Consider the following 576716-nt stretch of genomic DNA (forward strand, 5'->3'; position numbering starts at 1 on the left):
GAGAGATGTCCGTCTTCAGTTAAGGCCGTCTGCTACCTGCAGTATTACGGGCGCCAATCAGCCCGTGTGACTGAGCCCTCAAAGGACGCGTAGTTCTTGGGCATGTCCATCTATGTAGCTACATTATAGGGCAGTAATCGCACCTACTGTACATTGGAGATGGAAAGGTGTGGGCTATGAGGGGATATGGAGGAGGCCCACACTGTTAGCTTTTTGCTAACAGTTTTTTTGCTAGGTGCGCTTTAATCCTACGGCTCCTATTCTAAGAAACGCAGCCTCAAAGGACGCGTTGTTATTGGGCATGTCCATCTATGTAGCTACATTATAGGACAGTAATCGCACCTACTGTTTATTGGAGATGGAAAGGTGTGGGCTATGAGGGGATATGGAGGAGGCCCACACTGTTAGCTTTTTGCTAACAGTTTTTTTGCTAGGTGCGCTTTAATCCATCTGCTCCTATTTTAAGAAACGCAGCCTCAGGGCTCAGTCACACGGTGGCATCGGCACCCGTACACCGGCGCCAATGCTCCCCTGTGACTGACAGTTAGTAGACAGCCGTACCTGAAGACGGACGTCTTTCTGCAGCGCTGATGAAAGAACACATGACCGGCAATGAAGCCAGTCACATGTTCTTTCCTCCGGCGCTGCAGAGAGATGTCCGTCTTCAGTTAAGGACGTCTGCTACCTGCAGTAACACGGGCGCCAATCAGCCCGTGTGACTGAGCCCTCAAAGGACGCGTAGTTCTTGGGCATGTCCATCTATGTAGCTACATTATAGGGCAGTAATCGCACCTACTGTACATTGGAGATGGAAAGGTGTGGGCTATGAGGGGATATGGAGGAGGCCCACACTGTTAGCTTTTTGCTAACAGTTTTTTTGCTAGGTGCGCTTTAATCCTACTGCTCCTATTCTAAGAAACGCAGCCTCAAAGGACGCGTTGTTATTGGGCATGTCGGTCTATGTAGCTACATTATAGGACAGTAATCGCACCTACTGTTCATTGGAGATGGAAAGGTGTGGGCTATGAGGGGATATGGAGGAGGCCCACACTGTTAGCTTTTTGCTAACAGTTTTTTTGCTGGGTGCGCTTTAATCCATCTGCTCCTATTTTAAGAAACGCAGCCTCAAAGGATGCGTTGTTATTGGGCATGTCCGTCTATGTAGCTACATTAAAGGACAGTAATCGCACCTACTTTTTATTGGAGATGGAAAGGTGTGGGCTATGAGGGGATATGGAGGAGGCCCACACTGTTAGCTTTTTGCTAACAGGTTTTTTGCTAGGTGCGCTTTAATCCATCTGCTCCTATTTTAAGAAACGCAGCCTCAGGGCTCAGTCACACGGTGGCATCGGCACCCGTACACCGGCGCCAATGCTTCCCTGTGACTGACAGTTAGAAGACAGCCATACCTGAAGACGGACGTCTTTCTGCAGCGCTGATGAAAGAACACATGACCGGCAATGAAGCCGGTCACATGTTCTTTCCTCCGGTGCTGCAGAGAGATGTCCGTCTTCAGTTAAGGCCGTCTGCTACCTGCAGTATTACGGGCGCCAATCAGCCCGTATGACTGAGCCCTCAAAGGACGCGTAGTTCTTGGGCATGTCCATCTATGTAGCTACATTATAGGGCAGTAATCGCACCTACTGTACATTGGAGATGGAAAGGTGTGGGCTATGAGGGGATATGGAGGAGGCCCACACTGTTAGCTTTTTGCTAACAGTTTTTTTGCTAGGTGCGCTTTAATCCTACGGCTCCTATTCTAAGAAACGCAGCCTCAAAGGACGCGTTGTTATTGGGCATGTCCATCTATGTAGCTACATTATAGGACAGTAATCGCACCTACTGTTTATTGGAGATGGAAAGGTGTGGGCTATGAGGGGATATGGAGGAGGCCCACACTGTTAGCTTTTTGCTAACAGTTTTTTTGCTAGGTGCGCTTTAATCCATCTGCTCCTATTTTAAGAAACGCAGCCTCAGGGCTCAGTCACACGGTGGCATCGGCACCCGTACACCGGCGCCAATGCTCCCCTGTGACTGACAGTTAGTAGACAGCCGTACCTGAAGACGGACGTCTTTCTGCAGCGCTGATGAAAGAACACATGACCGGCAATGAAGCCAGTCACATGTTCTTTCCTCCGGCGCTGCAGAGAGATGTCCGTCTTCAGTTAAGGCCGTCTGCTACCTGCAGTAGCACGGGCGCCAATCAGCCCGTGTGACTGAGCCCTCAAAGGACGCGTAGTTCTTGGGCATGTCCATCTATGTAGCTACATTATAGGGCAGTAATCGCACCTACTGTACATTGGAGATGGAAAGGTGTGGGCTATGAGGGGATATGGAGGAGGCCCACACTGTTAGCTTTTTGCTAACAGTTTTTTTGCTAGGTGCGCTTTAATCCTACTGCTCCTATTCTAAGAAACGCAGCCTCAAAGGACGCGTTGTTATTGGGCATGTCCGTCTATGTAGCTACATTATAGGACAGTAATCGCACCTACTGTTCATTGGAGATGGAAAGGTGTGGGCTATGAGGGGATATGGAGGAGGCCCACACTGTTAGCTTTTTGCTAACAGTTTTTTTGCTGGGTGCGCTTTAATCCATCTGCTCCTATTTTAAGAAACGCAGCCTCAAAGGATGCGTTGTTATTGGGCATGTCCGTCTATGTAGCTACATTAAAGGACAGTAATCGCACCTACTTTTTATTGGAGATGGAAAGGTGTGGGCTATGAGGGGATATGGAGGAGGCCCACAATGTTAGCTTTTTGCTAACAGGTTTTTTGCTAGGTGCGCTTTAATCCATCTGCTCCTATTTTAAGAAACGCAGCCTCAGGGCTCAGTCACACGGTGGCAAGGGCACCCGTACACCGGCGCCAATGCTTCCCTGTGACTGACAGTTAGATGACAGCCATACCTGAAGACGGACGTCTTTCTGCAGCGCTGATGAAAGAACACATGACCGGCAATGAAGCCGGTCACATGTTCTTTCCTCCGGTGCTGCAGAGAGATGTCCGTCTTCAGTTAAGGCCGTCTGCTACCTGCAGTATTACGGGCGCCAATCAGCCCGTGTGACTGAGCCCTCAAAGGACGCGTAGTTCTTGGGCATGCCCATCTATGTAGCTACATTATAGGGCAGTAATCGCACCTACTGTACATTGGAGATGGAAAGGTGTGGGCTATGAGGGGATATGGAGGAGGCCCACACTGTTAGCTTTTTGCTAACAGTTTTTTTGCTAGGTGCGCTTTAATCCTACTGCTCCTATTCTAAGAAACGCAGCCTCAAAGGACGCGTTGTTATTGGGCATGTCCGTCTATGTAGCTACATTATAGGACAGTAATCGCACCTACTGTTCATTGGAGATGGAAAGGTGTGGGCTATGAGGGGATATGGAGGAGGCCCACACTGTTAGCTTTTTGCTAACAGTTTTTTTGCTGGGTGCGCTTTAATCCATCTGCTCCTATTTTAAGAAACGCAGCCTCAAAGGATGCGTTGTTATTGGGCATGTCCGTCTATGTAGCTACATTAAAGGACAGTAATCGCACCTACTTTTTATTGGAGATGGAAAGGTGTGGGCTATGAGGGGATATGGAGGAGGCCCACACTGTTAGCTTTTTGCTAACAGGTTTTTTGCTAGGTGCGCTTTAATCCATCTGCTCCTATTTTAAGAAACGCAGCCTCAGGGCTCAGTCACACGGTGGCAAGGGCACCCGTACACCGGCGCCAATGCTTCCCTGTGACTGACAGTTAGAAGACAGCCATACCTGAAGACGGACGTCTTTCTGCAGCGCTGATGAAAGAACACATGACCGGCAATGAAGCCGGTCACATGTTCTTTCCTCCGGTGCTGCAGAGAGATGTCCGTCTTCAGTTAAGGCCGTCTGCTACCTGCAGTATTACGGGCGCCAATCAGCCCGTGTGACTGAGCCCTCAAAGGACGCGTAGTTCTTGGGCATGTCCATCTATGTAGCTACATTATAGGGCAGTAATCGCACCTACTGTACATTGGAGATGGAAAGGTGTGGGCTATGAGGGGATATGGAGGAGGCCCACACTGTTAGCTTTTTGCTAACAGTTTTTTTGCTAGGTGCGCTTTAATCCTACTGCTCCTATTCTAAGAAACGCAGCCTCAAAGGACGCGTTGTTATTGGGCATGTCCGTCTATGTAGCTACATTATAGGACAGTAATCGCACCTACTGTTCATTGGAGATGGAAAGGTGTGGGCTATGAGGGGATATGGAGGAGGCCCACACTGTTAGCTTTTTGCTAACAGTTTTTTTGCTGGGTGCGCTTTAATCCATCTGCTCCTATTTTAAGAAACGCAGCCTCAAAGGATGCGTTGTTATTGGGCATGTCCGTCTATGTAGCTACATTAAAGGACAGTAATCGCACCTACTTTTTATTGGAGATGGAAAGGTGTGGGCTATGAGGGGATATGGAGGAGGCCCACACTGTTAGCTTTTTGCTAACAGGTTTTTTGCTAGGTGCGCTTTAATCCATCTGCTCCTATTTTAAGAAACGCAGCCTCAGGGCTCAGTCACACGGTGGCATCGGCACCCGTACACCGGCGCCAATGCTTCCCTGTGACTGACAGTTAGAAGACAGCCATACCTGAAGACGGACGTCTTTCTGCAGCGCTGATGAAAGAACACATGACCGGCAATGAAGCCGGTCACATGTTCTTTCCTCCGGTGCTGCAGAGAGATGTCCGTCTTCAGTTAAGGCCGTCTGCTACCTGCAGTATTACGGGCGCCAATCAGCCCGTATGACTGAGCCCTCAAAGGACGCGTAGTTCTTGGGCATGTCCATCTATGTAGCTACATTATAGGGCAGTAATCGCACCTACTGTACATTGGAGATGGAAAGGTGTGGGCTATGAGGGGATATGGAGGAGGCCCACACTGTTAGCTTTTTGCTAACAGTTTTTTTGCTAGGTGCGCTTTAATCCTACGGCTCCTATTCTAAGAAACGCAGCCTCAAAGGACGCGTTGTTATTGGGCATGTCCATCTATGTAGCTACATTATAGGACAGTAATCGCACCTACTGTTTATTGGAGATGGAAAGGTGTGGGCTATGAGGGGATATGGAGGAGGCCCACACTGTTAGCTTTTTGCTAACAGTTTTTTTGCTAGGTGCGCTTTAATCCATCTGCTCCTATTTTAAGAAACGCAGCCTCAGGGCTCAGTCACACGGTGGCATCGGCACCCGTACACCGGCGCCAATGCTCCCCTGTGACTGACAGTTAGTAGACAGCCGTACCTGAAGACGGACGTCTTTCTGCAGCGCTGATGAAAGAACACATGACCGGCAATGAAGCCAGTCACATGTTCTTTCCTCCGGCGCTGCAGAGAGATGTCCGTCTTCAGTTAAGGCCGTCTGCTACCTGCAGTAGCACGGGCGCCAATCAGCCCGTGTGACTGAGCCCTCAAAGGACGCGTAGTTCTTGGGCATGTCCATCTATGTAGCTACATTATAGGGCAGTAATCGCACCTACTGTACATTGGAGATGGAAAGGTGTGGGCTATGAGGGGATATGGAGGAGGCCCACACTGTTAGCTTTTTGCTAACAGTTTTTTTGCTAGGTGCGCTTTAATCCTACTGCTCCTATTCTAAGAAACGCAGCCTCAAAGGACGCGTTGTTATTGGGCATGTCCGTCTATGTAGCTACATTATAGGACAGTAATCGCACCTACTGTTCATTGGAGATGGAAAGGTGTGGGCTATGAGGGGATATGGAGGAGGCCCACACTGTTAGCTTTTTGCTAACAGTTTTTTTGCTGGGTGCGCTTTAATCCATCTGCTCCTATTTTAAGAAACGCAGCCTCAAAGGATGCGTTGTTATTGGGCATGTCCGTCTATGTAGCTACATTAAAGGACAGTAATCGCACCTACTTTTTATTGGAGATGGAAAGGTGTGGGCTATGAGGGGATATGGAGGAGGCCCACAATGTTAGCTTTTTGCTAACAGGTTTTTTGCTAGGTGCGCTTTAATCCATCTGCTCCTATTTTAAGAAACGCAGCCTCAGGGCTCAGTCACACGGTGGCAAGGGCACCCGTACACCGGCGCCAATGCTTCCCTGTGACTGACAGTTAGAAGACAGCCATACCTGAAGACGGACGTCTTTCTGCAGCGCTGATGAAAGAACACATGACCGGCAATGAAGCCGGTCACATGTTCTTTCCTCCGGTGCTGCAGAGAGATGTCCGTCTTCAGTTAAGGCCGTCTGCTACCTGCAGTATTACGGGCGCCAATCAGCCCGTGTGACTGAGCCCTCAAAGGACGCGTAGTTCTTGGGCATGTCCATCTATGTAGCTACATTATAGGGCAGTAATCGCACCTACTGTACATTGGAGATGGAAAGGTGTGGGCTATGAGGGGATATGGAGGAGGCCCACACTGTTAGCTTTTTGCTAACAGTTTTTTTGCTAGGTGCGCTTTAATCCTACTGCTCCTATTCTAAGAAACGCAGCCTCAAAGGACGCGTTGTTATTGGGCATGTCCGTCTATGTAGCTACATTATAGGACAGTAATCGCACCTACTGTTCATTGGAGATGGAAAGGTGTGGGCTATGAGGGGATATGGAGGAGGCCCACACTGTTAGCTTTTTGCTAACAGTTTTTTTGCTGGGTGCGCTTTAATCCATCTGCTCCTATTTTAAGAAACGCAGCCTCAAAGGATGCGTTGTTATTGGGCATGTCCGTCTATGTAGCTACATTAAAGGACAGTAATCGCACCTACTTTTTATTGGAGATGGAAAGGTGTGGGCTATGAGGGGATATGGAGGAGGCCCACACTGTTAGCTTTTTGCTAACAGGTTTTTTGCTAGGTGCGCTTTAATCCATCTGCTCCTATTTTAAGAAACGCAGCCTCAGGGCTCAGTCACACGGTGGCATCGGCACCCGTACACCGGCGCCAATGCTTCCCTGTGACTGACAGTTAGAAGACAGCCATACCTGAAGACGGACGTCTTTCTGCAGCGCTGATGAAAGAACACATGACCGGCAATGAAGCCGGTCACATGTTCTTTCCTCCGGTGCTGCAGAGAGATGTCCGTCTTCAGTTAAGGCCGTCTGCTACCTGCAGTATTACGGGCGCCAATCAGCCCGTATGACTGAGCCCTCAAAGGACGCGTAGTTCTTGGGCATATCCATCTATGTAGCTACATTATAGGGCAGTAATCGCACCTACTGTACATTGGAGATGGAAAGGTGTGGGCTATGAGGGGATATGGAGGAGGCCCACACTGTTAGCTTTTTGCTAACAGTTTTTTTGCTAGGTGCGCTTTAATCCTACGGCTCCTATTCTAAGAAACGCAGCCTCAAAGGACGCGTTGTTATTGGGCATGTCCATCTATGTAGCTACATTATAGGACAGTAATCGCACCTACTGTTTATTGGAGATGGAAAGGTGTGGGCTATGAGGGGATATGGAGGAGGCCCACACTGTTAGCTTTTTGCTAACAGTTTTTTTGCTAGGTGCGCTTTAATCCATCTGCTCCTATTTTAAGAAACGCAGCCTCAGGGCTCAGTCACACGGTGGCATCGGCACCCGTACACCGGCGCCAATGCTCCCCTGTGACTGACAGTTAGTAGACAGCCGTACCTGAAGACGGATGTCTTTCTGCAGCGCTGATGAAAGAACACATGACCGGCAATGAAGCCAGTCACATGTTCTTTCCTCCGGCGCTGCAGAGAGATGTCCGTCTTCAGTTAAGGCCGTCTGCTACCTGCAGTAACACGGGCGCCAATCAGCCCGTGTGACTGAGCCCTCAAAGGACGCGTAGTTCTTGGGCATGTCCATCTATGTAGCTACATTATAGGGCAGTAATCGCACCTACTGTACATTGGAGATGGAAAGGTGTGGGCTATGAGGGGATATGGAGGAGGCCCACACTGTTAGCTTTTTGCTAACAGTTTTTTTGCTAGGTGCGCTTTAATCCTACTGCTCCTATTCTAAGAAACGCAGCCTCAAAGGACGCGTTGTTATTGGGCATGTCCGTCTATGTAGCTACATTATAGGACAGTAATCGCACCTACTGTTCATTGGAGATGGAAAGGTGTGGGCTATGAGGGGATATGGAGGAGGCCCACACTGTTAGCTTTTTGCTAACAGTTTTTTTGCTGGGTGCGCTTTAATCCATCTGCTCCTATTTTAAGAAACGCAGCCTCAAAGGATGCGTTGTTATTGGGCATGTCCGTCTATGTAGCTACATTAAAGGACAGTAATCGCACCTACTTTTTATTGGAGATGGAAAGGTGTGGGCTATGAGGGGATATGGAGGTGGCCCACACTGTTAGCTTTTTGCTAACAGGTTTTTTGCTAGGTGCGCTTTAATCCATCTGCTCCTATTTTAAGAAACGCAGCCTCAGGGCTCAGTCACACGGTGGCAAGGGCACCCGTACACCGGCGCCAATGCTTCCCTGTGACTGACAGTTAGAAGACAGCCATACCTGAAGACGGACGTCTTTCTGCAGCGCTGATGAAAGAACACATGACCGGCAATGAAGCCGGTCACATGTTCTTTGCTCCGGTGCTGCAGAGAGATGTCCGTCTTCAGTTAAGGCCATCTGCTACCTGCAGTAACACGGGCGCCAATCAGCCCGTGTGACTGAGCCCTCAAAGGACGCGTAGTTCTTGGGCATGTCCGTCTATGTAGCTACATTATAGGGCAGTAATCGCACCTACTGTACATTGGAGATGGAAAGGTGTGGGCTATGAGGGGATATGGAGGAGGCCTACACTGTTAGCTTTTTGCTAACAGTTTTTTTGCTAGGTGCGCTTAATCCTACTGCTCCAATTCTAAGAAACGCAGCCTCAAAGGACGCGTTGTTATTGGGCATGTACGTCTATGTAGCTACATTATAGGACAGTAATCACACCTACTGTTCATTGGAGATGGAAAGGTGTGGGCTATGAGGGGATATGGAGGAGGCCCACACTGTTAGCTTTTTGCTAACAGTTTTTTTGCTAGGTGCGCTTTAATCCATCTGCTCCTATTTTAAGAAACGCAGCTTCGAAGGATGCGTTGTTATTGGGCATTTCCGTCTATGTAGCTACATTAAAGGACAGTAATCGCACCTACTTTTTATTGGAGATGGAAAGGTGTGGGCTATGAGGGGATATGGAGGAGGCCCACACTGTTAGCTTTTTGCTAACAGTTATTTTGCTAGGTGCGCTTTAATCCATCTGCTCCTATTTTAAGAAACGCAGCCTCAGGGCTCAGTCACACGGTGCCATCGGCACCCGTACACCGGCGCCAATGCTCCCCTGTGACTGACAGTTAGAAGACAGCCGTACCTGGAGACGGACGTCTTTCTGCAGCGCTGATGAAAGAACATATGACCGGCAATGAAGCCGGTCACATGTTCTTTCCTCCGGTGCTGCAGAGAGATGTCCGTCTTCAGTTAAGGCCGTCTGCTACCTGCAGTAACACGGGCGCCAATCAGCCCGTATGACTGAGCCCTCAAAGGACGCGTAGTTCTTGGGCATGTCCATCTATGTAGCTACATTATAGGGCAGTAATCGCACCTACTGTACATTGGAGATGGAAAGGTGTGGGCTATGAGGGGATATGGAGGAGGCCCACACTGTTAGCTTTTTGCTAACAGTTTTTTTGCTAGGTGCGCTTTAATCCTACGGCTCCTATTCTAAGAAACGCAGCCTCAAAGGACGCGTTGTTATTGGGCATGTCCATCTATGTAGCTACATTATAGGACAGTAATCGCACCTACTGTTTATTGGAGATGGAAAGGTGTGGGCTATGAGGGGATATGGAGGAGGCCCACACTGTTAGCTTTTTGCTAACAGTTTTTTTGCTAGGTGCGCTTTAATCCATCTGCTCCTATTTTAAGAAACGCAGCCTCAGTGCTCAGTCACACGGTGGCAAGGGCACCCGTACACCGGCGCCAATGCTCCCCTGTGACTGACAGTTAGAAGACAGCCGTACCTGAAGACGGACGTCTTTCTGCAGCGCTGATGAAAGAACACATGACCGGCAATGAAGCCGGTCACATGTTCTTTGCTCCGGCGCTGCAGAGAGATGTCCGTCTTCAGTTAAGGCCGTCTGCTACCTGCAGTAACACGGGCGCCAATCAGCCCGTGTGACTGAGCCCTCAAAGGCGGCGTAGTTCTTGGGCATGTCCATCTATGTAGCTACATTATAAGGCAGTAATCGCACCTACTGTACATTGGAGATGGAAAGGTGTGGGCTATGAGGGGATATGGAGGAGGCCCACACTGTTAGCTTTTTGCTAACAGTTTTTTTGCTAGGTGCGCTTCAATCCTACTGCTCCTATTCTAAGAAACGCAGCCTCAAAGGACGCGTTGTTATTGGGCATGTACGTCTATGTAGCTACATTATAGGACAGTAATTGCACCTACTGTTCATTGGAGATGGAAAGGTGTGGGCTATGAGGGGATATGGAGGAGGCCCACACTGTTAGCTTTTTGCTAACAGTTTTTTTGCTGGGTGCGCTTTAATCCATCTGCTCCTATTTTAAGAAACGCAGCCTCAAAGGCTGCGTTGTTATTGGGCATGTCCGTCTATGTAGCTACATTAAAGGACAGTAATCGCACCTACTTTTTATTGGAGATGGAAAGGTGTGGGCTATGAGGGGATATGGAGGAGGCCCACACTGTTAGCTTTTTGCTAACAGTTTTTTTGCTAGGTGCGCTTTAATCCATCTGCTCCTATTTTAAGAAACGCAGCCTCAGGGCTCAGTCACACGGTGGCAAGGGCACCCGTACACCGGCGCCAATGCTCCCCTGTGACTGACAGTTAGAAGACAGCCGTACCTGAAGACGGACGTCTTTCTGCAGCGCTGATGAAAGAACACATGACCGGCAATGTAGCCGGTCACATGTTCTTTGCTCCGGCGCTGCAAAGAGATGTCCGTCTTCAGTTAAGGCCGTCTGCTACCTGCAGTAACACGGGCGCCAATCAGCCCGTGTGACTGAGCCCTCAAAGGACGCGTAGTTCTTGGGCATGTCCATCTATGTAGCTACATTATAAGGCAGTAATCGCACCTACTGTACATTGGAGATGGAAAGGTGTGGGCTATGAGGGGATATGGAGGAGGCCCACACTGTTAGCTTTTTGCTAACAGTTTTTTTGCTAGGTGCGCTTTAATCCTACTGCTCCTATTCTAAGAAACGCAGCCTCAAAGGACGCGTTGTTATTGGGCATGTACGTCTATGTAGCTACATTATAGGACAGTAATCGCACCTACTGTTCATTGGAGATGGAAAGGTGTGGGCTATGAGGGGATATGGAGGAGGCTCACACTGTTAGCTTTTTGCTAACAGTTTTTTTGCTAGGTGCGCTTTAATCCATCTGCTCCTATTTTAAGAAACGCAGCCTCAGGGCTCAGTCACACGGTGGCATCGGCACCCGTACACCGGCGCCAATGCTCCCCTGTGACTGACAGTTAGAAGACAGCCGTACCTGAAGACGGACGTCTTTCTGCAGCGCTGATGAAAGAACACATGACCGGCAATGAAGCCGGTCACATGTTCTTTCCTCCGGTGCTGCAGAGAGATGTCTGTCTTCAGTTAAGGCCGTCTGCTACCTGCAGTAACATGGGCGCCAATCAGCCCGTATGACTGAGCCCTCAAAGGACGCGTAGTTCTTGGGCATGTCCATCTATGTAGCTACATTATAGGGCAGTAATCGCACCTACTGTACATTGGAGATGGAAAGGTGTGGGCTATGATGGGATATGGAGGAGGCCCACACTGTTAGCTTTTTGCTAACAGTTTTTTTGCTAGGTGCGCTTTAATCCTACGGCTCCTATTCTAAGAAACGCAGCCTCAAAGGACGCATTGTTATTGGGCATGTCCATCTATGTAGCTACATTATAGGGCAGTAATCGCACCTACTGTACATTGGAGATGGAAAGGTGTGGGCTATGAGGGGATATGGAGGAGGCCCACACTGTTAGCTTTTTGCTAACAGTTTTTTTGCTAGGTGCGCTTTAATCCTACTGCTCCTATTCTAAGAAACGCAGCCTCAAAGGACGCGTTGTTATTGGGCATGTCCGTCTATGTAGCTACATTATAGGACAGTAATCGCACCTACTGTTCATTGGAGATGGAAAGGTGTGGGCTATGAGGGGATATGGAGGAGGCCCACACTGTTAGCTTTTTGCTAACAGTTTTTTTGCTGGGTGCGCTTTAATCCATCTGCTCCTATTTTAAGAAACGCAGCCTCAAAGGATGCGTTGTTATTGGGCATGTCCGTCTATGTAGCTACATTAAAGGACAGTAATCGCACCTACTTTTTATTGGAGATGGAAAGGTGTGGGCTATGAGGGGATATGGAGGTGGCCCACACTGTTAGCTTTTTGCTAACAGGTTTTTTGCTAGGTGCGCTTTAATCCATCTGCTCCTATTTTAAGAAACGCAGCCTCAGGGCTCAGTCACACGGTGGCAAGGGCACCCGTACACCGGCGCCAATGCTTCCCTGTGACTGACAGTTAGAAGACAGCCATACCTGAAGACGGACGTCTTTCTGCAGCGCTGATGAAAGAACACATGACCGGCAATGAAGCCGGTCACATGTTCTTTGCTCCGGTGCTGCAGAGAGATGTCCGTCTTCAGTTAAGGCCATCTGCTACCTGCAGTAACACGGGCGCCAATCAGCCCGTGTGACTGAGCCCTCAAAGGACGCGTAGTTCTTGGGCATGTCCGTCTATGTAGCTACATTATAGGGCAGTAATCGCACCTACTGTACATTGGAGATGGAAAGGTGTGGGCTATGAGGGGATATGGAGGAGGCCTACACTGTTAGCTTTTTGCTAACAGTTTTTTTGCTAGGTGCGCTTAATCCTACTGCTCCAATTCTAAGAAACGCAGCCTCAAAGGACGCGTTGTTATTGGGCATGTACGTCTATGTAGCTACATTATAGGACAGTAATCACACCTACTGTTCATTGGAGATGGAAAGGTGTGGGCTATGAGGGGATATGGAGGAGGCCCACACTGTTAGCTTTTTGCTAACAGTTTTTTTGCTAGGTGCGCTTTAATCCATCTGCTCCTATTTTAAGAAACGCAGCTTCGAAGGATGCGTTGTTATTGGGCATTTCCGTCTATGTAGCTACATTAAAGGACAGTAATCGCACCTACTTTTTATTGGAGATGGAAAGGTGTGGGCTATGAGGGGATATGGAGGAGGCCCACACTGTTAGCTTTTTGCTAACAGTTATTTTGCTAGGTGCGCTTTAATCCATCTGCTCCTATTTTAAGAAACGCAGCCTCAGGGCTCAGTCACACGGTGGCATCGGCACCCGTACACCGGCGCCAATGCTCCCCTGTGACTGACAGTTAGAAGACAGCCGTACCTGCAGACGGACGTCTTTCTGCAGCGCTGATGAAAGAACATATGACCGGCAATGAAGCCGGTCACATGTTCTTTCCTCCGGTGCTGCAGAGAGATGTCCGTCTTCAGTTAAGGCCGTCTGCTACCTGCAGTAACACGGGCGCCAATCAGCCCGTATGACTGAGCCCTCAAAGGACGCGTAGTTCTTGGGCATGTCCATCTATGTAGCTACATTATAGGGCAGTAATCGCACCTACTGTACATTGGAGATGGAAAGGTGTGGGCTATGAGGGGATATGGAGGAGGCCCACACTGTTAGCTTTTTGCTAACAGTTTTTTTGCTAGGTGCGCTTTAATCCTACGGCTCCTATTCTAAGAAACGCAGCCTCAAAGGACGCGTTGTTATTGGGCATGTCCATCTATGTAGCTACATTATAGGACAGTAATCGCACCTACTGTTTATTGGAGATGGAAAGGTGTGGGCTATGAGGGGATATGGAGGAGGCCCACACTGTTAGCTTTTTGCTAACAGTTTTTTTGCTAGGTGCGCTTTAATCCATCTGCTCCTATTTTAAGAAACGCAGCCTCAGTGCTCAGTCACACGGTGGCAAGGGCACCCGTACACCGGCGCCAATGCTCCCCTGTGACTGACAGTTAGAAGACAGCCGTACCTGAAGACGGACGTCTTTCTGCAGCGCTGATGAAAGAACACATGACCGGCAATGAAGCCGGTCACATGTTCTTTGCTCCGGCGCTGCAGAGAGATGTCCGTCTTCAGTTAAGGCCGTCTGCTACCTGCAGTAACACGGGCGCCAATCAGCCCGTGTGACTGAGCCCTCAAAGGCGGCGTAGTTCTTGGGCATGTCCATCTATGTAGCTACATTATAAGGCAGTAATCGCACCTACTGTACATTGGAGATGGAAAGGTGTGGGCTATGAGGGGATATGGAGGAGGCCCACACTGTTAGCTTTTTGCTAACAGTTTTTTTGCTAGGTGCGCTTCAATCCTACTGCTCCTATTCTAAGAAACGCAGCCTCAAAGGACGCGTTGTTATTGGGCATGTACGTCTATGTAGCTACATTATAGGACAGTAATTGCACCTACTGTTCATTGGAGATGGAAAGGTGTGGGCTATGAGGGGATATGGAGGAGGCCCACACTGTTAGCTTTTTGCTAACAGTTTTTTTGCTGGGTGCGCTTTAATCCATCTGCTCCTATTTTAAGAAACGCAGCCTCAAAGGATGCGTTGTTATTGGGCATGTCCGTCTATGTAGCTACATTAAAGGACAGTAATCGCACCTACTTTTTATTGGAGATGGAAAGGTGTGGGCTATGAGGGGATATGGAGGAGGCCCACACTGTTAGCTTTTTGCTAACAGTTTTTTTGCTAGGTGCGCTTTAATCCATCTGCTCCTATTTTAAGAAACGCAGCCTCAGGGCTCAGTCACACGGTGGCAAGGGCACCCGTACACCGGCGCCAATGCTCCCCTGTGACTGACAGTTAGAAGACAGCCGTACCTGAAGACGGACGTCTTTCTGCAGCGCTGATGAAAGAACACATGACCGGCAATGTAGCCGGTCACATGTTCTTTGCTCCGGCGCTGCAAAGAGATGTCCGTCTTCAGTTAAGGCCGTCTGCTACCTGCAGTAACACGGGCGCCAATCAGCCCGTGTGACTGAGCCCTCAAAGGACGCGTAGTTCTTGGGCATGTCCATCTATGTAGCTACATTATAAGGCAGTAATCGCACCTACTGTACATTGGAGATGGAAAGGTGTGGGCTATGAGGGGATATGGAGGAGGCCCACACTGTTAGCTTTTTGCTAACAGTTTTTTTGCTAGGTGCGCTTTAATCCTACTGCTCCTATTCTAAGAAACGCAGCCTCAAAGGACGCGTTGTTATTGGGCATGTACGTCTATGTAGCTACATTATAGGACAGTAATCGCACCTACTGTTCATTGGAGATGGAAAGGTGTGGGCTATGAGGGGATATGGAGGAGGCTCACACTGTTAGCTTTTTGCTAACAGTTTTTTTGCTAGGTGCGCTTTAATCCATCTGCTCCTATTTTAAGAAACGCAGCCTCAGGGCTCAGTCACACGGTGGCATCGGCACCCGTACACCGGCGCCAATGCTCCCCTGTGACTGACAGTTAGAAGACAGCCGTACCTGAAGACGGACGTCTTTCTGCAGCGCTGATGAAAGAACACATGACCGGCAATGAAGCCGGTCACATGTTCTTTCCTCCGGTGCTGCAGAGAGATGTCTGTCTTCAGTTAAGGCCGTCTGCTACCTGCAGTAACATGGGCGCCAATCAGCCCGTATGACTGAGCCCTCAAAGGACGCGTAGTTCTTGGGCATGTCCATCTATGTAGCTACATTATAGGGCAGTAATCGCACCTACTGTACATTGGAGATGGAAAGGTGTGGGCTATGATGGGATATGGAGGAGGCCCACACTGTTAGCTTTTTGCTAACAGTTTTTTTGCTAGGTGCGCTTTAATCCTACGGCTCCTATTCTAAGAAACGCAGCCTCAAAGGACGCATTGTTATTGGGCATGTCCATCTATGTAGCTACATTATAGGACAGTAATCGCACCTACTGTTTATTGTAGATGGAAAGGTGTGGGCTATGAGGGGATATGGAGGAGGCCCACACTGTTAGCTTTTTGCTAACAGTTTTTTTGCTAGGTGCGCTTTAATCCATCTGCTCCTATTTTAAGAAACGCAGCCTCAGGGCTCAGTCACACGGTGGCAAGGGCACCCGTACACCGGCGCCAATGCTCCCCTGTGACTGACAGTTAGAAGACAGCCGTACCTGAAGAAGAAACGTCTTTCTGCAGCGCTGATGAAAGAACACATGACCGGCAATGTAGCCGGTCACATGTTCTTTGCTCCGGCGCTGCAAAGAGATGTCCGTCTTCAGTTAAGGCCGTCTGCTACCTGCAGTAACACGGGCGCCAATCAGCCCGTGTGACTGAGCCCTCAAAGGACGCGTAGTTCTTGGGCATGTCCATCTATGTAGCTACATTATAAGGCAGTAATCGCACCTACTGTACATTGGAGATGGAAAGGTGTGGGCTATGAGGGGATATGGAGGAGGCCCACACTGTTAGCTTTTTGCTAACAGTTTTTTTGCTAGGTGCGCTTTAATCCTACTGCTCCTATTCTAAGAAACGCAGCCTCAAAGGACGCGTTGTTATTGGGCATGTACGTCTATGTAGCTACATTATAGGACAGTAATTGCACCTACTGTTCATTGGAGATGGAAAGGTGTGGGCTATGAGGGGATATGGAGGAGGCCCACACTGTTAGCTTTTTGCTAACAGTTTTTTTGCTAGGTGCGCTTTAATCCATCTGCTTCTATTTTAAGAAACGCAGCCTCAAAGGATGTATTGTTATTGGGCATGTCCGTCTATGTAGCTACATTAAAGGACAGTAATCGCACCTACTGTTTATTGGAGATGGAAAGGTGTGGGCTATGAGGCGATATGGAGGAGGCCCACACTGTTAGCTTTTTGCTAACAGTTTTCTTGCTAGGTGCGCTTTAATCCATCTGCTCCTATTTTAAGAAACGCAGCCTCAAAGGATGCGTTGTTATTGGGCATGTCCGTCTATGTAGCTACATTATAGGACAGTAATCGCACCTACTGTTCATTGGAGATGGAAAGGTGTGGGCTATGAGGGGATATGGAGGAGGCCCACACTGTTAGCTTTTTGCTAACAGTTTTTTTGCTAGGTGCGCTTTAATCCATCTGCTCCTATTCTAAGAAACGTTGCCTCAAAGGACGCGTTGTTTTTGGGCATGTCCATCTATGTAGTTACATTATAGGACAGTAATCGCACCTACTGTTTATTGGAGATGGAAAGGTGTGGGCTATGAGGGGATATGGAGGAGGCCCACACTGTTAGCTTTTTGCTAACAGTTTTTTTGCTAGGTGCGCTTTAATCCATCTGCTCCTATTTTAAGAAACGCAGCCTCAGGGCTCAGTCACACGGTGGCAAGGGCACCCGTACACCGGCGCCAATGCTCCCCTGTGACTGACAGTTAGAAGACAGCCATACCTGAAGACGGACGTCTTTCTGCAGCGCTGATGAAAGAACACATGACCGGCAATGAAGCCGGTCACATGTTCTTTGCTCCGGCGCTGCAGAGAGATGTCCGTCTTCAGTTAAGGCCATCTGCTACCTGCAGTAACACGGGCGCCAATCAGCCCGTGTGACTGAGCCCTCAAAGGAGGCGTAGTTCTTGGGCATGTCCATCTATGTAGCTACATTATAGGGCAGTAATCGCACCTACTGTACATTGGAGATGGAAAGGTGTGGGCTATGAGGGGATATGGAGGAGGCCCACACTGTTAGCTTTTTGCTAACAGTTTTTTTGCTAGGTGCGCTTAATCCTACTGCTCCTATTCTAAGAAACGCAGCCTCAAAGGACGCGTTGTTATTGGGCATGTACGTCTATGTAGCTACATTATAGGACAGTAACCGCACCTACTGTTCATTGGAGATGGAAAGGTGTGGGCTATGAGGGGATATGGAGGAGGCCCACACTGTTAGCTTTTTGCTAACAGTTTTTTTGCTAGGTGCGCTTTAATCCATCTGCTCCTATTCTAAGAAACGCAGCCTCAAAGGACGCGTTGTTATTGGGCATGTCCATCTATGTAGCTACATTATAGGACAGTAATCGCACCTACTGTTTATTGGAGGTGGAAAGGTGTGGGCTATGAGGGGATATGGAGGAGGCTCACACTGTTAGCTTTTTGCTAACAGTTTTTTTGCTAGGTGCGCTTTAATCCATCTGCTCCTATTTTAAGAAACGCAGCCTCAAAGGACGCATTGTTTTTGGGCATGTCCATCTATGTAGCTACATTATAGGACAGTAATCGAACCTACTGTTCATTGGAGATGGAAAGGTGTGGGCTATGAGGGGATATGGAGGAGGCCCACACTGTTAGTTTTTTGCTAACAGTTTTTTTGCTAGGTGCGCTTTAATCCATCTGCTCCTATTCTAAGAAACGCAGCCTCAAAGGACGCGTTGATTTTGGGCATGTCCATCTATGTAGCTACATTATAGGACAGTAATCGCACCTACTGTTTATTGGAGATGGAAAGGTGTGGGCTATGAGGGGAAATGGAGGAGGCCCACACTGTTAGCTTTTTGCTAACAGTTTTTTTGCTAGGTGCGCTTTAATCCATCTGTACCTAGTCTAGGAAACGCAGCCTGAAAGGACGCGTAATTATTGGGCATGCCCGTCTATGTAGCTACATTATAAAGCAGAAATCGCACCTACTGTTCATTGGAGATGGAAAGGTGTGGGCTATGAGGGGATATGGAGGATGCCCACACTGTTAGTTTTTTGCTAACAGTTTTTTTGCTAGGTGCGCTTTAATCCATCTGCTCCTATTTTAAGAAACGCAGCCTCAGGGCTCAATCACACGGTGGCATCGGCACCCGTACACCGACGCCAATGCTCCCCTGTGACTGACAGTTAGAAGACAGCCGTACCTGAAGACGGACGTCTTTCTGCAGCGCTGATGAAAGAACACATGACCGGCAATGAAGCCTGTCACATGTTCTTTCCTCCGGCGCTGCAGAGAGATGTCCGTCTTCAGTTAAGGCCGTCTGCTACCTGCAGTAACACGGGTGCCAATCAGCCCGTATGACTGAGCCCTCAAAGGACGCGTAGTTCTTGGGCATGTCCATCTATGTAGCTACATTATAGGGCAGTAATCGCACCTACTGTACATTGGAGATGGAAAGGTGTGGGCTATGAGGGGATATGGAGGAGGCCCACACTGTTAGCTTTTTGCTATCAGTTTTTTTGCTGGGTGCGCTTTAATCTATCTGCTCCTATTTTAGGAAACGCAGCCTCAAAGGATGCGTTGTTATTGGGCATGTCCGTCTATGTAGCTACATTAAAGGACAGTAATCGCACCTACTTTTTATTGGAGATGGAAAGGTGTGGGCTATGAGGGGATATGGAGGAGGCCCACACTGTTAGCTTTTTGCTAACAGTTTTTTTGCTAGGTGCGCTTTAATCCATCTGCTCCTATTTTAAGAAACGCAGCCTCAGGGCTCAGTCACACGGTGGCAAGGGCACCCGTACACCGGCGCCAATGCTCCCCTGTGACTGACAGTTAGAAGACAGCCATACCTGAAGACGGACGTCTTTCTGCAGCGCTGATGAAAGAACACATGACCGGCAATGAAGCCGGTCACATGTTCTTTGCTCCGGCGCTGCAGAGAGATGTCCGTCTTCAGTTAAGGCCATCTGCTACCTGCAGTAACACGGGCGCCAATCAGCCCGTGTGACTGAGCCCTCAAAGGACGCGTAGTTCTTGGGCATGTCCATCTATGTAGCTACATTATAGGGCAGTAATCGCACCTACTGTACATTGGAGATGGAAAGGTGTGGGCTATGAGGGGATATGGAGGAGGCCCACACTGTTAGCTTTTTGCTAACAGTTTTTTTGCTAGGTGCGCTTAATCCTACTGCTCCTATTCTAAGAAACGCAGCCTCAAAGGACGCGTTGTTATTGGGCATGTACGTCTATGTAGCTACATTATAGGACAGTAATCGCACCTACTGTTCATTGGAGATGGAAAGGTGTGGGCTATGAGGGGATATGGAGGAGGCCCACACTGTTAGCTTTTTGCTAACAGTTTTTTTGCTAGGTGCGCTTTAATCCATCTGCTCCTATTCTAAGAAACGCAGCCTCAAAGGACGCGTTGTTATTGGGCATGTCCATCTATGTAGCTACATTATAGGACAGTAATCGCACCTACTGTTTATTGGAGGTGGAAAGGTGTGGGCTATGAGGGGATATGGAGGAGACTCACACTGTTAGCTTTTTGCTAACAGTTTTTTTGCTAGGTGCGCTTTAATCCATCTGCTCCTATTTTAAGAAACGCAGCCTCAAAGGACGCGTTGTTTTTGGGCATGTCCATCTATGTAGCTACATTATAGGACAGTAATCGAACCTACTGTTCATTGGAGATGGAAAGGTGTGGGCTATGAGGGGATATGGAGGAGGCCCACACTGTTAGTTTTTTGCTAACAGTTTTTTTGCTAGGTGCGCTTTAATCCATCTGCTCCTATTCTAAGAAACGCAGCCTCAAAGGACGCGTTGATTTTGGGCATGTCCATCTATGTAGCTACATTATAGGACAGTAATCGCACCTACTGTTTATTGGAGATGGAAAGGTGTGGGCTATGAGGGGAAATGGAGGAGGCCCACACTGTTAGCTTTTTGCTAACAGTTTTTTTGCTAGGTGCGCTTTAATCCATCTGTACCTAGTCTAGGAAACGCAGCCTGAAAGGACGCGTAATTATTGGGCATGCCCGTCTATGTAGCTACATTATAAAGCAGAAATCGCACCTACTGTTCATTGGAGATGGAAAGGTGTGGGCTATGAGGGGATATGGAGGATGCCCACACTGTTAGTTTTTTGCTAACAGTTTTTTTGCTAGGTGCGCTTTAATCCATCTGCTCCTATTTTAAGAAACGCAGCCTCAGGGCTCAATCACACGGTGGCATCGGCACCCGTACACTGGCGCCAATGCTCCCCTGTGACTGACAGTTAGAAGACAGCCGTACCTGAAGACGGACGTCTTTCTGCAGCGCTGATGAAAGAACACATGACCGGCAATGAAGCCAGTCACATGTTCTTTCCTCCGGCGCTGCAGAGAGATGTCCGTCTTCAGTTAAGGCCGTCTGCTACCTGCAGTAACACGGGCGCCAATCAGCCCGTGTGACTGAGCCCTCAAAGGACGCGTAGTTCTTGGGCATGTCCATCTATGTAGCTACATTATAGGGCAGTAATCGCACCTACTGTACATTGGAGATGGAAAGGTGTGGGCTATGAGGGGATATGGAGGAGGCCCACACTGTTAGCTTTTTGCTAACAGTTTTTTTGCTGGGTGCGCTTTAATCCATCTGCTCCTATTCTAAGAAACGCAGCCTCAAAGGACGCGTTGTTATTGGGCATGTCCGTCTATGTAGCTACATTATAGGACAGTAATCGCACCTACTGTTCATTGGAGATGGAAAGGTGTGGGCTATGAGGGGATATGGAGGAGGCCCACACTGTTAGCTTTTTGCTAACAGTTTTTTTGCTGGGTGCGCTTTAATCCATCTGCTCCTATTTTAAGAAACGCAGCCTCAAAGGATGCGTTGTTATTGGGCATGTCCGTCTATGTAGCTACATTAAAGGACAGTAATCGCACCTACTTTTTATTGGAGATGGAAAGGTGTGGGCTATGAGGGGATATGGAGGAGGCCCACACTGTTAGCTTTTTGCTAACAGGTTTTTTGCTAGGTGCGCTTTAATCCATCTGCTCCTATTTTAAGAAACGCAGCCTCAGGGCTCAGTCACACGGTGGCAAGGGCACCCGTACACCGGCGCCAATGCTTCCCTGTGACTGACAGTTAGAAGACAGCCATACCTGAAGACGGACGTCTTTCTGCAGCGCTGATGAAAGAACACATGACCGGCAATGAAGCCGGTCACATGTTCTTTCCTCCGGTGCTGCAGAGAGATGTCCGTCTTCAGTTAAGGCCGTCTGCTACCTGCAGTATTACGGGCGCCAATCAGCCCGTATGACTGAGCCCTCAAAGGACGCGTAGTTCTTGGGCATGTCCATCTATGTAGCTACATTATAGGGCAGTAATCGCACCTACTGTACATTGGAGATGGAAAGGTGTGGGCTATGAGGGGATATGGAGGAGGCCCACACTGTTAGCTTTTTGCTAACAGTTTTTTTGCTGGGTGCGCTTTAATCCATCTGCTCCTATTCTAAGAAACGCAGCCTCAAAGGACGCGTTGTTATTGGGCATGTCCGTCTATGTAGCTACATTATAGGACAGTAATCGCACCTACTGTTCATTGGAGATGGAAAGGTGTGGGCTATGAGGGGATATGGAGGAGGCCCACACTGTTAGCTTTTTGCTAACAGTTTTTTTGCTGGGTGCGCTTTAATCCATCTGCTCCTATTTTAAGAAACGCAGCCTCAGGGCTCAGTCACACGGTGGCATCGGCACCCGTACACCGGCGCCAATGCTCCCCTGTGACTGACAGTTAGTAGACAGCCGTACCTGAAGACGGACGTCTTTCTGCAGCGCTGATGAAAGAACACATGACCGGCAATGAAGCCAGTCACATGTTCTTTCCTCCGGCGCTGCAGAGAGATGTCCGTCTTCAGTTAAGGCCGTCTGCTACCTGCAGTAACACGGGCGCCAATAAGCCCGTGTGACTGAGCCCTCAAAGGACGCGTAGTTCTTGGGCATGTCCATCTATGTAGCTACATTATAGGGCAGTAATCGCACCTACTGTACATTGGAGATGGAAAGGTGTGGGCTATGAGGGGATATGGAGGAGGCCCACACTGTTAGCTTTTTGCTAACAGTTTTTTTGCTAGGTGCGCTTTAATCCTACTGCTCCTATTCTAAGAAACGCAGCCTCAAAGGACGCGTTGTTATTGGGCATGTCCGTCTATGTAGCTACATTATAGGACAGTAATCGCACCTACTGTTCATTGGAGATGGAAAGGTGTGGGCTATGAGGGGATATGGAGGAGGCCCACACTGTTAGCTTTTTGCTAACAGTTTTTTTGCTGGGTGCGCTTTAATCCATCTGCTCCTATTTTAAGAAACGCAGCCTCAAAGGATGCGTTGTTATTGGGCATGTCCGTCTATGTAGCTACATTAAAGGACAGTAATCGCACCTACTTTTTATTGGAGATGGAAAGGTGTGGGCTATGAGGGGATATGGAGGAGGCCCACACTGTTAGCTTTTTGCTAACAGGTTTTTTGCTAGGTGCGCTTTAATCCATCTGCTCCTATTTTAAGAAACGCAGCCTCAGGGCTCAGTCACACGGTGGCAAGGGCACCCGTACACCGGCGCCAATGCTTCCCTGTGACTGACAGTTAGAAGACAGCCATACCTGAAGACGGACGTCTTTCTGCAGCGCTGATGAAAGAACACATGACCGGCAATGAAGCCGGTCACATGTTCTTTCCTCCGGTGCTGCAGAGAGATGTCCGTCTTCAGTTAAGGCCGTCTGCTACCTGCAGTATTACGGGCGCCAATCAGCCCGTATGACTGAGCCCTCAAAGGACGCGTAGTTCTTGGGCATGTCCATCTATGTAGCTACATTATAGGGCAGTAATCGCACCTACTGTACATTGGAGATGGAAAGGTGTGGGCTATGAGGGGATATGGAGGAGGCCCACACTGTTAGCTTTTTGCTAACAGTTTTTTTGCTAGGTGCGCTTTAATCCTACGGCTCCTATTCTAAGAAACGCAGCCTCAAAGGACGCGTTGTTATTGGGCATGTCCATCTATGTAGCTACATTATAGGACAGTAATCGCACCTACTGTTTATTGGAGATGGAAAGGTGTGGGCTATGAGGGGATATGGAGGAGGCCCACACTGTTAGCTTTTTGCTAACAGTTTTTTTGCTAGGTGCGCTTTAATCCATCTGCTCCTATTTTAAGAAACGCAGCCTCAGGGCTCAGTCACACGGTGGCATCGGCACCCGTACACCGGCGCCAATGCTCCCCTGTGACTGACAGTTAGTAGACAGCCGTACCTGAAGACGGACGTCTTTCTGCAGCGCTGATGAAAGAACACATGACCGGTAATGAAGCCAGTCACATGTTCTTTCCTCCGGCGCTGCAGAGAGATGTCCGTCTTCAGTTAAGGCCGTCTGCTACCTGCAGTAACACGGGCGCCAATCAGCCCGTGTGACTGAGCCCTCAAAGGACGCGTAGTTCTTGGGCATGTCCATCTATGTAGCTACATTATAGGGCAGTAATCGCACCTACTGTACATTGGAGATGGAAAGGTGTGGGCTATGAGGGGATATGGAGGAGGCCCACACTGTTAGCTTTTTGCTAACAGTTTTTTTGCTAGGTGCGCTTTAATCCTACTGCTCCTATTCTAAGAAACGCAGCCTCAAAGGACGCGTTGTTATTGGGCATGTCCGTCTATGTAGCTACATTATAGGACAGTAATCCCACCTACTGTTCATTGGAGATGGAAAGGTGTGGGCTATGAGGGGATATGGAGGAGGCCCACACTGTTAGCTTTTTGCTAACAGTTTTTTTGCTGGGTGCGCTTTAATCCATCTGCTCCTATTTTAAGAAACGCAGCCTCAAAGGATGCCTTGTTATTGGGCATGTCCGTCTATGTAGCTACATTAAAGGACAGTAATCGCACCTACTTTTTATTGGAGATGGAAAGGTGTGGGCTATGAGGGGATATGGAGGAGGCCCACACTGTTAGCTTTTTGCTAACAGGTTTTTTGCTAGGTGCGCTTTAATCCATCTGCTCCTATTTTAAGAAACGCAGCCTCAGGGCTCAGTCACACGGTGGCAAGGGCACCCGTACACCGGCGCCAATGCTTCCCTGTGACTGACAGTTAGAAGACAGCCATACCTGAAGACGGACGTCTTTCTGCAGCGCTGATGAAAGAACACATGACCGGCAATGAAGCCGGTCACATGTTCTTTCCTCCGGTGCTGCAGAGAGATGTCCGTCTTCAGTTAAGGCCGTCTGCTACCTGCAGTATTACGGGCGCCAATCAGCCCGTATGACTGAGCCCTCAAAGGACGCGTAGTTCTTGGGCATGTCCATCTATGTAGCTACATTATAGGGCAGTAATCGCACCTACTGTACATTGGAGATGGAAAGGTGTGGGCTATGAGGGGATATGGAGGAGGCCCACACTGTTAGCTTTTTGCTAACAGTTTTTTTGCTGGGTGCGCTTTAATCCATCTGCTCCTATTCTAAGAAACGCAGCCTCAAAGGACGCGTTGTTATTGGGCATGTCCGTCTATGTAGCTACATTATAGGACAGTAATCGCACCTACTGTTCATTGGAGATGGAAAGGTGTGGGCTATGAGGGGATATGGAGGAGGCCCACACTGTTAGCTTTTTGCTAACAGTTTTTTTGCTGGGTGCGCTTTAATCCATCTGCTCCTATTTTAAGAAACGCAGCCTCAGGGCTCAGTCACACGGTGGCATCGGCACCCGTACACCGGCGCCAATGCTCCCCTGTGACTGACAGTTAGTAGACAGCCGTACCTGAAGACGGACGTCTTTCTGCAGCGCTGATGAAAGAACACATGACCGGCAATGAAGCCAGTCACATGTTCTTTCCTCCGGCGCTGCAGAGAGATGTCCGTCTTCAGTTAAGGCCGTCTGCTACCTGCAGTAACACGGGCGCCAATAAGCCCGTGTGACTGAGCCCTCAAAGGACGCGTAGTTCTTGGGCATGTCCATCTATGTAGCTACATTATAGGGCAGTAATCGCACCTACTGTACATTGGAGATGGAAAGGTGTGGGCTATGAGGGGATATGGAGGAGGCCCACACTGTTAGCTTTTTGCTAACAGTTTTTTTGCTAGGTGCGCTTTAATCCTACTGCTCCTATTCTAAGAAACGCAGCCTCAAAGGACGCGTTGTTATTGGGCATGTCCGTCTATGTAGCTACATTATAGGACAGTAATCGCACCTACTGTTCATTGGAGATGGAAAGGTGTGGGCTATGAGGGGATATGGAGGAGGCCCACACTGTTAGCTTTTTGCTAACAGTTTTTTTGCTGGGTGCGCTTTAATCCATCTGCTCCTATTTTAAGAAACGCAGCCTCAAAGGATGCGTTGTTATTGGGCATGTCCGTCTATGTAGCTACATTAAAGGACAGTAATCGCACCTACTTTTTATTGGAGATGGAAAGGTGTGGGCTATGAGGGGATATGGAGGAGGCCCACACTGTTAGCTTTTTGCTAACAGGTTTTTTGCTAGGTGCGCTTTAATCCATCTGCTCCTATTTTAAGAAACGCAGCCTCAGGGCTCAGTCACACGGTGGCAAGGGCACCCGTACACCGGCGCCAATGCTTCCCTGTGACTGACAGTTAGAAGACAGCCATACCTGAAGACGGACGTCTTTCTGCAGCGCTGATGAAAGAACACATGACCGGCAATGAAGCCGGTCACATGTTCTTTCCTCCGGTGCTGCAGAGAGATGTCCGTCTTCAGTTAAGGCCGTCTGCTACCTGCAGTATTACGGGCGCCAATCAGCCCGTATGACTGAGCCCTCAAAGGACGCGTAGTTCTTGGGCATGTCCATCTATGTAGCTACATTATAGGGCAGTAATCGCACCTACTGTACATTGGAGATGGAAAGGTGTGGGCTATGAGGGGATATGGAGGAGGCCCACACTGTTAGCTTTTTGCTAACAGTTTTTTTGCTAGGTGCGCTTTAATCCTACGGCTCCTATTCTAAGAAACGCAGCCTCAAAGGACGCGTTGTTATTGGGCATGTCCATCTATGTAGCTACATTATAGGACAGTAATCGCACCTACTGTTTATTGGAGATGGAAAGGTGTGGGCTATGAGGGGATATGGAGGAGGCCCACACTGTTAGCTTTTTGCTAACAGTTTTTTTGCTAGGTGCGCTTTAATCCATCTGCTCCTATTTTAAGAAACGCAGCCTCAGGGCTCAGTCACACGGTGGCATCGGCACCCGTACACCGGCGCCAATGCTCCCCTGTGACTGACAGTTAGTAGACAGCCGTACCTGAAGACGGACGTCTTTCTGCAGCGCTGATGAAAGAACACATGACCGGTAATGAAGCCAGTCACATGTTCTTTCCTCCGGCGCTGCAGAGAGATGTCCGTCTTCAGTTAAGGCCGTCTGCTACCTGCAGTAACACGGGCGCCAATCAGCCCGTGTGACTGAGCCCTCAAAGGACGCGTAGTTCTTGGGCATGTCCATCTATGTAGCTACATTATAGGGCAGTAATCGCACCTACTGTACATTGGAGATGGAAAGGTGTGGGCTATGAGGGGATATGGAGGAGGCCCACACTGTTAGCTTTTTGCTAACAGTTTTTTTGCTAGGTGCGCTTTAATCCTACTGCTCCTATTCTAAGAAACGCAGCCTCAAAGGACGCGTTGTTATTGGGCATGTCCGTCTATGTAGCTACATTATAGGACAGTAATCGCACCTACTGTTCATTGGAGATGGAAAGGTGTGGGCTATGAGGGGATATGGAGGAGGCCCACACTGTTAGCTTTTTGCTAACAGTTTTTTTGCTGGGTGCGCTTTAATCCATCTGCTCCTATTTTAAGAAACGCAGCCTCAAAGGATGCGTTGTTATTGGGCATGTCCGTCTATGTAGCTACATTAAAGGACAGTAATCGCACCTACTTTTTATTGGAGATGGAAAGGTGTGGGCTATGAGGGGATATGGAGGAGGCCCACACTGTTAGCTTTTTGCTAACAGGTTTTTTGCTAGGTGCGCTTTAATCCATCTGCTCCTATTTTAAGAAACGCAGCCTCAGGGCTCAGTCACACGGTGGCAAGGGCACCCGTACACCGGCGCCAATGCTTCCCTGTGACTGACAGTTAGAAGACAGCCATACCTGAAGACGGACGTCTTTTTGCAGCGCTGATGAGAGAACACATGACCGGCAATGAAGCCGGTCACATGTTCTTTCCTCCGGTGCTGCAGAGAGATGTCCGTCTTCAGTTAAGGCCGTCTGCTACCTGCAGTATTACGGGCGCCAATCAGCCCGTATGACTGAGCCCTCAAAGGACGCGTAGTTCTTGGGCATGTCCATCTATGTAGCTACATTATAGGGCAGTAATCGCACCTACTGTACATTGGAGATGGAAAGGTGTGGGCTATGAGGGGATATGGAGGAGGCCCACACTGTTAGCTTTTTGCTAACAGTTTTTTTGCTAGGTGCACTTTAATCCTACGGCTCCTATTCTAAGAAACGCAGCCTCAAAGGACGCGTTGTTATTGGGCATGTCCATCTATGTAGCTACATTATAGGACAGTAATCGCACCTACTGTTTATTGGAGATGGAAAGGTGTGGGCTATGAGGGGATATGGAGGAGGCCCACACTGTTAGCTTTTTGCTAACAGTTTTTTTGCTAGGTGCGCTTTAATCCATCTGCTCCTATTTTAAGAAACGCAGCCTCAGGGCTCAGTCACACGGTGGCATCGGCACCCGTACACCGGCGCCAATGCTCCCCTGTGACTGACAGTTAGTAGACAGCCGTACCTGAAGACGGACGTCTTTCTGCAGCGCTGATGAAAGAACACATGACCGGCAATGAAGCCAGTCACATGTTCTTTCCTCCGGCGCTGCAGAGAGATGTCCGTCTTCAGTTAAGGCCGTCTGCTACCTGCAGTAACACGGGCGCCAATTAGCCCGTGTGACTGAGCCCTCAAAGGACGCGTAGTTCTTGGGCATGTCCATCTATGTAGCTACATTATAGGGCAGTAATCGCACCTACTGTACATTGGAGATGGAAAGGTGTGGGCTATGAGGGGATATGGAGGAGGCCCACACTGTTAGCTTTTTGCTAACAGTTTTTTTGCTAGGTGCGCTTTAATCCTACTGCTCCTATTCTAAGAAACGCAGCCTCAAAGGACGCGTTGTTATTGGGCATGTCCGTCTATGTAGCTACATTATAGGACAGTAATCGCACCTACTGTTCATTGGAGATGGAAAGGTGTGGGCTATGAGGGGATATGGAGGAGGCCCACACTGTTAGCTTTTTGCTAACAGTTTTTTTGCTGGGTGCGCTTTAATCCATCTGCTCCTATTTTAAGAAACGCAGCCTCAAAGGATGCGTTGTTATTGGGCATGTCCATCTATGTAGTTACATCATAGGACAGTAATTGCACCTACTTTTTATTGGAGATGGAAAGGTGTGGGCTATGAGGGGATATGGAGGAGGCCCACACTGTTAGTTTTTTGCTAACAGTTTTTTTGCTAGGTGCGCTTTAATCCATCTGCTCCTATTTTAAGAAACGCAGCCTCAGGGCTCAGTCACACGGTGGCAAGGGCACCCGTACACCGGCGCCAATGCTTCCCTGTGACTGACAGTTAGAAGACAGCCATACCTGAAGACGGACGTCTTTCTGCAGCGCTGATGAAAGAACACATGACCGGCAATGAAGCCTGTCACATGTTCTTTCCTCCGGCGCTGCAGAGAGATGTCCGTCTTCAGTTAAGGCCATCTGCTACCTGCAGTAACACGGGCGCCAATCAGCCCGTATGACTGAGCCCTCAAAGGACGCGTAGTTCTTGGGCATGTCCATCTATGTAGCTACATTATAGGGCAGTAATCGCACCTACTGTACATTGGAGATGGAAAGGTGTGGGCTATGAGGGGATATGGAGGAGGCCCACACTGTTAGCTTTTTGCTAACAGTTTTTTTGCTGGGTGCGCTTTAATCTATCTGCTCCTATTTTAAGAAACGCAGCCTCAAAGGATGCGTTGTTATTGGGCATGTCCGTCTATGTAGCTACATTAAAGGACAGTAATCGCACCTACTTTTTATTGGAGATGGAAAGGTGTGGGCTATGAGGGGATATGGAGGAGGCCCACACTGTTAGCTTTTTGCTAACAGTTTTTTTGCTAGGTGCGCTTTAATCCATCTGCTCCTATTTTAAGAAACGCAGCCTCAGGGCTCAGTCACACGGTGGCAAGGGCACCCGTACACCGGCGCCAATGCTCCCCTGTGACTGACAGTTAGAAGACAGCCATACCTGAAGACGGACGTCTTTCTGCAGCGCTGATGAAAGAACACATGACCGGCAATGAAGCCGGTCACATGTTCTTTGCTCCGGCGCTGCAGAGAGATGTCCGTCTTCAGTTAAGGCCATCTGCTACCTGCAGTAACACGGGCGCCAATCAGCCCGTGTGACTGAGCCCTCAAAGGACTCGTAGTTCTTGGGCATGTCCATCTATGTAGCTACATTATAGGGCAGTAATCGCACCTACTGTACATTGGAGATGGAAAGGTGTGGGCTATGAGGGGATATGGAGGAGGCCCACACTGTTAGCTTTTTGCTAACAGTTTTTTTGCTAGGTGCACTTAATCCTACTGCTCCTATTCTAAGAAACGCAGCCTCAAAGGACGCGTTGTTATTGGGCATGTACGTCTATGTAGCTACATTATAGGACAGTAATCGCACCTACTGTTCATTGGAGATGGAAAGGTGTGGGCTATGAGGGGATATGGAGGAGGCCCACACTGTTAGCTTTTTGCTAACAGTTTTTTTGCTAGGTGCGCTTTAATCCATCTGCTCCTATTTTAAGAAACGCAGCTTCAAAGGATGCGTTGTTATTGGGCATTTCCGTCTATGTAGCTACATTAAAGGACAGTAATCGCACCTACTTTTTATTGGAGACTAGCGTACCCGTCGCGCGTTGCTGCGAAGACAGACATACATACATACATTCGTTTTTATATATCTAGATGACGGCAGCAGCGACCACTGAGGTTTTGTAGGCCGCTGCTTCCCCCTTGCAGGCTGAATAAAATAGCCGTTGTGTGGAACATCCAATTTATCCGGCTGCTGTGGCTTCTTGGGAAGACAGCCTAGTACATGTTTGCCCACTTCCAACTCCAATGGAGACTGACTGTAAATGGCTGGCGTGCTCTAGTATTTATGGTTTCAAGCTGTACGTGTCATTGCATACTGTCTATCTATCTATCTATCTATCTATCTATCAGGGTTATTGCATACAGTCTATCTATCTATGACATCAGGAAATGAGAGAATTAGATTCCGTACGTAAAATTTGAACGCTAATTCTTTGGCGCTTTGAATTGAATAATCGAGTTGGGACCCATTAACTTTTCCTATTTATGACATAATCAATGCTCGTGCCAAATTTCACGTTTCTATGACACCGGAAAGTGAGAAAATTACATTCCGTACGTAAAGTTTGGACGCCAATTTTTTTGCGCATAGAATTGAATAATGGAGTTGGGACCCATTAGCTTTTCCTATTTATGACATAATCAATGCACGTGCCAAATTTTAAGTTTCTATGACATTGGGAAGCGAGAAAATTAGATTCTGTACGTAAAATTTGGACGCTAATTCTTTTGCGCATAGAATTCAATAATGGAGTTGGGACCCATTAGCGTTTCCTATTTATGACATAATCAATGCTCGTGCCAAATTTCACGTTTCTATTACATTGGGAAGCGAGAGAATTCGATTCCGTACGTAAAATTTGGACGCTAATTCTTTGGCGCATAGAATTGAATAGTCGAGTTGGGACCCATTAGCTTTTCGTATTTGTGACATATTCAATGCCCGTGCCAAATTTCAAGTTTCTATGTGAGAAAATTACATTCCGTACGCAAAATTTGGACGCTAATTCTTTTCCGCATAGAATTGAATAATCGAGTTGGGACCCATTAACTTTTCCTATTTATGACATAATCAATGCTCGTGCCAAATTTCACGTTTCTATGACACCGGAAAGTGAGAAAATTACATTCCGTACGTAAAATTTGGACGCCAATTTTTTTGCGCATAGAATTGAATAATGGAGTTGGGACCCATTAGCTTTTCCTATTTATGACATAATCAATGCACGTGCCACATTTTAAGTTTCTATGACATTGGGAAGCGAGAAAATTAGATTCCGTACGTAAAATTTGGACGCTAATTTTTTTGCGCATAGAATTGAATAATGGAGTTGTGACCCATTAGCGTTTCCTATTTATGACATAATCAATGCTCGTGCTAAATTTCACGTTTCTATTACATTAGGAAGCGAGAGAATTCGATTCCGTACGTAAAATTTGGACGCTAATTCTTTGGCGCATAGAATTGAATAATCAAGTTGGGACCGATTAGCGTTTCCTATTTATGACATAATCAATGCTTGTGACAAATTTCACGTTTCTATGACATTGGGAAGCGAGAAAATTAGATTCCGTACGTAAAATTTGGACGCTAATTCTTTGGCGCTTACAATTGAATAATCGAGTTGGGACCCATTAGCTTTTCCTATTTATTGGGATGAGACATAAGGCCTTGCCCATAAGCATTCCCCAACCTCCAAGAACTGAACCTACCTACCTCAATGAGATTTTGTAGGCCGCTGCTTCTCCCTTGCGGGCTGAATAAAATAGCCGTTGGGTGGAACATACAATTTATCCGGCTGCTGTGGCTTCTTAGGAAGATATCCTAGTACTTGTTTACCCACTTCCAACTCCAATGGTAATTGGCTGGCGTGCTCTAGTGGTTCCAAGCTGTACGTGTCATAATAGAGCCTTAATGACATCACAATGCAGCTTTATAGAACATGTTGGGGCATGTTCAAGGGCGTCCGATGTTGATGACATCAGTGATGACATCACAATAGCAGGTGGCTTACTTATTCGATCTACGTGGGGGGGGGCGTAACTTTCGACGACGCTCGCGCGCCATTTATCGTAGGATATTTGTACTATGCCTATAATCTTCCCAGGAGTGTACTTAACAACTTCCCAAAGTTTCATGGCGATCGGATGAATGGTGTAGTAGCGCATAAAGGACAAACAGACACGCACGCAGACACGCACGCACGCAGACAGACATACATTCAATTTTATATATATAGATGGAAAGGTGTGGGCTATGAGGGGATATGGAGGAGGCCCACACTGTTAGCTTTTTGCTAACAGTTTTTTTGCTAGGTGCGCTTTAATCCATCTGCTCCTATTCTAAGAAACGCAGCCTCAAAGGACGCGTTGTTATTGGGCATGTCCATCTATGTAGCTACATTATAGGACAGTAATCGCACCTACTGTTTATTGGAGGTGGAAAGGTGTGGGCTATGAGGGGATATGGAGGAGGCTCACACTGTTAGCTTTTTGCTAACAGTTTTTTTGCTAGGTGCGCTTTAATCCATCTGCTCCTATTTTAAGAAACGCAGCCTCAAAGGACGCGTTGTTTTTGGGCATGTCCATCTATGTAGCTACATTATAGGACAGTAATCGAACCTACTGTTCATTGGAGATGGAAAGGTGTGGGCTATGAGGGGATATGGAGGAGGCCCACACTGTTAGTTTTTTGCTAACAGTTTTTTTGCTAGGTGCGCTTTAATCCATCTGCTCCTATTCTAAGAAACGCAGCCTCAAAGGACGCGTTGATTTTGGGCATGTCCATCTATGTAGCTACATTATAGGACAGTAATCGCACCTACTGTTTATTGGAGATGGATAGGTGTGGGCTATGAGGGGAAATGGAGGAGGCCCACACTGTTAGCTTTTTGCTAACAGTTTTTTTGCTAGGTGCGCTTTAATCCATCTGTACCTAGTCTAGGAAACGCAGCCTGAAAGGACGCGTAATTATTGGGCATGCTCGTCTATGTAGCTACATTATAAAGCAGAAATCGCACCTACTGTTTATTGGAGATGGAAAGGTGTGGGCTATGAGGGGATATGGAGGCGACCCACACTGTTAGCTTTTTTCTAACAGTTTTTTTGCTAGGTGCGCTTTAATCCATCTGCTCCTATTCTAAGAAACGCAGCCTCAAAGGACGCGTTGTTATTGGGCATGTCCATCTATGTAGCTACATTATAGGACAGTAATCGCACCTACTGTTTATTGGAGGTGAAAAGGTGTGGGCTATGAGGGGATATGGAGGAGGCCCACACTGTTAGCTTTTTGCTAACAGTTTTTTTGCTAGGTGCGCTTTAATCCTACGGCTCCTATTCTAAGAAACGCAGCCTCAAAGGACGCGTTGTTATTGGGCATGTCCATCTATGTAGCTACATTATAGGACAGTAATCGCACCTACTGTTTATTGGAGATGGAAAGGTGTGGGCTATGAGGGGATATGGAGGAGGCCCACACTGTTAGCTTTTTGCTAACAGTTTTTTTGCTAGGTGCGCTTTAATCCATCTGCTTCTATTTTAAGAAACGCAGCCTCAAAGGATGTATTGTTATTGGGCATGTCCGTCTATGCAGCTACATTAAAGGACAGTAATCGCACCTACTGTTTATTGGAGATGGAAAGGTGTGGGCTATGAGGCGATATGGAGGAGGCCCACACTGTTAGCTTTTTGCTAACAGTTTTCTTGCTAGGTGCGCTTTAATCCATCTGCTCCTATTTTAAGAAACGCAGCCTCAAAGGATGCGTTGTTATTGGGCATGTTCGTCTATGTAGCTACATTATAGGACAGTAATCGCACCTACTGTTCATTGGAGATGGAAAGGTGTGGGCTATGAGGGGATATGGAGGATGCCCACACTGTTAGTTTTTTGCTAACAGTTTTTTTGCTAGGTGCGCTTTAATCCATCTGCTCCTATTCTAAGAAACGTAGCCTCAAAGGACGCGTTGTTTTTGGGCATGTCCATCTATGTAGTTACATTATAGGACAGTAATCGCACCTACTGTTTATTAGAGATGGAAAGGTGTGGGCTATGAGGGGATATGGAGGAGGCCCACACTGTTAGCTTTTTGCTAACAGTTTTTTTGCTAGGTGCGCTTTAATCCATCTGCTCCTATTTTAAGAAACGCAGCCTCAGGGCTCAGTCACACGGTGGCATCGGCACCCGTACACCGGCGCCAATGCTCCCCTGTGACTGACAGTTAGAAGACAGCCGTACCTGATGACGGACGTCTTTCTGCAGCGCTGATGAAAGAACACATGACCGGCAATGAAGCCGGTCACATGTTCTTTCCTCCGGCGCTGCAGAGAGATGTCCGTCTTCAGTTAAGGCCGTTTGCTACCTGCAGTTACACGGGCGCCAATCAGCCCGTGTGACTGAGCCCTCAAAGGACGCGTAGTTCTTGGGCATGTCCGTCTATGTAGCTACATTATGGGGCAGTAATCGCACCTACTGTTCATTGGAGATGGAAAGGTGTGGGCTATGAGGGGATATGGAGGAGGCCCACACTGTTAGCTTTTTGCTAACAGTTTTTTTGCTAGGTGCGCTTTAATCCATCTGCTCCTATTTTAAGAAACGCAGCCTCAAAGGATGCGTTGTTATTGGGCATGTCCGTCTATGTAGCTACATTAAAGGACAGTATTCGCACCTACTTTTTATTGGAGATGGAAAGGTGTGGGCTATGAGGGGATATGGAGGAGGCCCACACTGTTAGCTTTTTGCTAACAGTTTTTTTGCTAGGTGCGCTTTAATCCATCTGCTCCTATTTTAAGAAACGCAGCCTCAGGGCTCAGTCACACGGTGGCAAGGGCACCCGTACACCGGCGCCAATGCTCCCCTGTGACTGACAGTTAGAAGACAGCCGTACCTGATGACGGACGTCTTTCTGCAGCGCTGATGAAAGAACACATGACCGGCAATGAAGCCGGTCACATGTTCTTTTCTCCGGCGCTGCAGAGAGATGTCCGTCTTCAGTTAAGGCCGTCTGCTACCTGCAGTAACACGGGCACCAATCAGCCCGTGTGACTGAGCCCTCAAAGGACGCGTAGTTCTTGGGCATGTCCATCTATGTAGCTACATTATAAGGGCGAGCACCCACTGGCGTTTGCGTTTTCCGCGGGGAAAAAACGCAGCGTTTTCGCGGCGTTTTTCGCGGCGTTTTCCGCGGCGTTTTCGCGGCGTTTTTCGCGGCGTTTTCGCGGCATTTTCGCGGCTTTTCCATTAATTTCCATGGAGAAAAATAAGTACACATATGCAACTGACAGTTCCTATGTTAAAAACGCAAACGCAACGCAAAAAAAACGCCAGTGGACAGGAACACATGTTATCTCTATGCCTGTGCAGGAAAAACGCAAAACGCAAAACGCAAAACGCAGGTAAAAAAACGCCAGTGGGTGCTCGCCCTAAGGCAGTAATCGCACCTACTGTACATTGGAGATGGAAAGGTGTGGGCTATGAGGGGATATGGAGGAGGCCCACACTGTTTGCTTTTTGCTAACAGTTTTTTTGCTAGGTGCGCTTTAATCCTACTGCTCCTATTCTAAGAAACGCAGCCTCAAAGGACGCGTTGTTATTGGGCATGTCCGTCTATGTAGCTACATTATAGGGCAGTAATCGCTCCTACTGTTCATTGGAGATGGAAAGGTGTGGGCTATGAGGGGATATGGAGGAGGCCCACACTGTTAGCTTTTTGCTAAAAGTTTTTTTGCTAGGTGCGCTTTAATCCATCTGCTCCTATTTTAAGAAACGCAGCCTCAAAGGACGCGTTGTTTTTGGGCATGTCCATCTATGTAGCTACATTATAGGACAGTAATCGAACCTACTGTTCATTGGAGATGGAAAGGTGTGGGCTATGAGGGATATGGAGGAGGCCCACACTGTTAGCTTTTTGCTAACAGTTTTTTTGCTAGGTGCGCTTTAATACATCTGCTCCTATTCTAAGAAACGCAGCCTCAAAGGACGCGTTGTTTTTGGGCATGTCCATCTATGTAGCTACATTATAGGACAGTAATCGAACCTACTGTTCATTGGAGATGGAAAGGTGTGGGCTATGAGGGGATATGGAGGAGGCCCACACTGTTAGCTTTTTGCTAACAGTTTTTTTGCTAGGTGCGCTTTAATCCATCTGCTCCTAGTCTAGGAAACGCAGCCTGAAAGGACGCGTAATTATTGGGCATGCCCGTCTATGTAGCTACATTATAAAGCAGAAATCGCACCTACTGTTTATTGGAGATGGAAAGGTGTGGGCTATGAGGGGATATGGAGGAGACCCACACTGTTAGCTTTTTGCTAACAGTTTTTTTGCTAGGTGCGCTTTAATCCATCTGCTCCTATTCTAAGAAACGCAGCCTCAAAGGACGCGTTGTTATTGGGCATGTCCATCTATGTAGTTACATTATAGGACAGTAATCGCACCTACTGTTTATTGGAGATGGAAAGGTGTGGGCTATGAGGGGATATGGAGGAGGCCCACACTGTTAGCTTTTTGCTAACAGTTTTTTTGCTAGGTGCGCTTTAATCCATCTGCTCCTATTTTAAGAAACGCAGGCTCAGGGCTCAGTCACACGGTGGCATCGGCACCCGTACACCGGCGCCAATGCTCCCCTGTGACTGACAGTTAGAAGACAGCCGTACCTGAAGACGGACGTCTTTCTGCAGCGCTGATGAAAGAACACATGACCGGCAATGAAGCCTGTCACATGTTCTTTCCTCCGGCGCTGCAGAGAGATGTCCATCTTCAGTTAAGGCCGTCTGCTACCTGCAGTAACGCGGGTGCCAATCAGCCCGTATGACTGAGCCCTCAAAGGACGCGTAGTTCTTGGGCATATCCATATATGTAGCTACATTATAGGGCAGTAATCGCACCTACTGTACATTGGAGATGGAAAGGTGTGGGCTATGAGGGGATATGGAGGAGGCCCACACTGTTAGCTTTTTGCTAACAGTTTTTTTGCTAGGTGCGCTTAATCCTACTGCTCCTATTCTAAGAAACGCAGCCTCAAAGGACGCGTTGTTATTGGGCATGTACGTCTATGTAGCTACATTATAGGACAGTAATCGCACCTACTGTTCATTGGAGATGGAAAGGTGTGGGCTATGAGGGGATATGGAGGAGGCCCACACTGTTAGCTTTTTGCTAACAGTTTTTTTTGCTAGGTGCGCTTTAATCCATCTGCTCCTATTTTAAGAAACGCAGCTTCAAAGGATGCGTTGTTATTGGGCATTTCCGTCTATGTAGCTACATTAAAGGACAGTAATCGCACCTACTTTTTATTGGAGATGGAAAGGTGTGGGCTATGAGGGGATATGGAGGAGGCCCACACTGTTAGCTTTTTGCTAACAGTTTTTTTGCTAGGTGCGCTTTAATCCATCTGCTCCTATTCTAAGAAATGCAGCCTCAAAGGACGCGTTGTTATTGGGCATGTCCATCTATGTAGCTACATTATAGGACAGTAATCGCACCTACTGTTTATTGGAGGTGGAAAGGTGTGGGCTATGAGGGGATATGGAGGAGGCTCACACTGTTAGCTTTTTGCTAACAGTTTTTTTGCTAGGTGCGCTTTAATCCATCTGCTCCTATTTTAAGAAACGCAGCCTCAGGGCTCAGTCACACGGTGGCATCGGCACCCGTACACCGGCGCCAATGCTCCCCTGTGACTGACAGTTAGAAGACAGCCGTACCTGAAGACGGACGTCTTTCTGCAGCGCTGATGAAAAAACACATGACCGGCAATGAAGCCGGTCACATGTTCTTTGCTCCGGCGCTGCAGAGAGATGTCCGTCTTCAGTTAAGGCCATCTGCTACCTGCAGTAACACGGGCGCAAATCAGCCCGTGTGACTGAGCCCTCAAAGGACGCGTAGTTCTTGGGCATGTCCATTTATGTAGCTACATTATAGGGCAGTAATCGCACCTACTGTACATTGGAGATGGAAAGGTGTGGGCTATGAGGGGATATGGAGGAGGCCCACACTGTTAGCTTTTTGCCAACAGTTTTTTTGCTAGGTGCGCTTTAATCCTACGGCTCCTATTCTAAGAAACGCAGCCTCAAAGGACGCGTTGTTATTGGGCATGTCCGTCTATGTAGCTACATTATAGGACAGTAATCGCACCTACTGTTCATTGGAGATGGAAAGGTGTGGGCTATGAGGGGATATGGAGGAGGCCCACACTGTTAGCTTTTTGCTAACAGTTTTTTTGCTAGGTGCGCTTTAATCCATCTGCAGCCTCAAAGGATGCGTTGTTATTGGGCATGTCCGTCTATGTAGCTACATTAAAGGACAGTATTCGCACCTACTTTTTATTGGAGATGGAAAGGTGTGGGCTATGAGGGGATATGGAGGAGGCCCACACTGTTAGCTTTTTGCTAACAGTTTTTTTGCTAGGTGCGCTTTAATCCATCTGCTCCTATTTTAAGAAACGCAGCCTCAGGGCTCAGTCACACGGTGGCAAGGGCACCCGTACACCGGCGCCAATGCTTCCCTGTGACTGACAGTTAGAAGACAGCCGTGTCTGAAGACGGACGTCTTTCTGCAGCGCTGATGAAAAAACACATGACCGGCAATGAAGCCGGTCACATGTTCTTTGCTCCGGCGCTGCAGAGAGATGTCCGTCTTCAGTTAAGGCCATCTGCTACCTGCAGTAACACGGGCGCCAATCAGCCCGTGTGACTGAGCCCTCAAAGGACGCGTAGTTCTTGGGCATGTCCATCTATGTAGCTACATTATAGGGCAGTAATCGCACCTACTGTACATTGGAGATGGAAAGGTGTGGGCTATGAGGGGATATGGAGGAGGCCCACACTGTTAGCTTTTTGCTAACAGTTTTTTTGCTAGGTGCGCTTAATCCTACTGCTCCTATTCTAAGAAACGCAGCCTCAAAGGACGCGTTGTTATTGGGCATGTACGTCTATGTAGCTTCATTATAGGACAGTAATCGCACCTACTGTTCATTGGAGATGGAAAGGTGTGGGCTATGAGGGGATATGGAGGAGGCCCACACTGTTAGCTTTTTGCTAACAGTTTTTTTGCTAGGTGCGCTTTAATCCATCTGCTCCTATTCTAAGAAACGCAGCCTCAAAGGACGCGTTGTTATTGGGCATGTCCATCTATGTAGCTACATTATAGGACAGTAATCGCACCTACTGTTTATTGGAGGTGGAAAGGTGTGGGCTATGAGGGGATATGGAGGAGGCTCACACTGTTAGCTTTTTGCTAACAGTTTTTTTGCTAGGTGCGCTTTAATCCATCTGCTCCTATTTTAAGAAACGCAGCCTCAGGGCTCAGTCACACGGTGGCATCGGCACCCGTACACCGGCGCCAATGCTCCCCTGTGACTGACAGTTAGAAGACAGCCGTACCTGAAGACGGACGTCTTTCTGCAGCGCTGATGAAAGAACACATGACCGGCAATGAAGCCGGTCACATGTTCTTTCCTCCGTTCCTCCGGTGCTGCAGAGAGATGTCCGTCTTCAGTTAAGGCCGTCTGCTACCTGCAGTAACACGGGCGCCAATCAGCCCGTATGACTGAGCCCTCAAAGGACGCGTAGTTCTTGGGCATGTCCATCTATGTAGCTACATTATAGGGCAGTAATCGCACCTGCTGTACATTGGAGATAGAAAGGTTTGGGCTATGACGGGATATGGAGGAGGCCCACACTGTTTTCTTTTTGCGAACAGTTTTTTTGCTAGGTGCGCTTTAATCCTACGGCTCCTATTCTAAGAAACGCAGCCTCAAAGGACGCGTTGTTATTGGGCATGTCCGTCTATGTAGCTACTTTATAGGACAGTAATCGCACCTACTGTTCATTGGAGATGGAAAGGTGTGGGCTATGAGGGGATATGGAGGAGGCCCACACTGTTAGCTTTTTGCTAACAGTTTTTTTGCTAGGTGCGCTTTAATCCATCTGCTCCTATTTTAAGAAACGCAGCCTCAAAGGATGCGTTGTTATTGGGCATGTCCGTCTATGTAGCTACATTAAAGGACAGTATTCGCACCTACTTTTTATTGGAGATGGAAAGGTGTGGGCTATGAGGGGATATGGAGGAGGCCGACACTGTTAGCTTTTTGCTAACAGTTTTTTTGCTAGGTGCGCTTTAATCCATCTGCTCCTATTTTAAGAAACGCAGCCTCAGGGCTCAGTCACACGGTGGCAAGGGCACCCGTACACCGGCGCCAATGCTTCCCTGTGACTGACAGTTAGAAGACAGCCGTATCTGAAGACGGACGTCTTTCTGCAGCGCTGATGAAAAAACACATGACCGGCAATGAAGCCGGTCACATGTTCTTTGCTCCGGCGCTGCAGAGAGATGTCCGTCTTCAGTTAAGGCCATCTGCTACCTGCAGTAACACGGGCGCCAATCAGCCCGTGTGACTGAGCCCTCAAAGGACGCGTAGTTCTTGGGCATGTCCATCTATGTAGCTACATTATAGGGCAGTAATCGCACCTACTGTACATTGGAGATGGAAAGGTGTGGGCTATGAGGGGATATGGAGGAGGCCCACACTGTTAGCTTTTTGCTAACAGTTTTTTTGCTAGGTGCGCTTTAATCCTACTGCTCCTATTCTAAGAAACGCAGCCTCAAAGGACGCGTTGTTATTGGGCATGTCCGTCTATGTAGCTACATTATAGGACAGTAATCGCTCCTACTGTTCATTGGAGATGGAAAGGTGTGGGCTATGAGGGGATATGGAGGAGGCCCACACTGTTAGCTTTTTGCTAACAGTTTTTTTGCTAGGTGCGTTTTAATCCATCTGCTCCTATTTTAAGAAACGCAGCCTCAAAGGATGCGTTGTTATTGGGCATGTCCGTCTATGTAGCTACATTAAAGGACAGTATTCGCACCTACTTTTTATTGGAGATGGAAAGGTGTGGGCTATGAGGGGATATGGAGGAGGCCCACACTGTTAGCTTTTTGCTAACAGTTTTTTTGCTAGGTGCGCTTTAATCCATCTGCTCCTATTTTAAGAAACGCAGCCTCAGGGCTCAGTCACACGGTGGCAAGGGCACCCGTACACCGGCGCCAATGCTTCCCTGTGACTGACAGTTAGAAGACAGCCGTATCTGAAGACGGACGTCTTTCTGCAGCGCTGATGAAAAAACACATGACCGGCAATGAAGCCGGTCACATGTTCTTTGCTGCGGCGCTGCAGAGAGATGTCCGTCTTCAGTTAAGGCCATCTGCTACCTGCAGTAACACGGGCGCCAATCAGCCCGTGTGACTGAGCCCTCAAAGGACGCGTAGTTCTTGGGCATGTCCATCTATGTAGCTACATTATAGGGCAGTAATCGCACCTACTGTACATTGGAGATGGAAAGTTGTGGGCTATGAGGGGATATGGAGGAGGCCCACACTGTTAGCTTTTTGCTAACAGTTTTTTTGCTAGGTGCGCTTTAATCCTACGGCTCCTATTCTAAGAAACGCAGCCTCAAAGGACGCGTTGTTATTGGGCATGTCCGTCTATGTAGCTACATTATAGGACAGTAATCGCACCTACTGTTCATTGGAGATGGAAAGGTGTGGGCTATGAGGGGATATGGAGGAGGCCCACACTGTTAGCTTTTTGCTAACAGTTTTTTTGCTAGGTGCGCTTTAATCCATCTGCTCCTATTTTAAGAAACGCAGCCTCAAAGGATGCGTTGTTATTGGGCATGTCCGTCTATGTAGCTACATTAAAGGACAGTATTCGCACCTACTTTTTATTGGAGATGGAAAGGTGTGGGCTATGAGGGGATATGGAGGAGGCCCACACTGTTAGCTTTTTGCTAACAGTTTTTTTGCTAGGTGCGCTTTAATTCATCTGCTCATATTTTAAGAAACGCAGCCTCAGGGCTCAGTCACACGGTGGCAAGGGCACCCGTGCACCGGCGCCAATGCTTCCCTGTGACTGACAGTTAGAAGACAGCCGTATCTGAAGACGGACGTCTTTCTGCAGCGCTGATGAAAAAACACATGACCGGCAATGAAGCCGGTCACATGTTCTTTGCTCCGGCGCTGCAGAGAGATGTCCGTCTTCAGTTAAGGCCATCTGCTACCTGCAGTAACACGGGCGCCAATCAGCCCGTGTGACTGAGCCCTCAAAGGACGTGTAGTTCTTGGGCATGTCCATCTATGTAGCTACATTATAGGGCAGTAATCGCACCTACTGTACATTGGAGATGGAAAGGTGTGGGCTATGAGGGGATATGGAGGAGGCCCACACTGTTAGCTTTTTGCTAACAGTTTTTTTGCTAGGTGCGCTTTAATCCATCTGCTCCTATTCTAAGAAACGCAGCCTCAAAGGACGCGTTGTTTTTGGGCATGTCCATATATGTAGCTACATTATAGGACAGTAATCGCACCTACTGTTTATTGGAGATGGAAAGGTGTGGGCTATGAGGGGATATGGAGGAGGCCCACACTGTTAGCTTTTTGCTAACAGTTTTTTTGCTAGGTGCGCTTTAATCCATCTGCTCCTATTTTAAGAAACGCAGCCTCAAAGGATGCGTTGTTATTGGGCATGTCCGTCTATGTAGCTACATTAAAGGACAGTATTCGCACCTACTTTTTATTGGAGATGGAAAGGTGTGGGCTATGAGGGGATATGGAGGAAGCCCACACTGTTAGCTTTTTGCTAACAGTTTTTTTGCTAGGTGCGCTTTAATCCATCTGCTCCTATTTTAAGAAACGCAGCCTCAGGGCTCAGTCACACGGTGGCAAGGGCACCCGTACACCGGCGCCAATGCTTCCCTGTGACTGACAGTTAGAAGACAGCCGTATCTGAAGACGGATGTCTTTCTGCAGCGCTGATGAAAAAACACATGACCGGCAATGAAGCCGGTCACATGTTCTTTGCTCCGGCGCTGCAGAGAGATGTCCGTCTTCAGTTAAGGCCATCTGCTACCTGCAGTAACACGGGCGCCAATCAGCCCGTGTGACTGAGCCCTCAAAGGACGCGTAGTTCTTGGGCATGTCCATCTATGTAGCTACAATATAGGGCAGTAATCGCACCTACTGTACATTGGAGATGGAAAGGTGTGGGCTATGAGGGGATATGGAGGAGGCCCACACTGTTAGCTTTTTGCTAACAGTTTTTTTGCTAGGTGCGCTTTAATCCTACGGCTCCTATTCTAAGAAACGCAGCCTCAAAGGACGCGTTGTTATTGGGCATGTCCGTCTATGTAGCTACATTATAGGACAGTAATCGCACCTACTGTTCATTGGAGATGGAAAGGTGTGGGCTATGAGGGGATATGGAGGAGGCCCACACTGTTAGCTTTTTGCTAACAGTTTTTTTGCTAGGTGCGCTTTAATCCATCTGCTCCTATTTTAAGAAACGCAGCCTCAGGGCTCAGTCACACGGTGGCATCGGCACCCGTACACCGGCGCCAATGCTCCCCTGTGACTGACAGTTAGAGGACAGCCGTACCTGAAGACGGACGTCTTTCTGCAGCGCTGATGAAAAAACACATGACCGGCAATGAAGCCGGTCACATGTTCTTTGCTCCGGCGCTGCAGAGAGATGTCCGTCTTCAGTTAAGGCCATCTGCTACCTGCAGTAACACGGGCGCCAATCAGCCCGTGTGACTGAGCCCTCAAAGGACGCGTAGTTCTTGGGCATGTCCATTTATGTAGCTACATTATAGGGCAGTAATCGCACCTACTGTACATTGGAGATGGAAAGGTGTGGGCTATGAGGGGATATGGAGGAGGCCCACACTGTTAGCTTTTTGCTAACAGTTTTTTTGCTAGGTGCGCTTTAATCCTACGGCTCCTATTCTAAGAAACGCAGCCTCAAAGGACGCGTTGTTATTGGGCATGTCCGTCTATGTAGCTACATTATAGGACAGTAATCGCACCTACTGTTCATTGGAGATGGAAAGGTGTGGGCTATGAGGGGATATGGAGGAGGCCCACACTGTTAGCTTTTTGCTAACAGTTTTTTTGCTAGGTGCGCTTTAATCCATCTGCTCCTATTTTAAGAAACGCAGCCTCAGGGCTCAGTCACACGGTGGCAAGGGCACCCGTACACCGGCGCCAATGCTTCCCTGTGACTGACAGTTAGAAGACAGCCGTATCTGAAGACGGACGTCTTTCTGCAGCGCTGATGAAAAAACACATGACCGGCAATGAAGCCGGTCACATGTTCTTTGCTCCGGCGCTGCAGAGAGATGTCCGTCTTCAGTTAAGGCCATCTGCTACCTGCAGTAACACGGGCGCCAATCAGCCCGTGTGACTGAGCCCTCAAAGGACGCGTAGTTCTTGGGCATGTCCATCTATGTAGCTACATTATAGGGCAGTAATCGCACCTACTGTACATTGGAGATGGAAAGGTGTGGGCTATGAGGGGATATGGAGGAGGCCCACTCTGTTAGCTTTTTGCTAACAGTTTTTTTGCTAGGTGCGCTTAATCCTACTGCTCCTATTCTAAGAAACGCAGCCTCAAAGGACGCGTTGTTATTGGGCATGTACGTCTATGTAGCTACATTATAGGACAGTAATCGCACCTACTGTTCATTGGAGATGGAAAGGTGTGGGCTATGAGGGGATATGGAGGAGGCCCACACTGTTAGCTTTTTGCTAACAGTTTTTTTGCTAGGTGCGCTTTAATCCATCTGCTCCTATTTTAAGAAACGCAGCCTCAAAGGATGCGTTGTTATTGGGCATGTCCATCTATGTAGCTACATTAAAGGACAGTATTCGCACCTACTTTTTATTGGAGATGGAAAGGTGTGGGCTATGAGGGGATATGGAGGAGGCCCACACTGTTAGCTTTTTGCTAACAGTTTTTTTGCTAGGTGCGCTTTAATCCATCTGCTCCTATTTTAAGAAACGCAGCCTCAGGGCTCAGTCACACGGTGGCAAGGGCACCCGTACACCGGCGCCAATGCTTCCCTGTGACTGACAGTTAGAAGACAGCCGTATCTGAAGACGGACGTCTTTCTGCAGCGCTGATGAAAAAACACATGACCGGCAATGAAGCCGGTCACATGTTCTTTGCTCCGGCGCTGCAGAGAGATGTCCGTCTTCAGTTAAGGCCATCTGCTACCTGCAGTAACACGGGCGCCAATCAGCCCGTGTGACTGAGCCCTCAAAGGACGCGTAGTTCTTGGGCATGTCCATCTATGTAGCTACATTATAGGGCAGTAATCGCACCTACTGTACATTGGAGATGGAAAGGTGTGGGCTATGAGGGGATATGGAGGAGGCCCACACTGTTAGCTTTTTGCTAACAGTTTTTTTGCTAGGTGCGCTTAATCCTACTGCTCCTATTCTAAGAAACGCAGCCTCAAAGGACGCGTTGTTATTGGGCATGTACGTCTATGTAGCTACATTATAGGACAGTAATCGCACCTACTGTTCATTGGAGATGGAAAGGTGTGGGCTATGAGGGGATATGGAGGAGGCCCACACTGTTAGCTTTTTGCTAACAGTTTTTTTGCTAGGTGCGCTTTAATCCATCTGCTCCTATTCTAAGAAACGCAGCCTCAAAGGACGCGTTGTTATTGGGCATGTCCATCTATGTAGCTACATTATAGGACAGTAATCGCACCTACTGTTTATTGGAGGTGGAAAGGTGTGGGCTATGAGGGGATATGGAGGAGGCTCACACTGTTAGCTTTTTGCTAACAGTTTTTTTGCTAGGTGCGCTTTAATCCATCTGCTCCTATTTTAAGAAACGCAGCCTCAGGGCTCAGTCACACGGTGGCATCGGCACCCGTACACCGGCGCCAATGCTCCCCTGTGGCTGACAGTTAGAAGACAGCCGTACCTGAAGACGGACGTCTTTCTGCAGCGCTGATGAAAGAACACATGACCGGCAATGAAGCCGGTCACATGTTCTTTCCTCCGTTCCTCCGGTGCTGCAGAGAGATGTCCGTCTTCAGTTAAGGCCGTCTGCTACCTGCAGTAACACGGGCGCCAATCAGCCCGTATGACTGAGCCCTCAAAGGACGCGTAGTTCTTGGGCATGTCCATCTATGTAGCTACATTATAGGGCAGTAATCGCACCTGCTGTACATTGGAGATAGAAAGGTTTGGGCTATGACGGGATATGGAGGAGGCCCACACTGTTTTCTTTTTGCGAACAGTTTTTTTGCTAGGTGCGCTTTAATCCTACTGCTCCTATTCTAAGAAACGCAGCCTCAAAGGACGCGTTGTTATTGGGCATGTCCGTCTATGTAGCTACTTTATAGGACAGTAATCGCACCTACTGTTCATTGGAGATGGAAAGGTGTGGGCTATGAGGGGATATGGAGGAGGCCCACACTGTTAGCTTTTTGCTAACAGTTTTTTTGCTAGGTGCGCTTTAATCCATCTGCTCCTATTTTAAGAAACGCAGCCTCAAAGGATGCGTTGTTATTGGGCATGTCCGTCTATGTAGCTACATTAAAGGACAGTATTCGCACCTACTTTTTATTGGAGATGGAAAGGTGTGGGCTATGAGGGGATATGGAGGAGGCCGACACTGTTAGCTTTTTGCTAACAGTTTTTTTGCTAGGTGCGCTTTAATCCATCTGCTCCTATTTTAAGAAACGCAGCCTCAGGGCTCAGTCACACGGTGGCAAGGGCACCCGTACACCGGCGCCAATGCTTCCCTGTGACTGACAGTTAGAAGACAGCCGTATCTGAAGACGGACGTCTTTCTGCAGCGCTGATGAAAAAACACATGACCGGCAATGAAGCCGGTCACATGTTCTTTGCTGCGGCGCTGCAGAGAGATGTCCGTCTTCAGTTAAGGCCATCTGCTACCTGCAGTAACACGGGCGCCAATCAGCCCGTGTGACTGAGCCCTCAAAGGACGCGTAGTTCTTGGGCATGTCCATCTATGTAGCTACATTATAGGGCAGTAATCGCACCTACTGTACATTGGAGATGGAAAGGTGTGGGCTATGAGGGGATATGGAGGAGGCCCACTCTGTTAGCTTTTTGCTAACAGTTTTTTTGCTAGGTGCGCTTAATCCTACTGCTCCTATTCTAAGAAACGCAGCCTCAAAGGACGCGTTGTTATTGGGCATGTACGTCTATGTAGCTACATTATAGGACAGTAATCGCACCTACTGTTCATTGGAGATGGAAAGGTGTGGGCTATGAGGGGATATGGAGGAGGCCCACACTGTTAGCTTTTTGCTAACAGTTTTTTTGCTAGGTGCGCTTTAATCCATCTGCTCCTATTTTAAGAAACGCAGCCTCAAAGGATGCGTTGTTATTGGGCATGTCCATCTATGTAGCTACATTAAAGGACAGTATTCGCACCTACTTTTTATTGGAGATGGAAAGGTGTGGGCTATGAGGGGATATGGAGGAGGCCCACACTGTTAGCTTTTTGCTAACAGTTTTTTTGCTAGGTGCGCTTTAATCCATCTGCTCCTATTTTAAGAAACGCAGCCTCAGGGCTCAGTCACACGGTGGCAAGGGCACCCGTACACCGGCGCCAATGCTTCCCTGTGACTGACAGTTAGAAGACAGCCGTATCTGAAGACGGACGTCTTTCTGCAGCGCTGATGAAAAAACACATGACCGGCAATGAAGCCGGTCACATGTTCTTTGCTCCGGCGCTGCAGAGAGATGTCCGTCTTCAGTTAAGGCCATCTGCTACCTGCAGTAACACGGGCGCCAATCAGCCCGTGTGACTGAGCCCTCAAAGGACGCGTAGTTCTTGGGCATGTCCATCTATGTAGCTACATTATAGGGCAGTAATCGCACCTACTGTACATTGGAGATGGAAAGGTGTGGGCTATGAGGGGATATGGAGGAGGCCCACACTGTTAGCTTTTTGCTAACAGTTTTTTTGCTAGGTGCGCTTAATCCTACTGCTCCTATTCTAAGAAACGCAGCCTCAAAGGACGCGTTGTTATTGGGCATGTACGTCTATGTAGCTACATTATAGGACAGTAATCGCACCTACTGTTCATTGGAGATGGAAAGGTGTGGGCTATGAGGGGATATGGAGGAGGCCCACACTGTTAGCTTTTTGCTAACAGTTTTTTTGCTAGGTGCGCTTTAATCCATCTGCTCCTATTCTAAGAAACGCAGCCTCAAAGGACGCGTTGTTATTGGGCATGTCCATCTATGTAGCTACATTATAGGACAGTAATCGCACCTACTGTTTATTGGAGGTGGAAAGGTGTGGGCTATGAGGGGATATGGAGGAGGCTCACACTGTTAGCTTTTTGCTAACAGTTTTTTTGCTAGGTGCGCTTTAATCCATCTGCTCCTATTTTAAGAAACGCAGCCTCAGGGCTCAGTCACACGGTGGCATCGGCACCCGTACACCGGCGCCAATGCTCCCCTGTGGCTGACAGTTAGAAGACAGCCGTACCTGAAGACGGACGTCTTTCTGCAGCGCTGATGAAAGAACACATGACCGGCAATGAAGCCGGTCACATGTTCTTTGCTCCGGCGCTGCAGAGAGATGTCCGTCTTCAGTTAAGGCCATCTGCTACCTGCAGTAACACGGGCGCCAATCAGCCCGTGTGACTGAGCCCTCAAAGGACGCGTAGTTCTTGGGCATGTCCATCTATGTAGCTACATTATAGGGCAGTAATCGCACCTACTGTACATTGGAGATGGAAAGGTGTGGGCTATGAGGGGATATGGAGGAGGCCCACACTGTTAGCTTTTTGCTAACAGTTTTTTTGCTAGGTGCGCTTTAATCCTACTGCTCCTATTCTAAGAAACGCAGCCTCAAAGGACGCGTTGTTATTGGGCATGTCCGTCTATGTAGCTACATTATAGGACAGTAATCGCTCCTACTGTTCATTGGAGATGGAAAGGTGTGGGCTATGAGGGGATATGGAGGAGGCCCACACTGTTAGCTTTTTGCTAACAGTTTTTTTGCTAGGTGCGCTTTAATCCATCTGCTCCTATTTTAAGAAACGCAGCCTCAAAGGATGCGTTGTTATTGGGCATGTCCGTCTATGTAGCTACATTAAAGGACAGTATTCGCACCTACTTTTTATTGGAGATGGAAAGGTGTGGGCTATGAGGGGATATGGAGGAGGCCCACACTGTTAGCTTTTTGCTAACAGTTTTTTTGCTAGGTGCGCTTTAATCCATCTGCTCCTATTTTAAGAAACGCAGCCTCAGGGCTCAGTCACACGGTGGCAAGGGCACCCGTACACCGGCGCCAATGCTTCCCTGTGACTGACAGTTAGAAGACAGCCGTATCTGAAGACGGACGTCTTTCTGCAGCGCTGATGAAAAAACACATGACCGGCAATGAAGCCGGTCACATGTTCTTTGCTGCGGCGCTGCAGAGAGATGTCCGTCTTCAGTTAAGGCCATCTGCTACCTGCAGTAACACGGGCGCCAATCAGCCCGTGTGACTGAGCCCTCAAAGGACGCGTAGTTCTTGGGCATGTCCATCTATGTAGCTACATTATAGGGCAGTAATCGCACCTACTGTACATTGGAGATGGAAAGTTGTGGGCTATGAGGGGATATGGAGGAGGCCCACACTGTTAGCTTTTTGCTAACAGTTTTTTTGCTAGGTGCGCTTTAATCCTACGGCTCCTATTCTAAGAAACGCAGCCTCAAAGGACGCGTTGTTATTGGGCATGTCCGTCTATGTAGCTACATTATAGGACAGTAATCGCACCTACTGTTCATTGGAGATGGAAAGGTGTGGGCTATGAGGGGATATGGAGGAGGCCCACACTGTTAGCTTTTTGCTAACAGTTTTTTTGCTAGGTGCGCTTTAATCCATCTGCTCCTATTTTAAGAAACGCAGCCTCAAAGGATGCGTTGTTATTGGGCATGTCCGTCTATGTAGCTACATTAAAGGACAGTATTCGCACCTACTTTTTATTGGAGATGGAAAGGTGTGGGCTATGAGGGGATATGGAGGAGGCCCACACTGTTAGCTTTTTGCTAACAGTTTTTTTGCTAGGTGCGCTTTAATCCATCTGCTCCTATTCTAAGAAATGCAGCCTCAAAGGACGCGTTGTTATTGGGCATGTCCATCTATGTAGCTACATTATAGGACAGTAATCGCACCTACTGTTTATTGGAGGTGGAAAGGTGTGGGCTATGAGGGGATATGGAGGAGGCTCACACTGTTAGCTTTTTGCTAACAGTTTTTTTGCTAGGTGCGCTTTAATCCATCTGCTCCTATTTTAAGAAACGCAGCCTCAGGGCTCAGTCACACGGTGGCATCGGCACCCGTACACCGGCGCCAATGCTCCCCTGTGACTGACAGTTAGAAGACAGCCGTACCTGAAGACGGACGTCTTTCTGCAGCGCTGATGAAAAAACATATGACCGGCAATGAAGCCGGTCACATGTTCTTTGCTCCGGCGCTGCAGAGAGATGTCCGTCTTCAGTTAAGGCCATCTGCTACCTGCAGTAACACGGGCGCAAATCAGCCCGTGTGACTGAGCCCTCAAAGGACGCGTAGTTCTTGGGCATGTCCATTTATGTAGCTACATTATAGGGCAGTAATCGCACCTACTGTACATTGGAGATGGAAAGGTGTGGGCTATGAGGGGATATGGAGGAGGCCCACACTGTTAGCTTTTTGCCAACAGTTTTTTTGCTAGGTGCGCTTTAATCCTACGGCTCCTATTCTAAGAAACGCAGCCTCAAAGGACGCGTTGTTATTGGGCATGTCCGTCTATGTAGCTACATTATAGGACAGTAATCGCACCTACTGTTCATTGGAGATGGAAAGGTGTGGGCTATGAGGGGATATGGAGGAGGCCCACACTGTTAGCTTTTTGCTAACAGTTTTTTTGCTAGGTGCGCTTTAATCCATCTGCAGCCTCAAAGGATGCGTTGTTATTGGGCATGTCCGTCTATGTAGCTACATTAAAGGACAGTATTCGCACCTACTTTTTATTGGAGATGGAAAGGTGTGGGCTATGAGGGGATATGGAGGAGGCCCACACTGTTAGCTTTTTGCTAACAGTTTTTTTGCTAGGTGCGCTTTAATCCATCTGCTCCTATTTTAAGAAACGCAGCCTCAGGGCTCAGTCACACGGTGGCAAGGGCACCCGTACACCGGCGCCAATGCTTCCCTGTGACTGACAGTTAGAAGACAGCCGTGTCTGAAGACGGACGTCTTTCTGCAGCGCTGATGAAAAAACACATGACCGGCAATGAAGCCGGTCACATGTTCTTTGCTCCGGCGCTGCAGAGAGATGTCCGTCTTCAGTTAAGGCCATCTGCTACCTGCAGTAACACGGGCGCCAATCAGCCCGTGTGACTGAGCCCTCAAAGGACGCGTAGTTCTTGGGCATGTCCATCTATGTAGCTACATTATAGGGCAGTAATCGCACCTACTGTACATTGGAGATGGAAAGGTGTGGGCTATGAGGGGATATGGAGGAGGCCCACACTGTTAGCTTTTTGCTAACAGTTTTTTTGCTAGGTGCGCTTAATCCTACTGCTCCTATTCTAAGAAACGCAGCCTCAAAGGACGCGTTGTTATTGGGCATGTACGTCTATGTAGCTTCATTATAGGACAGTAATCGCACCTACTGTTCATTGGAGATGGAAAGGTGTGGGCTATGAGGGGATATGGAGGAGGCCCACACTGTTAGCTTTTTGCTAACAGTTTTTTTGCTAGGTGCGCTTTAATCCATCTGCTCCTATTCTAAGAAACGCAGCCTCAAAGGACGCGTTGTTATTGGGCATGTCCATCTATGTAGCTACATTATAGGACAGTAATCGCACCTACTGTTTATTGGAGGTGGAAAGGTGTGGGCTATGAGGGGATATGGAGGAGGCTCACACTGTTAGCTTTTTGCTAACAGTTTTTTTGCTAGGTGCGCTTTAATCCATCTGCTCCTATTTTAAGAAACGCAGCCTCAGGGCTCAGTCACACGGTGGCATCGGCACCCGTACACCGGCGCCAATGCTCCCCTGTGACTGACAGTTAGAAGACAGCCGTACCTGAAGACGGACGTCTTTCTGCAGCGCTGATGAAAGAACACATGACCGGCAATGAAGCCGGTCACATGTTCTTTCCTCCGTTCCTCCGGTGCTGCAGAGAGATGTCCGTCTTCAGTTAAGGCCGTCTGCTACCTGCAGTAACACGGGCGCCAATCAGCCCGTATGACTGAGCCCTCAAAGGACGCGTAGTTCTTGGGCATGTCCATCTATGTAGCTACATTATAGGGCAGTAATCGCACCTGCTGTACATTGGAGATAGAAAGGTTTGGGCTATGACGGGATATGGAGGAGGCCCACACTGTTTTCTTTTTGCGAACAGTTTTTTTGCTAGGTGCGCTTTAATCCTACGGCTCCTATTCTAAGAAACGCAGCCTCAAAGGACGCGTTGTTATTGGGCATGTCCGTCTATGTAGCTACTTTATAGGACAGTAATCGCACCTACTGTTCATTGGAGATGGAAAGGTGTGGGCTATGAGGGGATATGGAGGAGGCCCACACTGTTAGCTTTTTGCTAACAGTTTTTTTGCTAGGTGCGCTTTAATCCATCTGCTCCTATTTTAAGAAACGCAGCCTCAAAGGATGCGTTGTTATTGGGCATGTCCGTCTATGTAGCTACATTAAAGGACAGTATTCGCACCTACTTTTTATTGGAGATGGAAAGGTGTGGGCTATGAGGGGATATGGAGGAGGCCGACACTGTTAGCTTTTTGCTAACAGTTTTTTTGCTAGGTGCGCTTTAATCCATCTGCTCCTATTTTAAGAAACGCAGCCTCAGGGCTCAGTCACACGGTGGCAAGGGCACCCGTACACCGGCGCCAATGCTTCCCTGTGACTGACAGTTAGAAGACAGCCGTATCTGAAGACGGACGTCTTTCTGCAGCGCTGATGAAAAAACACATGACCGGCAATGAAGCCGGTCACATGTTCTTTGCTCCGGCGCTGCAGAGAGATGTCCGTCTTCAGTTAAGGCCATCTGCTACCTGCAGTAACACGGGCGCCAATCAGCCCGTGTGACTGAGCCCTCAAAGGACGCGTAGTTCTTGGGCATGTCCATCTATGTAGCTACATTATAGGGCAGTAATCGCACCTACTGTACATTGGAGATGGAAAGGTGTGGGCTATGAGGGGATATGGAGGAGGCCCACACTGTTAGCTTTTTGCTAACAGTTTTTTTGCTAGGTGCGCTTTAATCCTACTGCTCCTATTCTAAGAAACGCAGCCTCAAAGGACGCGTTGTTATTGGGCATGTCCGTCTATGTAGCTACATTATAGGACAGTAATCGCTCCTACTGTTCATTGGAGATGGAAAGGTGTGGGCTATGAGGGGATATGGAGGAGGCCCACACTGTTAGCTTTTTGCTAACAGTTTTTTTGCTAGGTGCGCTTTAATCCATCTGCTCCTATTTTAAGAAACGCAGCCTCAAAGGATGCGTTGTTATTGGGCATGTCCGTCTATGTAGCTACATTAAAGGACAGTATTCGCACCTACTTTTTATTGGAGATGGAAAGGTGTGGGCTATGAGGGGATATGGAGGAGGCCCACACTGTTAGCTTTTTGCTAACAGTTTTTTTGCTAGGTGCGCTTTAATCCATCTGCTCCTATTTTAAGAAACGCAGCCTCAGGGCTCAGTCACACGGTGGCAAGGGCACCCGTACACCGGCGCCAATGCTTCCCTGTGACTGACAGTTAGAAGACAGCCGTATCTGAAGACGGACGTCTTTCTGCAGCGCTGATGAAAAAACACATGACCGGCAATGAAGCCGGTCACATGTTCTTTGCTGCGGCGCTGCAGAGAGATGTCCGTCTTCAGTTAAGGCCATCTGCTACCTGCAGTAACACGGGCGCCAATCAGCCCGTGTGACTGAGCCCTCAAAGGACGCGTAGTTCTTGGGCATGTCCATCTATGTAGCTACATTATAGGGCAGTAATCGCACCTACTGTACATTGGAGATGGAAAGTTGTGGGCTATGAGGGGATATGGAGGAGGCCCACACTGTTAGCTTTTTGCTAACAGTTTTTTTGCTAGGTGCGCTTTAATCCTACGGCTCCTATTCTAAGAAACGCAGCCTCAAAGGACGCGTTGTTATTGGGCATGTCCGTCTATGTAGCTACATTATAGGACAGTAATCGCACCTACTGTTCATTGGAGATGGAAAGGTGTGGGCTATGAGGGGATATGGAGGAGGCCCACACTGTTAGCTTTTTGCTAACAGTTTTTTTGCTAGGTGCGCTTTAATCCATCTGCTCCTATTTTAAGAAACGCAGCCTCAAAGGATGCGTTGTTATTGGGCATGTCCGTCTATGTAGCTACATTAAAGGACAGTATTCGCACCTACTTTTTATTGGAGATGGAAAGGTGTGGGCTATGAGGGGATATGGAGGAGGCCCACACTGTTAGCTTTTTGCTAACAGTTTTTTTGCTAGGTGCGCTTTAATCCATCTGCTCCTATTCTAAGAAATGCAGCCTCAAAGGACGCGTTGTTATTGGGCATGTCCATCTATGTAGCTACATTATAGGACAGTAATCGCACCTACTGTTTATTGGAGGTGGAAAGGTGTGGGCTATGAGGGGATATGGAGGAGGCTCACACTGTTAGCTTTTTGCTAACAGTTTTTTTGCTAGGTGCGCTTTAATCCATCTGCTCCTATTTTAAGAAACGCAGCCTCAGGGCTCAGTCACACGGTGGCATCGGCACCCGTACACCGGCGCCAATGCTCCCCTGTGACTGACAGTTAGAAGACAGCCGTACCTGAAGACGGACGTCTTTCTGCAGCGCTGATGAAAAAACACATGACCGGCAATGAAGCCGGTCACATGTTCTTTGCTCCGGCGCTGCAGAGAGATGTCCGTCTTCAGTTAAGGCCATCTGCTACCTGCAGTAACACGGGCGCAAATCAGCCCGTGTGACTGAGCCCTCAAAGGACGCGTAGTTCTTGGGCATGTCCATTTATGTAGCTACATTATAGGGCAGTAATCGCACCTACTGTACATTGGAGATGGAAAGGTGTGGGCTATGAGGGGATATGGAGGAGGCCCACACTGTTAGCTTTTTGCCAACAGTTTTTTTGCTAGGTGCGCTTTAATCCTACGGCTCCTATTCTAAGAAACGCAGCCTCAAAGGACGCGTTGTTATTGGGCATGTCCGTCTATGTAGCTACATTATAGGACAGTAATCGCACCTACTGTTCATTGGAGATGGAAAGGTGTGGGCTATGAGGGGATATGGAGGAGGCCCACACTGTTAGCTTTTTGCTAACAGTTTTTTTGCTAGGTGCGCTTTAATCCATCTGCAGCCTCAAAGGATGCGTTGTTATTGGGCATGTCCGTCTATGTAGCTACATTAAAGGACAGTATTCGCACCTACTTTTTATTGGAGATGGAAAGGTGTGGGCTATGAGGGGATATGGAGGAGGCCCACACTGTTAGCTTTTTGCTAACAGTTTTTTTGCTAGGTGCGCTTTAATCCATCTGCTCCTATTTTAAGAAACGCAGCCTCAGGGCTCAGTCACACGGTGGCAAGGGCACCCGTACACCGGCGCCAATGCTTCCCTGTGACTGACAGTTAGAAGACAGCCGTGTCTGAAGACGGACGTCTTTCTGCAGCGCTGATGAAAAAACACATGACCGGCAATGAAGCCGGTCACATGTTCTTTGCTCCGGCGCTGCAGAGAGATGTCCGTCTTCAGTTAAGGCCATCTGCTACCTGCAGTAACACGGGCGCCAATCAGCCCGTGTGACTGAGCCCTCAAAGGACGCGTAGTTCTTGGGCATGTCCATCTATGTAGCTACATTATAGGGCAGTAATCGCACCTACTGTACATTGGAGATGGAAAGGTGTGGGCTATGAGGGGATATGGAGGAGGCCCACACTGTTAGCTTTTTGCTAACAGTTTTTTTGCTAGGTGCGCTTAATCCTACTGCTCCTATTCTAAGAAACGCAGCCTCAAAGGACGCGTTGTTATTGGGCATGTACGTCTATGTAGCTTCATTATAGGACAGTAATCGCACCTACTGTTCATTGGAGATGGAAAGGTGTGGGCTATGAGGGGATATGGAGGAGGCCCACACTGTTAGCTTTTTGCTAACAGTTTTTTTGCTAGGTGCGCTTTAATCCATCTGCTCCTATTCTAAGAAACGCAGCCTCAAAGGACGCGTTGTTATTGGGCATGTCCATCTATGTAGCTACATTATAGGACAGTAATCGCACCTACTGTTTATTGGAGGTGGAAAGGTGTGGGCTATGAGGGGATATGGAGGAGGCTCACACTGTTAGCTTTTTGCTAACAGTTTTTTTGCTAGGTGCGCTTTAATCCATCTGCTCCTATTTTAAGAAACGCAGCCTCAGGGCTCAGTCACACGGTGGCATCGGCACCCGTACACCGGCGCCAATGCTCCCCTGTGACTGACAGTTAGAAGACAGCCGTACCTGAAGACGGACGTCTTTCTGCAGCGCTGATGAAAGAACACATGACCGGCAATGAAGCCGGTCACATGTTCTTTCCTCCGTTCCTCCGGTGCTGCAGAGAGATGTCCGTCTTCAGTTAAGGCCGTCTGCTACCTGCAGTAACACGGGCGCCAATCAGCCCGTATGACTGAGCCCTCAAAGGACGCGTAGTTCTTGGGCATGTCCATCTATGTAGCTACATTATAGGGCAGTAATCGCACCTGCTGTACATTGGAGATAGAAAGGTTTGGGCTATGACGGGATATGGAGGAGGCCCACACTGTTTTCTTTTTGCGAACAGTTTTTTTTGCTAGGTGCGCTTTAATCCTACGGCTCCTATTCTAAGAAACGCAGCCTCAAAGGACGCGTTGTTATTGGGCATGTCCGTCTATGTAGCTACTTTATAGGACAGTAATCGCACCTACTGTTCATTGGAGATGGAAAGGTGTGGGCTATGAGGGGATATGGAGGAGGCCCACACTGTTAGCTTTTTGCTAACAGTTTTTTTGCTAGGTGCGCTTTAATCCATCTGCTCCTATTTTAAGAAACGCAGCCTCAAAGGATGCGTTGTTATTGGGCATGTCCGTCTATGTAGCTACATTAAAGGACAGTATTCGCACCTACTTTTTATTGGAGATGGAAAGGTGTGGGCTATGAGGGGATATGGAGGAGGCCGACACTGTTAGCTTTTTGCTAACAGTTTTTTTGCTAGGTGCGCTTTAATCCATCTGCTCCTATTTTAAGAAACGCAGCCTCAGGGCTCAGTCACACGGTGGCAAGGGCACCCGTACACCGGCGCCAATGCTTCCCTGTGACTGACAGTTAGAAGACAGCCGTATCTGAAGACGGACGTCTTTCTGCAGCGCTGATGAAAAAACACATGACCGGCAATGAAGCCGGTCACATGTTCTTTGCTCCGGCGCTGCAGAGAGATGTCCGTCTTCAGTTAAGGCCATCTGCTACCTGCAGTAACACGGGCGCCAATCAGCCCGTGTGACTGAGCCCTCAAAGGACGCGTAGTTCTTGGGCATGTCCATCTATGTAGCTACATTATAGGGCAGTAATCGCACCTACTGTACATTGGAGATGGAAAGGTGTGGGCTATGAGGGGATATGGAGGAGGCCCACACTGTTAGCTTTTTGCTAACAGTTTTTTTGCTAGGTGCGCTTTAATCCTACTGCTCCTATTCTAAGAAACGCAGCCTCAAAGGACGCGTTGTTATTGGGCATGTCCGTCTATGTAGCTACATTATAGGACAGTAATCGCTCCTACTGTTCATTGGAGATGGAAAGGTGTGGGCTATGAGGGGATATGGAGGAGGCCCACACTGTTAGCTTTTTGCTAACAGTTTTTTTGCTAGGTGCGTTTTAATCCATCTGCTCCTATTTTAAGAAACGCAGCCTCAAAGGATGCGTTGTTATTGGGCATGTCCGTCTATGTAGCTACATTAAAGGACAGTATTCGCACCTACTTTTTATTGGAGATGGAAAGGTGTGGGCTATGAGGGGATATGGAGGAGGCCCACACTGTTAGCTTTTTGCTAACAGTTTTTTTGCTAGGTGCGCTTTAATCCATCTGCTCCTATTTTAAGAAACGCAGCCTCAGGGCTCAGTCACACGGTGGCAAGGGCACCCGTACACCGGCGCCAATGCTTCCCTGTGACTGACAGTTAGAAGACAGCCGTATCTGAAGACGGACGTCTTTCTGCAGCGCTGATGAAAAAACACATGACCGGCAATGAAGCCGGTCACATGTTCTTTGCTGCGGCGCTGCAGAGAGATGTCCGTCTTCAGTTAAGGCCATCTGCTACCTGCAGTAACACGGGCGCCAATCAGCCCGTGTGACTGAGCCCTCAAAGGACGCGTAGTTCTTGGGCATGTCCATCTATGTAGCTACATTATAGGGCAGTAATCGCACCTACTGTACATTGGAGATGGAAAGTTGTGGGCTATGAGGGGATATGGAGGAGGCCCACACTGTTAGCTTTTTGCTAACAGTTTTTTTGCTAGGTGCGCTTTAATCCTACGGCTCCTATTCTAAGAAACGCAGCCTCAAAGGACGCGTTGTTATTGGGCATGTCCGTCTATGTAGCTACATTATAGGACAGTAATCGCACCTACTGTTCATTGGAGATGGAAAGGTGTGGGCTATGAGGGGATATGGAGGAGGCCCACACTGTTAGCTTTTTGCTAACAGTTTTTTTGCTAGGTGCGCTTTAATCCATCTGCTCCTATTTTAAGAAACGCAGCCTCAAAGGATGCGTTGTTATTGGGCATGTCCGTCTATGTAGCTACATTAAAGGACAGTATTCGCACCTACTTTTTATTGGAGATGGAAAGGTGTGGGCTATGAGGGGATATGGAGGAGGCCCACACTGTTAGCTTTTTGCTAACAGTTTTTTTGCTAGGTGCGCTTTAATTCATCTGCTCATATTTTAAGAAACGCAGCCTCAGGGCTCAGTCACACGGTGGCAAGGGCACCCGTGCACCGGCGCCAATGCTTCCCTGTGACTGACAGTTAGAAGACAGCCGTATCTGAAGACGGACGTCTTTCTGCAGCGCTGATGAAAAAACACATGACCGGCAATGAAGCCGGTCACATGTTCTTTGCTCCGGCGCTGCAGAGAGATGTCCGTCTTCAGTTAAGGCCATCTGCTACCTGCAGTAACACGGGCGCCAATCAGCCCGTGTGACTGAGCCCTCAAAGGACGTGTAGTTCTTGGGCATGTCCATCTATGTAGCTACATTATAGGGCAGTAATCGCACCTACTGTACATTGGAGATGGAAAGGTGTGGGCTATGAGGGGATATGGAGGAGGCCCACACTGTTAGCTTTTTGCTAACAGTTTTTTTGCTAGGTGCGCTTTAATCCATCTGCTCCTATTCTAAGAAACGCAGCCTCAAAGGACGCGTTGTTTTTGGGCATGTCCATATATGTAGCTACATTATAGGACAGTAATCGCACCTACTGTTTATTGGAGATGGAAAGGTGTGGGCTATGAGGGGATATGGAGGAGGCCCACACTGTTAGCTTTTTGCTAACAGTTTTTTTGCTAGGTGCGCTTTAATCCATCTGCTCCTATTTTAAGAAACGCAGCCTCAAAGGATGCGTTGTTATTGGGCATGTCCGTCTATGTAGCTACATTAAAGGACAGTATTCGCACCTACTTTTTATTGGAGATGGAAAGGTGTGGGCTATGAGGGGATATGGAGGAAGCCCACACTGTTAGCTTTTTGCTAACAGTTTTTTTGCTAGGTGCGCTTTAATCCATCTGCTCCTATTTTAAGAAACGCAGCCTCAGGGCTCAGTCACACGGTGGCAAGGGCACCCGTACACCGGCGCCAATGCTTCCCTGTGACTGACAGTTAGAAGACAGCCGTATCTGAAGACGGATGTCTTTCTGCAGCGCTGATGAAAAAACACATGACCGGCAATGAAGCCGGTCACATGTTCTTTGCTCCGGCGCTGCAGAGAGATGTCCGTCTTCAGTTAAGGCCATCTGCTACCTGCAGTAACACGGGCGCCAATCAGCCCGTGTGACTGAGCCCTCAAAGGACGCGTAGTTCTTGGGCATGTCCATCTATGTAGCTACAATATAGGGCAGTAATCGCACCTACTGTACATTGGAGATGGAAAGGTGTGGGCTATGAGGGGATATGGAGGAGGCCCACACTGTTAGCTTTTTGCTAACAGTTTTTTTGCTAGGTGCGCTTTAATCCTACGGCTCCTATTCTAAGAAACGCAGCCTCAAAGGACGCGTTGTTATTGGGCATGTCCGTCTATGTAGCTACATTATAGGACAGTAATCGCACCTACTGTTCATTGGAGATGGAAAGGTGTGGGCTATGAGGGGATATGGAGGAGGCCCACACTGTTAGCTTTTTGCTAACAGTTTTTTTGCTAGGTGCGCTTTAATCCATCTGCTCCTATTTTAAGAAACGCAGCCTCAGGGCTCAGTCACACGGTGGCATCGGCACCCGTACACCGGCGCCAATGCTCCCCTGTGACTGACAGTTAGAGGACAGCCGTACCTGAAGACGGACGTCTTTCTGCAGCGCTGATGAAAAAACACATGACCGGCAATGAAGCCGGTCACATGTTCTTTGCTCCGGCGCTGCAGAGAGATGTCCGTCTTCAGTTAAGGCCATCTGCTACCTGCAGTAACACGGGCGCCAATCAGCCCGTGTGACTGAGCCCTCAAAGGACGCGTAGTTCTTGGGCATGTCCATTTATGTAGCTACATTATAGGGCAGTAATCGCACCTACTGTACATTGGAGATGGAAAGGTGTGGGCTATGAGGGGATATGGAGGAGGCCCACACTGTTAGCTTTTTGCTAACAGTTTTTTTGCTAGGTGCGCTTTAATCCTACGGCTCCTATTCTAAGAAACGCAGCCTCAAAGGACGCGTTGTTATTGGGCATGTCCGTCTATGTAGCTACATTATAGGACAGTAATCGCACCTACTGTTCATTGGAGATGGAAAGGTGTGGGCTATGAGGGGATATGGAGGAGGCCCACACTGTTAGCTTTTTGCTAACAGTTTTTTTGCTAGGTGCGCTTTAATCCATCTGCTCCTATTTTAAGAAACGCAGCCTCAGGGCTCAGTCACACGGTGGCAAGGGCACCCGTACACCGGCGCCAATGCTTCCCTGTGACTGACAGTTAGAAGACAGCCGTATCTGAAGACGGACGTCTTTCTGCAGCGCTGATGAAAAAACACATGACCGGCAATGAAGCCGGTCACATGTTCTTTGCTCCGGCGCTGCAGAGAGATGTCCGTCTTCAGTTAAGGCCATCTGCTACCTGCAGTAACACGGGCGCCAATCAGCCCGTGTGACTGAGCCCTCAAAGGACGCGTAGTTCTTGGGCATGTCCATCTATGTAGCTACATTATAGGGCAGTAATCGCACCTACTGTACATTGGAGATGGAAAGGTGTGGGCTATGAGGGGATATGGAGGAGGCCCACTCTGTTAGCTTTTTGCTAACAGTTTTTTTGCTAGGTGCGCTTAATCCTACTGCTCCTATTCTAAGAAACGCAGCCTCAAAGGACGCGTTGTTATTGGGCATGTACGTCTATGTAGCTACATTATAGGACGGTAATCGCACCTACTGTTCATTGGAGATGGAAAGGTGTGGGCTATGAGGGGATATGGAGGAGGCCCACACTGTTAGCTTTTTGCTAACAGTTTTTTTGCTAGGTGCGCTTTAATCCATCTGCTCCTATTTTAAGAAACGCAGCCTCAAAGGATGCGTTGTTATTGGGCATGTCCATCTATGTAGCTACATTAAAGGACAGTATTCGCACCTACTTTTTATTGGAGATGGAAAGGTGTGGGCTATGAGGGGATATGGAGGAGGCCCACACTGTTAGCTTTTTGCTAACAGTTTTTTTGCTAGGTGCGCTTTAATCCATCTGCTCCTATTTTAAGAAACGCAGCCTCAGGGCTCAGTCACACGGTGGCAAGGGCACCCGTACACCGGCGCCAATGCTTCCCTGTGACTGACAGTTAGAAGACAGCCGTATCTGAAGACGGACGTCTTTCTGCAGCGCTGATGAAAAAACACATGACCGGCAATGAAGCCGGTCACATGTTCTTTGCTCCGGCGCTGCAGAGAGATGTCCGTCTTCAGTTAAGGCCATCTGCTACCTGCAGTAACACGGGCGCCAATCAGCCCGTGTGACTGAGCCCTCAAAGGACGCGTAGTTCTTGGGCATGTCCATCTATGTAGCTACATTATAGGGCAGTAATCGCACCTACTGTACATTGGAGATGGAAAGGTGTGGGCTATGAGGGGATATGGAGGAGGCCCACACTGTTAGCTTTTTGCTAACAGTTTTTTTGCTAGGTGCGCTTAATCCTACTGCTCCTATTCTAAGAAACGCAGCCTCAAAGGACGCGTTGTTATTGGGCATGTACGTCTATGTAGCTACATTATAGGACAGTAATCGCACCTACTGTTCATTGGAGATGGAAAGGTGTGGGCTATGAGGGGATATGGAGGAGGCCCACACTGTTAGCTTTTTGCTAACAGTTTTTTTGCTAGGTGCGCTTTAATCCATCTGCTCCTATTCTAAGAAACGCAGCCTCAAAGGACGCGTTGTTATTGGGCATGTCCATCTATGTAGCTACATTATAGGACAGTAATCGCACCTACTGTTTATTGGAGGTGGAAAGGTGTGGGCTATGAGGGGATATGGAGGAGGCTCACACTGTTAGCTTTTTGCTAACAGTTTTTTTGCTAGGTGCGCTTTAATCCATCTGCTCCTATTTTAAGAAACGCAGCCTCAGGGCTCAGTCACACGGTGGCATCGGCACCCGTACACCGGCGCCAATGCTCCCCTGTGGCTGACAGTTAGAAGACAGCCGTACCTGAAGACGGACGTCTTTCTGCAGCGCTGATGAAAGAACACATGACCGGCAATGAAGCCGGTCACATGTTCTTTCCTCCGTTCCTCCGGTGCTGCAGAGAGATGTCCGTCTTCAGTTAAGGCCGTCTGCTACCTGCAGTAACACGGGCGCCAATCAGCCCGTATGACTGAGCCCTCAAAGGACGCGTAGTTCTTGGGCATGTCCATCTATGTAGCTACATTATAGGGCAGTAATCGCACCTGCTGTACATTGGAGATAGAAAGGTTTGGGCTATGACGGGATATGGAGGAGGCCCACACTGTTTTCTTTTTGCGAACAGTTTTTTTGCTAGGTGCGCTTTAATCCTACTGCTCCTATTCTAAGAAACGCAGCCTCAAAGGACGCGTTGTTATTGGGCATGTCCGTCTATGTAGCTACTTTATAGGACAGTAATCGCACCTACTGTTCATTGGAGATGGAAAGGTGTGGGCTATGAGGGGATATGGAGGAGGCCCACACTGTTAGCTTTTTGCTAACAGTTTTTTTGCTAGGTGCGCTTTAATCCATCTGCTCCTATTTTAAGAAACGCAGCCTCAAAGGATGCGTTGTTATTGGGCATGTCCATCTATGTAGCTACATTAAAGGACAGTATTCGCACCTACTTTTTATTGGAGATGGAAAGGTGTGGGCTATGAGGGGATATGGAGGAGGCCCACACTGTTAGCTTTTTGCTAACAGTTTTTTTGCTAGGTGCGCTTTAATCCATCTGCTCCTATTTTAAGAAACGCAGCCTCAGGGCTCAGTCACACGGTGGCAAGGGCACCCGTACACCGGCGCCAATGCTTCCCTGTGACTGACAGTTAGAAGACAGCCGTATCTGAAGACGGACGTCTTTCTGCAGCGCTGATGAAAAAACACATGACCGGCAATGAAGCCGGTCACATGTTCTTTGCTCCGGCGCTGCAGAGAGATGTCCGTCTTCAGTTAAGGCCATCTGCTACCTGCAGTAACACGGGCGCCAATCAGCCCGTGTGACTGAGCCCTCAAAGGACGCGTAGTTCTTGGGCATGTCCATCTATGTAGCTACATTATAGGGCAGTAATCGCACCTACTGTACATTGGAGATGGAAAGGTGTGGGCTATGAGGGGATATGGAGGAGGCCCACACTGTTAGCTTTTTGCTAACAGTTTTTTTGCTAGGTGCGCTTAATCCTACTGCTCCTATTCTAAGAAACGCAGCCTCAAAGGACGCGTTGTTATTGGGCATGTACGTCTATGTAGCTACATTATAGGACAGTAATCGCACCTACTGTTCATTGGAGATGGAAAGGTGTGGGCTATGAGGGGATATGGAGGAGGCCCACACTGTTAGCTTTTTGCTAACAGTTTTTTTGCTAGGTGCGCTTTAATCCATCTGCTCCTATTCTAAGAAACGCAGCCTCAAAGGACGCGTTGTTATTGGGCATGTCCATCTATGTAGCTACATTATAGGACAGTAATCGCACCTACTGTTTATTGGAGGTGGAAAGGTGTGGGCTATGAGGGGATATGGAGGAGGCGCACACTGTTAGCTTTTTGCTAACAGTTTTTTTGCTAGGTGCGCTTTAATCCATCTGCTCCTATTTTAAGAAACGCAGCCTCAGGGCTCAGTCACACGGTGGCATCGGCACCCGTACACCGGCGCCAATGCTCCCCTGTGGCTGACAGTTAGAAGACAGCCGTACCTGAAGACGGACGTCTTTCTGCAGCGCTGATGAAAGAACACATGACCGGCAATGAAGCCGGTCACATGTTCTTTCCTCCGTTCCTCCGGTGCTGCAGAGAGATGTCCGTCTTCAGTTAAGGCCGTCTGCTACCTGCAGTAACACGGGCGCCAATCAGCCCGTATGACTGAGCCCTCAAAGGACGCGTAGTTCTTGGGCATGTCCATCTATGTAGCTACATTATAGGGCAGTAATCGCACCTGCTGTACATTGGAGATAGAAAGGTTTGGGCTATGACGGGATATGGAGGAGGCCCACACTGTTTTCTTTTTGCGAACAGTTTTTTTGCTAGGTGCGCTTTAATCCTACTGCTCCTATTCTAAGAAACGCAGCCTCAAAGGACGCGTTGTTATTGGGCATGTCCGTCTATGTAGCTACTTTATAGGACAGTAATCGCACCTACTGTTCATTGGAGATGGAAAGGTGTGGGCTATGAGGGGATATGGAGGAGGCCCACACTGTTAGCTTTTTGCTAACAGTTTTTTTGCTAGGTGCGCTTTAATCCATCTGCTCCTATTTTAAGAAACGCAGCCTCAAAGGATGCGTTGTTATTGGGCATGTCCGTCTATGTAGCTACATTAAAGGACAGTATTCGCACCTACTTTTTATTGGAGATGGAAAGGTGTGGGCTATGAGGGGATATGGAGGAGGCCGACACTGTTAGCTTTTTGCTAACAGTTTTTTTGCTAGGTGCGCTTTAATCCATCTGCTCCTATTTTAAGAAACGCAGCCTCAGGGCTCAGTCACACGGTGGCAAGGGCACCCGTACACCGGCGCCAATGCTTCCCTGTGACTGACAGTTAGAAGACAGCCGTATCTGAAGACGGACGTCTTTCTGCAGCGCTGATGAAAAAACACATGACCGGCAATGAAGCCGGTCACATGTTCTTTGCTCCGGCGCTGCAGAGAGATGTCCGTCTTCAGTTAAGGCCATCTGCTACCTGCAGTAACACGGGCGCCAATCAGCCCGTGTGACTGAGCCCTCAAAGGACGCGTAGTTCTTGGGCATGTCCATCTATGTAGCTACATTATAGGGCAGTAATCGCACCTACTGTACATTGGAGATGGAAAGGTGTGGGCTATGAGGGGATATGGAGGAGGCCCACACTGTTAGCTTTTTGCTAACAGTTTTTTTGCTAGGTGCGCTTTAATCCTACTGCTCCTATTCTAAGAAACGCAGCCTCAAAGGACGCGTTGTTATTGGGCATGTCCGTCTATGTAGCTACATTATAGGACAGTAATCGCTCCTACTGTTCATTGGAGATGGAAAGGTGTGGGCTATGAGGGGATATGGAGGAGGCCCACACTGTTAGCTTTTTGCTAACAGTTTTTTTGCTAGGTGCGCTTTAATCCATCTGCTCCTATTTTAAGAAACGCAGCCTCAAAGGATGCGTTGTTATTGGGCATGTCCGTCTATGTAGCTACATTAAAGGACAGTATTCGCACCTACTTTTTATTGGAGATGGAAAGGTGTGGGCTATGAGGGGATATGGAGGAGGCCCACACTGTTAGCTTTTTGCTAACAGTTTTTTTGCTAGGTGCGCTTTAATCCATCTGCTCCTATTTTAAGAAACGCAGCCTCAGGGCTCAGTCACACGGTGGCAAGGGCACCCGTACACCGGCGCCAATGCTTCCCTGTGACTGACAGTTAGAAGACAGCCGTATCTGAAGACGGACGTCTTTCTGCAGCGCTGATGAAAAAACACATGACCGGCAATGAAGCCGGTCACATGTTCTTTGCTGCGGCGCTGCAGAGAGATGTCCGTCTTCAGTTAAGGCCATCTGCTACCTGCAGTAACACGGGCGCCAATCAGCCCGTGTGACTGAGCCCTCAAAGGACGCGTAGTTCTTGGGCATGTCCATCTATGTAGCTACATTATAGGGCAGTAATCGCACCTACTGTACATTGGAGATGGAAAGTTGTGGGCTATGAGGGGATATGGAGGAGGCCCACACTGTTAGCTTTTTGCTAACAGTTTTTTTGCTAGGTGCGCTTTAATCCTACGGCTCCTATTCTAAGAAACGCAGCCTCAAAGGACGCGTTGTTATTGGGCATGTCCGTCTATGTAGCTACATTATAGGACAGTAATCGCACCTACTGTTCATTGGAGATGGAAAGGTGTGGGCTATGAGGGGATATGGAGGAGGCCCACACTGTTAGCTTTTTGCTAACAGTTTTTTTGCTAGGTGCGCTTTAATCCATCTGCTCCTATTTTAAGAAACGCAGCCTCAAAGGATGCGTTGTTATTGGGCATGTCCGTCTATGTAGCTACATTAAAGGACAGTATTCGCACCTACTTTTTATTGGAGATGGAAAGGTGTGGGCTATGAGGGGATATGGAGGAGGCCCACACTGTTAGCTTTTTGCTAACAGTTTTTTTGCTAGGTGCGCTTTAATTCATCTGCTCATATTTTAAGAAACGCAGCCTCAGGGCTCAGTCACACGGTGGCAAGGGCACCCGTGCACCGGCGCCAATGCTTCCCTGTGACTGACAGTTAGAAGACAGCCGTATCTGAAGACGGACGTCTTTCTGCAGCGCTGATGAAAAAACACATGACCGGCAATGAAGCCGGTCACATGTTCTTTGCTCCGGCGCTGCAGAGAGATGTCCGTCTTCAGTTAAGGCCATCTGCTACCTGCAGTAACACGGGCGCCAATCAGCCCGTGTGACTGAGCCCTCAAAGGACGCGTAGTTCTTGGGCATGTCCATCTATGTAGCTACATTATAGGGCAGTAATCGCACCTACTGTACATTGGAAGTGGAAAGGTGTGGGCTATGAGGGGATATGGAGGAGGCCCACACTGTTAGCTTTTTGCTAACAGTTTTTTTGCTAGGTGCGCTTAATCCTACTGCTCCTATTCTAAGAAACGCAGCCTCAAAGGACGCGTTGTTATTGGGCATGTACGTCTATGTAGCTACATTATAGGACAGTAATCGCACCTACTGTTCATTGGAGATGGAAAGGTGTGGGCTATGAGGGGATATGGAGGAGGCCCACACTGTTAGCTTTTTGCTAACAGTTTTTTTGCTAGGTGCGCTTTAATCCATCTGCTCCTATTCTAAGAAACGCAGCCTCAAAGGACGCGTTGTTATTGGGCATGTCCATCTTTGTAGCTACATTATAGGACAGTAATCGCACCTACTGTTTATTGGAGATGGAAAGGTGTGGGCTATGAGGGGATATGGAGGAGGCTCACACTGTTAGCTTTTTGCTAACAGTTTTTTTGCTAGGTGCGCTTTAATCCATCTGCTCCTATTTTAAGAAACGCAGCCTCAGGGCTCAGTCACACGGTGGCATCGGCACCCGTACACCGGCGCCAATGCTCCCCTGTGACTGACAGTTAGAAGACAGCCGTACCTGAAGACGGACGTCTTTCTGCAGCGCTGATGAAAGAACACATGACCGGCAATGAAGCCGGTCACATGTTCTTTCCTCCGGCGCTGCAGAGAGATGTCCGTCTTCAGTTAAGGCCGTCTGCTACCTGCAGTAACACGGGCGCCAATCAGCCCGTATGACTGAGCCCTCAAAGGACGCGTAGTTCTTGGGCATGTCCATCTATGTAGCTACATTATAGGGCAGTAATCGCACCTGCTGTACATTGGAGATAGAAAGGTGTGGGCTATGAGGGGATATGGAGGAGGCCCACACTGTTAGCTTTTTGCTAACAGTTTTTTTGCTAGGTGCGCTTTAATCCTACGGCTCCTATTCTAAGAAACGCAGCCTCAAAGGACGCGTTGTTATTGGGCATGTCCGTCTATGTAGCTACATTATAGGACAGTAATCGCACCTACTGTTCATTGGAGATGGAAAGGTGTGGGCTATGAGGGGATATGGAGGAGGCCCACACTGTTAGCTTTTTGCTAACAGTTTTTTTGCTAGGTGCGCTTTAATCCATCTGCTCCTATTTTAAGAAACGCAGCCTCAGGGCTCAGTCACACGGTGGCAAGGGCACCCGTACACCGGCGCCAATGCTTCCCTGTGACTGACAGTTAGAAGACAGCCGTATCTGAAGACGGACGTCTTTCTGCAGCGCTGATGAAAAAACACATGACCGGCAATGAAGCCGGTCACATGTTCTTTGCTCCGGCGCTGCAGAGAGATGTCCGTCTTCAGTTAAGGCCATCTGCTACCTGCAGTAACACGGGCGCCAATCAGCCCGTGTGACTGAGCCCTCAAAGGACGCGTAGTTCTTGGGCATGTCCATCTATGTAGCTACATTATAGGGCAGTAATCGCACCTACTGTACATTGGAGATGGAAAGGTGTGGGCTATGAGGGGATATGGAGGAGGCCCACACTGTTAGCTTTTTGCTAACAGTTTTTTTGCTAGGTGCGCTTAATCCTACTGCTCCTATTCTAAGAAACGCAGCCTCAAAGGACGCGTTGTTATTGGGCATGTACGTCTATGTAGCTACATTATAGGACAGTAATCGCACCTACTGTTCATTGGAGATGGAAAGGTGTGGGCTATGAGGGGATATGGAGGAGGCCTACACTGTTAGCTTTTTGCTAACAGTTTTTTTGCTAGGTGCGCTTTAATCCATCTGCTCCTATTCTAAGAAACGCAGCCTCAAAGGACGCGTTGTTATTGGGCATGTCCATCTATGTAGCTACATTATAGGACAGTAATCGCACCTACTGTTTATTGGAGGTGGAAAGGTGTGGGCTATGAGGGGATATGGAGGAGGCTCACACTGTTAGCTTTTTGCTAACGGTTTTTTTGCTAGGTGCGCTTTAATCCATCTGCTTCTATTTTAAGAAACGCAGCCTCAGGGCTCAGTCACACGGTGGCATCGGCACCCGTACACCGGCGCCAATGCTCCCCTGTGACTGACAGTTAGAAGACAGCCGTACCTGAAGACGGACGTCTTTCTGCAGCGCTGATGAAAGAACACATGACCGGCAATGAAGCCGGTCACATGTTCTTTCCTCCGGTGCTGCAGAGAGATGTCCGTCTTCAGTTAAGGCCGTCTGCTACCTGCAGTAACACGGGCGCCAATCAGCCCGTATGACTGAGCCCTCAAAGGACGCGTAGTTCTTGGGCATGTCCATCTATGTAGCTACATTATAGGGCAGTAATCGCACCTGCTGTACATTGGAGATAGAAAGGTGTGGGCTATGACGGGATATGGAGGAGGCCCACACTGTTAGCTTTTTGCGAACAGTTTTTTTGCTAGGTGCGCTTTAATCCTACGGCTCCTATTCTAAGAAACGCAGCCTCAAAGGACGCGTTGTTATTGGGCATGTCCGTCTATGTAGCTACTTTATAGGACAGTAATCGCACCTACTGTTCATTGGAGATGGAAAGGTGTGGGCTATGAGGGGATATGGAGGAGGCCCACACTGTTAGCTTTTTGCTAACAGTTTTTTTGCTAGGTGCGCTTTAATCCATCTGCTCCTATTTTAAGAAACGCAGCCTCAAAGGATGCGTTGTTATTGGGCATGTCCGTCTATGTAGCTACATTAAAGGACAGTATTCGCACCTACTTTTTATTGGAGATGGAAAGGTGTGGGCTATGAGGGGATATGGAGGAGGCCCACACTGTTAGCTTTTTGCTAACAGTTTTTTTGCTAGGTGCGCTTTAATCCATCTGCTCCTATTTTAAGAAACGCAGCCTCAGGGCTCAGTCACACGGTGGCAAGGGCACCCGTACACCGGCGCCAATGCTTCCCTGTGACTGACAGTTAGAAGACAGCCGTATCTGAAGACGGACGTCTTTCTGCAGCGCTGATGAAAAAACACATGACCGGCAATGAAGCCGGTCACATGTTCTTTGCTCCGGCGCTGCAGAGAGATGTCCGTCTTCAGTTAAGGCCATCTGCTACCTGCAGTAACACGGGCGCCAATCAGCCCGTGTGACTGAGCCCTCAAAGGACGCGTAGTTCTTGGGCATGTCCATCTATGTAGCTACATTATAGGGCAGTAATCGCACCTACTGTACATTGGAGATGGAAAGGTGTGGGCTATGAGGGGATATGGAGGAGGCCCACACTGTTAGCTTTTTGCTAACAGTTTTTTTGCTAGGTGCGCTTAATCCTACTGCTCCTATTCTAAGAAACGCAGCCTCAAAGGACGCGTTGTTATTGGGCATGTACGTCTATGTAGCTACATTATAGGACAGTAATCGCACCTACTGTTCATTGGAGATGGAAAGGTGTGGGCTATGAGGGGATATGGAGGAGGCCCACACTGTTAGCTTTTTGCTAACAGTTTTTTTGCTAGGTGCGCTTTAATCCATCTGCTCCTATTCTAAGAAACGCAGCCTCAAAGGACGCGTTGTTATTGGGCATGTCCATCTATGTAGCTACATTATAGGACAGTAATCGCACCTACTGTTTATTGGAGGTGGAAAGGTGTGGGCTATGAGGGGATATGGAGGAGGCTCACACTGTTAGCTTTTTGCTAACAGTTTTTTTGCTAGGTGCGCTTTAATCCATCTGCTCCTATTTTAAGAAACGCAGCCTCAGGGCTCAGTCACACGGTGGCATCGGCACCCGTACACCGGCGCCAATGCTCCCCTGTGGCTGACAGTTAGAAGACAGCCGTACCTGAAGACGGACGTCTTTCTGCAGCGCTGATGAAAGAACACATGACCGGCAATGAAGCCGGTCACATGTTCTTTCCTCCGTTCCTCCGGTGCTGCAGAGAGATGTCCGTCTTCAGTTAAGGCCGTCTGCTACCTGCAGTAACACGGGCGCCAATCAGCCCGTATGACTGAGCCCTCAAAGGACGCGTAGTTCTTGGGCATGTCCATCTATGTAGCTACATTATAGGGCAGTAATCGCACCTGCTGTACATTGGAGATAGAAAGGTTTGGGCTATGACGGGATATGGAGGAGGCCCACACTGTTTTCTTTTTGCGAACAGTTTTTTTGCTAGGTGCGCTTTAATCCTACTGCTCCTATTCTAAGAAACGCAGCCTCAAAGGACGCGTTGTTATTGGGCATGTCCGTCTATGTAGCTACTTTATAGGACAGTAATCGCACCTACTGTTCATTGGAGATGGAAAGGTGTGGGCTATGAGGGGATATGGAGGAGGCCCACACTGTTAGCTTTTTGCTAACAGTTTTTTTGCTAGGTGCGCTTTAATCCATCTGCTCCTATTTTAAGAAACGCAGCCTCAAAGGATGCGTTGTTATTGGGCATGTCCGTCTATGTAGCTACATTAAAGGACAGTATTCGCACCTACTTTTTATTGGAGATGGAAAGGTGTGGGCTATGAGGGGATATGGAGGAGGCCGACACTGTTAGCTTTTTGCTAACAGTTTTTTTGCTAGGTGCGCTTTAATCCATCTGCTCCTATTTTAAGAAACGCAGCCTCAGGGCTCAGTCACACGGTGGCAAGGGCACCCGTACACCGGCGCCAATGCTTCCCTGTGACTGACAGTTAGAAGACAGCCGTATCTGAAGACGGACGTCTTTCTGCAGCGCTGATGAAAAAACACATGACCGGCAATGAAGCCGGTCACATGTTCTTTGCTCCGGCGCTGCAGAGAGATGTCCGTCTTCAGTTAAGGCCATCTGCTACCTGCAGTAACACGGGCGCCAATCAGCCCGTGTGACTGAGCCCTCAAAGGACGCGTAGTTCTTGGGCATGTCCATCTATGTAGCTACATTATAGGGCAGTAATCGCACCTACTGTACATTGGAGATGGAAAGGTGTGGGCTATGAGGGGATATGGAGGAGGCCCACACTGTTAGCTTTTTGCTAACAGTTTTTTTGCTAGGTGCGCTTTAATCCTACTGCTCCTATTCTAAGAAACGCAGCCTCAAAGGACGCGTTGTTATTGGGCATGTCCGTCTATGTAGCTACATTATAGGACAGTAATCGCTCCTACTGTTCATTGGAGATGGAAAGGTGTGGGCTATGAGGGGATATGGAGGAGGCCCACACTGTTAGCTTTTTGCTAACAGTTTTTTTGCTAGGTGCGCTTTAATCCATCTGCTCCTATTTTAAGAAACGCAGCCTCAAAGGATGCGTTGTTATTGGGCATGTCCGTCTATGTAGCTACATTAAAGGACAGTATTCGCACCTACTTTTTATTGGAGATGGAAAGGTGTGGGCTATGAGGGGATATGGAGGAGGCCCACACTGTTAGCTTTTTGCTAACAGTTTTTTTGCTAGGTGCGCTTTAATCCATCTGCTCCTATTTTAAGAAACGCAGCCTCAGGGCTCAGTCACACGGTGGCAAGGGCACCCGTACACCGGCGCCAATGCTTCCCTGTGACTGACAGTTAGAAGACAGCCGTATCTGAAGACGGACGTCTTTCTGCAGCGCTGATGAAAAAACACATGACCGGCAATGAAGCCGGTCACATGTTCTTTGCTGCGGCGCTGCAGAGAGATGTCCGTCTTCAGTTAAGGCCATCTGCTACCTGCAGTAACACGGGCGCCAATCAGCCCGTGTGACTGAGCCCTCAAAGGACGCGTAGTTCTTGGGCATGTCCATCTATGTAGCTACATTATAGGGCAGTAATCGCACCTACTGTACATTGGAGATGGAAAGGTGTGGGCTATGAGGGGATATGGAGGAGGCCCACACTGTTAGCTTTTTGCTAACAGTTTTTTTGCTAGGTGCGCTTAATCCTACTGCTCCTATTCTAAGAAACGCAGCCTCAAAGGACGCGTTGTTATTGGGCATGTACGTCTATGTAGCTACATTATAGGACAGTAATCGCACCTACTGTTCATTGGAGATGGAAAGGTGTGGGCTATGAGGGGATATGGAGGAGGCCTACACTGTTAGCTTTTTGCTAACAGTTTTTTTGCTAGGTGCGCTTTAATCCATCTGCTCCTATTCTAAGAAACGCAGCCTCAAAGGACGCGTTGTTATTGGGCATGTCCATCTATGTAGCTACATTATAGGACAGTAATCGCACCTACTGTTTATTGGAGGTGGAAAGGTGTGGGCTATGAGGGGATATGGAGGAGGCTCACACTGTTAGCTTTTTGCTAACGGTTTTTTTGCTAGGTGCGCTTTAATCCATCTGCTTCTATTTTAAGAAACGCAGCCTCAGGGCTCAGTCACACGGTGGCATCGGCACCCGTACACCGGCGCCAATGCTCCCCTGTGACTGACAGTTAGAAGACAGCCGTACCTGAAGACGGACGTCTTTCTGCAGCGCTGATGAAAGAACACATGACCGGCAATGAAGCCGGTCACATGTTCTTTCCTCCGGTGCTGCAGAGAGATGTCCGTCTTCAGTTAAGGCCGTCTGCTACCTGCAGTAACACGGGCGCCAATCAGCCCGTATGACTGAGCCCTCAAAGGACGCGTAGTTCTTGGGCATGTCCATCTATGTAGCTACATTATAGGGCAGTAATCGCACCTGCTGTACATTGGAGATAGAAAGGTGTGGGCTATGACGGGATATGGAGGAGGCCCACACTGTTAGCTTTTTGCGAACAGTTTTTTTGCTAGGTGCGCTTTAATCCTACGGCTCCTATTCTAAGAAACGCAGCCTCAAAGGACGCGTTGTTATTGGGCATGTCCGTCTATGTAGCTACTTTATAGGACAGTAATCGCACCTACTGTTCATTGGAGATGGAAAGGTGTGGGCTATGAGGGGATATGGAGGAGGCCCACACTGTTAGCTTTTTGCTAACAGTTTTTTTGCTAGGTGCGCTTTAATCCATCTGCTCCTATTTTAAGAAACGCAGCCTCAAAGGATGCGTTGTTATTGGGCATGTCCGTCTATGTAGCTACATTAAAGGACAGTATTCGCACCTACTTTTTATTGGAGATGGAAAGGTGTGGGCTATGAGGGGATATGGAGGAGGCCCACACTGTTAGCTTTTTGCTAACAGTTTTTTTGCTAGGTGCGCTTTAATCCATCTGCTCCTATTTTAAGAAACGCAGCCTCAGGGCTCAGTCACACGGTGGCAAGGGCACCCGTACACCGGCGCCAATGCTTCCCTGTGACTGACAGTTAGAAGACAGCCGTATCTGAAGACGGACGTCTTTCTGCAGCGCTGATGAAAAAACACATGACCGGCAATGAAGCCGGTCACATGTTCTTTGCTCCGGCGCTGCAGAGAGATGTCCGTCTTCAGTTAAGGCCATCTGCTACCTGCAGTAACACGGGCGCCAATCAGCCCGTGTGACTGAGCCCTCAAAGGACGCGTAGTTCTTGGGCATGTCCATCTATGTAGCTACATTATAGGGCAGTAATCGCACCTACTGTACATTGGAGATGGAAAGGTGTGGGCTATGAGGGGATATGGAGGAGGCCCACACTGTTAGCTTTTTGCTAACAGTTTTTTTGCTAGGTGCGCTTAATCCTACTGCTCCTATTCTAAGAAACGCAGCCTCAAAGGACGCGTTGTTATTGGGCATGTACGTCTATGTAGCTACATTATAGGACAGTAATCGCACCTACTGTTCATTGGAGATGGAAAGGTGTGGGCTATGAGGGGATATGGAGGAGGCCCACACTGTTAGCTTTTTGCTAACAGTTTTTTTGCTAGGTGCGCTTTAATCCATCTGCTCCTATTTTAAGAAACGCAGCTTCAAAGGATGCGTTGTTATTGGGCATTTCCGTCTATGTAGCTACATTAAAGGACAGTAATCGCACCTACTTTTTATTGGAGATGGAAAGGTGTGGGCTATGAGGGCTATGAGGAGGCCCACACTGTTAGCTTTTTGCTAACAGTTTTTTTGCTAGGTGCGCTTTAATCCATCTGCTCCTATTCTAAGAAACGCAGCCTCAAAGGACGCGTTGTTATTGGGCATGTCCATCTATGTAGCTACATTATAGGACAGTAATCGCACCTACTGTTTATTGGAGGTGGAAAGGTGTGGGCTATGAGGGGATATGGAGGAGGCTCACACTGTTAGTTTTTTGCTAACAGTTTTTTTGCTAGGTGCGCTTTAATCCATCTGCTCCTATTTTAAGAAACGCAGCCTCAGGGCTCAGTCACACGGTGGCATCGGCACCCGTACACCGGCGCCAATGCTCCCCTGTGACTGACAGTTAGAAGACAGCCGTACCTGAAGACGGACGTCTTTCTGCAGCGCTGATGAAAGAACACATGACCGGCAATGAAGCCGGTCACATGTTCTTTCATCCGGCGCTGCAGAGAGATGTCCGTCTTCAGTTAAGGCCGTCTGCTACCTGCAGTAACACGGGCGCCAATCAGCCCGTATGACTGAGCCCTCAAAGGACGCGTAGTTCTTGGGCATGTCCATCTATGTAGCTACATTATAGGGCAGTAATCGCACCTGCTGTACATTGGAGATAGAAAGGTGTGGGCTATGAGGGGATATGGAGGAGGCCCACACTGTTAGCTTTTTGCTAACAGTTTTTTTGCTAGGTGCGCTTTAATCCTACGGCTCCTATTCTAAGAAACGCAGCCTCAAAGGACGCGTTGTTATTGGGCATGTCCGTCTATGTAGCTACATTATAGGACAGTAATCGCACCTACTGTTCATTGGAGATGGAAAGGTGTGGGCTATGAGGGGATATGGAGGAGGCCCACACTGTTAGCTTTTTGCTAACAGTTTTTTTGCTAGGTGCGCTTTAATCCATCTGCTCCTATTTTAAGAAACGCAGCCTCAGGGCTCAGTCACACGGTGGCAAGGGCACCCGTACACCGGCGCCAATGCTTCCCTGTGACTGACAGTTAGAAGACAGCCGTATCTGAAGACGGATGTCTTTCTGCAGCGCTGATGAAAAAACACATGACCGGCAATGAAGCCGGTCACATGTTCTTTGCTCCGGTGCTGCAGAGAGATGTCCGTCTTCAGTTAAGGCCATCTGCTACCTGCAGTAACACGGGCGCCAATCAGCCCGTGTGACTGAGCCCTCAAAGGACGCGTAGTTCTTGGGCATGTCCATCTATGTAGCTACATTATAGGGCAGTAATCGCACCTACTGTACATTGGAGATGGAAAGGTGTGGGCTATGAGGGGATATGGAGGAGGCCCACACTGTTAGCTTTTTGCTAACAGTTTTTTTGCTAGGTGCGCTTTAATCCTACGGCTCCTATTCTAAGAAACGCAGCCTCAAAGGACGCGTTGTTATTGGGCATGTCCGTCTATGTAGCTACATTATAGGACAGTAATCGCACCTACTGTTCATTGGAGATTGAAAGGTGTGGGCTATGAGGGGATTTGGAGGAGGCCCACACTGTTAGCTTTTTGCTAACAGTTTTTTTGCTAGGTGCGCTTTAATCCATCTGCTCCTATTTTAAGAAACGCAGCCTCAGGGCTCAGTCACACGGTGGCATCGGCACCCGTACACCGGCGCCAATGCTCCCCTGTGACTGACAGTTAGAGGACAGCCGTACCTGAAGACGGACGTCTTTCTGCAGCGCTGATGAAAAAACACATGACCGGCAATGAAGCCGGTCACATGTTCTTTGCTCCGGCGCTGCAGAGAGATGTCCGTCTTCAGTTAAGGCCATCTGCTACCTGCAGTAACACGGGCGCCAATCAGCCCGTGTGACTGAGCCCTCAAAGGACGCGTAGTTCTTGGGCATGTCCATTTATGTAGCTACATTATAGGGCAGTAATCGCACCTACTGTACATTGGAGATGGAAAGGTGTGGGCTATGAGGGGATATGGAGGAGGCCCACACTGTTAGCTTTTTGCTAACAGTTTTTTTGCTAGGTGCGCTTTAATCCTACGGCTCCTATTCTAAGAAACGCAGCCTCAAAGGACGCGTTGTTATTGGGCATGTCCGTCTATGTAGCTACATTATAGGACAGTAATCGGACCTACTGTTCATTGGAGATGGAAAGGTGTGGGCTATGAGGGGATATGGAGGAGGCCCACACTGTTAGCTTTTTGCTAACAGTTTTTTTGCTAGGTGCGCTTTAATCCATCTGCTCCTATTTTAAGAAACGCAGCCTCAGGGCTCAGTCACACCGTGGCAAGGGCACCCGTACACCGGCGCCAATGCTTCCCTGTGACTGACAGTTAGAAGACAGCCGTATCTGAAGACGGACGTCTTTCTGCAGCGCTGATGAAAAAACACATGACCGGCAATGAAGCCGGTCACATGTTCTTTGCTCCGGCGCTGCAGAGAGATGTCCGTCTTCAGTTAAGGCCATCTGCTACCTGCAGTAACACGGGCGCCAATCAGCCCGTGTGACTGAGCCCTCAAAGGACGCGTAGTTCTTGGGCATGTCCATCTATGTAGCTACATTATAGGGCAGTAATCGCACCTACTGTACATTGGAGATGGAAAGGTGTGGGCTATGAGGGGATATGGAGGAGGCCCACACTGTTAGCTTTTTGCTAACAGTTTTTTTGCTAGGTGCGCTTAATCCTACTGCTCCTATTCTAAGAAACGCAGCCTCAAAGGACGCGTTGTTATTGGGCATGTACGTCTATGTAGCTACATTATAGGACAGTAATCGCACCTACTGTTCATTGGAGATGGAAAGGTGTGGGCTATGAGGGGATATGGAGGAGGCCCACACTGTTAGCTTTTTGCTAACAGTTTTTTTGCTAGGTGCGCTTTAATCCATCTGCTCCTATTCTAAGAAACGCAGCCTCAAAGGACGCGTTGTTATTGGGCATGTCCATCTATGTAGCTACATTATAGGACAGTAATCGCACCTACTGTTTATTGGAGGTGGAAAGGTGTGGGCTATGAGGGGATATGGAGGAGGCTCACACTGTTAGCTTTTTGCTAACAGTTTTTTTGCTAGGTGCGCTTTAATCCATCTGCTCCTATTTTAAGAAACGCAGCCTCAGGGCTCAGTCACACGGTGGCATCGGCACCCGTACACCGGCGCCAATGCTCCCCTGTGACTGACAGTTAGAAGACAGCCGTACCTGAAGACGGACGTCTTTCTGCAGCGCTGATGAAAGAACACATGACCGGCAATGAAGCCGGTCACATGTTCTTTCCTCCGTTCCTCCGGTGCTGCAGAGAGATGTCCGTCTTCAGTTAAGGCCGTCTGCTACCTGCAGTAACACGGGCGCCAATCAGCCCGTATGACTGAGCCCTCAAAGGACGCGTAGTTCTTGGGCATGTCCATCTATGTAGCTACATTATAGGACAGTAATCGCACCTACTGTTCATTGGAGATAGAAAGGTTTGGGCTATGACGGGATATGGAGGAGGCCCACACTGTTAGCTTTTTGCTAACAGTTTTTTTGCTAGGTGCGCTTTAATCCATCTGCTCCTATTTTAAGAAACGCAGCCTCAAAGGATGCGTTGTTATTGGGCATGTCCGTCTATGTAGCTACATTAAAGGACAGTATTCGCACCTACTTTTTATTGGAGATGGAAAGGTGTGGGCTATGAGGGGATATGGAGGAGGCCGACACTGTTAGCTTTTTGCTAACAGTTTTTTTGCTAGGTGCGCTTTAATCCATCTGCTCCTATTTTAAGAAACGCAGCCTCAGGGCTCAGTCACACGGTGGCAAGGGCACCCGTACACCGGCGCCAATGCTTCCCTGTGACTGACAGTTAGAAGACAGCCGTATCTGAAGACGGACGTCTTTCTGCAGCGCTGATGAAAAAACACATGACCGGCAATGAAGCCGGTCACATGTTCTTTGCTCCGGCGCTGCAGAGAGATGTCCGTCTTCAGTTAAGGCCATCTGCTACCTGCAGTAACACGGGCGCCAATCAGCCCGTGTGACTGAGCCCTCAAAGGACGCGTAGTTCTTGGGCATGTCCATCTATGTAGCTACATTATAGGGCAGTAATCGCACCTACTGTACATTGGAGATGGAAAGGTGTGGGCTATGAGGGGATATGGAGGAGGCCCACACTGTTAGCTTTTTGCTAACAGTTTTTTTGCTAGGTGCGCTTTAATCCTACTGCTCCTATTCTAAGAAACGCAGCCTCAAAGGACGCGTTGTTATTGGGCATGTCCGTCTATGTAGCTACATTATAGGACAGTAATCGCTCCTACTGTTCATTGGAGATGGAAAGGTGTGGGCTATGAGGGGATATGGAGGAGGCCCACACTGTTAGCTTTTTGCTAACAGTTTTTTTGCTAGGTGCGTTTTAATCCATCTGCTCCTATTTTAAGAAACGCAGCCTCAAAGGATGCGTTGTTATTGGGCATGTCCGTCTATGTAGCTACATTAAAGGACAGTATTCGCACCTACTTTTTATTGGAGATGGAAAGGTGTGGGCTATGAGGGGATATGGAGGAGGCCCACACTGTTAGCTTTTTGCTAACAGTTTTTTTGCTAGGTGCGCTTTAATTCATCTGCTCATATTTTAAGAAACGCAGCCTCAGGGCTCAGTCACACGGTGGCAAGGGCACCCGTGCACCGGCGCCAATGCTTCCCTGTGACTGACAGTTAGAAGACAGCCGTATCTGAAGACGGACGTCTTTCTGCAGCGCTGATGAAAAAACACATGACCGGCAATGAAGCCGGTCACATGTTCTTTGCTCCGGCGCTGCAGAGAGATGTCCGTCTTCAGTTAAGGCCATCTGCTACCTGCAGTAACACGGGCGCCAATCAGCCCGTGTGACTGAGCCCTCAAAGGACGTGTAGTTCTTGGGCATGTCCATCTATGTAGCTACATTATAGGGCAGTAATCGCACCTACTGTACATTGGAGATGGAAAGGTGTGGGCTATGAGGGGATATGGAGGAGGCCCACACTGTTAGCTTTTTGCTAACAGTTTTTTTGCTAGGTGCGCTTTAATCCATCTGCTCCTATTCTAAGAAACGCAGCCTCAAAGGACGCGTTGTTTTTGGGCATGTCCATCTATGTAGCTACATTATAGGACAGTAATCGCACCTACTGTTTATTGGAGATGGAAAGGTGTGGGCTATGAGGGGATATGGAGGAGGCCCACACTGTTAGCTTTTTGCTAACAGTTTTTTTGCTAGGTGCGCTTTAATCCATCTGCTCCTATTTTAAGAAACGCAGCCTCAAAGGATGCGTTGTTATTGGGCATGTCCGTCTATGTAGCTACATTAAAGGACAGTATTCGCACCTACTTTTTATTGGAGATGGAAAGGTGTGGGCTATGAGGGGATATGGAGGAAGCCCACACTGTTAGCTTTTTGCTAACAGTTTTTTTGCTAGGTGCGCTTTAATCCATCTGCTCCTATTTTAAGAAACGCAGCCTCAGGGCTCAGTCACACGGTGGAAAGGGCACCCGTACACCGGCGCCAATGCTTCCCTGTGACTGACAGTTAGAAGACAGCCGTATCTGAAGACGGATGTCTTTCTGCAGCGCTGATGAAAAAACACATGACCGGCAATGAAGCCGGTCACATGTTCTTTGCTCCGGCGCTGCAGAGAGATGTCCGTCTTCAGTTAAGGCCATCTGCTACCTGCAGTAACACGGGCGCCAATCAGCCCGTGTGACTGAGCCCTCAAAGGACGCGTAGTTCTTGGGCATGTCCATCTATGTAGCTACAATATAGGGCAGTAATCGCACCTACTGTACATTGGAGATGGAAAGGTGTGGGCTATGAGGGGATATGGAGGAGGCCCACACTGTTAGCTTTTTGCTAACAGTTTTTTTGCTAGGTGCGCTTTAATCCTACGGCTCCTATTCTAAGAAACGCAGCCTCAAAGGACGCGTTGTTATTGGGCATGTCCGTCTATGTAGCTACATTATAGGACAGTAATCGCACCTACTGTTCATTGGAGATGGAAAGGTGTGGGCTATGAGGGGATATGGAGGAGGCCCACACTGTTAGCTTTTTGCTAACAGTTTTTTTGCTAGGTGCGCTTTAATCCATCTGCTCCTATTTTAAGAAACGCAGCCTCAGGGCTCAGTCACACGGTGGCATCGGCACCCGTACACCGGCGCCAATGCTCCCCTGTGACTGACAGTTAGAGGACAGCCGTACCTGAAGACGGACGTCTTTCTGCAGCGCTGATGAAAAAACACATGACCGGCAATGAAGCCGGTCACATGTTCTTTGCTCCGGCGCTGCAGAGAGATGTCCGTCTTCAGTTAAGGCCATCTGCTACCTGCAGTAACACGGGCGCCAATCAGCCCGTGTGACTGAGCCCTCAAAGGACGCGTAGTTCTTGGGCATGTCCATTTATGTAGCTACATTATAGGGCAGTAATCGCACCTACTGTACATTGGAGATGGAAAGGTGTGGGCTGTGAGGGGATATGGAGGAGGCCCACACTGTTAGCTTTTTGCTAACAGTTTTTTTGCTAGGTGCGCTTTAATCCTACGGCTCCTATTCTAAGAAACGCAGCCTCAAAGGACGCGTTGTTATTGGGCATGTCCGTCTATGTAGCTACATTATAGGACAGTAATCGCACCTACTGTTCATTGGAGATGGAAAGGTGTGGGCTATGAGGGGATATGGAGGAGGCCCACACTGTTAGCTTTTTGCTAACAGTTTTTTTGCTAGGTGCGCTTTAATCCATCTGCTCCTATTTTAAGAAACGCAGCCTCAGGGCTCAGTCACACGGTGGCAAGGGCACCCGTACACCGGCGCCAATGCTTCCCTGTGACTGACAGTTAGAAGACAGCCGTATCTGAAGACGGACGTCTTTCTGCAGCACTGATGAAAAAACACATGACCGGCAATGAAGCCGGTCACATGTTCTTTGCTCCGGCGCTGCAGAGAGATGTCCGTCTTCAGTTAAGGCCATCTGCTACCTGCAGTAACACGGGCGCCAATCAGCCCGTGTGACTGAGCCCTCAAAGGACGCGTAGTTCTTGGGCATGTCCATCTATGAAGCTACATTATAGGGCAGTAATCGCAGCTACTGTACATTGGAGATGGAAAGGTGTGGGCTATGAGGGGATATGGAGGAGGCCCACTCTGTTAGCTTTTTGCTAACAGTTTTTTTGCTAGGTGCGCTTAATCCTACTGCTCCTATTCTAAGAAACGCAGCCTCAAAGGACGCGTTGTTATTGGGCATGTACGTCTATGTAGCTACATTATAGGACAGTAATCGCACCTACTGTTCATTGGAGATGGAAAGGTGTGGGCTATGAGGGGATATGGAGGAGGCCCACACTGTTAGCTTTTTGCTAACAGTTTTTTTGCTAGGTGCGCTTTAATCCATCTGCTCCTATTTTAAGAAACGCAGCCTCAAAGGATGCGTTGTTATTGGGCATGTCCATCTATGTAGCTACATTAAAGGACAGTATTCGCACCTACTTTTTATTGGAGATGGAAAGGTGTGGGCTATGAGGGGATATAGAGGAGGCCCACACTGTTAGCTTTTTGCTAACAGTTTTTTTGCTAGGTGCGCTTTAATCCATCTGCTCCTATTTTAAGAAACGCAGCCTCAGGGCTCAGTCACACGGTGGCAAGGGCACCCGTACACCGGCGCCAATGCTTCCCTGTGACTGACAGTTAGAAGACAGCCGTATCTGAAGACGGACGTCTTTCTGCAGCGCTGATGAAAAAACACATGACCGGCAATGAAGCCGGTCACATGTTCTTTGCTCCGGCGCTGCAGAGAGATGTCCGTCTTCAGTTAAGGCCATCTGCTACCTGCAGTAACACGGGCGCCAATCAGCCCGTGTGACTGAGCCCTCAAAGGACGCGTAGTTCTTGGGCATGTCCATCTATGTAGCTACATTATAGGGCAGTAATCGCACCTACTGTACATTGGAGATGGAAAGGTGTGGGCTATGAGGGGATATGGAGGAGGCCCACACTGTTAGCTTTTTGCTAACAGTTTTTTTGCTAGGTGCGCTTAATCCTACTGCTCCTATTCTAAGAAACGCAGCCTCAAAGGATGCGTTGTTATTGGGCATGTACGTCTATGTAGCTACATTATAGGACAGTAATCGCACCTACTGTTCATTGGAGATGGAAAGGTGTGGGCTATGAGGGGATATGGAGGAGGCCCACACTGTTAGCTTTTTGCTAACAGTTTTTTTGCTAGGTGCGCTTTAATCCATCTGCTCCTATTCTAAGAAACGCAGCCTCAAAGGACGCGTTGTTATTGGGCATGTCCATCTATGTAGCTACATTATAGTACAGTAATCGCACCTACTGTTTATTGGAGGTGGAAAGGTGTGGGCTATGAGGGGATATGGAGGAGGCTCACACTGTTAGCTTTTTGCTAACAGTTTTTTTGCTAGGTGCGCTTTAATCCATCTGCTCCTATTTTAAGAAACGCAGCCTCAGGGCTCAGTCACACGGTGGCATCGGCACCCGTACACCGGCGCCAATGCTCCCCTGTGACTGACAGTTAGAAGACAGCCGTACCTGAAGACGGACGTCTTTCTGCAGCGCTGATGAAAGAACACATGACCGGCAATGAAGCCGGTCACATGTTCTTTCCTCCGGCGCTGCAGAGAGATGTCCGTCTTCAGTTAAGGCCGTCTGCTACCTGCAGTAACACGGGCGCCAATCAGCCCGTATGACTGAGCCCTCAAAGGACGCGTAGTTCTTGGGCATGTCCATCTATGTAGCTACATTATAGGGCAGTAATCGCACCTGCTGTACATTGGAGATAGAAAGGTGTGGGCTATGAGGGGATATGGAGGAGGCCCACACTGTTAGCTTTTTGCTAACAGTTTTTTTGCTAGGTGCGCTTTAATCCTACGGCTCCTATTCTAAGAAACGCAGCCTCAAAGGACGCGTTGTTATTGGGCATGTCCGTCTATGTAGCTACATTATAGGACAGTAATCGCACCTACTGTTCATTGGAGATGGAAAGGTGTGGGCTATGAGGGGATATGGAGGAGGCCCACACTGTTAGCTTTTTGCTAACAGTTTTTTTGCTAGGTGCGCTTTAATCCATCTGCTCCTATTTTAAGAAACGCAGCCTCAGGGCTCAGTCACACGGTGGCAAGGGCACCCGTACACCGGCGCCAATGCTCCCCTGTGACTGACAGTTAGAAGACAGCCGTACCTGAAGACGGACGTCTTTCTGCAGCGCTGATGAAAGAACACATGACCGGCAATGAAGCCGGTCACATGTTCTTTCCTCCGATGCTGCAGAGAGATGTCCGTCTTCAGTTAAGGCCGTCTGCTACCTGCAGTAACACGGGCGCCAATCAGCCCGTATGACTGAGCCCTCAAAGGACGCGTAGTTCTTGGGCATGTCCATCTATGTAGCTACATTATAGGGCAGTAATCGCACCTGCTGTACATTGGAGATAGAAAGGTGTGGGCTATGACGGGATATGGAGGAGGCCCACACTGTTAGCTTTTTGCGAACAGTTTTTTTGCTAGGTGCGCTTTAATCCTACGGCTCCTATTCTAAGAAACGCAGCCTCAAAGGACGCGTTGTTATTGGGCATGTCCGTCTATGTAGCTACTTTATAGGACAGTAATCGCACCTACTGTTCATTGGAGATGGAAAGGTGTGGGCTATGAGGGGATATGGAGGAGGCCCACACTGTTAGCTTTTTGCTAACAGTTTTTTTGCTAGGTGCGCTTTAATCCATCTGCTCCTATTTTAAGAAACGCAGCCTCAAAGGATGCGTTGTTATTGGGCATGTCCGTCTATGTAGCTACATTAAAGGACAGTATTCGCACCTACTTTTTATTGGAGATGGAAAGGTGTGGGCTATGAGGGGATATGGAGGAGGCCCACACTGTTAGCTTTTTGCTAACAGTTTTTTTGCTAGGTGCGCTTTAATCCATCTGCTCCTATTTTAAGAAACGCAGCCTCAGGGCTCAGTCACACGGTGGCAAGGGCACCCGTACACCGGCGCCAATGCTTCCCTGTGACTGACAGTTAGAAGACAGCCGTATCTGAAGACGGACGTCTTTCTGCAGCGCTGATGAAAAAACACATGACCGGCAATGAAGCCGGTCACATGTTCTTTGCTCCGGCGCTGCAGAGAGATGTCCGTCTTCAGTTAAGGCCATCTGCTACCTGCAGTAACACGGGCGCCAATCAGCCCGTGTGACTGAGCCCTCAAAGGACGCGTAGTTCTTGGACATGTCCATCTATGTAGCTACATTATAGGGCAGTAATCGCACCTACTGTACATTGGAGATGGAAAGGTGTGGGCTATGAGGGGATATGGAGGAGGCCCACACTGTTAGCTTTTTGCTAACAGTTTTTTTGCTAGGTGCGCTTAATCCTACTGCTCCTATTCTAAGAAACGCAGCCTCAAAGGACGCGTTGTTATTGGGCATGTACGTCTATGTAGCTACATTATAGGACAGTAATCGCACCTACTGTTCATTGGAGATGGAAAGGTGTGGGCTATGAGGGGATATGGAGGAGGCCCACACTGTTAGCTTTTTGCTAACAGTTTTTTTTGCTAGGTGCGCTTTAATCCATCTGCTCCTATTTTAAGAAACGCAGCTTCAAAGGATGCGTTGTTATTGGGCATTTCCGTCTATGTAGCTACATTAAAGGACAGTAATCGCACCTACTTTTTATTGGAGATGGAAAGGTGTGGGCTATGAGGGCTATGAGGAGGCCCACACTGTTAGCTTTTTGCTAACAGTTTTTTTGCTAGGTGCGCTTTAATCCATCTGCTCCTATTCTAAGAAACGCAGCCTCAAAGGACGCGTTGTTATTGGGCATGTCCATCTATGTAGCTACATTATAGGACAGTAATCGCACCTACTGTTTATTGGAGGTGGAAAGGTGTGGGCTATGAGGGGATATGGAGGAGGCTCACACTGTTAGCTTTTTGCTAACAGTTTTTTTGCTAGGTGCGCTTTAATCCATCTGCTCCTATTTTAAGAAACGCAGCCTCAGGGCTCAGTCACACGGTGGCAAGGGCACCCGTACACCGGCGCCAATGCTTCCCTGTGACTGACAGTTAGAAGACAGCCGTATCTGAAGACGGACGTCTTTCTGCAGCGCTGATGAAAAAACACATGACCGGCAATGAAGCCGGTCACATGTTCTTTGCTCCGGCGCTGCAGAGAGATGTCCGTCTTCAGTTAAGGCCATCTGCTACCTGCAGTAACACGGGCGCCAATCAGCCCGTGTGACTGAGCCCTCAAAGGACGCGTAGTTCTTGGGCATGTCCATCTATGTAGCTACATTATAGGGCAGTAATCGCACCTACTGTACATTGGAGATGGAAAGGTGTGGGCTATGAGGGGATATGGAGGAGGCCCACACTGTTAGCTTTTTGCTAACAGTTTTTTTGCTAGGTGCGCTTTAATCCTACGGCTCCTATTCTAAGAAACGCAGCCTCAAAGGACGCGTTGTTATTGGGCATGTCCGTCTATGTAGCTACATTATAGGACAGTAATCGCACCTACTGTTCATTGGAGATGGAAAGGTGTGGGCTATGAGGGGATATGGAGGAGGCCCACACTGTTAGCTTTTTGCTAACAGTTTTTTTGCTAGGTGCGCTTAATCCATCTGCTCCTATTTTAAGAAACGCAGCCTCAGGGCTCAGTCACACGGTGGCAAGGGCACCCGTACACCGGCGCCAATGCTTCCCTGTGACTGACAGTTAGAAGACAGCCGTATCTGAAGACGGACGTCTTTCTGCAGCGCTGATGAAAAAACACATGACCGGCAATGAAGCCGGTCACATGTTCTTTGCTCCGGCGCTGCAGAGAGATGTCCGTCTTCAGTTAAGGCCATCTGCTACCTGCAGTAACACGGGCGCCAATCAGCCCGTGTGACTGAGCCCTCAAAGGACGCGTAGTTCTTGGGCATGTCCATCTATGTAGCTACATTATAGGGCAGTAATCGCACCTACTGTACATTGGAGATGGAAAGGTGTGGGCTATGAGGGGATATGGAGGAGGCCCACACTGTTAGCTTTTTGCTAACAGTTTTTTTGCTAGGTGCGCTTAATCCTACTGCTCCTATTCTAAGAAACGCAGCCTCAAAGGACGCGTTGTTATTGGGCATGTACGTCTATGTAGCTACATTATAGGACAGTAATCGCACCTACTGTTCATTGGAGATGGAAAGGTGTGGGCTATGAGGGGATATGGAGGAGGCCCACACTGTTAGCTTTTTGCTAACAGTTTTTTTGCTAGGTGCGCTTTAATCCATCTGCTCCTATTCTAAGAAACGCAGCCTCAAAGGACGCGTTGTTATTGGGCATGTCCATCTATGTAGCTACATTATAGGACAGTAATCGCACCTACTGTTTATTGGAGGTGGAAAGGTGTGGGCTATGAGGGGATATGGAGGAGGCTCACACTGTTAGCTTTTTGCTAACAGTTTTTTTGCTAGGTGCGCTTTAATCCATCTGCTCCTATTTTAAGAAACGCAGCCTCAAAGGATGCGTTGTTATTGGGCATGTCCGTCTATGTAGCTACATTAAAGCACAGTATTCGCACCTACTTTTTATTGGAGATGGAAAGGTGTGGGCTATGAGGGGATATGGAGGAGGCCCACACTGTTAGCTTTTTGCTAACAGTTTTTTTGCTAGGTGCGCTTTAATCCATCTGCTCCTATTTTAAGAAACGCAGCCTCAGGGCTCAGTCACACGGTGGCAAGGGCACCCGTACACCGGCGCAAATGCTTCCCTGTGACTGACAGTTAGAAGACAGCCGTATCTGAAGACGGACGTATTTCTGCAGCGCTGATGAAAAAACACATGACCGGCAATGAAGCCGGTCACATGTTCTTTGCTCCGGCGCTGCAGAGAGATGTCCGTCTTCAGTTAAGGCCATCTGCTACCTGCAGTAACACGGGCGCCAATCAGCCCGTGTGACTGAGCCCTCAAAGGACGCGTAGTTCTTGGGCATGTCCATCTATGTAGCTACATTATAGGGCAGTAATCGCACCTACTGTACATTGGAGATGGAAAGGTGTGGGCTATGAGGGGATATGGAGGAGGCCCACACTGTTAGCTTTTTGCTAACAGTTTTTTTGCTAGGTGCGCTTTAATCCTACGGCTCCTATTCTAAGAAACGCAGCCTCAAAGGACGCGTTGTTATTGGGCATGTCCGTCTATGTAGCTACATTATAGGACAGTAATCGCACCTACTGTTCATTGGAGATGGAAAGGTGTGGGCTATGAGGGGATATGGAGGAGGCCCACACTGTTAGCTTTTTGCTAACAGTTTTTTTGCTAGGTGCGCTTTAATCCATCTGCTCCTATTTTAAGAAACGCAGCCTCAAAGGATGCGTTGTTATTGGGCATGTCCGTCTATGTAGCTACATTAAAGGACAGTATTCGCACCTACTTTTTATTGGAGATGGAAAGGTGTGGGCTATGAGGGGATATGGAGGAGGCCCACACTGTTAGCTTTTTGCTAACAGTTTTTTTGCTAGGTGCGCTTTAATCCATCTGCTCCTATTTTAAGAAACGCAGCCTCAGGGCTCAGTCACACGGTGGCAAGGGCACCCGTACACCGGCGCCAATGCTTCCCTGTGACTGACAGTTAGAAGACAGCCGTATCTGAAGACGGACGTCTTTCTGCAGCGCTGATGAAAAAACACATGACCGGCAATGAAGCCGGTCACATGTTCTTTGCTCCGGCGCTGCAGAGAGATGTCCGTCTTCAGTTAAGGCCATCTGCTACCTGCAGTAACACGGGCGCCAATCAGCCCGTGTGACTGAGCCCTCAAAGGACGCGTAGTTCTTGGGCATGTCCATCTATGTAGCTACATTATAGGGCAGTAATCGCACCTACTGTACATTGGAGATGGAAAGGTGTGGGCTATGAGGGGATATGGAGGAGGCCCACACTGTTAGCTTTTTGCTAACAGTTTTTTTGCTAGGTGCGCTTAATCCTACTGCTCCTATTCTAAGAAACGCAGCCTCAAAGGACGCGTTGTTATTGGGCATGTACGTCTATGTAGCTACATTATAGGACAGTAATCGCACCTACTGTTCATTGGAGATGGAAAGGTGTGGGTTATGAGGGGATATGGAGGAGGCCCACACTGTTAGCTTTTTGCTAACAGTTTTTTTGCTAGGTGCGCTTTAATCCATCTGCTCCTATTTTAAGAAACGCAGCTTCAAAGGATGCGTTGTTATTGGGCATTTCCGTCTATGTAGCTACATTAAAGGACAGTAATCGCACCTACTTTTTATTGGAGATGGAAAGGTGTGGGCTATGAGGGGATATGGAGGAGGCCCACACTGTTAGCTTTTTGCTAACAGTTTTTTTGCTAGGTGCGCTTTAATCCATCTGCTCCTATTCTAAGAAACGCAGCCTCAAAGGACGCGTTGTTATTGGGCATGTCCATCTATGTAGCTACATTATAGGACAGTAATCGCACCTACTGTTTATTGGAGGTGGAAAGGTGTGGGCTATGAGGGGATATGGAGGAGGCTCACACTGTTAGCTTTTTGCTAACAGTTTTTTTGCTAGGTGCGCTTTAATCCATCTGCTCCTATTTTAAGAAACGCAGCCTCAGGGCTCAGTCACACGGTGGCATCGGCACCCGTACACCGGCGCCAATGCTCCCCTGTGACTGACAGTTAGAAGACAGCCGTACCTGAAGACGGACGTCTTTCTGCAGCGCTGATGAAAGAACACATGACCGGCAATGAAGCCGGTCACATGTTCTTACCTCCGGTGCTGCAGAGAGATGTCCGTCTTCAGTTAAGGCCATCTGCTACCTGCAGTAACACGGGCGCCAATCAGCCCGTATGACTGAGCCCTCAAAGGACGCGTAGTTCTTGGGCATGTCCATCTATGTAGCTACATTATAGGGCAGTAATCGCACCTGCTGTACATTGGAGATAGAAAGGTGTGGGCTATGAGGGGATATGGAGGAGGCCCACACTGTTAGCTTTTGGTAACAGTTTTTTTGCTAGGTGCGCTTTAATCCTACGGCTCCTATTCTAAGAAACGCAGCCTCAAAGGACGCGTTGTTATTGGGCATGTCCGTCTATGTAGCTACATTATAGGACAGTAATCGCACCTACTGTTCATTGGAGATGGAAAGGTGTGGGCTATGAGGGGATATGGAGGAGGCCCACACTGTTAGCTTTTTGCTAACAGTTTTTTTGCTAGGTGCGCTTTAATCCATCTGCTCCTATTTTAAGAGACGCAGCCTCAAAGGATGCGTTGTTATTAGGCATGTCCGTCTATGTAGCTACATTAAAGGACAGTATTCGCACCTACTTTTTATTGGAGATGGAAAGGTGTGGGCTATGAGGGGATATGGAGGAGTCCCACACTGTTAGCTTTTTGCTAACAGTTTTTTTGCTAGGTGCGCTTTAATCCATCTGCTCCTATTTTAAGAAACGCAGCCTCAGGGCTCAGTCACACGGTGGCAAGGGCACCCGTACACCGGCGCCAATGCTTCCCTGTGACTGACAGTTAGAAGACAGCCGTATCTGAAGACGGACGTCTTTCTGCAGCGCTGATGAAAAAACACATGACCGGCAATGAAGCCGGTCACATGTTCTTTGCTCCGGCGCTGCAGAGAGATGTCCGTCTTCAGTTAAGGCCATCTGCTACCTGCAGTAACACGGGCGCCAATCAGCCCGTGTGACTGAGCCCTCAAAGGACGCGTAGTTCTTGGGCATGTCCATCTATGTAGCTTCATTATAGGGCAGTAATCGCACCTACTGTACATTGGAGATGGAAAGGTGTGGGCTATGAGGGGATATGGAGGAGGCCCACACTGTTAGCTTTTTGCTAACAGTTTTTTTGCTAGGTGCGCTTAATCCTACTGCTCCTATTCTAAGAAACGCAGCCTCAAAGGACGCGTTGTTATTGGGCATGTACGTCTATGTAGCTACATTATAGGACAGTAATCGCACCTACTGTTCATTGGAGATGGAAAGGTGTGGGTTATGAGGGGATATGGAGGAGGCCCACACTGTTAGCTTTTTGCTAACAGTTTTTTTGCTAGGTGCGCTTTAATCCATCTGCTCCTATTTTAAGAAACGCAGCTTCAAAGGATGCGTTGTTATTGGGCATTTCCGTCTATGTAGCTACATTAAAGGACAGTAATCGCACCTACTTTTTATTGGAGATGGAAAGGTGTGGGCTATGAGGGGATATGGAGGAGGCCCACACTGTTAGCTTTTTGCTAACAGTTTTTTTGCTAGGTGCGCTTTAATCCATCTGCTCCTATTCTAAGAAACGCAGCCTCAAAGGACGCGTTGTTATTGGGCATGTCCATCTATGTAGCTACATTATAGGACAGTAATCGCACCTACTGTTTATTGGAGGTGGAAAGGTGTGGGCTATGAGGGGATATGGAGGAGGCTCACACTGTTAGCTTTTTGCTAACAGTTTTTTTGCTAGGTGCGCTTTAATCCATCTGCTCCTATTTTAAGAAACGCAGCCTCAGGGCTCAGTCACACGGTGGCATCGGCACCCGTACACCGGCGCCAATGCTCCCCTGTGACTGACAGTTAGAAGACAGCCGTACCTGAAGACGGACGTCTTTCTGCAGCGCTGATGAAAGAACACATGACCGGCAATGAAGCCGGTCACATGTTCTTACCTCCGGTGCTGCAGAGAGATGTCCGTCTTCAGTTAAGGCCATCTGCTACCTGCAGTAACACGGGCGCCAATCAGCCCGTGTGACTGAGCCCTCAAAGGACGCGTAGTTCTTGGGCATGTCCATCTATGTAGCTACATTATAGGGCAGTAATCGCACCTACTGTACATTGGAGATGGAAAGGTGTGGGCTATGAGGGGATATGGAGGAGGCCCACACTGTTAGCTTTTTGCTAACAGTTTTTTTGCTAGGTGCGCTTTAATCCTACGGCTCCTATTCTAAGAAACGCAGCCTCAAAGGACGCGTTGTTATTGGGCATGTCCGTCTATGTAGCTACATTATAGGACAGTAATCGCACCTACTGTTCATTGGAGATGGAAAGGTGTGGGCTATGAGGGGATATGGAGGAGGCCCACACTGTTAGCTTTTTGCTAACAGTTTTTTTGCTAGGTGCGCTTTAATCCATCTGCTCCTATTTTAAGAAACGCAGCCTCAAAGGATGCGTTGTTATTGGGCATGTCCGTCTATGTAGCTACATTAAAGGACAGTATTCGCACCTACTTTTTATTGGAGATGGAAAGGTGTGGGCTATGAGGGGATATGGAGGAGGCCCACACTGTTAGCTTTTTGCTAACAGTTTTTTTGCTAGGTGCGCTTTAATCCATCTGCTCCTATTTTAAGAAACGCAGCCTCAGGGCTCAGTCACACGGTGGCAAGGGCACCCGTACACCGGCGCCAATGCTTCCCTGTGACTGACAGTTAGAAGACAGCCGTATCTGAAGACGGACGTCTTTCTGCAGCGCTGATGAAAAAACACATGACCGGCAATGAAGCCGGTCACATGTTCTTTGCTCCGGCGCTGCAGAGAGATGTCCGTCTTCAGTTAAGGCCATCTGCTACCTGCAGTAACACGGGCGCCAATCAGCCCGTGTGACTGAGCCCTCAAAGGACGCGTAGTTCTTGGGCATGTCCATCTATGTAGCTACATTATAGGGCAGTAATCGCACCTACTGTACATTGGAGATGGAAAGGTGTGGGCTATGAGGGGATATGGAGGAGGCCCACACTGTTAGCTTTTTGCTAACAGTTTTTTTGCTAGGTGCGCTTAATCCTACTGCTCCTATTCTAAGAAACGCAGCCTCAAAGGACGCGTTGTTATTGGGCATGTACGTCTATGTAGCTACATTATAGGACAGTAATCGCACCTACTGTTCATTGGAGATGGAAAGGTGTGGGTTATGAGGGGATATGGAGGAGGCCCACACTGTTAGCTTTTTGCTAACAGTTTTTTTGCTAGGTGCGCTTTAATCCATCTGCTCCTATTTTAAGAAACGCAGCTTCAAAGGATGCGTTGTTATTGGGCATTTCCGTCTATGTAGCTACATTAAAGGACAGTAATCGCACCTACTTTTTATTGGAGATGGAAAGGTGTGGGCTATGAGGGGATATGGAGGAGGCCCACACTGTTAGCTTTTTGCTAACAGTTTTTTTGCTAGGTGCGCTTTAATCCATCTGCTCCTATTCTAAGAAACGCAGCCTCAAAGGACGCGTTGTTATTGGGCATGTCCATCTATGTAGCTACATTATAGGACAGTAATCGCACCTACTGTTTATTGGAGGTGGAAAGGTGTGGGCTATGAGGGGATATGGAGGAGGCTCACACTGTTAGCTTTTTGCTAACAGTTTTTTTGCTAGGTGCGCTTTAATCCATCTGCTCCTATTTTAAGAAACGCAGCCTCAGGGCTCAGTCACACGGTGGCATCGGCACCCGTACACCGGCGCCAATGCTCCCCTGTGACTGACAGTTAGAAGACAGCCGTACCTGAAGACGGACGTCTTTCTGCAGCGCTGATGAAAGAACACATGACCGGCAATGAAGCCGGTCACATGTTCTTACCTCCGGTGCTGCAGAGAGATGTCCGTCTTCAGTTAAGGCCATCTGCTACCTGCAGTAACACGGGCGCCAATCAGCCCGTATGACTGAGCCCTCAAAGGACGCGTAGTTCTTGGGCATGTCCATCTATGTAGCTACATTATAGGGCAGTAATCGCACCTGCTGTACATTGGAGATAGAAAGGTGTGGGCTATGAGGGGATATGGAGGAGGCCCACACTGTTAGCTTTTGGTAACAGTTTTTTTGCTAGGTGCGCTTTAATCCTACGGCTCCTATTCTAAGAAACGCAGCCTCAAAGGACGCGTTGTTATTGGGCATGTCCGTCTATGTAGCTACATTATAGGACAGTAATCGCACCTACTGTTCATTGGAGATGGAAAGGTGTGGGCTATGAGGGGATATGGAGGAGGCCCACACTGTTAGCTTTTTGCTAACAGTTTTTTTGCTAGGTGCGCTTTAATCCATCTGCTCCTATTTTAAGAGACGCAGCCTCAAAGGATGCGTTGTTATTAGGCATGTCCGTCTATGTAGCTACATTAAAGGACAGTATTCGCACCTACTTTTTATTGGAGATGGAAAGGTGTGGGCTATGAGGGGATATGGAGGAGTCCCACACTGTTAGCTTTTTGCTAACAGTTTTTTTGCTAGGTGCGCTTTAATCCATCTGCTCCTATTTTAAGAAACGCAGCCTCAGGGCTCAGTCACACGGTGGCAAGGGCACCCGTACACCGGCGCCAATGCTTCCCTGTGACTGACAGTTAGAAGACAGCCGTATCTGAAGACGGACGTCTTTCTGCAGCGCTGATGAAAAAACACATGACCGGCAATGAAGCCGGTCACATGTTCTTTGCTCCGGCGCTGCAGAGAGATGTCCGTCTTCAGTTAAGGCCATCTGCTACCTGCAGTAACACGGGCGCCAATCAGCCCGTGTGACTGAGCCCTCAAAGGACGCGTAGTTCTTGGGCATGTCCATCTATGTAGCTTCATTATAGGGCAGTAATCGCACCTACTGTACATTGGAGATGGAAAGGTGTGGGCTATGAGGGGATATGGAGGAGGCCCACACTGTTAGCTTTTTGCTAACAGTTTTTTTGCTAGGTGCGCTTAATCCTACTGCTCCTATTCTAAGAAACGCAGCCTCAAAGGACGCGTTGTTATTGGGCATGTACGTCTATGTAGCTACATTATAGGACAGTAATCGCACCTACTGTTCATTGGAGATGGAAAGGTGTGGGTTATGAGGGGATATGGAGGAGGCCCACACTGTTAGCTTTTTGCTAACAGTTTTTTTGCTAGGTGCGCTTTAATCCATCTGCTCCTATTTTAAGAAACGCAGCTTCAAAGGATGCGTTGTTATTGGGCATTTCCGTCTATGTAGCTACATTAAAGGACAGTAATCGCACCTACTTTTTATTGGAGATGGAAAGGTGTGGGCTATGAGGGGATATGGAGGAGGCCCACACTGTTAGCTTTTTGCTAACAGTTTTTTTGCTAGGTGCGCTTTAATCCATCTGCTCCTATTCTAAGAAACGCAGCCTCAAAGGACGCGTTGTTATTGGGCATGTCCATCTATGTAGCTACATTATAGGACAGTAATCGCACCTACTGTTTATTGGAGGTGGAAAGGTGTGGGCTATGAGGGGATATGGAGGAGGCTCACACTGTTAGCTTTTTGCTAACAGTTTTTTTGCTAGGTGCGCTTTAATCCATCTGCTCCTATTTTAAGAAACGCAGCCTCAGGGCTCAGTCACACGGTGGCATCGGCACCCGTACACCGGCGCCAATGCTCCCCTGTGACTGACAGTTAGAAGACAGCCGTACCTGAAGACGGACGTCTTTCTGCAGCGCTGATGAAAGAACACATGACCGGCAATGAAGCCGGTCACATGTTCTTACCTCCGGTGCTGCAGAGAGATGTCCGTCTTCAGTTAAGGCCATCTGCTACCTGCAGTAACACGGGCGCCAATCAGCCCGTATGACTGAGCCCTCAAAGGACGCGTAGTTCTTGGGCATGTCCATCTATGTAGCTACATTATAGGGCAGTAATCGCACCTGCTGTACATTGGAGATAGAAAGGTGTGGGCTATGAGGGGATATGGAGGAGGCCCACACTGTTAGCTTTTGGTAACAGTTTTTTTGCTAGGTGCGCTTTAATCCTACGGCTCCTATTCTAAGAAACGCAGCCTCAAAGGACGCGTTGTTATTGGGCATGTCCGTCTATGTAGCTACATTATAGGACAGTAATCGCACCTACTGTTCATTGGAGATGGAAAGGTGTGGGCTATGAGGGGATATGGAGGAGGCCCACACTGTTAGCTTTTTGCTAACAGTTTTTTTGCTAGGTGCGCTTTAATCCATCTGCTCCTATTTTAAGAGACGCAGCCTCAAAGGATGCGTTGTTATTAGGCATGTCCGTCTATGTAGCTACATTAAAGGACAGTATTCGCACCTACTTTTTATTGGAGATGGAAAGGTGTGGGCTATGAGGGGATATGGAGGAGGCCCACACTGTTAGCTTTTTGCTAACAGTTTTTTTGCTAGGTGCGCTTTAATCCATCTGCTCCTATTTTAAGAAACGCAGCCTCAGGGCTCAGTCACACGGTGGCAAGGGCACCCGTACACCGGCGCCAATGCTTCCCTGTGACTGACAGTTAGAAGACAGCCGTATCTGAAGACGGACGTCTTTCTGCAGCGCTGATGAAAAAACACATGACCGGCAATGAAGCCGGTCACATGTTCTTTGCTCCGGCGCTGCAGAGAGATGTCCGTCTTCAGTTAAGGCCATCTGCTACCTGCAGTAACACGGGCGCCAATCAGCCCGTGTGACTGAGCCCTCAAAGGACGCGTAGTTCTTGGGCATGTCCATCTATGTAGCTTCATTATAGGGCAGTAATCGCACCTACTGTACATTGGAGATGGAAAGGTGTGGGCTATGAGGGGATATGGAGGAGGCCCACACTGTTAGCTTTTTGCTAACAGTTTTTTTCCTAGGTGCGCTTAATCCTACTGCTCCTATTCTAAGAAACGCAGCCTCAAAGGACGCGTTGTTATTGGGCATGTACGTCTATGTAGCTACATTATAGGACAGTAATCGCACCTACTGTTCATTGGAGATGGAAAGGTGTGGGTTATGAGGGGATATGGAGGAGGCCCACACTGTTAGCTTTTTGCTAACAGTTTTTTTGCTAGGTGCGCTTTAATCCATCTGCTCCTATTTTAAGAAACGCAGCTTCAAAGGATGCGTTGTTATTGGGCATGTCCATCTATGTAGCTACATTATAGGACAGTAATCGCACCTACTGTTTATTGGAGGTGGAAAGGTGTGGGCTATGAGGGGATATGGAGGAGGCTCACACTGTTAGCTTTTTGCTAACAGTTTTTTTGCTAGGTGCGCTTTAATCCATCTGCTCCTATTTTAAGAAACGCAGCCTCAGGGCTCAGTCACACGGTGGCATCGGCACCCGTACACCGGCGCCAATGCTCCCCTGTGACTGACAGTTAGAAGACAGCCGTACCTGAAGACGGACGTCTTTCTGCAGCGCTGATGAAAGAACACATGACCGGCAATGAAGCCGGTCACATGTTCTTACCTCCGGTGCTGCAGAGAGATGTCCGTCTTCAGTTAAGGCCGTCTGCTACCTGCAGTAACACGGGCGCCAATCAGCCCGTATGACTGAGCCCTCAAAGGACGCGTAGTTCTTGGGCATGTCCATCTATGTAGCTACATTATAGGGCAGTAATCGCACCTGCTGTACATTGGAGATAGAAAGGTGTGGGCTATGAGGGGATATGGAGGAGGCCCACACTGTTAGCTTTTGGTAACAGTTTTTTTGCTAGGTGCGCTTTAATCCTACGGCTCCTATTCTAAGAAACGCAGCCTCAAAGGACGCGTTGTTATTGGGCATGTCCGTCTATGTAGCTACATTATAGGACAGTAATCGCACCTACTGTTCATTGGAGATGGAAAGGTGTGGGCTATGAGGGGATATGGAGGAGACCCACACTGTTAGCTTTTTGCTAACAGTTTTTTTGCTAGGTGCGCTTTAATCCATCTGCTCCTATTTTAAGAGACGCAGCCTCAAAGGATGCGTTGTTATTAGGCATGTCCGTCTATGTAGCTACATTAAAGGACAGTATTCGCACCTACTTTTGATTGGAGATGGAAAGGTGTGGGCTATGAGGGGATATGGAGGAGGCCCACACTGTTAGCTTTTTGCTAACAGTTTTTTTGCTAGGTGCGCTTTAATCCATCTGCTCCTATTTTAAGAAACGCAGCCTCAGGGCTCAGTCACACGGTGGCAAGGGCACCCGTACACCGGCGCCAATGCTTCCCTGTGACTGACAGTTAGAAGACAGCCGTATCTGAAGACGGACGTCTTTCTGCAGCGCTGATGAAAAAACACATGACCGGCAATGAAGCCGGTCACATGTTCTTTGCTCCGGCGCTGCAGAGAGATGTCCGTCTTCAGTTAAGGCCATCTGCTACCTGCAGTAACACGGGCGCCAATCAGCCCGTGTGACTGAGCCCTCAAAGTACGCGTAGTTCTTGGGCATGTCCATCAATGTAGCTACATTATAGGGCAGTAATCGCACCTACTGTACATTGGAGATGGAAAGGTGTGGGCTATGAGGGGATATGGAGGAGGCCCACACTGTTAGCTTTTTGCTAACAGTTTTTTTGCTAGGTGCGCTTTAATCCTACGGCTCCTATTCTAAGAAACGCAGCCTCAAAGGACGCGTTGTTATTGGGCATGTTCGTCTATGTAGCTACATTATAGGACAGTAATCGCACCTACTGTTCATTGGAGATGGAAAGGTGTGGGCTATGAGGGGATATGGAGGAGGCCCACACTGTTAGCTTTTTGCTAACAGTTTTTTTGCTAGGTGCGCTTTAATCCATCTGCTCCTATTTTAAGAAACGCAGCCTCAAAGGATGCGTTGTTATTGGGCATGTCCGTCTATGTAGCTACATTAAAGGACAGTATTCGCACCTACTTTTTATTGGAGATGGAAAGGTGTGGGCTATGAGGGGATATGGAGGAGGCCCACACTGTTAGCTTTTTGCTAACAGTTTTTTTGCTAGGTGCGCTTTAATCCATCTGCTCCTATTTTAAGAAACGCAGCCTCAGGGCTCAGTCACACGGTGGCAAGGGCACCCGTACACCGGCGCCAATGCTTCCCTGTGACTGACAGTTAGAAGACAGCCGTATCTGAAGACGGACGTCTTTCTGCAGCGCTGATGAAAAAACACATGACCGGCAATGAAGCCGGTCACATGTTCTTTGCTCCGGCCCTGCAGAGAGATGTCCGTCTTCAGTTAAGGCCATCTGCTACCTGCAGTAACACGGGCGCCAATCAGCCCGTGTGACTGAGCCCTCAAAGGACGCGTAGTTCTTGGGCATGTCCATCTATGTAGCTACATTATAGGGCAGTAATCGCACCTACTGTACATTGGAGATGGAAAGGTGTGGGCTATGAGGGGATATGGAGGAAGCCCACACTGTTAGCTTTTTGCTAACAGTTTTTTTGCTAGGTGCGCTTTAATCCTACGGCTCCTATTCTAAGAAACGCAGCCTCAAAGGACGCGTTGTTATTGGGCATGTCCGTCTATGTAGCTACATTATAGGACAGTAATCGCACCTACTGTTCATTGGAGATGGAAAGGTGTGGGCTATGAGGGGATATGGAGGAGGCCCACACTGTTAGCTTTTTGCTAACAGTTTTTTTGCTAGGTGCGCTTTAATCCATCTGCTCCTATTTTAAGAAACGCAGCCTCAGGGCTCAGTCACACGGTGGCAAGGGCACCCGTACACCGGCGCCAATGCTTCCCTGTGACTGACAGTTAGAAGACAGCCGTATCTGAAGACGGACGTCTTTCTGCAGCGCTGATGAAAAAACACATGACCGGCAATGAAGCCGGTCACATGTTCTTTGCTCCGGCGCTGCAGAGAGATGTCCGTCTTCAGTTAAGGCCATCTGCTACCTGCAGTAACACGGGCGCCAATCAGCCCGTGTGACTGAGCCCTCAAAGGACGCGTAGTTCTTGGGCATGTCCATCTATGTAGCTACATTATAGGGCAGTAATCGCACCTACTGTACATTGGAGATGGAAAGGTGTGGGCTATGAGGGGATATGGAGGAGGCCCACACTGTTAGCTTTTTGCTAACAGTTTTTTTGCTAGGTGCGCTTAATCCTACTGCTCCTATTCTAAGAAACGCAGCCTCAAAGGACGCGTTGTTATTGGGCATGTACGTCTATGTAGCTACATTATAGGACAGTAATCGCACCTACTGTTCATTGGAGATGGAAAGGTGTGGGCTATGAGGGGATATGGAGGAGGCCCACACTGTTAGCTTTTTGCTAACAGTTTTTTTGCTAGGTGCGCTTTAATCCATCTGCTCCTATTCTAAGAAACGCAGCCTCAAAGGACGCGTTGTTATTGGGCATGTCCATCTATGTAGCTACATTATAGGACAGTAATCGCACCTACTGTTTATTGGAGGTGGAAAGGTGTGGGCTATGAGGGGATATGGAGGAGGCTCACACTGTTAGCTTTTTGCTAACAGTTTTTTTGCTAGGTGCGCTTTAATCCATCTGCTCCTATTTTAAGAAACGCAGCCTCAAAGGATGCGTTGTTATTGGGCATGTCCGTCTATGTAGCTACATTAAAGCACAGTATTCGCACCTACTTTTTATTGGAGATGGAAAGGTGTGGGCTATGAGGGGATATGGAGGAGGCCCACACTGTTAGCTTTTTGCTAACAGTTTTTTTGCTAGGTGCGCTTTAATCCATCTGCTCCTATTTTAAGAAACGCAGCCTCAGGGCTCAGTCACACGGTGGCAAGGGCACCCGTACACCGGCGCCAATGCTTCCCTGTGACTGACAGTTAGAAGACAGCCGTATCTGAAGACGGACGTATTTCTGCAGCGCTGATGAAAAAACACATGACCGGCAATGAAGCCGGTCACATGTTCTTTGCTCCGGCGCTGCAGAGAGATGTCCGTCTTCAGTTAAGGCCATCTGCTACCTGCAGTAACACGGGCGCCAATCAGCCCGTGTGACTGAGCCCTCAAAGGACGCGTAGTTCTTGGGCATGTCCATCTATGTAGCTACATTATAGGGCAGTAATCGCACCTACTGTACATTGGAGATGGAAAGGTGTGGGCTATGAGGGGATATGGAGGAGGCCCACACTGTTAGCTTTTTGCTAACAGTTTTTTTGCTAGGTGCGCTTTAATCCTACGGCTCCTATTCTAAGAAACGCAGCCTCAAAGGACGCGTTGTTATTGGGCATGTCCGTCTATGTAGCTACATTATAGGACAGTAATCGCACCTACTGTTCATTGGAGATGGAAAGGTGTGGGCTATGAGGGGATATGGAGGAGGCCCACACTGTTAGCTTTTTGCTAACAGTTTTTTTGCTAGGTGCGCTTTAATCCATCTGCTCCTATTTTAAGAAACGCAGCCTCAAAGGATGCGTTGTTATTGGGCATGTCCGTCTATGTAGCTACATTAAAGGACAGTATTCGCACCTACTTTTTATTGGAGATGGAAAGGTGTGGGCTATGAGGGGATATGGAGGAGGCCCACACTGTTAGCTTTTTGCTAACAGTTTTTTTGCTAGGTGCGCTTTAATCCATCTGCTCCTATTTTAAGAAACGCAGCCTCAGGGCTCAGTCACACGGTGGCAAGGGCACCCGTACACCGGCGCCAATGCTTCCCTGTGACTGACAGTTAGAAGACAGCCGTATCTGAAGACGGACGTCTTTCTGCAGCGCTGATGAAAAAACACATGACCGGCAATGAAGCCGGTCACATGTTCTTTGCTCCGGCGCTGCAGAGAGATGTCCGTCTTCAGTTAAGGCCATCTGCTACCTGCAGTAACACGGGCGCCAATCAGCCCGTGTAACTGAGCCCTCAAAGGACGCGTAGTTCTTGGGCATGTCCATCTATGTAGCTACATTATAGGGCAGTAATCGCACCTACTGTACATTGGAGATGGAAAGGTGTGGGCTATGAGGGGATATGGAGGAGGCCCACACTGTTAGCTTTTTGCTAACAGTTTTTTTGCTAGGTGCGCTTAATCCTACTGCTCCTATTCTAAGAAACGCAGCCTCAAAGGACGCGTTGTTATTGGGCATGTACGTCTATGTAGCTACATTATAGGACAGTAATCGCACCTACTGTTCATTGGAGATGGAAAGGTGTGGGTTATGAGGGGATATGGAGGAGGCCCACACTGTTAGCTTTTTGCTAACAGTTTTTTTGCTAGGTGCGCTTTAATCCATCTGCTCCTATTTTAAGAAACGCAGCTTCAAAGGATGCGTTGTTATTGGGCATTTCCGTCTATGTAGCTACATTAAAGGACAGTAATCGCACCTACTTTTTATTGGAGATGGAAAGGTGTGGGCTATGAGGGGATATGGAGGAGGCCCACACTGTTAGCTTTTTGCTAACAGTTTTTTTGCTAGGTGCGCTTTAATCCATCTGCTCCTATTCTAAGAAACGCAGCCTCAAAGGACGCGTTGTTATTGGGCATGTCCATCTATGTAGCTACATTATAGGACAGTAATCGCACCTACTGTTTATTGGAGGTGGAAAGGTGTGGGCTATGAGGGGATATGGAGGAGGCTCACACTGTTAGCTTTTTGCTAACAGTTTTTTTGCTAGGTGCGCTTTAATCCATCTGCTCCTATTTTAAGAAACGCAGCCTCAGGGCTCAGTCACACGGTGGCATCGGCACCCGTACACCGGCGCCAATGCTCCCCTGTGACTGACAGTTAGAAGACAGCCGTACCTGAAGACGGACGTCTTTCTGCAGCGCTGATGAAAGAACACATGACCGGCAATGAAGCCGGTCACATGTTCTTACCTCCGGTGCTGCAGAGAGATGTCCGTCTTCAGTTAAGGCCGTCTGCTACCTGCAGTAACACGGGCGCCAATCAGCCCGTATGACTGAGCCCTCAAAGGACGCGTAGTTCTTGGGCATGTCCATCTATGTAGCTACATTATAGGGCAGTAATCGCACCTGCTGTACATTGGAGATAGAAAGGTGTGGGCTATGAGGGGATATGGAGGAGGCCCACACTGTTAGCTTTTTGCTAACAGTTTTTTTGCTAGGTGCGCTTTAATCCATCTGCTCCTATTTTAAGAAACGCAGCCTCAAAGGATGCGTTGTTATTGGGCATGTCCGTCTATGTAGCTACATTAAAGGACAGTATTCGCACCTACTTTTTATTGGAGATGGAAAGGTGTGGGCTATGAGGGGATATGGAGGAGGCCCACACTGTTAGCTTTTTGCTAACAGTTTTTTTGCTAGGTGCGCTTTAATCCATCTGCTCCTATTTTAAGAAACGCAGCCTCAGGGCTCAGTCACACGGTGGCAAGGGCACCCGTACACCGGCGCCAATGCTTCCCTGTGACTGACAGTTAGAAGACAGCCGTATCTGAAGACGGACGTCTTTCTGCAGCGCTGATGAAAAAACACATGACCGGCAATGAAGCCGGTCACATGTTCTTTGCTCCGGCGCTGCAGAGAGATGTCCGTCTTCAGTTAAGGCCATCTGCTACCTGCAGTAACACGGGCGCCAATCAGCCCGTGTAACTGAGCCCTCAAAGGACGCGTAGTTCTTGGGCATGTCCATCTATGTAGCTACATTATAGGGCAGTAATCGCACCTACTGTACATTGGAGATGGAAAGGTGTGGGCTATGAGGGGATATGGAGGAGGCCCACACTGTTAGCTTTTTGCTAACAGTTTTTTTGCTAGGTGCGCTTAATCCTACTGCTCCTATTCTAAGAAACGCAGCCTCAAAGGACGCGTTGTTATTGGGCATGTACGTCTATGTAGCTACATTATAGGACAGTAATCGCACCTACTGTTCATTGGAGATGGAAAGGTGTGGGTTATGAGGGGATATGGAGGAGGCCCACACTGTTAGCTTTTTGCTAACAGTTTTTTTGCTAGGTGCGCTTTAATCCATCTGCTCCTATTTTAAGAAACGCAGCTTCAAAGGATGCGTTGTTATTGGGCATTTCCGTCTATGTAGCTACATTAAAGGACAGTAATCGCACCTACTTTTTATTGGAGATGGAAAGGTGTGGGCTATGAGGGGATATGGAGGAGGCCCACACTGTTAGCTTTTTGCTAACAGTTTTTTTGCTAGGTGCGCTTTAATCCATCTGCTCCTATTCTAAGAAACGCAGCCTCAAAGGACGCGTTGTTATTGGGCATGTCCATCTATGTAGCTACATTATAGGACAGTAATCGCACCTACTGTTTATTGGAGGTGGAAAGGTGTGGGCTATGAGGGGATATGGAGGAGGCTCACACTGTTAGCTTTTTGCTAACAGTTTTTTTGCTAGGTGCGCTTTAATCCATCTGCTCCTATTTTAAGAAACGCAGCCTCAGGGCTCAGTCACACGGTGGCATCGGCACCCGTACACCGGCGCCAATGCTCCCCTGTGACTGACAGTTAGAAGACAGCCGTACCTGAAGACGGACGTCTTTCTGCAGCGCTGATGAAAGAACACATGACCGGCAATGAAGCCGGTCACATGTTCTTACCTCCGGTGCTGCAGAGAGATGTCCGTCTTCAGTTAAGGCCGTCTGCTACCTGCAGTAACACGGGCGCCAATCAGCCCGTATGACTGAGCCCTCAAAGGACGCGTAGTTCTTGGGCATGTCCATCTATGTAGCTACATTATAGGGCAGTAATCGCACCTGCTGTACATTGGAGATAGAAAGGTGTGGGCTATGACGGGATATGGAGGAGGCCCACACTGTTAGCTTTTGGTAACAGTTTTTTTGCTAGGTGCGCTTTAATCCTACGGCTCCTATTCTAAGAAACGCAGCCTCAAAGGACGCGTTGTTATTGGGCATGTCCGTCTATGTAGCTACATTATAGGACAGTAATCGCACCTACTGTTCATTGGAGATGGAAAGGTGTGGGCTATGAGGGGATATGGAGGAGGCCCACACTGTTAGCTTTTTGCTAACAGTTTTTTTGCTAGGTGCGCTTTAATCCATCTGCTCCTATTTTAAGAGACGCAGCCTCAAAGGATGCGTTGTTATTAGGCATGTCCGTCTATGTAGCTACATTAAAGGACAGTATTCGCACCTACTTTTTATTGGAGATGGAAAGGTGTGGGCTATGAGGGGATATGGAGGAGGCCCACACTGTTAGCTTTTTGCTAACAGTTTTTTTGCTAGGTGCGCTTTAATCCATCTGCTCCTATTTTAAGAAACGCAGCCTCAGGGCTCAGTCACACGGTGGCAAGGGCACCCGTACACCGGCGCCAATGCTTCCCTGTGACTGACAGTTAGAAGACAGCCGTATCTGAAGACGGACGTCTTTCTGCAGCGCTGATGAAAAAACACATGACCGACAATGAAGCCGGTCACATGTTCTTTGCTCCGGCGCTGCAGAGAGATGTCCGTCTTCAGTTAAGGCCATCTGCTACCTGCAGTAACACGGGCGCCAATCAGCCCGTGTGACTGAGCCCTCAAAGGACGCGTAGTTCTTGGGCATGTCCATCTATGTAGCTTCATTATAGGGCAGTAATCGCACCTACTGTACATTGGAGATGGAAAGGTGTGGGCTATGAGGGGATATGGAGGAGGCCCACACTGTTAGCTTTTTGCTAACAGTTTTTTTGCTAGGTGCGCTTAATCCTACTGCTCCTATTCTAAGAAACGCAGCCTCAAAGGACGCGTTGTTATTGGGCATGTACGTCTATGTAGCTACATTATAGGACAGTAATCGCACCTACTGTTCATTGGAGATGGAAAGGTGTGGGTTATGAGGGGATATGGAGGAGGCCCACACTGTTAGCTTTTTGCTAACAGTTTTTTTGCTAGGTGCGCTTTAATCCATCTGCTCCTATTTTAAGAAACGCAGCTTCAAAGGATGCGTTGTTATTGGGCATTTCCGTCTATGTAGCTACATTAAAGGACAGTAATCGCACCTACTTTTTATTGGAGATGGAAAGGTGTGGGCTATGAGGGGATATGGAGGAGGCCCACACTGTTAGCTTTTTGCTAACAGTTTTTTTGCTAGGTGCGCTTTAATCCATCTGCTCCTATTCTAAGAAACGCAGCCTCAAAGGACGCGTTGTTATTGGGCATGTCCATCTATGTAGCTACATTATAGGACAGTAATCGCACCTACTGTTTATTGGAGGTGGAAAGGTGTGGGCTATGAGGGGATATGGAGGAGGCTCACACTGTTAGCTTTTTGCTAACAGTTTTTTTGCTAGGTGCGCTTTAATCCATCTGCTCCTATTTTAAGAAACGCAGCCTCAGGGCTCAGTCACACGGTGGCATCGGCACCCGTACACCGGCGCCAATGCTCCCCTGTGACTGACAGTTAGAAGACAGCCGTACCTGAAGACGGACGTCTTTCTGCAGCGCTGATGAAAGAACACATGACCGGCAATGAAGCCGGTCACATGTTCTTACCTCCGGTGCTGCAGAGAGATGTCCGTCTTCAGTTAAGGCCGTCTGCTACCTGCAGTAACACGGGCGCCAATCAGCCCGTATGACTGAGCCCTCAAAGGACGCGTAGTTCTTGGGCATGTCCATCTATGTAGCTACATTATAGGGCAGTAATCGCACCTGCTGTACATTGGAGATAGAAAGGTGTGGGCTATGAGGGGATATGGAGGAGGCCCACACTGTTAGCTTTTGGTAACAGTTTTTTTGCTAGGTGCGCTTTAATCCTACGGCTCCTATTCTAAGAAACGCAGCCTCAAAGGACGCGTTGTTATTGGGCATGTCCGTCTATGTAGCTAAATTATAGGACAGTAATCGCACCTACTGTTCATTGGAGATGGAAAGGTGTGGGCTATGAGGGGATATGGAGGAGGCCCACACTGTTAGCTTTTTGCTAACAGTTTTTTTGCTAGGTGCGCTTTAATCCATCTGCTCCTATTTTAAGAGACGCAGCCTCAAAGGATGCGTTGTTATTAGGCATGTCCGTCTATGTAGCTACATTAAAGGACAGTATTCGCACCTACTTTTTATTGGAGATGGAAAGGTGTGGGCTATGAGGGGATATGGAGGAGGCCCACACTGTTAGCTTTTTGCTAACAGTTTTTTTGCTAGGTGCGCTTTAATCCATCTGCTCCTATTTTAAGAAACGCAGCCTCAGGGCTCAGTCACACGGTGGCAAGGGCACCCGTACACCGGCGCCAATGCTTCCCTGTGACTGACAGTTAGAAGACAGCCGTATCTGAAGACGGACGTCTTTCTGCAGCGCTGATGAAAAAACACATGACCGGCAATGAAGCCGGTCACATGTTCTTTGCTCCGGCGCTGCAGAGAGATGTCCGTCTTCAGTTAAGGCCATCTGCTACCTGCAGTAACACGGGCGCCAATCAGCCCGTGTGACTGAGCCCTCAAAGGACGCGTAGTTCTTGGGCATGTCCATCTATGTAGCTTCATTATAGGGCAGTAATCGCACCTACTGTACATTGGAGATGGAAAGGTGTGGGCTATGAGGGGATATGGAGGAGGCCCACACTGTTAGCTTTTTGCTAACAGTTTTTTTGCTAGGTGCGCTTAATCCTACTGCTCCTATTCTAAGAAACGCAGCCTCAAAGGACGCGTTGTTATTGGGCATGTCCATCTATGTAGCTACATTATAGGACAGTAATCGCACCTACTGTTCATTGGAGATGGAAAGGTGTGGGTTATGAGGGGATATGGAGGAGGCCCACACTGTTAGCTTTTTGCTAACAGTTTTTTTGCTAGGTGCGCTTTAATCCATCTGCTCCTATTTTAAGAAACGCAGCTTCAAAGGATGCGTTGTTATTGGGCATTTCCGTCTATGTAGCTACATTAAAGGACAGTAATCGCACCTACTTTTTATTGGAGATGGAAAGGTGTGGGCTATGAGGGGATATGGAGGAGGCCCACACTGTTAGCTTTTTGCTAACAGTTTTTTTGCTAGGTGCGCTTTAATCCATCTGCTCCTATTCTAAGAAACGCAGCCTCAAAGGACGCGTTGTTATTGGGCATGTCCATCTATGTAGCTACATTATAGGACAGTAATCGCACCTACTGTTTATTGGAGGTGGAAAGGTGTGGGCTATGAGGGGATATGGAGGAGGCTCACACTGTTAGCTTTTTGCTAACAGTTTTTTTGCTAGGTGCGCTTTAATCCATCTGCTCCTATTTTAAGAAACGCAGCCTCAGGGCTCAGTCACACGGTGGCATCGGCACCCGTACACCGGCGCCAATGCTCCCCTGTGACTGACAGTTAGAAGACAGCCGTACCTGAAGACGGACGTCTTTCTGCAGCGCTGATGAAAGAACACATGACCGGCAATGAAGCCGGTCACATGTTCTTACCTCCGGTGCTGCAGAGAGATGTCCGTCTTCAGTTAAGGCCATCTGCTACCTGCAGTAACACGGGCGCCAATCAGCCCGTGTGACTGAGCCCTCAAAGGACGCGTAGTTCTTGGGCATGTCCATCTATGTAGCTACATTATAGGGCAGTAATCGCACCTACTGTACATTGGAGATGGAAAGGTGTGGGCTATGAGGGGATATGGAGGAGGCCCACACTGTTAGCTTTTTGCTAACAGTTTTTTTGCTAGGTGCGCTTTAATCCTACGGCTCCTATTCTAAGAAACGCAGCCTCAAAGGACGCGTTGTTATTGGGCATGTCCGTCTATGTAGCTACATTATAGGACAGTAATCGCACCTACTGTTCATTGGAGATGGAAAGGTGTGGGCTATGAGGGGATATGGAGGAGGCCCACACTGTTAGCTTTTTGCTAACAGTTTTTTTGCTAGGTGCGCTTTAATCCATCTGCTCCTATTTTAAGAAACGCAGCCTCAAAGGATGCGTTGTTATTGGGCATGTCCGTCTATGTAGCTACATTAAAGGACAGTATTCGCACCTACTTTTTATTGGAGATGGAAAGGTGTGGGCTATGAGGGGATATGGAGGAGGCCCACACTGTTAGCTTTTTGCTAACAGTTTTTTTGCTAGGTGCGCTTTAATCCATCTGCTCCTATTTTAAGAAACGCAGCTTCAAAGGATGCGTTGTTATTGGGCATTTCCGTCTATGTAGCTACATTAAAGGACAGTAATCGCACCTACTTTTTATTGGAGATGGAAAGGTGTGGGCTATGAGGGGATATGGAGGAGGCCCACACTGTTAGCTTTTTGCTAACAGTTTTTTTGCTAGGTGCGCTTTAATCCATCTGCTCCTATTCTAAGAAACGCAGCCTCAAAGGACGCGTTGTTATTGGGCATGTCCATCTATGTAGCTACATTATAGGACAGTAATCGCACCTACTGTTTATTGGAGGTGGAAAGGTGTGGGCTATGAGGGGATATGGAGGAGGCTCACACTGTTAGCTTTTTGCTAACAGTTTTTTTGCTAGGTGCGCTTTAATCCATCTGCTCCTATTTTAAGAAACGCAGCCTCAGGGCTCAGTCACACGGTGGCATCGGCACCCGTACACCGGCGCCAATGCTCCCCTGTGACTGACAGTTAGAAGACAGCCGTACCTGAAGACGGACGTCTTTCTGCAGCGCTGATGAAAGAACACATGACCGGCAATGAAGCCGGTCACATGTTCTTACCTCCGGTGCTGCAGAGAGATGTCCGTCTTCAGTTAAGGCCGTCTGCTACCTGCAGTAACACGGGCGCCAATCAGCCCGTATGACTGAGCCCTCAAAGGACGCGTAGTTCTTGGGCATGTCCATCTATGTAGCTACATTATAGGGCAGTAATCGCACCTGCTGTACATTGGAGATAGAAAGGTGTGGGCTATGAGGGGATATGGAGGAGGCCCACACTGTTAGCTTTTGGTAACAGTTTTTTTGCTAGGTGCGCTTTAATCCTACGGCTCCTATTCTAAGAAACGCAGCCTCAAAGGACGCGTTGTTATTGGGCATGTCCGTCTATGTAGCTACATTATAGGACAGTAATCGCACCTACTGTTCATTGGAGATGGAAAGGTGTGGGCTATGAGGGGATATGGAGGAGGCCCACACTGTTAGCTTTTTGCTAACAGTTTTTTTGCTAGGTGCGCTTTAATCCATCTGCTCCTATTTTAAGAGACGCAGCCTCAAAGGATGCGTTGTTATTAGGCATGTCCGTCTATGTAGCTACATTAAAGGACAGTATTCGCACCTACTTTTTATTGGAGATGGAAAGGTGTGGGCTATGAGGGGATATGGAGGAGGCCCACACTGTTAGCTTTTTGCTAACAGTTTTTTTGCTAGGTGCGCTTTAATCCATCTGCTCCTATTTTAAGAAACGCAGCCTCAGGGCTCAGTCACACGGTGGCAAGGGCACCCGTACACCGGCGCCAATGCTTCCCTGTGACTGACAGTTAGAAGACAGCCGTATCTGAAGACGGACGTCTTTCTGCAGCGCTGATGAAAAAACACATGACCGGCAATGAAGCCGGTCACATGTTCTTTGCTCCGGCGCTGCAGAGAGATGTCCGTCTTCAGTTAAGGCCATCTGCTACCTGCAGTAACACGGGCGCCAATCAGCCCGTGTGACTGAGCCCTCAAAGGACGCGTAGTTCTTGGGCATGTCCATCTATGTAGCTTCATTATAGGGCAGTAATCGCACCTACTGTACATTGGAGATGGAAAGGTGTGGGCTATGAGGGGATATGGAGGAGGCCCACACTGTTAGCTTTTTGCTAACAGTTTTTTTCCTAGGTGCGCTTAATCCTACTGCTCCTATTCTAAGAAACGCAGCCTCAAAGGACGCGTTGTTATTGGGCATGTACGTCTATGTAGCTACATTATAGGACAGTAATCGCACCTACTGTTCATTGGAGATGGAAAGGTGTGGGTTATGAGGGGATATGGAGGAGGCCCACACTGTTAGCTTTTTGCTAACAGTTTTTTTGCTAGGTGCGCTTTAATCCATCTGCTCCTATTTTAAGAAACGCAGCTTCAAAGGATGCGTTGTTATTGGGCATTTCCGTCTATGTAGCTACATTAAAGGACAGTAATCGCACCTACTTTTTATTGGAGATGGAAAGGTGTGGGCTATGAGGGGATATGGAGGAGGCCCACACTGTTAGCTTTTTGCTAACAGTTTTTTTGCTAGGTGCGCTTTAATCCATCTGCTCCTATTCTAAGAAACGCAGCCTCAAAGGACGCGTTGTTATTGGGCATGTCCATCTATGTAGCTACATTATAGGACAGTAATCGCACCTACTGTTTATTGGAGGTGGAAAGGTGTGGGCTATGAGGGGATATGGAGGAGGCTCACACTGTTAGCTTTTTGCTAACAGTTTTTTTGCTAGGTGCGCTTTAATCCATCTGCTCCTATTTTAAGAAACGCAGCCTCAGGGCTCAGTCACACGGTGGCATCGGCACCCGTACACCGGCGCCAATGCTCCCCTGTGACTGACAGTTAGAAGACAGCCGTACCTGAAGACGGACGTCTTTCTGCAGCGCTGATGAAAGAACACATGACCGGCAATGAAGCCGGTCACATGTTCTTACCTCCGGTGCTGCAGAGAGATGTCCGTCTTCAGTTAAGGCCGTCTGCTACCTGCAGTAACACGGGCGCCAATCAGCCCGTATGACTGAGCCCTCAAAGGACGCGTAGTTCTTGGGCATGTCCATCTATGTAGCTACATTATAGGGCAGTAATCGCACCTGCTGTACATTGGAGATAGAAAGGTGTGGGCTATGAGGGGATATGGAGGAGGCCCACACTGTTAGCTTTTGGTAACAGTTTTTTTGCTAGGTGCGCTTTAATCCTACGGCTCCTATTCTAAGAAACGCAGCCTCAAAGGACGCGTTGTTATTGGGCATGTCCGTCTATGTAGCTACATTATAGGACAGTAATCGCACCTACTGTTCATTGGAGATGGAAAGGTGTGGGCTATGAGGGGATATGGAGGAGACCCACACTGTTAGCTTTTTGCTAACAGTTTTTTTGCTAGGTGCGCTTTAATCCATCTGCTCCTATTTTAAGAGACGCAGCCTCAAAGGATGCGTTGTTATTAGGCATGTCCGTCTATGTAGCTACATTAAAGGACAGTATTCGCACCTACTTTTTATTGGAGATGGAAAGGTGTGGGCTATGAGGGGATATGGAGGAGGCCCACACTGTTAGCTTTTTGCTAACAGTTTTTTTGCTAGGTGCGCTTTAATCCATCTGCTCCTATTTTAAGAAACGCAGCCTCAGGGCTCAGTCACACGGTGGCAAGGGCACCCGTACACCGGCGCCAATGCTTCCCTGTGACTGACAGTTAGAAGACAGCCGTATCTGAAGACGGACGTCTTTCTGCAGCGCTGATGAAAAAACACATGACCGGCAATGAAGCCGGTCACATGTTCTTTGCTCCGGCGCTGCAGAGAGATGTCCGTCTTCAGTTAAGGCCATCTGCTACCTGCAGTAACACGGGCGCCAATCAGCCCGTGTGACTGAGCCCTCAAAGGACGCGTAGTTCTTGGGCATGTCCATCTATGTAGCTTCATTATAGGGCAGTAATCGCACCTACTGTACATTGGAGATGGAAAGGTGTGGGCTATGAGGGGATATGGAGGAGGCCCACACTGTTAGCTTTTTGCTAACAGTTTTTTTCCTAGGTGCGCTTAATCCTACTGCTCCTATTCTAAGAAACGCAGCTTCAAAGGACGCGTTGTTATTGGGCATGTACGTCTATGTAGCTACATTATAGGACAGTAATCGCACCTACTGTTCATTGGAGATGGAAAGGTGTGGGTTATGAGGGGATATGGAGGTGGCCCACACTGTTAGCTTTTTGCTAACAGTTTTTTTGCTAGGTGCGCTTTAATCCATCTGCTCCTATTTTAAGTAACGCAGCTTCAAAGGATGCGTTGTTATTGGGCATTTCCGTCTATGTAGCTACATTAAAGGACAGTAATCGCACCTACTTTTTATTGGAGATGGAAAGGTGTGGGCTATGAGGGGATATGGAGGAGGCCCACACTGTTAGCTTTTTGCTAACAGTTTTTTTGCTAGGTGCGCTTTAATCCATCTGCTCCTATTCTAAGAAACGCAGCCTCAAAGGACGCGTTGTTATTGGGCATGTCCATCTATGTAGCTACATTATAGGACAGTAATCGCACCTACTGTTTATTGGAGGTGGAAAGGTGTGGGCTATGAGGGGATATGGAGGAGGCTCACACTGTTAGCTTTTTGCTAACAGTTTTTTTGCTAGGTGCGCTTTAATCCATCTGCTCCTATTTTAAGAAACGCAGCCTCAGGGCTCAGTCACACGGTGGCATCGGCACCCGTACACCGGCGCCAATGCTCCCCTGTGACTGACAGTTAGAAGACAGCCGTACCTGAAGACGGACGTCTTTCTGCAGCGCTGATGAAAGAACACATGACCGGCAATGAAGCCGGTCACATGTTCTTACCTCCGGTGCTGCAGAGAGATGTCCGTCTTCAGTTAAGGCCGTCTGCTACCTGCAGTAACACGGGCGCCAATCAGCCCGTATGACTGAGCCCTCAAAGGACGCGTAGTTCTTGGGCATGTCCATCTATGTAGCTACATTATAGGGCAGTAATCGCACCTGCTGTACATTGGAGATAGAAAGGTGTGGGCTATGAGGGGATATGGAGGAGGCCCACACTGTTAGCTTTTGGTAACAGTTTTTTTGCTAGGTGCGCTTTAATCCTACGGCTCCTATTCTAAGAAACGCAGCCTCAAAGGACGCGTTGTTATTGGGCATGTCCGTCTATGTAGCTACATTATAGGACAGTAATCGCACCTACTGTTCATTGGAGATGGAAAGGTGTGGGCTATGAGGGGATATGGAGGAGACCCACACTGTTAGCTTTTTGCTAACAGTTTTTTTGCTAGGTGCGCTTTAATCCATCTGCTCCTATTTTAAGAGACGCAGCCTCAAAGGATGCGTTGTTATTAGGCATGTCCGTCTATGTAGCTACATTAAAGGACAGTATTCGCACCTACTTTTTATTGGAGATGGAAAGGTGTGGGCTATGAGGGGATATGGAGGAGGCCCACACTGTTAGCTTTTTGCTAACAGTTTTTTTGCTAGGTGCGCTTTAATCCATCTGCTCCTATTTTAAGAAACGCAGCCTCAGGGCTCAGTCACACGGTGGCAAGGGCACCCGTACACCGGCGCCAATGCTTCCCTGTGACTGACAGTTAGAAGACAGCCGTATCTGAAGACGGACGTCTTTCTGCAGCGCTGATGAAAAAACACATGACCGGCAATGAAGCCGGTCACATGTTCTTTGCTCCGGCGCTGCAGAGAGATGTCCGTCTTCAGTTAAGGCCATCTGCTACCTGCAGTAACACGGGCGCCAATCAGCCCGTGTGACTGAGCCCTCAAAGGACGCGTAGTTCTTGGGCATGTCCATCAATGTAGCTACATTATAGGGCAGTAATCGCACCTACTGTACATTGGAGATGGAAAGGTGTGGGCTATGAGGGGATATGGAGGAGGCCCACACTGTTAGCTTTTTGCTAACAGTTTTTTTGCTAGGTGCGCTTTAATCCTACGGCTCCTATTCTAAGAAACGCAGCCTCAAAGGACGCGTTGTTATTGGGCATGTTCGTCTATGTAGCTACATTATAGGACAGTAATCGCACCTACTGTTCATTGGAGATGGAAAGGTGTGGGCTATGAGGGGATATGGAGGAGGCCCACACTGTTAGCTTTTTGCTAACAGTTTTTTTGCTAGGTGCGCTTTAATCCATCTGCTCCTATTTTAAGAAACGCAGCCTCAAAGGATGCGTTGTTATTGGGCATGTCCGTCTATGTAGCTACATTAAAGGACAGTATTCGCACCTACTTTTTATTGGAGATGGAAAGGTGTGGGCTATGAGGGGATATGGAGGAGGCCCACACTGTTAGCTTTTTGCTAACAGTTTTTTTGCTAGGTGCGCTTTAATCCATCTGCTCCTATTTTAAGAAACGCAGCCTCAGGGCTCAGTCACACGGTGGCAAGGGCACCCGTACACCGGCGCCAATGCTTCCCTGTGACTGACAGTTAGAAGACAGCCGTATCTGAAGACGGACGTCTTTCTGCAGCGCTGATGAAAAAACACATGACCGGCAATGAAGCCGGTCACATGTTCTTTGCTCCGGCCCTGCAGAGAGATGTCCGTCTTCAGTTAAGGCCATCTGCTACCTGCAGTAACACGGGCGCCAATCAGCCCGTGTGACTGAGCCCTCAAAGGACGCGTAGTTCTTGGGCATGTCCATCTATGTAGCTACATTATAGGGCAGTAATCGCACCTACTGTACATTGGAGATGGAAAGGTGTGGGCTATGAGGGGATATGGAGGAGGCCCACACTGTTAGCTTTTTGCTAACAGTTTTTTTGCTAGGTGCGCTTTAATCCTACGGCTCCTATTCTAAGAAACGCAGCCTCAAAGGACGCGTTGTTATTGGGCATGTCCGTCTATGTAGCTACATTATAGGACAGTAATCGCACCTACTGTTCATTGGAGATGGAAAGGTGTGGGCTATGAGGGGATATGGAGGAGGCCCACACTGTTAGCTTTTTGCTAACAGTTTTTTTGCTAGGTGCGCTTTAATCCATCTGCTCCTATTTTAAGAAACGCAGCCTCAGGGCTCAGTCACACGGTGGCAAGGGCACCCGTACACCGGCGCCAATGCTTCCCTGTGACTGACAGTTAGAAGACAGCCGTATCTGAAGACGGACGTCTTTCTGCAGCGCTGATGAAAAAACACATGACCGGCAATGAAGCCGGTCACATGTTCTTTGCTCCGGCGCTGCAGAGAGATGTCCGTCTTCAGTTAAGGCCATCTGCTACCTGCAGTAACACGGGCGCCAATCAGCCCGTGTGACTGAGCCCTCAAAGGACGCGTAGTTCTTGGGCATGTCCATCTATGTAGCTACATTATAGGGCAGTAATCGCACCTACTGTACATTGGAGATGGAAAGGTGTGGGCTATGAGGGGATATGGAGGAGGCCCACACTGTTAGCTTTTTGCTAACAGTTTTTTTGCTAGGTGCGCTTAATCCTACTGCTCCTATTCTAAGAAACGCAGCCTCAAAGGACGCGTTGTTATTGGGCATGTACGTCTATGTAGCTACATTATAGGACAGTAATCGCACCTACTGTTCATTGGAGATGGAAAGGTGTGGGTTATGAGGGGATATGGAGGAGGCCCACACTGTTAGCTTTTTGCTAACAGTTTTTTTGCTAGGTGCGCTTTAATCCATCTGCTCCTATTTTAAGAAACGCAGCTTCAAAGGATGCGTTGTTATTGGGCATTTCCGTCTATGTAGCTACATTAAAGGACAGTAATCGCACCTACTTTTTATTGGAGATGGAAAGGTGTGGGCTATGAGGGGATATGGAGGAGGCCCACACTGTTAGCTTTTTGCTAACAGTTTTTTTGCTAGGTGCGCTTTAATCCATCTGCTCCTATTCTAAGAAACGCAGCCTCAAAGGACGCGTTGTTATTGGGCATGTCCATCTATGTAGCTACATTATAGGACAGTAATCGCACCTACTGTTTATTGGAGGTGGAAAGGTGTGGGCTATGAGGGGATATGGAGGAGGCTCACACTGTTAGCTTTTTGCTAACAGTTTTTTTGCTAGGTGCGCTTTAATCCATCTGCTCCTATTTTAAGAAACGCAGCCTCAGGGCTCAGTCACACGGTGGCATCGGCACCCGTACACCGGCGCCAATGCTCCCCTGTGACTGACAGTTAGAAGACAGCCGTACCTGAAGACGGACGTCTTTCTGCAGCGCTGATGAAAGAACACATGACCGGCAATGAAGCCGGTCACATGTTCTTACCTCCGGTGCTGCAGAGAGATGTCCGTCTTCAGTTAAGGCCGTCTGCTACCTGCAGTAACACGGGCGCCAATCAGCCCGTATGACTGAGCCCTCAAAGGACGCGTAGTTCTTGGGCATGTCCATCTATGTAGCTACATTATAGGGCAGTAATCGCACCTGCTGTACATTGGAGATAGAAAGGTGTGGGCTATGAGGGGATATGGAGGAGGCCCACACTGTTAGCTTTTGGTAACAGTTTTTTTGCTAGGTGCGCTTTAATCCTACGGCTCCTATTCTAAGAAACGCAGCCTCAAAGGACGCGTTGTTATTGGGCATGTCCGTCTATGTAGCTACATTATAGGACAGTAATCGCACCTACTGTTCATTGGAGATGGAAAGGTGTGGGCTATGAGGGGATATGGAGGAGACCCACACTGTTAGCTTTTTGCTAACAGTTTTTTTGCTAGGTGCGCTTTAATCCATCTGCTCCTATTTTAAGAGACGCAGCCTCAAAGGATGCGTTGTTATTAGGCATGTCCGTCTATGTAGCTACATTAAAGGACAGTATTCGCACCTACTTTTTATTGGAGATGGAAAGGTGTGGGCTATGAGGGGATATGGAGGAGGCCCACACTGTTAGCTTTTTGCTAACAGTTTTTTTGCTAGGTGCGCTTTAATCCATCTGCTCCTATTTTAAGAAACGCAGCCTCAGGGCTCAGTCACACGGTGGCAAGGGCACCCGTACACCGGCGCCAATGCTTCCCTGTGACTGACAGTTAGAAGACAGCCGTATCTGAAGACGGACGTCTTTCTGCAGCGCTGATGAAAAAACACATGACCGGCAATGAAGCCGGTCACATGTTCTTTGCTCCGGCGCTGCAGAGAGATGTCCGTCTTCAGTTAAGGCCATCTGCTACCTGCAGTAACACGGGCGCCAATCAGCCCGTGTGACTGAGCCCTCAAAGGACGCGTAGTTCTTGGGCATGTCCATCTATGTAGCTTCATTATAGGGCAGTAATCGCACCTACTGTACATTGGAGATGGAAAGGTGTGGGCTATGAGGGGATATGGAGGAGGCCCACACTGTTAGCTTTTTGCTAACAGTTTTTTTCCTAGGTGCGCTTAATCCTACTGCTCCTATTCTAAGAAACGCAGCTTCAAAGGACGCGTTGTTATTGGGCATGTACGTCTATGTAGCTACATTATAGGACAGTAATCGCACCTACTGTTCATTGGAGATGGAAAGGTGTGGGTTATGAGGGGATATGGAGGTGGCCCACACTGTTAGCTTTTTGCTAACAGTTTTTTTGCTAGGTGCGCTTTAATCCATCTGCTCCTATTTTAAGTAACGCAGCTTCAAAGGATGCGTTGTTATTGGGCATTTCCGTCTATGTAGCTACATTAAAGGACAGTAATCGCACCTACTTTTTATTGGAGATGGAAAGGTGTGGGCTATGAGGGGATATGGAGGAGGCCCACACTGTTAGCTTTTTGCTAACAGTTTTTTTGCTAGGTGCGCTTTAATCCATCTGCTCCTATTCTAAGAAACGCAGCCTCAAAGGACGCGTTGTTATTGGGCATGTCCATCTATGTAGCTACATTATAGGACAGTAATCGCACCTACTGTTTATTGGAGGTGGAAAGGTGTGGGCTATGAGGGGATATGGAGGAGGCTCACACTGTTAGCTTTTTGCTAACAGTTTTTTTGCTAGGTGCGCTTTAATCCATCTGCTCCTATTTTAAGAAACGCAGCCTCAGGGCTCAGTCACACGGTGGCATCGGCACCCGTACACCGGCGCCAATGCTCCCCTGTGACTGACAGTTAGAAGACAGCCGTACCTGAAGACGGACGTCTTTCTGCAGCGCTGATGAAAGAACACATGACCGGCAATGAAGCCGGTCACATGTTCTTACCTCCGGTGCTGCAGAGAGATGTCCGTCTTCAGTTAAGGCCGTCTGCTACCTGCAGTAACACGGGCGCCAATCAGCCCGTATGACTGAGCCCTCAAAGGACGCGTAGTTCTTGGGCATGTCCATCTATGTAGCTACATTATAGGGCAGTAATCGCACCTGCTGTACATTGGAGATAGAAAGGTGTGGGCTATGAGGGGATATGGAGGAGGCCCACACTGTTAGCTTTTGGTAACAGTTTTTTTGCTAGGTGCGCTTTAATCCTACGGCTCCTATTCTAAGAAACGCAGCCTCAAAGGACGCGTTGTTATTGGGCATGTCCGTCTATGTAGCTACATTATAGGACAGTAATCGCACCTACTGTTCATTGGAGATGGAAAGGTGTGGGCTATGAGGGGATATGGAGGAGACCCACACTGTTAGCTTTTTGCTAACAGTTTTTTTGCTAGGTGCGCTTTAATCCATCTGCTCCTATTTTAAGAGACGCAGCCTCAAAGGATGCGTTGTTATTAGGCATGTCCGTCTATGTAGCTACATTAAAGGACAGTATTCGCACCTACTTTTTATTGGAGATGGAAAGGTGTGGGCTATGAGGGGATATGGAGGAGGCCCACACTGTTAGCTTTTTGCTAACAGTTTTTTTGCTAGGTGCGCTTTAATCCATCTGCTCCTATTTTAAGAAACGCAGCCTCAGGGCTCAGTCACACGGTGGCAAGGGCACCCGTACACCGGCGCCAATGCTTCCCTGTGACTGACAGTTAGAAGACAGCCGTATCTGAAGACGGACGTCTTTCTGCAGCGCTGATGAAAAAACACATGACCGGCAATGAAGCCGGTCACATGTTCTTTGCTCCGGCGCTGCAGAGAGATGTCCGTCTTCAGTTAAGGCCATCTGCTACCTGCAGTAACACGGGCGCCAATCAGCCCGTGTGACTGAGCCCTCAAAGGACGCGTAGTTCTTGGGCATGTCCATCAATGTAGCTACATTATAGGGCAGTAATCGCACCTACTGTACATTGGAGATGGAAAGGTGTGGGCTATGAGGGGATATGGAGGAGGCCCACACTGTTAGCTTTTTGCTAACAGTTTTTTTGCTAGGTGCGCTTTAATCCTACGGCTCCTATTCTAAGAAACGCAGCCTCAAAGGACGCGTTGTTATTGGGCATGTTCGTCTATGTAGCTACATTATAGGACAGTAATCGCACCTACTGTTCATTGGAGATGGAAAGGTGTGGGCTATGAGGGGATATGGAGGAGGCCCACACTGTTAGCTTTTTGCTAACAGTTTTTTTGCTAGGTGCGCTTTAATCCATCTGCTCCTATTTTAAGAAACGCAGCCTCAAAGGATGCGTTGTTATTGGGCATGTCCGTCTATGTAGCTACATTAAAGGACAGTATTCGCACCTACTTTTTATTGGAGATGGAAAGGTGTGGGCTATGAGGGGATATGGAGGAGGCCCACACTGTTAGCTTTTTGCTAACAGTTTTTTTGCTAGGTGCGCTTTAATCCATCTGCTCCTATTTTAAGAAACGCAGCCTCAGGGCTCAGTCACACGGTGGCAAGGGCACCCGTACACCGGCGCCAATGCTTCCCTGTGACTGACAGTTAGAAGACAGCCGTATCTGAAGACGGACGTCTTTCTGCAGCGCTGATGAAAAAACACATGACCGGCAATGAAGCCGGTCACATGTTCTTTGCTCCGGCCCTGCAGAGAGATGTCCGTCTTCAGTTAAGGCCATCTGCTACCTGCAGTAACACGGGCGCCAATCAGCCCGTGTGACTGAGCCCTCAAAGGACGCGTAGTTCTTGGGCATGTCCATCTATGTAGCTACATTATAGGGCAGTAATCGCACCTACTGTACATTGGAGATGGAAAGGTGTGGGCTATGAGGGGATATGGAGGAGGCCCACACTGTTAGCTTTTTGCTAACAGTTTTTTTGCTAGGTGCGCTTTAATCCTACGGCTCCTATTCTAAGAAACGCAGCCTCAAAGGACGCGTTGTTATTGGGCATGTCCGTCTATGTAGCTACATTATAGGACAGTAATCGCACCTACTGTTCATTGGAGATGGAAAGGTGTGGGCTATGAGGGGATATGGAGGAGGCCCACACTGTTAGCTTTTTGCTAACAGTTTTTTTGCTAGGTGCGCTTTAATCCATCTGCTCCTATTTTAAGAAACGCAGCCTCAGGGCTCAGTCACACGGTGGCAAGGGCACCCGTACACCGGCGCCAATGCTTCCCTGTGACTGACAGTTAGAAGACAGCCGTATCTGAAGACGGACGTCTTTCTGCAGCGCTGATGAAAAAACACATGACCGGCAATGAAGCCGGTCACATGTTCTTTGCTCCGGCGCTGCAGAGAGATGTCCGTCTTCAGTTAAGGCCATCTGCTACCTGCAGTAACACGGGCGCCAATCAGCCCGTGTGACTGAGCCCTCAAAGGACGCGTAGTTCTTGGGCATGTCCATCTATGTAGCTACATTATAGGGCAGTAATCGCACCTACTGTACATTGGAGATGGAAAGGTGTGGGCTATGAGGGGATATGGAGGAGGCCCACACTGTTAGCTTTTTGCTAACAGTTTTTTTGCTAGGTGCGCTTAATCCTACTGCTCCTATTCTAAGAAACGCAGCCTCAAAGGACGCGTTGTTATTGGGCATGTACGTCTATGTAGCTACATTATAGGACAGTAATCGCACCTACTGTTCATTGGAGATGGAAAGGTGTGGGCTATGAGGGGATATGGAGGAGGCCCACACTGTTAGCTTTTTGCTAACAGTTTTTTTGCTAGGTGCGCTTTAATCCATCTGCTCCTATTCTAAGAAACGCAGCCTCAAAGGACGCGTTGTTATTGGGCATGTCCATCTATGTAGCTACATTATAGGACAGTAATCGCACCTACTGTTTATTGGAGGTGGAAAGGTGTGGGCTATGAGGGGATATGGAGGAGGCTCACACTGTTAGCTTTTTGCTAACAGTTTTTTTGCTAGGTGCGCTTTAATCCATCTGCTCCTATTTTAAGAAACGCAGCCTCAAAGGATGCGTTGTTATTGGGCATGTCCGTCTATGTAGCTACATTAAAGCACAGTATTCGCACCTACTTTTTATTGGAGATGGAAAGGTGTGGGCTATGAGGGGATATGGAGGAGGCCCACACTGTTAGCTTTTTGCTAACAGTTTTTTTGCTAGGTGCGCTTTAATCCATCTGCTCCTATTTTAAGAAACGCAGCCTCAGGGCTCAGTCACACGGTGGCAAGGGCACCCGTACACCGGCGCCAATGCTTCCCTGTGACTGACAGTTAGAAGACAGCCGTATCTGAAGACGGACGTATTTCTGCAGCGCTGATGAAAAAACACATGACCGGCAATGAAGCCGGTCACATGTTCTTTGCTCCGGCGCTGCAGAGAGATGTCCGTCTTCAGTTAAGGCCATCTGCTACCTGCAGTAACACGGGCGCCAATCAGCCCGTGTGACTGAGCCCTCAAAGGACGCGTAGTTCTTGGGCATGTCCATCTATGTAGCTACATTATAGGGCAGTAATCGCACCTACTGTACATTGGAGATGGAAAGGTGTGGGCTATGAGGGGATATGGAGGAGGCCCACACTGTTAGCTTTTTGCTAACAGTTTTTTTGCTAGGTGCGCTTTAATCCTACGGCTCCTATTCTAAGAAACGCAGCCTCAAAGGACGCGTTGTTATTGGGCATGTCCGTCTATGTAGCTACATTATAGGACAGTAATCGCACCTACTGTTCATTGGAGATGGAAAGGTGTGGGCTATGAGGGGATATGGAGGAGGCCCACACTGTTAGCTTTTTGCTAACAGTTTTTTTGCTAGGTGCGCTTTAATCCATCTGCTCCTATTTTAAGAAACGCAGCCTCAAAGGATGCGTTGTTATTGGGCATGTCCGTCTATGTAGCTACATTAAAGGACAGTATTCGCACCTACTTTTTATTGGAGATGGAAAGGTGTGGGCTATGAGGGGATATGGAGGAGGCCCACACTGTTAGCTTTTTGCTAACAGTTTTTTTGCTAGGTGCGCTTTAATCCATCTGCTCCTATTTTAAGAAACGCAGCCTCAGGGCTCAGTCACACGGTGGCAAGGGCACCCGTACACCGGCGCCAATGCTTCCCTGTGACTGACAGTTAGAAGACAGCCGTATCTGAAGACGGACGTCTTTCTGCAGCGCTGATGAAAAAACACATGACCGGCAATGAAGCCGGTCACATGTTCTTTGCTCCGGCGCTGCAGAGAGATGTCCGTCTTCAGTTAAGGCCATCTGCTACCTGCAGTAACACGGGCGCCAATCAGCCCGTGTGACTGAGCCCTCAAAGGACGCGTAGTTCTTGGGCATGTCCATCTATGTAGCTACATTATAGGGCAGTAATCGCACCTACTGTACATTGGAGATGGAAAGGTGTGGGCTATGAGGGGATATGGAGGAGGCCCACACTGTTAGCTTTTTGCTAACAGTTTTTTTGCTAGGTGCGCTTAATCCTACTGCTCCTATTCTAAGAAACGCAGCCTCAAAGGACGCGTTGTTATTGGGCATGTACGTCTATGTAGCTACATTATAGGACAGTAATCGCACCTACTGTTCATTGGAGATGGAAAGGTGTGGGTTATGAGGGGATATGGAGGAGGCCCACACTGTTAGCTTTTTGCTAACAGTTTTTTTGCTAGGTGCGCTTTAATCCATCTGCTCCTATTCTAAGAAACGCAGCCTCAAAGGACGCGTTGTTATTGGGCATGTCCATCTATGTAGCTACATTATAGGACAGTAATCGCACCTACTGTTTATTGGAGGTGGAAAGGTGTGGGCTATGAGGGGATATGGAGGAGGCTCACACTGTTAGCTTTTTGCTAACAGTTTTTTTGCTAGGTGCGCTTTAATCCATCTGCTCCTATTTTAAGAAACGCAGCCTCAGGGCTCAGTCACACGGTGGCATCGGCACCCGTACACCGGCGCCAATGCTCCCCTGTGACTGACAGTTAGAAGACAGCCGTACCTGAAGACGGACGTCTTTCTGCAGCGCTGATGAAAGAACACATGACCGGCAATGAAGCCGGTCACATGTTCTTACCTCCGGTGCTGCAGAGAGATGTCCGTCTTCAGTTAAGGCCGTCTGCTACCTGCAGTAACACGGGCGCCAATCAGCCCGTATGACTGAGCCCTCAAAGGACGCGTAGTTCTTGGGCATGTCCATCTATGTAGCTACATTATAGGGCAGTAATCGCACCTGCTGTACATTGGAGATAGAAAGGTGTGGGCTATGAGGGGATATGGAGGAGGCCCACACTGTTAGCTTTTGGTAACAGTTTTTTTGCTAGGTGCGCTTTAATCCTACGGCTCCTATTCTAAGAAACGCAGCCTCAAAGGACGCGTTGTTATTGGGCATGTCCGTCTATGTAGCTACATTATAGGACAGTAATCGCACCTACTGTTCATTGGAGATGGAAAGGTGTGGGCTATGAGGGGATATGGAGGAGGCCCACACTGTTAGCTTTTTGCTAACAGTTTTTTTGCTAGGTGCGCTTTAATCCATCTGCTCCTATTTTAAGAGACGCAGCCTCAAAGGATGCGTTGTTATTAGGCATGTCCGTCTATGTAGCTACATTAAAGGACAGTATTCGCACCTACTTTTTATTGGAGATGGAAAGGTGTGGGCTATGAGGGGATATGGAGGAGGCCCACACTGTTAGCTTTTTGCTAACAGTTTTTTTGCTAGGTGCGCTTTAATCCATCTGCTCCTATTTTAAGAAACGCAGCCTCAGGGCTCAGTCACACGGTGGCAAGGGCACCCGTACACCGGCGCCAATGCTTCCCTGTGACTGACAGTTAGAAGACAGCCGTATCTGAAGACGGACGTCTTTCTGCAGCGCTGATGAAAAAACACATGACCGGCAATGAAGCCGGTCACATGTTCTTTGCTCCGGCGCTGCAGAGAGATGTCCGTCTTCAGTTAAGGCCATCTGCTACCTGCAGTAACACGGGCGCCAATCAGCACGTGTGACTGAGCCCTCAAAGGACGCGTAGTTCTTGGGCATGTCCATCTATGTAGCTTCATTATAGGGCAGTAATCGCACCTACTGTACATTGGAGATGGAAAGGTGTGGGCTATGAGGGGATATGGAGGAGGCCCACACTGTTAGCTTTTTGCTAACAGTTTTTTTGCTAGGTGCGCTTAATCCTACTGCTCCTATTCTAAGAAACGCAGCCTCAAAGGACGCGTTGTTATTGGGCATGTACGTCTATGTAGCTACATTATAGGACAGTAATCGCACCTACTGTTCATTGGAGATGGAAAGGTGTGGGTTATGAGGGGATATGGAGGAGGCCCACACTGTTAGCTTTTTGCTAACAGTTTTTTTGCTAGGTGCGCTTTAATCCATCTGCTCCTATTTTAAGAAACGCAGCTTCAAAGGATGCGTTGTTATTGGGCATTTCCGTCTATGTAGCTACATTAAAGGACAGTAATCGCACCTACTTTTTATTGGAGATGGAAAGGTGTGGGCTATGAGGGGATATGGAGGAGGCCCACACTGTTAGCTTTTTGCTAACAGTTTTTTTGCTAGGTGCGCTTTAATCCATCTGCTCCTATTCTAAGAAACGCAGCCTCAAAGGACGCGTTGTTATTGGGCATGTCCATCTATGTAGCTACATTATAGGACAGTAATCGCACCTACTGTTTATTGGAGGTGGAAAGGTGTGGGCTATGAGGGGATATGGAGGAGGCTCACACTGTTAGCTTTTTGCTAACAGTTTTTTTGCTAGGTGCGCTTTAATCCATCTGCTCCTATTTTAAGAAACGCAGCCTCAGGGCTCAGTCACACGGTGGCATCGGCACCCGTACACCGGCGCCAATGCTCCCCTGTGACTGACAGTTAGAAGACAGCCGTACCTGAAGACGGACGTCTTTCTGCAGCGCTGATGAAAGAACACATGACCGGCAATGAAGCCGGTCACATGTTCTTACCTCCGGTGCTGCAGAGAGATGTCCGTCTTCAGTTAAGGCCGTCTGCTACCTGCAGTAACACGGGCGCCAATCAGCCCGTATGACTGAGCCCTCAAAGGACGCGTAGTTCTTGGGCATGTCCATCTATGTAGCTACATTATAGGGCAGTAATCGCACCTGCTGTACATTGGAGATAGAAAGGTGTGGGCTATGAGGGGATATGGAGGAGGCCCACACTGTTAGCTTTTGGTAACAGTTTTTTTGCTAGGTGCGCTTTAATCCTACGGCTCCTATTCTAAGAAACGCAGCCTCAAAGGACGCGTTGTTATTGGGCATGTCCGTCTATGTAGCTACATTATAGGACAGTAATCGCACCTACTGTTCATTGGAGATGGAAAGGTGTGGGCTATGAGGGGATATGGAGGAGGCCCACACTGTTAGCTTTTTGCTAACAGTTTTTTTGCTAGGTGCGCTTTAATCCATCTGCTCCTATTTTAAGAGACGCAGCCTCAAAGGATGCGTTGTTATTAGGCATGTCCGTCTATGTAGCTACATTAAAGGACAGTATTCGCACCTACTTTTTATTGGAGATGGAAAGGTGTGGGCTATGAGGGGATATGGAGGAGGCCCACACTGTTAGCTTTTTGCTAACAGTTTTTTTGCTAGGTGCGCTTTAATCCATCTGCTCCTATTTTAAGAAACGCAGCCTCAGGGCTCAGTCACACGGTGGCAAGGGCACCCGTACACCGGCGCCAATGCTTCCCTGTGACTGACAGTTAGAAGACAGCCGTATCTGAAGACGGACGTCTTTCTGCAGCGCTGATGAAAAAACACATGACCGGCAATGAAGCCGGTCACATGTTCTTTGCTCCGGCGCTGCAGAGAGATGTCCGTCTTCAGTTAAGGCCATCTGCTACCTGCAGTAACACGGGCGCCAATCAGCCCGTGTGACTGAGCCCTCAAAGGACGCGTAGTTCTTGGGCATGTCCATCTATGTAGCTTCATTATAGGGCAGTAATCGCACCTACTGTACATTGGAGATGGAAAGGTGTGGGCTATGAGGGGATATGGAGGAGGCCCACACTGTTAGCTTTTTGCTAACAGTTTTTTTGCTAGGTGCGCTTAATCCTACTGCTCCTATTCTAAGAAACGCAGCCTCAAAGGACGCGTTGTTATTGGGCATGTACGTCTATGTAGCTACATTATAGGACAGTAATCGCACCTACTGTTCATTGGAGATGGAAAGGTGTGGGTTATGAGGGGATATGGAGGAGGCCCACACTGTTAGCTTTTTGCTAACAGTTTTTTTGCTAGGTGCGCTTTAATCCATCTGCTCCTATTTTAAGAAACGCAGCTTCAAAGGATGCGTTGTTATTGGGCATTTCCGTCTATGTAGCTACATTAAAGGACAGTAATCGCACCTACTTTTTATTGGAGATGGAAAGGTGTGGGCTATGAGGGGATATGGAGGAGGCCCACACTGTTAGCTTTTTGCTAACAGTTTTTTTGCTAGGTGCGCTTTAATCCATCTGCTCCTATTCTAAGAAACGCAGCCTCAAAGGACGCGTTGTTATTGGGCATGTCCATCTATGTAGCTACATTATAGGACAGTAATCGCACCTACTGTTTATTGGAGGTGGAAAGGTGTGGGCTATGAGGGGATATGGAGGAGGCTCACACTGTTAGCTTTTTGCTAACAGTTTTTTTGCTAGGTGCGCTTTAATCCATCTGCTCCTATTTTAAGAAACGCAGCCTCAGGGCTCAGTCACACGGTGGCATCGGCACCCGTACACCGGCGCCAATGCTCCCCTGTGACTGACAGTTAGAAGACAGCCGTACCTGAAGACGGACGTCTTTCTGCAGCGCTGATGAAAGAACACATGACCGGCAATGAAGCCGGTCACATGTTCTTACCTCCGGTGCTGCAGAGAGATGTCCGTCTTCAGTTAAGGCCGTCTGCTACCTGCAGTAACACGGGCGCCAATCAGCCCGTATGACTGAGCCCTCAAAGGACGCGTAGTTCTTGGGCATGTCCATCTATGTAGCTACATTATAGGGCAGTAATCGCACCTGCTGTACATTGGAGATAGAAAGGTGTGGGCTATGAGGGGATATGGAGGAGGCCCACACTGTTAGCTTTTGGTAACAGTTTTTTTGCTAGGTGCGCTTTAATCCTACGGCTCCTATTCTAAGAAACGCAGCCTCAAAGGACGCGTTGTTATTGGGCATGTCCGTCTATGTAGCTACATTATAGGACAGTAATCGCACCTACTGTTCATTGGAGATGGAAAGGTGTGGGCTATGAGGGGATATGGAGGCGGCCCACACTGTTAGCTTTTTGCTAACAGTTTTTTTGCTAGGTGCGCTTTAATCCATCTGCTCCTATTTTAAGAGACGCAGCCTCAAAGGATGCGTTGTTATTAGGCATGTCCGTCTATGTAGCTACATTAAAGGACAGTATTCGCACCTACTTTTTATTGGAGATGGAAAGGTGTGGGCTATGAGGGGATATGGAGGAGGCCCACACTGTTAGCTTTTTGCTAACAGTTTTTTTGCTAGGTGCGCTTTAATCCATCTGCTCCTATTTTAAGAAACGCAGCCTCAGGGCTCAGTCACACGGTGGCAAGGGCACCCGTACACCGGCGCCAATGCTTCCCTGTGACTGACAGTTAGAAGACAGCCGTATCTGAAGACGGACGTCTTTCTGCAGCGCTGATGAAAAAACACATGACCGGCAATGAAGCCGGTCACATGTTCTTTGCTCCGGCGCTGCAGAGAGATGTCCGTCTTCAGTTAAGGCCATCTGCTACCTGCAGTAACACGGGCGCCAATCAGCCCGTGTGACTGAGCCCTCAAAGGACGCGTAGTTCTTGGGCATGTCCATCTATGTAGCTTCATTATAGGGCAGTAATCGCACCTACTGTACATTGGAGATGGAAAGGTGTGGGCTATGAGGGGATATGGAGGAGGCCCACACTGTTAGCTTTTTGCTAACAGTTTTTTTGCTAGGTGCGCTTAATCCTACTGCTCCTATTCTAAGAAACGCAGCCTCAAAGGACGCGTTGTTATTGGGCATGTCCATCTATGTAGCTACATTATAGGACAGTAATCGCACCTACTGTTCATTGGAGATGGAAAGGTGTGGGTTATGAGGGGATATGGAGGAGGCCCACACTGTTAGCTTTTTGCTAACAGTTTTTTTGCTAGGTGCGCTTTAATCCATCTGCTCCTATTTTAAGAAACGCAGCTTCAAAGGATGCGTTGTTATTGGGCATTTCCGTCTATGTAGCTACATTAAAGGACAGTAATCGCACCTACTTTTTATTGGAGATGGAAAGGTGTGGGCTATGAGGGGATATGGAGGAGGCCCACACTGTTAGCTTTTTGCTAACAGTTTTTTTGCTAGGTGCGCTTTAATCCATCTGCTCCTATTCTAAGAAACGCAGCCTCAAAGGACGCGTTGTTATTGGGCATGTCCATCTATGTAGCTACATTATAGGACAGTAATCGCACCTACTGTTTATTGGAGGTGGAAAGGTGTGGGCTATGAGGGGATATGGAGGAGGCTCACACTGTTAGCTTTTTGCTAACAGTTTTTTTGCTAGGTGCGCTTTAATCCATCTGCTCCTATTTTAAGAAACGCAGCCTCAGGGCTCAGTCACACGGTGGCATCGGCACCCGTACACCGGCGCCAATGCTCCCCTGTGACTGACAGTTAGAAGACAGCCGTACCTGAAGACGGACGTCTTTCTGCAGCGCTGATGAAAGAACACATGACCGGCAATGAAGCCGGTCACATGTTCTTACCTCCGGTGCTGCAGAGAGATGTCCGTCTTCAGTTAAGGCCGTCTGCTACCTGCAGTAACACGGGCGCCAATCAGCCCGTATGACTGAGCCCTCAAAGGACGCGTAGTTCTTGGGCATGTCCATCTATGTAGCTACATTATAGGGCAGTAATCGCACCTGCTGTACATTGGAGATAGAAAGGTGTGGGCTATGAGGGGATATGGAGGAGGCCCACACTGTTAGCTTTTGGTAACAGTTTTTTTGCTAGGTGCGCTTTAATCCTACGGCTCCTATTCTAAGAAACGCAGCCTCAAAGGACGCGTTGTTATTGGGCATGTCCGTCTATGTAGCTACATTATAGGACAGTAATCGCACCTACTGTTCATTGGAGATGGAAAGGTGTGGGCTATGAGGGGATATGGAGGAGGCCCACACTGTTAGCTTTTTGCTAACAGTTTTTTTGCTAGGTGCGCTTTAATCCATCTGCTCCTATTTTAAGAGACGCAGCCTCAAAGGATGCGTTGTTATTAGGCATGTCCGTCTATGTAGCTACATTAAAGGACAGTATTCGCACCTACTTTTTATTGGAGATGGAAAGGTGTGGGCTATGAGGGGATATGGAGGAGGCCCACACTGTTAGCTTTTTGCTAACAGTTTTTTTGCTAGGTGCGCTTTAATCCATCTGCTCCTATTTTAAGAAACGCAGCCTCAGGGCTCAGTCACACGGTGGCAAGGGCACCCGTACACCGGCGCCAATGCTTCCCTGTGACTGACAGTTAGAAGACAGCCGTATCTGAAGACGGACGTCTTTCTGCAGCGCTGATGAAAAAACACATGACCGGCAATGAAGCCGGTCACATGTTCTTTGCTCCGGCGCTGCAGAGAGATGTCCGTCTTCAGTTAAGGCCATCTGCTACCTGCAGTAACACGGGCGCCAATCAGCACGTGTGACTGAGCCCTCAAAGGACGCGTAGTTCTTGGGCATGTCCATCTATGTAGCTTCATTATAGGGCAGTAATCGCACCTACTGTACATTGGAGATGGAAAGGTGTGGGCTATGAGGGGATATGGAGGAGGCCCACACTGTTAGCTTTTTGCTAACAGTTTTTTTGCTAGGTGCGCTTAATCCTACTGCTCCTATTCTAAGAAACGCAGCCTCAAAGGACGCGTTGTTATTGGGCATGTACGTCTATGTAGCTACATTATAGGACAGTAATCGCACCTACTGTTCATTGGAGATGGAAAGGTGTGGGTTATGAGGGGATATGGAGGAGGCCCACACTGTTAGCTTTTTGCTAACAGTTTTTTTGCTAGGTGCGCTTTAATCCATCTGCTCCTATTTTAAGAAACGCAGCTTCAAAGGATGCGTTGTTATTGGGCATTTCCGTCTATGTAGCTACATTAAAGGACAGTAATCGCACCTACTTTTTATTGGAGATGGAAAGGTGTGGGCTATGAGGGGATATGGAGGAGGCCCACACTGTTAGCTTTTTGCTAACAGTTTTTTTGCTAGGTGCGCTTTAATCCATCTGCTCCTATTTTAAGAGACGCAGCCTCAAAGGATGCGTTGTTATTAGGCATGTCCGTCTATGTAGCTACATTAAAGGACAGTATTCGCACCTACTTTTTATTGGAGATGGAAAGGTGTGGGCTATGAGGGGATATGGAGGAGGCCCACACTGTTAGCTTTTTGCTAACAGTTTTTTTGCTAGGTGCGCTTTAATCCATCTGCTCCTATTTTAAGAAACGCAGCCTCAGGGCTCAGTCACACGGTGGCAAGGGCACCCGTACACCGGCGCCAATGCTTCCCTGTGACTGACAGTTAGAAGACAGCCGTATCTGAAGACGGACGTCTTTCTGCAGCGCTGATGAAAAAACACATGACCGGCAATGAAGCCGGTCACATGTTCTTTGCTCCGGCGCTGCAGAGAGATGTCCGTCTTCAGTTAAGGCCATCTGCTACCTGCAGTAACACGGGCGCCAATCAGCCCGTGTGACTGAGCCCTCAAAGGACGCGTAGTTCTTGGGCATGTCCATCTATGTAGCTTCATTATAGGGCAGTAATCGCACCTACTGTACATTGGAGATGGAAAGGTGTGGGCTATGAGGGGATATGGAGGAGGCCCACACTGTTAGCTTTTTGCTAACAGTTTTTTTGCTAGGTGCGCTTAATCCTACTGCTCCTATTCTAAGAAACGCAGCCTCAAAGGACGCGTTGTTATTGGGCATGTACGTCTATGTAGCTACATTATAGGACAGTAATCGCACCTACTGTTCATTGGAGATGGAAAGGTGTGGGTTATGAGGGGATATGGAGGAGGCCCACACTGTTAGCTTTTTGCTAACAGTTTTTTTGCTAGGTGCGCTTTAATCCATCTGCTCCTATTTTAAGAAACGCAGCTTCAAAGGATGCGTTGTTATTGGGCATTTCCGTCTATGTAGCTACATTAAAGGACAGTAATCGCACCTACTTTTTATTGGAGATGGAAAGGTGTGGGCTATGAGGGGATATGGAGGAGGCCCACACTGTTAGCTTTTTGCTAACAGTTTTTTTGCTAGGTGCGCTTTAATCCATCTGCTCCTATTCTAAGAAACGCAGCCTCAAAGGACGCGTTGTTATTGGGCATGTCCATCTATGTAGCTACATTATAGGACAGTAATCGCACCTACTGTTTATTGGAGGTGGAAAGGTGTGGGCTATGAGGGGATATGGAGGAGGCTCACACTGTTAGCTTTTTGCTAACAGTTTTTTTGCTAGGTGCGCTTTAATCCATCTGCTCCTATTTTAAGAAACGCAGCCTCAGGGCTCAGTCACACGGTGGCATCGGCACCCGTACACCGGCGCCAATGCTCCCCTGTGACTGACAGTTAGAAGACAGCCGTACCTGAAGACGGACGTCTTTCTGCAGCGCTGATGAAAGAACACATGACCGGCAATGAAGCCGGTCACATGTTCTTACCTCCGGTGCTGCAGAGAGATGTCCGTCTTCAGTTAAGGCCGTCTGCTACCTGCAGTAACACGGGCGCCAATCAGCCCGTATGACTGAGCCCTCAAAGGACGCGTAGTTCTTGGGCATGTCCATCTATGTAGCTACATTATAGGGCAGTAATCGCACCTGCTGTACATTGGAGATAGAAAGGTGTGGGCTATGAGGGGATATGGAGGAGGCCCACACTGTTAGCTTTTGGTAACAGTTTTTTTGCTAGGTGCGCTTTAATCCTACGGCTCCTATTCTAAGAAACGCAGCCTCAAAGGACGCGTTGTTATTGGGCATGTCCGTCTATGTAGCTACATTATAGGACAGTAATCGCACCTACTGTTCATTGGAGATGGAAAGGTGTGGGCTATGAGGGGATATGGAGGCGGCCCACACTGTTAGCTTTTTGCTAACAGTTTTTTTGCTAGGTGCGCTTTAATCCATCTGCTCCTATTTTAAGAGACGCAGCCTCAAAGGATGCGTTGTTATTAGGCATGTCCGTCTATGTAGCTACATTAAAGGACAGTATTCGCACCTACTTTTTATTGGAGATGGAAAGGTGTGGGCTATGAGGGGATATGGAGGAGGCCCACACTGTTAGCTTTTTGCTAACAGTTTTTTTGCTAGGTGCGCTTTAATCCATCTGCTCCTATTTTAAGAAACGCAGCCTCAGGGCTCAGTCACACGGTGGCAAGGGCACCCGTACACCGGCGCCAATGCTTCCCTGTGACTGACAGTTAGAAGACAGCCGTATCTGAAGACGGACGTCTTTCTGCAGCGCTGATGAAAAAACACATGACCGGCAATGAAGCCGGTCACATGTTCTTTGCTCCGGCGCTGCAGAGAGATGTCCGTCTTCAGTTAAGGCCATCTGCTACCTGCAGTAACACGGGCGCCAATCAGCCCGTGTGACTGAGCCCTCAAAGGACGCGTAGTTCTTGGGCATGTCCATCTATGTAGCTTCATTATAGGGCAGTAATCGCACCTACTGTACATTGGAGATGGAAAGGTGTGGGCTATGAGGGGATATGGAGGAGGCCCACACTGTTAGCTTTTTGCTAACAGTTTTTTTGCTAGGTGCGCTTAATCCTACTGCTCCTATTCTAAGAAACGCAGCCTCAAAGGACGCGTTGTTATTGGGCATGTCCGTCTATGTAGCTACATTATAGGACAGTAATCGCACCTACTGTTCATTGGAGATGGAAAGGTGTGGGTTATGAGGGGATATGGAGGAGGCCCACACTGTTAGCTTTTTGCTAACAGTTTTTTTGCTAGGTGCGCTTTAATCCATCTGCTCCTATTTTAAGAAACGCAGCTTCAAAGGATGCGTTGTTATTGGGCATTTCCGTCTATGTAGCTACATTAAAGGACAGTAATCGCACCTACTTTTTATTGGAGATGGAAAGGTGTGGGCTATGAGGGGATATGGAGGAGGCCCACACTGTTAGCTTTTTGCTAACAGTTTTTTTGCTAGGTGCGCTTTAATCCATCTGCTCCTATTCTAAGAAACGCAGCCTCAAAGGACGCGTTGTTATTGGGCATGTCCATCTATGTAGCTACATTATAGGACAGTAATCGCACCTACTGTTTATTGGAGGTGGAAAGGTGTGGGCTATGAGGGGATATGGAGGAGGCTCACACTGTTAGCTTTTTGCTAACAGTTTTTTTGCTAGGTGCGCTTTAATCCATCTGCTCCTATTTTAAGAAACGCAGCCTCAGGGCTCAGTCACACGGTGGCATCGGCACCCGTACACCGGCGCCAATGCTCCCCTGTGACTGACAGTTAGAAGACAGCCGTACCTGAAGACGGACGTCTTTCTGCAGCGCTGATGAAAGAACACATGACCGGCAATGAAGCCGGTCACATGTTCTTACCTCCGGTGCTGCAGAGAGATGTCCGTCTTCAGTTAAGGCCGTCTGCTACCTGCAGTAACACGGGCGCCAATCAGCCCGTATGACTGAGCCCTCAAAGGACGCGTAGTTCTTGGGCATGTCCATCTATGTAGCTACATTATAGGGCAGTAATCGCACCTGCTGTACATTGGAGATAGAAAGGTGTGGGCTATGAGGGGATATGGAGGAGGCCCACACTGTTAGCTTTTGGTAACAGTTTTTTTGCTAGGTGCGCTTTAATCCTACGGCTCCTATTCTAAGAAACGCAGCCTCAAAGGACGCGTTGTTATTGGGCATGTCCGTCTATGTAGCTACATTATAGGACAGTAATCGCACCTACTGTTCATTGGAGATGGAAAGGTGTGGGCTATGAGGGGATATGGAGGAGGCCCACACTGTTAGCTTTTTGCTAACAGTTTTTTTGCTAGGTGCGCTTTAATCCATCTGCTCCTATTTTAAGAGACGCAGCCTCAAAGGATGCGTTGTTATTAGGCATGTCCGTCTATGTAGCTACATTAAAGGACAGTATTCGCACCTACTTTTTATTGGAGATGGAAAGGTGTGGGCTATGAGGGGATATGGAGGAGGCCCACACTGTTAGCTTTTTGCTAACAGTTTTTTTGCTAGGTGCGCTTTAATCCATCTGCTCCTATTTTAAGAAACGCAGCCTCAGGGCTCAGTCACACGGTGGCAAGGGCACCCGTACACCGGCGCCAATGCTTCCCTGTGACTGACAGTTAGAAGACAGCCGTATCTGAAGACGGACATCTTTCTGCAGCGCTGATGAAAAAACACATGACCGGCAATGAAGCCGGTCACATGTTCTTTGCTCCGGCGCTGCAGAGAGATGTCCGTCTTCAGTTAAGGCCATCTGCTACCTGCAGTAACACGGGCGCCAATCAGCCCGTGTGACTGAGCCCTCAAAGGACGCGTAGTTCTTGGGCATGTCCATCTATGTAGCTACATTATAGGGCAGTAATCGCACCTACTGTACATTGGAGATGGAAAGGTGTGGGCTATGAGGGGATATGGAGGAGGCCCACACTGTTAGCTTTTTGCTAACAGTTTTTTTGCTAGGTGCGCTTTAATCCATCTGCTCCTATTTTAAGAAACGCAGCTTCAAAGGATGCGTTGTTATTGGGCATTTCCGTCTATGTAGCTACATTAAAGGACAGTAATCGCACCTACTTTTTATTGGAGATGGAAAGGTGTGGGCTATGAGGGGATATGGAGGAGGCCCACACTGTTAGCTTTTTGCTAACAGTTTTTTTGCTAGGTGCGCTTTAATCCATCTGCTCCTATTCTAAGAAACGCAGCCTCAAAGGACGCGTTGTTATTGGGCATGTCCATCTATTTAGCTACATTATAGGACAGTAATCGCACCTACTGTTTATTGGAGGTGGAAAGGTGTGGGCTATGAGGGGATATGGAGGAGGCTCACACTGTTAGCTTTTTGCTAACAGTTTTTTTGCTAGGTGCGCTTTAATCCATCTGCTCCTATTTTAAGAAACGCAGCCTCAGGGCTCAGTCACACGGTGGCAAGGGCACCCGTACACCGGCGCCAATGCTTCCCTGTGACTGACAGTTAGAAGACAGCCGTATCTGAAGACGGACGTCTTTCTGCAGCGCTGATGAAAAAACACATGACCGGCAATGAAGCCGGTCACATGTTCTTTGCTCCGGCGCTGCAGAGAGATGTCCGTCTTCAGTTAAGGCCATCTGCTACCTGCAGTAACACGGGCGCCAATCAGCCCGTGTGACTGAGCCCTCAAAGGACGCGTAGTTCTTGGGCATGTCCATCTATGTAGCTACATTATAGGGCAGTAATCGCACCTACTGTACATTGGAGATGGAAAGGTGTGGGCTATGAGGGGATATGGAGGAGGCCCACACTGTTAGCTTTTTGCTAACAGTTTTTTTGCTAGGTGCGCTTTAATCCTACGGCTCCTATTCTAAGAAACGCAGCCTCAAAGGACGCGTTGTTATTGGGCATGTTCGTCTATGTAGCTACATTATAGGACAGTAATCGCACCTACTGTTCATTGGAGATGGAAAGGTGTGGGCTATGAGGGGATATGGAGGAGGCCCACACTGTTAGCTTTTTGCTAACAGTTTTTTTGCTAGGTGCGCTTTAATCCATCTGCTCCTATTTTAAGAAACGCAGCCTCAAAGGATGCGTTGTTATTGGGCATGTCCGTCTATGTAGCTACATTAAAGGACAGTATTCGCACCTACTTTTTATTGGAGATGGAAAGGTGTGGGCTATGAGGGGATATGGAGGAGGCCCACACTGTTAGCTTTTTGCTAACAGTTTTTTTGCTAGGTGCGCTTTAATCCATCTGCTCCTATTTTAAGAAACGCAGCTTCAAAGGATGCGTTGTTATTGGGCATTTCCGTCTATGTAGCTACATTAAAGGACAGTAATCGCACCTACTTTTTATTGGAGATGGAAAGGTGTGGGCTATGAGGGGATATGGAGGAGGCCCACACTGTTAGCTTTTTGCTAACAGTTTTTTTGCTAGGTGCGCTTTAATCCATCTGCTCCTATTCTAAGAAACGCAGCCTCAAAGGACGCGTTGTTATTGGGCATGTCCATCTATGTAGCTACATTATAGGACAGTAATCGCACCTACTGTTTATTGGAGGTGGAAAGGTGTGGGCTATGAGGGGATATGGAGGAGGCTCACACTGTTAGCTTTTTGCTAACAGTTTTTTTGCTAGGTGCGCTTTAATCCATCTGCTCCTATTTTAAGAAACGCAGCCTCAGGGCTCAGTCACACGGTGGCATCGGCACCCGTACACCGGCGCCAATGCTCCCCTGTGACTGACAGTTAGAAGACAGCCGTACCTGAAGACGGATGTCTTTCTGCAGCGCTGATGAAAGAACACATGACCGGCAATGAAGCCGGTCACATGTTCTTACCTCCGGTGCTGCAGAGAGATGTCCGTCTTCAGTTAAGGCCGTCTGCTACCTGCAGTAACACGGGCGCCAATCAGCCCGTATGACTGAGCCCTCAAAGGACGCGTAGTTCTTGGGCATGTCCATCTATGTAGCTACATTATAGGGCAGTAATCGCACCTGCTGTACATTGGAGATAGAAAGGTGTGGGCTATGAGGGGATATGGAGGAGGCCCACACTGTTAGCTTTTGGTAACAGTTTTTTTGCTAGGTGCGCTTTAATCCTACGGCTCCTATTCTAAGAAACGCAGCCTCAAAGGACGCGTTGTTATTGGGCATGTCCGTCTATGTAGCTACATTATAGGACAGTAATCGCACCTACTGTTCATTGGAGATGGAAAGGTGTGGGCTATGAGGGGATATGGAGGAGACCCACACTGTTAGCTTTTTGCTAACAGTTTTTTTGCTAGGTGCGCTTTAATCCATCTGCTCCTATTTTAAGAGACGCAGCCTCAAAGGATGCGTTGTTATTAGGCATGTCCGTCTATGTAGCTACATTAAAGGACAGTATTCGCACCTACTTTTTATTGGAGATGGAAAGGTGTGGGCTATGAGGGGATATGGAGGAGGCCCACACTGTTAGCTTTTTGCTAACAGTTTTTTTGCTAGGTGCGCTTTAATCCATCTGCTCCTATTTTAAGAAACGCAGCCTCAGGGCTCAGTCACACGGTGGCAAGGGCACCCGTACACCGGCGCCAATGCTTCCCTGTGACTGACAGTTAGAAGACAGCCGTATCTGAAGACGGACGTCTTTCTGCAGCGCTGATGAAAAAACACATGACCGGCAATGAAGCCGGTCACATGTTCTTTGCTCCGGCGCTGCAGAGAGATGTCCGTCTTCAGTTAAGGCCATCTGCTACCTGCAGTAACACGGGCGCCAATCAGCCCGTGTGACTGAGCCCTCAAAGGACGCGTAGTTCTTGGGCATGTCCATCAATGTAGCTACATTATAGGGCAGTAATCGCACCTACTGTACATTGGAGATGGAAAGGTGTGGGCTATGAGGGGATATGGAGGAGGCCCACACTGTTAGCTTTTTGCTAACAGTTTTTTTGCTAGGTGCGCTTAATCCTACTGCTCCTATTCTAAGAAACGCAGCCTCAAAGGACGCGTTGTTATTGGGCATGTACGTCTATGTAGCTACATTATAGGACAGTAATCGCACCTACTGTTCATTGGAGATGGAAAGGTGTGGGTTATGAGGGGATATGGAGGAGGCCCACACTGTTAGCTTTTTGCTAACAGTTTTTTTGCTAGGTGCGCTTTAATCCATCTGCTCCTATTTTAAGAAACGCAGCTTCAAAGGATGCGTTGTTATTGGGCATTTCCGTCTATGTAGCTACATTAAAGGACAGTAATCGCACCTACTTTTTATTGGAGATGGAAAGGTGTGGGCTATGAGGGGATATGGAGGAGGCCCACACTGTTAGCTTTTTGCTAACAGTTTTTTTGCTAGGTGCGCTTTAATCCATCTGCTCCTATTCTAAGAAACGCAGCCTCAAAGGACGCGTTGTTATTGGGCATGTCCATCTATGTAGCTACATTATAGGACAGTAATCGCACCTACTGTTTATTGGAGGTGGAAAGGTGTGGGCTATGAGGGGATATGGAGGAGGCTCACACTGTTAGCTTTTTGCTAACAGTTTTTTTGCTAGGTGCGCTTTAATCCATCTGCTCCTATTTTAAGAAACGCAGCCTCAGGGCTCAGTCACACGGTGGCATCGGCACCCGTACACCGGCGCCAATGCTCCCCTGTGACTGACAGTTAGAAGACAGCCGTACCTGAAGACGGACGTCTTTCTGCAGCGCTGATGAAAGAACACATGACCGGCAATGAAGCCGGTCACATGTTCTTACCTCCGGTGCTGCAGAGAGATGTCCGTCTTCAGTTAAGGCCGTCTGCTACCTGCAGTAACACGGGCGCCAATCAGCCCGTATGACTGAGCCCTCAAAGGACGCGTAGTTCTTGGGCATGTCCATCTATGTAGCTACATTATAGGGCAGTAATCGCACCTGCTGTACATTGGAGATAGAAAGGTGTGGGCTATGAGGGGATATGGAGGAGGCCCACACTGTTAGCTTTTGGTAACAGTTTTTTTGCTAGGTGCGCTTTAATCCTACGGCTCCTATTCTAAGAAACGCAGCCTCAAAGGACGCGTTGTTATTGGGCATGTCCGTCTATGTAGCTACATTATAGGACAGTAATCGCACCTACTGTTCATTGGAGATGGAAAGGTGTGGGCTATGAGGGGATATGGAGGAGGCCCACACTGTTAGCTTTTTGCTAACAGTTTTTTTGCTAGGTGCGCTTTAATCCATCTGCTCCTATTTTAAGAGACGCAGCCTCAAAGGATGCGTTGTTATTAGGCATGTCCGTCTATGTAGCTACATTAAAGGACAGTATTCGCACCTACTTTTTATTGGAGATGGAAAGGTGTGGGCTATGAGGGGATATGGAGGAGGCCCACACTGTTAGCTTTTTGCTAACAGTTTTTTTGCTAGGTGCGCTTTAATCCATCTGCTCCTATTTTAAGAAACGCAGCCTCAGGGCTCAGTCACACGGTGGCAAGGGCACCCGTACACCGGCGCCAATGCTTCCCTGTGACTGACAGTTAGAAGACAGCCGTATCTGAAGACGGACGTCTTTCTGCAGCGCTGATGAAAAAACACATGACCGGCAATGAAGCCGGTCACATGTTCTTTGCTCCGGCGCTGCAGAGAGATGTCCGTCTTCAGTTAAGGCCATCTGCTACCTGCAGTAACACGGGCGCCAATCAGCCCGTGTGACTGAGCCCTCAAAGGACGCGTAGTTCTTGGGCATGTCCATCTATGTAGCTTCATTATAGGGCAGTAATCGCACCTACTGTACATTGGAGATGGAAAGGTGTGGGCTATGAGGGGATATGGAGGAGGCCCACACTGTTAGCTTTTTGCTAACAGTTTTTTTGCTAGGTGCGCTTAATCCTACTGCTCCTATTCTAAGAAACGCAGCCTCAAAGGACGCGTTGTTATTGGGCATGTACGTCTATGTAGCTACATTATAGGACAGTAATCGCACCTACTGTTCATTGGAGATGGAAAGGTGTGGGTTATGAGGGGATATGGAGGAGGCCCACACTGTTAGCTTTTTGCTAACAGTTTTTTTGCTAGGTGCGCTTTAATCCATCTGCTCCTATTTTAAGAAACGCAGCTTCAAAGGATGCGTTGTTATTGGGCATTTCCGTCTATGTAGCTACATTAAAGGACAGTAATCGCACCTACTTTTTATTGGAGATGGAAAGGTGTGGGCTATGAGGGGATATGGAGGAGGCCCACACTGTTAGCTTTTTGCTAACAGTTTTTTTGCTAGGTGCGCTTTAATCCATCTGCTCCTATTCTAAGAAACGCAGCCTCAAAGGACGCGTTGTTATTGGGCATGTCCATCTATGTAGCTACATTATAGGACAGTAATCGCACCTACTGTTTATTGGAGGTGGAAAGGTGTGGGCTATGAGGGGATATGGAGGAGGCTCACACTGTTAGCTTTTTGCTAACAGTTTTTTTGCTAGGTGCGCTTTAATCCATCTGCTCCTATTTTAAGAAACGCAGCCTCAGGGCTCAGTCACACGGTGGCATCGGCACCCGTACACCGGCGCCAATGCTCCCCTGTGACTGACAGTTAGAAGACAGCCGTACCTGAAGACGGACGTCTTTCTGCAGCGCTGATGAAAGAACACATGACCGGCAATGAAGCCGGTCACATGTTCTTACCTCCGGTGCTGCAGAGAGATGTCCGTCTTCAGTTAAGGCCGTCTGCTACCTGCAGTAACACGGGCGCCAATCAGCCCGTATGACTGAGCCCTCAAAGGACGCGTAGTTCTTGGGCATGTCCATCTATGTAGCTACATTATAGGGCAGTAATCGCACCTGCTGTACATTGGAGATAGAAAGGTGTGGGCTATGAGGGGATATGGAGGAGGCCCACACTGTTAGCTTTTGGTAACAGTTTTTTTGCTAGGTGCGCTTTAATCCTACGGCTCCTATTCTAAGAAACGCAGCCTCAAAGGACGCGTTGTTATTGGGCATGTCCGTCTATGTAGCTACATTATAGGACAGTAATCGCACCTACTGTTCATTGGAGATGGAAAGGTGTGGGCTATGAGGGGATATGGAGGCGGCCCACACTGTTAGCTTTTTGCTAACAGTTTTTTTGCTAGGTGCGCTTTAATCCATCTGCTCCTATTTTAAGAGACGCAGCCTCAAAGGATGCGTTGTTATTAGGCATGTCCGTCTATGTAGCTACATTAAAGGACAGTATTCGCACCTACTTTTTATTGGAGATGGAAAGGTGTGGGCTATGAGGGGATATGGAGGAGGCCCACACTGTTAGCTTTTTGCTAACAGTTTTTTTGCTAGGTGCGCTTTAATCCATCTGCTCCTATTTTAAGAAACGCAGCCTCAGGGCTCAGTCACACGGTGGCAAGGGCACCCGTACACCGGCGCCAATGCTTCCCTGTGACTGACAGTTAGAAGACAGCCGTATCTGAAGACGGACGTCTTTCTGCAGCGCTGATGAAAAAACACATGACCGGCAATGAAGCCGGTCACATGTTCTTTGCTCCGGCGCTGCAGAGAGATGTCCGTCTTCAGTTAAGGCCATCTGCTACCTGCAGTAACACGGGCGCCAATCAGCCCGTGTGACTGAGCCCTCAAAGGACGCGTAGTTCTTGGGCATGTCCATCTATGTAGCTTCATTATAGGGCAGTAATCGCACCTACTGTACATTGGAGATGGAAAGGTGTGGGCTATGAGGGGATATGGAGGAGGCCCACACTGTTAGCTTTTTGCTAACAGTTTTTTTGCTAGGTGCGCTTAATCCTACTGCTCCTATTCTAAGAAACGCAGCCTCAAAGGACGCGTTGTTATTGGGCATGTCCATCTATGTAGCTACATTATAGGACAGTAATCGCACCTACTGTTCATTGGAGATGGAAAGGTGTGGGTTATGAGGGGATATGGAGGAAGCCCACACTGTTAGCTTTTTGCTAACAGTTTTTTTGCTAGGTGCGCTTTAATCCATCTGCTCCTATTTTAAGAAACGCAGCTTCAAAGGATGCGTTGTTATTGGGCATTTCCGTCTATGTAGCTACATTAAAGGACAGTAATCGCACCTACTTTTTATTGGAGATGGAAAGGTGTGGGCTATGAGGGGATATGGAGGAGGCCCACACTGTTAGCTTTTTGCTAACAGTTTTTTTGCTAGGTGCGCTTTAATCCATCTGCTCCTATTCTAAGAAACGCAGCCTCAAAGGACGCGTTGTTATTGGGCATGTCCATCTATGTAGCTACATTATAGGACAGTAATCGCACCTACTGTTTATTGGAGGTGGAAAGGTGTGGGCTATGAGGGGATATGGAGGAGGCTCACACTGTTAGCTTTTTGCTAACAGTTTTTTTGCTAGGTGCGCTTTAATCCATCTGCTCCTATTTTAAGAAACGCAGCCTCAGGGCTCAGTCACACGGTGGCATCGGCACCCGAACACCGGCGCCAATGCTCCCCTGTGACTGACAGTTAGAAGACAGCCGTACCTGAAGACGGACGTCTTTCTGCAGCGCTGATGAAAGAACACATGACCGGCAATGAAGCCGGTCACATGTTCTTACCTCCGGTGCTGCAGAGAGATGTCCGTCTTCAGTTAAGGCCGTCTGCTACCTGCAGTAACACGGGCGCCAATCAGCCCGTATGACTGAGCCCTCAAAGGACGCGTAGTTCTTGGGCATGTCCATCTATGTAGCTACATTATAGGGCAGTAATCGCACCTGCTGTACATTGGAGATAGAAAGGTGTGGGCTATGAGGGGATATGGAGGAGGCCCACACTGTTAGCTTTTGGTAACAGTTTTTTTGCTAGGTGCGCTTTAATCCTACGGCTCCTATTCTAAGAAACGCAGCCTCAAAGGACGCGTTGTTATTGGGCATGTCCGTCTATGTAGCTACATTATAGGACAGTAATCGCACCTACTGTTCATTGGAGATGGAAAGGTGTGGGCTATGAGGGGATATGGAGGAGACCCACACTGTTAGCTTTTTGCTAACAGTTTTTTTGCTAGGTGCGCTTTAATCCATCTGCTCCTATTTTAAGAGACGCAGCCTCAAAGGATGCGTTGTTATTAGGCATGTCCGTCTATGTAGCTACATTAAAGGACAGTATTCGCACCTACTTTTTATTGGAGATGGAAAGGTGTGGGCTATGAGGGGATATGGAGGAGGCCCACACTGTTAGCTTTTTGCTAACAGTTTTTTTGCTAGGTGCGCTTTAATCCATCTGCTCCTATTTTAAGAAACGCAGCCTCAGGGCTCAGTCACACGGTGGCAAGGGCACCCGTACACCGGCGCCAATGCTTCCCTGTGACTGACAGTTAGAAGACAGCCGTATCTGAAGACGGACATCTTTCTGCAGCGCTGATGAAAAAACACATGACCGGCAATGAAGCCGGTCACATGTTCTTTGCTCCGGCGCTGCAGAGAGATGTCCGTCTTCAGTTAAGGCCATCTGCTACCTGCAGTAACACGGGCGCCAATCAGCCCGTGTGACTGAGCCCTCAAAGGACGCGTAGTTCTTGGGCATGTCCATCTATGTAGCTACATTATAGGGCAGTAATCGCACCTACTGTACATTGGAGATGGAAAGGTGTGGGCTATGAGGGGATATGGAGGAGGCCCACACTGTTAGCTTTTTGCTAACAGTTTTTTTGCTAGGTGCGCTTTAATCCATCTGCTCCTATTTTAAGAAACGCAGCTTCAAAGGATGCGTTGTTATTGGGCATTTCCGTCTATGTAGCTACATTAAAGGACAGTAATCGCACCTACTTTTTATTGGAGATGGAAAGGTGTGGGCTATGAGGGGATATGGAGGAGGCCCACACTGTTAGCTTTTTGCTAACAGTTTTTTTGCTAGGTGCGCTTTAATCCATCTGCTCCTATTCTAAGAAACGCAGCCTCAAAGGACGCGTTGTTATTGGGCATGTCCATCTATTTAGCTACATTATAGGACAGTAATCGCACCTACTGTTTATTGGAGGTGGAAAGGTGTGGGCTATGAGGGGATATGGAGGAGGCTCACACTGTTAGCTTTTTGCTAACAGTTTTTTTGCTAGGTGCGCTTTAATCCATCTGCTCCTATTTTAAGAAACGCAGCCTCAGGGCTCAGTCACACGGTGGCAAGGGCACCCGTACACCGGCGCCAATGCTTCCCTGTGACTGACAGTTAGAAGACAGCCGTATCTGAAGACGGACGTCTTTCTGCAGCGCTGATGAAAAAACACATGACCGGCAATGAAGCCGGTCACATGTTCTTTGCTCCGGCGCTGCAGAGAGATGTCCGTCTTCAGTTAAGGCCATCTGCTACCTGCAGTAACACGGGCGCCAATCAGCCCGTGTGACTGAGCCCTCAAAGGACGCGTAGTTCTTGGGCATGTCCATCTATGTAGCTACATTATAGGGCAGTAATCGCACCTACTGTACATTGGAGATGGAAAGGTGTGGGCTATGAGGGGATATGGAGGAGGCCCACACTGTTAGCTTTTTGCTAACAGTTTTTTTGCTAGGTGCGCTTTAATCCTACGGCTCCTATTCTAAGAAACGCAGCCTCAAAGGACGCGTTGTTATTGGGCATGTTCGTCTATGTAGCTACATTATAGGACAGTAATCGCACCTACTGTTCATTGGAGATGGAAAGGTGTGGGCTATGAGGGGATATGGAGGAGGCCCACACTGTTAGCTTTTTGCTAACAGTTTTTTTGCTAGGTGCGCTTTAATCCATCTGCTCCTATTTTAAGAAACGCAGCCTCAAAGGATGCGTTGTTATTGGGCATGTCCGTCTATGTAGCTACATTAAAGGACAGTATTCGCACCTACTTTTTATTGGAGATGGAAAGGTGTGGGCTATGAGGGGATATGGAGGAGGCCCACACTGTTAGCTTTTTGCTAACAGTTTTTTTGCTAGGTGCGCTTTAATCCATCTGCTCCTATTTTAAGAAACGCAGCTTCAAAGGATGCGTTGTTATTGGGCATTTCCGTCTATGTAGCTACATTAAAGGACAGTAATCGCACCTACTTTTTATTGGAGATGGAAAGGTGTGGGCTATGAGGGGATATGGAGGAGGCCCACACTGTTAGCTTTTTGCTAACAGTTTTTTTGCTAGGTGCGCTTTAATCCATCTGCTCCTATTCTAAGAAACGCAGCCTCAAAGGACGCGTTGTTATTGGGCATGTCCATCTATGTAGCTACATTATAGGACAGTAATCGCACCTACTGTTTATTGGAGGTGGAAAGGTGTGGGCTATGAGGGGATATGGAGGAGGCTCACACTGTTAGCTTTTTGCTAACAGTTTTTTTGCTAGGTGCGCTTTAATCCATCTGCTCCTATTTTAAGAAACGCAGCCTCAGGGCTCAGTCACACGGTGGCATCGGCACCCGTACACCGGCGCCAATGCTCCCCTGTGACTGACAGTTAGAAGACAGCCGTACCTGAAGACGGATGTCTTTCTGCAGCGCTGATGAAAGAACACATGACCGGCAATGAAGCCGGTCACATGTTCTTACCTCCGGTGCTGCAGAGAGATGTCCGTCTTCAGTTAAGGCCGTCTGCTACCTGCAGTAACACGGGCGCCAATCAGCCCGTATGACTGAGCCCTCAAAGGACGCGTAGTTCTTGGGCATGTCCATCTATGTAGCTACATTATAGGGCAGTAATCGCACCTGCTGTACATTGGAGATAGAAAGGTGTGGGCTATGAGGGGATATGGAGGAGGCCCACACTGTTAGCTTTTGGTAACAGTTTTTTTGCTAGGTGCGCTTTAATCCTACGGCTCCTATTCTAAGAAACGCAGCCTCAAAGGACGCGTTGTTATTGGGCATGTCCGTCTATGTAGCTACATTATAGGACAGTAATCGCACCTACTGTTCATTGGAGATGGAAAGGTGTGGGCTATGAGGGGATATGGAGGAGACCCACACTGTTAGCTTTTTGCTAACAGTTTTTTTGCTAGGTGCGCTTTAATCCATCTGCTCCTATTTTAAGAGACGCAGCCTCAAAGGATGCGTTGTTATTAGGCATGTCCGTCTATGTAGCTACATTAAAGGACAGTATTCGCACCTACTTTTTATTGGAGATGGAAAGGTGTGGGCTATGAGGGGATATGGAGGAGGCCCACACTGTTAGCTTTTTGCTAACAGTTTTTTTGCTAGGTGCGCTTTAATCCATCTGCTCCTATTTTAAGAAACGCAGCCTCAGGGCTCAGTCACACGGTGGCAAGGGCACCCGTACACCGGCGCCAATGCTTCCCTGTGACTGACAGTTAGAAGACAGCCGTATCTGAAGACGGACGTCTTTCTGCAGCGCTGATGAAAAAACACATGACCGGCAATGAAGCCGGTCACATGTTCTTTGCTCCGGCGCTGCAGAGAGATGTCCGTCTTCAGTTAAGGCCATCTGCTACCTGCAGTAACACGGGCGCCAATCAGCCCGTGTGACTGAGCCCTCAAAGGACGCGTAGTTCTTGGGCATGTCCATCAATGTAGCTACATTATAGGGCAGTAATCGCACCTACTGTACATTGGAGATGGAAAGGTGTGGGCTATGAGGGGATATGGAGGAGGCCCACACTGTTAGCTTTTTGCTAACAGTTTTTTTGCTAGGTGCGCTTTAATCCTACGGCTCCTATTCTAAGAAACGCAGCCTCAAAGGACGCGTTGTTATTGGGCATGTTCGTCTATGTAGCTACATTATAGGACAGTAATCGCACCTACTGTTCATTGGAGATGGAAAGGTGTGGGCTATGAGGGGATATGGAGGAGGCCCACACTGTTAGCTTTTTGCTAACAGTTTTTTTGCTAGGTGCGCTTTAATCCATCTGCTCCTATTTTAAGAAACGCAGCCTCAGAGGATACGTTGTTATTGGGCATGTCCGTCTATGTAGCTACATTAAAGGACAGTATTCGCACCTACTTTTTATTGGAGATGGAAAGGTGTGGGCTATGAGGGGATATGGAGGAGGCCCACACTGTTAGCTTTTTGCTAACAGTTTTTTTGCTAGGTGCGCTTTAATCCATCTGCTCCTATTTTAAGAAACGCAGCCTCAGGGCTCAGTCACACGGTGGCAAGGGCACCCGTACACCGGCGCCAATGCTTCCCTGTGACTGACAGTTAGAAGACAGCCGTATCTGAAGACGGACATCTTTCTGCAGCGCTGATGAAAAAACACATGACCGGCAATGAAGCCGGTCACATGTTCTTTGCTCCGGCGCTGCAGAGAGATGTCCGTCTTCAGTTAAGGCCATCTGCTACCTGCAGTAACACGGGCGCCAATCAGCCCGTGTGACTGAGCCCTCAAAGGACGCGTAGTTCTTGGGCATGTCCATCTATGTAGCTACATTATAGGGCAGTAATCGCACCTACTGTACATTGGAGATGGAAAGGTGTGGGCTATGAGGGGATATGGAGGAGGCCCACACTGTTAGCTTTTTGCTAACAGTTTTTTTGCTAGGTGCGCTTTAATCCATCTGCTCCTATTTTAAGAAACGCAGCTTCAAAGGATGCGTTGTTATTGGGCATTTCCGTCTATGTAGCTACATTAAAGGACAGTAATCGCACCTACTTTTTATTGGAGATGGAAAGGTGTGGGCTATGAGGGGATATGGAGGAGGCCCACACTGTTAGCTTTTTGCTAACAGTTTTTTTGCTAGGTGCGCTTTAATCCATCTGCTCCTATTCTAAGAAACGCAGCCTCAAAGGACGCATTGTTATTGGGCATGTCCATCTATTTAGCTACATTATAGGACAGTAATCGCACCTACTGTTTATTGGAGGTGGAAAGGTGTGGGCTATGAGGGGATATGGAGGAGGCTCACACTGTTAGCTTTTTGCTAACAGTTTTTTTGCTAGGTGCGCTTTAATCCATCTGCTCCTATTTTAAGAAACGCAGCCTCAGGGCTCAGTCACACGGTGGCAAGGGCACCCGTACACCGGCGCCAATGCTTCCCTGTGACTGACAGTTAGAAGACAGCCGTATCTGAAGACGGACGTCTTTCTGCAGCGCTGATGAAAAAACACATGACCGGCAATGAAGCCGGTCACATGTTCTTTGCTCCGGCGCTGCAGAGAGATGTCCGTCTTCAGTTAAGGCCATCTGCTACCTGCAGTAACACGGGCGCCAATCAGCCCGTGTGACTGAGCCCTCAAAGGACGCGTAGTTCTTGGGCATGTCCATCTATGTAGCTACATTATAGGGCAGTAATCGCACCTACTGTACATTGGAGATGGAAAGGTGTGGGCTATGAGGGGATATGGAGGAGGCCCACACTGTTAGCTTTTTGCTAACAGTTTTTTTGCTAGGTGCGCTTTAATCCTACGGCTCCTATTCTAAGAAACGCAGCCTCAAAGGACGCGTTGTTATTGGGCATGTTCGTCTATGTAGCTACATTATAGGACAGTAATCGCACCTACTGTTCATTGGAGATGGAAAGGTGTGGGCTATGAGGGGATATGGAGGAGGCCCACACTGTTAGCTTTTTGCTAACAGTTTTTTTGCTAGGTGCGCTTTAATCCATCTGCTCCTATTTTAAGAAACGCAGCCTCAAAGGATGCGTTGTTATTGGGCATGTCCGTCTATGTAGCTACATTAAAGGACAGTATTCGCACCTACTTTTTATTGGAGATGGAAAGGTGTGGGCTATGAGGGGATATGGAGGAGGCCCACACTGTTAGCTTTTTGCTAACAGTTTTTTTGCTAGGTGCGCTTTAATCCATCTGCTCCTATTTTAAGAAACGCAGCCTCAGGGCTCAGTCACACGGTGGCAAGGGCACCCGTACACCGGCGCCAATGCTTCCCTGTGACTGACAGTTAGAAGACAGCCGTATCTGAAGACGGACATCTTTCTGCAGCGCTGATGAAAAAACACATGACCGGCAATGAAGCCGGTCACATGTTCTTTGCTCCGGCGCTGCAGAGAGATGTCCGTCTTCAGTTAAGGCCATCTGCTACCTGCAGTAACACGGGCGCCAATCAGCCCGTGTGACTGAGCCCTCAAAGGACGCGTAGTTCTTGGGCATGTCCATCTATGTAGCTACATTATAGGGCAGTAATCGCACCTACTGTACATTGGAGATGGAAAGGTGTGGGCTATGAGGGGATATGGAGGAGGCCCACACTGTTAGCTTTTTGCTAACAGTTTTTTTGCTAGGTGCGCTTAATCCTACTGCTCCTATTCTAAGAAACGCAGCCTCAAAGGACGCGTTGTTATTGGGCATGTACGTCTATGTAGCTACATTATAGGGCAGTAATCGCACCTACTGTTCATTGGAGATGGAAAGGTGTGGGCTATGAGGGGATATGGAGGAGGCCCACACTGTTAGCTTTTTGCTAACAGTTTTTTTGCTAGGTGCGCTTTAATCCATCTGCTCCTATTTTAAGAAACGCAGCTTCAAAGGATGCGTTGTTATTGGGCATTTCCGTCTATGTAGCTACATTAAAGGACAGTAATCGCACCTACTTTTTATTGGAGATGGAAAGGTGTGGGCTATGAGGGGATATGGAGGAGGCCCACACTGTTAGCTTTTTGCTAACAGTTTTTTTGCTAGGTGCGCTTTAATCCATCTGCTCCTATTCTAAGAAACGCAGCCTCAAAGGACGCGTTGTTATTGGGCATGTCCATCTATGTAGCTACATTATAGGACAGTAATCGCACCTACTGTTTATTGGAGGTGGAAAGGTGTGGGCTATGAGGGGATATGGAGGAGGCTCACACTGTTAGCTTTTTGCTAACAGTTTTTTTGCTAGGTGCGCTTTAATCCATCTGCTCCTATTTTAAGAAACGCAGCCTCAGGGCTCAGTCACACGGTGGCATCAGCACCCGAACACCGGCGCCAATGCTCCCCTGTGACTGACAGTTAGAAGACAGCCGTACCTGAAGACGGACGTCTTTCTGCAGCGCTGATGAAAAAACACATGACCGGCAATGAAGCCGGTCACATGTTCTTTGCTCCGGCGCTGCAGAGAGATGTCCGTCTTCAGTTAAGGCCATCTGCTACCTGCAGTAACACGGGCGCCAATCAGCCCGTGTGACTGAGCCCTCAAAGGACGCGTAGTTCTTGGGCATGTCCATCTATGTAGCTACATTATAGGGCAGTAATCGCACCTACTGTACATTGGAGATGGAAAGGTGTGGGCTATGAGGGGATATGGAGGAGGCCCACACTGTTAGCTTTTTGCTAACAGTTTTTTTGCTAGGTGCGCTTAATCCTACTGCTCCTATTCTAAGAAACGCAGCCTCAAAGGACGCGTTGTTATTGGGCATGTACGTCTATGTAGCTACATTATAGGACAGTAATCGCACCTACTGTTTATTGGAGGTGGAAAGGTGTGGGCTATGAGGGGATATGGAGGAGGCTCACACTGTTAGCTTTTTGCTAACAGTTTTTTTGCTAGGTGCGCTTTAATCCATCTGCTCCTATTTTAAGAAACGCAGCCTCAGGGCTCAGTCACACGGTGGCATCAGCACCCGAACACCGGCGCCAATGCTCCCCTGTGACTGACAGTTAGAAGACAGCCGTACCTGAAGACGGACGTCTTTCTGCAGCGCTGATGAAAAAACACATGACCGGCAATGAAGCCGGTCACATGTTCTTTGCTCCGGCGCTGCAGAGAGATGTCCGTCTTCAGTTAAGGCCTTCTGCTACCTGCAGTAACACGGGCGCCAATCAGCCCGTGTGACTGAGCCCTCAAAGGACGCGTAGTTCTTGGGCATGTCCATCTATGTAGCTACATTATAGGGCAGTAATCGCACCTACTGTACATTGGAGATGGAAAGGTGTGGGCTATGAGGGGATATGGAGGAGGCCCACACTGTTAGCTTTTTGCTAACAGTTTTTTTGCTAGGTGCGCTTTAATCCTACGGCTCCTATTCTAAGAAACGCAGCCTCAAAGGACGCGTTGTTATTGGGCATGTTCGTCTATGTAGCTACATTATAGGACAGTAATCGCACCTACTGTTCATTGGAGATGGAAAGGTGTGGGCTATGAGGGGATATGGAGGAGGCCCACACTGTTAGCTTTTTGCTAACAGTTTTTTTGCTAGGTGCGCTTTAATCCATCTGCTCCTATTTTAAGAAACGCAGCCTCAAAGGATACGTTGTTATTGGGCATGTCCGTCTATGTAGCTACATTAAAGGACAGTATTCGCACCTACTTTTTATTGGAGATGGAAAGGTGTGGGCTATGAGGGGATATGGAGGAGGCCCACACTGTTAGCTTTTTGCTAACAGTTTTTTTGCTAGGTGCGCTTTAATCCATCTGCTCCTATTTTAAGAAACGCAGCCTCAGGGCTCAGTCACACGGTGGCAAGGGCACCCGTACACCGGCGCCAATGCTTCCCTGTGACTGACAGTTAGAAGACAGCCGTATCTGAAGACGGACATCTTTCTGCAGCTCTGATGAAAAAACACATGACCGGCAATGAAGCCGGTCACATGTTCTTTGCTCCGGCGCTGCAGAGAGATGTCCGTCTTCAGTTAAGGCCATCTGCTACCTGCAGTAACACGGGCGCCAATCAGCCCGTGTGACTGAGCCCTCAAAGGACGCGTAGTTCTTGGGCATGTCCATCTATGTAGCTACATTATAGGGCAGTAATCGCACCTACTGTACATTGGAGATGGAAAGGTGTGGGCTATGAGGGGATATGGAGGAGGCCCACACTGTTAGCTTTTTGCTAACAGTTTTTTTGCTAGGTGCGCTTTAATCCATCTGCTCCTATTTTAAGAAACGCAGCTTCAAAGGATGCGTTGTTATTGGGCATTTCCGTCTATGTAGCTACATTAAAGGACAGTAATCGCACCTACTTTTTATTGGAGATGGAAAGGTGTGGGCTATGAGGGGATATGGAGGAGGCCCACACTGTTAGCTTTTTGCTAACAGTTTTTTTGCTAGGTGCGCTTTAATCCATCTGCTCCTATTCTAAGAAACGCAGCCTCAAAGGACGCGTTGTTATTGGGCATGTCCATCTATGTAGCTACATTATAGGACAGTAATCGCACCTACTGTTTATTGGAGGTGGAAAGGTGTGGGCTATGAGGGGATATGGAGGAGGCTCACACTGTTAGCTTTTTGCTAACAGTTTTTTTGCTAGGTGCGCTTTAATCCATCTGCTCCTATTTTAAGAAACGCAGCCTCAGGGCTCAGTCACACGGTGGCAAGGGCACCCGTACACCGGCGCCAATGCTTCCCTGTGACTGACAGTTAGAAGACAGCCGTATCTGAAGACGGACGTCTTTCTGCAGCGCTGATGAAAAAACACATGACCGGCAATGAAGCCGGTCACATGTTCTTTGCTCCGGCGCTGCAGAGAGATGTCCGTCTTCAGTTAAGGCCATCTGCTACCTGCAGTAACACGGGTGCCAATCAGCCCGTGTGACTGAGCCCTCAAAGGACGCGTAGTTCTTGGGCATGTCCATCTATGTAGCTACATTATAGGGCAGTAATCGCACCTACTGTACATTGGAGATGGAAAGGTGTGGGCTATGAGGGGATATGGAGGAGGCCCACACTGTTAGCTTTTTGCTAACAGTTTTTTTGCTAGGTGCGCTTTAATCCTACGGCTCCTATTCTAAGAAACGCAGCCTCAAAGGACGCGTTGTTATTGGGCATGTTCGTCTATGTAGCTACATTATAGGACAGTAATCGCACCTACTGTTCATTGGAGATGGAAAGGTGTGGGCTATGAGGGGATATGGAGGAGGCCCACACTGTTAGCTTTTTGCTAACAGTTTTTTTGCTAGGTGCGCTTTAATCCATCTGCTCCTATTTTAAGAAACGCAGCCTCAAAGGATGCGTTGTTATTGGGCATGTCCGTCTATGTAGCTACATTAAAGGACAGTATTCGCACCTACTTTTTATTGGAGATGGAAAGGTGTGGGCTATGAGGGGATATGGAGGAGGCCCACACTGTTAGCTTTTTGCTAACAGTTTTTTTGCTAGGTGCGCTTTAATCCATCTGCTCCTATTTTAAGAAACGCAGCCTCAGGGCTCAGTCACACGGTGGCAAGGGCACCCGTACACCGGCGCCAATGCTTCCCTGTGACTGACAGTTAGAAGACAGCCGTATCTGAAGACGGACATCTTTCTGCAGCGCTGATGAAAAAACACATGACCGGCAATGAAGCCGGTCACATGTTCTTTGCTCCGGCGCTGCAGAGAGATGTCCGTCTTCAGTTAAGGCCATCTGCTACCTGCAGTAACACGGGCGCCAATCAGCCCGTGTGACTGAGCCCTCAAAGGACGCGTAGTTCTTGGGCATGTCCATCTATGTAGCTACATTATAGGGCAGTAATCGCACCTACTGTACATTGGAGATGGAAAGGTGTGGGCTATGAGGGGATATGGAGGAGGCCCACACTGTTAGCTTTTTGCTAACAGTTTTTTTGCTAGGTGCGCTTAATCCTACTGCTCCTATTCTAAGAAACGCAGCCTCAAAGGACGCGTTGTTATTGGGCATGTACGTCTATGTAGCTACATTATAGGACAGTAATCGCACCTACTGTTCATTGGAGATGGAAAGGTGTGGGCTATGAGGGGATATGGAGGAGGCCCACACTGTTAGCTTTTTGCTAACAGTTTTTTTGCTAGGTGCGCTTTAATCCATCTGCTCCTATTTTAAGAAACGCAGCTTCAAAGGATGCGTTGTTATTGGGCATTTCCGTCTATGTAGCTACATTAAAGGACAGTAATCGCACCTACTTTTTATTGGAGATGGAAAGGTGTGGGCTATGAGGGGATATGGAGGAGGCCCACACTGTTAGCTTTTTGCTAACAGTTTTTTTGCTAGGTGCGCTTTAATCCATCTGCTCCTATTCTAAGAAACGCAGCCTCAAAGGACGCGTTGTTATTGGGCATGTCCATCTATGTAGCTACATTATAGGACAGTAATCGCACACACTGTTTATTGGAGGTGGAAAGGTGTGGGCTATGAGGGGATATGGAGGAGGCTCACACTGTTAGCTTTTTGCTAACAGTTTTTTTGCTAGGTGCGCTTTAATCCATCTGCTCCTATTTTAAGAAACGCAGCCTCAGGGCTCAGTCACACGGTGGCATCAGCACCCGAACACCGGCGCCAATGCTCCCCTGTGACTGACAGTTAGAAGACAGCCGTACCTGAAGACGGACGTCTTTCTGCAGCGCTGATGAAAAAACACATGACCGGCAATGAAGCCGGTCACATGTTCTTTGCTCCGGCGCTGCAGAGAGATGTCCGTCTTCAGTTAAGGCCATCTGCTACCTGCAGTAACACGGGCGCCAATCAGCCCGTGTGACTGAGCCCTCAAAGGACGCGTAGTTCTTGGGCATGTCCATCTATGTAGCTACATTATAGGGCAGTAATCGCACCTACTGTACATTGGAGATGGAAAGGTGTGGGCTATGAGGGGATATGGAGGAGGCCCACACTGTTAGCTTTTTGCTAACAGTTTTTTTGCTAGGTGCGCTTAATCCTACTGCTCCTATTCTAAGAAACGCAGCCTCAAAGGACGCGTTGTTATTGGGCATGTACGTCTATGTAGCTACATTATAGGACAGTAATCGCACCTACTGTTTATTGGAGGTGGAAAGGTGTGGGCTATGAGGGGATATGGAGGAGGCTCACACTGTTAGCTTTTTGCTAACAGTTTTTTTGCTAGGTGCGCTTTAATCCATCTGCTCCTATTTTAAGAAACGCAGCCTCAGGGCTCAGTCACACGGTGGCATCAGCACCCGAACACCGGCGCCAATGCTCCCCTGTGACTGACAGTTAGAAGACAGCCGTACCTGAAGACGGACGTCTTTCTGCAGCGCTGATGAAAAAACACATGACCGGCAATGAAGCCGGTCACATGTTCTTTGCTCCGGCGCTGCAGAGAGATGTCCGTCTTCAGTTAAGGCCATCTGCTACCTGCAGTAACACGGGCGCCAATCAGCCCGTGTGACTGAGCCCTCAAAGGACGCGTAGTTCTTGGGCATGTCCATCTATGTAGCTACATTATAGGGCAGTAATCGCACCTACTGTACATTGGAGATGGAAAGGTGTGGGCTATGAGGGGATATGGAGGAGGCCCACACTGTTAGCTTTTTGCTAACAGTTTTTTTGCTAGGTGCGCTTAATCCTACTGCTCCTATTCTAAGAAACGCAGCCTCAAAGGACGCGTTGTTATTGGGCATGTACGTCTATGTAGCTACATTATAGGACAGTAATCGCACCTACTGTTCATTGGAGATGGAAAGGTGTGGGCTATGAGGGGATATGGAGGAGGCCCACACTGTTAGCTTTTTGCTAACAGTTTTTTTGCTAGGTGCGCTTTAATCCATCTGCTCCTATTTTAAGAAACGCAGCTTCAAAGGATGCGTTGTTATTGGGCATTTCCGTCTATGTAGCTACATTAAAGGACAGTAATCGCACCTACTTTTTATTGGAGATGGAAAGGTGTGGGCTATGAGGGGATATGGAGGAGGCCCACACTGTTAGCTTTTTGCTAACAGTTTTTTTGCTAGGTGCGCTTTAATCCATCTGCTCCTATTCTAAGAAACGCAGCCTCAAAGGACGCGTTGTTATTGGGCATGTCCATCTATGTAGCTACATTATAGGACAGTAATCGCACCTACTGTTTATTGGAGGTGGAAAGGTGTGGGCTATGAGGGGATATGGAGGAGGCTCACACTGTTAGCTTTTTGCTAACAGTTTTTTTGCTAGGTGCGCTTTAATCCATCTGCTCCTATTTTAAGAAACGCAGCCTCAGGGCTCAGTCACACGGTGGCATCAGCACCCGAACACCGGCGCCAATGCTCCCCTGTGACTGACAGTTAGAAGACAGCCGTACCTGAAGACGGACGTCTTTCTGCAGCGCTGATGAAAAAACACATGACCGGCAATGAAGCCGGTCACATGTTCTTTGCTCCGGCGCTGCAGAGAGATGTCCGTCTTCAGTTAAGGCCATCTGCTACCTGCAGTAACACGGGCGCCAATCAGCCCGTGTGACTGAGCCCTCAAAGGACGCGTAGTTCTTGGGCATGTCCATCTATGTAGCTACATTATAGGGCAGTAATCGCACCTACTGTACATTGGAGATGGAAAGGTGTGGGCTATGAGGGGATATGGAGGAGGCCCACACTGTTAGCTTTTTGCTAACAGTTTTTTTGCTAGGTGCGCTTAATCCTACTGCTCCTATTCTAAGAAACGCAGCCTCAAAGGACGCGTTGTTATTGGGCATGTACGTCTATGTAGCTACATTATAGGACAGTAATCGCACCTACTGTTCATTGGAGATGGAAAGGTGTGGGCTATGAGGGGATATGGAGGAGGCCCACACTGTTAGCTTTTTGCTAACAGTTTTTTTGCTAGGTGCGCTTTAATCCATCTGCTCCTATTTTAAGAAACGCAGCTTCAAAGGATGCGTTGTTATTGGGCATTTCCGTCTATGTAGCTACATTAAAGGACAGTAATCGCACCTACTTTTTATTGGAGATGGAAAGGTGTGGGCTATGAGGGGATATGGAGGAGGCCCACACTGTTAGCTTTTTGCTAACAGTTTTTTTGCTAGGTGCGCTTTAATCCATCTGCTCCTATTCTAAGAAACGCAGCCTCAAAGGACGCGTTGTTATTGGGCATGTCCATCTATGTAGCTACATTATAGGACAGTAATCGCACCTACTGTTTATTGGAGGTGGAAAGGTGTGGGCTATGAGGGGATATGGAGGAGGCTCACACTGTTAGCTTTTTGCTAACAGTTTTTTTGCTAGGTGCGCTTTAATCCATCTGCTCCTATTTTAAGAAACGCAGCCTCAGGGCTCAGTCACACGGTGGCATCAGCACCCGAACACCGGCGCCAATGCTCCCCTGTGACTGACAGTTAGAAGACAGCCGTACCTGAAGACGGACGTCTTTCTGCAGCGCTGATGAAAGAACACATGACCGGCAATGAAGCCGGTCACATGTTCTTTCCTCCGGTGCTGCAGAGAGATGTCCGTCTTCAGTTAAGGCCGTCTGCTACCTGCAGTAACACGGGCGCCAATCAGCCCGTATGACTGAGCCCTCAAAGGACGCGTAGTTCTTGGGCATGTCCATCTATGTAGCTACATTATAGGGCAGTAATCGCACCTGCTGTACATTGGAGATGGAAAGGTGTGGGCTATGAGGGGATATGGAGGAGGCCCACACTGTTAGCTTTTTGCTAACAGTTTTTTTGCTAGGTGCGCTTTAATCCTACGGCTCCTATTCTAAGAAACGCAGCCTCAAAGGACGCGTTGTTATTGGGCATGTCCGTCTATGTAGCTACATTATAGGACAGTAATCGCACCTACTGTTCATTGGAGATGGAAAGGTGTGGGCTATGAGGGGATATGGAGGAGGCCCACACTGTTAGCTTTTTGCTAACAGTTTTTTTGCTAGGTGCGCTTTAATCCATCTGCTCCTATTTTAAGAAACGCAGCCTCAAAGGATGTGTTGTTATTGGGCATGTCCGTCTATGTAGCTACATTAAAGGACAGTATTCGCACCTACTTTTTATTGGAGATGGAAAGGTGTGGGCTATGAGGGGATATGGAGGAGGCCCACACTGTTAGCTTTTTGCTAACAGTTTTTTTGCTAGGTGCGCTTTAATCCATCTGCTCCTATTTTAAGAAACGCAGCCTCAGGGCTCAGTCACACGGTGGCAAGGGCACCCGTACACCGGCGCCAATGCTTCCCTGTGACTGACAGTTAGAAGACAGCCGTATCTGAAGACGGACGTCTTTCTGCAGCGCTGATGAAAAAACACATGACCGGCAATGAAGCCGGTCACATGTTCTTTGCTTCGGCGCTGCAGAGAGATGTCCATCTTCAGTTAAGGCCATCTGCTACCTGCAGTAACACGGGCGCCAATCAGCCCGTGTGACTGAGCCCTCAAAGGACGCGTAGTTCTTGGGCATGTCCATTTATGTAGCTACATTATAGGGCAGTAATCGCACCTACTGTACATTGGAGATGGAAAGGTGTGGGCTATGAGGGGATATGGAGGAGGCCCACACTGTTAGCTTTTTGCTAACAGTTTTTTTGCTAGGTGCGCTTAATCCTACTGCTCCTATTCTAAGAAACGCAGCCTCAAAGGACGCGTAGTTCTTGGGCATGTCCATCTATGTAGCTACATTATAGGGCAGTAATCGCACCTACTGTACATTGGAGATGGAAAGGTGTGGTCTATGAGGGGATATGGAGGAGGCCCACACTGTTAGCTTTTTGCTAACAGTTCTCTTGCTAGGTGCGCTTTAATCAATCTGCTCCTATTTTAAGAAACGCAGCCTCAAAGGTTGCGTTGTTATAGGGCATGTCTGTCTATGTAGCTACATTATAGGACAGTAATCGCACCTACTGTTCATTGGAGATGGAAAGGTGTGGGCTATGAGGGGATATGGAGGAGGCCCACACTGTTAGCTTTTTGCTAACAGTTTTTTTGCTAGGTGCGCTTTAATCCATCTGCTCCAATTCTAAGAAACGCAGCCTCAAAGGACGCGTTGTTTTTGGGCATGTCCATCTATGTAGCTACATTATAGGACAGTAATCGCACCTACTGTTTATTGGAGATGGAAAGGTGTGGGCTATGAGGGGTTATGGAGGAGGCCCACACTGTTAGCTTTTTGCTAACAGTTTTCTTGCTAGGTGCGCTTTAATCCATCTGCTCCTATTTTAAGAAACGCAGCCTCAAAGGATGCGTTGTTATTGGGCATGTCCGTCTATGTAGCTACATTATAGAACAGTAATCGCACCTACTGTTCATTGGAGATGGAAAGGTGTGGGCTATGAGGGGATATGGAGGAGGCCCACACTGTTAGCTTTTTGCTAACAGTTTTTTTGCTAGGTGCGCTTTAATCCATCTGCTCCTATTCTAAGAAACGCAGCCTCAAAGGACGCGTTGTTTTTGGGCATGTCCATCTATGTAGCTACATTATAGGACAGTAATCGCACCTACTGTTTATTGGAGATGGAAAGGTGTGGGCTATGAGGGGATATGGAGGAGGCCCACACTGTTAGCTTTTTGCTAACAGTTTTTTTGCTAGGTGCGCTTTAATCCATCTGCTCCTATTCTAAGAAACGCAGCCTCAAAGGACGCGTTGTTATTGGGCATGTCCATCTATGTAGCTACATTATAGGACAGTAATCGCACCTACTGTTTATTGGAGATGGAAAGGTGTGGGCTATGAGGGGATATGGAGGAGGCCCACACTGTTAGCTTTTTGCTAACAGTTTTTTTGCTAGGTGCGCTTTAATCCATCTGCTCCTATTTTAAGAAACGCAGCCTCAGGGCTCAGTCACACGGTGGCATCGGCACCCGTACACCGGCGCCAATGCTCCCCTGTGACTGACAGTTAGAAGACAGCTGTACCTGAAGACGGACGTCTTTCTGCAGCGCTGATGAAAGAACACATGACCGGCAATGAAGCCGGTCACATGTTCTTTCCTCCGGCGCTGCAGAGAGATGTCCGTCTTCAGTTAAGGCAGTCTGCTACCTGCAGTAACACGGGCGCCAATCAGCCCGTGTGACTAAGCCCTCAAAGGACGCGTAGTTCTTGGGCATGTCCATCTATGTAGCTACATTATAGGGCAGTAATCGCACCTACTGTACATTGGAGATGGAAAGGTGTGGGCTATGAGGGGATATGGAGGAGGCCCACACTGTTAGCTTTTTGCTAACAGTTTTTTTTGCTAGGTGCGCTTTAATCCTACTGCTCCTATTCTAAGAAACGCAGCCTCAAAGGACGCGTTGTTATTGGGCATGTCCGTGTATGTAGCTACATTATAGGACAGTAATCGCACCTACTGTTCATTGGAGATGGAAAGGTGTAGGCTATGAGGGGATATGGAGGAGGCCCACACTGTTAGCTTTTTGCTAACAGTTTTCTTGCTAGGTGCGCTTTAATCAATCTGCTCCTATTTTAAGAAACGCAGCCTCAAAGGTTGCGTTGTTATAGGGCATGTCCGTCTATGTAGCTACATTATAGGACAGTAATCGCACCTACTGTTCATTGGAGATGGAAAGGTGTGGGCTATGAGGGGATATGGAGGAGGCCCACACTGTTAGCTTTTTGCTAACAGTTTTTTTGCTAGGTGCGCTTTAATCCATCTGCTCCTATTCTAAGAAACGCAGCCTCAAAGGACGCGTTGTTATTGGGCATGTCCATCTATGTAGCTACATTATAGGACAGTAATCGCACCTACTGTTTATTGGAGATGGAAAGGTGTGGGCTATGAGGGGATATGGAGGAGGCCCACACTGTTAGCTTTTTGCTAACAGTTTTCTTGCTAGGTGCGCTTTAATCCATCTGCTCCTATTTTAAGAAACGCAGCCTCAAAGGATGCGTTGTTATTGGGCATGTCCGTCTATGTAGCTACATTATAGGACAGTAATCGCACCTACTATTCATTGGAGATGGAAAGGTGTAGGCTATGAGGGGATATGGAGGAGGCCCACACTGTTAGCTTTTTGCTAACAGTTTTCTTGCTAGGTGCGCTTTAATCAATCTGCTCCTATTTTAAGAAACGCAGCCTCAAAGGTTGCGTTGTTATAGGGCATGTCCGTCTATGTAGCTACATTATAGGACAGTAATCGCACCTACTGTTCATTGGAGATGGAAAGGTGTGGGCTATGAGGGGATATGGAGGAGGCCCACACTGTTAGCTTTTTGCTAACAGTTTTTTTGCTAGGTGCGCTTTAATCCATCTGCTCCTATTCTAAGAAACGCAGCCTCAAAGGACGCGTTGTTATTGGGCATGTCCATCTATGTAGCTACATTATAGGACAGTAATCGCACCTACTGTTTATTGGAGATGGAAAGGTGTGGGCTATGAGGGGATATGGAGGAGGCCCACACTGTTAGCTTTTTGCTAACAGTTTTCTTGCTAGGTGCGCTTTAATCCATCTGCTCCTCTTTTGAGAAACGCAGCCTCAGGGCTCAGTCACACGGTGGCATCGGCACCCGTACACCGGCGCCAATGCTGCCCTGTGACTGACAGTTAGAAGACAGCCGTACCTGAAGACGGACGTCTTTCTGCAGCGCTGATGAAAGAACACATGACCGGCAATGAAGCCGGTCACATGTTCTTTCCTCCGGCGCTGCAGAGAGATGTCCGTCTTCAGTTAAGGCCGTCTGCTACCTGCAGTAACACGGGCGCCAATCAGCCCGTGTGACTGAGCCCTCAAAGGACGCGTAGTTCTTGGGCATGTCCATCTATGTAGCTACATTATAGGGCAGTAATCGCACCTACTGTACATTGGAGATGGAAAGGTGTGGGCTATGAGGGGATATGGAGGAGGCCCACACTGTTAGCTTTTTGCTAACAGTTTTATTGCTAGGTGCGCTTAATCCTACTGCTCCTATTCTAAGAAACGCAGCCTCAAAGGACGCGTAGTTCTTGGGCATGTCCATCTATGTAGCTACATTATAGGGCAGTAATCGCACCTACTGTACATTGGAGATGGAAAGGTGTGGTCTATGAGGGGATATGGAGGAGGCCCACACTGTTAGCTTTTTGCTAACAGTTCTCTTGCTAGGTGCGCTTTAATCAATCTGCTCCTATTTTAAGAAACGCAGCCTCAAAGGTTGCGTTGTTATAGGGCATGTCTGTCTATGTAGCTACATTATAGGACAGTAATCGCACCTACTGTTCATTGGAGATGGAAAGGTGTGGGCTATGAGGGGATATGGAGGAGGCCCACACTGTTAGCTTTTTGCTAACAGTTTTTTTGCTAGGTGCGCTTTAATCCATCTGCTCCAATTCTAAGAAACGCAGCCTCAAAGGACGCGTTGTTTTTTTTCGGCATGTCCATCTATGTAGCTACATTATAGGACAGTAATCGCACCTACTGTTTATTGGAGATGGAAAGGTGTGGGCTATGAGGGGTTATGGAGGAGGCCCACACTGTTAGCTTTTTGCTAACAGTTTTCTTGCTAGGTGCGCTTTAATCCATCTGCTCCTATTTTAAGAAACGCAGCCTCAAAGGATGCGTTGTTATTGGGCATGTCCGTCTATGTAGCTACATTATAGAACAGTAATCGCACCTACTGTTCATTGGAGATGGAAAGGTGTGGGCTATGAGGGGATATGGAGGAGGCCCACACTGTTAGCTTTTTGCTAACAGTTTTTTTGCTAGGTGCGCTTTAATCCATCTGCTCCTATTCTAAGAAACGCAGCCTCAAAGGACGCGTTGTTTTTGGGCATGTCCATCTATGTAGCTACATTATAGGACAGTAATCGCATCTACTGTTTATTGGAGATGGAAAGGTGTGGGCTATGAGGGGATATGGAGGAGGCCCACACTGTTAGCTTTTTGCTAACAGTTTTTTTGCTAGGTGCGCTTTAATCCATCTGCTCCTATTCTAAGAAACGCAGCCTCAAAGGACGCGTTGTTATTGGGCATGTCCATCTATGTAGCTACATTATAGGACAGTAATCGCACCTACTGTTTATTGGAGATGGAAAGGTGTGGGCTATGAGGGGATATGGAGCAGGCCCACACTGTTAGCTTTTTGCTAACAGTTTTTTTGCTAGGTGCGCTTTAATCCATCTGCTCCTATTTTAAGAAACGCAGCCTCAGGGCTCAGTCACACGGTGGCATCGGCACCCGTACACCGGCGCCAATGCTCCCCTGTGACTGACAGTTAGAAGACAGCTGTACCTGAAGACGGACGTCTTTCTGCAGCGCTGATGAAAGAACACATGACCGGCAATGAAGCCGGTCACATGTTCTTTCCTCCGGCGCTGCAGAGAGATGTCCGTCTTCAGTTAAGGCAGTCTGCTACCTGCAGTAACACGGGCGCCAATCAGCCCGTGTGACTAAGCCCTCAAAGGACGCGTAGTTCTTGGGCATGTCCATCTATGTAGCTACATTATAGGGCAGTAATCGCACCTACTGTACATTGGAGATGGAAAGGTGTGGGCTATGAGGGGATATGGAGGAGGCCCACACTGTTAGCTTTTTGCTAACAGTTTTTTTTGCTAGGTGCGCTTTAATCCTACTGCTCCTATTCTAAGAAACGCAGCCTCAAAGGACGCGTTGTTATTGGGCATGTCCGTGTATGTAGCTACATTATAGGACAGTAATCGCACCTACTGTTCATTGGAGATGGAAAGGTGTAGGCTATGAGGGGATATGGAGGAGGCCCACACTGTTAGCTTTTTGCTAACAGTTTTCTTGCTAGGTGCGCTTTAATCAATCTGCTCCTATTTTAAGAAACACAGCCTCAAAGGTTGCGTTGTTATAGGGCATGTCCGTCTATGTAGCTACATTATAGGACAGTAATCGCACCTACTGTTCATTGGAGATGGAAAGGTGTGGGCTATGAGGGGATATGGAGGAGGCCCACACTGTTAGCTTTTTGCTAACAGTTTTTTTGCTAGGTGCGCTTTAATCCATCTGCTCCTATTCTAAGAAACGCAGCCTCAAAGGACGCGTTGTTATTGGGCATGTCCATCTATGTAGCTACATTATAGGACAGTAATCGCACCTACTGTTTATTGGAGATGGAAAGGTGTGGGCTATGAGGGGATATGGAGGAGGCCCACACTGTTAGCTTTTTGCTAACAGTTTTCTTGCTAGGTGCGCTTTAATCCATCTGCTCCTATTTTAAGAAACGCAGCCTCAAAGGATGCGTTGTTATTGGGCATGTCCGTCTATGTAGCTACATTATAGGACAGTAATCGCACCTACTATTCATTGGAGATGGAAAGGTGTAGGCTATGAGGGGATATGGAGGAGGCCCACACTGTTAGCTTTTTGCTAACAGTTTTCTTGCTAGGTGCGCTTTAATCCATCTGCTCCTATTTTGAGAAACGCAGCCTCAGGGCTCAGTCACACGGTGGCATCGGCACCCGTACACCGGCGCCAATGCTCCCCTGTGACTGACAGTTAGAAGACAGCCGTACCTGAAGACGGACGTCTTTCTGCAGCGCTGATGAAAGAACACATGACCGGCAATGAAGCCGGTCACATGTTCTTTCCTCCGGCGCTGCAGAGAGATGTCCGTCTTCAGTTAAGGCCGTCTGCTACCTGCAGTAACACGGGCGCCAATCAGCCCGTGTGACTGAGCCCTCAAAGGACGCGTAGTTCTTGGGCATGTCCATCTATGTAGCTACATTATAGGGCAGTAATCGCACCTACTGTACATTGGAGATGGAAAGGTGTGGGCTATGAGGGGATATGGAGGAGGCCCACACTGTTAGCTTTTTGCTAACAGTTTTTTTGCTAGGTGCGCTTAATCCTACTGCTCCTATTCTAAGAAACGCAGCCTCAAAGGACGCGTAGTTCTTGGGCATGTCCATCTATGTAGCTACATTATAGGGCAGTAATCGCACCTACTGTACATTGGAGATGGAAAGGTGTGGGCTATGAGGGGATATGGAGGAGGCCCACACTGTTAGCTTTTTGCTAACAGTTTTTTTTGCTAGGTGCGCTTTAATCCTACTGCTCCTATTCTAAGAAACGCAGCCTCAAAGGACGCGTTGTTATTGGGCATGTCCGTGTATGTAGCTACATTATAGGACAGTAATCGCACCTACTGTTCATTGGAGATGGAAAGGTGTAGGCTATGAGGGGATATGGAGGAGGCCCACACTGTTAGCTTTTTGCTAACAGTTTTCCTGCTAGGTGCGCTTTAATCAATCTGCTCCTATTTTAAGAAACGCAGCCTCAAAGGTTGCGTTGTTATAGGGCATGTCCGTCTATGTAGCTACATTATAGGACAGTAATCGCACCTACTGTACATTGGAGATGGAAAGGTGTGGTCTATGAGGGGATATGGAGGAGGCCCACACTGTTAGCTTTTTGCTAACAGTTTTTTTGCTAGGTGCGCTTAATCCTACTGCTCCTATTCTAAGAAACGCAGCCTCAAAGGACGCGTAGTTCTTGGGCATGTCCATCTATGTAGCTACATTATAGGGCAGTAATCGCACCTACTGTACATTGGAGATGGAAAGGTGTGGTCTATGAGGGGATATGGAGGAGGCCCACACTGTTAGCTTTTTGCTAACAGTTCTCTTGCTAGGTGCGCTTTAATCAATCTGCTCCTATTTTAAGAAACGCAGCCTCAAAGGTTGCGTTGTTATAGGGCATGTCTGTCTATGTAGCTACATTATAGGACAGTAATCGCACCTACTGTTCATTGGAGATGGAAAGGTGTGGGCTATGAGGGGATATGGAGGAGGCCCACACTGTTAGCTTTTTGCTAACAGTTTTTTTGCTAGGTGCGCTTTAATCCATCTGCTCCAATTCTAAGAAACGCAGCCTCAAAGGACGCGTTGTTTTTTTTCGGCATGTCCATCTATGTAGCTACATTATAGGACAGTAATCGCACCTACTGTTTATTGGAGATGGAAAGGTGTGGGCTATGAGGGGTTATGGAGGAGGCCCACACTGTTAGCTTTTTGCTAACAGTTTTCTTGCTAGGTGCGCTTTAATCCATCTGCTCCTATTTTAAGAAACGCAGCCTCAAAGGATGCGTTGTTATTGGGCATGTCCGTCTATGTAGCTACATTATAGAACAGTAATCGCACCTACTGTTCATTGGAGATGGAAAGGTGTGGGCTATGAGGGGATATGGAGGAGGCCCACACTGTTAGCTTTTTGCTAACAGTTTTTTTGCTAGGTGCGCTTTAATCCATCTGCTCCTATTCCAAGAAACGCAGCCTCAAAGGACGCGTTGTTTTTGGGCATGTCCATCTATGTAGCTACATTATAGGACAGTAATCGCACCTACTGTTTATTGGAGATGGAAAGGTGTGGGCTATGAGGGGATATGGAGGAGGCCCACACTGTTAGCTTTTTGCTAACAGTTTTTTTGCTAGGTGCGCTTTAATCCTACTGCTCCTATTCTAAGAAACGCAGCCTCAAAGGACGCGTTGTTATTGGGCATGTCCGTGTATGTAGCTACATTATAGGACAGTAATCGCACCTACTGTTCATTGGAGATGGAAAGGTGTAGGCTATGAGGGGATATGGAGGAGGCCCACACTGTTAGCTTTTTGCTAACAGTTTTCTTGCTAGGTGCGCTTTAATCAATCTGCTCCTATTTTAAGAAACGCAGCCTCAAAGGTTGCGTTGTTATAGGGCATGTCCGTCTATGTAGCTACATTATAGGACAGTAATCGCACCTACTATTCATTGGAGATGGAAAGGTGTGGGCTATGAGGGGATATGGAGGAGGCCCACACTGTTAGCTTTTTGCTAACAGTTTTTTTGCTAGGTGCGCTTTAATCCATCTGCTCCTATTCTAAGAAACGCAGCCTCAAAGGACGCGTTGTTATTGGGCATGTCCATCTATGTAGCTACATTATAGGACAGTAATCGCACCTACTGTTTATTGGAGATGGAAAGGTGTGGGCTATGAGGGGATATGGAGGAGGCCCACACTGTTAGCTTTTTGCTAACAGTTTTCTTGCTAGGTGCGCTTTAATCCATCTGCTCCTATTTTAAGAAACGCAGCCTCAAAGGATGCGTTGTTATTGGGCATGTCCGTCTATGTAGCTACATTATAGGACAGTAATCACACCTACTATTCATTGGAGATGGAAAGGTGTAGGCTATGAGGGGATATGGAGGAGGCCCACACTGTTAGCTTTTTGCTAACAGTTTTCTTGCTAGGTGCGCTTTAATCAATCTGCTCCTATTTTAAGAAACGCAGCCTCAAAGGTTGCGTTGTTATAGGGCATGTCTGTCTATGTAGCTACATTATAGGACAGTAATCGCACCTAGTGTTCATTGGAGATGGAAAGGTGTGGGCTATGAGGGGATATGGAGGAGGCCCACACTGTTAGCTTTTTGCTAACAGTTTTTTTGCTAGGTGCACTTTAATCCATCTGCTCCAATTCTAAGAAACGCAGCCTCAAAGGACGCGTTGTTTTTTTTCGGCATGTCCATCTATGTAGCTACATTATAGGACAGTAATCGCACCTACTGTTTATTGGAGATGGAAAGGTGTGGGCTATGAGGGGTTATGGAGGAGGCCCACACTGTTAGCTTTTTGCTAACAGTTTTCTTGCTAGGTGCGCTTTAATCCATCTGCTCCTATTTTAAGAAACGCAGCCTCAAAGGATGCGTTGTTATTGGGCATGTCCGTCTATGTAGCTACATTATAGAACAGTAATCGCACCTACTGTTCATTGGAGATGGAAAGGTGTGGGCTATGAGGGGATATGGAGGAGGCCCACACTGTTAGCTTTTTGCTAACAGTTTTTTTGCTAGGTGCGCTTTAATCCATCTGCTCCTATTCTAAGAAACGCAGCCTCAAAGGACGCGTTGTTTTTGGGCATGTCCATCTATGTAGCTACATTATAGGACAGTAATCGCACCTACTGTTTATTGGAGATGGAAAGGTGTGGGCTATGAGGGGATATGGAGGAGGCCCACACTGTTAGCTTTTTGCTAACAGTTTTTTTGCTAGGTGCGCTTTAATCCATCTGCTCCTATTCTAAGAAACGCAGCCTCAAAGGACGCGTTGTTATTGGGCATGTCCATCTATGTAGCTACATTATAGGACAGTAATCGCACCTACTGTTTATTGGAGATGGAAAGGTGTGGGCTATGAGGGGATATGGAGCAGGCCCACACTGTTAGCTTTTTGCTAACAGTTTTTTTGCTAGGTGCGCTTTAATCCATCTGCTCCTATTTTAAGAAACGCAGCCTCAGGGCTCAGTCACACGGTGGCATCGGCACCCGTACACCAGCGCCAATGCTCCCCTGTGACTGACAGAAGACAGCTGTACCTGAAGACGGACGTCTTTCTGCAGCGCTGATGAAAGAACACATGACCGGCAATGAAGCCGGTCACATGTTCTTTCCTCCGGCGCTGCAGAGAGATGTCCGTCTTCAGTTAAGGCAGTCTGCTACCTGCAGTAACACGGGCGCCAATCAGCCCGTGTGACTAAGCCCTCAAAGGACGCGTAGTTCTTGGGCATGTCCATCTATGTAGCTACATTATAGGGCAGTAATCGCACCTACTGTACATTGGAGATGGAAAGGTGTGGGCTATGAGGGGATATGGAGGAGGCCCACACTGTTAGCTTTTTGCTAACAGTTTTTTTTGCTAGGTGCGCTTTAATCCTACTGCTCCTATTCTAAGAAACGCAGCCTCAAAGGACGCGTTGTTATTGGGCATGTCCGTGTATGTAGCTACATTATAGGACAGTAATCGCACCTACTGTTCATTGGAGATGGAAAGGTGTAGGCTATGAGGGGATATGGAGGAGGCCCACACTGTTAGCTTTTTGCTAACAGTTTTCTTGCTAGGTGCGCTTTAATCAATCTGCTCCTATTTTAAGAAACGCAGCCTCAAAGGTTGCGTTGTTATAGGGCATGTCCGTCTATGTAGCTACATTATAGGACAGTAATCGCACCTACTGTACATTGGAGATGGAAAGGTGTGGTCTATGAGGGGATATGGAGGAGGCCCACACTGTTAGCTTTTTGCTAACAGTTTTTTTGCTAGGTGCGCTTAATCCTACTGCTCCTATTCTAAGAAACGCAGCCTCAAAGGACGCGTAGTTCTTGGGCATGTCCATCTATGTAGCTACATTATAGGGCAGTAATCGCACCTACTGTACATTGGAGATGGAAAGGTGTGGTCTATGAGGGGATATGGAGGAGGCCCACACTGTTAGCTTTTTGCTAACAGTTCTCTTGCTAGGTGCGCTTTAATCAATCTGCTCCTATTTTAAGAAACGCAGCCTCAAAGGTTGCGTTGTTATAGGGCATGTCTGTCTATGTAGCTACATTATAGGACAGTAATCGCACCTACTGTTCATTGGAGATGGAAAGGTGTGGGCTATGAGGGGATATGGAGGAGGCCCACACTGTTAGCTTTTTGCTAACAGTTTTTTTGCTAGGTGCGCTTTAATCCATCTGCTCCAATTCTAAGAAACGCAGCCTCAAAGGACGCGTTGTTTTTTTTCGGCATGTCCATCTATGTAGCTACATTATAGGACAGTAATCGCACCTACTGTTTATTGGAGATGGAAAGGTGTGGGCTATGAGGGGTTATGGAGGAGGCCCACACTGTTAGCTTTTTGCTAACAGTTTTCTTGCTAGGTGCGCTTTAATCCATCTGCTCTTATTTTAAGAAACGCAGCCTCAAAGGATGCGTTGTTATTGGGCATGTCCGTCTATGTAGCTACATTATAGAACAGTAATCGCACCTACTGTTCATTGGAGATGGAAAGGTGTGGGCTATGAGGGGATATGGAGGAGGCCCACACTGTTAGCTTTTTGCTAACAGTTTTTTTGCTAGGTGCGCTTTAATCCATCTGCTCCTATTCTAAGAAAAGCAGCCTCAAAGGACGCGTTGTTATTGGGCATGTCCATCTATGTAGCTACATTATAGGACAGTAATCGCACCTACTGTTTATTGGAGATGGAAAGGTGTGGGCTATGAGGGGATATGGAGGAGGCCCACACTGTTAGCTTTTTGCTAACAGTTTTTTTGCTAGGTGCGCTTTAATCCTACTGCTCCTATTCTAAGAAAAGCAGCCTCAAAGGACGCGTTGTTATTGGGCATGTCCGTGTATGTAGCTACATTATAGGACAGTAATCGCACCTACTGTTCATTGGAGATGGAAAGGTGTAGGCTATGAGGGGATATGGAGGAGGCCCACACTGTTAGCTTTTTGCTAACAGTTTTCTTGCTAGGTGCGCTTTAATCAATCTGCTCCTATTTTAAGAAACGCAGCCTCAAAGGTTGCGTTGTTATAGGGCATGTCCGTCTATGTAGCTACATTATAGGACAGTAATCGCACCTACTGTTCATTGGAGATGGAAAGGTGTGGGCTATGAGGGGATATGGAGGAGGCCCACACTGTTAGCTTTTTGCTAACAGTTTTTTTGCTAGGTGCGCTTTAATCCATCTGCTCCTATTCTAAGAAACGCAGCCTCAAAGGACGCGTTGTTATTGGGCATGTCCATCTATGTAGCTACATTATAGGACAGTAATCGCACCTACTGTTTATTGGAGATGGAAAGGTGTGGGCTATGAGGGGATATGGAGGAGGCCCACACTGTTAGCTTTTTGCTAACAGTTTTCTTGCTAGGTGCGCTTTAATCCATCTGCTCCTATTTTAAGAAACGCAGCCTCAAAGGATGCGTTGTTATTGGGCATGTCCGTCTATGTAGCTACATTATAGGACAGTAATCGCACCTACTATTCATTGGAGATGGAAAGGTGTAGGCTATGAGGGGATATGGAGGAGGCCCACACTGTTAGCTTTTTGCTAACAGTTTTCTTGCTAGGTGCGCTTTAATCAATCTGCTCCTATTTTAAGAAACGCAGCCTCAAAGGTTGCGTTGTTATAGGGCATGTCCGTCTATGTAGCTACATTATAGGACAGTAATCGCACCTACTGTTCATTGGAGATGGAAAGGTGTGGGCTATGAGGGGATATGGAGGAGGCCCACACTGTTAGCTTTTTGCTAACAGTTTTTTTGCTAGGTGCGCTTTAATCCATCTGCTCCTATTCTAAGAAACGCAGCCTCAAAGGACGCGTTGTTATTGGGCATGTCCATCTATGTAGCTACATTATAGGACAGTAATCGCACCTACTGTTTATTGGAGATGGAAAGGTGTGGGCTATGAGGGGATATGGAGGAGGCCCACACTGTTAGCTTTTTGCTAACAGTTTTCTTGCTAGGTGCGCTTTAATCCATCTGCTCCTATTTTAAGAAACGCAGCCTCAAAGGATGCGTTGTTATTGGGCATGTCCGTCTATGTAGCTACATTATAGGACAGTAATCACACCTACTATTCATTGGAGATGGAAAGGTGTAGGCTATGAGGGGATATGGAGGAGGCCCACACTGTTAGCTTTTTGCTAACAGTTTTCTTGCTAGGTGCGCTTTAATCAATCTGCTCCTATTTTAAGAAACGCAGCCTCAAAGGTTGCGTTGTTATAGGGCATGTCCGTCTATGTAGCTACATTATAGGACAGTAATCGCACCTACTGTTCATTGGAGATGGAAAGGTGTGGGCTATGAGGGGATATGGAGGAGGCCCACACTGTTAGCTTTTTGCTAACAGTTTTTTTGCTAGGTGCGCTTTAATCCATCTGCTCCTATTCTAAGAAACGCAGCCTCAAAGGACGCGTTGTTATTGGGCATGTCCATCTATGTAGCTACATTATAGGACAGTAATCGCACCTACTGTTTATTGGAGATGGAAAGGTGTGGGCTATGAGGGGATATGGAGGAGGCCCACACTGTTAGCTTTTTGCTAACAGTTTTCTTGCTAGGTGCGCTTTAATCCATCTGCTCCTATTTTGAGAAACGCAGCCTCAGGGCTCAGTCACACGGTGGCATCGGCACCCGTACACCGGCGCCAATGCTCCCCTGTGACTGACAGTTAGAAGACAGCCGTACCTGAAGACGGACGTCTTTCTGCAGCGCTGATGAAAGAACACATGACCGGCAATGAAGCCGGTCACATGTTCTTTCCTCCGGCGCTGCAGAGAGATGTCCGTCTTCAGTTAAGGCCGTCTGCTACCTGCAGTAACACGGGCGCCAATCAGCCCGTGTGACTGAGCCCTCAAAGGACGCGTAGTTCTTGGGCATGTCCATCTATGTAGCTACATTATAGGGCAGTAATCGCACCTACTGTACATTGGAGATGGAAAGGTGTGGGCTATGAGGGGATATGGAGGAGGCCCACACTGTTAGCTTTTTGCTAACAGTTTTTTTGCTAGGTGCGCTTAATCCTACTGCTCCTATTTTAAGAAACGCAGCCTCAAAGGACGCGTAGTTCTTGGGCATGTCCATCTATGTAGCTACATTATAGGACAGTAATCGCACCTACTGTTTATTGGAGATGGAAAGGTGTGGGCTATGAGGGGATATGGAGGAGGCCCACACTGTTAGCTTTTTGCTAACAGTTTTCTTGCTAGGTGCGCTTTAATCCATCTGCTCCTATTTTAAGAAACGCAGCCTCAAAGGATGCGTTGTTATTGGGCATGTCCGTCTATGTAGCTACATTATAGGACAGTAATCACACCTACTATTCATTGGAGATGGAAAGGTGTAGGCTATGAGGGGATATGGAGGAGGCCCACACTGTTAGCTTTTTGCTAACAGTTTTCTTGCTAGGTGCGCTTTAATCAATCTGCTCCTATTTTAAGAAACGCAGCCTCAAAGGTTGCGTTGTTATAGGGCATGTCTGTCTATGTAGCTACATTATAGGACAGTAATCGCACCTAGTGTTCATTGGAGATGGAAAGGTGTGGGCTATGAGGGGATATGGAGGAGGCCCACACTGTTAGCTTTTTGCTAACAGTTTTTTTGCTAGGTGCACTTTAATCCATCTGCTCCAATTCTAAGAAACGCAGCCTCAAAGGACGCGTTGTTTTTTTTCGGCATGTCCATCTATGTAGCTACATTATAGGACAGTAATCGCACCTACTGTTTATTGGAGATGGAAAGGTGTGGGCTATGAGGGGTTATGGAGGAGGCCCACACTGTTAGCTTTTTGCTAACAGTTTTCTTGCTAGGTGCGCTTTAATCCATCTGCTCCTATTTTAAGAAACGCAGCCTCAAAGGATGCGTTGTTATTGGGCATGTCCGTCTATGTAGCTACATTATAGAACAGTAATCGCACCTACTGTTCATTGGAGATGGAAAGGTGTGGGCTATGAGGGGATATGGAGGAGGCCCACACTGTTAGCTTTTTGCTAACAGTTTTTTTGCTAGGTGCGCTTTAATCCATCTGCTCCTATTCTAAGAAACGCAGCCTCAAAGGACGCGTTGTTATTGGGCATGTCCATCTATGTAGCTACATTATAGGACAGTAATCGCACCTACTGTTTATTGGAGATGGAAAGGTGTGGGCTATGAGGGGATATGGAGCAGGCCCACACTGTTAGCTTTTTGCTAACAGTTTTTTTGCTAGGTGCGCTTTAATCCATCTGCTCCTATTTTAAGAAACGCAGCCTCAGGGCTCAGTCACACGGTGGCATCGGCACCCGTACACCAGCGCCAATGCTCCCCTGTGACTGACAGAAGACAGCTGTACCTGAAGACGGACGTCTTTCTGCAGCGCTGATGAAAGAACACATGACCGGCAATGAAGCCGGTCACATGTTCTTTCCTCCGGCGCTGCGGAGAGATGTCCGTCTTCAGTTAAGGCAGTCTGCTACCTGCAGTAACACGGGCGCCAATCAGCCCGTGTGACTAAGCCCTCAAAGGACGCGTAGTTCTTGGGCATGTCCATCTATGTAGCTACATTATAGGGCAGTAATCGCACCTACTGTACATTGGAGATGGAAAGGTGTGGGCTATGAGGGGATATGGAGGAGGCCCACACTGTTAGCTTTTTGCTAACAGTTTTTTTTGCTAGGTGCGCTTTAATCCTACTGCTCCTATTCTAAGAAACGCAGCCTCAAAGGACGCGTTGTTATTGGGCATGTCCGTGTATGTAGCTACATTATAGGACAGTAATCGCACCTACTGTTCATTGGAGATGGAAAGGTGTAGGCTATGAGGGGATATGGAGGAGGCCCACACTGTTAGCTTTTTGCTAACAGTTTTCTTGCTAGGTGCGCTTTAATCAATCTGCTCCTATTTTAAGAAACGCAGCCTCAAAGGTTGCGTTGTTATAGGGCATGTCCGTCTATGTAGCTACATTATAGGACAGTAATCGCACCTACTGTACATTGGAGATGGAAAGGTGTGGTCTATGAGGGGATATGGAGGAGGCCCACACTGTTAGCTTTTTGCTAACAGTTTTTTTGCTAGGTGCGCTTAATCCTACTGCTCCTATTCTAAGAAACGCAGCCTCAAAGGACGCGTAGTTCTTGGGCATGTCCATCTATGTAGCTACATTATAGGGCAGTAATCGCACCTACTGTACATTGGAGATGGAAAGGTGTGGTCTATGAGGGGATATGGAGGAGGCCCACACTGTTAGCTTTTTGCTAACAGTTCTCTTGCTAGGTGCGCTTTAATCAATCTGCTCCTATTTTAAGAAACGCAGCCTCAAAGGTTGCGTTGTTATAGGGCATGTCTGTCTATGTAGCTACATTATAGGACAGTAATCGCACCTACTGTTCATTGGAGATGGAAAGGTGTGGGCTATGAGGGGATATGGAGGAGGCCCACACTGTTAGCTTTTTGCTAACAGTTTTTTTGCTAGGTGCGCTTTAATCCATCTGCTCCAATTCTAAGAAACGCAGCCTCAAAGGACGCGTTGTTTTTTTTCGGCATGTCCATCTATGTAGCTACATTATAGGACAGTAATCGCACCTACTGTTTATTGGAGATGGAAAGGTGTGGGCTATGAGGGGTTATGGAGGAGGCCCACACTGTTAGCTTTTTGCTAACAGTTTTCTTGCTAGGTGCGCTTTAATCCATCTGCTCCTATTTTAAGAAACGCAGCCTCAAAGGATGCGTTGTTATTGGGCATGTCCGTCTATGTAGCTACATTATAGAACAGTAATCGCACCTACTGTTCATTGGAGATGGAAAGGTGTGGGCTATGAGGGGATATGGAGGAGGCCCACACTGTTAGCTTTTTGCTAACAGTTTTTTTGCTAGGTGCGCTTTAATCCATCTGCTCCTATTCTAAGAAAAGCAGCCTCAAAGGACGCGTTGTTATTGGGCATGTCCATCTATGTAGCTACATTATAGGACAGTAATCGCACCTACTGTTTATTGGAGATGGAAAGGTGTGGGCTATGAGGGGATATGGAGGAGGCCCACACTGTTAGCTTTTTGCTAACAGTTTTTTTGCTAGGTGCGCTTTAATCCTACTGCTCCTATTCTAAGAAAAGCAGCCTCAAAGGACGCGTTGTTATTGGGCATGTCCGTGTATGTAGCTACATTATAGGACAGTAATCGCACCTACTGTTCATTGGAGATGGAAAGGTGTAGGCTATGAGGGGATATGGAGGAGGCCCACACTGTTAGCTTTTTGCTAACAGTTTTCTTGCTAGGTGCGCTTTAATCAATCTGCTCCTATTTTAAGAAACGCAGCCTCAAAGGTTGCGTTGTTATAGGGCATGTCCGTCTATGTAGCTACATTATAGGACAGTAATCGCACCTACTGTTCATTGGAGATGGAAAGGTGTGGGCTATGAGGGGATATGGAGGAGGCCCACACTGTTAGCTTTTTGCTAACAGTTTTTTTGCTAGGTGCGCTTTAATCCATCTGCTCCTATTCTAAGAAACGCAGCCTCAAAGGACGCGTTGTTATTGGGCATGTCCATCTATGTAGCTACATTATAGGACAGTAATCGCACCTACTGTTTATTGGAGATGGAAAGGTGTGGGCTATGAGGGGATATGGAGGAGGCCCACACTGTTAGCTTTTTGCTAACAGTTTTCTTGCTAGGTGCGCTTTAATCCATCTGCTCCTATTTTAAGAAACGCAGCCTCAAAGGATGCGTTGTTATTGGGCATGTCCGTCTATGTAGCTACATTATAGGACAGTAATCGCACCTACTATTCATTGGAGATGGAAAGGTGTAGGCTATGAGGGGATATGGAGGAGGCCCACACTGTTAGCTTTTTGCTAACAGTTTTCTTGCTAGGTGCGCTTTAATCAATCTGCTCCTATTTTAAGAAACGCAGCCTCAAAGGTTGCGTTGTTATAGGGCATGTCCGTCTATGTAGCTACATTATAGGACAGTAATCGCACCTACTGTTCATTGGAGATGGAAAGGTGTGGGCTATGAGGGGATATGGAGGACGCCCACACTGTTAGCTTTTTGCTAACAGTTTTTTTGCTAGGTGCGCTTTAATCCATCTGCTCCTATTCTAAGAAACGCAGCCTCAAAGGACGCGTTGTTATTGGGCATGTCCATCTATGTAGCTACATTATAGGACAGTAATCGCACCTACTGTTTATTGGAGATGGAAAGGTGTGGGCTATGAGGGGATATGGAGGAGGCCCACACTGTTAGCTTTTTGCTAACAGTTTTCTTGCTAGGTGCGCTTTAATCCATCTGCTCCTATTTTGAGAAACGCAGCCTCAGGGCTCAGTCACACGGTGGCATCGGCACCCGTACACCGGCGCCAATGCTCCCCTGTGACTGACAGTTAGAAGACAGCCGTACCTGAAGACGGACGTCTTTCTGCAGCGCTGATGAAAGAACACATGACCGGCAATGAAGCCGGTCACATGTTCTTTCCTCCGGCGCTGCAGAGAGATGTCCGTCTTCAGTTAAGGCCGTCTGCTACCTGCAGTAACACGGGCGCCAATCAGCCCGTGTGACTGAGCCCTCAAAGGACGCGTAGTTCTTGGGCATGTCCATCTATGTAGCTACATTATAGGGCAGTAATCGCACCTACTGTACATTGGAGATGGAAAGGTGTGGGCTATGAGGGGATATGGAGGAGGCCCACACTGTTAGCTTTTTGCTAACAGTTTTTTTGCTAGGTGCGCTTAATCCTACTGCTCCTATTTTAAGAAACGCAGCCTCAAAGGACGCGTAGTTCTTGGGCATGTCCATCTATGTAGCTACATTATAGGGCAGTAATCGCACCTACTGTACATTGGAGATGGAAAGGTGTGGTCTATGAGGGGATATGGAGGAGGCCCACACTGTTAGCTTTTTGCTAACAGTTCTCTTGCTAGGTGCGCTTTAATCAATCTGCTCCTATTTTAAGAAACGCAGCCTCAAAGGTTGCGTTGTTATAGGGCATGTCTGTCTATGTAGCTACATTATAGGACAGTAATCGCACCTAGTGTTCATTGGAGATGGAAAGGTGTGGGCTATGAGGGGATATGGAGGAGGCCCACACTGTTACCTTTTTGCTAACAGTTTTTTTGCTAGGTGCGCTTTAATCCATCTGCTCCAATTCTAAGAAACGCAGCCTCAAAGGACGCGTTGTTTTTTTTCGGCATGTCCATCTATGTAGCTACATTATAGGACAGTAATCGCACCTACTGTTTATTGGAGATGGAAAGGTGTGGGCTATGAGGGGTTATGGAGGAGGCCCACACTGTTAGCTTTTTGCTAACAGTTTTCTTGCTAGGTGCGCTTTAATCCATCTGCTCCTATTTTAAGAAACGCAGCCTCAAAGGATGCGTTGTTATTGGGCATGTCCGTCTATGTAGCTACATTATAGAACAGTAATCGCACCTACTGTTCATTGGAGATGGAAAGGTGTGGGCTATGAGGGGATATGGAGGAGGCCCACACTGTTAGCTTTTTGCTAACAGTTTTTTTGCTAGGTGCGCTTTAATCCATCTGCTCCTATTCTAAGAAACGCAGCCTCAAAGGACGCGTTGTTTTTGGGCATGTCCATCTATGTAGCTACATTATAGGACAGTAATCGCACCTACTGTTTATTGGAGATGGAAAGGTGTGGGCTATGAGGGGATATGGAGGAGGCCCACACTGTTAGCTTTTTGCTAACAGTTTTTTTGCTAGGTGCGCTTTAATCCATCTGCTCCTATTCTAAGAAACGCAGCCTCAAAGGACGCGTTGTTATTGGGCATGTCCATCTATGTAGCTACATTATAGGACAGTAATCGCACCTACTGTTTATTGGAGATGGAAAGGTGTGGGCTATGAGGGGATATGGAGCAGGCCCACACTGTTAGCTTTTTGCTAACAGTTTTTTTTCTAGGTGCGCTTTAATCCATCTGCTCCTATTTTAAGAAACGCAGCCTCAGGGCTCAGTCACACGGTGGCATCGGCACCCGTACACCAGCGCCAATGCTCCCCTGTGACTGACAGAAGACAGCTGTACCTGAAGACGGACGTCTTTCTGCAGCGCTGATGAAAGAACACATGACCGGCAATGAAGCCGGTCACATGTTCTTTCCTCCGGCGCTGCAGAGAGATGTCCGTCTTCAGTTAAGGCAGTCTGCTACCTGCAGTAACACGGGCGCCAATCAGCCCGTGTGACTAAGCCCTCAAAGGACGCGTAGTTCTTGGGCATGTCCATCTATGTAGCTACATTATAGGGCAGTAATCGCACCTACTGTACATTGGAGATGGAAAGGTGTGGGCTATGAGGGGATATGGAGGAGGCCCACACTGTTAGCTTTTTGCTAACAGTTTTTTTTGCTAGGTGCGCTTTAATCCTACTGCTCCTATTCTAAGAAACGCAGCCTCAAAGGACGCGTTGTTATTGGGCATGTCCGTGTATGTAGCTACATTATAGGACAGTAATCGCACCTACTGTTCATTGGAGATGGAAAGGTGTAGGCTATGAGGGGATATGGAGGAGGCCCACACTGTTAGCTTTTTGCTAACAGTTTTCTTGCTAGGTGCGCTTTAATCAATCTGCTCCTATTTTAAGAAACGCAGCCTCAAAGGTTGCGTTGTTATAGGGCATGTCCGTCTATGTAGCTACATTATAGGACAGTAATCGCACCTACTGTACATTGGAGATGGAAAGGTGTGGTCTATGAGGGGATATGGAGGAGGCCCACACTGTTAGCTTTTTGCTAACAGTTTTTTTGCTAGGTGCGCTTAATCCTACTGCTCCTATTCTAAGAAACGCAGCCTCAAAGGACGCGTAGTTCTTGGGCATGTCCATCTATGTAGCTACATTATAGGGCAGTAATCGCACCTACTGTACATTGGAGATGGAAAGGTGTGGTCTATGAGGGGATATGGAGGAGGCCCACACTGTTAGCTTTTTGCTAACAGTTCTCTTGCTAGGTGCGCTTTAATCAATCTGCTCCTATTTTAAGAAACGCAGCCTCAAAGGTTGCGTTGTTATAGGGCATGTCTGTCTATGTAGCTACATTATAGGACAGTAATCGCACCTACTGTTCATTGGAGATGGAAAGGTGTGGGCTATGAGGGGATATGGAGGAGGCCCACACTGTTAGCTTTTTGCTAACAGTTTTTTTGCTAGGTGCGCTTTAATCCATCTGCTCCAATTCTAAGAAACGCAGCCTCAAAGGACGCGTTGTTTTTTTTCGGCATGTCCATCTATGTAGCTACATTATAGGACAGTAATCGCACCTACTGTTTATTGGAGATGGAAAGGTGTGGGCTATGAGGGGTTATGGAGGAGGCCCACACTGTTAGCTTTTTGCTAACAGTTTTCTTGCTAGGTGCGCTTTAATCCATCTGCTCCTATTTTAAGAAACGCAGCCTCAAAGGATGCGTTGTTATTGGGCATGTCCGTCTATGTAGCTACATTATAGAACAGTAATCGCACCTACTGTTCATTGGAGATGGAAAGGTGTGGGCTATGAGGGGATATGGAGGAGGCCCACACTGTTAGCTTTTTGCTAACAGTTTTTTTGCTAGGTGCGCTTTAATCCATCTGCTCCTATTCTAAGAAACGCAGCCTCAAAGGACGCGTTGTTTTTGGGCATGTCCATCTATGTAGCTACATTATAGGACAGTAATCGCACCTACTGTTTATTGGAGATGGAAAGGTGTGGGCTATGAGGGGATATGGAGGAGGCCCACACTGTTAGCTTTTTGCTAACAGTTTTTTTGCTAGGTGCGCTTTAATCCTACTGCTCCTATTCTAAGAAAAGCAGCCTCAAAGGACGCGTTGTTATTGGGCATGTCCGTGTATGTAGCTACATTATAGGACAGTAATCGCACCTACTGTTCATTGGAGATGGAAAGGTGTAGGCTATGAGGGGATATGGAGGAGGCCCACACTGTTAGCTTTTTGCTAACAGTTTTCTTGCTAGGTGCGCTTTAATCAATCTGCTCCTATTTTAAGAAACGCAGCCTCAAAGGTTGCGTTGTTATAGGGCATGTCCGTCTATGTAGCTACATTATAGGACAGTAATCGCACCTACTGTTCATTGGAGATGGAAAGGTGTGGGCTATGAGGGGATATGGAGGAGGCCCACACTGTTAGCTTTTTGCTAACAGTTTTTTTGCTAGGTGCGCTTTAATCCATCTGCTCCTATTCTAAGAAACGCAGCCTCAAAGGACGCGTTGTTATTGGGCATGTCCATCTATGTAGCTACATTATAGGACAGTAATCGCACCTACTGTTTATTGGAGATGGAAAGGTGTGGGCTATGAGGGGATATGGAGGAGGCCCACACTGTTAGCTTTTTGCTAACAGTTTTCTTGCTAGGTGCGCTTTAATCCATCTGCTCCTATTTTAAGAAACGCAGCCTCAAAGGATGCGTTGTTATTGGGCATGTCCGTCTATGTAGCTACATTATAGGACAGTAATCGCACCTACTATTCATTGGAGATGGAAAGGTGTAGGCTATGAGGGGATATGGAGGAGGCCCACACTGTTAGCTTTTTGCTAACAGTTTTCTTGCTAGGTGCGCTTTAATCAATCTGCTCCTATTTTAAGAAACGCAGCCTCAAAGGTTGCGTTGTTATAGGGCATGTCCGTCTATGTAGCTACATTATAGGACAGTAATCGCACCTACTGTTCATTGGAGATGGAAAGGTGTGGGCTATGAGGGGATATGGAGGAGGCCCACACTGTTAGCTTTTTGCTAACAGTTTTTTTGCTAGGTGCGCTTTAATCCATCTGCTCCTATTCTAAGAAACGCAGCCTCAAAGGACGCGTTGTTATTGGGCATGTCCATCTATGTAGCTACATTATAGGACAGTAATCGCACCTACTGTTTATTGGAGATGGAAAGGTGTGGGCTATGAGGGGATATGGAGGAGGCCCACACTGTTAGCTTTTTGCTAACAGTTTTCTTGCTAGGTGCGCTTTAATCCATCTGCTCCTATTTTGAGAAACGCAGCCTCAGGGCTCAGTCACACGGTGGCATCGGCACCCGTACACCGGCGCCAATGCTCCCCTGTGACTGACAGTTAGAAGACAGCCGTACCTGAAGACGGACGTCTTTCTGCAGCGCTGATGAAAGAACACATGACCGGCAATGAAGCCGGTCACATGTTCTTTCCTCCGGCGCTGCAGAGAGATGTCCGTCTTCAGTTAAGGCCGTCTGCTACCTGCAGTAACACGGGCGCCAATCAGCCCGTGTGACTGAGCCCTCAAAGGACGCGTAGTTCTTGGGCATGTCCATCTATGTAGCTACATTATAGGGCAGTAATCGCACCTACTGTACATTGGAGATGGAAAGGTGTGGGCTATGAGGGGATATGGAGGAGGCCCACACTGTTAGCTTTTTGCTAACAGTTTTTTTGCTAGGTGCGCTTAATCCTACTGCTCCTATTCTAAGAAACGCAGCCTCAAAGGACGCGTAGTTCTTGGGCATGTCCATCTATGTAGCTACATTATAGGGCAGTAATCGCACCTACTGTACATTGGAGATGGAAAGGTGTGGTCTATGAGGGGATATGGAGGAGGCCCACACTGTTAGCTTTTTGCTAACAGTTCTCTTGCTAGGTGCGCTTTAATCAATCTGCTCCTATTTTAAGAAACGCAGCCTCAAAGGTTGCGTTGTTATAGGGCATGTCTGTCTATGTAGCTACATTATAGGACAGTAATCGCACCTACTGTTCATTGGAGATGGAAAGGTGTGGGCTATGAGGGGATATGGAGGAGGCCCACACTGTTAGCTTTTTGCTAACAGTTTTTTTGCTAGGTGCGCTTTAATCCATCTGCTCCAATTCTAAGAAACGCAGCCTCAAAGGACGCGTTGTTTTTTTTCGGCATGTCCATCTATGTAGCTACATTATAGGACAGTAATCGCACCTACTGTTTATTGGAGATGGAAAGGTGTGGGCTATGAGGGGTTATGGAGGAGGCCCACACTGTTAGCTTTTTGCTAACAGTTTTCTTGCTAGGTGCGCTTTAATCCATCTGCTCCTATTTTAAGAAACGCAGCCTCAAAGGATGCGTTGTTATTGGGCATGTCCGTCTATGTAGCTACATTATAGAACAGTAATCGCACCTACTGTTCATTGGAGATGGAAAGGTGTGGGCTATGAGGGGATATGGAGGAGGCCCACACTGTTAGCTTTTTGCTAACAGTTTTTTTGCTAGGTGCGCTTTAATCCATCTGCTCCTATTCTAAGAAACGCAGCCTCAAAGGACGCGTTGTTTTTGGGCATGTCCATCTATGTAGCTACATTATAGGACAGTAATCGCACCTACTGTTTATTGGAGATGGAAAGGTGTGGGCTATGAGGGGATATGGAGGAGGCCCACACTGTTAGCTTTTTGCTAACAGTTTTTTTGCTAGGTGCGCTTTAATCCATCTGCTCCTATTCTAAGAAACGCAGCCTCAAAGGACGCGTTGTTATTGGGCATGTCCATCTATGTAGCTACATTATAGGACAGTAATCGCACCTACTGTTTATTGGAGATGGAAAGGTGTGGGCTATGAGGGGATATGGAGCAGGCCCACACTGTTAGCTTTTTGCTAACAGTTTTTTTGCTAGGTGCGCTTTAATCCATCTGCTCCTATTTTAAGAAACGCAGCCTCAGGGCTCAGTCACACGGTGGCATCGGCACCCGTACACCAGCGCCAATGCTCCCCTGTGACTGACAGAAGACAGCTGTACCTGAAGACGGACGTCTTTCTGCAGCGCTGATGAAAGAACACATGACCGGCAATGAAGCCGGTCACATGTTCTTTCCTCCGGCGCTGCAGAGAGATGTCCGTCTTCAGTTAAGGCAGTCTGCTACCTGCAGTAACACGGGCGCCAATCAGCCCGTGTGACTAAGCCCTCAAAGGACGCGTAGTTCTTGGGCATGTCCATCTATGTAGCTACATTATAGGGCAGTAATCGCACCTACTGTAAATTGGAGATGGCAAGGTGTGGGCTATGAGGGGATATGGAGGAGGCCCACACTGTTAGCTTTTTGCTAACAGTTTTTTTTGCTAGGTGCGCTTTAATCCTACTGCTCCTATTCTAAGAAACGCAGCCTCAAAGGACGCGTTGTTATTGGGCATGTCCGTGTATGTTGCTACATTATAGGACAGTAATCGTACCTACTGTTCATTGGAGATGGAAAGGTGTAGGCTATGAGGGGATATGGAGGAGGCCCACACTGTTAGCTTTTTGCTAACAGTTTTCTTGCTAGGTGCGCTTTAATCAATCTGCTCCTATTTTAAGAAACGCAGCCTCAAAGGTTGCGTTGTTATAGGGCATGTCCGTCTATGTAGCTACATTATAGGACAGTAATCGCACCTACTGTACATTGGAGATGGAAAGGTGTGGTCTATGAGGGGATATGGAGGAGGCCCACACTGTTAGCTTTTTGCTAACAGTTTTTTTGCTAGGTGCGCTTAATCCTACTGCTCCTATTCTAAGAAACGCAGCCTCAAAGGACGCGTAGTTCTTGGGCATGTCCATCTATGTAGCTACATTATAGGGCAGTAATCGCACCTACTGTACATTGGAGATGGAAAGGTGTGGTCTATGAGGGGATATGGAGGAGGCCCACACTGTTAGCTTTTTGCTAACAGTTCTCTTGCTAGGTGCGCTTTAATCAATCTGCTCCTATTTTAAGAAACGCAGCCTCAAAGGTTGCGTTGTTATAGGGCATGTCTGTCTATGTAGCTACATTATAGGACAGTAATCGCACCTACTGTTCATTGGAGATGGAAAGGTGTGGGCTATGAGGGGATATGGAGGAGGCCCACACTGTTAGCTTTTTGCTAACAGTTTTTTTGCTAGGTGCGCTTTAATCCATCTGCTCCAATTCTAAGAAACGCAGCCTCAAAGGACGCGTTGTTTTTTTTCGGCATGTCCATCTATGTAGCTACATTATAGGACAGTAATCGCACCTACTGTTTATTGGAGATGGAAAGGTGTGGGCTATGAGGGGTTATGGAGGAGGCCCACACTGTTAGCTTTTTGCTAACAGTTTTTTTGCTAGGTGCGCTTTAATCCTACTGCTCCTATTCTAAGAAACGCAGCCTCAAAGGACGCGTTGTTATTGGGCATGTCCGTGTATGTAGCTACATTATAGGACAGTAATCGCACCTACTGTTCATTGGAGATGGAAAGGTGTAGGCTATGAGGGGATATGGAGGAGGCCCACACTGTTAGCTTTTTGCTAACAGTTTTTTTGCTAGGTGCGCTTTAATCCATCTGCTCCTATTCTAAGAAACGCAGCCTCAAAGGACGCGTTGTTATTGGGCATGTCCATCTATGTAGCTACATTATAGGACAGTAATCGCACCTACTGTTTATTGGAGATGGAAAGGTGTGGGCTATGAGGGGATATGGAGGAGGCCCACACTGTTAGCTTTTTGCTAACAGTTTTCTTGCTAGGTGCGCTTTAATCCATCTGCTCCTATTTTAAGAAACGCAGCCTCAAAGGATGCGTTGTTATTGGGCATGTCCGTCTATGTAGCTACATTATAGGACAGTAATCGCACCTACTATTCATTGGAGATGGAAAGGTGTAGGCTATGAGGGGATATGGAGGAGGCCCACACTGTTAGCTTTTTGCTAACAGTTTTCTTGCTAGGTGCGCTTTAATCAATCTGCTCCTATTTTAAGAAACGCAGCCTCAAAGGTTGCGTTGTTATAGGGCATGTCCGTCTATGTAGCTACATTATAGGACAGTAATCGCACCTACTGTTCATTGGAGATGGAAAGGTGTGGGCTATGAGGGGATATGGAGGAGGCCCACACTGTTAGCTTTTTGCTAACAGTTTTTTTGCTAGGTGCGCTTTAATCCATCTGCTCCTATTCTAAGAAACGCAGCCTCAAAGGACGCGTTGTTATTGGGCATGTCCATCTATGTAGCTACATTATAGGACAGTAATCGCACCTACTGTTTATTGGAGATGGAAAGGTGTGGGCTATGAGGGGATATGGAGGAGGCCCACACTGTTAGCTTTTTGCTAACAGTTTTCTTGCTAGGTGCGCTTTAATCCATCTGCTCCTATTTTGAGAAACGCAGCCTCAGGGCTCAGTCACACGGTGGCATCGGCACCCGTACACCGGCGCCAATGCTCCCCTGTGACTGACAGTTAGAAGACAGCCGTACCTGAAGACGGACGTCTTTCTGCAGCGCTGATGAAAGAACACATGACCGGCAATGAAGCCGGTCACATGTTCTTTCCTCCGGCGCTGCAGAGAGATGTCCGTCTTCAGTTAAGGCCGTCTGCTACCTGCAGTAACACGGGCGCCAATCAGCCCGTGTGACTGAGCCCTCAAAGGACGCGTAGTTCTTGGGCATGTCCATCTATGTAGCTACATTATAGGGCAGTAATCGCACCTACTGTACATTGGAGATGGAAAGGTGTGGGCTATGAGGGGATATGGAGGAGGCCCACACTGTTAGCTTTTTGCTAACAGTTTTTTTGCTAGGTGCGCTTAATCCTACTGCTCCTATTCTAAGAAACGCAGCCTCAAAGGACGCGTAGTTCTTGGGCATGTCCATCTATGTAGCTACATTATAGGGCAGTAATCGCACCTACTGTACATTGGAGATGGAAAGGTGTGGTCTATGAGGGGATATGGAGGAGGCCCACACTGTTAGCTTTTTGCTAACAGTTCTCTTGCTAGGTGCGCTTTAATCAATCTGCTCCTATTTTAAGAAACGCAGCCTCAAAGGTTGCGTTGTTATAGGGCATGTCTGTCTATGTAGCTACATTATAGGACAGTAATCGCACCTACTGTTCATTGGAGATGGAAAGGTGTGGGCTATGAGGGGATATGGAGGAGGCCCACACTGTTAGCTTTTTGCTAACAGTTTTTTTGCTAGGTGCGCTTTAATCCATCTGCTCCAATTCTAAGAAACGCAGCCTCAAAGGACGTATTGTTTTTTTTCGGCATGTCCATCTATGTAGCTACATTATAGGACAGTAATCGCACCTACTGTTTATTGGAGATGGAAAGGTGTGGGCTATGAGGGGTTATGGAGGAGGCCCACACTGTTAGCTTTTTGCTAACAGTTTTCTTGCTAGGTGCGCTTTAATCCATCTGCTCCTATTTTAAGAAACGCAGCCTCAAAGGATGCGTTGTTATTGGGCATGTCCGTCTATGTAGCTACATTATAGAACAGTAATCGCACCTACTGTTCATTGGAGATGGAAAGGTGTGGGCTATGAGGGGATATGGAGGAGGCCCACACTGTTAGCTTTTTGCTAACAGTTTTTTTGCTAGGTGCGCTTTAATCCATCTGCTCCTATTCTAAGAAACGCAGCCTCAAAGGACGCGTTGTTTTTGGGCATGTCCATCTATGTAGCTACATTATAGGACAGTAATCGCACCTACTGTTTATTGGAGATGGAAAGGTGTGGGCTATGAGGGGATATGGAGGAGGCCCACACTGTTACCTTTTTGCTAACAGTTTTTTTGCTAGGTGCGCTTTAATCCATCTGCTCCTATTCTAAGAAACGCAGCCTCAAAGGACGCGTTGTTATTGGGCATGTCCATCTATGTAGCTACATTATAGGACAGTAATCGCACCTACTGTTTATTGGAGATGGAAAGGTGTGGGCTATGAGGGGATATGGAGCAGGCCCACACTGTTAGCTTTTTGCTAACAGTTTTTTAGCTAGGTGCGCTTTAATCCATCTGCTCCTATTTTAAGAAACGCAGCCTCAGGGCTCAGTCACACGGTGGCATCGGCACCCGTACACCGGCGCCAATGCTCCCCTGTGACTGACAGTTCGAAGACAGCCGTACCTGAAGACGGACGTCTTTCTGCAGCGCTGATGAAAGAACACATGACCGGCAATGAAGCCGGTCACATGTTCTTTCCTCCGGCGCTGCAGAGAGATGTCCGTCTTCAGTTAAGGCCGTCTGCTACCTGCAGTAACACGGGCGCCAATCAGCCCGTGTGACTAAGCCCTCAAAGGACGCGTAGTTCTTGGGCATGTCCATCTATGTAGCTACATTATAGGGCAGTAATCGCACCTACTGTACATTGGAGATGGAAAGGTGTGGGCTATGAGGGGATATGGAGGAGGCCCACACTGTTAGCTTTTTGCTAACAGTTTTTTTTGCTAGGTGCGCTTTAATCCATCTGCTCCTATTCTAAGAAACGCAGCCTCAAAGGACGCGTTGTTATTGGGCATGTCCGTGTATGTAGCTACATTATAGGACAGTAATCGCACCTGCTGTTCATGGGAGATGGAAAGGTGTGGGCTATGAGGGGATATGGAGGAGGCCCACATTGTTAGCTTTTTGCTAACAGTTTTTTGCTAGGTGCGCTTTAATCCATCTGCTCCTATTCTAAGAAACGTAGCCTCAAAGGACGCGTTGTTTTTGGGCATGTCCATCTATGTAGTTACATTATAGGACAGTAATCGCACCTACTGTTTATTGGAGATGGAAAGGTGTGGGCTATGAGGGGATATGGAGGAGGCCCACACTGTTAGCTTTTTGCTAACAGTTTTCTTGCTAGGTGCGCTTTAATCCATTTGCTCCTATTTTAGGAAACGCAGCCTCAAAGGATGCGTTGTTATTGGGCATGTCCGTCTATGTAGCTACATTATAGGACAGTAATCGCACCTACTGTTCATTGGAGATGGAAAGGTGTGGGCTATGAGGGGATATGGAGGAGGCCCACACTGTTAGCTTTTTGCTAACAGTTTTTTAGCTAGGTGCGCTTTAATCCATCTGCTCCTAGTTTAGGAAACGCAGCCTGAAAGGACGCGTAATTATTGGGCATGCCCGTCTATGTAGCTACATTATAAAGCAGAAATCGCACCTACTGTTCATTGGAGATGGAAAGGTGTGGGCTATGAGGGGATATGGAGGAGGCCCACACTGTTAGCTTTTTGCTAACAGTTTTTTTGCTAGGTGCGCTTTAATCCATCTGCTCCTATTCTAAGAAACGCAGCCTCAAAGGACGCGTTGTTATTGGGCATGTCCATCTATGTAGCTACATTATAGGACAGTAATCGCACCTACTGTTTATTGGAGATGGAAAGGTGTGGGCTATGAGGGGATATGGAGGAGGCCCACACTGTTAGCTTTTTGCTAACAGTTTTCTTGCTAGGTGCGCTTTAATCCATCTGCTCCTATTTTAAGAAACGCAGCCTCAAAGGATGCGTTGTTATTGGGCATGTCCGTCTATGTAGCTACATTATAGGACAGTAATCGCACCTACTGTTCATTGGAGATGGAAAGGTGTGGGCTTTGAGGGGATATGGAGGAGGCCCACACTGTTAGCTTTTTGCTAACAGTTTTTTTGCTAGGTGCGCTTTAATCCATCTGCTCCTATTCTAAGAAACGCAGCCTCAAAGGACGCGTTGTTTTTGGGCATGTCCATCTATGTAGCTACATTATAGGACAGTAATCGCACCTACTGTTTATTGGAGATGGAAAGGTGTGGGCTATGAGGGCATATGGAGGAGGCCCACACTGTTAGCTTTTTGCTACCAGTTTTTTTGCTAGGTGCGCTTTAATCCATCTGCTCCTATTCTAAGAAACGCAGCTTCAAAGGACGCATTGTTATTGGGCATGTCCATCTATGTAGCTACATTATAGGACAGTAATCGCACCTACTGTTTATTGGAGATGGAAAGGTGTGGGCTATGAGGGGATATGGAGGAGGCCCACACTGTAAGCTTTTTGCTAACAGTTTTCTTGCTAGGTGCGCTTTAATCCATCTGCTCCTATTTTAAGAAACGCAGCCTCAAAGGATGCGTTGTTATTGGGCATGTCCGTCTATGTAGCTACATTATAGGACAGTAATCGCACCTACTGTTCATTGGAGATGGAAAGGTGTGGGCTTTGAGGGGATATGGAGGAGGCCCACACTGTTAGCTTTTTGCTAACAGTTTTTTTGCTAGGTGCGCTTTAATCCATCTGCTCCTATTCTAAGAAACGCAGCCTCAAAGGACGCGTTGTTTTTGGGCATGTCCATCTATGTAGCTACATTATAGGACAGTAATCGCACCTACTGTTTATTGGAGATGGAAAGGTGTGGGCTATGAGGGGATATGGAGGAGGCCCACACTGTTAGCTTTTTGCTAACAGTTTTTTTGCAAGGTGCGCTTTTATCCATCTGCTCCTATTCTAAGAAACGCAGCCTCAAAGGACGCGTTGTTATTGGGCATGTCCATCTATGTAGCTACATTATAGGACAGTAATCGCACCTACTGTTTATTGGAGATGGAAAGGTGTGGGCTATGAGGGGATATGGAGGAGGCCCACACTGTTAGCTTTTTGCTAACAGTTTTTTTGCTAGGTGCGCTTTAATCCATCTGCTCCTATTTTAAGAAACGCAGCCTCAGGGCTCAGTCACACGGTGGCATCGGCACCCGTACACCGGCGCCAATGCTCCCCTGTGACTGACAGTTCGAAGACAGCCGTACCTGAAGACGGACGTCTTTCTGCAGCGCTGATGAAAGAACACATGACCGGCAATGAAGCCGGTCACATGTTCTTTCCTCCGACGCTGCAGAGAGATGTCCGTCTTCAGTTAAGGCCGTCTGCTACCTGCAGTAACACGGGCGCCAATCAGCCCGTGTGACTGAGCCCTCAAAGGACGCGTAGTTCTTGGGCATGTCCATCTATGTAGCTACATTATAGGGCAGTAATCGCACCTACTGTACATTGGAGATGGAAAGGTGTGGTCTATGAGGGGATATGGAGGAGGCCCACACTGTTAGCTTTTTGCTAACAGTTTTTTTTGCTAGGTGCGCTTTAATCCTACTGCTCCTATTCTAAGAAACGCAGCCTCAAAGGACGCGTTGTTATTGGGCATGTCCGTGTATGTAGCTACATTATAGGACAGTAATCGCACCTACTGTTCATTGGAGATGGAAAGGTGTGGGCTATGAGGGGATATGGAGGAGGCCCACACTGTTAGCTTTTTGCTAACAGTTTTCTTGCTAGGTGCGCTTTAATCCTTCTGCTCCTATTTTAAGAAACGCAGCCTCAAAGGATGCGTTGTTATTGGGCATGTCCATCTATGTAGCTACATTATAGGACAGTAATCGCACCTACTGTTTATTGGAGATGGAAAGGTGTTGGCTATGAGGGCATATGGAGGAGGCCCACACTGTTAGCTTTTTGCTACCAGTTTTTTTGCTAGGTGCGCTTTAATCCATCTGCTCCTATTCTAAGAAACGCAGCCTCAAAGGACGCGTTGTTATTGGGCATGTCCATCTATGTAGCTACATTATAGGACAGTAATCGCACCTACTGTTTATTGGAGATGGAAAGGTGTGGGCTATGAGGGCATATGGAGGAGGCCCACACTGTTAGCTTTTTGCTAACAGTTTTTTTGATAGGTGCGCTTTTATCCATCTGCTCCTATTCTAAGAAACGCAGCCTCAAAGGACGCGTTGTTATTGGGCATGTCCATCTATGTAGCTACATTATAGGACAGTAATCGCACCTACTGTTTATTGGAGATGGAAAGGTGTGGGCTATGAGGGGATATGGAGGAGGCCCACACTGTTAGCTTTTTGCTAACAGTTTTTTTGCTAGGTGCGCTTTAATCCATCTGCTCCTATTTTAAGAAACGCAGCCTCAGGGCTCAGTCACACGGTGGCATCGGCACCCGTACACCGGCGCCAATGCTCCCCTGTGACTGACAGTTCGAAGACAGCCGTACCTGAAGACGGACGTCTTTCTGCAGCGCTGATGAAAGAACACATGACCGGCAATGAAGCCGGTCACATGTTCTTTCCTCCGGCGCTGCAGAGAGATGTCCGTCTTCAGTTAAGGCCGTCTGCTACCTGCAGTAACACGGGCGCCAATCAGCCCGTGTGACTAAGCCCTAAAAGGACGCGTAGTTCTTGGGCATGTCCATCTATGTAGCTACATTATAGGGCAGTAATCGCACCTGCTGTTCATGGGAGATGGAAAGGTGTGGGCTATGAGGGGATATGGAGGAGGCCCACACTGTTAGCTTTTTGCTAACAGTTTTTTTGCTAGGTGCGCTTTAATCCATCTGCTCCTATTCTAAGAAACGTAGCCTCAAAGGACGCGTTGTTTTTGGGCATGTCCATCTATGTAGTTACATTATAGGACAGTAATCGCACCTACTGTTTATTGGAGATGGAAAGGTGTGGGCTATGAGGGGATATGGAGGAGGCCCACACTGTTAGCTTTTTGCTAACAGTTTTCTTGCTAGGTGCGCTTTAATCCATTTGCTCCTATTTTAGGAAACGCAGCCTCAAAGGATGCGTTGTTATTGGGCATGTCCGTCTATGTAGCTACATTATAGGACAGTAATCGCACCTACTGTTCATTGGAGATGGAAAGGTGTGGGCTATGAGGGGATATGGAGGAGGCCCACACTGTTAGCTTTTTGCTAACAGTTTTTTAGCTAGGTGCGCTTTAATCCATCTGCTCCTAGTTTAGGAAACGCAGCCTGAAAGGACGCGTAATTATTGGGCATGCCCGTCTATGTAGCTACATTATAAAGCAGAAATCGCACCTACTGTTCATTGGAGATGGAAAGGTGTGGGCTATGAGGGGATATGGAGGAGGCCCACACTGTTAGCTTTTTGCTAACAGTTTTTTTGCTAGGTGCGCTTTAATCCATCTGCTCCTATTCTAAGAAACGCAGCCTCAAAGGACGCGTTGTTATTGGGCATGTCCATCTATGTAGCTACATTATAGGACAGTAATCGCACCTACTGTTTATTGGAGATGGAAAGGTGTGGGCTATGAGGGGATATGGAGGAGGCCCACACTGTTAGCTTTTTGCTAACAGTTTTCTTGCTAGGTGCGCTTTAATCCATCTGCTCCTATTTTAAGAAACGCAGCCTCAAAGGATGCGTTGTTATTGGGCATGTCCGTCTATGTAGCTACATTATAGGACAGTAATCGCACCTACTGTTCATTGGAGATGGAAAGGTGTGGGCTTTGAGGGGATATGGAGGAGGCCCACACTGTTAGCTTTTTGCTAACAGTTTTTTTGCTAGGTGCGCTTTAATCCATCTGCTCCTATTCTAAGAAACGCAGCCTCAAAGGACGCGTTGTTTTTGGGCATGTCCATCTATGTAGCTACATTATAGGACAGTAATCGCACCTACTGTTTATTGGAGATGGAAAGGTGTGGGCTATGAGGGCATATGGAGGAGGCCCACACTGTTAGCTTTTTGCTACCAGTTTTTTTGCTAGGTGCGCTTTAATCCATCTGCTCCTATTCTAAGAAACGCAGCCTCAAAGGACGCGTTGTTATTGGGCATGTCCATCTATGTAGCTACATTATAGGACAGTAATCGCACCTACTGTTTATTGGAGATGGAAAGGTGTGGGCTATGAGGGGATATGGAGGAGGCCCACACTGTTAGCTTTTTGCTAACAGTTTTTTTGCTAGGTGCGCTTTAATCCATCTGCTCCTATTTTAAGAAACGCAGCCTCAGGGCTCAGTCACACGGTGGCATCGGCACCCGTACACCGGCGCCAATGCTCCCCTGTGACTGACAGTTCGAAGACAGCCGTACCTGAAGACGGACGTCTTTCTGCAGCGCTGATGAAAGAACACATGACCGGCAATGAAGCCGGTCACATGTTCTTTCCTCCGGCGCTGCAGAGAGATGTCCGTCTTCAGTTAAGGCCGTCTGCTACCTGCAGTAACACGGGCGCCAATCAGCCCGTGTGACTAAGCCCTCAAAGGACGCGTAGTTCTTGGGCATGTCCATCTATGTAGCTACATTATAGGGCAGTAATCGCACCTACTGTACATTGGAGATGGAAAGGTGTGGGCTATGAGGGGATATGGAGGAGGCCCACACTGTTAGCTTTTTGCTAACAGTTTTTTTTGCTAGGTGCGCTTTAATCCATCTGCTCCTATTCTAAGAAACGCAGCCTCAAAGGACGCGTTGTTATTGGGCATGTCCGTGTATGTAGCTACATTATAGGACAGTAATCGCACCTGCTGTTCATGGGAGATGGAAAGGTGTGGGCTATGAGGGGATATGGAGGAGGCCCACACTGTTAGCTTTTTGCTAACAGTTTTTTAGCTAGGTGCGCTTTAATCCATCTGCTCCTAGTTTAGGAAACGCAGCCTGAAAGGACGCGTAATTATTGGGCATGCCCGTCTATGTAGCTACATTATAAAGCAGAAATCGCACCTACTGTTCATTGGAGATGGAAAGGTGTGGGCTATGAGGGGATATGGAGGAGGCCCACACTGTTAGCTTTTTGCTAACAGTTTTTTTGCTAGGTGCGCTTTAATCCATCTGCTCCTATTCTAAGAAACGCAGCCTCAAAGGACGCGTTGTTATTGGGCATGTCCATCTATGTAGCTACATTAGAGGACAGTAATCGCACCTACTGTTTATTGGAGATGGAAAGGTGTGGGCTATGAGGGGATATGGAGGAGGCCCACACTGTTAGCTTTTTGCTAACAGTTTTCTTGCTAGGTGCGCTTTAATCCATCTGCTCCTATTTTAAGAAACGCAGCCTCAAAGGATGCGTTGTTATTGGGCATGTCCGTCTATGTAGCTACATTATAGGACAGTAATCGCACCTACTGTTCATTGGAGATGGAAAGGTGTGGGCTTTGAGGGGATATGGAGGAGGCCCACACTGTTAGCTTTTTGCTAACAGTTTTTTTGCTAGGTGCGCTTTAATCCATCTGCTCCTATTCTAAGAAACGCAGCCTCAAAGGACGCGTTGTTTTTGGGCATGTCCATCTATGTAGCTACATTATAGGACAGTAATCGCACCTACTGTTTATTGGAGATGGAAAGGTGTGGGCTATGAGGGCATATGGAGGAGGCCCACACTGTTAGCTTTTTGCTACCAGTTTTTTTGCTAGGTGCGCTTTAATCCATCTGCTCCTATTCTAAGAAACGCAGCCTCAAAGGACGCGTTGTTATTGGGCATGTCCATCTATGTAGCTACATTATAGGACAGTAATCGCACCTACTGTTTATTGGAGATGGAAAGGTGTGGGCTATGAGGGGATATGGAGGAGGCCCACACTGTAAGCTTTTTGCTAACAGTTTTCTTGCTAGGTGCGCTTTAATCCATCTGCTCCTATTTTAAGAAACGCAGCCTCAAAGGATGCGTTGTTATTGGGCATGTCCGTCTATGTAGCTACATTATAGGACAGTAATCGCACCTACTGTTCATTGGAGATGGAAAGGTGTGGGCTTTGAGGGGATATGGAGGAGGCCCACACTGTTAGCTTTTTGCTAACAGTTTTTTTGCTAGGTGCGCTTTAATCCATCTGCTCCTATTCTAAGAAACGCAGCCTCAAAGGACGCGTTGTTTTTGGGCATGTCCATCTATGTAGCTACATTATAGGACAGTAATCGCACCTACTGTTTATTGGAGATGGAAAGGTGTGGGCTATGAGGGGATATGGAGGAGGCCCACACTGTTAGCTTTTTGCTAACAGTTTTTTTGCAAGGTGCGCTTTTATCCATCTGCTCCTATTCTAAGAAACGCAGCCTCAAAGGACGCGTTGTTATTGGGCATGTCCATCTATGTAGCTACATTATAGGACAGTAATCGCACCTACTGTTTATTGGAGATGGAAAGGTGTGGGCTATGAGGGGATATGGAGGAGGCCCACACTGTTAGCTTTTTGCTAACAGTTTTTTTGCTAGGTGCGCTTTAATCCATCTGCTCCTATTTTAAGAAACGCAGCCTCAGGGCTCAGTCACACGGTGGCATCGGCACCCGTACACCGGCGCCAATGCTCCCCTGTGACTGACAGTTAGAAGACAGCCGTACCTGAAGACAGACGTCTTTCTGCAGCGCTGATGAAAGAACACATGATCGGCAATGAAGTCGGTCACATGTTCTTTCCTCCGGTGCTGCAGAGAGATGTCCGTCTTCAGTTAAGGCCGTCTGCTACCTGCAGTAACACGGGCGCCAATCAGCCCGTGTGACTGAGCCCTCAAAGGACGCGTAGTTCTTGGGCATGTCCATCTATGTAGCTACATTATAGGGCAGTAATCGCACCTACTGTACATTGGAGATGGAAAGGTGTGGGCTATGAGGGGATATGGAGGAGGCCCACACTGTTAGCTTTTTGCTACCAGTTTTTTTGCTAGGTGCGCTTTAATCCATCTGCTCCTATTCTAAGAAACGCAGCCTCAAAGGACGCGTTGTTATTGGGCATGTCCATCTATGTAGCTACATTATAGGACAGTAATCGCACCTACTGTTTATTGGAGATGGAAAGGTGTGGGCTATGAGGGGATATGGAGGAGGCCCACACTGTAAGCTTTTTGCTAACAGTTTTCTTGCTAGGTGCGCTTTAATCCATCTGCTCCTATTTTAAGAAACGCAGCCTCAAAGGATGCATTGTTATTGGGCATGTCCGTCTATGTAGCTACATTATAGGACAGTAATCGCACCTACTGTTCATTGGAGATGGAAAGGTGTGGGCTTTGAGGGGATATGGAGGAGGCCCACACTGTTAGCTTTTTGCTAACAGTTTTTTTGCTAGGTGCGCTTTAATCCATCTGCTCCTATTCTAAGAAACGCAGCCTCAAAGGACGCGTTGTTTTTGGGCATGTCCATCTATGTAGCTACATTATAGGACAGTAATCGCACCTACTGTTTATTGGAGATGGAAAGGTGTGGGCTATGAGGGCATATGGAGGAGGCCCACACTGTTAGCTTTTTGCTAACAGTTTTTTTGATAGGTGCGCTTTTATCCATCTGCTCCTATTCTAAGAAACGCAGCCTCAAAGGACGCGTTGTTATTGGGCATGTCCATCTATGTAGCTACATTATAGGACAGTAATCGCACCTACTGTTTATTGGAGATGGAAAGGTGTGGGCTATGAGGGGATATGGAGGAGGCCCACACTGTTAGCTTTTTGCTAACAGTTTTTTTGCTAGGTGCGCTTTAATCCATCTGCTCCTATTTTAAGAAACGCAGCCTCAGGGCTCAGTCACACGGTGGCATCGGCACCCGTACACCGGCGCCAATGCTCCCCTGTGACTGACAGTTCGAAGACAGCCGTACCTGAAGACGGACGTCTTTCTGCAGCGCTGATGAAAGAACACATGACCGGCAATGAAGCCGGTCACATGTTCTTTCCTCCGGCGCTGCAGAGAGATGTCCGTCTTCAGTTAAGGCCGTCTGCTACCTGCAGTAACACGGGCGCCAATCAGCCCGTGTGACTAAGCCCTCAAAGGACGCGTAGTTCTTGGGCATGTCCATCTATGTAGCTACATTATAGGGCAGTAATCGCACCTACTGTACATTGGAGATGGAAAGGTGTGGGCTATGAGGGGATATGGAGGAGGCCCACACTGTTAGCTTTTTGCTAACAGTTTTTTTTGCTAGGTGCGCTTTAATCCTACTGCTCCTATTCTAAGAAACGCAGCCTCAAAGGACGCGTTGTTATTGGGCATGTCCGTCTATGTAGCTACATTATAGGACAGTAATCGCACCTGCTGTTCATGGGAGATGGAAAGGTGTGGGCTATGAGGGGATATGGAGGAGGCCCACACTGTTAGCTTTTTGCTAACAGTTTTTTTGCTAGGTGCGCTTTAATCCATCTGCTCCTATTCTAAGAAACGTAGCCTCAAAGGACGCGTTGTTTTTGGGCATGTCCATCTATGTAGTTACATTATAGGACAGTAATCGCACCTACTGTTTATTGGAGATGGAAAGGTGTGGGCTATGAGGGGATATGGAGGAGGCCCAGACTGTTAGCTTTTTGCTAACAGTTTTCTTGCTAGGTGCGCTTTAATCCATTTGCTCCTATTTTAGGAAACGCAGCCTCAAAGGATGCGTTGTTATTGGGCATGTCCGTCTATGTAGCTACATTATAGGACAGTAATCGCACCTACTGTTCATTGGAGATGGAAAGGTGTGGGCTATGAGGGGATATGGAGGAGGCCCACACTGTTAGCTTTTTGCTAACAGTTTTTTAGCTAGGTGCGCTTTAATCCATCTGCTCCTAGTTTAGGAAACGCAGCCTGAAAGGACGCGTAATTATTGGGCATGCCCGTCTATGTAGCTACATTATAAAGCAGAAATCGCACCTACTGTTCATTGGAGATGGAAAGGTGTGGGCTATGAGGGGATATGGAGGAGGCCCACACTGTTAGCTTTTTGCTAACAGTTTTTTTGCTAGGTGCGCTTTAATCCATCTGCTCCTATTCTAAGAAACGCAGCCTCAAAGGACGCGTTGTTATTGGGCATGTCCATCTATGTAGCTACATTATAGGACAGTAATCGCACCTACTGTTTATTGGAGATGGAAAGGTGTGGGCTATGAGGGGATATGGAGGAGGCCCACACTGTTAGCTTTTTGCTAACAGTTTTCTTGCTAGGTGCGCTTTAATCCATCTGCTCCTATTTTAAGAAACGCAGCCTCAAAGGATGCGTTGTTATTGGGCATGTCCGTCTATGTAGCTACATTATAGGACAGTAATCGCACCTACTGTTCATTGGAGGGGATATGGAGGAGGCCCACACTGTTAGCTTTTTGCTAACAGTTTTTTTGCTAGGTGCGCTTTAATCCATCTGCTCCTATTCTAAGAAACGCAGCCTCAAAGGACGCGTTGTTTTTGGGCATGTCCATCTATGTAGCTACATTATAGGACAGTAATCGCACCTACTGTTTATTGGAGATGGAAAGGTGTGGGCTATGAGGGCATATGGAGGAGGCCCACACTGTTAGCTTTTTGCTAACAGTTTTTTTGCTAGGTGCGCTTTAATCCATCTGCTCCTATTCTAAGAAACGCAGCCTCAAAGGACGCGTTGTTATTGGGCATGTCCATCTATGTAGCTACATTATAGGACAGTAATCGCACCTACTGTTTATTGGAGATGGAAAGGTGTGGGCTATGAGGGGATATGGAGGAGGCCCACACTGTTAGCTTTTTGCTAACAGTTTTTTTGCTAGGTGCGCTTTAATCCATCTGCTCCTATTTTAAGAAACGCAGCCTCAGGGCTCAGTCACACGGTGGCATCGGCACCCGTACACCGGCGCCAATGCTCCCCTGTGACTGACAGTTCGAAGACAGCCGTACCTGAAGACGGACGTCTTTCTGCAGCGCTGATGAAAGAACACATGACCGGCAATGAAGCCGGTCACATGTTCTTTCCTCCGGCGCTGCAGAGAGATGTCCGTCTTCAGTTAAGGCCGTCTGCTACCTGCAGTAACACGGGCGCCAATCAGCCCGTGTGACTAAGCCCTCAAAGGACGCGTAGTTCTTGGGCATGTCCATCTATGTAGCTACATTATAGGGCAGTAATCGCACCTACTGTACATTGGAGATGTAAAAGGTGTGGGCTATGAGGGGATATGGAGGAGGCCCACACTGTTAGCTTTTTGCTAACAGTTTTTTTTGCTAGGTGCGCTTTAATCCATCTGCTCCTATTCTAAGAAACGCAGCCTCAAAGGACGCGTTGTTATTGGGCATGTCCATCTATGTAGCTACATTATAGGACAGTAATCGCACCTACTGTTTATTGGAGATGGAAAGGTGTGGGCTATAAGGGGATATGGAGGAGGCCCACACTGTAAGCTTTTTGCTAACAGTTTTCTTGCTAGGTGCGCTTTAATCCATCTGCTCCTATTTTAAGAAACGCAGCCTCAAAGGATGCGTTGTTATTGGGCATGTCCGTCTATGTAGCTACATTATAGGACAGTAATCGCACCTACTGTTCATTGGAGATGGAAAGGTGTGGGCTTTGAGGGGATATGGAGGAGGCCCACACTGTTAGCTTTTTGCTAACAGTTTTTTTGCTAGGTGCGCTTTAATCCATCTGCTCCTATTCTAAGAAACGCAGCCTCAAAGGACGCGTTGTTTTTGGGCATGTCCATCTATGTAGCTACATTATAGGACAGTAATCGCACCTACTGTTTATTGGAGATGGAAAGGTGTGGGCTATGAGGGCATATGGAGGAGGCCCACACTGTTAGCTTTTTGCTAACAGTTTTTTTGATAGGTGCGCTTTTATCCATCTGCTCCTATTCTAAGAAACGCAGCCTCAAAGGACGCGTTGTTATTGGGCATGTCCATCTATGTAGCTACATTATAGGACAGTAATCGCACCTACTGTTTATTGGAGATGGAAAGGTGTGGGCTATGAGGGGATATGGAGGAGGCCCACACTGTTAGCTTTTTGCTAACAGTTTTTTTGCTAGGTGCGCTTTAATCCATCTGCTCCTATTTTAAGAAACGCAGCCTCAGGGCTCAGTCACACGGTGGCATCGGCACCCGTACACCGGCGCCAATGCTCCCCTGTGACTGACAGTTCGAAGACAGCCGTACCTGAAGACGGACGTCTTTCTGCAGCGCTGATGAAAGAACACATGACCGGCAATGAAGCCGGTCACATGTTCTTTCCTCCGGCGCTGCAGAGAGATGTCCGTCTTCAGTTAAGGCCGTCTGCTACCTGCAGTAACACGGGCGCCAATCAGCCCGTGTGACTAAGCCCTCAAAGGACGCGTAGTTCTTGGGCATGTCCATCTATGTAGCTACATTATAGGGCAGTAATCGCACCTACTGTACATTGGAGATGGAAAGGTGTGGGCTATGAGGGGATATGGAGGAGGCCCACACTGTTAGCTTTTTGCTAACAGTTTTTTTTGCTAGGTGCGCTTTAATCCTACTGCTCCTATTCTAAGAAACGCAGCCTCAAAGGACGCGTTGTTATTGGGCATGTCCGTGTATGTAGCTACATTATAGGACAGTAATCGCACCTGCTGTTCATGGGAGATGGAAAGGTGTGGGCTATGAGGGGATATGGAGGAGGCCCACACTGTTAGCTTTTTGCTAACAGTTTTTTTGCTAGGTGCGCTTTAATCCATCTGCTCCTATTCTAAGAAACGTAGCCTCAAAGGACGCGTTGTTTTTGGGCATGTCCATCTATGTAGTTACATTATAGGACAGTAATCGCACCTACTGTTTATTGGAGATGGAAAGGTGTGGGCTATGAGGGGATATGGAGGAGGCCCAGACTGTTAGCTTTTTGCTAACAGTTTTCTTGCTAGGTGCGCTTTAATCCATTTGCTCCTATTTTAGGAAACGCAGCCTCAAAGGATGCGTTGTTATTGGGCATGTCCGTCTATGTAGCTACATTATAGGACAGTAATCGCACCTACTGTTCATTGGAGATGGAAAGGTGTGGGCTATGAGGGGATATGGAGGAGGCCCACACTGTTAGCTTTTTGCTAACAGTTTTTTAGCTAGGTGCGCTTTAATCCATCTGCTCCTAGTTTAGGAAACGCAGCCTGAAAGGACGCGTAATTATTGGGCATGCCCGTCTATGTAGCTACATTATAAAGCAGAAATCGCACCTACTGTTCATTGGAGATGGAAAGGTGTGGGCTATGAGGGGATATGGAGGAGGCCCACACTGTTAGCTTTTTGCTAACAGTTTTTTTGCTAGGTGCGCTTTAATCCATCTGCTCCTATTCTAAGAAACGTAGCCTCAAAGGACGCGTTGTTTTTGGGCATGTCCATCTATGTAGTTACATTATAGGACAGTAATCGCACCTACTGTTTATTGGAGATGGAAAGGTGTGGGCTATGAGGGGATATGGAGGAGGCCCAGACTGTTAGCTTTTTGCTAACAGTTTTCTTGCTAGGTGCGCTTTAATCCATTTGCTCCTATTTTAGGAAACGCAGCCTCAAAGGATGCGTTGTTATTGGGCATGTCCGTCTATGTAGCTACATTATAGGACAGTAATCGCACCTACTGTTCATTGGAGATGGAAAGGTGTGGGCTATGAGGGGATATGGAGGAGGCCCACACTGTTAGCTTTTTGCTAACAGTTTTTTAGCTAGGTGCGCTTTAATCCATCTGCTCCTAGTTTAGGAAACGCAGCCTGAAAGGACGCGTAATTATTGGGCATGCCCGTCTATGTAGCTACATTATAAAGCAGAAATCGCACCTACTGTTCATTGGAGATGGAAAGGTGTGGGCTATGAGGGGATATGGAGGAGGCCCACACTGTTAGCTTTTTGCTAACAGTTTTTTTGCTAGGTGCGCTTTAATCCATCTGCTCCTATTCTAAGAAACGCAGCCTCAAAGGACGCGTTGTTATTGGGCATGTCCATCTATGTAGCTACATTATAGGACAGTAATCGCACCTACTGTTTATTGGAGATGGAAAGGTGTGGGCTATGAGGGGATATGGAGGAGGCCCACACTGTTAGCTTTTTGCTAACAGTTTTCTTGCTAGGTGCGCTTTAATCCATCTGCTCCTATTTTAAGAAACGCAGCCTCAAAGGATGCGTTGTTATTGGGCATGTCCGTCTATGTAGCTACATTATAGGACAGTAATCGCACCTACTGTTCATTGGAGGGGATATGGAGGAGGCCCACACTGTTAGCTTTTTGCTAACAGTTTTTTTGCTAGGTGCGCTTTAATCCATCTGCTCCTATTCTAAGAAACGCAGCCTCAAAGGACGCGTTGTTTTTGGGCATGTCCATCTATGTAGCTACATTATAGGACAGTAATCGCACCTACTGTTTATTGGAGATGGAAAGGTGTGGGCTATGAGGGCATATGGAGGAGGCCCACACTGTTAGCTTTTTGCTAACAGTTTTTTTGCTAGGTGCGCTTTAATCCATCTGCTCCTATTCTAAGAAACGCAGCCTCAAAGGACGCGTTGTTATTGGGCATGTCCATCTATGTAGCTACATTATAGGACAGTAATCGCACCTACTGTTTATTGGAGATGGAAAGGTGTGGGCTATGAGGGGATATGGAGGAGGCCCACACTGTTAGCTTTTTGCTAACAGTTTTTTTGCTAGGTGCGCTTTAATCCATCTGCTCCTATTTTAAGAAACGCAGCCTCAGGGCTCAGTCACACGGTGGCATCGGCACCCGTACACCGGCGCCAATGCTCCCCTGTGACTGACAGTTCGAAGACAGCCGTACCTGAAGACGGACGTCTTTCTGCAGCGCTGATGAAAGAACACATGACCGGCAATGAAGCCGGTCACATGTTCTTTCCTCCGGCGCTGCAGAGAGATGTCCGTCTTCAGTTAAGGCCGTCTGCTACCTGCAGTAACACGGGCGCCAATCAGCCCGTGTGACTAAGCCCTCAAAGGACGCGTAGTTCTTGGGCATGTCCATCTATGTAGCTACATTATAGGGCAGTAATCGCACCTACTGTACATTGGAGATGTAAAAGGTGTGGGCTATGAGGGGATATGGAGGAGGCCCACACTGTTAGCTTTTTGCTAACAGTTTTTTTTGCTAGGTGCGCTTTAATCCATCTGCTCCTATTCTAAGAAACGCAGCCTCAAAGGACGCGTTGTTATTGGGCATGTCCATCTATGTAGCTACATTATAGGACAGTAATCGCACCTACTGTTTATTGGAGATGGAAAGGTGTGGGCTATAAGGGGATATGGAGGAGGCCCACACTGTAAGCTTTTTGCTAACAGTTTTCTTGCTAGGTGCGCTTTAATCCATCTGCTCCTATTTTAAGAAACGCAGCCTCAAAGGATGCGTTGTTATTGGGCATGTCCGTCTATGTAGCTACATTATAGGACAGTAATCGCACCTACTGTTCATTGGAGATGGAAAGGTGTGGGCTTTGAGGGGATATGGAGGAGGCCCACACTGTTAGCTTTTTGCTAACAGTTTTTTTGCTAGGTGCGCTTTAATCCATCTGCTCCTATTCTAAGAAACGCAGCCTCAAAGGACGCGTTGTTTTTGGGCATGTCCATCTATGTAGCTACATTATAGGACAGTAATCGCACCTACTGTTTATTGGAGATGGAAAGGTGTGGGCTATGAGGGCATATGGAGGAGGCCCACACTGTTAGCTTTTTGCTAACAGTTTTTTTGCTAGGTGCGCTTTAATCCTACTGCTCCTATTCTAAGAAACGCAGCCTCAAAGGACGCGTTGTTATTGGGCATGTCCGTGTATGTAGCTACATTATAGGACAGTAATCGCACCTGCTGTTCATGGGAGATGGAAAGGTGTGGGCTATGAGGGGATATGGAGGAGGCCCACACTGTTAGCTTTTTGCTAACAGTTTTTTTGCTAGGTGCGCTTTAATCCATCTGCTCCTATTCTAAGAAACGTAGCCTCAAAGGACGCGTTGTTTTTGGGCATGTCCATCTATGTAGTTACATTATAGGACAGTAATCGCACCTACTGTTTATTGGAGATGGAAAGGTGTGGGCTATGAGGGGATATGGAGGAGGCCCAGACTGTTAGCTTTTTGCTAACAGTTTTCTTGCTAGGTGCGCTTTAATCCATTTGCTCCTATTTTAGGAAACGCAGCCTCAAAGGATGCGTTGTTATTGGGCATGTCCGTCTATGTAGCTACATTATAGGACAGTAATCGCACCTACTGTTCATTGGAGATGGAAAGGTGTGGGCTATGAGGGGATATGGAGGAGGCCCACACTGTTAGCTTTTTGCTAACAGTTTTTTAGCTAGGTGCGCTTTAATCCATCTGCTCCTAGTTTAGGAAACGCAGCCTGAAAGGACGCGTAATTATTGGGCATGCCCGTCTATGTAGCTACATTATAAAGCAGAAATCGCACCTACTGTTCATTGGAGATGGAAAGGTGTGGGCTATGAGGGGATATGGAGGAGGCCCACACTGTTAGCTTTTTGCTAACAGTTTTTTTGCTAGGTGCGCTTTAATCCATCTGCTCCTATTCTAAGAAACGCAGCCTCAAAGGACGCGTTGTTATTGGGCATGTCCATCTATGTAGCTACATTATAGGACAGTAATCGCACCTACTGTTTATTGGAGATGGAAAGGTGTGGGCTATGAGGGGATATGGAGGAGGCCCACACTGTTAGCTTTTTGCTAACAGTTTTCTTGCTAGGTGCGCTTTAATCCATCTGCTCCTATTTTAAGAAACGCAGCCTCAAAGGATGCGTTGTTATTGGGCATGTCCGTCTATGTAGCTACATTATAGGACAGTAATCGCACCTACTGTTCATTGGAGGGGATATGGAGGAGGCCCACACTGTTAGCTTTTTGCTAACAGTTTTTTTGCTAGGTGCGCTTTAATCCATCTGCTCCTATTCTAAGAAACGCAGCCTCAAAGGACGCGTTGTTTTTGGGCATGTCCATCTATGTAGCTACATTATAGGACAGTAATCGCACCTACTGTTTATTGGAGATGGAAAGGTGTGGGCTATGAGGGCATATGGAGGAGGCCCACACTGTTAGCTTTTTGCTAACAGTTTTTTTGCTAGGTGCGCTTTAATCCATCTGCTCCTATTCTAAGAAACGCAGCCTCAAAGGACGCGTTGTTATTGGGCATGTCCATCTATGTAGCTACATTATAGGACAGTAATCGCACCTACTGTTTATTGGAGATGGAAAGGTGTGGGCTATGAGGGGATATGGAGGAGGCCCACACTGTTAGCTTTTTGCTAACAGTTTTTTTGCTAGGTGCGCTTTAATCCATCTGCTCCTATTTTAAGAAACGCAGCCTCAGGGCTCAGTCACACGGTGGCATCGGCACCCGTACACCGGCGCCAATGCTCCCCTGTGACTGACAGTTCGAAGACAGCCGTACCTGAAGACGGACGTCTTTCTGCAGCGCTGATGAAAGAACACATGACCGGCAATGAAGCCGGTCACATGTTCTTTCCTCCGGCGCTGCAGAGAGATGTCCGTCTTCAGTTAAGGCCGTCTGCTACCTGCAGTAACACGGGCGCCAATCAGCCCGTGTGACTAAGCCCTCAAAGGACGCGTAGTTCTTGGGCATGTCCATCTATGTAGCTACATTATAGGGCAGTAATCGCACCTACTGTACATTGGAGATGTAAAAGGTGTGGGCTATGAGGGGATATGGAGGAGGCCCACACTGTTAGCTTTTTGCTAACAGTTTTTTTTGCTAGGTGCGCTTTAATCCATCTGCTCCTATTCTAAGAAACGCAGCCTCAAAGGACGCGTTGTTATTGGGCATGTCCGTGTATGTAGCTACATTATAGGACAGTAATCGCACCTGCTGTTCATGGGAGATGGAAAGGTGTGGGCTATGAGGGGATATGGAGGAGGCCCACACTGTTAGCTTTTTGCTAACAGTTTTTTTGCTAGGTGCGCTTTAATCCATCTGCTCCTATTCTAAGAAACGTAGCCTCAAAGGACGCGTTGTTTTTGGGCATGTCCATCTATGTAGTTACATTATAGGACAGTAATCGCACCTACTGTTTATTGGAGATGGAAAGGTGTGGGCTATGAGGGGATATGGAGGAGGCCCACACTGTTAGCTTTTTGCTAACAGTTTTCTTGCTAGGTGCGCTTTAATCCATTTGCTCCTATTTTAGGAAACGCAGCCTCAAAGGATGCGTTGTTATTGGGCATGTCCGCCTATGTAGCTACATTATAGGACAGTAATCGCACCTACTGTTCATTGGAGATGGAAAGGTGTGGGCTATGAGGGGATATGGAGGAGGCCCACACTGTTAGCTTTTTGCTAACAGTTTTTTAGCTAGGTGCGCTTTAATCCATCTGCTCCTAGTTTAGGAAACGCAGCCTGAAAGGACGCGTAATTATTGGGCATGCCCGTCTATGTAGCTACATTATAAAGCAGAAATCGCACCTACTGTTCATTGGAGATGGAAAGGTGTGGGCTATGAGGGGATATGGAGGAGGCCCACACTGTTAGCTTTTTGCTAACAGTTTTCTTGCTAGGTGCGCTTTAATCCATCTGCTCCTATTTTAAGAAACGCAGCCTCAAAGGATGCGTTGTTATTGGGCATGTCCATCTATGTAGCTACATTATAGGACAGTAATCGCACCTACTGTTCATTGGAGATGGAAAGGTGTGGGCTTTGAGGGGATATGGAGGAGGCCCACACTGTTAGCTTTTTGCTAACAGTTTTTTTGCTAGGTGCGCTTTAATCCATCTGCTCCTATTCTAAGAAACGCAGCCTCAAAGGACGCGTTGTTTTTGGGCATGTCCATCTATGTAGCTACATTATAGGACAGTAATCGCACCTACTGTTTATTGGAGATGGAAAGGTGTGGGCTATGAGGGCATATGGAGGAGGCCCACACTGTTAGCTTTTTGCTACCAGTTTTTTTGCTAGGTGCGCTTTAATCCATCTGCTCCTATTCTAAAAAACGCAGCCTCAAAGGACGCATTGTTATTGGGCATGTCCATCTATGTAGCTACATTATAGGACAGTAATCGCACCTACTGTTTATTGGAGATGGAAAGGTGTGGGCTATGAGGGGATATGGAGGAGGCCCACACTGTAAGCTTTTTGCTAACAGTTTTCTTGCTAGGTGCGCTTTAATCCATCTGCTCCTATTTTAAGAAACGCAGCCTCAAAGGATGCGTTGTTATTGGGCATGTCCGTCTATGTAGCTACATTATAGGACAGTAATCGCACCTACTGTTCATTGGAGATGGAAAGGTGTGGGCTTTGAGGGGATATGGAGGAGGCCCACACTGTTAGCTTTTTGCTAACAGTTTTTTTGCTAGGTGCGCTTTAATCCATCTGCTCCTATTCTAAGAAACGCAGCCTCAAAGGACGCGTTGTTTTTGGGCATGTCCATCTATGTAGCTACATTATAGGACAGTAATCGCACCTACTGTTTATTGGAGATGGAAAGGTGTGGGCTATGAGGGGATATGGAGGAGGCCCACACTGTTAGCTTTTTGCTAACAGTTTTTTTGCAAGGTGCGCTTTTATCCATCTGCTCCTATTCTAAGAAACGCAGCCTCAAAGGACGCGTTGTTATTGGGCATGTCCATCTATGTAGCTACATTATAGGACAGTAATCGCACCTACTGTTTATTGGAGATGGAAAGGTGTGGGCTATGAGGGGATATGGAGGAGGCCCACACTGTTAGCTTTTTGCTAACAGTTTTTTTGCTAGGTGCGCTTTAATCCATCTGCTCCTATTTTAAGAAACGCAGCCTCAGGGCTCAGTCACACGGTGGCATCGGCACCCGTACACCGGCGCCAATGCTCCCCTGTGACTGACAGTTAGAAGACAGCCGTACCTGAAGACGGACGTCTTTCTGCAGCGCTGATGAAAGAACACATGATCGGCAATGAAGTCGGTCACATGTTCTTTCCTCCGGTGCTGCAGAGAGATGTCCGTCTTCAGTTAAGGCCGTCTGCTACCTGCAGTAACACGGGCGCCAATCAGCCCGTGTGACTGAGCCCTCAAAGGACGCGTAGTTCTTGGGCATGTCCATCTATGTAGCTACATTATAGGGCAGTAATCGCACCTACTGTACATTGGAGATGGAAAGGTGTGGGCTATGAGGGGATATGGAGGAGGCCCACACTGTTAGCTTTTTGCTAACAGTTTTTTTGCTAGGTGCGCTTTAATCCATCTGCTCCTATTTTTAGAAACGCAGCCTCAGGGCTCAGTCACACGGTGGCATCGGCACCCGTACACCGGCGCCAATGCTCCCCTGTGACTGACAGTTAGAAGACAGCCGTACCTGAAGACGGACGTCTTTCTGCAGCGCTGATGAAAGAACACATGACCGGCAATGAAGCCGGTCACATGCTCTTTCCTCCGGCGCTGCAGAGAGATGTCCGTCTTCAGTTAAGGCCGTCTGCTACCTGCAGTAACACGGGCGCCAATCAGCCCGTGTGACTGAGCCCTCAAAGGACGCGTAGTTCTTGGGCATGTCCATCTATGTAGCTACATTATAGGGCAGTAATCGCACCTACTGTACATTGGAGATGGAAAGGTGTGGGCTATGAGGGGATATGGAGGAGGCCCACATTGTTAGCTTTTTGCTAACAGTTTTTATTGCTAGGTGCGCTTTAATCCTACTGCTCCTATTCTAAGAAACGCAGCCTCAAAGGACGCGTTGTTATTGGGCATGTCCGTCTATGTAGCTACATTATAGGACAGTAATCGCACCTACTGTTCATTGCAGATGGAAAGGTGTAGGCTATGAGGGGATATGGAGGAGGCCCACACTGTTAGCTTTTTGCTAACAGTTTTCTTGCTAGGTGCGCTTTAATCAATCTGCTCCTATTTTAAGAAACGCAGCCTCAAAGGATGCGTTGTTATTGGGCATGTCCATCTATGTAGCTACATTATAGGACAGTAATCGCACCTACTGTTTATTGGAGATGGAAAGGTGTGGGCTATGAGGGGATATGGAGGAGGCCCACATTGTTAGCTTTTTGCTAACAGTTTTTTTGCTAGGTGCGCTTTAATCCTACTGCTCCTATTCTAAGAAACGCAGCCTCAAAGGACGCGTTGTTATTGGGCATGTCCGTCTATGTAGCTACATTATAGGACAGTAATCGCACCTACTGTTCATTGGAGATGGAAAGGTGTAGGCTATGAGGGGATTTGGAGGAGGCCCACACTGTTAGCTTTTTGCTAACAGTTTTTTTGCTAGGTGCGCTTTAATCCATCTGCTCCTATTTTAAGAAACACAGCCTCAAAGGACGCGTTGTTTTTGGGCATGTCCGTCTATGTAGCTACATTATAGGACAGTAATCGCACCTACTGTTCATTGGAGATGGAAAGGTGTAGGCTATGAGGGGATATGGAGGAGGCCCACACTGTTAGCTTTTTGCTAACAGTTTTCTTGCTAGGTGCGCTTTAATCAATTTGCTCCTATTTTAAGAAACGCAGCCTCAAAGGATGCGTTGTTATTGGGCATGTGCATCTATGTAGCTACATTATAGGACAGTAATCGCACCTACTGTTTATTGGAGATGGAAAGGTGTGGGCTATGAGGGGATATAGAGGAGGCCCACACTGTTAGCTTTTTGCTAACAGTTTTTTTGCTAGGTGCGCTTTAATCCTACTGCTCCTATTCTAAGAAACGCAGCCTCAAAGGACGCGTTGTTATTGGGCATGTCCGTCTATGTAGCTACATTATAGGACAGTAATCGCACCTACTGTTCATTGGAGATGGAAAGGTGTAGGCTATGAGGGGATATGGAGGAGGCCCACACTGTTAGCTTTTTGCTAACAGTTTTTTTGCTAGGTGCGCTTTAATCCATCTGCTCCTATTTTAAGAAACACAGCCTCAAAGGATGCGTTGTTATTGGGCATGTCCGTCTATGTAGCTACATTAAAGGACAGTAATCGCACCTACTTTTTATTGGAGATGGAAAGGTGTGGGCTATGAGGGGATATGGAGGAGGCCCACACTGTTAGCTTTTTGCTAACAGTTTTTTTGCTAGGTGCGCTTTAATCCATCTGCTCCTATTTTAAGAAACGCAGCCTCAGGGCTCAGTCACACGGTGGCATCGGCACCCGTACACTCGCGCCAATGCTCCCCTGTGACTGACAGTTAGAAGACAGCCGTACCTGAAGACGGACGTCTTTCTGCAGCGCTGATGAAAGAACACATGACCGGCAATGAAGTCGGTCACATGTTCTTTCCTCCGGCGCTTCAGAGAGATGTCCGTCTTCAGTTAAGGCCGTCTGCTACCTGCAGTAACACGGGCGCCAATCAGCCCGTGTGACTGAGCCCTCAAAGGACGCGTAGTTCTTGGGCATGTCCATCTATGTAGCTACATTATAGGGCAGTAATCGCACCTACTGTACATTGGAGATGGAAAGGTGTGGGCTATGAGGGGATATGGAGGAGGCCCACACTGTTAGCTTTTTGCTAACAGTTTTTATTGCTAGGTGCGCTTTAATCCTACTGCTCCTATTCTAAGAAACGCAGCCTAATTGGAGATGGAAAGGTGTAGGCTATGAGGGAATATGGAGGAGGCCCACACTGTTAGCTTTTTGCTAACAGTTTTCTTGCTAGGTGCGCTTTAATCAATCTGCTCCTATTTTAAGAAACGCAGCCTCAAAGGATGCGTTGTTATTGGGCATGTTCATCTATGTAGCTACATTATAGGACAGTAATCGCACCTACTGTTCATTGGAGATGGAAAGGTGTGGGCTATGAGGGGATATGGAGGAGGCCCACACTGTTAGCTTTTTGCTAACAGTTTTTTTGCTAAGTGCGCTCTAATCCATCTGCTCCTATTCTAAGAAATGCAGCCTCAAGGGACGCGTTGTTTTTGGGCATGTCCATCTATGTAGCTACATTATAGGACAGTAATCGCACCTACTGTTTATTGGAGATGGAAAGGTGTGGGCTATGAGGGGATATGGAGGAGGCCCACACTGTTAGCTTTTTGCTAACAGTTTTTTTGCTAGGTGCGCTTTAATCCATCTGATCCTAGTCTAGGAAACGCAGCCTGAAAGGACGCGTAATTATTGGGCATGCCCGTCTATGTAGCTACATTATAAAGCAGAAATCGCACCTACTGTTTATTGGAGATGGAAAGGTGTGGGCTATGAGGGGATATGGAGGAGACCCACACTGTTAGCTTTTTGCTAACAGTTTTTTTGCTAGGTGCGCTTTAATCCATCTGCTCCTGTTTTAAGAAACGCAGCCTCAAAGGATGTGTTATTATTGGGCATGTCCGTCTATGTAGCTACATTAAAGGTCAGTAATCGCACCTACTGTTTATTGGAGATGGAAAGGTGTGGGCTATGAGGGGATATGGAGGAGGCCCACACTGTTAGCTTTTTGCTAACAGTTTTTTTGCTAGGTGCACTTTAATCCATCTGCTCCTATTCTAAGAAACACAGCCTCAAAGGACGCGTTGTTTTTGGGCATGTCCATCTATGTAGCTACATTATAGGACAGTAATCGCACCTACTGTTTATTGGAGATGGAAAGGTGTGGGCTATGAGGCGATATGGAGGAGGCCCACACTGTTAGCTGTTTGCTAACAGTTTTTTTGCTAGGTGCGCTTTAATCCATCTGCTCCTATTTTAAGAAACACAGCCTCAGGGCTCAGTCACACGGTGGCATCGGCACCCGTACAGCGGCGCCAATGCTCCCCTGTGACTGACAGTTAGAAGACAGCCTACCTGAAGACGGACGTCTTTCTGCAGCGCTGATGAAAGAACACATGACCGGCAATGAAGCCGGTCACATGTTCTTTCCTCCGGCGCTGCAGAGAGATGTCCGTCTTCAGTTAAGGCCGTCTGCTACCTGCAGTAACACGGCCCCAAACAGCCCGTGTGACTGAGCCCTCAAAGGACGCGTAGTTCTTGGGCATGTCCATCTATGTAGCTACATTATAGGGCAGTAATCGCACCTACTGTACATTGGAGATGGAAAGGTGTGGGCTATGAGGGGATATGGAGGAGGCCCACACTGTTAGCTTTTTGCTAACAGTTTTTTTGCTAGGTGCGCTTTAATCCTACTGCTCCTATTCTAAGAAACGCAGCCTCAAAGGACGCGTTGTTATTGGGCATGTCCGTCTATGTAGCTACATTATAGGACAGTAATCGCACCTACTGTTTATTGGAGATGGAAAGGTGTGGGCTATGAGGGGATATGGAGGAGGCCCACACTGTTAGCTGTTTGCTAACAGTTTTTTTGCTAGGTGCGCTTTAATCCATCTGCTCCTATTTTAAGAAACGCAGCCTCAGGGCTCAGTCACACGGTGGCATCGGCACCCGTACAGCGGCGCCAATGCTCCCCTGTGACTGACAGTTAGAAGACAGCCGTACCTGAAGACGGACGTCTTTCTGCAGCGCTGATGAAAGAACACATGACCGGCAATGTAGTCGGACACATGTTCTTTCCTCCGGCGCTGCAGAGAGATGTCCGTCTTCAGTTAAGGCCGTCTGCTACCTGCAGTAACACGGGCGCCAATCAGCCCGTGTGACTGAGCCCTCAAAGGACGCGTAGTTCTTGGGCATGTCCATCTATGTAGCTACATTATAGGGCAGTAATCGCACCTACTGTACATTGGAGATGGAAAGGTGTGGGCTATGAGGGGATATGGAGGAGGCCCACACTGTTAGCTTTTTGCTAACAGTTTTTATTGCTAGGTGCGCTTTAATCCTACTGCTCCTATTCTAAGAAACGCAGCCTCAAAGGACGCGTTGTTATTGGGCATGTCCGTCTATGTAGCTACATTATAGGACAGTAATCGCACCTACTGTTCATTGGAGATGGAAAGGTGTAGGCTATGAGGGGATATGGAGGAGGCCCACACTGTTAGCTTTTTGCTAACAGTTTTCTTGCTAGGTGCGCTTTAATCAATTTGCTCCTATTTTAAGAAACGCAGCCTCAAAGGATGCGTTGTTATTGGGCATGTCCATCTATGTAGCTACATTATAGGACAGTAATCGCACCTACTGTTTATTGGAGATGGAAAGGTGTGGGCTATGAGGGGATATGGAGGAGGCCCACACTGTTAGCTTTTTGCTAACAGTTTTTTTGCTAGGTGCGCTTTAATCCATCTGATCCTAGTCTAGGAAACGCAGCCTGAAAGGACGCGTAATTATTGGGCATGCCCGTCTATGTAGCTACATTATAAAGCAGAAATCGCACCTACTGTTTATTGGAGATGGAAAGGTGTGGGCTATGAGGGGATATGGAGGTGACCCACACTGTTAGCTTTTTGCTAACAGTTTTTTTGCTAGGTGCGCTTTAATCCATCTGCTGATATTCTAAGAAACGCAGTCTCAAAGGACGCGTTGTTATTGGGCATGTCCATCTATGTAGCTACATTATAGGACAGTAATCGCACCTACTGTTTATTGGAGATGGAAAGGTGTGGGCTATGAGGGGATATGGAGGAGGCCCACACTGTTAGCTTTTTGCTAACAGTTTTTTTGCTAGGTGCGCTTTAATCCTACTGCTCCTATTCTAAGAAACGCAGCCTCAAAGGACGCGTTGTTATTGGGCATGTCCGTCTATGTAGCTACATTATAGGACAGTAATCGCACCTACTGTTCATTGGAGATGGAAAGGTGTAGGCTATGAGGGGATATGGAGGAGGCCCACACTGTTAGCTTTTTGCTAACAGTTTTCTTGCTAGGTGCGCTTTAATCAATCTGCTCCTATTTTAAGAAACGCAGCCTCAAAGGATGCGTTGTTATTGGGCATGTCCATCTATGTAGCTACATTATAGGACAGTAATCGTACCTACTGTTCATTGGAGATGGAAAGGTGTGGGCTATGAGGGGATATGGAGGAGGCCCACACTGTTAGCTTTTTGCTAACAGTTTTTTTGCTAGGTGCGCTTTAATCCATCTGCTCCTATTCTAAGAAACGCAGCCTCAAGGGACGCGTTGTTTTTGGGCATGTCCATCTATGTAGCTACATTATAGGACAGTAATCGCACCTACTGTTCATTGGAGATGGAAAGGTGTGGGCTATGAGGGGATATGGAGGAGGCCCACACTGTTAGCTTTTTGCTAACAGTTTTCTTGCTAGGTGCGCTTTAACCCCTTAACGACCAGCCCATAGTGTTTTTACGTCCTCCCGAAGTGGGCTCTATTCTCTGAGGACGTAAAAACATGCTTCCTGCAGAGAATAGTGCCCCTCGGGCTGTGGACGTGACAGCTCCATGCTGTCGGTGTCCGCAGGTAGCTGACAGCATGGAGCTGTCATCCCGGGCTGTTCGGAGCCCCCCCCGGCATTGCGATCGGCGCTATGCAATGGATAGCGCCGATCGCAAAAAAAGTAAATAAATGTACATAAAAGTTAAAGATTCAGCTGGATCGGATCCATCGGAGCAGCTGAAATTACTCACCGAGGTCTGGCACGCTGCTCCCCGCTCTCCTGCCGCTCCGGGGCCCGAAGCCGGTCTTCTGCGCATGCGCGCCAGGCGGCATTACGTCAGCCGCATGCGCAGAAGGCTCGGCGGAGCGGGAGATTTAAAATCTCCTGGCTCCCGGCTCCTGTAGGTAGCCGGGAGGCAGGAGATGTCAGCGGGGACTGCGGTGAGCGGTCCCCGGTACCGCGATCGCCGTTATCCAATGGTTAGCGGCGATCGCGAAAAAGTTAAAAAAAAGTTTTAAAAAAGTCAGTTTCACCTCCCCTCATGGATCGGATCCATGAGGGGAGGTGAAAATACTCACCCCCAGTCCTCAGCGGTGTCCCGATGTCCCGGGACCCGAATCCCCGTCTGCGCATGCGCGCCCGATGATTGACATCGGGCGCGTGCACAGACGGGCTCGAGCCCCGGGGAATTTAAAATCCCTCTGCTTCTGGCTGCCATGTGTAGCTAGGAGCAGAGAGATTATACCGGGGACATGATCACTGTCATCCAATGGATGACAGTGATCATGTAAAGTGAAAATAAAGTGTAAAAAAGTAAAAAAAAAAAAAAGTTAAAAAAAGTTAAAAAAAGTTTAAAAAGCGTACGTTTCATCTCCCCTCATGGATCATATCCGTGAGGGAGGATGAAAGTACGTACCTAAGGCCCCCAGATTTATCCACGGACCTTACCACAGCTTCTGCACACGCGCCCGTCGCCAAAATGGCGGGCGCATGCGCAAAAGCTGTGGATTGCCAGGATAATTTAAATTCTCCCTGCTCCTGGCTACAAAACGTAGCCAAGAGCATGGAGATTTAATGGGGGTCCGCGGTGAGCGGTTCCTGGTCACGTGTTCGCCATTATCCAATAATGGCGATCACGTAAAAGTAAAAAAAAAAATTTGAAGTTTCATCTCCCCTCACTGATGCGATCGGTGAGAGGAGATGAATCTTTTTACCGGAGGCCTGCGTATTTGAATCCCGACGCAATCTTCCTCCGTGGACCTTCCAGGATTCTGCACATGCGATTGCCGGCAAAAAGCCGGACACATGCGCAGGAGTCAGGGAGCCCAGGAAACTTAAAATCTCCTTGCTCCCAGCGACCAATGGTCGCCGAGAGCCTGGAGCAGTGACCAGGGGCCTCGTTGAGCGTTCCCCAGTCACGTGATAAAAAGGTAGCGATCTACCTTAGGCCGGTCTCACATGACCGGATAGGAATGACGGATTCCACATGCGTCTGATCCGCGGTAATACGCAGATCAATCGCATTGGATTACACAATTCCGCTCACATTAGCGGGTCAGAATTGCGTTATCCACTCGCAGAAAAGAGAACGCAGCAGGTTCTATTTTACTGCGGATATCGGCAACATAGAGCCCATTGTGCTCCATGGTTGCGAATATACCCGCAGTCCATACGCAACTACATTGTATACGGGCTGCGGGTACCCGCGTCATCGCTAAGCGATGGTGCGGGAAATACAAACAAAGGTGTACTGTGCATGACCGCCTGTGTGAGTAGGCAGTTATGCGCAGTACACTACGCAGCCGTACGCAGGGTCACAGCCGGGCTCACAGATGGGATCCGCTGTGGGCCTCCGCAAGCGGATTCCGCCTGCACCCGCGTGAGCCCGGCGTTATTCAGACCGCTACCTGTGATACGTATTTTACAAGAAGCCCCGGGAACGCTCGCTTTCCTGCAGTTCCAGGAGCACCTTGTTGAGCGCCTTCTGTGTGAGACCGCCGCACCTCATCAAGCTTACGGAGACTCACGGAACGCCACTTTTTACACCCCATCCCCGCCGCTGAGGTCATGAAATACCCCCAAAAAGCATGAGAGGAGGGGGGGGGGATACCCGGTTTTATTGCCCCATGGGCCCATTCCAACCAGCCTCCGTAATTACCCCTGTCTTCGGAAATACTACACAGTTCACATTTTTACTTTTATCTAAGATTTGCGAACGCCAAAAAGGGCGTGGAGGGGGAGGGGGGGAATTTTTAGGGAGTCAATCTTTATTCTGTACAAATAAGCAATGGGGCCTGGAATTTATTCAGTTGTGCCCTAAAATCCAACAGGTGTTCCGTCCTTTATAGGCCTTGCCATGCGTCCTGTAAGTAGATTAGGGCCACAATGGGTATGTTTCTGAACTCGGGACAAACGGGGGTATCCATTTTGGGGTGAACGTCTTCATTCCTATGTACACTGTACAAAAAAACTGTTTTTAAATTGAAAAAATTGTCAAAAAAATTGAAAATCGTAACTTTTTCCTTCTGCTTTGCTTAGATTCATTCAAATACTGTGGGGTCAAAATACGCAGTACACCCCTAGATGAATTCGTTAAGGGGTCTAGTTTTCAAAATGGGGTCATTTGAGGGGGTTCTTTATAGTTTTGGCCGCTCAATGGCTCTATAAGTGGGCAATGGGGCCTGAAATTTATTCAGTGGTACCCTGAAATCCAACGGGTATTCCTTTCATTGTAGGCCTAGCCATGGGTCCTGTAAGTCTATTAGGGCCACAATGGGTATGTTTCTGAACACGGGACAAACAGGGGTATCCATTTTGGGGTGAAAGCCTTCATTTATATGTGTGCTGTACAAAAAAAACAGTTTTTAAATTGACACAATAGCCCGAAAAATGAAAATCCTATTATTTTCCTTTTGCTTTGCTTGAATTTATTCAAAAACTGTGGGGTCAAAATATGCAGTACATCCCTAGATAAATTCGTTAAGGGGTCTAGTTTTCAAAATGGGGTCATTTGTGGGGGTTCTATATGGTTTTGGGCGCTCAAGAACTCTACAAGTGGGCAATGGGGCCTAAAAGGACTTCAAGCAAAATCTATGTTCTGAAAGCCACCGATTACTCCTTTTATTTTGGGCCCCGTTGTGCATGCGGACATAAGATTAGGGCCACAATGGGTATATTTCTGAAAACAGCACAAACAGGGGTATCCATTTTGGGGTGTAAGTCTTCCTTCATATGTGTGCTGTACAAAAAAAGCTGTTTTTAAAATGACAGAATTGCCAAAAAAACAAAAATCCAAATTTTTTCCTTTTGCTTTGCTTGAATTTATTCAAAAACTGTGGGGTCAAAATGTGCAGTACACCGCTAGATAAATTCGTTAAGGAGTCTAGTTTTCAAAATGGGGTCATTTGTGGGGGTTCTCTATGGTTTTGGGCGCTCAAGAACTCTACAAGTGGGCAATGGGGCCTAAAAGGACTTCAAGCAAAATTTGTGTTCCGAAAGCCACCGGTCGCTCCTTTCATTTTGGGCTCCGTTGTGTATCCAGACATAAGATTAGGGCCACAATGGGTATGTCTCTGAACACGGGACAAACAGGGGTATCCATTTTTGGGTGCAAGTCTTCCTTCATATGTGTGCTGTACAAAAAAAGCTGTTTTTAAAATGACAGAGTTGCCGAAAAAACGAAAATCACAATTTTTTCCTTTTGCTTGGTTTGAATTCATTCAAAAACTGTGGGGTCAAAATATGCAGTACACACCTAGATAAATTCCTTAAGGGATCTAGTTTTCAAAATGGGGTCATTTGTGGGGGGTTTCTATGGTTTTGGTCGCTCAAGAACTCTACATGTGTGCTATGGGGCCTAAAAGGACTATAAGCAAAATTTCTGTTTTGAAAGACACTGACTACTCCTTTCATTTTGGGCCCCGTTGTGGACTCAGATATAACAATAGGGCCACAATGGGTATATTTCTGAACACGGGAGAAATAGGGGTATCCATTTTGGGGTGTAAATCCTGATTTTCATGTAAACTATAGGAAAAAAATATGTCTTTAAAATGACAGATTTGCAAAAATATGAAATTTTACTTTTTCTCCTCTAAATTGAATTAATTCCTGAAAAAAAACTGTGGGGTCAAAATACTCATGACACCCCTCAGTGAATACATTAAGGGGTGTAGTTTTTAAAATGAGGTCATTTGGGGGGGTATCTATTATTCTGACACTCATGAGCCTTTCCAATCTCGGCTTGGTATAGGAAAACAAAGTGTTCCTCAAAATGCTAAAAAGTAATGTTAAATTTGTACGTCTCCTAAATAGTTAAAAAAAAACGAAAGTTTTTCCAATGTGCGCCCAAAATAAAGTAAACGGGTGGAAATATAAATCTTAGCAAAAATTTCTATATTATGTTTGCACATATTTAAGATATTGCAGTTGGAAATGTGAAAAAATGACGATTTTTTCAAAATTTTCCCAATTTTGGCGCTTTTAATAAATAAACACAATTTCTATCGGTCTATTTTTTTCGCCTAAATGAAGCACAACATGTGGCGAAAAAACAATGTCAGAATCGCTTGGATATGCAAAACCTTTCTGGTGTTTTTCCATGTTAAAGTGACACATGTCAGATTTGCAAAATTTGGCCTGGTCATTAAGGCGCAAACAGGCTTGGTCACTAAGGGGTTAATCAATTTGCTCCTATTTTAAGAAACGCAGCCTCAAAGGACGCGTTGTTATTGGGCATGTCCATCTATGTAGCTACATTATAGGACAGTAATCGCACCTACTGTTTATTGGAGATGGAAAGGTGTGGGCTATGAGGGATATGGAGGAGGCCCACACTGTTTGCTGTTTGCTAACAGTTTTTTTGCTAGGTGCGCTTTAATCCATCTGCTCCTATTTTAAGAAACGCAGCCTCAGGGCTCAGTCACACGGTGGCATCGGCACCCGTACACCGGCGCCAATGCTCCCCTGTGACTGACAGTTCGAAGACAGCCGTACCTGAAGACGGACGTCTTTCTGCAGCGCTGATGAAAGAACACATGACCGGCAATGAAGCCGGTCACATGTTCTTTCCTACGGCGCTGCAGAGAGATGTCCGTCTTCAGTTAAGGCCGTCTGCTACCTGCAGTAACACGGGCGCCAATCAGCCCGTGTGACTGAGCCCTCAAAGGACGCGTAGTTCTTGGGCATGTCCATCTATGTAGCTACATTATAGGGCAGTAATCGCACCTACTGTACATTGGAGATGGAAAGGTGTGGGCTATGAGGGGATATGGAGGAGGCCCACACTGTTAGCTTTTTGCTAACAGTTTTTATTGCTAGGTGCGCTTTAATCCTACTGCTCCTATTCTAAGAAACGCATCCTCAAAGGACGCGTTGTTATTGGGCATGTCCGTCTATGTAGCTACATTATAGGACAGTAATCACACCTACTGTTCATTGGAGATGGAAAGGTGTAGGCTATGAGGGGATATGGAGGAGGCCCACACTGTTAGCTTTTTGCTAACAGTTTTCTTGCTAGGTGCGCTTTAATCAATCTGCTCCTATTTTAAGAAACGCAGCCTCAAAGGATGCGTTGTTATTGGGCATGTCCATCTATGTAGCTACATTATAGGACAGTAATCGCACCTACTGTTCATTGGAGATGGAAAGGTGTGGGCTATGAGGGGATATGGAGGAGACCCACACTGTTAGCTTTTTGCTAACAGTTTTTTTGCTAGGTGCGCTTTAATCCATCTGCTCCTGTTTTAAGAAACGCAGCCTCAAAGGATGTGTTATTATTGGGCATGTCCGTCTATGTAGCTACATTAAAGGACAGTAATCGCACCTACTGTTTATTGGAGATGGAAAGGTGTGGGCTATGAGGGGATATGGAGGAGGCCCACACTGTTAGCTTTTTGCTAACAGTTTTTTTGCTAGGTGCACTTTAATCCATCTGCTCCTATTCTAAGAAACACAGCCTCAAAGGACGCGTTGTTTTTGGGCATGTCCATCTATGTAGCTACATTATAGGACAGTAATCGCACCTACTGTTTATTGGAGATGGAAAGGTGTGGGCTATGAGGCGATATGGAGGAGGCCCACACTGTTAGCTGTTTGCTAACAGTTTTTTTGCTAGGTGCGCTTTAATCCATCTGCTCCTATTTTAAGAAACGCAGCCTCAGGGCTCAGTCACACGGTGGCATCGGCACCCGTACACCGGCGCCAATGCTCCCCTGTGACTGACAGTTAGAAGACAGCCTACCTGAAGACGGACGTCTTTCTGCAGCGCTGATGAAAGAACACATGACCGGCAATGAAGCCGGTCACATGTTCTTTCCTCCGGCGCTGCAGAGAGATGTCCGTCTTCAGTTAAGGCCGTCTGCTACCTGCAGTAACACGGCCCCAATCAGCCCGTGTGACTGAGCCCTCAAAGGACGCGTAGTTCTTGGGCATGTCCATCTATGTAGCTACATTATAGGGCAGTAATCGCACCTACTGTACATTGGAGATGGAAAGGTGTGGGCTATGAGGGGATATGGAGGAGGCCCACACTGTTAGCTTTTTGCTAACAGTTTTTTTGCTAGGTGCGCTTTAATCCTACTGCTCCTATTCTAAGAAACGCAGCCTCAAAGGACGCGTTGTTATTGGGCATGTCCGTCTATGTAGCTACATTATAGGACAGTAATCGCACCTACTGTTTACTGGAGATGGAAAGGTGTGGGCTATGAGGGGATATGGAGGAGGCCCACACTGTTAGCTGTTTGCTAACAGTTTTTTTGCTAGGTGCGCTTTAATCCATCTGCTCCTATTTTAAGAAACGCAGCCTCAGGGCTCAGTCACACGGTGGCATCGGCACCCGTACAGCGGCGCCAATGCTCCCCTGTGACTGACAGTTAGAAGACAGCCGTACCTGAAGACGGACGTCTTTCTGCAGCGCTGATGAAAGAACACATGACCGGCAATGTAGTCGGACACATGTTCTTTCCTCCGGCGCTGCAGAGAGATGTCCGTCTTCAGTTAAGGCCGTCTGCTACCTGCAGTAACACGGGCGCCAATCAGCCCGTGTGACTGAGCCCTCAAAGGACGCGTAGTTCTTGGGCATGTCCATCTATGTAGCTACATTATAGGGCAGTAATCGCACCTACTGTACATTGGAGATGGAAAGGTGTGGGCTATGAGGGGATATGGAGGAGGCCCACACTGTTAGCTTTTTGCTAACAGTTTTTATTGCTAGGTGCGCTTTAATCCTACTGCTCCTATTCTAAGAAACGCATCCTCAACGGACGCGTTGTTATTGGGCATGTCCGTCTATGTAGCTACATTATAGGACAGTAATCGCACCTACTGTTCATTGGAGATGGAAAGGTGTAGGCTATGAGGGGATATGGAGGAGGCCCACACTGTTAGCTTTTTGCTAACAGTTTTCTTGCTAGGTGTGCTTTAATCAATTTGCTCCTATTTTAAGAAACGCAGCCTCAAAGGATGCGTTGTTATTGGGCATGTCCATCTATGTAGCTACATTATAGGACAGTAATCGCACCTACTGTTTATTGGAGATGGAAAGGTGTGGGCTATGAGGGGATATGGAGGAGGCCCACACTGTTAGCTTTTTGCTAACAGTTTTTTTGCTAGGTGCGCTTTAATCCATCTGATCCTAGTCTAGGAAACGCAGCCTGAAAGGACGCGTAATTATTGGGCATGCCCGTCTATGTAGCTACATTATAAAGCAGAAATCGCACCTACTGTTTATTGGAGATGGAAAGGTGTGGGCTATGAGGGGATATGGAGGAGACCCACACTGTTAGCTTTTTGCTAACAGTTTTTTTGCTAGGTGCGCTTTAATCCATCTGCTGATATTCTAAGAAACGCAGTCTCAAAGGACGCGTTGTTATTGGGCATGTCCATCTATGTAGCTACATTATAGGACAGTAATCGCACCTACTGTTTATTGGAGATGGAAAGGTGTGGGCTATGAGGGGATATGGAGGAGGCCCACACTGTTAGCTTTTTGCTAACAGTTTTTTTGCTAGGTGCGCTTTAATCCTACTGCTCCTATTCTAAGAAACGCATCCTCAAAGGACGCGTTGTTATTGGGCATGTCCGTCTATGTAGCTACATTATAGGACAGTAATCGCACCTACTGTTCATTGGAGATGGAAAGGTGTAGGCTATGAGGGGATATGGAGGAGGCCCACACTGTTAGCTTTTTGCTAACAGTTTTCTTGCTAGGTGCGCTTTAATCAATCTGCTCCTATTTTAAGAAACGCAGCCTCAAAGGATGCGTTGTTATTGGGCATGTCCATCTATGTAGCTACATTATAGGACAGTAATCGCACCTACTGTTCATTGGAGATGGAAAGGTGTGGGCTATGAGGGGATATGGAGGAGGCCCACACTGTTAGCTTTTTGCTAACAGTTTTTTTGCTAGGTGCGCTTTAATCCATCTGCTCCTATTCTAAGAAACGCAGCCTCAAGGGACGCGTTGTTTTTGGGCATGTCCATCTATGTAGCTACATTATAGGACAGTAATCGCACCTACTGTTCATTGGAGATGGAAAGGTGTGGGCTATGAGGGGATATGGAGGAGGCCCACACTGTTAGCTTTTTGCTAACAGTTTTCTTGCTAGGTGCGCTTTAATCAATTTGCTCCTATTTTAAGAAACGCAGCCTCAAAGGACGCGTTGTTATTGGGCATGTCCATCTATGTAGCTACATTATAGGACAGTAATCGCACCTACTGTTTATTGGAGATGGAAAGGTGTGGGCTATGAGGGATATGGAGGAGGCCCACACTGTTTGCTGTTTGCTAACTGTTTTTTTGCTAGGTGCGCTTTAATCCATCTGCTCCTATTTTAAGAAACGCAGCCTCAGGGCTCAGTCACACGGTGGCATCGGCACCCGTACACCGGCGCCAATGCTCCCCTGTGACTGACAGTTCGAAGACAGCCGTACCTGAAGACGGACGTCTTTCTGCAGCGCTGATGAAAGAACACATGACCGGCAATGAAGCCGGTAACATGTTCTTTCCTACGGCGCTGCAGAGAGATGTCCGTCTTCAGTTAAGGCCGTCTGCTACCTGCAGTAACACGGGCGCCAATCAGCCCGTGTGACTGAGCCCTCAAAGGACGCGTAGTTCTTGGGCATGTCCATCTATGTAGCTACATTATAGGGCAGTAATCGCACCTACTGTACATTGGAGATGGAAAGGTGTGGGCTATGAGGGGATATGGAGGAGGCCCACACTGTTAGCTTTTTGCTAACAGTTTTTATTGCTAGGTGCGCTTTAATCCTACTGCTCCTATTCTAAGAAACGCATCCTCAAAGGACGCGTTGTTATTGGGCATGTCCGTCTATGTAGCTACATTATAGGACAGTAATCACACCTACTGTTCATTGGAGATGGAAAGGTGTAGGCTATGAGGGGATATGGAGGAGGCCCACACTGTTAGCTTTTTGCTAACAGTTTTCTTGCTAGGTGCGCTTTAATCAATCTGCTCTTATTTTAAGAAACGCAGCCTCAAAGGATGCGTTGTTATTGGGCATGTCCATCTATGTAGCTACATTATAGGACAGTAATCGCACCTACTGTTCATTGGAGATGGAAAGGTGTGGGCTATGAGGGGATATGGAGGAGGCCCACACTGTTAGCTTTTTGCTAACAGTTTTTTTGCTAGGTGCGCTTTAATCCATCTGCTCCTGTTTTAAGAAACGCAGCCTCAAAGGATGCGTTGTTATTGGGCATGTCCATCTATGTAGCTACATTATAGGACAGTAATCGCACCTACTGTTCATTGGAGATGGAAAGGTGTGGGCTATGAGGGGATATGGAGGAGGCCCACACTGTTAGCTTTGTGCTAACAGTTTTTTTGCTAGGTGCGCTTTAATCCATCTGCTCCTGTTTTAAGAAACGCAGCCTCAAAGGATGTGTTATTATTGGGCATGTCCGTCTATGTAGCTACATTAAAGGACAGTAATCGCACCTACTGTTTATTGGAGATGGAAAGGTGTGGGCTATGAGGGGATATGGAGGAGGCCCACACTGTTAGCTTCTTGCTAACAGTTTTTTTGCTAGGTGCACTTTAATCCATCTGCTCCTATTCTAAGAAACACAGCCTCAAAGGACGCGTTGTTTTTGGGCATGTCCATCTATGTAGCTACATTATAGGACAGTAATCGCACCTACTGTTCATTGGAGATGGAAAGGTGTAGGCTATGAGGGGATATGGAGGAGGCCCACACTGTTAGCTTTTTGCTAACAGTTTTTTTGCTAGGTGCGCTTTAATCCTACTGCTCCTATTCTAAGAAACGCAGCCTCAAAGGACGCGTTGTTATTGGGCATGTCCGTCTATGTAGCTACATTATAGGACAGTAATCGCACCTACTGTTCATTGGAGATGGAAAGGTGTAGGCTATGAGGGGATATGGAGGAGGCCCACACTGTTAGCTTTTTGCTAACAGTTTTTTTGCTAGGTGCACTTTAATCCATCTGCTCCTATTCTAAGAAACACAGCCTCAAAGGACGCGTTGTTTTTGGGCATGTCCATCTATGTAGCTACATTATAGGACAGTAATCGCACCTACTGTTTATTGGAGATGGAAAGGTGTGGGCTATGAGGGATATGGAGGAGGCCCACACTGTTTGCTGTTTGCTAACAGTTTTTTTGCTAGGTGCGCTTTAATCCATCTGCTCCTATTTTAAGAAACGCAGCCTCAGGGCTCAGTCACACGGTGGCATCGGCACCCGTACACCGGCGCCAATGCTCCCCTGTGACTGACAGTTCGAAGACAGCCGTACCTGAAGACGGACGTCTTTCTGCAGCGCTGATGAAAGAACACATGACCGGCAATGAAGCCGGTCACATGTTCTTTCCTACGGCGCTGCAGAGAGATGTCCGTCTTCAGTTAAGGCCGTCTGCTACCTGCAGTAACACGGGCGCCAATCAGCCCGTGTGACTGAGCCCTCAAAGGACGCGTAGTTCTTGGGCATGTCCATCTATGTAGCTACATTATAGGGCAGTAATCGCACCTACTGTACATTGGAGATGGAAAGGTGTGGGCTATGAGGGGATATGGAGGAGGCCCACACTGTTAGCTTTTTGCTAACAGTTTTTATTGCTAGGTGCGCTTTAATCCTACTGCTCCTATTCTAAGAAACGCATCCTCAAAGGACGCGTTGTTATTGGGCATGTCCGTCTATGTAGCTACATTATAGGACAGTAATCACACCTACTGTTCATTGGAGATGGAAAGGTGTAGGCTATGAGGGGATATGGAGGAGGCCCACACTGTTAGCTTTTTGCTAACAGTTTTCTTGCTAGGTGCGCTTTAATCAATCTGCTCCTATTTTAAGAAACGCAGCCTCAAAGGATGCGTTGTTATTGGGCATGTCCATCTATGTAGCTACATTATAGGACAGTAATCGCACCTACTGTTCATTGGAGATGGAAAGGTGTGGGCTATGAGGGGATATGGAGGAGACCCACACTGTTAGCTTTTTGCTAACAGTTTTTTTGCTAGGTGCGCTTTAATCCATCTGCTCCTGTTTTAAGAAACGCAGCCTCAAAGGATGTGTTATTATTGGGCATGTCCGTCTATGTAGCTACATTAAAGGACAGTAATCGCACCTACTGTTTATTGGAGATGGAAAGGTGTGGGCTATGAGGGGATATGGAGGAGGCCCACACTGTTAGCTTTTTGCTAACAGTTTTTTTGCTAGGTGCACTTTAATCCATCTGCTCCTATTCTAAGAAACACAGCCTCAAAGGACGCGTTGTTTTTGGGCATGTCCATCTATGTAGCTACATTATAGGACAGTAATCGCACCTACTGTTTATTGGAGATGGAAAGGTGTGGGCTATGAGGCGATATGGAGGAGGCCCACACTGTTAGCTGTTTGCTAACAGTTTTTTTGCTAGGTGCGCTTTAATCCATCTGCTCCTATTTTAAGAAACGCAGCCTCAGGGCTCAGTCACACGGTGGCATCGGCACCCGTACACCGGCGCCAATGCTCCCCTGTGACTGACAGTTAGAAGACAGCCTACCTGAAGACGGACGTCTTTCTGCAGCGCTGATGAAAGAACACATGACCGGCAATGAAGCCGGTCACATGTTCTTTCCTCCGGCGCTGCAGAGAGATGTCCGTCTTCAGTTAAGGCCGTCTGCTACCTGCAGTAACACGGCCCCAATCAGCCCGTGTGACTGAGCCCTCAAAGGACGCGTAGTTCTTGGGCATGTCCATCTATGTAGCTACATTATAGGGCAGTAATCGCACCTACTGTACATTGGAGATGGAAAGGTGTGGGCTATGAGGGGATATGGAGGAGGCCCACACTGTTAGCTTTTTGCTAACAGTTTTTTTGCTAGGTGCGCTTTAATCCTACTGCTCCTATTCTAAGAAACGCAGCCTCAAAGGACGCGTTGTTATTGGGCATGTCCGTCTATGTAGCTACATTATAGGACAGTAATCGCACCTACTGTTTACTGGAGATGGAAAGGTGTGGGCTATGAGGGGATATGGAGGAGGCCCACACTGTTAGCTGTTTGCTAACAGTTTTTTTGCTAGGTGCGCTTTAATCCATCTGCTCCTATTTTAAGAAACGCAGCCTCAGGGCTCAGTCACACGGTGGCATCGGCACCCGTACAGCGGCGCCAATGCTCCCCTGTGACTGACAGTTAGAAGACAGCCGTACCTGAAGACGGACGTCTTTCTGCAGCGCTGATGAAAGAACACATGACCGGCAATGTAGTCGGACACATGTTCTTTCCTCCGGCGCTGCAGAGAGATGTCCGTCTTCAGTTAAGGCCGTCTGCTACCTGCAGTAACACGGGCGCCAATCAGCCCGTGTGACTGAGCCCTCAAAGGACGCGTAGTTCTTGGGCATGTCCATCTATGTAGCTACATTATAGGGCAGTAATCGCACCTACTGTACATTGGAGATGGAAAGGTGTGGGCTATGAGGGGATATGGAGGAGGCCCACACTGTTAGCTTTTTGCTAACAGTTTTTATTGCTAGGTGCGCTTTAATCCTACTGCTCCTATTCTAAGAAACGCATCCTCAACGGACGCGTTGTTATTGGGCATGTCCGTCTATGTAGCTACATTATAGGACAGTAATCGCACCTACTGTTCATTGGAGATGGAAAGGTGTAGGCTATGAGGGGATATGGAGGAGGCCCACACTGTTAGCTTTTTGCTAACAGTTTTCTTGCTAGGTGTGCTTTAATCAATTTGCTCCTATTTTAAGAAACGCAGCCTCAAAGGATGCGTTGTTATTGGGCATGTCCATCTATGTAGCTACATTATAGGACAGTAATCGCACCTACTGTTTATTGGAGATGGAAAGGTGTGGGCTATGAGGGGATATGGAGGAGGCCCACACTGTTAGCTTTTTGCTAACAGTTTTTTTGCTAGGTGCGCTTTAATCCATCTGATCCTAGTCTAGGAAACGCAGCCTGAAAGGACGCGTAATTATTGGGCATGCCCGTCTATGTAGCTACATTATAAAGCAGAAATCGCACCTACTGTTTATTGGAGATGGAAAGGTGTGGGCTATGAGGGGATATGGAGGAGACCCACACTGTTAGCTTTTTGCTAACAGTTTTTTTGCTAGGTGCGCTTTAATCCATCTGCTGATATTCTAAGAAACGCAGTCTCAAAGGACGCGTTGTTATTGGGCATGTCCATCTATGTAGCTACATTATAGGACAGTAATCGCACCTACTGTTTATTGGAGATGGAAAGGTGTGGGCTATGAGGGGATATGGAGGAGGCCCACACTGTTAGCTTTTTGCTAACAGTTTTTTTGCTAGGTGCGCTTTAATCCTACTGCTCCTATTCTAAGAAACGCATCCTCAAAGGACGCGTTGTTATTGGGCATGTCCGTCTATGTAGCTACATTATAGGACAGTAATCGCACCTACTGTTCATTGGAGATGGAAAGGTGTAGGCTATGAGGGGATATGGAGGAGGCCCACACTGTTAGCTTTTTGCTAACAGTTTTCTTGCTAGGTGCGCTTTAATCAATCTGCTCCTATTTTAAGAAACGCAGCCTCAAAGGATGCGTTGTTATTGGGCATGTCCATCTATGTAGCTACATTATAGGACAGTAATCGCACCTACTGTTCATTGGAGATGGAAAGGTGTGGGCTATGAGGGGATATGGAGGAGGCCCACACTGTTAGCTTTTTGCTAACAGTTTTTTTGCTAGGTGCGCTTTAATCCATCTGCTCCTATTCTAAGAAACGCAGCCTCAAGGGACGCGTTGTTTTTGGGCATGTCCATCTATGTAGCTACATTATAGGACAGTAATCGCACCTACTGTTCATTGGAGATGGAAAGGTGTGGGCTATGAGGGGATATGGAGGAGGCCCACACTGTTAGCTTTTTGCTAACAGTTTTCTTGCTAGGTGCGCTTTAATCAATTTGCTCCTATTTTAAGAAACGCAGCCTCAAAGGACGCGTTGTTATTGGGCATGTCCATCTATGTAGCTACATTATAGGACAGTAATCGCACCTACTGTTTATTGGAGATGGAAAGGTGTGGGCTATGAGGGATATGGAGGAGGCCCACACTGTTTGCTGTTTGCTAACAGTTTTTTTGCTAGGTGCGCTTTAATCCATCTGCTCCTATTTTAAGAAACGCAGCCTCAGGGCTCAGTCACACGGTGGCATCGGCACCCGTACACCGGCGCCAATGCTCCCCTGTGACTGACAGTTCGAAGACAGCCGTACCTGAAGACGGACGTCTTTCTGCAGCGCTGATGAAAGAACACATGACCGGCAATGAAGCCGGTAACATGTTCTTTCCTACGGCGCTGCAGAGAGATGTCCGTCTTCAGTTAAGGCCGTCTGCTACCTGCAGTAACACGGGCGCCAATCAGCCCGTGTGACTGAGCCCTCAAAGGACGCGTAGTTCTTGGGCATGTCCATCTATGTAGCTACATTATAGGGCAGTAATCGCACCTACTGTACATTGGAGATGGAAAGGTGTGGGCTATGAGGGGATATGGAGGAGGCCCACACTGTTAGCTTTTTGCTAACAGTTTTTATTGCTAGGTGCGCTTTAATCCTACTGCTCCTATTCTAAGAAACGCATCCTCAAAGGACGCGTTGTTATTGGGCATGTCCGTCTATGTAGCTACATTATAGGACAGTAATCACACCTACTGTTCATTGGAGATGGAAAGGTGTAGGCTATGAGGGGATATGGAGGAGGCCCACACTGTTAGCTTTTTGCTAACAGTTTTCTTGCTAGGTGCGCTTTAATCAATCTGCTCTTATTTTAAGAAACGCAGCCTCAAAGGATGCGTTGTTATTGGGCATGTCCATCTATGTAGCTACATTATAGGACAGTAATCGCACCTACTGTTCATTGGAGATGGAAAGGTGTGGGCTATGAGGGGATATGGAGGAGGCCCACACTGTTAGCTTTTTGCTAACAGTTTTTTTGCTAGGTGCGCTTTAATCCATCTGCTCCTGTTTTAAGAAACGCAGCCTCAAAGGATGCGTTGTTATTGGGCATGTCCATCTATGTAGCTACATTATAGGACAGTAATCGCACCTACTGTTCATTGGAGATGGAAAGGTGTGGGCTATGAGGGGATATGGAGGAGGCCCACACTGTTAGCTTTGTGCTAACAGTTTTTTTGCTAGGTGCGCTTTAATCCATCTGCTCCTGTTTTAAGAAACGCAGCCTCAAAGGATGTGTTATTATTGGGCATGTCCGTCTATGTAGCTACATTAAAGGACAGTAATCGCACCTACTGTTTATTGGAGATGGAAAGGTGTGGGCTATGAGGGGATATGGAGGAGGCCCACACTGTTAGCTTCTTGCTAACAGTTTTTTTGCTAGGTGCACTTTAATCCATCTGCTCCTATTCTAAGAAACACAGCCTCAAAGGACGCGTTGTTTTTGGGCATGTCCATCTATGTAGCTACATTATAGGACAGTAATCGCACCTACTGTTCATTGGAGATGGAAAGGTGTAGGCTATGAGGGGATATGGAGGAGGCCCACACTGTTAGCTTTTTGCTAACAGTTTTTTTGCTAGGTGCGCTTTAATCCTACTGCTCCTATTCTAAGAAACGCAGCCTCAAAGGACGCGTTGTTATTGGGCATGTCCGTCTATGTAGCTACATTATAGGACAGTAATCGCACCTACTGTTCATTGGAGATGGAAAGGTGTAGGCTATGAGGGGATATGGAGGAGGCCCACACTGTTAGCTTTTTGCTAACAGTTTTTTTGCTAGGTGCACTTTAATCCATCTGCTCCTATTCTAAGAAACACAGCCTCAAAGGACGCGTTGTTTTTGGGCATGTCCATCTATGTAGCTACATTATAGGACAGTAATCGCACCTACTGTTTATTGGAGATGGAAAGGTGTGGGCTATGAGGCGATATGGAGGAGGCCCACACTGTTAGCTGTTTGCTAACAGTTTTTTTGCTAGGTGCGCTTTAATCCATCTGCTCCTATTTTAAGAAACGCAGCCTCAGGGCTCAGTCACACGGTGGCATCGGCACCCGTACAGCGGCGCCAATGCTCCCCTGTGACTGACAGTTAGAAGACAGCCTACCTGAAGACGGACGTCTTTCTGCAGCGCTGATGAAAGAACACATGACCGGCAATGAAGCCGGTCACATGTTCTTTCCTCCGGCGCTGCAGAGAGATGTCCGTCTTCAGTTAAGGCCGTCTGCTACCTGCAGTAACACGGCCCCAATCAGCCCGTGTGACTGAGCCCTCAAAGGACGCGTAGTTCTTGGGCATGTCCATCTATGTAGCTACATTATAGGGCAGTAATCGCACCTACTGTACATTGGAGATGGAAAGGTGTGGGCTATGAGGGGATATGGAGGAGGCCCACACTGTTAGCTTTTTGCTAACAGTTTTTTTGCTAGGTGCGCTTTAATCCTACTGCTCCTATTCTAAGAAACGCAGCCTCAAAGGACGCGTTGTTATTGTGCATGTCCGTCTATGTAGCTACATTATAGGACAGTAATCGCACCTACTGTTTACTGGAGATGGAAAGGTGTGGGCTATTAGGGGATATGGAGGAGGCCCACACTGTTAGCTGTTTGCTAACAGTTTTTTTGCTAGGTGCGCTTTAATCCATCTGCTCCTATTTTAAGAAACGCAGCCTCAGGGCTCAGTCACACGGTGGCATCGGCACCCGTACAGCGGCGCCAATGCTCCCCTGTGACTGACAGTTAGAAGACAGCCGTACCTGAAGACGGACGTCTTTCTGCAGCGCTGATGAAAGAACACATGACCGGCAATGTAGTCGGACACATGTTCTTTCCTCCGGCGCTGCAGAGAGATGTCCGTCTTCAGTTAAGGCCGTCTGCTACCTGCAGTAACACGGGCGCCAATCAGCCCGTGTGACTGAACCCTCAAAGGACGCGTAGTTCTTGGGCATGTCCATCTATGTAGCTACATTATAGGGCAGTAATCGCACCTACTGTACATTGGAGATGGAAAGGTGTGGGCTATGAGGGGATATGGAGGAGGCCCACACTGTTAGCTTTTTGCTAACAGTTTTTATTGCTAGGTGCGCTTTAATCCTACTGCTCCTATTCTAAGAAACGCAGCCTCAAAGGACGCGTTGTTATTGGGCATGTCCGTCTATGTAGCTACATTATAGGACAGTAATCGCACCTACTGTTCATTGGAGATGGAAAGGTGTAGGCTATGAGGGGATATGGAGGAGGCCCACACTGTTAGCTTTTTGCTAACAGTTTTCTTGCTAGGTGCGCTTTAATCAATTTGCTCCTATTTTAAGAAACGCAGCCTCAAAGGATGCGTTGTTATTGGGCATGTCCATCTATGTAGCTACATTATAGGACAGTAATCGCACCTACTGTTTATTGGAGATGGAAAGGTGTGGGCTATGAGGGGATATGGAGGAGGCCCACACTGTTAGCTTTTTGCTAACAGTTTTTTTGCTAGGTGCGCTTTAATCCATCTGATCCTAGTCTAGGAAACGCAGCCTGAAAGGACGCGTAATTATTGGGCATGCCCGTCTATGTAGCTACATTATAAAGCAGAAATCGCACCTACTGTTTATTGGAGATGGAAAGGTGTGGGCTATGAGGGGATATGGAGGAGACCCACACTGTTAGCTTTTTGCTAACAGTTTTTTTGCTAGGTGCGCTTTAATCCATCTGCTGATATTCTAAGAAACGCAGTCTCAAAGGACGCGTTGTTATTGGGCATGTCCATCTATGTAGCTACATTATAGGACAGTAATCGCACCTACTGTTTATTGGAGATGGAAAGGTGTGGGCTATGAGGGGATATGGAGGAGGCCCACACTGTTAGCTTTTTGCTAACAGTTTTTTTGCTAGGTGCGCTTTAATCCTACTGCTCCTATTCTAAGAAACGCATCCTCAAAGGACGCGTTGTTATTGGGCATGTCCGTCTATGTAGCTACATTATAGGACAGTAATCGCACCTACTGTTCATTGGAGATGGAAAGGTGTAGGCTATGAGGGGATATGGAGGAGGCCCACACTGTTAGCTTTTTGCTAACAGTTTTCTTGCTAGGTGCGCTTTAATCAATCTGCTCCTATTTTAAGAAACGCAGCCTCAAAGGATGCGTTGTTATTGGGCATGTCCATCTATGTAGCTACATTATAGGACAGTAATCGCACCTACTGTTCATTGGAGATGGAAAGGTGTGGGCTATGAGGGGATATGGAGGAGGCCCACACTGTTAGCTTTTTGCTAACAGTTTTTTTGCTAGGTGCGCTTTAATCCATCTGCTCCTATTCTAAGAAACGCAGCCTCAAGGGACGCGTTGTTTTTGGGCATGTCCATCTATGTAGCTACATTATAGGACAGTAATCGCACCTACTGTTCATTGGAGATGGAAAGGTGTGGGCTATGAGGGGATATGGAGGAGGCCCACACTGTTAGCTTTTTGCTAACAGTTTTCTTGCTAGGTGCGCTTTAATCAATTTGCTCCTATTTTAAGAAACGCAGCCTCAAAGGACGCGTTGTTATTGGGCATGTCCATCTATATAGCTACATTATAGGACAGTAATCGCACCTACTGTTTATTGGAGATGGAAAGGTGTGGGCTATGAGGGATATGGAGGAGGCCCACACTGTTTGCTGTTTGCTAACAGTTTTTTTGCTAGGTGCGCTTTAATCCATCTGCTCCTATTTTAAGAAACGCAGCCTCAGGGCTCAGTCACACGGTGGCATCGGCACCCGTACACCGGCGCCAATGCTCCCCTGTGACTGACAGTTCGAAGACAGCCGTACCTGAAGACGGACGTCTTTCTGCAGCGCTGATGAAAGAACACATGACCGGCAATGAAGCCGGTCACATGTTCTTTCCTACGGCGCTGCAGAGAGATGTCCGTCTTCAGTTAAGGCCGTCTGCTACCTGCAGTAACACGGGCGCCAATCAGCCCGTGTGACTGAGCCCTCAAAGGACGCGTAGTTCTTGGGCATGTCCATCTATGTAGCTACATTATAGGGCAGTAATCGCACCTACTGTACATTGGAGATGGAAAGGTGTGGGCTATGAGGGGATATGGAGGAGGCCCACACTGTTAGCTTTTTGCTAACAGTTTTTATTGCTAGGTGCGCTTTAATCCTACTGCTCCTATTCTAAGAAACGCATCCTCAAAGGACGCGTTGTTATTGGGCATGTCCGTCTATGTAGCTACATTATAGGACAGTAATCACACCTACTGTTCATTGGAGATGGAAAGGTGTGGGCTATGAGGGGATATGGAGGAGGCCCACACTGTTAGCTTTTTGCTAACAGTTTTTTTGCTAGGTGCGCTTTAATCCATCTGCTCCTGTTTTAAGAAACGCAGCCTCAAAGGATGCGTTGTTATTGGGCATGTCCATCTATGTAGCTACATTATAGGACAGTAATCGCACCTACTGTTCATTGGAGATGGAAAGGTGTGGGCTATGAGGGGATATGGAGGAGGCCCACACTGTTAGCTTTTTGCTAACAGTTTTTTTGCTAGGTGCGCTTTAATCCATCTGCTCCTGTTTTAAGAAACGCAGCCTCAAAGGATGTGTTATTATTGGGCATGTCCGTCTATGTAGCTACATTAAAGGACAGTAATCGCACCTACTGTTTATTGGAGATGGAAAGGTGTGGGCTATGAGGGGATATGGAGGAGGTCCACACTGTTAGCTTCTTGCTAACAGTTTTTTTGCTAGGTGCACTTTAATCCATCTGCTCCTATTCTAAGAAACACAGCCTCAAAGGACGCGTTGTTTTTGGGCATGTCCATCTATGTAGCTACATTATAGGACAGTAATCGCACCTACTGTTCATTGGAGATGGAAAGGTGTAGGCTATGAGGGGATATGGAGGAGGCCCACACTGTTAGCTTTTTGCTAACAGTTTTTTTGCTAGGTGCGCTTTAATCCTACTGCTCCTATTCTAAGAAACGCAGCCTCAAAGGACGCGTTGTTATTGGGCATGTCCGTCTATGTAGCTACATTATAGGACAGTAATCGCACCTACTGTTCATTGGAGATGGAAAGGTGTAGGCTATGAGGGGATATGGAGGAGGCCCACACTGTTAGCTTTTTGCTAACAGTTTTTTTGTTAGGTGCGCTTTAATCCATCTGCTCCTATTTTAAGAAACACAGCCTCAAAGGATGCGTTGTTATTGGGTATGTCCGTCTATGTAGCTACATTAAAGGACAGTAATCGCACCTACTTTTTATTGGAGATGGAAAGGTGTGGGCTATGAGGGGATATGGAGGAGGCCCACACTGTTAGCTTTTTGCTAACAGTTTTTTTGCTAGGTGCGCTTTAATCCATCTGCTCCTATTTTAAGAAACGCAGCCTCAGGGCTCAGTCACACGGTGGCATCGGCACCCGTACACTGGCGCCAATGCTCCCCTGTGACTGACAGTTAGAAGACAGCCGTACCTGAAGAAGGACGTCTTTCTGCAGCGCTGATGAAAGAACACATGACCGGCAATGAAGTCGGTCACATGTTCTTTCCTCCGGCGCTTCAGAGAGATGTCCGTCTTCAGTTAAGGCCGTCTGCTACCTGCAGTAACACGGGCGCCAATCAGCCCGTGTGACTGAGCCCTCAAAGGACGCGTAGTTCTTGGGCATGTCCATCTATATAGCTACATTATAGGGCAGTAATCGCACCTACTGTACATTGGAGATGGAAAGGTGTGGGCTATGAGGGGATATGGAGGAGGCCCACACTGTTAGCTTTTTGCTAACAGTTTTTATTGCTAGGTGCGCTTTAATCCTACTGCTCCTATTCTAAGAAACGCAGCCTAATTGGAGATGGAAAGGTGTAGGCTATGAGGGGATATGGAGGAGGCCCACACTGTTAGCTTTTTGCTAACAGTTTTCTTGCTAGGTGCGCTTTAATCAATCTGCTCCTATTTTAAGAAACGCAGCCTCAAAGGATGCGTTGTTATTGGGCATGTTCATCTATGTAGCTACATTATAGGACAGTAATCGCACCTACTGTTCATTGGAGATGGAAAGGTGTGGGCTATGAGGGGATATGGAGGAGGCCCACACTGTTAGCTTTTTGCTAACAGTTTTTTTGCTAAGTGCGCTCTAATCCATCTGCTCCTATTCTAAGAAATGCAGCCTCAAGGGACGCGTTGTTTTTGGGCATGTCCATCTATGTAGCTACATTATAGGACAGTAATCGCACCTACTGTTTATTGGAGATGGAAAGGTGTGGGCTATGAGGGGATATGGAGGAGGCCCACACTGTTAGCTTTTTGCTAACAGTTTTTTTGCTAGGTGCGCTTTAATCCATCTGATCCTAGTCTAGGAAACGCAGCCTGAAAGGACGCGTAATTATTGGGCATGCCCGTCTATGTAGCTACATTATAAAGCAGAAATCGCACCTACTGTTTATTGGAGATGGAAAGGTGTGGGCTATGAGGGGATATGGAGGAGACCCACACTGTTAGCTTTTTGCTAACAGTTTTTTTGCTAGGTGCGCTTTAATCCATCTGCTCCTGTTTTAAGAAACGCAGCCTCAAAGGATGTGTTATTATTGGGCATGTCCGTCTATGTAGCTACATTAAAGGACAGTAATCGCACCTACTGTTTATTGGAGATGGAAAGGTGTGGGCTATGAGGGGATATGGAGGAGGCCCACACTGTCAGCTTTTTGCTAACAGTTTTTTTGCTAGGTGCACTTTAATCCATCTGCTCCTATTCTAAGAAACACAGCCTCAAAGGACGCGTTGTTTTTGGGCATGTCCATCTATGTAGCTACATTATAGGACAGTAATCGCACCTACTGTTTATTGGAGATGGAAAGGTGTGGGCTATGAGGCGATATGGAGGAGGCCCACACTGTTAGCTGTTTGCTAACAGTTTTTTTGCTAGGTGCGCTTTAATCCATCTGCTCCTATTTTAAGAAACGCAGCCTCAGGGCTCAGTCACACGGTGGCATCGGCACCCGTACACCGGCGCCAATGCTCCCCTGTGACTGACAGTTAGAAGACAGCCTACCTGAAGACGGACGTCTTTCTGCAGCGCTGATGAAAGAACACATGACCGGCAATGAAGCCGGTCACATGTTCTTTCCTCCGGCGCTGCAGAGAGATGTCCGTCTTCAGTTAAGGCCGTCTGCTACCTGCAGTAACACGGCCCCAATCAGCCCGTGTGACTGAGCCCTCAAAGGACGCGTAGTTCTTGGGCATGTCCATCTATGTAGCTACATTATAGGACAGTAATCGCACCTACTGTTTATTGGAGATGGAAAGGTGTGGGCTATGAGGGGATATGGAGGAGGCCCACACTGTTAGCTGTTTGCTAACAGTTTTTTTGCTAGGTGCGCTTTAATCCATCTGCTCCTATTTTAAGAAACGCAGCCTCAGGGCTCAGTCACACGGTGGCATCGGCACCCGTACAGCGGCGCCAATGCTCCCCTGTGACTGACAGTTAGAAGACAGCCGTACCTGAAGACGGACGTCTTTCTGCAGCGCTGATGAAAGAACACATGACCGGCAATGTAGTCGGACACATGTTCTTTCCTCCGGCGCTGCAGAGAGATGTCCGTCTTCAGTTAAGGCCGTCTGCTACCTGCAGTAACACGGGCGCCAATCAGCCCGTGTGACTGAGCCCTCAAAGGACGCGTAGTTCTTGGGCATGTCCATCTATGTAGCTACATTATAGGGCAGTAATCGCACCTACTGTACATTGGAGATGGAAAGGTGTGGGCTATGAGGGGATATGGAGGAGGCCCACACTGTTAGCTTTTTGCTAACAGTTTTTATTGCTAGGTGCGCTTTAATCCTACTGCTCCTATTCTAAGAAACGCAGCCTCAAAGGACGCGTTGTTATTGGGCATGTCCGTCTATGTAGCTACATTATAGGACAGTAATCGCACCTACTGTTCATTGGAGATGGAAAGGTGTAGGCTATGAGGGGATATGGAGGAGGCCCACACTGTTAGCTTTTTGCTAACAGTTTTCTTGCTAGGTGCGCTTTAATCAATTTGCTCCTATTTTAAGAAACGCAGCCTCAAAGGATGCGTTGTTATTGGGCATGTCCATCTATGTAGCTACATTATAGGACAGTAATCGCACCTACTGTTTATTGGAGATGGAAAGGTGTGGGCTATGAGGGGATATGGAGGAGGCCCACACTGTTAGCTTTTTGCTAACAGTTTTTTTGCTAGGTGCGCTTTAATCCATCTGATCCTAGTCTAGGAAACGCAGCCTGAAAGGACGCGTAATTATTGGGCATGCCCGTCTATGTAGCTACATTATAAAGCAGAAATCGCACCTACTGTTTATTGGAGATGGAAAGGTGTGGGCTATGAGGGGATATGGAGGAGACCCACACTGTTAGCTTTTTGCTAACAGTTTTCTTGCTAGGTGCGCTTTAATCCTACTGCTCCTATTCTAAGAAACGCATCCTCAAAGGACGCGTTGTTATTGGGCATGTCCGTCTATGTAGCTACATTATAGGACAGTAATCGCACCTACTGTTCATTGGAGATGGAAAGGTGTAGGCTATGAGGGGATATGGAGGAGGCCCACACTGTTAGCTTTTTGCTAAAAGTTTTTTTGCTAGGTGCGCTTTAATCCATCTGCTGATATTCTAAGAAACGCAGTCTCAAAGGACGCGTTGTTATTGGGCATGTCCATCTATGTAGCTACATTATAGGACAGTAATCGCACCTTCTGTTTATTGGAGATGGAAAGGTGTGGGCTATGAGGGGATATGGAGGAGGCCCACACTGTTAGCTTTTTGCTAACAGTTTTTTTGCTAGGTGCGCTTTAATCCTACTGCTCCTATTCTAAGAAACGCATCCTCAAAGGACGCGTTGTTATTGGGCATGTCCGTCTATGTAGCTACATTATAGGACAGTAATCGCACCTACTGTTCATTGGAGATGGAAAGGTGTAGGCTATGAGGGGATATGGAGGAGGCCCACACTGTTAGCTTTTTGCTAACAGTTTTCTTGCTAGGTGCACTTTAATCAATCTGCTCCTATTTTAAGAAACGCAGCCTCAAAGGATGCGTTGTTATTGGGCATGTCCATCTATGTAGCTACATTATAGGACAGTAATCGCACCTACTGTTTATTGGAGATGGAAAGGTGTGGGCTATGAGGGGATATGGAGGAGGCCCACACTGTTAGCTTTTTGCTAACAGTTTTTTTGCTAGGTGCGCTTTAATCCATCTGCTCCTATTCTAAGAAACGCAGCCTCAAGGGACGCGTTGTTTTTGGGCATGTCCATCTATGTAGCTACATTATAGGACAGTAATCGCACCTACTGTTCATTGGAGATGGAAAGGTGTAGGCTATGAGGGGATATGGAGGAGGCCCACACTGTTAGCTTTTTGCTAACAGTTTTCTTGCTAGGTGCGCTTTAATCAATTTGCTCCTATTTTAAGAAACGCAGCCTCAAAGGACGCGTTGTTATTGGGCATGTCCATCTATGTAGCTACATTATAGGACAGTAATCGCACCTACTGTTTATTGGAGATGGAAAGGTGTGGGCTATGAGGGATATGGAGGAGGCCCACACTGTTTGCTGTTTGCTAACAGTTTTTTTGCTAGGTGCGCTTTAATCCATCTGCTCCTATTTTAAGAAACGCAGCCTCAGGGCTCAGTCACACGGTGGCATCGGCACCCGTACACCGGCGCCAATGCTCCCCTGTGACTGACAGTTCGAAGACAGCCGTACCTGAAGACGGACGTCTTTCTGCAGCGCTGATGAAAGAACACATGACCGGCAATGAAGCCGGTCACATGTTCTTTCCTACGGCGCTGCAGAGAGATGTCCGTCTTCAGTTAAGGCCGTCTGCTACCTGCAGTAACACGGGCGCCAATCAGCCCGTGTGACTGAGCCCTCAAAGGACGCGTAGTTCTTGGGCATGTCCATCTATGTAGCTACATTATAGGGCAGTAATCGCACCTACTGTACATTGGAGATGGAAAGGTGTGGGCTATGAGGGGATATGGAGGAGGCCCACACTGTTAGCTTTTTGCTAACAGTTTTTATTGCTAGGTGCGCTTTAATCCTACTGCTCCTATTCTAAGAAACGCATCCTCAAAGGACGCGTTGTTATTGGGCATGTCCGTCTATGTAGCTACATTATAGGACAGTAATCACACCTACTGTTCATTGGAGATGGAAAGGTGTAGGCTATGAGGGGATATGGAGGAGGCCCACACTGTTAGCTTTTTGCTAACAGTTTTCTTGCTAGGTGCGCTTTAATCAATTTGCTCCTATTTTAAGAAACGCAGCCTCAAAGGATGCGTTGTTATTGGGCATGTCCATCTATGTAGCTACATTATAGGACAGTAATCGCACCTACTGTTCATTGGAGATGGAAAGGTGTGGGCTATGAGGGGATATGGAGGAGGCCCACACTGTTAGCTTTTTGCTAACAGTTTTTTTGCTAGGTGCGCTTTAATCCATCTGCTCCTGTTTTAAGAAACGCAGCCTCAAAGGATGCGTTGTTATTGGGCATGTCCATCTATGTAGCTACATTATAGGACAGTAATCGCACCTACTGTTCATTGGAGATGGAAAGGTGTGGGCTATGAGGGGATATGGAGGAGGCCCACACTGTTAGCTTTTTGCTAACAGTTTTTTTGCTAGGTGCGCTTTAATCCATCTGCTCCTGTTTTAAGAAACGCAGCCTCAAAGGATGTGTTATTATTGGGCATGTCCGTCTATGTAGCTACATTAAAGGACAGTAATCGCACCTACTGTTTATTGGAGATGGAAAGGTGTGGGCTATGAGGGGATATGGAGGAGGCCCACACTGTTAGCTTTTTGCTAACAGTTTTTTTGCTAGGTGCACTTTAATCCATCTGCTCCTATTCTAAGAAACACAGCCTAATTGGAGATGGAAAGGTGTAGGCTATGAGGGGATATGGAGGAGGCCCACACTGTTAGCTTTTTGCTAACAGTTTTCTTGCTAGGTGCGCTTTAATCAATCTGCTCCTATTTTAAGAAACGCAGCCTCAAACGATGCGTTGTTATTGGGCATGTTCATCTATGTAGCTACATTATAGGACAGTAATCGCACCTACTGTTCATTGGAGATGGAAAGGTGTGGGCTATGAGGGGATATGGAGGAGGCCCACACTGTTAGCTTTTTGCTAACAGTTTTTTTGCTAAGTGCGCTCTAATCCATCTGCTCCTATTCTAAGAAATGCAGCCTCAAGGGACGCGTTGTTTTTGGGCATGTCCATCTATGTAGCTACATTATAGGACAGTAATCGCACCTACTGTTTATTGGAGATGGAAAGGTGTGGGCTATGAGGGGATATGGAGGAGGCCCACACTGTTAGCTTTTTGCTAACAGTTTTTTTGCTAGGTGCGCTTTAATCCATCTGATACTAGTCTAGGAAACGCAGCCTGAAAGGACGCGTAATTATTGGGCATGCCCGTCTATGTAGCTACATTATAAAGCAGAAATCGCACCTACTGTTTATTGGAGATGGAAAGGTGTGGGCTATGAGGGGATATGGAGGAGACCCACACTGTTAGCTTTTTGCTAACAGTTTTTTTGCTAGGTGCGCTTTAATCCATCTGCTCCTGTTTTAAGAAACGCAGCCTCAAAGGATGTGTTATTATTGGGCATGTCCGTCTATGTAGCTACATTAAAGGACAGTAATCGCACCTACTGTTTATTGGAGATGGAAAGGTGTGGGCTATGAGGGGATATGGAGGAGGCCCACACTGTTAGCTTTTTGCTAACAGTTTTTTTGCTAGGTGCACTTTAATCCATCTGCTCCTATTCTAAGAAACACAGCCTCAAACGACGCGTTGTTTTTGGGCATGTCCATCTATGTAGCTACATTATAGGACAGTAATCGCACCTACTGTTTATTGGAGATGGAAAGGTGTGGGCTATGAGGCGATATGGAGGAGGCCCACACTGTTAGCTGTTTGCTAACAGTTTTTTTGCTAGGTGCGCTTTAATCCATCTGCTCCTATTTTAAGAAACGCAGCCTCAGGGCTCAGTCACACGGTGGCATCGGCACCCGTACACCGGCGCCAATGCTCCCCTGTGACTGACAGTTAGAAGACAGCCTACCTGAAGACGGACGTCTTTCTGCAGCGCTGATGAAAGAACACATGACCGGCAATGAAGCCGGTCACATGTTCTTTCCTCCGGCGCTGCAGAGAGATGTCCGTCTTCAGTTAAGGCCGTCTGCTACCTGCAGTAACACGGCCCCAATCAGCCCGTGTGACTGAGCCCTCAAAGGACGCGTAGTTCTTGGGCATGTCCATCTATGTAGCTACATTATAGGGCAGTAATCGCACCTACTGTACATTGGAGATGGAAAGGTGTGGGCTATGAGGGGATATGGAGGAGGCCCACACTGTTAGCTTTTTGCTAACAGTTTTTATTGCTAGGTGCGCTTTAATCCTACTGCTCCTATTCTAAGAAACGCAGCCTCAAAGGACGCGTTGTTATTGGGCATGTCCGTCTATGTAGCTACATTATAGGACAGTAATCGCACCTACTGTTCATTGGAGATGGAAAGGTGTAGGCTATGAGGGGATATGGAGGAGGCCCACACTGTTAGCTTTTTGCTAACAGTTTTCTTGCTAGGTGCGCTTTAATCAATTTGCTCCTATTTTAAGAAACGCAGCCTCAAAGGATGCGTTGTTATTGGGCATGTCCATCTATGTAGCTACATTATAGGACAGTAATCGCACCTACTGTTTATTGGAGATGGAAAGGTGTGGGCTATGAGGGGATATGGAGGAGGCCCACACTGTTAGCTTTTTGCTAACAGTTTTTTTGCTAGGTGCGCTTTAATCCATCTGATCCTAGTCTAGGAAACGCAGCCTGAAAGGACGCGTAATTATTGGGCATGCCCGTCTATGTAGCTACATTATAAAGCAGAAATCGCACCTACTGTTTATTGGAGATGGAAAGGTGTGGGCTATGAGGGGATATGGAGGAGACCCACACTGTTAGCTTTTTGCTAAGTTTTTTTGCTAGGTGCGCTTTAATCCATCTGCTGATATTCTAAGAAACGCAGTCTCAAAGGACGCGTTGTTATTGGGCATGTCCATCTATGTAGCTACATTATAGGACAGTAATCGCACCTTCTGTTTATTGGAGATGGAAAGGTGTGGGCTATGAGGGGATATGGAGGAGGCCCACACTGTTAGCTTTTTGCTAACAGTTTTTTTGCTAGGTGCGCTTTAATCCTACTGCTCCTATTCTAAGAAACGCATCCTCAAAGGACGCGTTGTTATTGGGCATGTCCGTCTATGTAGCTACATTATAGGACAGTAATCGCACCTACTGTTCATTGGAGATGGAAAGGTGTAGGCTATGAGGGGATATGGAGGAGGCCCACACTGTTAGCTTTTTGCTAACAGTTTTCTTGCTAGGTGCACTTTAATCAATCTGCTCCTATTTTAAGAAACGCAGCCTCAAAGGATGCGTTGTTATTGGGCATGTCCATCTATGTAGCTACATTATAGGGCAGTAATCGCACCTACTGTACATTGCAGATGGAAAGGTGTGGGCTATGAGGGGATATGGAGGAGGCCCACACTGTTAGCTTTTTGCTAACAGTTTTTATTGCTAGGTGCGCTTTAATCCTACTGCTCCTATTCTAAGAAACGCATCCTCAAAGGACGCGTTGTTATTGGGCATGTCCGTCTATGTAGCTACATTATAGGACAGTAATCACACCTACTGTTCATTGGAGATGGAAAGGTGTAGGCTATGAAGGGATATGGAGGAGGCCCACACTGTTAGCTTTTTGCTAACAGTTTTCTTGCTACGTGCGCTTTAATCAATTTGCTCCTATTTTAAGAAACGCAGCCTCAAAGGATGCGTTGTTATTGGGCATGTCCATCTATGTAGCTACATTATAGGACAGTAATCGCACCTACTGTTCATTGGAGATGGAAAGGTGTGGGCTATGAGGGGATATGGAGGAGGCCCACACTGTTAGCTTTTTGCTAACAGTTTTTTTGCTAGGTGCGCTTTAATCCATCTGCTCCTGTTTTAAGCAACGCAGCCTCAAAGGATGCGTTGTTATTGGGCATGTCCATCTATGTAGCTACATTATAGGACAGTAATCGCACCTACTGTTCATTGGAGATGGAAAGGTGTGGGCTATGAGGGGATATGGAGGAGGCCCACACTGTTAGCTTTTTGCTAACAGTTTTTTTGCTAGGTGCGCTTTAATCCATCTGCTCCTGTTTTAAGAAACGCAGCCTCAAAGGATGTGTTATTATTGGGCATGTCCGTCTATGTAGCTACATTAAAGGACAGTAATCGCACCTACTGTTTATTGGAGATGGAAAGGTGTGGGCTATGAGGGGATATGGAGGAGGCCCACACTGTTAGCTTTTTGCTAACAGTTTTTTTGCTAGGTGCACTTTAATCCATCTGCTCCTATTCTAAGAAACACAGCCTAATTGGAGATGGAAAGGTGTAGGCTATGAGGGGATATGGAGGAGGCCCACACTGTTAGCTTTTTGCTAACAGTTTTCTTGCTAGGTGCGCTTTAATCAATCTGCTCCTATTTTAAGAAACGCAGCCTCAAAGGATGCGTTGTTATTGGGCATGTTCATCTATGTAGCTACATTATAGGACAGTAATCGCACCTACTGTTCATTGGAGATGGAAAGGTGTGGGCTATGAGGGGATATGGAGGAGGCCCACACTGTTAGCTTTTTGCTAACAGTTTTTTTGCTAAGTGCGCTCTAATCCATCTGCTCCTATTCTAAGAAATGCAGCCTCAAGGGACGCGTTGTTTTTGGGCATGTCCATCTATGTAGCTACATTATAGGACAGTAATCGCACCTACTGTTTATTGGAGATGGAAAGGTGTGGGCTATGAGGGGATATGGAGGAGGCCCACACTGTTAGCTTTTTGCTAACAGTTTTTTTGCTAGGTGCGCTTTAATCCATCTGATACTAGTCTAGGAAACGCAGCCTGAAAGGACGCGTAATTATTGGGCATGCCCGTCTATGTAGCTACATTATAAAGCAGAAATCGCACCTACTGTTTATTGGAGATGGAAAGGTGTGGGCTATGAGGGGATATGGAGGAGACCCACACTGTTAGCTTTTTGCTAACAGTTTTTTTGCTAGGTGCGCTTTAATCCATCTGCTCCTGTTTTAAGAAACGCAGCCTCAAAGGATGTGTTATTATTGGGCATGTCCGTCTATGTAGCTACATTAAAGGACAGTAATCGCACCTACTGTTTATTGGAGATGGAAAGGTGTGGGCTATGAGGGGATATGGAGGAGGCCCACACTGTTAGCTTTTTGCTAACAGTTTTTTTGCTAGGTGCACTTTAATCCATCTGCTCCTATTCTAAGAAACACAGCCTCAAACGACGCGTTGTTTTTGGGCATGTCCATCTATGTAGCTACATTATAGGACAGTAATCGCACCTACTGTTTATTGGAGATGGAAAGGTGTGGGCTATGAGGCGATATGGAGGAGGCCCACACTGTTAGCTGTTTGCTAACAGTTTTTTTGCTAGGTGCGCTTTAATCCATCTGCTCCTATTTTAAGAAACGCAGCCTCAGGGCTCAGTCACACGGTGGCATCGGCACCCGTACACCGGCGCCAATGCTCCCCTGTGACTGACAGTTAGAAGACAGCCTACCTGAAGACGGACGTCTTTCTGCAGCGCTGATGAAAGAACACATGACCGGCAATGAAGCCGGTCACATGTTCTTTCCTCCGGCGCTGCAGAGAGATGTCCGTCTTCAGTTAAGGCCGTCTGCTACCTGCAGTAACACGGCCCCAATCAGCCCGTGTGACTGAGCCCTCAAAGGACGCGTAGTTCTTGGGCATGTCCATCTATGTAGCTACATTATAGGGCAGTAATCGCACCTACTGTACATTGGAGATGGAAAGGTGTGGGCTATGAGGGGATATGGAGGAGGCCCACACTGTTAGCTTTTTGCTAACAGTTTTTATTGCTAGGTGCGCTTTAATCCTACTGCTCCTATTCTAAGAAACGCAGCCTCAAAGGACGCGTTGTTATTGGGCATGTCCGTCTATGTAGCTACATTATAGGACAGTAATCGCACCTACTGTTCATTGGAGATGGAAAGGTGTAGGCTATGAGGGGATATGGAGGAGGCCCACACTGTTAGCTTTTTGCTAACAGTTTTCTTGCTAGGTGCGCTTTAATCAATTTGCTCCTATTTTAAGAAACGCAGCCTCAAAGGATGCGTTGTTATTGGGCATGTCCATCTATGTAGCTACATTATAGGACAGTAATCGCACCTACTGTTTATTGGAGATGGAAAGGTGTGGGCTATGAGGGGATATGGAGGAGGCCCACACTGTTAGCTTTTTGCTAACAGTTTTTTTGCTAGGTGCGCTTTAATCCATCTGATCCTAGTCTAGGAAACGCAGCCTGAAAGGACGCGTAATTATTGGGCATGCCCGTCTATGTAGCTACATTATAAAGCAGAAATCGCACCTACTGTTTATTGGAGATGGAAAGGTGTGGGCTATGAGGGGATATGGAGGAGACCCACACTGTTAGCTTTTTGCTAAGTTTTTTTGCTAGGTGCGCTTTAATCCATCTGCTGATATTCTAAGAAACGCAGTCTCAAAGGACGCGTTGTTATTGGGCATGTCCATCTATGTAGCTACATTATAGGACAGTAATCGCACCTTCTGTTTATTGGAGATGGAAAGGTGTGGGCTATGAGGGGATATGGAGGAGGCCCACACTGTTAGCTTTTTGCTAACAGTTTTTTTGCTAGGTGCGCTTTAATCCTACTGCTCCTATTCTAAGAAACGCATCCTCAAAGGACGCGTTGTTATTGGGCATGTCCGTCTATGTAGCTACATTATAGGACAGTAATCGCACCTACTGTTCATTGGAGATGGAAAGGTGTAGGCTATGAGGGGATATGGAGGAGGCCCACACTGTTAGCTTTTTGCTAACAGTTTTCTTGCTAGGTGCACTTTAATCAATCTGCTCCTATTTTAAGAAACGCAGCCTCAAAGGATGCGTTGTTATTGGGCATGTCCATCTATGTAGCTACATTATAGGACAGTAATCGCACCTACTGTTTATTGGAGATGGAAAGGTGTGGGCTATGAGGGGATATGGAGGAGGCCCACACTGTTAGCTTTTTGCTAACAGTTTTTTTGCTAGGTGCGCTTTAATCCATCTGCTCCTATTCTAAGAAACGCAGCCTCAAGGGACGCGTTGTTTTTGGGCATGTCCATCTATGTAGCTACATTATAGGACAGTAATCGCACCTACTGTTCATTGGAGATGGAAAGGTGTAGGCTATGAGGGGATATGGAGGAGGCCCACACTGTTAGCTTTTTGCTAACAGTTTTCTTGCTAGGTGCGCTTTAATCAATTTGCTCCTATTTTAAGAAACGCAGCCTCAAAGGACGCGTTGTTATTGGGCATGTCCATCTATGTAGCTACATTATAGGACAGTAATCGCACCTACTGTTTATTGGAGATGGAAAGGTGTGGGCTATGAGGGATATGGAGGAGGCCCACACTGTTTGCTGTTTGCTAACAGTTTTTTTGCTAGGTGCGCTTTAATCCATCTGCTCCTATTTTAAGAAACGCAGCCTCAGGGCTCAGTCACACGGTGGCATCGGCACCCGTACACCGGCGCCAATGCTCCCCTGTGACTGACAGTTCGAAGACAGCCGTACCTGAAGACGGACGTCTTTCTGCAGCGCTGATGAAAGAACACATGACCGGCAATGAAGCCGGTCACATGTTCTTTCCTACGGCGCTGCAGAGAGATGTCCGTCTTCAGTTAAGGCCGTCTGCTACCTGCAGTAACACGGGCGCCAATCAGCCCGTGTGACTGAGCCCTCAAAGGACGCGTAGTTCTTGGGCATGTCCATCTATGTAGCTACATTATAGGGCAGTAATCGCACCTACTGTACATTGCAGATGGAAAGGTGTGGGCTATGAGGGGATATGGAGGAGGCCCACACTGTTAGCTTTTTGCTAACAGTTTTTATTGCTAGGTGCGCTTTAATCCTACTGCTCCTATTCTAAGAAACGCATCCTCAAAGGACGCGTTGTTATTGGGCATGTCCGTCTATGTAGCTACATTATAGGACAGTAATCACACCTACTGTTCATTGGAGATGGAAAGGTGTAGGCTATGAGGGGATATGGAGGAGGCCCACACTGTTAGCTTTTTGCTAACAGTTTTCTTGCTAGGTGCGCTTTAATCAATTTGCTCCTATTTTAAGAAACGCAGCCTCAAAGGATGCGTTGTTATTGGGCATGTCCATCTATGTAGCTACATTATAGGACAGTAATCGCACCTACTGTTCATTGGAGATGGAAAGGTGTGGGCTATGAGGGGATATGGAGGAGGCCCACACTGTTAGCTTTTTGCTAACAGTTTTTTTGCTAGGTGCGCTTTAATCCATCTGCTCCTGTTTTAAGAAACGCAGCCTCAAAGGATGCGTTGTTATTGGGCATGTCCATCTATGTAGCTACATTATAGGACAGTAATCGCACCTACTGTTCATTGGAGATGGAAAGGTGTGGGCTATGAGGGGATATGGAGGAGGCCCACACTGTTAGCTTTTTGCTAACAGTTTTTTTGCTAGGTGCGCTTTAATCCATCTGCTCCTGTTTTAAGAAACGCAGCCTCAAAGGATGTGTTATTATTGGGCATGTCCGTCTATGTAGCTACATTAAAGGACAGTAATCGCACCTACTGTTTATTGGAGATGGAAAGGTGTGGGCTATGAGGGGATATGGAGGAGGCCCACACTGTTAGCTTTTTGCTAACAGTTTTTTTGCTAGGTGCACTTTAATCCATCTGCTCCTATTCTAAGAAACACAGCCTAATTGGAGATGGAAAGGTGTAGGCTATGAGGGGATATGGAGGAGGCCCACACTGTTAGCTTTTTGCTAACAGTTTTCTTGCTAGGTGCGCTTTAATCAATCTGCTCCTATTTTAAGAAACGCAGCCTCAAAGGATGCGTTGTTATTGGGCATGTTCATCTATGTAGCTACATTATAGGACAGTAATCGCACCTACTGTTCATTGGAGATGGAAAGGTGTGGGCTATGAGGGGATATGGAGGAGGCCCACACTGTTAGCTTTTTGCTAACAGTTTTTTTGCTAAGTGCGCTCTAATCCATCTGCTCCTATTCTAAGAAATGCAGCCTCAAGGGACGCGTTGTTTTTGGGCATGTCCATCTATGTAGCTACATTATAGGACAGTAATCGCACCTACTGTTTATTGGAGATGGAAAGGTGTGGGCTATGAGGGGATATGGAGGAGGCCCACACTGTTAGCTTTTTGCTAACAGTTTTTTTGCTAGGTGCGCTTTAATCCATCTGATACTAGTCTAGGAAACGCAGCCTGAAAGGACGCGTAATTATTGGGCATGCCCGTCTATGTAGCTACATTATAAAGCAGAAATCGCACCTACTGTTTATTGGAGATGGAAAGGTGTGGGCTATGAGGGGATATGGAGGAGACCCACACTGTTAGCTTTTTGCTAACAGTTTTTTTGCTAGGTGCGCTTTAATCCATCTGCTCCTGTTTTAAGAAACGCAGCCTCAAAGGATGTGTTATTATTGGGCATGTCCGTCTATGTAGCTACATTAAAGGACAGTAATCGCACCTACTGTTTATTGGAGATGGAAAGGTGTGGGCTATGAGGGGATATGGAGGAGGCCCACACTGTTAGCTTTTTGCTAACAGTTTTTTTGCTAGGTGCACTTTAATCCATCTGCTCCTATTCTAAGAAACACAGCCTCAAACGACGCGTTGTTTTTGGGCATGTCCATCTATGTAGCTACATTATAGGACAGTAATCGCACCTACTGTTTATTGGAGATGGAAAGGTGTGGGCTATGAGGCGATATGGAGGAGGCCCACACTGTTAGCTGTTTGCTAACAGTTTTTTTGCTAGGTGCGCTTTAATCCATCTGCTCCTATTTTAAGAAACGCAGCCTCAGGGCTCAGTCACACGGTGGCATCGGCACCCGTACACCGGCGCCAATGCTCCCCTGTGACTGACAGTTAGAAGACAGCCTACCTGAAGACGGACGTCTTTCTGCAGCGCTGATGAAAGAACACATGACCGGCAATGAAGCCGGTCACATGTTCTTTCCTCCGGCGCTGCAGAGAGATGTCCGTCTTCAGTTAAGGCCGTCTGCTACCTGCAGTAACACGGCCCCAATCAGCCCGTGTGACTGAGCCCTCAAAGGACGCGTAGTTCTTGGGCATGTCCATCTATGTAGCTACATTATAGGGCAGTAATCGCACCTACTGTACATTGGAGATGGAAAGGTGTGGGCTATGAGGGGATATGGAGGAGGCCCACACTGTTAGCTTTTTGCTAACAGTTTTTTTGCTAGGTGCGCTTTAATCCTACTGCTCCTATTCTAAGAAACGCAGCCTCAAAGGACGCGTTGTTATTGGGCATGTCCGTCTATGTAGCTACATTATAGGACAGTAATCGCACCTACTGTTTATTGGAGATGGAAAGGTGTGGGCTATGAGGGGATATGGAGGAGGCCCACACTGTTAGCTGTTTGCTAACAGTTTTTTTGCTAGGTGCGCTTTAATCCATCTGCTCCTATTTTAAGAAACGCAGCCTCAGGGCTCAGTCACACGGTGGCATCGGCACCCGTACAGCGGCGCCAATGCTCCCCTGTGACTGACAGTTAGAAGACAGCCGTACCTGAAGACGGACGTCTTTCTGCAGCGCTGATGAAAGAACACATGACCGGCAATGTAGTCGGACACATGTTCTTTCCTCCGGCGCTGCAGAGAGATGTCCGTCTTCAGTTAAGGCCGTCTGCTACCTGCAGTAACATGGGCGCCAATCAGCCCGTGTGACTGAGCCCTCAAAGGACGCGTAGTTCTTGGGCATGTCCATCTATGTAGCTACATTATAGGGCAGTAATCGCACCTACTGTACATTGGAGATGGAAAGGTGTGGGCTATGAGGGGATATGGAGGAGGCCCACACTGTTAGCTTTTTGCTAACAGTTTTTATTGCTAGGTGCGCTTTAATCCTACTGCTCCTATTCTAAGAAACGCAGCCTCAAAGGACGCGTTGTTATTGGGCATGTCCGTCTATGTAGCTACATTATAGGACAGTAATCGCACCTACTGTTCATTGGAGATGGAAAGGTGTAGGCTATGAGGGGATATGGAGGAGGCCCACACTTAGCTTTTTGCTAACAGTTTTCTTGCTAGGTGCGCTTTAATCAATTTGCTCCTATTTTAAGAAACGCAGCCTCAAAGGATGCGTTGTTATTGGGCATGTCCATCTATGTAGCTACATTATAGGACAGTAATCGCACCTACTGTTTATTGGAGATGGAAAGGTGTGGGCTATGAGGGGATATGGAGGAGGCCCACACTGTTAGCTTTTTGCTAACAGTTTTTTTGCTAGGTGCGCTTTAATCCATCTGATCCTAGTCTAGGAAACGCAGCCTGAAAGGACGCGTAATTATTGGGCATGCCCGTCTATGTAGCTACATTATAAAGCAGAAATCGCACCTACTGTTTATTGGAGATGGAAAGGTGTGGGCTATGAGGGGATATGGAGGAGACCCACACTGTTAGCTTTTTGCTAACAGTTTTTTTGCTAGGTGCGCTTTAATCCATCTGCTGATATTCTAAGAAACGCAGTCTCAAAGGACGCGTTGTTATTGGGCATGTCCATCTATGTAGCTACATTATAGGACAGTAATCGCACCTACTGTTTATTGGAGATGGAAAGGTGTGGGCTATGAGGGGATATGGAGGAGGCCCACACTGTTAGCTTTTTGCTAACAGTTTTTTTGCTAGGTGCGCTTTAATCCTACTGCTCCTATTCTAAGAAACGCATCCTCAAAGGACGCGTTGTTATTGGGCATGTCCGTCTATGTAGCTACATTATAGGACAGTAATCGCACCTACTGTTCATTGGAGATGGAAAGGTGTAGGCTATGAGGGGATATGGAGGAGGCCCACACTGTTAGCTTTTTGCTAACAGTTTTCTTGCTAGGTGCGCTTTAATCAATCTGCTCCTATTTTAAGAAACGCAGCCTCAAAGGATGCGTTGTTATTGGGCATGTCCATCTATGTAGCTACATTATAGGACAGTAATCGCACCTACTGTTTATTGGAGATGGAAAGGTGTGGGCTATGAGGCGATATGGAGGAGGCCCACACTGTTAGCTGTTTGCTAACAGTTTTTTTGCTAGGTGCGCTTTAATCCATCTGCTCCTATTTTAAGAAACGCAGCCTCAGGGCTCAGTCACACGGTGGCATCGGCACCCGTACACCGGCGCCAATGCTCCCCTGTGACTGACAGTTAGAAGACAGCCTACCTGAAGACGGACGTCTTTCTGCAGCGCTGATGAAAGAACACATGACCGGCAATGAAGCCGGTCACATGTTCTTTCCTCCGGCGCTGCAGAGAGATGTCCGTCTTCAGTTAAGGCCGTCTGCTACCTGCAGTAACACGGCCCCAATCAGCCCGTGTGACTGAGCCCTCAAAGGACGCGTAGTTCTTGGGCACGTCCATCTATGTAGCTACATTATAGGGCAGTAATCGCACCTACTGTACATTGGAGATGGAAAGGTGTGGGCTATGAGGGGATATGGAGGAGGCCCACACTGTTAGCTTTTTGCTAACAGTTTTTTTGCTAGGTGCGCTTTAATCCTACTGCTCCTATTCTAAGAAACGCAGCCTCAAAGGACGCGTTGTTATTGGGCATGTCCGTCTATGTAGCTACATTATAGGACAGTAATCGCACCTACTGTTTATTGGAGATGGAAAGGTGTGGGCTATGAGGGGATATGGAGGAGGCCCACACTGTTAGCTGTTTGCTAACAGTTTTTTTGCTAGGTGCGCTTTAATCCATCTGCTCCTATTTTAAGAAACGCAGCCTCAGGGCTCAGTCACACGGTGGCATCGGCACCCGTACAGCGGCGCCAATGCTCCCCTGTGACTGACAGTTAGAAGACAGCCGTACCTGAAGACGGACGTCTTTCTGCAGCGCTGATGAAAGAACACATGACCGGCAATGTAGTCGGACACATGTTCTTTCCTCCGGCGCTGCAGAGAGATGTCCGTCTTCAGTTAAGGCCGTCTGCTACCTGCAGTAACACGGGCGCCAATCAGCCCGTGTGACTGAGCCCTCAAAGGACGCGTAGTTCTTGGGCATGTCCATCTATGTAGCTACATTATAGGGCAGTAATCGCACCTACTGTACATTGGAGATGGAAAGGTGTGGGCTATGAGGGGATATGGAGGAGGCCCACACTGTTAGCTTTTTGCTAACAGTTTTTATTGCTAGGTGCGCTTTAATCCTACTGCTCCTATTCTAAGAAACGCAGCCTCAAAGGACGCGTTGTTATTGGGCATGTCCGTCTATGTAGCTACATTATAGGACAGTAATCGCACCTACTGTTCATTGGAGATGGAAAGGTGTAGGCTATGAGGGGATATGGAGGAGGCCCACACTTAGCTTTTTGCTAACAGTTTTCTTGCTAGGTGCGCTTTAATCAATTTGCTCCTATTTTAAGAAACGCAGCCTCAAAGGATGCGTTGTTATTGGGCATGTCCATCTATGTAGCTACATTATAGGACAGTAATCGCACCTACTGTTTATTGGAGATGGAAAGGTGTGGGCTATGAGGGGATATGGAGGAGGCCCACACTGTTAGCTTTTTGCTAACAGTTTTTTTGCTAGGTGCGCTTTAATCCATCTGATCCTAGTCTAGGAAACGCAGCCTGAAAGGACGCGTAATTATTGGGCATGCCCGTCTATGTAGCTACATTATAAAGCAGAAATCGCACCTACTGTTTATTGGAGATGGAAAGGTGTGGGCTATGAGGGGATATGGAGGAGACCCACACTGTTAGCTTTTTGCTAACAGTTTTTTTGCTAGGTGCGCTTTAATCCATCTGCTGATATTCTAAGAAACGCAGTCTCAAAGGACGCGTTGTTATTGGGCATGTCCATCTATGTAGCTACATTATAGGACAGTAATCGCACCTACTGTTTATTGGAGATGGAAAGGTGTGGGCTATGAGGGGATATGGAGGAGGCCCACACTGTTAGCTTTTTGCTAACAGTTTTTTTGCTAGGTGCGCTTTAATCCATCTGATACTAGTCTAGGAAACGCAGCCTGAAAGGACGCGTAATTATTGGGCATGCCCGTCTATGTAGCTACATTATAAAGCAGAAATCGCACCTACTGTTTATTGGAGATGGAAAGGTGTGGGCTATGAGGGGATATGGAGGAGACCCACACTGTTAGCTTTTTGCTAACAGTTTTTTTGCTAGGTGCGCTTTAATCCATCTGCTCCTGTTTTAAGAAACGCAGCCTCAAAGGATGTGTTATTATTGGGCATGTCCGTCTATGTAGCTACATTAAAGGACAGTAATCGCACCTACTGTTTATTGGAGATGGAAAGGTGTGGGCTATGAGGGGATATGGAGGAGGCCCACACTGTTAGCTTTTTGCTAACAGTTTTTTTGCTAGGTGCACTTTAATCCATCTGCTCCTATTCTAAGAAACACAGCCTCAAACGACGCGTTGTTTTTGGGCATGTCCATCTATGTAGCTACATTATAGGACAGTAATCGCACCTACTGTTTATTGGAGATGGAAAGGTGTGGGCTATGAGGCGATATGGAGGAGGCCCACACTGTTAGCTGTTTGCTAACAGTTTTTTTGCTAGGTGCGCTTTAATCCATCTGCTCCTATTTTAAGAAACGCAGCCTCAGGGCTCAGTCACACGGTGGCATCGGCACCCGTACACCGGCGCCAATGCTCCCCTGTGACTGACAGTTAGAAGACAGCCTACCTGAAGACGGACGTCTTTCTGCAGCGCTGATGAAAGAACACATGACCGGCAATGAAGCCGGTCACATGTTCTTTCCTCCGGCGCTGCAGAGAGATGTCCGTCTTCAGTTAAGGCCGTCTGCTACCTGCAGTAACACGGCCCCAATCAGCCCGTGTGACTGAGCCCTCAAAGGACGCGTAGTTCTTGGGCATGTCCATCTATGTAGCTACATTATAGGGCAGTAATCGCACCTACTGTACATTGGAGATGGAAAGGTGTGGGCTATGAGGGGATATGGAGGAGGCCCACACTGTTAGCTTTTTGCTAACAGTTTTTTTGCTAGGTGCGCTTTAATCCTACTGCTCCTATTCTAAGAAACGCAGCCTCAAAGGACGCGTTGTTATTGGGCATGTCCGTCTATGTAGCTACATTATAGGACAGTAATCGCACCTACTGTTTATTGGAGATGGAAAGGTGTGGGCTATGAGGGGATATGGAGGAGGCCCACACTGTTAGCTGTTTGCCTTGCTAACAGTTTTTTTGCTAGGTGCGCTTTAATCCATCTGCTCCTATTTTAAGAAACGCAGCCTCAGGGCTCAGTCACACGGTGGCATCGGCACCCGTACAGCGGCGCCAATGCTCCCCTGTGACTGACAGTTAGAAGACAGCCGTACCTGAAGACGGACGTCTTTCTGCAGCGCTGATGAAAGAACACATGACCGGCAATGTAGTCGGACACATGTTCTTTCCTCCGGCGCTGCAGAGAGATGTCCGTCTTCAGTTAAGGCCGTCTGCTACCTGCAGTAACACGGGCGCCAATCAGCCCGTGTGACTGAGCCCTCAAAGGACGCGTAGTTCTTGGGCATGTCCATCTATGTAGCTACATTATAGGGCAGTAATCGCACCTACTGTACATTGGAGATGGAAAGGTGTGGGCTATGAGGGGATATGGAGGAGGCCCACACTGTTAGCTTTTTGCTAACAGTTTTTATTGCTAGGTGCGCTTTAATCCTACTGCTCCTATTCCTAGAAACGCAGCCTCAAAGGACGCGTTGTTATTGGGCATGTCCGTCTATGTAGCTACATTATAGGACAGTAATCGCACCTACTGTTCATTGGAGATGGAAAGGTGTAGGCTATGAGGGGATATGGAGGAGGCCCACACTTAGCTTTTTGCTAACAGTTTTCTTGCTAGGTGCGCTTTAATCAATTTGCTCCTATTTTAAGAAACGCAGCCTCAAAGGATGCGTTGTTATTGGGCATGTCCATCTATGTAGCTACATTATAGGACAGTAATCGCACCTACTGTTTATTGGAGATGGAAAGGTGTGGGCTATGAGGGGATATGGAGGAGGCCCACACTGTTAGCTTTTTGCTAACAGTTTTTTTGCTAGGTGCGCTTTAATCCATCTGATCCTAGTCTAGGAAACGCAGCCTGAAAGGACGCGTAATTATTGGGCATGCCCGTCTATGTAGCTACATTATAAAGCAGAAATCGCACCTACTGTTTATTGGAGATGGAAAGGTGTGGGCTATGAGGGGATATGGAGGAGACCCACACTGTTAGCTTTTTGCTAACAGTTTTTTTGCTAGGTGCGCTTTAATCCATCTGCTGATATTCTAAGAAACGCAGTCTCAAAGGACGCGTTGTTATTGGGCATGTCCATCTATGTAGCTACATTATAGGACAGTAATCGCACCTACTGTTTATTGGAGATGGAAAGGTGTGGGCTATGAGGGGATATGGAGGAGGCCCACACTGTTAGCTTTTTGCTAACAGTTTTTTTGCTAGGTGCGCTTTAATCCTACTGCTCCTATTCTAAGAAACGCATCCTCAAAGGACGCGTTGTTATTGGGCATGTCCGTCTATGTAGCTACATTATAGGACAGTAATCGCACCTACTGTTCATTGGAGATGGAAAGGTGTAGGCTATGAGGGGATATGGAGGAGGCCCACACTGTTAGCTTTTTGCTAACAGTTTTCTTGCTAGGTGCGCTTTAATCAATCTGCTCCTATTTTAAGAAACGCAGCCTCAAAGGATGCGTTGTTATTGGGCATGTCCATCTATGTAGCTACATTATAGGACAGTAATCGCACCTACTGTTTATTGGAGATGGAAAGGTGTGGGCTATGAGGCGATATGGAGGAGGCCCACACTGTTAGCTGTTTGCTAACAGTTTTTTTGCTAGGTGCGCTTTAATCCATCTGCTCCTATTTTAAGAAACGCAGCCTCAGGGCTCAGTCACACGGTGGCATCGGCACCCGTACACCGGCGCCAATGCTCCCCTGTGACTGACAGTTAGAAGACAGCCTACCTGAAGACGGACGTCTTTCTGCAGCGCTGATGAAAGAACACATGACCGGCAATGAAGCCAGTCACATGTTCTTTCCTCCGGCGCTGCAGAGAGATGTCCGTCTTCAGTTAAGGCCGTCTGCTACCTGCAGTAACACGGCCCCAATCAGCCCGTGTGACTGAGCCCTCAAAGGACGCGTAGTTCTTGGGCATGTCCATCTATGTAGCTACATTATAGGGCAGTAATCGCACCTACTGTACATTGGAGATGGAAAGGTGTGGGCTATGAGGGGATATGGAGGAGGCCCACACTGTTAGCTTTTTGCTAACAGTTTTTTTGCTAGGTGCGCTTTAATCCTACTGCTCCTATTCTAAGAAACGCAGCCTCAAAGGACGCGTTGTTATTGGGCATGTCCGTCTATGTAGCTACATTATAGGACAGTAATCGCACCTACTGTTCATTGGAGATGGAAAGGTGTGGGCTATGAGGGGATATGGAGGAGGCCCACACTGTTAGCTGTTTGCTAACAGTTTTTTTGCTAGGTGCGCTTTAATCCATCTGCTCCTATTTTAAGAAACGCAGCCTCAGGGCTCAGTCACACGGTGGCATCGGCACCCGTACAGCGGCGCCAATGCTCCCCTGTGACTGACAGTTAGAAGACAGCCGTACCTGAAGACGGACGTCTTTCTGCAGCGCTGATGAAAGAACACATGACCGGCAATGTAGTCGGACACATGTTCTTTCCTCCGGCGCTGCAGAGAGATGTCCGTCTTCAGTTAAGGCCGTCTGCTACCTGCAGTAACACGGGCGCCAATCAGCCCGTGTGACTGAGCCCTCAAAGGACGCGTAGTTCTTGGGCATGTCCATCTATGTAGCTACATTATAGTGCAGTAATCGCACCTACTGTACATTGGAGATGGAAAGGTGTGGGCTATGAGGGGATATGGAGGAGGCCCACACTGTTAGCTTTTTGCTAACAGTTTTTATTGCTAGGTGCGCTTTAATCCTACTGCTCCTATTCTAAGAAACGCAGCCTCAAAGGACGCGTTGTTATTGGGCATGTCCGTCTATGTAGCTACATTATAGGACAGTAATCGCACCTACTGTTCATTGGAGATGGAAAGGTGTAGGCTATGAGGGGATATGGAGGAGGCCCACACTTAGCTTTTTGCTAACAGTTTTCTTGCTAGGTGCGCTTTAATCAATTTGCTCCTATTTTAAGAAACGCAGCCTCAAAGGATGCGTTGTTATTGGGCATGTCCATCTATGTAGCTACATTATAGGACAGTAATCGCACCTACTGTTTATTGGAGATGGAAAGGTGTGGGCTATGAGGGGATATGGAGGAGGCCCACACTGTTAGCTTTTTGCTAACAGTTTTTTTGCTAGGTGCGCTTTAATCCATCTGATCCTAGTCTAGGAAACGCAGCCTGAAAGGACGCGTAATTATTGGGCATGCCCGTCTATGTAGCTACATTATAAAGCAGAAATCGCACCTACTGTTTATTGGAGATGGAAAGGTGTGGGCTATGAGGGGATATGGAGGAGACCCACACTGTTAGCTTTTTGCTAACAGTTTTTTTGCTAGGTGCGCTTTAATCCATCTGCTGATATTCTAAGAAACGCAGTCTCAAAGGACGCGTTGTTATTGGGCATGTCCATCTATGTAGCTACATTATAGGACAGTAATCGCACCTACTGTTTATTGGAGATGGAAAGGTGTGGGCTATGAGGGGATATGGAGGAGGCCCACACTGTTAGCTTTTTGCTAACAGTTTTTTTGCTAGGTGCGCTTTAATCCTACTGCTCCTATTCTAAGAAACGCATCCTCAAAGGACGCGTTGTTATTGGGCATGTCCGTCTATGTAGCTACATTATAGGACAGTAATCGCACCTACTGTTCATTGGAGATGGAAAGGTGTAGGCTATGAGGGGATATGGAGGAGGCCCACACTGTTAGCTTTTTGCTAACAGTTTTCTTGCTAGGTGCGCTTTAATCAATCTGCTCCTATTTTAAGAAACGCAGCCTCAAAGGATGCGTTGTTATTGGGCATGTCCATCTATGTAGCTACATTATAGGACAGTAATCGCACCTACTGTTCATTGGAGATGGAAAGGTGTGGGCTATGAGGGGATATGGAGGAGGCCCACACTGTTAGCTTTTTGCTAACAGTTTTTTTGCTAGGTGCGCTTTAATCCATCTGCTCCTATTCTAAGAAACGCAGCCTCAAGGGACGCGTTGTTTTTGGGCATGTCCATCTATGTAGCTACATTATAAGACAGTAATCGCACCTACTGTTCATTGGAGATGGAAAGGTGTGGGCTATGAGGGGATATGGAGGAGGCCCACACTGTTAGCTTTTTGCTAACAGTTTTCTTGCTAGGTGCGCTTTAATCAATTTGCTCCTATTTTAAGAAACGCAGCCTCAAAGGACGCGTTGTTATTGGGCATGTCCATCTATGTAGCTACATTATAGGACAGTAATCGCACCTACTGTTTATTGGAGATGGAAAGGTGTGGGCTATGAGGGATATGGAGGAGGCCCACACTGTTTGCTGTTTGCTAACAGTTTTTTTGCTAGGTGCGCTTTAATCCATCTGCTCCTATTTTAAGAAACGCAGCCTCAGGGCTCAGTCACACGGTGGCATCGGCACCCGTACACCGGCGCCAATGCTCCCCTGTGACTGACAGTTCGAAGACAGCCGTACCTGAAGACGGACGTCTTTCTGCAGCGCTGATGAAAGAACACATGACCGGCAATGAAGCCGGTCACATGTTCTTTCCTACGGCGCTGCAGAGAGATGTCCGTCTTCAGTTAAGGCCGTCTGCTACCTGCAGTAACACGGGCGCCAATCAGCCCGTGTGACTGAGCCCTCAAAGAACGCGTAGTTCTTGGGCATGTCCATCTATGTAGCTACATTATAGGGCAGTAATCGCACCTACTGTACATTGGAGATGGAAAGGTGTGGGCTATGAGGGGATATGGAGGAGGCCCACACTGTTAGCTTTTTGCTAACAGTTTTTATTGCTAGGTGCGCTTTAATCCTACTGCTCCTATTCTAAGAAACGCATCCTCAAAGGACGCGTTGTTATTGGGCATGTCCGTCTATGTAGCTACATTATAGGACAGTAATCACACCTACTGTTCATTGGAGATGGAAAGGTGTAGGCTATGAGGGGATATGGAGGAGGCCCACACTGTTAGCTTTTTGCTAACAGTTTTCTTGCTAGGTGCGCTTTAATCAATCTGCTCCTATTTTAAGAAACGCAGCCTCAAAGGATGCGTTGTTATTGGGCATGTCCATCTATGTAGCTACATTATAGGACAGTAATCGCACCTACTGTTCATTGGAGATGGAAAGGTGTGGGCTATGAGGGGATATGGAGGAGGCCCACACTGTTAGCTTTTTGCTAACAGTTTTTTTGCTAGGTGCGCTTTAATCCATCTGCTCCTGTTTTAAGAAACGCAGCCTCAAAGGATGCGTTGTTATTGGGCATGTCCATCTATGTAGCTACATTATAGGACAGTAATCGCACCTACTGTTCATTGGAGATGGAAAGGTGTGGGCTATGAGGGGATATGGAGGAGGCCCACACTGTTAGCTTTTTGCTAACAGTTTTTTTGCTAGGTGCGCTTTAATCCATCTGCTCCTGTTTTAAGAAACGCAGCCTCAAAGGATGTGTTATTATTGGGCATGTCCGTCTATGTAGCTACATTAAAGGACAGTAATCGCACCTACTGTTTATTGGAGATGGAAAGGTGTGGGCTATGAGGGGATATGGAGGAGGCCCACACTGTTAGCTTTTTGCTAACAGTTTTTTTGCTAGGTGCACTTTAATCCATCTGCTCCTATTCTAAGAAAAACAGCCTAATTGGAGATGGAAAGGTGTAGGCTATGAGGGGATATGGAGGAGGCCCACACTGTTAGCTTTTTGCTAACAGTTTTCTTGCTAGGTGCGCTTTAATCAATCTGCTCCTATTTTAAGAAACGCAGCCTCAAAGGATGCGTTGTTATTGGGCATGTTCATCTATGTAGCTACATTATAGGACAGTAATCGCACCTACTGTTCATTGGAGATGGAAAGGTGTGGGCTATGAGGGGATATGGAGGAGGCCCACACTGTTAGCTTTTTGCTAACAGTTTTTTTGCTAAGTGCGCTCTAATCCATCTGCTCCTATTCTAAGAAATGCAGCCTCAAGGGACGCGTTGTTTTTGGGCATGTCCATCTATGTAGCTACATTATAGGACAGTAATCGCACCTACTGTTTATTGGAGATGGAAAGGTGTGGGCTATGAGGGGATATGGAGGAGGCCCACACTGTTAGCTTTTTGCTAACAGTTTTTTTGCTAGGTGCGCTTTAATCCTACTGCTCCTATTCTAAGAAACGCATCCTCAAAGGACGCGTTGTTTTTGGGCATGTCCGTCTATGTAGCTACATTATAGGACAGTAATCGCACCTACTGTTCATTGGAGATGGAAAGGTGTAGGCTATGAGGGGATATGGAGGAGGCCCACACTGTTAGCTTTTTGCTAACAGTTTTCTTGCTAGGTGCGCTTTAATCAATCTGCTCCTATTTTAAGAAACGCAGCCTCAAAGGATGCGTTGTTATTGGGCATGTCCATCTATGTAGCTACATTATAGGACAGTAATCGCACCTACTGTTCATTGGAGATGGAAAGGTGTGGGCTATGAGGGGATATGGAGGAGGCCCACACTGTTAGCTTTTTGCTAACAGTTTTTTTGCTAGGTGCGCTTTAATCCATCTGCTCCTATTCTAAGAAACGCAGCCTCAAGGGACGCGTTGTTTTTGGGCATGTCCATCTATGTAGCTACATTATAGGACAGTAATCGCACCTACTGTTCATTGGAGATGGAAAGGTGTGGGCTATGAGGGGATATGGAGGAGGCCCACACTGTTAGCTTTTTGCTAACAGTTTTCTTGCTAGGTGCGCTTTAATCAATTTGCTCCTATTTTAAGAAACGCAGCCTCAAAGGACGCGTTGTTATTGGGCATGTCCATCTATGTAGCTACATTATAGGACAGTAATCGCACCTACTGTTTATTGGAGATGGAAAGGTGTGGGCTATGAGGGATATGGAGGAGGCCCACACTGTTTGCTGTTTGCTAACAGTTTTTTTGCTAGGTGCGCTTTAATCCATCTGCTCCTATTTTAAGAAACGCAGCCTCAGGGCTCAGTCACACGGTGGCATCGGCACCCGTACACCGGCGCCAATGCTCCCCTGTGACTGACAGTTCGAAGACAGCCGTACCTGAAGACGGACGTCTTTCTGCAGCGCTGATGAAAGAACACATGACCGGCAATGAAGCCGGTCACATGTTCTTTCCTACGGCGCTGCAGAGAGATGTCCGTCTTCAGTTAAGGCCGTCTGCTACCTGCAGTAACACGGGCGCCAATCAGCCCGTGTGACTGAGCCCTCAAAGAACGCGTAGTTCTTGGGCATGTCCATCTATGTAGCTACATTATAGGGCAGTAATCGCACCTACTGTACATTGGAGATGGAAAGGTGTGGGCTATGAGGGGATATGGAGGAGGCCCACACTGTTAGCTTTTTGCTAACAGTTTTTATTGCTAGGTGCGCTTTAATCCTACTGCTCCTATTCTAAGAAACGCATCCTCAAAGGACGCGTTGTTATTGGGCATGTCCGTCTATGTAGCTACATTATAGGACAGTAATCACACCTACTGTTCATTGGAGATGGAAAGGTGTAGGCTATGAGGGGATATGGAGGAGGCCCACACTGTTAGCTTTTTGCTAACAGTTTTCTTGCTAGGTGCGCTTTAATCAATCTGCTCCTATTTTAAGAAACGCAGCCTCAAAGGATGCGTTGTTATTGGGCATGTCCATCTATGTAGCTACATTATAGGACAGTAATCGCACCTACTGTTCATTGGAGATGGAAAGGTGTGGGCTATGAGGGGATATGGAGGAGGCCCACACTGTTAGCTTTTTGCTAACAGTTTTTTTGCTAGGTGCGCTTTAATCCATCTGCTCCTGTTTTAAGAAACGCAGCCTCAAAGGATGCGTTGTTATTGGGCATGTCCATCTATGTAGCTACATTATAGGACAGTAATCGCACCTACTGTTCATTGGAGATGGAAAGGTGTGGGCTATGAGGGGATATGGAGGAGGCCCACACTGTTAGCTTTTTGCTAACAGTTTTTTTGCTAGGTGCGCTTTAATCCATCTGCTCCTGTTTTAAGAAACGCAGCTTCAAAGGATGTGTTATTATTGGGCATGTCCGTCTATGTAGCTACATTAAAGGACAGTAATCGCACCTACTGTTTATTGGAGATGGAAAGGTGTGGGCTATGAGGGGATATGGAGGAGGCCCACACTGTTAGCTTTTTGCTAACAGTTTTTTTGCTAGGTGCACTTTAATCCATCTGCTCCTATTCTAAGAAAAACAGCCTAATTGGAGATGGAAAGGTGTAGGCTATGAGGGGATATGGAGGAGGCCCACACTGTTAGCTTTTTGCTAACAGTTTTCTTGCTAGGTGCGCTTTAATCAATCTGCTCCTATTTTAAGAAACGCAGCCTCAAAGGATGCGTTGTTATTGGGCATGTTCATCTATGTAGCTACATTATAGGACAGTAATCGCACCTACTGTTCATTGGAGATGGAAAGGTGTGGGCTATGAGGGGATATGGAGGAGGCCCACACTGTTAGCTTTTTGCTAACAGTTTTTTTGCTAAGTGCGCTCTAATCCATCTGCTCCTATTCTAAGAAATGCAGCCTCAAGGGACGCGTTGTTTTTGGGCATGTCCATCTATGTAGCTACATTATAGGACAGTAATCGCACCTACTGTTTATTGGAGATGGAAAGGTGTGGGCTATGAGGGGATATGGAGGAGGCCCACACTGTTAGCTTTTTGCTAACAGTTTTTTTGCTAGGTGCGCTTTAATCCATCTGATACTAGTCTAGGAAACGCAGCCTGAAAGGACGCGTAATTATTGGGCATGCCCGTCTATGTAGCTACATTATAAAGCAGAAATCGCACCTACTGTTTATTGGAGATGGAAAGGTGTGGGCTATGAGGGGATATGGAGGAGACCCACACTGTTAGCTTTTTGCTAACAGTTTTTTTGCTAGGTGCGCTTTAATCCATCTGCTCCTGTTTTAAGAAACGCAGCCTCAAAGGATGTGTTATTATTGGGCATGTCCGTCTATGTAGCTACATTAAAGGACAGTAATCGCACCTACTGTTTATTGGAGATGGAAAGGTGTGGGCTATGAGGGGATATGGAGGAGGCCCACACTGTTAGCTTTTTGCTAACAGTTTTTTTGCTAGGTGCACTTTAATCCATCTGCTCCTATTCTAAGAAACACAGCCTCAAACGACGCGTTGTTTTTGGGCATGTCCATCTATGTAGCTACATTATAGGACAGTAATCGCACCTACTGTTTATTGGAGATGGAAAGGTGTGGGCTATGAGGCGATATGGAGGAGGCCCACACTGTTAGCTGTTTGCTAACAGTTTTTTTGCTAGGTGCGCTTTAATCCATCTGCTCCTATTTTAAGAAACGCAGCCTCAGGGCTCAGTCACACGGTGGCATCGGCACCCGTACACCGGCGCCAATGCTCCCCTGTGACTGACAGTTAGAAGACAGCCTACCTGAAGATGGACGTCTTTCTGCAGCGCTGATGAAAGAACACATGACCGGCAATGAAGCCGGTCACATGTTCTTTCCTCCGGCGCTGCAGAGAGATGTCCGTCTTCAGTTTAGGCCGTTTGCTACCTGCAGTAACACGGCCCCAATCAGCCCGTGTGACTGAGCCCTCAAAGGACGCGTAGTTCTTGGGCATGTCCATCTATGTAGCTACATTATAGGGCAGTAATCGCACCTACTGTACATTGGAGATGGAAAGGTGTGGGCTATGAGGGGATATGGAGGAGGCCCACACTGTTAGCTTTTTGCTAACAGTTTTTTTGCTAGGTGCGCTTTAATCCTACTGCTCCTATTCTAAGAAACGCAGCCTCAAAGGACGCGTTGTTATTGGGCATGTCCGTCTATGTAGCTACATTATAGGACAGTAATCGCACCTACTGTTTATTGGAGATGGAAAGGTGTGGGCTATGAGGGGATATGGAGGAGGCCCACACTGTTAGCTGTTTGCTAACAGTTTTTTTGCTAGGTGCGCTTTAATCCATCTGCTCCTATTTTAAGAAACGCAGCCTCAGGGCTCAGTCACACGGTGGCATCGGCACCCGTACAGCGGCGCCAATGCTCCCCTGTGACTGACAGTTAGAAGACAGCCGTACCTGAAGACGGACGTCTTTCTGCAGCGCTGATGAAAGAACACATGACCGGCAATGTAGTCGGACACATGTTCTTTCCTCCGGCGCTGCAGAGAGATGTCCGTCTTCAGTTAAGGCCGTCTGCTACCTGCAGTAACACGGGCGCCAATCAGCCCGTGTGACTGAGCCCTCAAAGGACGCGTAGTTCTTGGGCATGTCCATCTATGTAGCTACATTATAGGGCAGTAATCGCACCTACTGTACATTGGAGATGGAAAGGTGTGGGCTATGAGGGGATATGGAGGAGGCCCACACTGTTAGCTTTTTGCTAACAGTTTTTATTGCTAGGTGCGCTTTAATCCTACTGCTCCTATTCTAAGAAACGCAGCCTCAAAGGACGCGTTGTTATTGGGCATGTCCGTCTATGTAGCTACATTATAGGACAGTAATCGCACCTACTGTTCATTGGAGATGGAAAGGTGTAGGCTATGAGGGGATATGGAGGAGGCCCACACTTAGCTTTTTGCTAACAGTTTTCTTGCTAGGTGCGCTTTAATCAATTTGCTCCTATTTTAAGAAACGCAGCCTCAAAGGATGCGTTGTTATTGGGCATGTCCATCTATGTAGCTACATTATAGGACAGTAATCGCACCTACTGTTTATTGGAGATGGAAAGGTGTGGGCTATGAGGGGATATGGAGGAGGCCCACACTGTTAGCTTTTTGCTAACAGTTTTTTTGCTAGGTGCGCTTTAATCCATCTGATCCTAGTCTAGGAAACGCAGCCTGAAAGGACGCGTAATTATTGGGCATGCCCGTCTATGTAGCTACATTATAAAGCAGAAATCGCACCTACTGTTTATTGGAGATGGAAAGGTGTGGGCTATGAGGGGATATGGAGGAGACCCACACCGTTAGCTTTTTGCTAACAGTTTTTTTGCTAGGTGCGCTTTAATCCATCTGCTGATATTCTAAGAAACGCAGTCTCAAAGGACGCGTTGTTATTGGGCATGTCCATCTATGTAGCTACATTATAGGACAGTAATCGCACCTACTGTTTATTGGAGATGGAAAGGTGTAGGCTATGAGGGGATATGGAGGAGGCCCACACTGTTAGCTTTTTGCTAACAGTTTTTTTGCTAGGTGCGCTTTAATCCTACTGCTCCTATTCTAAGAAACGCATCCTCAAAGGACGCGTTGTTATTGGGCATGTCCGTCTATGTAGCTACATTATAGGACAGTAATCGCACCTACTGTTCATTGGAGATGGAAAGGTGTAGGCTATGAGGGGATATGGAGGAGGCCCACACTGTTAGCTTTTTGCTAACAGTTTTCTTGCTAGGTGCGCTTTAATCAATCTGCTCCTATTTTAAGAAACGCAGCCTCAAAGGATGCGTTGTTATTGGGCATGTCCATCTATGTAGCTACATTATAGGACAGTAATCGCACCTACTGTTCATTGGAGATGGAAAGGTGTGGGCTATGAGGGGATATGGAGGAGGCCCACACTGTTAGCTTTTTGCTAACAGTTTTTTTGCTAGGTGCGCTTTAATCCATCTGCTCCTATTCTAAGAAACGCAGCCTCAAGGGACGCGTTGTTTTTGGGCATGTCCATCTATGTAGCTACATTATAGGACAGTAATCGCACCTACTGTTCATTGGAGATGGAAAGGTGTGGGCTATGAGGGGATATGAAGGAGGCCCACACTGTTAGCTTTTTGCTAACAGTTTTCTTGCTAGGTGCGCTTTAATCAATTTGCTCCTATTTTAAGAAACGCAGCCTCAAAGGACGCGTTGTTATTGGGCATGTCCATCTATGTAGCTACATTATAGGACAGTAATCGCACCTACTGTTTATTGGAGATGGAAAGGTGTGGGCTATGAGGGATATGGAGGAGGCCCACACTGTTTGCTGTTTGCTAACAGTTTTTTTGCTAGGTGCGCTTTAATCCATCTGCTCCTATTTTAAGAAACGCAGCCTCAGGGCTCAGTCACACGGTGGCATCGGCACCCGTACACCGGCGCCAATGCTCCCCTGTGACTGACAGTTCGAAGACAGCCGTACCTGAAGACGGACGTCTTTCTGCAGCGCTGATGAAAGAACACATGACCGGCAATGAAGCCGGTCACATGTTCTTTCCTACGGCGCTGCAGAGAGATGTCCGTCTTCAGTTAAGGCCGTCTGCTACCTGCAGTAACACGGGCGCCAATCAGCCCGTGTGACTGAGCCCTCAAAGGACGCGTAGTTCTTGGGCATGTCCATCTATGTAGCTACATTATAGGGCAGTAATCGCACCTACTGTACATTGGAGATGGAAAGGTGTGGGCTATGAGGGGATATGGAGGAGGCCCACACTGTTAGCTTTTTGCTAACAGTTTTTATTGCTAGGTGCGCTTTAATCCTACTGCTCCTATTCTAAGAAACGCATCCTCAAAGGACGCGTTGTTATTGGGCATGTCCGTCTATGTAGCTACATTATAGGACAGTAATCACACCTACTGTTCATTGGAGATGGAAAGGTGTAGGCTATGAGGGGATATGGAGGAGGCCCACACTGTTAGCTTTTTGCTAACAGTTTTCTTGCTAGGTGCGCTTTAATCAATCTGCTCCTATTTTAAGAAACGCAGCCTCAAAGGATGCGTTGTTATTTGGCATGTCCATCTATGTAGCTACATTATAGGACAGTAATCGCACCTACTGTTCATTGGAGATGGAAAGGTGTGGGCTATGAGGGGATATGGAGGAGGCCCACACTGTTAGCTTTTTGCTAACAGTTTTTTTGCTAGGTGCGCTTTAATCCATCTGCTCCTGTTTTAAGAAACGCAGCCTCAAAGGATGCGTTGTTATTGGGCATGTCCATCTATGTAGCTACATTATAGGACAGTAATCGCACCTACTGTTCATTGGAGATGGAAAGGTGTGGGCTATGAGGGGATATGGAGGAGGCCCACACTGTTAGCTTTTTGCTAACAGTTTTTTTGCTAGGTGCACTTTAATCCATCTGCTCCTATTCTAAGAAACACAGCCTCAAAGGACGCGTTGTTTTTGGGCATGTCCATCTATGTAGCTACATTATAGGACAGTAATCGCACCTACTGTTTATTGGAGATGGAAAGGTGTGGGCTATGAGGCGATATGGAGGAGGCCCACACTGTTAGCTGTTTGCTAACAGTTTTTTTGCTAGGTGCGCTTTAATCCATCTGCTCCTATTTTAAGAAACGCAGCCTCAGGGCTCAGTCACACGGTGGCATCGGCACCCGTACACCGGTGCCAATGCTCCCCTGTGACTGACAGTTAGAAGACAGCCTACCTGAAGACGGACGTCTTTCTGCAGCGCTGATGAAAGAACACATGACCGGCAATGAAGCCGGTCACATGTTCTTTCCTCCGGCGCTGCAGAGAGATGTCCGTCTTCAGTTAAGGCCGTCTGCTACCTGCAGTAACACGGGCGCCAATCAGCCCGTGTGACTGAGCCCTCAAAGGACGCGTAGTTCTTGGGCATGTCCATCTATGTAGCTACATTATAGGGCAGTAATCGCACCTACTGTACATTGGAGATGGAAAGGTGTGGGCTATGAGGGGATATGGAGGAGGCCCACACTGTTAGCTTTTTGCTAACAGTTTTTATTGCTAGGTGCGCTTTAATCCTACTGCTCCTATTCTAAGAAACGCATCCTCAAAGGACGCGTTGTTATTGGGCATGTCCGTCTATGTAGCTACATTATAGGACAGTAATCACACCTACTGTTCATTGGAGATGGAAAGGTGTAGGCTATGAGGGGATATGGAGGAGGCCCACACTGTTAGCTTTTTGCTAACAGTTTTCTTGCTAGGTGCGCTTTAATCAATCTGCTCCTATTTTAAGAAACGCAGCCTCAAAGGATGCGTTGTTATTTGGCATGTCCATCTATGTAGCTACATTATAGGACAGTAATCGCACCTACTGTTCATTGGAGATGGAAAGGTGTGGGCTATGAGGGGATATGGAGGAGGCCCACACTGTTAGCTTTTTGCTAACAGTTTTTTTGCTAGGTGCGCTTTAATCCATCTGCTCCTGTTTTAAGAAACGCAGCCTCAAAGGATGCGTTGTTATTGGGCATGTCCATCTATGTAGCTACATTATAGGACAGTAATCGCACCTACTGTTCATTGGAGATGGAAAGGTGTGGGCTATGAGGGGATATGGAGGAGGCCCACACTGTTAGCTTTTTGCTAACAGTTTTTTTGCTAGGTGCACTTTAATCCATCTGCTCCTATTCTAAGAAACACAGCCTCAAAGGACGCGTTGTTTTTGGGCATGTCCATCTATGTAGCTACATTATAGGACAGTAATCGCACCTACTGTTTATTGGAGATGGAAAGGTGTGGGCTATGAGGCGATATGGAGGAGGCCCACACTGTTAGCTGTTTGCTAACAGTTTTTTTGCTAGGTGCGCTTTAATCCATCTGCTCCTATTTTAAGAAACGCAGCCTCAGGGCTCAGTCACACGGTGGCATCGGCACCCGTACACCGGTGCCAATGCTCCCCTGTGACTGACAGTTAGAAGACAGCCTACCTGAAGACGGACGTCTTTCTGCAGCGCTGATGAAAGAACACATGACCGGCAATGAAGCCGGTCACATGTTCTTTCCTCCGGCGCTGCAGAGAGATGTCCGTCTTCAGTTAAGGCCGTCTGCTACCTGCAGTAACACGGCCCCAATCAGCCCGTGTGACTGAGCCCTCAAAGGATGCGTAGTTCTTGGGCATGTCCATCTATGTAGCTACATTATAGGGCAGTAATCGCACCTACTGTACATTGGAGATGGAAAGGTGTGGGCTATGAGGGGATATGGAGGAGGCCCACACTGTTAGCTTTTTGCTAACAGTTTTTTTGCTAGGTGCGCTTTAATCCTACTGCTCCTATTCTAAGAAACGCAGCCTCAAAGGACGCGTTGTTATTGGGCATGTCCGTCTATGTAGCTACATTATAGGACAGTAATCGCACCTACTGTTTATTGGAGATGGAAAGGTGTGGGCTATGAGGGGATATGGAGGAGGCCCACACTGTTAGCTGTTTGCTAACAGTTTTTTTGCTAGGTGCGCTTTAATCCATCTGCTCCTATTTTAAGAAACGCAGCCTCAGGGCTCAGTCACACGGTGGCATCGGCACCCGTACAGCGGCGCCAATGCTCCCCTGTGACTGACAGTTAGAAGACAGCCTACCTGAAGACGGACGTCTTTCTGCAGCGCTGATGAAAGAACACATGACCGGCAATGAAGTCGGACACATGTTCTTTCCTCCGGCGCTGCAGAGAGATGTCCGTCTTCAGTTAAGGCCGTCTGCTACCTGCAGTAACACGGGCGCCAATCAGCCCGTGTGACTGAGCCCTCAAAGGACGCGTAGTTCTTGGGCATGTCCATCTATGTAGCTACATTATAGGGCAGTAATCGCACCTACTGTACATTGGAGATGGAAAGGTGTGGGCTATGAGGGGATATGGAGGAGGCCCACACTGTTAGCTTTTTGCTAACAGTTTTTATTGCTAGGTGCGCTTTAATCCTACTGCTCCTATTCTAAGAAACGCAGCCTCAAAGGACGCGTTGTTATTGGGCATGTCCGTCTATGTAGCTACATTATAGGACAGTAATCGCACCTACTGTTCATTGGAGATGGAAAGGTGTAGGCTATGAGGGGATATGGAGGAGGCCCACACTGTTAGCTTTTTGCTAACAGTTTTCTTGCTAGGTGCGCTTTAATCAATTTGCTCCTATTTTAAGAAACGCAGCCTCAAAGGATGCGTTGTTATTGGGCATGTCCATCTATGTAGCTACATTATAGGACAGTAATCGCACCTACTGTTTATTGGAGATGGAAAGGTGTGGGCTATGAGGGGATATGGAGGAGGCCCACACTGTTAGATTTTTGCTAACAGTTTTTTTGCTAGGTGCGCTTTAATCCATCTGATCCTAGTCTAGGAAACGCAGCCTGAAAGGACGCGTAATTATTGGGCATGCCCGTCTATGTAGCTACATTATAAAGCAGAAATCGCACCTACTGTTTATTGGAGATGGAAAGGTGTGGGCTATGAGGGGATATGGAGGAGACCCACACTGTTAGCTTTTTGCTAACAGTTTTTTTGCTAGGTGCGCTTTAATCCATCTGCTGATATTCTAAGAAACGCAGTCTCAAAGGACGCGTTGTTATTGGGCATGTCCATCTATGTAGCTACATTATAGGACAGTAATCGCACCTACTGTTTATTGGAGATGGAAAGGTGTGGGCTATGAGGGGATATGGAGGAGGCCCACACTGTTAGCTTTTTGCTAACAGTTTTTTTGCTAGGTGCGCTTTAATCCTACTGCTCCTATTCTAAGAAACGCATCCTCAAAGGACGCGTTGTTATTGGGCATGTCCGTCTATGTAGCTACATTATAGGACAGTAATCGCACCTACTGTTCATTGGAGATGGAAAGGTGTAGGCTATGAGGGGATATGGAGGAGGCCCACACTGTTAGCTTTTTGCTAACAGTTTTCTTGCTAGGTGCGCTTTAATCAATCTGCTCCTATTTTAAGAAACGCAGCCTCAAAGGATGCGTTGTTATTGGGCATGTCCATCTATGTAGCTACATTATAGGACAGTAATCGCACCTACTGTTCATTGGAGATGGAAAGGTGTGGGCTATGAGGGGATATGGAGGAGGCCCACACTGTTAGCTTTTTGCTAACAGTTTTTTTGCTAGGTGCGCTTTAATCCATCTGCTCCTATTCTAAGAAACGCAGCCTCAAGGGACGCGTTGTTTTTGGGCATGTCCATCTATGTAGCTACATTATAGGACAGTAATCGCACCTACTGTTCATTGGAGATGGAAAGGTGTGGGCTATGAGGGGATATGGAGGAGGCCCACACTGTTAGCTTTTTGCTAACAGTTTTCTTGCTAGGTGCGCTTTAATCAATTTGCTCCTATTTTAAGAAACGCAGCCTCAAAGGACGCGTTGTTATTGGGCATGTCCATCTATGTAGCTACATTATAGGACAGTAATCGCACCTACTGTTTATTGGAGATGGAAAGGTGTGGGCTATGAGGGATATGGAGGAGGCCCACACTGTTTGCTGTTTGCTAACAGTTTTTTTGCTAGGTGCGCTTTAATCCATCTGCTCCTATTTTAAGAAACGCAGCCTCAGGGCTCAGTCACACGGTGGCATCGGCACCCGTACACCGGCGCCAATGCTCCCCTGTGACTGACAGTTCGAAGACAGCCGTACCTGAAGACGGACGTCTTTCTGCAGCGCTGATGAAAGAACACATGACCGGCAATGAAGCCGGTCACATGTTCTTTCCTACGGCGCTGCAGAGAGATGTCCGTCTTCAGTTAAGGCCGTCTGCTACCTGCAGTAACACGGGCGCCAATCAGCCCGTGTGACTGAGCCCTCAAAGGACGCGTAGTTCTTGGGCATGTCCATCTATGTAGCTACATTATAGGGCAGTAATCGCACCTACTGTACATTGGAGATGGAAAGGTGTGGGCTATGAGGGGATATGGAGGAGGCCCACACTGTTAGCTTTTTGCTAACAGTTTTTATTGCTAGGTGCGCTTTAATCCTACTGCTCCTATTCTAAGAAATGCATCCTCAAAGGACGCGTTGTTATTGGGCATGTCCGTCTATGTAGCTACATTATAGGACAGTAATCACACCTACTGTTCATTGGAGATGGAAAGGTGTAGGCTATGAGGGGATATGGAGGAGGCCCACACTGTTAGCTTTTTGCTAACAGTTTTCTTGCTAGGTGCGCTTTAATCAATCTGCTCCTATTTTAAGAAACGCAGCCTCAAAGGATGCGTTGTTATTGGGCATGTCCATCTATGTAGCTACATTATAGGACAGTAATCGCACCTACTGTTCATTGGAGATGGAAAGGTGTGGGCTATGAGGGGATATGGAGGAGGCCCACACTGTTAGCTTTTTGCTAACAGTTTTTTTGCTAGGTGCGCTTTAATCCATCTGCTCCTATTCTAAGAAACGCAGCCTCAAGGGACGCGTTGTTTTTGGGCATGTCCATCTATGTAGTTACATTATAGGACAGTAATCGCACCTACTGTTCATTGGAGATGGAAAGGTGTGGGCTATGAGGGGATATGGAGGAGGCCCACACTGTTAGCTTTTTGCTAACAGTTTTCTTGCTAGGTGCGCTTTAATCAATTTGCTCCTATTTTAAGAAACGCAGCCTCAAAGGACGCGTTGTTATTGGGCATGTCCATCTATGTAGCTACATTATAGGACAGTAATCGCACCTACTGTTTATTGGAGATGGAAAGGTGTGGGCTATGAGGGATATGGAGGAGGCCCACACTGTTTGATGTTTGCTAACAGTTTTTTTGCTAGGTGCGCTTTAATCCATCTGCTCCTATTTTAAGAAACGCAGCCTCAGGGCTCAGTCACACGGTGGCATCGGCACCCGTACAACGGCGCCAATGCTCCCCTGTGACTGACAGTTCGAAGACAGCCGTACCTGAAGACGGACGTCTTTCTGCAGCGCTGATGAAAGAACACATGACCGGCAATGAAGCCGGTCACATGTTCTTTCCTACGGCGCTGCAGAGAGATGTCCGTCTTCAGTTAAGGCCGTCTGCTACCTGCAGTAACACGGGCGCCAATCAGCCCGTGTGACTGAGCCCTCAAAGGACGCGTAGTTCTTGGGCATGTCCATCTATGTAGCTACATTATAGGGCAGTAATCGCACCTACTGTACATTGGAGATGGAAAGGTGTGGGCTATGAGGGGATATGGAGGAGGCCCACACTGTTAGCTTTTTGCTAACAGTTTTTATTGCTAGGTGCGCTTTAATCCTACTGCTCCTATTCTAAGAAACGCATCCTCAAAGGACGCGTTGTTATTGGGCATGTCCGTCTATGTAGCTACATTATAGGACAGTAATCACACCTACTGTTCATTGGAGATGGAAAGGTGTAGGCTATGAGGGGATATGGAGGAGGACCACACTGTTAGCTTTTTGCTAACAGTTTTCTTGCTAGGTGCGCTTTAATCAATCTGCTCCTATTTTAAGAAACGCAGCCTCAAAGGATGCGTTGTTATTGGGCATGTCCATCTATGTAGCTACATTATAGGACAGTAATCGCACCTACTGTTCATTGGAGATGGAAAGGTGTGGGCTATGAGGGGATATGGAGGAGGCCCACACTGTTAGCTTTTTGCTAACAGTTTTTTTGCTAGGTGCGCTTTAATCCATCTGCTCCTATTCTAGGAAACGCAGCCTGAAAGGACGCGTAATTATTGGGCATGCCCGTCTATGTAGCTACATTATAAAGCAGAAATCGCACCTACTGTTTATTGGAGATGGAAAGGTGTGGGCTATGAGGGGATATGGAGGAGACCCACACTGTTAGCTTTTTGCTAACAGTTTTTTTGCTAGGTGCGCTTTAATCCATCTGCTCCTATTTTAAGAAACGCAGCCTCAAAGTATGTGTTGTTATTGGGCATGTCCGTCTATGTAGCTACATTAAAGGACAGTAATCGCACCTACTGTTTATTGGAGATGGAAAGGTGTGGGCTATGAGGGGATATGGAGGAGGCCCACACTGTTAGCTTTTTGCTAACAGTTTTTTTTGCTAGGTGCGCTTTAATCCGTCTGCTCCTATTCTAAGAAACGCAGCCTCAAAGGACGCGTTGTTATTGGGCATGTCCATCTATGTAGCTACATTATAGGACAGTAATCGCACCTACTGTTTATTGGAGATGGAAAGGTGTGGGCTATGAGGGGATATGGAGGAGGCCCACACTGTTAGCTTTTTGCTAACAGTTTTTATTGCTAGGTGCGCTTTAATCCTACTGCTCCTATTCTAAGAAACGCAGCCTCAAAGGACGCGTTGTTATTGGGCATGTCCGTGTATGTAGCTACATTATAGGACAGTAATCGCACCTACTGTTCATTGGAGATGGAAAGGTGTAGGCTATGAGGGGATATGGAGGAGGCCCACACTCTTAGCTTTTTGCTAACAGTTTTCTTGCTAGGTGCGCTTTAATCAATTTGCTCCTATTTTAAGAAACGCAGCCTCAAAGGATGCGTTGTTATTGGGCATGTCCATCTATGTAGCTACATTATAGGACAGTAATCACACCTACTGTTTATTGGAGATGGAAAGGTGTGGGCTATGAGGGGATATGGAGGAGGCCCACACTGTTAGCTTTTTGCTAACAGTTTTTTTGCTAGGTGCGCTTTAATCCATCTGATCCTAGTCTAGGAAACGCAGCCTGAAAGGACGCGTAATTATTGGGCATGCCCGTCTATGTAGCTACATTATAAAGCAGAAATCGCACCTACTGTTTATTGGAGATGGAAAGGTGTGGGCTATGAGGGGATATGGAGGAGGCCCACACTGTTAGCTTTTTGCTAACAGTTTTTTTGCTAGGTGCGCTTTAATCCATCTGCTCCTATTTTAAGAAACGCAGCCTCAAAGTATGTGTTGTTATTGGGCATGTCCGTCTATGTAGCTACATTAAAGGACAGTAATCGCACCTACTGTTTATTGGAGATGGAAAGGTGTGGGCTATGAGGGGATATGGAGGAGGCCCACACTGTTAGCTTTTTGCTAACAGTTTTTTTGCTAGGTGCGCTTTAATCCATCTGCTCCTATTCTAAGAAACGCAGCCTCAAAGGACGCGTTGTTATTGGGCATGTCCATCTATGTAGCTACATTATAGGACAGTAATCGCACCTACTGTTTATTGGAGATGGAAAGGTGTGGGCTATGAGGGGATATGGAGGAGGCCCACACTGTTAGCTTTTTGCTAACAGTTTTTATTGCTAGGTGCGCTTTAATCCTACTGCTCCTATTCTAAGAAACGCAGCCTCAAAGGACGCGTTGTTATTGGGCATGTCCGTGTATGTAGCTACATTATAGGACAGTAATCGCACCTACTGTTCATTGGAGATGGAAAGGTGTAGGCTATGAGGGGATATGGAGGAGGCCCACACTGTTAGCTTTTTGCTAACAGTTTTCTTGCTAGGTGCGCTTTAATCAATCTGCTCCTATTTTAAGAAACGCAGCCTCAAAGGATGCGTTGTTATTGGGCATGTCCGTCTATGTAGCTACATTATAGGACAGTAATCGCACCTACTGTTCATTGGAGATGGAAAGGTGTGGGCTATGAGGGTATATGGAGGAGGCCCACACTGTTAGCTTTTTGGTAACAGTTTTTTTGCTAGGTGCGCTTTAATCCATCTGCTCCTATTCTAAGAAACGCAGCCTCAAAGGACGCGTTGTTTTTGGGCATGTCCATCTATGTAGCTACATTATAGGACAGTAATCGCACCTACTGTTTATTGGAGATGGAAAGGTGTGGGCTATGAGGGGATATGGAGGAGGCCCACACTGTTAGCTTTTTGCTAACAGTTTTTTTGCTAGGTGCGCTTTAATCCATCTGCTCCTATTCTAAGAAACGCAGCCTCAAAGGACGCGTTGTTATTGGGCATGTCCATCTATGTAGCTACATTATAGGACAGTAATCGCACCTACTGTTCATTGGAGATGGAAAGGTGTGGGCTATGAGGGTATATGGAGGAGGCCCACACTGTTAGCTTTTTGGTAATAGTTTTTTTGCTAGGTGCGCTTTAATCCATCTGCTCCTATTCTAAGAAACGCAGCCTCAAAGGACGCGTTGTTTTTGGGCATGTCCATCTATGTAGCTACATTATAGGACAGTAATCGCACCTACTGTTTATTGGAGATGGAAAGGTGTGGGCTATGAGGGGATATGGAGGAGGCCCACACTGTTAGCTTTTTGCTAACAGTTTTTTTGCTAGGTGCGCTTTAATCCATCTGCTCCTATTCTAAGAAACGCAGCCTCAAAGGACGCGTTGTTATTGGGCATGTCCATCTATGTAGCTACATTATAGGACAGTAATCGCACCTACTGTTTATTGGAGATGGAAAGGTGTGGGCTATGAGGGGATATGGAGGAGGCCCACACTGTTAGCTTTTTGCTAACAGTTTTTTTGCTAGGTGCGCTTTAATCCTACTGCTCCTATTCTAAGAAACGCTACCTCAAAGGACGCGTTGTTATTGGGCATGTCCGTCTATGTAGCTACATTATAGGACAGTAATCGCACCTACTGTTCATTGGAGATGGAAAGGTGTAGGCTATGAGGGGATATGGAGGAGGCCCACACTGTTAGCTTTTTGCTAACAGTTTTCTTGCTAGGTGCGCTTTAATCAATCTGCTCCTATTTTAAGAAACGCAGCCTCAAAGGATGCGTTGTTATTGGGCATGTGCATCTATGTAGCTACATTATAGTACAGTAATCGCACCTACTGTTCATTGGAGATGGAAAGGTGTGGGCTATGAGGGGATATGGAGGAGGCCCACACTGTTAGCTTTTTGCTAACAGTTTTTTTGCTAGGTGCGCTTTAATCCATCTGCTCCTATTCTAAGAAACGCAGCCTCAAGGGACGCGTTGTTTTTGGGCATGTCCATCTATGTAGCTACATTATAGGACAGTAATCGCACCTACTGTTCATTGGAGATGGAAAGGTGTGGGCTATGAGGGGATATGGAGGAGGCCCACACTGTTAGCTTTTTGCTAACTGTTTTCTTGCTAGGTGCGCTTTAATCAATTTGCTCCTATTTTAAGAAACGCAGCCTCAAAGGACGCGTTGTTATTGGGATGTCCATCTATGTAGCTACATTATAGGACAGTAATCGCACCTACTGTTTATTGGAGATGGAAAGGTGTAGGCTATGAGGGATATGGAGGAGGCCCACACTGTTTGCTGTTTGCTAACAGTTTTTTTGCTAGGTGCGCTTTAATCCATCTGCTCCTATTTTAAGAAACGCAGCCTCAGGGCTCCGTCACACGGTGGCATCGGCACCCGTACACCGGCGCCAATGCTCCCCTGTGACTGACAGTTCGAAGACAGCCGTACCTGAAGACGGACGTCTTTCTGCAGCGCTGATGAAAGAACACATGACCGGCAATGAAGCCGGTCACATGTTCTTTCCTACGGCGCTGCAGAGAGATGTCCGTCTTCAGTTAAGGCCGTCTGCTACCTGCAGTAACACGGGCGCCAATCAGCCCGTGTGACTGAGCCCTCAAAGGACGCGTAGTTCTTGGGCATGTCCATCTATGTAGCTACATTATAGGGCAGTAATCGCACCTACTGTACATTGGAGATGGAAAGGTGTGGGCTATGAGGGGATATGGAGGAGGCCCACACTGTTAGCTTTTTGCTAACAGTTTTTATTGCTAGGTGCGCTTTAATCCTACTGCTCCTATTCTAAGAAACGCATCCTCAAAGGACGCGTTGTTATTGGGCATGTCCGTCTATGTAGCTACATTATAGGACAGTAATCGCACCTACTGTTCATTGGAGATGGAAAGGTGTAGGCTATGAGGGGATATGGAGGAGGCCCACACTGTTAGCTTTTTGCTAACAGTTTTCTTGCTAGGTGCGCTTTAATCAATCTGCTCCTATTTTAAGAAACGCAGCCTCAAAGGATGCGTTGTTATTGGGCATGTCCATCTATGTAGCTACATTATAGGACAGTAATCGCACCTACTGTTCATTGGAGATGGAAAGGTGTGGGCTATGAGGGGATATGGAGGAGGCCCACACTGTTAGCTTTTTGCTAACAGTTTTTTTGCTAGGTGCGCTTTAATCCATCTGCTCCTATTCTAAGAAACGCAGCCTCAAGGGACGCGTTGTTTTTGGGCATGTCCATCTATGTAGCTACATTATAGGACAGTAATCGCACCTACTGTTCATTGGAGATGGAAAGGTGTGGGCTATGAGGGGATATGGAGGAGGCCCACACTGTTAGCTTTTTGCTAACAGTTTTCTTGCTAGGTGCGCTTTAATCAATCTGCTCCTATTTTAAGAAACGCAGCCTCAAAGGATGCGTTGTTATTGGGCATGTGCATCTATGTAGCTACATTATAGTACAGTAATCGCACCTACTGTTCATTGGAGATGGAAAGGTGTGGGCTATGAGGGGATATGGAGGAGGCCCACACTGTTAGCTTTTTGCTAACAGTTTTTTTGCTAGGTGCGCTTTAATCCATCTGCTCCTATTCTAAGAAACGCAGCCTCAAGGGACGCGTTGTTTTTGGGCATGTCCATCTATGTAGCTACATTATAGGACAGTAATCGCACCTACTGTTCATTGGAGATGGAAAGGTGTGGGCTATGAGGGGATATGGAGGAGGCCCACACTGTTAGCTTTTTGCTAACTGTTTTCTTGCTAGGTGCGCTTTAATCAATTTGCTCCTATTTTAAGAAACGCAGCCTCAAAGGACGCGTTGTTATTGGGATGTCCATCTATGTAGCTACATTATAGGACAGTAATCGCACCTACTGTTTATTGGAGATGGAAAGGTGTAGGCTATGAGGGATATGGAGGAGGCCCACACTGTTTGCTGTTTGCTAACAGTTTTTTTGCTAGGTGCGCTTTAATCCATCTGCTCCTATTTTAAGAAACGCAGCCTCAGGGCTCAGTCACACGGTGGCATCGGCACCCGTACACCGGCGCCAATGCTCCCCTGTGACTGACAGTTCGAAGACAGCCGTACCTGAAGACGGACGTCTTTCTGCAGCGCTGATGAAAGAACACATGACCGGCAATGAAGCCGGTCACATGTTCTTTCCTACGGCGCTGCAGAGAGATGTCCGTCTTCAGTTAAGGCCGTCTGCTACCTGCAGTAACACGGGCGCCAATCAGCCCGTGTGACTGAGCCCTCAAAGGACGCGTAGTTCTTGGGCATGTCCATCTATGTAGCTACATTATAGGGCAGTAATCGCACCTACTGTACATTGGAGATGGAAAGGTGTGGGCTATGAGGGGATATGGAGGAGGCCCACACTGTTAGCTTTTTGCTAACAGTTTTTATTGCTAGGTGCGCTTTAATCCTACTGCTCCTATTCTAAGAAACGCATCCTCAAAGGACGCGTTGTTATTGGGCATGTCCGTCTATGTAGCTACATTATAGGACAGTAATCGCACCTACTGTTCATTGGAGATGGAAAGGTGTAGGCTATGAGGGGATATGGAGGAGGCCCACACTGTTAGCTTTTTGCTAACAGTTTTCTTGCTAGGTGCGCTTTAATCAATCTGCTCCTATTTTAAGAAACGCAGCCTCAAAGGATGCGTTGTTATTGGGCATGTCCATCTATGTAGCTACATTATAGGACAGTAATCGCACCTACTGTTCATTGGAGATGGAAAGGTGTGGGCTATGAGGGGATATGGAGGAGGCCCACACTGTTAGCTTTTTGCTAACAGTTTTTTTGCTAGGTGCGCTTTAATCCATCTGCTCCTATTCTAAGAAACGCAGCCTCAAGGGACGCGTTGTTTTTGGGCATGTCCATCTATGTAGCTACATTATAGGACAGTAATCGCACCTACTGTTCATTGGAGATGGAAAGGTGTGGGCTATGAGGGGATATGGAGGAGGCCCACACTGTTAGCTTTTTGCTAACAGTTTTCTTGCTAGGTGCGCTTTAATCAATTTGCTCCTATTTTAAGAAACGCAGCCTCAAAGGACGCGTTGTTATTGGGCATGTCCATCTATGTAGCTACATTATAGGACAGTAATCGCACCTACTGTTTATTGGAGATGGAAAGGTGTGGGCTATGAGGGATATGGAGGAGGCCCACACTGTTTGCTGTTTGCTAACAGTTTTTTTGCTAGGTGCGCTTTAATCCATCTGCTCCTATTTTAAGAAACGCAGCCTCAGGGCTCAGTCACACGGTGGCATCGGCACCCGTACACCGGCGCCAATGCTCCCCTGTGACTGACAGTTCGAAGACAGCCGTACCTGAAGACGGACGTCTTTCTGCAGCGCTGATGAAAGAACACATGACCGGCAATGAAGCCGGTCACATGTTCTTTCCTACGGCGCTGCAGAGAGATGTCTGTCTTCAGTTAAGGCCGTCTGCTACCTGCAGTAACACGGGCGCCAATCAGCCCGTGTGACTGAGCCCTCAAAGGACGCGTAGTTCTTGGGCATGTCCATCTATGTAGCTACATTATAGGGCAGTAATCGCACCTACTGTACATTGGAGATGGAAAGGTGTGGGCTATGAGGGGATATGGAGGAGGCCCACACTGTTAGCTTTTTGCTAACAGTTTTCTTGCTAGGTGCGCTTTAATCAATCTGCTCCTATTTTAAGAAACGCAGCCTCAAAGGATGCGTTGTTATTGGGCATGTCCATCTATGTAGCTACATTATAGGACAGTAATCGCACCTACTGTTCATTGGAGATGGAAAGGTGTGGGCTATGAGGGGATATGGAGGAGGCCCACACTGTTAGCTTTTTGCTAACAGTTTTTTTGCTAGGTGCGCTTTAATCCATCTGCTCCTATTCTAAGAAACGCAGCCTCAAGGGACGCGTTGTTTTTGGGCATGTCCATCTATGTAGCTACATTATAGGACAGTAATCGCACCTACTGTTCATTGGAGATGGAAAGGTGTGGGCTATGAGGGGATATGGAGGAGGCCCACACTGTTAGCTTTTTGCTAACAGTTTTCTTGCTAGGTGCGCTTTAATCAATTTGCTCCTATTTTAAGAAACGCAGCCTCAAAGGACGCGTTGTTATTGGGCATGTCCATCTATGTAGCTACATTATAGGACAGTAATCGCACCTACTGTTTATTGGAGATGGAAAGGTGTGGGCTATGAGGGATATGGAGGAGGCCCACACTGTTTGCTGTTTGCTAACAGTTTTTTTGCTAGGTGCGCTTTAATCCATCTGCTCCTATTTTAAGAAACGCAGCCTCAGGGCTCAGTCACACGGTGGCATCGGCACCCGTACACCGGCGCCAATGCTCCCCTGTGACTGACAGTTCGAAGACAGCCGTACCTGAAGACGGACGTCTTTCTGCAGCGCTGATGAAAGAACACATGACCGGCAATGAAGCCGGTCACATGTTCTTTCCTACGGCGCTGCAGAGAGATGTCCGTCTTCAGTTAAGGCCGTCTGCTACCTGCAGTAACACGGGCGCCAATCAGCCCGTGTGACTGAGCCCTCAAAGGACGCGTAGTTCTTGGGCATGTCCATCTATGTAGCTACATTATAGGGCAGTAATCGCACCTACTGTACATTGGAGATGGAAAGGTGTGGGCTATGAGGGGATATGGAGGAGGCCCACACTGTTAGCTTTTTGCTAACAGTTTTTATTGCTAGGTGCGCTTTAATCCTACTGCTCCTATTCTAAGAAACGCATCCTCAAAGGACGCGTTGTTATTGGGCATGTCCGTCTATGTAGCTACATTATAGGACAGTAATCACACCTACTGTTCATTGGAGATGGAAAGGTGTAGGCTATGAGGGGATATGGAGGAGGCCCACACTGTTAGCTTTTTGCTAACAGTTTTCTTGCTAGGTGCGCTTTAATCAATCTGCTCCTATTTTAAGAAACGCAGCCTCAAAGGATGCGTTGTTATTGGGCATGTCCATCTATGTAGCTACATTATAGGACAGTAATCGCACCTACTGTTCATTGGAGATGGAAAGGTGTGGGCTATGAGGGGATATGGAGGAGGCCCACACTGTTAGCTTTTTGCTAACAGTTTTTTTGCTAGGTGCGCTTTAATCCATCTGCTCCTATTCTAGGAAACGCAGCCTGAAAGGACGCGTAATTATTGGGCATGCCCGTCTATGTAGCTACATTATAAAGCAGAAATCGCACCTACTGTTTATTGGAGATGGAAAGGTGTGGGCTATGAGGGGATATGGAGGAGACCCACACTGTTAGCTTTTTGCTAACAGTTTTTTTGCTAGGTGCGCTTTAATCCATCTGCTCCTATTTTAAGAAACGCAGCCTCAAAGTATGTGTTGTTATTGGGCATGTCCGTCTATGTAGCTACATTAAAGGACAGTAATCGCACCTACTGTTTATTGGAGATGGAAAGGTGTGGGCTATGAGGGGATATGGAGGAGGCCCACACTGTTAGCTTTTTGCTAACAGTTTTTTTGCTAGGTGCGCTTTAATCCATCTGCTCCTATTCTAAGAAACGCAGCCTCAAAGGACGCGTTGTTATTGGGCATGTCCATCTATGTAGCTACATTATAGGACAGTAATCGCACCTACTGTTTATTGGAGATGGAAAGGTGTGGACTATGAGGTGATATGGAGGAGGCCCACACTGTTAGCTTTTTGCTAACAGTTTTTATTGCTAGGTGCGCTTTAATCCTACTGCTCCTATTCTAAGAAACGCAGCCTCAAAGGACGCGTAATTATTGGGCATGCCCGTCTATGTAGCTACATTATAAAGCAGAAATCGCACCTACTGTTTATTGGAGATGGAAAGGTGTGGGCTATGAGGGGATATGGAGGAGACCCACATTGTTAGCTTTTTGCTAACAGTTTTCTTGCTAGGTGCGCTTTAATCAATCTGCTCCTATTTTAAGAAACGCAGCCTCAAAGGTTGCGTTGTTATAGGGCATGTCCGTCTATGTAGCTACATTATAGGACAGTAATCGCACCTACTGTTCATTGGAGATGGAAAGGTGTGGGCTATGAGGGGATATGGAGGAGGCCCACACTGTTAGCTTTTTGCTAACAGTTTTTTTGCTAGGTGCGCTTTAATCCATCTGCTCCTATTCTAAGAAACGCAGCCTCAAAGGACGCGTTGTTATTGGGCATGTCCATCTATGTAGCTACATTATAGGACAGTAATCGCACCTACTGTTTATTGGAGATGGAAAGGTGTGGGCTATGAGGGGATATGGAGGAGGCCCACACTGTTAGCTTTTTGCTAACAGTTTTCTTGCTAGGTGCGCTTTAATCCATCTGCTCCTATTTTAAGAAACGCAGCCTCAAAGGATGCGTTGTTATTGGGCATGTCCGTCTATGTAGCTACATTATAGGACAGTAATCGCACCTACTGTTCATTGGAGATGGAAAGGTGTGGGCTATGAGGGTATATGGAGGAGGCCCACACTGTTAGCTTTTTGCTAACAGTTTTTTTGCTAGGTGCGCTTTAATCCATCTGCTCCTATTCTAAGAAACGCAGCCTCAAAGGACGCGTTGTTATTGGGCATGTCCATCTATGTAGCTACATTATAGGACAGTAATCGCACCTACTGTTTATTGGAGATGGAAAGGTGTGGGCTATGAGGGGATATGGAGGAGGCCCACACTGTTAGCTTTTTGCTAACAGTTTTTTTGCTAGGTGCGCTTTAATCCATCTGCTCCTATTCTAAGAAACGCAGCCTCAAAGGACGCGTTGTTATTGGGCATGTCCATCTATGTAGCTACATTATAGGACAGTAATCGCACCTACTGTTTATTGGAGATGGAAAGGTGTGGGCTATGAGGGGATATGGAGGAGGCCCACACTGTTAGCTTTTTGCTAACAGTTTTTTTGCTAGGTGCGCTTTAATCCATCTTCTCCTATTTTAAGAAACGCAGCCTCAGGGCTCAGTCACACGGTGGCATCGGCACCCGTACACCGGCGCCAATGCTCCCCTGTGACTGACAGTTCGAAGACAGCCGTACCTGAAGACGGACGTCTTTCTGCAGCGCTGATGAAAGAACACATGACCGGCAATGAAGCCGGTCACATGTTCTTTCCTACGGCGCTGCAGAGAGATGTCCGTCTTCAGTTAAGGCCGTCTGCTACCTGCAGTAACACGGGCGCCAATCAGCCCGTGTGACTGAGCCCTCAAAGGACGCGTAGTTCTTGGGCATGTCCATCTATGTAGCTACATTATAGGGCAGTAATCGCACCTACTGTACATTGGAGATGGAAAGGTGTGGGCTATGAGGGGATATGGAGGAGGCCCACACTGTTAGCTTTTTGCTAACAGTTTTTATTGCTAGGTGCGCTTTAATCCTACTGCTCCTATTCTAAGAAACGCATCCTCAAAGGACGCGTTGTTATTGGGCATGTCCGTCTATGTAGCTACATTATAGGACAATAATCACACCTACTGTTCATTGGAGATGGAAAGGTGTAGGCTATGAGGGGATATGGAGGAGGCCCACACTGTTAGCTTTTTGCTAACAGTTTTCTTGCTAGGTGCGCTTTAATCAATCTGCTCCTATTTTAAGAAACGCAGCCTCAAAGGATGCGTTGTTATTGGGCATGTCCATCTATGTAGCTACATTATAGGACAGTAATCGCACCTACTGTTCATTGGAGATGGAAAGGTGTGGGCTATGAGGGGATATGGAGGAGGCCCACACTGTTAGCTTTTTGCTAACAGTTTTTTTGCTAGGTGCGCTTTAATCCATCTGCTCCTATTCTAGGAAACGCAGCCTGAAAAGACGCGTAATTATTGGGCATGCCCGTCTATGTAGCTACATTATAAAGCAGAAATCGCACCTACTGCTTATTGGAGATGGAAAGGTGTGGGCTATGAGGGGATATGGAGGAGACCCACACTGTTAGCTTTTTGCTAACAGTTTTTTTGCTAGGTGCGCTTTAATCCATCTGCTCCTATTTTAAGAAACGCAGCCTCAAAGTATGTGTTGTTATTGGGCATGTCCGTCTATGTAGCTACATTAAAAGACAGTAATCGCACCTACTGTTTATAGGAGATGGAAAGGTGTGGGCTATGAGGGGATATGGAGGAGGCCCACACTGTTAGCTTTTTGCTAACAGTTTTTTTGCTAGGTGCGCTTTAATCCATCTGCTCCTATTCTAAGAAACGCAGCCTCAAAGGACGCGTTGTTATTGGGCATGTCCATCTATGTAGCTACATTATAGGACAGTAATCGCACCTACTGTTTATTGGAGATGGAAAGGTGTGGACTATGAGGGGATATGGAGGAGGCCCACACTGTTAGCTTTTTGCTAACAGTTTTTATTGCTAGGTGCGCTTTAATCCTACTGCTCCTATTCTAAGAAACGCATCCTCAAAGGACGCGTTGTTATTGGGCATGTCCGTCTATGTAGCTACATTATAGGACAATAATCACACCTACTGTTCATTGGAGATGGAAAGGTGTAGGCTATGAGGGGATATGGAGGAGGCCCACACTGTTAGCTTTTTGCTAACAGTTTTCTTGCTAGGTGCGCTTTAATCAATCTGCTCCTATTTTAAGAAACGCAGCCTCAAAGGATGCGTTGTTATTGGGCATGTCCATCTATGTAGCTACATTATAGGACAGTAATCGCACCTACTGTTCATTGGAGATGGAAAGGTGTGGGCTATGAGGGGATATGGAGGAGGCCCACACTGTTAGCTTTTTGCTAACAGTTTTTTTGCTAGGTGCGCTTTAATCCATCTGCTCCTATTCTAGGAAACGCAGCCTGAAAGGACGCGTAATTATTGGGCATGCCCGTCTATGTAGCTACATTATAAAGCAGAAATCGCACCTACTGCTTATTGGAGATGGAAAGGTGTGGGCTATGAGGGGATATGGAGGAGACCCACACTGTTAGCTTTTTGCTAACAGTTTTTTTGCTAGGTGCGCTTTAATCCATCTGCTCCTATTTTAAGAAACGCAGCCTCAAAGTATGTGTTGTTATTGGGCATGTCCGTCTATGTAGCTACATTAAAAGACAGTAATCGCACCTACTGTTTATAGGAGATGGAAAGGTGTGGGCTATGAGGGGATATGGAGGAGGCCCACACTGTTAGCTTTTTGCTAACAGTTTTTTTGCTAGGTGCGCTTTAATCCATCTGCTCCTATTCTAAGAAACGCAGCCTCAAAGGACGCGTTGTTATTGGGCATGTCCATCTATGTAGCTACATTATAGGACAGTAATCGCACCTACTGTTTATTGGAGATGGAAAGGTGTGGGCTATGAGGGGATATGGAGGAGGCCCACACTGTTAGCTTTTTGCTAACAGTTTTTTTGCTAGGTGCGCTTTAATCCATCTTCTCCTATTTAAAGAAACGCAGCCTCAGGGCTCAGTCACACGGTGGCATCGGCACCCGTACACCGGCGCCAATGCTCCCCTGTGACTGACAGTTAGAAGACAGCCGTACCTGAAGACGGACGTCTTTCTGCAGCGCTGATGAAAGAACACATGACCGGCAATGAAGCCGGTCACATGTTCTTTCCACCGGCGCTGCAGAGAGATGTCCGTCTTCAGTTAAGGCCGTCTGCTACCTGCAGTAACACGGGCGCCAATCAGCCCGTGTGACTGAGCCCTCAAAGGACGCGTAGTTCTTGGGCATGTCCATCTATGTAGCTACATTATAGGGCAGTAATCGCACCTACTGTACATTGGAGATGGAAAGGTGTGGGCTATGAGGGGATATGGAGGAGGCCCACACTGTTAGCTTTTTGCTAACAGTTTTTATTGCTAGGTGCGCTTTAATCCTACTGCTCCTATTCTAAGAAACGCATCCTCAAAGGACGCGTTGTTATTGGGCATGTCCGTCTATGTAGCTACATTATAGGACAGTAATCACACCTACTGTTCATTGGAGATGGAAAGGTGTAGGCTATGAGGGGATATGGAGGAAGCCCACACTGTTAGCTTTTTGCTAACAGTTTTCTTGCTAGGTGCGCTTTAATCAATCTGCTCCTATTTTAAGAAACGCAGCCTCAAAGGTTGCGTTGTTATAGGGCATGTCCGTCTATGTAGCTACATTATAGGACAGTAATCGCACCTACTGTTCATTGGAGATGGAAAGGTGTGGGCTATGAGGGGATATGGAGGAGGCCCACACTGTTAGCTTTTTGCTAACAGTTTTTTTGCTAGGTGCGCTTAAATCCATCTGCTCCTATTCTAAGAAACGCAGCCTCAAGGGACGCGTTGTTTTTGGGCATGTCCATCTATGTAGCTACATTATAGGACAGTAATCGCACCTACTGTTCATTGGAGATGGAAAGGTGTGGGCTATGAGGGGATATGGAGGAGGCCCACACTGTTAGCTTTTTGCTAACAGTTTTCTTGCTAGGTGCGCTTTAATCAATTTGCTCCTATTTTAAGAAACGCAGCCTCAAAGGACGCGTTGTTATTGGGCATGTCCATCTATGTAGCTACATTATAGGACAGTAATCGCACCTACTGTTTATTGGAGATGGAAAGGTGTGGGCTATGAGGGATATGGAGGAGGCCCACACTGTTTGCTGTTTGCTAACAGTTTTTTTGCTAGGTGCGCTTTAATCCATCTGCTCCTATTTTAAGAAACGCAGCCTCAGGGCTCAGTCACACGGTGGCATCGGCACCCGTACACCGGCGCCAATGCTCCCCTGTGACTGACAGTTCGAAGACAGCCGTACCTGAAGACGGACGTCTTTCTGCAGCGCTGATGAAAGAACACATGACCGGCAATGAAGCCGGTCACATGTTCTTTCCTACGGCGCTGCAGAGAGATGTCCGTCTTCAGTTAAGGCCGTCTGCTACCTGCAGTAACACGGGCGCCAATCAGCCCGTGTGACTGAGCCCTCAAAGGACGCGTAGTTCTTGGGCATGTCCATCTATGTAGCTACATTATAGGGCAGTAATCGCACCTACTGTACATTGGAGATGGAAAGGTGTGGGCTATGAGGGGATATGGAGGAGGCCCACACTGTTAGCTTTTTGCTAACAGTTTTTATTGCTAGGTGCGCTTTAATCCTACTGCTCCTATTCTAAGAAACGCATCCTCAAAGGACGCGTTGTTATTGGGCATGTCCGTCTATGTAGCTACATTATAGGACAGTAATCGCACCTACTATTCATTGGAGATGGAAAGGTGTAGGCTATGAGGGGATATGGAGGAGGCCCACACTGTTAGCTTTTTGCTAACAGTTTTCTTGCTAGGTGCGCTTTAATCAATCTGCTCCTATTTTAAGAAACGCAGCCTCAAAGGATGCGTTGTTATTGGGCATGTCCATCTATGTAGCTACATTATAGGACAGTAATCGCACCTACTGTTCATTGGAGATGGAAAGGTGTGGGCTATGAGGGGATATGGAGGAGGCCCACACTGTTAGCTTTTTGCTAACAGTTTTTTTGCTAGGTGCGCTTTAATCCATCTGCTCCTATTCTAAGAAACGCAGCCTCAAGGGACGCGTTGTTTTTGGGCATGTCCATCTATGTAGCTACATTATAGGACAGTAATCGCACCTACTGTTCATTGGAGATGGAAAGGTGTGGGCTATGAGGGGATATGGAGGAGGCCCACACTGTTAGCTTTTTGCTAACAGTTTTCTTGCTAGGTGCGCTTTAATCAATTTGCTCCTATTTTAAGAAACGCAGCCTCAAAGGACGCGTTGTTATTGGGCATGTCCATCTATGTAGCTACATTATAGGACAGTAATCGCACCTACTGTTTATTGGAGATGGAAAGGTGTGGGCTATGAGGGATATGGAGGAGGCCCACACTGTTTGCTGTTTGCTAACAGTTTTTTTGCTAGGTGCGCTTTAATCCATCTGCTCCTATTTTAAGAAACGCAGCCTCAGGGCTCAGTCACACGGTGGCATCGGCACCCGTACACCGGCGCCAATGCTCCCCTGTGACTGACAGTTCGAAGACAGCCGTACCTGAAGACGGACGTCTTTCTGCAGCGCTGATGAAAGAACACATGACCGGCAATGAAGCCGGTCACATGTTCTTTCCTACGGCGCTGCAGAGAGATGTCTGTCTTCAGTTAAGGCCGTCTGCTACCTGCAGTAACACGGGCGCCAATCAGCCCGTGTGACTGAGCCCTCAAAGGACGCGTAGTTCTTGGGCATGTCCATCTATGTAGCTACATTATAGGGCAGTAATCGCACCTACTGTACATTGGAGATGGAAAGGTGTGGGCTATGAGGGGATATGGAGGAGGCCCACACTGTTAGCTTTTTGCTAACAGTTTTCTTGCTAGGTGCGCTTTAATCAATCTGCTCCTATTTTAAGAAACGCAGCCTCAAAGGATGCGTTGTTATTGGGCATGTCCATCTATGTAGCTACATTATAGGACAGTAATCGCACCTACTGTTCATTGGAGATGGAAAGGTGTGGGCTATGAGGGGATATGGAGGAGGCCCACACTGTTAGCTTTTTGCTAACAGTTTTTTTGCTAGGTGCGCTTTAATCCATCTGCTCCTATTCTAAGAAACGCAGCCTCAAGGGACGCGTTGTTTTTGGGCATGTCCATCTATGTAGCTACATTATAGGACAGTAATCGCACCTACTGTTCATTGGAGATGGAAAGGTGTGGGCTATGAGGGGATATGGAGGAGGCCCACACTGTTAGCTTTTTGCTAACAGTTTTCTTGCTAGGTGCGCTTTAATCAATTTGCTCCTATTTTAAGAAACGCAGCCTCAAAGGACGCGTTGTTATTGGGCATGTCCATCTATGTAGCTACATTATAGGACAGTAATCGCACCTACTGTTTATTGGAGATGGAAAGGTGTGGGCTATGAGGGATATGGAGGAGGCCCACACTGTTTGCTGTTTGCTAACAGTTTTTTTGCTAGGTGCGCTTTAATCCATCTGCTCCTATTTTAAGAAACGCAGCCTCAGGGCTCAGTCACACGGTGGCATCGGCACCCGTACACCGGCGCCAATGCTCCCCTGTGACTGACAGTTCGAAGACAGCCGTACCTGAAGACGGACGTCTTTCTGCAGCGCTGATGAAAGAACACATGACCGGCAATGAAGCCGGTCACATGTTCTTTCCTACGGCGCTGCAGAGAGATGTCCGTCTTCAGTTAAGGCCGTCTGCTACCTGCAGTAACACGGGCGCCAATCAGCCCGTGTGACTGAGCCCTCAAAGGACGCGTAGTTCTTGGGCATGTCCATCTATGTAGCTACATTATAGGGCAGTAATCGCACCTACTGTACATTGGAGATGGAAAGGTGTGGGCTATGAGGGGATATGGAGGAGGCCCACACTGTTAGCTTTTTGCTAACAGTTTTTATTGCTAGGTGCGCTTTAATCCTACTGCTCCTATTCTAAGAAACGCATCCTCAAAGGACGCGTTGTTATTGGGCATGTCCGTCTATGTAGCTACATTATAGGACAGTAATCACACCTACTGTTCATTGGAGATGGAAAGGTGTAGGCTATGAGGGGATATGGAGGAGGCCCACACTGTTAGCTTTTTGCTAACAGTTTTCTTGCTAGGTGCGCTTTAATCAATCTGCTCCTATTTTAAGAAACGCAGCCTCAAAGGATGCGTTGTTATTGGGCATGTCCATCTATGTAGCTACATTATAGGACAGTAATCGCACCTACTGTTCATTGGAGATGGAAAGGTGTGGGCTATGAGGGGATATGGAGGAGGCCCACACTGTTAGCTTTTTGCTAACAGTTTTTTTGCTAGGTGCGCTTTAATCCATCTGCTCCTATTCTAGGAAACGCAGCCTGAAAGGACGCGTAATTATTGGGCATGCCCGTCTATGTAGCTACATTATAAAGCAGAAATCGCACCTACTGTTTATTGGAGATGGAAAGGTGTGGGCTATGAGGGGATATGGAGGAGACCCACACTGTTAGCTTTTTGCTAACAGTTTTTTTGCTAGGTGCGCTTTAATCCATCTGCTCCTATTTTAAGAAACGCAGCCTCAAAGTATGTGTTGTTATTGGGCATGTCCGTCTATGTAGCTACATTAAAGGACAGTAATCGCACCTACTGTTTATTGGAGATGGAAAGGTGTGGGCTATGAGGGGATATGGAGGAGGCCCACACTGTTAGCTTTTTGCTAACAGTTTTTTTGCTAGGTGCGCTTTAATCCATCTGCTGATATTCTAAGAAACGCAGTCTCAAAGGACGCGTTGTTATTGGGCATGTCCATCTATGTAGCTACATTATAGGACAGTAATCGCACCTACTGTTTATTGGAGATGGAAAGGTGTGGGCTATGAGGGGATATGGAGGAGGCCCACACTGTTAGCTTTTTGCTAACAGTTTTCTTGCTAGGTGCGCTTTAATCCATCTGCTCCTATTTTAAGAAACGCAGCCTCAGGGCTCAGTCACACGGTGGCATCGGCACCCGTACACTGGCGCCAATGCTCCCCTGTGACTGACAGTTAGAAGACAGCCGTACCTGAAGACGGATGTCTTTCTGCAGCGCTGATGAAAGAACACATGACCGGCAATGAAGTCGGTCACATGTTCTTTCCTCCGGCGCTGCAGAGAGATGTCCGTCTTCAGTTAAGGCCGTCTGCTACCTGCAGTAACACGGGCGCCAATCAGCCCGTGTGACTGAGCCCTCAAAGGACGCGTAGTTCTTGGGCATGTCCATCTATGTAGCTACATTATAGGGCAGTAATCGCACCTACTGTACATTGGAGATGGAAATGTGTGGGCTATGAGGGGATATGGAGGAGGCCCACACTGTTAGCTTTTTGCTAACAGTTTTTATTGCTAGGTGCGCTTTAATCCTACTGCTCCTATTCTAAGAAACGCATCCTCAAAGGACGCGTTGTTATTGGGCATGTCCGTCTATGTAGCTACATTATAGGACAGTAATCGCACCTACTGTTCATTGGAGATGGAAAGGTGTAGGCTATGAGGGGATATGGAGGAGGCCCACACTGTTAGCTTTTTGCTAACAGTTTTTTTGCTAGGTGCGCTTTAATCCATCTGCTCCTATTCTAGGAAACGCAGCCTGAAAGGACGCGTAATTATTGGGCATGCCCGTCTATGTAGCTACATTATAAAGCAGAAATCGCACCTACTGTTTATTGGAGATGGAAAGGTGTGGGCTATGAGGGGATATGGAGGAGGCCCACACTGTTAGCTTTTTGCTAACAGTTTTTTTGCTAGGTGCGCTTTAATCCATCTGCTCCTATTCTAAGAAACGCAGCCTCAAAGGACTCGTTGTTATTGGGCATGTCCATCTATGTAGCTACATTATAGGACAGTAATCGCACCTACTGTTTATTGGAGATGGAAAGGTGTGGGCTATGAGGGATATGGAGGAGGCCCACACTGTTTGCTGTTTGCTAACAGTTTTTTTGCTAGGTGCGCTTTAATCCATCTGCTCCTATTTTAAGAAACGCAGCCTCAGGGCTCAGTCACACGGTGGCATCGGCACCCGTACACCGGCGCCAATGCTCCCCTGTGACTGACAGTTCGAAGACAGCCGTACCTGAAGACGGACATCTTTCTGCAACGCTGATGAAAGAACACATGACCGGAAATGAAGCCGGTCACATGTTCTTTCCTCCGGCGCTGCAGATAGATGTCCGTCTTCAGTTAAGGCCGTCTGCTACCTGCAGTAACACGGGCGCCAATTAGCCCGTGTGACTGAGCCCTCAAAGGACGCGTAGTTCTTGGGCATGTCCATCTATGTAGCTACATTATAGGGCAGTAATTGCACCTACTGTACATTGGAGATGGAAAGGTGTGGGCTATGAGGGGATATGGAGGAGGCCCGCACTGTTAGCTTTTTGCTAACAGTTTTTTTGCTATGTGCGCTTTAATCCTACTGCTCCTATTCTAAGAAACGCAGCCTCAAAGGACGCGTTGTTATTGGGCATGTCCGTCTATGTAGCTACATTATAGGACAGTAATCGCACCTACTGTTCATTGGAGATGGAAAGGTGTGGGCTATGAGGGGATATGGAGGAGGCCCACACTGTTAGCTTTTTGCTAACAGTTTTTTTGCTAGGTGCGCTTTAATCCATCTGCTCCTATTTTAAGAAACGCAGCCTCAAAGGATGCGTTGTTATTGGGCATGTCCGTCTATGTAGCTACATTAAACGACAGTAATCGCATCTACTTTTTATTGGAGATGGAAAGGTGTGGGCTATGAGGGGATATGGAGGAGGCCCACACTGTTAGCTTTTTGCTAACAGTTTTTTTGCTAGGTGCGCTTTAATCCATCTGCTCATATTCTAAGAAACGCAGTCTCAAAGGACGCGTTGTTATTGGGCATGTCCATCTATGTAGCTACATTATAGGACAGTAATCGCACCTACTGTTTATTGGAGATGGAAAGGTGTGGGCTATGAGGGGATATGGAGGAGGCCCACACTGTTAGCTTTTTGCTAACAGTTTTCTTGCTAGGTGCGCTTTAATCCATCTGCTCATATTCTAAGAAACGCAGTCTCAAAGGACGCGTTGTTATTGGGCATGTCCATCTATGTAGCTACATTATAGGACAGTAATCGCACCTACTGTTTATTGGAGATGGAAAGGTGTGGGCTATGAGCGGATATGGAGGAGGCCCACACTGTTAGCTTTTTGCTAACAGTTTTTTTGCTAGGTGCGCTTTAATCCATCTGCTCCTATTCTAAGAAACGCAGCCTCAAGGGACGCGTTGTTTTTGGGCATGTCCATCTATGTAGCTACATTATAGGACAGTAATCGCACCTACTGTTTATTGGAGATGGGTAAGGTGTGGGCTATGAGGGGATATGGAGGAGGCCCACACTGTTAGCTTTTTGCTAACAGTTTTTTTGCTAGGTGCGCTTTAATCCATCTGATCCTAGTCTAGGAAACGCAGCCTGAAAGGACGCGTAATTATTGGGCATGCCCGTCTATGTAGCTACATTATAAAGCAGAAATCGCACCTACTGTTTATTGGAGATGGAAAGGTGTGGGCTATGAGGGGATATGGAGGAGGCCCACACTGTTAGCTTTTTGCTAACAGTTTTTTTGCTAGGTGCGCTTTAATCCATCTGCTCCTATTCTAAGAAACACAGCCTCAAAGGACGCGTTGTTTTTGGGCATGTCCATCTATGTAGTTACATTATAGGACAGTAATCGCACCTACTGTTTATTGGAGATGGAAAGGTGTGGGCTATGAGGGATATGGAGGAGGCCCACACTGTTTGCTGTTTGCTAACAGTTTTTTTGCTAGGTGCGCTTTAATCCATCTGCTCCTATTTTAAGAAACGCAGCCTCAGGGCTCAGTCACACGGTGGCATCGGCACCCGTACACCGGCGCCAATGCTCCCCTGTGACTGACAGTTCGAAGACAGCCGTACCTGAAGACGGACGTCTTTCTGCAACGCTGAGGAAAGAACACATGACCGGCAATGAAGCCGGTCACATGTTCTTTCCTCCGGCGCTGCAGATAGATGTCCGTCTTCAGTTAAGGCCGTCTGCTACCTGCAGTAACACGGGCGCCAATCAGCCCGTGTGACTGAGCCCTCAAAGGACGCGTAGTTCTTGGGCATGTCCATCTATGTAGCTACATTATAGGGCAGTAATCGCACCTACTGTACATTGGAGATGGAAAGGTGTGGGCTATGAGGGGATATGGAGGAGGCCCGCACTGTTAGCTTTTTGCTAACAGTTTTTTTGCTATGTGCGCTTTAATCCTACTGCTCCTATTCTAAGAAACGCAGCCTCAAAGGACGCGTTGTTATTGGGCATGTCCGTCTATGTAGCTACATTATAGGACAGTAATCGCACCTACTGTTCATTGGAGATGGAAAGGTGTGGGCTATGAGGGGATATGGAGGAGGCCCACACTGTTAGCTTTTTGCTAACAGTTTTTTTGCTAGGTGCGCTTTAATCCATCTGCTCCTATTTTAAGAAACGCAGCCTCAAAGGATGCGTTGTTATTGGGCATGTCCGTCTATGTAGCTACATTAAACGACAGTAATCGCATCTACTTTTTATTGGAGATGGAAAGGTGTGGGCTATGAGGGGATATGGAGGAGGCCCACACTGTTAGCTTTTTGCTAACAGTTTTTTTGCTAGGTGCGCTTTAATCCATCTGCTCATATTCTAAGAAACGCAGTCTCAAAGGACGCGTTGTTATTGGGCATGTCCATCTATGTAGCTACATTATAGGACAGTAATCGCACCTACTGTTTATTGGAGATGGAAAGGTGTGGGCTATGAGGGGATATGGAGGAGGCCCACACTGTTAGCTTTTTGCTAACAGTTTTCTTGCTAGGTGCGCTTTAATCCATCTGCTCATATTCTAAGAAACGCAGTCTCAAAGGACGCGTTGTTATTGGGCATGTCCATCTATGTAGCTACATTATAGGACAGTAATCGCACCTACTGTTTATTGGAGATGGAAAGGTGTGGGCTATGAGGGGATATGGAGGAGGCCCACACTGTTAGCTTTTTGCTAACAGTTTTTTTGCTAGGTGCGCTTTAATCCATCTGATCCTAGTCTAGGAAACGCAGCCTGAAAGGACGCGTAATTATTGGGCATGCCCGTCTATGTAGCTACATTATAAAGCAGAAATCGCACCTACTGTTTATTGGAGATGGAAAGGTGTGGGCTATGAGGGGATATGGAGGAGGCCCACACTGTTAGCTTTTTGCTAACAGTTTTTTTGCTAGGTGCGCTTTAATCCATCTGCTCCTATTCTAAGAAACACAGCCTCAAAGGACGCGTTGTTTTTGGGCATGTCCATCTATGTAGCTACATTATAGGACAGTAATCGCACCTACTGTTTATTGGAGATGGAAAGGTGTGGGCTATGAGGGGATATGGAGGAGGCCCACACTGTTAGCTTTTTGCTAACAGTTTTTTTGCTAGGTGCGCTTTAATCCATCTGCTCATATTCTAAGAAACGCAGTCTCAAAGGACGCGTTGTTATTGGGCATGTCCATCTATGTAGCTACATTATAGGACAGTAATCGCACCTACTGTTTATTGGAGATGGAAAGGTGTGGGCTATGAGGGGATATGGAGGAGGCCCACACTGTTAGCTTTTTGCTAACAGTTTTCTTGCTAGGTGCGCTTTAATCCATCTGCTCATATTCTAAGAAACGCAGTCTCAAAGGACGCGTTGTTATTGGGCATGTCCATCTATGTAGCTACATTATAGGACAGTAATCGCACCTACTGTTTATTGGAGATGGAAAGGTGTGGGCTATGAGGGGATATGGAGGAGGCCCACACTGTTAGCTTTTTGCTAACAGTTTTTTTGCTAGGTGCGCTTTAATCCATCTGCTCCTATTCTAAGAAACGCAGCCTCAAAGGACGCGTTGTTTTTGGGCATGTCCATCTATGTAGCTACATTATAGGACAGTAATCGCACCTACTGTTTATTGGAGATGGAAAGGTGTGGGCTATGAGGGATATGGAGGAGGCCCACACTGTTTGCTGTTTGCTAACAGTTTTTTGCTAGGTGCGCTTTAATCCATATGCTCCTATTTTAAGAAACGCAGCCTCAGGGCTCAGTCACACGGTGGCATCGGCACCCGTACACCGGCGCCAATGCTCCCCTGTGACTGACAGTTCGAAGACAGCCGTACCTGAAGACGGACGTCTTTCTGCAACGCTGAGGAAAGAACACATGACCGGCAATGAAGCCGGTCACATGTTCTTTCCTCCGGCGCTGCAGATAGATGTCCGTCTTCAGTTAAGGCCGTCTGCTACCTGCAGTAACACGGGCGCCAATCAGCCCGTGTGACTGAGCCCTCAAAGGACGCGTAGTTCTTGGGCATGTCCATCTATGTAGCTACATTATAGGGCAGTAATCGCACCTACTGTACATTGGAGATGGAAAGGTGTGGGCTATGAGGGGATATGGAGGAGGCCCACACTGTTAGCTTTTTGCTAACAGTTTTTTTGCTAGGTGCGCTTTAATCCATCTGCTCCTATTCTAGGAAACGCAGCCTGAAAGGACGCGTAATTATTGGGCATGCCCGTCTATGTAGCTACATTATAAAGCAGAAATCGCACCTACTGTTTATTGGAGATGGAAAGGTGTGGGCTATGAGGGGATATGGAGGAGGCCCACACTGTTAGCTTTTTGCTAACAGTTTTTATTGCTAGGTGCGCTTTAATCCTACTGCTCCTATTCTAAGAAACGCATCCTCAAAGGACGCGTTGTTATTGGGCATGTCCGTCTATGTAGCTACATTATAGGACAGTAATCACACCTACTGTTCATTGGAGATGGAAAGGTGAAGGCTATGAGAGGATATGGAGGAGGCCCACACTGTTAGCTTTTTGCTAACAGTTTTCTTGCTAGGTGCGCTTTAATCAATCTGCTCCTATTTTAAGAAACGCAGCCTCAAAGGATGCGTTGTTATTGGGCATGTCCATCTATGTAGCTACATTATAGGACAGTAATCGCACCTACTGTTCATTGGAGATGGAAAGGTGTGGGCTATGAGGGGATATGGAGGAGGCCCACACTGTTTGCTGTTTGCTAACAGTTTTTTTGCTAGGTGCGCTTTAATCCATCTGCTCCTATTTTAAGAAACGCAGCCTCAGGGCTCAGTCACACGGTGGCATCGGCACCCGTACACCGGCGCCAATGCTCCCCTGTGACTGACAGTTCGAAGACAGCCGTACCTGAAGACGGACGTCTTTCTGCAACGCTGAGGAAAGAACACATGACCGGCAATGAAGCCGGTCACATGTTCTTTCCTCCGGCGCTGCAGATAGATGTCCGTCTTCAGTTAAGGCCGTCTGCTACCTGCAGTAACACGGGCGCCAATCAGCCCGTGTGACTGAGCCCTCAAAGGACGCGTAGTTCTTGGGCATGTCCATCTATGTAGCTACATTATAGGGCAGTAATCGCACCTACTGTACATTGGAGATGGAAAGGTGTGGGCTATGAGGGGATATGGAGGAGGCCCGCACTGTTAGCTTTTTGCTAACAGTTTTTTTGCTATGTGCGCTTTAATCCTACTGCTCCTATTCTAAGAAACGCAGCCTCAAAGGACGCGTTGTTATTGGGCATGTCCGTCTATGTAGCTACATTATAGGACAGTAATCGCACCTACTGTTCATTGGAGATGGAAAGGTGTGGGCTATGAGGGGATATGGAGGAGGCCCACACTGTTAGCTTTTTGCTAACAGTTTTTTTGCTAGGTGCGCTTTAATCCATCTGCTCCTATTTTAAGAAACGCAGCCTCAAAGGATGCGTTGTTATTGGGCATGTCCGTCTATGTAGCTACATTAAACGACAGTAATCGCATCTACTTTTTATTGGAGATGGAAAGGTGTGGGCTATGAGGGGATATGGAGGAGGCCCACACTGTTAGCTTTTTGCTAACAGTTTTTTTGCTAGGTGCGCTTTAATCCATCTGCTCATATTCTAAGAAACGCAGTCTCAAAGGACGCGTTGTTATTGGGCATGTCCATCTATGTAGCTACATTATAGGACAGTAATCGCACCTACTGTTTATTGGAGATGGAAAGGTGTGGGCTATGAGGGGATATGGAGGAGGCCCACACTGTTAGCTTTTTGCTAACAGTTTTCTTGCTAGGTGCGCTTTAATCCATCTGCTCATATTCTAAGAAACGCAGTCTCAAAGGACGCGTTGTTATTGGGCATGTCCATCTATGTAGCTACATTATAGGACAGTAATCGCACCTACTGTTTATTGGAGATGGAAAGGTGTGGGCTATGAGGGGATATGGAGGAGGCCCACACTGTTAGCTTTTTGCTAACAGTTTTTTTGCTAGGTGCGCTTTAATCCATCTGATCCTAGTCTAGGAAACGCAGCCTGAAAGGACGCGTAATTATTGGGCATGCCCGTCTATGTAGCTACATTATAAAGCAGAAATCGCACCTACTGTTTATTGGAGATGGAAAGGTGTGGGCTATGAGGGGATATGGAGGAGGCCCACACTGTTAGCTTTTTGCTAACAGTTTTTTTGCTAGGTGCGCTTTAATCCATCTGCTCCTATTCTAAGAAACACAGCCTCAAAGGACGCGTTGTTTTTGGGCATGTCCATCTATGTAGCTACATTATAGGACAGTAATCGCACCTACTGTTTATTGGAGATGGAAAGGTGTGGGCTATGAGGGGATATGGAGGAGGCCCACACTGTTAGCTTTTTGCTAACAGTTTTTTTGCTAGGTGCGCTTTAATCCATCTGCTCATATTCTAAGAAACGCAGTCTCAAAGGACGCGTTGTTATTGGGCATGTCCATCTATGTAGCTACATTATAGGACAGTAATCGCACCTACTGTTTATTGGAGATGGAAAGGTGTGGGCTATGAGGGGATATGGAGGAGGCCCACACTGTTAGCTTTTTGCTAACAGTTTTCTTGCTAGGTGCGCTTTAATCCATCTGCTCATATTCTAAGAAACGCAGTCTCAAAGGACGCGTTGTTATTGGGCATGTCCATCTATGTAGCTACATTATAGGACAGTAATCGCACCTACTGTTTATTGGAGATGGAAAGGTGTGGGCTATGAGGGGATATGGAGGAGGCCCACACTGTTAGCTTTTTGCTAACAGTTTTTTTGCTAGGTGCGCTTTAATCCATCTGCTCCTATTCTAAGAAACGCAGCCTCAAAGGACGCGTTGTTTTTGGGCATGTCCATCTATGTAGCTACATTATAGGACAGTAATCGCACCTACTGTTTATTGGAGATGGAAAGGTGTGGGCTATGAGGGATATGGAGGAGGCCCACACTGTTTGCTGTTTGCTAACAGTTTTTTGCTAGGTGCGCTTTAATCCATATGCTCCTATTTTAAGAAACGCAGCCTCAGGGCTCAGTCACACGGTGGCATCGGCACCCGTACACCGGCGCCAATGCTCCCCTGTGACTGACAGTTCGAAGACAGCCGTACCTGAAGACGGACGTCTTTCTGCAACGCTGAGGAAAGAACACATGACCGGCAATGAAGCCGGTCACATGTTCTTTCCTCCGGCGCTGCAGATAGATGTCCGTCTTCAGTTAAGGCCGTCTGCTACCTGCAGTAACACGGGCGCCAATCAGCCCGTGTGACTGAGCCCTCAAAGGACGCGTAGTTCTTGGGCATGTCCATCTATGTAGCTACATTATAGGGCAGTAATCGCACCTACTGTACATTGGAGATGGAAAGGTGTGGGCTATGAGGGGATATGGAGGAGGCCCACACTGTTAGCTTTTTGCTAACAGTTTTTTTGCTAGGTGCGCTTTAATCCATCTGCTCCTATTCTAGGAAACGCAGCCTGAAAGGACGCGTAATTATTGGGCATGCCCGTCTATGTAGCTACATTATAAAGCAGAAATCGCACCTACTGTTTATTGGAGATGGAAAGGTGTGGGCTATGAGGGGATATGGAGGAGGCCCACACTGTTAGCTTTTTGCTAACAGTTTTTATTGCTAGGTGCGCTTTAATCCTACTGCTCCTATTCTAAGAAACGCATCCTCAAAGGACGCGTTGTTATTGGGCATGTCCGTCTATGTAGCTACATTATAGGACAGTAATCACACCTACTGTTCATTGGAGATGGAAAGGTGAAGGCTATGAGAGGATATGGAGGAGGCCCACACTGTTAGCTTTTTGCTAACAGTTTTCTTGCTAGGTGCGCTTTAATCAATCTGCTCCTATTTTAAGAAACGCAGCCTCAAAGGATGCGTTGTTATTGGGCATGTCCATCTATGTAGCTACATTATAGGACAGTAATCGCACCTACTGTTCATTGGAGATGGAAAGGTGTGGGCTATGAGGGGATATGGAGGAGGCCCACACTGTTAGCTTTTTGCTAACAGTTTTTTTGCTAGGTGCGCTTTAATCCATCTGCTCCTATTCTAGGAAACGCAGCCTGAAAGGACGCGTAATTATTGGGCATGCCCGTCTATGTAGCTACATTATAAAGCAGAAATCGCACCTACTGTTTATTGGAGATGGAAAGGTGTGGGCTATGAGGGGATATGGAGGAGGCCCACACTGTTAGCTTTTTGCTAACAGTTTTTTTGCTAGGTGCGCTTTAATCCATCTGCTCCTATTCTAAGAAACGCAGTCTCAAAGGACGCGTTGTTATTGGGCATGTCCATCTATGTAGCTACATTATAGGACAGTAATCGCACCTACTGTTTATTGGAGATGGAAAGGTGTGGGCTATGAGGGGATATGGAGGAGGCCCACACTGTTAGCTTTTTGCTAACAGTTTTTTTGCTAGGTGCGCTTTAATCCATCTGCTCCTATTCTAAGAAACGCAGCCTCAAGGGACGCGTTGTTTTTGGGCATGTCCATCTATGTAGCTACATTATAGGACAGTATATCGCACCTACTGTTCATTGGAGATGGAAAGGTGTAGGCTATGAGGGGATATGGAGGAGGCCCACACTGTTAGCTTTTTGCTAACAGTTTTCTTGCTAGGTGCGCTTTAATCAATTTGCTCCTATTTTAAGAAACGCAGCCTCAAAGGATGCGTTGTTATTGGGCATGTCCTTCTATGTAGCTACATTATAGGACAGTAATCGCACCTACTGTTTATTGGAGATGGAAAGGTGTGGGCTATGAGGGGATATGAAGGAGGCCCACACTGTTAGCTTTTTGCTAACAGTTTTTTTGCTAGGTGCGCTTTAATCCATCTGATCCTAGTCTAGGAAACGCAGCCTCAAAGGATGCGTTGTTATTGGGCATGTCCATCTATGTAGCTACATTATAGGACAGTAATCGCACCTACTGTTCATTGGAGATGGAAAGGTGTGGGCTATGAGGGGATATGGAGGAGGCCCACACTGTTAGCTTTTTGCTAACAGTTTTTTTGCTAGGTGCGCTTTAATCCATCTGCTCCTATTCTAAGAAACGCAGCCTCAATGGGCGCGTTGTTTTTGGGCATGTCCATCTATGTAGCTACATTATAGGACAGTAATCGCACCTACTGTTCAATGGAGATAGAAAGGTGTGGGCTATGAGGGGATATGGAGAAGGCCCACACTGTTAGCTTTTTGCTAACAGTTTTCTTGCTAGGTGCGCTTTAATCAATTTGCTCCTATTTTAAGAAACGCAGCCTCAAAGGACGCGTTGTTATTGGGCATGTCCATCTATGTAGCTACATTATAGGACAGTAATCGCACCTACTGTTTATTGGAGATGGAAAGGTGTGGGCTATGAGGGATATGGAGGAGGCCCACACTGTTTGCTGTTTGCTAACAGTTTTTTTGCTAGGTGCGCTTTAATCCATCTGCTCCTATTTTAAGAAACGCAGCCTCAGGGCTCAGTCACACGGTGGCATCGGCACCCGTACACTGGCGCCAATGCTCCCCTGTGACTGACAGTTCGAAGACAGCCATACCTGAAGACGGACGTCTTTCTGCAGCGCTGATGAAAGAACACATGACCGGCAATGAAGCCGGTCACATGTTCTTTCCTACGGCGCTGCAGAGAGATGTCCGTCTTCAGTTAAGGCCGTCTGCTACCTGCAGTAACACGGGCGCCAATCAGCCCGTGTGACTGAGCCCTCAAAGGACGCGTAGTTCTTGGGCATGTCCATCTATGTAGCTACATTATAAGGCTGTAATCGCACCTACTGTACATTGGAGATGGAAAGGTGTGGGCTATGAGGGGATATGGAGGAGGCCCACACTGTTAGCTTTTTGCTAACAGTTTTTATTGCTAGGTGCGCTTTAATCCTACTGCTCCTATTCTAAGAAACGCATCCTCAAAGGACGCGTTGTTATTGGGCATGTCCGTCTATGTAGCTACATTATAGGACAGTAATCACACCTACTGTTCATTGGAGATGGAAAGGTGTAGGCTATGAGGGGATGTGGAGGAGGCCCACACTGTTAGCTTTTTGCTAACAGTTTTCTTGCTAGGTGCGCTTTAATCAATCTGCTCCTATTTTAAGAAACGCAGCCTCAAAGGATGCGTTGTTATTGGGCATGTCCATCTATGTAGCTACATTATAGGACAGTAATCGCACCTACTGTTCATTGGAGATGGAAAGGTGTGGGCTATGAGGGGATATGGAGGAGGCCCACACTGTTAGCTTTTTGCTAACAGTTTTTTTGCTAGGTGCGCTTTAATCCATCTGCTCCTATTCTAGGAAACGCAGCCTGAAAGGACGCGTAATTATTGGGCATGCCCGTCTATGTAGCTACATTATAAAGCAGAAATCGCACCTACTGTTTATTGGAGATGGAAAGGTGTGGGCCATGAGGGGATATGGAGGAGACCCACACTGTTAGCTTTTTGCTAACAGTTTTTTTGCTAGGTGCGCTTTAATCCATCTGCTCCTATTTTAAGAAACGCAGCCTCAAAGTATGTGTTGTTATTGGGCATGTCCGTCTATGTAGCTACATTAAAGGACAGTAATCGCACCTACTGTTTATTGGAGATGGAAAGGTGTGGGCTATGAGGGATATGGAGGAGGCCCACACTGTTTGCTGTTTGCTAACAGTTTTTTTGCTAGGTGCGCTTTAATCCATCTGCTCCTATTTTAAGAAATGCAGCCTCAGGGCTCAGTCACACGGTGGCATCGGCACCCGTACACCGGCGCCAATGCTCCCCTGTGACTGGCAGTTCGAAGACAGCCGTACCTGAAGACGGACGTCTTTCTGCAACGCTGATGAAAGAACACATGACCGGCAATGAAGCCGGTCACATGTTCTTTCCTCCGGCGCTGCAGATAGATGTCCGTCTTCAGTTAAGGCCGTCTGCTACCTGCAGTAACACGGGCGCCAATCAGCCCGTGTGACTGAGCCCTCAAAGGACGCGTAGTTCTTGGGCATGTCCATCTATGTAGCTACATTATAGGGCAGTAATCGCACCTACTGTACATTGGAGATGGAAAGGTGTGGGCTATGAGGGGATATGGAGGAGGCCCGCACTGTTAGCTTTTTGCTAACAGTTTTTTTGCTATGTGCGCTTTAATCCTACTGCTCCTATTCTAAGAAACGCAGCCTCAAAGGACGCGTTGTTATTGGGCATGTCCGTCTATGTAGCTACATTATAGGACAGTAATCGCACCTACTGTTCATTGGAGATGGAAAGGTGTGGGCTATGAGGGGATATGGAGGAGGCCCACACTGTTAGCTTTTTGCTAACAGTTTTTTTGCTAGGTGCGCTTTAATCCATCTGCTCCTATTTTAAGAAACGCAGCCTCAAAGGATGCGTTGTTATTGGGCATGTCCGTCTATGTAGCTACATTAAAGGACAGTAATCGCACCTACTTTTTATTGGAGATGGAAAGGTGTGGGCTATGAGGGGATATGGAGGAGGCCCACACTGTTAGCTTTTTGCTAACAGTTTTTTTGCTAGGTGCGCTTTAATCCATCTGCTGATATTCTAAGAAACGCAGTCTCAAAGGACGCGTTGTTATTGGGCATGTCCATCTATGTAGCTACATTATAGGACAGTAATCGCACCTACTGTTTATTGGAGATGGAAAGGTGTGGGCTATGAGGGGATATGGAGGAGGCCCACACTGTTAGCTTTTTGCTAACAGTTTTCTTGCTAGGTGCGCTTTAATCCATCTGCTCCTATTTTAAGAAACGCAGCCTCAGGGCTCAGTCACACGGTGGCATCGGCACCCGTACACTGGCGCCAATGCTCCCCTGTGACTGACAGTTAGAAGACAGCCGTACCTGAAGACGGATGTCTTTCTGCAGCGCTGATGAAAGAACACATGACCGGCAATGAAGTCGGTCACATGTTCTTTCCTCCGGCGCTGCAGAGAGATGTCCGTCTTCAGTTAAGGCCGTCTGCTACCTGCAGTAACACGGGCGCCAATCAGCCCGTGTGACTGAGCCCTCAAAGGACGCGTAGTTCTTGGGCATGTCCATCTATGTAGCTACATTATAGGGCAGTAATCGCACCTACTGTACATTGGAGATGGAAAGGTGTGGGCTATGAGGGGATATGGAGGAGGCCCACACTGTTAGCTTTTTGCTAACAGTTTTTATTGCTAGGTGCGCTTTAATCCTACTGCTCCTATTCTAAGAAACGCATCCTCAAAGGACGCGTTGTTATTGGGCATGTCCGTCTATGTAGCTACATTATAGGACAGTAATCGCACCTACTGTTCATTGGAGATGGAAAGGTGTAGGCTATGAGGGGATATGGAGGAGGCCCACACTGTTAGCTTTTTGCTAACAGTTTTCTTGCTAGGTGCGCTTTAATCAATCTGCTCCTATTTTAAGAAACGCAGCCTCAAAGGATGCGTTGTTATTGGGCATGTCCATCTATGTAGCTACATTATAGGACAGTAATCGCACCTACTGTTCATTGGAGATGGAAAGGTGTGGGCTATGAGGGGATATGGAGGAGGCCCACACTGTTAGCTTTTTGCTAACAGTTTTTTTGCTAGGTGCGCTTTAATCCATCTGCTCCTATTCTAGGAAACGCAGCCTGAAAGGACGCGTAATTATTGGGCATGCCCGTCTATGTAGCTACATTATAAAGCAGAAATCGCACCTACTGTTTATTGGAGATGGAAAGGTGTGGGCTATGAGGGGATATGGAGGAGGCCCACACTGTTAGCTTTTTGCTAACAGTTTTTTTGCTAGGTGCGCTTTAATCCATCTGCTCCTATTTTAAGAAACGCAGCCTCAAAGTATGTGTTGTTATTGGGCATGTCTGTCTATGTAGCTACATTAAAGGACAGTAATCGCACCTACTGTTTATTGGAGATGGAAAGGTGTGGGCTATGAGGGGATATGGAGGAGGCCCACACTGTTAGCTTTTTGCTAACAGTTTTTTTGCTAGGTGCGCTTTAATCCATCTGCTCCTATTCTAAGAAACGCAGCCTCAAAGGACGCGTTGTTATTGGGCATGTCCATCTATGTAGCTACATTATAGGACAGTAATCGCACCTACTGTTTATTGGAGATGGAAAGGTGTGGGCTATGAGGGATATGGAGGAGGCCCACACTGTTTGCTGTTTGCTAACAGTTTTTTTGCTAGGTGCGCTTTAATCCATCTGCTCCTATTTTAAGAAACGCAGCCTCAGGGCTCAGTCACACGGTGGCATCGGCACCCGTACACCGGCGCCAATGCTCCCCTGTGACTGACAGTTCGAAGACAGCCGTACCTGAAGACGGACATCTTTCTGCAACGCTGATGAAAGAACACATGACCGGAAATGAAGCCGGTCACATGTTCTTTCCTCCGGCGCTGCAGATAGATGTCCGTCTTCAGTTAAGGCCGTCTGCTACCTGCAGTAACACGGGCGCCAATTAGCCCGTGTGATTGAGCCCTCAAAGGACGCGTAGTTCTTGGGCATGTCCATCTATGTAGCTACATTATAGGGCAGTAATTGCACCTACTGTACATTGGAGATGGAAAGGTGTGGGCTATGAGGGGATATGGAGGAGGCCCGCACTGTTAGCTTTTTGCTAACAGTTTTTTTGCTATGTGCGCTTTAATCCTACTGCTCCTATTCTAAGAAACGCAGCCTCAAAGGACGCGTTGTTATTGGGCATGTCCGTCTATGTAGCTACATTATAGGACAGTAATCGCACCTACTGTTCATTGGAGATGGAAAGGTGTGGGCTATGAGGGGATATGGAGGAGGCCCACACTGTTAGCTTTTTGCTAACAGTTTTTTTGCTAGGTGCGCTTTAATCCATCTGCTCCTATTTTAAGAAACGCAGCCTCAAAGGATGCGTTGTTATTGGGCATGTCCGTCTATGTAGCTACATTAAACGACAGTAATCGCATCTACTTTTTATTGGAGATGGAAAGGTGTGGGCTATGAGGGGATATGGAGGAGGCCCGCACTGTTAGCTTTTTGCTAACAGTTTTTTTGCTAGGTGCGCTTTAATCCATCTGCTCATATTCTAAGAAACGCAGTCTCAAAGGACGCGTTGTTATTGGGCATGTCCATCTATGTAGCTACATTATAGGACAGTAATCGCACCTACTGTTTATTGGAGATGGAAAGGTGTGGGCTATGAGGGGATATGGAGGAGGCCCACACTGTTAGCTTTTTGCTAACAGTTTTCTTGCTAGGTGCGCTTTAATCCATCTGCTCATATTCTAAGAAACGCAGTCTCAAAGGACGCGTTGTTATTGGGCATGTCCATCTATGTAGCTACATTATAGGACAGTAATCGCACCTACTGTTTATTGGAGATGGAAAGGTGTGGGCTATGAGGGGATATGGAGGAGGCCCACACTGTTAGCTTTTTGCTAACAGTTTTTTTGCTAGGTGCGCTTTAATCCATCTGCTCCTATTCTAAGAAACGCAGCCTCAAGGGACGCGTTGTTTTTGGGCATGTCCATCTATGTAGCTACATTATAGGACAGTAATCGCACCTACTGTTTATTGGAGATGGGTAAGGTGTGGGCTATGAGGGGATATGGAGGAGGCCCACACTGTTAGCTTTTTGCTAACAGTTTTTTTGCTAGGTGCGCTTTAATCCATCTGATCCTAGTCTAGGAAACGCAGCCTGAAAGGACGCGTAATTATTGGGCATGCCCGTCTATGTAGCTACATTATAAAGCAGAATTCGCACCTACAGTTTATTGGAGATGGAAAGGTGTGGGCTATGAGGGGATATGGAGGAGACCCACACTGTTAGCTTTTTGCTAACAGTTTTTTTGCTAGGTGCGCTTTAATCCATCTGCTCCTATTTTAAGAAACGCAGCCTCAAAGGATGTGTTGTTATTGGGCATGTCCGTCTATGTAGCTACATTAAAGGACAGTAATCGCACCTACTGTTTATTGGAGATGGAAAGGTGTGGGCTATGAGGGGATATGGAGGAGGCCCACACTGTTAGCTTTTTGCTAACAGTTTTTTTGCTAGGTGCGCTTTAATCCATCTGCTCCTATTCTAAGAAACACAGCCTCAAAGGACGCGTTGTTTTTGGGCATGTCCATCTATGTAGCTACATTATAGGACAGTAATCGCACCTACTGTTTATTGGAGATGGAAAGGTGTGGGCTATGAGGGATATGGAGGAGGCCCACACTGTTTGCTGTTTGCTAACAGTTTTTTTGCTAGGTGCGCTTTAATCCATCTGCTCCTATTTTAAGAAACGCAGCCTCAGGGCTCAGTCACACGGTGGCATCGGCACCCGTACACCGGCGCCAATGCTCCCCTGTGACTGACAGTTCGAAGACAGCCGTACCTGAAGACGGACGTCTTTCTGCAACGCTGAGGAAAGAACACATGACCGGCAATGAAGCCGGTCACATGTTCTTTCCTCCGGCGCTGCAGATAGATGTCCGTCTTCAGTTAAGGCCGTCTGCTACCTGCAGTAACACGGGCGCCAATCAGCCCGTGTGACTGAGCCCTCAAAGGACGCGTAGTTCTTGGGCATGTCCATCTATGTAGCTACATTATAGGGCAGTAATCGCACCTACTGTACATTGGAGATGGAAAGGTGTGGGCTATGAGGGGATATGGAGGAGGCCCACACTGTTAGCTTTTTGCTAACAGTTTTTATTGCTAGGTGCGCTTTAATCCTACTGCTCCTATTCTAAGAAACGCATCCTCAAAGGACGCGTTGTTATTGGGCATGTCCGTCTATGTAGCTACATTATAGGACAGTAATCACACCTACTGTTCATTGGAGATGGAAAGGTGTAGGCTATGAGAGGATATGGAGGAGGCCCACACTGTTAGCTTTTTGCTAACAGTTTTCTTGCTAGGTGCGCTTTAATCAATCTGCTCCTATTTTAAGAAACGCAGCCTCAAAGGATGCGTTGTTATTGGGCATGTCCATCTATGTAGCTACATTATAGGACAGTAATCGCACCTACTGTTCATTGGAGATGGAAAGGTGTGGGCTATGAGGGGATATGGAGGAGGCCCACACTGTTAGCTTTTTGCTAACAGTTTTTTTGCTAGGTGCGCTTTAATCCATCTGCTCCTATTCTAGGAAACGCAGCCTGAAAGGACGCGTAATTATTGGGCATGCCCGTCTATGTAGCTACATTATAAAGCAGAAATCGCACCTACTGTTTATTGGAGATGGAAAGGTGTGGGCTATGAGGGGATATGGAGGAGGCCCACACTGTTAGCTTTTTGCTAACAGTTTTTTTGCTAGGTGCGCTTTAATCCATCTGCTCCTATTCTAAGAAACGCAGTCTCAAAGGACGCGTTGTTATTGGGCATGTCCATCTATGTAGCTACATTATAGGACAGTAATCGCACCTACTGTTTATTGGAGATGGAAAGGTGTGGGCTATGAGGGGATATGGAGGAGGCCCACACTGTTAGCTTTTTGCTAACAGTTTTTTTGCTAGGTGCGCTTTAATCCATCTGCTCCTATTCTAAGAAACGCAGCCTCAAGGGACGCGTTGTTTTTGGGCATGTCCATCTATGTAGCTACATTATAGGACAGTAATCGCACCTACTGTTTATTGGAGATGGGTAAGGTGTGGGCTATGAGGGGATATGGAGGAGGCCCACACTGTTAGCTTTTTGCTAACAGTTTTTTTGCTAGGTGCACTTTAATCCATCTGATCCTAGTCTAGGAAACGCAGCCTGAAAGGACGCGTAATTATTGGGCATGCCCGTCTATGTAGCTACATTATAAAGCAGAAATCGCACCTACTGTTTATTGGAGATGGAAAGGTGTGGGCTATGAGGGGATATGGAGGAGACCCACACTGTTAGCTTTTTGCTAACAGTTTTTTTGCTAGGTGCGCTTTAATCCATCTGCTCCTATTTTAAGAAACACATCCTCAAAGGATGTGTTGTTATTGGGCATGTCCGTCTATGTAGCTACATTAAAGGACAGTAATCGCACCTACTGTTTATTGGAGATGGAAAGGTGTGGGCTATGAGGGGATATGGAGGAGGCCCACACTGTTAGCTTTTTGCTAACAGTTTTTTTGCTAGGTGCGCTTTAATCTATCTGCTCCTATTCTAAGAAACACAGCCTCAAAGAACGCGTTGTTTTTGGGCATGTCCATCTATGTAGCTACATTATAGGACAGTAATCGCACCTACTGTTTATTGGAGATGGGTAAGGTGTGGGCTATGAGGGGATATGGAGGAGGCCCACACTGTTAGCTTTTTGCTAACAGTTTTTTTGCTAGGTGCGCTTTAATCCATCTGATCCTAGTCTAGGAAACGCAGCCTGAAAGGACGCGTAATTATTGGGCATGCCCGTCTATGTAGCTACATTATAAAGCAGAATTCGCACCTACAGTTTATTGGAGATGGAAAGGTGTGGGCTATGAGGGGATATGGAGGAGACCCACACTGTTAGCTTTTTGCTAACAGTTTTTTTGCTAGGTGCGCTTTAATCAATCTGCTCCTATTTTAAGAAACACAGCCTCAAAGGATGTGTTGTTATTGGGCATGTCCGTCTATGTAGCTACATTAAAGGACAGTAATCGCACCTACTGTTTATTGGAGATGGAAAGGTGTGGGCTATGAGGGGATATGGAGGAGGCCCACACTGTTAGCTTTTTGCTAACAGTTTTTTTGCTAGGTGCACTTTAATCCATCTGCTCCTATTCTAAGAAACACAGCCTCAAAGGACGCGTTGTTTTTGGGCATGTCCATCTATGTAGCTACATTATAGGACAGTAATCGCACCTACTGTTTATTGGAGATGGAAAGGTGTGGGCTATGAGGGATATGGAGGAGGCCCACACTGTTTGCTGTTTGCTAACAGTTTTTTTGCTAGGTGCGCTTTAATCCATCTGCTCCTATTTTAAGAAACGCAGCCTCAGGGCTCAGTCACACGGTGGCATCGGCACCCGTACACCGGCGCCAATGCTCCCCTGTGACTGACAGTTCGAAGACAGCCGTACCTGAAGACGGACGTCTTTCTGCAACGCTGAGGAAAGAACACATGACCGGCAATGAAGCCGGTCACATGTTCTTTCCTCCGGCGCTGCAGATAGATGTCCGTCTTCAGTTAAGGCCGTCTGCTACCTGCAGTAACACGGGCGCCAATCAGCCCGTGTGACTGAGCCCTCAAAGGACGCGTAGTTCTTGGGCATGTCCATCTATGTAGCTACATTATAGGGCAGTAATCGCACCTACTGTACATTGGAGATGGAAAGGTGTGGGCTATGAGGGGATATGGAGGAGGCCCACACTGTTAGCTTTTTGCTAACAGTTTTTATTGCTAGGTGCGCTTTAATCCTACTGCTCCTATTCTAAGAAACGCATCCTCAAAGGACGCGTTGTTATTGGGCATGTCCGTCTATGTAGCTACATTATAGGACAGTAATCACACCTACTGTTCATTGGAGATGGAAAGGTGTAGGCTATGAGAGGATATGGAGGAGGCCCACACTGTTAGCTTTTTGCTAACAGTTTTCTTGCTAGGTGCGCTTTAATCAATCTGCTCCTATTTTAAGAAACGCAGCCTCAAAGGATGCGTTGTTATTGGGCATGTCCATCTATGTAGCTACATTATAGGACAGTAATCGCACCTACTGTTCATTGGAGATGGAAAGGTGTGGGCTATGAGGGGATATGGAGGAGGCCCACACTGTTAGCTTTTTGCTAACAGTTTTTTTGCTAGGTGCGCTTTAATCCATCTGCTCCTATTCTAGGAAACGCAGCCTGAAAGGACGCGTAATTATTGGGCATGCCCGTCTATGTAGCTACATTATAAAGCAGAAATCGCACCTACTGTTTATTGGAGATGGAAAGGTGTGGGCTATGAGGGGATATGGAGGAGGCCCACACTGTTAGCTTTTTGCTAACAGTTTTTTTGCTAGGTGCGCTTTAATCCATCTGCTCCTATTCTAAGAAACGCAGTCTCAAAGGACGCGTTGTTATTGGGCATGTCCATCTATGTAGCTACATTATAGGACAGTAATCGCACCTACTGTTTATTGGAGATGGAAAGGTGTGGGCTATGAGGGGATATGGAGGAGGCCCACACTGTTAGCTTTTTGCTAACAGTTTTTTTGCTAGGTGCGCTTTAATCCATCTGCTCCTATTCTAAGAAACGCAGCCTCAAGGGACGCGTTGTTTTTGGGCATGTCCATCTATGTAGCTACATTATAGGACAGTAATCGCACCTACTGTTTATTGGAGATGGGTAAGGTGTGGGCTATGAGGGGATATGGAGGAGGCCCACACTGTTAGCTTTTTGCTAACAGTTTTTTTGCTAGGTGCACTTTAATCCATCTGATCCTAGTCTAGGAAACGCAGCCTGAAAGGACGCGTAATTATTGGGCATGCCCGTCTATGTAGCTACATTATAAAGCAGAAATCGCACCTACTGTTTATTGGAGATGGAAAGGTGTGGGCTATGAGGGGATATGGAGGAGACCCACACTGTTAGCTTTTTGCTAACAGTTTTTTTGCTAGGTGCGCTTTAATCCATCTGCTCCTATTTTAAGAAACACATCCTCAAAGGATGTGTTGTTATTGGGCATGTCCGTCTATGTAGCTACATTAAAGGACAGTAATCGCACCTACTGTTTATTGGAGATGGAAAGGTGTGGGCTATGAGGGGATATGGAGGAGGCCCACACTGTTAGCTTTTTGCTAACAGTTTTTTTGCTAGGTGCGCTTTAATCTATCTGCTTCTATTCTAAGAAACACAGCCTCAAAGAACGCGTTGTTTTTGGGCATGTCCATCTATGTAGCTACATTATAGGACAGTAATCGCACCTACTGTTTATTGGAGATGGAAAGGTGTGGGCTATGAGGGATATGGAGGAGGCCCACACTGTTTGCTGTTTGCTAACAGTTTTTTTGCTAGGTGCGCTTTAATCCATCTGCTCCTATTTTAAGAAACGCAGCCTCAGGGCTCAGTCACACGGTGGCATCGGCACCCGTACACCGGCGCCAATGCTCCCCTGTGACTGACAGTTCGAAGACAGCCGTACCTGAAGACGGACGTCTTTCTGCAGCGCTGATGAAAGAACACATGACCGGCAATGAAGCCGGTCACATGTTCTTTCCTACGGCGCTGCAGAGAGATGTTCGTCTTCAGTTAAGGCCGTCTGCTACCTGCAGTAACACGGGCGCCAATCAGCCCGTGTGACTGAGCCCTCAAAGGACGCGTAGTTCTTGGGCATGTCCATCTATGTAGCTACATTATAAGGCAGTAATCGCACCTACTGTACATTGGAGATGGAAAGGTGTGGGCTATGAGGGGATATGGAGGAGGCCCACACTGTTAGCTTTTTGCTAACAGTTTTTATTGCTAGGTGCGCTTTAATCCTACTGCTCCTATTCTAAGAAACGCATCCTCAAAGGACGCGTTGTTATTGGGCATGTCCGTCTATGTAGCTACATTATAGGACAGTAATGACACCTACTGTTCATTGGAGATGGAAAGGTGTAGGCTATGAGGGGATGTGGAGGAGGCCCACACTGTTAGCTTTTTGCTAACAGTTTTCTTGCTAGGTGCGCTTTAATCAATCTGCTCCTATTTTAAGAAACGCAGCCTCAAAGGATGCGTTGTTATTGGGCATGTCCATCTATGTAGCTACATTATAGGACAGTAATCGCACCTACTGTTCATTGGAGATGGAAAGGTGTGGGCTATGAGGGGATATGGAGGAGGCCCACACTGTTAGCTTTTTGCTAACAGTTTTTTTGCTAGGTGCGCTTTAATCCATCTGCTCCTATTTTAAGAAACGCAGCCTCAAAGGATGCGTTGTTATTGGGCATGTCCGTCTATGTAGCTACATTAAAGGACAGTAATCGCACCTACTTTTTATTGGAGATGGAAAGGTGTGGGCTATGAGGGGATATGGAGGAGGCCCACACTGTTAGCTTTTTGCTAACAGTTTTTTTGCTAGGTGCGCTTTAATCCATCTGCTGATATTCTAAGAAACGCAGTCTCAAAGGACGCGTTGTTATTGGGCATGTCCATCTATGTAGCTACATTATAGGACAGTAATCGCACCTACTGTTTATTGGAGATGGAAAGGTGTGGGCTATGAGGGGATATGGAGGAGGCCCACACTGTTAGATTTTTGCTAACAGTTTTTTTGCTAGGTGCGCTTTAATCCATCTGCTCCTATTTTAAGAAACGCAGCCTCAGGGCTCAGTCACACGGTGGCATCGGCACCCGTACACTGGCGCCAATGCTCCCCTGTGACTGACAGTTAGAAGACAGCCGTACCTGAAGACGGACGTCTTTCTGCAGCGCTGATGAAAGAACACATGACCGGCAATGAAGTCGGTCACATGTTCTTTCCTCCGGCGCTGCAGAGAGATGTCCGTCTTCAGTTAAGGCCGTCTGCTACCTGCAGTAACACGGGCGCCAATCAGCCCGTGTGACTGAGCCCTCAAAGGACGCGTAGTTCTTGGGCATGTCCATCTATGTAGCTACATTATAGGGCAGTAATCGCACCTACTGTACATTGGAGATGGAAAGGTGTGGGCTATGAGGGGATATGGAGGAGGCCCACACTGTTAGCTTTTTGCTAACAGTTTTTATTGCTAGGTGCGCTTTAATCCTACTGCTTCTATTCTAAGAAACGCATCCTCAAAGGACGCGTTGTTATTGGGCATGTCCGTCTATGTAGCTACATTATAGGACAGTAATCGCACCTACTGTTCATTGGAGATGGAAAGGTGTAGGCTATGAGGGGATATGGAGGAGGCCCACACTGTTAGCTTTTTGCTAACAGTTTTCTTGCTAGGTGCGCTTTAATCCATCTGCTCCTATTCTAAGAAACGCAGCCTCAAGGGACGCGTTGTTTTTGGGCATGTCCATCTATGTAGCTACATTATAGGACAGTAATCGCACCTACTGTTCAATGGAGATAGAAAGGTGTGGGCTATGAGGGGATATGGAGAAGGCCCACACTGTTAGCTTTTTGCTAACAGTTTTCTTGCTAGGTGCGCTTTAATCAATTTGCTCCTATTTTAAGAAACGCAGCCTCAAAGGACGCGTTGTTATTGGGCATGTCCATCTATGTAGCTACATTATAGGACAGTAATCGCACCTACTGTTTATTGGAGATGGAAAGGTGTGGGCTATGAGGGATATGGAGGAGGCCCACACTGTTTGCTGTTTGCTAACAGTTTTTTTGCTAGGTGCGCTTTAATCCATCTGCTCCTATTTTAAGAAACGCAGCCTCAGGGCTCAGTCACACGGTGGCATCGGCACCCGTACACTGGCGCCAATGCTCCCCTGTGACTGACAGTTCGAAGACAGCCGTACCTGAAGACGGACGTCTTTCTGCAGCGCTGATGAAAGAACACATGACCGGCAATGAAGCCGGTCACATGTTCTTTCCTACGGCGCTGCAGAGAGATGTCCGTCTTCAGTTAAGGCCGTCTGCTACCTGCAGTAACACGGGCGCCAATCAGCCCGTGTGACTGAGCCCTCAAAGGACGCGTAGTTCTTGGGCATGTCCATCTATGTAGCTACATTATAAGGCAGTAATCGCACCTACTGTACATTGGAGATGGAAAGGTGTGGGCTATGAGGGGATATGGAGGAGGCCCACACTGTTAGCTTTTTGCTAACAGTTTTTATTGCTAGGTGCGCTTTAATCCTACTGCTCCTATTCTAAGAAACGCATCCTCAAAGGACGCGTTGTTATTGGGCATGTCCGTCTATGTAGCTACATTATAGGACAGTAATCACACCTACTGTTCATTGGAGATGGAAAGGTGTAGGCTATGAGGGGATGTGGAGGAGGCCCACACTGTTAGCTTTTTGCTAACAGTTTTCTTGCTAGGTGCGCTTTAATCAATCTGCTCCTATTTTAAGAAACGCAGCCTCAAAGGATGCGTTGTTATTGGGCATGTCCATCTATGTAGCTACATTATAGGACAGTAATCGCACCTACTGTTCATTGGAGATGGAAAGGTGTGGGCTATGAGGGGATATGGAGGAGGCCCACACTGTTAGCTTTTTGCTAACAGTTTTTTTGCTAGGTGCGCTTTAATCCATCTGCTCCTATTCTAGGAAACGCAGCCTGAAAGGACGCGTAATTATTGGGCATGCCCGTCTATGGAGCTACATTATAAAGCAGAAATCGCACCTACTGTTTATTGGAGATGGAAAGGTGTGGGCTATGAGGGGATATGGAGGAGACCCACACTGTTAGCTTTTTGCTAACAGTTTTTTTGCTAGGTGCGCTTTAATCCATCTGCTCCTATTTTAAGAAACGCAGCCTCAAAGTATGTGTTGTTATTGGGCATGTCCGTCTATGTAGCTACATTAAAGGACAGTAATCGCACCTACTGTTTATTGGAGATGGAAAGGTGTGGGCTATGAGGGGATATGGAGGAGGCCCACACTGTTAGCTTTTTGCTAACAGTTTTTTTGCTAGGTGCGCTTTAATCCATCTGCTCCTATTCTAAGAAAAGCAGCCTCAAAGGACGCGTTGTTATTGGGCATGTCCATCTATGTAGCTACATTATAGGACAGTAATCGCACCTACTGTTTATTGGAGATGGAAAGGTGTGGGCTATGAGGGATATGGAGGAGGCCCACACTGTTTGCTGTTTGCTAACAGTTTTTTTGCTAGGTGCGCTTTAATCCATCTGCTCCTATTTTAAGAAACGCAGCCTCAGGGCTCAGTCACACGGTGGCATCGGCACCCGTACACCGGCGCCAATGCTCCCCTGTGACTGACAGTTCGAAGACAGCCGTACCTGAAGACGGACGTCTTTCTGCAACGCTGATGAAAGAACACATGACCGGCAATGAAGCCGGTCACATGTTCTTTCCTCCGGCGCTGCAGATAGATGTCCGTCTTCAGTTAAGGCCGTCTGCTACCTGCAGTAACACGGGCGCCAATCAGCCCGTGTGACTGAGCCCTCAAAGGACGCGTAGTTCTTGGGCATGTCCATCTATGTAGCTACATTATAGGGCAGTAATCGCACCTACTGTACATTGGAGATGGAAAGGTGTGGGCTATGAGGGGATATGGAGGAGGCCCGCACTGTTAGCTTTTTGTAACAGTTTTTTTGCTATGTGCGCTTTAATCCTACTGCTCCTATTCTAAGAAACGCAGCCTCAAAGGACGCGTTGTTATTGGGCATGTCCGTCTATGTAGCTACATTATAGGACAGTAATCGCACCTACTGTTCATTGGAGATGGAAAGGTGTGGGCTATGAGGGGATATGGAGGAGGCCCACACTGTTAGCTTTTTGCTAACAGTTTTTTTGCTAGGTGCGCTTTAATCCATCTGCTCCTATTTTAAGAAACGCAGCCTCAAAGGATGCGTTGTTATTGGGCATGTCCGTCTATGTAGCTACATTAAAGGACAGTAATCGCACCTACTTTTTATTGGAGATGGAAAGGTGTGGGCTATGAGGGGATATGAAGGAGGCCCACACTGTTAGCTTTTTGCTAACAGTTTTTTTGCTAGGTGCGCTTTAATCCATCTGCTGATATTCTAAGAAACGCAGTCTCAAAGGACGCGTTGTTATTGGGCATGTCCATCTATGTAGCTACATTATAGGACAGTAATCGCACCTACTGTTTATTGGAGATGGAAAGGTGTGGGCTATGAGGGGATATGGAGGAGGCCCACACTGTTAGCTTTTTGCTAACAGTTTTTTTGCTAGGTGCACTTTAATCCATCTGCTCCTATTCTAGGAAACGCAGCCTGAAAGGACGCGTAATTATTGGGCATGCCCGTCTATGTAGCTACATTATAAAGCAGAAATCGCACCTACTGTTTATTGGAGATGGAAAGGTGTGGGCTATGAGGGGATATGGAGGAGGCCCACACTGTTATCTTTTTGCTAACAGTTTTTTTGCTAGGTGCGCTTTAATCCATCTGCTCCTATTTTAAGAAACGCAGCCTCAAAGTATGTGTTGTTATTGGGCATGTCCGTCTATGTAGCTACATTAAAGGACAGTAATCGCACCTACTGTTTATTGGAGATGGAAAGGTGTGGGCTATGAGGGGATATGGAGGAGGCCCACACTGTTAGCTTTTTGCTAACAGTTTTTTTGCTAGGTGCGCTTTAATCCATCTGCTCCTATTCTAAGAAACGCAGCCTGAAAGGACGCGTTGTTATTGGGCATGTCCATCTATGTAGCTACATTATAGGACAGTAATCGCACCTACTGTTTATTGGAGATGGAAAGGTGTGGGCTATGAGGGATATGGAGGAGGCCCACACTGTTTGCTGTTTGCTAACAGTTTTTTTGCTAGGTGCGCTTTAATCCATCTGCTCCTATTTTAAGAAACGCAGCCTCAGGGCTCAGTCACACGGTGGCATCGGCACCCGTACACCGGCGCCAATGCTCCCCTGTGACTGACAGTTCGAAGACAGCCGTACCTGAAGACGGACATCTTTCTGCAACGCTGATGAAAGAACACATGGCCGGAAATGAAGCCGGTCACATGTTCTTTCCTCCGGCGCTGCAGATAGATGTCCGTCTTCAGTTAAGGCCGTCTGCTACCTGCAGTAACACGGGCGCCAATCAGCCCGTGTGACTGAGCCCTCAAAGGACGCGTAGTTCTTGGGCATGTCCATCTATGTAGCTACATTATAGGGCAGTAATTGCACCTACTGTACATTGGAGATGGAAAGGTGTGGGCTATGAGGGGATATGGAGGAGGCCCGCACTGTTAGCTTTTTGCTAACAGTTTTTTTGCTATGTGCGCTTTAATCCTACTGCTCCTATTCTAAGAAACGCAGCCTCAAAGGACGCGTTGTTATTGGGCATGTCCGTCTATGTAGCTACATTATAGGACAGTAATCGCACCTACTGTTCATTGGAGATGGAAAGGTGTGGGCTATGAGGGGATATGGAGGAGGCCCACACTGTTAGCTTTTTGCTAACAGTTTTTTTGCTAGGTGCGCTTTAATCCATCTGCTCCTATTTTAAGAAACGCAGCCTCAAAGGATGCGTTGTTATTGGGCATGTCCGTCTATGTAGCTACATTAAAGGACAGTAATCGCACCTACTTTTTATTGGAGATGAAAAGGTGTGGGCTATGAGGGGATATGGAGGAGGCCCACACTGTTAGCTTTTTGCTAACAGTTTTTTTGCTAGGTGCGCTTTAATCCATCTGCTCATATTCTAAGAAACGCAGTCTCAAAGGACGCGTTGTTATTGGGCATGTCCATCTATGTAGCTACATTATAGGACAGTAATCGCACCTACTGTTTATTGGAGATGGAAAGGTGTGGGCTATGAGGGGATATGGAGGAGACCCACACTGTTAGCTTTTTGCTAACAGTTTTTTTGCTAGGTGCGCTTTAATCCATCTGCTCATATTCTACGAAACGCAGTCTCAAAGGACGCGTTGTTATTGGGCATGTCCATCTATGTAGCTACATTATAGGACAGTAATCGCACCTACTGTTTATTGGAGATGGAAAGGTGTGGGCTATGAGGGGATATGGAGGAGGCCCACACTGTTAGCTTTTTGCTAACAGTTTTTTTGCTAGGTGCGCTTTAATCCATCTGCTCCTATTCTAAGAAACGCAGCCTCAAGGGACGCGTTGTTTTTGGGCATGTCCATCTATGTAGCTACATTATAGGACAGTAATCGCACCTACTGTTTAATGGAGATGGGTAAGGTGTGGGCTATGAGGGGATATGGAGGAGGCCCACACTGTTAGCTTTTTGCTAACAGTTTTTTTGCTAGGTGCGCTTTAATCCATCTGATCCTAGTCTAGGAAACGCAGCCTGAAAGGACGCGTAATTATTGGGCATGCCCGTCTATGTAGCTACATTATAAAGCAGAAATCGCACCTACTGTTTATTGGAGATGGAAAGGTGTGGGCTATGAGGGGATATGGAGGAGACCCACACTGTTAGCTTTTTGCTAACAGTTTTTTTGCTAGGTGCGCTTTAATCCATCTGCTCCTATTTTAAGAAACGCAGCCTCAAAGGATGTGTTGTTATTGGGCATGTCCGTCTATGTAGCTACATTAAAGGACAGTAATCGCACCTACTGTTTATTGGAGATGGAAAGGTGTGGGCTATGAGGGGATATGGAGGAGGCCCACACTGTTAGCTTTTTGCTAACAGTTTTTTTGCTAGGTGCGCTTTAATCCATCTGCTCCTATTCTAAGAAACACAGCCTCAAAGGACGCGTTGTTTTTGGGCATGTCCATCTATGTAGCTACATTATAGGACAGTAATCGCACCTACTGTTTATTGGAGATGGAAAGGTGTGGGCTATGAGGGATATGGAGGAGGCCCACACTGTTTGCTGTTTGCTAACAGTTTTTTTGCTAGGTGCGCTTTAATCCATCTGCTCCTATTTTAAGAAACGCAGCCTCAGGGCTCAGTCACACGGTGGCATCGGCACCCGTACACCGGTGCCAATGCTCCCCTGTGACTGACAGTTAGAAGACAGCCGTACCTGAAGACGGACGTCTTTCTGCAACGCTGAGGAAAGAACACATGACCGGCAATGAAGCCGGTCACATGTGCTTTCCTCCGGCGCTGCAGATAGATGTCCGTCTTCAGTTAAGGCCGTCTGCTACCTGCAGTAACACGGGCGCCAATCAGCCCGTGTGACTGAGCCCTCAAAGGACGCGTAGTTCTTGGGCATGTCCATCTATGTAGCTACATTATAGGGCAGTAATCGCACCTACTGTACATTGGAGATGGAAAGGTGTGGGCTATGAGGGGATATGGAGGAGGCCCACACTGTTAGCTTTTTGCTAACAGTTTTTATTGCTAGGTGCGCTTTAATCCTACTGCTCCTATTCTAAGAAACGCATCCTCAAAGGACGCGTTGTTATTGGGCATGTCCGTCTATGTAGCTACATTATAGGACAGTAATCACACCTACTGTTCATTGGAGATGGAAAGGTGTAGGCTATGAGAGGATATGGAGGAGGCCCACACTGTTAGCTTTTTGCTAACAGTTTTCTTGCTAGGTGCGCTTTAATCAATCTGCTCCTATTTTAAGAAACGCAGCCTCAAAGGATGCGTTGTTATTGGGCATGTCCATCTATGTAGCTACATTATAGGACAGTAATCGCACCTACTGTTCATTGGAGATGGAAAGGTGTGGGCTATGAGGGGATATGGAGGAGGCCCACACTGTTAGCTTTTTGCTAACAGTTTTTTTGCTAGGTGCGCTTTAATCCATCTGCTCCTATTCTAAGAAACACAGCCTCAAAGGACGCGTTGTTTTTGGGCATGTCCATCTATGTAGCTACATTATAGGACAGTAATCGCACCTACTGTTTATTGGAGATGGAAAGGTGTGGGCTATGAGGGGATATGGAGGAGGCCCACACTGTTAGCTGTTTGCTAACAGTTTTTTTGCTAGATGCGCTTTAATCCATCTGCTCCTATTTTAAGAAACGCAGCCTCAGGGCTCAGTCACACGGTGGCATCGGCACCCGTACAGCGGCGCCAATGCTCCCCTGTGACTGACAGTTAGAAGACAGCCGTACCTGAAGACGGACGTCTTTCTGCAGCGCTGATGAAAGAACACATGACCGGCAATGAAGCCGGTCACATGTTCTTTCCTCCGGCGCTGCAGAGAGATGTCCGTCTTCAGTTAAGGCCGTCTGCTACCTGCAGTAACACGGCCCCAATCAGCCCGTGTGACTGAGCCCTCAAAGGACGCGTAGTTCTTGGGCATGTCCATCTATGTAGCTACATTATAGGGCAGTAATCGCACCTACTGTACATTGGAGATGGAAAGGTGTGGGCTATGAGGGGATATGGAGGAGGCCCACACTGTTAGCTTTTTGCTAACAGTTTTTATTGCTAGGTGCGCTTTAATCCTACTGCTCCTATTCTAAGAAACGCATCCTCAAAGGACGCGTTGTTATTGGGCATGTCCGTCTATGTAGCTACATTATAGGACAGTAATCACACCTACTGTTCATTGGAGATGGAAAGGTGTAGGCTATGAGGGATATGGAGGAGGCCCACACTGTTAGCTTTTTGCTAACAGTTTTCTTGCTAGGTGCGCTTTAATCAATCTGCTCCTATTTTAAGAAATGCAGCCTCAAAGGATGCGTTGTTATTGGGCATGTCCATCTATGTAGCTACATTATAGGACAGTAATCGCACCTACTGTTCATTGGAGATGGAAAGGTGTGGGCTATGAGGGATATGGAGGAGGCCCACACTGTTAGCTTTTTGCTAACAGTTTTTTTGCTAGGTGCGCTTTAATCCATCTGATCCTAGTCTAGGAAACGCAGCCTGAAAGGACGCGTAATTATTGGGCATGCCCGTCTATGTAGCTACATTATAAAGCAGAAATCGCACCTACTGTTTATTGGAGATGGAAAGGTGTGGGCTATGAGGGGATATGGAGGAGACCCACACTGTTAGCTTTTTGCTAACAGTTTTTTTGCTAGGTGCGCTTTAATCCATCTGCTCCTATTTTAAGAAACGCAGCCTCAAAGGATGTGTTGTTATTGGGCATGTCCGTCTATGTAGCTACATTAAAGGACAGTAATCGCACCTACTGTTTATTGGAGATTGAAAGGTGTGGGCTATGAGGGGATATGGAGGAGGCCCACACTGTTAGCTTTTTGCTAACAGTTTTTTTGCTAGGTGCGCTTTAATCCATCTGCTCCTATTCTAAGAAACACAGCCTCAAAGGACGCGTTGTTTTTGGGCATGTCCATCTATGTAGCTACATTATAGGACAGTAATCGCACCTACTGTTTATTGGAGATGGAAAGGTGTGGGCTATGAGGGATATGGAGGAGGCCCACACTGTTTGCTGTTTGCTAACAGTTTTTTTGCTAGGTGCGCTTTAATCCATCTGCTCCTATTTTAAGAAACGCAGCCTCAGGGCTCAGTCACACGGTGGCATCGGCACCCGTACACCGGTGCCAATGCTCCCCTGTGACTGACAGTTAGAAGACAGCCGTACCTGAAGACGGACGTCTTTCTGCAACGCTGAGGAAAGAACACATGACCGGCAATGAAGCCGGTCACATGTGCTTTCCTCCGGCGCTGCAGATAGATGTCCGTCTTCAGTTAAGGCCGTCTGCTACCTGCAGTAACACGGGCGCCAATCAGCCCGTGTGACTGAGCCCTCAAAGGACGCGTAGTTCTTGGGCATGTCCATCTATGTAGCTACATTATAGGGCAGTAATCGCACCTACTGTACATTGGAGATGGAAAGGTGTGGGCTATGAGGGGATATGGAGGAGGCCCACACTGTTAGCTTTTTGCTAACAGTTTTTATTGCTAGGTGCGCTTTAATCCTACTGCTCCTATTCTAAGAAACGCATCCTCAAAGGACGCGTTGTTATTGGGCATGTCCGTCTATGTAGCTACATTATAGGACAGTAATCACACCTACTGTTCATTGGAGATGGAAAGGTGTAGGCTATGAGAGGATATGGAGGAGGCCCACACTGTTAGCTTTTTGCTAACAGTTTTCTTGCTAGGTGCGCTTTAATCAATCTGCTCCTATTTTAAGAAACGCAGCCTCAAAGGATGCGTTGTTATTGGGCATGTCCATCTATGTAGCTACATTATAGGACAGTAATCGCACCTACTGTTCATTGGAGATGGAAAGGTGTGGGCTATGAGGGGATATGGAGGAGGCCCACACTGTTAGCTTTTTGCTAACAGTTTTTTTGCTAGGTGCGCTTTAATCCATCTGCTCCTATTCTAAGAAACACAGCCTCAAAGGACGCGTTGTTTTTGGGCATGTCCATCTATGTAGCTACATTATAGGACAGTAATCGCACCTACTGTTTATTGGAGATGGAAAGGTGTGGGCTATGAGGGGATATGGAGGAGGCCCACACTGTTAGCTGTTTGCTAACAGTTTTTTTGCTAGATGCGCTTTAATCCATCTGCTCCTATTTTAAGAAACGCAGCCTCAGGGCTCAGTCACACGGTGGCATCGGCACCCGTACAGCGGCGCCAATGCTCCCCTGTGACTGACAGTTAGAAGACAGCCGTACCTGAAGACGGACGTCTTTCTGCAGCGCTGATGAAAGAACACATGACCGGCAATGAAGCCGGTCACATGTTCTTTCCTCCGGCGCTGCAGAGAGATGTCCGTCTTCAGTTAAGGCCGTCTGCTACCTGCAGTAACACGGCCCCAATCAGCCCGTGTGACTGAGCCCTCAAAGGACGCGTAGTTCTTGGGCATGTCCATCTATGTAGCTACATTATAGGGCAGTAATCGCACCTACTGTACATTGGAGATGGAAATGTGTGGGCTATGAGGGGATATGGAGGAGGCCCACACTGTTAGCTTTTTGCTAACAGTTTTTATTGCTAGGTGCGCTTTAATCCTACTGCTCCTATTCTAAGAAACGCATCCTCAAAGGACGCGTTGTTATTGGGCATGTCCGTCTATGTAGCTACATTATAGGACAGTAATCACACCTACTGTTCATTGGAGATGGAAAGGTGTAGGCTATGAGGGATATGGAGGAGGCCCACACTGTTAGCTTTTTGCTAACAGTTTTCTTGCTAGGTGCGCTTTAATCAATCTGCTCCTATTTTAAGAAATGCAGCCTCAAAGGATGCGTTGTTATTGGGCATGTCCATCTATGTAGCTACATTATAGGACAGTAATCGCACCTACTGTTCATTGGAGATGGAAAGGTGTGGGCTATGAGGGATATGGAGGAGGCCCACACTGTTAGCTTTTTGCTAACAGTTTTTTTGCTAGGTGCGCTTTAATCCATCTGCTCCTATTCTAAGAAACACAGCCTCAAAGGACGCGTTGTTTTTGGGCATGTCCATCTATGTAGCTACATTATAGGACAGTAATCGCACCTACTGTTTATTGGAGATGGAAAGGTGTGGGCTATGAGGGGATATGGAGGAGGCCCACACTGTTAGCTGTTTGCTAACAGTTTTTTTGCTAGGTGCGCTTTAATCCATCTGCTCCTATTTTAAGAAACGCAGCCTCAGGGCTCAGTCACACGGTGGCATCGGCACCCGTACAGCGGCGCCAATGCTCCCCTGTGACTGACAGTTAGAAGACAGCCATACCTGAAGACGGACGTCTTTCTGCAGCGCTGATGAAAGAACACATGACCGGCAATGAAGCCGGTCACATGTTCTTTCCTCCGGCGCTGCAGAGAGATGTCCGTCTTCAGTTAAGGCCGTCTGCTACCTGCAGTAACACGGCCCCAATCAGCCCGTGTGACTGAGCCCTCAAAGGACGCGTAGTTCTTGGGCATGTCCATCTATGTAGCTACATTATAGGGCAGTAATCGCACCTACTGTACATTGGAGATGGAAAGGTGTGGGCTATGAGGGGATATGGAGGAGGCCCACACTGTTAGCTTTTTGCTAACAGTTTTTATTGCTAGGTGCGCTTTAATCCTACTGCTCCTATTCTAAGAAACGCAGCCTCAAAGGACGCGTTGTTATTGGGCATGTCCGTCTATGTAGCTACATTATAGGATAGTAATCGCACCTACTGTTCATTGGAGATGGAAAGGTGTAGGCTATGAGGGGATATGGAGGAGACCCACACTGTTAGCTTTTTGCTAACAGTTTTTTTGCTAGGTGCGCTTTAATCCATCTGCTCCTATTTTAAGAAACGCAGCCTCAAAGGATGTGTTGTTATTGGGCATGTCCGTCTATGTAGCTACATTAAAGGACAGTAATCGCACCTACTGTTTATTGGAGATGGAAAGGTGTGGGCTATGAGGGGATATGGAGGAGGCCCACACTGTTAGCTTTTTGCTAACAGTTTTTTTGCTAGGTGCGCTTTAATCCATCTGCTCCTATTCTAAGAGACACAGCCTCAAAGGACGCGTTGTTTTTGGGCATGTCCATCTATGTAGCTACATTATAGGACAGTAATCGCACCTACTGTTTATTGGAGATGGAAAGGTGTGGGCTATGAGGGGATATGGAGGAGGCCCACACTGTTAGCTGTTTGCTAACAGTTTTTTTGCTAGGTGCGCTTTAATCCATCTGCTCCTATTTTAAGAAACGCAGCTTCAGGGCTCAGTCACACGGTGGCATCGGCACCCGTACAGCGGCGCCAATGCTCCAATGTGACTGACAGTTAGAAGACAGCCGTACCTGAAGACGGACGTCTTTCTGCAGCGCTGATGAAAGAACACATGACCGGCAATGAAGCCGGTCACATGTTCTTTCCTCCGGCGCTGCAGAGAGATGTCCGTCTTCAGTTAAGGCCGTCTGCTACCTGCAGTAACACGGCCCCAATCAGCCCGTGTGACTGAGCCCTCAAAGGACGCGTAGTTCTTGGGCATGTCCATCTATGTAGCTACATTATAGGGCAGTAATCGCACCTACTGTACATTGGAGATGGAAAGGTGTGGGCTATGAGGGGATATGGAGGAGGCCCGCACTGTTAGCTTTTTGTAACAGTTTTTTTGCTATGTGCGCTTTAATCCTACTGCTCCTATTCTAAGAAACGCAGCCTCAAAGGACGCGTTGTTATTGGGCATGTCCGTCTATGTAGCTACATTATAGGACAGTAATCGCACCTACTGTTCATTGGAGATGGAAAGGTGTGGGCTATGAGGGGATATGGAGGAGGCCCACACTGTTAGCTTTTTGCTAACAGTTGTTTTGCTAGGTGCGCTTTAATCCATCTGCTCCTATTTTAAGAAACGCAGCCTCAAAGGATGCGTTGTTATTGGGCATGTCCGTCTATGTAGCTACATTAAAGGACAGTAATCGCACCTACTTTTTATTGGAGATGGAAAGGTGTGGGCTATGAGGGGATATGGAGGAGGCCCACACTGTTAGCTTTTTGCTAACAGTTTTTTTGCTAGGTGCGCTTTAATCCATCTGCTGATATTCTAAGAAACGCAGTCTCAAAGGACGCGTTGTTATTGGGCATGTCCATCTATGTAGCTACATTATAGGACAGTAATCGCACCTACTGTTTATTGGAGATGGAAAGGTGTGGGCTATGAGGGGATATGGAGGAGGCCCACACTGTTAGCTTTTTGCTAACAGTTTTTTTGCTAGGTGCACTTTAATCCATCTGCTCCTATTCTAGGAAACGCAGCCTGAAAGGACGCGTAATTATTGGGCATGCCCGTCTATGTAGCTACATTATAAAGCAGAAATCGCACCTACTGTTTATTGGAGATGGAAAGGTGTGGGCTATGAGGGGATATGGAGGAGGCCCACACTGTTAGCTTTTTGCTAACAGTTTTTTTTGCTAGGTGCGCTTTAATCCATCTGCTCCTATTTTAAGAAACGCAGCCTCAAAGTATGTGTTGTTATTGGGCATGTCCGTCTATGTAGCTACATTAAAGGACAGTAATCGCACCTACTGTTTATTGGAGATGGAAAGGTGTGGGCTATGAGGGGATATGGAGGAGGCCCACACTGTTAGCTTTTTGCTAACAGTTTTTTTGCTAGGTGCGCTTTAATCCATCTGCTCCTATTCTAAGAAACGCAGCCTGAAAGGACGCGTTGTTATTGGGCATGTCCATCTATGTAGCTACATTATAGGACAGTAATCGCACCTACTGTTTATTGGAGATGGAAAGGTGTGGGCTATGAGGGATATGGAGGAGGCCCACACTGTTTGCTGTTTGCTAACAGTTTTTTTGCTAGGTGCGCTTTAATCCATCTGCTCCTATTTTAAGAAACGCAGCCTCAGGGCTCAGTCACACGGTGGCATCGGCACCCGTACACCGGCGCCAATGCTCCCCTGTGACTGACAGTTCGAAGACAGCCGTACCTGAAGACGGACATCTTTCTGCAACGCTGATGAAAGAACACATGACCGGAAATGAAGCCGGTCACATGTTCTTTCCTCCGGCGCTGCAGATAGATGTCCGTCTTCAGTTAAGGCCGTCTGCTACCTGCAGTAACACGGGCGCCAATCAGCCCGTGTGACTGAGCCCTCAAAGGACGCGCAGTTCTTGGGCATGTCCATCTATGTAGCTACATTATAGGGCAGTAATTGCACCTACTGTACATTGGAGATGGAAAGGTGTGGGCTATGAGGGGATATGGAGGAGGCCCGCACTGTTAGCTTTTTGCTAACAGTTTTTTTGCTATGTGCGCTTTAATCCTACTGCTCCTATTCTAAGAAACGCAGCCTCAAAGGACGCGTTGTTATTGGGCATGTCCGTCTATGTAGCTACATTATAGGACAGTAATCGCACCTACTGTTCATTGGAGATGGAAAGGTGTGGGCTATGAGGGGATATGGAGGAGGCCCACACTGTTAGCTTTTTGCTAACAGTTTTTTTGCTAGGTGCGCTTTAATCCATCTGCTCCTATTTTAAGAAACGCAGCCTCAAAGGATGCGTTGTTATTGGGCATGTCCGTCTATGTAGCTACATTAAAGGACAGTAATCGCACCTACTTTTTATTGGAGATGAAAAGGTGTGGGCTATGAGGGGATATGGAGGAGGCCCACACTGTTAGCTTTTTGCTAACAGTTTTTTTGCTAGGTGCGCTTTAATCCATCTGCTCATATTCTAAGAAACGCAGTCTCAAAGGACGCGTTGTTATTGGGCATGTCCATCTATGTAGCTACATTATAGGACAGTAATCGCACCTACTGTTTATTGGAGATGGAAAGGTGTGGGCTATGAGGGGATATGGAGGAGACCCACACTGTTAGCTTTTTGCTAACAGTTTTTTTGCTAGGTGCGCTTTAATCCATCTGCTCATATTCTACGAAACGCAGTCTCAAAGGACGCGTTGTTATTGGGCATGTCCATCTATGTAGCTACATTATAGGACAGTAATCGCACCTACTTTTTGTTGGAGATGGAAAGGTGTGGGCTATGAGGGGATATGGAGGAGGCCCACACTGTTAGCTTTTTGCTAACAGTTTTTTTGCTAGGTGCGCTTTAATCCATCTGCTCCTATTCTAAGAAACACAGCCTCAAAGGACGCGTTGTTTTTGGGCATGTCCATCTATGTAGCTACATTATAGGACAGTAATCGCACCTACTGTTTATTGGAGATGGAAAGGTGTGGGCTATGAGGGATATGGAGGAGGCCCACACTGTTTGCTGTTTGCTAACAGTTTTTTTGCTAGGTGCGCTTTAATCCATCTGCTCCTATTTTAAGAAACGCAGCCTCAGGGCTCAGTCACACGGTGGCATCGGCACCCGTACACCGGTGCCAATGCTCCCCTGTGACTGACAGTTAGAAGACAGCCGTACCTGAAGACGGACGTCTTTCTGCAACGCTGAGGAAAGAACACATGACCGGCAATGAAGCCGGTCACATGTTCTTTCCTCCGGCGCTGCAGATAGATGTCCGTCTTCAGTTAAGGCCGTCTGCTACCTGCAGTAACACGGGCGCCAATCAGCCCGTGTGACTGAGCCCTCAAAGGACGCGTAGTTCTTGGGCATGTCCATCTATGTAGCTACATTATAGGGCAGTAATTGCACCTACTGTACATTGGAGATGGAAAGGTGTGGGCTATGAGGGGATATGGAGGAGGCCCGCACTGTTAGCTTTTTGCTAACAGTTTTTTTGCTATGTGCGCTTTAATCCTACTGCTCCTATTCTAAGAAACGCAGCCTCAAAGGACGCGTTGTTATTGGGCATGTCCGTCTATGTAGCTACATTATAGGACAGTAATCGCACCTACTGTTCATTGGAGATGGAAAGGTGTGGGCTATGAGGGGATATGGAGGAGGCCCACACTGTTAGCTTTTTGCTAACAGTTTTTTTGCTAGGTGCGCTTTAATCCATCTGCTCCTATTTTAAGAAACGCAGCCTCAAAGGATGCGTTGTTATTGGGCATGTCCGTCTATGTAGCTACATTAAAGGACAGTAATCGCACCTACTTTTTATTGGAGATGAAAAGGTGTGGGCTATGAGGGGATATGGAGGAGGCCCACACTGCTAGCTTTTTGCTAACAGTTTTTTTTGCTAGGTGCGCTTTAATCCATCTGCTCATATTCTAAGAAACGCAGTCTCAAAGGACGCGTTGTTATTGGGCATGTCCATCTATGTAGCTACATTATAGGACAGTAATCGCACCTACTGTTTATTGGAGATGGAAAGGTGTGGGCTATGAGGGGATATGGAGGAGACCCACACTGTTAGCTTTTTGCTAACAGTTTTTTTGCTAGGTGCGCTTTAATCCATCTGCTCATATTCTACGAAACGCAGTCTCAAAGGACGCGTTGTTATTGGGCATGTCCATCTATGTAGCTACATTATAGGACAGTAATCGCACCTACTGTTTATTGGAGATGGAAAGGTGTGGGCTATGAGGGGATATGGAGGAGGCCCACACTGTTAGCTTTTTGCTAACAGTTTTTTTGCTAGGTGCGCTTTAATCCATCTGCTCCTATTCTAAGAAACACAGCCTCAAAGGACGCGTTGTTTTTGGGCATGTCCATCTATGTAGCTACATTATAGGACAGTAATCGCACCTACTGTTTATTGGAGATGGAAAGGTGTGGGCTATGAGGGGATATGGAGGAGGCCCACACTGTTAGCTGTTTGCTAACAGTTTTTTTGCTAGGTGCGCTTTAATCCATCTGCTCCTATTTTAAGAAACGCAGCCTCAGGGCTCAGTCACACGGTGGCATCGGCACCCGTACAGCGGCGCCAATGCTCCCCTGTGACTGACAGTTAGAAGACAGCCGTACCTGAAGACGGACGTCTTTCTGCAGCGCTGATGAAAGAACACATGACCGGCAATGAAGCCGGTCACATGTTCTTTCCTCCGGCGCTGCAGAGAGATGTCCGTCTTCAGTTAAGGCCGTCTGCTACCTGCAGTAACACGGCCCCAATCAGCCCGTGTGACTGAGCCCTCAAAGGACGCGTAGTTCTTGGGCATGTCCATCTATGTAGCTACATTATAGGGCAGTAATCGCACCTACTGTACATTGGAGATGGAAAGGTGTGGGCTATGAGGGGATATGGAGGAGGCCCACACTGTTAGCTTTTTGCTAACAGTTTTTATTGCTAGGTGCGCTTTAATCCTACTGCTCCTATTCTAAGAAACGCATCCTCAAAGGACGCGTTGTTATTGGGCATGTCCGTCTATGTAGCTACATTATAGGACAGTAATCACACCTACTGTTCATTGGAGATGGAAAGGTGTAGGCTATGAGAGGATATGGAGGAGGCCCACACTGTTAGCTTTTTGCTAACAGTTTTCTTGCTAGGTGCGCTTTAATCAATCTGCTCCTATTTTAAGAAACGCAGCCTCAAAGGATGCGTTGTTATTGGGCATGTCCATCTATGTAGCTACATTATAGGACAGTAATCGCACCTACTGTTCATTGGAGATGGAAAGGTGTGGGCTATGAGGGATATGGAGGAGGCCCACACTGTTAGCTTTTTGCTAACAGTTTTTTTGCTAGGTGCGCTTTAATCCATCTGCTCCTATTCTAAGAAACACAGCCTCAAAGGACGCGTTGTTTTTGGGCATGTCCATCTATGTAGCTACATTATAGGACAGTAATCGCACCTACTGTTTATTGGAGATGGAAAGGTGTGGGCTATGAGGGGATATGGAGGAGACCCACACTGTTAGCTTTTTGCTAACAGTTTTTTTGCTAGGTGCGCTTTAATCCATCTGCTCATATTCTACGAAACGCAGTCTCAAAGGACGCGTTGTTATTGGGCATGTCCATCTATGTAGCTACATTATAGGACAGTAATCGCACCTACTGTTTATTGGAGATGGAAAGGTGTGGGCTATGAGGGGATATGGAGGAGGCCCACACTGTTAGCTTTTTGCTAACAGTTTTTTTGCTAGGTGCGCTTTAATCCATCTGCTCCTATTCTAAGAAACACAGCCTCAAAGGACGCGTTGTTTTTGGGCATGTCCATCTATGTAGCTACATTATAGGACAGTAATCGCACCTACTGTTTATTGGAGATGGAAAGGTGTGGGCTATGAGGGATATGGAGGAGGCCCACACTGTTTGCTGTTTGCTAACAGTTTTTTTGCTAGGTGCGCTTTAATCCATCTGCTCCTATTTTAAGAAACGCAGCCTCAGGGCTCAGTCACACGGTGGCATCGGCACCCGTACACCGGTGCCAATGCTCCCCTGTGACTGACAGTTAGAAGACAGCCGTACCTGAAGACGGACGTCTTTCTGCAACGCTGAGGAAAGAACACATGACCGGCAATGAAGCCGGTCACATGTTCTTTCCTCCGGCGCTGCAGATAGATGTCCGTCTTCAGTTAAGGCCGTCTGCTACCTGCAGTAACACGGGCGCCAATCAGCCCGTGTGACTGAGCCCTCAAAGGACGCGTAGTTCTTGGGCATGTCCATCTATGTAGCTACATTATAGGGCAGTAATCGCACCTACTGTACATTGGAGATGGAAAGGTGTGGGCTATGAGGGGATATGGAGGAGGCCCACACTGTTAGCTTTTTGCTAACAGTTTTTATTGCTAGGTGCGCTTTAATCCTACTGCTCCTATTCTAAGAAACGCATCCTCAAAGGACGCGTTGTTATTGGGCATGTCCGTCTATGTAGCTACATTATAGGACAGTAATCACACCTACTGTTCATTGGAGATGGAAAGGTGTAGGCTATGAGAGGATATGGAGGAGGCCCACACTGTTAGCTTTTTGCTAACAGTTTTCTTGCTAGGTGCGCTTTAATCAATCTGCTCCTATTTTAAGAAACGCAGCCTCAAAGGATGCGTTGTTATTGGGCATGTCCATCTATGTAGCTACATTATAGGACAGTAATCGCACCTACTGTTCATTGGAGATGGAAAGGTGTGGGCTATGAGGGGATATGGAGGAGGCCCACACTGTTAGCTTTTTGCTAACAGTTTTTTTGCTAGGTGCGCTTTAATCCATCTGCTCCTATTCTAAGAAACACAGCCTCAAAGGACGCGTTGTTTTTGGGCATGTCCATCTATGTAGCTACATTATAGGACAGTAATCGCACCTACTGTTTATTGGAGATGGAAAGGTGTGGGCTATGAGGGGATATGGAGGAGGCCCACACTGTTAGCTGTTTGCTAACAGTTTTTTTGCTAGGTGCGCTTTAATCCATCTGCTCCTATTTTAAGAAACGCAGCCTCAGGGCTCAGTCACACGGTGGCATCGGCACCCGTACAGCGGCGCCAATGCTCCCCTGTGACTGACAGTTAGAAGACAGCCGTACCTGAAGACGGACGTCTTTCTGCAGCGCTGATGAAAGAACACATGACCGGCAATGAAGCCGGTCACATGTTCTTTCCTCCGGCGCTGCAGAGAGATGTCCGTCTTCAGTTAAGGCCGTCTGCTACCTGCAGTAACACGGCCCCAATCAGCCCGTGTGACTGAGCCCTCAAAGGACGCGTAGTTCTTGGGCATGTCCATCTATGTAGCTACATTATAGGGCAGTAATCGCACCTACTGTACATTGGAGATGGAAAGGTGTGGGCTATGAGGGGATATGGAGGAGGCCCACACTGTTAGCTTTTTGCTAACAGTTTTTATTGCTAGGTGCGCTTTAATCCTACTGCTCCTATTCTAAGAAACGCATCCTCAAAGGACGCGTTGTTATTGGGCATGTCCGTCTATGTAGCTACATTATAGGACAGTAATCACACCTACTGTTCATTGGAGATGGAAAGGTGTAGGCTATGAGAGGATATGGAGGAGGCCCACACTGTTAGCTTTTTGCTAACAGTTTTCTTGCTAGGTGCGCTTTAATCAATCTGCTCCTATTTTAAGAAACGCAGCCTCAAAGGATGCGTTGTTATTGGGCATGTCCATCTATGTAGCTACATTATAGGACAGTAATCGCACCTACTGTTCATTGGAGATGGAAAGGTGTGGGCTATGAGGGATATGGAGGAGGCCCACACTGTTAGCTTTTTGCTAACAGTTTTTTTGCTAGGTGCGCTTTAATCCATCTGCTCCTATTCTAAGAAACACAGCCTCAAAGGACGCGTTGTTTTTGGGCATGTCCATCTATGTAGCTACATTATAGGACAGTAATCGCACCTACTGTTTATTGGAGATGGAAAGGTGTGGGCTATGAGGGGATATGGAGGAGGCCCACACTGTTAGCTGTTTGCTAACAGTTTTTTTGCTAGGTGCGCTTTAATCCATCTGCTCCTATTTTAAGAAACGCAGCCTCAGGGCTCAGTCACACGGTGGCATCGGCACCCGTACAGCGGCGCCAATGCTCCCCTGTGACTGACAGTTAGAAGACAGCCATACCTGAAGACGGACGTCTTTCTGCAGCGCTGATGAAAGAACACATGACCGGCAATGAAGCCGGTCACATGTTCTTTCCTCCGGCGCTGCAGAGAGATGTCCGTCTTCAGTTAAGGCCGTCTGCTACCTGCAGTAACACGGCCCCAATCAGCCCGTGTGACTGAGCCCTCAAAGGACGCGTAGTTCTTGGGCATGTCCATCTATGTAGCTACATTATAGGGCAGTAATCGCACCTACTGTACATTGGAGATGGAAAGGTGTGGGCTATGAGGGGATATGGAGGAGGCCCACACTGTTAGCTTTTTGCTAACAGTTTTTATTGCTAGGTGCGCTTTAATCCTACTGCTCCTATTCTAAGAACCGCAGCCTCAAAGGACGCGTTGTTATTGGGCATGTCCGTCTATGTAGCTACATTATAGGATAGTAATCGCACCTACTGTTCATTGGAGATGGAAAGGTGTAGGCTATGAGGGGATATGGAGGAGACCCACACTGTTAGCTTTTTGCTAACAGTTTTTTTGCTAGGTGCGCTTTAATCCATCTGCTCCTATTTTAAGAAACGCAGCCTCAAAGGATGTGTTGTTATTGGGCATGTCCGTCTATGTAGCTACATTAAAGGACAGTAATCGCACCTACTGTTTATTGGAGATGGAAAGGTGTGGGCTATGAGGGGATATGGAGGAGGCCCACACTGTTAGCTTTTTGCTAACAGTTTTTTTGCTAGGTGCGCTTTAATCCATCTGCTCCTATTCTAAGAGACACAGCCTCAAAGGACGCGTTGTTTTTGGGCATGTCCATCTATGTAGCTACATTATAGGACAGTAATCGCACCTACTGTTTATTGGAGATGGAAAGGTGTGGGCTATGAGGGGATATGGAGGAGGCCCACACTGTTAGCTGTTTGCTAACAGTTTTTTTGCTAGGTGCGCTTTAATCCATCTGCTCCTATTTTAAGAAACGCAGCCTCAGGGCTCAGTCACACGGTGGCATCGGCACCCGTACAGCGGCGCCAATGCTCCCCTGTGACTGACAGTTAGAAGACAGCCGTACCTGAAGACGGACGTCTTTCTGCAGCGCTGATGAAAGAACACATGACCGGCAATGAAGCCGGTCACATGTTCTTTCCTCCGGCGCTGCAGAGAGATGTCCGTCTTCAGTTAAGGCCGTCTGCTACCTGCAGTAACACGGCCCCAATCAGCCCGTGTGACTGAGCCCTCAAAGGACGCGTAGTTCTTGGGCATGTCCATCTATGTAGCTACATTATAGGGCAGTAATCGCACCTACTGTACATTGGAGATGGAAAGGTGTGGGCTATGAGGGGATATGGAGGAGGCCCGCACTGTTAGCTTTTTGTAACAGTTTTTTTGCTATGTGCGCTTTAATCCTACTGCTCCTATTCTAAGAAACGCAGCCTCAAAGGACGCGTTGTTATTGGGCATGTCCGTCTATGTAGCTACATTATAGGACAGTAATCGCACCTACTGTTCATTGGAGATGGAAAGGTGTGGGCTATGAGGGGATATGGAGGAGGCCCACACTGTTAGCTTTTTGCTAACAGTTTTTTTGCTAGGTGCGCTTTAATCCATCTGCTCCTATTTTAAGAAACGCAGCCTCAAAGGATGCGTTGTTATTGGGCATGTCCGTCTATGTAGCTACATTAAAGGACAGTAATCGCACCTACTTTTTATTGGAGATGGAAAGGTGTGGGCTATGAGGGGATATGGAGGAGGCCCACACTGTTAGCTTTTTGCTAACAGTTTTTTTGCTAGGTGCGCTTTAATCCATCTGCTGATATTCTAAGAAACGCAGTCTCAAAGGACGCGTTGTTATTGGGCATGTCCATCTATGTAGCTACATTATAGGACAGTAATCGCACCTACTGTTTATTGGAGATGGAAAGGTGTGGGCTATGAGGGGATATGGAGGAGGCCCACACTGTTAGCTTTTTGCTAACAGTTTTTTTGCTAGGTGCACTTTAATCCATCTGCTCCTATTCTAGGAAACGCAGCCTGAAAGGACGCGTAATTATTGGGCATGCCCGTCTATGTAGCTACATTATAAAGCAGAAATCGCACCTACTGTTTATTGGAGATGGAAAGGTGTGGGCTATGAGGGGATATGGAGGAGGCCCACACTGTTAGTTTTTTGCTAACAGTTTTTTTTGCTAGGTGCGCTTTAATCCATCTGCTCCTATTTTAAGAAACGCAGCCTCAAAGTATGTGTTGTTATTGGGCATGTCCGTCTATGTAGCTACATTAAAGGACAGTAATCGCACCTACTGTTTATTGGAGATGGAAAGGTGTGGGCTATGAGGGGATATGGAGGAGGCCCACACTGTTAGCTTTTTGCTAACAGTTTTTTTGCTAGGTGCGCTTTAATCCATCTGCTCCTATTCTAAGAAACGCAGCCTGAAAGGACGCGTTGTTATTGGGCATGTCCATCTATGTAGCTACATTATAGGACAGTAATCGCACCTACTGTTTATTGGAGATGGAAAGGTGTGGGCTATGAGGGATATGGAGGAGGCCCACACTGTTTACTGTTTGCTAACAGTTTTTTTGCTAGGTGCGCTTTAATCCATCTGCTCCTATTTTAAGAAACGCAGCCTCAGGGCTCAGTCACACGGTGGCATCGGCACCCGTACACCGGCGCCAATGCTCCCCTGTGACTGACAGTTCGAAGACAGCCGTACCTGAAGACGGACATCTTTCTGCAACGCTGATGAAAGAACACATGACCGGAAATGAAGCCGGTCACATGTTCTTTCCTCCGGCGCTGCAGATAGATGTCCGTCTTCAGTTAAGGCCGTCTGCTACCTGCAGTAACACGGGCGCCAATCAGCCCGTGTGACTGAGCCCTCAAAGGACGCGTAGTTCTTGGGCATGTCCATCTATGTAGCTACATTATAGGGCAGTAATTGCACCTACTGTACATTGGAGATGGAAAGGTGTGGGCTATGAGGGGATATGGAGGAGGCCCGCACTGTTAGCTTTTTGCTAACAGTTTTTTTGCTATGTGCGCTTTAATCCTACTGCTCCTATTCTAAGAAACGCAGCCTCAAAGGACGCGTTGTTATTGGGCATGTCCGTCTATGTAGCTACATTATAGGACAGTAATCGCACCTACTGTTCATTGGAGATGGAAAGGTGTGGGCTATGAGGGGATATGGAGGAGGCCCACACTGTTAGCTTTTTGCTAACAGTTTTTTTGCTAGGTGCGCTTTAATCCATCTGCTCCTATTTTAAGAAACGCAGCCTCAAAGGATGCGTTGTTATTGGGCATGTCCGTCTATGTAGCTACATTAAAGGACAGTAATCGCACCTACTTTTTATTGGAGATGAAAAGGTGTGGGCTATGAGGGGATATGGAGGAGGCCCACACTGTTAGCTTTTTGCTAACAGTTTTTTTGCTAGGTGCGCTTTAATCCATCTGCTCATATTCTAAGAAACGCAGTCTCAAAGGACGCGTTGTTATTGGGCATGTCCATCTATGTAGCTACATTATAGGACAGTAATCGCACCTACTGTTTATTGGAGATGGAAAGGTGTGGGCTATGAGGGGATATGGAGGAGACCCACACTGTTAGCTTTTTGCTAACAGTTTTTTTGCTAGGTGCGCTTTAATCCATCTGCTCATATTCTACGAAACGCAGTCTCAAAGGACGCGTTGTTATTGGGCATGTCCATCTATGTAGCTACATTATAGGACAGTAATCGCACCTACTGTTTATTGGAGATGGAAAGGTGTGGGCTATGAGGGGATATGGAGGAGGCCCACACTGTTAGCTTTTTGCTAACAGTTTTTTTGCTAGGTGCGCTTTAATCCATCTGCTCCTATTCTAAGAAACGCAGCCTTAAGGGACGCGTTGTTTTTGGGCATGTCCATCTATGTAGCTACATTATAGGACAGTAATCGCACCTACTGTTTAATGGAGATGGGTAAGGTGTGGGCTATGAGGGGATATGGAGGAGGCCCACACTGTTAGCTTTTTGCTAACAGTTTTTTTGCTAGGTGCGCTTTAATCCATCTGATCCTAGTCTAGGAAACGCAGCCTGAAAGGACGCGTAATTATTGGGCATGCCCGTCTATGTAGCTACATTAAAAGCAGAAATCGCACCTACTGTTTATTGGAGATGGAAAGGTGTGGGCTATGAGGGGATATGGAGGAGACCCACACTGTTAGCTTTTTGCTAACAGTTTTTTTGCTAGGTGCGCTTTAATCCATCTGCTCCTATTTTAAGAAACGCAGCCTCAAAGGATGTGTTGTTATTGGGCATGTCCGTCTATGTAGCTACATTAAAGGACAGTAATCGCACCTACTGTTTATTGGAGATGGAAAGGTGTGGGCTATGAGGGGATATGGAGGAGGCCCACACTGTTAGCTTTTTGCTAACAGTTTTTTTGCTAGGTGCGCTTTAATCCATCTGCTCCTATTCTAAGAAACACAGCCTCAAAGGACGCGTTGTTTTTGGGCATGTCCATCTATGTAGCTACATTATAGGACAGTAATCGCACCTACTGTTTATTGGAGATGGAAAGGTGTGGGCTATGAGGGATATGGAGGAGGCCCACACTGTTTGCTGTTTGCTAACAGTTTTTTTGCTAGGTGCGCTTTAATCCATCTGCTCCTATTTTAAGAAACGCAGCCTCAGGGCTCAGTCACACGGTGGCATCGGCACCCGTACACCGGTGCCAATGCTCCCCTGTGACTGACAGTTAGAAGACAGCCGTACCTGAAGACGGACGTCTTTCTGCAACGCTGAGGAAAGAACACATGACCGGCAATGAAGCCGGTCACATGTTCTTTCCTCCGGCGCTGCAGATAGAAGTCCGTCTTCAGTTAAGGCCGTCTGCTACCTGCAGTAACACGGGCGCCAATCAGCCCGTGTGACTGAGCCCTCAAAGGACGCGTAGTTCTTGGGCATGTCCATCTATGTAGCTACATTATAGGGCAGTAATCGCACCTACTGTACATTGGAGATGGAAAGGTGTGGGCTATGAGGGGATATGGAGGAGGCCCACACTGTTAGCTTTTTGCTAACAGTTTTCTTGCTAGGTGCGCTTTAATCAATCTGCTCCTATTTTAAGAAACGCAGCCTCAAAGGATGCGTTGTTATTGGGCATGTCCATCTATGTAGCTACATTATAGGACAGTAATCACACCTACTGTTCATTGGAGATGGAAAGGTGTAGGCTATGAGAGGATATGGAGGAGGCCCACACTGTTAGCTTTTTGCTAACAGTTTTCTTGCTAGGTGCGCTTTAATCAATCTGCTCCTATTTTAAGAAACGCAGCCTCAAAGGATGCGTTGTTATTGGGCATGTCCATCTATGTAGCTACATTATAGGACAGTAATCGCACCTACTGTTCATTGGAGATGGAAAGGTGTGGGCTATGAGGGGATATGGAGGAGGCCCACACTGTTAGCTTTTTGCTAACAGTTTTTTTGCTAGGTGCGCTTTAATCCATCTGCTCCTATTCTAAGAAACACAGCCTCAAAGGACGCGTTGTTTTTGGGCATGTCCATCTATGTAGCTACATTATAGGACAGTAATCGCACCTACTGTTTATTGGAGATGGAAAGGTGTGGGCTATGAGGGGATATGGAGGAGGCCCACACTGTTAGCTGTTTGCTAACAGTTTTTTTGCTAGGTGCGCTTTAATCCATCTGCTCCTATTTTAAGAAACGCAGCCTCAGGGCTCAGTCACACGGTGGCATCGGCACCCGTACAGCGGCGCCAATGCTCCCCTGTGACTGACAGTTAGAAGACAGCCGTACCTGAAGACGGACGTCTTTCTGCAGCGCTGATGAAAGAACACATGACCGGCAATGAAGCCGGTCACATGTTCTTTCCTCCGGCGCTGCAGAGAGATGTCCGTCTTCAGTTAAGGCCGTCTGCTACCTGCAGTAACACGGCCCCAATCAGCCCGTGTGACTGAGCCCTCAAAGGACGCGTAGTTCTTGGGCATGTCCATCTATGTAGCTACATTATAGGGCAGTAATCGCACCTACTGTACATTGGAGATGGAAAGGTGTGGGCTATGAGGGGATATGGAGGAGGCCCACACTGTTAGCTTTTTGCTAACAGTTTTTATTGCTAGGTGCGCTTTAATCCTACTGCTCCTATTCTAAGAAACGCAGCCTCAAAGGACGCGTTGTTATTGGGCATGTCCGTCTATGTAGCTACATTATAGGATAGTAATCGCACCTACTGTTCATTGGAGATGGAAAGGTGTAGGCTATGAGGGGATATGGAGGAGACCCACACTGTTAGCTTTTTGCTAACAGTTTTTTTGCTAGGTGCGCTTTAATCCATCTGCTCCTATTTTAAGAAACGCAGCCTCAAAGGATGTGTTGTTATTGGGCATGTCCGTCTATGTAGCTACATTAAAGGACAGTAATCGCACCTACTGTTTATTGGAGATGGAAAGGTGTGGGCTATGAGGGGATATGGAGGAGGCCCACACTGTTAGCTGTTTGCTAACAGTTTTTTTGCTAGGTGCGCTTTAATCCATCTGCTCCTATTTTAAGAAACGCAGCCTCAGGGCTCAGTCACACGGTGGCATCGGCACCCGTACAGCGGCGCCAATGCTCCCCTGTGACTGACAGTTAGAAGACAGCCGTACCTGAAGACGGACGTCTTTCTGCAGCGCTGATGAAAGAACACATGACCGGCAATGAAGCCGGTCACATGTTCTTTCCTCCGGCGCTGCAGAGAGATGTCCGTCTTCAGTTAAGGCCGTCTGCTACCTGCAGTAACACGGCCCCAATCAGCCCGTGTGACTGAGCCCTCAAAGGACGCGTAGTTCTTGGGCATGTCCATCTATGTAGCTACATTATAGGGCAGTAATCGCACCTACTGTACATTGGAGATGGAAAGGTGTGGGCTATGAGGGGATATGGAGGAGGCCCACACTGTTAGCTTTTTGCTAACAGTTTTCTTGCTAGGTGCGCTTTAATCAATCTGCTCCTATTTTAAGAAACGCAGCCTCAAAGGATGCGTTGTTATTGGGCATGTCCATCTATGTAGCTACATTATAGGACAGTAATCACACCTACTGTTCATTGGAGATGGAAAGGTGTAGGCTATGAGAGGATATGGAGGAGGCCCACACTGTTAGCTTTTTGCTAACAGTTTTCTTGCTAGGTGCGCTTTAATCAATCTGCTCCTATTTTAAGAAACGCAGCCTCAAAGGATGCGTTGTTATTGGGCATGTCCATCTATGTAGCTACATTATAGGACAGTAATCGCACCTACTGTTCATTGGAGATGGAAAGGTGTGGGCTATGAGGGGATATGGAGGAGGCCCACACTGTTAGCTTTTTGCTAACAGTTTTTTTGCTAGGTGCGCTTTAATCCATCTGCTCCTATTCTAAGAAACACAGCCTCAAAGGACGCGTTGTTTTTGGGCATGTCCATCTATGTAGCTACATTATAGGACAGTAATCGCACCTACTGTTTATTGGAGATGGAAAGGTGTGGGCTATGAGGGGATATGGAGGAGGCCCACACTGTTAGCTGTTTGCTAACAGTTTTTTTGCTAGGTGCGCTTTAATCCATCTGCTCCTATTTTAAGAAACGCAGCCTCAGGGCTCAGTCACACGGTGGCATCGGCACCCGTACAGCGGCGCCAATGCTCCCCTGTGACTGACAGTTAGAAGACAGCCGTACCTGAAGACGGACGTCTTTCTGCAGCGCTGATGAAAGAACACATGACCGGCAATGAAGCCGGTCACATGTTCTTTCCTCCGGCGCTGCAGAGAGATGTCCGTCTTCAGTTAAGGCCGTCTGCTACCTGCAGTAACACGGCCCCAATCAGCCCGTGTGACTGAGCCCTCAAAGGACGCGTAGTTCTTGGGCATGTCCATCTATGTAGCTACATTATAGGGCAGTAATCGCACCTACTGTACATTGGAGATGGAAAGGTGTGGGCTATGAGGGGATATGGAGGAGGCCCACACTGTTAGCTTTTTGCTAACAGTTTTTATTGCTAGGTGCGCTTTAATCCTACTGCTCCTATTCTAAGAAACGCAGCCTCAAAGGACGCGTTGTTATTGGGCATGTCCGTCTATGTAGCTACATTATAGGATAGTAATCGCACCTACTGTTCATTGGAGATGGAAAGGTGTAGGCTATGAGGGGATATGGAGGAGACCCACACTGTTAGCTTTTTGCTAACAGTTTTTTTGCTAGGTGCGCTTTAATCCATCTGCTCCTATTTTAAGAAACGCAGCCTCAAAGGATGTGTTGTTATTGGGCATGTCCGTCTATGTAGCTACATTAAAGGACAGTAATCGCACCTACTGTTTATTGGAGATGGAAAGGTGTGGGCTATGAGGGGATATGGAGGAGGCCCACACTGTTAGCTGTTTGCTAACAGTTTTTTTGCTAGGTGCGCTTTAATCCATCTGCTCCTATTTTAAGAAACGCAGCCTCAGGGCTCAGTCACACGGTGGCATCGGCACCCGTACAGCGGCGCCAATGCTCCCCTGTGACTGACAGTTAGAAGACAGCCGTACCTGAAGACGGACGTCTTTCTGCAGCGCTGATGAAAGAACACATGACCGGCAATGAAGCCGGTCACATGTTCTTTCCTCCGGCGCTGCAGAGAGATGTCCGTCTTCAGTTAAGGCCGTCTGCTACCTGCAGTAACACGGCCCCAATCAGCCCGTGTGACTGAGCCCTCAAAGGACGCGTAGTTCTTGGGCATGTCCATCTATGTAGCTACATTATAGGGCAGTAATCGCACCTACTGTACATTGGAGATGGAAAGGTGTGGGCTATGAGGGGATATGGAGGAGGCCCACACTGTTAGCTTTTTGCTAACAGTTTTCTTGCTAGGTGCGCTTTAATCAATCTGCTCCTATTTTAAGAAACGCAGCCTCAAAGGATGCGTTGTTATTGGGCATGTCCATCTATGTAGCTACATTATAGGACAGTAATCACACCTACTGTTCATTGGAGATGGAAAGGTGTAGGCTATGAGAGGATATGGAGGAGGCCCACACTGTTAGCTTTTTGCTAACAGTTTTCTTGCTAGGTGCGCTTTAATCAATCTGCTCCTATTTTAAGAAACGCAGCCTCAAAGGATGCGTTGTTATTGGGCATGTCCATCTATGTAGCTACATTATAGGACAGTAATCGCACCTACTGTTCATTGGAGATGGAAAGGTGTGGGCTATGAGGGGATATGGAGGAGGCCCACACTGTTAGCTTTTTGCTAACAGTTTTTTTGCTAGGTGCGCTTTAATCCATCTGCTCCTATTCTAAGAAACACAGCCTCAAAGGACGCGTTGTTTTTGGGCATGTCCATCTATGTAGCTACATTATAGGACAGTAATCGCACCTACTGTTTATTGGAGATGGAAAGGTGTGGGCTATGAGGGGATATGGAGGAGGCCCACACTGTTAGCTGTTTGCTAACAGTTTTTTTGCTAGGTGCGCTTTAATCCATCTGCTCCTATTTTAAGAAACGCAGCCTCAGGGCTCAGTCACACGGTGGCATCGGCACCCGTACAGCGGCGCCAATGCTCCCCTGTGACTGACAGTTAGAAGACAGCCGTACCTGAAGACGGACGTCTTTCTGCAGCGCTGATGAAAGAACACATGACCGGCAATGAAGCCGGTCACATGTTCTTTCCTCCGGCGCTGCAGAGAGATGTCCGTCTTCAGTTAAGGCCGTCTGCTACCTGCAGTAACACGGCCCCAATCAGCCCGTGTGACTGAGCCCTCAAAGGACGCGTAGTTCTTGGGCATGTCCATCTATGTAGCTACATTATAGGGCAGTAATCGCACCTACTGTACATTGGAGATGGAAAGGTGTGGGCTATGAGGGGATATGGAGGAGGCCCACACTGTTAGCTTTTTGCTAACAGTTTTTATTGCTAGGTGCGCTTTAATCCTACTGCTCCTATTCTAAGAAACGCAGCCTCAAAGGACGCGTTGTTATTGGGCATGTCCGTCTATGTAGCTACATTATAGGATAGTAATCGCACCTACTGTTCATTGGAGATGGAAAGGTGTAGGCTATGAGGGGATATGGAGGAGACCCACACTGTTAGCTTTTTGCTAACAGTTTTTTTGCTAGGTGCGCTTTAATCCATCTGCTCCTATTTTAAGAAACGCAGCCTCAAAGGATGTGTTGTTATTGGGCATGTCCGTCTATGTAGCTACATTAAAGGACAGTAATCGCACCTACTGTTTATTGGAGATGGAAAGGTGTGGGCTATGAGGGGATATGGAGGAGGCCCACACTGTTAGCTGTTTGCTAACAGTTTTTTTGCTAGGTGCGCTTTAATCCATCTGCTCCTATTTTAAGAAACGCAGCCTCAGGGCTCAGTCACACGGTGGCATCGGCACCCGTACAGCGGCGCCAATGCTCCCCTGTGACTGACAGTTAGAAGACAGCCGTACCTGAAGACGGACGTCTTTCTGCAGCGCTGATGAAAGAACACATGACCGGCAATGAAGCCGGTCACATGTTCTTTCCTCCGGCGCTGCAGAGAGATGTCCGTCTTCAGTTAAGGCCGTCTGCTACCTGCAGTAACACGGCCCCAATCAGCCCGTGTGACTGAGCCCTCAAAGGACGCGTAGTTCTTGGGCATGTCCATCTATGTAGCTACATTATAGGGCAGTAATCGCACCTACTGTACATTGGAGATGGAAAGGTGTGGGCTATGAGGGGATATGGAGGAGGCCCACACTGTTAGCTTTTTGCTAACAGTTTTTATTGCTAGGTGCGCTTTAATCCTACTGCTCCTATTCTAAGAAACGCATCCTCAAAGGACGCGTTGTTATTGGGCATGTCCGTCTATGTAGCTACATTATAGGACAGTAATCACACCTACTGTTCATTGGAGATGGAAAGGTGTAGGCTATGAGAGGATATGGAGGAGGCCCACACTGTTAGCTTTTTGCTAACAGTTTTCTTGCTAGGTGCGCTTTAATCAATCTGCTCCTATTTTAAGAAACGCAGCCTCAAAGGATGCGTTGTTATTGGGCATGTCCATCTATGTAGCTACATTATAGGACAGTAATCGCACCTACTGTTTATTGGAGATGGAAAGGTGTGGGCTATGAGGGATATGGAGGAGGCCCACACTGTTTGCTGTTTGCTAACAGTTTTTTTGCTAGGTGCGCTTTAATCCATCTGCTCCTATTTTAAGAAACGCAGCCTCAGGGCTCAGTCACACGGTGGCATCGGCACCCGTACACCGGTGCCAATGCTCCCCTGTGACTGACAGTTAGAAGACAGCCGTACCTGAAGACGGACGTCTTTCTGCAACGCTGAGGAAAGAACACATGACCGGCAATGAAGCCGGTCACATGTTCTTTCCTCCGGCGCTGCAGATAGATGTCTGTCTTCAGTTAAGGCCGTCTGCTACCTGCAGTAACACGGGCGCCAATCAGCCCGTGTGACTGAGCCCTCAAAGGACGCGTAGTTCTTGGGCATGTCCATCTATGTAGCTACATTATAGGGCAGTAATCGCACCTACTGTACATTGGAGATGGAAAGGTGTGGGCTATGAGGGGATATGGAGGAGGCCCACACTGTTAGCTTTTTGCTAACAGTTTTTATTGCTAGGTGCGCTTTAATCCTACTGCTCCTATTCTAAGAAACGCATCCTCAAAGGACGCGTTGTTATTGGGCATGTCCGTCTATGTAGCTACATTATAGGACAGTAATCACACCTACTGTTCATTGGAGATGGAAAGGTGTAGGCTATGAGAGGATATGGAGGAGGCCCACACTGTTAGCTTTTTGCTAACAGTTTTCTTGCTAGGTGCGCTTTAATCAATCTGCTCCTATTTTAAGAAACGCAGCCTCAAAGGATGCGTTGTTATTGGGCATGTCCATCTATGTAGCTACATTATAGGACAGTAATCGCACCTACTGTTCATTGGAGATGGAAAGGTGTGGGCTATGAGGGGATATGGAGGAGGCCCACACTGTTAGCTTTTTGCTAACAGTTTTTTTGCTAGGTGCGCTTTAATCCATCTGCTCCTATTCTAAGAAACACAGCCTCAAAGGACGCGTTGTTTTTGGGCATGTCCATCTATGTAGCTACATTATAGGACAGTAATCGCACCTACTGTTTATTGGAGATGGAAAGGTGTGGGCTATGAGGGGATATGGAGGAGGCCCACACTGTTAGCTGTTTGCTAACAGTTTTTTTGCTAGGTGCGCTTTAATCCATCTGCTCCTATTTTAAGAAACGCAGCCTCAGGGCTCAGTCACACGGTGGCATCGGCACCCGTACAGCGGCGCCAATGCTCCCCTGTGACTGACAGTTAGAAGACAGCCGTACCTGAAGACGGACGTCTTTCTGCAGCGCTGATGAAAGAACACATGACCGGCAATGAAGCCGGTCACATGTTCTTTCCTCCGGCGCTGCAGAGAGATGTCCGTCTTCAGTTAAGGCCGTCTGCTACCTGCAGTAACACGGCCCCAATCAGCCCGTGTGACTGAGCCCTCAAAGGACGCGTAGTTCTTGGGCATGTCCATCTATGTAGCTACATTATAGGGCAGTAATCGCACCTACTGTACATTGGAGATGGAAAGGTGTGGGCTATGAGGGGATATGGAGGAGGCCCACACTGTTAGCTTTTTGCTAACAGTTTTTATTGCTAGGTGCGCTTTAATCCTACTGCTCCTATTCTAAGAAACGCATCCTCAAAGGACGCGTTGTTATTGGGCATGTCCGTCTATGTAGCTACATTATAGGACAGTAATCACACCTACTGTTCATTGGAGATGGAAAGGTGTAGGCTATGAGAGGATATGGAGGAGGCCCACACTGTTAGCTTTTTGCTAACAGTTTTCTTGCTAGGTGCGCTTTAATCAATCTGCTCCTATTTTAAGAAACGCAGCCTCAAAGGATGCGTTGTTATTGGGCATGTCCATCTATGTAGCTACATTATAGGACAGTAATCGCACCTACTGTTTATTGGAGATGGAAAGGTGTGGGCTATGAGGGATATGGAGGAGGCCCACACTGTTTGCTGTTTGCTAACAGTTTTTTTGCTAGGTGCGCTTTAATCCATCTGCTCCTATTTTAAGAAACGCAGCCTCAGGGCTCAGTCACACGGTGGCATCGGCACCCGTACACCGGTGCCAATGCTCCCCTGTGACTGACAGTTAGAAGACAGCCGTACCTGAAGACGGACGTCTTTCTGCAACGCTGAGGAAAGAACACATGACCGGCAATGAAGCCGGTCACATGTTCTTTCCTCCGGCGCTGCAGATAGATGTCCGTCTTCAGTTAAGGCCGTCTGCTACCTGCAGTAACACGGGCGCCAATCAGCCCGTGTGACTGAGCCCTCAAAGGACGCGTAGTTCTTGGGCATGTCCATCTATGTAGCTACATTATAGGGCAGTAATCGCACCTACTGTACATTGGAGATGGAAAGGTGTGGGCTATGAGGGGATATGGAGGAGGCCCACACTGTTAGCTTTTTGCTAACAGTTTTTATTGCTAGGTGCGCTTTAATCCTACTGCTCCTATTCTAAGAAACGCATCCTCAAAGGACGCGTTGTTATTGGGCATGTCCGTCTATGTAGCTACATTATAGGACAGTAATCACACCTACTGTTCATTGGAGATGGAAAGGTGTAGGCTATGAGAGGATATGGAGGAGGCCCACACTGTTAGCTTTTTGCTAACAGTTTTCTTGCTAGGTGCGCTTTAATCAATCTGCTCCTATTTTAAGAAACGCAGCCTCAAAGGATGCGTTGTTATTGGGCATGTCCATCTATGTAGCTACATTATAGGACAGTAATCGCACCTACTGTTCATTGGAGATGGAAAGGTGTGGGCTATGAGGGGATATGGAGGAGGCCCACACTGTTAGCTTTTTGCTAACAGTTTTTTTGCTAGGTGCGCTTTAATCCATCTGCTCCTATTCTAAGAAACACAGCCTCAAAGGACGCGTTGTTTTTGGGCATGTCCATCTATGTAGCTACATTATAGGACAGTAATCGCACCTACTGTTTATTGGAGATGGAAAGGTGTGGGCTATGAGGGGATATGGAGGAGGCCCACACTGTTAGCTGTTTGCTAACAGTTTTTTTGCTAGGTGCGCTTTAATCCATCTGCTCCTATTTTAAGAAACGCAGCCTCAGGGCTCAGTCACACGGTGGCATCGGCACCCGTACAGCGGCGCCAATGCTCCCCTGTGACTGACAGTTAGAAGACAGCCGTACCTGAAGACGGACGTCTTTCTGCAGCGCTGATGAAAGAACACATGACCGGCAATGAAGCCGGTCACATGTTCTTTCCTCCGGCGCTGCAGAGAGATGTCCGTCTTCAGTTAAGGCCGTCTGCTACCTGCAGTAACACGGCCCCAATCAGCCCGTGTGACTGAGCCCTCAAAGGACGCGTAGTTCTTGGGCATGTCCATCTATGTAGCTACATTATAGGGCAGTAATCGCACCTACTGTACATTGGAGATGGAAAGGTGTGGGCTATGAGGGGATATGGAGGAGGCCCACACTGTTAGCTTTTTGCTAACAGTTTTTATTGCTAGGTGCGCTTTAATCCTACTGCTCCTATTCTAAGAAACGCATCCTCAAAGGACGCGTTGTTATTGGGCATGTCCGTCTATGTAGCTACATTATAGGACAGTAATCACACCTACTGTTCATTGGAGATGGAAAGGTGTAGGCTATGAGAGGATATGGAGGAGGCTCACACTGTTAGCTTTTTGCTAACAGTTTTCTTGCTAGGTGCGCTTTAATCAATCTGCTCCTATTTTAAGAAACGCAGCCTCAAAGGATGCGTTGTTATTGGGCATGTCCATCTATGTAGCTACATTATAGGACAGTAATCGCACCTACTGTTCATTGGAGATGGAAAGGTGTGGGCTATGAGGGGATATGGAGGAGGCCCACACTGTTAGCTTTTTGCTAACAGTTTTTTTGCTAGGTGCGCTTTAATCCATCTGCTCCTATTCTAAGAAACACAGCCTCAAAGGACGCGTTGTTTTTGGGCATGTCCATCTATGTAGCTACATTATAGGACAGTAATCGCACCTACTGTTTATTGGAGATGGAAAGGTGTGGGCTATGAGGGGATATGGAGGAGGCCCACACTGTTAGCTGTTTGCTAACAGTTTTTTTGCTAGGTGCGCTTTAATCCATCTGCTCCTATTTTAAGAAACGCAGCCTCAGGGCTCAGTCACACGGTGGCATCGGCACCCGTACAGCGGCGCCAATGCTCCCCTGTGACTGACAGTTAGAAGACAGCCGTACCTGAAGACGGACGTCTTTCTGCAGCGCTGATGAAAGAACACATGACCGGCAATGAAGCCGGTCACATGTTCTTTCCTCCGGCGCTGCAGAGAGATGTCCGTCTTCAGTTAAGGCCGTCTGCTACCTGCAGTAACACGGCCCCAATCAGCCCGTGTGACTGAGCCCTCAAAGGACGCGTAGTTCTTGGGCATGTCCATCTATGTAGCTACATTATAGGGCAGTAATCGCACCTACTGTACATTGGAGATGGAAAGGTGTGGGCTATGAGGGGATATGGAGGAGGCCCACACTGTTAGCTTTTTGCTAACAGTTTTTATTGCTAGGTGCGCTTTAATCCTACTGCTCCTATTCTAAGAAACGCAGCCTCAAAGGACGCGTTGTTATTGGGCATGTCCGTCTATGTAGCTACATTATAGGATAGTAATCGCACCTACTGTTCATTGGAGATGGAAAGGTGTAGGCTATGAGGGGATATGGAGGAGACCCACACTGTTAGCTTTTTGCTAACAGTTTTTTTGCTAGGTGCGCTTTAATCCATCTGCTCCTATTTTAAGAAACGCAGCCTCAAAGGATGTGTTGTTATTGGGCATGTCCGTCTATGTAGCTACATTAAAGGACAGTAATCGCACCTACTGTTTATTGGAGATGGAAAGGTGTGGGCTATGAGGGGATATGGAGGAGGCCCACACTGTTAGCTTTTTGCTAACAGTTTTTTTGCTAGGTGCGCTTTAATCCATCTGCTCCTATTCTAAGAGACACAGCCTCAAAGGACGCGTTGTTTTTGGGCATGTCCATCTATGTAGCTACATTATAGGACAGTAATCGCACCTACTGTTTATTGGAGATGGAAAGGTGTGGGCTATGAGGGGATATGGAGGAGGCCCACACTGTTAGCTGTTTGCTAACAGTTTTTTTGCTAGGTGCGCTTTAATCCATCTGCTCCTATTTTAAGAAACGCAGCCTCAGGGCTCAGTCACACGGTGGCATCGGCACCCGTACAGCGGCGCCAATGCTCCCCTGTGACTGACAGCTAGAAGACAGCCGTACCTGAAGACGGACGTCTTTCTGCAGCGCTGATGAAAGAACACATGACCGGCAATGAAGCCGGTCACATGTTCTTTTTGCTCCGGCGCTGCAGAGAGATGTCCGTCTTCAGTTAAGGCCGTCTGCTACCTGCAGTAACACGGCCCCAATCAGCCCGTGTGACTGAGCCCTCAAAGGACGCGTAGTTCTTGGGCATGTCCATCTATGTAGCTACATTATAGGGCAGTAATCGCACCTACTGTACATTGGAGATGGAAAGGTGTGGGCTATGAGGGGATATGGAGGAGGCCCACACTGTTAGCTTTTTGCTAACAGTTTTTATTGCTAGGTGCGCTTTAATCCTACTGCTCCTATTCTAAGAAACGCAGCCTCAAAGGACGCGTTGTTATTGGGCATGTCCGTCTATGTAGCTACATTATAGGATAGTAATCGCACCTACTGTTCATTGTAGATGGAAAGGTGTAGGCTATGAGGGGATATGGAGGAGGCCCACACTGTTAGCTTTTTGCTAACAGTTTTCTTGCTAGGTGCGCTTTAATCCATCTGCTCCTATTTTAAGAAACGCAGCCTCAAAGGATGCGTTGTTATTGGGCATGTCCATCTATGTAGCTACATTATAGGACAGTAATCGCACCTACTGTTCATTGGAGATGGAAAGGTGTGGGCTATGAGGGGATATGGAGGAGGCCCACACTGTGAGCTTTTTGCTAACAGTTTTTTTGCTAGGTGCGCTTTAATCCATCTGCTCCTATTCTAAGAAACGCAGCCTCAAGGGACGCGTTGTTTTTGGGCATGTCCATCTATGTAGCTACATTATAGGACAGTAATCGCACCTACTGTTTATTGGAGATGGAAAGGTGTGGGCTATGAGGGGATATGGAGGAGGCCCACACTGTTAGCTTTTTGCTAACAGTTTTTTTGCTAGGTGCGCTTTAATCCATCTGATCCTAGTCTAGGAAACGCAGCCTGAAAGGACGCGTAATTATTGGGCATGCCCGTCTATGTAGCTACATTATAAAGCAGAAATCGCACCTACTGTTTATTGGAGATGGAAAGGTGTGGGCTATGAGGGGATATGGAGGAGACCCACACTGTTAGCTTTTTGCTAACAGTTTTTTTGCTAGGTGCGCTTTAATCCATCTGCTCCTATTTTAAGAAACGCATCCTCAAAGGATGTGTTTTGTTATTGGGCATGTCCGTCTATGTAGCTACATTAAAGGACAGTAATCGCACCTACTGTTTATTGGAGATGGAAAGGTGTGGGCTATGAGGGGATATGGAGGAGGCCCACACTGTTAGCTTTTTGCTAACAGTTTTTTTGCTAGGTGCGCTTTAATCCATCTGCTCATATTCTAAGAAACGCAGTCTCAAAGGACGCGTTGTTATTGGGCATGTCCATCTATGTAGCTACATTATAGGACAGTAATCGCACCTACTGTTTATTGGAGATGGAAAGGTGTGGGCTATGAGGGGATATGGAGGAGGCCCACACTGTTAGCTTTTTGCTAACAGTTTTTTTGCTAGGTGCGCTTTAATCCATCTGCTCCTATTCTAAGAAACGCAGCCTCAAGGGACGCGTTGTTTTTGGGCATGTCCATCTATGTAGCTACATTATAGGACAGTAATCGCACCTACTGTTTATTGGAGATGGGTAAGGTGTGGGCTATGAGGGGATATGGAGGAGGCCCACACTGTTAGCTTTTTGCTAACAGTTTTTTTGCTAGGTGCGCTTTAATCCATCTGCTCCTATTTTAAGAAACGCAGCCTCAAAGGATGCGTTGTTATTGGGCATGTCCATCTATGTAGCTACATTATAGGACAGTAATCGCACCTACTGTTCATTGGAGATGGAAAGGTGTGGGCTATGAGGGGATATGGAGGAGGCCCACACTGTTAGCTTTTTGCTAACAGTTTTTTTGCTAGGTGCGCTTTAATCCATCTGCTCCTATTCTAAGAAACGCAGCCTCAAGGGACGCGTTGTTTTTGGGCATGTCCATCTATGTAGCTACATTATAGGACAGTAATCGCACCTACTGTTTATTGGAGATGGAAAGGTGTGGGCTATGAGGGGATATGGAGGAGGCCCACACTGTTAGCTTTTTGCTAACAGTTTTTTTGCTAGGTGCGCTTTAATCCATCTGATCCTAGTCTAGGAAACGCAGCCTGAAAGGACGCGTAATTATTGGGCATGCCCGTCTATGTAGCTACATTATAAAGCAGAAATCGCACCTACTGTTTATTGGAGATGGAAAGGTGTGGGCTATGAGGGGATATGGAGGAGACCCACACTGTTAGCTTTTTGCTAACAGTTTTTTTGCTAGGTGCGCTTTAATCCATCTGCTCCTATTTTAAGAAACGCATCCTCAAAGGATGTGTTTTGTTATTGGGCATGTCCGTCTATGTAGCTACATTAAAGGACAGTAATCGCACCTACTGTTTATTGGAGATGGAAAGGTGTGGGCTATGAGGGGATATGGAGGAGGCCCACACTGTTAGCTTTTTGCTAACAGTTTTTTTGCTAGGTGCGCTTTAATCCATCTGCTCATATTCTAAGAAACGCAGTCTCAAAGGACGCGTTGTTATTGGGCATGTCCATCTATGTAGCTACATTATAGGACAGTAATCGCACCTACTGTTTATTGGAGATGGAAAGGTGTGGGCTATGAGGGGATATGGAGGAGGCCCACACTGTTAGCTTTTTGCTAACAGTTTTTTTGCTAGGTGCGCTTTAATCCATCTGCTCCTATTCTAAGAAACGCAGCCTCAAGGGACGCGTTGTTTTTGGGCATGTCCATCTATGTAGCTACATTATAGGACAGTAATCGCACCTACTGTTTATTGGAGATGGGTAAGGTGTGGGCTATGAGGGGATATGGAGGAGGCCCACACTGTTAGCTTTTTGCTAACAGTTTTTTTGCTAGGTGCGCTTTAATCCATCTGATCCTAGTCTAGGAAACGCAGCCTGAAAGGACGCGTAATTATTGGGCATGCCCGTCTATGTAGCTACATTATAAAGCAGAAATCGCACCTACTGTTTATTGGAGATGGAAAGGTGTGGGCTATGAGGGGATATGGAGGAGACCCACACTGTTAGCTTTTTGCTAACAGTTTTTTTGCTAGGTGCGCTTTAATCCATCTGCTCCTATTTTAAGAAACGCATCCTCAAAGGATGTGTTGTTATTGGGCATGTCCGTCTATGTAGCTACATTAAAGGACAGTAATCGCACCTACTGTTTATTGGAGATGGAAAGGTGTGGGCTATGAGGGGATATGGAGGAGGCCCACACTGTTAGCTTTTTGCTAACAGTTTTTTTGCTAGGTGCGCTTTAATGCATCTGCTCCTATTCTAAGAAACACAGCCTCAAAGGACGCGTTGTTTTGGGGCATGTCCATCTATGTAGCTACATTATAGGACAGTAATCGCACCTACTGTTTATTGGAGATGGAAAGGTGTGGGCTATGAGGGGATATGGAGGAGGCCCACACTGTTAGCTGTTTGCTAACAGTTTTTTTGCTAGGTGCGCTTTAATCCATCTGCTCCTATTTTAAGAAACGCAGCCTCAGGGCTCAGTCACACGGTGGCATCGGCACCCGTACAGCGGCGCCAATGCTCCCCTGTGACTGACAGTTAGAAGACAGCCGTACCTGAAGACGGACGTCTTTCTGCAGCGCTGATGAAAGAACACATGACCGGCAGTGAAGCCGGTCACATGTTCTTTCCTCCGGCGCTGCAGAGAGATGTCCGTCTTCAGTTAAGGCCGTCTGCTACCTGCAGTAACACGGCCCCAATCAGCCCGTGTGACTGAGCCCTCAAAGGACGCGTAGTTCTTGGGCATGTCCATCTATGTAGCTACATTATAGGGCAGTAATCGCACCTACTGTACATTGGAGATGGAAAGGTGTGGGCTATGAGGGGATATGGAGGAGGCCCACACTGTTAGCTTTTTGCTAACAGTTTTTATTGCTAGGTGCGCTTTAATCCTACTGCTCCTATTCTAAGAAACGCAGCCTCAAAGGACGCGTTGTTATTAGGCATGTCCGTCTATGTAGCTACATTATAGGATAGTAATCGCACCTACTGTTCATTGGAGATGGAAAGGTGTAGGCTATGAGGGGATATGGAGGAGGCCCACACTGTTAGCTTTTTGCTAACAGTTTTCTTGCTAGGTGCGCTTTAATCAATCTGCTCCTATTTTAAGAAACGCAGCCTCAAAGGATGCGTTGTTATTGGGCATGTCCATCTATGTAGCTACATTATAGGACAGTAATCGCACCTACTGTTTATTGGAGATGGAAAGGTGTGGGCTATGAGGGGATATGGAGGAGGCCCACACTGTTAGCTTTTTGCTAACAGTTTTTTTGCTAGGTGCGCTTTAATCCATCTGATCCTAGTCTAGGAAACGCAGCCTGAAAGGACGCGTAATTATTGGGCATGCCCGTCTATGTAGCTACATTAAAGGACAGTAATCGCACCTACTTTTTATTGGAGATGGAAAGGTGTGGGCTATGAGGGGATATGGAGGAGGCCCACACTGTTAGCTTTTTGCTAACAGTTTTTTTGCTAGGTGCGCTTTAATCCATCTGCTCATATTCTAAGAAACGCAGTCTCAAAGGACGCGTTGTTATTGGGCATGTCCATCTATGTAGCTACATTATAGGACAGTAATCGCACCTACTGTTTATTGGAGATGGAAAGGTGTGGGCTATGAGGGGATATGGAGGAGGCCCACACTGTTACCTTTTTGCTAACAGTTTTTTTGCTAGGTGCGCTTTAATCCATCTGCTCCTATTTTAAGAAACGCAGCCTCAGGGCTCAGTCACACGGTGGCATCGGCACCCGTACACTGGCGCCAATGCTCCCCTGTGACTGACAGTTAGAAGACAGCCGTACCTGAAGACGGACGTCTTTCTGCAGCGCTGATGAAAGAACACATGACCGGCAATGAAGCCGGTCACATGTTCTTTCCTCCGGCGCTGCAGAGAGATGTCCGTCTTCAGTTAAGGCCGTCTGCTACCTGCAGTATCATGGCCCCAATCAGCCCATGTGACTGAGCCCTCAAAGGACGCGTAGTTCTTGGGCATGTCCATCTATGTAGCTACATTATAGGGCAGTAATCGCACCTACTGTACATTGGAGATGGAAAGGTGTGGGCTATGAGGGGATATGGAGGAGGCCCACACTGTTAGCTTTTTGCTAACAGTTTTTATTGCTAGGTGCGCTTTAATCCTACTGCTCCTATTCTAAGAAACGCAGCCTCAAAGGACGCGTTGTTATTGGGCATGCCTGTCTATGTAGCTACATTAAAGGACAGTAATCGCACCTACTTTTTATTGGAGATGGAAAGGTGTGGGCTATGAGGGGATATGGAGGAGGCCCACACTGTTAGCTTTTTGCTAACAGTTTTCTTGCTAGGTGCGCTTTAATCAATCTGCTCCTATTTTAAGAAACGCAGCCTCAAAGGATGCGTTGTTATTGGGCATGTCCATCTATGTAGCTACATTATAGGACAGTGATCGCACCTACTGTTTATTGGAGATGGAAAGGTGTGGGCTATGAGGGGATATGGAGGAGGCCCACACTGTTAGCTTTTTGCTAACAGTTTTTTTGCTAGGTGCGCTTTAATCCATCTGATCCTAGTCTAGGAAACGCAGCCTGAAAGGACGCGTAATTATTGGGCATGCCCGTCTATGTAGCTACATTAAAGGACAGTAATCGCACCTACTTTTTATGGGAGATGGAAAGGTGTGGGCTATGAGGGGATATGGAGGAGGCCCACACTGTTAGCTTTTTGCTAACAGTTTTTTTGCTAGGTGCGCTTTAATCCATCTGCTCATATTCTAAGAAACGCAGTCTCAAAGGACGCGTTGTTATTGGGCATGTCCATCTATGTAGCTACATTATAGGACAGTAATCGCACCTACTGTTTATTGGAGATGGAAAGGTGTGGGCTATGAGGGGATATGGAGGAGGCCCACACTGTTAGCTTTTTGCTAACAGTTTTTTTGCTAGGTGCGCTTTAATCCATCTGCTCCTATTTTAAGAAACGCAGCCTCAGGGCTCAGTCACACGGTGGCATCGGCACCCGTACACTGGCGCTAATGCTCCCCTGTGACTGACAGTTAGAAGACAGCCGTACCTGAAGAGGACGTCTTTCTGCAGCGCTGATGAAAGAACACATGACCGGCAATGAAGTCGGTCACATGTTCTTTCCTCCGGCGCTGCAGAGAGATGTCCGTCTTCAGTTAAGGCCGTCTGCTACCTGCAGTAACACGGGCGCCAATCAGCCCGTGTGACTGAGCCCTCAAAGGACGCGTAGTTCTTGGGCATGTCCATCTATGTAGCTACATTATAGGGCAGTAATCGCACCTACTGTACATTGGAGATGGAAAGGTGTGGGCTATGAGGGGATATTGAGGAGGCCCACACTGTTAGCTTTTTGCTAACAGTTTTTATTGCTAGGTGCGCTTTAATCCTACTGCTCCTATTCTAAGAAACGCAGCCTCAAAGGACGCGTTGTTATTGGGCATGTCCGTCTATGTAGCTACATTATAGGATAGTAATCGCACCTACTGTTCATTGGAGATGGAAAGGTGTAGGCTATGAGGGGATATGGAGGAGGCCCACACTGTTAGCTTTTTGCTAACAGTTTTCTTGCTAGGTGCGCTTTAATCAATCTGCTCCTATTTTAAGAAACGCAGCCTCAAAGGATGCGTTGTTATTGGGCATGTCCATCTATGTAGCTACATTATAGGACAGTAATCGCACCTACTGTTTATTGGAGATGGAAAGGTGTGGGCTATGAGGGGATATGGAGGAGGCCCACACTGTTAGCTTTTTGCTAACAGTTTTTTTGCTAGGTGCGCTTTAATCCATCTGATCCTAGTCTAGGAAACGCAGCCTGAAAGGACGCGTAATTATTGGGCATGCCCGTCTATGTAGCTACATTAAAGGACAGTAATCGCACCTACTTTTTATTGGAGATGGAAAGGTGTGGGCTATGAGGGGATATGGAGGAGGCCCACACTGTTAGCTTTTTGCTAACAGTTTTTTTGCTAGGTGCGCTTTAATCCATCTGCTCATATTCTAAGAAACGCAGTCTCAAAGGACGCGTTGTTATTGGGCATGTCCATCTATGTAGCTACATTATAGGACAGTAATCGCACCTACTGTTTATTGGAGATGGAAAGGTGTGGGCTATGAGGGGATATGGAGGAGGCCCACACTGTTAGCTTTTTGCTAACAGTTTTTTTGCTAGGTGCGCTTTAATCCATCTGCTCCTATTTTAAGAAACGCAGCCTCAGGGCTCAGTCACACGGTGGCATCGGCACCCGTACACTGGCGCCAATGCTCCCCTGTGACTGACAGTTAGAAGACAGCCGTACCTGAAGACGGACGTCTTTCTGCAGCGCTGATGAAAGAACACATGACCGGCAATGAAGCCGGTCACATGTTCTTTCCTCCGGCGCTGCAGAGAGATGTCCGTCTTCAGTTAAGGCCGTCTGCTACCTGCAGTTACATGGCCCCAATCAGCCCATGTGACTGAGCCCTCAAAGGACGCGTAGTTCTTGGGCATGTCCATCTATGTAGCTACATTATAGGGCAGTAATCGCACCTACTGTACATTGGAGATGGAAAGGTGTGGGCTATGAGGGGATATGGAGGAGGCCCACACTGTTAGCTTTTTGCTAACAGTTTTTATTGCTAGGTGCGCTTTAATCCTACTGCTCCTATTCTAAGAAACGCAGCCTCAAAGGACGCGTTGTTATTGGGCATGCCTGTCTATGTAGCTACATTAAAGGACAGTAATCGCACCTACTTTTTATTGGAGATGGAAAGGTGTGGGCTATGAGGGGATATGGAGGAGGCCCACACTGTTAGCTTTTTGCTAACAGTTTTCTTGCTAGGTGCGCTTTAATCAATCTGCTCCTATTTTAAGAAACGCAGCCTCAAAGGATGCGTTGTTATTGGGCATGTCCATCTATGTAGCTACATTATAGGACAGTGATCGCACCTACTGTTTATTGGAGATGGAAAGGTGTGGGCTATGAGGGGATATGGAGGAGGCCCACACTGTTAGCTTTTTGCTAACAGTTTTTTTGCTAGGTGCGCTTTAATCCATCTGATCCTAGTCTAGGAAATGCAGCCTGAAAGGACGCGTAATTATTGGGCATGCCCGTCTATGTAGCTACATTAAAGGACAGTAATCGCACCTACTTTTTATGGGAGATGGAAAGGTGTGGGCTATGAGGGGATATGGAGGAGGCCCACACTGTTAGCTTTTTGCTAACAGTTTTTTTGCTAGGTGCGCTTTAATCCATCTGCTCATATTCTAAGAAACGCAGTCTCAAAGGACGCGTTGTTATTGGGCATGTCCATCTATGTAGCTACATTATAGGACAGTAATCGCACCTACTGTTTATTGGAGATGGAAAGGTGTGGGCTATGAGGGGATATGGAGGAGGCCCACACTGTTAGCTTTTTGCTAACAGTTTTTTTGCTAGGTGCGCTTTAATCCATCTGCTCCTATTTTAAGAAACGCAGCCTCAGGGCTCAGTCACACGGTGGCATCGGCACCCGTACACTGGCGCTAATGCTCCCCTGTGACTGACAGTTAGAAGACAGCCGTACCTGAAGAGGACGTCTTTCTGCAGCGCTGATGAAAGAACACATGACCGGCAATGAAGTCGGTCACATGTTCTTTCCTCCGGCGCTGCAGAGAGATGTCCGTCTTCAGTTAAGGCCGTCTGCTACCTGCAGTAACACGGGCGCCAATCAGCCCGTGTGACTGAGCCCTCAAAGGACGCGTAGTTCTTGGGCATGTCCATCTATGTAGCTACATTATAGGGCAGTAATCGCACCTACTGTACATTGGAGATGGAAAGGTGTGGGCTATGAGGGGATATGGAGGAGGCCCACACTGTTAGCTTTTTGCTAACAGTTTTTATTGCTAGGTGCGCTTTAATCCTACTGCTCCTATTCTAAGAAGCGCAGCCTCAAAGGACGCGTTGTTATTGGGCATGTCCGTCTATGTAGCTACATTATAGGATAGTAATCGCACCTACTGTTCATTGGAGATGGAAAGGTGTAGGCTATGAGGGGATATGGAGGAGGCCCACACTGTTAGCTTTTTGCTAACAGTTTTCTTGCTAGGTGCGCTTTAATCAATCTGCTACTATTTTAAGAAACGCAGCCTCAAAGGATGCGTTGTTATTGGGCATGTCCATCTATGTAGCTACATTATAGGACAGTAATCGCACCTACTGTTTATTGGAGATGGAAAGGTGTGGGCTATGAGGGGATATGGAGGAGGCCCACACTGTTAGCTTTTTGCTAACAGTTTTTTTGCTAGGTGCGCTTTAATCCATCTGATCCTAGTCTAGGAAACGCAGCCTGAAAGGACGCGTAATTATTGGGCATGCCCGTCTATGTAGCTACATTAAAGGACAGTAATCGCACCTACTTTTTATTGGAGATGGAAAGGTGTGGGCTATGAGGGGATATGGAGGAGGCCCACACTGTTAGCTTTTTGCTAACAGTTTTTTTGCTAGGTGCGCTTTAATCCATCTGCTCATATTCTAAGAAACGCAGCCGCAAAGGACGCGTTGTTATTGGGCATGTCCGTCTATGTAGCTACATTATAGGACAGTAATCGCACCTACTGTTCATTGGAGATGGAAAGGTGTAGGCTATGAGGGGATATGGAGGAGGCGCACACTGTTAGCTTTTTGCTAACAGTTTTCTTGCTAGGTGCGCTTTAATCAATCTGCTCCTATTTAAAGAAACGCAGCCTCAAAGGATGCGTTGTTATTGGGCATGTCCATCTATGTAGCTACATTATAGGACAGTAATCGCACCTACTGTTTATTGGAGATGGAAAGGTGTGGGCTATGAGGGGATATGGAGGAGGCCCACACTGTTAGCCTTTTGCTAACAGTTTTTTTGCTAGGTGCGCTTTAATCCATCTGCTCATATTCTAAGAAACGCAGCCTCAAAGGACGCGTTGTTATTGGGCATGTCCGTCTATGTAGCTACATTATAGGACAGTAATCGCACCTACTGTTCATTGGAGATGGAAAGGTGTAGGCTATGAGGGGATATGGAGGAGGCGCACACTGTTAGCTTTTTGCTAACAGTTTTCTTGCTAGGTGCGCTTTAATCAATCTGCTCCTATTTTAAGAAACGCAGCCTCAAAGGATGCGTTGTTATTGGGCATGTCCATCTATGTAGCTACATTATAGGACAGTAATCGCACCTACTGTTTATTGGAGATGGAAAGGTGTGGGCTATGAGGGGATATGGAGGAGGCCCACACTGTTAGCTTTTTGCTAACAGTTTTTTTGCTAGGTGCGCTTTAATCCATCTGATCCTAGTCTAGGAAACGCAGCCTGAAAGGACGTGTAATTATTGGGCATGCCCGTCTATGTAGCTACATTAAAGGACAGTAATCGCACCTACTTTTTATTGGAGGTGGAAAGGTGTGGGCTATGAGGGGATATGGAGGAGGCCCACACTGTTAGCTTTTTGCTAACAGTTTTTTTGCTAGGTGCGCTTTAATCCATCTGCTCCTATTTTAAGAAACGCAGCCTCAAAGGATGTGTTGTTATTGGGCATGTCCGTCTATGTAGCTACATTAAAGGACAGTAATCGCACCTACTGTTTATTGGAGATGGAAAGGTGTGGGCTATGAGGGGATATGGAGGAGGCCCACACTGTTAGCTTTTTGCTAACAGTTTTTTTGCTAGGTGCGCTTTAATCCATCTGCTCCTATTCTAAGAAACACAGCCTCAAAGGACGCGTTGTTTTTGGGCATGTCCATCTATGTAGCTACATTATAGGACAGTAATCGCACCTACTGTTTATTGGAGATGGAAAGGTGTGGGCTATGAGGGATATGGAGGAGGCCCACACTGTTTGCTGTTTGCTAACAGTTTTTTTGCTAGGTGCGCTTTAATCCATCTGCTCCTATTTTAAGAAACGCAGCCTCAGGGCTCAGTCACACGGTGGCATCGGCACCCGTACACCGGCGCCAATGCTCCCCTGTGACTGACAGTTCGAAGACAGCCGTACCTGAAGACGGACGTCTTTCTGCAACGCTGAGGAAAGAACACATGACCGGCAATGAAGCCGGTCACATGTTCTTTCCTCCGGCGCTGCAGATAGATGTCCGTCTTCAGTTAAGGCCGTCTGCTACCTGCAGTAACACGGGCGCCAATCAGCCCGTGTGACTGAGCCCTCAAAGGACGCGTAGTTCTTGGGCATGTCCATCTATGTAGCTACATTATAGGGCAGTAATCGCACCTACTGTACATTGGAGATGGAAAGGTGTGGGCTATGAGGGGATATGGAGGAGGCCGCACTGTTAGCTTTTTGCTAACAGTTTTTTTGCTATGTGCGCTTTAATCCTACTGCTCCTATTCTAAGAAACGCAGCCTCAAAGGACGCATTGTTATTGGGCATGTCCGTCTATGTAGCTACATTATAGGACAGTAATCGCACCTACTGTTCATTGGAGATGGAAAGGTGTGGGCTATGAGGGGATATGGAGGAGGCCCACACTGTTAGCTTTTTGCTAACAGTTTTTTTGCTAGGTGCGCTTTAATCCATCTGCTCCTATTTTAAGAAACGCAGCCTCAAAGGATGCGTTGTTATTGGGCATGTCCGTCTATGTAGCTACATTAAAGGACAGTAATCGCACCTACTTTTTATTGGAGATGGAAAGGTGTGGGCTATGAGGGGATATGGAGGAGGCCCACACTGTTAGCTTTTTGCTAACAGTTTTTTTGCTAGGTGCGCTTTAATCCATCTGCTCATATTCTAAGAAACGCAGTCTCAAAGGACGCGTTGTTATTGGGCATGTCCATCTATGTAGCTACATTATAGGACAGTAATCGCACCTACTGTTTATTGGAGATGGAAAGGTGTGGGCTATGAGGGGATATGGAGGAGGCCCACACTGTTAGCTTTTTGCTAACAGTTTTTTTCCTAGGTGCGCTTTAATCCATCTGCTCCTATTTTAAGAAACGCAGCCTCAGGGCTCAGTCACACGGTGGCATTGGCACCCGTACACTGGCGCCAATGCTCCCCTGTGACTGACAGTTAGAAGACAGCCGTACCTGAAGATGGACGTCTTTCTGCAGCGCTGATGAAAGAACACATGACCGGCAATGAAGCCGGTCACATGTTCTTTCCTCCGGCGCTGCAGAGAGATGTCCGTCTTCAGTTAAGGCCGTCTGCTACCTGCAGTAACACGGGCGCCAATCAGCCCGTGTGACTGAGCCCTCAAAGGACGCGTAGTTCTTGGGCATGTCCATCTATGTAGCTACATTATAGGGCAGTAATCGCACCTACTGTACATTGGAGATGGAAAGGTGTGGGCTATGAGGGGATATGGAGGAGGCCCACACTGTTAGCTTTTTGCTAACAGTTTTTTTGCTAGGTGCGCTTTAATCCATCTGCTCCTATTCTAAGAAACGCAGCCTCAAGGGACGCGTTGTTTTTGGGCATGTCCATCTATGTAGCTACATTATAGGACAGTAATCGCACCTACTGTTTATTGGAGATGGAAATGTGTGGGCTATGAGGGGATATGCAGGAGGCCCACACTGTTAGCTTTTTGCTAACAGTTTTTTTGCTAGGTGCGCTTTAATCCATCTGATCCTAGTCTAGGAAACGCAGCCTGAAAGGACGCGTAATTATTGGGCATGCCCGTCTATGTAGCTACATTATAAAGCAGAAATCGCACCTACTGTTTATTGGAGATGGAAAGGTGTGGGCTATGAGGGGATATGGAGGAGACCCACACTGTTAGCTTTTTGCTAACAGTTTTTTTGCTAGGTGCGCTTTAATCCATCTGCTCATATTCTAAGAAACGCAGTCTCAAAGGACGCGTTGTTATTGGGCATGTCCATCTATGTAGCTACATTATAGGACAGTAATCGCACCTACTGTTTATTGGAGATGGAAAGGTGTGGGCTATGAGGGGATATGGAGGAGGCCCACACTGTTAGCTTTTTGCTAACAGTTTTTTTCCTAGGTGCGCTTTAATCCATCTGCTCCTATTTTAAGAAACGCAGCCTCAGGGCTCAGTCACACGGTGGCATCGGCACCCGTACACTGGCGCCAATGCTCCCCTGTGACTGACAGTTAGAAGACAGCCGTACCTTAAGATGGACGTCTTTCTGCAGCGCTGATGAAAGAACACATGACCGGCAATGAAGTCGGTCACATGTTCTTTCCTCCGGCGCTGCAGAGAGATGTCCGTCTTCAGTTAAGGCCGTCTGCTACCTGCAGTAACACGGGCGCCAATCAGCCCGTGTGACTGAGCCCTCAAAGGACGCGTAGTTCTTGGGCATGTCCATCTATGTAGCTACATTATAGGGCAGTAATCGCACCTACTGTACATTGGAGATGGAAAGGTGTGGGCTATGAGGGGATATGGAGGAGGCCCACACTGTTAGCTTTTTGCTAACAGTTTTTATTGCTAGGTGCGCTTTAATCCTACTGCTCCTATTCTAAGAAACGCATCCTCAAAGGACGCGTTGTTATTGGGCATGTCCGTCTATGTAGCTACATTATAGGACAGTAATCGCACCTACTGTTCATTGGAGATGGAAAGGTGTAGGCTATGAGGGCATATGGAGGAGGCCCACACTGTTAGCTTTTTGCTAACAGTTTTCTTGCTAGGTGCGCTTTAATCAATCTGCTCCTATTTTAAGAAACGCAGCCTCAAAGGATGCGTTGTTATTGGGCATGTCCATCTATGTAGCTACATTATAGGACAGTAATCGCACCTACTGTTCATTGGAGATGGAAAGGTGTGGGCTATGAGGGGATATGGAGGAGGCCCACACTGTTAGCTTTTTGCTAACAGTTTTTTTGCTAGGTGCGCTTTAATCCATCTGCTCCTATTCTAAGAAACGCAGCCTCAAGGGACGCGTTGTTTTTGGGCATGTCCATCTATGTAGCTACATTATAGGACAGTAATCGCACCTACTGTTTATTGGAGATGGAAATGTGTGGGCTATGAGGGGATATGGAGGAGGCCCACACTGTTAGCTTTTTGCTAACAGTTTTTTTGCTAGGTGCGCTTTAATCCATCTGCTCCTATTTTAAGAAACGCATCCTCAAAGGATGTGTTGTTATTGGGCATGTCCGTCTATGTAGCTACATTAAAGGACAATAATCGCACCTACTGTTTATTGGAGATGGAAAGGTGTGGGCTATGAGGGGATATGGAGGAGGCCCACACTGTTAGCTTTTTGCTAACAGTTTTTTTGCTAGGTGCGCTTTAATCCATCTGCTCCTATTCTAAGAAACACAGCCTCAAAGGACGAGTTGTTTTTGGGCATGTCCATCTATGTAGCTACATTATAGGACAGTAATCGCACCTACTGTTTATTGGAGATGGAAAGGTGTGGGCTATGAGGGGATATGGAGGAGGCCCACACTGTTAGCTGTTTGCTAACAGTTTTTTTGCTAGGTGCGCTTTAATCCATCTGCTCCTATTTTAAGAAACGCAGCCTCAGGGCTCAGTCACACGGTGGCATCGGCACCCGTACAGCGGCGCCAATGCTCCCCTGTGACTGACAGTTAGAAGACAGCCGTACCTGAAGACGGACGTCTTTCTGCAGCGCTGATGAAAGAACACATGACCGGCAATGAAGCCGGTCACATGTTCTTTCCTCCGGCGCTGCAGAGAGATGTCCGTCTTCAGTTAAGGCCGTCTGCTACCTGCAGTAACACGGCCCCAATCAGCCCGTGTGACTGAGCCCTCAAAGGACGCGTAGTTCTTGGGCATGTCCATCTATGTAGCTACATTATAGGGCAGTAATCGCACCTACTGTACATTGGAGATGGAAAGGTGTGGGCTATGAGGGGATATGGAGGAGGCCCACACTGTTAGCTTTTTGCTAACAGTTTTTATTGCTAGGTGCGCTTTAATCCTACTGCTCCTATTCTAAGAAACGCAGCCTCAAAGGACGCGTTGTTATTGGGCATGTCCGTCTATGTAGCTACATTATAGGACAGTAATCGCACCTACTGTTCATTGGAGATGGAAAGGTGTAGGCTATGAGGGGATATGGAGGAGGCCCACACTGTTAGCTTTTTGCTAACAGTTTTCTTGCTAGGTGCGCTTTAATCAATCTGCTCCTATTTTAAGAAACGCAGCCTCAAAGGATGCGTTGTTATTGGGCATGTCCATCTATGTAGCTACATTATAGGACAGTAATCGCACCTACTGTTTATTGGAGATGGAAAGGTGTGGGCTATGAGGGGATATGGAGGAGGCCCACACTGTTAGCTTTTTGCTAACAGTTTTTTTGCTAGGTGCGCTTTAATCCATCTGCTCCTATTTTAAGAAACGCAGCCTCAGGGCTCAGTCACACGGTGGCATCGGCACCCATACACTGGCGCCAATGCTCCCCTGTGACTGACAGTTAGAAGACAGCCGTACCTGAAGACGGACGTCTTTCTGCAGCGCTGATGAAAGAACACATGACCGGCAATGAAGCCGGTCACATGTTCTTTCCTCCGGCGCTGCAGAGAGATGTCCGTCTTCAGTTAAGGCCGTCTGCTACCTGCAGTAACACGGGCGCCAATCAGCCCGTGTGACTGAGCCCTCAAAGGACGCGTAGTTCTTGGGCATGTCCATCTATGTAGCTACATTATAGGGCAGTAATCGCACCTACTGTACATTGGAGATGGAAAGGTGTGGGCTATGAGGGGATATTGAGGAGGCCCACACTGTTAGCTTTTTGCTAACAGTTTTTATTGCTAGGTGCGCTTTAATCCTACTGCTCCTATTCTAAGAAACGCAGCCTCAAAGGACGCGTTGTTATTGGGCATGTCCGTCTATGTAGCTACATTATAGGATAGTAATCGCACCTACTGTTCATTGGAGATGGAAAGGTGTAGGCTATGAGGGGATATGGAGGAGGCCCACACTGTTAGCTTTTTGCTAACAGTTTTCTTGCTAGGTGCGCTTTAATCAATCTGCTCCTATTTTAAGAAACGCAGCCTCAAAGGATGCGTTGTTATTGGGCATGTCCATCTATGTAGCTACATTATAGGACAGTAATCGCACCTACTGTTTATTGGAGATGGAAAGGTGTGGGCTATGAGGGGATATGGAGGAGGCCCACACTGTTAGCTTTTTGCTAACAGTTTTTTTGCTAGGTGCGCTTTAATCCATCTGATCCTAGTCTAGGAAACGCAGCCTGAAAGGACGCGTAATTATTGGGCATGCCCGTCTATGTAGCTACATTAAAGGACAGTAATCGCACCTACTTTTTATTGGAGATGGAAAGGTGTGGGCTATGAGGGGATATGGAGGAGGCCCACACTGTTAGCTTTTTGCTAACAGTTTTTTTGCTAGGTGCGCTTTAATCCATCTGCTCATATTCTAAGAAACGCAGTCTCAAAGGACGCGTTGTTATTGGGCATGTCCATCTATGTAGCTACATTATAGGACAGTAATCGCACCTACTGTTTATTGGAGATGGAAAGGTGTGGGCTATGAGGGGATATGGAGGAGGCCCACACTGTTACCTTTTTGCTAACAGTTTTTTTGCTAGGTGCGCTTTAATCCATCTGCTCCTATTTTAAGAAACGCAGCCTCAGGGCTCAGTCACACGGTGGCATCGGCACCCGTACACTGGCGCCAATGCTCCCCTGTGCCTGACAGTTAGAAGACAGCCGTACCTGAAGACGGACGTCTTTCTGCAGCGCTGATGAAAGAACACATGACCGGCAATGAAGCCGGTCACATGTTCTTTCCTCCGGCGCTGCAGAGAGATGTCCGTCTTCAGTTAAGGCCGTCTGCTACCTGCAGTAACATGGCCCCAATCAGCCCATGTGACTGAGCCCTCAAAGGACGCGTAGTTCTTGGGCATGTCCATCTATGTAGCTACATTATAGGGCAGTAATCGCACCTACTGTACATTGGAGATGGAAAGGTGTGGGCTATGAGGGGATATGGAGGAGGCCCACACTGTTAGCTTTTTGCTAACAGTTTTTATTGCTAGGTGCGCTTTAATCCTACTGCTCCTATTCTAAGAAACGCAGCCTCAAAGGACGCGTTGTTATTGGGCATGCCTGTCTATGTAGCTACATTAAAGGACAGTAATCGCACCTACTTTTTATTGGAGATGGAAAGGTGTGGGCTATGAGGGGATATGGAGGAGGCCCACACTGTTAGCTTTTTGCTAACAGTTTTCTTGCTAGGTGCGCTTTAATCAATCTGCTCCTATTTTAAGAAACGCAGCCTCAAAGGATGCGTTGTTATTGGGCATGTCCATCTATGTAGCTACATTATAGGACAGTGATCGCACCTACTGTTTATTGGAGATGGAAAGGTGTGGGCTATGAGGGGATATGGAGGAGGCCCACACTGTTAGCTTTTTGCTAACAGTTTTTTTGCTAGGTGCGCTTTAATCCATCTGATCCTAGTCTAGGAAATGCAGCCTGAAAGGACGCGTAATTATTGGGCATGCCCGTCTATGTAGCTACATTAAAGGACAGTAATCGCACCTACTTTTTATGGGAGATGGAAAGGTGTGGGCTATGAGGGGATATGGAGGAGGCCCACACTGTTAGCTTTTTGCTAACAGTTTTTTTGCTAGGTGCGCTTTAATCCATCTGCTCATATTCTAAGAAACGCAGTCTCAAAGGACGCGTTGTTATTGGGCATGTCCATCTATGTAGCTACATTATAGGACAGTAATCGCACCTACTGTTTATTGGAGATGGAAAGGTGTGGGCTATGAGGGGATATGGAGGAGGCCCACACTGTTAGCTTTTTGCTAACAGTTTTTTTGCTAGGTGCGCTTTAATCCATCTGCTCCTATTTTAAGAAACGCAGCCTCAGGGCTCAGTCACACGGTGGCATCGGCACCCGTACACTGGCGCTAATGCTCCCCTGTGACTGACAGTTAGAAGACAGCCGTACCTGAAGAGGACGTCTTTCTGCAGCGCTGATGAAAGAACACATGACCGGCAATGAAGTCGGTCACATGTTCTTTCCTCCGGCGCTGCAGAGAGATGTCCGTCTTCAGTTAAGGCCGTCTGCTACCTGCAGTAACACGGGCGCCAATCAGCCCGTGTGACTGAGCCCTCAAAGGACGCGTAGTTCTTGGGCATGTCCATCTATGTAGCTACATTATAGGGCAGTAATCGCACCTACTGTACATTGGAGATGGAAAGGTGTGGGCTATGAGGGGATATGGAGGAGGCCCACACTGTTAGCTTTTTGCTAACAGTTTTTTTTGCTAGGTGCGCTTTAATCCTACTGCTCCTATTCTAAGAAGCGCAGCCTCAAAGGACGCGTTGTTATTGGGCATGTCCGTCTATGTAGCTACATTATAGGATAGTAATCGCACCTACTGTTCATTGGAGATGGAAAGGTGTAGGCTATGAGGGGATATGGAGGAGGCCCACACTGTTAGCTTTTTGCTAACAGTTTTCTTGCTAGGTGCGCTTTAATCAATCTGCTACTATTTTAAGAAACGCAGCCTCAAAGGATGCGTTGTTATTGGGCATGTCCATCTATGTAGCTACATTATAGGACAGTAATCGCACCTACTGTTTATTGGAGATGGAAAGGTGTGGGCTATGAGGGGATATGGAGGAGGCCCACACTGTTAGCTTTTTGCTAACAGTTTTTTTGCTAGGTGCGCTTTAATCCATCTGATCCTAGTCTAGGAAACGCAGCCTGAAAGGACGCGTAATTATTGGGCATGCCCGTCTATGTAGCTACATTAAAGGACAGTAATCGCACCTACTTTTTATTGGAGATGGAAAGGTGTGGGCTATGAGGGGATATGGAGGAGGCCCACACTGTTAGCTTTTTGCTAACAGTTTTTTTGCTAGGTGCGCTTTAATCCATCTGCTCATATTCTAAGAAACGCAGCCGCAAAGGACGCGTTGTTATTGGGCATGTCCGTCTATGTAGCTACATTATAGGACAGTAATCGCACCTACTGTTCATTGGAGATGGAAAGGTGTAGGCTATGAGGGGATATGGAGGAGGCGCACACTGTTAGCTTTTTGCTAACAGTTTTTTTGCTAGGTGCGCTTTAATCCATCTGATCCTAGTCTAGGAAATGCAGCCTGAAAGGACGCGTAATTATTGGGCATGCCCGTCTATGTAGCTACATTAAAGGACAGTAATCGCACCTACTTTTTATGGGAGATGGAAAGGTGTGGGCTATGAGGGGATATGGAGGAGGCCCACACTGTTAGCTTTTTGCTAACAGTTTTTTTGCTAGGTGCGCTTTAATCCATCTGCTCATATTCTAAGAAACGCAGTCTCAAAGGACGCGTTGTTATTGGGCATGTCCATCTATGTAGCTACATTATAGGACAGTAATCGCACCTACTGTTTATTGGAGATGGAAATGTGTGGGCTATGAGGGGATATGGAGGAGGCCCACACTGTTAGCTTTTTGCTAACAGTTTTTTTGCTAGGTGCGCTTTAATCCATCTGCTCCTATTTTAAGAAACGCAGCCTCAGGGCTCAGTCACACGGTGGCATCGGCACCCGTACACTGGCGCTAATGCTCCCCTGTGACTGACAGTTAGAAGACAGCCGTACCTGAAGAGGACGTCTTTCTGCAGCGCTGATGAAAGAACACATGACCGGCAATGAAGTCGGTCACATGTTCTTTCCTCCGGCGCTGCAGAGAGATGTCCGTCTTCAGTTAAGGCCGTCTGCTACCTGCAGTAACACGGGCGCCAATCAGCCCGTGTGACTGAGCCCTCAAAGGACGCGTAGTTCTTGGGCATGTCCATCTATGTAGCTACATTATAGGGCAGTAATCGCACCTACTGTACATTGGAGATGGAAAGGTGTGGGCTATGAGGGGATATGGAGGAGGCCCACACTGTTAGCTTTTTGCTAACAGTTTTTATTGCTAGGTGCGCTTTAATCCTACTGCTCCTATTCTAAGAAGCGCAGCCTCAAAGGACGCGTTGTTATTGGGCATGTCCGTCTATGTAGCTACATTATAGGATAGTAATCGCACCTACTGTTCATTGGAGATGGAAAGGTGTAGGCTATGAGGGGATATGGAGGAGGCCCACACTGTTAGCTTTTTGCTAACAGTTTTCTTGCTAGGTGCGCTTTAATCAATCTGCTACTATTTTAAGAAACGCAGCCTCAAAGGATGCGTTGTTATTGGGCATGTCCATCTATGTAGCTACATTATAGGACAGTAATCGCACCTACTGTTTATTGGAGATGGAAAGGTGTGGGCTATGAGGGGATATGGAGGAGGCCCACACTGTTAGCTTTTTGCTAACAGTTTTTTTGCTAGGTGCGCTTTAATCCATCTGATCCTAGTCTAGGAAACGCAGCCTGAAAGGACGCATAATTATTGGGCATGCCCGTCTATGTAGCTACATTAAAGGACAGTAATCGCACCTACTTTTTATTGGAGATGGAAAGGTGTGGGCTATGAGGGGATATGGAGGAGGCCCACACTGTTAGCTTTTTGCTAACAGTTTTTTTGCTAGGTGCGCTTTAATCCATCTGCTCATATTCTAAGAAACGCAGCCGCAAAGGACGCGTTGTTATTGGGCATGTCCGTCTATGTAGCTACATTATAGGACAGTAATCGCACCTACTGTTCATTGGAGATGGAAAGGTGTAGGCTATGAGGGGATATGGAGGAGGCGCACACTGTTAGCTTTTTGCTAACAGTTTTCTTGCTAGGTGCGCTTTAATCAATCTGCTCCTATTTAAAGAAACGCAGCCTCAAAGGATGCGTTGTTATTGGGCATGTCCATCTATGTAGCTACATTATAGGACAGTAATCGCACCTACTGTTTATTGGAGATGGAAAGGTGTGGGCTATGAGGGGATATGGAGGAGGCCCACACTGTTAGCCTTTTGCTAACAGTTTTTTTGCTAGGTGCGCTTTAATCCATCTGCTCATATTCTAAGAAACGCAGCCTCAAAGGACGCGTTGTTATTGGGCATGTCCGTCTATGTAGCTACATTATAGGACAGTAATCGCACCTACTGTTCATTGGAGATGGAAAGGTGTAGGCTATGAGGGGATATGGAGGAGGCGCACACTGTTAGCTTTTTGCTAACAGTTTTCTTGCTAGGTGCGCTTTAATCAATCTGCTCCTATTTTAAGAAACGCAGCCTCAAAGGATGCGTTGTTATTGGGCATGTCCATCTATGTAGCTACATTATAGGACAGTAATCGCACCTACTGTTTATTGGAGATGGAAAGGTGTGGGCTATGAGGGGATATGGAGGAGGCCCACACTGTTAGCTTTTTGCTAACAGTTTTTTTGCTAGGTGCGCTTTAATCCATCTGCTCCTAGTCTAGGAAACGCAGCCTGAAAGGACGCGTAATTATTGGGCATGCCCGTCTATGTAGCTACATTAAAGGACAGTAATCGCACCTACTTTTTATTGGAGGTGGAAAGGTGTGGGCTATGAGGGGATATGGAGGAGGCCCACACTGTTAGCTTTTTGCTAACAGTTTTTTTGCTAGGTGCGCTTTAATCCATCTGCTCCTATTTTAAGAAACGCAGCCTCAAAGGATGTGTTGTTATTGGGCATGTCCGTCTATGTAGCTACATTAAAGGACAGTAATCGCACCTACTGTTTATTGGAGATGGAAAGGTGTGGGCTATGAGGGGATATGGAGGAGGCCCACACTGTTAGCTTTTTGCTAACAGTTTTTTTGCTAGGTGCGCTTTAATCCATCTGCTCCTATTCTAAGAAACACAGCCTCAAAGGACGCGTTGTTTTTGGGCATGTCCATCTATGTAGCTACATTATAGGACAGTAATCGCACCTACTGTTTATTGGAGATGGAAAGGTGTGGGCTATGAGGGATATGGAGGAGGCCCACACTGTTTGCTGTTTGCTAACAGTTTTTTTGCTAGGTGCACTTTAATCCATCTGCTCCTATTTTAAGAAACGCAGCCTCAGGGCTCAGTCACACGGTGGCATCGGCACCCGTACACCGGCGCCAATGCTCCCCTGTGACTGACAGTTCGAAGACAGCCGTACCTGAAGACGGACGTCTTTCTGCAACGCTGAGGAAAGAACACATGACCGGCAATGAAGCCGGTCACATGTTCTTTCCTCCGGCGCTGCAGATAGATGTCCGTCTTCAGTTAAGGCCGTCTGCTACCTGCAGTAACACGGGCGCCAATCAGCCCGTGTGACTGAGCCCTCAAAGGACGCGTAGTTCTTGGGCATGTCCATCTATGTAGCTACATTATAGGGCAGTAATCGCACCTACTGTACATTGGAGATGGAAAGGTGTGGGCTATGAGGGGATATGGAGGAGGCCGCACTGTTAGCTTTTTGCTAACAGTTTTTTTGCTATGTGCGCTTTAATCCTACTGCTCCTATTCTAAGAAACGCAGCCTCAAAGGACGCATTGTTATTGGGCATGTCCGTCTATGTAGCTACATTATAGGACAGTAATCGCACCTACTGTTCATTGGAGATGGAAAGGTGTGGGCTATGAGGGGATATGGAGGAGGCCCACACTGTTAGCTTTTTGCTAACAGTTTTTTTGCTAGGTGCGCTTTAATCCATCTGCTCCTATTTTAAGAAACGCAGCCTCAAAGGATGCGTTGTTATTGGGCATGTCCGTCTATGTAGCTACATTAAAGGACAGTAATCGCACCTACTTTTTATTGGAGATGGAAAGGTGTGGGCTATGAGGGGATATGGAGGAGGCCCACACTGTTAGCTTTTTGCTAACAGTTTTTTTGCTAGGTGCGCTTTAATCCATCTGCTCATATTCTAAGAAACGCAGTCTCAAAGGACGCGTTGTTATTGGGCATGTCCATCTATGTAGCTACATTATAGGACAGTAATCGCACCTACTGTTTATTGGAGATGGAAAGGTGTGGGCTATGAGGGGATATGGAGGAGGCCCACACTGTTAGCTTTTTGCTAACAGTTTTTTTCCTAGGTGCGCTTTAATCCATCTGCTCCTATTTTAAGAAACGCAGCCTCAGGGCTCAGTCACACGGTGGCATTGGCACCCGTACACTGGCGCCAATGCTCCCCTGTGACTGACAGTTAGAAGACAGCCGTACCTGAAGATGGACGTCTTTCTGCAGCGCTGATGAAAGAACACATGACCGGCAATGAAGCCGGTCACATGTTCTTTCCTCCGGCGCTGCAGAGAGATGTCCGTCTTCAGTTAAGGCCGTCTGCTACCTGCAGTAACACGGGCGCCAATCAGCCCGTGTGACTGAGCCCTCAAAGGACGCGTAGTTCTTGGGCATGTCCATCTATGTAGCTACATTATAGGGCAGTAATCGCACCTACTGTACATTGGAGATGGAAAGGTGTGGGCTATGAGGGGATATGGAGGAGGCCCACACTGTTAGCTTTTTGCTAACAGTTTTTTTGCTAGGTGCGCTTTAATCCATCTGCTCCTATTCTAAGAAACGCAGCCTCAAGGGACGCGTTGTTTTTGGGCATGTCCATCTATGTAGCTACATTATAGGACAGTAATCGCACCTACTGTTTATTGGAGATGGAAATGTGTGGGCTATGAGGGGATATGCAGGAGGCCCACACTGTTAGCTTTTTGCTAACAGTTTTTTTGCTAGGTGCGCTTTAATCCATCTGATCCTAGTCTAGGAAACGCAGCCTGAAAGGACGCGTAATTATTGGGCATGCCCGTCTATGTAGCTACATTATAAAGCAGAAATCGCACCTACTGTTTATTGGAGATGGAAAGGTGTGGGCTATGAGGGGATATGGAGGAGACCCACACTGTTAGCTTTTTGCTAACAGTTTTTTTGCTAGGTGCGCTTTAATCCATCTGCTCATATTCTAAGAAACGCAGTCTCAAAGGACGCGTTGTTATTGGGCATGTCCATCTATGTAGCTACATTATAGGACAGTAATCGCACCTACTGTTTATTGGAGATGGAAAGGTGTGGGCTATGAGGGGATATGGAGGAGGCCCACACTGTTAGCTTTTTGCTAACAGTTTTTTTCCTAGGTGCGCTTTAATCCATCTGCTCCTATTTTAAGAAACGCAGCCTCAGGGCTCAGTCACACGGTGGCATCGGCACCCGTACACTGGCGCCAATGCTCCCCTGTGACTGACAGTTAGAAGACAGCCGTACCTTAAGATGGACGTCTTTCTGCAGCGCTGATGAAAGAACACATGACCGGCAATGAAGTCGGTCACATGTTCTTTCCTCCGGCGCTGCAGAGAGATGTCCGTCTTCAGTTAAGGCCGTCTGCTACCTGCAGTAACACGGGCGCCAATCAGCCCGTGTGACTGAGCCCTCAAAGGACGCGTAGTTCTTGGGCATGTCCATCTATGTAGCTACATTATAGGGCAGTAATCGCACCTACTGTACATTGGAGATGGAAAGGTGTGGGCTATGAGGGGATATGGAGGAGGCCCACACTGTTAGCTTTTTGCTAACAGTTTTTATTGCTAGGTGCGCTTTAATCCTACTGCTCCTATTCTAAGAAACGCATCCTCAAAGGACGCGTTGTTATTGGGCATGTCCGTCTATGTAGCTACATTATAGGACAGTAATCGCACCTACTGTTCATTGGAGATGGAAAGGTGTAGGCTATGAGGGGATATGGAGGAGGCCCACACTGTTAGCTTTTTGCTAACAGTTTTCTTGCTAGGTGCGCTTTAATCAATCTGCTCCTATTTTAAGAAACGCAGCCTCAAAGGATGCGTTGTTATTGGGCATGTCCATCTATGTAGCTACATTATAGGACAGTAATCGCACCTACTGTTCATTGGAGATGGAAAGGTGTGGGCTATGAGGGGATATGGAGGAGGCCCACACTGTTAGCTTTTTGCTAACAGTTTTTTTGCTAGGTGCGCTTTAATCCATCTGCTCCTATTCTAAGAAACGCAGCCTCAAGGGACGCGTTGTTTTTGGGCATGTCCATCTATGTAGCTACATTATAGGACAGTAATCGCACCTACTGTTTATTGGAGATGGAAATGTGTGGGCTATGAGGGGATATGGAGGAGGCCCACACTGTTAGCTTTTTGCTAACAGTTTTTTTGCTAGGTGCGCTTTAATCCATCTCATCCTAGTCTAGGAAACGCAGCCTGAAAGGACGCGTAATTATTGGGCATGCCCGTCTATGTAGCTACATTATAAAGCAGAAATCGCACCTACTGTTTATTGGAGATGGAAAGGTGTGGGCTATGAGGGGATATGGAGGAGACCCACACTGTTAGCTTTTTGCTAACAGTTTTTTTGCTAGGTGCGCTTTAATCCATCTGCTCCTGTTTTAAGAAACGCATCCTCAAAGGATGTGTTGTTATTGGGCATGTCCGTCTATGTAGCTACATTAAAGGACAATAATCGCACCTACTGTTTATTGGAGATGGAAAGGTGTGGGCTATGAGGGGATATGGAGGAGGCCCACACTGTTAGCTTTTTGCTAACAGTTTTTTTGCTAGGTGCGCTTTAATCCATCTGCTCCTATTCTAAGAAACACAGCCTCAAAGGACGAGTTGTTTTTGGGCATGTCCATCTATGTAGCTACATTATAGGACAGTAATCGCACCTACTGTTTATTGGAGATGGAAAGGTGTGGGCTATGAGGGGATATGGAGGAGGCCCACACTGTTAGCTGTTTGCTAACAGTTTTTTTGCTAGGTGCGCTTTAATCCATCTGCTCCTATTTTAAGAAACGCAGCCTCAGGGCTCAGTCACACGGTGGCATCGGCACCCGTACAGCGGCGCCAATGCTTCCCTGTGACTGACAGTTAGAAGACAGCCGTACCTGAAGACGGACGTCTTTCTGCAGCGCTGATGAAAGAACACATGACCGGCAATGAAGCCGGTCACATGTTCTTTCCTCCGGCGCTGCAGAGAGATGTCCGTCTTCAGTTAAGGCCGTCTGCTACCTGCAGTAACACGGCCCCAATCAGCCCGTGTGACTGAGCCCTCAAAGGACGCGTAGTTCTTGGGCATGTCCATCTATGTAGCTACATTATAGGGCAGTAATCGCACCTACTGTACATTGGAGATGGAAAGGTGTGGGCTATGAGGGGATATGGAGGAGGCCCACACTGTTAGCTTTTTGCTAACAGTTTTTATTGCTAGGTGCGCTTTAATCCTACTGCTCCTATTCTAAGAAACGCATCCTCAAAGGACGCGTTGTTATTGGGCATGTCCATCTTTGTAGCTACATTATAGGACAGTAATCGCACCTACTGTTTATTGGAGATGGAAAGGTGTGGGCTATGAGGGGATATGGAGGAGGCCCACACTGTTAGCTTTTTGCTAACAGTTTTTTTGCTAGGTGCGCTTTAATCCATCTGATCCTAGTCTAGGAAACGCAGCCTGAAAGGACGCGTAATTATTGGGCATGCCCGTCTATGTAGCTACATTAAAGGACAGTAATCGCACCTACTTTTTATTGGAGATGGAAAGGTGTGGGCTATGAGGGGATATGGAGGAGGCCCACACTGTTAGCTTTTTGCTAACAGTTTTCTTGCTAGGTGCGCTTTAATCAATCTGCTCCTATTTTAAGAAACGCAGCCTCAAAGGATGCGTTGTTATTGGGCATGTCCATCTATGTAGCTACATTATAGGACAGTAATCGCACCTACTGTTTATTGGAGATGGAAATGTGTGGGCTATGAGGGGATATGGAGGAGGCCCACACTGTTAGCTTTTTGCTAACAGTTTTTTTGCTAGGTGCGCTTTAATCCATCTGATCCTAGTCTAGGAAACGCAGCCTGAAAGGACGCGTAATTATTGGGCATGCCCGTCTATGTAGCTACATTATAAAGCAGAAATCGCACCTACTGTTTATTGGAGATGGAAAGGTGTGGGCTATGAGGGGATATGGAGGAGACCCACACTGTTAGCTTTTTGCTAACAGTTTTTTTGCTAGGTGCGCTTTAATCCATCTGCTCCTATTTTAAGAAACGCATCCTCAAAGGATGTGTTTTGTTATTGGGCATGTCCGTCTATGTAGCTACATTAAAGGACAGTAATCGCACCTACTGTTTATTGGAGATGGAAAGGTGTGGGCTATGAGGGGATATGGAGGAGGCCCACACTGTTAGCTTTTTGCTAACAGTTTTTTTGCTAGGTGCGCTTTAATCCATCTGCTCATATTCTAAGAAACGCAGTCTCAAAGGACGCGTTGTTATTGGGCATGTCCATCTATGTAGCTACATTATAGGACAGTAATCGCACCTACTGTTTATTGGAGATGGAAAGGTGTGGGCTATGAGGGGATATGGAGGAGGCCCACACTGTTAGCTTTTTGCTAACAGTTTTTTTGCTAGGTGCGCTTTAATCCATCTGCTCCTATTCTAAGAAACGCAGCCTCAAGGGACGCGTTGTTTTTGGGCATGTCCATCTATGTAGCTACATTATAGGACAGTAATCGCACCTACTGTTTATTGGAGATGGGTAAGGTGTGGGCTATGAGGGGATATGGAGGAGGCCCACACTGTTAGCTTTTTGCTAACAGTTTTTTTGCTAGGTGCGCTTTAATCCATCTGCTCCTATTTTAAGAAACGCAGCCTCAAAGGATGCGTTGTTATTGGGCATGTCCATCTATGTAGCTACATTATAGGACAGTAATCGCACCTACTGTTCATTGGAGATGGAAAGGTGTGGGCTATGAGGGGATATGGAGGAGGCCCACACTGTTAGCTTTTTGCTAACAGTTTTTTTGCTAGGTGCGCTTTAATCCATCTGCTCCTATTCTAAGAAACGCAGCCTCAAGGGACGCGTTGTTTTTGGGCATGTCCATCTATGTAGCTACATTATAGGACAGTAATCGCACCTACTGTTTATTGGAGATGGAAAGGTGTGGGCTATGAGGGGATATGGAGGAGGCCCACACTGTTAGCTTTTTGCTAACAGTTTTTTTGCTAGGTGCGCTTTAATCCATCTGATCCTAGTCTAGGAAACGCAGCCTGAAAGGACGCGTAATTATTGGGCATGCCCGTCTATGTAGCTACATTATAAAGCAGAAATCGCACCTACTGTTTATTGGAGATGGAAAGGTGTGGGCTATGAGGGGATATGGAGGAGACCCACACTGTTAGCTTTTTGCTAACAGTTTTTTTGCTAGGTGCGCTTTAATCCATCTGCTCCTATTTTAAGAAACGCATCCTCAAAGGATGTGTTTTGTTATTGGGCATGTCCGTCTATGTAGCTACATTAAAGGACAGTAATCGCACCTACTGTTTATTGGAGATGGAAAGGTGTGGGCTATGAGGGGATATGGAGGAGGCCCACACTGTTAGCTTTTTGCTAACAGTTTTTTTGCTAGGTGCGCTTTAATCCATCTGCTCATATTCTAAGAAACGCAGTCTCAAAGGACGCGTTGTTATTGGGCATGTCCATCTATGTAGCTACATTATAGGACAGTAATCGCACCTACTGTTTATTGGAGATGGAAAGGTGTGGGCTATGAGGGGATATGGAGGAGGCCCACACTGTTAGCTTTTTGCTAACAGTTTTTTTGCTAGGTGCGCTTTAATCCATCTGCTCCTATTCTAAGAAACGCAGCCTCAAGGGACGCGTTGTTTTTGGGCATGTCCATCTATGTAGCTACATTATAGGACAGTAATCGCACCTACTGTTTATTGGAGATGGGTAAGGTGTGGGCTATGAGGGGATATGGAGGAGGCCCACACTGTTAGCTTTTTGCTAACAGTTTTTTTGCTAGGTGCGCTTTAATCCATCTGATCCTAGTCTAGGAAACGCAGCCTGAAAGGACGCGTAATTATTGGGCATGCCCGTCTATGTAGCTACATTATAAAGCAGAAATCGCACCTACTGTTTATTGGAGATGGAAAGGTGTGGGCTATGAGGGGATATGGAGGAGACCCACACTGTTAGCTTTTTGCTAACAGTTTTTTTGCTAGGTGCGCTTTAATCCATCTGCTCCTATTTTAAGAAACGCATCCTCAAAGGATGTGTTGTTATTGGGCATGTCCGTCTATGTAGCTACATTAAAGGACAGTAATCGCACCTACTGTTTATTGGAGATGGAAAGGTGTGGGCTATGAGGGGATATGGAGGAGGCCCACACTGTTAGCTTTTTGCTAACAGTTTTTTTGCTAGGTGCGCTTTAATGCATCTGCTCCTATTCTAAGAAACACAGCCTCAAAGGACGCGTTGTTTTGGGGCATGTCCATCTATGTAGCTACATTATAGGACAGTAATCGCACCTACTGTTTATTGGAGATGGAAAGGTGTGGGCTATGAGGGGATATGGAGGAGGCCCACACTGTTAGCTGTTTGCTAACAGTTTTTTTGCTAGGTGCGCTTTAATCCATCTGCTCCTATTTTAAGAAACGCAGCCTCAGGGCTCAGTCACACGGTGGCATCGGCACCCGTACAGCGGCGCCAATGCTCCCCTGTGACTGACAGTTAGAAGACAGCCGTACCTGAAGACGGACGTCTTTCTGCAGCGCTGATGAAAGAACACATGACCGGCAGTGAAGCCGGTCACATGTTCTTTCCTCCGGCGCTGCAGAGAGATGTCCGTCTTCAGTTAAGGCCGTCTGCTACCTGCAGTAACACGGCCCCAATCAGCCCGTGTGACTGAGCCCTCAAAGGACGCGTAGTTCTTGGGCATGTCCATCTATGTAGCTACATTATAGGGCAGTAATCGCACCTACTGTACATTGGAGATGGAAAGGTGTGGGCTATGAGGGGATATGGAGGAGGCCCACACTGTTAGCTTTTTGCTAACAGTTTTTATTGCTAGGTGCGCTTTAATCCTACTGCTCCTATTCTAAGAAACGCAGCCTCAAAGGACGCGTTGTTATTAGGCATGTCCGTCTATGTAGCTACATTATAGGATAGTAATCGCACCTACTGTTCATTGGAGATGGAAAGGTGTAGGCTATGAGGGGATATGGAGGAGGCCCACACTGTTAGCTTTTTGCTAACAGTTTTCTTGCTAGGTGCGCTTTAATCAATCTGCTCCTATTTTAAGAAACGCAGCCTCAAAGGATGCGTTGTTATTGGGCATGTCCATCTATGTAGCTACATTATAGGACAGTAATCGCACCTACTGTTTATTGGAGATGGAAAGGTGTGGGCTATGAGGGGATATGGAGGAGGCCCACACTGTTAGCTTTTTGCTAACAGTTTTTTTGCTAGGTGCGCTTTAATCCATCTGATCCTAGTCTAGGAAACGCAGCCTGAAAGGACGCGTAATTATTGGGCATGCCCGTCTATGTAGCTACATTAAAGGACAGTAATCGCACCTACTTTTTATTGGAGATGGAAAGGTGTGGGCTATGAGGGGATATGGAGGAGGCCCACACTGTTAGCTTTTTGCTAACAGTTTTTTTGCTAGGTGCGCTTTAATCCATCTGCTCATATTCTAAGAAACGCAGTCTCAAAGGACGCGTTGTTATTGGGCATGTCCATCTATGTAGCTACATTATAGGACAGTAATCGCACCTACTGTTTATTGGAGATGGAAAGGTGTGGGCTATGAGGGGATATGGAGGAGGCCCACACTGTTACCTTTTTGCTAACAGTTTTTTTGCTAGGTGCGCTTTAATCCATCTGCTCCTATTTTAAGAAACGCAGCCTCAGGGCTCAGTCACACGGTGGCATCGGCACCCGTACACTGGCGCCAATGCTCCCCTGTGACTGACAGTTAGAAGACAGCCGTACCTGAAGACGGACGTCTTTCTGCAGCGCTGATGAAAGAACACATGACCGGCAATGAAGCCGGTCACATGTTCTTTCCTCCGGCGCTGCAGAGAGATGTCCGTCTTCAGTTAAGGCCGTCTGCTACCTGCAGTATCATGGCCCCAATCAGCCCATGTGACTGAGCCCTCAAAGGACGCGTAGTTCTTGGGCATGTCCATCTATGTAGCTACATTATAGGGCAGTAATCGCACCTACTGTACATTGGAGATGGAAAGGTGTGGGCTATGAGGGGATATGGAGGAGGCCCACACTGTTAGCTTTTTGCTAACAGTTTTTATTGCTAGGTGCGCTTTAATCCTACTGCTCCTATTCTAAGAAACGCAGCCTCAAAGGACGCGTTGTTATTGGGCATGCCTGTCTATGTAGCTACATTAAAGGACAGTAATCGCACCTACTTTTTATTGGAGATGGAAAGGTGTGGGCTATGAGGGGATATGGAGGAGGCCCACACTGTTAGCTTTTTGCTAACAGTTTTCTTGCTAGGTGCGCTTTAATCAATCTGCTCCTATTTTAAGAAACGCAGCCTCAAAGGATGCGTTGTTATTGGGCATGTCCATCTATGTAGCTACATTATAGGACAGTGATCGCACCTACTGTTTATTGGAGATGGAAAGGTGTGGGCTATGAGGGGATATGGAGGAGGCCCACACTGTTAGCTTTTTGCTAACAGTTTTTTTGCTAGGTGCGCTTTAATCCATCTGATCCTAGTCTAGGAAACGCAGCCTGAAAGGACGCGTAATTATTGGGCATGCCCGTCTATGTAGCTACATTAAAGGACAGTAATCGCACCTACTTTTTATGGGAGATGGAAAGGTGTGGGCTATGAGGGGATATGGAGGAGGCCCACACTGTTAGCTTTTTGCTAACAGTTTTTTTGCTAGGTGCGCTTTAATCCATCTGCTCATATTCTAAGAAACGCAGTCTCAAAGGACGCGTTGTTATTGGGCATGTCCATCTATGTAGCTACATTATAGGACAGTAATCGCACCTACTGTTTATTGGAGATGGAAAGGTGTGGGCTATGAGGGGATATGGAGGAGGCCCACACTGTTAGCTTTTTGCTAACAGTTTTTTTGCTAGGTGCGCTTTAATCCATCTGCTCCTATTTTAAGAAACGCAGCCTCAGGGCTCAGTCACACGGTGGCATCGGCACCCGTACACTGGCGCTAATGCTCCCCTGTGACTGACAGTTAGAAGACAGCCGTACCTGAAGAGGACGTCTTTCTGCAGCGCTGATGAAAGAACACATGACCGGCAATGAAGTCGGTCACATGTTCTTTCCTCCGGCGCTGCAGAGAGATGTCCGTCTTCAGTTAAGGCCGTCTGCTACCTGCAGTAACACGGGCGCCAATCAGCCCGTGTGACTGAGCCCTCAAAGGACGCGTAGTTCTTGGGCATGTCCATCTATGTAGCTACATTATAGGGCAGTAATCGCACCTACTGTACATTGGAGATGGAAAGGTGTGGGCTATGAGGGGATATTGAGGAGGCCCACACTGTTAGCTTTTTGCTAACAGTTTTTATTGCTAGGTGCGCTTTAATCCTACTGCTCCTATTCTAAGAAACGCAGCCTCAAAGGACGCGTTGTTATTGGGCATGTCCGTCTATGTAGCTACATTATAGGATAGTAATCGCACCTACTGTTCATTGGAGATGGAAAGGTGTAGGCTATGAGGGGATATGGAGGAGGCCCACACTGTTAGCTTTTTGCTAACAGTTTTCTTGCTAGGTGCGCTTTAATCAATCTGCTCCTATTTTAAGAAACGCAGCCTCAAAGGATGCGTTGTTATTGGGCATGTCCATCTATGTAGCTACATTATAGGACAGTAATCGCACCTACTGTTTATTGGAGATGGAAAGGTGTGGGCTATGAGGGGATATGGAGGAGGCCCACACTGTTAGCTTTTTGCTAACAGTTTTTTTGCTAGGTGCGCTTTAATCCATCTGATCCTAGTCTAGGAAACGCAGCCTGAAAGGACGCGTAATTATTGGGCATGCCCGTCTATGTAGCTACATTAAAGGACAGTAATCGCACCTACTTTTTATTGGAGATGGAAAGGTGTGGGCTATGAGGGGATATGGAGGAGGCCCACACTGTTAGCTTTTTGCTAACAGTTTTTTTGCTAGGTGCGCTTTAATCCATCTGCTCATATTCTAAGAAACGCAGTCTCAAAGGACGCGTTGTTATTGGGCATGTCCATCTATGTAGCTACATTATAGGACAGTAATCGCACCTACTGTTTATTGGAGATGGAAAGGTGTGGGCTATGAGGGGATATGGAGGAGGCCCACACTGTTAGCTTTTTGCTAACAGTTTTTTTGCTAGGTGCGCTTTAATCCATCTGCTCCTATTTTAAGAAACGCAGCCTCAGGGCTCAGTCACACGGTGGCATCGGCACCCGTACACTGGCGCCAATGCTCCCCTGTGACTGACAGTTAGAAGACAGCCGTACCTGAAGACGGACGTCTTTCTGCAGCGCTGATGAAAGAACACATGACCGGCAATGAAGCCGGTCACATGTTCTTTCCTCCGGCGCTGCAGAGAGATGTCCGTCTTCAGTTAAGGCCGTCTGCTACCTGCAGTTACATGGCCCCAATCAGCCCATGTGACTGAGCCCTCAAAGGACGCGTAGTTCTTGGGCATGTCCATCTATGTAGCTACATTATAGGGCAGTAATCGCACCTACTGTACATTGGAGATGGAAAGGTGTGGGCTATGAGGGGATATGGAGGAGGCCCACACTGTTAGCTTTTTGCTAACAGTTTTTATTGCTAGGTGCGCTTTAATCCTACTGCTCCTATTCTAAGAAACGCAGCCTCAAAGGACGCGTTGTTATTGGGCATGCCTGTCTATGTAGCTACATTAAAGGACAGTAATCGCACCTACTTTTTATTGGAGATGGAAAGGTGTGGGCTATGAGGGGATATGGAGGAGGCCCACACTGTTAGCTTTTTGCTAACAGTTTTCTTGCTAGGTGCGCTTTAATCAATCTGCTCCTATTTTAAGAAACGCAGCCTCAAAGGATGCGTTGTTATTGGGCATGTCCATCTATGTAGCTACATTATAGGACAGTGATCGCACCTACTGTTTATTGGAGATGGAAAGGTGTGGGCTATGAGGGGATATGGAGGAGGCCCACACTGTTAGCTTTTTGCTAACAGTTTTTTTGCTAGGTGCGCTTTAATCCATCTGATCCTAGTCTAGGAAATGCAGCCTGAAAGGACGCGTAATTATTGGGCATGCCCGTCTATGTAGCTACATTAAAGGACAGTAATCGCACCTACTTTTTATGGGAGATGGAAAGGTGTGGGCTATGAGGGGATATGGAGGAGGCCCACACTGTTAGCTTTTTGCTAACAGTTTTTTTGCTAGGTGCGCTTTAATCCATCTGCTCATATTCTAAGAAACGCAGTCTCAAAGGACGCGTTGTTATTGGGCATGTCCATCTATGTAGCTACATTATAGGACAGTAATCGCACCTACTGTTTATTGGAGATGGAAAGGTGTGGGCTATGAGGGGATATGGAGGAGGCCCACACTGTTAGCTTTTTGCTAACAGTTTTTTTGCTAGGTGCGCTTTAATCCATCTGCTCCTATTTTAAGAAACGCAGCCTCAGGGCTCAGTCACACGGTGGCATCGGCACCCGTACACTGGCGCTAATGCTCCCCTGTGACTGACAGTTAGAAGACAGCCGTACCTGAAGAGGACGTCTTTCTGCAGCGCTGATGAAAGAACACATGACCGGCAATGAAGTCGGTCACATGTTCTTTCCTCCGGCGCTGCAGAGAGATGTCCGTCTTCAGTTAAGGCCGTCTGCTACCTGCAGTAACACGGGCGCCAATCAGCCCGTGTGACTGAGCCCTCAAAGGACGCGTAGTTCTTGGGCATGTCCATCTATGTAGCTACATTATAGGGCAGTAATCGCACCTACTGTACATTGGAGATGGAAAGGTGTGGGCTATGAGGGGATATGGAGGAGGCCCACACTGTTAGCTTTTTGCTAACAGTTTTTATTGCTAGGTGCGCTTTAATCCTACTGCTCCTATTCTAAGAAGCGCAGCCTCAAAGGACGCGTTGTTATTGGGCATGTCCGTCTATGTAGCTACATTATAGGATAGTAATCGCACCTACTGTTCATTGGAGATGGAAAGGTGTAGGCTATGAGGGGATATGGAGGAGGCCCACACTGTTAGCTTTTTGCTAACAGTTTTCTTGCTAGGTGCGCTTTAATCAATCTGCTACTATTTTAAGAAACGCAGCCTCAAAGGATGCGTTGTTATTGGGCATGTCCATCTATGTAGCTACATTATAGGACAGTAATCGCACCTACTGTTTATTGGAGATGGAAAGGTGTGGGCTATGAGGGGATATGGAGGAGGCCCACACTGTTAGCTTTTTGCTAACAGTTTTTTTGCTAGGTGCGCTTTAATCCATCTGATCCTAGTCTAGGAAACGCAGCCTGAAAGGACGCGTAATTATTGGGCATGCCCGTCTATGTAGCTACATTAAAGGACAGTAATCGCACCTACTTTTTATTGGAGATGGAAAGGTGTGGGCTATGAGGGGATATGGAGGAGGCCCACACTGTTAGCTTTTTGCTAACAGTTTTTTTGCTAGGTGCGCTTTAATCCATCTGCTCATATTCTAAGAAACGCAGCCGCAAAGGACGCGTTGTTATTGGGCATGTCCGTCTATGTAGCTACATTATAGGACAGTAATCGCACCTACTGTTCATTGGAGATGGAAAGGTGTAGGCTATGAGGGGATATGGAGGAGGCGCACACTGTTAGCTTTTTGCTAACAGTTTTCTTGCTAGGTGCGCTTTAATCAATCTGCTCCTATTTAAAGAAACGCAGCCTCAAAGGATGCGTTGTTATTGGGCATGTCCATCTATGTAGCTACATTATAGGACAGTAATCGCACCTACTGTTTATTGGAGATGGAAAGGTGTGGGCTATGAGGGGATATGGAGGAGGCCCACACTGTTAGCCTTTTGCTAACAGTTTTTTTGCTAGGTGCGCTTTAATCCATCTGCTCATATTCTAAGAAACGCAGCCTCAAAGGACGCGTTGTTATTGGGCATGTCCGTCTATGTAGCTACATTATAGGACAGTAATCGCACCTACTGTTCATTGGAGATGGAAAGGTGTAGGCTATGAGGGGATATGGAGGAGGCGCACACTGTTAGCTTTTTGCTAACAGTTTTCTTGCTAGGTGCGCTTTAATCAATCTGCTCCTATTTTAAGAAACGCAGCCTCAAAGGATGCGTTGTTATTGGGCATGTCCATCTATGTAGCTACATTATAGGACAGTAATCGCACCTACTGTTTATTGGAGATGGAAAGGTGTGGGCTATGAGGGGATATGGAGGAGGCCCACACTGTTAGCTTTTTGCTAACAGTTTTTTTGCTAGGTGCGCTTTAATCCATCTGATCCTAGTCTAGGAAACGCAGCCTGAAAGGACGTGTAATTATTGGGCATGCCCGTCTATGTAGCTACATTAAAGGACAGTAATCGCACCTACTTTTTATTGGAGGTGGAAAGGTGTGGGCTATGAGGGGATATGGAGGAGGCCCACACTGTTAGCTTTTTGCTAACAGTTTTTTTGCTAGGTGCGCTTTAATCCATCTGCTCCTATTTTAAGAAACGCAGCCTCAAAGGATGTGTTGTTATTGGGCATGTCCGTCTATGTAGCTACATTAAAGGACAGTAATCGCACCTACTGTTTATTGGAGATGGAAAGGTGTGGGCTATGAGGGGATATGGAGGAGGCCCACACTGTTAGCTTTTTGCTAACAGTTTTTTTGCTAGGTGCGCTTTAATCCATCTGCTCCTATTCTAAGAAACACAGCCTCAAAGGACGCGTTGTTTTTGGGCATGTCCATCTATGTAGCTACATTATAGGACAGTAATCGCACCTACTGTTTATTGGAGATGGAAAGGTGTGGGCTATGAGGGATATGGAGGAGGCCCACACTGTTTGCTGTTTGCTAACAGTTTTTTTGCTAGGTGCGCTTTAATCCATCTGCTCCTATTTTAAGAAACGCAGCCTCAGGGCTCAGTCACACGGTGGCATCGGCACCCGTACACCGGCGCCAATGCTCCCCTGTGACTGACAGTTCGAAGACAGCCGTACCTGAAGACGGACGTCTTTCTGCAACGCTGAGGAAAGAACACATGACCGGCAATGAAGCCGGTCACATGTTCTTTCCTCCGGCGCTGCAGATAGATGTCCGTCTTCAGTTAAGGCCGTCTGCTACCTGCAGTAACACGGGCGCCAATCAGCCCGTGTGACTGAGCCCTCAAAGGACGCGTAGTTCTTGGGCATGTCCATCTATGTAGCTACATTATAGGGCAGTAATCGCACCTACTGTACATTGGAGATGGAAAGGTGTGGGCTATGAGGGGATATGGAGGAGGCCGCACTGTTAGCTTTTTGCTAACAGTTTTTTTGCTATGTGCGCTTTAATCCTACTGCTCCTATTCTAAGAAACGCAGCCTCAAAGGACGCATTGTTATTGGGCATGTCCGTCTATGTAGCTACATTATAGGACAGTAATCGCACCTACTGTTCATTGGAGATGGAAAGGTGTGGGCTATGAGGGGATATGGAGGAGGCCCACACTGTTAGCTTTTTGCTAACAGTTTTTTTGCTAGGTGCGCTTTAATCCATCTGCTCCTATTTTAAGAAACGCAGCCTCAAAGGATGCGTTGTTATTGGGCATGTCCGTCTATGTAGCTACATTAAAGGACAGTAATCGCACCTACTTTTTATTGGAGATGGAAAGGTGTGGGCTATGAGGGGATATGGAGGAGGCCCACACTGTTAGCTTTTTGCTAACAGTTTTTTTGCTAGGTGCGCTTTAATCCATCTGCTCATATTCTAAGAAACGCAGTCTCAAAGGACGCGTTGTTATTGGGCATGTCCATCTATGTAGCTACATTATAGGACAGTAATCGCACCTACTGTTTATTGGAGATGGAAAGGTGTGGGCTATGAGGGGATATGGAGGAGGCCCACACTGTTAGCTTTTTGCTAACAGTTTTTTTCCTAGGTGCGCTTTAATCCATCTGCTCCTATTTTAAGAAACGCAGCCTCAGGGCTCAGTCACACGGTGGCATTGGCACCCGTACACTGGCGCCAATGCTCCCCTGTGACTGACAGTTAGAAGACAGCCGTACCTGAAGATGGACGTCTTTCTGCAGCGCTGATGAAAGAACACATGACCGGCAATGAAGCCGGTCACATGTTCTTTCCTCCGGCGCTGCAGAGAGATGTCCGTCTTCAGTTAAGGCCGTCTGCTACCTGCAGTAACACGGGCGCCAATCAGCCCGTGTGACTGAGCCCTCAAAGGACGCGTAGTTCTTGGGCATGTCCATCTATGTAGCTACATTATAGGGCAGTAATCGCACCTACTGTACATTGGAGATGGAAAGGTGTGGGCTATGAGGGGATATGGAGGAGGCCCACACTGTTAGCTTTTTGCTAACAGTTTTTTTGCTAGGTGCGCTTTAATCCATCTGCTCCTATTCTAAGAAACGCAGCCTCAAGGGACGCGTTGTTTTTGGGCATGTCCATCTATGTAGCTACATTATAGGACAGTAATCGCACCTACTGTTTATTGGAGATGGAAATGTGTGGGCTATGAGGGGATATGCAGGAGGCCCACACTGTTAGCTTTTTGCTAACAGTTTTTTTGCTAGGTGCGCTTTAATCCATCTGATCCTAGTCTAGGAAACGCAGCCTGAAAGGACGCGTAATTATTGGGCATGCCCGTCTATGTAGCTACATTATAAAGCAGAAATCGCACCTACTGTTTATTGGAGATGGAAAGGTGTGGGCTATGAGGGGATATGGAGGAGACCCACACTGTTAGCTTTTTGCTAACAGTTTTTTTGCTAGGTGCGCTTTAATCCATCTGCTCATATTCTAAGAAACGCAGTCTCAAAGGACGCGTTGTTATTGGGCATGTCCATCTATGTAGCTACATTATAGGACAGTAATCGCACCTACTGTTTATTGGAGATGGAAAGGTGTGGGCTATGAGGGGATATGGAGGAGGCCCACACTGTTAGCTTTTTGCTAACAGTTTTTTTCCTAGGTGCGCTTTAATCCATCTGCTCCTATTTTAAGAAACGCAGCCTCAGGGCTCAGTCACACGGTGGCATCGGCACCCGTACACTGGCGCCAATGCTCCCCTGTGACTGACAGTTAGAAGACAGCCGTACCTTAAGATGGACGTCTTTCTGCAGCGCTGATGAAAGAACACATGACCGGCAATGAAGTCGGTCACATGTTCTTTCCTCCGGCGCTGCAGAGAGATGTCCGTCTTCAGTTAAGGCCGTCTGCTACCTGCAGTAACACGGGCGCCAATCAGCCCGTGTGACTGAGCCCTCAAAGGACGCGTAGTTCTTGGGCATGTCCATCTATGTAGCTACATTATAGGGCAGTAATCGCACCTACTGTACATTGGAGATGGAAAGGTGTGGGCTATGAGGGGATATGGAGGAGGCCCACACTGTTAGCTTTTTGCTAACAGTTTTTATTGCTAGGTGCGCTTTAATCCTACTGCTCCTATTCTAAGAAACGCATCCTCAAAGGACGCGTTGTTATTGGGCATGTCCGTCTATGTAGCTACATTATAGGACAGTAATCGCACCTACTGTTCATTGGAGATGGAAAGGTGTAGGCTATGAGGGCATATGGAGGAGGCCCACACTGTTAGCTTTTTGCTAACAGTTTTCTTGCTAGGTGCGCTTTAATCAATCTGCTCCTATTTTAAGAAACGCAGCCTCAAAGGATGCGTTGTTATTGGGCATGTCCATCTATGTAGCTACATTATAGGACAGTAATCGCACCTACTGTTCATTGGAGATGGAAAGGTGTGGGCTATGAGGGGATATGGAGGAGGCCCACACTGTTAGCTTTTTGCTAACAGTTTTTTTGCTAGGTGCGCTTTAATCCATCTGCTCCTATTCTAAGAAACGCAGCCTCAAGGGACGCGTTGTTTTTGGGCATGTCCATCTATGTAGCTACATTATAGGACAGTAATCGCACCTACTGTTTATTGGAGATGGAAATGTGTGGGCTATGAGGGGATATGGAGGAGGCCCACACTGTTAGCTTTTTGCTAACAGTTTTTTTGCTAGGTGCGCTTTAATCCATCTGCTCCTATTTTAAGAAACGCATCCTCAAAGGATGTGTTGTTATTGGGCATGTCCGTCTATGTAGCTACATTAAAGGACAATAATCGCACCTACTGTTTATTGGAGATGGAAAGGTGTGGGCTATGAGGGGATATGGAGGAGGCCCACACTGTTAGCTTTTTGCTAACAGTTTTTTTGCTAGGTGCGCTTTAATCCATCTGCTCCTATTCTAAGAAACACAGCCTCAAAGGACGAGTTGTTTTTGGGCATGTCCATCTATGTAGCTACATTATAGGACAGTAATCGCACCTACTGTTTATTGGAGATGGAAAGGTGTGGGCTATGAGGGGATATGGAGGAGGCCCACACTGTTAGCTGTTTGCTAACAGTTTTTTTGCTAGGTGCGCTTTAATCCATCTGCTCCTATTTTAAGAAACGCAGCCTCAGGGCTCAGTCACACGGTGGCATCGGCACCCGTACAGCGGCGCCAATGCTCCCCTGTGACTGACAGTTAGAAGACAGCCGTACCTGAAGACGGACGTCTTTCTGCAGCGCTGATGAAAGAACACATGACCGGCAATGAAGCCGGTCACATGTTCTTTCCTCCGGCGCTGCAGAGAGATGTCCGTCTTCAGTTAAGGCCGTCTGCTACCTGCAGTAACACGGCCCCAATCAGCCCGTGTGACTGAGCCCTCAAAGGACGCGTAGTTCTTGGGCATGTCCATCTATGTAGCTACATTATAGGGCAGTAATCGCACCTACTGTACATTGGAGATGGAAAGGTGTGGGCTATGAGGGGATATGGAGGAGGCCCACACTGTTAGCTTTTTGCTAACAGTTTTTATTGCTAGGTGCGCTTTAATCCTACTGCTCCTATTCTAAGAAACGCAGCCTCAAAGGACGCGTTGTTATTGGGCATGTCCGTCTATGTAGCTACATTATAGGACAGTAATCGCACCTACTGTTCATTGGAGATGGAAAGGTGTAGGCTATGAGGGGATATGGAGGAGGCCCACACTGTTAGCTTTTTGCTAACAGTTTTCTTGCTAGGTGCGCTTTAATCAATCTGCTCCTATTTTAAGAAACGCAGCCTCAAAGGATGCGTTGTTATTGGGCATGTCCATCTATGTAGCTACATTATAGGACAGTAATCGCACCTACTGTTTATTGGAGATGGAAAGGTGTGGGCTATGAGGGGATATGGAGGAGGCCCACACTGTTAGCTTTTTGCTAACAGTTTTTTTGCTAGGTGCGCTTTAATCCATCTGCTCCTATTTTAAGAAACGCAGCCTCAGGGCTCAGTCACACGGTGGCATCGGCACCCATACACTGGCGCCAATGCTCCCCTGTGACTGACAGTTAGAAGACAGCCGTACCTGAAGACGGACGTCTTTCTGCAGCGCTGATGAAAGAACACATGACCGGCAATGAAGCCGGTCACATGTTCTTTCCTCCGGCGCTGCAGAGAGATGTCCGTCTTCAGTTAAGGCCGTCTGCTACCTGCAGTAACACGGGCGCCAATCAGCCCGTGTGACTGAGCCCTCAAAGGACGCGTAGTTCTTGGGCATGTCCATCTATGTAGCTACATTATAGGGCAGTAATCGCACCTACTGTACATTGGAGATGGAAAGGTGTGGGCTATGAGGGGATATTGAGGAGGCCCACACTGTTAGCTTTTTGCTAACAGTTTTTATTGCTAGGTGCGCTTTAATCCTACTGCTCCTATTCTAAGAAACGCAGCCTCAAAGGACGCGTTGTTATTGGGCATGTCCGTCTATGTAGCTACATTATAGGATAGTAATCGCACCTACTGTTCATTGGAGATGGAAAGGTGTAGGCTATGAGGGGATATGGAGGAGGCCCACACTGTTAGCTTTTTGCTAACAGTTTTCTTGCTAGGTGCGCTTTAATCAATCTGCTCCTATTTTAAGAAACGCAGCCTCAAAGGATGCGTTGTTATTGGGCATGTCCATCTATGTAGCTACATTATAGGACAGTAATCGCACCTACTGTTTATTGGAGATGGAAAGGTGTGGGCTATGAGGGGATATGGAGGAGGCCCACACTGTTAGCTTTTTGCTAACAGTTTTTTTGCTAGGTGCGCTTTAATCCATCTGATCCTAGTCTAGGAAACGCAGCCTGAAAGGACGCGTAATTATTGGGCATGCCCGTCTATGTAGCTACATTAAAGGACAGTAATCGCACCTACTTTTTATTGGAGATGGAAAGGTGTGGGCTATGAGGGGATATGGAGGAGGCCCACACTGTTAGCTTTTTGCTAACAGTTTTTTTGCTAGGTGCGCTTTAATCCATCTGCTCATATTCTAAGAAACGCAGTCTCAAAGGACGCGTTGTTATTGGGCATGTCCATCTATGTAGCTACATTATAGGACAGTAATCGCACCTACTGTTTATTGGAGATGGAAAGGTGTGGGCTATGAGGGGATATGGAGGAGGCCCACACTGTTACCTTTTTGCTAACAGTTTTTTTGCTAGGTGCGCTTTAATCCATCTGCTCCTATTTTAAGAAACGCAGCCTCAGGGCTCAGTCACACGGTGGCATCGGCACCCGTACACTGGCGCCAATGCTCCCCTGTGCCTGACAGTTAGAAGACAGCCGTACCTGAAGACGGACGTCTTTCTGCAGCGCTGATGAAAGAACACATGACCGGCAATGAAGCCGGTCACATGTTCTTTCCTCCGGCGCTGCAGAGAGATGTCCGTCTTCAGTTAAGGCCGTCTGCTACCTGCAGTAACATGGCCCCAATCAGCCCATGTGACTGAGCCCTCAAAGGACGCGTAGTTCTTGGGCATGTCCATCTATGTAGCTACATTATAGGGCAGTAATCGCACCTACTGTACATTGGAGATGGAAAGGTGTGGGCTATGAGGGGATATGGAGGAGGCCCACACTGTTAGCTTTTTGCTAACAGTTTTTATTGCTAGGTGCGCTTTAATCCTACTGCTCCTATTCTAAGAAACGCAGCCTCAAAGGACGCGTTGTTATTGGGCATGCCTGTCTATGTAGCTACATTAAAGGACAGTAATCGCACCTACTTTTTATTGGAGATGGAAAGGTGTGGGCTATGAGGGGATATGGAGGAGGCCCACACTGTTAGCTTTTTGCTAACAGTTTTCTTGCTAGGTGCGCTTTAATCAATCTGCTCCTATTTTAAGAAACGCAGCCTCAAAGGATGCGTTGTTATTGGGCATGTCCATCTATGTAGCTACATTATAGGACAGTGATCGCACCTACTGTTTATTGGAGATGGAAAGGTGTGGGCTATGAGGGGATATGGAGGAGGCCCACACTGTTAGCTTTTTGCTAACAGTTTTTTTGCTAGGTGCGCTTTAATCCATCTGATCCTAGTCTAGGAAATGCAGCCTGAAAGGACGCGTAATTATTGGGCATGCCCGTCTATGTAGCTACATTAAAGGACAGTAATCGCACCTACTTTTTATGGGAGATGGAAAGGTGTGGGCTATGAGGGGATATGGAGGAGGCCCACACTGTTAGCTTTTTGCTAACAGTTTTTTTGCTAGGTGCGCTTTAATCCATCTGCTCATATTCTAAGAAACGCAGTCTCAAAGGACGCGTTGTTATTGGGCATGTCCATCTATGTAGCTACATTATAGGACAGTAATCGCACCTACTGTTTATTGGAGATGGAAAGGTGTGGGCTATGAGGGGATATGGAGGAGGCCCACACTGTTAGCTTTTTGCTAACAGTTTTTTTGCTAGGTGCGCTTTAATCCATCTGCTCCTATTTTAAGAAACGCAGCCTCAGGGCTCAGTCACACGGTGGCATCGGCACCCGTACACTGGCGCTAATGCTCCCCTGTGACTGACAGTTAGAAGACAGCCGTACCTGAAGAGGACGTCTTTCTGCAGCGCTGATGAAAGAACACATGACCGGCAATGAAGTCGGTCACATGTTCTTTCCTCCGGCGCTGCAGAGAGATGTCCGTCTTCAGTTAAGGCCGTCTGCTACCTGCAGTAACACGGGCGCCAATCAGCCCGTGTGACTGAGCCCTCAAAGGACGCGTAGTTCTTGGGCATGTCCATCTATGTAGCTACATTATAGGGCAGTAATCGCACCTACTGTACATTGGAGATGGAAAGGTGTGGGCTATGAGGGGATATGGAGGAGGCCCACACTGTTAGCTTTTTGCTAACAGTTTTTTTTGCTAGGTGCGCTTTAATCCTACTGCTCCTATTCTAAGAAGCGCAGCCTCACAGGACGCGTTGTTATTGGGCATGTCCGTCTATGTAGCTACATTATAGGATAGTAATCGCACCTACTGTTCATTGGAGATGGAAAGGTGTAGGCTATGAGGGGATATGGAGGAGGCCCACACTGTTAGCTTTTTGCTAACAGTTTTCTTGCTAGGTGCGCTTTAATCAATCTGCTACTATTTTAAGAAACGCAGCCTCAAAGGATGCGTTGTTATTGGGCATGTCCATCTATGTAGCTACATTATAGGACAGTAATCGCACCTACTGTTTATTGGAGATGGAAAGGTGTGGGCTATGAGGGGATATGGAGGAGGCCCACACTGTTAGCTTTTTGCTAACAGTTTTTTTGCTAGGTGCGCTTTAATCCATCTGATCCTAGTCTAGGAAACGCAGCCTGAAAGGACGCGTAATTATTGGGCATGCCCGTCTATGTAGCTACATTAAAGGACAGTAATCGCACCTACTTTTTATTGGAGATGGAAAGGTGTGGGCTATGAGGGGATATGGAGGAGGCCCACACTGTTAGCTTTTTGCTAACAGTTTTTTTGCTAGGTGCGCTTTAATCCATCTGCTCATATTCTAAGAAACGCAGCCGCAAAGGACGCGTTGTTATTGGGCATGTCCGTCTATGTAGCTACATTATAGGACAGTAATCGCACCTACTGTTCATTGGAGATGGAAAGGTGTAGGCTATGAGGGGATATGGAGGAGGCGCACACTGTTAGCTTTTTGCTAACAGTTTTTTTGCTAGGTGCGCTTTAATCCATCTGATCCTAGTCTAGGAAATGCAGCCTGAAAGGACGCGTAATTATTGGGCATGCCCGTCTATGTAGCTACATTAAAGGACAGTAATCGCACCTACTTTTTATGGGAGATGGAAAGGTGTGGGCTATGAGGGGATATGGAGGAGGCCCACACTGTTAGCTTTTTGCTAACAGTTTTTTTGCTAGGTGCGCTTTAATCCATCTGCTCATATTCTAAGAAACGCAGTCTCAAAGGACGCGTTGTTATTGGGCATGTCCATCTATGTAGCTACATTATAGGACAGTAATCGCACCTACTGTTTATTGGAGATGGAAAGGTGTGGGCTATGAGGGGATATGGAGGAGGCCCACACTGTTAGCTTTTTGCTAACAGTTTTTTTGCTAGGTGCGCTTTAATCCATCTGCTCCTATTTTAAGAAACGCAGCCTCAGGGCTCAGTCACACGGTGGCATCGGCACCCGTACACTGGCGCTAATGCTCCCCTGTGACTGACAGTTAGAAGACAGCCGTACCTGAAGAGGACGTCTTTCTGCAGCGCTGATGAAAGAACACATGACCGGCAATGAAGTCGGTCACATGTTCTTTCCTCCGGCGCTGCAGAGAGATGTCCGTCTTCAGTTAAGGCCGTCTGCTACCTGCAGTAACACGGGCGCCAATCAGCCCGTGTGACTGAGCCCTCAAAGGACGCGTAGTTCTTGGGCATGTCCATCTATGTAGCTACATTATAGGGCAGTAATCGCACCTACTGTACATTGGAGATGGAAAGGTGTGGGCTATGAGGGGATATGGAGGAGGCCCACACTGTTAGCTTTTTGCTAACAGTTTTTATTGCTAGGTGCGCTTTAATCCTACTGCTCCTATTCTAAGAAGCGCAGCCTCAAAGGACGCGTTGTTATTGGGCATGTCCGTCTATGTAGCTACATTATAGGATAGTAATCGCACCTACTGTTCATTGGAGATGGAAAGGTGTAGGCTATGAGGGGATATGGAGGAGGCCCACACTGTTAGCTTTTTGCTAACAGTTTTCTTGCTAGGTGCGCTTTAATCAATCTGCTACTATTTTAAGAAACGCAGCCTCAAAGGATGCGTTGTTATTGGGCATGTCCATCTATGTAGCTACATTATAGGACAGTAATCGCACCTACTGTTTATTGGAGATGGAAAGGTGTGGGCTATGAGGGGATATGGAGGAGGCCCACACTGTTAGCTTTTTGCTAACAGTTTTTTTGCTAGGTGCGCTTTAATCCATCTGATCCTAGTCTAGGAAACGCAGCCTGAAAGGACGCATAATTATTGGGCATGCCCGTCTATGTAGCTACATTAAAGGACAGTAATCGCACCTACTTTTTATTGGAGATGGAAAGGTGTGGGCTATGAGGGGATATGGAGGAGGCCCACACTGTTAGCTTTTTGCTAACAGTTTTTTTGCTAGGTGCGCTTTAATCCATCTGCTCATATTCTAAGAAACGCAGCCGCAAAGGACGCGTTGTTATTGGGCATGTCCGTCTATGTAGCTACATTATAGGACAGTAATCGCACCTACTGTTCATTGGAGATGGAAAGGTGTAGGCTATGAGGGGATATGGAGGAGGCGCACACTGTTAGCTTTTTGCTAACAGTTTTCTTGCTAGGTGCGCTTTAATCAATCTGCTCCTATTTAAAGAAACGCAGCCTCAAAGGATGCGTTGTTATTGGGCATGTCCATCTATGTAGCTACATTATAGGACAGTAATCGCACCTACTGTTTATTGGAGATGGAAAGGTGTGGGCTATGAGGGGATATGGAGGAGGCCCACACTGTTAGCCTTTTGCTAACAGTTTTTTTGCTAGGTGCGCTTTAATCCATCTGCTCATATTCTAAGAAACGCAGCCTCAAAGGACGCGTTGTTATTGGGCATGTCCGTCTATGTAGCTACATTATAGGACAGTAATCGCACCTACTGTTCATTGGAGATGGAAAGGTGTAGGCTATGAGGGGATATGGAGGAGGCGCACACTGTTAGCTTTTTGCTAACAGTTTTCTTGCTAGGTGCGCTTTAATCAATCTGCTCCTATTTTAAGAAACGCAGCCTCAAAGGATGCGTTGTTATTGGGCATGTCCATCTATGTAGCTACATTATAGGACAGTAATCGCACCTACTGTTTATTGGAGATGGAAAGGTGTGGGCTATGAGGGGATATGGAGGAGGCCCACACTGTTAGCTTTTTGCTAACAGTTTTTTTGCTAGGTGCGCTTTAATCCATCTGCTCCTAGTCTAGGAAACGCAGCCTGAAAGGACGCGTAATTATTGGGCATGCCCGTCTATGTAGCTACATTAAAGGACAGTAATCGCACCTACTTTTTATTGGAGGTGGAAAGGTGTGGGCTATGAGGGGATATGGAGGAGGCCCACACTGTTAGCTTTTTGCTAACAGTTTTTTTGCTAGGTGCGCTTTAATCCATCTGCTCCTATTTTAAGAAACGCAGCCTCAAAGGATGTGTTGTTATTGGGCATGTCCGTCTATGTAGCTACATTAAAGGACAGTAATCGCACCTACTGTTTATTGGAGATGGAAAGGTGTGGGCTATGAGGGGATATGGAGGAGGCCCACACTGTTAGCTTTTTGCTAACAGTTTTTTTGCTAGGTGCGCTTTAATCCATCTGCTCCTATTCTAAGAAACACAGCCTCAAAGGACGCGTTGTTTTTGGGCATGTCCATCTATGTAGCTACATTATAGGACAGTAATCGCACCTACTGTTTATTGGAGATGGAAAGGTGTGGGCTATGAGGGATATGGAGGAGGCCCACACTGTTTGCTGTTTGCTAACAGTTTTTTTGCTAGGTGCACTTTAATCCATCTGCTCCTATTTTAAGAAACGCAGCCTCAGGGCTCAGTCACACGGTGGCATCGGCACCCGTACACCGGCGCCAATGCTCCCCTGTGACTGACAGTTCGAAGACAGCCGTACCTGAAGACGGACGTCTTTCTGCAACGCTGAGGAAAGAACACATGACCGGCAATGAAGCCGGTCACATGTTCTTTCCTCCGGCGCTGCAGATAGATGTCCGTCTTCAGTTAAGGCCGTCTGCTACCTGCAGTAACACGGGCGCCAATCAGCCCGTGTGACTGAGCCCTCAAAGGACGCGTAGTTCTTGGGCATGTCCATCTATGTAGCTACATTATAGGGCAGTAATCGCACCTACTGTACATTGGAGATGGAAAGGTGTGGGCTATGAGGGGATATGGAGGAGGCCGCACTGTTAGCTTTTTGCTAACAGTTTTTTTGCTATGTGCGCTTTAATCCTACTGCTCCTATTCTAAGAAACGCAGCCTCAAAGGACGCATTGTTATTGGGCATGTCCGTCTATGTAGCTACATTATAGGACAGTAATCGCACCTACTGTTCATTGGAGATGGAAAGGTGTGGGCTATGAGGGGATATGGAGGAGGCCCACACTGTTAGCTTTTTGCTAACAGTTTTTTTGCTAGGTGCGCTTTAATCCATCTGCTCCTATTTTAAGAAACGCAGCCTCAAAGGATGCGTTGTTATTGGGCATGTCCGTCTATGTAGCTACATTAAAGGACAGTAATCGCACCTACTTTTTATTGGAGATGGAAAGGTGTGGGCTATGAGGGGATATGGAGGAGGCCCACACTGTTAGCTTTTTGCTAACAGTTTTTTTGCTAGGTGCGCTTTAATCCATCTGCTCATATTCTAAGAAACGCAGTCTCAAAGGACGCGTTGTTATTGGGCATGTCCATCTATGTAGCTACATTATAGGACAGTAATCGCACCTACTGTTTATTGGAGATGGAAAGGTGTGGGCTATGAGGGGATATGGAGGAGGCCCACACTGTTAGCTTTTTGCTAACAGTTTTTTTCCTAGGTGCGCTTTAATCCATCTGCTCCTATTTTAAGAAACGCAGCCTCAGGGCTCAGTCACACGGTGGCATCGGCACCCGTACACTGGCGCCAATGCTCCCCTGTGACTGACAGTTAGAAGACAGCCGTACCTTAAGATGGACGTCTTTCTGCAGCGCTGATGAAAGAACACATGACCGGCAATGAAGTCGGTCACATGTTCTTTCCTCCGGCGCTGCAGAGAGATGTCCGTCTTCAGTTAAGGCCGTCTGCTACCTGCAGTAACACGGGCGCCAATCAGCCCGTGTGACTGAGCCCTCAAAGGACGCGTAGTTCTTGGGCATGTCCATCTATGTAGCTACATTATAGGGCAGTAATCGCACCTACTGTACATTGGAGATGGAAAGGTGTGGGCTATGAGGGGATATGGAGGAGGCCCACACTGTTAGCTTTTTGCTAACAGTTTTTATTGCTAGGTGCGCTTTAATCCTACTGCTCCTATTCTAAGAAACGCATCCTCAAAGGACGCGTTGTTATTGGGCATGTCCGTCTATGTAGCTACATTATAGGACAGTAATCGCACCTACTGTTCATTGGAGATGGAAAGGTGTAGGCTATGAGGGGATATGGAGGAGGCCCACACTGTTAGCTTTTTGCTAACAGTTTTCTTGCTAGGTGCGCTTTAATCAATCTGCTCCTATTTTAAGAAACGCAGCCTCAAAGGATGCGTTGTTATTGGGCATGTCCATCTATGTAGCTACATTATAGGACAGTAATCGCACCTACTGTTCATTGGAGATGGAAAGGTGTGGGCTATGAGGGGATATGGAGGAGGCCCACACTGTTAGCTTTTTGCTAACAGTTTTTTTGCTAGGTGCGCTTTAATCCATCTGCTCCTATTCTAAGAAACGCAGCCTCAAGGGACGCGTTGTTTTTGGGCATGTCCATCTATGTAGCTACATTATAGGACAGTAATCGCACCTACTGTTTATTGGAGATGGAAATGTGTGGGCTATGAGGGGATATGGAGGAGGCCCACACTGTTAGCTTTTTGCTAACAGTTTTTTTGCTAGGTGCGCTTTAATCCATCTCATCCTAGTCTAGGAAACGCAGCCTGAAAGGACGCGTAATTATTGGGCATGCCCGTCTATGTAGCTACATTATAAAGCAGAAATCGCACCTACTGTTTATTGGAGATGGAAAGGTGTGGGCTATGAGGGGATATGGAGGAGACCCACACTGTTAGCTTTTTGCTAACAGTTTTTTTGCTAGGTGCGCTTTAATCCATCTGCTCCTGTTTTAAGAAACGCATCCTCAAAGGATGTGTTGTTATTGGGCATGTCCGTCTATGTAGCTACATTAAAGGACAATAATCGCACCTACTGTTTATTGGAGATGGAAAGGTGTGGGCTATGAGGGGATATGGAGGAGGCCCACACTGTTAGCTTTTTGCTAACAGTTTTTTTGCTAGGTGCGCTTTAATCCATCTGCTCCTATTCTAAGAAACACAGCCTCAAAGGACGAGTTGTTTTTGGGCATGTCCATCTATGTAGCTACATTATAGGACAGTAATCGCACCTACTGTTTATTGGAGATGGAAAGGTGTGGGCTATGAGGGGATATGGAGGAGGCCCACACTGTTAGCTGTTTGCTAACAGTTTTTTTGCTAGGTGCGCTTTAATCCATCTGCTCCTATTTTAAGAAACGCAGCCTCAGGGCTCAGTCACACGGTGGCATCGGCACCCGTACAGCGGCGCCAATGCTTCCCTGTGACTGACAGTTAGAAGACAGCCGTACCTGAAGACGGACGTCTTTCTGCAGCGCTGATGAAAGAACACATGACCGGCAATGAAGCCGGTCACATGTTCTTTCCTCCGGCGCTGCAGAGAGATGTCCGTCTTCAGTTAAGGCCGTCTGCTACCTGCAGTAACACGGCCCCAATCAGCCCGTGTGACTGAGCCCTCAAAGGACGCGTAGTTCTTGGGCATGTCCATCTATGTAGCTACATTATAGGGCAGTAATCGCACCTACTGTACATTGGAGATGGAAAGGTGTGGGCTATGAGGGGATATGGAGGAGGCCCACACTGTTAGCTTTTTGCTAACAGTTTTTATTGCTAGGTGCGCTTTAATCCTACTGCTCCTATTCTAAGAAACGCATCCTCAAAGGACGCGTTGTTATTGGGCATGTCCATCTTTGTAGCTACATTATAGGACAGTAATCGCACCTACTGTTTATTGGAGATGGAAAGGTGTGGGCTATGAGGGGATATGGAGGAGGCCCACACTGTTAGCTTTTTGCTAACAGTTTTTTTGCTAGGTGCGCTTTAATCCATCTGATCCTAGTCTAGGAAACGCAGCCTGAAAGGACGCGTAATTATTGGGCATGCCCGTCTATGTAGCTACATTAAAGGACAGTAATCGCACCTACTTTTTATTGGAGATGGAAAGGTGTGGGCTATGAGGGGATATGGAGGAGGCCCACACTGTTAGCTTTTTGCTAACAGTTTTCTTGCTAGGTGCGCTTTAATCAATCTGCTCCTATTTTAAGAAACGCAGCCTCAAAGGATGCGTTGTTATTGGGCATGTCCATCTATGTAGCTACATTATAGGACAGTAATCGCACCTACTGTTTATTGGAGATGGAAATGTGTGGGCTATGAGGGGATATGGAGGAGGCCCACACTGTTAGCTTTTTGCTAACAGTTTTTTTGCTAGGTGCGCTTTAATCCATCTGATCCTAGTCTAGGAAACGCAGCCTGAAAGGACGCGTAATTATTGGGCATGCCCGTCTATGTAGCTACATTATAAAGCAGAAATCGCACCTACTGTTTATTGGAGATGGAAAGGTGTGGGCTATGAGGGGATATGGAGGAGACCCACACTGTTAGCTTTTTGCTAACAGTTTTTTTGCTAGGTGCGCTTTAATCCATCTGCTCCTATTTTAAGAAACGCATCCTCAAAGGATGTGTTGTTATTGGGCATGTCCGTCTATGTAGCTACATTAAAGGACAGTAATCGCACCTACTGTTTATTGGAGATGGAAAGGTGTGGGCTATGAGGGGATATGGAGGAGGCCCACACTGTTAGCTTTTTGCTAACAGTTTTTTTGCTAGGTGCGCTTTAATCCATCTGCTCCTATTCTAAGAAACACAGCCTCAAAGGACGAGTTGTTTTTGGGCATGTCCATCTATGTAGCTACATTATAGGACAGTAATCGCACCTACTGTTTATTGGAGATGGAAAGGTGTGGGCTATGAGGGGATATGGAGGAGGCCCACACTGTTAGCTGTTTGCTAACAGTTTTTTTGCTAGGTGCGCTTTAATCCATCTGCTCCTATTTTAAGAAACGCAGCCTCAGGGCTCAGTCACACGGTGGCATCGGCACCCGTACAGCGGCGCCAATGCTCCCCTGTGACTGACAGTTAGAAGACAGCCGTACCTGAAGACGGACGTCTTTCTGCAGCGCTGATGAAAGAACACATGACCGGCAATGAAGCCGGTCACATGTTCTTTCCTCCGGCGCTGCAGAGAGATGTCCGTCTTCAGTTAAGGCCGTCTGCTACCTGCAGTAACACGGCCCCAATCAGCCCGTGTGACTGAGCCCTCAAAGGACGCGTAGTTCTTGGGCATGTCCATCTATGTAGCTACATTATAGGGCAGTAATCGCACCTACTGTACATTGGAGATGGAAAGGTGTGGGCTATGAGGGGATATGGAGGAGGCCCACACTGTTAGGTTTTTGCTAACAGTTTTTATTGCTAGGTGCGCTTTAATCCTACTGCTCCTATTCTAAGAAACGCAGCCTCAAAGGACGCGTTGTTATTGGGCATGTCCGTCTATTTAGCTACATTATAGGACAGTAATCGCACCTACTGTTCATTGGAGATGGAAAGGTGTAGGCTATGAGGGGATATGGAGGAGGCCCACACTGTTAGCTTTTTGCTAACAGTTTTCTTGCTAGGTGCGCTTTAATCAATCTGCTCCTATTTTAAGAAACGCAGCCTCAAAGGATGCGTTGTTATTGGGCATGTCCATCTATGTAGCTACATTATAGGACAGTAATCGCACCTACTGTTTATTGGAGATGGAAAGGTGTGGGCTATGAGGGGATATGGAGGAGGCCCACACTGTTAGCTTTTTGCTAACAGTTTTTTTGCTAGGTGCGCTTTAATCCATCTGATCCTAGTCTAGGAAACGCAGCCTGAAAGGACGCGTAATTATTGGGCATGCCCGTCTATGTAGCTACATTAAAGGACAGTAATCGCACCTACTTTTTATTGGAGATGGAAAGGTGTGGGCTATGAGGGGATATGGAGGAGGCCCACACTGTTAGCTTTTTGCTAACAGTTTTTTTGCTAGGTGCGCTTTAATCCATCTGCTCATATTCTAAGAAACGCAGTCTCAAAGGACGCGTTGTTATTGGGCATGTCCATCTATGTAGCTACATTATAGGACAGTAATCGCACCTACTGTTTATTGGAGATGGAAAGGTGTGGGCTATGAGGGGATATGGAGGAGGCCCACACTGTTAGCTTTTTGCTAACAGTTTTTTTGCTAGGTGCGCTTTAATCCATCTGATCCTAGTCTAGGAAACGCAGCCTGAAAGGACGCGTAATTATTGGGCATGCCCGTCTATGTAGCTACATTAAAGGACAGTAATCGCACCTACTTTTTATTGGAGATGGAAAGGTGTGGGCTATGAGGGGATATGGAGGAGGCCCACACTGTTAGCTTTTTGCTAACAGTTTTCTTGCTAGGTGCGCTTTAATCAATCTGCTCCTATTTTAAGAAACGCAGCCTCAAAGGATGCGTTGTTATTGGGCATGTCCATCTATGTAGCTACATTATAGGACAGTAATCGCACCTACTGTTTATTGGAGATGGAAATGTGTGGGCTATGAGGGGATATGGAGGAGGCCCACACTGTTAGCTTTTTGCTAACAGTTTTTTTGCTAGGTGCGCTTTAATCCATCTGATCCTAGTCTAGGAAACGCAGCCTGAAAGGACGCGTAATTATTGGGCATGCCCGTCTATGTAGCTACATTATAAAGCAGAAATCGCACCTACTGTTTATTGGAGATGGAAAGGTGTGGGCTATGAGGGGATATGGAGGAGACCCACACTGTTAGCTTTTTGCTAACAGTTTTTTTGCTAGGTGCGCTTTAATCCATCTGCTCCTATTTTAAGAAACGCATCCTCAAAGGATGTGTTGTTATTGGGCATGTCCGTCTATGTAGCTACATTAAAGGACAGTAATCGCACCTACTGTTTATTGGAGATGGAAAGGTGTGGGCTATGAGGGGATATGGAGGAGTCCCACACTGTTAGCTTTTTGCTAACAGTTTTTTTGCTAGGTGCGCTTTAATCCATCTGCTCCTATTCTAAGAAACACAGCCTCAAAGGACGAGTTGTTTTTGGGCATGTCCATCTATGTAGCTACATTATAGGACAGTAATCGCACCTACTGTTTATTGGAGATGGAAAGGTGTGGGCTATGAGGGGATATGGAGGAGGCCCACACTGTTAGCTGTTTGCTAACAGTTTTTTTGCTAGGTGCGCTTTAATCCATCTGCTCCTATTTTAAGAAACGCAGCCTCAGGGCTCAGTCACACGGTGGCATCGGCACCCGTACTGCGGCGCCAATGCTTCCCTGTGACTGACAGTTAGAAGACAGCCGTACCTGAAGACGGACGTCTTTCTGCAGCGCTGATGAAAGAACACATGACCGGCAATGAAGCCGGTCACATGTTCTTTCCTCCGGCGCTGCAGAGAGATGTCCGTCTTCAGTTAAGGCCGTCTGCTACCTGCAGTAACACGGCCCCAATCAGCCCGTGTGACTGAGCCCTCAAAGGACGCGTAGTTCTTGGGCATGTCCATCTATGTAGCTACATTATAGGGCAGTAATCGCACCTACTGTACATTGGAGATGGAAAGGTGTGGGCTATGAGGGGATATGGAGGAGGCCCACACTGTTAGCTTTTTGCTAACAGTTTTTATTGCTAGGTGCGCTTTAATCCTACTGCTCCTATTCTAAGAAACGCAGCCTCAAAGGACGCGTTGTTATTGGGCATGTCCGTCTATGTAGCTACATTATAGGACAGTAATCGCACCTACTGTTCATTGGAGATGGAAAGGTGTAGGCTATGAGGGGATATGGAGGAGGCCCACACTGTTAGCTTTTTGCTAACAGTTTTCTTGCTAGGTGCGCTTTAATCAATCTGCTCCTATTTTAAGAAACGCAGCCTCAAAGGATGCGTTGTTATTGGGCATGTCCATCTATGTAGCTACATTATAGGACAGTAATCGCACCTACTGTTTATTGGAGATGGAAAGGTGTGGGCTATGAGGGGATATGGAGGAGGCCCACACTGTTAGCTTTTTGCTAACAGTTTTTTTGCTAGGTGCGCTTTAATCCATCTGATCCTAGTCTAGGAAACGCAGCCTGAAAGGACGCGTAATTATTGGGCATGCCCGTCTATGTAGCTACATTAAAGGACAGTAATCGCACCTACTTTTTATTGGAGATGGAAAGGTGTGGGCTATGAGGGGATATGGAGGAGGCCCACACTGTTAGCTTTTTGCTAACAGTTTTTTTGCTAGGTGCGCTTTAATCCATCTGCTCATATTCTAAGAAACGCAGTCTCAAAGGACGCGTTGTTATTGGGCATGTCCATCTATGTAGCTACATTATAGGACAGTAATCGCACCTACTGTTTATTGGAGATGGAAAGGTGTGGGCTATGAGGGGATATGGAGGAGGCCCACACTGTTAGCTTTTTGCTAACAGTTTTTTTGCTAGGTGCGCTTTAATCCATCTGCTCCTATTTTAAGAAACGCAGCCTCAGGGCTCAGTCACACGGTGGCATCGGCACCCATACACTGGCGCTAATGCTCCCCTGTGACTGACAGTTAGAAGACAGCCGTACCTGAAGACGGACGTCTTTCTGCAGCGCTGATGAAAGAACACATGACCGGCAATGAAGCCGGTCACATGTTCTTTCCTCCGGCGCTGCAGAGAGATGTCCGTCTTCAGTTAAGGCCGTCTGCTACCTGCAGTAACACGGCCCCAATCAGCGCGTGTGACTGAGCCCTCAAAGGACGCGTAGTTCTTGGGCATGTCCATCTATGTAGCTACATTATAGGGCAGTAATCGCACCTACTGTACATTGGGGATGGAAAGGTGTGGGCTATGAGGGGATATGGAGGAGGCCCACACTGTTAGCTTTTTGCTAACAGTTTTTATTGCTAGGTGCGCTTTAATCCTACTGCTCCTATTCTAAGAAACGCATCCTCAAAGGACGCGTTGTTATTGGGCATGTCCATCTATGTAGCTACATTATAGGACAGTAATCGCACCTACTGTTTATTGGAGATGGAAAGGTGTGGGCTATGAGGGGATATGGAGGAGGCCCACACTGTTAGCTTTTTGCTAACAGTTTTTTTGCTAGGTGCGCTTTAATCCATCTGATCCTAGTCTAGGAAACGCAGCCTGAAAGGACGCGTAATTATTGGGCATGCCCGTCTATGTAGCTACATTAAAGGACAGTAATCGCACCTACTTTTTATTGGAGATGGAAAGGTGTGGGCTATGAGGGGATATGGAGGAGGCCCACACTGTTAGCTTTTTGCTAACAGTTTTCTTGCTAGGTGCGCTTTAATCAATCTGCTCCTATTTTAAGAAACGCAGCCTCAAAGGATGCGTTGTTATTGGGCATGTCCATCTATGTAGCTACATTATAGGACAGTAATCGCACCTACTGTTTATTGGAGATGGAAAGGTGTGGGCTATGAGGGGATATGGAGGAGGCCCACACTGTTAGCTTTTTGCTAACAGTTTTTTTGCTAGGTGCGCTTTAATCCATCTGATCCTAGTCTAGGAAACGCAGCCTGAAAGGACGCGTAATTATTGGGCATGCCCGTCTATGTAGCTACATTAAAGGACAGTAATCGCACCTACTTTTTATTGGAGATGGAAAGGTGTGGGCTATGAGGGGATATGGAGGAGGCCCACACTGTTAGCTTTTTGCTAACAGTTTTTTTGCTAGGTGCGTTTTAATCCATCTGCTCATATTCTAAGAAACGCAGTCTCAAAGGACGCGTTGTTATTGGGCATGTCCATCTATGTAGCTACATTATAGGACAGTAATCGCACCTACTATTTATTGGAGATGGAAAGGTGTGGGCTATGAGGGCATATGGAGGAGGCCCACACTGTTAGCTTTTTGCTAACAGTTTTTTTGCTAGGTGCGCTTTAATCCATCTGCTCCTAGTCTAGGAAACGCAGCCTGAAAGGACGCGTAATTATTGGGCATGCCCGTCTATGTAGCTACATTAAAGGACAGTAATCGCACCTACTTTTTATTGGAGGTGGAAAGGTGTGGGCTATGAGGGGATATGGAGGAGGCCCACACTGTTAGCTTTTTGCTAACAGTTTTTTTGCTAGGTGCGCTTTAATCCATCTGCTCCTATTTTAAGAAACGCAGCCTCAAAGGATGTGTTGTTATTGGGCATGTCCGTCTATGTAGCTACATTAAAGGACAGTAATCGCACCTACTGTTTATTGGAGATGGAAAGGTGTGGGCTATGAGGGGATATGGAGGAGGCCCACACTGTTAGCTTTTTGCTAACAGTTTTTTTGCTAGGTGCGCTTTAATCCATCTGCTCCTATTCTAAGAAACACAGCCTCAAAGGACGCGTTGTTTTTGGGCATGTCCATCTATGTAGCTACATTATAGGACAGTAATCGCACCTACTGTTTATTGGAGATGGAAAGGTGTGGGCTATGAGGGATATGGAGGAGGCCCACACTGTTTGCTGTTTGCTAACAGTTTTTTTGCTAGGTGCGCTTTAATCCATCTGCTCCTATTTTAAGAAACGCAGCCTCAGGGCTCAGTCACACGGTGGCATCGGCACCCGTACACCGGCGCCAATGCTCCCCTGTGACTGACAGTTCGAAGACAGCCGTACCTGAAGACGGACGTCTTTCTGCAACGCTGAGGAAAGAACACATGACCGGCAATGAAGCCGGTCACATGATCTTTCCTCCGGCGCTGCAGATAGATGTCCGTCTTCAGTTAAGGCCGTCTGCTACCTGCAGTAACACGGGCGCCAATCAGCCCGTGTGACTGAGCCCTCAAAGGACGCGTAGTTCTTGGGCATGTCCATCTATGTAGCTACATTATAGGGCAGTAATCGCACCTACTGTACATTGGAGATGGAAAGGTGTGGGCTATGAGGGGATATGGAGGAGGCTGCACTGTTAGCTTTTTGCTAACAGTTTTTTTGCTAGGTGCGCTTTAATCCATCTGCTCCTATTTTAAGAAACGCAGCCTCAAAGGATGCGTTGTTATTGGGCATGTCCGTCTATGTAGCTACATTAAAGGACAGTAATCGCACCTACTTTTTATTGGAGATGGAAAGGTGTGGGCTATGAGGGGATATGGAGGAGGCCCACACTGTTAGCTTTTTGCTAACAGTTTTTTTGCTAGGTGCGCTTTAATCCATCTGCTCATATTCTAAGAAACGCAGTCTCAAAGGACGCGTTGTTATTGGGCATGTCCATCTATGTAGCTACATTATAGGACAGTAATCGCACCTACTGTTTATTGGAGATGGAAAGGTGTGGGCTATGAAGGGATATGGAGGAGGCCCACACTGTTAGCTTTTTGCTAACAGTTTTTTTCCTAGGTGCGCTTTAATCCATCTGCTCCTATTTTAAGAAACGCAGCCTCAGGGCTCAGTCACACGGTGGCATCGGCACCCGTACACTGGCGCCAATGCTCCCCTGTGACTGACAGTTAGAAGACAGCCGTACCTGAAGATGGACGTCTTTCTGCAGCGCTGATGAAAGAACACATGACCGGCAATGAAGTCGGTCACATGTTCTTTCCTCCGGCGCTGCAGAGAGATGTCCGTCTTCAGTTAAGGCCGTCTGCTACCTGCAGTAACACGGGCGCCAATCAGCCCGTGTGACTGAGCCCTCAAAGGACGCGTAGTTCTTGGGCATGTCCATCTATGTAGCTACATTATAGGGCAGTAATCGCACCTACTGTACATTGGAGATGGAAAGGTGTGGGCTATGAGGGGATATGGAGGAGGCCCACACTGTTAGCTTTTTGCTAACAGTTTTTATTGCTAGGTGCGCTTTAATCCTACTGCTCCTATTCTAAGAAACGCATCCTCAAAGGACGCGTTGTTATTGGGCATGTCCGTCTATGTAGCTACATTATAGGACAGTAATCGCACCTACTGTTCATTGGAGATGGAAAGGTGTAGGCTATGAGGGGATATGGAGGAGGCCCACACTGTTAGCTTTTTGCTAACAGTTTTCTTGCTAGGTGCGCTTTAATCAATCTGCTCCTATTTTAAGAAACGCAGCCTCAAAGGATGCGTTGTTATTGGGCATGTCCATCTATGTAGCTACATTATAGGACAGTAATCGCACCTACTGTTCATTGGAGATGGAAAGGTGTGGGCTATGAGGGGATATGGAGGAGGCCCACACTGTTAGCTTTTTGCTAACAGTTTTTTTGCTAGGTGCGCTTTAATCCATCTGCTCCTATTCTAAGAAACGCAGCCTCAAGGGACGCGTTGTTTTTGGGCATGTCCATCTATGTAGCTACATTATAGGACAGTAATCGCACCTACTGTTTATTGGAGATGGAAATGTGTGGGCTATGAGGGGATATGGAGGAGGCCCACACTGTTAGCTTTTTGCTAACAGTTTTTTTGCTAGGTGCGCTTTAATCCATCTGATCCTAGTCTAGGAAACGCAGCCTGAAAGGACGCGTAATTATTGGGCATGCCCGTCTATGTAGCTACATTATAAAGCAGAAATCGCACCTACTGTTTATTGGAGATGGAAAGGTGTGGGCTATGAGGGGATATGGAGGAGACCCACACTGTTAGCTTTTTGCTAACAGTTTTTTTGCTAGGTGCGCTTTAATCCATCTGCTCCTATTTTAAGAAACGCATCCTCAAAGGATGTGTTGTTATTGGGCATGTCCGTCTATGTAGCTACATTAAAGGACAGTAATCGCACCTACTGTTTATTGGAGATGGAAAGGTGTGGGCTATGAGGGGATTTGGAGGAGGCCCACACTGTTAGCTTTTTGCTAACAGTTTTTTTGCTAGGTGCGCTTTAATCCATCTGCTCCTATTCTAAGAAACACAGCCTCAAAGGACGAGTTGTTTTTGGGCATGTCCATCTATGTAGCTACATTATAGGACAGTAATCGCACCTACTGTTTATTGGAGATGGAAAGGTGTGGGCTATGAGGGGATATGGAGGAGGCCCACACTGTTAGCTGTTTGCTAACAGTTTTTTTGCTAGGTGCGCTTTAATCCATCTGCTCCTATTTTAAGAAACGCAGCCTCAGGGCTCAGTCACACGGTGGCATCGGCACCCGTACAGCGGCGCCAATGCTCCCCTGTGACTGACAGTTAGAAGACAGCCGTACCTGAAGACGGACGTCTTTCTGCAGCGCTGATGAAAGAACACATGACCGGCAATGAAGCCGGTCACATGTTCTTTCCTCCGGCGCTGCAGAGAGATGTCCGTCTTCAGTTAAGGCCGTCTGCTACCTGCAGTAACACGGCCCCAATCAGCCCGTGTGACTGAGCCCTCAAAGGACGCGTAGTTCTTGGGCATGTCCATCTATGTAGCTACATTATAGGGCAGTAATCGCACCTACTGTACATTGGAGATGGAAAGGTGTGGGCTATGAGGGGATATGGAGGAGGCCGCACTGTTAGCTTTTTGCTAACAGTTTTTTTGCTATGTGCGCTTTAATCCTACTGCTCCTATTCTAAGAAACGCAGCCTCAAAGGACGCATTGTTATTGGGCATGTCCGTCTATGTAGCTACATTATAGGACAGGTATCGCACCTACTGTTCATTGGAGATGGAAAGGTGTGGGCTATGAGGGGATATGGAGGAGGCCCACACTGTTAGCTTTTTGCTAACAGTTTTTTTGCTAGGTGCGCTTTAATCCATCTGCTCCTATTTTAAGAAACGCAGCCTCAAAGGATGCGTTGTTATTGGGCATGTCCGTCTATGTAGCTACATTAAAGGACAGTAATCGCACCTACTTTTTATTGGAGATGGAAAGGTGTGGGCTATGAGGGGATATGGAGGAGGCCCACACTGTTAGCTTTTTGCTAACAGTTTTTTTGCTAGGTGCGCTTTAATCCATCTGCTCATATTCTAAGAAACGCAGTCTCAAAGGACGCGTTGTTATTGGGCATGTCCATCTATGTAGCTACATTATAGGACAGTAATCGCACCTACTGTTTATTGGAGATGGAAAGGTGTGGGCTATGAGGGGATATGGAGGAGGCCCACACTGTTAGCTTTTTGCTAACAGTTTTTTTCCTAGGTGCGCTTTAATCCATCTGCTCCTATTTTAAGAAACGCAGCCTCAGGGCTCAGTCACACGGTGGCATCGGCACCCGTACACTGGCGCCAATGCTCCCCTGTGACTGACAGTTAGAAGACAGCCGTACCTGAAGATGGACGTCTTTCTGCAGCGCTGATGAAAGAACACATGACCGGCAATGAAGTCGGTCACATGTTCTTTCCTCCGGCGCTGCAGAGAGATGTCCGTCTTCAGTTAAGGCCGTCTGCTACCTGCAGTAACACGGGCGCCAATCAGCCCGTGTGACTGAGCCCTCAAAGGACGCGTAGTTCTTGGGCATGTCCATCTATGTAGCTACATTATAGGGCAGTAATCGCACCTACTGTACATTGGAGATGGAAAGGTGTGGGCTATGAGGGGATATGGAGGAAGCCCACACTGTTAGCTTTTTGCTAACAGTTTTTATTGCTAGGTGCGCTTTAAACCTACTGCTCCTATTCTAAGAAACGCATCCTCAAAGGACGCGTTGTTATTGGGCATGTCCGTCTATGTAGCTACATTATAGGACAGTAATCGCACCTACTGTTCATTGGAGATGGAAAGGTGTAGGCTATGAGGGGATATGGAGGAGGCCCACACTGTTAGCTTTTTGCTAACAGTTTTCTTGCTAGGTGCGCTTTAATCAATCTGCTCCTATTTTAAGAAACGCAGCCTCAAAGGATGCGTTGTTATTGGGCATGTCCATCTATGTAGCTACATTATAGGACAGTAATCGCACCTACTGTTCATTGGAGATGGAAAGGTGTGGGCTATGAGGGGATATGGAGGAGGCCCACACTGTTAGCTTTTTGCTAACAGTTTTTTTGCTAGGTGCGCTTTAATCCATCTGCTCCTATTCTAAGAAACGCAGCCTCAAGGGACGCGTTGTTTTTGGGCATGTCCATCTATGTAGCTACATTATAGGACAGTAATCGCACCTACTGTTTATTGGAGATGGAAATGTGTGGGCTATGAGGGGATATGGAGGAGGCCCACACTGTTAGCTTTTTGCTAACAGTTTTTTTGCTAGGTGCGCTTTAATCCATCTGATCCTAGTCTAGGAAACGCAGCCTGAAAGGACGCGTAATTATTGGGCATGCCCGTCTATGTAGCTACATTATAAAGCAGAAATCGCACCTACTGTTTATTGGAGATGGAAAGGTGTGGGCTATGAGGGGATATGGAGGAGACCCACACTGTTAGCTTTTTGCTAACAGTTTTTTTGCTAGGTGCGCTTTAATCCATCTGCTCCTATTTTAAGAAACGCATCCTCAAAGGATGTGTTGTTATTGGGCATGTCCGTCTATGTAGCTACATTAAAGGACAGTAATCGCACCTACTGTTTATTGGAGATGGAAAGGTGTGGGCTATGAGGGGATTTGGAGGAGGCCCACACTGTTAGCTTTTTGCTAACAGTTTTTTTGCTAGGTGCGCTTTAATCCATCTGCTCCTATTCTAAGAAACACAGCCTCAAAGGACGAGTTGTTTTTGGGCATGTCCATCTATGTAGCTACATTATAGGACAGTAATCGCACCTACTGTTTATTGGAGATGGAAAGGTGTGGGCTATGAGGGGATATGGAGGAGGCCCACACTGTTAGCTGTTTGCTAACAGTTTTTTTGCTAGGTGCGCTTTAATCCATCTGCTCCTTTTTTAAGAAACGCAGCCTCAGGGCTCAGTCACACGGTGGCATCGGCACCCGTACAGCGGCGCCAATGCTCCCCTGTGACTGACAGTTAGAAGACAGCCGTACCTGAAGACGGACGTCTTTCTGCAGCGCTGATGAAAGAACACATGACCGGCAATGAAGCCGGTCACATGTTCTTTCCTCCGGCGCTGCAGAGAGATGTCCGTCTTCAGTTAAGGCCGTCTGCTACCTGCAGTAACACGGCCCCAATCAGCCCGTGTGACTGAGCCCTCAAAGGACGCGTAGTTCTTGGGCATGTCCATCTATGTAGCTACATTATAGGGCAGTAATCGCACCTACTGTACATTGGAGATGGAAAGGTGTGGGCTATGAGGGGATATGGAGGAGGCCGCACTGTTAGCTTTTTGCTAACAGTTTTTTTGCTAGGTGCGCTTTAATCCTACTGCTCCTATTCTAAGAAACGCAGCCTCAAAGGACGCATTGTTATTGGGCATGTCCGTCTATGTAGCTACATTATAGGACAGGTATCGCACCTACTGTTCATTGGAGATGGAAAGGTGTGGGCTATGAGGGGATATGGAGGAGGCCCACACTGTTAGCTTTTTGCTAACAGTTTTTTTGCTAGGTGCGCTTTAATCCATCTGCTCCTATTTTAAGAAACGCAGCCTCAAAGGATGCGTTGTTATTGGGCATGTCCGTCTATGTAGCTACATTAAAGGACAGTAATCGCACCTACTTTTTATTGGAGATGGAAAGGTGTGGGCTATGAGGGGATATGGAGGAGGCCCACACTGTTAGCTTTTTGCTAACAGTTTTTTTGCTAGGTGCGCTTTAATCCATCTGCTCATATTCTAAGAAACGCAGTCTCAAAGGACGCGTTGTTATTGGGCATGTCCATCTATGTAGCTACATTATAGGACAGTAATCGCACCTACTGTTTATTGGAGATGGAAAGGTGTGGGCTATGAGGGGATATGGAGGAGGCCCACACTGTTAGCTTTTTGCTAACAGTTTTTTTCCTAGGTGCGCTTTAATCCATCTGCTCCTATTTTAAGAAACGCAGCCTCAGGGCTCAGTCACACGGTGGCATCGGCACCCGTACACTGGCGCCAATGCTCCCCTGTGACTGACAGTTAGAAGACAGCCGTACCTGAAGATGGACGTCTTTCTGCAGCGCTGATGAAAGAACACATGACCGGCAATGAAGTCGGTCACATGTTCTTTCCTCCGGCGCTGCAGAGAGATGTCCGTCTTCAGTTAAGGCCGTCTGCTACCTGCAGTAACACGGGCGCCAATCAGCCCGTGTGACTGAGCCCTCAAAGGACGCGTAGTTCTTGGGCATGTCCATCTATGTAGCTACATTATAGGGCAGTAATCGCACCTACTGTACATTGGAGATGGAAAGGTGTGGGCTATGAGGGGATATGGAGGAGGCCCACACTGTTAGCTTTTTGCTAACAGTTTTTATTGCTATGTGCGCTTTAATCCTACTGCTCCTATTCTAAGAAACGCATCCTCAAAGGACGCGTTGTTATTGGGCATGTCCGTCTATGTAGCTACATTATAGGACAGTAATCGCACCTACTGTTCATTGGAGATGGAAAGGTGTAGGCTATGAGGGGATATGGAGGAGGCCCACACTGTTAGCTTTTTGCTAACAGTTTTCTTGCTAGGTGCGCTTTAATCAATCTGCTCCTATTTTAAGAAACGCAGCCTCAAAGGATGCGTTGTTATTGGGCATGTCCATCTATGTAGCTACATTATAGGACAGTAATCGCACCTACTGTTCATTGGAGATGGAAAGGTGTGGGCTATGAGGGGATATGGAGGAGGCCCACACTGTTAGCTTTTTGCTAACAGTTTTTTTGCTAGGTGCGCTTTAATCCATCTGCTCCTATTCTAAGAAACGCAGCCTCAAGGGACGCGTTGTTTTTGGGCATGTCCATCTATGTAGCTACATTATAGGACAGTAATCGCACCTACTGTTTATTGGAGATGGAAATGTGTGGGCTATGAGGGGATATGGAGGAGGCCCACACTGTTAGCTTTTTGCTAACAGTTTTTTTGCTAGGTGCGCTTTAATCCATCTGATCCTAGTCTAGGAAACGCAGCCTGAAAGGACGCGTAATTATTGGGCATGCCCGTCTATGTAGCTACATTATAAAGCAGAAATCGCACCTACTGTTTATTGGAGATGGAAAGGTGTGGGCTATGAGGGGATATGGAGGAGACCCACACTGTTAGCTTTTTGTTAACAGTTTTTTTGCTAGGTGCGCTTTAATCCATCTGCTCCTATTTTAAGAAACGCATCCTCAAAGGATGTGTTGTTATTGGGCATGTCCGTCTATGTAGCTACATTAAAGGACAGTAATCGCACCTACTGTTTATTGGAGATGGAAAGGTGTGGGCTATGAGGGGATATGGAGGAGACCCACACTGTTAGCTTTTTGTTAACAGTTTTTTTGCTAGGTGCGCTTTAATCCATCTGCTCCTATTTTAAGAAACGCAGCATCAAAGGACGCGTTGTTAATGGGCATGTCCATCTATGTAGCTACATTATAGGACAGTAATCGCACCTACTGTTTATTGGAGATGGAAAGGTGTGGGCTATGAGGGGATATGGAGGAGGCCCACACTGTTAGCTTTTTGCTAACAGTTTTTTTGCTAGGTGCGCTTTAATCCATCTGATCCTAGTCTAGGAAACGCAGCCTGAAAGGACGCGTAATTATTGGGCATGCCCGTCTATGTAGCTACATTAAAGGACAGTAATCGCACCTACTTTTTATTGGAGATGGAAAGGTGTGGGCTATGAGGGGATATGGAGGAGGCCCACACTGTTAGCTTTTTGCTAACAGTTTTTTTGCTAGGTGCGCTTTAATCCATCTGCTCCTATTCTAAGAAACGCAGTCTCAAAGGACGCGTTGTTATTGGGCATGTCCATCTATGTAGCTACATTATAGGACAGTAATCGCACCTACTGTTTATTGGAGATGGAAAGGTGTGGGCTATGAGGGGATATGGAGGAGGCCCACACTGTTACCTTTTTGCTAACAGTTTTTTTGCTAGGTGCGCTTTAATCCATCTGCTCCTATTTTAAGAAACGCAGCCTCAGGGCTCAGTCACACGGTGGCATCGGCACCCGTACAGCGGCGCCAATGCTCCCCTGTGACTGACAGTTAGAAGACAGCCGTACCTGAAGACGGACGTCTTTCTGCAGCGCTGATGAAAGAACACATGACCGGCAATGAAGCCGGTCACATGTTCTTTCCTCCGGCGCTGCAGAGAGATGTCCGTCTTCAGTTAAGGCCGTCTGCTACCTGCAGTAACACGGCCCCAATCAGCCCGTGTGACTGAGCCCTTAAAGGACGCGTAGTTCTTGGGCATGTCCATCTATGTAGCTACATTATAGGGCAGTAATCGCACCTACTGTACATTGGAGATGGAAAGGTGTGGGCTATGAGGGGATATGGAGGAGGCCCACACTGTTAGCTTTTTGCTAACAGTTTTTATTGCTAGGTGCGCTTTAATCCTACTGCTCCTATTCTAAGAAACGCAGCCTCAAAGGACGCGTTGTTATTGGGCATGTCCATCTATGTAGCTACATTATAGGACAGTAATCGCACCTACTGTTCATTGGAGATGGAAAGGTGTAGGCTATGAGGGGATATGGAGGAGGCCCACACTGTTAGCTTTTTGCTAACAGTTTTCTTGCTAGGTGCGCTTTAATCAATCTGCTCCTATTTTAAGAAACGCAGCCTCAAAGGATGCGTTGTTATTGGGCATGTCCATCTATGTAGCTACATTATAGGACAGTAATCGCACCTACTGTTTATTGGAGATGGAAAGGTGTGGGCTATGAGGGGATATGGAGGAGGCCCACACTGTTAGCTTTTTGCTAACAGTTTTTTTGCTAGGTGCGCTTTAATCCATCTGATCCTAGTCTAGGAAACGCAGCCTGAAAGGACGCGTAATTATTGGGCATGCCCGTCTATGTAGCTACATTATAGGACAGTAATCGCACCTACTTTTTATTGGAGATGGAAAGGTGTGGGCTATGAGGGGATATGGAGGAGGCCCACACTGTTAGCTTTTTGCTAACAGTTTTTTTGCTAGGTGCGCTTTAATCCATCTGCTCATATTCTAAGAAACGCAGTCTCAAAGGACGCGTTGTTATTGGGCATGTCCATCTATGTAGCTACATTATAGGACAGTAATCGCACCTACTGTTTATTGGAGATGGAAAGGTGTGGGCTATGAGGGGATATGGAGGAGGCCCACACTGTTAGCTTTTTGCTAACAGTTTTTTTGCTAGGTGCGCTTTAATCCATCTGCTCCTATTTTAAGAAACGCAGCCTCAGGGCTCAGTCACACGGTGGCATCGGCACCCGTACACTGGCGCCAATGCTCCCCTGTGACTGACAGTTAGAAGACAGCCGTACCTGAAGATGGACGTCTTTCTGCAGCGCTGATGAAAGAACACATGACCGGCAATGAAGTCGGTCACATGTTCTTTCCTCCGGCGCTGCAGAGAGATGTCCGTCTTCAGTTAAGGCCGTCTGCTACCTGCAGTAACACGGGCGCCAATCAGCCCGTGTGACTGAGCCCTCAAAGGACGCGTAGTTCTTGGGCATGTCCATCTATGTAGCTACATTATAGGGCAGTAATCGCACCTACTGTACATTGGAGATGGAAAGGTGTGGGCTATGAGGGGATATGGAGGAGGCCCACACTGTTAGCTTTTTGCTAACAGTTTTTATTGCTAGGTGCGCTTTAATCCTACTGCTCCTATTCTAAGAAACGCATCCTCAAAGGACGCGTTGTTATTGGGCATGTCCGTCTATGTAGCTACATTATAGGACAGTAATCGCACCTACTGTTCATTGGAGATGGAAAGGTGTAGGCTATGAGGGGATATGGAGGAGGCCCACACTGTTAGCTTTTTGCTAACAGTTTTCTTGCTAGGTGCGCTTTAATCAATCTGCTCCTATTTTAAGAAACGCAGCCTCAAAGGATGCGTTGTTATTGGGCATGTCCATCTATGTAGCTACATTATAGGACAGTAATCGCACCTACTGTTCATTGGAGATGGAAAGGTGTGGGCTATGAGGGGATATGGAGGAGGCCCACACTGTTAGCTTTTTGCTAACAGTTTTTTTGCTAGGTGCGCTTTAATCCATCTGCTCCTATTCTAAGAAACGCAGCCTCAAGGGACGCGTTGTTTTTGGGCATGTCCATCTATGTAGCTACATTATAGGACAGTAATCGCACCTACTGTTTATTGGAGATGGAAATGTGTGGGCTATGAGGGGATATGGAGGAGGCCCACACTGTTAGCTTTTTGCTAACAGTTTTTTTGCTAGGTGCGCTTTAATCCATCTGATCCTAGTCTAGGAAACGCAGCCTGAAAGGACGCGTAATTATTGGGCATGCCCGTCTATGTAGCTACATTATAAAGCAGAAATCGCACCTACTGTTTATTGGAGATGGAAAGGTGTGGGCTATGAGGGGATATGGAGGAGACCCACACTGTTAGCTTTTTGCTAACAGTTTTTTTGCTAGGTGCGCTTTAATCCATCTGCTCCTATTTTAAGAAACGCATCCTCAAAGGATGTGTTGTTATTGGGCATGTCCGTCTATGTAGCTACATTAAAGGACAGTAATCGCACCTACTGTTTATTGGAGATGGAAAGGTGTGGGCTATGAGGGGATTTGGAGGAGGCCCACACTGTTAGCTTTTTGCTAACAGTTTTTTTGCTAGGTGCGCTTTAATCCATCTGCTCCTATTCTAAGAAACACAGCCTCAAAGGACGAGTTGTTTTTGGGCATGTCCATCTATGTAGCTACATTATAGGACAGTAATCGCACCTACTGTTTATTGGAGATGGAAAGGTGTGGGCTATGAGGGGATATGGAGGAGGCCCACACTGTTAGCTGTTTGCTAACAGTTTTTTTGCTAGGTGCGCTTTAATCCATCTGCTCCTATTTTAAGAAACGCAGCCTCAGGGCTCAGTCACACGGTGGCATCGGCACCCGTACAGCGGCGCCAATGCTACCCTGTGACTGACAGTTAGAAGACAGCCGTACCTGAAGACGGACGTCTTTCTGCAGCGCTGATGAAAGAACACATGACCGGCAATGAAGCCGGTCACATGTTCTTTCCTCCGGCGCTGCAGAGAGATGTCCGTCTTCAGTTAAGGCCGTCTGCTACCTGCAGTAACACGGCCCCAATCAGCCCGTGTGACTGAGCCCTCAAAGGACGCGTAGTTCTTGGGCATGTCCATCTATGTAGCTACATTATAGGGCAGTAATCGCACCTACTGTACATTGGAGATGGAAAGGTGTGGGCTATGAGGGGATATGGAGGAGGCCCACACTGTTAGCTTTTTGCTAACAGTTTTTATTGCTAGGTGCGCTTTAATCCTACTGCTCCTATTCTAAGAAACGCAGCCTCAAAGGACGCGTTGTTATTGGGCATGTCCATCTATGTAGCTACATTATAGGACAGTAATCGCACCTACTGTTTATTGGAGATGGAAAGGTGTGGGCTATGAGGGGATCTGGAGGAGGCCCACACTGTTAGCTTTTTGCTAACAGTTTTTTTGCTAGGTGCGCTTTAATCCATCTGATCCTAGTCTAGGAAACGCAGCCTGAAAGGACGCGTAATTATTGGGCATGCCCGTCTATGTAGCTACATTAAAGGACAGTAATCGCACCTACTTTTTATTGGAGATGGAAAGGTGTGGGCTATGAGGGGATATGGAGGAGGCCCACACTGTTAGCTTTTTGCTAACAGTTTTTTTGCTAGGTGCGCTTTAATCCATCTGCTCATATTCTAAGAAACGCAGTCTCAAAGGACGCGTTGTTATTGGGCATGTCCATCTATGTAGCTACATTATAGGACAGTAATCGCACCTACTGTTTATTGGAGATGGAAAGGTGTGGGCTATGAGGGGATATGGAGGAGGCCCACACTGTTACCTTTTTGCTAACAGTTTTTTTGCTAGGTGCGCTTTAATCCATCTGCTCCTATTTTAAGAAACGCAGCCTCAGGGCTCAGTCACACGGTGGCATCGGCACCCGTACACTGGCGCCAATGCTCCCCTGTGACTGACAGTTAGAAGACAGCAGTACCTGAAGACGGACGTCTTTCTGCAGCGCTGATGAAAGAACACATGACCGGCAATGAAGCCGGTCACATGTTCTTTCCTCCGGCGCTGCAGAGAGATGTCCGTCTTCAGTTAAGGCCGTCTGCTACCTGCAGTAACACGGCCCCAATCAGCCCGTGTGACTGAGCCCTCAAAGGACGCGTAGTTCTTGGGCATGTCCATCTATGTAGCTACATTGTAGGGCAGTAATCGCACCTACTGTACATTGGAGATGGAAAGGTGTGGGCTATGAGGGGATATGGAGGAGGCCCACACTGTTAGCTTTTTGCTAACAGTTTTTATTGCTAGGTGCGCTTTAATCCTACTGCTCCTATTCTAAGAAACGCAGCCTCAAAGGACGCGTTGTTATTGGGCATGTCCGTCTATGTAGCTACATTATAGGACAGTAATCGCACCTACTGTTCATTGGAGATGGAAAGGTGTAGGCTATGAGGGGATATGGAGGAGGCCCACACTGTTAGCTTTTTGCTAACAGTTTTCTTGCTAGGTGCGCTTTAATCAATCTGCTCCTATTTTAAGAAACGCAGCCTCAAAGGATGCGTTGTTATTGGGCATGTCCATCTATGTAGCTACATTATAGGACAGTAATCGCACCTACTGTTTATTGGAGATGGAAAGGTGTGGGCTATGAGGGGATATGGAGGAGGCCCACACTGTTAGCTTTTTGCTAACAGTTTTTTTGCTAGGTGCGCTTTAATCCATCTGATCCTAGTCTAGGAAACGCAGCCTGAAAGGACGCGTAATTATTGGGCATGCCCGTCTATGTAGCTACATTAAATGACAGTAATCGCACCTACTTTTTATTGGAGATGGAAAGGTGTGGGCTATGAGGGGATATGGAGGAGGCCCACACTGTTAGCTTTTTGCTAACAGTTTTTTTGCTAGGTGCGCTTTAATCCATCTGCTCATATTCTAAGAAACGCAGTCTCAAAGGACGCGTTGTTATTGGGCATGTCCATCTATGTAGCTACATTATAGGACAGTAATCGCACCTACTGTTTATTGGAGATGGAAAGGTGTGGGCTATGAGGGGATATGGAGGAGGCCCACACTGTTAGCTTTTTGCTAACAGTTTTTTTGCTAGGTGCGCTTTAATCCATCTGCTCCTATTTTAAGAAACGCAGCCTCAGGGCTCAGTCACACGGTGGCATCGGCACCCATACAGCGGCGCCAATGCTCCCCTGTGACTGACAGTTAGAAGACATCCGTACCTGAAGACGGACGTCTTTCTGCAGCGCTGATGAAAGAACACATGACCGGCAATGAAGCCGGTCACATGTTCTTTCCTCCGGCGCTGCAGAGAGATGTCCGTCTTCAGTTAAGGCCGTCTGCTACCTGCAGTAACACGGCCCCAATCAGCCCGTGTGACTGAGCCCTCAAAGGACGCGTAGTTCTTGGGCATGTCCATCTATGTAGCTACATTATAGGGCAGTAATCGCACCTACTGTACATTGGAGATGGAAAGGTGTGGGCTATGAGGGGATATGAAGGAGGCCCACACTGTTAGCTTTTTGCTAACAGTTTTTATTGCTAGGTGCGCTTTAATCCTACTGCTCCTATTCTAAGAAACGCATCCTCAAAGGACGCGTTGTTATTGGGCATGTCCATCTATGTAGCTACATTATAGGACAGTAATCGCACCTACTGTTTATTGGAGATGGAAAGGTGTGGGCTATGAGGGGATATGGAGGAGGCCCACACTGTTAGCTTTTTGCTAACAGTTTTTTTGCTAGGTGCGCTTTAATCCATCTGATCCTAGTCTAGGAAACGCAGCCTGAAAGGACGCGTAATTATTGGGCATGCCCGTCTATGTAGCTACATTAAAGGACAGTAATCGCACCTACTTTTTATTGGAGATGGAAAGGTGTGGGCTATGAGGGGATATGGAGGAGGCCCACACTGTTAGCTTTTTGCTAACAGTTTTCTTGCTAGGTGCGCTTTAATCAATCTGCTCCTATTTTAAGAAACGCAGCCTCAAAGGATGCGTTGTTATTGGGCATGTCCATCTATGTAGCTACATTATAGGACAGTAATCGCACCTACTGTTTATTGGAGATGGAAAGGTGTGGGCTATGAGGGGATATGGAGGAGGCCCACACTGTTAGCTTTTTGCTAACAGTTTTTTTGCTAGGTGCGCTTTAATCCATCTGCTCATATTCTAAGAAACGCAGTCTCAAAGGACGCGTTGTTATTGGGCATGTCCATCTATGTAGCTACATTATAGGACAGTAATCGCACCTACTGTTTATTGGAGATGGAAAGGTGTGGGCTATGAGGGGATATGGAGGAGGCCCACACTGTTAGCTTTTTGCTAACAGTTTTTTTGCTAGGTGCGCTTTAATCCATCTGCTCCTATTTTAAGAAACGCAGCCTCAGGGCTCAGTCACACGGTGGCATCGGCACCCGTACACTGGCGCCAATGCTCCCCTGTGACTGACAGTTAGAAGACAGCCGTACCTGAAGACGGACGTCTTTCTGCAGCGCTGATGAAAGAACACATGACCGGCAATGAAGTCGGTCACATGTTCTTTCCTCCGGCGCTGCAGAGAGATGTCCGTCTTCAGTTAAGGCCGTCTGCTACCTGCAGTAACACGGGCGCCAATCAGCCCGTGTGACTGAGCCCTCAAAGGACGCGTAGTTCTTGGGCATGTCCATCTATGTAGCTACATTATAGGGCAGTAATCGCACCTACTGTACATTGGAGATGGAAAGGTGTGGGCTATGAGGGGATATGGAGGAGGCCCACACTGTTAGCTTTTTGCTAACAGTTTTTATTGCTAGGTGCGCTTTAATCCTACTGCTCCTATTCTAAGAAGCGCAGCCTCAAAGGACGCGTTGTTATTGGGCATGTCCGTCTATGTAGCTACATTATAGGATAGTAATCGCACCTACTGTTCATTGGAGATGGAAAGGTGTAGGCTATGAGGGGATATGGAGGAGGCCCACACTGTTAGCTTTTTGCTAACAGTTTTCTTGCTAGGTGCGCTTTAATCAATCTGCTACTATTTTAAGAAACGCAGCCTCAAAGGATGCGTTGTTATTGGGCATGTCCATCTATGTAGCTACATTATAGGACAGTAATCGCACCTACTGTTTATTGGAGATGGAAAGGTGTGGGCTATGAGGGGATATGGAGGAGGCCCACACTGTTAGCTTTTTGCTAACAGTTTTTTTGCTAGGTGCGCTTTAATCCATCTGATCCTAGTCTAGGAAACGCAGCCTGAAAGGACGCGTAATTATTGGGCATGCCCGTCTATGTAGCTACATTAAAGGACAGTAATCGCACCTACTTTTTATTGGAGATGGAAAGGTGTGGGCTATGAGGGGATATGGAGGAGGCCCACACTGTTAGCTTTTTGCTAACAGTTTTTTTGCTAGGTGCGCTTTAATCCATCTGCTCATATTCTAAGAAACGCAGTCTCAAAGGACGCGTTGTTATTGGGCATGTCCATCTATGTAGCTACATTATAGGACAGTAATCGCACCTACTGTTTATTGGAGATGGAAAGGTGTGGGCTATGAGGGATATGGAGGAGGCCCACACTGTTTGCTAACAGTTTTTTTGCTAGGTGCGCTTTAATCCATCTGCTCCTATTTTAAGAAACGCAGCCTCAGGGCTCAGTCACACGGTGGCATCGGCACCCGTACACTGGCGCCAATGCTCCCCTGTGACTGACAGTTAGAAGACAGCCGTACCTGAAGACGGACGTCTTTCTGCAGCGCTGATGAAAGAACACATGACCGGCAATGAAGTCGGTCACATGTTCTTTCCTCCGGCGCTGCAGAGAGATGTCCGTCTTCAGTTAAGGCCGTCTGCTACCTGCAGTAACACGGGCGCCAATCAGCCCGTGTGACTGAGCCCTCAAAGGACGCGTAGTTCTTGGGCATGTCCATCTATGTAGCTACATTATAGGGCAGTAATCGCACCTACTGTACATTGGAGATGGAAAGGTGTGGGCTATGAGGGGATATGGAGGAGGCCCACACTGTTAGCTTTTTGCTAACAGTTTTTATTGCTAGGTGCGCTTTAATCCTACTGCTCCTATTCTAAGAAACGCATCCTCAAAGGACGCGTTGTTATTGGGCATGTCCGTCTATGTAGCTACATTATAGGACAGTAATCGCACCTACTGTTCATTGGAGATGGAAAGGTGTAGGCTATGAGGGGATATGGAGGAGGCCCACACTGTTAGCTTTTTGCTAACAGTTTTCTTGCTAGGTGCGCTTTAATCAATCTGCTCCTATTTTAAGAAACGCAGCCTCAAAGGATGCGTTGTTATTGGGCATGTCCATCTATGTAGCTACATTATAGGACAGTAATCGCACCTACTGTTCATTGGAGATGGAAAGGTGTGGGCTATGAGGGGATATGGAGGAGGCCCACACTGTTAGCTTTTTGCTAACAGTTTTTTTGCTAGGTGCGCTTTAATCCATCTGCTCCTATTCTAAGAAACGCAGCCTCAAGGGACGCGTTGTTTTTGGGCATGTCCATCTATGTAGCTACATTATAGGACAGTAATCGCACCTACTGTTTATTGGAGATGGAAATGTGTGGGCTATGAGGGGATATGGAGGAGGCCCACACTGTTAGCTTTTTGCTAACAGTTTTTTTGCTAGGTGCGCTTTAATCCATCTGATCCTAGTCTAGGAAACGCAGCCTGAAAGGACGCGTAATTATTGGGCATGCCCGTCTATGTAGCTACATTATAAAGCAGAAATCGCACCTACTGTTTATTGGAGATGGAAAGGTGTGGGCTATGAGGGGATATGGAGGAGACCCACACTGTTAGCTTTTTGCTAACAGTTTTTTTGCTAGGTGCGCTTTAATCCATCTGCTCCTATTTTAAGAAACGCATCCTCAAAGGATGTGTTGTTATTGGGCATGTCCGTCTATGTAGCTACATTAAAGGACAGTAATCGCACCTACTGTTTATTGGAGATGGAAAGGTGTGGGCTATGAGGGGATTTGGAGGAGGCCCACACTGTTAGCTTTTTGCTAACAGTTTTTTTGCTAGGTGCGCTTTAATCCATCTGCTCCTATTCTAAGAAACACAGCCTCAAAGGACGAGTTGTTTTTGGGCATGTCCATCTATGTAGCTACATTATAGGACAGTAATCGCACCTACTGTTTATTGGAGATGGAAAGGTGTGGGCTATGAGGGGATATGGAGGAGGCCCACACTGTTAGCTGTTTGCTAACAGTTTTTTTGCTAGGTGCGCTTTAATCCATCTGCTCCTATTTTAAGAAACGCAGCCTCAGGGCTCAGTCACACGGTGGCATCGGCACCCGTACAGCGGCGCCAATGCTACCCTGTGACTGACAGTTAGAAGACAGCCGTACCTGAAGACGGACGTCTTTCTGCAGCGCTGATGAAAGAACACATGACCGGCAATGAAGCCGGTCACATGTTCTTTCCTCCGGCGCTGCAGAGAGATGTCCGTCTTCAGTTAAGGCCGTCTGCTACCTGCAGTAACACGGCCCCAATCAGCCCGTGTGACTGAGCCCTCAAAGGACGCGTAGTTCTTGGGCATGTCCATCTATGTAGCTACATTATAGGGCAGTAATCGCACCTACTGTACATTGGAGATGGAAAGGTGTGGGCTATGAGGGGATATGGAGGAGGCCCACACTGTTAGCTTTTTGCTAACAGTTTTTATTGCTAGGTGCGCTTTAATCCTACTGCTCCTATTCTAAGAAACGCAGCCTCAAAGGACGCGTTGTTATTGGGCATGTCCATCTATGTAGCTACATTATAGGACAGTAATCGCACCTACTGTTTATTGGAGATGGAAAGGTGTGGGCTATGAGGGGATCTGGAGGAGGCCCACACTGTTAGCTTTTTGCTAACAGTTTTTTTGCTAGGTGCGCTTTAATCCATCTGATCCTAGTCTAGGAAACGCAGCCTGAAAGGACGCGTAATTATTGGGCATGCCCGTCTATGTAGCTACATTAAAGGACAGTAATCGCACCTACTTTTTATTGGAGATGGAAAGGTGTGGGCTATGAGGGGATATGGAGGAGGCCCACACTGTTAGCTTTTTGCTAACAGTTTTTTTGCTAGGTGCGCTTTAATCCATCTGCTCATATTCTAAGAAACGCAGTCTCAAAGGACGCGTTGTTATTGGGCATGTCCATCTATGTAGCTACATTATAGGACAGTAATCGCACCTACTGTTTATTGGAGATGGAAAGGTGTGGGCTATGAGGGGATATGGAGGAGGCCCACACTGTTACCTTTTTGCTAACAGTTTTTTTGCTAGGTGCGCTTTAATCCATCTGCTCCTATTTTAAGAAACGCAGCCTCAGGGCTCAGTCACACGGTGGCATCGGCACCCGTACACTGGCGCCAATGCTCCCCTGTGACTGACAGTTAGAAGACAGCAGTACCTGAAGACGGACGTCTTTCTGCAGCGCTGATGAAAGAACACATGACCGGCAATGAAGCCGGTCACATGTTCTTTCCTCCGGCGCTGCAGAGAGATGTCCGTCTTCAGTTAAGGCCGTCTGCTACCTGCAGTAACACGGCCCCAATCAGCCCGTGTGACTGAGCCCTCAAAGGACGCGTAGTTCTTGGGCATGTCCATCTATGTAGCTACATTGTAGGGCAGTAATCGCACCTACTGTACATTGGAGATGGAAAGGTGTGGGCTATGAGGGGATATGGAGGAGGCCCACACTGTTAGCTTTTTGCTAACAGTTTTTATTGCTAGGTGCGCTTTAATCCTACTGCTCCTATTCTAAGAAACGCAGCCTCAAAGGACGCGTTGTTATTGGGCATGTCCGTCTATGTAGCTACATTATAGGACAGTAATCGCACCTACTGTTCATTGGAGATGGAAAGGTGTAGGCTATGAGGGGATATGGAGGAGGCCCACACTGTTAGCTTTTTGCTAACAGTTTTCTTGCTAGGTGCGCTTTAATCAATCTGCTCCTATTTTAAGAAACGCAGCCTCAAAGGATGCGTTGTTATTGGGCATGTCCATCTATGTAGCTACATTATAGGACAGTAATCGCACCTACTGTTTATTGGAGATGGAAAGGTGTGGGCTATGAGGGGATATGGAGGAGGCCCACACTGTTAGCTTTTTGCTAACAGTTTTTTTGCTAGGTGCGCTTTAATCCATCTGATCCTAGTCTAGGAAACGCAGCCTGAAAGGACGCGTAATTATTGGGCATGCCCGTCTATGTAGCTACATTAAATGACAGTAATCGCACCTACTTTTTATTGGAGATGGAAAGGTGTGGGCTATGAGGGGATATGGAGGAGGCCCACACTGTTAGCTTTTTGCTAACAGTTTTTTTGCTAGGTGCGCTTTAATCCATCTGCTCATATTCTAAGAAACGCAGTCTCAAAGGACGCGTTGTTATTGGGCATGTCCATCTATGTAGCTACATTATAGGACAGTAATCGCACCTACTGTTTATTGGAGATGGAAAGGTGTGGGCTATGAGGGGATATGGAGGAGGCCCACACTGTTAGCTTTTTGCTAACAGTTTTTTTGCTAGGTGCGCTTTAATCCATCTGCTCCTATTTTAAGAAACGCAGCCTCAGGGCTCAGTCACACGGTGGCATCGGCACCCATACAGCGGCGCCAATGCTCCCCTGTGACTGACAGTTAGAAGACATCCGTACCTGAAGACGGACGTCTTTCTGCAGCGCTGATGAAAGAACACATGACCGGCAATGAAGCCGGTCACATGTTCTTTCCTCCGGCGCTGCAGAGAGATGTCCGTCTTCAGTTAAGGCCGTCTGCTACCTGCAGTAACACGGCCCCAATCAGCCCGTGTGACTGAGCCCTCAAAGGACGCGTAGTTCTTGGGCATGTCCATCTATGTAGCTACATTATAGGGCAGTAATCGCACCTACTGTACATTGGAGATGGAAAGGTGTGGGCTATGAGGGGATATGAAGGAGGCCCACACTGTTAGCTTTTTGCTAACAGTTTTTATTGCTAGGTGCGCTTTAATCCTACTGCTCCTATTCTAAGAAACGCATCCTCAAAGGACGCGTTGTTATTGGGCATGTCCATCTATGTAGCTACATTATAGGACAGTAATCGCACCTACTGTTTATTGGAGATGGAAAGGTGTGGGCTATGAGGGGATATGGAGGAGGCCCACACTGTTAGCTTTTTGCTAACAGTTTTTTTGCTAGGTGCGCTTTAATCCATCTGATCCTAGTCTAGGAAACGCAGCCTGAAAGGACGCGTAATTATTGGGCATGCCCGTCTATGTAGCTACATTAAAGGACAGTAATCGCACCTACTTTTTATTGGAGATGGAAAGGTGTGGGCTATGAGGGGATATGGAGGAGGCCCACACTGTTAGCTTTTTGCTAACAGTTTTCTTGCTAGGTGCGCTTTAATCAATCTGCTCCTATTTTAAGAAACGCAGCCTCAAAGGATGCGTTGTTATTGGGCATGTCCATCTATGTAGCTACATTATAGGACAGTAATCGCACCTACTGTTTATTGGAGATGGAAAGGTGTGGGCTATGAGGGGATATGGAGGAGGCCCACACTGTTAGCTTTTTGCTAACAGTTTTTTTGCTAGGTGCGCTTTAATCCATCTGCTCATATTCTAAGAAACGCAGTCTCAAAGGACGCGTTGTTATTGGGCATGTCCATCTATGTAGCTACATTATAGGACAGTAATCGCACCTACTGTTTATTGGAGATGGAAAGGTGTGGGCTATGAGGGGATATGGAGGAGGCCCACACTGTTAGCTTTTTGCTAACAGTTTTTTTGCTAGGTGCGCTTTAATCCATCTGCTCCTATTTTAAGAAACGCAGCCTCAGGGCTCAGTCACACGGTGGCATCGGCACCCGTACACTGGCGCCAATGCTCCCCTGTGACTGACAGTTAGAAGACAGCCGTACCTGAAGACGGACGTCTTTCTGCAGCGCTGATGAAAGAACACATGACCGGCAATGAAGTCGGTCACATGTTCTTTCCTCCGGCGCTGCAGAGAGATGTCCGTCTTCAGTTAAGGCCGTCTGCTACCTGCAGTAACACGGGCGCCAATCAGCCCGTGTGACTGAGCCCTCAAAGGACGCGTAGTTCTTGGGCATGTCCATCTATGTAGCTACATTATAGGGCAGTAATCGCACCTACTGTACATTGGAGATGGAAAGGTGTGGGCTATGAGGGGATATGGAGGAGGCCCACACTGTTAGCTTTTTGCTAACAGTTTTTATTGCTAGGTGCGCTTTAATCCTACTGCTCCTATTCTAAGAAGCGCAGCCTCAAAGGACGCGTTGTTATTGGGCATGTCCGTCTATGTAGCTACATTATAGGATAGTAATCGCACCTACTGTTCATTGGAGATGGAAAGGTGTAGGCTATGAGGGGATATGGAGGAGGCCCACACTGTTAGCTTTTTGCTAACAGTTTTCTTGCTAGGTGCGCTTTAATCAATCTGCTACTATTTTAAGAAACGCAGCCTCAAAGGATGCGTTGTTATTGGGCATGTCCATCTATGTAGCTACATTATAGGACAGTAATCGCACCTACTGTTTATTGGAGATGGAAAGGTGTGGGCTATGAGGGGATATGGAGGAGGCCCACACTGTTAGCTTTTTGCTAACAGTTTTTTTGCTAGGTGCGCTTTAATCCATCTGATCCTAGTCTAGGAAACGCAGCCTGAAAGGACGCGTAATTATTGGGCATGCCCGTCTATGTAGCTACATTAAAGGACAGTAATCGCACCTACTTTTTATTGGAGATGGAAAGGTGTGGGCTATGAGGGGATATGGAGGAGGCCCACACTGTTAGCTTTTTGCTAACAGTTTTTTTGCTAGGTGCGCTTTAATCCATCTGCTCATATTCTAAGAAACGCAGTCTCAAAGGACGCGTTGTTATTGGGCATGTCCATCTATGTAGCTACATTATAGGACAGTAATCGCACCTACTGTTTATTGGAGATGGAAAGGTGTGGGCTATGAGGGATATGGAGGAGGCCCACACTGTTTGCTAACAGTTTTTTTGCTAGGTGCGCTTTAATCCATCTGCTCCTATTTTAAGAAACGCAGCCTCAGGGCTCAGTCACACGGTGGCATCGGCACCCGTACACTGGCGCCAATGCTCCCCTGTGACTGACAGTTAGAAGACAGCCGTACCTGAAGACGGACGTCTTTCTGCAGCGCTGATGAAAGAACACATGACCGGCAATGAAGCCGGTCACATGTTCTTCCCTCCGGCGCTGCAGAGAGATGTCCGTCTTCAGTTAAGGCCGTCTGCTACCTGCAGTAACACGGCCCCAATCAGCCCGTGTGACTGAGCCCTCAAAGGACGCGTAGTTCTTGGGCATGTCCATCTATGTAGCTACATTATAGGGCAGTAATCGCACCTACTGTACATTGGAGATGGAAAGGTGTGGGCTATGAGGGGATATGGAGGAGGCCCACACTGTTAGCTTTTTGCTAACAGTTTTTATTGCTATGTGCGCTTTAATCCTACTGCTCCTATTCTAAGAAACGCAGCCTCAAAGGACGCGTTCTTATTGGGCATGTCCGTCTATGTAGCTACATTATAGGACAGTAATCGCACCTACTGTTCATTGGAGATGGAAAGGTGTAGGCTATGAGGGGATATGGAGGAGGCCCACACTGTTAGCTTTTTGCTAACAGTTTTCTTGCTAGGTGCGCTTTAATCAATCTGCTCCTATTTTAAGAAACGCAGCCTCAAAGGATGCGTTGTTATTGGGCATGTCCATCTATGTAGCTACATTATAGGACAGTAATCGTACCTACTGTTTATTGGAGATGGAAAGGTGTGGGCTATGAGGGGATATGGAGGAGGCCCACACTGTTAGCTTTTTGCTAACAGTTTTTTTGCTAGGTGCGCTTTAATCCATCTGATCCTAGTCTAGGAAACGCAGCCTGAAAGGACGCGTAATTATTGGGCATGCCCGTCTATGTAGCTACATTAAAGGACAGTAATCGCACCTACTTTTTATTGGAGGTGGAAAGGTGTGGGCTATGAGGGGATATGGAGGAGGCCCACACTGTTAGCTTTTTGCTAACAGTTTTTTTGCTAGGTGCGCTTTAATCCATCTGCTCCTATTTTAAGAAACGCAGCCTCAAAGGATGCGTTGTTATTGGGCATGTCCGTCTATGTAGCTACATTAAAGGACAGTAATCGCACCTACTTTTTATTGGAGATGGAAAGGTGTGGGCTATGAGGGGATATGGAGGAGGCCCACACTGTTAGCTTTTTGCTAACAGTTTTTTTGCTAGGTGCGCTTTAATCCATCTGCTCATATTCTAAGAAACGCAGTCTCAAAGGACGCGTTGTTATTGGGCATGTCCATCTATGTAGCTACATTATAGGACAGTAATCGCACCTATTGTTTATTGGAGATGGAAAGGTGTGGGCTATGAGGGGATATGGAGGAGGCCCACACTGTTAGCTTTTTGCTAACAGTTTTTTTGCTAGGTGCGCTTTAATCCATCTGCTCATATTCTAAGAAACGCAGTCTCAAAGGACGCGTTGTTATTGGGCATGTCCATCTATGTAGCTACATTATAGGACAGTAATCGCACCTACTGTTTATTGGAGATGGAAAGGTGTGGGCTATGAGGGGATATGGAGGAGGCCCACACTGTTAGCTTTTTGCTAACAGTTTTTTTGCTAGGTGCGCTTTAATCCATCTGCTCCTATTCTAAGAAACGCAGCCTCAAGGGACGCGTTGTTTTTGGGCATGTCCATCTATGTAGCTACATTATAGGACAGTAATCGCACCTACTGTTTATTGGAGATGGAAAGGTGTGGGCTATGAGGGGATATGGAGGAGGCCCACATTGTTAGCTTTTTGCTAACAGTTTTTTTGCTAGGTGCGCTTTAATCCATCTGATCCTAGTCTAGGAAACGCAGCCTGAAAGGACGCGTAATTATTGGGCATGCCCGTCTATGTAGCTACATTATAAAGCAGAAATCGCACCTACTGTTTATTGGAGATGGAAAGGTGTGGGCTATGAGGGGATATGGAGGAGACCCACACTGTTAGCTTTTTGCTAACAGTTTTTTTGCTAGGTGCGCTTTAATCCATCTGCTCCTATTTTAAGAAACGCAGCCTCAAAGGATGTGTTGTTATTGGGCATGTCCGTCTATGTAGCTACATTAAAGGACAGTAATCGCACCTACTGTTTTTTGGAGATGGAAAGGTGTGGGCTATGAGGGGATATGGAGGAGGCCCACACTGTTAGCTTTTTGCTAACAGTTTTTTTCCTAGGTGCGCTTTAATCCATCTGCTCCTATTTTAAGAAACGCAGCCTCAGGGCTCAGTCACACGGTGGCATCGGCACCCGTACACTGGCGCCAATGCTCCCCTGTGACTGACAGTTAGAAGACAGCCGTACCTGAAGATGGACGTCTTTCTGCAGCGCTGATGAAAGAACACATGACCGGCAATGAAGTCGGTCACATGTTCTTTCCTCCGGTGCTGCAGAGAGATGTCCGTCTTCAGTTAAGGCCGTCTGCTACCTGCAGTAACACGGGCGCCAATCAGCCCGTGTGACTGAGCCCTCAAAGGACGCGTAGTTCTTGGGCATGTCCATCTATGTAGCTACATTATAGGGCAGTAATCGCACCTACTGTACATTGGAGATGGAAAGGTGTGGGCTATGAGGGGATATGGAGGAGGCCCACACTGTTAGCTTTTTGCTAACAGTTTTTATTGCTAGGTGCGCTTTAATCCTACTGCTCCTATTCTAAGAAACGCATCCTCAAAGGACGCGTTGTTATTGGGCATGTCCGTCTATGTAGCTACATTATAGGACAGTAATCGCACCTACTGTTCATTGGAGATGGAAAGGTGTAGGCTATGAGGGGATATGGAGGAGGCCCACACTGTTAGCTTTTTGCTAACAGTTTTCTTGCTAGGTGCGCTTTAATCAATCTGCTCCTATTTTAAGAAACGCAGCCTCAAAGGATGCGTTGTTATTGGGCATGTCCATCTATGTAGCTACATTATAGGACAGTAATCGCACCTACTGTTCATTGGAGATGGAAAGGTGTGGGCTATGAGGGGATATGGAGGAGGCCCACACTGTTAGCTTTTTGCTAACAGTTTTTTTGCTAGGTGCGCTTTAATCCATCTGCTCCTATTCTAAGAAACGCAGCCTCAAGGGACGCGTTGTTTTTGGGCATGTCCATCTATGTAGCTACATTATAGGACAGTAATCGCACCTACTTTTTATTGGAGATGGAAATGTGTGGGCTATGAGGGGATATGGAGGAGGCCCACACTGTTAGCTTTTTGCTAACAGTTTTTTTGCTAGGTGCGCTTTAATCCATCTGATCCTAGTCTAGGAAACGCAGCCTGAAAGGACGCGTAATTATTGGGCATGCCCGTCTATGTAGCTACATTATAAAGCAGAAATCGCACCTACTGTTTATTGGAGATGGAAAGGTGTGGGCTATGAGGGGATATGGAGGAGACCCACACTGTTAGCTTTTTGCTAACAGTTTTTTTGCTAGGTGCGCTTTAATCCATCTGCTCCTATTTTAAGAAACGCATCCTCAAAGGATGTGTTGTTATTGGGCATGTCCGTCTATGTAGCTACATTAAAGGACAGTAATCGCACCTACTGTTTATTGGAGATGGAAAGGTGTGGGCTATGAGGGGATTTGGAGGAGGCCCACACTGTTAGCTTTTTGCTAACAGTTTTTTTGCTAGGTGCGCTTTAATCCATCTGCTCCTATTCTAAGAAACACAGCCTCAAAGGACGAGTTGTTTTTGGGCATGTCCATCTATGTAGCTACATTATAGGACAGTAATCGCACCTACTGTTTATTGGAGATGGAAAGGTGTGGGCTATGAGGGGATATGGAGGAGGCCCACACTGTTAGCTGTTTGCTAACAGTTTTTTTGCTAGGTGCGCTTTAATCCATCTGCTCCTATTTTAAGAAACGCAGCCTCAGGGCTCAGTCACACGGTGGCATCGGCACCCGTACAGCGGCGCCAATGCTCCCCTGTGACTGACAGTTAGAAGACAGCCGTACCTGAAGACGGACGTCTTTCTGCAGCGCTGATGAAAGAACACATGACCGGCAATGAAGCCGGTCACATGTTCTTTCCTCCGGCGCTACAGAGAGATGTCCGTCTTCAGTTAAGGCCGTCTGCTACCTGCAGTAACACGGCCCCAATCAGCCCGTGTGACTGAGCCCTCAAAGGACGCGTAGTTCTTGGGCATGTCCATCTATGTAGCTACATTATAGGGCAGTAATCGCACCTACTGTACATTGGAGATGGAAAGGTGTGGGCTATGAGGGGATATGGAGGAGGCCCACACTGTTAGCTTTTTGCTAACAGTTTTTATTGCTAGGTGCGCTTTAATCCTACTGCTCCTATTCTAAGAAACGCAGCCTCAAAGGACGCGTTGTTATTGGGCATGTCCATCTATGTAGCTACATTATAGGACAGTAATCGCACCTACTGTTTATTGGAGATGGAAAGGTGTGGGCTATGAGGGGATATGGAGGAGGCCCACACTGTTAGCTTTTTGCTAACAGTTTTTTTGCTAGGTGCGCTTTAATCCATCTGATCCTAGTCTAGGAAACGCAGCCTGAAAGGACGCGTAATTATTGGGCATGCCCGTCTATGTAGCTACATTAAAGGACAGTAATCGCACCTACTTTTTATTGGAGATGGAAAGGTGTGGGCTATGAGGGGATATGGAGGAGGCCCACACTGTTAGCTTTTTGCTAACAGTTTTTTTGCTAGGTGCGCTTTAATCCATCTGCTCCTATTCTAAGAAACGCAGTCTCAAAGGACGCGTTGTTATTGGGCATGTCCATCTATGTAGCTACATTATAGGACAGTAATCGCACCTACTGTTTATTGGAGATGGAAAGGTGTGGGCTATGAGGGGATATGGAGGAGGCCCACACTGTTACCTTTTTGCTAACAGTTTTTTTGCTAGGTGCGCTTTAATCCATCTGCTCCTATTTTAAGAAACGCAGCCTCAGGGCTCAGTCACACGGTGGCATCGGCACCCGTACACTGGCGCCAATGCTCCCCTGTGACTGACAGTTAGAAGACAGCAGTACCTGAAGACGGACGTCTTTCTGCAGCGCTGATGAAAGAACACATGACCGGCAATGAAGCCGGTCACATGTTCTTTCTTCCGGCGCTGCAGAGAGATGTCCGTCTTCAGTTAAGGCCGTCTGCTACCTGCAGTAACACGGCCCCAATCAGCCCGTGTGACTGAGCCCTTAAAGGACGCGTAGTTCTTGGGCATGTCCATCTATGTAGCTACATTATAGGGCAGTAATCGCACCTACTGTACATTGGAGATGGAAAGGTGTGGGCTATGAGGGGATATGGAGGAGGCCCACACTGTTAGCTTTTTGCTAACAGTTTTTATTGCTAGGTGCGCTTTAATCCTACTGCTCCTATTCTAAGAAACGCAGCCTCAAAGGACGCGTTGTTATTGGGCATGTCCGTCTATGTAGCTACATTATAGGACAGTAATCGCACCTACTGTTCATTGGAGATGGAAAGGTGTAGGCTATGAGGGGATATGGAGGAGGCCCACACTGTTAGCTTTTTGCTAACAGTTTTCTTGCTAGGTGCGCTTTAATCAATCTGCTCCTATTTTAAGAAACGCAGCCTCAAAGGATGCGTTGTTATTGGGCATGTCCATCTATGTAGCTACATTATAGGACAGTAATCGCACCTACTGTTTATTGGAGATGGAAAGGTGTGGGCTATGAGGGGATATGGAGGAGGCCCACACTGTTAGCTTTTTGCTAACAGTTTTTTTGCTAGGTGCGCTTTAATCCATCTGATCCTAGTCTAGGAAACGCAGCCTGAAAGGACGCGTAATTATTGGGCATGCCCGTCTATGTAGCTACATTAAAGGACAGTAATCGCACCTACTTTTTATTGGAGATGGAAAGGTGTGGGCTATGAGGGGATATGGAGGAGGCCCACACTGTTAGCTTTTTGCTAACAGTTTTTTTGCTAGGTGCGCTTTAATCCATCTGCTCATATTCTAAGAAACGCAGTCTCAAAGGACGCGTTGTTATTGGGCATGTCCATCTATGTAGCTACATTATAGGACAGTAATCGCACCTACTGTTTATTGGAGATGGAAAGGTGTGGGCTATGAGGGGATATGGAGGAGGCCCACACTGTTAGCTTTTTGCTAACAGTTTTTTTGCTAGGTGCGCTTTAATCCATCTGCTCCTATTTTAAGAAACGCAGCCTCAGGGCTCAGTCACACGGTGGCATCGGCACCCGTACACTGGCGCCAATGCTCCCCTGTGACTGACAGTTAGAAGACAGCCGTACCTGAAGATGGACGTCTTTCTGCAGCGCTGATGAAAGAACACATGACCGGCAATGAAGTCGGTCACATGTTCTTTCCTCCGGCGCTGCAGAGAGATGTCCGTCTTCAGTTAAGGCCGTCTGCTACCTGCAGTAACACGGGCGCCAATCAGCCCGTGTGACTGAGCCCTCAAAGGACGCGTAGTTCTTGGGCATGTCCATCTATGTAGCTACATTATAGGGCAGTAATCGCACCTACTGTACATTGGAGATGGAAAGGTGTGGGCTATGAGGGGATATGGAGGAGGCCCACACTGTTAGCTTTTTGCTAACAGTTTTTATTGCTAGGTGCGCTTTAATCCTACTGCTCCTATTCTAAGAAACGCATCCTCAAAGGACGCGTTGTTATTGGGCATGTCCGTCTATGTAGCTACATTATAGGACAGTAATCGCACCTACTGTTCATTGGAGATGGAAAGGTGTAGGCTATGAGGGGATATGGAGGAGGCCCACACTGTTAGCTTTTTGCTAACAGTTTTCTTGCTAGGTGCGCTTTAATCAATCTGCTCCTATTTTAAGAAACGCAGCCTCAAAGGATGCGTTGTTATTGGGCATGTCCATCTATGTAGCTACATTATAGGACAGTAATCGCACCTACTGTTCATTGGAGATGGAAAGGTGTAGGCTATGAGGGGATATGGAGGAGGCCCACACTGTTAGCTTTTTGCTAACAGTTTTCTTGCTAGGTGCGCTTTAATCAATCTGCTCCTATTTTAAGAAACGCAGCCTCAAAGGATGCGTTGTTATTGGGCATGTCCATCTATGTAGCTACATTATAGGACAGTAATCGCACCTACTGTTCATTGGAGATGGAAAGGTGTGGGCTATGAGGGGATATGGAGGAGGCCCACACTGTTAGCTTTTTGCTAACAGTTTTTTTGCTAGGTGCGCTTTAATCCATCTGCTCCTATTCTAAGAAACGCAGCCTCAAGGGACGCGTTGTTTTTGGGCATGTCCATCTATGTAGCTACATTATAGGACAGTAATCGCACCTACTGTTTATTGGAGATGGAAATGTGTGGGCTATGAGGGGATATGGAGGAGGCCCACACTGTTAGCTTTTTGCTAACAGTTTTTTTGCTAGGTGCGCTTTAATCCATCTGATCCTAGTCTAGGAAACGCAGCCTGAAAGGACGCGTAATTATTGGGCATGCCCGTCTATGTAGCTACATTATAAAGCAGAAATCGCACCTACTGTTTATTGGAGATGGAAAGGTGTGGGCTATGAGGGGATATGGAGGAGACCCACACTGTTAGCTTTTTGCTAACAGTTTTTTTGCTAGGTGCGCTTTAATCCATCTGCTCCTATTTTAAGAAACGCATCCTCAAAGGATGTGTTGTTATTGGGCATGTCCGTCTATGTAGCTACATTAAAGGACAGTAATCGCACCTACTGTTTATTGGAGATGGAAAGGTGTGGGCTATGAGGGGATTTGGAGGAGGCCCACACTGTTAGCTTTTTGCTAACAGTTTTTTTGCTAGGTGCGCTTTAATCCATCTGCTCCTATTCTAAGAAACACAGCCTCAAAGGACGAGTTGTTTTTGGGCATGTCCATCTATGTAGCTACATTATAGGACAGTAATCGCACCTACTGTTTATTGGAGATGGAAAGGTGTGGGCTATGAGGGGATATGGAGGAGGCCCACACTGTTAGCTTTTTGCTAACAGTTTTTTTGCTAGGTGCGCTTTAATCCATCTGCTCATATTCTAAGAAACGCAGTCTCAAAGGACGCGTTGTTATTGGGCATGTCCATCTATGTAGCTACATTATAGGACAGTAATCGCACCTACTGTTTATTGGAGATGGAAAGGTGTGGGCTATGAGGGGATATGGAGGAGGCCCACACTGTTAGCTTTTTGCTAACAGTTTTTTTGCTAGGTGCGCTTTAATCCATCTGCTCCTATTTTAAGAAACGCAGCCTCAGGGCTCAGTCACACGGTGGCATCGGCACCCATACAGCGGCGCCAATGCTCCCCTGTGACTGACAGTTAGAAGACATCCGTACCTGAAGACGGACGTCTTTCTGCAGCGCTGATGAAAGAACACATGACCGGCAATGAAGCCGGTCACATGTTCTTTCCTCCGGCGCTGCAGAGAGATGTCCGTCTTCAGTTAAGGCCGTCTGCTACCTGCAGTAACACGGCCCCAATCAGCCCGTGTGACTGAGCCCTCAAAGGACGCGTAGTTCTTGGGCATGTCCATCTATGTAGCTACATTATAGGGCAGTAATCGCACCTACTGTACATTGGAGATGGAAAGGTGTGGGCTATGAGGGGATATGAAGGAGGCCCACACTGTTAGCTTTTTGCTAACAGTTTTTATTGCTAGGTGCGCTTTAATCCTACTGCTCCTATTCTAAGAAACGCATCCTCAAAGGACGCGTTGTTATTGGGCATGTCCATCTATGTAGCTACATTATAGGACAGTAATCGCACCTACTGTTTATTGGAGATGGAAAGGTGTGGGCTATGAGGGGATATGGAGGAGGCCCACACTGTTAGCTTTTTGCTAACAGTTTTTTTGCTAGGTGCGCTTTAATCCATCTGATCCTAGTCTAGGAAACGCAGCCTGAAAGGACGCGTAATTATTGGGCATGCCCGTCTATGTAGCTACATTAAAGGACAGTAATCGCACCTACTTTTTATTGGAGATGGAAAGGTGTGGGCTATGAGGGGATATGGAGGAGGCCCACACTGTTAGCTTTTTGCTAACAGTTTTCTTGCTAGGTGCGCTTTAATCAATCTGCTCCTATTTTAAGAAACGCAGCCTCAAAGGATGCGTTGTTATTGGGCATGTCCATCTATGTAGCTACATTATAGGACAGTAATCGCACCTACTGTTTATTGGAGATGGAAAGGTGTGGGCTATGAGGGGATATGGAGGAGGCCCACACTGTTAGCTTTTTGCTAACAGTTTTTTTGCTAGGTGCGCTTTAATCCATCTGCTCCTATTTTAAGAAACGCAGCCTCAGGGCTCAGTCACACGGTGGCATCGGCACCCGTACACTGGCGCCAATGCTCCCCTGTGACTGACAGTTAGAAGACAGCCGTACCTGAAGACGGACGTCTTTCTGCAGCGCTGATGAAAGAACACATGACCGGCAATGAAGTCGGTCACATGTTCTTTCCTCCGGCGCTGCAGAGAGATGTCCGTCTTCAGTTAAGGCCGTCTGCTACCTGCAGTAACACGGGCGCCAATCAGCCCGTGTGACTGAGCCCTCAAAGGACGCGTAGTTCTTGGGCATGTCCATCTATGTAGCTACATTATAGGGCAGTAATCGCACCTACTGTACATTGGAGATGGAAAGGTGTGGGCTATGAGGGGATATGGAGGAGGCCCACACTGTTAGCTTTTTGCTAACAGTTTTTATTGCTAGGTGCGCTTTAATCCTACTGCTCCTATTCTAAGAAGCGCAGCCTCAAAGGACGCGTTGTTATTGGGCATGTCCGTCTATGTAGCTACATTATAGGATAGTAATCGCACCTACTGTTCATTGGAGATGGAAAGGTGTAGGCTATGAGGGGATATGGAGGAGGCCCACACTGTTAGCTTTTTGCTAACAGTTTTCTTGCTAGGTGCGCTTTAATCAATCTGCTACTATTTTAAGAAACGCAGCCTCAAAGGATGCGTTGTTATTGGGCATGTCCATCTATGTAGCTACATTATAGGACAGTAATCGCACCTACTGTTTATTGGAGATGGAAAGGTGTGGGCTATGAGGGGATATGGAGGAGGCCCACACTGTTAGCTTTTTGCTAACAGTTTTTTTGCTAGGTGCGCTTTAATCCATCTGATCCTAGTCTAGGAAACGCAGCCTGAAAGGACGCGTAATTATTGGGCATGCCCGTCTATGTAGCTACATTAAAGGACAGTAATCGCACCTACTTTTTATTGGAGATGGAAAGGTGTGGGCTATGAGGGGATATGGAGGAGGCCCACACTGTTAGCTTTTTGCTAACAGTTTTTTTGCTAGGTGCGCTTTAATCCATCTGCTCATATTCTAAGAAACGCAGTCTCAAAGGACGCGTTGTTATTGGGCATGTCCATCTATGTAGCTACATTATAGGACAGTAATCGCACCTACTGTTTATTGGAGATGGAAAGGTGTGGGCTATGAGGGATATGGAGGAGGCCCACACTGTTTGCTAACAGTTTTTTTGCTAGGTGCGCTTTAATCCATCTGCTCCTATTTTAAGAAACGCAGCCTCAGGGCTCAGTCACACGGTGGCATCGGCACCCGTACACTGGCGCCAATGCTCCCCTGTGACTGACAGTTAGAAGACAGCCGTACCTGAAGACGGACGTCTTTCTGCAGCGCTGATGAAAGAACACATGACCGGCAATGAAGCCGGTCACATGTTCTTCCCTCCGGCGCTGCAGAGAGATGTCCGTCTTCAGTTAAGGCCGTCTGCTACCTGCAGTAACACGGCCCCAATCAGCCCGTGTGACTGAGCCCTCAAAGGACGCGTAGTTCTTGGGCATGTCCATCTATGTAGCTACATTATAGGGCAGTAATCGCACCTACTGTACATTGGAGATGGAAAGGTGTGGGCTATGAGGGGATATGGAGGAGGCCCACACTGTTAGCTTTTTGCTAACAGTTTTTATTGCTATGTGCGCTTTAATCCTACTGCTCCTATTCTAAGAAACGCAGCCTCAAAGGACGCGTTCTTATTGGGCATGTCCGTCTATGTAGCTACATTATAGGACAGTAATCGCACCTACTGTTCATTGGAGATGGAAAGGTGTAGGCTATGAGGGGATATGGAGGAGGCCCACACTGTTAGCTTTTTGCTAACAGTTTTCTTGCTAGGTGCGCTTTAATCAATCTGCTCCTATTTTAAGAAACGCAGCCTCAAAGGATGCGTTGTTATTGGGCATGTCCATCTATGTAGCTACATTATAGGACAGTAATCGTACCTACTGTTTATTGGAGATGGAAAGGTGTGGGCTATGAGGGGATATGGAGGAGGCCCACACTGTTAGCTTTTTGCTAACAGTTTTTTTGCTAGGTGCGCTTTAATCCATCTGATCCTAGTCTAGGAAACGCAGCCTGAAAGGACGCGTAATTATTGGGCATGCCCGTCTATGTAGCTACATTAAAGGACAGTAATCGCACCTACTTTTTATTGGAGGTGGAAAGGTGTGGGCTATGAGGGGATATGGAGGAGGCCCACACTGTTAGCTTTTTGCTAACAGTTTTTTTGCTAGGTGCGCTTTAATCCATCTGCTCCTATTTTAAGAAACGCAGCCTCAAAGGATGCGTTGTTATTGGGCATGTCCGTCTATGTAGCTACATTAAAGGACAGTAATCGCACCTACTTTTTATTGGAGATGGAAAGGTGTGGGCTATGAGGGGATATGGAGGAGGCCCACACTGTTAGCTTTTTGCTAACAGTTTTTTTGCTAGGTGCGCTTTAATCCATCTGCTCATATTCTAAGAAACGCAGTCTCAAAGGACGCGTTGAAATTGGGCATGTCCATCTATGTAGCTACATTATAGGACAGTAATCGCACCTATTGTTTATTGGAGATGGAAAGGTGTGGGCTATGAGGGGATATGGAGGAGGCCCACACTGTTAGCTTTTTGCTAACAGTTTTTTTGCTAGGTGCGCTTTAATCCATCTGCTCATATTCTAAGAAACGCAGTCTCAAAGGACGCGTTGTTATTGGGCATGTCCATCTATGTAGCTACATTATAGGACAGTAATCGCACCTACTGTTTATTGGAGATGGAAAGGTGTGGGCTATGAGGGGATATGGAGGAGGCCCACACTGTTAGCTTTTTGCTAACAGTTTTTTTGCTAGGTGCGCTTTAATCCATCTGCTCCTATTCTAAGAAACGCAGCCTCAAGGGACGCGTTGTTTTTGGGCATGTCCATCTATGTAGCTACATTATAGGACAGTAATCGCACCTACTGTTTATTGGAGATGGAAAGGTGTGGGCTATGAGGGGATATGGAGGAGGCCCACATTGTTAGCTTTTTGCTAACAGTTTTTTTGCTAGGTGCGCTTTAATCCATCTGATCCTAGTCTAGGAAACGCAGCCTGAAAGGACGCGTAATTATTGGGCATGCCCGTCTATGTAGCTACATTATAAAGCAGAAATCGCACCTACTGTTTATTGGAGATGGAAAGGTGTGGGCTATGAGGGGATATGGAGGAGACCCACACTGTTAGCTTTTTGCTAACAGTTTTTTTGCTAGGTGCGCTTTAATCCATCTGCTCCTATTTTAAGAAACGCAGCCTCAAAGGATGTGTTGTTATTGGGCATGTCCGTCTATGTAGCTACATTAAAGGACAGTAATCGCACCTACTGTTTTTTGGAGATGGAAAGGTGTGGGCTATGAGGGGATATGGAGGAGGCCCACACTGTTAGCTTTTTGCTAACAGTTTTTTTCCTAGGTGCGCTTTAATCCATCTGCTCCTATTTTAAGAAACGCAGCCTCAGGGCTCAGTCACACGGTGGCATCGGCACCCGTACACTGGCGCCAATGCTCCCCTGTGACTGACAGTTAGAAGACAGCCGTACCTGAAGATGGACGTCTTTCTGCAGCGCTGATGAAAGAACACATGACCGGCAATGAAGTCGGTCACATGTTCTTTCCTCCGGTGCTGCAGAGAGATGTCCGTCTTCAGTTAAGGCCGTCTGCTACCTGCAGTAACACGGGCGCCAATCAGCCCGTGTGACTGAGCCCTCAAAGGACGCGTAGTTCTTGGGCATGTCCATCTATGTAGCTACATTATAGGGCAGTAATCGCACCTACTGTACATTGGAGATGGAAAGGTGTGGGCTATGAGGGGATATGGAGGAGGCCCACACTGTTAGCTTTTTGCTAACAGTTTTTATTGCTAGGTGCGCTTTAATCCTACTGCTCCTATTCTAAGAAACGCATCCTCAAAGGACGCGTTGTTATTGGGCATGTCCGTCTATGTAGCTACATTATAGGACAGTAATCGCACCTACTGTTCATTGGAGATGGAAAGGTGTAGGCTATGAGGGGATATGGAGGAGGCCCACACTGTTAGCTTTTTGCTAACAGTTTTCTTGCTAGGTGCGCTTTAATCAATCTGCTCCTATTTTAAGAAACGCAGCCTCAAAGGATGCGTTGTTATTGGGCATGTCCATCTATGTAGCTACATTATAGGACAGTAATCGCACCTACTGTTCATTGGAGATGGAAAGGTGTGGGCTATGAGGGGATATGGAGGAGGCCCACACTGTTAGCTTTTTGCTAACAGTTTTTTTGCTAGGTGCGCTTTAATCCATCTGCTCCTATTCTAAGAAACGCAGCCTCAAGGGACGCGTTGTTTTTGGGCATGTCCATCTATGTAGCTACATTATAGGACAGTAATCGCACCTACTTTTTATTGGAGATGGAAATGTGTGGGCTATGAGGGGATATGGAGGAGGCCCACACTGTTAGCTTTTTGCTAACAGTTTTTTTGCTAGGTGCGCTTTAATCCATCTGATCCTAGTCTAGGAAACGCAGCCTGAAAGGACGCGTAATTATTGGGCATGCCCGTCTATGTAGCTACATTATAAAGCAGAAATCGCACCTACTGTTTATTGGAGATGGAAAGGTGTGGGCTATGAGGGGATATGGAGGAGACCCACACTGTTAGCTTTTTGCTAACAGTTTTTTTGCTAGGTGCGCTTTAATCCATCTGCTCCTATTTTAAGAAACGCATCCTCAAAGGATGTGTTGTTATTGGGCATGTCCGTCTATGTAGCTACATTAAAGGACAGTAATCGCACCTACTGTTTATTGGAGATGGAAAGGTGTGGGCTATGAGGGGATTTGGAGGAGGCCCACACTGTTAGCTTTTTGCTAACAGTTTTTTTGCTAGGTGCGCTTTAATCCATCTGCTCCTATTCTAAGAAACACAGCCTCAAAGGACGAGTTGTTTTTGGGCATGTCCATCTATGTAGCTACATTATAGGACAGTAATCGCACCTACTGTTTATTGGAGATGGAAAGGTGTGGGCTATGAGGGGATATGGAGGAGGCCCACACTGTTAGCTGTTTGCTAACAGTTTTTTTGCTAGGTGCGCTTTAATCCATCTGCTCCTATTTTAAGAAACGCAGCCTCAGGGCTCAGTCACACGGTGGCATCGGCACCCGTACAGCGGCGCCAATGCTCCCCTGTGACTGACAGTTAGAAGACAGCCGTACCTGAAGACGGACGTCTTTCTGCAGCGCTGATGAAAGAACACATGACCGGCAATGAAGCCGGTCACATGTTCTTTCCTCCGGCGCTACAGAGAGATGTCCGTCTTCAGTTAAGGCCGTCTGCTACCTGCAGTAACACGGCCCCAATCAGCCCGTGTGACTGAGCCCTCAAAGGACGCGTAGTTCTTGGGCATGTCCATCTATGTAGCTACATTATAGGGCAGTAATCGCACCTACTGTACATTGGAGATGGAAAGGTGTGGGCTATGAGGGGATATGGAGGAGGCCCACACTGTTAGCTTTTTGCTAACAGTTTTTATTGCTAGGTGCGCTTTAATCCTACTGCTCCTATTCTAAGAAACGCAGCCTCAAAGGACGCGTTGTTATTGGGCATGTCCATCTATGTAGCTACATTATAGGACAGTAATCGCACCTACTGTTTATTGGAGATGGAAAGGTGTGGGCTATGAGGGGATATGGAGGAGGCCCACACTGTTAGCTTTTTGCTAACAGTTTTTTTGCTAGGTGCGCTTTAATCCATCTGATCCTAGTCTAGGAAACGCAGCCTGAAAGGACGCGTAATTATTGGGCATGCCCGTCTATGTAGCTACATTAAAGGACAGTAATCGCACCTACTTTTTATTGGAGATGGAAAGGTGTGGGCTATGAGGGGATATGGAGGAGGCCCACACTGTTAGCTTTTTGCTAACAGTTTTTTTGCTAGGTGCGCTTTAATCCATCTGCTCCTATTCTAAGAAACGCAGTCTCAAAGGACGCGTTGTTATTGGGCATGTCCATCTATGTAGCTACATTATAGGACAGTAATCGCACCTACTGTTTATTGGAGATGGAAAGGTGTGGGCTATGAGGGGATATGGAGGAGGCCCACACTGTTACCTTTTTGCTAACAGTTTTTTTGCTAGGTGCGCTTTAATCCATCTGCTCCTATTTTAAGAAACGCAGCCTCAGGGCTCAGTCACACGGTGGCATCGGCACCCGTACACTGGCGCCAATGCTCCCCTGTGACTGACAGTTAGAAGACAGCAGTACCTGAAGACGGACGTCTTTCTGCAGCGCTGATGAAAGAACACATGACCGGCAATGAAGCCGGTCACATGTTCTTTCTTCCGGCGCTGCAGAGAGATGTCCGTCTTCAGTTAAGGCCGTCTGCTACCTGCAGTAACACGGCCCCAATCAGCCCGTGTGACTGAGCCCTTAAAGGACGCGTAGTTCTTGGGCATGTCCATCTATGTAGCTACATTATAGGGCAGTAATCGCACCTACTGTACATTGGAGATGGAAAGGTGTGGGCTATGAGGGGATATGGAGGAGGCCCACACTGTTAGCTTTTTGCTAACAGTTTTTATTGCTAGGTGCGCTTTAATCCTACTGCTCCTATTCTAAGAAACGCAGCCTCAAAGGACGCGTTGTTATTGGGCATGTCCGTCTATGTAGCTACATTATAGGACAGTAATCGCACCTACTGTTCATTGGAGATGGAAAGGTGTAGGCTATGAGGGGATATGGAGGAGGCCCACACTGTTAGCTTTTTGCTAACAGTTTTCTTGCTAGGTGCGCTTTAATCAATCTGCTCCTATTTTAAGAAACGCAGCCTCAAAGGATGCGTTGTTATTGGGCATGTCCATCTATGTAGCTACATTATAGGACAGTAATCGCACCTACTGTTTATTGGAGATGGAAAGGTGTGGGCTATGAGGGGATATGGAGGAGGCCCACACTGTTAGCTTTTTGCTAACAGTTTTTTTGCTAGGTGCGCTTTAATCCATCTGATCCTAGTCTAGGAAACGCAGCCTGAAAGGACGCGTAATTATTGGGCATGCCCGTCTATGTAGCTACATTAAAGGACAGTAATCGCACCTACTTTTTATTGGAGATGGAAAGGTGTGGGCTATGAGGGGATATGGAGGAGGCCCACACTGTTAGCTTTTTGCTAACAGTTTTTTTGCTAGGTGCGCTTTAATCCATCTGCTCATATTCTAAGAAACGCAGTCTCAAAGGACGCGTTGTTATTGGGCATGTCCATCTATGTAGCTACATTATAGGACAGTAATCGCACCTACTGTTTATTGGAGATGGAAAGGTGTGGGCTATGAGGGGATATGGAGGAGGCCCACACTGTTAGCTTTTTGCTAACAGTTTTTTTGCTAGGTGCGCTTTAATCCATCTGCTCCTATTTTAAGAAACGCAGCCTCAGGGCTCAGTCACACGGTGGCATCGGCACCCGTACACTGGCGCCAATGCTCCCCTGTGACTGACAGTTAGAAGACAGCCGTACCTGAAGATGGACGTCTTTCTGCAGCGCTGATGAAAGAACACATGACCGGCAATGAAGTCGGTCACATGTTCTTTCCTCCGGCGCTGCAGAGAGATGTCCGTCTTCAGTTAAGGCCGTCTGCTACCTGCAGTAACACGGGCGCCAATCAGCCCGTGTGACTGAGCCCTCAAAGGACGCGTAGTTCTTGGGCATGTCCATCTATGTAGCTACATTATAGGGCAGTAATCGCACCTACTGTACATTGGAGATGGAAAGGTGTGGGCTATGAGGGGATATGGAGGAGGCCCACACTGTTAGCTTTTTGCTAACAGTTTTTATTGCTAGGTGCGCTTTAATCCTACTGCTCCTATTCTAAGAAACGCATCCTCAAAGGACGCGTTGTTATTGGGCATGTCCGTCTATGTAGCTACATTATAGGACAGTAATCGCACCTACTGTTCATTGGAGATGGAAAGGTGTAGGCTATGAGGGGATATGGAGGAGGCCCACACTGTTAGCTTTTTGCTAACAGTTTTCTTGCTAGGTGCGCTTTAATCAATCTGCTCCTATTTTAAGAAACGCAGCCTCAAAGGATGCGTTGTTATTGGGCATGTCCATCTATGTAGCTACATTATAGGACAGTAATCGCACCTACTGTTCATTGGAGATGGAAAGGTGTAGGCTATGAGGGGATATGGAGGAGGCCCACACTGTTAGCTTTTTGCTAACAGTTTTCTTGCTAGGTGCGCTTTAATCAATCTGCTCCTATTTTAAGAAACGCAGCCTCAAAGGATGCGTTGTTATTGGGCATGTCCATCTATGTAGCTACATTATAGGACAGTAATCGCACCTACTGTTCATTGGAGATGGAAAGGTGTGGGCTATGAGGGGATATGGAGGAGGCCCACACTGTTAGCTTTTTGCTAACAGTTTTTTTGCTAGGTGCGCTTTAATCCATCTGCTCCTATTCTAAGAAACGCAGCCTCAAGGGACGCGTTGTTTTTGGGCATGTCCATCTATGTAGCTACATTATAGGACAGTAATCGCACCTACTGTTTATTGGAGATGGAAATGTGTGGGCTATGAGGGGATATGGAGGAGGCCCACACTGTTAGCTTTTTGCTAACAGTTTTTTTGCTAGGTGCGCTTTAATCCATCTGATCCTAGTCTAGGAAACGCAGCCTGAAAGGACGCGTAATTATTGGGCATGCCCGTCTATGTAGCTACATTATAAAGCAGAAATCGCACCTACTGTTTATTGGAGATGGAAAGGTGTGGGCTATGAGGGGATATGGAGGAGACCCACACTGTTAGCTTTTTGCTAACAGTTTTTTTGCTAGGTGCGCTTTAATCCATCTGCTCCTATTTTAAGAAACGCATCCTCAAAGGATGTGTTGTTATTGGGCATGTCCGTCTATGTAGCTACATTAAAGGACAGTAATCGCACCTACTGTTTATTGGAGATGGAAAGGTGTGGGCTATGAGGGGATTTGGAGGAGGCCCACACTGTTAGCTTTTTGCTAACAGTTTTTTTGCTAGGTGCGCTTTAATCCATCTGCTCCTATTCTAAGAAACACAGCCTCAAAGGACGAGTTGTTTTTGGGCATGTCCATCTATGTAGCTACATTATAGGACAGTAATCGCACCTACTGTTTATTGGAGATGGAAAGGTGTGGGCTATGAGGGGATATGGAGGAGGCCCACACTGTTAGCTTTTTGCTAACAGTTTTTTTGCTAGGTGCGCTTTAATCCATCTGCTCATATTCTAAGAAACGCAGTCTCAAAGGACGCGTTGTTATTGGGCATGTCCATCTATGTAGCTACATTATAGGACAGTAATCGCACCTACTGTTTATTGGAGATGGAAAGGTGTGGGCTATGAGGGGATATGGAGGAGGCCCACACTGTTAGCTTTTTGCTAACAGTTATTTTGCTAGGTGCGCTTTAATCCATCTGCTCCTATTTTAAGAAACGCAGCCTCAGGGCTCAGTCACACGGTGGCATCGGCACCCATACAGCGGCGCCAATGCTCCCCTGTGACTGACAGTTAGAAGACATCCGTACCTGAAGACGGACGTCTTTCTGCAGCGCTGATGAAAGAACACATGACCGGCAATGAAGCCGGTCACATGTTCTTTCCTCCGGCGCTGCAGAGAGATGTCCGTCTTCAGTTAAGGCCGTCTGCTACCTGCAGTAACACGGCCCCAATCAGCCCGTGTGACTGAGCCCTCAAAGGACGCGTAGTTCTTGGGCATGTCCATCTATGTAGCTACATTATAGGGCAGTAATCGCACCTACTGTACATTGGAGATGGAAAGGTGTGGGCTATGAGGGGATATGAAGGAGGCCCACACTGTTAGCTTTTTGCTAACAGTTTTTATTGCTAGGTGCGCTTTAATCCTACTGCTCCTATTCTAAGAAACGCATCCTCAAAGGACGCGTTGTTATTGGGCATGTCCATCTATGTAGCTACATTATAGGACAGTAATCGCACCTACTGTTTATTGGAGATGGAAAGGTGTGGGCTATGAGGGGATATGGAGGAGGCCCACACTGTTAGCTTTTTGCTAACAGTTTTTTTGCTAGGTGCGCTTTAATCCATCTGATCCTAGTCTAGGAAACGCAGCCTGAAAGGACGCGTAATTATTGGGCATGCCCGTCTATGTAGCTACATTAAAGGACAGTAATCGCACCTACTTTTTATTGGAGATGGAAAGGTGTGGGCTATGAGGGGATATGGAGGAGGCCCACACTGTTAGCTTTTTGCTAACAGTTTTCTTGCTAGGTGCGCTTTAATCAATCTGCTCCTATTTTAAGAAACGCAGCCTCAAAGGATGCGTTGTTATTGGGCATGTCCATCTATGTAGCTACATTATAGGACAGTAATCGCACCTACTGTTTATTGGAGATGGAAAGGTGTGGGCTATGAGGGGATATGGAGGAGGCCCACACTGTTAGCTTTTTGCTAACAGTTTTTTTGCTAGGTGCGCTTTAATCCATCTGATCCTAGTCTAGGAAACGCAGCCTGAAAGGACGCGTAATTATTGGGCATACCCGTCTATGTAGCTACATTAAAGGACAGTAATCGCACCTACTTTTTATTGGAGATGGAAAGGTGTGGGCTATGAGGGGATATGGAGGAGGCCCACACTGTTAGCTTTTTGCTAACAGTTTTTTTGCTAGGTGCGCTTTAATCCATCTGCTCATATTCTAAGAAACGCAGTCTCAAAGGACGCGTTGTTATTGGGCATGTCCATCTATGTAGCTACATTATAGGACAGTAATCGCACCTACTGTTTATTGGAGATGGAAAGGTGTGGGCTATGAGGGGATATGGAGGAGGCCCACACTGTTAGCTTTTTGCTAACAGTTTTTTTGCTAGGTGCGCTTTAATCCATCTGCTCCTATTTTAAGAAACGCAGCCTCAGGGCTCAGTCACACGGTGGCATCGGCACCCGTACACTGGCGCCAATGCTCCCCTGTGACTGACAGTTAGAAGACAGCCGTACCTGAAGACGGACGTCTTTCTGCAGCGCTGATGAAAGAACACATGACCGGCAATGAAGTCGGTCACATGTTCTTTCCTCCGGCGCTGCAGAGAGATGTCCGTCTTCAGTTAAGGCCGTCTGCTACCTGCAGTAACACGGCCCCAATCAGCCCGTGTGACTGAGCCCTCAAAGGACGCGTAGTTCTTGGGCATGTCCATCTATGTAGCTACATTATAGGGCAGTAATCGCACCTACTGTACATTGGAGATGGAAAGGTGTGGGCTATGAGGGGATATGAAGGAGGCCCACACTGTTAGCTTTTTGCTAACAGTTTTTATTGCTAGGTGCGCTTTAATCCTACTGCTCCTATTCTAAGAAACGCATCCTCAAAGGACGCGTTGTTATTGGGCATGTCCATCTATGTAGCTACATTATAGGACAGTAATCGCACCTACTGTTTATTGGAGATGGAAAGGTGTGGGCTATGAGGGGATATGGAGGAGGCCCACACTGTTAGCTTTTTGCTAACAGTTTTTTTGCTAGGTGCGCTTTAATCCATCTGATCCTAGTCTAGGAAACGCAGCCTGAAAGGACGCGTAATTATTGGGCATGCCCGTCTATGTAGCTACATTAAAGGACAGTAATCGGACCTACTTTTTATTGGAGATGGAAAGGTGTGGGCTATGAGGGGATATGGAGGAGGCCCACACTGTTAGCTTTTTGCTAACAGTTTTCTTGCTAGGTGCGCTTTAATCAATCTGCTCCTATTTTAAGAAACGCAGCCTCAAAGGATGCGTTGTTATTGGGCATGTCCATCTATGTAGCTACATTATAGGACAGTAATCGCACCTACTGTTTATTGGAGATGGAAAGGTGTGGGCTATGAGGGGATATGGAGGAGGCCCACACTGTTAGCTTTTTGCTAACAGTTTTTTTGCTAGGTGCGCTTTAATCCATCTGATCCTAGTCTAGGAAACGCAGCCTGAAAGGACGCGTAATTATTGGGCATACCCGTCTATGTAGCTACATTAAAGGACAGTAATCGCACCTACTTTTTATTGGAGATGGAAAGGTGTGGGCTATGAGGGGATATGGAGGAGGCCCACACTGTTAGCTTTTTGCTAACAGTTTTTTTGCTAGGTGCGCTTTAATCCATCTGCTCATATTCTAAGAAACGCAGTCTCAAAGGACGCGTTGTTATTGGGCATGTCCATCTATGTAGCTACATTATAGGACAGTAATCGCACCTACTGTTTATTGGAGATGGAAAGGTGTGGGCTATGAGGGGATATGGAGGAGGCCCACACTGTTAGCTTTTTGCTAACAGTTTTTTTGTAAGGTGCGCTTTAATCCATCTGCTCCTATTTTAAGAAACGCAGCCTCAGGGCTCAGTCACACGGTGGCATCGGCACCCGTACACTGGCGCCAATGCTCCCCTGTGACTGACAGTTAGAAGACAGCCGTACCTGAAGACGGACGTCTTTCTGCAGCGCTGATGAAAGAACACATGACCGGCAATGAAGTCGGTCACATGTTCTTTCCTCCGGCGCTGCAGAGAGATGTCCGTCTTCAGTTAAGGCCGTCTGCTACCTGCAGTAACACGGGCGCCAATCAGCCCGTGTGACTGAGCCCTCAAAGGACGCGTAGTTCTTGGGCATGTCCATCTATGTAGCTACATTATAGGGCAGTAATCGCACCTACTGTACATTGGAGATGGAAAGGTGTGGGCTATGAGGGGATATGGAGGAGGCCCACACTGTTAGCTTTTTGCTAACAGTTTTTATTGCTAGGTGCGCTTTAATCCTACTGCTCCTATTCTAAGAAGCGCAGCCTCAAAGGACGCGTTGTTATTGGGCATGTCCGTCTATGTAGCTACATTATAGGATAGTAATCGCACCTACTGTTCATTGGAGATGGAAAGGTGTAGGCTATGAGGGGATATGGAGGAGGCCCACACTGTTACCTTTTTGCTAACAGTTTTCTTGCTAGGTGCGCTTTAATCAATCTGCTACTATTTTAAGAAACGCAGCCTCAAAGGATGCGTTGTTATTGGGCATGTCCATCTATGTAGCTACATTATAGGACAGTAATCGCACCTACTGTTTATTGGAGATGGAAAGGTGTGGGCTATGAGGGGATATGGAGGAGGCCCACACTGTTAGCTTTTTGCTAACAGTTTTTTTGCTAGGTGCGCTTTAATCCATCTGATCCTAGTCTAGGAAACGCAGCCTGAAAGGACGCGTAATTATTGGGCATGCCCGTCTATGTAGCTACATTAAAGGACAGTAATCGCACCTACTTTTTATTGGAGATGGAAAGGTGTGGGCTATGAGGGGATATGGAGGAGGCCCACACTGTTAGCTTTTTGCTAACAGTTTTTTTGCTAGGTGCGCTTTAATCCATCTGCTCATATTCTAAGAAACGCAGTCTCAAAGGACGCGTTGTTATTGGGCATGTCCATCTATGTAGCTACATTATAGGACAGTAATCGCACCTACTGTTTATTGGAGATGGAAAGGTGTGGGCTATGAGGGATATGGAGGAGGCCCACACTGTTTGCTGTTTGCTAACAGTTTTTTTGCTAGGTGCGCTTTAATCCATCTGCTCCTATTTTAAGAAACGCAGCCTCAGGGCTCAGTCACACGGTGGCATCGGCACCCGTACACTGGCGCCAATGCTCCCCTGTGACTGACAGTTAGAAGACAGCCGTACCTGAAGACGGACGTCTTTCTGCAGCGCTGATGAAAGAACACATGACCGGCAATGAAGCCGGTCACATGTTCTTCCCTCCGGCGCTGCAGAGAGATGTCCGTCTTCAGTTAAGGCCGTCTGCTACCTGCAGTAACACGGCCCCAATCAGCCCGTGTGACTGAGCCCTCAAAGGACGCGTAGTTCTTGGGCATGTCCATCTATGTAGCTACATTATAGGGCAGTAATCGCACCTACTGTACATTGGAGATGGAAAGGTGTGGGCTATGAGGGGATATGGAGGAGTCCCACACTGTTAGCTTTTTGCTAACAGTTTTTATTGCTATGTGCGCTTTAATCCTACTGCTCCTATGCTAAGAAATGCAGCCTCAAAGGACGCGTTCTTATTGGGCATGTCCGTCTATGTAGCTACATTATAGGACAGTAATCGCACCTACTGTTTATTGGAGATGGAAAGGTGTGGGCTATGAGGGGATATGGAGGAGGCCCACACTGTTAGCTTTTTGCTAACAGTTTTTTTGCTAGGTGCGCTTTAATCCATCTGATCCTAGTCTAGGAAACGCAGCCTGAAAGGACGCGTAATTATTGGGCATGCCCGTCTATGAAGCTACATTAAAGGACAGTAATCGCACCTACTTTTTATTGGAGGTGGAAAGGTGTGGGCTATGAGGGGATATGGAGGAGGCCCACACTGTTAGCTTTTTGCTAACAGTTTTTTTGCTAGGTGCGCTTTAATCCATCTGCTCCTATTTTAAGAAACGCAGCCTCAAAGGATGCGTTGTTATTGGGCATGTCCGTCTATGTAGCTACATTAAAGGACAGTAATCGCACCTACTTTTTATTGGAGATGGAAAGGTGTGGGCTATGAGGGGATATGGAGGAGGCCCACACTGTTAGCTTTTTGCTAACAGTTTTTTTGCTAGGTGCGCTTTAATCCATCTGCTCATATTCTAAGAAACGCAGTCTCAAAGGACGCGTTGTTATTGGGCATGTCCATCTATGTAGCTACATTATAGGACAGTAATCGCACCTATTGTTTATTGGAGATGGAAAGGTGTGGGCTATGAGGGGATATGGAGGAGGCCCACACTGTTAGCTTTTTGCTAACAGTTTTTTTGCTAGGTGCGCTTTAATCCATCTGCTCATATTCTAAGAAACACAGTCTCAAAGGACGCGTTGTTATTGGGCATGTCCATCTATGTAGCTACATTATAGGACAGTAATCGCACCTACTGTTTATTGGAGATGGAAAGGTGTGGGCTATGAGGGGATATGGAGGAGGCCCACACTGTTAGCTTTTTGCTAACAGTTTTTTTGCTAGGTGCGCTTTAATCCATCTGCTCCTATTCTAAGAAACGCAGCCTCAAGGGACGCGTTGTTTTTGGGCATGTCCATCTATGTAGCTACATTATAGGACAGTAATCGCACCTACTGTTTATTGGAGATGGGTAAGGTGTGGGCTATGAGGGGATATGGAGGAGGCCCACACTGTTAGCTTTTTGCTAACAGTTTTTTTGCTAGGTGCGCTTTAATCCATCTGATCCTAGTCTAGGAAACGCAGCCTGAAAGGACGCGTAATTATTGGGCATGCCCGTCTATGTAGCTACATTATAAAGCAGAAATCGCACCTACTGTTTATTGGAGATGGAAAGGTGTGGGCTATGAGGGGATATGGAGGAGGCCCACACTGTTAGCTTTTTGCTAACAGTTTTTTTGCTAGGTGCGCTTTAATCCATCTGCTCCTATTTTAAGAAACGCAGCCTCAGGGCTCAGTCACACGGTGGCATCGGCACCCGTACACTGGCGCCAATGCTCCCCTGTGACTGACAGTTAGAAGACAGCCGTACCTGAAGACGGACGTCTTTCTGCAGCGCTGATGAAAGAACACATGACCGGCAATGAAGTCGGTCACATGTTCTTTCCTCCGGCGCTGCAGAGAGATGTCCGTCTTCAGTTAAGGCCGTCTGCTACCTGCAGTAACACGGGCGCCAATCAGCCCGTGTGACTGAGCCCTCAAAGGACGCGTAGTTCTTGGGCATGTCCATCTATGTAGCTACATTATAGGGCAGTAATCGCACCTACTGTACATTGGAGATGGAAAGGTGTGGGCTATGAGGGGATATGGAGGAGGCCCACACTGTTAGCTTTTTGCTAACAGTTTTTATTGCTAGGTGCGCTTTAATCCTACTGCTCCTATTCTAAGAAGCGCAGCCTCAAAGGACGCGTTGTTATTGGGCATGTCCGTCTATGTAGCTACATTATAGGATAGTAATCGCACCTACTGTTCATTGGAGATGGAAAGGTGTAGGCTATGAGGGGATATGGAGGAGGCCCACACTGTTAGCTTTTTGCTAACAGTTTTCTTGCTAGGTGCGCTTTAATCAATCTGCTACTATTTTAAGAAACGCAGCCTCAAAGGATGCGTTGTTATTGGGCATGTCCATCTATGTAGCTACATTATAGGACAGTAATCGCACCTACTGTTTATTGGAGATGGAAAGGTGTGGGCTATGAGGGGATATGGAGGAGGCCCACACTGTTAGCTTTTTGCTAACAGTTTTTTTGCTAGGTGCGCTTTAATCCATCTGATCCTAGTCTAGGAAACGCAGCCTGAAAGGACGCGTAATTATTGGGCATGCCCGTCTATGTAGCTACATTAAAGGACAGTAATCGCACCTACTTTTTATTGGAGATGGAAAGGTGTGGGCTATGAGGGGATATGGAGGAGGCCCACACTGTTAGCTTTTTGCTAACAGTTTTTTTGCTAGGTGCGCTTTAATCCATCTGCTCATATTCTAAGAAACGCAGTCTCAAAGGACGCGTTGTTATTGGGCATGTCCATCTATGTAGCTACATTATAGGACAGTAATCGCACCTACTGTTTATTGGAGATGGAAAGGTGTGGGCTATGAGGGATATGGAGGAGGCCCACACTGTTTGCTGTTTGCTAACAGTTTTTTTGCTAGGTGCGCTTTAATCCATCTGCTCCTATTTTAAGAAACGCAGCCTCAGGGCTCAGTCACACGGTGGCATCGGCACCCGTACACTGGCGCCAATGCTCCCCTGTGACTGACAGTTAGAAGACAGCCGTACCTGAAGACGGACGTCTTTCTGCAGCGCTGATGAAAGAACACATGACCGGCAATGAAGCCGGTCACATGTTCTTCCCTCCGGCGCTGCAGAGAGATGTCCGTCTTCAGTTAAGGCCGTCTGCTACCTGCAGTAACACGGCCCCAATCAGCCCGTGTGACTGAGCCCTCAAAGGACGCGTAGTTCTTGGGCATGTCCATCTATGTAGCTACATTATAGGGCAGTAATCGCACCTACTGTACATTGGAGATGGAAAGGTGTGGGCTATGAGGGGATATGGAGGAGTCCCACACTGTTAGCTTTTTGCTAACAGTTTTTATTGCTATGTGCGCTTTAATCCTACTGCTCCTATTCTAAGAAATGCAGCCTCAAAGGACGCGTTCTTATTGGGCATGTCCGTCTATGTAGCTACATTATAGGACAGTAATCGCACCTACTGTTTATTGGAGATGGAAAGGTGTGGGCTATGAGGGGATATGGAGGAGGCCCACACTGTTAGCTTTTTGCTAACAGTTTTTTTGCTAGGTGCGCTTTAATCCATCTGATCCTAGTCTAGGAAACGCAGCCTGAAAGGACGCGTAATTATTGGGCATGCCCGTCTATGAAGCTACATTAAAGGACAGTAATCGCACCTACTTTTTATTGGAGGTGGAAAGGTGTGGGCTATGAGGGGATATGGAGGAGGCCCACACTGTTAGCTTTTTGCTAACAGTTTTTTTGCTAGGTGCGCTTTAATCCATCTGCTCCTATTTTAAGAAACGCAGCCTCAAAGGATGCGTTGTTATTGGGCATGTCCGTCTATGTAGCTACATTAAAGGACAGTAATCGCACCTACTTTTTATTGGAGATGGAAAGGTGTGGGCTATGAGGGGATATGGAGGAGGCCCACACTGTTAGCTTTTTGCTAACAGTTTTTTTGCTAGGTGCGCTTTAATCCATCTGCTCATATTCTAAGAAACGCAGTCTCAAAGGACGCGTTGTTATTGGGCATGTCCATCTATGTAGCTACATTATAGGACAGTAATCGCACCTATTGTTTATTGGAGATGGAAAGGTGTGGGCTATGAGGGGATATGGAGGAGGCCCACACTGTTAGCTTTTTGCTAACAGTTTTTTTGCTAGGTGCGCTTTAATCCATCTGCTCATATTCTAAGAAACACAGTCTCAAAGGACGCGTTGTTATTGGGCATGTCCATCTATGTAGCTACATTATAGGACAGTAATCGCACCTACTGTTTATTGGAGATGGAAAGGTGTGGGCTATGAGGGGATATGGAGGAGGCCCACACTGTTAGCTTTTTGCTAACAGTTTTTTTGCTAGGTGCGCTTTAATCCATCTGCTCCTATTCTAAGAAACGCAGCCTCAAGGGACGCGTTGTTTTTGGGCATGTCCATCTATGTAGCTACATTATAGGACAGTAATCGCACCTACTGTTTATTGGAGATGGGTAAGGTGTGGGCTATGAGGGGATATGGAGGAGGCCCACACTGTTAGCTTTTTGCTAACAGTTTTTTTGCTAGGTGCGCTTTAATCCATCTGATCCTAGTCTAGGAAACGCAGCCTGAAAGGACGCGTAATTATTGGGCATGCCCGTCTATGTAGCTACATTAAAGGACAGTAATCGGACCTACTTTTTATTGGAGATGGAAAGGTGTGGGCTATGAGGGGATATGGAGGAGGCCCACACTGTTAGCTTTTTGCTAACAGTTTTCTTGCTAGGTGCGCTTTAATCAATCTGCTCCTATTTTAAGAAACGCAGCCTCAAAGGATGCGTTGTTATTGGGCATGTCCATCTATGTAGCTACATTATAGGACAGTAATCGCACCTACTGTTTATTGGAGATGGAAAGGTGTGGGCTATGAGGGGATATGGAGGAGGCCCACACTGTTAGCTTTTTGCTAACAGTTTTTTTGCTAGGTGCGCTTTAATCCATCTGATCCTAGTCTAGGAAACGCAGCCTGAAAGGACGCGTAATTATTGGGCATACCCGTCTATGTAGCTACATTAAAGGACAGTAATCGCACCTACTTTTTATTGGAGATGGAAAGGTGTGGGCTATGAGGGGATATGGAGGAGGCCCACACTGTTAGCTTTTTGCTAACAGTTTTTTTGCTAGGTGCGCTTTAATCCATCTGCTCATATTCTAAGAAACGCAGTCTCAAAGGACGCGTTGTTATTGGGCATGTCCATCTATGTAGCTACATTATAGGACAGTAATCGCACCTACTGTTTATTGGAGATGGAAAGGTGTGGGCTATGAGGGGATATGGAGGAGGCCCACACTGTTAGCTTTTTGCTAACAGTTTTTTTGCTAGGTGCGCTTTAATCCATCTGCTCCTATTTTAAGAAACGCAGCCTCAGGGCTCAGTCACACGGTGGCATCGGCACCCGTACACTGGCGCCAATGCTCCCCTGTGACTGACAGTTAGAAGACAGCCGTACCTGAAGACGGACGTCTTTCTGCAGCGCTGATGAAAGAACACATGACCGGCAATGAAGTCGGTCACATGTTCTTTCCTCCGGCGCTGCAGAGAGATGTCCGTCTTCAGTTAAGGCCGTCTGCTACCTGCAGTAACACGGGCGCCAATCAGCCCGTGTGACTGAGCCCTCAAAGGACGCGTAGTTCTTGGGCATGTCCATCTATGTAGCTACATTATAGGGCAGTAATCGCACCTACTGTACATTGGAGATGGAAAGGTGTGGGCTATGAGGGGATATGGAGGAGGCCCACACTGTTAGCTTTTTGCTAACAGTTTTTATTGCTAGGTGCGCTTTAATCCTACTGCTCCTATTCTAAGAAGCGCAGCCTCAAAGGACGCGTTGTTATTGGGCATGTCCGTCTATGTAGCTACATTATAGGATAGTAATCGCACCTACTGTTCATTGGAGATGGAAAGGTGTAGGCTATGAGGGGATATGGAGGAGGCCCACACTGTTACCTTTTTGCTAACAGTTTTCTTGCTAGGTGCGCTTTAATCAATCTGCTACTATTTTAAGAAACGCAGCCTCAAAGGATGCGTTGTTATTGGGCATGTCCATCTATGTAGCTACATTATAGGACAGTAATCGCACCTACTGTTTATTGGAGATGGAAAGGTGTGGGCTATGAGGGGATATGGAGGAGGCCCACACTGTTAGCTTTTTGCTAACAGTTTTTTTGCTAGGTGCGCTTTAATCCATCTGATCCTAGTCTAGGAAACGCAGCCTGAAAGGACGCGTAATTATTGGGCATGCCCGTCTATGTAGCTACATTAAAGGACAGTAATCGCACCTACTTTTTATTGGAGATGGAAAGGTGTGGGCTATGAGGGGATATGGAGGAGGCCCACACTGTTAGCTTTTTGCTAACAGTTTTTTTGCTAGGTGCGCTTTAATCCATCTGCTCATATTCTAAGAAACGCAGTCTCAAAGGACGCGTTGTTATTGGGCATGTCCATCTATGTAGCTACATTATAGGACAGTAATCGCACCTACTGTTTATTGGAGATGGAAAGGTGTGGGCTATGAGGGATATGGAGGAGGCCCACACTGTTTGCTGTTTGCTAACAGTTTTTTTGCTAGGTGCGCTTTAATCCATCTGCTCCTATTTTAAGAAACGCAGCCTCAGGGCTCAGTCACACGGTGGCATCGGCACCCGTACACTGGCGCCAATGCTCCCCTGTGACTGACAGTTAGAAGACAGCCGTACCTGAAGACGGACGTCTTTCTGCAGCGCTGATGAAAGAACACATGACCGGCAATGAAGCCGGTCACATGTTCTTCCCTCCGGCGCTGCAGAGAGATGTCCGTCTTCAGTTAAGGCCGTCTGCTACCTGCAGTAACACGGCCCCAATCAGCCCGTGTGACTGAGCCCTCAAAGGACGCGTAGTTCTTGGGCATGTCCATCTATGTAGCTACATTATAGGGCAGTAATCGCACCTACTGTACATTGGAGATGGAAAGGTGTGGGCTATGAGGGGATATGGAGGAGTCCCACACTGTTAGCTTTTTGCTAACAGTTTTTATTGCTATGTGCGCTTTAATCCTACTGCTCCTATGCTAAGAAATGCAGCCTCAAAGGACGCGTTCTTATTGGGCATGTCCGTCTATGTAGCTACATTATAGGACAGTAATCGCACCTACTGTTTATTGGAGATGGAAAGGTGTGGGCTATGAGGGGATATGGAGGAGGCCCACACTGTTAGCTTTTTGCTAACAGTTTTTTTGCTAGGTGCGCTTTAATCCATCTGATCCTAGTCTAGGAAACGCAGCCTGAAAGGACGCGTAATTATTGGGCATGCCCGTCTATGAAGCTACATTAAAGGACAGTAATCGCACCTACTTTTTATTGGAGGTGGAAAGGTGTGGGCTATGAGGGGATATGGAGGAGGCCCACACTGTTAGCTTTTTGCTAACAGTTTTTTTGCTAGGTGCGCTTTAATCCATCTGCTCCTATTTTAAGAAACGCAGCCTCAAAGGATGCGTTGTTATTGGGCATGTCCGTCTATGTAGCTACATTAAAGGACAGTAATCGCACCTACTTTTTATTGGAGATGGAAAGGTGTGGGCTATGAGGGGATATGGAGGAGGCCCACACTGTTAGCTTTTTGCTAACAGTTTTTTTGCTAGGTGCGCTTTAATCCATCTGCTCATATTCTAAGAAACGCAGTCTCAAAGGACGCGTTGTTATTGGGCATGTCCATCTATGTAGCTACATTATAGGACAGTAATCGCACCTATTGTTTATTGGAGATGGAAAGGTGTGGGCTATGAGGGGATATGGAGGAGGCCCACACTGTTAGCTTTTTGCTAACAGTTTTTTTGCTAGGTGCGCTTTAATCCATCTGCTCATATTCTAAGAAACACAGTCTCAAAGGACGCGTTGTTATTGGGCATGTCCATCTATGTAGCTACATTATAGGACAGTAATCGCACCTACTGTTTATTGGAGATGGAAAGGTGTGGGCTATGAGGGGATATGGAGGAGGCCCACACTGTTAGCTTTTTGCTAACAGTTTTTTTGCTAGGTGCGCTTTAATCCATCTGCTCCTATTCTAAGAAACGCAGCCTCAAGGGACGCGTTGTTTTTGGGCATGTCCATCTATGTAGCTACATTATAGGACAGTAATCGCACCTACTGTTTATTGGAGATGGGTAAGGTGTGGGCTATGAGGGGATATGGAGGAGGCCCACACTGTTAGCTTTTTGCTAACAGTTTTTTTGCTAGGTGCGCTTTAATCCATCTGATCCTAGTCTAGGAAACGCAGCCTGAAAGGACGCGTAATTATTGGGCATGCCCGTCTATGTAGCTACATTATAAAGCAGAAATCGCACCTACTGTTTATTGGAGATGGAAAGGTGTGGGCTATGAGGGGATATGGAGGAGGCCCACACTGTTAGCTTTTTGCTAACAGTTTTTTTGCTAGGTGCGCTTTAATCCATCTGCTCCTATTTTAAGAAACGCAGCCTCAGGGCTCAGTCACACGGTGGCATCGGCACCCGTACACTGGCGCCAATGCTCCCCTGTGACTGACAGTTAGAAGACAGCCGTACCTGAAGACGGACGTCTTTCTGCAGCGCTGATGAAAGAACACATGACCGGCAATGAAGTCGGTCACATGTTCTTTCCTCCGGCGCTGCAGAGAGATGTCCGTCTTCAGTTAAGGCCGTCTGCTACCTGCAGTAACACGGGCGCCAATCAGCCCGTGTGACTGAGCCCTCAAAGGACGCGTAGTTCTTGGGCATGTCCATCTATGTAGCTACATTATAGGGCAGTAATCGCACCTACTGTACATTGGAGATGGAAAGGTGTGGGCTATGAGGGGATATGGAGGAGGCCCACACTGTTAGCTTTTTGCTAACAGTTTTTATTGCTAGGTGCGCTTTAATCCTACTGCTCCTATTCTAAGAAGCGCAGCCTCAAAGGACGCGTTGTTATTGGGCATGTCCGTCTATGTAGCTACATTATAGGATAGTAATCGCACCTACTGTTCATTGGAGATGGAAAGGTGTAGGCTATGAGGGGATATGGAGGAGGCCCACACTGTTAGCTTTTTGCTAACAGTTTTCTTGCTAGGTGCGCTTTAATCAATCTGCTACTATTTTAAGAAACGCAGCCTCAAAGGATGCGTTGTTATTGGGCATGTCCATCTATGTAGCTACATTATAGGACAGTAATCGCACCTACTGTTTATTGGAGATGGAAAGGTGTGGGCTATGAGGGGATATGGAGGAGGCCCACACTGTTAGCTTTTTGCTAACAGTTTTTTTGCTAGGTGCGCTTTAATCCATCTGATCCTAGTCTAGGAAACGCAGCCTGAAAGGACGCGTAATTATTGGGCATGCCCGTCTATGTAGCTACATTAAAGGACAGTAATCGCACCTACTTTTTATTGGAGATGGAAAGGTGTGGGCTATGAGGGGATATGGAGGAGGCCCACACTGTTAGCTTTTTGCTAACAGTTTTTTTGCTAGGTGCGCTTTAATCCATCTGCTCATATTCTAAGAAACGCAGTCTCAAAGGACGCGTTGTTATTGGGCATGTCCATCTATGTAGCTACATTATAGGACAGTAATCGCACCTACTGTTTATTGGAGATGGAAAGGTGTGGGCTATGAGGGATATGGAGGAGGCCCACACTGTTTGCTGTTTGCTAACAGTTTTTTTGCTAGGTGCGCTTTAATCCATCTGCTCCTATTTTAAGAAACGCAGCCTCAGGGCTCAGTCACACGGTGGCATCGGCACCCGTACACTGGCGCCAATGCTCCCCTGTGACTGACAGTTAGAAGACAGCCGTACCTGAAGACGGACGTCTTTCTGCAGCGCTGATGAAAGAACACATGACCGGCAATGAAGCCGGTCACATGTTCTTCCCTCCGGCGCTGCAGAGAGATGTCCGTCTTCAGTTAAGGCCGTCTGCTACCTGCAGTAACACGGCCCCAATCAGCCCGTGTGACTGAGCCCTCAAAGGACGCGTAGTTCTTGGGCATGTCCATCTATGTAGCTACATTATAGGGCAGTAATCGCACCTACTGTACATTGGAGATGGAAAGGTGTGGGCTATGAGGGGATATGGAGGAGTCCCACACTGTTAGCTTTTTGCTAACAGTTTTTATTGCTATGTGCGCTTTAATCCTACTGCTCCTATTCTAAGAAATGCAGCCTCAAAGGACGCGTTCTTATTGGGCATGTCCGTCTATGTAGCTACATTATAGGACAGTAATCGCACCTACTGTTTATTGGAGATGGAAAGGTGTGGGCTATGAGGGGATATGGAGGAGGCCCACACTGTTAGCTTTTTGCTAACAGTTTTTTTGCTAGGTGCGCTTTAATCCATCTGATCCTAGTCTAGGAAACGCAGCCTGAAAGGACGCGTAATTATTGGGCATGCCCGTCTATGAAGCTACATTAAAGGACAGTAATCGCACCTACTTTTTATTGGAGGTGGAAAGGTGTGGGCTATGAGGGGATATGGAGGAGGCCCACACTGTTAGCTTTTTGCTAACAGTTTTTTTGCTAGGTGCGCTTTAATCCATCTGCTCCTATTTTAAGAAACGCAGCCTCAAAGGATGCGTTGTTATTGGGCATGTCCGTCTATGTAGCTACATTAAAGGACAGTAATCGCACCTACTTTTTATTGGAGATGGAAAGGTGTGGGCTATGAGGGGATATGGAGGAGGCCCACACTGTTAGCTTTTTGCTAACAGTTTTTTTGCTAGGTGCGCTTTAATCCATCTGCTCATATTCTAAGAAACGCAGTCTCAAAGGACGCGTTGTTATTGGGCATGTCCATCTATGTAGCTACATTATAGGACAGTAATCGCACCTATTGTTTATTGGAGATGGAAAGGTGTGGGCTATGAGGGGATATGGAGGAGGCCCACACTGTTAGCTTTTTGCTAACAGTTTTTTTGCTAGGTGCGCTTTAATCCATCTGCTCATATTCTAAGAAACACAGTCTCAAAGGACGCGTTGTTATTGGGCATGTCCATCTATGTAGCTACATTATAGGACAGTAATCGCACCTACTGTTTATTGGAGATGGAAAGGTGTGGGCTATGAGGGGATATGGAGGAGGCCCACACTGTTAGCTTTTTGCTAACAGTTTTTTTGCTAGGTGCGCTTTAATCCATCTGCTCCTATTCTAAGAAACGCAGCCTCAAGGGACGCGTTGTTTTTGGGCATGTCCATCTATGTAGCTACATTATAGGACAGTAATCGCACCTACTGTTTATTGGAGATGGGTAAGGTGTGGGCTATGAGGGGATATGGAGGAGGCCCACACTGTTAGCTTTTTGCTAACAGTTTTTTTGCTAGGTGCGCTTTAATCCATCTGATCCTAGTCTAGGAAACGCAGCCTGAAAGGACGCGTAATTATTGGGCATGCCCGTCTATGTAGCTACATTATAAAGCAGAAATCGCACCTACTGTTTATTGGAGATGGAAAGGTGTGGGCTATGAGGGGATATGGAGGAGACCCACACTGTTAGCTTTTTGCTAACAGTTTTTTTGCTAGGTGCGCTTTAATCCATCTGCTCCTATTTTAAGAAACGCAGCCTCAAAGGATGTGTTGTTATTGGGCATGTCCGTCTATGTAGCTACATTAAAGGACAGTAATCGCACCTACTGTTTATTGGAGATGGAAAGGTGTGGGCTATGAGGGGATATGGAGGAGGCCCACACTGTTAGCTTTTTGCTAACAGTTTTTTTGCTAGGTGCGCTTTAATCCATCTGCTCCTATTCTAAGAAACACAGCCTCAAAGGACGCGTTGTTTTTGGGCATGTCCATCTATGTAGCTACATTATAGGACAGTAATCGCACCTACTGTTTATTGGAGATGGAAAGGTGTGGGCTATGAGGGGTATGGAGGAGGCCCACACTGTTTGCTGTTTGCTAACAGTTTTTTTGCTAGGTGCGCTTTAATCCATCTGCTCCTATTTTAAGAAACGCAGCCTCAGGGCTCAGTCACACGGTGGCATCGGCACCCGTACACCGGCGCCAATGCTCCCCTGTGACTGACAGTTCGAAGACAGCCGTACCTGAAGACGGACGTCTTTCTGCAACGCTGAGGAAAGAACACATGACCGGCAATGAAGCCGGTCACATGTTCTTTCCTCCGGCGCTGCAGATAGATGTCCGTCTTCAGTTAAGGCCGTCTGCTACCTGCAGTAACACGGGCGCCAATCAGCCCGTGTGACTGAGCCCTCAAAGGACGCGTAGTTCTTGGGCATGTCCATCTATGTAGCTACATTATAGGGCAGTAATCGCACCTACTGTACATTGGAGATGGAAAGGTGTGGGCTATGAGGGGATATGGAGGAGGCCCACACTGTTAGCTTTTTGCTAACAGTTTTCTTGCTAGGTGCGCTTTAATCAATCTGCTCCTATTTTAAGAAACGCAGCCTCAAAGGATGCGTTGTTATTGGGCATGTCCATCTATGTAGCTACATTATAGGACAGTAATCGCACCTACTGTTTATTGGAGATGGAAAGGTGTGGGCTATGAGGGGATATGGAGGAGGCCCACACTGTTAGCTTTTTGCTAACAGTTTTTTTGCTAGGTGCGCTTTAATCCATCTGATCCTAGTCTAGGAAACGCAGCCTGAAAGGACGCGTAATTATTGGGCATGCCCGTCTATGTAGCTACATTATAAAGCAGAAATCGCACCTACTGTTTATTGGAGATGGAAAGGTGTGGGCTATGAGGGGATATGGAGGAGACCCACACTGTTAGCTTTTTGCTAACAGTTTTTTTGCTAGGTGCGCTTTAATCCATCTGCTCCTATTTTAAGAAACGCAGCCTCAAAGGATGTGTTGTTATTGGGCATGTCCGTCTATGTAGCTACATTAAAGGACAGTAATCGCACCTACTGTTTTTTGGAGATGGAAAGGTGTGGGCTATGAGGGGATATGGAGGAGGCCCACACTGTTAGCTTTTTGCTAACAGTTTTTTTCCTAGGTGCGCTTTAATCCATCTGCTCCTATTTTAAGAAACGCAGCCTCAGGGCTCAGTCACACGGTGGCATCGGCACCCGTACACTGGCGCCAATGCTCCCCTGTGACTGACAGTTAGAAGACAGCCGTACCTGAAGATGGACGTCTTTCTGCAGCGCTGATGAAAGAACACATGACCGGCAATGAAGTCGGTCACATGTTCTTTCCTCCGGTGCTGCAGAGAGATGTCCGTCTTCAGTTAAGGCCGTCTGCTACCTGCAGTAACACGGGCGCCAATCAGCCCGTGTGACTGAGCCCTCAAAGGACGCGTAGTTCTTGGGCATGTCCATCTATGTAGCTACATTATAGGGCAGTAATCGCACCTACTGTACATTGGAGATGGAAAGGTGTGGGCTATGAGGGGATATGGAGGAGGCCCACACTGTTAGCTTTTTGCTAACAGTTTTTATTGCTAGGTGCGCTTTAATCCTACTGCTCCTATTCTAAGAAACGCATCCTCAAAGGACGCGTTGTTATTGGGCATGTCCGTCTATGTAGCTACATTATAGGACAGTAATCGCACCTACTGTTCATTGGAGATGGAAAGGTGTAGGCTATGAGGGGATATGGAGGAGGCCCACACTGTTAGCTTTTTGCTAACAGTTTTCTTGCTAGGTGCGCTTTAATCAATCTGCTCCTATTTTAAGAAACGCAGCCTCAAAGGATGCGTTGTTATTGGGCATGTCCATCTATGTAGCTACATTATAGGACAGTAATCGCACCTACTGTTCATTGGAGATGGAAAGGTGTGGGCTATGAGGGGATATGGAGGAGGCCCACACTGTTAGCTTTTTGCTAACAGTTTTTTTGCTAGGTGCGCTTTAATCCATCTGCTCCTATTCTAAGAAACGCAGCCTCAAGGGACGCGTTGTTTTTGGGCATGTCCATCTATGTAGCTACATTATAGGACAGTAATCGCACCTACTTTTTATTGGAGATGGAAATGTGTGGGCTATGAGGGGATATGGAGGAGGCCCACACTGTTAGCTTTTTGCTAACAGTTTTTTTGCTAGGTGCGCTTTAATCCATCTGATCCTAGTCTAGGAAACGCAGCCTGAAAGGACGCGTAATTATTGGGCATGCCCGTCTATGTAGCTACATTATAAAGCAGAAATCGCACCTACTGTTTATTGGAGATGGAAAGGTGTGGGCTATGAGGGGATATGGAGGAGACCCACACTGTTAGCTTTTTGCTAACAGTTTTTTTGCTAGGTGCGCTTTAATCCATCTGCTCCTATTTTAAGAAACGCATCCTCAAAGGATGTGTTGTTATTGGGCATGTCCGTCTATGTAGCTACATTAAAGGACAGTAATCGCACCTACTGTTTATTGGAGATGGAAAGGTGTGGGCTATGAGGGGATTTGGAGGAGGCCCACACTGTTAGCTTTTTGCTAACAGTTTTTTTGCTAGGTGCGCTTTAATCCATCTGCTCCTATTCTAAGAAACACAGCCTCAAAGGACGAGTTGTTTTTGGGCATGTCCATCTATGTAGCTACATTATAGGACAGTAATCGCACCTACTGTTTATTGGAGATGGAAAGGTGTGGGCTATGAGGGGATATGGAGGAGGCCCACACTGTTAGCTGTTTGCTAACAGTTTTTTTGCTAGGTGCGCTTTAATCCATCTGCTCCTATTTTAAGAAACGCAGCCTCAGGGCTCAGTCACACGGTGGCATCGGCACCCGTACAGCGGCGCCAATGCTCCCCTGTGACTGACAGTTAGAAGACAGCCGTACCTGAAGACGGACGTCTTTCTGCAGCGCTGATGAAAGAACACATGACCGGCAATGAAGCCGGTCACATGTTCTTTCCTCCGGCGCTGCAGAGAGATGTCCGTCTTCAGTTAAGGCCGTCTGCTACCTGCAGTAACACGGCCCCAATCAGCCCGTGTGACTGAGCCCTCAAAGGACGCGTAGTTCTTGGGCATGTCCATCTATGTAGCTACATTATAGGGCAGTAATCGCACCTACTGTACATTGGAGATGGAAAGGTGTGGGCTATGAGGGGATATGGAGGAGGCCCACACTGTTAGCTTTTTGCTAACAGTTTTTATTGCTAGGTGCGCTTTAATCCTACTGCTCCTATTCTAAGAAACGCAGCCTCAAAGGACGCGTTGTTATTGGGCATGTCCATCTATGTAGCTACATTATAGGACAGTAATCGCACCTACTGTTTATTGGAGATGGAAAGGTGTGGGCTATGAGGGGATATGGAGGAGGCCCACACTGTTAGCTTTTTGCTAACAGTTTTTTTGCTAGGTGCGCTTTAATCCATCTGCTCCTATTTTAAGAAACGCAGCCTCAGGGCTCAGTCACACGGTGGCATCGGCACCCGTACACTGGCGCCAATGCTCCCCTGTGACTGACAGTTAGAAGACAGCAGTACCTGAAGACGGACGTCTTTCTGCAGCGCTGATGAAAGAACACATGACCGGCAATGAAGCCGGTCACATGTTCTTTCCTCCGGCGCTGCAGAGAGATGTCCGTCTTCAGTTAAGGCCGTCTGCTACCTGCAGTAACACGGCCCCAATCAGCCCGTGTGACTGAGCCCTTAAAGGACGCGTAGTTCTTGGGCATGTCCATCTATGTAGCTACATTATAGGGCAGTAATCGCACCTACTGTACATTGGAGATGGAAAGGTGTGGGCTATGAGGGGATATGGAGGAGGCCCACACTGTTAGCTTTTTGCTAACAGTTTTTATTGCTAGGTGCGCTTTAATCCTACTGCTCCTATTCTAAGAAACGCAGCCTCAAAGGACGCGTTGTTATTGGGCATGTCCGTCTATGTAGCTACATTATAGGACAGTAATCGCACCTACTGTTCATTGGAGATGGAAAGGTGTAGGCTATGAGGGGATATGGAGGAGGCCCACACTGTTAGCTTTTTGCTAACAGTTTTCTTGCTAGGTGCGCTTTAATCAATCTGCTCCTATTTTAAGAAACGCAGCCTCAAAGGATGCGTTGTTATTGGGCATGTCCATCTATGTAGCTACATTATAGGACAGTAATCGCACCTACTGTTTATTGGAGATGGAAAGGTGTGGGCTATGAGGGGATATGGAGGAGGCCCACACTGTTAGCTTTTTGCTAACAGTTTTTTTGCTAGGTGCGCTTTAATCCATCTGATCCTAGTCTAGGAAACGCAGCCTGAAAGGACGCGTAATTATTGGGCATGCCCGTCTATGTAGCTACATTAAAGGACAGTAATCGCACCTACTTTTTATTGGAGATGGAAAGGTGTGGGCTATGAGGGGATATGGAGGAGGCCCACACTGTTAGCTTTTTGCTAACAGTTTTTTTGCTAGGTGCGCTTTAATCCATCTGCTCATATTCTAAGAAACGCAGTCTCAAAGGACGCGTTGTTATTGGGCATGTCCATCTATGTAGCTACATTATAGGACAGTAATCGCACCTACTGTTTATTGGAGATGGAAAGGTGTGGGCTATGAGGGGATATGGAGGAGGCCCACACTGTTAGCTTTTTGCTAACAGTTTTTTTGCTAGGTGCGCTTTAATCCATCTGCTCCTATTTTAAGAAACGCAGCCTCAGGGCTCAGTCACACGGTGGCATCGGCACCCGTACACTGGCGCCAATGCTCCCCTGTGACTGACAGTTAGAAGACAGCCGTACCTGAAGATGGACGTCTTTCTGCAGCGCTGATGAAAGAACACATGACCGGCAATGAAGTCGGTCACATGTTCTTTCCTCCGGCGCTGCAGAGAGATGTCCGTCTTCAGTTAAGGCCGTCTGCTACCTGCAGTAACACGGGCGCCAATCAGCCCGTGTGACTGAGCCCTCAAAGGACGCGTAGTTCTTGGGCATGTCCATCTATGTAGCTACATTATAGGGCAGTAATCGCACCTACTGTACATTGGAGATGGAAAGGTGTGGGCTATGAGGGGATATGGAGGAGGCCCACACTGTTAGCTTTTTGCTAACAGTTTTTATTGCTAGGTGCGCTTTAATCCTACTGCTCCTATTCTAAGAAACGCATCCTCAAAGGACGCGTTGTTATTGGGCATGTCCGTCTATGTAGCTACATTATAGGACAGTAATCGCACCTACTGTTCATTGGAGATGGAAAGGTGTAGGCTATGAGGGGATATGGAGGAGGCCCACACTGTTAGCTTTTTGCTAACAGTTTTCTTGCTAGGTGCGCTTTAATCAATCTGCTCCTATTTTAAGAAACGCAGCCTCAAAGGATGCGTTGTTATTGGGCATGTCCATCTATGTAGCTACATTATAGGACAGTAATCGCACCTACTGTTCATTGGAGATGGAAAGGTGTGGGCTATGAGGGGATATGGAGGAGGCCCACACTGTTAGCTTTTTGCTAACAGTTTTTTTGCTAGGTGCGCTTTAATCCATCTGCTCCTATTCTAAGAAACGCAGCCTCAAGGGACGCGTTGTTTTTGGGCATGTCCATCTATGTAGCTACATTATAGGACAGTAATCGCACCTACTGTTTATTGGAGATGGAAATGTGTGGGCTATGAGGGGATATGGAGGAGGCCCACACTGTTAGCTTTTTGCTAACAGTTTTTTTGCTAGGTGCGCTTTAATCCATCTGATCCTAGTCTAGGAAACGCAGCCTGAAAGGACGCGTAATTATTGGGCATGCCCGTCTATGTAGCTACATTATAAAGCAGAAATCGCACCTACTGTTTATTGGAGATGGAAAGGTGTGGGCTATGAGGGGATATGGAGGAGACCCACACTGTTAGCTTTTTGCTAACAGTTTTCTTGCTAGGTGCGCTTTAATCCATCTGCTCCTATTTTAAGAAACGCATCCTCAAAGGATGTGTTGTTATTGGGCATGTCCGTCTATGTAGCTACATTAAAGGACAGTAATCGCACCTACTGTTTATTGGAGATGGAAAGGTGTGGGCTATGAGGGGATTTGGAGGAGGCCCACACTGTTAGCTTTTTGCTAACAGTTTTTTTGCTAGGTGCGCTTTAATCCATCTGCTCCTATTCTAAGAAACACAGCCTCAAAGGACGAGTTGTTTTTGGGCATGTCCATCTATGTAGCTACATTATAGGACAGTAATCGCACCTACTGTTTATTGGAGATGGAAAGGTGTGGGCTATGAGGGGATATGGAGGAGGCCCACACTGTTAGCTTTTTGCTAACAGTTTTTTTGCTAGGTGCGCTTTAATCCATCTGCTCATATTCTAAGAAACGCAGTCTCAAAGGACGCGTTGTTATTGGGCATGTCCATCTATGTAGCTACATTATAGGACAGTAATCGCACCTACTGTTTATTGGAGATGGAAAGGTGTGGGCTATGAGGGGATATGGAGGAGGCCCACACTGTTAGCTTTTTGCTAACAGTTTTTTTGCTAGGTGCGCTTTAATCCATCTGCTCCTATTTTAAGAAACGCAGCCTCAGGGCTCAGTCACACGGTGGCATCGGCACCCATACAGCGGCGCCAATGCTCCCCTGTGACTGACAGTTAGAAGACATCCGTACCTGAAGACGGACGTCTTTCTGCAGCGCTGATGAAAGAACACATGACCGGCAATGAAGCCGGTCACATGTTCTTTCCTCCGGCGCTGCAGAGAGATGTCCGTCTTCAGTTAAGGCCGTCTGCTACCTGCAGTAACACGGCCCCAATCAGCCCGTGTGACTGAGCCCTCAAAGGACGCGTAGTTCTTGGGCATGTCCATCTATGTAGCTACATTATAGGGCAGTAATCGCACCTACTGTACATTGGAGATGGAAAGGTGTGGGCTATGAGGGGATATGAAGGAGGCCCACACTGTTAGCTTTTTGCTAACAGTTTTTATTGCTAGGTGCGCTTTAATCCTACTGCTCCTATTCTAAGAAACGCATCCTCAAAGGACGCGTTGTTATTGGGCATGTCCATCTATGTAGCTACATTATAGGACAGTAATCGCACCTACTGTTTATTGGAGATGGAAAGGTGTGGGCTATGAGGGGATATGGAGGAGGCCCACACTGTTAGCTTTTTGCTAACAGTTTTTTTGCTAGGTGCGCTTTAATCCATCTGATCCTAGTCTAGGAAACGCAGCCTGAAAGGACGCGTAATTATTGGGCATGCCCGTCTATGTAGCTACATTAAAGGACAGTAATCGCACCTACTTTTTATTGGAGATGGAAAGGTGTGGGCTATGAGGGGATATGGAGGAGGCCCACACTGTTAGCTTTTTGCTAACAGTTTTCTTGCTAGGTGCGCTTTAATCAATCTGCTCCTATTTTAAGAAACGCAGCCTCAAAGGATGCGTTGTTATTGGGCATGTCCATCTATGTAGCTACATTATAGGACAGTAATCGCACCTACTGTTTATTGGAGATGGAAAGGTGTGGGCTATGAGGGGATATGGAGGAGGCCCACACTGTTAGCTTTTTGCTAACAGTTTTTTTGCTAGGTGCGCTTTAATCCATCTGATCCTAGTCTAGGAAACGCAGCCTGAAAGGACGCGTAATTATTGGGCATACCCGTCTATGTAGCTACATTAAAGGACAGTAATCGCACCTACTTTTTATTGGAGATGGAAAGGTGTGGGCTATGAGGGGATATGGAGGAGGCCCACACTGTTAGCTTTTTGCTAACAGTTTTTTTGCTAGGTGCGCTTTAATCCATCTGCTCATATTCTAAGAAACGCAGTCTCAAAGGACGCGTTGTTATTGGGCATGTCCATCTATGTAGCTACATTATAGGACAGTAATCGCACCTACTGTTTATTGGAGATGGAAAGGTGTGGGCTATGAGGGGATATGGAGGAGGCCCACACTGTTAGCTTTTTGCTAACAGTTTTTTTGCTAGGTGCGCTTTAATCCATCTGCTCCTATTTTAAGAAACGCAGCCTCAGGGCTCAGTCACACGGTGGCATCGGCACCCGTACACTGGCGCCAATGCTCCCCTGTGACTGACAGTTAGAAGACAGCCGTACCTGAAGACGGACGTCTTTCTGCAGCGCTGATGAAAGAACACATGACCGGCAATGAAGTCGGTCACATGTTCTTTCCTCCGGCGCTGCAGAGAGATGTCCGTCTTCAGTTAAGGCCGTCTGCTACCTGCAGTAACACGGGCGCCAATCAGCCCGTGTGACTGAGCCCTCAAAGGACGCGTAGTTCTTGGGCATGTCCATCTATGTAGCTACATTATAGGGCAGTAATCGCACCTACTGTACATTGGAGATGGAAAGGTGTGGGCTATGAGGGGATATGGAGGAGGCCCACACTGTTAGCTTTTTGCTAACAGTTTTTATTGCTAGGTGCGCTTTAATCCTACTGCTCCTATTCTAAGAAGCGCAGCCTCAAAGGACGCGTTGTTATTGGGCATGTCCGTCTATGTAGCTACATTATAGGATAGTAATCGCACCTACTGTTCATTGGAGATGGAAAGGTGTAGGCTATGAGGGGATATGGAGGAGGCCCACACTGTTAGCTTTTTGCTAACAGTTTTCTTGCTAGGTGCGCTTTAATCAATCTGCTACTATTTTAAGAAACGCAGCCTCAAAGGATGCGTTGTTATTGGGCATGTCCATCTATGTAGCTACATTATAGGACAGTAATCGCACCTACTGTTTATTGGAGATGGAAAGGTGTGGGCTATGAGGGGATATGGAGGAGGCCCACACTGTTAGCTTTTTGCTAACAGTTTTTTTGCTAGGTGCGCTTTAATCCATCTGATCCTAGTCTAGGAAACGCAGCCTGAAAGGACGCGTAATTATTGGGCATGCCCGTCTATGTAGCTACATTAAAGGACAGTAATCGCACCTACTTTTTATTGGAGATGGAAAGGTGTGGGCTATGAGGGGATATGGAGGAGGCCCACACTGTTAGCTTTTTGCTAACAGTTTTTTTGCTAGGTGCGCTTTAATCCATCTGCTCATATTCTAAGAAACGCAGTCTCAAAGGACGCGTTGTTATTGGGCATGTCCATCTATGTAGCTACATTATAGGACAGTAATCGCACCTACTGTTTATTGGAGATGGAAAGGTGTGGGCTATGAGGGATATGGAGGAGGCCCACACTGTTTGCTGTTTGCTAACAGTTTTTTTGCTAGGTGCGCTTTAATCCATCTGCTCCTATTTTAAGAAACGCAGCCTCAGGGCTCAGTCACACGGTGGCATCGGCACCCGTACACTGGCGCCAATGCTCCCCTGTGACTGACAGTTAGAAGACAGCCGTACCTGAAGACGGACGTCTTTCTGCAGCGCTGATGAAAGAACACATGACCGGCAATGAAGCCGGTCACATGTTCTTCCCTCCGGCGCTGCAGAGAGATGTCCGTCTTCAGTTAAGGCCGTCTGCTACCTGCAGTAACACGGCCCCAATCAGCCCGTGTGACTGAGCCCTCAAAGGACGCGTAGTTCTTGGGCATGTCCATCTATGTAGCTACATTATAGGGCAGTAATCGCACCTACTGTACATTGGAGATGGAAAGGTGTGGGCTATGAGGGGATATGGAGGAGGCCCACACTGTTAGCTTTTTGCTAACAGTTTTTATTGCTATGTGCGCTTTAATCCTACTGCTCCTATTCTAAGAAACGCAGCCTCAAAGGACGCGTTCTTATTGGGCATGTCCGTCTATGTAGCTACATTATAGGACAGTAATCGCACCTACTGTTTATTGGAGATGGAAAGGTGTGGGCTATGAGGGGATATGGAGGAGGCCCACACTGTTAGCTTTTTGCTAACAGTTTTTTTGCTAGGTGCGCTTTAATCCATCTGATCCTAGTCTAGGAAACGCAGCCTGAAAGGACGCGTAATTATTGGGCATGCCCGTCTATGTAGCTACATTAAAGGACAGTAATCGCACCTACTTTTTATTGGAGGTGGAAAGGTGTGGGCTATGAGGGGATATGGAGGAGGCCCACACTGTTAGCTTTTTGCTAACAGTTTTTTTGCTAGGTGCGCTTTAATCCATCTGCTCCTATTTTAAGAAACGCAGCCTCAAAGGATGCGTTGTTATTGGGCATGTCCGTCTATGTAGCTACATTAAAGGACAGTAATCGCACCTACTTTTTATTGGAGATGGAAAGGTGTGGGCTATGAGGGGATATGGAGGAGGCCCACACTGTTAGCTTTTTGCTAACAGTTTTTTTGCTAGGTGCGCTTTAATCCATCTGCTCATATTCTAAGAAACGCAGTCTCAAAGGACGCGTTGTTATTGGGCATGTCCATCTATGTAGCTACATTATAGGACAGTAATCGCACCTATTGTTTATTGGAGATGGAAAGGTGTGGGCTATGAGGGGATATGGAGGAGGCCCACACTGTTAGCTTTTTGCTAACAGTTTTTTTGCTAGGTGCGCTTTAATCCATCTGCTCATATTCTAAGAAACACAGTCTCAAAGGACGCGTTGTTATTGGGCATGTCCATCTATGTAGCTACATTATAGGACAGTAATCGCACCTACTGTTTATTGGAGATGGAAAGGTGTGGGCTATGAGGGGATATGGAGGAGGCCCACACTGTTAGCTTTTTGCTAACAGTTTTTTTGCTAGGTGCGCTTTAATCCATCTGCTCCTATTCTAAGAAACGCAGCCTCAAGGGACGCGTTGTTTTTGGGCATGTCCATCTATGTAGCTACATTATAGGACAGTAATCGCACCTACTGTTTATTGGAGATGGGTAAGGTGTGGGCTATGAGGGGATATGGAGGAGGCCCACACTGTTAGCTTTTTGCTAACAGTTTTTTTGCTAGGTGCGCTTTAATCCATCTGATCCTAGTCTAGGAAACGCAGCCTGAAAGGACGCGTAATTATTGGGCATGCCCGTCTATGTAGCTACATTATAAAGCAGAAATCGCACCTACTGTTTATTGGAGATGGAAAGGTGTGGGCTATGAGGGGATATGGAGGAGACCCACACTGTTAGCTTTTTGCTAACAGTTTTTTTGCTAGGTGCGCTTTAATCCATCTGCTCCTATTTTAAGAAACGCAGCCTCAAAGGATGTGTTGTTATTGGGCATGTCCGTCTATGTAGCTACATTAAAGGACAGTAATCGCACCTACTGTTTATTGGAGATGGAAAGGTGTGGGCTATGAGGGGATATGGAGGAGGCCCACACTGTTAGCTTTTTGCTAACAGTTTTTTTGCTAGGTGCGCTTTAATCCATCTGCTCCTATTTTAAGAAACGCAGCCTCAAAGGATGTGTTGTTATTGGGCATGCCCGTCTATGTAGCTACATTATAAAGCAGAAATCGCACCTACTGTTTATTGGAGATGGAAAGGTGTGGGCTATGAGGGGATATGGAGGAGACCCACACTGTTAGCTTTTTGCTAACAGTTTTTTTGCTAGGTGCGCTTTAATCCATCTGCTCCTATTTTAAGAAACGCAGCCTCAAAGGATGTGTTGTTATTGGGCATGTCCGTCTATGTAGCTACATTAAAGGACAGTAATCGCACCTACTGTTTATTGGAGATGGAAAGGTGTGGGCTATGAGGGGATATGGAGGAGGCCCACACTGTTAGCTTTTTGCTAACAGTTTTTTTGCTAGGTGCGCTTTAATCCATCTGCTCCTATTCTAAGAAACACAGCCTCAAAGGACGCGTTGTTTTTGGGCATGTCCATCTATGTAGCTACATTATAGGACAGTAATCGCACCTACTGTTTATTGGAGATGGAAAGGTGTGGGCTATGAGGGGTATGGAGGAGGCCCACACTGTTTGCTGTTTGCTAACAGTTTTTTTGCTAGGTGCGCTTTAATCCATCTGCTCCTATTTTAAGAAACGCAGCCTCAGGGCTCAGTCACACGGTGGCATCGGCACCCGTACACCGGCGCCAATGCTCCCCTGTGACTGACAGTTCGAAGACAGCCGTACCTGAAGACGGACGTCTTTCTGCAACGCTGAGGAAAGAACACATGACCGGCAATGAAGCCGGTCACATGTTCTTTCCTCCGGCGCTGCAGATAGATGTCCGTCTTCAGTTAAGGCCGTCTGCTACCTGCAGTAACACGGGCGCCAATCAGCCCGTGTGACTGAGCCCTCAAAGGACGCGTAGTTCTTGGGCATGTCCATCTATGTAGCTACATTATAGGGCAGTAATCGCACCTACTGTACATTGGAGATGGAAAGGTGTGGGCTATGAGGGGATATGGAGGAGGCCCACACTGTTAGCTTTTTGCTAACAGTTTTCTTGCTATGTGCGCTTTAATCAATCTGCTCCTATTTTAAGAAACGCAGCCTCAAAGGATGCGTTGTTATTGGGCATGTCCATCTATGTAGCTACATTATAGGACAGTAATCGCACCTACTGTTTATTGGAGATGGAAAGGTGTGGGCTATGAGGGGATATGGAGGAGGCCCACACTGTTAGCTTTTTGCTAACAGTTTTTTTGCTAGGTGCGCTTTAATCCATCTGATCCTAGTCTAGGAAACGCAGCCTGAAAGGACGCGTAATTATTGGGCATGCCCGTCTATGTAGCTACATTAAAGGACAGTAATCGCACCTACTTTTTATTGGAGATGGAAAGGTGTGGGCTATGAGGGGATATGGAGGAGGCCCACACTGTTAGCTTTTTGCTAACAGTTTTTTTGCTAGGTGCGCTTTAATCCATCTGCTCATATTCTAAGAAACGCAGTCTCAAAGGACGCGTTGTTATTGGGCATGTCCATCTATGTAGCTACATTATAGGACAGTAATCGCACCTACTGTTTATTGGAGATGGAAAGGTGTGGGCTATGAGGGGATATGGAGGAGGCCCACACTGTTAGCTTTTTGCTAACAGTTTTTTTGCTAGGTGCGCTTTAATCCATCTGCTCCTATTTTAAGAAACGCAGCCTCAGGGCTCAGTCACACGGTGGCATCGGCACCCGTACACAGGCGCCAATGCTCCCCTGTGACTGACAGTTAGAAGACAGCCGTACCTGAAGACGGACGTCTTTCTGCAGCGCTGATGAAAGAAGACATGACCGGCAATGAAGTCGGTCACATGTTCTTTCCTCCGGCGCTGCAGAGAGATGTCCGTCTTCAGTTAAGGCCGTCTGCTACCTGCAGTAACACGGGCGCCAATCAGCCCGTGTGACTGAGCCCTCAAAGGACGCGTAGTTCTTGGGCATGTCCATCTATGTAGCTACATTATAGGGCAGTAATCGCACCTACTATACATTGGAGATGGAAAGGTGTGGGCTATGAGGGGATATGGAGGAGGCCCACACTGTTAGCTTTTTGCTAACAGTTTTTATTGCTAGGTGCGCTTTAATCCTACTGCTCCTATTCTAAGAAGCGCAGCCTCAAAGGACGCGTTGTTATTGGGCATGTCCGTCTATGTAGCTACATTATAGGATAGTAATCGCACCTACTGTTCATTGGAGATGGAAAGGTGTAGGCTATGAGGGGATATGGAGGAGGCCCACACTGTTAGCTTTTTGCTAACAGTTTTCTTGCTAGGTGCGCTTTAATCAATCTGCTACTATTTTAAGAAACACAGCCTCAAAGGATGCGTTGTTATTGGGCATGTCCATCTATGTAGCTACATTATAGGACAGTAATCGCACCTACTGTTTATTGGAGATGGAAAGGTGTGGGCTATGAGGGGATATGGAGGAGGCCCACACTGTTAGCTTTTTGCTAACAGTTTTTTTGCTAGGTGCGCTTTAATCCATCTGCTCCTATTTTAAGAAACGCAGCCTCAGGGCTCAGTCACACGGTGGCATCGGCACCCGTACACTGGCGCCAATGCACCCCTGTGACTGACAGTTAGAAGACAGCCGTACCTGAAGAAGGACGTCTTTCTGCAGCGCTGATGAAAGAACACATGACCGGCAATGAAGCCGGTCACATGTTCTTTCCTCCGGCGCTGCAGAGAGATGTCCGTCTTCAGTTAAGGCCGTCTGCTACCTGCAGTAACACGGCCCCAATCAGCCCGTGTGACTGAGCCCTCAAAGGACGCGTAGTTCTTGGGCATGTCCATCTATGTAGCTACATTATAGGGCAGTAATCGCACCTACTGTACATTGGAGATGGAAAGGTGTGGGCTATGAGGGGATATGGAGGAGGCCCACACTGTTAGCTTTTTGCTAACAGTTTTTATTGCTATGTGCGCTTTAATCCTACTGCTCCTATTCTAAGAAACGCAGCCTCAAAGGACGCGTTCTTATTGGGCATGTCCGTCTATGTAGCTACATTATAGGACAGTAATCGTACCTACTGTTCATTGGAGATGGAAAGGTGTAGGCTATGAGGGGATATGGAGGAGGCCCACACTGTTAGCTTTTTGCTAACAGTTTTCTTGCTAGGTGCGCTTTAATCAATCTGCTCCTATTTTAAGAAACGCAGCCTCAAAGGATGCGTTGTTATTGGGCATGTCCATCTATGTAGCTACATTATAGGACAGTAATCGCACCTACTGTTTATTGGAGATGGAAAGGTGTGGGCTATGAGGGGATATGGAGGAGGCCCACACTGTTAGCTTTTTGCTAACAGTTTTTTTGCTAGGTGCGCTTTAATCCATCTGATCCTAGTCTAGGAAACGCAGCCTGAAAGGACGCGTAATTATTGGGCATGCCCGTCTATGTAGCTACATTAAAGGACAGTAATCGCACCTACTTTTTATTGGAGGTGGAAAGGTGTGGGCTATGAGGGGATATGGAGGAGGCCCACACTGTTAGCTTTTTGCTAACAGTTTTTTTGCTAGGTGCGCTTTAATCCATCTGCTCATATTCTAAGAAACGCAGTCTCAAAGGACGCGTTGTTATTGGGCATGTCCATCTATGTAGCTACATTATAGGACAGTAATCGCACCTATTGTTTATTGGAGATGGAAAGGTGTGGGCTATGAGGGGATATGGAGGAGGCCCACACTGTTAGCTTTTTGCTAACAGTTTTTTTGCTAGGTGCGCTTTAATCCATCTGCTCATATTCTAAGAAACGCAGTCTCAAAGGACGCGTTGTTATTGGGCATGTCCATCTATGTAGCTACATTATAGGACAGTAATCGCACCTACTGTTTATTGGAGATGGAAAGGTGTGGGCTATGAGGGGATATGGAGGAGGCCCACACTGTTAGCTTTTTGCTAACAGTTTTTTTGCTAGGTGCGCTTTAATCCATCTGCTCCTATTCTAAGAAACGCAGCCTCAAGGGACGCGTTGTTTTTGGGCATGTCCATCTATGTAGCTACATTATAGGACAGTAATCGCACCTACTGTTTATTGGAGATGGGTAAGGTGTGGGCTATGAGGGGATATGGAGGAGGCCCACACTGTTAGCTTTTTGCTAACAGTTTTTTTGCTAGGTGCGCTTTAATCCATCTGATCCTAGTCTAGGAAACGCAGCCTGAAAGGACGCGTAATTATTGGGCATGCCCGTCTATGTAGCTACATTATAAAGCAGAAATCGCACCTACTGTTTATTGGAGATGGAAAGGTGTGGGCTATGAGGGGATATGGAGGAGACCCACACTGTTAGCTTTTTGCTAACAGTTTTTTTGCTAGGTGCGCTTTAATCCATCTGCTCCTATTTTAAGAAACGCAGCCTCAAAGGATGTGTTGTTATTGGGCATGTCCGTCTATGTAGCTACATTAAAGGACAGTAATCGCACCTACTGTTTATTGGAGATGGAAAGGTGTGGGCTATGAGGGGATATGGAGGAGGCCCACACTGTTAGCTTTTTGCTAACAGTTTTTTTGCTAGGTGCGCTTTAATCCATCTGCTCCTATTCTAAGAAACACAGCCTCAAAGGACGCGTTGTTTTTGGGCATGTCCATCTATGTAGCTACATTATAGGACAGTAATCGCACCTACTGTTTATTGGAGATGGAAAGGTGTGGGCTATGAGGGGTATGGAGGAGGCCCACACTGTTTGCTGTTTGCTAACAGTTTTTTTGCTAGGTGCGCTTTAATCCATCTGCTCCTATTTTAAGAAACGCAGCCTCAGGGCTCAGTCACACGGTGGCATCGGCACCCGTACACCGGCGCCAATGCTCCCCTGTGACTGACAGTTCGAAGACAGCCGTACCTGAAGACGGACGTCTTTCTGCAGCGCTGATGAAAGAACACATGACCGGCAATGAAGTCGGTCACATGTTCTTTCCTCCGGCGCTGCAGAGAGATGTCCGTCTTCAGTTAAGGCCGTCTGCTACCTGCAGTAACACGGGCGCCAATCAGCCCGTGTGACTGAGCCCTCAAAGGACGCGTAGTTCTTGGGCATGTCCATCTATGTAGCTACATTATAGGGCAGTAATCGCACCTACTGTACATTGGAGATGGAAAGGTGTGGGCTATGAGGGGATATGGAGGAGGCCCACACTGTTAGCTTTTTGCTAACAGTTTTTATTGCTAGGTGCGCTTTAATCCTACTGCTCCTATTCTAAGAAGCGCAGCCTCAAAGGACGCGTTGTTATTGGGCATGTCCGTCTATGTAGCTACATTATAGGATAGTAATCGCACCTACTGTTCATTGGAGATGGAAAGGTGTAGGCTATGAGGGGATATGGAGGAGGCCCACACTGTTAGCTTTTTGCTAACAGTTTTCTTGCTAGGTGCGCTTTAATCAATCTGCTACTATTTTAAGAAACGCAGCCTCAAAGGATGCGTTGTTATTGGGCATGTCCATCTATGTAGCTACATTATAGGACAGTAATCGCACCTACTGTTTATTGGAGATGGAAAGGTGTGTTAGCTTTTTGCTAACAGTTTTTTTGCTAGGTGCGCTTTAATCCATCTGATCCTAGTCTAGGAAACGCAGCCTGAAAGGACGCGTAATTATTGGGCATGCCCGTCTATGTAGCTACATTAAAGGACAGTAATCGCACCTACTTTTTATTGGAGATGGAAAGGTGTGGGCTATGAGGGGATATGGAGGAGGCCCACACTGTTAGCTTTTTGCTAACAGTTTTTTTGCTAGGTGCGCTTTAATCCATCTGCTCCTATTCTAAGAAACACAGCCTCAAAGGACGCGTTGTTTTTGGGCATGTCCATCTATGTAGCTACATTATAGGACAGTAATCGCACCTACTGTTTATTGGAGATGGAAAGGTGTGGGCTATGAGGGGTATGGAGGAGGCCCACACTGTTTGCTGTTTGCTAACAGTTTTTTTGCTAGGTGCGCTTTAATCCATCTGCTCCTATTTTAAGAAACGCAGCCTCAGGGCTCAGTCACACGGTGGCATCGGCACCCGTACACCGGCGCCAATGCTCCCCTGTGACTGACAGTTCGAAGACAGCCGTACCTGAAGACGGACGTCTTTCTGCAACGCTGAGGAAAGAACACATGACCGGCAATGAAGCCGGTCACATGTTCTTTCCTCCGGCGCTGCAGATAGATGTCCGTCTTCAGTTAAGGCCGTCTGCTACCTGCAGTAACACGGGCGCCAATCAGCCCGTGTGACTGAGCCCTCAAAGGACGCGTAGTTCTTGGGCATGTCCATCTATGTAGCTACATTATAGGGCAGTAATCGCACCTACTGTACATTGGAGATGGAAAGGTGTGGGCTATGAGGGGATATGGAGGAGGCCCGCACTGTTAGCTTTTTGCTAACAGTTTTTTTGCTATGTGCGCTTTAATCCTACTGCTCCTATTCTAAGAAACGCAGCCTCAAAGGACGCGTTGTTATTGGGCATGTCCGTCTATGTAGCTACATTATAGGACAGTAATCGCACCTACTGTTCATTGGAGATGGAAAGGTGTGGGCTATGAGGGGATATGGAGGAGGCCCACACTGTTAGCTTTTTGCTAACAGTTTTTTTGCTAGGTGCGCTTTAATCCATCTGCTCCTATTTTAAGAAACGCAGCCTCAAAGGATGCGTTGTTATTGGGCATGTCCGTCTATGTAGCTACATTAAAGGACAGTAATCGCACCTACTTTTTATTGGAGATGGAAAGGTGTGGGCTATGAGGGGATATGGAGGAGGCCCACACTGTTAGCTTTTTGCTAACAGTTTTTTTGCTAGGTGCGCTTTAATCCATCTGCTCATATTCTAAGAAACGCAGTCTCAAAGGACGCGTTGTTATTGGGCATGTCCATCTATGTAGCTACATTATAGGACAGTAATCGCACCTACTGTTTATTGGAGATGGAAAGGTGTGGGCTATGAGGGATATGGAGGAGGCCCACACTGTTTGCTGTTTGCTAACAGTTTTTTTGCTAGGTGCGCTTTAATCCATCTGCTCCTATTTTAAGAAACGCAGCCTCAGGGCTCAGTCACACGGTGGCATCGGCACCCGTACACTGGCGCCAATGCACCCCTGTGACTGACAGTTAGAAGACAGCCGTACCTGAAGAAGGACGTCTTTCTGCAGCGCTGATGAAAGAACACATGACCGGCAATGAAGCCGGTCACATGTTCTTTCCTCCGGCGCTGCAGAGAGATGTCCGTCTTCAGTTAAGGCCGTCTGCTACCTGCAGTAACACGGCCCCAATCAGCCCGTGTGACTGAGCCCTCAAAGGACGCGTAGTTCTTGGGCATGTCCATCTATGTAGCTACATTATAGGGCAGTAATCGCACCTACTGTACATTGGAGATGGAAAGGTGTGGGCTATGAGGGGATATGGAGGAGGCCCACACTGTTAGCTTTTTGCTAACAGTTTTTATTGCTATGTGCGCTTTAATCCTACTGCTCCTATTCTAAGAAACGCAGCCTCAAAGGACGCGTTCTTATTGGGCATGTCCGTCTATGTAGCTACATTATAGGACAGTAATCGTACCTACTGTTCATTGGAGATGGAAAGGTGTAGGCTATGAGGGGATATGGAGGAGGCCCACACTGTTAGCTTTTTGCTAACAGTTTTCTTGCTAGGTGCGCTTTAATCAATCTGCTCCTATTTTAAGAAACGCAGCCTCAAAGGATGCGTTGTTATTAGGCATGTCCATCTATGTAGCTACATTATAGGACAGTAATCGCACCTACTGTTTATTGGAGATGGAAAGGTGTGGGCTATGAGGGGATATGGAGGAGGCCCACACTGTTAGCTTTTTGCTAACAGTTTTTTTGCTAGGTGCGCTTTAATCCATCTGATCCTAGTCTAGGAAACGCAGCCTGAAAGGACGCGTAATTATTGGGCATGCCCGTCTATGTAGCTACATTAAAGGACAGTAATCGCACCTACTTTTTATTGGAGGTGGAAAGGTGTGGGCTATGAGGGGATATGGAGGAGGCCCACACTGTTAGCTTTTTGCTAACAGTTTTTTTGCTAGGTGCGCTTTAATCCATCTGCTCATATTTTAAGAAACGCAGTCTCAAAGGACGCGTTGTTATTGGGCATGTCCATCTATGTAGCTACATTATAGGACAGTAATCGCACCTATTGTTTATTGGAGATGGAAAGGTGTGGGCTATGAGGGGATATGGAGGAGGCCCACACTGTTAGCTTTTTGCTAACAGTTTTTTTGCTAGGTGCGCTTTAATCCATCTGCTCATATTCTAAGAAACGCAGTCTCAAAGGACGCGTTGTTATTGGGCATGTCCATCTATGTAGCTACATTATAGGACAGTAATCGCACCTACTGTTTATTGGAGATGGAAAGGTGTGGGCTATGAGGGGATATGGAGGAGGCCCACACTGTTAGCTTTTTGCTAACAGTTTTTTTGCTAGGTGCGCTTTAATCCATCTGCTCCTATTCTAAGAAACGCAGCCTCAAGGGACGCGTTGTTTTTGGGCATGTCCATCTATGTAGCTACATTATAGGACAGTAATCGCACCTACTGTTTATTGGAGATGGGTAAGGTGTGGGCTATGAGGGGATATGGAGGAGGCCCACACTGTTAGCTTTTTGCTAACAGTTTTTTTGCTAGGTGCGCTTTAATCCATCTGATCCTAGTCTAGGAAACGCAGCCTGAAAGGACGCGTAATTATTGGGCATGCCCGTCTATGTAGCTACATTATAAAGCAGAAATCGCACCTACTGTTTATTGGAGATGGAAAGGTGTGGGCTATGAGGGGATATGGAGGAGACCCACACTGTTGGCTTTTTGCTAACAGTTTTTTTGCTAGGTGCGCTTTAATCCATCTGCTCCTATTTTAAGAAACGCAGCCTCAAAGGATGTGTTGTTATTGGGCATGTCCGTCTATGTAGCTACATTAAAGGACAGTAATCGCACCTACTGTTTATTGGAGATGGAAAGGTGTGGGCTATGAGGGGATATGGAGGAGGCCCACACTGTTAGCTTTTTGCTAACAGTTTTTTTGCTAGGTGCGCTTTAATCCATCTGCTCCTATTCTAAGAAACACAGCCTCAAAGGACGCATTGTTTTTGGGCATGTCCATCTATGTAGCTACATTATAGGACAGTAATCGCACCTACTGTTTATTGGAGATGGAAAGGTGTGGGCTATGAGGGGTATGGAGGAGGCCCACACTGTTTGCTGTTTGCTAACAGTTTTTTTGCTAGGTGCGCTTTAATCCATCTGCTCCTATTTTAAGAAACGCAGCCTCAGGGCTCAGTCACACGGTGGCATCGGCACCCGTACACCGGCGCCAATGCTCCCCTGTGACTGACAGTTCGAAGACAGCCGTACCTGAAGACGGACGTCTTTCTGCAACGCTGAGGAAAGAACACATGACCGGCAATGAAGCCGGTCACATGTTCTTTCCTCCGGCGCTGCAGATAGATGTCCGTCTTCAGTTAAGGCCGTCTGCTACCTGCAGTAACACGGGCGCCAATCAGCCCGTGTGACTGAGCCCTCAAAGGACGCGTAGTTCTTGGGCATGTCCATCTATGTAGCTACATTATAGGGCAGTAATCGCACCTACTGTACATTGGAGATGGAAAGGAGTGGGCTATGAGGGGATATGGAGGAGGCCCGCACTGTTAGCTTTTTGCTAACAGTTTTTTTGCTATGTGCGCTTTAATCCTACTGCTCCTATTCTAAGAAACGCAGCCTCAAAGGACGCGTTGTTATTGGGCATGTCCGTCTATGTAGCTACATTATAGGACAGTAATCGCACCTACTGTTCATTGGAGATGGAAAGGTGTGGGCTATGAGGGGATATGGAGGAGGCCCACACTGTTAGCTTTTTGCTAACAGTTTTTTTGCTAGGTGCGCTTTAATCCATCTGCTCCTATTTTAAGAAACGCAGCCTCAGGGCTCAGTCACACGGTGGCATCGGCACCCGTACACTGGCGCCAATGCTCCCCTGTGACTGACAGTTAGAAGACAGCCGTACCTGAAGACGGACGTCTTTCTGCAGCGCTGATGAAAGAACACATGACCGGCAATGAAGTCGGTCACATGTTCTTTCCTCCGGCGCTGCAGAGAGATGTCCGTCTTCAGTTAAGGCCGTCTGCTACCTGCAGTAACACGGGCGCCAATCAGCCCGTGTGACTGAGCCCTCAAAGGACGCGTAGTTCTTGGGCATGTCCATCTATGTAGCTACATTATAGGGCAGTAATCGCACCTACTGTACATTGGAGATGGAAAGGTGTGGGCTATGAGGGGATATGGAGGAGGCCCACACTGTTAGCTTTTTGCTAACAGTTTTTATTGCTAGGTGCGCTTTAATCCTACTGCTCCTATTCTAAGAAGCGCAGCCTCAAAGGACGCGTTGTTATTGGGCATGTCCGTCTATGTAGCTACATTATAGGATAGTAATCGCACCTACTGTTCATTGGAGATGGAAAGGTGTAGGCTATGAGGGGATATGGAGGAGGCCCACACTGTTAGCTTTTTGCTAACAGTTTTCTTGCTAGGTGCGCTTTAATCAATCTGCTACTATTTTAAGAAACGCAGCCTCAAAGGATGCGTTGTTATTGGGCATGTCCATCTATGTAGCTACATTATAGGACAGTAATCGCACCTACTGTTTATTGGAGATGGAAAGGTGTGTTAGCTTTTTGCTAACAGTTTTTTTGCTAGGTGCGCTTTAATCCATCTGATCCTAGTCTAGGAAACGCAGCCTGAAAGGACGCGTAATTATTGGGCATGCCCGTCTATGTAGCTACATTAAAGGACAGTAATCGCACCTACTTTTTATTGGAGATGGAAAGGTGTGGGCTATGAGGGGATATGGAGGAGGCCCACACTGTTAGCTTTTTGCTAACAGTTTTTTTGCTAGGTGCGCTTTAATCCATCTGCTCCTATTCTAAGAAACACAGCCTCAAAGGACGCGTTGTTTTTGGGCATGTCCATCTATGTAGCTACATTATAGGACAGTAATCGCACCTACTGTTTATTGGAGATGGAAAGGTGTGGGCTATGAGGGGTATGGAGGAGGCCCACACTGTTTGCTGTTTGCTAACAGTTTTTTTGCTAGGTGCGCTTTAATCCATCTGCTCCTATTTTAAGAAACGCAGCCTCAGGGCTCAGTCACACGGTGGCATCGGCACCCGTACACCGGCGCCAATGCTCCCCTGTGACTGACAGTTCGAAGACAGCCGTACCTGAAGACGGACTTCTTTCTGCAACGCTGAGGAAAGAACACATGACCGGCAATGAAGCCGGTCACATGTTCTTTCCTCCGGCGCTGCAGATAGATGTCCGTCTTCAGTTAAGGCCGTCTGCTACCTGCAGTAACACGGGCGCCAATCAGCCCGTGTGACTGAGCCCTCAAAGGACGCGTAGTTCTTGGGCATGTCCATCTATGTAGCTACATTATAGGGCAGTAATCGCACCTACTGTACATTGGAGATGGAAAGGTGTGGGCTATGAGGGGATATGGAGGAGGCCCGCACTGTTAGCTTTTTGCTAACAGTTTTTTTGCTATGTGCGCTTTAATCCTACTGCTCCTATTCTAAGAAACGCAGCCTCAAAGGACGCGTTGTTATTGGGCATGTCCGTCTATGTAGCTACATTATAGGACAGTAATCGCACCTACTGTTCATTGGAGATGGAAAGGTGTGGGCTATGAGGGGATATGGAGGAGGCCCACACTGTTAGCTTTTTGCTAACAGTTTTTTTGCTAGGTGCGCTTTAATCCATCTGCTCCTATTTTAAGAAACGCAGCCTCAAAGGATGCGTTGTTATTGGGCATGTCCGTCTATGTAGCTACATTAAAGGACAGTAATCGCACCTACTTTTTATTGGAGATGGAAAGGTGTGGGCTATGAGGGGATATGGAGGAGGCCCACACTGTTAGCTTTTTGCTAACAGTTTTTTTGCTAGGTGCGCTTTAATCCATCTGCTCATATTCTAAGAAACGCAGTCTCAAAGGACGCGTTGTTATTGGGCATGTCCATCTATGTAGCTACATTATAGGACAGTAATCGCACCTACTGTTTATTGGAGATGGAAAGGTGTGGGCTATGAGGGGATATGGAGGAGGCCCACACTGTTAGCTTTTTGCTAACAGTTTTTTTGCTAGGTGCGCTTTAATCCATCTGCTCCAATTTTAAGAAACGCAGCCTCAGGGCTCAGTCACACGGTGGCATCGGCACCCGTACACTGGCGCCAATGCTCCCCTGTGACTGACAGTTAGAAGACAGCCGTACCTGAAGATGGACGTCTTTCTGCAGCGCTGATGAAAGAACACATGACCGGCAATGAAGTCGGTCACATGTTCTTTCCTCCGGCGCTGCAGAGAGATGTCCGTCTTCAGTTAAGGCCGTCTGCTACCTGCAGTAACACGGGCGCCAATCAGCCCGTGTGACTGAGCCCTCAAAAGACGCGTAGTTCTTGGGCATGTCCATCTATGTAGCTACATTATAGGGCAGTAATCGCACCTACTGTACATTGGAGATGGAAAGGTGTGGGCTATGAGGGGATATGGAGGAGGCCCACACTGTTAGCTTTTTGCTAACAGTTTTTTTGCTAGGTGCGCTTTAATCCATCTGCTCCTATTCTAAGAAACGCAGCCTCAAGGGACGCGTTGTTTTTGGGCATGTCCATCTATGTAGCTACATTATAGGACAGTAATCGCACCTACTGTTTATTGAAGATGGAAAGGTGTGGGCTATGAGGGGATATGGAGGAGGCCCACACTGTTAGCTTTTTGCTAACAGTTTTTTTGCTAGGTGCGCTTTAATCCATCTGATCCTAGTCTAGGAAACGCAGCCTGAAAGGACGCGTAATTATTGGGCATGCCCGTCTATGTAGCTACATTATAAAGCAGAAATCGCACCTACTGTTTATTGGAGATGGAAAGGTGTGGGCTATGAGGGGATATGGAGGAGACCCACACTGTTAGCTTTTTGCTAACAGTTTTTTTGCTAGGTGCGCTTTAATCCATCTGCTCCTATTTTAAGAAACGCAGCCTCAAAGGATGTGTTGTTATTGGGCATGTCCATCTATGTAGCTACATTAAAGGACAGTAATCGCACCTACTGTTTATTGGAGATGGAAAGGTGTGGGCTATGAGGGGATATGGAGGAGGCCCACACTGTTAGCTTTTTGCTAACAGTTTTTTTGCTAGGTGCGCTTTAATCCATCTGGTCCTATTCTAAGAAACACAGCCTCAAAGGACGCGTTGTTTTTGGGCATGTCCATCTATGTAGCTACATTATAGGACAGTAATCGCACCTACTGTTTATTGGAGATGGAAAGGTGTGGGCTATGAGGGGATATGGAGGAGGCCCACACTGTTAGCTGTTTGCTAACAGTTTTTTTGCTAGGTGCGCTTTAATCCATCTGCTCCTATTTTAAGAAACGCAGCCTCAGGGCTCAGTCACACGGTGGCATCGGCACCCGTACACTGGCGCCAATGCTCCCCTGTGACTGACAGTTAGAAGACAGCCGTACCTGAAGACGGACGTCTTTCTGCAGCGCTGATGAAAGAACACATGACCGGCAATGAAGTCGGTCACATGTTCTTTCCTCCGGCGCTGCAGAGAGATGTCCGTCTTCAGTTAAGGCCGTCTGCTACCTGCAGTAACACGGCCCCAATCAGCCCGTGTGACTGAGCCCTCAAAGGACGCGTAGTTCTTGGGCATGTCCATCTATGTAGCTACATTATAGGGCAGTAATCGCACCTACTGTACATTGGAGATGGAAAGGTGTGGGCTATGAGGGGATATGGAGGAGGCCCACACTGTTAGCTTTTTGCTAACAGTTTTCTTGCTAGGTGCGCTTTAATCCATCTGCTCCTATTTTAAGAAACGCAGCCTCAAAGGATGCGTTGTTATTGGGCATGTCCATCTATGTAGCTACATTATAGGACAGTAATCGCACCTACTGTTTATTGGAGATGGAAAGGTGTGGGCTATGAGGGGATATGGAGGAGGCCCACACTGTTAGCTTTTTGCTAACAGTTTTTTTGCTAGGTGCGCTTTAATCCATCTGATCCTAGTCTAGGAAACGCAGCCTGAAAGGACGCGTAATTATTGGGCATGCCCGTCTATGTAGCTACATTAAAGGACAGTAATCACACCTACTTTTTATTGGAGATGGAAAGGTGTGGGCTATGAGGGGATATGGAGGAGGCCCACACTGTTAGCTTTTTGCTAACAGTTTTCTTGCTAGGTGCGCTTTAATCAATCTGCTCCTATTTTAAGAAACGCAGCCTCAAAGGATGCGTTGTTATTGGGCATGTCCATCTATGTAGCTACATTATAGGACAGTAATCGCACCTACTGTTTATTGGAGATGGAAAGGTGTGGGCTATGAGGGGATATGGAGGAGGCCCACACTGTTAGCTTTTTGCTAACAGTTTTTTTGCTAGGTGCGCTTTAATCCATCTGATCCTAGTCTAGGAAACGCAGCCTGAAAGGACGCGTAATTATTGGGCATGCCCGTCTATGTAGCTACATTAAAGGACAGTAATCGCACCTACTTTTTATTGGAGATGGAAAGGTGTGGGCTATGAGGGGATATGGAGGAGGCCCACACTGTTAGCTTTTTGCTAACAGTTTTTTTGCTAGGTGCGCTTTAATCCATCTGCTCATATTCTAAGAAACGCAGTCTCAAAGGACGCGTTGTTATTGGGCATGTCCATCTATGTAGCTACATTATAGGACAGTAATCGCACCTACTGTTTATTGGAGATGGAAAGGTGTGGGCTATGAGGGGATATGGAGGAGGCCCACACTGTTAGCTTTTTGCTAACAGTTTTTTTGCTAGGTGCGCTTTAATCCATCTGCTCCTATTTTAAGAAACGCAGCCTCAGGGCTCAGTCACACGGTGGCATCGGCACCCGTACACTGGCGCCAATGCTCCCCTGTGACTGACAGTTAGAAGACAGCCGTACCTGAAGACGGACGTCTTTCTGCAGCGCTGATGAAAGAACACATGACCGGCAATGAAGTCGGTCACATGTTCTTTCCTCCGGCGCTGCAGAGAGATGTCCGTCTTCAGTTAAGGCCGTCTGCTACCTGCAGTAACACGGGCGCCAATCAGCCCGTGTGACTGAGCCCTCAAAGGACGCGTAGTTCTTGGGCATGTCCATCTATGTAGCTACATTATAGGGCAGTAATCGCACCTACTGTACATTGGAGATGGAAAGGTGTGGGCTATGAGGGGATATGGAGGAGGCCCACACTGTTAGCTTTTTGCTAACAGTTTTTATTGCTAGGTGCGCTTTAATCCTACTGCTCCTATTCTAAGAAGCGCAGCCTCAAAGGACGCGTTGTTATTGGGCATGTCCGTCTATGTAGCTACATTATAGGATAGTAATCGCACCTACTGTTCATTGGAGATGGAAAGGTGTAGGCTATGAGGGGATATGGAGGAGGCCCACACTGTTAGCTTTTTGCTAACAGTTTTCTTGCTAGGTGCGCTTTAATCAATCTGCTACTATTTTAAGAAACGCAGCCTCAAAGGATGCGTTGTTATTGGGCATGTCCATCTATGTAGCTACATTATAGGACAGTAATCGCACCTACTGTTTATTGGAGATGGAAAGGTGTGGGCTATGAGGGGATATGGAGGAGGCCCACACTGTTAGCTTTTTGCTAACAGTTTTTTTGCTAGGTGCGCTTTAATCCATCTGATCCTAGTCTAGGAAACGCAGCCTGAAAGGACGCGTTATAATTGGGCATGCCCGTCTATGTAGCTACATTAAAGGACAGTAATCGCACCTACTTTTTATTGGAGATGGAAAGGTGTGGGCTATGAGGGGATATGGAGGAGGCCCACACTGTTAGCTTTTTGCTAACAGTTTTTTTGCTAGGTGCGCTTTAATCCATCTGCTCATATTCTAAGAAACGCAGTCTCAAAGGACGCGTTGTTATTGGGCATGTCCATCTATGTAGCTACATTATAGGACAGTAATCGCACCTACTGTTTATTGGAGATGGAAAGGTGTGGGCTATGAGGGGATATGGAGGAGGCCCACACTGTTAGCTTTTTGCTAACAGTTTTTTTGCTAGGTGCGCTTTAATCCATCTGCTCCTATTTTAAGAAACGCAGCCTCAGGGCTCAGTCACACGGTGGCATCGGCACCCGTACACTGGCGCCAATGCACCCCTGTGACTGACAGTTAGAAGACAGCCGTACCTGAAGAAGGACGTCTTTCTGCAGCGCTGATGAAAGAACACATGACCGGCAATGAAGCCGGTCACATGTTCTTTCCTCCGGCGCTGCAGAGAGATGTCCGTCTTCAGTTAAGGCCGTCTGCTACCTGCAGTAACACGGCCCCAATCAGCCCGTGTGACTGAGCCCTCAAAGGACGCGTAGTTCTTGGGCATGTCCATCTATGTAGCTACATTATAGGGCAGTAATCGCACCTACTGTACATTGGAGATGGAAAGGTGTGGGCTATGAGGGGATATGGAGGAGGCCCACACTGTTAGCTTTTTGCTAACAGTTTTTATTGCTATGTGCGCTTTAATCCTACTGCTCCTATTCTAAGAAACGCAGCCTCAAAGGACGCGTTCTTATTGGGCATGTCCGTCTATGTAGCTACATTATAGGACAGTAATCGCACCTACTGTTCATTGGAGATGGAAAGGTGTAGGCTATGAGGGGATATGGAGGAGGCCCACACTGTTAGCTTTTTGCTAACAGTTTTCTTGCTAGGTGCGCTTTAATCAATCTGCTCCTATTTTAAGAAACGCAGCCTCAAAGGATGCGTTGTTATTGGGCATGTCCATCTATGTAGCTACATTATAGGACAGTAATCGCACCTACTGTTTATTGGAGATGGAAAGGTGTGGGCTATGAGGGGATATGGAGGAGGCCCACACTGTTAGCTTTTTGCTAACAGTTTTTTTGCTAGGTGCGCTTTAATCCATCTGATCCTAGTCTAGGAAACGCAGCCTGAAAGGACGCGTAATTATTGGGCATGCCCGTCTATGTAGCTACATTAAAGGACAGTAATCGCACCTACTTTTTATTGGAGGTGGAAAGGTGTGGGCTATGAGGGGATATGGAGGAGGCCCACACTGTTAGCTTTTTGCTAACAGTTTTTTTGCTAGGTGCGCTTTAATCCATCTGCTCATATTCTAAGAAACGCAGTCTCAAAGGACGCGTTGTTATTGGGCATGTCCATCTATGTAGCTACATTATAGGACAGTAATCGCACCTATTGTTTATTGGAGATGGAAAGGTGTGGGCTATGAGGGGATATGGAGGAGGCCCACACTGTTAGCTTTTTGCTAACAGTTTTTTTGCTAGGTGCGCTTTAATCCATCTGCTCATATTCTAAGAAACGCAGTCTCAAAGGACGCGTTGTTATTGGGCATGTCCATCTATGTAGCTACATTATAGGACAGTAATCGCACCTACTGTTTATTGGAGATGGAAAGGTGTGGGCTATGAGGGGATATGGAGGAGGCCCACACTGTTAGCTTTTTGCTAACAGTTTTTTTGCTAGGTGCGCTTTAATCCATCTGCTCCTATTCTAAGAAACGCAGCCTCAAGGGACGCGTTGTTTTTGGGCATGTCCATCTATGTAGCTACATTATAGGACAGTAATCGCACCTACTGTTTATTGGAGATGGGTAAGGTGTGGGCTATGAGGGGATATGTAGGAGGCCCACACTGTTAGCTTTTTGCTAACAGTTTTTTTGCTAGGTGCGCTTTAATCCATCTGATCCTAGTCTAGGAAACGCAGCCTGAAAGGACGCGTAATTATTGGGCATGCCCGTCTATGTAGCTACATTATAAAGCAGAAATCGCACCTACTGTTTATTGGAGATGGAAAGGTGTGGGCTATGAGGGGATATGGAGGAGACCCACACTGTTAGCTTTTTGCTAACAGTTTTTTTGCTAGGTGCGCTTTAATCCATCTGCTCCTATTTTAAGAAACGCAGCCTCAAAGGATGTGTTGTTATTGGGCATGTCCGTCTATGTAGCTACATTAAAGGACAGTAATCGCACCTACTGTTTATTGGAGATGGAAAGGTGTGGGCTATGAGGGGATATGGAGGAGGCCCACACTGTTAGCTTTTTGCTAACAGTTTTTTTGCTAGGTGCGCTTTAATCCATCTGCTCCTATTCTAAGAAACACAGCCTCAAAGGACGCGTTGTTTTTGGGCATGTCCATCTATGTAGCTACATTATAGGACAGTAATCGCACCTACTGTTTATTGGAGATGGAAAGGTGTGGGCTATGAGGGGTATGGAGGAGGCCCACACTGTTTGCTGTTTGCTAACAGTTTTTTTGCTAGGTGCGCTTTAATCCATCTGCTCCTATTTTAAGAAACGCAGCCTCAGGGCTCAGTCACGGCTATTAAAGCTTAAAGCTAGGTGCGCTTTAATCCATCTGATCCTAGTCTAGGAAACGCAGCCTGAAAGGACGCGTAATTATTGGGCATCCCCGTCTATGTAGCTACATTATAAAGCAGAAATCGCACCTACTGTTTATTGGAGATGGAAAGGTGTGGGCTATGAGGGGATATGGAGGAGACCCACACTGTTAGCTTTTTGCTAACAGTTTTTTTGCTAGGTGCGCTTTAATCCATCTGCTCCTATTTTAAGAAACGCAGCCTCAAAGGATGTGTTGTTATTGGGCATGTCCGTCTATGTAGCTACATTAAAGGACAGTAATCGCACCTACTGTTTATTGGAGATGGAAAGGTGTGGGCTATGAGGGGATATGGAGGAGGCCCACACTGTTAGCTTTTTGCTAACAGTTTTTTTGCTAGGTGCGCTTTAATCCATCTGCTCCTATTCTAAGAAACACAGCCTCAAAGGACGCGTTGTTTTTGGGCATGTCCATCTATGTAGCTACATTATAGGACAGTAATCGCACCTACTGTTTATTGGAGATGGAAAGGTGTGGGCTATGAGGGGTATGGAGGAGGCCCACACTGTTTGCTGTTTGCTAACAGTTTTTTTGCTAGGTGCGCTTTAATCCATCTGCTCCTATTTTAAGAAACGCAGCCTCAGGGCTCAGTCACACGGTGGCATCGGCACCCGTACACCGGCGCCAATGCTCCCCTGTGACTGACAGTTCGAAGACAGCCGTACCTGAAGACGGACGTCTTTCTGCAACGCTGAGGAAAGAACACATGACCGGCAATGAAGCCGGTCACATGTTCTTTCCTCCGGCGCTGCAGATAGATGTCCGTCTTCAGTTAAGGCCGTCTTCTACCTGCAGTAACACGGGCGCCAATCAGCCCGTGTGACTGAGCCCTCAAAGGACGCGTAGTTCTTGGGCATGTCCATCTATGTAGCTACATTATAGGGCAGTAATCGCACCTACTGTACATTGGAGATGGAAAGGAGTGGGCTATGAGGGGATATGGAGGAGGCCCGCACTGTTAGCTTTTTGCTAACAGTTTTTTTGCTATGTGCGCTTTAATCCTACTGCTCCTATTCTAAGAAACGCAGCCTCAAAGGACGCGTTGTTATTGGGCATGTCCGTCTATGTAGCTACATTATAGGATAGTAATCGCACCTACTGTTCATTGGAGATGGAAAGGTGTAGGCTATGAGGGGATATGGAGGAGGCCCACACTGTTAGCTTTTTGCTAACAGTTTTCTTGCTAGGTGCGCTTTAATCAATCTGCTACTATTTTAAGAAACGCAGCCTCAAAGGATGCGTTGTTATTGGGCATGTCCATCTATGTAGCTACATTATAGGACAGTAATCGCACCTACTGTTTATTGGAGATGGAAAGGTGTGTTAGCTTTTTGCTAACAGTTTTTTTGCTAGGTGCGCTTTAATCCATCTGATCCTAGTCTAGGAAACGCAGCCTGAAAGGACGCGTAATTATTGGGCATGCCCGTCTATGTAGCTACATTAAAGGACAGTAATCGCACCTACTTTTTATTGGAGATGGAAAGGTGTGGGCTATGAGGGGATATGGAGGAGGCCCACACTGTTAGCTTTTTGCTAACAGTTTTTTTGCTAGGTGCGCTTTAATCCATCTGCTCATATTCTAAGAAACGCAGTCTCAAAGGACGCGTTGTTATTGGGCATGTCCATCTATGTAGCTACATTATAGGACAGTAATCGCACCTACTGTTTATTGGAGATGGAAAGGTGTGGGCTATGAGGGGATATGGAGGAGGCCCACACTGTTAGCTTTTTGCTAACAGTTTTTTTGCTAGGTGCGCTTTAATCCATCTGCTCCTATTTTAAGAAACGCAGCCTCAGGGCTCAGTCACACGGTGGCATCGGCACCCTTACACTGGCGCCAATGCACCCCTGTGACTGACAGTTAGAAGACAGCCGTACCTGAAGACGGACGTCTTTCTGCAGCGCTGATGAAAGAACACATGACCGGCAATGAAGTCGGTCACATGTTCTTTCCTCCGGCGCTGCAGAGAGATGTCCGTCTTCAGTTAAGGCCGTCTGCTACCTGCAGTAACACGGGCGCCAATCAGCCCGTGTGACTGAGCCCTCAAAGGACGCGTAGTTCTTGGGCATGTCCATCTATGTAGCTACATTATAGGGCAGTAATCGCACCTACTGTACATTGGAGATGGAAAGGTGTGGGCTATGAGGGGATATGGAGGAGGCCCACACTGTTAGCTTTTTGCTAACAGTTTTTATTGCTAGGTGCGCTTTAATCCTACTGCTCCTATTCTAAGAAGCACAGCCTCAAAGGACGCGTTGTTATTGGGCATGTCCGTCTATGTAGCTACATTATAGGATAGTAATCGCACCTACTGTTCATTGGAGATGGAAAGGTGTAGGCTATGAGGGGATATGGAGGAGGCCCACACTGTTAGCTTTTTGCTAACAGTTTTCTTGCTAGGTGCGCTTTAATCAATCTGCTACTATTTTAAGAAACGCAGCCTCAAAGGATGCGTTGTTATTGGGCATGTCCATCTATGTAGCTACATTATAGGACAGTAATCGCACCTACTGTTTATTGGAGATGGAAAGGTGTGTTAGCTTTTTGCTAACAGTTTTTTTGCTAGGTGCGCTTTAATCCATCTGATCCTAGTCTAGGAAACGCAGCCTGAAAGGACGCGTAATTATTGGGCATGCCCGTCTATGTAGCTACATTAAAGGACAGTAATCGCACCTACTTTTTATTGGAGATGGAAAGGTGTGGGCTATGAGGGGATATGGAGGAGGCCCACACTGTTAGCTTTTTGCTAACAGTTTTTTTGCTAGGTGCGCTTTAATCCATCTGCTCATATTCTAAGAAACGCAGTCTCAAAGGACGCGTTGTTATTGGGCATGTCCATCTATGTAGCTACATTATAGGACAGTAATCGCACCTACTGTTTATTGGAGATGGAAAGGTGTGGGCTATGAGGGGATATGGAGGAGGCCCACACTGTTAGCTTTTTGCTAACAGTTTTTTTGCTAGGTGCGCTTTAATCCATCTGCTCCTATTTTAAGAAACGCAGCCTCAGGGCTCAGTCACACGGTGGCATCGGCAGCACCCGTACACTGGCGCCAATGCACCCCTGTGACTGACAGTTAGAAGACAGCCGTACCTGAAGACGGACGTCTTTCTGCAGCGCTGATGAAAGAACACATGACCGGCAATGAAGCCGGTCACATGTTCTTTCCTCCGGCGCTGCAGAGAGATGTCCGTCTTCAGTTAAGGCCGTCTGCTACCTGCAGTAACACGGCCCCAATCAGCCCGTGTGACTGAGCCCTCAAAGGACGCGTAGTTCTTGGGCATGTCCATCTATGTAGCTACATTATAGGGCAGTAATCGCACCTACTGTACATTGGAGATGGAAAGGTGTGGGCTATGAGGGGATATGGAGGAGGCCCACACTGTTAGCTTTTTGCTAACAGTTTTTATTGCTATGTGCGCTTTAATCCTACTGCTCCTATTCTAAGAAACGCAGCCTCAAAGGACGCGTTCTTATTGGGCATGTCCGTCTATGTAGCTACATTATAGGACAGTAATCGCACCTACTGTTCATTGGAGATGGAAAGGTGTAGGCTATGAGGGGATATGGAGGAGGCCCACACTGTTAGCTTTTTGCTAACAGTTTTCTTGCTAGGTGCGCTTTAATCAATCTGCTCCTATTTTAAGAAACGCAGCCTCAAAGGATGCGTTGTTATTGGGCATGTCCATCTATGTAGCTACATTATAGGACAGTAATCGCACCTACTGTTTATTGGAGATGGAAAGGTGTGGGCTATGAGGGGATATGGAGGAGGCCCACACTGTTAGCTTTTTGCTAACAGTTTTTTTGCTAGGTGCGCTTTAATCCATCTGATCCTAGTCTAGGAAACGCAGCCTGAAAGGACGCGTAATTATTGGGCATGCCCGTCTATGTAGCTACATTAAAGGACAGTAATCGCACCTACTTTTTTATTGGAGGTGGAAAGGTGTGGGCTATGAGGGGATATGGAGGAGGCCCACACTGTTAGCTTTTTGCTAACAGTTTTTTTGCTAGGTGCGCTTTAATCCATCTGCTCATATTCTAAGAAACGCAGTCTCAAAGGACGCGTTGTTATTGGGCATGTCCATCTATGTAGCTACATTATAGGACAGTAATCGCACCTATTGTTTATTGGAGATGGAAAGGTGTGGGCTATGAGGGGATATGGAGGAGGCCCACACTGTTAGCTTTTTGCTAACAGTTTTTTTGCTAGGTGCGCTTTAATCCATCTGCTCCTATTCTAAGAAACGCAGCCTCAAGGGACGCGTTGTTTTTGGGCATGTCCATCTATGTAGCTACATTATAGGACAGTAATCGCACCTACTGTTTATTGGAGATGGAAAGGTGTGGGCTATGAGGGGATATGGAGGAGGCCCACACTGTTAGCTTTTTGCTAACAGTTTTTTTGCTAGGTGCGCTTTAATCCATCTGCTCCTATTCTAAGAAACGCAGCCTCAAGGGACGCGTTGTTTTTGGGCATGTCCATCTATGTAGCTACATTATAGGACAGTAATCGCACCTACTGTTTATTGGAGATGGGTAAGGTGTGGGCTATGAGGGGATATGGAGGAGGCCCACACTGTTAGCTTTTTGCTAACAGTTTTTTTGCTAGGTGCGCTTTAATCCATCTGATCCTAGTCTAGGAAACGCAGCCTGAAAGGACGCGTAATTATTGGGCATGCCCGTCTATGTAGCTACATTATAAAGCAGAAATCGCACCTACTGTTTATTGGAGATGGAAAGGTGTGGGCTATGAGGGGATATGGAGGAGACCCACACTGTTAGCTTTTTGCTAAGTTTTTTTGCTAGGTGCGCTTTAATCCATCTGCTCCTATTTTAAGAAACGCAGCCTCAAAGGATGTGTCGTTATTGGGCATGTCCGTCTATGTAGCTACATTAAAGGACAGTAATCGCACCTACTGTTTATTGGAGATGGAAAGGTGTGGGCTATGAGGGGATATGGAGGAGGCCCACACTGTTAGCTTTTTGCTAACAGTTTTTTTGCTAGGTGCGCTTTAATCCATCTGCTCCTATTCTAAGAAACACAGCCTCAAAGGACGCGTTGTTTTTGGGCATGTCCATCTATGTAGCTACATTATAGGACAGTAATCGCACCTACTGTTTATTGGAGATGGAAAGGTGTGGGCTATGAGGGGTATGGAGGAGGCCCACACTGTTTGCTGTTTGCTAACAGTTTTTTTGCTAGGTGCGCTTTAATCCATCTGCTCCTATTTTAAGAAACGCAGCCTCAGGGCTCAGTCACACGGTGGCATCGGCACCCGTACACCGGCGCCAATGCTCCCCTGTGACTGACAGTTCGAAGACAGCCGTACCTGAAGACGGACGTCTTTCTGCAACGCTGAGGAAAGAACACATGACCGGCAATGAAGCCGGTCACATGTTCTTTCCTCCGGCGCTGCAGATAGATGTCCGTCTTCAGTTAAGGCCGTCTGCTACCTGCAGTAACACGGGCGCCAATCAGCCCGTGTGACTGAGCCCTCAAAGGACGCGTAGTTCTTGGGCATGTCCATCTATGTAGCTACATTATAGGGCAGTAATCGCACCTACTGTACATTGGAGATGGAAAGGTGTGGGCTATGAGGGGATATGGAGGAGGCCCGCACTGTTAGCTTTTTGCTAACAGTTTTTTTGCTATGTGCGCTTTAATCCTACTGCTCCTATTCTAAGAAACGCAGCCTCAAAGGACGCGTTGTTATTGGGCATGTCCGTCTATGTAGCTACATTATAGGACAGTAATCGCACCTACTGTTCATTGGAGATGGAAAGGTGTGGGCTATGAGGGGATATGGAGGAGGCCCACACTGTTAGCTTTTTGCTAACAGTTTTTTTGCTAGGTGCGCTTTAATCCATCTGCTCATATTCTAAGAAACGCAGTCTCAAAGGACATGTTGTTATTGGGCATGTCCATCTATGTAGCTACATTATAGGACAGTAATCGCACCTACTGTTTATTGGAGATGGAAAGGTGTGGGCTATGAGGGGATATGGAGGAGGCCCACACTGTTAGCTTTTTGCTAACAGTTTTTTTGCTAGGTGCGCTTTAATCCATCTGCTCCAATTTTAAGAAACGCAGCCTCAGGGCTCAGTCACACGGTGGCATCGGCACCCGTACACTGGCGCCAATGCTCCCCTGTGACTGACAGTTAGAAGACAGCCGTACCTGAAGATGGACGTCTTTCTGCAGCGCTGATGAAAGAACACATGACCGGCAATGAAGTCGGTCACATGTTCTTTCCTCCGGCGCTGCAGAGAGATGTCCGTCTTCAGTTAAGGCCGTCTGCTACCTGCAGTAACACGGGCGCCAATCAGCCCGTGTGACTGAGCCCTCAAAGGACGCGTAGTTCTTGGGCATGTCCATCTATGTAGCTACATTATAGGGCAGTAATCGCACCTACTGTACATTGGAGATGGAAAGGTGTGGGCTATGAGGGGATATGGAGGAGGCCCACACTGTTAGCTTTTTGCTAACAGTTTTTTTGCTAGGTGCGCTTTAATCCATCTGCTCCTATTCTAAGAAACGCAGCCTCAAGGGACGCGTTGTTTTTGGGCATGTCCATCTATGTAGCTACATTATAGGACAGTAATCGCACCTACTGTTTATTGGAGATGGAAAGGTGTGGGCTATGAGGGGATATGGAGGAGGCCCACACTGTTAGCTTTTTGCTAACAGTTTTTTTGCTAGGTGCGCTTTAATCCATCTGATCCTAGTCTAGGAAACGCAGCCTGAAAGGACGCGTAATTATTGGGCATGCCCGTCTATGTAGCTACATTATAAAGCAGAAATCGCACCTACTGTTTATTGGAGATGGAAAGGTGTGGGCTATGAGGGGATATGGAGGAGACCCACACTGTTAGCTTTTTGCTAACAGTTTTTTTGCTAGGTGCGCTTTAATCCATCTGCTCCTATTCTAAGAAACACAGCCTCAAAGGACGCGTTGTTTTTGGGCATGTCCATCTATGTAGCTACATTATAGGACAGTAATCGCACCTACTGTTTATTGGAGATGGAAAGGTGTGGGCTATGAGGGGATATGGAGGAGGCCCACACTGTTAGCTTTTTGCTAACAGTTTTTTTGCTAGGTGCGCTTTAATCCATCTGCTCCTATTTTAAGAAACGCAGCCTCAGGGCTCAGTCACACGGTGGCATCGGCACCCGTACACTGGCGCCAATGCTCCCCTGTGACTGACAGTTAGAAGACAGCCGTACCTGAAGACGGACGTCTTTCTGCAGCGCTGATGAAAGAACACATGACCGGCAATGAAGTCGGTCACATGTTCTTTCCTCCGGCGCTGCAGAGAGATGTCCGTCTTCAGTTAAGGCCGTCTGCTACCTGCAGTAACACGGGCGCCAATCAGCCCGTGTGACTGAGCCCTCAAAGGACGCGTAGTTCTTGGGCATGTCCATCTATGTAGCTACATTATAGGGCAGTAATCGCACCTACTGTACATTGGAGATGGAAAGGTGTGGGCTATGAGGGGATATGGAGGAGGCCCACACTGTTAGCTTTTTGCTAACAGTTTTTATTGCTAGGTGCGCTTTAATCCTACTGCTCCTATTCTAAGTAGCGCAGCCTCAAAGGACGCGTTGTTATTGGGCATGTCCGTCTATGTAGCTACATTATAGGATAGTAATCGCACCTACTGTTCATTGGAGATGGAAAGGTGTAGGCTATGAGGGGATATGGAGGAGGCCCACACTGTTAGCTTTTTGCTAACAGTTTTCTTGCTAGGTGCGCTTTAATCAATCTGCTCCTATTTTAAGAAACGCAGCCTCAAAGGATGCGTTGTTATTGGGCATGTCCATCTATGTAGCTACATTATAGGACAGTAATCGCACCTACTGTTTATTGGAGATGGAAAGGTGTGGGCTATGAGGGGATATGGAGGAGGCCCACACTGTTAGCTTTTTGCTAACAGTTTTTTTGCTAGGTGCGCTTTAATCCATCTGATCCTAGTCTAGGAAACGCAGCCTGAAAGGACGCGTAATTATTGGGCATGCCCGTCTATGTAGCTACATTAAAGGACAGTAATCGCACCTACTTTTTATTGGAGATGGAAAGGTGTGGGCTATGAGGGGATATGGAGGAGGCCCACACTGTTAGCTTTTTGCTAACAGTTTTTTTGCTAGGTGCGCTTTAATCCATCTGCTCATATTCTAAGAAACGCAGTCTCAAAGGACGCGTTGTTATTGGGCATGTCCATCTATGTAGCTACATTATAGGACAGTAATCGCACCTACTGTTTATTGGAGATGGAAAGGTGTGGGCTATGAGGGGATATGGAGGAGGCCCACACTGTTAGCTTTTTGCTAACAGTTTTTTTGCTAGGTGCGCTTTAATCCATCTGCTCCTATTTTAAGAAACGCAGCCTCAGGGCTCAGTCACACGGTGGCATCGGCACCCGTACACTGGCGCCAATGCTCCCCTGTGACTGACAGTTAGAAGACAGCCGTACCTGAAGACGGACGTCTTTCTGCAGCGCTGATGAAAGAACACATGACCGGCAATGAAGCCGGTCACATGTTCTTTCCTCCGGCGCTGCAGAGAGATGTCCGTCTTCAGTTAAGGCCGTCTGCTACCTGCAGTAACACGGCCCCAATCAGCCCGTGTGACTGAGCCCTCAAAGGACGCGTAGTTCTTGGGCATGTCCATCTATGTAGCTACATTATAGGGCAGTAATCGCACCTACTGTACATTGGAGATGGAAAGGTGTGGGCTATGCGGGGATATGGAGGAGGCCCACACTGTTAGCTTTTTGCTAACAGTTTTTATTGCTATGTGCGCTTTAATCCTACTGCTCCTATTCTAAGAAACGCAGCCTCAAAGGACGCGTTCTTATTGGGCATGTCCGTCTATGTAGCTACATTATAGGACAGTAATCGCACCTACTGTTCATTGGAGATGGAAAGGTGTAGGCTATGAGGGGATATGGAGGAGGCCCACACTGTTAGCTTTTTGCTAACAGTTTTCTTGCTAGGTGCGCTTTAATCAATCTGCTCCTATTTTAAGAAACGCAGCCTCAAAGGATGCGTTGTTATTGGGCATGTCCATCTATGTAGCTACATTATAGGACAGTAATCGCACCTACTGTTTATTGGAGATGGAAAGGTGTGGGCTATGAGGGGATATGGAGGAGGCCCACACTGTTAGCTTTTTGCTAACAGTTTTTTTGCTAGGTGCGCTTTAATCCATCTGATCCTAGTCTAGGAAACGCAGCCTGAAAGGACGCGTAATTATTGGGCATGCCCGTCTATGTAGCTACATTAAAGGACAGTAATCGCACCTACTTTTTATTGGAGGTGGAAATGTGTGGGCTATGAGGGGATATGGAGGAGGCCCACACTGTTAGCTTTTTGCTAAGTTTTTTTGCTAGGTGCGCTTTAATCCATCTGCTCATATTCTAAGAAACGCAGTCTCAAAGGACGCGTTGTTATTGGGCATGTCCATCTATGTAGCTACATTATAGGACAGTAATCGCACCTATTGTTTATTGGAGATGGAAAGGTGTGGGCTATGAGGGGATATGGAGGAGGCCCACACTGTTAGCTTTTTGCTAACAGTTTTTTTGCTAGGTGCGCTTTAATCCATCTGCTCATATTCTAAGAAACGCAGTCTCAAAGGACGCGTTGTTATTGGGCATGTCCATCTATGTAGCTACATTATAGGACAGTAATCGCACCTACTGTTTATTGGAGATGGAAAGGTGTGGGCTATGAGGGGATATGGAGGAGGCCCACACTGTTAGCTTTTTGCTAACAGTTTTTTTGCTAGGTGCGCTTTAATCCATCTGCTCCTATTCTAAGAAACGCAGCCTCAAGGGACGCATTGTTTTTGGGCATGTCCATCTATGTAGCTACATTATAGTACAGTAATCGCACCTACTGTTTATTGGAGATGGGTAAGGTGTGGGCTATGAGGGGATATGGAGGAGGCCCACACTGTTAGCTTTTTGCTAACAGTTTTTTTGCTAGGTGCGCTTTAATCCATCTGATCCTAGTCTAGGAAACGCAGCCTGAAAGGACGCGTAATTATTGGGCATGCCCGTCTATGTAGCTACATTATAAAGCAGAAATCGCACCTACTGTTTATTGGAGATGGAAAGGTGTGGGCTATGAGGGGATATGGAGGAGACCCACACTGTTAGCTTTTTGCTAACAGTTTTTTTGCTAGGTGCGCTTTAATCCATCTGCTCCTATTTTAAGAAACGCAGCCTCAAAGGATGTGTTGTTATTGGGCATGTCCGTCTATGTAGCTACATTAAAGGACAGTAATCGCACCTACTGTTTATTGGAGATGGAAAGGTGTGGGCTATGAGGGGATATGGAGGAGGCCCACACTGTTAGCTTTTTGCTAACAGTTTTTTTGCTAGGTGCGCTTTAATCCATCTGCTCCTATTCTAAGAAACACAGCCTCAAAGGACGCGTTGTTTTTGGGCATGTCCATCTATGTAGCTACATTATAGGACAGTAATCGCACCTACTGTTTATTGGAGATGGAAAGGTGTGGGCTATGAGGGGTATGGAGGAGGCCCACACTGTTTGCTGTTTGCTAACAGTTTTTTTGCTAGGTGCGCTTTAATCCATCTGCTCCTATTTTAAGAAACGCAGCCTCAGGGCTCAGTCACACGGTGGCATCGGCACCCGTACACCGGCGCCAATGCTCCCCTGTGACTGACAGTTCGAAGACAGCCGTACCTGAAGACGGACGTCTTTCTGCAACGCTGAGGAAAGAACACATGACCGGCAATGAAGCCGGTCACATGTTCTTTCCTCCGGCGCTGCAGATAGATGTCCGTCTTCAGTTAAGGCCGTCTGCTACCTGCAGTAACACGGGCGCCAATCAGCCCGTGTGACTGAGCCCTCAAAGGACGCGTAGTTCTTGGGCATGTCCATCTATGTAGCTACATTATAGGGCAGTAATCGCACCTACTGTACATTGGAGATGGAAAGGTGTGGGCTATGAGGGGATATGGAGGAGGCCCGCACTGTTAGCTTTTTGCTAACAGTTTTTTTGCTATGTGCGCTTTAATCCTACTGCTCCTATTCTAAGAAACGCAGCCTCAAAGGACGCGTTGTTATTGGGCATGTCCGTCTATGTAGCTACATTATAGGACAGTAATCGCACCTACTGTTCATTGGAGATGGAAAGGTGTGGGCTATGAGGGGATATGGAGGAGGCCCACACTGTTAGCTTTTTGCTAACAGTTTTTTTGCTAGGTGCGCTTTAATCCATCTGCTCCTATTTTAAGAAACGCAGCCTCAAAGGATGCGTTGTTATTGGGCATGTCCGTCTATGTAGCTACATTAAAGGACAGTAATCGCACCTACTTTTTATTGGAGATGGAAAGGTGTGGGCTATGAGGGGATATGGAGGAGGCCCACACTGTTAGCTTTTTGCTAACAGTTTTTTTGCTAGGTGCGCTTTAATCCATCTGCTCATATTCTAAGAAACGCAGTCTCAAAGGACGCGTTGTTATTGGGCATGTCCATCTATGTAGCTACATTATAGGACAGTAATCGCACCTACTGTTTATTGGAGATGGAAAGGTGTGGGCTATGAGGGGATATGGAGGAGGCCCACACTGTTAGCTTTTTGCTAACAGTTTTTTTGCTAGGTGCGCTTTAATCCATCTGCTCCTATTTTAAGAAACGCAGCCTCAGGGCTCAGTCACACGGTGGCATCGGCACCCGTACACTGGCGCCAATGCTCCCCTGTGACTGACAGTTAGAAGACAGCCGTACCTGAAGATGGACGTCTTTCTGCAGCGCTGATGAAAGAACACATGACCGGCAATGAAGTCGGTCACATGTTCTTTCCTCCGGCGCTGCAGAGAGATGTCCGTCTTCAGTTAAGGCCGTCTGCTACCTGCAGTAACACGGGCGCCAATCAGCCCGTGTGACTGAGCCCTCAAAGGACGCGTAGTTCTTGGGCATGTCCATCTATGTAGCTACATTATAGGGCAGTAATCGCACCTACTGTACATTGGAGATGGAAAGGTGTGGGCTATGAGGGGATATGGAGGAGGCCCACACTGTTAGCTTTTTGCTAACAGTTTTTATTGCTAGGTGCGCTTTAATCCTACTGCTCCTATTCTAAGAAGCGCAGCCTCAAAGGACGCGTTGTTATTGGGCATGTCCGTCTATGTAGCTACATTATAGGATAGTAATCGCACCTACTGTTCATTGGAGATGGAAAGGTGTAGGCTATGAGGGGATATGGAGGAGGCCCACACTGTTAGCTTTTTGCTAACAGTTTTCTTGCTAGGTGCGCTTTAATCAATCTGCTACTATTTTAAGAAACGCAGCCTCAAAGGATGCGTTGTTATTGGGCATGTCCATCTATGTAGCTACATTATAGGACAGTAATCGCACCTACTGTTTATTGGAGATGGAAAGGTGTGGGCTATGAGGGGATATGGAGGAGGCCCACACTGTTAGCTTTTTGCTAACAGTTTTTTTGCTAGGTGCGCTTTAATCCATCTGATCCTAGTCTAGGAAACGCAGCCTGAAAGGACGCGTAATTATTGGGCATGCCCGTCTATGTAGCTACATTAAAGGACAGTAATCGCACCTACTTTTTATTGGAGATGGAAAGGTGTGGGCTATGAGGGGATATGGAGGAGGCCCACACTGTTAGCTTTTTGCTAACAGTTTTTTTGCTAGGTGCGCTTTAATCCATCTGCTCATATTCTAAGAAACGCAGTCTCAAAGGACGCGTTGTTATTGGGCATGTCCATCTATGTAGCTACATTATAGGACAGTAATCGCACCTACTGTTTATTGGAGATGGAAAGGTGTGGGCTATGAGGGGATATGGAGGAGGCCCACACTGTTAGCTTTTTGCTAACAGTTTTTTTGCTAGGTGCGCTTTAATCCATCTGCTCCTATTTTAAGAAACGCAGCCTCAGGGCTCAGTCACACGGTGGCATCGGCACCCGTACACTGGCGCCAATGCTCCCCTGTGACTGACAGTTAGAAGACAGCCGTACCTGAAGACGGACGTCTTTCTGCAGCGCTGATGAAAGAACACATGACCGGCAATGAAGCCGGTCACATGTTCTTTCCTCCGGCGCTGCAGAGAGATGTCCGTCTTCAGTTAAGGCCGTCTGCTACCTGCAGTAACACGGCCCCAATCAGCCCGTGTGACTAAGCCCTCAAAGGACGCGTAGTTCTTGGGCATATCCATCTATGTAGCTACATTATAGGGCAGTAATCGCACCTACTGTACATTGGAGATGGAAAGGTGTGGGCTTTGAGGGGATATGGAGGAGGCCCACACTGTTAGCTTTTTGCTAACAGTTTTTATTGCTATGTGCGCTTTAATCCTACTGCTCCTATTCTAAGAAACGCAGCCTCAAAGGACGCGTTCTTATTGGGCATGTCCGTCTATGTAGCTACATTATAGGACAGTAATCGCACCTACTGTTCATTGGAGATGGAAAGGTGTAGGCTATGAGGGGATATGGAGGAGGCCCACACTGTTAGCTTTTTGCTAACAGTTTTCTTGCTAGGTGCGCTTTAATCAATCTGCTCCTATTTTAAGAAACGCAGCCTCAAAGGATGCGTTGTTATTGGGCATGTCCATCTATGTAGCTACATTATAGGACAGTAATCGCACCTACTGTTTATTGGAGATGGAAAGGTGTGGGCTATGAGGGGATATGGAGGAGGCCCACACTGTTAGCTTTTTGCTAACAGTTTTTTTGCTAGGTGCGCTTTAATCCATCTGATCCTAGTCTAGGAAACGCAGCCTGAAAGGACGCGTAATTATTGGGCATGCCCGTCTATGTAGCTACATTAAAGGACAGTAATCGCACCTACTTTTTATTGGAGGTGGAAAGGTGTGGGCTATGAGGGGATATGGAGGAGGCCCACACTGTTAGCTTTTTGCTAAGTTTTTTTGCTAGGTGCGCTTTAATCCATCTGCTCATATTCTAAGAAACGCAGTCTCAAAGGACGCGTTGTTATTGGGCATGTCCATCTATGTAGCTACATTATAGGACAGTAATCGCACCTATTGTTTATTGGAGATGGAAAGGTGTGGGCTATGAGGGGATATGGAGGAGGCCCACACTGTTAGCTTTTTGCTAACAGTTTTTTTGCTAGGTGCGCTTTAATCCATCTGCTCATATTCTAAGAAACGCAGTCTCAAAGGACGCGTTGTTATTGGGCATGTCCATCTATGTAGCTACATTATAGGACAGTAATCGCACCTACTGTTTATTGGAGATGGAAAGGTGTAGCTATGAGGGGATATGGAGGAGGCCCACACTGTTAGCTTTTTGCTAACAGTTTTTTTGCTAGGTGCGCTTTAATCCATCTGCTCCTATTCTAAGAAACGCAGCCTCAAGGGACGCATTGTTTTTGGGCATGTCCATCTATGTAGCTACATTATAGTACAGTAATCGCACCTACTGTTTATTGGAGATGGGTAAGGTGTGGGCTATGAGGGGATATGGAGGAGGCCCACACTGTTAGCTTTTTGCTAACAGTTTTTTTGCTAGGTGCGCTTTAATCCATCTGATCCTAGTCTAGGAAACGCAGCCTGAAAGGACGCGTAATTATTGGGCATGCCCGTCTATGTAGCTACATTATAAAGCAGAAATCGCACCTACTGTTTATTGGAGATGGAAAGGTGTGGGCTATGAGGGGATATGGAGGAGACCCACACTGTTAGCTTTTTGCTAACAGTTTTTTTGCTAGGTGCGCTTTAATCCATCTGCTCCTATTTTAAGAAACGCAGCCTCAAAGGATGTGTTGTTATTGGGCATGTCCGTCTATGTAGCTACATTAAAGGACAGTAATCGCACCTACTGTTTATTGGAGATGGAAAGGTGTGGGCTATGAGGGGATATGGAGGAGGCCCACACTGTTAGCTTTTTGCTAACAGTTTTTTTGCTAGGTGCGCTTTAATCCATCTGCTCCTATTCTAAGAAACACAGCCTCAAAGGACGCGTTGTTTTTGGGCATGTCCATCTACGTAGCTACATTATAGGACAGTAATCGCACCTACTGTTTATTGGAGATGGAAAGGTGTGGGCTATGAGGGGTATGGAGGAGGCCCACACTGTTTGCTGTTTGCTAACAGTTTTTTTGCTAGGTGCGCTTTAATCCATCTGCTCCTATTTTAAGAAACGCAGCCTCAAAGGATGCGTTGTTATTGGGCATGTCCGTCTATGTAGCTACATTAAAGGACAGTAATCGCACCTACTTTTTATTGGAGATGGAAAGGTGTGGGCTATGAGGGGATATGGAGGAGGCCCACACTGTTAGCTTTTTGCTAACAGTTTTTTTGCTAGGTGCGCTTTAATCCATCTGCTCATATTCTAAGAAACGCAGTCTCAAAGGACGCGTTGTTATTGGGCATGTCCATCTATGTAGCTACATTATAGGACAGTAATCGCACCTACTGTTTATTGGAGATGGAAAGGTGTGGGCTATGAGGGGATATGGAGGAGGCCCACACTGTTAGCTTTTTGCTAACAGTTTTTTTGCTAGGTGCGCTTTAATCCATCTGCTCCAATTTTAAGAAACGCAGCCTCAGGGCTCAGTCACACGGTGGCATCGGCACCCGTACACTGGCGCCAATGCTCCCCTGTGACTGACAGTTAGAAGACAGCCGTACCTGAAGATGGACGTCTTTCTGCAGCGCTGATGAAAGAACACATGACCGGCAATGAAGTCGGTCACATGTTCTTTCCTCCGGCGCTGCAGAGAGATGTCCGTCTTCAGTTAAGGCCGTCTGCTACCTGCAGTAACACGGGCGCCAATCAGCCCGTGTGACTGAGCCCTCAAAGGACGCGTAGTTCTTGGGCATGTCCATCTATGTAGCTACATTATAGGGCAGTAATCGCACCTACTGTACATTGGAGATGGAAAGGTGTGGGCTATGAGGGGATATGGAGGAGGCCCACACTGTTAGCTTTTTGCTAACAGTTTTTTTGCTAGGTGCGCTTTAATCCATCTGCTCATATTCTAAGAAACGCAGTCTCAAAGGACGCGTTGTTATTGGGCATGTCCATCTATGTAGCTACATTATAGGACAGTAATCGCACCTACTGTTTATTGGAGATGGAAAGGTGTGGGCTATGAGGGGATATGGAGGAGGCCCACACTGTTAGCTTTTTGCTAACAGTTTTTTTGCTAGGTGCGCTTTAATCCATCTGCTCCAATTTTAAGAAACGCAGCCTCAGGGCTCAGTCACACGGTGGCATCGGCACCCGTACACTGGCGCCAATGCTCCCCTGTGACTGACAGTTAGAAGACAGCCGTACCTGAAGATGGACGTCTTTCTGCAGCGCTGATGAAAGAACACATGACCGGCAATGAAGTCGGTCACATGTTCTTTCCTCCGGCGCTGCAGAGAGATGTCCGTCTTCAGTTAAGGCCGTCTGCTACCTGCAGTAACACGGGCGCCAATCAGCCCGTGTGACTGAGCCCTCAAAGGACGCGTAGTTCTTGGGCATGTCCATCTATGTAGCTACATTATAGGGCAGTAATCGCACCTACTGTACATTGGAGATGGAAAGGTGTGGGCTATGAGGGGATATGGAGGTGGCCCACACTGTTAGCTTTTTGCTAACAGTTTTTATTGCTAGGTGCGCTTTAATCCTACTGCTCCTATTCTAAGAAGCGCAGCCTCAAAGGACGCGTTGTTATTGGGCATGTCCGTCTATGTAGCTACATTATAGGATAGTAATCGCACCTACTGTTCATTGGAGATGGAAAGGTGTGGGCTATGAGGGGATATGGAGGAGGCCCACACTGTTAGCTTTTTGCTAACAGTTTTTTTGCTAGGTGCGCTTTAATCCATCTGCTCATATTCTAAGAAACGCAGTCTCAAAGGACGCGTTGTTATTGGGCATGTCCATCTATGTAGCTACATTATAGGACAGTAATCGCACCTACTGTTTATTGGAGATGGGTAAGGTGTGGGCTATGAGGGGATATGGAGGAGGCCCACACTGTTAGCTTTTTGCTAACAGTTTTTTTGCTAGGTGCGCTTTAATCCATCTGATCCTAGTCTAGGAAACGCAGCCTGAAAGGACGCGTAATTATTGGGCATGCCCGTCTATGTAGCTACATTATAAAGCAGAAATCGCACCTACTGTTTATTGGAGATGGAAAGGTGTGGGCTATGAGGGGATATGGAGGAGACCCACACTGTTAGCTTTTTGCTAACAGTTTTTTTGCTAGGTGCGCTTTAATCCATCTGCTCCTATTTTAAGAAACGCAGCCTCAAAGGATGTGTTGTTATTGGGCATGTCCGTCTATGTAGCTACATTAAAGGACAGTAATCGCACCTACTGTTTATTGGAGATGGAAAGGTGTGGGCTATGAGGGGATATGGAGGAGGCCCACACTGTTAGCTTTTTGCTAACAGTTTTTTTGCTAGGTGCGCTTTAATCCATCTGCTCCTATTCTAAGAAACACAGCCTCAAAGGACGCGTTGTTTTTGGGCATGTCCATCTATGTAGCTACATTATAGGACAGTAATCGCACCTACTGTTTATTGGAGATGGAAAGGTGTGGGCTATGAGGGGTATGGAGGAGGCCCACACTGTTTGCTGTTTGCTAACAGTTTTTTTGCTAGGTGCGCTTTAATCCATCTGCTCCTATTTTAAGAAACGCAGCCTCAAAGGATGCGTTGTTATTGGGCATGTCCGTCTATGTAGCTACATTAAAGGACAGTAATCGCACCTACTTTTTATTGGAGATGGAAAGGTGTGGGCTATGAGGGCATATGGAGGAGGCCCACACTGTTAGCTTTTTGCTAACAGTTTTTTTGCTAGGTGCTCTTTAATCCATCTGCTCATATTCTAAGAAACGCAGTCTCAAAGGACGCGTTGTTATTGGGCATGTCCATCTATGTAGCTACATTATAGGACAGTAATCGCACCTACTGTTTATTGGAGATGGAAAGGTGTGGGCTATGAGGGGATATGGAGGAGGCCCACACTGTTAGCTTTTTGCTAACAGTTTTTTTGCTAGGTGCGCTTTAATCCATCTGCTCCAATTTTAAGAAACGCAGCCTCAGGGCTCAGTCACACGGTGGCATCGGCACCCGTACACTGGCGCCAATGCTCCCCTGTGACTGACAGTTAGAAGACAGCCGTACCTGAAGATGGACGTCTTTCTGCAGCGCTGATGAAAGAACACATGACCGGCAATGAAGTCGGTCACATGTTCTTTCCTCCGGCGCTGCAGAGAGATGTCCGTCTTCAGTTAAGGCCGTCTGCTACCTGCAGTAACACGGGCGCCAATCAGCCCGTGTGACTGAGCCCTCAAAGGACGCGTAGTTCTTGGGCATGTCCATCTATGTAGCTACATTATAGGGCAGTAATCGCACCTACTGTACATTGGAGATGGAAAGGTGTGGGCTATGAGGGGATATGGAGGAGGCCCACACTGTTAGCTTTTTGCTAACAGTTTTTTTGCTAGGTGCGCTTTAATCCATCTGCTCATATTCTAAGAAACGCAGTCTCAAAGGACGCGTTGTTATTGGGCATGTCCATCTATGTAGCTACATTATAGGACAGTAATCGCACCTACTGTTTATTGGAGATGGAAAGGTGTGGGCTATGAGGGGATATGGAGGAGGCCCACACTGTTAGCTTTTTGCTAACAGTTTTTTTGCTAGGTGCGCTTTAATCCATCTGCTCCAATTTTAAGAAACGCAGCCTCAGGGCTCAGTCACACGGTGGCATCGGCACCCGTACACTGGCGCCAATGCTCCCCTGTGACTGACAGTTAGAAGACAGCCGTACCTGAAGATGGACGTCTTTCTGCAGCGCTGATGAAAGAACACATGACCGGCAATGAAGTCGGTCACATGTTCTTTCCTCCGGCGCTGCAGAGAGATGTCCGTCTTCAGTTAAGGCCGTCTGCTACCTGCAGTAACACGGGCGCCAATCAGCCCGTGTGACTGAGCCCTCAAAGGACGCGTAGTTCTTGGGCATGTCCATCTATGTAGCTACATTATAGGGCAGTAATCGCACCTACTGTACATTGGAGATGGAAAGGTGTGGGCTATGAGGGGATATGGAGGAGGCCCACACTGTTAGCTTTTTGCTAACAGTTTTTATTGCTAGGTGCGCTTTAATCCTACTGCTCCTATTCTAAGAAGCGCAGCCTCAAAGGACGCGTTGTTATTGGGCATGTCCGTCTATGTAGCTACATTATAGGATAGTAATCGCACCTACTGTTCATTGGAGATGGAAAGGTGTGGGCTATGAGGGGATATGGAGGAGGCCCACACTGTTAGCTTTTTGCTAACAGTTTTTTTGCTAGGTGCGCTTTAATCCATCTGCTCATATTCTAAGAAACGCAGTCTCAAAGGACGCGTTGTTATTGGGCATGTCCATCTATGTAGCTACATTATAGGACAGTAATCGCACCTACTGTTTATTGGAGATGGAAAGGTGTGGGCTATGAGGGGATATGGAGGAGGCCCACACTGTTAGCTTTTTGCTAACAGTTTTTTTGCTAGGTGCGCTTTAATCCATCTGATCCTAGTCTAGGAAACGCAGCCTGAAAGGACGCGTAATTATTGGGCATGCCCGTCTATGTAGCTACATTATAAAGCAGAAATCGCACCTACTGTTTATTGGAGATGGAAAGGTGTGGGCTATGAGGGGATATGGAGGAGACCCACACTGTTAGCTTTTTGCTAAGTTTTTTTGCTAGGTGCGCTTTAATCCATCTGCTCCTATTTTAAGAAACGCAGCCTCAAAGGATGTGTTGTTATTGGGCATGTCCGTCTATGTAGCTACATTAAAGGACAGTAATCGCACCTACTGTTTATTGGAGATGGAAAGGTGTGGGCTATGAGGGGATATGGAGGAGGCCCACACTGTTAGCTTTTTGCTAACAGTTTTTTTGCTAGGTGCGCTTTAATCCATCTGCTCCTATTCTAAGAAACACAGCCTCAAAGGACGCGTTGTTTTTGGGCATGTCCATCTATGTAGCTACATTATAGGACAGTAATCGCACCTACTGTTTATTGGAGATGGAAAGGTGTGGGCTATGAGGGGTATGGAGGAGGCCCACACTGTTTGCTGTTTGCTAACAGTTTTTTTGCTAGGTGCGCTTTAATCCATCTGCTCCTATTTTAAGAAACGCAGCCTCAGGGCTCAGTCACACGGTGGCATCGGCACCCGTACACCGGCGCCAATGCTCCCCTGTGACTGACAGTTCGAAGACAGCCGTACCTGAAGACGGACGTCTTTCTGCAACGCTGAGGAAAGAACACATGACCGGCAATGAAGCCGGTCACATGTTCTTTCCTCCGGCGCTGCAGATAGATGTCCGTCTTCAGTTAAGGCCGTCTGCTACCTGCAGTAACACGGGCGCCAATCAGCCCGTGTGACTGAGCCCTCAAAGGACGCGTAGTTCTTGGGCATGTCCATCTATGTAGCTACATTATAGGGCAGTAATCGCACCTACTGTACATTGGAGATGGAAAGGTGTGGGCTATGAGGGGATATGGAGGAGGCCCGCACTGTTAGCTTTTTGCTAACAGTTTTTTTGCTATGTGCGCTTTAATCCTACTGCTCCTATTCTAAGAAACGCAGCCTCAAAGGACGCGTTGTTATTGGGCATGTCCGTCTATGTAGCTACATTATAGGACAGTAATCGCACCTACTGTTCATTGGAGATGGAAAGGTGTGGGCTATGAGGGGATATGGAGGAGGCCCACACTGTTAGCTTTTTGCTAACAGTTTTTTTGGTAGGTGCGCTTTAATCCATCTGCTCCTATTTTAAGAAACGCAGCCTCAAAGGATGCGTTGTTATTGGGCATGTCCATCTATGTAGCTACATTATAGGACAGTAATCGCACCTACTGTTTATTGGAGATGGAAAGGTGTGGGCTATGAGGGGATATGGAGGAGGCCCACACTGTTAGCTTTTTGCTAACAGTTTTTTTGCTAGGTGCGCTTTAATCCATCTGCTCCAATTTTAAGAAACGCAGCCTCAGGGCTCAGTCACACGGTGGCATCGGCACCCGTACACTGGCGCCAATGCTCCCCTGTGACTGACAGTTAGAAGACAGCCGTACCTGAAGATGGACGTCTTTCTGCAGCGCTGATGAAAGAACACATGACCGGCAATGAAGTCGGTCACATGTTCTTTCCTCCGGCGCTGCAGAGAGATGTCCGTCTTCAGTTAAGGCCGTCTGCTACCTGCAGTAACACGGGCGCCAATCAGCCCGTGTGACTGAGCCCTCAAAGGACGCGTAGTTCTTGGGCATGTCCATCTATGTAGCTACATTATAGGGCAGTAATCGCACCTACTGTACATTGGAGATGGAAAGGTGTGGGCTATGAGGGGATATGGAGGAGGCCCACACTGTTAGCTTTTTGCTAACAGTTTTTTTGCTAGGTGCGCTTTAATCCATCTGCTCCTATTCTAAGAAACGCAGCCTCAAGGGACGCGTTGTTTTTGGGCATGTCCATCTATGTAGCTACATTATAGGACAGTAATCGCACCTACTGTTTATTGGAGATGGAAAGGTGTGGGCTATGAGGGGATATGGAGGAGGCCCACACTGTTAGCTTTTTGCTAACAGTTTTTTTGCTAGGTGCGCTTTAATCCATCTGATCCTAGTCTAGGAAACGCAGCCTGAAAGGACGCGTAATTATTGGGCATGCCCGTCTATGTAGCTACATTATAAAGCAGAAATCGCACCTACTGTTTATTGGAGATGGAAAGGTGTGGGCTATGAGGGGATATGGAGGAGACCCACACTGTTAGCTTTTTGCTAACAGTTTTTTTGCTAGGTGCGCTTTAATCCATCTGCTCCTATTTTAAGAAACGCAGCCTCAAAGGATGTGTTGTTATTGGGCATGTCCATCTATGTAGCTACATTAAAGGACAGTAATCGCACCTACTGTTTATTGGAGATGGAAAGGTGTGGGCTATGAGGGGATATGGAGGAGGCCCACACTGTTAGCTTTTTGCTAACAGTTTTTTTGCTAGGTGCGCTTTAATCCATCTGCTCCTATTCTAAGAAACACAGCCTCAAAGGACGCGTTGTTTTTGGGCATGTCCATCTATGTAGCTACATTATAGGACAGTAATCGCACCTACTGTTTATTGGAGATGGAAAGGTGTGGGCTATGAGGGGATATGGAGGAGGCCCACACTGTTAGCTGTTTGCTAACAGTTTTTTTGCTAGGTGCGCTTTAATCCATCTGCTCCAATTTTAAGAAACGCAGCCTCAGGGCTCAGTCACACGGTGGCATCGGCACCCGTACACTGGCGCCAATGCTCCCCTGTGACTGACAGTTAGAAGACAGCCGTACCTGAAGATGGACGTCTTTCTGCAGCGCTGATGAAAGAACACATGACCGGCAATGAAGTCGGTCACATGTTCTTTCCTCCGGCGCTGCAGAGAGATGTCCGTCTTCAGTTAAGGCCGTCTGCTACCTGCAGTAACACGGGCGCCAATCAGCCCGTGTGACTGAGCCCTCAAAGGACGCGTAGTTCTTGGGCATGTCCATCTATGTAGCTACATTATAGGGCAGTAATCGCACCTACTGTACATTGGAGATGGAAAGGTGTGGGCTATGAGGGGATATGGAGGAGGCCCACACTGTTAGCTTTTTGCTAACAGTTTTTTTGCTAGGTGCGCTTTAATCCATCTGCTCCTATTCTAAGAAACGCAGCCTCAAGGGACGCGTTGTTTTTGGGCATGTCCATCTATGTAGCTACATTATAGGACAGTAATCGCACCTACTGTTTATTGGAGATGGAAAGGTGTGGGCTATGAGGGGATATGGAGGAGGCCCACACTGTTAGCTTTTTGCTAACAGTTTTTTTGCTAGGTGCGCTTTAATCCATCTGATCCTAGTCTAGGAAACGCAGCCTGAAAGGACGCGTAATTATTGGGCATGCCCGTCTATGTAGCTACATTATAAAGCAGAAATCGCACCTACTGTTTATTGGAGATGGAAAGGTGTGGGCTATGAGGGGATATGGAGGAGACCCACACTGTTAGCTTTTTGCTAACAGTTTTTTTGCTAGGTGCGCTTTAATCCATCTGCTCCTATTTTAAGAAACGCAGCCTCAAAGGATGTGTTGTTATTGGGCATGTCCATCTATGTAGCTACATTAAAGGACAGTAATCGCACCTACTGTTTATTGGAGATGGAAAGGTGTGGGCTATGAGGGGATATGGAGGAGGCCCACACTGTTAGCTTTTTGCTAACAGTTTTTTTGCTAGGTGCGCTTTAATCCATCTGCTCCTATTCTAAGAAACACAGCCTCAAAGGACGCGTTGTTTTTGGGCATGTCCATCTATGTAGCTACATTATAGGACAGTAATCGCACCTACTGTTTATTGGAGATGGAAAGGTGTGGGCTATGAGGGGATATGGAGGAGGCCCACACTGTTAGCTGTTTGCTAACAGTTTTTTTGCTAGGTGCGCTTTAATCCATCTGCTCCTATTTTAAGAAACGCAGCCTCAGGGCTCAGTCACACGGTGGCATCGGCACCCGTACAACGGCGCCAATGCTCCCCTGTGACTGACAGTTAGAAGACAGCCGTACCTGAAGACGGACGTCTTTCTGCAGCGCTGATGAAAGAACACATGACCGGCAATGAAGCCGGTCACATGTTCTTTCCTCCGGCGCTGCAGAGAGATGTCCGTCTTCAGTTAAGGCCGTCTGCTACCTGCAGTAACACGGCCCCAATCAGCCCGTGTGACTGAGCCCTCAAAGGACGCGTAGTTCTTGGGCATGTCCATCTATGTAGCTACATTATAGGGCAGTAATCGCACCTACTGTACATTGGAGATGGAAAGGTGTGGGCTATGAGGGGATATGGAGGAGGCCCACACTGTTAGCTTTTTGCTAACAGTTTTTTTGCTAGGTGCGCTTTAATCCATCTGCTCCTATTCTAAGAAACGCAGCCTCAAGGGACGCGTTGTTTTTGGGCATGTCCATCTATGTAGCTACATTATAGGACAGTAATCGCACCTACTGTTTATTGGAGATGGAAAGGTGTGGGCTATGAGGGGATATGGAGGAGGCCCACACTGTTAGCTTTTTGCTAACAGTTTTTTTGCTAGGTGCGCTTTAATCCATCTGATCCTAGTCTAGGAAACGCAGCCTGAAAGGACGCGTAATTATTGGGCATGCCCGTCTATGTAGCTACATTATAAAGCAGAAATCGCACCTACTGTTTATTGGAGATGGAAAGGTGTGGGCTATGAGGGGATATGGAGGAGACCCACACTGTTAGCTTTTTGCTAACAGTTTTTTTGCTAGGTGCGCTTTAATCCATCTGCTCCTATTTTAAGAAACGCAGCCTCAAAGGATGTGTTGTTATTGGGCATGTCCATCTATGTAGCTACATTAAAGGGCAGTAATCGCACCTACTGTTTATTGGAGATGGAAAGGTGTGGGCTATGAGGGGATATGGAGGAGGCCCACACTGTTAGCTTTTTGCTAACAGTTTTTTTGCTAGGTGCGCTTTAATCCATCTGCTCCTATTCTAAGAAACACAGCCTCAAAGGACGCGTTGTTTTTGGGCATGTCCATCTATGTAGCTACATTATAGGACAGTAATCGCACCTACTGTTTATTGGAGATGGAAAGGTGTGGGCTATGAGGGGATATGGAGGAGGCCCACACTGTTAGCTGTTTGCTAACAGTTTTTTTGCTAGGTGCGCTTTAATCCATCTGCTCCAATTTTAAGAAACGCAGCCTCAGGGCTCAGTCACACGGTGGCATCGGCACCCGTACACTGGCGCCAATGCTCCCCTGTGACTGACAGTTAGAAGACAGCCGTACCTGAAGATGGACGTCTTTCTGCAGCGCTGATGAAAGAACACATGACCGGCAATGAAGTCGGTCACATGTTCTTTCCTCCGGCGCTGCAGAGAGATGTCCGTCTTCAGTTAAGGCCGTCTGCTACCTGCAGTAACACGGGCGCCAATCAGCCCGTGTGACTGAGCCCTCAAAGGACGCGTAGTTCTTGGGCATGTCCATCTATGTAGCTACATTATAGGGCAGTAATCGCACCTACTGTACATTGGAGATGGAAAGGTGTGGGCTATGAGGGGATATGGAGGAGGCCCACACTGTTAGCTTTTTGCTAAAAGTTTTTTTGCTAGGTGCGCTTTAATCCATCTGCTCCTATTCTAAGAAACGCAGCCTCAAGGGACGCGTTGTTTTTGGGCATGTCCATCTATGTAGCTACATTATAGGACAGTAATCGCACCTACTGTTTATTGGAGATGGAAAGGTGTGGGCTATGAGGGGATATGGAGGAGGCCCACACTGTTAGCTTTTTGCTAACAGTTTTTTTGCTAGGTGCGCTTTAATCCATCTGATCCTGGTCTAGGAAACGCAGCCTGAAAGGACGCGTAATTATTGGGCATGCCCGTCTATGTAGCTACATTATAAAGCAGAAATCGCACCTACTGTTTATTGGAGATGGAAAGGTGTGGGCTATGAGGGGATATGGAGGAGACCCACACTGTTAGCTTTTTGCTAACAGTTTTTTTGCTAGGTGCGCTTTAATCCATCTGCTCCTATTTTAAGAAACGCAGCCTCAAAGGATGTGTTGTTATTGGGCATGTCCATCTATGTAGCTACATTAAAGGACAGTAATCGCACCTACTGTTTATTGGAGATGGAAAGGTGTGGGCTATGAGGGGATATGGAGGAGGCCCACACTGTTAGCTTTTTGCTAACAGTTTTTTTGCTAGGTGCGCTTTAATCCATCTGCTCCTATTCTAAGAAACACAGCCTCAAAGGACGCGTTGTTTTTGGGCATGTCCATCTATGTAGCTACATTATAGGACAGTAATCGCACCTACTGTTTATTGGAGATGGAAAGGTGTGGGCTATGAGGGGATATGGAGGAGGCCCACACTGTTAGCTGTTTGCTAACAGTTTTTTTGCTAGGTGCGCTTTAATCCATCTGCTCCTATTTTAAGAAACGCAGCCTCAGGGCTCAGTCACACGGTGGCATCGGCACCCGTACAACGGCGCCAATGCTCCCCTGTGACTGACAGTTAGAAGACAGCCGTACCTGAAGACGGACGTCTTTCTGCAGCGCTGATGAAAGAACACATGACCGGCAATGAAGCCGGTCACATGTTCTTTCCTCCGGCGCTGCAGAGAGATGTCCGTCTTCAGTTAAGGCCGTCTGCTACCTGCAGTAACACGGCCCCAATCAGCCCGTGTGACTGAGCCCTCAAAGGACGCGTAGTTCTTGGGCATGTCCATCTATGTAGCTACATTATAGGGCAGTAATCGCACCTACTGTATATTGGAGATGGAAAGGTGTGGGCTATGAGGGGATATGGAGGAGGCCCACACTGTTAGCTTTTTGCTAACAGTTTTTATTGCTAGGTGCGCTTTAATCCTACTGCTCCTATTCTAAGAAACGCAGCCTCAAAGGACGCGTTGTTATTGGGCATGTCCGTCTATGTAGCTACATTATAGGATAGTAATCGCACCTACTGTTCATTGGAGATGGAAAGGTGTAGGCTATGAGGGGATATGGAGGAGGCCCACACTGTTAGCTTTTTGCTAACAGTTTTCTTGCTAGGTGCGCTTTAATCCATCTGCTCCTATTTTAAGAAACGCAGCCTCAAAGGATGCGTTGTTATTGGGCATGTCCATCTATGTAGCTACATTATAGGACAGTAATCGCACCTACTGTTCATTGGAGATGGAAAGGTGTGGGCTATGAGGGGATATGGAGGAGGCCCACACTGTTAGCTTTTTGCTAACAGTTTTTTTGCTAGGTGCGCTTTAATCCATCTGCTCCTATTCTAAGAAACGCAGCCTCAAGGGACGCGTTGTTTTTGGGCATGTCCATCTATGTAGCTACATTATAGGACAGTAATCGCACCTACTGTTTTTTGGAGATGGAAAGGTGTGGGCTATGAGGGGATATGGAGGAGGCCCACACTGTTAGCTTTTTGCTAACAGTTTTTTTGCTAGGTGCGCTTTAATCCATCTGATCCTAGTCTAGGAAACGCAGCCTGAAAGGACGCGTAATTATTGGGCATGCCCGTCTATGTAGCTACATTATAAAGCAGAAATCGCACCTACTGTTTATTGGAGATGGAAAGGTGTGGGCTATGAGGGGATATGGAGGAGACCCACACTGTTAGCTTTTTGCTAACAGTTTTTTTGCTAGGTGCGCTTTAATCCATCTGCTCCTATTCTAAGAAACGCAGCCTCAAGGGACGCATTGTTTTTGGGCATGTCCATCTATGTAGCTACATTATAGTACAGTAATCGCACCTACTGTTTATTGGAGATGGGTAAGGTGTGGGCTATGAGGGGATATGGAGGAGGCCCACACTGTTAGCTTTTTGCTAACAGTTTTTTTGCTAGGTGCGCTTTAATCCATCTGATCCTAGTCTAGGAAACGCAGCCTGAAAGGACGCGTAATTATTGGGCATGCCCGTCTATGTAGCTACATTATAAAGCAGAAATCGCACCTACTGTTTATTGGAGATGGAAAGGTGTGGGCTATGAGGGGATATGGAGGAGACCCACACTGTTAGCTTTTTGCTAACAGTTTTTTTGCTAGGTGCGCTTTAATCCATCTGCTCCTATTTTAAGAAACGCAGCCTCAAAGGATGTGTTGTTATTGGGCATGTCCGTCTATGTAGCTACATTAAAGGACAGTAATCGCACCTACTGTTTATTGGAGATGGAAAGGTGTGGGCTATGAGGGGATATGGAGGAGGCCCACACTGTTAGCTTTTTGCTAACAGTTTTTTTGCTAGGTGCGCTTTAATCCATCTGCTCCTATTCTAAGAAACACAGCCTCAAAGGACGCGTTGTTTTTGGGCATGTCCATCTATGTAGCTACATTATAGGACAGTAATCGCACCTACTGTTTATTGGAGATGGAAAGGTGTGGGCTATGAGGGGTATGGAGGAGGCCCACACTGTTTGCTGTTTGCTAACAGTTTTTTTGCTAGGTGCGCTTTAATCCATCTGCTCCTATTTTAAGAAACGCAGCCTCAGGGCTCAGTCACACGGTGGCATCGGCACCCGTACACCGGCGCCAATGCTCCCCTGTGACTGACAGTTCGAAGACAGCCGTACCTGAAGACGGACGTCTTTCTGCAACGCTGAGGAAAGAACACATGACCGGCAATGAAGCCGGTCACATGTTCTTTCCTCCGGCGCTGCAGATAGATGTCCGTCTTCAGTTAAGGCCGTCTGCTACCTGCAGTAACACGGGCGCCAATCAGCCCGTGTGACTGAGCCCTCAAAGGACGCGTAGTTCTTGGGCATGTCCATCTATGTAGCTACATTATAGGGCAGTAATCGCACCTACTGTACATTGGAGATGGAAAGGTGTGGGCTATGAGGGGATATGGAGGAGGCCCGCACTGTTAGCTTTTTGCTAACAGTTTTTTTGCTATGTGCGCTTTAATCCTACTGCTCCTATTCTAAGAAACGCAGTCTCAAAGGACGCGTTGTTATTGGGCATGTCCATCTATGTAGCTACATTATAGGACAGTAATCGCACCTACTGTTTATTGGAGATGGAAAGGTGTGGGCTATGAGGGGATATGGAGGAGGCCCACACTGTTAGCTTTTTGCTAACAGTTTTTTTGCTAGGTGCGCTTTAATCCATCTGCTCCTATTTTAAGAAACGCAGCCTCAGGGCTCAGTCACACGGTGGCATCGGCACCCGTACACTGGCGCCAATGCTCCCCTGTGACTGACAGTTAGAAGACAGCCGTACCTGAAGATGGACGTCTTTCTGCAGCGCTGATGAAAGAACACATGACCGGCAATGAAGTCGGTCACATGTTCTTTCCTCCGGCGCTGCAGAGAGATGTCCGTCTTCAGTTAAGGCCGTCTGCTACCTGCAGTAACACGGGCGCCAATCAGCCCGTGTGACTGAGCCCTCAAAGGACGCGTAGTTCTTGGGCATGTCCATCTATGTAGCTACATTATAGGGCAGTAATCGCACCTACTGTACATTGGAGATGGAAAGGTGTGGGCTATGAGGGGATATGGAGGAGGCCCACACTGTTAGCTTTTTGCTAACAGTTTTTATTGCTAGGTGCGCTTTAATCCTACTGCTCCTATTCTAAGAAGCGCAGCCTCAAAGGACGCGTTGTTATTGGGCATGTCCGTCTATGTAGCTACATTATAGGATAGTAATCGCACCTACTGTTCATTGGAGATGGAAAGGTGTAGGCTATGAGGGGATATGGAGGAGGCCCACACTGTTAGCTTTTTGCTAACAGTTTTCTTGCTAGGTGCGCTTTAATCAATCTGCTACTATTTTAAGAAACGCAGCCTCAAAGGATGCGTTGTTATTGGGCATGTCCATCTATGTAGCTACATTATAGGACAGTAATCGCACCTACTGTTTATTGGAGATGGAAAGGTGTGGGCTATGAGGGGATATGGAGGAGGCCCACACTGTTAGCTTTTTGCTAACAGTTTTTTTGCTAGGTGCGCTTTAATCCATCTGATCCTAGTCTAGGAAACGCAGCCTGAAAGGACGCGTAATTATTGGGCATGCCCGTCTATGTAGCTACATTAAAGGACAGTAATCGCACCTACTTTTTATTGGAGATGGAAAGGTGTGGGCTATGAGGGGATATGGAGGAGGCCCACACTGTTAGCTTTTTGCTAACAGTTTTTTTGCTAGGTGCGCTTTAATCCATCTGCTCATATTCTAAGAAACGCAGTCTCAAAGGACGCGTTGTTATTGGGCATGTCCATCTATGTAGCTACATTATAGGACAGTAATCGCACCTACTGTTTATTGGAGATGGAAAGGTGTGGGCTATGAGGGGATATGGAGGAGGCCCACACTGTTAGCTTTTTGCTAACAGTTTTTTTGCTAGGTGCGCTTTAATCCATCTGCTCCTATTTTAAGAAACGCAGCCTCAGGGCTCAGTCACACGGTGGCATCGGCACCCGTACACTGGCGCCAATGCTCCCCTGTGACTGACAGTTAGAAGACAGCCGTACCTGAAGACGGACGTCTTTCTGCAGCGCTGATGAAAGAACACATGACCGGCAATGAAGCCGGTCACATGTTCTTTCCTCCGGCGCTGCAGAGAGATGTCCGTCTTCAGTTAAGGCCGTCTGCTACCTGCAGTAACACGGCCCCAATCAGCCCGTGTGACTAAGCCCTCAAAGGACGCGTAGTTCTTGGGCATATCCATCTATGTAGCTACATTATAGGGCAGTAATCGCACCTACTGTACATTGGAGATGGAAAGGTGTGGGCTTTGAGGGGATATGGAGGAGGCCCACACTGTTAGCTTTTTGCTAACAGTTTTTATTGCTATGTGCGCTTTAATCCTACTGCTCCTATTCTAAGAAACGCAGCCTCAAAGGACGCGTTCTTATTGGGCATGTCCGTCTATGTAGCTACATTATAGGACAGTAATCGCACCTACTGTTCATTGGAGATGGAAAGGTGTAGGCTATGAGGGGATATGGAGGAGGCCCACACTGTTAGCTTTTTGCTAACAGTTTTCTTGCTAGGTGCGCTTTAATCAATCTGCTCCTATTTTAAGAAACGCAGCCTCAAAGGATGCGTTGTTATTGGGCATGTCCATCTATGTAGCTACATTATAGGACAGTAATCGCACCTACTGTTTATTGGAGATGGAAAGGTGTGGGCTATGAGGGGATATGGAGGAGGCCCACACTGTTAGCTTTTTGCTAACAGTTTTTTTGCTAGGTGCGCTTTAATCCATCTGATCCTAGTCTAGGAAACGCAGCCTGAAAGGACGCGTAATTATTGGGCATGCCCGTCTATGTAGCTACATTAAAGGACAGTAATCGCACCTACTTTTTATTGGAGGTGGAAAGGTGTGGGCTATGAGGGGATATGGAGGAGGCCCACACTGTTAGCTTTTTGCTAAGTTTTTTTGCTAGGTGCGCTTTAATCCATCTGCTCATATTCTAAGAAACGCAGTCTCAAAGGACGCGTTGTTATTGGGCATGTCCATCTATGTAGCTACATTATAGGACAGTAATCGCACCTATTGTTTATTGGAGATGGAAAGGTGTGGGCTATGAGGGGATATGGAGGAGGCCCACACTGTTAGCTTTTTGCTAACAGTTTTTTTGCTAGGTGCGCTTTAATCCATCTGCTCATATTCTAAGAAACGCAGTCTCAAAGGACGCGTTGTTATTGGGCATGTCCATCTATGTAGCTACATTATAGGACAGTAATCGCACCTACTGTTTATTGGAGATGGAAAGGTGTAGCTATGAGGGGATATGGAGGAGGCCCACACTGTTAGCTTTTTGCTAACAGTTTTTTTGCTAGGTGCGCTTTAATCCATCTGCTCCTATTCTAAGAAACGCAGCCTCAAGGGACGCATTGTTTTTGGGCATGTCCATCTATGTAGCTACATTATAGTACAGTAATCGCACCTACTGTTTATTGGAGATGGGTAAGGTGTGGGCTATGAGGGGATATGGAGGAGGCCCACACTGTTAGCTTTTTGCTAACAGTTTTTTTGCTAGGTGCGCTTTAATCCATCTGATCCTAGTCTAGGAAACGCAGCCTGAAAGGACGCGTAATTATTGGGCATGCCCGTCTATGTAGCTACATTATAAAGCAGAAATCGCACCTACTGTTTATTGGAGATGGAAAGGTGTGGGCTATGAGGGGATATGGAGGAGACCCACACTGTTAGCTTTTTGCTAACAGTTTTTTTGCTAGGTGCGCTTTAATCCATCTGCTCCTATTTTAAGAAACGCAGCCTCAAAGGATGTGTTGTTATTGGGCATGTCCGTCTATGTAGCTACATTAAAGGATAGTAATCGCACCTACTGTTTATTGGAGATGGAAAGGTGTGGGCTATGAGGGGATATGGAGGAGGCCCACACTGTTAGCTTTTTGCTAACAGTTTTTTTGCTAGGTGCGCTTTAATCCATCTGCTCCTATTCTAAGAAACACAGCCTCAAAGGACGCGTTGTTTTTGGGCATGTCCATCTACGTAGCTACATTATAGGACAGTAATCGCACCTACTGTTTATTGGAGATGGAAAGGTGTGGGCTATGAGGGGTATGGAGGAGGCCCACACTGTTTGCTGTTTGCTAACAGTTTTTTTGCTAGGTGCGCTTTAATCCATCTGCTCCTATTTTAAGAAACGCAGCCTCAAAGGATGCGTTGTTATTGGGCATGTCCGTCTATGTAGCTACATTAAAGGACAGTAATCGCACCTACTTTTTATTGGAGATGGAAAGGTGTGGGCTATGAGGGGATATGGAGGAGGCCCACACTGTTAGCTTTTTGCTAACAGTTTTTTTGCTAGGTGCGCTTTAATCCATCTGCTCATATTCTAAGAAACGCAGTCTCAAAGGACGCGTTGTTATTGGGCATGTCCATCTATGTAGCTACATTATAGGACAGTAATCGCACCTACTGTTTATTGGAGATGGAAAGGTGTGGGCTATGAGTGGATATGGAGGAGGCCCACACTGTTAGCTTTTTGCTAACAGTTTTTTTGCTAGGTGCGCTTTAATCCATCTGCTCCAATTTTAAGAAACGCAGCCTCAGGGCTCAGTCACACGGTGGCATCGGCACCCGTACACTGGCGCCAATGCTCCCCTGTGACTGACAGTTAGAAGACAGCCGTACCTGAAGATGGACGTCTTTCTGCAGCGCTGATGAAAGAACACATGACCGGCAATGAAGTCGGTCACATGTTCTTTCCTCCGGCGCTGCAGAGAGATGTCCGTCTTCAGTTAAGGCCGTCTGCTACCTGCAGTAACACGGGCGCCAATCAGCCCGTGTGACTGAGCCCTCAAAGGACGCGTAGTTCTTGGGCATGTCCATCTATGTAGCTACATTATAGGGCAGTAATCGCACCTACTGTACATTGGAGATGGAAAGGTGTGGGCTATGAGGGGATATGGAGGAGGCCCACACTGTTAGCTTTTTGCTAACAGTTTTTTTGCTAGGTGCGCTTTAATCCATCTGCTCATATTCTAAGAAACGCAGTCTCAAAGGACGCGTTGTTATTGGGCATGTCCATCTATGTAGCTACATTATAGGACAGTAATCGCACCTACTGTTTATTGGAGATGGAAAGGTGTGGGCTATGAGGGGATATGGAGGAGGCCCACACTGTTAGCTTTTTGCTAACAGTTTTTTTGCTAGGTGCGCTTTAATCCATCTGCTCCAATTTTAAGAAACGCAGCCTCAGGGCTCAGTCACACGGTGGCATCGGCACCCGTACACTGGCGCCAATGCTCCCCTGTGACTGACAGTTAGAAGACAGCCGTACCTGAAGATGGACGTCTTTCTGCAGCGCTGATGAAAGAACACATGACCGGCAATGAAGTCGGTCACATGTTCTTTCCTCCGGCGCTGCAGAGAGATGTCCGTCTTCAGTTAAGGCCGTCTGCTACCTGCAGTAACACGGGCGCCAATCAGCCCGTGTGACTGAGCCCTCAAAGGACGCGTAGTTCTTGGGCATGTCCATCTATGTAGCTACATTATAGGGCAGTAATCGCACCTACTGTACATTGGAGATGGAAAGGTGTGGGCTATGAGGGGATATGGAGGAGGCCCACACTGTTAGCTTTTTGCTAACAGTTTTTATTGCTAGGTGCGCTTTAATCCTACTGCTCCTATTCTAAGAAGCGCAGCCTCAAAGGACGCGTTGTTATTGGGCATGTCCGTCTATGTAGCTACATTATAGGATAGTAATCGCACCTACTGTTCATTGGAGATGGAAAGGTGTGGGCTATGAGGGGATATGGAGGAGGCCCACACTGTTAGCTTTTTGCTAACAGTTTTTTTGCTAGGTGCGCTTTAATCCATCTGCTCATATTCTAAGAAACGCAGTCTCAAAGGACGCGTTGTTATTGGGCATGTCCATCTATGTAGCTACATTATAGGACAGTAATCGCACCTACTGTTTATTGGAGATGGGTAAGGTGTGGGCTATGAGGGGATATGGAGGAGGCCCACACTGTTAGCTTTTTGCTAACAGTTTTTTTGCTAGGTGCGCTTTAATCCATCTGATCCTAGTCTAGGAAACGCAGCCTGAAAGGACGCGTAATTATTGGGCATGCCCGTCTATGTAGCTACATTATAAAGCAGAAATCGCACCTACTGTTTATTGGAGATGGAAAGGTGTGGGCTATGAGGGGATATGGAGGAGACCCACACTGTTAGCTTTTTGCTAACAGTTTTTTTGCTAGGTGCGCTTTAATCCATCTGCTCCTATTTTAAGAAACGCAGCCTCAAAGGATGTGTTGTTATTGGGCATGTCCGTCTATGTAGCTACATTAAAGGACAGTAATCGCACCTACTGTTTATTGGAGATGGAAAGGTGTGGGCTATGAGGGGATATGGAGGAGGCCCACACTGTTAGCTTTTTGCTAACAGTTTTTTTGCTAGGTGCGCTTTAATCCATCTGCTCCTATTCTAAGAAACACAGCCTCAAAGGACGCGTTGTTTTTGGGCATGTCCATCTATGTAGCTACATTATAGGACAGTAATCGCACCTACTGTTTATTGGAGATGGAAAGGTGTGGGCTATGAGGGGTATGGAGGAGGCCCACACTGTTTGCTGTTTGCTAACAGTTTTTTTGCTAGGTGCGCTTTAATCCATCTGCTCCTATTTTAAGAAACGCAGCCTCAAAGGATGCGTTGTTATTGGGCATGTCCGTCTATGTAGCTACATTAAAGGACAGTAATCGCACCTACTTTTTATTGGAGATGGAAAGGTGTGGGCTATGAGGGGATATGGAGGAGGCCCACACTGTTAGCTTTTTGCTAACAGTTTTTTTGCTAGGTGCTCTTTAATCCATCTGCTCATATTCTAAGAAACGCAGTCTCAAAGGACGCGTTGTTATTGGGCATGTCCATCTATGTAGCTACATTATAGGACAGTAATCGCACCTACTGTTTATTGGAGATGGAAAGGTGTGGGCTATGAGGGGATATGGAGGAGGCCCACACTGTTAGCTTTTTGCTAACAGTTTATTTGCTAGGTGCGCTTTAATCCATCTGCTCCAATTTTAAGAAACGCAGCCTCAGGGCTCAGTCACACGGTGGCATCGGCACCCGTACACTGGCGCCAATGCTCCCCTGTGACTGACAGTTAGAAGACAGCCGTACCTGAAGATGGACGTCTTTCTGCAGCGCTGATGAAAGAACACATGACCGGCAATGAAGTCGGTCACATGTTCTTTCCTCCGGCGCTGCAGAGAGATGTCCGTCTTCAGTTAAGGCCGTCTGCTACCTGCAGTAACACGGGCGCCAATCAGCCCGTGTGACTGAGCCCTCAAAGGACGCGTAGTTCTTGGGCATGTCCATCTATGTAGCTACATTATAGGGCAGTAATCGCACCTACTGTACATTGGAGATGGAAAGGTGTGGGCTATGAGGGGATATGGAGGAGGCCCACACTGTTAGCTTTTTGCTAACAGTTTTTTTGCTAGGTGCGCTTTAATCCATCTGCTCATATTCTAAGAAACGCAGTCTCAAAGGACGCGTTGTTATTGGGCATGTCCATCTATGTAGCTACATTATAGGACAGTAATCGCACCTACTGTTTATTGGAGATGGAAAGGTGTGGGCTATGAGGGGATATGGAGGAGGCCCACACTGTTAGCTTTTTGCTAACAGTTTTTTTGCTAGGTGCGCTTTAATCCATCTGCTCCAATTTTAAGAAACGCAGCCTCAGGGCTCAGTCACACGGTGGCATCGGCACCCGTACACTGGCGCCAATGCTCCCCTGTGACTGACAGTTAGAAGACAGCCGTACCTGAAGATGGACGTCTTTCTGCAGCGCTGATGAAAGAACACATGACCGGCAATGAAGTCGGTCACATGTTCTTTCCTCCGGCGCTGCAGAGAGATGTCCGTCTTCAGTTAAGGCCGTCTGCTACCTGCAGTAACACGGGCGCCAATCAGCCCGTGTGACTGAGCCCTCAAAGGACGCGTAGTTCTTGGGCATGTCCATCTATGTAGCTACATTATAGGGCAGTAATCGCACCTACTGTACATTGGAGATGGAAAGGTGTGGGCTATGAGGGGATATGGAGGAGGCCCACACTGTTAGCTTTTTGCTAACAGTTTTTATTGCTAGGTGCGCTTTAATCCTACTGCTCCTATTCTAAGAAGCGCAGCCTCAAAGGACGCGTTGTTATTGGGCATGTCCGTCTATGTAGCTACATTATAGGATAGTAATCGCACCTACTGTTCATTGGAGATGGAAAGGTGTGGGCTATGAGGGGATATGGAGGAGGCCCACACTGTTAGCTTTTTGCTAACAGTTTTTTTGCTAGGTGCGCTTTAATCCATCTGCTCATATTCTAAGAAACGCAGTCTCAAAGGACGCGTTGTTATTGGGCATGTCCATCTATGTAGCTACATTATAGGACAGTAATCGCACCTACTGTTTATTGGAGATGGAAAGGTGTGGGCTATGAGGGGATATGGAGGAGGCCCACACTGTTAGCTTTTTGCTAACAGTTTTTTTGCTAGGTGCGCTTTAATCCATCTGATCCTAGTCTAGGAAACGCAGCCTGAAAGGACGCGTAATTATTGGGCATGCCCGTCTATGTAGCTACATTATAAAGCAGAAATCGCACCTACTGTTTATTGGAGATGGAAAGGTGTGGGCTATGAGGGGATATGGAGGAGACCCACACTGTTAGCTTTTTGCTAAGTTTTTTTGCTAGGTGCGCTTTAATCCATCTGCTCCTATTTTAAGAAACGCAGCCTCAAAGGATGTGTTGTTATTGGGCATGTCCGTCTATGTAGCTACATTAAAGGACAGTAATCGCACCTACTGTTTATTGGAGATGGAAAGGTGTGGGCTATGAGGGGATATGGAGGAGGCCCACACTGTTAGCTTTTTGCTAACAGTTTTTTTGCTAGGTGCGCTTTAATCCATCTGCTCCTATTCTAAGAAACACAGCCTCAAAGGACGCGTTGTTTTTGGGCATGTCCATCTATGTAGCTACATTATAGGACAGTAATCGCACCTACTGTTTATTGGAGATGGAAAGGTGTGGGCTATGAGGGGTATGGAGGAGGCCCACACTGTTTGCTGTTTGCTAACAGTTTTTTTGCTAGGTGCGCTTTAATCCATCTGCTCCTATTTTAAGAAACGCAGCCTCAGGGCTCAGTCACACGGTGGCATCGGCACCCGTACACCGGCGCCAATGCTCCCCTGTGACTGACAGTTCGAAGACAGCCGTACCTGAAGACGGACGTCTTTCTGCAACGCTGAGGAAAGAACACATGACCGGCAATGAAGCCGGTCACATGTTCTTTCCTCCGGCGCTGCAGATAGATGTCCGTCTTCAGTTAAGGCCGTCTGCTACCTGCAGTAACACGGGCGCCAATCAGCCCGTGTGACTGAGCCCTCAAAGGACGCGTAGTTCTTGGGCATGTCCATCTATGTAGCTACATTATAGGGCAGTAATCGCACCTACTGTACATTGGAGATGGAAAGGTGTGGGCTATGAGGGGATATGGAGGAGGCCCGCACTGTTAGCTTTTTGCTAACAGTTTTTTTGCTATGTGCGCTTTAATCCTACTGCTCCTATTCTAAGAAACGCAGCCTCAAAGGACGCGTTGTTATTGGGCATGTCCGTCTATGTAGCTACATTATAGGACAGTAATCGCACCTACTGTTCATTGGAGATGGAAAGGTGTGGGCTATGAGGGGATATGGAGGAGGCCCACACTGTTAGCTTTTTGCTAACAGTTTTTTTGGTAGGTGCGCTTTAATCCATCTGCTCCTATTTTAAGAAACGCAGCCTCAAAGGATGCGTTGTTATTGGGCATGTCCATCTATGTAGCTACATTATAGGACAGTAATCGCACCTACTGTTTATTGGAGATGGAAAGGTGTGGGCTATGAGGGGATATGGAGGAGGCCCACACTGTTAGCTTTTTGCTAACAGTTTTTTTGCTAGGTGCGCTTTAATCCATCTGCTCCAATTTTAAGAAACGCAGCCTCAGGGCTCAGTCACACGGTGGCATCGGCACCCGTACACTGGCGCCAATGCTCCCCTGTGACTGACAGTTAGAAGACAGCCGTACCTGAAGATGGACGTCTTTCTGCAGCGCTGATGAAAGAACACATGACCGGCAATGAAGTCGGTCACATGTTCTTTCCTCCGGCGCTGCAGAGAGATGTCCGTCTTCAGTTAAGGCCGTCTGCTACCTGCAGTAACACGGGCGCCAATCAGCCCGTGTGACTGAGCCCTCAAAGGACGCGTAGTTCTTGGGCATGTCCATCTATGTAGCTACATTATAGGGCAGTAATCGCACCTACTGTACATTGGAGATGGAAAGGTGTGGGCTATGAGGGGATATGGAGGAGGCCCACACTGTTAGCTTTTTGCTAACAGTTTTTTTGCTAGGTGCGCTTTAATCCATCTGCTCCTATTCTAAGAAACGCAGCCTCAAGGGACGCGTTGTTTTTGGGCATGTCCATCTATGTAGCTACATTATAGGACAGTAATCGCACCTACTGTTTATTGGAGATGGAAAGGTGTGGGCTATGAGGGGATATGGAGGAGGCCCACACTGTTAGCTTTTTGCTAACAGTTTTTTTGCTAGGTGCGCTTTAATCCATCTGATCCTAGTCTAGGAAACGCAGCCTGAAAGGACGCGTAATTATTGGGCATGCCCGTCTATGTAGCTACATTATAAAGCAGAAATCGCACCTACTGTTTATTGGAGATGGAAAGGTGTGGGCTATGAGGGGATATGGAGGAGACCCACACTGTTAGCTTTTTGCTAACAGTTTTTTTGCTAGGTGCGCTTTAATCCATCTGCTCCTATTTTAAGAAACGCAGCCTCAAAGGATGTGTTGTTATTGGGCATGTCCATCTATGTAGCTACATTAAAGGACAGTAATCGCACCTACTGTTTATTGGAGATGGAAAGGTGTGGGCTATGAGGGGATATGGAGGAGGCCCACACTGTTAGCTTTTTGCTAACAGTTTTTTTGCTAGGTGCGCTTTAATCCATCTGCTCCTATTCTAAGAAACACAGCCTCAAAGGACGCGTTGTTTTTGGGCATGTCCATCTATGTAGCTACATTATAGGACAGTAATCGCACCTACTGTTTATTGGAGATGGAAAGGTGTGGGCTATGAGGGGATATGGAGGAGGCCCACACTGTTAGCTGTTTGCTAACAGTTTTTTTGCTAGGTGCGCTTTAATCCATCTGCTCCAATTTTAAGAAACGCAGCCTCAGGGCTCAGTCACACGGTGGCATCGGCACCCGTACACTGGCGCCAATGCTCCCCTGTGACTGACAGTTAGAAGACAGCCGTACCTGAAGATGGACGTCTTTCTGCAGCGCTGATGAAAGAACACATGACCGGCAATGAAGTCGGTCACATGTTCTTTCCTCCGGCGCTGCAGAGAGATGTCCGTCTTCAGTTAAGGCCGTCTGCTACCTGCAGTAACACGGGCGCCAATCAGCCCGTGTGACTGAGCCCTCAAAGGACGCGTAGTTCTTGGGCATGTCCATCTATGTAGCTACATTATAGGGCAGTAATCGCACCTACTGTACATTGGAGATGGAAAGGTGTGGGCTATGAGGGGATATGGAGGAGGCCCACACTGTTAGCTTTTTGCTAACAGTTTTTTTGCTAGGTGCGCTTTAATCCATCTGCTCCTATTCTAAGAAACGCAGCCTCAAGGGACGCGTTGTTTTTGGGCATGTCCATCTATGTAGCTACATTATAGGACAGTAATCGCACCTACTGTTTATTGGAGATGGAAAGGTGTGGGCTATGAGGGGATATGGAGGAGGCCCACACTGTTAGCTTTTTGCTAACAGTTTTTTTGCTAGGTGCGCTTTAATCCATCTGATCCTAGTCTAGGAAACGCAGCCTGAAAGGACGCGTAATTATTGGGCATGCCCGTCTATGTAGCTACATTATAAAGCAGAAATCGCACCTACTGTTTATTGGAGATGGAAAGGTGTGGGCTATGAGGGGATATGGAGGAGACCCACACTGTTAGCTTTTTGCTAACAGTTTTTTTGCTAGGTGCGCTTTAATCCATCTGCTCCTATTTTAAGAAACGCAGCCTCAAAGGATGTGTTGTTATTGGGCATGTCCATCTATGTAGCTACATTAAAGGACAGTAATCGCACCTACTGTTTATTGGAGATGGAAAGGTGTGGGCTATGAGGGGATATGGAGGAGGCCCACACTGTTAGCTTTTTGCTAACAGTTTTTTTGCTAGGTGCGCTTTAATCCATCTGCTCCTATTCTAAGAAACACAGCCTCAAAGGACGCGTTGTTTTTGGGCATGTCCATCTATGTAGCTACATTATAGGACAGTAATCGCACCTACTGTTTATTGGAGATGGAAAGGTGTGGGCTATGAGGGGATATGGAGGAGGCCCACACTGTTAGCTGTTTGCTAACAGTTTTTTTGCTAGGTGCGCTTTAATCCATCTGCTCCTATTTTAAGAAACGCAGCCTCAGGGCTCAGTCACACGGTGGCATCGGCACCCGTACAACGGCGCCAATGCTCCCCTGTGACTGACAGTTAGAAGACAGCCGTACCTGAAGACGGACGTCTTTCTGCAGCGCTGATGAAAGAACACATGACCGGCAATGAAGCCGGTCACATGTTCTTTCCTCCGGCGCTGCAGAGAGATGTCCGTCTTCAGTTAAGGCCGTCTGCTACCTGCAGTAACACGGCCCCAATCAGCCCGTGTGACTGAGCCCTCAAAGGACGCGTAGTTCTTGGGCATGTCCATCTATGTAGCTACATTATAGGGCAGTAATCGCACCTACTGTACATTGGAGATGGAAAGGTGTGGGCTATGAGGGGATATGGAGGAGGCCCACACTGTTAGCTTTTTGCTAACAGTTTTTTTGCTAGGTGCGCTTTAATCCATCTGCTCCTATTCTAAGAAACGCAGCCTCAAGGGACGCGTTGTTTTTGGGCATGTCCATCTATGTAGCTACATTATAGGACAGTAATCGCACCTACTGTTTATTGGAGATGGAAAGGTGTGGGCTATGAGGGGATATGGAGGAGGCCCACACTGTTAGCTTTTTGCTAACAGTTTTTTTGCTAGGTGCGCTTTAATCCATCTGATCCTAGTCTAGGAAACGCAGCCTGAAAGGACGCGTAATTATTGGGCATGCCCGTCTATGTAGCTACATTATAAAGCAGAAATCGCACCTACTGTTTATTGGAGATGGAAAGGTGTGGGCTATGAGGGGATATGGAGGAGACCCACACTGTTAGCTTTTTGCTAACAGTTTTTTTGCTAGGTGCGCTTTAATCCATCTGCTCCTATTTTAAGAAACGCAGCCTCAAAGGATGTGTTGTTATTGGGCATGTCCATCTATGTAGCTACATTAAAGGGCAGTAATCGCACCTACTGTTTATTGGAGATGGAAAGGTGTGGGCTATGAGGGGATATGGAGGAGGCCCACACTGTTAGCTTTTTGCTAACAGTTTTTTTGCTAGGTGCGCTTTAATCCATCTGCTCCTATTCTAAGAAACACAGCCTCAAAGGACGCGTTGTTTTTGGGCATGTCCATCTATGTAGCTACATTATAGGACAGTAATCGCACCTACTGTTTATTGGAGATGGAAAGGTGTGGGCTATGAGGGGATATGGAGGAGGCCCACACTGTTAGCTGTTTGCTAACAGTTTTTTTGCTAGGTGCGCTTTAATCCATCTGCTCCAATTTTAAGAAACGCAGCCTCAGGGCTCAGTCACACGGTGGCATCGGCACCCGTACACTGGCGCCAATGCTCCCCTGTGACTGACAGTTAGAAGACAGCCGTACCTGAAGATGGACGTCTTTCTGCAGCGCTGATGAAAGAACACATGACCGGCAATGAAGTCGGTCACATGTTCTTTCCTCCGGCGCTGCAGAGAGATGTCCGTCTTCAGTTAAGGCCGTCTGCTACCTGCAGTAACACGGGCGCCAATCAGCCCGTGTGACTGAGCCCTCAAAGGACGCGTAGTTCTTGGGCATGTCCATCTATGTAGCTACATTATAGGGCAGTAATCGCACCTACTGTACATTGGAGATGGAAAGGTGTGGGCTATGAGGGGATATGGAGGAGGCCCACACTGTTAGCTTTTTGCTAACAGTTTTTTTGCTAGGTGCGCTTTAATCCATCTGCTCCTATTCTAAGAAACGCAGCCTCAAGGGACGCGTTGTTTTTGGGCATGTCCATCTATGTAGCTACATTATAGGACAGTAATCGCACCTACTGTTTATTGGAGATGGAAAGGTGTGGGCTATGAGGGGATATGGAGGAGGCCCACACTGTTAGCTTTTTGCTAACAGTTTTTTTGCTAGGTGCGCTTTAATCCATCTGATCCTGGTCTAGGAAACGCAGCCTGAAAGGACGCGTAATTATTGGGCATGCCCGTCTATGTAGCTACATTATAAAGCAGAAATCGCACCTACTGTTTATTGGAGATGGAAAGGTGTGGGCTATGAGGGGATATGGAGGAGACCCACACTGTTAGCTTTTTGCTAACAGTTTTTTTGCTAGGTGCGCTTTAATCCATCTGCTCCTATTTTAAGAAACGCAGCCTCAAAGGATGTGTTGTTATTGGGCATGTCCATCTATGTAGCTACATTAAAGGACAGTAATCGCACCTACTGTTTATTGGAGATGGAAAGGTGTGGGCTATGAGGGGATATGGAGGAGGCCCACACTGTTAGCTTTTTGCTAACAGTTTTTTTGCTAGGTGCGCTTTAATCCATCTGCTCCTATTCTAAGAAACACAGCCTCAAAGGACGCGTTGTTTTTGGGCATGTCCATCTATGTAGCTACATTATAGGACAGTAATCGCACCTACTGTTTATTGGAGATGGAAAGGTGTGGGCTATGAGGGGATATGGAGGAGGCCCACACTGTTAGCTGTTTGCTAACAGTTTTTTTGCTAGGTGCGCTTTAATCCATCTGCTCCTATTTTAAGAAACGCAGCCTCAGGGCTCAGTCACACGGTGGCATCGGCACCCGTACAACGGCGCCAATGCTCCCCTGTGACTGACAGTTAGAAGACAGCCGTACCTGAAGACGGACGTCTTTCTGCAGCGCTGATGAAAGAACACATGACCGGCAATGAAGCCGGTCACATGTTCTTTCCTCCGGCGCTGCAGAGAGATGTCCGTCTTCAGTTAAGGCCGTCTGCTACCTGCAGTAACACGGCCCCAATCAGCCCGTGTGACTGAGCCCTCAAAGGACGCGTAGTTCTTGGGCATGTCCATCTATGTAGCTACATTATAGGGCAGTAATCGCACCTACTGTATATTGGAGATGGAAAGGTGTGGGCTATGAGGGGATATGGAGGAGGCCCACACTGTTAGCTTTTTGCTAACAGTTTTTATTGCTAGGTGCGCTTTAATCCTACTGCTCCTATTCTAAGAAACGCAGCCTCAAAGGACGCGTTGTTATTGGGCATGTCCGTCTATGTAGCTACATTATAGGATAGTAATCGCACCTACTGTTCATTGGAGATGGAAAGGTGTAGGCTATGAGGGGATATGGAGGAGGCCCACACTGTTAGCTTTTTGCTAACAGTTTTCTTGCTAGGTGCGCTTTAATCCATCTGCTCCTATTTTAAGAAACGCAGCCTCAAAGGATGCGTTGTTATTGGGCATGTCCATCTATGTAGCTACATTATAGGACAGTAATCGCACCTACTGTTCATTGGAGATGGAAAGGTGTGGGCTATGAGGGGATATGGAGGAGGCCCACACTGTTAGCTTTTTGCTAACAGTTTTTTTGCTAGGTGCGCTTTAATCCATCTGCTCCTATTCTAAGAAACGCAGCCTCAAGGGACGCGTTGTTTTTGGGCATGTCCATCTATGTAGCTACATTATAGGACAGTAATCGCACCTACTGTTTTTTGGAGATGGAAAGGTGTGGGCTATGAGGGGATATGGAGGAGGCCCACACTGTTAGCTTTTTGCTAACAGTTTTTTTGCTAGGTGCGCTTTAATCCATCTGATCCTAGTCTAGGAAACGCAGCCTGAAAGGACGCGTAATTATTGGGCATGCCCGTCTATGTAGCTACATTATAAAGCAGAAATCGCACCTACTGTTTATTGGAGATGGAAAGGTGTGGGCTATGAGGGGATATGGAGGAGACCCACACTGTTAGCTTTTTGCTAACAGTTTTTTTGCTAGGTGCGCTTTAATCCATCTGCTCCTATTTTAAGAAACGCATCCTCAAAGGATGTGTTGTTATTGGGCATGTCCGTCTATGTAGCTACATTAAAGGACAGTAATCGCACCTACTGTTTATTGGAGATGGAAAGGTGTGGGCTATGAGGGGATATGGAGGAGGCCCACACTGTTAGCTTTTTGCTAACAGTTTTCTTGCTAGGTGCGCTTTAATCCATCTGCTCCTATTCTAAGAAACACAGCCTCAAAGGACGCGTTGTTTTTGGGCATGTCCATCTATGTAGCTACATTATAGGACAGTAATCGCACCTACTGTTTATTGGAGATGGAAAGGTGTGGGCTATGAGGGGATATGGAGGAGGCCCACACTGTTAGCTGTTTGCTAACAGTTTTTTTGCTAGGTGCGCTTTAATCCATCTGCTCCTATTTTAAGAAACGCAGCCTCAGGGCTCAGTCACACGGTGGCATCGGCACCCGTACAGCGGCGCCAATGCTCCCCTGTGACTGACAGTTAGAAGACAGCCGTACCTGAAGACGGACGTCTTTCTGCAGCGCTGATGAAAGAACACATGACCGGCAATGAAGCCGGTCACATGTTCTTTCCTCCGGCGCTGCAGAGAGATGTCCGTCTTCAGTTAAGGCCGTCTGCTACCTGCAGTAACACGGCCCCAATCAGCCCGTGTGACTGAGCCCTCAAAGGACGCATAGTTCTTGGGCATGTCCATCTATGTAGCTACATTATAGGGCAGTAATCGCACCTACTGTACATTGGAGATGGAAAGGTGTGGGCTATGAGAGGATATGGAGGAGGCCCACACTGTTAGCTTTTTGCTAACAGTTTTTATTGCTAGGTGCGCTTTAATCCTACTGCTCCTATTTTAAGAAACGCAGCCTCAAAGGACGCGTTGTTATTGGGCATGTCCGTCTATGTAGCTACATTATAGGATAGTAATCGCACCTACTGTTCATTGGAGATGGAAAGGTGTAGGCTATGAGGGGATATGGAGGAGACCCACACTGTTAGCTTTTTGCTAACAGTTTTTTTGCTAGGTGCGCTTTAATCCATCTGCTCCTATTTTAAGAAACGCAGCCTCAAAGGATGTGTTGTTATTGGGCATGTCCGTCTATGTAGCTACATTATAGGACAGTAATCACACCTACTGTTTATTGGAGATGGAAAGGTGTGGGCTATGAGGGGATATGGAGGAGGCCCACACTGTTAGCTTTTTGCTAACAGTTTTTTTGCTAGGTGCGCTTTAATCCATCTGATCCTAGTCTAGGAAACGCAGCCTGAAAGGACGCGTAATTATTGGGCATGCCCGTCTATGTAGCTACATTAAAGGACAGTAATCGCACCTACTTTTTATTGGAGATGGAAAGGTGTGGGCTATGAGGGGATATGGAGGAGGCCCACACTGTTAGCTTTTTGCTAACAGTTTTTTTGCTAGGTGCGCTTTAATCCATCTGCTCATATTCTAAGAAACGCAGTCTCAAAGGACGCGTTGTTATTGGGCATGTCCATCTATGTAGCTACATTATAGGACAGTAATCGCACCTACTGTTTATTGGAGATGGAAAGGTGTGGGCTATGAGGGGATATGGAGGAGGCCCACACTGTTAGCTTTTTGCTAACAGTTTTTTTGCTAGGTGCGCTTTAATCCATCTGCTCCTATTTTAAGAAACGCAGCCTCAGGGCTCAGTCACACGGTGGCATCGGCACCCATACACTGGCGCCAATGCTCCCCTGTGACTGACAGTTAGAAGACAGCCGTACCTGAAGACGGACGTCTTTCTGCAGCGCTGATGAAAGAACACATGACCGGCAATGAAGCCGGTCACATGTTCTTTCCTCCGGCGCTGCAGAGAGATGTCCGTCTTCAGTTAAGGCCGTCTGCTACCTGCAGTAACACGGCCCCAATCAACCCGTGTGACTGAGCCCTCAAAGGACGCGTAGTTCTTGGGCATGTCCATCTATGTAGCTACATTATAGGGCAGTAATCGCACCTACTGTACATTGGAGATGGAAAGGTGTGGGCTATGAGGGGATATGGAGGAGGCCCACACTGTTAGCTTTTTGCTAACAGTTTTTTGCTAGGTGCGCTTTAATCCATCTGATCCTAGTCTAGGAAACGCAGCCTGAAAGGACGCGTAATTATTGGGCATGCCCGTCTATGTAGCTACATTAAAGGACAGTAATCGCACCTACTTTTTATTGGAGATGGAAAGGTGTGGGCTATGAGGGGATATGGAGGAGGCCCACACTGTTAGCTTTTTGCTAACAGTTTTCTTGCTAGGTGCGCTTTAATCAATCTGCTCCTATTTTAAGAAACGCAGCCTCAAAGGATGCGTTGTTATTGGGCATGTCCATCTATGTAGCTACATTATAGGACAGTAATCGCACCTACTGTTTATTGGAGATGGAAAGGTGTGGGCTATGAGGGGATATGGAGGAGGCCCACACTGTTAGCTTTTTGCTAACAGTTTTTTTGCTAGGTGCGCTTTAATCCATCTTATCCTAGTCTAGGAAACGCAGCCTGAAAGGACGCGTAATTATTGGGCATGCCCGTCTATGTAGCTACATTAAAGGACAGTAATCGCACCTACTTTTTATTGGAGATGGAAAGGTGTGGGCTATGAGGGGATATGGAGGAGGCCCACACTGTTAGCTTTTTGCTAACAGTTTTTTTGCTAGGTGCGCTTTAATCCATCTGCTCATATTCTAAGAAACGCAGTCTCAAAGGACGCGTTGTTATTGGGCATGTCCATCTATGTAGCTACATTATAGGACAGTAATCGCACCTACTGTTTATTGGAGATGGAAAGGTGTGGGCTATGAGGGGATATGGAGGAGGCCCACACTGTTAGCTTTTTGCTAACAGTTTTTTTGCTAGGTGCGCTTTAATCCATCTGCTCCTATTTTAAGAAACGCAGCCTCAGGGCTCAGTCACACGGTGGCATCGGCACCCGTACACTGGCGCCAATGCTCCCCTGTGACTGACAGTTAGAAGACAGCCGTACCTGAAGACGGACGTCTTTCTGCAGCGCTGATGAAAGAACACATGACCGGCAATGAAGTCGGTCACATGTTCTTTCCTCCGGCGCTGCAGAGAGATGTCCGTCTTCAGTTAAGGCCGTCTGCTACCTGCAGTAACACGGGCGCCAATCAGCCCGTGTGACTGAGCCCTCAAAGGACGCGTAGTTCTTGGACATGTCCATCTATGTAGCTACATTATAGGGCAGTAATCGCACCTACTGTACATTGGAGATGGAAAGGTGTGGGCTATGAGGGGATATGGAGGAGGCCCACACTGTTAGCTTTTTGCTAACAGTTTTTATTGCTAGGTGCGCTTTAATCCTACTGCTCCTATTCTAAGAAGCGCAGCCTCAAAGGACGCGTTGTTATTGGGCATGTCCGTGTATGTAGCTACATTATAGGATAGTAATCGCACCTACTGTTCATTGGAGATGGAAAGGTGTAGGCTATGAGGGGATATGGAGGAGGCCCACACTGTTAGCTTTTTGCTAACAGTTTTCTTGCTAGGTGCGCTTTAATCAATCTGCTACTATTTTAAGAAACGCAGCCTCAAAGGATGTGTTGTTATTGGGCATGTCCATCTATGTAGCTACATTATAGGACAGTAATCGCACCTACTGTTTATTGGAGATGGAAAGGTGTGGGCTATGAGGGGATATGGAGGAGGCCCACACTGTTAGCTTTTTGCTAACAGTTTTTTTGCTAGGTGCGCTTTAATCCATCTGCTCCTATTCTAAGAAACACAGCCTCAAAGGACGCGTTGTTTTTGGGCATGTCCATCTATGTAGCTACATTATAGGACAGTAATCGCACCTACTGTTTATTGGAGATGGAAAGGTGTGGGCTATGAGGGGATATGGAGGAGGCCCACACTGTTAGCTTTTTGCTAACAGTTTTTTTGCTAGGTGCGCTTTAATCCATCTGCTCATATTCTAAGAAACGCAGTCTCAAAGGACGCGTTGTTATTGGGCATGTCCATCTATGTAGCTACATTATAGGACAGTAATCGCACCTACTGTTTATTGGAGATGGAAAGGTGTGGGCTATGAGGGGATATGGAGGAGGCCCACACTGTTAGCTTTTTGCTAACAGTTTTTTTGCTAGGTGCGCTTTAATCCATCTGCTCATATTCTAAGAAACGCAGTCTCAAAGGACGCGTTGTTATTGGGCATGTCCATCTATGTAGCTACATTATAGGACAGTAATCGCACCTACTGTTTATTGGAGATGGAAAGGTGTGGGCTATGAGGGGATATGGAGGAGGCCCACACTGTTAGCTTTTTGCTAACAGTTTTTTTGCTAGGTGCGCTTTAATCCATCTGCTCCTATTTTAAGAAACGCAGCCTCAGGGCTCAGTCACACGGTGGCATCGGCACCCGTACACTGGCGCCAATGCTCCCCTGTGACTGACAGTTAGAAGACAGCCGTACCTGAAGACGGACGTCTTTCTGCAGCGCTGATGAAAGAACACATGACCGGCAATGAAGCCGGTCACATGTTCTTTCCTCCGGCGCTGCAGAGACATGTCCGTCTTCAGTTAAGGCCGTCTGCTACCTGCAGTAACACGGCCCCAATCAGCCCGTGTGACTGAGCCCTCAAAGGACGCGTAGTTCTTGGGCATGTCCATCTATGTAGCTACATTAAAGGACAGTAATCGCACCTACTTTTTATTGGAGATGGAAAGGTGTGGGCTATGAGGGGATATGGAGGAGGCCCACACTGTTAGCTTTTTGCTAACAGTTTTTTTGCTAGGTGCGCTTTAATCCATCTGCTCATATTCTAAGAAACGCAGTCTCAAAGGACGCGTTGTTATTGGGCATGTCCATCTATGTAGCTACATTATAGGACAGTAATCGCACCTACTGTTTATTGGAGATGGAAAGGTGTGGGCTATGAGGGGATATGGAGGAGGCCCACACTGTTAGCTTTTTGCTAACAGTTTTTTTGCTAGGTGCGCTTTAATCCATCTGCTCCTATTTTAAGAAACGCAGCCTCAGGGCTCAGTCACACGGTGGCATCGGCACCCGTACACTGGCGCCAATGCTCCCCTGTGACTGACAGTTAGAAGACAGCCGTACCTGAAGACGGACGTCTTTCTGCAGCGCTGATGAAAGAACACATGACCGGCAATGAAGCCGGTCACATGTTCTTTCCTCCGGCGCTGCAGAGACATGTCCGTCTTCAGTTAAGGCCGTCTGCTACCTGCAGTAACACGGCCCCAATCAGCCCGTGTGACTGAGCCCTCAAAGGACGCGTAGTTCTTGGGCATGTCCATCTATGTAGCTACATTATAGGGCAGTAATCGCACCTACTGTACATTGGAGATGGAAAGGTGTGGGCTATGAGGGGATATGGAGGAGGCCCACACTGTTAGCTTTTTGCTAACAGTTTTTATTGCTATGTGCGCTTTAATCCTACTGCTCCTATTCTAAGAAACGCAGCCTCAAAGGACGCGTTGTTATTGGGCATGTCCGTCTATGTAGCTACATTATAGGACAGTAATCGCACCTACTGTTCATTGGAGATGGAAAGGTGTAGGCTATGAGGGGATATGGAGGAGGCCCACACTGTTAGCTTTTTGCTAACAGTTTTCTTGCTAGGTGCGCTTTAATCAATCTGCTCCTATTTTAAGAAACGCAGCCTCAGGGCTCAGTCACACGGTGGCATCGGCACCCGTACACCGGCGCCAATGCTCCCCTGTGACTGACAGTTCGAAGACAGCCGTACCTGAAGACGGACGTCTTTCTGCAACGCTGATGAAAGAACACATGACCGGCAATGAAGCCGGTCACATGTTCTTTCCTCCGGCGCTGCAGATAGATGTCCGTCTTCAGTTAAGGCCGTCTGCTACCTGCAGTAACACGGGCGCCAATCAGCCCGTGTGACTGAGCCCTCAAAGGACGCGTAGTTCTTGGGCATGTCCATCTATGTAGCTACATTATAGGGCAGTAATCGCACCTACTGTACATTGGAGATGGAAAGGTGTGGGCTATGAGGGGATATGGAGGAGGCCGCACTGTTAGCTTTTTGCTAACAGTTTTTTTGCTATGTGCGCTTTAATCCTACTGCTCCTATTCTAAGAAACGCAGCCTCAAAGGACGCATTGTTATTGGGCATGTCCGTCTATGTAGCTACATTATAGGACAGTAATCGCACCTACTGTTCATTGGAGATGGAAAGGTGTGGGCTATGAGGGGATATGGAGGAGGCCCACACTGTTAGCTTTTTGCTAACAGTTTTTTTGCTAGGTGCGCTTTAATCCATCTGCTCCTATTTTAAGAAACGCAGCCTCAAAGGATGCGTTGTTATTGGGCATGTCCGTCTATGTAGCTACATTAAAGGACAGTAATCGCACCTACTTTTTATTGGAGATGGAAAGGTGTGGGCTATGAGGGGATATGGAGGAGGCCCACACTGTTAGCTTTTTGCTAACAGTTTTTTTGCTAGGTGCGCTTTAATCCATCTGCTCCTATTTTAAGAAACGCAGCCTCAGGGCTCAGTCACACGGTGGCATCGGCACCCGTACACTGGCGCCAATGCTCCCCTGTGACTGACAGTTAGAAGACAGCCGTACCTGAAGATGGACGTCTTTCTGCAGCGCTGATGAAAGAACACATGACCGGCAATGAAGTCGGTCACATGTTCTTTCCTCCGGCGCTGCAGAGAGATGTCCGTCTTCAGTTAAGGCCGTCTGCTACCTGCAGTAACACGGCCCCAATCAGCCCGTGTGACTGAGCCCTCAAAGGACGCGTAGTTCTTGGGCATGTCCATCTATGTAGCTACATTATAGGGCAGTAATCGCACCTACTGTACATTGGAGATGGAAAGGTGTGGGCTATGAGGGGATATGGAGGAGGCCCACACTGTTAGCTTTTTGCTAACAGTTTTTATTGCTAGGTGCGCTTTAATCCTACTGCTCCTATTCTAAGAAACGCAGCCTCAAAGGACACGTTGTTATTGGGCATGTCCATCTATGTAGCTACATTATAGGACAGTAATCGCACCTACTGTTTATTGGAGATGGAAAGGTGTGGGCTATGAGGGGATATGGAGGAGGCCCACACTGTTAGCTTTTTGCTAACAGTTTTTTTGCTAGGTGCGCTTTAATCCATCTGATCCTAGTCTAGGAAACGCAGCCTGAAAGGACGCGTAATTATTGGGCATGCCTGTCTATGTAGCTACATTAAAGGACAGTAATCGCACCTACTTTTTATTGGAGATGGAAAGGTGTGGGCTATGAGGGGATATGGAGGAGGCCCACACTGTTAGCTTTTTGCTAACAGTTTTCTTGCTAGGTGCGCTTTAATCAATCTGCTCCTATTTTAAGAAACGCAGCCTCAAAGGATGCGTTGTTATTGGGCATGTCCATCTATGTAGCTACATTATAGGACAGTAATCGCACCTACTGTTTATTGGAGATGGAAAGGTGTGGGCTATGAGGGGATATGGAGGAGGCCCACACTGTTAGCTTTTTGCTAACAGTTTTTTTGCTAGGTGCGCTTTAATCCATCTGATCCTAGTCTAGGAAACGCAGCCTGAAAGGACGCGTAATTATTGGGCATGCCCGTCTATGTAGCTACATTAAAGGACAGTAATCGCACCTACTTTTTATTGGAGATGGAAAGGTGTGGGCTATGAGGGGATATGGAGGAGGCCCACACTGTTAGCTTTTTGCTAACAGTTTTTTTGCTAGGTGCGCTTTAATCCATCTGATCCTAGTCTAGGAAACGCAGCCTGAAAGGACGCGTAATTATTGGGCATGCCCGTCTATGTAGCTACATTATAAAGCAGAAATCGCACCTACTGTTTATTGGAGATGGAAAGGTGTGGGCTATGAGGGGATATGGAGGAGACCCACACTGTTAGCTTTTTGCTAACAGTTTTTTTGCTAGGTGCGCTTTAATCCATCTGCTCCTATTTTAAGAAACGCATCCTCAAAGGATGTGTTGTTATTGGGCATGTCCGTCTATGTAGCTACATTAAAGGACAGTAATCGCACCTACTGTTTATTGGAGATGGAAAGGTGTGGGCTATGAGGGGATATGGAGGAGGCCCACACTGTTAGCTTTTTGCTAACAGTTTTTTTGCTAGGTGCGCTTTAATCCATCTGATCCTAGTCTAGGAAACGCAGCCTGAAAGGACGCGTAATTATTGGGCATGCCCGTCTATGTAGCTACATTAAAGGACAGTAATCGCACCTACTTTTTATTGGAGATGGAAAGGTGTGGGCTATGAGGGGATATGGAGGAGGCCCACACTGTTAGCTTTTTGCTAACAGTTTTTTTGCTAGGTGCGCTTTAATCCATCTGCTCATATTCTAAGAAACGCAGTCTCAAAGGACGCGTTGTTATTGGGCATGTCCATCTATGTAGCTACATTATAGGACAGTAATCGCACCTACTGTTTATTGGAGATGGAAAGGTGTGGGCTATGAGGGGATATGGAGGAGGCCCACACTGTTGCTTTTTGCTAACAGTTTTTTTGCTAGGTGCGCTTTAATCCATCTGCTCCTATTTTAAGAAACGCAGCCTCAGGGCTCAGTCACACGGTGGCATCGGCACCCGTACACTGGCGCCAATGCTCCCCTGTGACTGACAGTTAGAAGACAGCCGTACCTGAAGACGGACGTCTTTCTGCAGCGCTGATGAAAGAACACATGACCGGCAATGAAGCCGGTCACATGTTCTTTCCTCCGGCGCTGCAGAGAGATGTCCGTCTTCAGTTAAGGCCGTCTGCTACCTGCAGTAACACGGCCCCAATCAGCCCGTGTGACTGAGCCCTCAAAGGACGCGTAGTTCTTGGGCATGTCCATCTATGTAGCTACATTATAGGGCAGTAATCGCACCTACTGTACATTGGAGATGGAAAGGTGTGGGCTATGAGGGGATATGGAGGAGGCCCACACTGTTAGCTTTTTGCTAACAGTTTTTATTGCTAGGTGCGCTTTAATCCTACTGCTCCTATTCTAAGAAACGCAGCCTCAAAGGACGCGTTGTTATTGGGCATGTCCGTCTATGTAGCTACATTATAGGATAGTAATCGCACCTACTGTTCATTGGAGATGGAAAGGTGTAGGCTATGAGGGGATATGGAGGAGGCCCACACTGTTAGCTTTTTGCTAACAGTTTTCTTGCTAGGTGCGCTTTAATCCATCTGCTCCTATTTTAAGAAACGCAGCCTCAAAGGATGCGTTGTTATTGGGCATGTCCATCTATGTAGCTACATTATAGGACAGTAATCGCACCTACTGTTCATTGGAGTTGGAAAGGTGTGGGCTATGAGGGGATATGGAGGAGGCCCACACTGTTAGCTTTTTGCTAACAGTTTTTTTGCTAGGTGCGCTTTAATCCATCTGCTCCTATTCTAAGAAACGCAGCCTCAAGGGACGCGTTGTTTTTGGGCATGTCCATCTATGTAGCTACATTATAGGACAGTAATCGCACCTACTGTTTATTGGAGATGGAAAGGTGTGGGCTATGAGGGGATATGGAGGAGGCCCACACTGTTAGCTTTTTGCTAACAGTTTTTTTGCTAGGTGCGCTTTAATCCATCTGCTCCTATTTTAAGAAACGCAGCCTCAAAGGATGCGTTGTTATTGGGCATGTCCGTCTATGTAGCTACATTAAAGGACAGTAATCGCACCTACTTTTTATTGGAGATGGAAAGGTGTGGGCTATGAGGGGATATGGAGGAGGCCCACACTGTTAGCTTTTTGCTAACAGTTTTTTTGCTAGGTGCGCTTTAATCCATCTGCTCATATTCTAAGAAACGCAGTCTCAAAGGACGCATTGTTATTGGGCATGTCCATCTATGTAGCTACATTATAGGACAGTAATCGCACCTACTGTTTATTGGAGATGGAAAGGTGTGGGCTATGAGGGGATATGGAGGAGGCCCACACTGTTAGCTTTTTGCTAACAGTTTTTTTGCTAGGTGCGCTTTAATCCATCTGCTCCTATTTTAAGAAACGCAGCCTCAGGGCTCAGTCACACGGTGGCATCGGCACCCGTACACTGGCGCCAATGCTCCCCTGTGACTGACAGTTAGAAGACAGCCGTACCTGAAGATGGACGTCTTTCTGCAGCGCTGATGAAAGAACACATGACCGGCAATGAAGTCGGTCACATGTTCTTTCCTCCGGCGCTGCAGAGAGATGTCCGTCTTCAGTTAAGGCCGTCTGCTACCTGCAGTAACACGGGCGCCAATCAGCCCGTGTGACTGAGCCCTCAAAGGACGCGTAGTTCTTGGGCATGTCCATCTATGTAGCTACATTATAGGGCAGTAATCGCACCTACTGTACATTGGAGATGGAAAGGTGTGGGCTATGAGGGGATATGGAGGAGGCCCACACTGTTAGCTTTTTGCTAACAGTTTTTTTGCTAGGTGCGCTTTAATCCATCTGCTCCTATTCTAAGAAACGCAGCCTCAAGGGACGCGTTGTTTTTGGGCATGTCCATCTATGTAGCTACATTATAGGACAGTAATCGCACCTACTGTTTATTGGAGATGGAAAGGTGTGGGCTATGAGGGGATATGGAGGAGACCCACACTGTTAGCTTTTTGCTAACAGTTTTTTTGCTAGGTGCGCTTTAATCCATCTGCTCCTATTTTAAGAAACGCAGCCTCAAAGGATGTGTTGTTATTGGGCATGTCCGTCTATGTAGCTACATTAAAGGACAGTAATCGCACCTACTGTTTATTGGAGATGGAAAGGTGTGGGCTATGAGGGGATATGGAGGAGGCCCACACTGTTAGCTTTTTGCTAACAGTTTTCTTTGCTAGGTGCGCTTTAATCCATCTGCTCCTATTCTAAGAAACACAGCCTGAAAGGACGCGTTGTTTTTGGGCATGTCCATCTATGTAGCTACATTATAGGACAGTAATCGCACCTACTGTTTATTGGAGATGGAAAGGTGTGGGCTATGAGGGGATATGGAGGAGGCCCACACTGTTAGCTGTTTGCTAACAGTTTTTTTGCTATGTGCGCTTTAATCCATCTGCTCCTATTTTAAGAAACGCAGCCTCAGGGCTCAGTCACACGGTGGCATCGGCACCCGTACAGCGGCGCCAATGCTCCCCTGTGACTGACAGTTAGAAGACAGCCGTACCTGAAGACGGACGTCTTTCTGCAGCGCTGATGAAAGAACACATGACCGGCAATGAAGCCGGTCACATGTTCTTTCCTCCGGCGCTGCAGAGAGATGTCCGTCTTCAGTTAAGGCCGTCTGCTACCTGCAGTAACACGGCCCCAATCAGCCCGTGTGACTGAGCCCTCAAAGGACGCGTAGTTCTTGGGCATGTCCATCTATGTAGCTACATTATAGGGCAGTAATCGCACCTACTGTACATTGGAGATGGAAAGGTGTGGGCTATGAGGGGATATGGAGGAGGCCCACACTGTTAGCTTTTTGCTAACAGTTTTTATTGCTAGGTGCGCTTTAATCCTACTGCTCCTATTCTAAGAAACGCAGCCTCAAAGGACGCGTTGTTATTGGGCATGTCCGTCTATGTAGCTACATTATAGGATAGTAATCGCACCTACTGTTCATTGGAGATGGAAAGGTGTAGGCTATGAGGGGATATGGAGGAGGCCCACACTGTTAGCTTTTTGCTAACTGTTTTCTTGCTAGGTGCGCTTTAATCCATCTGCTCCTATTTTAAGAAACGCAGCCTCAAAGGATGCGTTGTTATTGGGCATGTCCATCTATGTAGCTACATTATAGGACAGTAATCGCACCTACTGTTCATTGGAGATGGAAAGGTGTGGGCTATGAGGGGATATGGAGGAGGCCCACACTGTTAGCTTTTTGCTAACAGTTTTTTTGCTAGGTGCGCTTTAATCCATCTGCTCCTATTCTAAGAAACGCAGCCTCAAGGGACGCGTTGTTTTTGGGCATGTCCATCTATGTAGCTACATTATAGGACAGTAATCGCACCTACTGTTTATTGGAGATGGAAAGGTGTGGGCTATGAGGGGATATGGAGGAGGCCCACACTGTTAGCTTTTTGCTAACAGTTTTTTTGCTAGGTGCGCTTTAATCCATCTGCTCCTATTTTAAGAAACGCATCCTCAAAGGATGTGTTGTTATTGGGCATGTCCGTCTATGTAGCTACATTAAAGGACAGTAATCGCACCTACTGTTTATTGGAGATGGAAAGGTGTGGGCTATGAGGGGATATGGAGGAGGCCCACACTGTTAGCTTTTTGCTAACAGTTTTTTTGCTAGGTGCGCTTTAATCCATCTGCTCCTATTCTAAGAAACACAGCCTCAAAGGACGCGTTGTTTTTGGGCATGTCCATCTATGTAGCTACATTATAGGACAGTAATCGCACCTACTGTTTATTGGAGATGGAAAGGTGTGGGCTATGAGGGGATATGGAGGAGGCCCACACTGTTAGCTGTTTGCTAACAGTTTTTTTGCTAGGTGCGCTTTAATCCATCTGCTCCTATTTTAAGAAACGCAGCCTCAGGGCTCAGTCACACGGTGGCATCGGCACCCGTACAGCGGCGCCAATGCTCCCCTGTGACTGACAGTTAGAAGACAGCCGTACCTGAAGACGGACGTCTTTCTGCAGCGCTGATGAAAGAACACATGACCGGCAATGAAGCCGGTCACATGTTCTTTCCTCCGGCGCTGCAGAGAGATGTCCGTCTTCAGTTAAGGCCGTCTGCTACCTGCAGTAACACGGCCCCAATCAGCCCGTGTGACTGAGCCCTCAAAGGACGCGTAGTTCTTGGGCATGTCCATCTATGTAGCTACATTATAGGGCAGTAATCGCACCTACTGTACATTGGAGATGGAAAGGTGTGGGCTATGAGGGGATATGGAGGAGGCCCACACTGTTAGCTTTTTGCTAACAGTTTTTATTGCTAGGTGCGCTTTAATCCTACTGCTCCTATTCTAAGAAACGCAGCCTCAAAGGACGCGTTGTTATTGGGCATGTCCGTCTATGTAGCTACATTATAGGATAGTAATCGCACCTACTGTTCATTGGAGATGGAAAGGTGTAGGCTATGAGGGGATATGGAGGAGACCCACACTGTTAGCTTTTTGCTAACAGTTTTTTTGCTAGGTGCGCTTTAATCCATCTGCTCCTATTTTAAGAAACGCAGCCTCAAAGGATGTGTTGTTATTGGGCATGTCCGTCTATGTAGCTACATTAAAGGACAGTAATCGCACCTACTGTTTATTGGAGATGGAAAGGTGTGGGCTATGAGGGGATATGGAGGAGGCCCACACTGTTAGCTTTTTGCTAACAGTTTTTTTGCTAGGTGCGCTTTAATCCATCTGCTCCTATTCTAAGAAACGCAGCCTCAAAGGACGCGTTGTTTTTGGGCATGTCCATTCATGTAGCTACATTATAGGACAGTAATCGCACCTACTGTTTATTGGAGATGGAAAGGTGTGGGCTATGAGGGGATATGGAGGAGGCCCACACTGTTAGCTGTTTGCTAACAGTTTTTTTGCTAGGTGCGCTTTAATCCATCTGCTCCTATTTTAAGAAACGCAGCCTCAGGGCTCAGTCACACGGTGGCATCGGCACCCGTACAGCGGCGCCAATGCTCCCCTGTGACTGACAGTTAGAAGACAGCCGTACCTGAAGACGGACGTCTTTCTGCAGCGCTGATGAAAGAACACATGACCGGCAATGAAGCCGGTCACATGTTCTTTCCTCCGGCGCTGCAGAGAGATGTCCGTCTTCAGTTAAGGCCGTCTGCTACCTGCAGTAACACGGCCCCAATCAGCCCGTGTGACTGAGCCCTCAAAGGACGCGTAGTTCTTGGGCATGTCCATCTATGTAGCTACATTATAGGGCAGTAATCGCACCTACTGTACATTGGAGATGGAAAGGTGTGGGCTATGAGGGGATATGGAGGAGGCCCACACTGTTAGCTTTTTGCTAACAGTTTTTATTGCTAGGTGCGCTTTAATCCTACTGCTCCTATTCTAAGAAACGCAGCCTCAAAGGACGCGTTGTTATTGGGCATGTCCGTCTATGTAGCTACATTATAGGATAGTAATCGCACCTACTGTTCATTGGAGATGGAAAGGTGTAGGCTATGAGGGGATATGGAGGAGGCCCACACTGTTAGCTTTTTGCTAACAGTTTTTTTGCTAGGTGCGCTTTAATCCATCTGCTCCTATTCTAAGAAACACAGCCTCAAAGGACGCGTTGTTTTTGGGCATGTCCATCTATGTAGCTACATTATAGGACAGTAATCGCACCTACTGTTTATTGGAGATGGAAAGGTGTGGGCTATGAGGGGATATGGAGGAGGCCCACACTGTTAGCTGTTTGCTAACAGTTTTTTTGCTAGGTGCGCTTTAATCCATCTGCTCCTATTTTAAGAAACGCAGCCTCAGGGCTCAGTCACACGGTGGCATCGGCACCCGTACAGCGGCGCCAATGCTCCCCTGTGACTGACAGTTAGAAGACAGCCGTACCTGAAGACGGACGTCTTTCTGCAGCGCTGATGAAAGAACACATGACCGGCAATGAAGCCGGTCACATGTTCTTTCCTCCGGCGCTGCAGAGAGATGTCCGTCTTCAGTTAAGGCCGTCTGCTACCTGCAGTAACACGGCCCCAATCAGCCCGTGTGACTGAGCCCTCAAAGGACGCGTAGTTCTTGGGCATGTCCATCTATGTAGCTACATTATAGGGCAGTAATCGCACCTACTGTACATTGGAGATGGAAAGGTGTGGGCTATGAGGGGATATGGAGGAGGCCCACACTGTTAGCTTTTTGCTAACAGTTTTTATTGCTAGGTGCGCTTTAATCCTACTGCTCCTATTCTAAGAAACGCAGCCTCAAAGGACGCGTTGTTATTGGGCATGTCCGTCTATGTAGCTACATTATAGGATAGTAATCGCACCTACTGTTCATTGGAGATGGAAAGGTGTAGGCTATGAGGGGATATGGAGGAGACCCACACTGTTAGCTTTTTGCTAACAGTTTTTTTGCTAGGTGCGCTTTAATCCATCTGCTCCTATTTTAAGAAACGCAGCCTCAAAGGATGTGTTGTTATTGGGCATGTCCGTCTATGTAGCTACATTAAAGGACAGTAATCGCACCTACTGTTTATTGGAGATGGAAAGGTGTGGGCTATGAGGGGATATGGAGGAGGCCCACACTGTTAGCTTTTTGCTAACAGTTTTTTTGCTAGGTGCGCTTTAATCCATCTGCTCCTATTCTAAGAAACACAGCCTCAAAGGACGCGTTGTTTTTGGGCATGTCCATTCATGTAGCTACATTATAGGACAGTAATCGCACCTACTGTTTATTGGAGATGGAAAGGTGTGGGCTATGAGGGGATATGGAGGAGGCCCACACTGTTAGCTGTTTGCTAACAGTTTTTTTGCTAGGTGCGCTTTAATCCATCTGCTCCTATTTTAAGAAACGCAGCCTCAGGGCTCAGTCACACGGTGGCATCGGCACCCGTACAGCGGCGCCAATGCTCCCCTGTGACTGACAGTTAGAAGACAGCCGTACCTGAAGACGGACGTCTTTCTGCAGCGCTGATGAAAGAACACATGACCGGCAATGAAGCCGGTCACATGTTCTTTCCTCCGGCGCTGCAGATAGATGTCCGTCTTCAGTTAAGGCCGTCTGCTACCTGCAGTAACACGGGCGCCAATCAGCCCGTGTGACTGAGCCCTCAAAGGACGCGTAGTTCTTGGGCATGTCCATCTATGTAGCTACATTATAGGACAGTAATCGCACCTACTGTTTATTGGAGATGGAAAGGTGTGGGCTATGAGGGGATATGGAGGAGGCCCACACTGTTAGCTTTTTGCTAACAGTTTTTTTGCTAGGTGCGCTTTAATCCATCTGATCCTAGTCTAGGAAACGCAGCCTGAAAGGATGCGTAATTATTGGGCATGCCCGTCTATGTAGCTACATTAAAGGACAGTAATCGCACCTACTTTTTATTGGAGATGGAAAGGTGTGGGCTATGAGGGGATATGGAGGAGGCCCACACTGTTAGCTTTTTGCTAACAGTTTTTTTGCTAGGTGCGCTTTAATCCATCTGCTCATATTCTAAGAAACGCAGTCTCAAAGGACGCGTTGTTATTGGGCATGTCCATCTATGTAGCTACATTATAGGACAGTAATCGCACCTACTGTTTATTGGAGATGGAAAGGTGTGGGCTATGAGGGGATATGGAGGAGGCCCACACTGTTAGCTTTTTGCTAACAGTTTTTTTGCTAGGTGCGCTTTAATCCATCTGCTCCTATTTTAAGAAACGCAGCCTCAGGGCTCAGTCACACGGTGGCATCGGCACCCGTACACTGGCGCCAATGCTCCCCTGTGACTGACAGTTAGAAGACAGCCGTACCTGAAGACGGACGTCTTTCTGCAGCGCTGATGAAAGAACACATGACCGGCAATGAAGCCGGTCACATGTTCTTTCCTCCGGCGCTGCAGAGACATGTCCGTCTTCAGTTAAGGCCGTCTGCTACCTGCAGTAACACGGCCCCAATCAGCCCGTGTGACTGAGCCCTCAAAGGACGCGTAGTTCTTGGGCATGTCCATCTATGTAGCTACATTATAGGGCAGTAATCGCACCTACTGTACATTGGAGATGGAAAGGTGTGGGCTATGAGGGGATATGGAGGAGGCCCACACTGTTAGCTTTTTGCTAACAGTTTTTATTGCTATGTGCGCTTTAATCCTACTGCTCCTATTCTAAGAAACGCAGCCTCAAAGGACGCGTTGTTATTGGGCATGTCCGTCTATGTAGCTACATTATAGGACAGTAATCGCACCTACTGTTCATTGGAGATGGAAAGGTGTAGGCTATGAGGGGATATGGAGGAGGCCCACACTGTTAGCTTTTTGCTAACAGTTTTCTTGCTAGGTGCGCTTTAATCAATCTGCTCCTATTTTAAGAAACGCAGCCTCAGGGCTCAGTCACACGGTGGCATCGGCACCCGTACACCGGCGCCAATGCTCCCCTGTGACTGACAGTTCGAAGACAGCCGTACCTGAAGACGGACGTCTTTCTGCAACGCTGATGAAAGAACACATGACCGGCAATGAAGCCGGTCACATGTTCTTTCCTCCGGCGCTGCAGATAGATGTCCGTCTTCAGTTAAGGCCGTCTGCTACCTGCAGTAACACGGGCGCCAATCAGCCCGTGTGACTGAGCCCTCAAAGGACGCGTAGTTCTTGGGCATGTCCATCTATGTAGCTACATTATAGGGCAGTAATCGCACCTACTGTACATTGGAGATGGAAAGGTGTGGGCTATGAGGGGATATGGAGGAGGCCGCACTGTTAGCTTTTTGCTAACAGTTTTTTTGCTATGTGCGCTTTAATCCTACTGCTCCTATTCTAAGAAACGCAGCCTCAAAGGACGCATTGTTATTGGGCATGTCCGTCTATGTAGCTACATTATAGGACAGTAATCGCACCTACTGTTCATTGGAGATGGAAAGGTGTGGGCTATGAGGGGATATGGAGGAGGCCCACACTGTTAGCTTTTTGCTAACAGTTTTTTTGCTAGGTGCGCTTTAATCCATCTGCTCCTATTTTAAGAAACGCAGCCTCAGGGCTCAGTCACACGGTGGCATCGGCACCCGTACACTGGCGCCAATGCTCCCCTGTGACTGACAGTTAGAAGACAGCCGTACCTGAAGATGGACGTCTTTCTGCAGCGCTGATGAAAGAACACATGACCGGCAATGAAGTCGGTCACATGTTCTTTCCTCCGGCGCTGCAGAGAGATGTCCGTCTTCAGTTAAGGCCGTCTGCTACCTGCAGTAACACGGCCCCAATCAGCCCGTGTGACTGAGCCCTCAAAGGACGCGTAGTTCTTGGGCATGTCCATCTATGTAGCTACATTATAGGGCAGTAATCGCACCTACTGTACATTGGAGATGGAAAGGTGTGGGCTATGAGGGGATATGGAGGAGGCCCACACTGTTAGCTTTTTGCTAACAGTTTTTATTGCTAGGTGCGCTTTAATCCTACTGCTCCTATTCTAAGAAACGCAGCCTCAAAGGACACGTTGTTATTGGGCATGTCCATCTATGTAGCTACATTATAGGACAGTAATCGCACCTACTGTTTATTGGAGATGGAAAGGTGTGGGCTATGAGGGGATATGGAGGAGGCCCACACTGTTAGCTTTTTGCTAACAGTTTTTTTGCTAGGTGCGCTTTAATCCATCTGATCCTAGTCTAGGAAACGCAGCCTGAAAGGACGCGTAATTATTGGGCATGCCTGTCTATGTAGCTACATTAAAGGACAGTAATCGCACCTACTTTTTATTGGAGATGGAAAGGTGTGGGCTATGAGGGGATATGGAGGAGGCCCACACTGTTAGCTTTTTGCTAACAGTTTTCTTGCTAGGTGCGCTTTAATCAATCTGCTCCTATTTTAAGAAACGCAGCCTCAAAGGATGCGTTGTTATTGGGCATGTCCATCTATGTAGCTACATTATAGGACAGTAATCGCACCTACTGTTTATTGGAGATGGAAAGGTGTGGGCTATGAGGGGATATGGAGGAGGCCCACACTGTTAGCTTTTTGCTAACAGTTTTTTTGCTAGGTGCGCTTTAATCCATCTGATCCTAGTCTAGGAAACGCAGCCTGAAAGGACGCGTAATTATTGGGCATGCCCGTCTATGTAGCTACATTAAAGGACAGTAATCGCACCTACTTTTTATTGGAGATGGAAAGGTGTGGGCTATGAGGGGATATGGAGGAGGCCCACACTGTTAGCTTTTTGCTAACAGTTTTTTTGCTAGGTGCGCTTTAATCCATCTGATCCTAGTCTAGGAAACGCAGCCTGAAAGGACGCGTAATTATTGGGCATGCCCGTCTATGTAGCTACATTATAAAGCAGAAATCGCACCTACTGTTTATTGGAGATGGAAAGGTGTGGGCTATGAGGGGATATGGAGGAGACCCACACTGTTAGCTTTTTGCTAACAGTTTTTTTGCTAGGTGCGCTTTAATCCATCTGCTCCTATTTTAAGAAACGCATCCTCAAAGGATGTGTTGTTATTGGGCATGTCCGTCTATGTAGCTACATTAAAGGACAGTAATCGCACCTACTGTTTATTGGAGATGGAAAGGTGTGGGCTATGAGGGGATATGGAGGAGGCCCACACTGTTAGCTTTTTGCTAACAGTTTTTTTGCTAGGTGCGCTTTAATCCATCTGATCCTAGTCTAGGAAACGCAGCCTGAAAGGACGCGTAATTATTGGGCATGCCCGTCTATGTAGCTACATTAAAGGACAGTAATCGCACCTACTTTTTATTGGAGATGGAAAGGTGTGGGCTATGAGGGGATATGGAGGAGGCCCACACTGTTAGCTTTTTGCTAACAGTTTTTTTGCTAGGTGCGCTTTAATCCATCTGCTCATATTCTAAGAAACGCAGTCTCAAAGGACGCGTTGTTATTGGGCATGTCCATCTATGTAGCTACATTATAGGACAGTAATCGCACCTACTGTTTATTGGAGATGGAAAGGTGTGGGCTATGAGGGGATATGGAGGAGGCCCACACTGTTGCTTTTTGCTAACAGTTTTTTTGCTAGGTGCGCTTTAATCCATCTGCTCCTATTTTAAGAAACGCAGCCTCAGGGCTCAGTCACACGGTGGCATCGGCACCCGTACACTGGCGCCAATGCTCCCCTGTGACTGACAGTTAGAAGACAGCCGTACCTGAAGACGGACGTCTTTCTGCAGCGCTGATGAAAGAACACATGACCGGCAATGAAGCCGGTCACATGTTCTTTCCTCCGGCGCTGCAGAGAGATGTCCGTCTTCAGTTAAGGCCGTCTGCTACCTGCAGTAACACGGCCCCAATCAGCCCGTGTGACTGAGCCCTCAAAGGACGCGTAGTTCTTGGGCATGTCCATCTATGTAGCTACATTATAGGGCAGTAATCGCACCTACTGTACATTGGAGATGGAAAGGTGTGGGCTATGAGGGGATATGGAGGAGGCCCACACTGTTAGCTTTTTGCTAACAGTTTTTATTGCTAGGTGCGCTTTAATCCTACTGCTCCTATTCTAAGAAACGCAGCCTCAAAGGACGCGTTGTTATTGGGCATGTCCGTCTATGTAGCTACATTATAGGATAGTAATCGCACCTACTGTTCATTGGAGATGGAAAGGTGTAGGCTATGAGGGGATATGGAGGAGGCCCACACTGTTAGCTTTTTGCTAACAGTTTTCTTGCTAGGTGCGCTTTAATCCATCTGCTCCTATTTTAAGAAACGCAGCCTCAAAGGATGCGTTGTTATTGGGCATGTCCATCTATGTAGCTACATTATAGGACAGTAATCGCACCTACTGTTCATTGGAGTTGGAAAGGTGTGGGCTATGAGGGGATATGGAGGAGGCCCACACTGTTAGCTTTTTGCTAACAGTTTTTTTGCTAGGTGCGCTTTAATCCATCTGCTCCTATTCTAAGAAACGCAGCCTCAAGGGACGCGTTGTTTTTGGGCATGTCCATCTATGTAGCTACATTATAGGACAGTAATCGCACCTACTGTTTATTGGAGATGGAAAGGTGTGGGCTATGAGGGGATATGGAGGAGGCCCACACTGTTAGCTTTTTGCTAACAGTTTTTTTGCTAGGTGCGCTTTAATCCATCTGCTCCTATTTTAAGAAACGCAGCCTCAAAGGATGCGTTGTTATTGGGCATGTCCGTCTATGTAGCTACATTAAAGGACAGTAATCGCACCTACTTTTTATTGGAGATGGAAAGGTGTGGGCTATGAGGGGATATGGAGGAGGCCCACACTGTTAGCTTTTTGCTAACAGTTTTTTTGCTAGGTGCGCTTTAATCCATCTGCTCATATTCTAAGAAACGCAGTCTCAAAGGACGCGTTGTTATTGGGCATGTCCATCTATGTAGCTACATTATAGGACAGTAATCGCACCTACTGTTTATTGGAGATGGAAAGGTGTGGGCTATGAGGGGATATGGAGGAGGCCCACACTGTTAGCTTTTTGCTAACAGTTTTTTTGCTAGGTGCGCTTTAATCCATCTGCTCCTATTTTAAGAAACGCAGCCTCAGGGCTCAGTCACACGGTGGCATCGGCACCCGTACACTGGCGCCAATGCTCCCCTGTGACTGACAGTTAGAAGACAGCCGTACCTGAAGATGGACGTCTTTCTGCAGCGCTGATGAAAGAACACATGACCGGCAATGAAGTCGGTCACATGTTCTTTCCTCCGGCGCTGCAGAGAGATGTCCGTCTTCAGTTAAGGCCGTCTGCTACCTGCAGTAACACGGGCGCCAATCAGCCCGTGTGACTGAGCCCTCAAAGGACGCGTAGTTCTTGGGCATGTCCATCTATGTAGCTACATTATAGGGCAGTAATCGCACCTACTGTACATTGGAGATGGAAAGGTGTGGGCTATGAGGGGATATGGAGGAGGCCCACACTGTTAGCTTTTTGCTAACAGTTTTTTTGCTAGGTGCGCTTTAATCCATCTGCTCCTATTCTAAGAAACGCAGCCTCAAGGGACGCGTTGTTTTTGGGCATGTCCATCTATGTAGCTACATTATAGGACAGTAATCGCACCTACTGTTTATTGGAGATGGAAAGGTGTGGGCTATGAGGGGATATGGAGGAGACCCACACTGTTAGCTTTTTGCTAACAGTTTTTTTGCTAGGTGCGCTTTAATCCATCTGCTCCTATTTTAAGAAACGCAGCCTCAAAGGATGTGTTGTTATTGGGCATGTCCGTCTATGTAGCTACATTAAAGGACAGTAATCGCACCTACTGTTTATTGGAGATGGAAAGGTGTGGGCTATGAGGGGATATGGAGGAGGCCCACACTGTTAGCTTTTTGCTAACAGTTTTCTTTGCTAGGTGCGCTTTAATCCATCTGCTCCTATTCTAAGAAACACAGCCTGAAAGGACGCGTTGTTTTTGGGCATGTCCATCTATGTAGCTACATTATAGGACAGTAATCGCACCTACTGTTTATTGGAGATGGAAAGGTGTGGGCTATGAGGGGATATGGAGGAGGCCCACACTGTTAGCTGTTTGCTAACAGTTTTTTTGCTATGTGCGCTTTAATCCATCTGCTCCTATTTTAAGAAACGCAGCCTCAGGGCTCAGTCACACGGTGGCATCGGCACCCGTACAGCGGCGCCAATGCTCCCCTGTGACTGACAGTTAGAAGACAGCCGTACCTGAAGACGGACGTCTTTCTGCAGCGCTGATGAAAGAACACATGACCGGCAATGAAGCCGGTCACATGTTCTTTCCTCCGGCGCTGCAGAGAGATGTCCGTCTTCAGTTAAGGCCGTCTGCTACCTGCAGTAACACGGCCCCAATCAGCCCGTGTGACTGAGCCCTCAAAGGACGCGTAGTTCTTGGGCATGTCCATCTATGTAGCTACATTATAGGGCAGTAATCGCACCTACTGTACATTGGAGATGGAAAGGTGTGGGCTATGAGGGGATATGGAGGAGGCCCACACTGTTAGCTTTTTGCTAACAGTTTTTATTGCTAGGTGCGCTTTAATCCTACTGCTCCTATTCTAAGAAACGCAGCCTCAAAGGACGCGTTGTTATTGGGCATGTCCGTCTATGTAGCTACATTATAGGATAGTAATCGCACCTACTGTTCATTGGAGATGGAAAGGTGTAGGCTATGAGGGGATATGGAGGAGGCCCACACTGTTAGCTTTTTGCTAACAGTTTTCTTGCTAGGTGCGCTTTAATCCATCTGCTCCTATTTTAAGAAACGCAGCCTCAAAGGATGCGTTGTTATTGGGCATGTCCATCTATGTAGCTACATTATAGGACAGTAATCGCACCTACTGTTCATTGGAGTTGGAAAGGTGTGGGCTATGAGGGGATATGGAGGAGGCCCACACTGTTAGCTTTTTGCTAACAGTTTTTTTGCTAGGTGCGCTTTAATCCATCTGCTCCTATTCTAAGAAACGCAGCCTCAAGGGACGCGTTGTTTTTGGGCATGTCCATCTATGTAGCTACATTATAGGACAGTAATCGCACCTACTGTTTATTGGAGATGGAAAGGTGTGGGCTATGAGGGGATATGGAGGAGGCCCACACTGTTAGCTTTTTGCTAACAGTTTTTTTGCTAGGTGCGCTTTAATCCATCTGCTCCTATTTTAAGAAACGCAGCCTCAAAGGATGCGTTGTTATTGGGCATGTCCGTCTATGTAGCTACATTAAAGGACAGTAATCGCACCTACTTTTTATTGGAGATGGAAAGGTGTGGGCTATGAGGGGATATGGAGGAGGCCCACACTGTTAGCTTTTTGCTAACAGTTTTTTTGCTAGGTGCGCTTTAATCCATCTGCTCATATTCTAAGAAACGCAGTCTCAAAGGACGCGTTGTTATTGGGCATGTCCATCTATGTAGCTACATTATAGGACAGTAATCGCACCTACTGTTTATTGGAGATGGAAAGGTGTGGGCTATGAGGGGATATGGAGGAGGCCCACACTGTTAGCTTTTTGCTAACAGTTTTTTTGCTAGGTGCGCTTTAATCCATCTGCTCCTATTTTAAGAAACGCAGCCTCAGGGCTCAGTCACACGGTGGCATCGGCACCCGTACACTGGCGCCAATGCTCCCCTGTGACTGACAGTTAGAAGACAGCCGTACCTGAAGATGGACGTCTTTCTGCAGCGCTGATGAAAGAACACATGACCGGCAATGAAGTCGGTCACATGTTCTTTCCTCCGGCGCTGCAGAGAGATGTCCGTCTTCAGTTAAGGCCGTCTGCTACCTGCAGTAACACGGGCGCCAATCAGCCCGTGTGACTGAGCCCTCAAAGGACGCGTAGTTCTTGGGCATGTCCATCTATGTAGCTACATTATAGGGCAGTAATCGCACCTACTGTACATTGGAGATGGAAAGGTGTGGGCTATGAGGGGATATGGAGGAGGCCCACACTGTTAGCTTTTTGCTAACAGTTTTTTTGCTAGGTGCGCTTTAATCCATCTGCTCCTATTCTAAGAAACGCAGCCTCAAGGGACGCGTTGTTTTTGGGCATGTCCATCTATGTAGCTACATTATAGGACAGTAATCGCACCTACTGTTTATTGGAGATGGAAAGGTGTGGGCTATGAGGGGATATGGAGGAGACCCACACTGTTAGCTTTTTGCTAACAGTTTTTTTGCTAGGTGCGCTTTAATCCATCTGCTCCTATTTTAAGAAACGCAGCCTCAAAGGATGTGTTGTTATTGGGCATGTCCGTCTATGTAGCTACATTAAAGGACAGTAATCGCACCTACTGTTTATTGGAGATGGAAAGGTGTGGGCTATGAGGGGATATGGAGGAGGCCCACACTGTTAGCTTTTTGCTAACAGTTTTCTTTGCTAGGTGCGCTTTAATCCATCTGCTCCTATTCTAAGAAACACAGCCTGAAAGGACGCGTTGTTTTTGGGCATGTCCATCTATGTAGCTACATTATAGGACAGTAATCGCACCTACTGTTTATTGGAGATGGAAAGGTGTGGGCTATGAGGGGATATGGAGGAGGCCCACACTGTTAGCTGTTTGCTAACAGTTTTTTTGCTATGTGCGCTTTAATCCATCTGCTCCTATTTTAAGAAACGCAGCCTCAGGGCTCAGTCACACGGTGGCATCGGCACCCGTACAGCGGCGCCAATGCTCCCCTGTGACTGACAGTTAGAAGACAGCCGTACCTGAAGACGGACGTCTTTCTGCAGCGCTGATGAAAGAACACATGACCGGCAATGAAGCCGGTCACATGTTCTTTCCTCCGGCGCTGCAGAGAGATGTCCGTCTTCAGTTAAGGCCGTCTGCTACCTGCAGTAACACGGCCCCAATCAGCCCGTGTGACTGAGCCCTCAAAGGACGCGTAGTTCTTGGGCATGTCCATCTATGTAGCTACATTATAGGGCAGTAATCGCACCTACTGTACATTGGAGATGGAAAGGTGTGGGCTATGAGGGGATATGGAGGAGGCCCACACTGTTAGCTTTTTGCTAACAGTTTTTATTGCTAGGTGCGCTTTAATCCTACTGCTCCTATTCTAAGAAACGCAGCCTCAAAGGACGCGTTGTTATTGGGCATGTCCGTCTATGTAGCTACATTATAGGATAGTAATCGCACCTACTGTTCATTGGAGATGGAAAGGTGTAGGCTATGAGGGGATATGGAGGAGGCCCACACTGTTAGCTTTTTGCTAACTGTTTTCTTGCTAGGTGCGCTTTAATCCATCTGCTCCTATTTTAAGAAACGCAGCCTCAAAGGATGCGTTGTTATTGGGCATGTCCATCTATGTAGCTACATTATAGGACAGTAATCGCACCTACTGTTCATTGGAGATGGAAAGGTGTGGGCTATGAGGGGATATGGAGGAGGCCCACACTGTTAGCTTTTTGCTAACAGTTTTTTTGCTAGGTGCGCTTTAATCCATCTGCTCCTATTCTAAGAAACGCAGCCTCAAGGGACGCGTTGTTTTTGGGCATGTCCATCTATGTAGCTACATTATAGGACAGTAATCGCACCTACTGTTTATTGGAGATGGAAAGGTGTGGGCTATGAGGGGATATGGAGGAGGCCCACACTGTTAGCTTTTTGCTAACAGTTTTTTTGCTAGGTGCGCTTTAATCCATCTGCTCCTATTTTAAGAAACGCATCCTCAAAGGATGTGTTGTTATTGGGCATGTCCGTCTATGTAGCTACATTAAAGGACAGTAATCGCACCTACTGTTTATTGGAGATGGAAAGGTGTGGGCTATGAGGGGATATGGAGGAGGCCCACACTGTTAGCTTTTTGCTAACAGTTTTTTTGCTAGGTGCGCTTTAATCCATCTGCTCCTATTCTAAGAAACACAGCCTCAAAGGACGCGTTGTTTTTGGGCATGTCCATCTATGTAGCTACATTATAGGACAGTAATCGCACCTACTGTTTATTGGAGATGGAAAGGTGTGGGCTATGAGGGGATATGGAGGAGGCCCACACTGTTAGCTGTTTGCTAACAGTTTTTTTGCTAGGTGCGCTTTAATCCATCTGCTCCTATTTTAAGAAACGCAGCCTCAGGGCTCAGTCACACGGTGGCATCGGCACCCGTACAGCGGCGCCAATGCTCCCCTGTGACTGACAGTTAGAAGACAGCCGTACCTGAAGACGGACGTCTTTCTGCAGCGCTGATGAAAGAACACATGACCGGCAATGAAGCCGGTCACATGTTCTTTCCTCCGGCGCTGCAGAGAGATGTCCGTCTTCAGTTAAGGCCGTCTGCTACCTGCAGTAACACGGCCCCAATCAGCCCGTGTGACTGAGCCCTCAAAGGACGCGTAGTTCTTGGGCATGTCCATCTATGTAGCTACATTATAGGGCAGTAATCGCACCTACTGTACATTGGAGATGGAAAGGTGTGGGCTATGAGGGGATATGGAGGAGGCCCACACTGTTAGCTTTTTGCTAACAGTTTTTATTGCTAGGTGCGCTTTAATCCTACTGCTCCTATTCTAAGAAACGCAGCCTCAAAGGACGCGTTGTTATTGGGCATGTCCGTCTATGTAGCTACATTATAGGATAGTAATCGCACCTACTGTTCATTGGAGATGGAAAGGTGTAGGCTATGAGGGGATATGGAGGAGACCCACACTGTTAGCTTTTTGCTAACAGTTTTTTTGCTAGGTGCGCTTTAATCCATCTGCTCCTATTTTAAGAAACGCAGCCTCAAAGGATGTGTTGTTATTGGGCATGTCCGTCTATGTAGCTACATTAAAGGACAGTAATCGCACCTACTGTTTATTGGAGATGGAAAGGTGTGGGCTATGAGGGGATATGGAGGAGGCCCACACTGTTAGCTTTTTGCTAACAGTTTTTTTGCTAGGTGCGCTTTAATCCATCTGCTCCTATTCTAAGAAACACAGCCTCAAAGGACGCGTTGTTTTTGGGCATGTCCATTCATGTAGCTACATTATAGGACAGTAATCGCACCTACTGTTTATTGGAGATGGAAAGGTGTGGGCTATGAGGGGATATGGAGGAGGCCCACACTGTTAGCTGTTTGCTAACAGTTTTTTTGCTAGGTGCGCTTTAATCCATCTGCTCCTATTTTAAGAAACGCAGCCTCAGGGCTCAGTCACACGGTGGCATCGGCACCCGTACAGCGGCGCCAATGCTCCCCTGTGACTGACAGTTAGAAGACAGCCGTACCTGAAGACGGACGTCTTTCTGCAGCGCTGATGAAAGAACACATGACCGGCAATGAAGCCGGTCACATGTTCTTTCCTCCGGCGCTGCAGAGAGATGTCCGTCTTCAGTTAAGGCCGTCTGCTACCTGCAGTAACACGGCCCCAATCAGCCCGTGTGACTGAGCCCTCAAAGGACGCGTAGTTCTTGGGCATGTCCATCTATGTAGCTACATTATAGGGCAGTAATCGCACCTACTGTACATTGGAGATGGAAAGGTGTGGGCTATGAGGGGATATGGAGGAGGCCCACACTGTTAGCTTTTTGCTAACAGTTTTTATTGCTAGGTGCGCTTTAATCCTACTGCTCCTATTCTAAGAAACGCAGCCTCAAAGGACGCGTTGTTATTGGGCATGTCCGTCTATGTAGCTACATTATAGGATAGTAATCGCACCTACTGTTCATTGGAGATGGAAAGGTGTAGGCTATGAGGGGATATGGAGGAGACCCACACTGTTAGCTTTTTGCTAACAGTTTTTTTGCTAGGTGCGCTTTAATCCATCTGCTCCTATTTTAAGAAACACAGCCTCAAAGGACGCGTTGTTTTTGGGCATGTCCATCTATGTAGCTACATTATAGGACAGTAATCGCACCTACTGTTTATTGGAGATGGAAAGGTGTGGGCTATGAGGGGATATGGAGGAGGCCTACACTGTTAGCTTTTTGCTAACAGTTTTTTTGCTAGGTGCGCTTTAATCCATCTGCTCCTATTCTAAGAAACACAGCCTCAAAGGACGCGTTGTTTTTGGGCATGTCCATCTATGTAGCTACATTATAGGACAGTAATCGCACCTACTGTTTATTGGAGATGGAAAGGTGTGGGCTATGAGGGGATATGGAGGAGGCCCACACTGTTAGCTGTTTGCTAACAGTTTTTTTGCTAGGTGCGCTTTAATCCATCTGCTCCTATTTTAAGAAACGCAGCCTCAGGGCTCAGTCACACGGTGGCATCGGCACCCGTACAGCGGCGCCAATGCTCCCCTGTGACTGACAGTTAGAAGACAGCCGTACCTGAAGACGGACGTCTTTCTGCAGCGCTGATGAAAGAACACATGACCGGCAATGAAACCGGTCACATGTTCTTTCCTCCGGCGCTGCAGAGAGATGTCCGTCTTCAGTTAAGGCCATCTGCTACCTGCAGTAACACGGCCCCAATCAGCCCGTGTGACTGAGCCCTCAAAGGACGCGTAGTTCTTGGGCATGTCCATCTATGTAGCTACATTATAGGGCAGTAATCGCACCTACTGTACATTGGAGATGGAAAGGTGTGGGCTATGAGGGGATATGGAGGAGGCCCACACTGTTAGCTTTTTGCTAACAGTTTTTATTGCTAGGTGCGCTTTAATCCTACTGCTCCTATTCTAAGAAACGCAGCCTCAAAGGACGCGTTGTTATTGGGCATGTCCGTCTATGTAGCTACATTATAGGATAGTAATCGCACCTACTGTTCATTGGAGATGGAAAGGTGTAGGCTATGAGGGGATATGGAGGAGGCCCACACTGTTAGCTTTTTGCTAACAGTTTTTTTGCTAGGTGCGCTTTAATCCATCTGCTCCTATTCTAAGAAACACAGCCTCAAAGGACGCGTTGTTTTTGGGCATGTCCATCTATGTAGCTACATTATAGGACAGTAATCGCACATACTGTTTATTGGAGATGGAAAGGTGTGGGCTATGAGGGGATATGGAGGAGGCCCACACTTTTAGCTTTTTGCTAACAGTTTTTTTGCTAGGTGCGCTTTAATCCATCTGCTCCTATTCTAAGAAACGCAGCCTCAAGGGACGCGTTGTTTTTGGGCATGTCCATCTATGTAGCTACATTATAGGACAGTAATCGCACCTACTGTTTATTGGAGATGGAAAGGTGTGGGCTATGAGGGGATATGGAGGAGGCCCACACTGTTAGCTTTTTGCTAACAGTTTTTTTGCTAGGTGCGCTTTAATCCATCTGATCCTAGTCTAGGAAACGCAGCCTGAAAGGACGCGTAATTATTGGGCATGCCCGTCTATGTAGCTACATTATAAAGCAGAAATCGCACCTACTGTTTATTGGAGATGGAAAGGTGTGGGCTATGAGGGGATATGGAGGAGACCCACACTGTTAGCTTTTTGCTAACAGTTTTTTTGCTAGGTGCGCTTTAATCCATCTGCTCCTATTTTAAGAAACGCATCCTCAAAGGATGTGTTGTTATTGGGCATGTCCGTCTATGTAGCTACATTAAAGGACAGTAATCGCACCTACTGTTTATTGGAGATGGAAAGGTGTGGGCTATGAGGGGATATGGAGGAGGCCCACACTGTTAGCTTTTTGCTAACAGTTTTTTTGCTAGGTGCGCTTTAATCCATCTGCTCCTATTCTAAGAAACACAGCCTCAAAGGACGCGTTGTTTTTGGGCATGTCCATCTATGTAGCTACATTATAGGACAGTAATCGCACCTACTGTTTATTGGAGATGGAAAGGTGTGGGCTATGAGGGGATATGGAGGAGGCCCACACTGTTAGCTGTTTGCTAACAGTTTTTTTGCTAGGTGCGCTTTAATCCATCTGCTCCTATTTTAAGAAACGCAGCCTCAGGGCTCAGTCACACGGTGGCATCGGCACCCGTACAGCGGCGCCAATGCTCCCCTGTGACTGACAGTTAGAAGACAGCCGTACCTGAAGACGGACGTCTTTCTGCAGCGCTGATGAAAGAACACATGACCGGCAATGAAGCCGGTCACATGTTCTTTCCTCCGGCGCTGCAGAGAGATGTCCGTCTTCAGTTAAGGCCGTCTGCTACCTGCAGTAACACGGCCCCAATCAGCCCGTGTGACTGAGCCCTCAAAGGACGCGTAGTTCTTGGGCATGTCCATCTATGTAGCTACATTATAGGGCAGTAATCGCACCTACTGTACATTGGAGATGGAAAGGTGTGGGCTATGAGGGGATATGGAGGAGGCCCACACTGTTAGCTTTTTGCTAACAGTTTTTATTGCTAGGTGCGCTTTAATCCTACTGCTCCTATTCTAAGAAACGCAGCCTCAAAGGACGCGTTGTTATTGGGCATGTCCGTCTATGTAGCTACATTATAGGATAGTAATCGCACCTACTGTTCATTGGAGATGGAAAGGTGTAGGCTATGAGGGGATATGGAGGAGACCCACACTGTTAGCTTTTTGCTAACAGTTTTTTTGCTAGGTGCGCTTTAATCCATCTGCTCCTATTTTAAGAAACGCAGCCTCAAAGGATGTGTTGTTATTGGGCATGTCCGTCTATGTAGCTACATTAAAGGACAGTAATCGCACCTACTGTTTATTGGAGATGGAAAGGTGTGGGCTATGAGGGGATATGGAGGAGGCCCACACTGTTAGCTTTTTGCTAACAGTTTTTTTGCTAGGTGCGCTTTAATCCATCTGCTCCTATTCTAAGAAACACAGCCTCAAAGGACGCGTTGTTTTTGGGCATGTCCATCTATGTAGCTACATTATAGGACAGTAATCGCACCTACTGTTTATTGGAGATGGAAAGGTGTGGGCTATGAGGGGATATGGAGGAGGCCCACACTGTTAGCTGTTTGCTAACAGTTTTTTTGCTAGGTGCGCTTTAATCCATCTGCTCCTATTTTAAGAAACGCAGCCTCAGGGCTCAGTCACACGGTGGCATCGGCACCCGTACAGCGGCGCCAATGCTCCCCTGTGACTGACAGTTAGAAGACAGCCGTACCTGAAGACGGACGTCTTTCTGCAGCGCTGATGAAAGAACACATGACCGGCAATGAAACCGGTCACATGTTCTTTCCTCCGGCGCTGCAGAGAGATGTCCGTCTTCAGTTAAGGCCATCTGCTACCTGCAGTAACACGGCCCCAATCAGCCCGTGTGACTGAGCCCTCAAAGGACGCGTAGTTCTTGGGCATGTCCATCTATGTAGCTACATTATAGGGCAGTAATCGCACCTACTGTACATTGGAGATGGAAAGGTGTGGGCTATGAGGGGATATGGAGGAGGCCCACACTGTTAGCTTTTTGCTAACAGTTTTTATTGCTAGGTGCGCTTTAATCCTACTGCTCCTATTCTAAGAAACGCAGCCTCAAAGGACGCGTTGTTATTGGGCATGTCCGTCTATGTAGCTACATTATAGGATAGTAATCGCACCTACTGTTCATTGGAGATGGAAAGGTGTAGGCTATGAGGGGATATGGAGGAGGCCCACACTGTTAGCTTTTTGCTAACAGTTTTTTTGCTAGGTGCGCTTTAATCCATCTGCTCCTATTCTAAGAAACACAGCCTCAAAGGACGCGTTGTTTTTGGGCATGTCCATCTATGTAGCTACATTATAGGACAGTAATCGCACCTACTGTTTATTGGAGATGGAAAGGTGTGGGCTATGAGGGGATATGGAGGAGGCCCACACTGTTAGCTTTTTGCTAACAGTTTTTTTGCTAGGTGCGCTTTAATCCATCTGCTCCTATTCTAAGAAACGCCGCCTCAAGGGACGCGTTGTTTTTGGGCATGTCCATCTATGTAGCTACATTATAGGACAGTAATCGCACCTACTGTTTATTGGAGATGGAAAGGTGTGGGCTATGAGGGGATATGGAGGAGGCCCACACTGTTAGCTTTTTGCTAACAGTTTTTTTGCTAGGTGCGCTTTAATCCATCTGATCCTAGTCTAGGAAACGCAGCCTGAAAGGACGCGTAATTATTGGGCATGCCCGTCTATGTAGCTACATTATAAAGCAGAAATCGCACCTACTGTTTATTGGAGATGGAAAGGTGTGGGCTATGAGGGGATATGGAGGAGACCCACACTGTTAGCTTTTTGCTAACAGTTTTTTTGCTAGGTGCGCTTTAATCCATCTGCTCCTATTTTAAGAAACGCATCCTCAAAGGATGTGTTGTTATTGGGCATGTCCGTCTATGTAGCTACATTAAAGGACAGTAATCGCACCTACTGTTTATTGGAGATGGAAAGGTGTGGGCTATGAGGGGATATGGAGGAGGCCCACACTGTTAGCTTTTTGCTAACAGTTTTTTTGCTAGGTGCGCTTTAATCCATCTGCTCCTATTCTAAGAAACACAGCCTCAAAGGACGCGTTGTTTTTGGGCATGTCCATCTATGTAGCTACATTATAGGACAGTAATCGCACCTACTGTTTATTGGAGATGGAAAGGTGTGGGCTATGAGGGGATATGGAGGAGGCCCACACTGTTAGCTGTTTGCTAACAGTTTTTTTGCTAGGTGCGCTTTAATCCATCTGCTCCTATTTTAAGAAACGCAGCCTCAGGGCTCAGTCACACGGTGGCATCGGCACCCGTACAGCGGCGCCAATGCTCCCCTGTGACTGACAGTTAGAAGACAGCCGTACCTGAAGACGGACGTCTTTCTGCAGCGCTGATGAAAGAACACATGACCGGCAATGAAGCCGGTCACATGTTCTTTCCTCCGGCGCTGCAGAGAGATGTCCGTCTTCAGTTAAGGCCGTCTGCTACCTGCAGTAACACGGCCCCAATCAGCCCGTGTGACTGAGCCCTCAAAGGACGCGTAGTTCTTGGGCATGTCCATCTATGTAGCTACATTATAGGGCAGTAATCGCACCTACTGTACATTGGAGATGGAAAGGTGTGGGCTATGAGGGGATATGGAGGAGGCCCACACTGTTAGCTTTTTGCTAACAGTTTTTATTGCTAGGTGCGCTTTAATCCTACTGCTCCTATTCTAAGAAACGCAGCCTCAAAGGACGCGTTGTTATTGGGCATGTCCGTCTATGTAGCTACATTATAGGATAGTAATCGCACCTACTGTTCATTGGAGATGGAAAGGTGTAGGCTATGAGGGGATATGGAGGAGACCCACACTGTTAGCTTTTTGCTAACAGTTTTTTTGCTAGGTGCGCTTTAATCCATCTGCTCCTATTTTAAGAAACGCAGCCTCAAAGGATGTGTTGTTATTGGGCATGTCCGTCTATGTAGCTACATTAAAGGACAGTAATCGCACCTACTGTTTATTGGAGATGGAAAGGTGTGGGCTATGAGGGGATATGGAGGAGGCCCACACTGTTAGCTTTTTGCTAACAGTTTTTTTGCTAGGTGCGCTTTAATCCATCTGCTCCTATTCTAAGAAACACAGCCTCAAAGGACGCGTTGTTTTTGGGCATGTCCATCTATGTAGCTACATTATAGGACAGTAATCGCACCTACTGTTTATTGGAGATGGAAAGGTGTGGGCTATGAGGGGATATGGAGGAGGCCCACACTGTTAGCTGTTTGCTAACAGTTTTTTTGCTAGGTGCGCTTTAATCCATCTGCTCCTATTTTAAGAAACGCAGCCTCAGGGCTCAGTCACACGGTGGCATCGGCACCCGTACAGCGGCGCCAATGCTCCCCTGTGACTGACAGTTAGAAGACAGCCGTACCTGAAGACGGACGTCTTTCTGCAGCGCTGATGAAAGAACACATGACCGGCAATGAAGCCGGTCACATGTTCTTTCCTCCGGCGCTGCAGAGAGATGTCCGTCTTCAGTTAAGGCCGTCTGCTACCTGCAGTAACACGGCCCCAATCAGCCCGTGTGACTGAGCCCTCAAAGGACGCGTAGTTCTTGGGCATGTCCATCTATGTAGCTACATTATAGGGCAGTAATCGCACCTACTGTACATTGGAGATGGAAAGGTGTGGGCTATGAGGGGATATGGAGGAGGCCCACACTGTTAGCTTTTTGCTAACAGTTTTTATTGCTAGGTGCGCTTTAATCCTACTGCTCCTATTCTAAGAAACGCAGCCTCAAAGGACGCGTTGTTATTGGGCATGTCCGTCTATGTAGCTACATTATAGGATAGTAATCGCACCTACTGTTCATTGGAGATGGAAAGGTGTAGGCTATGAGGGGATATGGAGGAGACCCACACTGTTAGCTTTTTGCTAACAGTTTTTTTGCTAGGTGCGCTTTAATCCATCTGCTCCTATTTTAAGAAACGCAGCCTCAAAGGATGTGTTGTTATTGGGCATGTCCGTCTATGTAGCTACATTAAAGGACAGTAATCGCACCTACTGTTTATTGGAGATGGAAAGGTGTGGGCTATGAGGGGATATGGAGGAGGCCCACACTGTTAGCTTTTTGCTAACAGTTTTTTTGCTAGGTGCGCTTTAATCCATCTGCTCCTATTCTAAGAAACACAGCCTCAAAGGACGCGTTGTTTTTGGGCATGTCCATCTATGTAGCTACATTATAGGACAGTAATCGCACCTACTGTTTATTGGAGATGGAAAGGTGTGGGCTATGAGGGGATATGGAGGAGGCCCACACTGTTAGCTGTTTGCTAACAGTTTTTTTGCTAGGTGCGCTTTAATCCATCTGCTCCTATTTTAAGAAACGCAGCCTCAGGGCTCAGTCACACGGTGGCATCGGCACCCGTACAGCGGCGCCAATGCTCCCCTGTGACTGACAGTTAGAAGACAGCCGTACCTGAAGACGGACGTCTTTCTGCAGCGCTGATGAAAGAACACATGACCGGCAATGAAACCGGTCACATGTTCTTTCCTCCGGCGCTGCAGAGAGATGTCCGTCTTCAGTTAAGGCCATCTGCTACCTGCAGTAACACGGCCCCAATCAGCCCGTGTGACTGGGCCCTCAAAGGACGCGTAGTTCTTGGGCATGTCCATCTATGTAGCTACATTATAGGGCAGTAATCGCACCTACTGTACATTGGAGATGGAAAGGTGTGGGCTATGAGGGGATATGGAGGAGGCCCACACTGTTAGCTTTTTGCTAACAGTTTTTATTGCTAGGTGCGCTTTAATCCTACTGCTCCTATTCTAAGAAACGCAGCCTCAAAGGACGCGTTGTTATTGGGCATGTCCGTCTATGTAGCTACATTATAGGATAGTAATCGCACCTACTGTTCATTGGAGATGGAAAGGTGTAGGCTATGAGGGGATATGGAGGAGGCCCACACTGTTAGCTTTTTGCTAACAGTTTTTTTGCTAGGTGCGCTTTAATCCATCTGCTCCTATTCTAAGAAACACAGCCTCAAAGGACGCGTTGTTTTTGGGCATGTCCATCTATGTAGCTACATTATAGGACAGTAATCGCACCTACTGTTTATTGGAGATGGAAAGGTGTGGGCTATGAGGGGATATGGAGGAGGCCCACACTTTTAGCTTTTTGCTAACAGTTTTTTTGCTAGGTGCGCTTTAATCCATCTGCTCCTATTCTAAGAAACGCCGCCTCAAGGGACGCGTTGTTTTTGGGCATGTCCATCTATGTAGCTACATTATAGGACAGTAATCGCACCTACTGTTTATTGGAGATGGAAAGGTGTGGGCTATGAGGGGATATGGAGGAGGCCCACACTGTTAGCTTTTTGCTAACAGTTTTTTTGCTAGGTGCGCTTTAATCCATCTGATCCTAGTCTAGGAAACGCAGCCTGAAAGGACGCGTAATTATTGGGCATGCCCGTCTATGTAGCTACATTATAAAGCAGAAATCGCACCTACTGTTTATTGGAGATGGAAAGGTGTGGGCTATGAGGGGATATGGAGGAGACCCACACTGTTAGCTTTTTGCTAACAGTTTTTTTGCTAGGTGCGCTTTAATCCATCTGCTCCTATTTTAAGAAACGCATCCTCAAAGGATGTGTTGTTATTGGGCATGTCCGTCTATGTAGCTACATTAAAGGACAGTAATCGCACCTACTGTTTATTGGAGATGGAAAGGTGTGGGCTATGAGGGGATATGGAGGAGGCCCACACTGTTAGCTTTTTGCTAACAGTTTTTTTGCTAGGTGCGCTTTAATCCATCTGCTCCTATTCTAAGAAACACAGCCTCAAAGGACGCGTTGTTTTTGGGCATGTCCATCTATGTAGCTACATTATAGGACAGTAATCGCACCTACTGTTTATTGGAGATGGAAAGGTGTGGGCTATGAGGGGATATGGAGGAGGCCCACACTGTTAGCTGTTTGCTAACAGTTTTTTTGCTAGGTGCGCTTTAATCCATCTGCTCCTATTTTAAGAAACGCAGCCTCAGGGCTCAGTCACACGGTGGCATCGGCACCCGTACAGCGGCGCCAATGCTCCCCTGTGACTGACAGTTAGAAGACAGCCGTACCTGAAGACGGACGTCTTTCTGCAGCGCTGATGAAAGAACACATGACCGGCAATGAAGCCGGTCACATGTTCTTTCCTCCGGCGCTGCAGAGAGATGTCCGTCTTCAGTTAAGGCCGTCTGCTACCTGCAGTAACACGGCCCCAATCAGCCCGTGTGACTGAGCCCTCAAAGGACGCGTAGTTCTTGGGCATGTCCATCTATGTAGCTACATTATAGGGCAGTAATCGCACCTACTGTACATTGGAGATGGAAAGGTGTGGGCTATGAGGGGATATGGAGGAGGCCCACACTGTTAGCTTTTTGCTAACAGTTTTTATTGCTAGGTGCGCTTTAATCCTACTGCTCCTATTCTAAGAAACGCAGCCTCAAAGGACGCGTTGTTATTGGGCATGTCCGTCTATGTAGCTACATTATAGGATAGTAATCGCACCTACTGTTCATTGGAGATGGAAAGGTGTAGGCTATGAGGGGATATGGAGGAGACCCACACTGTTAGCTTTTTGCTAACAGTTTTTTTGCTAGGTGCGCTTTAATCCATCTGCTCCTATTTTAAGAAACGCAGCCTCAAAGGATGTGTTGTTATTGGGCATGTCCGTCTATGTAGCTACATTAAAGGACAGTAATCGCACCTACTGTTTATTGGAGATGGAAAGGTGTGGGCTATGAGGGGATATGGAGGAGGCCCACACTGTTAGCTTTTTGCTAACAGTTTTTTTGCTAGGTGCGCTTTAATCCATCTGCTCCTATTCTAAGAAACACAGCCTCAAAGGACGCGTTGTTTTTGGGCATGTCCATCTATGTAGCTACATTATAGGACAGTAATCGCACCTACTGTTTATTGGAGATGGAAAGGTGTGGGCTATGAGGGGATATGGAGGAGGCCCACACTGTTAGCTGTTTGCTAACAGTTTTTTTGCTAGGTGCGCTTTAATCCATCTGCTCCTATTTTAAGAAACGCAGCCTCAGGGCTCAGTCACACGGTGGCATCGGCACCCGTACAGCGGCGCCAATGCTCCCCTGTGACTGACAGTTAGAAGACAGCCGTACCTGAAGACGGACGTCTTTCTGCAGCGCTGATGAAAGAACACATGACCGGCAATGATGCCGGTCACATGTTCTTTCCTCCGGCGCTGCAGAGAGATGTCCGTCTTCAGTTAAGGCCGTCTGCTACCTGCAGTAACACGGCCCCAATCAGCCCGTGTGACTGAGCCCTCAAAGGACGCGTAGTTCTTGGGCATGTCCATCTATGTAGCTACATTATAGGGCAGTAATCGCACCTACTGTACATTGGAGATGGAAAGGTGTGGGCTATGAGGGGATATGGAGGAGGCCCACACTGTTAGCTTTTTGCTAACAGTTTTTATTGCTAGGTGCGCTTTAATCCTACTGCTCCTATTCTAAGAAACGCAGCCTCAAAGGACGCGTTGTTATTGGGCATGTCCGTCTATGTAGCTACATTATAGGATAGTAATCGCACCTACTGTTCATTGGAGATGGAAAGGTGTAGGCTATGAGGGGATATGGAGGAGACCCACACTGTTAGCTTTTTGCTAACAGTTTTTTTGCTAGGTGCGCTTTAATCCATCTGCTCCTATTCTAAGAAACACAGCCTCAAAGGACGCGTTGTTTTTGGGCATGTCCATCTATGTAGCTACATTATAGGACAGTAATCGCACCTACTGTTTATTGGAGATGGAAAGGTGTGGGCTATGAGGGGATATGGAGGAGGCCCACACTGTTAGCTTTTTGCTAACAGTTTTTTTGCTAGGTGCGCTTTAATCCATCTGCTCCTATTCTAAGAAACACAGCCTCAAAGGACGCGTTGTTTTTGGGCATGTCCATCTATGTAGCTACATTATAGGACAGTAATCGCACCTACTGTTTATTGGAGATGGAAAGGTGTGGGCTATGAGGGGATATGGAGGAGGCCCACACTGTTAGCTGTTTGCTAACAGTTTTTTTGCTAG

The sequence above is a fragment of the Eleutherodactylus coqui genome, chromosome 1 (assembly GCF_035609145.1).
Source record: "Eleutherodactylus coqui strain aEleCoq1 chromosome 1, aEleCoq1.hap1, whole genome shotgun sequence".
Lineage (NCBI taxonomy): Eukaryota > Metazoa > Chordata > Amphibia > Anura > Eleutherodactylidae > Eleutherodactylus > Eleutherodactylus coqui.